This window comes from Cricetulus griseus, chromosome 4 (genome assembly GCF_003668045.3).
Source record: "Cricetulus griseus strain 17A/GY chromosome 4, alternate assembly CriGri-PICRH-1.0, whole genome shotgun sequence".
NCBI lineage: Eukaryota > Metazoa > Chordata > Mammalia > Rodentia > Cricetidae > Cricetulus > Cricetulus griseus.
In genome coordinates this window covers 177,956,261-178,435,754 of record NC_048597.1, presented here as the reverse complement: position 1 = coordinate 178,435,754, position 479,494 = coordinate 177,956,261, and the positions used below count along the sequence as shown (strand labels likewise).

Sequence of the window (479,494 nt, the reverse complement as noted above, 5' to 3'; positions counted from 1 at the left end):
TTTTCAAGTAGTCCTTGGATGCCCGCGGTTGTTCTTACACTGTGAGTGTTACAATAGCTCAGGCATAGCTGTATCAAGTAGTCTGCTTTGCCCCTTGCCAAGGCAGCCCCCGTTGGAGGCTTATACACGCACATTGAAATGATATTCTTATTAATAACTGAAGAAGAGTAGGGCTTGATATAGATGGAAGTTTCTGTCCTGTTCCATCCTGTGGTCCTTGAGTCCCAAATAAATACCCCGAGGCTTATATTAATTATAAAGTTTGGTCTATGGCTCAGGCTTCTAATTGACTAGCTCTCTCTTAATTATTAACCCATTTCTATTAATCTGTGTATCTCCACATGGCCTTGGCTTACCTGGTAATGCCCAGACCTCTTGGCTTTCTTGGCAGCTACATGGTGTTTCCTTGAGACTCTCTCTCTGTTCCTCTTCCCAGTATTCTTCTAGTCTGATAGCCCCAGCTATACTTTCTGTCTGGCTACATCTGCCTATCCATTGGCTCAAACAGCTTTATTCATCAACCAATAAGAGAAACATAAATTCACAGCATACAGAAGGACATCCCCCATCAACTTTATGTATGCGGTTCTTCACACAGGTGCACTTAAGAGTGACCTTAGAATTGTGAATATTGTTTTAGTGCTCCAGTAACAGAGAGTCAGTGGCCATGTGAATAGCAGGAATAGATTCAGTTGCCCTCTAATGTAAGCCACATTTATCTTCAGTTTGTTTGAACAGTGCTCATAACTGGATGTGTGTGTTTCCTGGTCTGTTCTTCTGGCCTGCCTGACTAGTAGTGTAGTAGCAGTGACCTCCTCAGAGCATCCTGAGGAAATGTGCTATAGGAAGTGAGGATAACATCTGCAGACTGCACAGAAAATGGCCTCTGTTCCTAGTGAACATAAGTAGTGTGACAGAAGGTTTCCCATGCCTAGTTCTTGTTACATTGACTTCAGCCCTGTATCAAAGCAGGTGTTAACAATAGATTGTGGACACCAGAGTGACACGGAAGCTTTTCTTTTTGGTCAATCAGCTTAAGTAATAACCTGCTACAGCATCAACAACCTATTTGCTGGGAGATGTTCTTTGAGTGTTGACATGTTACTAACTTAACATAGTTATTTCTTGTTTCTCTTACCGAGGTGGGCTCTCACTATGTAAACTTTGCTGGCCCTGGATCTGCTTGCCTCTATCTCTGAGTGCTAAGAATAAAGCTATGGACCATCATGTCTGGCAGCTTAGTGTATTGTCACCCACTCCTTTCTTTCTTTTTCTTTCTTTCTTTCTTTCTTTCTTTCTTTCTTTCTTTCTTTCTTTTTCTTTTTTTCCTTTTTTTTTTTGAGATAGGGTTTCTCTGTGTATCTTTGGATCCTGTCCTGGAACTCACTTTATAGACCAGGCTGGCCTCAAACTCACAGAGATCCACCTGCCTTTGCCTCTGGAGTGCTGGTATTAAAGGCATGTACCACCACTGACTGACCAGCTTAGTATATTTTTAGGCCTCTCCCATCCTAACTGGATACTATACAACAGTTTTAAAGTGCTTTGTTTAGAGCATTTGTTTTGTTTTGTTTTGTTTTGTTTTCAGAATCAGACTTGTTGTGTAACTTAGGCCTGCCTCAAACTCAAAATACTTTTGCCTCAGCCTCCCAAGTGCTAGGATTATACGCATGTACAGCTCTTCCCCATTACAGGAATCTATTTATGATTACAACATTTATTTTTTTAGTTTAATATTAGGCTTTACTTTAGTCTTTTTAGTGTTTAGAGAAAGTTGCCGATGTTTCTGTGTATTATACATTGGGTTTATATGCTGAATCTTTATGTTCTTCAGTCTGAAGCAGCAGACCCTACCCCACCAAGGTCTATAGTTTTCAATAGACAATAAAAAGATGGTTGGTGCTTCATTCTCTACATGTGTCTCATTTAGAATAGAGCATCCTTCAGTATCTGTTACTTGGCTGTACATTCTGTTGTCTATTATTGATCAGTTATGAGACTTTTCAAGGTGAATTCAATTAGCTAAATTTAAAATTCATAAAACGTGTCTCATATCTGTATGTTCAGAACAATTTGGTACAAAGACATTTTTTGATGCTTCTTAAACCAAGTAGAGAAAAACACTCAAAGATCTTGGAGACTTACTTTGAAAAATTTCCTAAGTAATTGTGAAAGAGTGAACTTACAAAACACCAGGTAGCAGTAGCTGAAGACCAGAGGCAGGTGAAAAAGAGCATGACTTAGCTTCTACTTGGTAGCTTTGGGTAGTTTATCTTTTCACTTTGCCTCCCCTTGGTGAGATGAGGCAGTTGAGTGGCTGGATGTGACCTTTACTTCAGACAGGATGTTCAGGGAACTGTGAGGACCTATCACTGGACTCCACACGGTGGCTGTTGGCTCTGTTTGAAATGATGCTGCTTCAGGTTTATACTGATCATGTTCCAAATGATCCAGCCTCAGGACCAATGCCTCTGAGCTACTAGCTTGTAATGCAGGTGAAGAGGTGCACATTCCTCAGTTGTTAGCCCAGAGTCAGCTACAGTTTCATCGATCCTTTCTCAATAAAGCTGTGAGTCTTGTTAGTTGTCATCTGTGTGGTTTTACAGTAGAAAGGAGATTTCCCAGTGACCAATCTTGACATGACATGTGAGAAACCTCCAGTGGAAAAATATAAATATTTTTTTCATCTCATCAAAAATTAGAACAGAAGAAACACTCAGTTAGCTTATGGTCCACTTTTGAGTAGAACACTTGGAGGTTCAGCGCATTGTAAGATGACCATTCTAATAACATGTGAGTGGTCAGTACGTGGGGGTGCTAAAGTAAGAAGTCAACTGTCAGTTCAAGGCCAGCCTGATAGAGACTTGCCTCAAAAAACAAACAAACAAAAAACAAAACAAAACAAACTGTAAATATGTCAGGCAGTTGTAGTACCTGCTTTTAATCCCAGCACATTGGAAACAGAGACAGGTGGATTTCTGTGAGTTCCAGGACAGCTTGGTCTACAGAGTGAGTTCCAGGACAGCCATGACTATACAGAGAAACCCTGTCTGGGAAACCTCAACAACAACAACCACAACAAAAACAAGCCTGTAAATAGAGCTCTTTCACTATTGTCTCTCCAGACTTACTCTCTTGATCCTAGTGAAGCCAACATGCAGAGCTTCTCTTCCTGGAGATTCTGAGTCTTGGTGCAGACCCAGGGTCCCCTTAGCTCTTTTTGAATGACCTTCTCAGCCTTCCTGTATAGCCTTCTCTATTCCCTTGTGTTACTGATCCAAAGAACATTTTCTACCAGGGAACTCAGTGGCCATACTGGACCTATGAACAGGTAGGCAATTTTCACTATCATTCCTGTTCTCCATTTCTGTCACTACAGAATTACTCTTAGTACTGTAGCAGCCTTCTTGTGGGAACTTTTCCTCCTATCCTACTTCCACATACTGGGGACTGGTGCAGACCCTTGTACCATAATTCTTTCCTGTTGACCCTCTCAGCCTTTCCTCCTAGCCCATCTCCATTCCTTTGTGTCATCCACTGACCTGGAGAAGCACTCTAACTGGGAATCCTATAGCAGTGGGCAACAGCAACTAAAGAACAGAATACCTACCCAACAAAGACAAAAACCAGATATTTATCCCCCCAAACAACTCAAATATCATAACTCCAGATACTAGACCACAAAAACTTGCACAAGAATAGTCAAGACAATATTCCTCCTCCAGAAGGCAGTAACCCTATTGTTATAGGCCCTGAGAAATTCAATTCAGTTGAATCATCAGATAATAACTTCAAAATAGCAATTATGAATACGTTCAAGGACCCTAAGGGGGATATGAATAAATGCCTTAATGAAGACCCTGAAAACACAAATGAACAGTTGAATGAAATGATAAAACACTTTAAGTCATGAAAATAGAAGTAGAATCATTAAAGAAAACACAAATTGAAATAAAGCTGAAACTGAAAAGCCCTGGATGTCAAACAAAAATCTCAGAGGTAAATCTCACCAACAGATTAAAAGATGTGGAAGAGAGAATTTCAGGTCTTGAAGAAAAGTTGAAAGAAATAGATAGTTCAGTCAAAGAAAATATGATCCAAAAACAAGGCACAAAATATCCAGAAAATCTTGGACTCTTTGAAAAGACAAAGCCTATGAATAATAGGTATAGAGGAAGGGGAAGAAACCTAGGTCAAAGGCATAGAAAGTACTTGTTAACAAAATCATAGAAGAAAATTTCTCCAGTATAATGAAGAAGGTACTGATCAAGGTACAAGAAGCACACAGAACAATGAATAAGCAAGACCAGAAATAAATTATGCACAACACATAATAATCAAAACACTAAATTTACACAAAAAGAATATTAAAAGCTGCAGGGAGCTGGGCGGTGGTGGCACACACCTTTAATCCCAGTACTCGGGAGGCAGAGGCAGGCGGATCTTTATGAGTTCGAAACCAGACTGGTCTAAAAGAGAGAGTTCCAGGACAGCCTCCAAAGCCACAGAGAAACCGTCTCAACGCCCCTCCAAAACATAAGCTGCAGAGGAAAAAGACCAAATCACATATAAAGGCAGGCCCATTAGAATAACATCTGACTTCAGTGCATACTTCAATGCCAGAAAGACTTGAACATATGTTCTACAAACTCTGACAAAGCTCAGGGATTGATTTCTGACCAGTTCCCACCCTGAAAATCTTCACCCTGAAAAATCTCCACCCCTAAGAAACCCTATATAATCCCTGTACCCGTTCAGTTTGAAGTTGCCTTTTTCTACCCTGGCAGAGGCAGCCATACTGGATTCCTCCCAGTAAATCTCTTCAATGAGGTTTGGGTGGAGCAGGATAGAGAAATATCAGTATTTGCCACAGCAGGAGCGGAGCTGCTACATTTCTGTGAGGAATCTCCCTTAGCAGAGCTGTAATAGTTCTCCAGGGGAGGAGCAGAGTTGCTACATTCCTGCAGGGAAAACTGTCCCCACCAGAACAGAGTTGTAGGTATTGCCTGTTTCGGAAATCCAGAATGCCTTTCCCTTCGGAACTATAACACTTACAGGTATTGCATGACAGGGAAGTCCAGAATGCCTTTCCCTTCAGAGCTATAACACTTACAGGTATTGCATGACAGGGAAGTCCAGAATTCCTTTCCCTTCAGAGCTATAACACTTAACAAGTATCGCCTCGCTTCTGACAACCAGGATGCCTTTCATTCCAGAGCTGTAATACTTAATACTCATGCTTATGCAGCAAGCAAAAACATTAAACTTGGAAATTAATACGGAGTAAGGCAAACAGTCATATGAGAGATAGATCCGTAGCCTCTGGTATATAGGGTTAATTTTGCAGGATCTGGTGAGACTGTAGCAAGCACCATGCATTGGTGTCCCTATCAGAATATATAACCTTGCACTAGGCCCTCTGTCTTCCCTCATTTGTAAACCTAGCATCCTATCTTATACTTCCTTTTTAGCACTCAATTTCCCTCCAGAATAGGAATTCGCTCCTAAAGTTCAGCCAAGAATTTGAGTCTTTGGTTCAATGCCTACTTTTGTCAGAATAGGAAAGACTGGACTTCATAACTGACCTGTTTCCAGTAACAGCACCAGAAGGTAACTTTGTACTCTCAGTTTGACCCAATGCAGCCATTAAACCTAATTTCCTTCCAGGTAGATAACAGACAGCACCAGTAGGCATCATCCCAGGTTCCACAGGAAACAACAGCGAAGGCTAGCTTTCTCTCATAAAGGCTCACACTGAAATTGGATCATTTACTGTCGGTGTTCTGAGTTACTGGAGCCTAAAGAAAGAGAGACACTGCAGGATGTTTTACGAGATCTGCCCAGCTTTCTAAAGCAGCTGGGTGGATCAGCCTCTAATGTACTGAACTCCAAACTGCTTTGCAGCAGCCTCTTTCTTGTTATACAAAAGACACTTTTAGCAAGTCAATGTCCACATACAAAAACCTTTAATCTGATCTAGTTGTCTGAAGGAACCATTACCTAAGCAATTCTCAGCCATCTATATTGTTCTTCTGTACAAGTTTAAAAATTAGAAAAATGAAAAACTGTGAGATGGTAACCGGTGCGATGGAACACAAACTATAGAGAGCATATTAACCAGTTTATTACAGGGCGGGAGAGCGAGAGCTGGAGAGATGAGAGAGACAGAGAGAGTGAGAGAGAGCAGAGAGAAAGAGGAAGGCAAGAGAAAGAGTAGAGAGGGAAGAGAAAGGAAGGTAAGAGAGAGACGTGAGTAAGAGAAGAGAGCATAAGTGGGCAGGGGTCTGTCTTTTAAAGGGGTCCTTTAAACCTGCATGCAGATTTAGTTCCCATGGGCTGACCAGGGTATTGCCTGGGTGGATTCTGCCAGGTAACAGGGACAGGCCAGCGTAATGCCTGAACCTTTCAATCTAGACTTCCTGGTCTGTCAGGTATATCTAGGGACTATGTTATACAAAGGCTCTGTGAAACCTCTCGGAAAAGCAACTCCACAAACCTCAGATAACAATCACTGAGTACTTACAAAAAGTTACTTCAAAGTCCAGCTGCCATCACTCTGGAATTCATGCCAGACACAATGGTTCTGTTGAATTTCCCACTAATTTCACCCAGTCTTTGTCGTGCAGCTTCCACCTCTGTCCTTTTTCTTTCCCCTGTTTTCATAATGGAAATTCCAACATGCCAGACAAGCCTATTGCCACTAAAACATGCCCACCTAAACCAGGATGTTTTTGACCAATATCAGAAATAGTCTGTAAATGTTAATTATATTGACTCATCCTTATGTATTTTTCTAAAATTACCAAGTGTTCCTGATTGTAAAAAGCAAATAATGTAAACTTATATACTAATTTCAATGGCCAGTAGTTTTTTTGTTTATTTTGTTTTTGTTTCTCCTTATTCAGTTTGTTTATTAGTGGGTATATAAAAAATGGAGCCATCTAAAAGAATACATGACTGCTCATCTATGTCTACCTAAGCTGTATTCAACCTTTGGCAAGTAATTTTTAATACATGATTTCTTTTGATATCAAACTGAACATTACCAAAGTCTCACATTCCTGTTGCAGATAGCCTTCTGATTCCAGGACACTTTAATATATTGGAAAGCATAATAGTTTTAGAGCCAGTCATGAGTTAATATTGTGTCTGCAAAGATTACTCTGTATCACTTCAGACTAGTTACTCAGTCTCAGATCCTCTATTATTTTTGTGTAAACAATAGGGTTGATATTTGCCACAGAGGATTGTTTGAGAAATAAATGTGACAACAAGTCAAAACCACCCAGACAAGTATCTTGAACTAAGAAAAAGGTAACTTCCTCCCTCTTTTTTCATTCCCCTCCCCCATGAACTAAATGTTGGGGAATATTACTTTAAAGTGTGTGACTTTTGTTTATGTTGTATATGTTTAACTCTTGAAGCTGTGTTACTGTGTATGTCTAAAACACCTGATTGTCTAAAAAAAGAGCTTAACAGCTAATAGTGAGGCAGGAGCAAGGATAGGCAGCGCTGGCAGACAGAGTATAAATTGAAGGAGAAACAAGGAAAAGACAGTGCAGCAAGAGAACAAGGAGAGGAGTGATGGGAGATGTCCTTCTGTATATGTTTCTCTTATTGGTTGATGAATAAAACACTGATTGGCTGACTGACCAGGCAGGAAGTATAGGCAGGGCTAGGAGATGAGAATTCTGGGAAAGGTAGGCAGATGGAGTCGCCATGCTGTTGAAGCAGTAATAACATGCGGGGGCATATTCTGGTAAGCCACAGCCTATGCTGGGGCATTACCGGGTAAGTCACAGCCTCATGGCAATACATAGATTGATGGAAATGGGTTAATAATTAAGACAGAGCTAGCCATAAAAAGCCCTAGCCACCGGCCAACAATTTATAATTAATATAGAGTCTTTGTGTGTTCATTTGGGGCTGAAGGGTGGTGGTTCCAGCCAGGAGAAAGAACCTCTGCAACGGAGGAATATGTCAGGGGCCAGCCACCCAGCCAGCATGGAGTAAGAAGGAAAGAAAGATATGCAGAAGAAAGATAAAAGCCAAGAGGGAAAAAGTGGGTTAATTTAAGAAAAATTGGCTAGCAACAAGCAAGCTAAAGCCAGGCATTCATAACTCAGAATAAGCCTCCATGTATGATATATTTGGGAGCTGGGTAGTGGACCCCTCAAGAAAAAGGCCAAAAGAGTTAAACTTCGTAAATAACTAAAGATCAAACAGACTTCAGAATCAATCACAATTAGTTCTGAAGACATCCTATAATTTTTATTGTTAATCCTGAAATTCTCCAGAGAAAGACCAGTTCCTACATTTTGGCCAAATTAAAGCAAGCTTTTATTAAAATATTAAATATCAACTAAGATGAAATTTCATCAAGACCATCACTTGGCAACTTTCCAGGTGAGTGGCCCCAAGGCACACTTTGACCAAATTCCATCTTGGACGGTTTTAATATTTTAATAAAAACTAGCTTTAATTTGGCCAAAATGGTGGAATTTTTTTTCTCAGGTGAATTTCAGGATTAACATATGGAGACCCCATCGACATAATTCCACTCTAAATTCTGAAGCTGGGTTTTTCATTTCATCTCTGGAGGATTCTCCCCCCCCCCCCCAGTGAACAGCTATGCTTGGAAAAGAAAGTAGCAAGCATTTTTATGGAGGCCTCCCCCCTTTTTTTGTAACCCACAGAAACACACACACACTCTCTCTCTTTCTCTCTCTCTCTCTCTCTCTCTCTCAACCTCTATGGCACTTTTCTGTTTGGTTTCTGGATTCTGGTTTTGGGGTACCTTCCTGGAGACAAATGAGGTCTGACTAGACCCACAAAATCCTTTACCAGGGTACAGGGAGATGTCCTGTGACCCTCTCATTATTTCTGATTTTATTTATGATTAATTGGGAGTTCACCCAGAGCCACCAGTTATTTTCTGACCTGCCTTGAATCTCTGATTTCACACCCTGGTGATGCAGGGGATTCAGTCAAACTTAGGGTGGCCCAGGATTTGACTTGGCTCTGTCAGCAGGGTTCTAATTTCTAGGCTACACAATGAAACCAAGGATGCTCCAGAACATTTGGGGGCTAAACTTAGAGTTTGGAGAGGCCCATTGTGGAGATGTCAGACAGTCCAGAGGTTGTACAAGGAAGCAACTAAAATCCTCCTATCCATTAAATTATCGTGGTTAGACTGGTAAAACCTCTGTGGGACACTAATTGTTACTGTTGTCTTTGTTGTATATGTATTGTCTTATGTGTCTGGGCTGTCTATGTATTATGACTTGGGGCAGGTGATGTGGAGCTTCAGGTTCCACAACCAAGCATTACCAATACAGTCCCACCTCTTGTCCAAGAGAATTGAATTCAGTGGTTCACAAGGCACTCTTCCCCTGAAATTCCAACACTAGAGAGGGTAAGAAAAGTTTTGTGTATTTTGTATGTATGAATAGATCTGTGCCTGTAAGTTTTGTGCAAACATAGAGCCGTGAAGGGCTGCATTAGGCTCAATTAAATATGCACTAAGTGTGCTTCAATGTTTGTTTCATGTTGTGTCTAGATGGCAACAACATCCCGCCCAGCCTTAAAAATGGTGGATAAAAGCTCCATTATTTGAAAAATGGGTAAAGTTGAAGGACATTATGCTAAATGAAATAAGCCAGGCACAGAAAGAGAATACATGATATCATTTATCTGTGCAATCTAAAGTATTGAATTCACATGTAGAACAAGGGTACCAGAGACTTAGAGGATGAGAGAGAGATATATCAAAGTGTACAAAGCATTGCTTGGAGGAGAAGAGTAAATTTTAGCTATCTACTCAACATAATGGTGAGTAATCAATCATGATTTATTATATATTTCAACATTGCCAAGAAGAAGTTCTAAATATTTTTTGCCACAAAAATAAGCATTTGAGGTGCTAGATTATTAGTTTGCCTTGTCACATTTTTAACACATGTCAAAACATCATCTTAGAGCTAGGTGAGGTAACACATGTCTGGAATACCAGCACTTTGGAAGTGTAGTCAGGAAAGTTGGGAGTTTAAAGCCATCCTTAGCTACAAAGCAGATTCAAGACTAGCTTTGACCAGGTGAGACTCTCTCTCAAAAAAAAAAAAAAAAAAAAGCAAACCAAAGCAAAATTACTGGATATCCCATGTCTTTTTTGTTTACTATTGTGTGATAAACCAATATGGGGAAGAAAGGGCTAATTTGGCTTATTGGTTATGGTCCATTATCTAGGGAAGCCAAGGCAGGAACTCAAGGCAGGAAGCTAGAGGCAGAAACTGAAGCAGAAGCCATGGAGGAGTGCTGCTTACCGGCTTGCTCTCTGTAGCTAGCTCAGACTGCTCTCTTATACAACCTAGTTTACCTGCCCAGGGGTGGCACCCCTCAAGTGGAGTAGGTGCTCCTTACACTAATCATTAATGAATACAATGCCCACTGACCTGTCTACAGACCAGACTGATGAGGTAAACCCTCAATTAGAGTTCTCTCTTCCAAGATCACTATGGCTTATGCTGAGTTAACTAAAAACTATGCACATCTTTCCCATTGCTCTAGGTTCATCTCACCATCATTAGAAAGTACTTTGGGATTCCATCTCACCCTAGTCATAATGACAATCATTATGAAAAAAATTTCGACTAGTTATGTTGAGGATGTAGACAAAAGGAAAACCTTGCATATGATTGGTGGGGATGTAAATATTCCAACCACTTCAAAAAACTATAGACTTAGCATGTGACTTGTCTACTAATCATGGATATTTGCCCAAAGGACTAACATCACAGCAATTATCAGCACCTCAGTGTTTATGGCAGCACATTCATAACATTGGAGCTATATCACCAACCTAGGTGTTCATCTGCAAGGGAATGGATAAAGTAGTGTGTGTGTATAATGGAAGTTTTGCCATTTGCAAGAAAATAGATTCAAGTGGGAATAATACTATTAAGTGAAACAGAGCAATTTCAGAAAGTCAAATAAAAAAATACCATACATTTCCCCCCATCTGTGGCTCTCATGCTTTGTCTAGATAGAAAAAAATGATGCATATATTTCATGAAAGAAACTGCATAGAGGAACATATAAGACTAACAACAGTTTGAACTGGGGAAAGAGGAAAAGAAAGGCAAGGTATTATGGGATGACTTCCTCAATGCACCATATGTACTCACATGAAAATGTCTTCCATAACTTGAACCATGTACAATGAATATATACAATAAAAATTAAAAACCAAAACTCAACAACTATAGAGGTCACCATGTGAAGTCTTTGCCAAAGCAGAGAAAAAAGAGCAATGTTGTACAGTCTAACATTAGGACATTTTGTTGCTGGATTGGATAGGACATAAATGAGTTTAGGGGACACTCTTATGCCATCTGTAAGCTTAACCAGATTGCTTGTTTTGTTTGTTTAAAACCAAGTTGTTAATATCTTAATATTAACACATGAATATTTATGTCTATAATTTGAACTAGTTTTGGAATATTTTTACTTGTTAACATGTTATGTTTTCACCAAATTCTTCAAAAGTTCATTATGGCATAGTCATCAGCAATTTCTTAATTACTGTATAGCTTCTCTGATTTTGATGAGCTCTAGGGAGCAAAAATCTATGTTGACTCCTCATGGTATACATTGTTCCTAGAACATAGCAGATACTCACCTAGCTGATGAATACACTGAGATGTTGTGTCATGGGAAAAAATGACAAGTGTTTAAATAATACATTTTTCTGTAAATAGTGTGCACTTTGATAGGCAATGTTTGCTTTTTAATTCATTTCAAAATGCCTTAACAATTCTTTGCTTAAAATTTCTTGAATACCAGAAATTATTCAGAAACAAGATGCTGACTTTCCATATACTTGTAATTTTTCTGAAGGAGCTCTGTTGCTGGTTTCTTATTTAATTACATTTTTGCTAAAAGGATACTTTAAATAAAAGCATACTTTAAATAAAACCTATTCTAATATTATGAAGACTTGTCTTCTGGCTTAGTATTTGGTCTAACCTGGAAAAGGTTTCTTGAAAACACCGATTCAGTGGTTAGCACCTGTCAGGGTAACTGTGCAAAGGGTCTTTTAGAGCCTTTCTGGCTTAATGCCCAGAGTGAATATTTTACACAAGGCTAAAATTTCCATTTAAATTGTCTGTTTTTCTTCAATTTTCAGATTTTGTTTAATGTGTGATTTTTTCATTGTTAGATGACTTTATATTTGTAATCATTATATATTACTGATATTAAACTTTTTGTGTGTGGTGCGCACACACATGCTTGCACTCATGTGTCTTTGTGTGGATACACATGTAGAGGTCAGAAGACATCTTCCTGGAGTAGGTCTGGCCATCCACTTTGCTGAGGCCAGCACTCCTGTGTTTCTGCCATTGCAGAGTATACTCCAGGCTAGCTGATCTGAAAACTTGCAGGCAAGACTCCTTCCTGTCTCTTTTGCTCCCTTCTCACCACAGGAGTGCTGGGATTATATATGTGTGTCACCACATCCATTTCTTTACATGAACTCAAACTCGAGGTTGTCAAGCTTACATGGCAAGCATATTTACCTGCTGAGCCCTCTTCTCAGCCTCTTTGATTCACATAATCCTTATTTTTAAATTCTATTGTGTCTGATATTAATGTAACTACTCAATTTTTGTTGTGATTACTTTTTGAATGGAACATTTTCCTATATTTCTCTTTCATCATATGTATATCTTTGAATCAGAGATGAAACTTTTGGGCTTGTTCTATGTAACTCAGTCTGGGTCGCATGTTTGAAGCCTTGACAAAACAATATGTAGATAAAAAACAACAAAAAAAAATGTCACATGATGTGGTGTTTAGCTTTGTCAACTCAATACAACCTAGAAACTCCTGGGAGAGACAGTCTCTGTGAGGGATCCTCTACATCAGGGAACAGTACCTCACCCTGGAGATAGATGGAAACTCCGCCTGTCTGTCACTAACTAGTTACCTGGTCTCAGATGAGGACAAGGTGAGTGGGACCAAGAATCAGGCAAGGTATGGCAGAAGTGCCTGGAAACGCCACCTGATGAGAGGTTAGTAACCCCTGCACTGGCCACGCCTACAGTTGCCTCCAAGTCAGCCAATGGGGCTGGTCAGCCTGAGAAGCAGCTGGGGCCCCTTAAGGCCAGGGAACTGCTCGCAGAATCAAGGTGGAATAGCCAAGAGCAGAAGGGGCCCTCTAAACAAGAGTTTAGGGAGCAAAGCCACCGAGGAAGGAGTTCAGCAGTTAAGTGGGAGTTAGCCTAATCTGGAGAGGGCAAATGTGCGCATGGGGAGGAGGGCCTGGGGCCTTGGGAAGCTGTTCTTCACGCTGCGAGGCAGAGCTCTGCGCTGTAGGAGACGTTGAAGTTTGGGGAGCTTTTGAACAGAAGAGGTAGGAGAAAACAGTGGGTCATTTGCTTACTATGAGCCTCTTGTTTAAGCACTCGGTGGATAAATTTTAGTTTTGGTATACTTTCACAGTAGTTTATATGTCTACTTTGATTACATGGAATGCATAGTGAGTAGAACTAAGCTCCTAAATGCTTCACACTCGGTCAAAGCAAATTGAAGGGATACCGAGGCACTAATGAATGGGGCGGGGCCACGAGATGCTTCCTGCTGGGTCAGAGAGAGGGGCGGGGCGAGGCTGCGTGTAGTCCAGAGTACCCCAGGATCAGACTGCGGAAGCGGTAGAGCGAGCCTACCTTTAGACCAGAAAGTGCTGAGGCTGTGGCCCGAGGCGGAACCATCCATCTACTGCACGCACTCTACAACTCCTCCCGAGGACTTCTGAGACACGCCTGCCTTTTTCTTCCAAGCTGGAGTCCGCACCTTGCCTTCCTGCGGTAGCTGTGGACCTTTGCCTGGTCTTGGCAGCATCCTTATTAGCTTTGAGCCCCGGGTCTCTTTGGTGTTCTCACTTGGATGGGCTCCTTCTGAGGCGGTTTGTGCCATAGACCCTGGCCTAGTTTTGTTTGTTTGTTTTGTTTTTCTATCCTTGCAGGTAACTGCGGGAAGCCTGGATTTCCTACCACCATTGGTCACAGATAAGGGTGCTTTCTTCCAGGGGCGCCAGCATCATAAAGAGCTGAGTCCCAATTAGAGGCTGTAATTTGAAGTTCATTTCTCTCTCAGTGTGTCTGTCTCTCTCTCTGTCTCTCTGTCTCTCTCTCTGTCTCTCTCTGTGTCTCTGTCTCTGTCTCTGTCTCTGTCTCTCTCTCTCTCTCTCTCTCTCTCTCTCTCTCTCTCTCTTCCTGACTGCAGTTTCCCCTCCCTCCTCTCCTCCCTCTTTCTCCCCCCCCCAATTCCACTTTTCCTATGTTTCTGTTTGGAAAAGGGCAGGCCTTCCATGTATATCAACAAAGCATGGCATATCAAGCTGCAATAAGACTAAGCATATCCCCTTGTATTAAGGCTGGCAAGGCAATCCAGTATAGCAATAGTGAATACAAAGCATGAACAGGCCCTCTCCTGTGATCAGATTGGTGACTACCCCAATTGTCATCAGAGAGCTTTTATCCAGTAACTGATGGATTCTTATACAGAGACTCAAAGCCAAACATTAGGCCAAGCTCAAGGAATCCTGTCGAAGAGAGTAGGAGCCAAGGGGATCAAGGATGTCACAAGAAAAGCCACAGAAACAACTTACCAGGCTCATTGGAACTCACAGAATCTGAACCAACAGCCAGGGAGCCTGCATGGGACCAATCTAGACCCTCTCTCTACATATATGTGACCATGATGCTTTGGCTGACTCTTGAGAAACTATTCCTCATAATTTGAAGTCTTAAATGCACTCTCCAAAAATTTGGGCCTAAAGTAACACTGAGAAAAATGTTTTCATCAATAAAGGCACTTACCCCTCATTTATTCAGATCTCAAAAGGGATTTTTCTGGTTTGGGTGGTAATAAGTGAAAACAATGTATTTGAACTCAAAGTGTAAAATTTAACATCAAGCTTCACACCTTCCATTTCACATGCCAATTCTATCTGTATATGAGCTCACAAAGTTCTATAGATTTTAGGTATAGTTAATTTTGGTGTGTGTATTTTTATTTGTTTGCAAGATTTTTTAAACTAATAAAGTTGGAACATTATTTAATAAATTTCAAATATTCAAAAAAAGGAAAGGATTTTACCTTAAGTTTACAAGAAAACTTTGACTATTGATTTTCTGTGTTACTAAGCCTTTTTCACAGTTAAGGAGGTCAAGATATAAACTTTCCTTTTTACTGAGTGCACCTAGACTTCATGAAACTATGTCATATGTGTCTATGACAACTGTTTCCATGTGCTGTTTGTGTCCAAAAAAAAAAAAAAAAAAAAACTTTCGCCAACTGTGGCCACTTCAGTGTTTTTTTTTTAATTCATTTTTATTGTGTGCTAAAATTATTTTTATCACCTTCATGCCCAACTAAACACGAATGTCCAAATTTGTATGATATATTAAAAGGCTTGGTAATTCCTTACAGATTTATAAATCTGGGGACTCAGAATACCTTAAAACTTATTAAAATGGCATCATGAGGCGATTAAATGTTTCATAAAATCTTAAATGCTATTTGTTTATATAAAACAATGTTCAATAGAGTCATAAGATAAAGATTTTATTAAGTTACAAAATTTAATGTTATTTGCAGAGATTTTTGATAATGATTTTCTTCCAAAGAAGGTTCTAAATAAATACATAGGTCAAGTCAATTTTATTTCATTTATATAACAACCAGCAGTAACAAAATTGTATTTCTTTTTGAAATATTCTTTTTAAAACATTGTAGATTTAAAAAAATCACACCAAAGTTAACCAGACCCTTATCTGTACATTTCAGTGATCTGCTATACTGTTAGAAAAGCTGTTCAGGATGGAGGCTGTGGAGTTTTACACTGGAGTTTATGTTTTCACTATTAAATATATTTTTTATACCTTAATCCACCATTGTACTCAAAAATCATGACAGAACTAGAAAAATAATTAGCCTTGTATTCTCTTTTATAACTCATATCCAAATATTCCTAATAGGAAACTGCTAAATGTAAGATTTTTCTATCTTTGCTAAAGACCTTTGTTGTAAACTTTCTTTTCACAGTGAAGACTCAGGAGAGACAATCCCAACAAGCAATAACATTCAAGATTTTGGTTTTAAAAGCCCTTTTAAGTATGATTATGAATGTATGCTATGTCTATATATGCTTATATATTTTGGTATCAACTTGACTTGTAAGGAAGTGTTCATGTAGATTTTAAAATTTTTGTGGCACATACATAAAAACAAACATATGAAAACTAAATTAAATTTTGGTGTTATAAACACCAAAATTGAGTTTTGTAAGTAAACTCCATGGACACACAGGGCTCTGGATACTCATTCATTCATGCAAAGGGATCTGAGCCTTTTCCGGGCACTGGGCTTTCCAAAAGGGACAGAGTAGTCTCTGACATCACAATTCCTAGTTCTAGTGGACTAGAAGACAGACCCAGTAAGGGCATCATGGAGGTGAAGTCTTCAGATGACTGCAAGCACAAAGAGAATAGAATAACAACAGAAACAACAGCCAGAAAGTGAAAAGCCAGGGTCTATAGAAAAAGAAGTCAGGGGAGGCATCACCCTACCCCAAAACAGTCTTGAGTGTGAACAGAGAACTGAGGGTAGAGGAGGATGAGAAGTGTGGACACTGAGAGAATACCATTAAGAGGAAACAACATGAGCCATCCAACAAGATGGCTCAATGGTTAAGAGCACTGGATACTCTTCCAGATAACCCAGGTTGGGTTCCTAGCACCCATATGAAGACTTTTAACTGTTTATAATTCCAGTCCCAGAGTTCTGAGTTCTGTTGTCCTATTCTGGCTACCTTAAGCACCAGGTGTCCACATGATGCACAGACAAAACACTAATACATATAAAATAAAACAATAACAAAGAGGAAACAACTTTAGTGACACTGAGGGAATGGAAGTCATGTTTCTTATCTCCAACAAGTAGGTAGGCACACCCACACCCACACACCTAGACTGAGTGATGAACATACCTACTGGGGATACAATGGTCCCAACATTGATGGATTGTTTTTCTCTCTTTCCTTCTAGTCTCACTTTTAACCTGCTGGAATACTCCAGCCATGGCCAAACTAACTATTGAAGTGCCAGACAGTGTTGTTGAAGGGGACAACATTCTTCTACATGTTCACAATAAATCAAAGCATTGTCAAGCTTTTTCCTGGTACAAAGGGTCTGACTGAAAAGTGATAAAATTGTACATTATAAAATAGCTACTAATTCATGTAAAAGGGGGGGCATCAATCCAGTGATAGAAAGACAATGTTCACTAATGGATACTCGCTGCTCTTTAATGTCACCCAGAAGGATATAGGATACTATAGCATAAAACCTTCGATACATATAATCAAAGTGAACTAACAAATGCATATCTCCATGAACACAGTGATTCTTTGTAACTTCTGGGTACTGGGTTGTGTGACTTCTACTTTACACACATTGGCCTGAGCCTACCTACTCTACTCTGTGTCTCCACATTGGGGCTTGAGTTCAGTGCAGGACACACACAACGCCAAGACTACAGTAGATGAGAATCCTCACCTGACTCATTAGTTCTGACACCTTTTGTAAAATTTTTAGAATTTTAAACAGGTAAGTTGATGTCATTGAAGACACCTATTTTATTGCCTTGAATACACCACACCACACACACACACACACACACACACACACACACACACACACACACAACCATAAAATACATTTAATGCTTTTGGAATTCTTATTATTCTGGAAAATGGTAATCTCAATCTTGCTTCAAATGTTATCAATTATAATCTGTATTTTACAAAGTTAATTGAGATACAGTGTCAATATTTATTTTTAAAGCACCAACTTTTGATTCGTTGATTTCTCTATTGTAATCCCAGTCAGTCTCTTTTTGTATTCATTTTAGTCTTTCTTCCCCTGTTTCCGCTAGCTTTCTTCCATAGGGTGTCTGAGTGTGGAATGTTCTTTTATTTCTTCCTGTAGAGATGGAGAGAGGATCTTACAGTGTTGCTTTAAAGACTTACTGAATCAGTAAAGTAACCCTTTGACAAAATGCCACATACACAAGGACTGTTTCACAAGTATTAGCTGAAGTTACTGCTACCATTTCCTGTGGGCTGGACTCACTAGAGAGAAGGACTAACTCACTAGAAAGGCCACAGGACAAAGCAAGGCCCTACAGCTAGATTTGTAACCCAGTCAGGCCTGTCCCTCTAGTCAGAAGAAGATACTTAACCACCCCTTGTAGAGGAAGGTCATCAGTCAGGGATCAGAGAAGATGCGGTAATAAACTGTGTGAGGGTATGAATGTCTCCACAGCCTGATTCCTTCACATTTAAAGGTCGAATTTGTGGCCCCACTACAGTGTACTTGAGATCTGATATAAAAGAACCTTGGAACAAGGGATGCAGATAACTAACAACTGGCAGGACAGAATTAAAAAGCTGCAAAAGAGGGGCTGGAGAGAGAACTCAGCAGTTACAAGCTAAGATATTCTTAACCATAATAAGTCTGTCTAAAGGGAGTAGGCAAGGATCCAGGAAATCAATGTGCAAGTCATCGTATAGGAAAACCTCTAAGAAAATAAGACAGAAAAAGACTCCAGGAAGAAAATGAGAACAAACATTATGAAAACTACAATTCCAAGGTTAACATGTAGTTTTAACTTTTATCTCCCCGAGTACTTACCCAACCCTTGCCTTTGTTTATAATGTCATCCTTATCTTTGAACCTCTTCCTGAAAAGTAAACTTTCTGCTTCTCAGGAAAGTTTAAAGCCAAGTCACAGAAAGTCTGAGTAAGTTATACAGGCTGTTGGAGGATGGGATATAAGGGTGGCATGTTTCATGAGTGACATCTATAAATTCCTAAGGTTATAATAAGCTATTCATGGTGTCTCAGTGTTCTATTGTTGTGAAGAGACATCTGGCCACGGCAACTTTCATGAAAGAAAGCACTTAATTGGAGCTTGCTTACAGTTTCAGAAGTTTAGTCCAATCTCATCATGGCAGGGTGCATGGTGGCATGCAGGTAGATATGGTGCTGGAGAAGTAGCTGGGGGTTCTACATCAGGATTTATAGGTACCAGGGCTCCTGGGCCTGGCTTTGGTTTTTGAAACCTGAAAGCCCACCCCTAGTGACATACTTTCTCCAACAAGGCCACATTTACTCCAAGGCCACACCTCCTAATCCTTCTCAAGTAATGCCACACCCTGATGACTAAGCATTTAAATATATGAGTCTATAGGAGCCACTCTTATTCAAACCACCACACATGGTAAGAAAAATGACTTTTAAATATACCTTTAATCAAGATAATCACTTATGTCTTTGCTAAGCTTGTTAGACTTTAACAGCTTTGGGTAACTCAGTCATAGAGAAGTCAAGATTCAGTTAAAACTCTCTGGGTTGTTTTGTCTAAGCTTTATCTAAGTATAATTAAAATTACCGAATTAAAATTACAAAATTGTTAAAGCTGCCCTGCTGGGTATTCAACAAAGCTTGGATGCCTATACTGAAGAGGATAAGAGTGTTTTAAAAAATAACAAAACAATGTTTTGGCCGTTGCTTTTCTAGGTCAGCTAGGACCCAGGGAACAATGAGAGGCCCCTCTGATAAGTTGCCTGTCTAGGAAGTCTTCAGAGATTAGACTCTAACAAATGTGCACCATACAATGAAAAGACCACTGAGACCCTAGGGATATATGTCAGAGAACATAAAAACTAAAACATATTAATGATAATTTTCATGTCATCAGATGGATGATAGAGCATCCCCTCCACCCACACTGCTACTGCTAGTTCCATGATAATAAAAAATCTCACTGTAACTTACTTTAAAATAGCTATAAGAGAGGATATGGGCCTCTTGCCACATAAAATGTTGCATAGCCTCCTATACCTTAATATGTCCATGGGCCTTCCCACCATGAAAACTAAAAATCAGTTTCTCAAAAATTACGTGTTGGGTCCCTCCTCCACATGGCTGTCTCTAAGTTACAAGGTCTTCTTGCCCAGACTCCTCCCCTTCATTTCCAGCCCATCTTTTCCACACAGGGACTGAATACTGAGAAAAAGATGGAAAGAAAACAAATTGGAACTGACTGGGAACAGGCTTTTCTGCTGCTGTTAATCCCTGAAACTGCAATTCGAAAGTCCGAAAGAGGTAGCACACATTATACCCAAATAAACAGACTGCTAATAAATAGCAGTGCTCAGGGAAAGCAAATCTTACCACAAGGGAACTCTTTAAAATCACACACACACACACACACACACACACACACACACACACACACACACACGATTTAATAAAGACCTTAAAAATAAAACTAGATGCAAATAACTGAATACTTGAATAAACTGGATTAAATTTATAATACATAAACTCAATCAGACTGTTACAGTTGTGTGGCAAGAAAGTCCCAGACTCGAGTAGTACCCTGAGTAAATTATGTTAAGTCTCATTACAGGATAGGGATGCCTGAGGAGATAAGATGAACAAAGTCTGACTAAGCCACTACTAGCACCTCAGGGCCTAGCCTCGCTCCACTCCATAGCCTCACCTCCCAATTTCAGCACCCCTGAATTCTGAGAGGGCCTCCGCCCATTCTGACTGGCCAAAGAGTGTCGAGGCCCCGCCTCCCAGGCTCCGCCCCACTCCGGTCTGACTAGGCGTGGAACACTACCAGGCTCCGCCTTCTCCATCCTGTTCTGATTGTGCATCCGAAGTGGCGCCCCCGCTCCTTTGAGCTTGGAGCACCTTGGGTTCAACCAGCGACCCGCTTTTACGGGCCATGGAGCATCTCGAGGCACCAACACCCGAGCCCTGCCTTGTCCTCTGTGACTGCAGTGCTTAGAGCCCCTGCATGCCAAGCCCCGCTCTGCCGTCCATTCTGACAGGCAATGGAACACATCAAGAACCCGCCTCCCGAACTTCGCCTAATCCCCTCTCAGACTGGAGCATCTCGAGGCCCCGCCTTCCGAGCTCCGCCCCTCCCTTCGTTCCCTAGGCTTTGGAGCACCAAGAGGCCCTTCCTCAAGAGCTCCGCCTCCCCTCCGCTCCCATAGGCTTTGGAGCACCTCGAGGCCCCGCCTCAAGAGCTCCGCCCGGTCCCCTGCTTTGACAGAGCACGCGGAGCCTTGCAGCCTGCCCCGCCCCTTATCCAGCGTCCACTGCCCGCTGGGCACCTCAGGTCCCCTCAGGCTCCCTGGACTGGCTTCGGCTGTCGTCATGACCGCAGCCGTGTTCTTCGGTTGCGCCTTCATCGCCTTCGGGCCCGCGCTCGCTCTCTACGTTTTCACCATCGCCACCGACCCTTTGCGCGTCACCTTCCTCATCGCCGGGTGAGACTGCCCCGAGTCCTTGTCACAGCGGGTCCCCTCCCGTGCCGGGGCTCCTGTGACCTCGGGGATCACCACCCCCTAGTGTCTCCAGCCTGTGGGACATCGAGGGCTGAAGGGAGGGGAGGCTCCTCCCCTACGGAGAGGGTCTGAGGAGAAGGGCGGGCTGAGCAGGCGCGCCCTGCGGATCTAGGCTTCTGTAGGCTAAGTGTGGCAACACTGAAATACATTCGTGTGTGGAGTCTTTCAGTAGGAGTCTTCTTTCACCAGGTGCTCAGTGGAATCGAAGAGTCGTTCTCATCCTGTCATTAAAGTCATCTGAGGAAAAGTGGCCCACCCCTCCTCAACCCCCATCCTGGGACTCAGAATGACAGTGGGGGGTTGGGCTCAGATTTTTCTTGTAGATCCCGGGGTAATGATTGGGGTGCAGCCGAGGGTGGAAGCCTGAGAAAACGCCGCAACACCTGACCAGGTATGTCCCGCTGAGAGCTTGATAAATACCGAACTCTGCTGGTGGATGTGGTCCTGGTCCCTTTGTACCTGCCAGAAGTTTTCAGCTTCTGAATTTTACACGGTGCACACTACTAATACAGGGTTAGATATGCGTTTTCTGTCAGAAAAAAAAAAAAAGACACTTACCTTTACAGATATCTAGCCGTTAAATACAACCTTTCTAGCGAATTTTGAGGATATGAAAATTGCAATACTCACTGGTTGTGTATTTCTATGGCACACCGAAGAGGCAAAGCATCTCTTAGGAAAAATAGTCAACAACCAAGTTCCTCTTAGCCAGTACTTGGCAGGTAGTGTCTTAGTGTGCACATGACAGGGTCCCTGAGCACATTCTGGTTGAGCAAATGTGACATTTCTCTTGGACTATTTTCTCGCTAGGAGAAAAAATGGACCATTTATTAGCAACTGCTGATTCAGAACACCACTTCGAGGATGTTTTTTCCCCAATTAAAAAAAAATCAAGATCTTGGTTTCTTCTCCAGCAGATTTGAAGTCATTGTTAATTTCATGCTTCTGTTAACTTGTGGCTTTTTCCTTCTACATTCCAGTGCTTTCTTCTGGCTGGTATCTCTCCTGCTTCCATCTGTGTTTCGGTACCTAGTGAGAATCATTGCTGAAAACAGGGATGGACCTATACAGAAGTACCTGCTCATCTTCAGAGTGTTGCTCTCTGTCTGTATCCAAGAACTGTTCAGGCTTGCATATTATAGACTGCTAAGGTAAGTTAAATATTTATTTTCCCAGTTAGACTTGAGTTATGATTTGGTGATTGGTGCATTTCTAGCCTGGAAATATGGAGTATTTAAACTTATGAACTGGCTTGCCTGCCTTCCTTCATTCCCTCCCCTTTTCGTTCTCTCTTTTATCTCCTTCCTCCCAAAAGTGTTTCTGAAGAATTAACCAATGCCGGATCCGAAGGCTGGCGGGTAGCTAGGATGGCAGATGAAGAGGAAGACCCCACTTTTGAGGAGGAAAACAAAGAAATTGGAGGAGGAGCAGAAGGTAGACAGGGGAAAAGAAAGAGACTTTTCTCCAAAGAATTACAATGTATGATGTTTGATGTATGGGTTTGGGGATGATCAGAATCCTTACACTGAGTCACTGGATATTCTTGAAGACCTTTTCATAGAGTTCATTACTGAAATGACTCACAAGGCAATGTCAATTGGAAGACAGGGTGAGTGCAAGTTGAAGATATTGCCTTCCTGATTCGGAAGGACCCAAGGAAGTTTGCTGGAGTTAAAGACTTATATGAATGAAGAATTGAAATGGGCTAGAAAAGCCTTTGACGAAGCCAACTATGGATCTTGACACCGTTTGTAATATCTGAAATTTTGATATTATGTTTGGAAACCATACATTATAACTTGTCTACAGAAATATCGTGATAGCTAGATATGAAATGAAAGAGGTCTTCAATTTTACCTTTATAATTTGAGCCTTTCGTTGCCTGTCTTTATCTGGCTATATTTAATTCTTTGCTGGGCTTTAATGACTACTAACTTAAAGCATTGCCAACTGTGTAGTTCCATCTGAAAAAGGTAAAGTAGTATTTAGGTAGACTTGTGTATTTCAAGCTATATACCACAGCTGCATAATATGCAATCTAAATATCCTTTTGACTTTATGAAAGTTGAGGCTTGTGCTTTTATGTATTTCAAGTTTTTATGACAGTGGCAGGAGAAGTTACTAAAGAGAATGAACTGGTTTGTGTTTCTTTTAAGGAACTAAGTTCTTATAAGAATATTTATCTGTCTTAATAGGTCATTTATTTTAATATTTTCTAAAGAATATTTTTTAAAAAGAAACTACTATTTGTTAAGTGTTAGTGGACCTCATTTTCCTTGGTAACAGTAAAGTTTCTAAAAATAAATGCTTTCAGTAGTAGGGATGGCAAAGCTTATAAACCTGATGTCAGGACAGGTATTTTGGGTGGTGTTATAATGACAAAAGTGTTAAGTACTTTCATTGTAAAAATGTATAGTTGACTAAACCTGTGTGTGGCTATGCAAACTATATATAACAGAGTTAAGGATATGCAGCTTTGTGTGTATTTAGCTTATTGCATTAAATTATTATTCTATTTAGCTTATAATAAGGATTAAAATTACATTTAAAGAGATTACTGAATGTTACTCTGTGAAAGTTACTGGTGCTTCTTAATTTCTCTAAATCAGTAGTTGGGGAAATACCACCTATTTAATCTGCTGATACAAGGAATAAAGAATGAAAAATTTAACACATTAAAAAAAAAGAATTAGCAGATGCCCAATGCATCTGTTACAAAGGTGAAGAGAAAGAAGTTCTGGCTGGGCGCATGCCTTTAATTCCAGCACTTGGGAGGCAGAGGCAGCAGATCTCTGTGAGTTTGAAGCCAGCCTGATCTACAGGGCTAGTTCCAGGACAGCCAGGGCTACACAGAGAAACCCTGTCTCGAAAAGCAAGATAAATAAATAAAAGACAAGAGAGAGAGAGAGAGACAGAGAGACAGAGACAGAGACAGAAGTTCTAGCTGGGTGGATGGAACTTACAATGGGAGGAAACTGACAAGTAATGAATGAACACAAAACCACATTATTGAAGAAAAATAACCCAGAGAAATAATCACTGAAACAACAAAGAGCCTTCCCATTGGGACTTCATGTTTCCCTCCTAACATATTAAATTATTCTTAGAGAGATTATGCCTTCTGTTGTTTTGACTATTAGTGAGAAACAGGCTCATTTAAAAAACATCTTCTATAGTTTCAAGTCTACAAAAGGAAAAATACATTTGAGAACAAAACCTGAGGGATAAATTACCTTTTGAGGGCTAGGATGTAAGTGAATACATTTAAATTGATCTCTCGTGTTATACTTCATTCAATACTCTAGAGTTTGGTGTACTCAGATTTTGCTTAAATATCTATACTGCCACAAATAGGTTTGGACCTTTTACTTTAAGGGACCAACTCAACAAAAGTTTTGCTGCCTGAATTTGCTGCCATGATTAAAATATGGAGCATTTGTACCCCCCCTTTTTAAAATAAATCATTTCAGTCAAATAAGTTTATTTCATGAGTCAGGACTCAGAAGCAGTTACTACATTGTTGATGAATGAATGAGTGAGATGATTGTGACTGTCAAACAGGACCAAGCCTTGTACAGTGAGAAGTTGGCATATGGCTGCAATCATAGCCATTCCTGTACACTTTTGAAAAAAATTCTTAACATTGACTTTTATGTGTATGAATGTTTGGCCTGCATGTATGTCTGTGCACCATGTGCATGCCTGGTGTCCAAGAAGGTGAGAAGAGGACAACAGATCCCATGGACCTGAAGATATAAACAGTTGTGAGTCACCATAAGGGTGCTAGGAATAGAGTCTAGGTTCTCCAGAAGAGCAGCCAGTGCTCTCAACTGCTGAGCTATCTTTCTAGCCCTTTCCACACAAACTTTTTAAAATTTCAAGTTATTTGCCTAAAACGTAACTGTCATTGCCTACAAAACATCTTCAGTAACTCCTGTGTTGTCTAAAACTGCTGTATGGTGCCTGAAATGTATATATTTGGATTGCAAGTTTTGCAACCTAATTCAGTTTTTTGATAATATTGATACAATAAACATTTTGTGATTTTAGAAAAATCTTATATTTACAGAAAAGTAAAAAGTTAAGATAACCTGCTGCAGTTTTGTTTTATCTTTGTTTCTGTCTGTCCAATCCAGTGTCCTGTTCCCCCCCCCCAATCCTCCACAAGGGTCTAGGCACAAGCTAGGCAAAAGCTCTATCACTGACTTATACTCTCAGCCCTGTTTGTTTTCTTTTCTTTTTTTCTATTTAGAAGTGTTTCTCTGTTTTTTTTTTATTTTCTAAAATAAAATAACTTCATCCAATAGCTGATGGAAGCAGAAGTAGACACCCACAGCTAAACACTGAGCTAAACTCTGGAATCCAGTTGCAGGCAGGGAGGAGTGATGAGCCAAGGGGTCAAGGGGCCTAAAGATGTAGCCCTGAATCCACTCCCTAATCCCCTGCACCTCATAAACTTTGCATGGTGGTACACACCTGTAATCTTAGTTATATGGTGATTTTTGAAGCCAACCTAGTTACATAGACCATCTCAAAACAACCAAATGAATAAACAAACAAAAAAGATAAACCCCAGTAGTAGAACACGTGCTTGGCATGAGTGAGGCACAGGTTCAGTTCCTGAATCAAAGGGAAAAATTGCTGCTAGAAGGGTGAGAATAATTTTGTTTTTTCAGTGTGCAAGAGAGAAGGGGTAATAAGAATAAGTATAGCAATAGTGAAAGTTACAACAGAATGCCAGTAAGTTAAAGATAAAGGCCTAATGAGATTGATGACTACCTTATATGCCATCCTAGAGCCTTCATCCAGTAGCTGATGGAAGCAGAAGTAGACACCCACAGCTAAACACTAAGCTGAACTCTTGAATCCAGTTGCAGGCAGGGAGGAGTGATGAGCTAAGGGGTCAAGACCAGGATGGAGAAACCCACAGAAACAGCTGACCTGAACAAGGGGGAACTCATAGACCCCAGACTGGGAAACCAGCATAGGACCCATTCAGACCCCCCCCCCCCAACGGGGGTGTCAGTTGGGAGGCCTCAGCAATCTATGGGGCCTCTGGCAGTGGATCAGTATTCACCCCTAGTATACAAATGGACTCTGGGAGCCCATTCCACATAGAGAGATACTCTCTTAGCCTAGACACACATTGGAGGGCCTAGCTCCTGCTCCAAATGTTGTGACAGACTTTGAAGATCTTCAATGGAAGGCCCCACCCTCCCCGAGGAGCAGAAAGGGAGCAGTAAAGGGAGCCGTGGGGAGGAGGGGAGGAGGGAAGGGAGAGGGAACTGGGATTGACATGTAAAACAAGCTGGATTCTAATTTAAATTTTTTTAAAAAAGATAAAGGCCTAAGACTTCGGAGAAAAGAAAATTCAGAGTGATAGATCCCCCAGGATAAAGAAATAAATATTCACTGATCTCAGAGATTAGAGCATCACTTTTATTCCTATTGAACTCAGTCCCAATTGGCTTGTTACTGATATTTTAATTTTTTCCTTTCATGGAAACATCAGCTAGATGGAGTTGTTGGAAATCTCACTTGACTTCAGTTATTGAAAATGGGCTGGAGAGATAGCTCAGCAGTAAAGAGCACTGGTTGTTCTTCCAGTGGACCCGGGTTCAATCCCCAGCACCTCCTACATGGCTCATAGTAACTCCAGTATAAGAGTTTCAACACACTCACACAGATACACATGCAGGAAAAACACCAAAGCACATAAAAATGAGTGAATCTTAAAAAGAACAGGAAAATATGCTGGAGCTGGATGTGGTGGCATAGGCCTTTAATCCCAGCCTTCAAGAGGCAGAAGGGGAGGGACCTCTGAGTTCAAGGCCAGTCTGGTCTATATAGTGAGTTCCAGGACATCCAGGCTATATATAGAGAGCCTGTCACAAACAAAGCAAAATAAGGCAACAAAAGAATTAACAACAAAAAAAGAGTGCCAGGTTTCACTTAAATGGATTCTGGATTATAACCTGGAGTATAACCTGATCAGAAGCTTCACTAAGTACCTAGTTTTGAAGGGTCATGTGACCTGCCTGATGTATGGCTTTTTCTTTAAAATAAAATTTAAAAATGTGTTTTTCTTTTAGAAGAGCCAGTGAGGGTTTGAAAAGCATAAACCCTGAGGAGACAGCACCCTCAATGCGACTGTTGGCCTATGGTAAGTTAGATCCTGAGGTGTCATAAAGAAAAATAACAGAAGTGCTAGAGAGGTGGCTCAGCAGTTAGGAGCACCTACTGCTCTTGCAGAGGACCTGCATTCAGTCCCAGCACCCAGATGATAGCTCACAACCACCTGTAACTCTAGTTCTAGGGGATCCAGCACCTGCACAGCCTGTACATGATAACACATAAACTCAAGCAGGCACAAGAGTGCACACACACACACACACACACACACACACACACACACACAACACACAGGATCTAGGTCTCCATGTAGAATTAGCTCCATCTGGCCCAGAGATCCCACCTTGCAATCACAGTTACTCCCTCACAGTTTGGCTACAATAAACCAAAGCCAGGGCCTTCCTCTCTAGTTTCTTCTTCCTCTCTAGTTTCTTCTGTGCCTCTCCTTGGTTCATTGATCTACTACCTCCTGTACTTCCTTTCCTCTCTCCCTTCTCACTTAGCCTTCCAGAGCTGGCTGTCTGATGCTTCAGCAACAGCTGGTGTAGCCTTTTCCCTGCAGGGAAATAGTGTTCCCCAGTCCTTGCAAATTAGAGTTGAACTGAACTCATAACAGGAAGAGGGCTTAACGGTGTTTTTCTTCCTCTTTAGTTTCTGGCTTGGGCTTTGGAATCACGAGCGGAGTGTTTTCCTTTGTGAACCCCTTGTTTGACTCCTTGGGGCCAGGCACAGTGGGCATTCATGGGGATTCTCCACAGTTCTTCCTTAATTCAGGTATGTGCCATAGCTGTGGGTGTTCAGGGTCCTGCTCTAAAGGATCATCCTTATTGCAATTCATTGGCTTCAGAATTCAAGTGAATTCTTTTAATGGGAAAACATTCCCTTTTAAAGGGATGATATTCCTAGGCACTATAAGTGAAGGACCTGGGAGTGGGGACAGGGGTTTGGTTGGAATGCTTTAGAATATTACAGGAATTTATCTTGCAAAAGATTTATATATTTACCAGACAGTGGTGGCACACACCTTTAATCCCAGCATTCAAGAGGCAGAGGCAGGCAGATCTCTGAGAGTTTGAGGCCAGCCTGGTCTACAGAGTGAGTTCCATGACAGCCTCCAAACCTACACAGAGAAAGCCCTATCTTACAAAAACAAAAATAACACAAACAACAACAATAATATCAAAACCCAAGCAAAGATGCATATATATATATGTTTGGCTATACTAAAATGTTACAGTATAGTTGAAACATTAGCAGCTAATTTTCATGAGATCTATTCTCTTTGTTTTGACATAATATATTTATCTTCAATATAAACCTGTAAACCCCTATTTTTTTTCTTGCCCAGTGCTAGAGATTCAATACAAGACCCCTATTCCTGAGTTCTAGTCTTTGATTAGTCTATAACTCTGTGTCTTTTACAGACAGCATGATTTGATTTTTAAATTCAGAGAGAAAAATAGTAGATGAATTAATCTTTTTATGCAAAGATGCAGTTAAAAAGGACCAACTCTTTTCACATTGCTTTTCATTCACCAACTACAAGTTATGACACAATGGTCACAAGTTTGTTTCATAATTAGAATATTATTAAATTTCACTTTGCTTAAAAATAGATGAATATATGTTTGTAGTTGTCTAGACCAACAGCAGTTATGTCATTGAAATAAGTGGACTCACATACCCATTTTTTCAGTTAAATCAATGTTCACATACAGGTCAAAGCTCATTATGGAGCTTACCATATTGTATGGGAATATGACCAAAAACTAAATAGTGTTTCAGTAGCTTTTAATAGAATAAAAAGGTTATAAAGAGAAATGACCCACTTTTAAAAGATGCAGTAGTTTAGAGACATCATGGCAATCCATGAACCCAGAGACAGTCCTCCACTAGTCTCAGTTTCCTCATTAGTTCAAATCTTAGCCTCTCCTGTGGACATCAGTGCAGTCAGCTTCTCAAGTGAATCCATCCTCTGTGAAGCCAGCAAGCCAGTCTTCCCTGTTTGAAAAGTCTTTGATTTCTGAGGCCTATGGCATCCAGTTCAGACTCTTTAACTCTTAGCACAAGTTAAGGGAAAGTGAGTTAATTTATCGTGCTTATTAATGTTGCCTCCAACACAGAAGATTGCCTTTGTGAATATTCCCAAACTGGAATATTTCCAGCATAAAATTAAAATGTTAATAATACTAGGTTTGTAAAAAATATAGCTTTAGTGGCTAATGTCTGTCAGTGTCCACACCTTCTGTATTTTGAATTTTCTTAGTTTACATTGTTAAAGCAGCTGTCATCTTTACATCTTCATGTATTTTTGGCTTTTGTCCTCTAGATGGTGCTAACTCCCTTTAGTAAACCAGGCTATTTTCAAGGGCAGTTTAAAATGAGTCCCTTATAGATTTGTATCTAAAATGGTAATTAGTATAAATAAGGAATATGAGGTCATTAATTAGTGTCTTTCTCTGCCATTTGTGCCAATGCTACACATATTGTATGATTACTGTATGTACATGAATGTTTATGTGACAGGCATAGTTTATGAAGTATGCATGTAAGGTATTCTTTATTATCTGTGATTGTGGAGCAGGCCAGCAGTAAGGTAGACTCATTGCCATTTCTTTGAAATGCTTGGTAGAGAAGGAGGTATGGGATTGAGGTTCCAAGTTCAAGTCATATCACTGATTTAATATTCTGGGACAGGTCCTTTTGATTGTTAAGCATGCAGTCTATAAATAATTATTAAAGATTTCTCCATACCTTCTACCCACAATAAGTATAAAAACAAAATCTTAACTTCATAAAGCACTGTATAAATATTACAGGGAGGAAGAGAAATATAAGGGCACCTGTGGACAGTGGAGTTCTTTGCCTATGTACCCGAGCTGTGATTAAGTGAAGATATGAATATTATTTAATGTATGTCTTTCCAGTTGTGTGCTAAATAATGTAAGCAAGGACTATGGCTATCTTTTTATGGCCATATACCATCCATGGAGTCCATTGTTACTAGATAAAATTTGATAAACATTTATCAAAAAATAGAGCTAGTCACTGCTTGTAGAATTAGAGAAATTTACTTAAAGATAAATAATAACTACAACAGTAAAGGAAGGAACTGAAGGGAAGGATGTTCCAAGTTCAGAGAAGAGACCTTTCCTCTACAAGTTTCAATTTCCAGATCTTTCAAGGACAGAAGTAATGAGCAAAAGCCAGGCATGCTGGTGTACACTTATAATCCTAGCACTCAGGAGGGAGAGGCAAATGGATCTGTGAGTTCGAGGCCAGACTGATCTAAATTTTAAAAAAATGAAGAGAAGGAAGAGAATTCCCAGGTTAGAGTCAATAAGAATTAAGTAAAATTAGCCAGGTTGTGATGTTAACGGTGGCTGAAGCAGCACACTAGAGGCAGAGGCAAGTGGATCTCTGTGAGATTGAGACAATCCTAATCTACAGAGCTAGTTCCAGGATAGCAAAGGCAGTGAAATCTTGTCTCAAAAACAAACAAACAAACAAACAAGTAAAATCAAACCCAGTATTATAAAATATAGCAACAGCTCTTAATCATGGAGCCATCTCTATAGTCCCATGTTTTTCTGACCTTGAGAAGAATAGAATAAAGAAAATTCTAGTGTTGGAGTATCTGAAGGACTTTCAGGGTTTTATATATAGGAACAGGTACTGAGAAGGGTTTAGTAATGAAAATGAGAGACACTACAGATGCTGTTAACACATCTTCATTTCTAGTTGGAATTAGTCCATTTGTCAATAAGTGTCAAATGGCATTCATGTAGTGTAATTATTTGTATGTGGTAGGATACTTTTTCTTACCAACTGTAGATGGAATAAACACTCCACAATCTTTTGTCATAGTAAGGTTTAGTTCATGGCCTGTATTGGAATTTTGAGACAAAATTCCCATCTCTCAACGTCCCAAAAGAGTAGGATTGGCCAGCTGTCTACTGTACACCAAGTCAAGAGATGAGAATGTGAAAGTTTGAGAAAGAGGTAAATATGGTGCAGTGGGGAGAAGATCAGTCATGGGGATCCAATGACCCCAAAGCCTATCTTGATCACACTGACAAGAGTTTTAGGTCTGAAGAGAAAAACTGAGGTGTAGAAGCAAAGGGTGTGAACAGTTAAACCATCAGTGTGTGGCCCTGATTGGTCAGTGTCTCAGTTCTGATCTTGTAAGGTAGTCTAAAAAACATCCTATGGCTTGAGGGGACAAGCAGGTTCTTGTGAGATGATTGCAGAATTATGCTATCTCAAGAGGGGAACTGTGGGATTTATGGCACACCAGGACTTGACAGTGGTTGAGACCTTATGCTGCCCCTTGAGCTGTCTGTTAGAGGCATGCTCCTTGATACCAGCATAGGCATAATGGTTGGTTTTAGATTGGAGTTTTGTCTGTTGTTATGGTAATGGAGTCTAAGCTGGTTAATCCTGATGAACAAACACTTATATACTAGAATCCTTAAATTTGTTTATCATTAGCAGGCCTGGTTAGCAAACTACTTATCTTTGGGGTATTTGGGAGGCAGTGCTCCCTTAGTTAAATTCTACTTAGTATGACAATGTGGTTATATTTTGCACCATCTCTTGTAATCCATCTTTGTGGGGCTTCAGTTGGAACCAGCCGACTTAGCAGGTTCATACCTGAGACAGGGAGTGTGGATTGAGAAACAGCAGGTAAAGACACTAAGAAAAAGAGACACAGGATAGAATTGGGAGGGCAATCCAGTGACTACTGGATGCCTCGAATTTATTCTTCAACATTCTTAAATACCCCAACCAAAAAGGGGAACATGGCAAAAGACTTCTTTATCAAGATACAAGAAAGAAACAGATTTTCTTCCTTAATTATCTAAACATTTGGTAAACACACCTTAGACTAAATTTCTCATTATCTGCCCTTGAGGGTCAAGAGTAACCATACCTCAGACCAATTCTGTTGCTATTTAGATAAAATGTCCAAGACCAAGATCAAACATCCTACAGTAGCCACGCCTTAGACCTTTAGGTCTTATGACTTTAACCTTGGAAGAGTAGGGTAGTTTTGAACTCTCTGACCTTAAGCCAAGATGAAGGGGAGCCTGAAGATCAGAGTGCAAAGCTAGCCTCACTAGCTAGCCATAGAGGCCAGGCAGTGGTGGCATACACCTTCAATCCCAGCACTTGGGAGACAGAGGCCGATGGATCTCTGTTAGTTCAAGGCCACTCTGGGCTACACAAACTCGATCCATGCTAAAAGAGAAACAGAGCTCACACAAAGGGGATCCCAGCACTTGAAGTGACACCCTTTAATCCCAGCTGCAGGGAGGTGGAGACAGGAGTGATATGGGTGGGTGGAGAGAGGTGTGTAAGTCAGGAAGAGACAGGAGCTCATTGCATTCAGTCTGAGGATTCATAGGGACAGGATTGCCCCTTTGGTCTGAGGATTCAGTAACAGTAAGAACTAGTGGCTGGTTGCTCTGCTTCTCTGATCTTTCAGCATTTACCCCTATATCTGACTGGAGGTTTGTAGTATTAAGACCAATGAGAATTCAAACTACACACTGTCACAGAATATGACAGCTTACTCTCCTCTAGACACAACAGTTATGTCCTTTTAATATTTTGTGGATCTCTTACTTCATATGAATATTATGCATTTTCACAGTGTGTTTGTTCTAACTCAGCATAGTGTTCTTGAGATGATACATGTTGTGGGTCATATATAGTAGTTCACTGTGTGAGTACGCTGTAATTTACTTATCCGTGTGGTAACATTGGGCATTCTTTGTTATTACAGCAGTGCTGATGTAAATATTCTTGTATCTCCTTATGCACATTTATAAGAATGCCTCCTTGGCAGAATTCTGAAACTTGACCATGCATTGATTGTCTACGAAGGATGCTTAAACTGGCTTTGCTGGGCTCCTTCCCCATTGCTTCTGATCCATCAGTGGGATTAGTACCAGGAATTTATATTGATAACAGGTCCCTGGACTAGGAATATAAAGATTTGAGAACTGGTTTGGAGTACAGATAGAGTATATAGTGTATGTAGTCTATAGTATATATAGTCTGTAATATATAGTATAGCTCGAATGCCTTCCGGGACTGAAATAGATGCAACTATTCTCCTATGCTTGGCAATGTCAGGTTATTTTTCCTTCAAGTAGTGCAGAACTCTAGCCTGGGGTTTTCTGTCTGTGCATTAAAGCTTGCAGTCTCTTTATTATGTGGCATGAAAGGGCCATCTATATGCCTTTTTTCATGTTAAAGTATGCAGAATATATAGGACTTGCCTGTTTTAAAGAAGAAATTTTATCCAGGACACAGGACACATACACAGACAGTATTCCCTAGAGACCTGAGGTTGCTGATCACTGCCACTTGTGGAAGAAGAAACTTAAATAATTACAGTGATCTTTTAGTTACACTCCTTTCTTTAAAAAATTATTACATTCTTTAAAAAAGATTCTAAAGAAAAAGTCCCCTTCAGTGAAGAGACTTGTTTAGACAGAAGATGGTCTGTTCAATTGATAACATTCTCTTCAAGTAGTGCTGAAGGCTATTTGGAAACGAGCTATGCTGGACCTAGAGGTATGGTTCAGTGGTTAAAAGCACTGGATGTTCTTTCAGAAGACCTGGGTTCAATTTCCAGCACCTGCAAGGTAGCTCATAACTGTAACTCCAGTCCCAGGAGATCTGATGCCTTCTTCAGGCCTGCTTAGACATTAGGCACACAGGTGTCACACAGATATACATGAAAGCAAACCACCTATGCGTATAAAAATTAATATGTTTGAAACAGATACTTGTGTAAATTTCATGGCATACCTCAGGGAAACTCCTTGAAAGCCAAACTCAAGTTGGCTTTTGGCAAACAGGTTCATATTCTAGAGCAATAGCTTCTAGAAAGGCTGGACCTCCCTCCCAGATATGCTTCTTTGAAAATTATCATAGAGTTCTTATCAAGCCAGAACTATGCACTGGTGGTCAGATTTTATCACTGCAGCTAGGGGACCCTCAGAGCCAATGCACAGTGATGGGGTTTGGCTGGCTTTGGTGACTATTGTCTGCAGGACTGGCTGTTAATTGCTGACTTGTCTTTTCAGCTTTCATGACACTGGTTATCATACTGCTGCATGTGTTCTGGGGCATTGTGTTTTTTGATGGCTGTGAGAAGAAAAAGTGGTACATCCTCCTTATGGTTCTCCTGACTCACCTGCTGGTGTCCACCCAAGTAAGTGTTGTGACTGTGCTCTCAGTGCTTGCAGAGCTCAAGTGCATAGGTCTGAGTGGTAGATTCCAACCAAATGAAGGACACATTCATGGGAAATGAGGGCAAGTCAGAGAAGCCCTGGAAGTCAACAGTGAGTCATGTGTGTTTTAGTAGAGTGACAGTCTAGTTAATTTGGGGAGGGGGATCTGTCTCATTAGAGGTTTTCCTCATGTCTGTCCTTTAGTGGATGTATGGTCAAGTCTAGAATAGTTTGCATCATGCTTATGTTATGAAGCATATCTGAAGCAACTTTCTTTCATTACAAACTCCTTAAGATACCAATTTTAGTTAAGTTTAAATCTTTAAATGAAAATTATTTAAATTTGACTTATTTGGTTAATCACTTCCCTTTTGTTTTTGTTGTTATTTTGATGTTGTGAAACTTTCTTGACTATTTATGTACATGGAATTTTCACCATATGTTTTAAGTTTTGAGGCAGGAGACTATGAAGTCAATTGGTGTGAATGTTGTAAGTCCTTGATACAAATTACTAAACCAGACTCCATAAGGTGGTGATACCTTACACATACTGACCAGTAGCAGATGTGCTAGTTTCAGTTCTTACTGATAGTATTACAGTGCCAGTCTGCACCTCACATCGTCTGGCTTGGCAGCAAGTGTCTTTACCGACTGAGCCATCTCATTGACCCTGTCTACTTCTTTTTGCCTCAGATTTCTAACCCAGTCTGGCTTCTTCTCAAACCATCCTTTTCAACTTCATTTGTGCCAGTCAAAATGGAAATTGTTCTTTGTTCATCATAGCAGCATTTAACATGTTATAAACATTTATTTTTACTTATGTGTGCATATGTGGGTCAATGTGCACATATATGTAAATGTGTATAGGTGTCCACAGAGGTCACAAGAGGGTATCAGATCCCCTGGAGCTGGAGTTATAGTCAGTTGTGAGTTTTCCTTATTGAGTGCTGGAAATCAAGTTCCAGTCCTCTTTAAGAGCAGCAAGTGAGCCATCTCTCCAGCTCAACAGTCGTTATAAAGGGTTGAATGGTCCCTCACTTTCCTTCTTGACTTTTGCTACAAACACTATCAAGATTTTCTTTCACTTCATTCTTGACTCCTTTGCTGTCTCTTTGTTTTGTTTTGTTTTATTTTATTTTTCAAGACAGGGTTTCTCTGGGTAGCCTTGACTGTCCTGGAACTTGCACTGTAGACCAGGCTGGCCTTGAACTCACAGAGTTCTGCCTGCCTCTGCCTCTTGAGTTGCTAGGATTAAAGGCATGTGCCACCACTGCCCAGCCATTGCTGACTATGAGACACTCAGAGATTTAGAAATGGTGTAGTATCTTAGGACTTAATCTTCCATTGTCTTTAGTAGCTCTTTGGAAACTCTCATCCATGGTATGACATTAAGTTCCATGTGGAGGCTGGGCTACTGCTTTTCCTTTCCTTGGTCTGTCCTCTCGAGTATTATACTCAGACATTCAAGTGCTTATTTGACATCTGCCTTTTGAAATCTCATGGCCTGTTACAAGTAACCAAGATTTTTTTGGATATTATTTATACCCATACTTGCAAGCTTGTCCCTGCCTCTTCCTCCCAACCTCTTTCAAGGGTTGATGCCCCTCAAGCCTTTGTATCCTTAACACTTCATTTATCATCAGGCCAGAAATGTAAGAATTGGTCTTGGCTTCTGCTTCCCATTCAATCCATCAGCAAGCCCTGTGAGCTCTTCCTGTCCACCCTCCAGCTCCACCACTACCTCCCTAAGTTACCATCCTATGTTCTCCTCAGCAGTGCAATCTTCTCCTACCTCTTCTCTGTACTTTACCACAATCTCCTTTAATCCATTTTTATGCCGTTTGAAAAATCAAAATCAATCATTATTATCTCAATCTAAACCTTCTCTACCACCCTGTATTTCACAGAGAATAACACATTGCTTATCCACAGGCTTCGCTGTTGTCTAACCTCACCTGCTCCTCCATTCCAAAACTTTATTCATACCGGCCCTAGTTTTTATCTGTATCCAGCTCTTTGTCCTCACCTGTGCTCCTCCCATAGCCAGCCTGTATAGGGTTAGCTCACTCCTTTTGCTATCTGTGTCAGGTTAAGTGCCATATTATCAGGACCTCCATCACCCCTTAAGTAGATCACCTTGTTCTCATCCTGGCATTCATCACAACTGTAGTAACTGTGTTACTATCTATCATAATTTGCCATTAATTATTTATTTAATTATTTCTTCATTGTCTGTGCTACTTAGTAGTATTTAAGTCCTGAGATGGTGGAGACTTGTCTTCAGTAATTTCACTCACCGCACCTTGTGGCACTCTGTCAGTCATGCTTTGGTGCTGGGGATTGAACCCAGGGCTTCATACATAATGAACATGCATTCTACCACTGAGCTGTGTTCTTGTTAGTGTTTTATTAGGATTAAACTTTGGAATCCATAGCAATTGTACAGCCAAAAAACTAACTCTGCTTCCTCATGTTACCCTGAATACTACTGGTTCATATGTAAGTAATTTAGATGTACCTGCCTTGGTTGCAAATTCTTACAGCCAATTAATTAAAACAGAAATGGCTATAAACCAGGGCTAGGTGCACCATGTGCTTTCTGTTAAGCATCCCATTAGGTTCTGGCTGACAGCTTTCTTCTAGAGTTGCCATTTGAGTCGAGCAAAGTGCAAGTTCACAGACCAGTGTCTGCTGTGCTTTCCCAAGTCTTTAACACATGACAGTCATCTCATGTTTGTGAGATGGAGTCCAGCTGTTGAAAGCTGTGTGTTTCCCTCTATCTGTTTATTCCAGATTTCAAAACCTGGCTGCATTTCCCTGATGGCTAAGGATATTGAGCTCTTTCTCAAGTGTCTTTCAGCCATTTTGGCTTCCTCTGTTGAGAATTCTCTATTTAGTTCTGCACTCCATCTTTTAATTGCATTGTTTGGTGTTTTGGTGGCTAGCTTCTTGAGATCATTGTATATTTTGGTGATCAGCCCTCTGTCACATGTAGGGTTGGGTTGGTGAATATCTTTTCCCATTCTGTGGGCTGGCGTTTGTCTTGCTGACTGTGTCCTTTGCTTTACAGAAGCTTCTCAGATCCAGGAGGTCCCATTTATTAATTGTCGATCTCAATGTTTGAGCTACTGGTGTTATGTTCAGAAAGCGGTCTCCTGTACCAATTTGTTCAAGGGTGCCACCTACCTTCTCTTCTAGGAAGTTCAGTGTGGCTGAATTTATGTTGAGGTCTTTGATCCATTTGGACTTAAGTTTAGTGCATGGCAATAGATATGGATCAATCTGCAATCTTCTACATGTCCGAAGCCAGTTCTGTCAGCACCATTTGTTGAAGATGCTTTCTTTTTTCCATTGTATAAATTTAGCTTCTTTGTCAAAAATCAGGTGTTCATAGGTGTGTGGGTTAATATCAAGATTTCAATTTGATTCCATTGGTCAGCCTGTCTATTTTTGTGCCAATATCAAGCTGTTTTCAGGACTATGGCTCTATAATAGAGCTTGAAGTCAGGGACGGTGATGCCTCCGGAAGTTTCTTTATTGTACAGGGTTGTTTTGGCTATTCTGGGTTTTTTGTTTTTCCATATGAAGTTGAGTACTGTTCTTTCAAGGTCTGTGAAGAATTGTGTTGGGATTTTTATGGGAATTGCATTGAATCTGTAGATTGCTTTTGGCAAGATTACCATTTTTACTATGTTGATGCTGGCTATCCAAAAGCACGGGAGATCTTTCCATTTCCTGTTATATTCTTTAGTTTCTTTCTTTAAGGACTCAAAGTTCTTACTATACAGGTCTTTCTCATTTTTTTCGGTTAGTATTACCCCAAGATATTTTATGTTGTTAGTTGCTATTGTGAAGGGTGATGTTTCTCTGATTTCTTTCTCAGCACATTTATCTTCTGTATATAGTAGGGCTACTGATGTTTTTGAGTTAATCTTGTATCCAGCCCCTTTGCTGAAGTGTTTATCAGCTGTAGTAGTTCCCATAGGCAATAGATAATCCCACTTTACCAAACACCAAAATATAAAAAAGTGGGGAAATCCACACACAATAACACCATTAACAACAAATCCAAAACAAACAAGAATCAACAATCAATGGTCATTAATATCCCTCAATGTCAATGGTCTTAACTTGCCTATAAAAAGATACAGGCTAACAGAATGGATACGAAGACAGAATCCGTCCTTCTGCAGCATACAAGAAACACATCTCAACTTCAAAGACAGATGGCACTTCAGAATAAAGGGTTGGGAAAAGATTTTCCAATCAAATGGACCCAAGAAACAAGCTGGTGTAGCAATCCTAATATCTAACAAATTAGACTTCAAACTAAAATCAGTCAAAAGAGATGAAGAAGGGCATTTCATACTTTTCACAGGAAAAGTCCATCAAGATGAAGTCTCAATCCTGAATATCTATGTCCCAAATACAAAGGCACCCACATTTGTAAAAGAAACATTACTAAAGCTCAAATCACACATAAAATCTCACACACTTATCATAGGAGACTTCAACACCCCACTTTCACCACTAGATAGGACCACCAGACAGAAACTTGACAAGGAAACAAAAGAACTAATAGAAGTTATGACCCAATTGCGTTTAACAGATATCTATAGGACATTCCATCTGAACACAAAAGAATATACCTTCTTCTCAGCACCACATGGAACATTCTCTAAAATTAACCACATACTCGGTAACGTAGCAAACCTACACAGATACAAAAAAAAAAAAAAATTGGAATAACCCCCTGTATCTTATCAGGCCACCATGCTTTAAAGTTAGAATTCAACAACACTACAAATTGCAGAAACCCTACAAACTCATTGAAATTAAATAATGCACAATTGAACCATGCCTGGGTCAAGGAAGAAATAAAAAAAAGTAATTAAAGACTTCCTAGAATTTAATGAGAATGAAGACACAACATACCCAAACCTATGGGTCACTTTGAAAGCAGTGCTAAGAGGAAAGATCATAGCACTAAATGCCCACATGAAGAAACTGGAGAATAGTCACATTAGAGAATTAACAGCGCAACTGAAAGCTCTAAAACAAAAAGAAGCAAACTCTCCCCAGAGGAGTAGATGCCAGGAAATAATCAAACTGAGGGCTGAAATCAATAAAGTTGAAACTAGGAAAACACTACAAAGACTCAATGAAACAAAGAATTGGTTCTTCAAGAAAGTCAACAAGATAGACAAACCTTTATCCAAACTAACCAAAAGGCAGAGAGAGAGCATGCTAATTAATAAAATCAGAAATGAAATGGGGGACATAACAGCAGACACTGAAGAAATCCAGAGAATCATCAGGTCATACTTTGAAAACCTGTACTCCACAAAATATGAAAATCTAAAGGAAATGGACAATTTTCTGGATAGATATCACTTACCAAAATTAAATCAAGAACAGATAAGCAAGTTAAATAGATCTATAATGCCTAACGAAATAGAAGCAGTCATCAAGAATCTACCAACCAAAAAAATCCCAGGGCCAGATGGTTTCAGTGCAGAATTCTACCAGAAATTCAAAGGAGAGCTAATACCAGTACTCGTCAAATTGTTCCATACAATAGCAGCAGAAGGGACATTGCCAAGCTTTTTTTTATGGGGCTACAATTACCTTGGTATCCAAGACACAACGAAAAAAGAGAATTACAAACCAATGTCCCTCATGAACATCGACACAAAAATATTCAACAAAATACTGGCAAATCAAATCAAAAAACACATCAGAGAAATCAGCCACCATGATCAAGTTGGCTTTATCCCAGGAATACAGGGATGATTCAACATACGAAAATCCATCAATGTAATGCACCATATAAACAAACTGAAAAAGAAAAACCACATGATCATCTTGATAGATGCTGAAAAAGCCTTTGACAAAATCCAACATCCCTTCATGATAAAGGTCTTTGAGAGACCAGGAATAACAGGAACATACCTAAACAAGATAAAGGCAATATACAGCAAACCAACAGCCAACATCAAACTAAATGGAGAGAAACTCAAGGCGATTCCTCTAAAATCAGGAACAAGACAAGGCTGTCCACTCTCTCCATATCTCTTCAATATTGTACTTGAAGTGTTAGCTAGAGCAATAAGACAACAAAGGAGATCAAGGGGATACAAATTGGAAAGGAAGAAGTCAAACTTTCACTATTTGCAGATGATATGACAGTTTACATGAGTGACCTGACACCATTTTATAACGTCAAATCTTGCCACCAGCAGTCTGAGCCCCACTGCCAAGTTGTTGCCCAAAATAACACACAGAGACTTATATTAGGTACAATGCTGCTGGCCAATGACTAGGATTTCTTTTTTGTTTGTTTGTTTTATTTTTTATTTTTTATATATTTGAATTACAAACAAGATTGAATTACATGACATCCCAGTTCCCTTCTCCCTTCCTTCCTCCTCTACCACCCCCCCACTAAAATCCTACCTATCATATGTCCTTTCTTCTAATCTACACCTGACTCAAAATTTCTGCTTCCTTGTGACCTCTGCATCCTTCCTTTTTTTCCCTTCTCACTCCCTCTTCCCATGTTCTCAATTTGCTCAGGGGATGGTGACCCTTTCCCCTTCTCCAGGGGACAAAGTTTGTCTCTTTTAGGGTCTTCCTTGTTTACTAGTTTCTCTGGCAGTGTGGATTGTAGGATGGCAATCCCTTACTATATGTCTAAAATCTACATATGAGTGAGTACATATCATGTTTGTCTTTTTGTGATTGGGTTACCTCACTCAGAATGGTTTCTTCGATTTTCATCCATTTTCCTGCAAATTTCAAGATTCCATTGTTTTTTTCTGCTGAGTAGTACTCCATTGTATAAATGTACTACATTTTCTCCATCCATTCTTCGGTTGAGGGGCATCTAGGCTGCTTCCAGTTTCTGGCTATTACAGATAGTGCTGCTATGAACATCGTTGAACAGATATCTTTGTTGTATGAATGTGCTTCTTTGGGGTATATGCCTAAGAGTGGAATTGCTGGATCTTGTGGTAGACTGATTCCCATTTTCTTGAGGAGTCACCATACTGATTTCCAAAGTGGCTGTACAAGTTGGCACTCCCACCAGCAGTGGAGAAGTGTTCCCCTTTCTCCACATCCTCTCCAGCATAAACTGTCATTGGTGTTTTTTATTTTAGCCATTCTGACAGGAATAAGATGGCATCTCAGAGTTGTTTTGATTTGCATTTCCCTGATGGCTAAGGATGTTGAACACTTTCTTTGTCTTTCAGCCATTTTAGATTCCTCTATTGAGAATTGTCCATTTAGTTCTGTAGCCCATTTTTTAATTGGATTGTTTGGTGTTTTAGAGAAGAGCTTCTTGAGTTCTTTGTATATTTTGGAGATCAGCCCTCTGTCAGATGAGGGGTTGGTGAATATCTTTTCCCAGTCTGTGGGCTGTCGTTTTGTCTTGCTGACTGTGTCCTTGCCTTACAGAAGCTTCTCAGTTTCAGGAGGTCCCATTTATTAATTGTTGATCTCAGTGTCTGTGCTACTGGTCTTATGTTCAGGAAGCAGTCTCCTGTACTAATTAATTCAAGGGTATTTCCCACTTTATCTTCTAATAGGATCAGTGTGGCTGGGTTTATGTTGAGGTCTTTGATCCATTTTGACTTAAGTTTTGTGCAGGGCGAAAGACTTGGGTCTACCTGTAGTCTTCTACATGTTTGCATCCAGTTATGCCAGCACCATTTGTTGAAGATGTTCTCTTTGTCAAAAATCAGGTTTCGTAGGTGTGTGTGTTAATATCAGGGTTTTCAATTCGATTCCATTGGTCTACCTGTCTATTTTTGTGCCAATACCAAGATGTTTTCAGGACTATAGCTCTGTAATAGATCTTGAAGTCAGGGATGGTGATGCCTCCAGAAGTTCCTCTATTGTACAGGATTGTTTTGGCTATCCTGGGTCTTTTGTTTCTCCATATAAAGTTGAGAATTGTTCTTTCAAGGTCAGAGAAGAATTGTGTTGGGATTTTAATGGGTGACTAGGCTTTCTTATCTGCTAGCTCAGTCTTAATTATCAACCATAACTATTAAACTATATATTTTATAAACTTATCTTATTGAGGATGCCAGTGGCAATTGTCCTGTCTTCTTGGGCTCACATGGTGACTCTCCCTCTACTACCTTTCCCAGAATCCTCCTCAACTCCTAGTCCCACCTATCTTGGTTTCCTATTGGCCAACAGTGCTTTATTCATCAACCAATAAAACAAACATATACACAGAAGGACTTCCATCATCAATCACCTACTTCAGACAGCTCACTACCACTTGTAACTCCAGTTCCAACAGATCCAAGGCATCTGGCCCTCAGTTGCAACTGTACTCATATTGTCCCATGGACAGGAACATGCATCTTAAACAACAACAACAAAACCAAAACACATGAAAAGGACATTTTGCCCAGTGAAACTGTTGTCTTTTTGAGGAAATTTTCAAGTAGTCCTTGGATGCCCGTGGTTGTTCTTACACTGTGAGTGTTGCAGTCACTCAGGCACAGTTGTATCAAGTAGTCTGCTTTGCCCTTTGCCACGGCAGCCCCAAGGGAGTTGGAATCTTATACATGCACATTGAAATGCTGCTCTTATTAATAATCGAAGAAGAGTAGGGCTTGATGATGTATGTGGTCCTTCACACAGGTGCACATAAGAGTGACCTTGGAATTGTGAATATTGTTTTAGTGCTCCAGTAACAGAGTCAGTGGCCATGTGAATAACAGGAATAGATTCAGTTGCACTCTAATGTAAGCCACATTTATCTTTAGTTTGTTTGAACAGTGCTCATAACTGGAGGTGTGTGTCTCCTGGTCTGTTCTTCTGGCCTGCCTGACTAGCAGTATAGTAGCAGTGACCTCTTCAGAGCATCTTGAGGAAATGTGCTAAAGGAAGTGAGGATAGCATCTGCAGACTGCACAGAAAATGGCTCCTGTTCTCAGTAAACATATGTAGTGTGACAGAAGGTTTCCTATGCCTAGTTCTTGTTACATTGACTTCAGCCCTGTACCAAAGCAGATGTTAACAAAAGATGTGGGCACCAGAGTGACACTGAATCTTTGCTAGGGATATAGGCATGTACCATCTGCCAAGCTAAATGATCCTATTTATGATTACAATGTTTATCTTTTTAGTTTAATAATAGGCTTTACATTTGTCTTTTTTTTGTTGTTTAGAGGAAATGGTTACTGTCTGTATCATGCATTGTGTTTTTATATGCTGAATCTCCATGTCCTTCATTCTGCAACAGCAGAACCCCTCTCCCCTCGGGTCTGTAATTTTCAATGGCAGTAAAAAAAATGTTGGCACTTCATTCTCTACATCTCCCTTATTTAGAATAGAACTTCCTTCAGTATCTGTTACTAGTTATCACCTCATTTGAACTCGGCTGTGCGTTCTGTTGTCTATTATTGATCAGTTATGAGACTTTTCAAGGTGAAGTCAATTAGGTAATTTAAAGTTTACAAAGCATGTCTCATATCTGTGTGTTCAGAAATGATTTATTGCAGAGGCATTCCATGACACTTCTTAACCCAAGCAGAGAAAAATCCTCCAAGACATTGGAGCCTTACTTTGAAAAATTTCCTAAGTAATTGTGAAAGAGTGAACTTACAAAACAGCAGGTAGCAGTAGCTGAAGAGCAGAGGCAGGTGAAAAAGAGTATGATTTAGCTTCTACTTGGTAGCTTTAGGTAGTTTATCTTTTCACTTTGCCTCCCCTTGGTGAGATGAGGCAGTTGAGTGGCTGGATGTGACCTTTACTTCAGACAGGAAGTTCAGGGAACTGTGAGGACCTATCACACGGTGGCTGTTGGCTCTGTTTGAAATGATGCTGCTTCAGGTTTATACTGATCATGTTACTAGATAATCCAGTCTCAGGACCAATGGCTCTGAGCTACTACCTTGTAATGCAGGTGAAGAGGTGCACATTCCTCAGTTGTTAGCCCAGAGTCAGCTACAGTTTCATTGATCCTTTCTCAATAAAGCTGTGAGTCTTGTTAGTTGTCATCTGTGTGGTTTTATATTAGAATGGAGATTTCCCAGTGACCAGTCTTGACATGTGAGAAACCTCCAGTGGAAAAATATAAATATTCTTTTTCATCTCATCAAAAATTAGAACAGAAGAAACATTCAGTTAGCTTATGGTCCACCGTTGAGTAGGACACTTGTATTCCATTCAACATACTCTAAGATGACCATTCTAACTGTGAGTCCCAAGACTTTGAGGCTCAGTGACTTGCATGTGATACTTGTTATTTAAGTGTAAATCTTGTAAAACTGTACTTTTTATATACTAGTGTAAAATCAGAAATGGTGTTTATAGTGCTTTCTTAAGGTGTGCCATTCACACAACACTATTTAGACAGGCTTAGAGGATGGAAGAAACAAAATACTAAGAGATTTTTGTCATTGGAGAACTTGTAGCTTAATGTCAGTATGCTTAAAATTCTAGATGAGGAACTGGAGAAATGGCTCTGCAGTTAAAAATAGTATACTGTTCTTCTAATGGAACTGAGTTTGGTTCCCAGCAACCATGTCTGGTAGCTCAGAATTATTTGGAATGCCAACTTCAAAGGGATACAGGATCCCTGGCTTCCATGGGTACCTTTGCTCACAGGCATATACCCACATGTAGGCATATATACATGTGCATAGTTACAATTAATATTTTTAAAATTTTTAGATTAAATGGACCAAGTCCTTTAAGAAATACTCATAAAGCTTACTCAAGAAATAGAAGAATTTGAGGGTAGGAGAGGCAGCTTAGTGGTTAAGAGCACTTGTTGATCTTACAGAGGACACAGGTTCAGTTCCCAGCATCCACACAGTAGTTCACAGCTTTCTGTAACTTCAGTTTCAAGGGTTTTGACACCCTTTTCTTTCTTAGGGCACTGCATTCATGTAGTGCAAATATAAGCAAGTAAACACTCATATATTATATAAAAATAAACATATTTTTTGAAAAATATAAAAATTTGTATCTTTTTCAGACTCAGCTTTTTTTCTTGCTTCTTTGTTCATCTCTCTCTCCCTTCCCCCTCCCTCCCTCCCTCCCTCTCTCTCTCTCTCTCTCTCTCTCTCTCTCTCTCTCTCTCTCTCTCTCTCTCTCTGTGTGTGTGTGTGTGTAGACGCATGCACATGAATGCTGAGGTTGATGTCAAGAAACACTCGTGGTTCAGTTGTTCCTCACCTTATTTATTGAGACAGGATCTCTCAGTCAAACTCAATGCTTGCTAATATACTCTTGCTATCCAGCTTGCTCTAAGAATCCTGGAGTTACAAGCAGGATCCACATCCACCAGGCATATACATGGGTTCTGGGAATCTAAACTCTGGTCCTCGATCTTGCACAAGTGCTTTAACCACTGAGCCATAGCCCCCTTTCTTGCCTCTTAGTATGGGTTGTCACTATCTGTTGAGAGCTGGAGATCACTTAGTAAGTAAAATAAACCATTAGGGTGAATTTCATGTTAAACTGCATAGGATTAGACTACATTTAATGTTTGCTGATTATTTGTACCAAAAACCTGGGGTGCTTTTGTTTTGCCATCCTCTTGACTTTGGCCTCTCTAAGTGCTTATTTTAGAGACTATCTGTGTCTTGCAGCTCATTCTGCTATGACACACTGTTTCATACTGGAATTCTATTGTTGCAGCAATACGATAGGGGATCATATATTATAATCTTAAAATTAAGTATCAGCTTTTCAGTGAGGTTTATCCATGGCTTACTCTTAGCTTTCTCCTCAGTGGATAAGACAGGAAGAATTAAAGGGGAGGGAAGTTGGAGAAACCCCCTTGATCCACATAACATGAGGCTCTGATAAACATTTTTTTTCTAAAATTGGGAATGAGGAAGACACAAGTATCCACTTGTTCTACTCTTACATGATTCAGTAATTGAAGTCATAGCTAGAGTAAAATAGGAGAAAGAAAAGACATACAGATAAGAAAGGAATAAATAAAAAATTACCCCATACTTAGAAGGCTTAAGGGCTCTACCAGAAACCTCTTAGATCTGAAACACTTTCAGTAAAGTAGCAGAATATAAAATCAACACACATAATCTCCTTTTCTATGTTCTAATAATGAACATGCAGAGAAAGAAATCAGAAAAACAATCCTGTTCCTAATAGCCTAAAAATATTCCTAAACCTAACCAAGGAGGTAAACAACATATACAATGAAAACTTTAAAATACACACACACACACACACACACACACACACACACAGAGAGAGAGAGAGAGAGAGAGAGAGAGAGAGAGAGAGAGAGAGAGAGAAGCAAATTGTTGTGAAGACAGTAGAAGGAATGTCTTCCCATGTCATGGATCAGAAAGTTAACATTATGAAGCTAGGTATGGTAGCATAGAACTATAATTCCAGCACTTTGGAGGCAGAGGCGGGAAGGTCACTGTGAGTTTGAGGCTAGCTTGGTCTGTCTATAGAGCAAGTTCCAGTCAAGGCTACAGAGTGAAACACTTCTTTAAAAAAACTAGTATTGTAAAAATGGCTGTATTACTGAAAATGATTTGTAAACTCAGTGAAGTCATCATTACAATGCTAATTACATTCTTCACCAAATTAAAAAAAATCAAACCTAAATGTCATATGGAAGCAAAACCCCAAACTGCTAAAGTAATCCTAACCAAAAAGGGCAACATTAGGAGTTTCACAGTCCCTGACTTCCAATTATACCACACATCCATAGTAACAGAAACAACAGAGTACTGACACAAGAACAAACATATAGACTAATAGAATAGAAGAGTATCCAGAAACAAACCACAGAGCTGTAGCTAGCTAATTTCTGACAAAGATGTTTTGAAAAACATACACTGGAGAAAAAAAGCTAGCCTCTTCAAATAAAGCAGAAAAAACAGAATATTCACATTGGAATTAGAATATCTCACCCAGCATAAAAATAAATTCAAAATGAATCAAAGGCCTACCTTCCTTCTTGGATAGACTCAACAACATCCCTGGGGCTTCCTTTATTTAGTTGTGCCATAAACTTTTTTTTTTTTTGTAAAGATTTATTTCTTATGTATACAATGTTCTGCCTACAATGTATACCTGCATGCCTGAAGAGGGCACCAGATATCACTATAGATAGTTGTGAGCCACCATGTGGTTACTGGGAATTGAACTCAGGACCTCTAGAAGAGTAGGAGCCAGTGCTCTTAACCTCTAAGCCACCTCTCCAGCCCGTGCCATGAACTTTCATACTTCCTCATTTTCTTCTTTTTAGCTCCAAGGAGGAAGCACCTGATTTCAAGTCCTTCTCAAGTGTTGTTTCCTGTGACACCTTACCTGACTTAGATAGGTAAGTGGTTTTCTCCACCATGACCCTTTAATGTTTTACTCTTAAATCGGGGGATAATTTGCATACAATAAAATAATTTGTGATTAAATGTATATATACATTGGCCCTCATGTACTCTTGTGTCAGTCCTCTCCTGCCAAAACAAAACATGTCTTTCCCCTCAATGGTTGCTTTTCCTCCTTTCCAGCCACTCCTCACTGACACAACCAGTGGCTCTCATTGCTATCATCAGAGATAAGTAAATTTTGCTTGTTTTGGGCCATCAGGGTGACTCAAGTATAAAAGTTCTTGCCACACAAGCCTGGTGTCCTGAGTTCAATTCCCAGAACCCAGTGTAAAAGTAGAAGGAGAGAACTGACTCAACAAACTTGTCCTCTGATCTCCACATGCACATTGTGACTTACATGCCTCTTCCCTAGATACCCTCCCAAATATATATATATATATATATATATATATATATATATATATATATTCAAAAGTATTTTGCTTAATTTTGAACATGAAGTGCACTTCTTTCTCTGGCTTCTTTTGCCCAACAATTTCCTGAGGTTTATTTTCACAAATATCAGTATTTATAAATTTAGTTGCTGAATAGAATTCAGTTTTGTGCATATGCCATTATTTGTTTAGCCATTCTTCTGTAATGGACAACATAGCATCATGTTCAGGTTACTATATGTTATAGCTAGTGGCTTTTGTCTCCCTAAATGAGACTATGAGCTCGATGATATAGAGATCCTGTGTAACTCATGCTAGAATCCCCATCACTTACTCTGCACTTAACAGACAATAGTTGCTCATTAAATCTTCATTTTCAAATGAGATGGTATATGAGAAAGTCAGTTGAAAATTACTTTAATGGATGGGAAGGATGCTATCTTCATTTCACCAGTGGTTAAAAGGGAACGTTAAGTTCCCGAGCTGTGTTTGTTAATGGCTCCATGGCCTTCCATGGATTCAAATGGTTCCATGTGAGTCATAAGAAGAGACATTAAGATATATGAGGCCTTGTGTGTAAACATGAAAAATAAAAGACCCAGAGACTGATATTGGGGTTCAAACTTCAAGCCGAAGATCAGAAAAGCAAAGCAGCCAAGCCAGTAGATCTTACCTCTGTCCAGCTGAAATGGCAATCCTGTCTCCACAGATCCTCAGAGACAAAAAGCTCTCACAAAACCTCAGACTGCTACCTCTCCTCAGTGTGGCTGGAAAATCAATCTCCACATGAGACTTTTTGCTTTTTATACCTCCCTAGTGCTGGGATTAAATGCATGTGATCTGAAGTCTGAGATCATATTTGTGTGACCTGACTGGATCAATTTCGTGTAGTCAGTGTGGCCTTGAACTAAGAGAGATCCATCTACCTCTTAATCTGGAGTCCTGGGATTACCACCACTGCCTAGCTTCTATAGCTAACTAGTGTGGCTGCTTTGCTATTTTGATCTCCAGTGGCTTTAATAAATCATAAACAATATGTCATCATACTGGTGCAGTCAGAAATACTAACTGGTTATGGTATATATGTCACTAGACAAGTCTTTTCTTTTCTGAGAGAAGCCTGGTTGGCTCTATCATCACTGAATAGCTATAGAGGTCTCAGTAGGCCCTTGAACCCAGGATCCTGTGTTTGTTGTACACATTGTAGGCAATTAAAAGAGTTAATGTTTGAAAGACATGAACTCAAGTGGAAATGATGAGTTTGAATTACTCATCATTGAGAGTAGTGAGAGATCATAGCTGGGCAAGTGCATAGAGATCATGCTCCTTCCTATAGTGGGAGTCCAAGGAAAGGGTGAGGCCAGCCATGGCCAAACCTCTCCTGCTTGGTGGCCAGGAGGAGATCAGGTATGGTTTGCCTATATCTGGTTGCACTTTCCCCCATATTTACTGAGTTCTATAATTGCTATAAGGCTTGTATTTAAAGTGTGAAATTTGAACATTCTTAACATACATGGAAAAAACAAGATAATGAACATACCCACCAGTTCAGCCACTTCTCATATACTTTATATTATACTCGTATAATCTTTATACACACACACCACTCCACCTCTCCAGGCAACCACTGATATCTTCCTGTCATATTTGTATTCTTTCTAATTCTCTCATATGAAATGATATCTAAATATTGACTTAGAAGTATGCACTCACACTGTGTATATTTAGTGTTTTTCTCTAGACTTGCCTTAGGAAAAGAGAAACCCCAATAAACTCGACCTTGGAAATTTAGTTTTACTAAAATAAGTGGTAAAGATAATACCCTGGGAGCTGAGCCAACTTTTTTACCCGACTGTAGTTGGTGATGCCAGATCAGAGTGTACCTCAGTGGAAGTCAGAGTTTAATGTCACCAAGCAGGCTGGAGGCAGGAGGTTGCTGACTTTCTGAAAATCATTTAGTGCCTTCAGCCTAGGGGATCACTGCATGATTGAGATAAGGAAAATGAGTTCTATTACAAGAAAGCACTTCAGAACAGCAAGATGGCTCTGTGAATAAAAATACCTGCTGGCAAGCCTGAAGGCCTCACTCAGTTGGATCCACAGGACCCACATGATGGAAGGAGAACAATGACTCCTGCAAGCTGTTCTCTGATTTCTGTGTGTACACTGTGGCAACTGCCTGAGCACACATGTTCACACCGCGCATGTGTGCATGCATGCATGCACACACACACACACACACACACACACACACACACACACACAGAGAGAGAGAGAGAGAGAGACAGACAGACAGACAGAGAGACAGAGACAGAGACAGAGACAGAGAGAGACAGAGAGACAGAGAGGGAAAGAGAGAGAAATGAAATACTTTAAAAAGATGCTTTCATGTTGTCTGTAGAGGGGACCCTTGTTCTGAAGACCACGATGCTCTTTAGTTAGCTAGATACTTGTTTCCTACATAGGAGGTGGAGGCAGTGCTCTACCTTTCCCTGGGTGATTGCATCATGGAACAAAAGTACATTGAAACAGTCAGGCTGTTCAAGGAAATACCAAATTGCTAGTTGACCTACAGTCATAGTGATACAGTCAAATGAATGTCACCTGATGATAAATACTTTTATGGTGAATCATTCAGTGCAGTAAAGCACTTTGGCCCTTATCTGTGCCAAGTCATTATATAAAAAGGGGCATAAGTGGAACAGGGTTCTCCCCATGGCATCTAGTCTCTCATCTCCCTGCAACCTTGCTACAGTCAAATCTGAGTCCTAAGAGCCACTGTGAGCCCCTGGCTGGGTGACCTTAAGAGTGGGATGGCAGCTCAGTGTGGCCATACCCAGATCTATCTAGCAGATGGTGTCTAAGGATTGTGCAGATTCCCCGGAGGTCTCCATTGCTCCTGGGAGTGGGCCTTGTGAGATTTGTGAGTCCCTGAAGGGGCACTACTCAAACACAAGGCGGATCCATAGTGAACAATGGAAGCCACATAGTTCATGTGTGCATGACTCTGCTAGAACCTAGCTTCTTCAGCCTGGCTGGCACCCAAAGTCTAGAAATGCCTTGTAGATGGAAGGACCTAGGAGATGGGAAGAGGAAGGGAGGGAGGGAAGAGACTCTGCTGAGAATAATCAGGCTCCAGCTACAGAGGGAGTTAGGCAAAAGCACGGGGATACCCTAAGTCCAAGTCACTCCTTAGCACGTGGACCCTCCAGGCAGTGTCCAGGGTCAGGACGGCTAAGAAGCTGCTGATACTAAAGGAAGAAATAGGAGGAGAGGAGGAACCAAGTCCAAGGTCTGATGCTAACATGCTCACTTTGGCTTGATTTTCCCCTTTCTCCCGTCTTATTCCTTCTCTGGTGTCCTCTATAATCTGTCTCCCATCTCCAATCCTCTAACCCCAAGTTGGTCCTCTAGGCCTGCCTCATGTCTTACCCTGTGCAGTAAGACATGGTGACATGTAAAATACAACAGATTTTTAAGATAGATGATAGTGTAATTGAAATATCCCATTTAAGTAATGATTACATATTGGAATGACACTATCTTAGCTCCATTGGATTATATGAGATTGGTAAAATGTCACTGGTTTCGTTATCCCTTTTTGTGTGAATTCTAGAAAGTCTAAAGTGTGCTGTGTGTAACATTATATTTTTATCTCCATTGGATAGTACATTCATAGTCCTTTGGCTTGGGGTGCCCCCTTTCCATCCATCTGTTCAAATCTACTTTGTTTTTTTCAAGATGGGGCCTCATTATGTAGTCAAGGCTGGTCTTGAACTCTTGATCCTCCTTACCTCAGCTTCCCAAGGGCCAGGAACACAAGTATCCTGTGACTTTTTCTTCAAGGCCCAGCTTAGGTAGTTTTAGCTGTATTTGGAGGAGGGAATGATCAAGCTGGGGGGGGGGTTTGAATGCTTTATGCCACTCGTAGCTCCCACCTCCATGCTTTCCTGGCTTAACCCAGATATGTGTTGACTTCATATAATGTGGAGAAAGGCTGTGGAGAGAGGAGTTACTCACTTCCTGATTCAGAAGTGCCTTTCTAGCTTCCTGCCTAGAGGCATGAGAGCAAGACCAAAGCATGAGCTTTTCAGGAAGCTCTATGTCTTGCTCCCCACATGGCTGCATCCCTGCAAGTGCCCATGACACCTGGAAGGATGTCAAAGCAGAGAGCTGGAGAATGTGTTGGTTCTCAATAAAGCAACCATCAATATCCATGGTTTGTAATGTTTCTAATCCAAAGCTGGGTCAGGGGCTGTGTTACCTCCTAGAGCATGTTATTCATGGATAGTTCACTGTTACAGAGTGAAAATTAGATGTTTCTCTAAATAACTCACACAAACAATGATAGGACCTATTGTAACCTGCACAGCACCTCCTCTTTAGCAAAGCGGTATGTGAAATCTGGATTTAGACAAAAGGTTATTTGGAGGTGATAGTATGTTTTGTGAAAGGATTCAAAATAAGGAAACAGCAGCCAAAAGAGGCCATCCATCTACTGATTGCAGTATTCTCAGGGTAAGAAGAGACACAGACCTATTCCCTAGAATTGCAGTCCTTTGATTTGGGATACCTCCTCTTTTTCCATCCATCTGTTCAAATATAATATGGATATGGGTACCCAAAAGCCATAAGAGGTGTTGAATTCCCTGGACCTGGAATCACAGGCGATTGGGAGCCACTGGACAAGGGCATTAACCAAACCTCAGTTCTCTGTAAGAGTATCAAGTACTCTTAACTACTTGGCCATCTCTCCACTCCCTGGCCTTTGGCCTCCTGATGCTTCTGTCTCAGCCTCTCAATGGCTGGGAAAGCAGGCATCCTGGGGCTTGTTCTTCAAGGCTCAGCTTATACCCTGTTTCCCTCCTAAGCCCTCCCCTAATTACTGTGGATTTTCCAGCCTCACTAATAAGCACCTACATGACTCAGAGCTACACACATCATATATCCTCATACCCTCCATCCTGAGTGATTAAGCCCATATGTATATTTTCCTTAGCCAGATTCTAAGAGCTGGATGCAAACGACAAGATCATTTGTTCTCATTAGTTATCATCACCAACAGAAATGCTTCATCCACTCTTAGCTTTGGTGAAAAAAAAATCAGTCTGATGTGAAAAATATTTTTATTATAATTTCTTATATTTTCAGTGTACGTCTTCATTACAATCATTGGTACAATAAATATAGAAGTGCTAAACAGGCCATCATCACAGTGGTCTATGGGATGAGAGGCACCTGGACCCAGGGATACTATTACCCCTGGCACTTCCTTGGGGCTGATCAGGAGGCCTTCAAAGAGTATATTGAGAGGAAGAGGAATAGAAATATGATTAAGACAGTAAGTGCAGCAAATTCTAGAATACCTATTAAAGCCATGGGTGCAGGTCCTACTATAATAGAGGATAGATACAAAAAAAAAAAAAAAAAAGAACAGTGAGACTGGAATTCTCCTGTTAGAGGCAGAGGAAAGACTGCAGAAACCAGTGCATACCCCCACCCACCCGTGCCTCATTTTGGTCTTCTTCCGCCATGTGCCCAGCCCTGTGCCCGCCCAGGCTCTCCTAGGCACCCACCTTACACCTCACACAGCCAAGTTAAGGAGTGTAAGGTGAGCTGGGCATCACACACCACAGGACCGGTTTCCCTCAGTGGTAGCCAGGTATCCACAATGTTTGGGAATATGGAGAGAGCTGCATCTTCAAAAGCTAAAGGTTGACAGCACTGATTCTTGGAGCACTCTTTCTGCCTCTCTGGCTTTGTTTCATCTCAGCCATGAGAGCTGAACGAAGATGGAATGTCTGGGCCATGCTGAATGGGAAGAGGGAAGGAGAAATGCCACTGTTTTCACCTCTTAGCGCATCTCCTTTTATGACCAGTCCTCAGGTCAGGCATGATGATCTCGCGATGCTCTCACATAGCTTGTCAGTATATAGTTGAGATAGTCTTGCTGTCCTGGAGTGCTGTGTGCTAGTATCTAGCTGACAATTCTGGCTCTCTGAATTGTGTCGCTTCTTCTCGAGGGTTGTCCTTACTGTGGTGTTACCATCAGGCATGTCAGTTGCAAGGCTAAGGTGGCACCCAGACTCCAGGGCTGTCAGAGGTCTTGTGTGCATGCACATACGCTGCACACACAGCCACGACTCCACTGGGTCACCTGCAACCTTGTTCAGTGAATTATACTACAAAGACATAAGGATTGCCACTATGAAAAGTTATAATGATAGAAAAAGATTTTTATCAAGTCAGAGGAAGGAGTAGAAGGAAAAAGATACAAAAACAAAACAAAACAAAAACAAAAAACCTTGTGCTTCAAGAGGACATTCTATGCTGTCAAAATGAGATTAAATAGGAGAACTCCCTGTGAACTGCAAGGAACTAGCTCTTAGGGGCTGGTGGCTGAGGCTCCTAATGAGCCACGAAGCTGACTGATCTCCACAGGGTCTCACCTCTGTGGGAAAAACATATAGAAGGGATTAAGTATTCTTGGAAACGGTGTGACAGAGTGGGGAGAACAGGGAGAATCTTGGGAACATTCTATTGATTTTGGTACTTAAATACCAGGATCTGGTTTGGCTCTGTGCAGATAGCTTCCTGCTTTGATAGTATGAAAATACATTTTGATGAAACATCATTTAGACTTGTCCACAGGCAGAGGAGTAGAGATATCAGACAAGGTAGAGCAGACATTTGGGCAAAAGAAAAAAAGCTGTAGAGTAGTCTTGCTTCAGTCTGTTTCCCATGGATTCAAAACAGAGTAGTAGATCATTCCATGAGTCATATCTACTGGACTCATAGAGAGAGAGAAAGCAGGAGAGAGAAAGCAACTCGTTTTCCAGCAATGGAGTGGAGTACAAAATACAACTGCCCTCCTAGGGCTAAGTAGGTGGTAACTTAGACTCAGTTTCTCTTACACTGTAACTTGATTCTAGTTCTGACTCCAAAGGAAGACTCCTGAACAATGCATGCCTTCCCAGTCCCTCTGTTTCTTTTTCTCTGTGTCCTCTTTATCCCCACTAAGAAATAGAACTTGAGCCTGCATTGCTGCAAGGTTTGGTCAATGTCTCTAACCCAATAGACAGGACTGTGGAAATGCCCTAGTATATTATAGTTTTTCACTTTTTTCTGATAATCTGATACTTTCTGCCTCAGTTCTTCCACATAGGCATGATCTCCTGGTTATCCCTTTTTGGGATCCCTGGAGGATCTGTCAGGGCAGAAGGAAATCCAAGGAAGACAGCTTCTTCCTGAGGAAGGAAGCTGATGTTCAAAAGTGTCACCTGAGCAAAGGGTATACGCTCTAGTTTGGAGGTTAGAGAATAACTAGGATGTCCAAGGCTCCTAGTATCAAGATGAACCCTGAATGGAAGTATTTTCCAAACCATAACAGCCCACCAGCAGGTTAGGTTTGTGAGCTAGAATTCTGAATCTTTAGTCATCTCGTGTAACTAGAGCAGTCCATTGAAAGCTCCTGCCCCTAGTTCAGTTCATCCCACTCACTGGTCACCCTGGGGTGGCTGTAACAGCAGAACAGGGGAGGCCCAGCCGGAAGCCTCACAAGAATCTGGGGAAGGGGTTACAGTTGAGCTCCAGAGAACACCTTGAGGTATTTCAAGTGTCCAGAGAGCCAAAGTATGTAGTGTCCAAAGCAAGGTCCTTCTTTGGATGTCTGAGAGTGCGAGGGACCTCAGGCGTGGGCCTCAGTCTCCTTCTTGATGGCTGGCTTATAAATGACTCCCTTGTTGTCACCTTTTTTGCTACAGGAACAATAAGAACACAAGTCTTTGTTAGTCAAAAAAGAGAGAGAGGGAGCCAGAGAGCAGCCTGGCTCAGGTATGGAATGAAGAAGTTTTAAAAGTCCAGATTCCTGGGGGACCTTTCCCAGGTCTGTTGGCCTTGGGAGAGAATGGTGTCACACCAAGCATTAACTAAAACAGAACCTATTTGTTTTCTTTTTTCAAGGCCTGATCATACTAGACCTGCATTCTGAGGCAGGTGTCATTATTACCACAACTTCAAACTTCTGATGCCATAATTGGAAACCTTATTCTCCATACCAAGAAAAATAAATTGTCTTAGGAAAAGCCAAGCATGGTAATAAAACTACAGGTAAAGGCATTTATAGATAATATGAGTGAGAGATCAGGTTTTTCTTCATTTTTCTTGGTGCAAAGACAAACAAGTCAGAAGACTTGTCTAAAGACTCACGGCTGACTAGTAATGGCACAAGGCTGGTAGAGTCACCTCCACACCTGAGCACAGTAACCTTTAAATGACCAGTGTTTCATGTGAGGACCTAGACACTGGTATTTAGAGAGCAGCACTCCTAGAACAGTGTGGGTTACACAACAGGGGCTCTTCCTTCTGCAAAGTGGTCTCACCAGATAGACGAATCACCATGGGCACATAAGCAGCACATTCAGAATGGGAATTCTGAATCCAAACCAACTTACCTCTTCTTCCTTCTGAAGAGCCAAATAGACACTGCCAGAACAATAGAGATGCCAAGAACACCAGCCAGGGTCACCGAAAGGATGATACCTGGTGAGGAGGCAGGGAACACATGTCACATTCCTCCCTTTTCCTCATCTGAGCCCATATCACTTGGCTATGAAATTATGTCCTCGCTCTACAGTTGTCCTCAGAACATTGTGATTTCCCCACCTCTGTTCTCAGATTCTGGCCTCTGGCTTTGTGGGACTGACTGGCTGGAGAACATAAAAGGGCATCTACAAATTGCAGTGGTTTTTCAGCAGGGGTTCTCAAACTTATACAAGGATCATCTGAGGATCATGTTTACAATGTAAACTTTCCAAAAGGTCAGCCCTCAGAGCCTTGGCTTGGTCTACTGGACCTGGGACCCAGGAGTCTGCATTTTATTTTCAAACATCTCCAGCTAATGTTGATGCTGATGATTGTGGTCTATGAACCACACTTTGAGAAACCCTGGGCTACAGAGTAAGATCTCAGTCTACTTTTGCTTGCTGGATGTAAAATCTCTTGGGATGATTCTATAAATGTTGCCCCCAATTTTCATTGCAGTCCCAAACAACCAACCCCATGGTCAAGGTCATGTAATCAGCCACCTGACCTTAGGTTTTGCTATGTTTTTAGGCAATCAATGCCCTCCAACCTTAATCAACAGAATGTCTTAAATAGGATCTTTGCATACACACCACAGAGTGATTCAGTCTTTTCATTAGAGAAACATTTGATTGGCAGTTCATTTTTTAATTAGAGAGCAGCTTGAGGGATACCAGAAGCCAAAGCGACAGCAGAGAAGCAGGGCTGAAAGTATCACAGGCCCAGATCACACTGAAAATCACGGGGTCACCCAGCTGTAACATGCACAGGAGACCACATACCCAAACTCAGTCCTGTGTCGGTAAGGAGTCCTACTTCAAAGGAGGGAGAAAAGATTGGAAGTTAATCTAGAGCCAGACCATGAGGGATCTGACCAGTGCATAGCATAAAACTCTTTTTATTGTTGGTTGGTATTCCAGGGCTTATTCCAATTTTGGGGATGGTTACCCTTGTCACAGGTTGATGGGGTAGGGGAAATGCCCACTTAGGGATCCATACTGTTTTCTCCTCCATCCCCTATTCCTTTAGCACTGTCACTTTCTTTGCTAGGGCAAAACCTCACTTTCTAATCTTAGTGACCAAAGAGGCGAAGTGAAGATGGATAAGAATCAGTCTACTTTGGCAGGCTTTCTATTTCTCTGTTACCTGTCTTTCTCAGTAAGGAACCTGCCGCCAGCTTTCTCCCTACGCCCACCTACTCTAACATCATGGTTTGGTTCTTTTCCATTTCTGCTTGGCCCTACTGGACAAACTCCTCTACTATACCAAACTATCATCTCTACTTCATGAGACTGGGGTTACTATGACTTCCCTCTAGGAGTCGCTATTAGGAATAAGTAGGATGAGTTTAGAGTTCTGAGTGGGGCCCAGCCATCGAAGGTAAAACCCCACAGTCTAGTAGGGATCTCCAAGGGCATAGTCACCTGCAACTGCATCTTTCTGAATAAACAGAGGAACCTAATCACAAACACCTTCCCTAAGCAGTCCCTAGCCTGCTTGCTTCATTTATTTATTTATTTATTTATTTAGGTTTTTCGAGGCAGGGTTTCTCTGTGGCTTTGGAGGCTGTTCTGGAACTAGCTCTGTAGACCAGGCTGGTCTCGATCTCACAGAGATCTGCCTGCCTCTGCCTCCCGAGTACTGGGATTAAAGGCGTGAACCACCACCCACCGGCTTCCTAGCCTGCTTCCTATAGGTTCTTACTACTCTTCCTCTTTCTCTCAGTCAGGTCCTCCATCTAAAGAAGTCTGTTTACACACACCCTTTTCTCAGGTGTTTTTTTAGAAACTTTACAGTGTGTGTGTGTGTGTGTGTGTGTGTGTGTGTGTGTGTGTGTGTGTGTACGCACTTGTGTACATGTACGTGCATGTACGTTTGACAGGCTGTGGTAACCCAGTCAGACACACAGAGATAGCCTACACCTGTAAAGCCCACCATAGAAGCCAAGACTCTAGGTGAGCAGAGGGTCATAATTCACCCTTGGGGCTTTCAACATACTGAGGCACAAGACCTGAGGCTGCAGGGTAAGGTTTTGCTCACCTGCCTTCTCCTATCCTGTGGCCAGAATCTGGCTGATTCCCCAGGAGCCATAATACCTGTAGCCCTTCTCTACTGTCCTGCAATTTCACATCAAGCCTGCCAAGCCTCTGAGGCAAGCCTGAACCTGAGTGGCCCTGGCTGCTGTGAGAGTAAACTGAGTAGACGTGAGGAGGGTGTCCCCAAGGATAGGTGGACTGTTCCTGTTCTGACTGGCCACCACCAGTAGTTCATAGTGCTTAAGTAGCTCCCCTGGTCATATTGCCTGCCCAGGCCTCCCTGGTAAACTGAACCCGGGAAGCAATGTATGACTCAAGATGTACGTAGAACAGGTTCCCACCCAGGGAGAATTTCATGCTTCTACAGTGCGAACTATGTGCTCCCTCTGGCCTGGGCCTCCAGAATAGTACAACTTAGTATTTGAATTTTCTGTTTTTTGTTTTTGTTTTGTTTTATGGTACCCAAAGACCTAGTTCATTTCTATCTTAAACAAGCTCTGGGTGTTTCTTCTCTAGCCCTTTGATAAAATCCACTTTTGTTCCTCAAGCCCCAGAAGCTCATAGTGCTGATCTATCCACATAAGCCTGTCACTAGCAAACCACCTAGCCAGGTTGTTCAATTTGGGCCATGTCTTTCACAGTCACCATAAACATGTGAGAGTCACATGGGACCAAACAGCTGAGCACTCCTACCACATGACTGAAGGAGTTATCTGTGTACTGTGGTCTTGGATTGCTGAGCAAAGCCCATGGAGATCTAGGTCCTAGAGTGATACTTTTCTCCAGAATGGTCCAGCTTTGGGGCTTCTCTGGAGGAATAGTCTAGTATTCTTTGCTTGTTCTGCAGGATTTTGATAATGGCATAACTGAATTCAGTGCTCCAACCCAAGTTTTTCACTCCTGGGTGGATTCTGTCAGGGACTAAATTGTCTCTCCTTGGAAACAATGATATGAGCACAAATAGCAATGAAGACAGAAAAAGTTCCAGAAACTGGAATAAGTGAATTTTCAGCTAAGACTTTGATGTTGCAAAAACAAAACAAAACAAAACAAAAAAAAACCAAAGAAGCTAAGGTGCCAAAGAAGAAAAATACTGGCAAGGGTGTCACTGTAAAAGTTCTACCTCCCTATGATGCCCAAAGGCAAGATGTGGTTAAAATGCCATCCTACCAATTTAGGCAGTACCAACCAAGGTCTACAGAAAAAGACCTTGCTCAGTGGCTTTGATGCCCACTGAAGATAGGCCCAAAGCATCTGCTAACTAAAGAGCCAGGGATCTAGCAATGAGATTTTCAGGGTATAGGGAGAAATGCTGAGATAATTTGAGAACTGAAGCAAGAAAAAGAAGTCTGAGTATTTCTCAGCAAAGGTGCAGCCAGGTGAGGCTAGTCTCTGGGCAACTAGAATACAGGCATGGTGTAGGATGGACAGACCTGGAGAAGGTTATGTTCAGCTTAAACAAAGAAATTGGTTGTTTCCAAACAGGGACAATGACATGTAGTTCCTAAAGAAAAATGATGAGACAGATGGGGAAAATGGAGACAGGTTTGCTCTCAGAGGTGACCCATGACAGCCAGCTGATGATAACCTATCAGAAAAGACTCCTGAGATAGATAACTCAATCTGAGAAGATTGGGGAGTGCTGCCTGCTCAGTGCCTCCATCGAGCACTTGGGTAATAGTCAGAGTGAGCAGAGATAGGGCAATATGACACACAAAAGGAAGTTGCGCATAGGTACAGACAGTGGCATTGTCCAGGAAGGTCAGGAACTGCTTGACACAAAGGCCTTGCTACCTGGACTAGCTGGCTCAGGAGCTGCATCTTCCACTGGCGTCTGGCTGCCCCGAGGATGCTGGTTAACTGCTCTTGAGGTGTTCTGAAGCCTCAAGTACAAACACAGACAAGTCCAGCTCGAAGAGCAAGCGCTCATTTACACATCTTGGAGTACCTGGAACAACAGCCTAGTATTCTCTAGTTCTACTTTCAATTCTGTTTGGTTGTGGGACACAATCTCTTATTTCAAAGTCCTGCCAAAGCATGGACTGTTCTCACAGACAACATAGACCAGTCTTCAGTGATCTGCAGTCTTACAAAAGAAGCCAGGAGAGTTTAGGTTTACCAGGGGTTTGACTGCTTAAGAACATGACATTGACTTAGAAGGATAACAAGTTCCCCTTAGAGTGTGATGTTATAAGCCATAGAGCCAAATGACTTCAGTGCTACTGTTCTCTTCAAATTGTACTTTGCTTAGTAAAATGCCCTCAGTGACCAAGCACACATTGCTATCTTTGGAAGGTATTTTTAACCAGTCTCTGTTTTTCATCAACCCTACACAACCCAGTGAGAGGATAACTTCTACAAAGAAATCTACCAAAAAGGCACCACTAGACAGATTAAATAGTAGCTGCCTTATAAAACTATGATAGAAAGGGAAGGCTTTGTCTCCCAGATAGCAAGCATGCCTGCCACACTGCTATGATCCAGGTGCCATGCCAGTTCTTGTACTTTTAGTTGCATTCAGTGGTCCAGGCTATCAGGGCTTAAGGGGTGATGGCTAATAGGATAGGGGAGCTTATACCCTGTCATTTCAGAGCAGCAAAAAGTGAGACATCAGTTGGCAACTTCCTCCAGGCCTTTAAAATTCAGTTGCAAGTTCTAGTCTTGAATTTCCCTTACATATGGTTCTATTTTAACATTGTTTGCAAACTTAGAATAGAGAGAAGTAAGACTTGAAATTTGACAACTGGCCAGGTGTATGTGTAAACCGTTCTAGACAGAAGATACTGGGGAGGAAAGGGGAAAGGAAACAATCAGTTATATTCTTTCCGCAAGCTTATAGCATGCACTGGGCGCGGTGCCAGGAATAAAGAATGAATGATCATGAGACATCAGACATCCTTTCTATAAGGATGTGAGTGTAGTGTATAATGTTCTCTCTCTCTCTCTCTCTCTCTCTCTCTCTCTCTCTCTCTCTCTCTGGTTTTACTGTATTGTAATAAATAGAGTAATATGGTTGGTATATTGGTTATATGCCACATACTACACTAGAAATGAATAAGTCAGATAAAAGAAGTTGGTAAGCCAGCTCCAGGGTCGTAGGGAGGGCTTCTGAGAGATTGTGACTAAAGCTGAGTCTTAAAAGAACTTTGTGAATGAGAGAGAGAGAGAGCCACTCCAGACAAGAAGAATAGTGTATGTGCCTTCCCCGTTTTAGGAGGCCCTGCAATGTGGGGATCTGAGGCTGAGAGGGCAGGGAGGGAGCCACTGAGAGCTGCCCTGAGGGTCAGCCAGGGGCCTCACAGGAATGGATACAGCCTTCTGCCTGGCCCCTTTCCCAGCTGTTGTTCCTGAACTCAGCCTGCTCTGTGTCAGGGGCTTGTCATCAGGAGTAAGATGGAATGCTTGGGGGCTGGGGGTTGGTGTTTGTTTGTTTGTTTGTTTGTTTGTCTCTGCCTCCATAGTGCACAGTAGGGCCATGGTAGGAAAACTCGTGGTGTGTTGAGGGTACTGGAACTTCACCCCTTAGCACATTTGATGATTGCTGCTGACAGTTCAGACTGTCTAGTATTCTCTAGTTCTACTTTCTGTTTGATTGTGGGATGCAATCTCTTATTTCAAAGTCCTGCCAAAGCATGGACTGTTCTCATAGACAACATGTTCCAGGTCTAGGAGTTTGAAGGTAGGAACTTCTCTGATTTATCACTGGATGCCTTGGAAGAATGATAATACTCTTCCATCTATTAGTTTTTATTTATAAATAGAAACTTGAAGAAACACAAGGTCAATAACCATGACATATAAGTTCTAGTCTCAAAAAATTAATTAGCCATCTTAGCTGGGTAAAATGTCTCTTTTGAAAGTTTTTCCAAAAACTATGCAGTTCTCTCCAGGATAAGCAGGTTCTAATTAGGTTATTCTGCAGATGGCCATTAGTTAGAGCCCTCCCCCCCAACGTCCAGCAAGCTCAACAGTACAGCACCCTCACTCATTAAATGCCCCTCGGCTGTCTCTAGATCCCTAGTGAGTGACATGCAGTTCCTCAGAGCAAACCCACTAAAGACATGATTATAGAAACTTTTGGCCTCTTTGTATCTCTCCAGTTTCCTTGCCCCTAACATGCTTAAAAGGAGCTAGACAATGTTAGTATTTATGTTTGATAGACCCTTGCCTTACCATCAATCACCATTTGGACTCAGAGTTGGTGTCACTGACTGGGAAGGAATTAACCCACTTCTGGGTCCTGGCCCTGCACTCTTTCCAGCATCCTCACTTAGGGTGCCTGGCTCTCAGGAAGCCTGAACTGGCTTCAGGTGAGTCTTCTCTCTATCACTTCACCTTGAGAGCAAGCTCAAGTCTTCCTTGGAAGAGGCCATTTTCCGGAGTCCTGCATGACCTACAGCTTTCCATCTGGAGTAGGGACTGTAAGCCATCAAAATGGCCACCAAGTGGGAAAGCTTCACACAGACGGGAAGGAGACAAGGGATGATGAGGGCCCTGCAGAAAAATGCTCAGATAAAGGGGGTCTATAGACTTTCCCAAAGGAAGACCAGGTCTCTCTCTCTCTCTCTCTCTCTCTCTCTCTCTCTCTCTCTCTCTCTCTCTCTCTCTCTCGCCACTTCTCCTATCCTTACTCAATTATATAAGAAGGGTATTTACTTACATTCTGAAGGTCTATGGGAACGAGGATTTTCTTGGGCTAGTTTGTTTGGGATCATCATCACAAGACTCAGGCTTTCATGACATAATACAATAAAGACTAGAGATGGATCCATGGTTAAGAACATTGGTTGATTTTCTAGAGGAGTTGGGTTTGATTCCCAGCACCTACAACTGTCTGTAACTATAGTTCCATGGAATCCAATACCCTATTCTGATTTCCTAGCATGTACATGATATACAGACATACATGCAAACAAAATACCTATATAAATATAAGTAAAAATAAAATTTTAACTAAAAAATAAATATTGGAGTATGTGATATTCAACTTGAGAATCCTACACTAATGGGGATTAAAAACTAGTCCTTAGCCTACAAAGTCATTGACCAATCCCTGGGACAGTGGTCCTCATTTTGCTTCATTTCTCCTAGAAAACTGGGCAATGCCTAAAGATATTTTTTGAATGTCACAAGTGGAAACATGTTACTGGCATCTAATAGGTAATAGGTAATAGAGGCACATTCAGATAATGCTACAGGACACAGGGAAGTCCCCATTATAAGAATTATCCTGTCCCATGTGTCAATAGTGACAGGACTGAGAAACCCCACTCTAGGGCTATATTATTATTAAAGTACAAGCCCCTTACAGGCAAATATCATGTTCTGTACTTCTTTTATAAGCATGTTCTAGGGAAATCATAGTCAAGTGGTTCAGTCCTATTTGTTTCAATTTGGTTAAATCTCAGAACCCCCCCCCCCCCACACACACACAGCCAGCACATGTGCCCTTGAATTTTCTCTCCTAGAGATTTTTTTTTTACTTCCTTTTCCTGGAAGATGTTTGGATTCCTTAGCTCTTTAACTTCCAAACAGACCCTAATTATAAATGGGCCTCCATGGAAGAGCCCGCAAAGAACTGAACCCAAATCACTCAGAGAACAAACAAGCTCATGCTATAAACCTGAAACTGTGTGTTAGCCAGACCTGCCCCAGGTGGGCTGTTAGAAGCCCTAGTGAATTTAGGCACCCATGGACAGTGGAGGGTAAGAGCTGAGCTTCCTGGGGACTGCTTCTTCATCTTGCCTCAGGAGGTAGCCTTGTTTGCTGCTTGTGTTTTGGAGTATGAGGAAAGGGAATAGTACTTTTGCCAAGTTTCTATAATCAGTCTAAATGAACAAATTTGCCTTGAACTGCTGAAGATTCTCCAAGGAGAAAGCTGAGCCAAGCCTCTCGGAAGCAGCATCTCTGACCAAGCTTTGCAGGAGGGTCTGTGGCAAAGCTGCATCTGGGCTTTGATCTTGATGTCCTAAGCCAGGGATTAGTCTTCAAGCTTCTGCCTAGAGCCTTCTCAAACTACTGCAGCCAGACTCGCAGGATCTACCAAAGCACCCAGCTACAAAACTGCCTGTATGGTCCAGTCTACAAGCAGCTACTTAGACCTGAGCCCATCTAAGGAGATGGCTAATTAGCGCCAATGCCACAGTCCATCGGTACAAGTGGGGATTACTTTTAGTTGTCATAATCAAATTCCTGCACGGTTTCTTCTGATCCTCTGTAACTGCCCCCAAACACTGACCCTGTAATGTAAAGTTAGGATTGGCAGTTATTAGTATCCATTTTGAGTCATAATATATTGGCACTGAAAGTATGTCAGAGCAGGTCTCCAGCCTGGCATCCTATGGCCGAGGAAACCAAGGCCAAAGAAGGGTATGCTTTGTTCACATCACACATCCAGGAGAAAACAAGCAATGCCTTGAACTGAGGTCTCCTAACTTCATGGAAAGCATCTGTTACCCTCTTTCCAGGTACATATACAGACTAGCTCAGGGAACAGCTCTTATAGTCTTTGAACCATAAGCAAAATCTTGCCTGAGGACTATGGTTCTCATCTTTAGGCTTTTAAATTTAAGAACTGAAGTAGCTCCATACAGAGTGTGATGCCTCATTTCTACAACTCTAAACTCCTGAGAGGCTGAGGCAGGAGAACCACAAAGTCAAGGCCAGCCATGCGACCTACATAGTAGGTTGAAAGGCAGCCTGAAATATAGGAGACCTTGTCTCAAAAACACAGAGAACTGAAGTACCTTCATTCAACTCTACGTACTACACAGTCCACTTAGAAGAATAGGGAAAGAGAATGCTGTGTCCATAATGGAGAGCAAATGAAAACATCCCAGGCATTCAAATCATTCCCTAGAAAACAAGTGGGTTATCACTGTCTTACACATTCTCAGATTATAGGAAGGGCCACCCTATTCCCAGATTGTATTTCAGACTCAGAAACTGAAGAGAAGGGGAATGACCTTAATTGAGTGATATCTGGAGAGAATACAAGGCACAAATCCTTGGGCATGAGGATAACCCACAGAAGAGTCTACAGGCATAATGCTGGCCATGTGGATGGGTCAGTTCAGAAGGGCAGATTTCTAATACCTATGGCTTCAAAATGCAGTCTTCATTGGCTCAGGAATAAACTGAGCAGGGGACAATTACAGCCTCACATAATAAAGGAACAACAACAAAAAAGCATCAGGTGAGATGAGGGGCGTGGCTCCTCTAACAGGTAGGCTTATGTATTGTTTTGAAACATGAACACCTGACCCTATTGAGCTATGAGTGACATAAGAAGGTGACAGGGGCACTTCTGCAGATCTGCACTGCTTCTGACAATCCAAGATCCCTAAATTTGGCAAAGCTCAGGAAGGTATGGTGAGAAAGTTACCTCAGAGGTTTGAAAATGGGTGTGGATGGCAAGAGTTCTCCTTATCCCCATCACCATGCTCAGTGTACTGATGGAGGCACTGAGCCAGTGGAACATCAATTTCCTCCTAGTCATTGCCTTTAGAGACTTAGAAGGAATAGTGAGTTCCTAACAATTGAAATACACCAAACTATTAAGCTTTACTCAGATGGGAATGTATTTTCGGGTGCTTATGCAAGCTCCCAGATTAGACAAAAAAGCTGTGAACCCTAGTGCTTGTTTGCTAATGGATCCTGCTCTGTGAGACTTTGAGGATGTGGCCATAAACATGGGTTATACCCTTGACCTTACAAAGAAGCATCTAAAGATGCTTGTAGTATGCAATCACCTCCTTTGGCCTAGGGCAGGGCAAATGTAGCCCTTTATGCCAAAAGAGTCCAGGGTACAAAGGGTTCCATGTGCCTTAAGATAAGGAATAATTCTTTAGAGCGGAGAAGTCCCCAAGAACATTTCATCTCCACCTGTGGGTGACTCCCAGACTTAAGGGCTCTGACCTGTGCACCTCAAAGTCCTGGGCTTCTCTCCAAGGACTTGAGGAAGTGGAAAGCCCTGAAGGGAGACTACTGTAGCTCCTATACCAAAGCTCCTAGACGTGCTCTGGTTCCTTGGCAGCCATGGTACTCTTAGCCAGTCTCCTAAGGGCTGTTTCCTACCAAGGAAACAGACATCTGATAACCCAATGCTGCCTCTCCCTTCCCCCAGAAGCTTCCTCACCTTGTCGGAAGGAGATATACACCAGCCTCTCATCGAACTTCTGGACCTGCCGGAAGTTGTTGACCATTTCTTTGGGGGAAGGATCATCCATGTGTGTGAAATACAGAGCTGTCTCCAAAGCCAACAGCTGAGGGGAAAAGTGGAAATGGGTCTCATGAGCAGATGATGCTCGATGGCCTGGTGTTGGGAGCCATACAGCTTGGCATGAACCTTTAGGCCAAACTTGGCAAGCCACACGGTTATAGAACTGTCTTTTGATTATAAATGGCTTCTAGAAGCATGAGCACCCAGAAGGAACAACATGACCCAGACGTCAATCCTTTGTTCCAACCACAGGCCCACTTACCTAAGCAAACCTCCCGCGGCCCACCACTTACCTAGGTAACCCTCCCTTTCCCCACTACCCATGAACTTTTTACCCTGCCAATATCCTCCTTCTATAGTTTTCTGACATCCTGCTTGAACTAACACCTAGCTCTTGGCCTCTTCTCCCCCTCCCCTTTACCCCATACCACTGACTATATAAGCTAGCCTGGAAAAAATAAAATTTGCCACTTGATCAGATCCTGTCTTGTGGTCATTCTCTCCCAGTCTCTTGTCCCCATTCCCCTCCCTGGATATCTCGCCTTAGGTTGTTGTCCCTTGGGTCGGAACAACTACAGCCTGGCTTACTGGGGAGAGGACTGGAGAGAAGCCTTTGGAATCAGCTGATGGGGTGCTTGACAGGAGGTATTTGAAAGCAATGGGATAGCCAGAGAACAACTTCTGCATCCTGAGGGTCTCACTAGCTAGCTACTGCTTGGCTAGGCTGGGTCCTTCCTGTTGTTAAAGTTCCTGATGACCCCAGAATCTGCCCCCAATGAAGGGAAACTGGAGAGAATGACTCCTTAGCCTCTCACCAAGATCACATTTTTTTCATGACCCTGAACTGGAACCCAACTGTTAAAGCAGTGGGGGCTAGGTTGTTTTTTTTTAATAATCAAATCAGAATAAAAGATGGAGGGAAGAGGCCAGCTGTGATGTGACTGCCGGCTCCCTGGCATTTCACACCCCCATGAATATGATACAATCGGTTTCTATGGCAGCTTCTGGGTTAGGCTATGGCTGCTTCTCATACTTTTCACCTCTGATTCAGCTCATCCTCTCTCTTGTCCACCCACCAGCTGCCATTTTTCGAGGTTTCTCAGTTTAGAAGCTTGTAGTGAAGAGCAGGAGTTTGACAGTGAGAACTGGCTAGCACAACTGGGGTGATTATTATGCAGCACCATCCAACCTTCTCTACCCCTTTCTTCCTCGTGCTTTTACACTGTGAGGTAGCAGGATGAGCAGTGACTCAACTCAGAAGTCAGGTGACCCTGAGAACTTCTAACCCTGACTTCCAACATGAGTGGTTGCTAATGACATGGCTCCCAGCTTACACTTCTAGATTGTGAGCTCCAAGAGCAGTGACCCTCTCACCACTGCAATCCCAGGGCCCATGTGTTAACCTGTTGTGAACTTTATTCTGCCCCACCAAAGGAGCCAGGCTCTCCCACTTGGACAGCAAATGCCACCCAGCCCCTGATGAGTATGTTAGCAAACTCGGCTTTGCAGCTCTCTTTAAAGAACTGTGGGAAGTGTGTCCATTTTCCTAACCTGATGTTTAACTCCTCTTAGAGCTTAGTCTGTAATTCCTACCGCATTTCAGTGGCAGGTCACTGGAAAGGTTCTGAAGAACTGCTAATGGAACTCAGAGGAAATCAAGTCATCAATTAGAATAGCTTATGGCAGGGAACAAGATGCTATATAGTCTCTGGCTTGTTACCTGATCCTGGGAAATCTGCACAGGGTTTCGGAAAACTGTCCAGAGCACAGTAGGGTAGCAAGGAGGTGTAGTCAGGGACCCTTCATAGCGGTAGTACTCGCCAGGGCTCTCAGGCAGAAGTTCTTCAATGTTGAAGCCTGGGATGAGTGCTTGTTGGCCTGGAGAGACACATTGGGAGTGAGAGGCATAAGCATAGTAACTGAGCTTAAATACCCACATTCAGGCACAGTGAATTAGCTCTTTTCTGGGCCACCTGACCCAGTGTCACAACACTGCCCAGTAACCTGCTGCTGTCAACACAGACAGCACCCACCCCATGCTGTTGTTATTCTTAAAGTGGCACAGGTGTGACCACATCCTGTGTAACAGTGAGTGAATTAAGTAGCCAAGAACCCCTCACCTTTGTACTTAACACGTTGAAGATGACTGAAGATCTTGTCATATGATGGATTGATGGAGCCTATCTGCAACAGAAACCAGGCAGGTTGAGCTAAGACAGAATAAGATAGCCTCAGCCCGCATTGACAGTTACCATCAGAGGGCTGGGCTGGAGGCCTTCCCCGAGGACCTGCCTCACAAAGAAGATTCTGACCCATCACCAGACTGTTAAGCATTAGTATAGTGGTCTTGACCTTTGGCATTGAATGTTATCTAGTTTTCAGTTTAAGATACCAGGTTTGAGTATCCCAGTATATAGGGTGTGTTCCTGGTTATCTGATATGAGCCCAAAGACTACACCAGTTCATTTAACCTGGAACTTAAGGGAGCTTTGAGTTCACAATAGCCAAGCCAGATAAGTAAGCACATTGGGAAATGGGAACATGTTGCCTCATTTGGGGAAAACAAAACAAGCTTATCATTCCCCCATTCCCCAATTTTTGGGCTAAAATCTTGATATGTAGCCTATGCTGATCTCAAATTCTCAACAATCCCCCTGTCTCAACTTCCAACCTGCTGGGATTACAGGCATGCACCACCATACCAGGCTGCATTCTTTTTCCCCAGTATTAAATAATTCATTCCGGAACGGATTCAATAATTCATTCCAGAGTGGAGTTTGGATGCTAGGTGTTGTATCAGTGATGGTGTAGCATAAGGATCCCTATAAGGTACCTACAGGCCCTCCCCAGCCAGGTGACCTCATACCATGCAACATGGATGGAGAAAGGGGCTTATATTTTCAATGTCACAAAAGCTATGTCTGTTTCAGCTGCCTAAATAGAGAAAAGTCTTCCTCTAAGAAAAGACAGAAGGAGCCTTAGGAGGAACAGCCCTGCTCTAGAGGCAATGCAGGGCCATCCAGGAATAACTCACTACTGATTGCTGTGCACAGAACACATGCCTAGTCCTGATACCATCCCTGCTACAGACCTCATGTAAAGAAGCCCTTTGAACCTCATACCTCAATGAGAACAGCAAGAACAGCGAGGCCTTCTGACTTGTCACTGGCGGTGCTGAAGTCAGGGTACAGGTCTGAGTTATAATGGACAATGTGCAACTGTAATAGGAGAGAAAGTATCCAGGAGGGGACAAGTGACTCACAGGAACCTTTTGTTTCTGCAGAAGACTTGAATCCAACTAGAAAGTTAGGCATCTGTGCCTCCTCTCCCCCAACAGAATTGATCCCTCGCCCTTAGTATCTATCCCCAGTTTTCCCCTTCCCTAGTCCTTTCCAGCCTGCAAACCAGGGCACATCCTATCTAATTCATTAGATCCCTAGTGTCTGATTAAATAGCAGAGGTACAAAAGACAAGAATGAATGAGTGAATGAATGAATGGTTTTTTATGTTAACCATGAGAAGACTTTGGTGCTTTAGAGGTCTTCTCCTTTCTGATATTTTTCAGGAGCCTGGGGCCAAGTGGTCTCCGGTAGTTTAGCATCTCTGAACCTGATCTGGAAGCAGTGTGGGTGGGACTACAGTTGCTGGCTACAACTTAATCATAACTGATAATGCACAAAACCCTGGTGTTTATCTCTCAGGCAGACAAAATCACAGCATGACTTTTACCAGCTGGATTACCACTCAGACTTTAACAGTCTATAAAACAAAATGATATTCCACAAATGTAGACTTTTATTTTCTCAAAAATAAAAGTCTAAATGGTGGAGTTTTTAATCAGATCAGAAATTAATAATTAATGTAAAGAGAAGTTTTTGAGAAATCCTAGATTTAGAAAGCATAGGCACATATTATGACCCTTGTTAATATAAATTCTGGTGATGCTTAATCTGACTTTTAATCCTAAAGACAGTATCACCTAGCCTTCAGAAAACTTTATAGTGGATAGCTCCTAATGTAAAATACATTCACTTTTCTTCTGTGCCCTTGAGACTATTGCATATTGAAATATTTATCTTTATTTATTTTCTATTCACCTATCATCTCCTTTGTTGAAAGAAATTCACCATAAGGTCTATTTTTAATGTTATTACATAGCCCTTTTGCTGTTTTTCATTTTATTTTATTTTATTATGCATATGGATATTTTGCCTACATGTATATCAGTGCACCATGAGCATGCCTGGTTCCAGTGGAAGTCAGAAGAGAGTATTGGTTGGAGTTACAGATGGCTGTGAAATGCCAGGTGAGGGAACAGAACCAGGGTCATTTGGGTTGGGGGGGGCAGAATCTTACTGTATAGCTTAATCTGGCCTTGGGCTTGAAATCTTCGTGCCTGAGCCTCTTGAGTGCTAGGATTACAGGCATGCACCACCACATCTGACTTTCATGTTACATCTGTTAAGGTTTCCATGGGGGTTCTTGCTCCACCATCTTTCTCATAAATGATGGCCCACCACAAGGCCCATACCATCTTAGAATGGCTTGGAAAAACAGTAAACTTCTATTTGTATAAATTACCCAAGATGTTTATTGCTTGACTTTGGACCCTGTGGTTTGCTTCAGCTCTTAACATATTCAGACTAAATAAAAATGAAGTTGAAAACTAATCTAGGTCTATGGGCGTTCCCTGGTAAGGGGTTTCAAAAAGAGTCTTCTATGTCCCCACCCAAGAGAACCACTACTTCAAAGAGGGTCTCAACACAGAGTCTGCCAGTTAGGCTTGCCCTGATGCTTCTTCCCTAGGATTAGCAATTATGGCCTATTTTTGCCAGGCTTTGTCTAGTTATTAGCTTAAGAGCAGAAAATACAATTATTATTTTTCTTAAGATTTTATTTTTACTTTAGCTAGTCATGGTGGCACATGCCTTCAATCCCAACATTCAGGAGGTGGAAGCAGGAGGATCTCTGTGAATTCAAGGTCAGCCTGGTCTACATAGTAAGATCCAGGCCAGTGAGGACTACACAGTAAAATTTTGTCTCAAATGTTAAAAAGGTGTGTGTGTGTGTGTGTGTGTGTGTGTGTGTGTGTGTGTGTGTGTGTGAGAGAGAGAGAGAGAGAGAGAGAGAGAGAGAGAGAGAGAGAGAGAGTATTCACACATATAAATGCAGTGTCTGAGGAGGCCATAAGAAGGCATCAGATCCAATGGAGGTAGAGTTTTAGGTAGTTGTAGACTCCCAAAATGGGTTCTAGGAACCAAACTCAGGACTCCTATAAGAGCAGTATGCTATCTTAATAGCTGAGCCATCTCTCCAGCACCCCAGAAATATTTTTAAATGCATAAACTCTCCAAACCTACATCCTAGCTGCCACTTTATTCTCCCAGGGGGAAGCGGAAGCCTCAACATTGCAATTAGCTTGCAAGAAATTGCAGTTCTTGAGCTCCAGGGAAGGGAGGATCTGCTCTGAAATCCGTGTGCCTCCAGTCATACCATTCTATTGGGCCAGAATCACATCCCCTCCACACTTGTAACAGACCTATAATTAGGTTGAGACATTAAGCAGTTCAGCAGTTGTGAACAGAGGAGAGAATGGTTGTGTCATTCTTTAGCATGGGATCTGCTGGCTGACCATCAGCATTTATCTCTTCCTATCTGTTCTCCTGTATACACTCAGAGCCACATCCCCAACTCAAACTTGGAGTAGAAGAACTCAAGACCCCTCTCCAACCTACCCTATCACATGCCTGTGATACAGCAAGGGCATTCTGCCTCTCTTCTCATTCCCTTTGGTATTTTAGATTAGAATCTCAGGGTGACATGACACAGTGCTATGCCCACATCCCAAATTGTTTTCAGAGAATCTCTGATCACAGTGATGCCCTGCACATCTAATGCCAGTCACTCCTTAATCTATGGCAAGCTACAAGAACAGTCCTGGATCATTGTCTTCATATTCCCAAGTACAATTCATGGATAAGAAGAGATTTTTAAGCAACAATGTTGTGTGAAGACTGAAAAATATGGAGTAGCAATGAGCTGGGTATGATTAAGCAATGAGCTGTGACAGCCCGACAAGCTACAAGGTCTTCCTCTGCACAGAACAGGAGGATGTCTAGAAATGGACCACATGCACCTCACCATGCCATCTGCAAGGCTGGCCTTCTCAGCAGCATCACACGGTAAAAGAAACAGGCAGACTCAGTATGCTGCAGCAAAGGAAGGAACAAAGATACCTGGAGAAATGCAGGGCAGTGAGACCTTCCTGTGCTGCTGACAGAAGAGTGGGGGGGGGTGGGACAAAGACTATGAAGGCTGCTCTATCCCAGTGGCCACATAGAGGGGAGTCAGTGCTAGGTACCCTCTCCCAGACTGGCCATTCACTCACCTCGGCAGCAAAGTGCTTCCCACTCACGGTGTGTTCAGAGCCATGGGGATCATTGCGGTTCCCCCAGTGCAAGTGCAGCTGCTCTGCTCTGTATTGGTGAGGCTGGAGGCCCTGGATATACATGTCCGAGTTCAGATTCAGTCTCACTATGAGGAATGGAGGAGCAGCCTTCAGAGCCCTGGCCAGCTGAACCCTGGCCAGACCAACCCTGTCAAAAAGCAGGCAGGCAGGCAACCCCTGCACAGGTACAAGTGGCTGCAGGAACAAAGGGTAAACCAGTGCAGTAATGCCTGTAGGCCAGAGACCTGGCCTCTTTCTCCTAGTCCAACTCCAGTGGCACCAGCACCTTCATGGATCTCCCTGGAAAGCATCAACTCTACACCAATGATGGTTGTTGCTTTACTTATTCATGTATCAGGTTCCTGCCTATAATAATAGAACCTTCAATGAAGAACTTGCCAAGTTGGAAAATAACATTCCAATGACAATTGCTATTTAAAAAGCATTTACTATGCAACAGACTGATGTACCCAATCTCTAGTGTTCCTTGACAACTCAAGAAAGTCAAAATTCTTATCCAATCTGATGACTCATTAGTATCTGTGATGGCTAATTTTGGTTGTCAACTACATCTGGAATCAACTACAGCCTAAGCAACTGGGCACTCTTGTGAGGATTTTCTTGGTTGGATTATTAGAGTTGGAAAGACTCACACTAAACCTGGGCTTTTTCTCTCTCTCTTTCTCTCTTTCTCTCTCTCTCTCTCTCTCTCTCTCTCTCTCTCTCTCTCTCTCTCTCTCTCTCTGTGTGTGTGTGTGTGTGTGTGTAGCAAAGTCATGATTCAACCCCAGTCGGTCTGACTCTAAACCCTGAGTGTCTACCCTCAGCAACTGAATTGCTGGTGCCTTGAATAGTTCATGTTGACCCAGAACTCACCCTGGAAGCTTAGCCAATGGACCAATGGGATCAGACCTATCTCTTCCTCTCACAAGAGATGTGCTTCTGAGATGTCCTGCCCCGGAAGAATCACCAGAGCCAAAATTGTAGCGCACACACCCCATACATAAGACAGTAGGCCAGGAATGCCTCACAGCCTCCTCCTGCCTCCTCCAGAGTGCCTCAGGGGAATCCCTCCCAGCCAGATGAAAGAGCCAGGCAGGGAGTCAAAGGGGCCTCAGACCTGTCTTTCAGGGTCTCTAAGGTCTCCCCATTACCTGAATGGCCATCATTGGTCAAGTTCAACAGCTTTTCAGCAGACACATTGTAACCTTGGAACTGTAAGGGTGTGAGGCTGGCATCATACTGGAGGATGTCGCTATGTAGGTCTATCGGGGACTGTAGGAGGCCCCCACATGACGGGTACTTCTTGGACCAGTTCTTTTCCCCAGTAGGACCTAGAAGGAGAGATCCAAGCTCAAGCTCAGTTTTCTGAAAGGAAATTTTCTCACCTTCTAATCTCTGTTTATACAACAGTTCCTTTTTATTCCCTTATCTTTCCATAGACAACCACTATTCTACATGAGACAAGTATATGTACTGGTCCCTTGGCATCCTTGTGGACTTCTTCTGAGAGTGGGGAGAGTCAGAAGAAATACTTGATATCTTTGCTCATTGTAACTGCTATGAGGAAGAAGAGTCAGCTCTAGTTTTAGAGATAAATTGTTCAAGACCTGGAAATACCAGCTTTTAGAATCAGGCCCAGCAAACGTCTTAAAACCATCTGCCATTAAAGTGTTGTGGAGGATAAGAGACTAGAGTAGCCCAGGCCAGAAACTAGGGCCCCCACCCAAACTCCACTTTATTCCCATGTTGACACAAAACATATATATCCTCTCTACATGAAGACCAGTGATTCACCAATTTACTATCTGCTTGTTGAGCACCCATTATGTGCCAGGAATTACTCTAGGTCATGAGGCCACCAAGTTGGACACTATAGGAACATCCAAACAGGTATTCTAGTAGGGAAAATATAATGAGTGTGCCAAACTGTGCCAGGTGGTGCAATTGTTATTTGACTAACCATAGCTCAAATATGTCTTTGAGGCTGATGGATTCACAGTGTGATGTTCCTGATAGGATACAGGAATACAGGAGTCTGGGGATACAGACTCCTGATACCCACATCTAGAGTGCAGGATGCAATCCAAAAGGGATGCTTGAAAAATATTGAGTAATTATAGGCCTGGGATCACAAAGCCATGTACAGCAGGGTTTTAACTGGAGGGAAGCCTGGTAATACTACAATCTAATTACTGTAATAAAATTGACAAGTCCTTAGGAGGAGAAACAGACTTAAAAATGAAGATCATCCAGGACTCAGGCTCCTTGCTAAATACTGATTAGCAGTCACTGCTCTGTGAATGAAAACATCCCTGGGGTCCAACAACCTTTTCACAGGTGTTACCTAAGACCACCAGAAAACACAGATATTTACATTACCATTCATAACACTAGCAAGATTGCAGTTACAAAGTAGCAACAAAATAATTCTGTGGTTGGGGGTCACACAACATGAGGAATCACATAAAAGGGTCACAGCATTAGGAAGCTTGAGAACCCCTGAGAACTATGGTACTCCCACCGGGAAGAATCTTGAAAGAATGTAAATCTGTGTTTAAAAGATTATCCTCCATGGTAATTAAATGGATTTTCAGGCTACTGGCAGATATTTTCCTCCAAATAACTGAGATCTTGGGAGGCTATAAGGAGGAAATTGAGGAAATTGTGTCCTACATAGTCATTATTAGAAGTTAGAGCCATGCTGGGTATTTGGGGATGAGAGAAACAAGCATGTTAAAGATATCAGAGTCAGTGTGGCCAAGGCCTTCAGTAGAAAATAAGGTGGGAACACAGAATACCCAGACAACAAGACTGCAGCAACACCTGTCCCACCACCTTGGTGAGTGATCACAGCCAGGTCATGGTCCCTGCTGGAGCTGCTAGTAGAAATGTCAGGGTTGGATACTGTATTCTGAGATCCAATATTTATGAAGATTACAGGACTACGTACTTCACTCTCTGCACCAGGCAAGTTGGAACGGCTCGCTGAGGCTTGTTCATGTCAAGGCGGCTCTAGTGCATGTGATAAGGTTCCTGGTGGGAACCAGCTTCAAAAGTGAAGGCTCTGGATGCCGGTGTCCCTGGGCTGTCTGAGGTGTAGACACCACCTTCCCAGTCCTGGCCTCTGTCCACAGCCAAGCCAGTCACAGGCCCTTGTGGCTGCAGGGTCTAAAAGAGCCTTTCCCACCTCTACCCCACCCTCAGCTTCTTTCACCATCAGCAGCCTAGTATATTTATTTAGGTAGTTTTTGATCCTTCTAAAATCTATAACCTTGGCCATAGCCAAGGGGAGGAGATGAAAGTCTTTTGTGGATGAAATACTGAGATGAAGTAATTTGTTCAAAGTTAGACTTTGGCTTAATACCGAAGTTACCTGACTTGGAGAAGCTTTGGTGTCTTCTCCCCTAGTGTTTATCTGGGAGATTTTGTGCATCTATTTTCTCCCCCTTTCTCCTACATTCTCCTTGGATGTGAGGAGTGTCTCATTCATCCCCACATTTCCTACAGTGCCTGGCACATGGCAGGTCCTCACACGTTTACTAACTAATTCTCCCACCTGTTTCCTGCTTAATTTTCTAAGGGGCACTTGATTAACTGTTTGAAGTCCCCCACGTGCCTTTTCTCTTTAAAAGAGTTGGAGCCAGTCGTGGTGGCGCATATCCAGAACCTCAGCACTGCTTCCTGTTCCCTCCCTCCCTCCCTCCCTCCCTCCTCCCTCCCTCCCTCCCTCTCTCTCTCTCTTTCTTTCTTTCTTTCACGTCTGTGTGTCAGTCTGTCTCTCTCTGTGTGTGTGTGTGTCTTTTTCTATCTCTGTCTCTCTGTCTCTCTGTCTCTCTCTCGCGCTCTCTCTATGTATGTATGTACATACTCCAGGTTAGCTGGTCTGTGAACTTCTGGGGAGATTAGATTCTCTAGTTTTTGTCCTTCATCTCAGGATAGGAATGCTGGGATTATAGATGTGTGCCACCATATTGTGTTTTTTCACATGGGTCTCAGGAATGAACTTGTGACCTCAGGCTTTCACAGTTAACACATTTACCCACCGAGCCATCCTGCTGGTCCTCTGTAATCCTAGTATTTGTGAGGTGGAGGCAAAAGAGCCTTGGCTACATTGTGAGTTTGAGACCAGCTTGTCTACATGAGACCCTGCCTTAAAAAAAGGAAAAAAAAAAAGTTTGAAAATGAGATCACTTGTTCAGGTTTAGAATGTCTCTCTTTAGCTTTTAAGTTTACCTGTGTGAGGATTGGTTCTGGGTGGCTGGGACTACTTGTTGAAAAGGAAACCGGCTTTCCGTCCTATATTGCAGGATGTGGCCTGGTAAATACGACTTCATAGAGTTTATAGACCCCTCCACCGCCTCATTTGGACCCCTGCTCCTTTTACAGTCATACAGCCTCATGATTTCCTGCCTTGTGAATCAATAGAGAGAGACATATGGCTAGGTACCTACACAACCAATATCAAACATGACAGCAATGGACTCTGCCATTGTCCTCCAGTTTCTGTACAGCCCATGTGTGACCTGCAGCCACAATAAGCCTGGGAGGGTCACTGAAGGCTACAATTTCTCATCTGAGTCTCAGCTTTCACAGTCTTTTTTTTTTTTTTTTTTTTTTTTTTAACTGAGACCATGTCTCATATCTCAGGCTGACCTGTACCTCTGATCCTCTGCTCACATCTCTCCAGTGCTGGATTACAGGCATGTGCCACCATGCCTAGTTTAGGTGGTGCTATGTATCAGTCATTCTACCACCTGAGCTACATAACCAGTCCCAGCTTTCAGACTCTTGCCAAGTGCTCTTTGCCAGAGAGCCTGTGCTGGGAGCAGCTCTTACAAAGCAGCTCCTGTAAACACTTGCCTTTGCTTTGGGTTTCCACGGCACCTCTTCCATTGGTTGGAACCCCATCCCTATCCCCACCCCATGATCATGAAGGAGACCATGTACATCCCAAAGCTTGTTTTCCCAAGTAAAAGCAAGGCATTGTTTCTTTCTAGTTCCTGAATTTCCCTACCGATGACAAAAAGAAGCAGAAAGATCTTTGTTTTAAAATATAAAGTAGGATTAACATGGCACAGTTCAAAAACATCTCTTGTGACTTCTGACTGGGAACTGTGAGGCCCAGGGTACAGAACCTGCATTATCTGAGGACCAGATTATTTGTATAGAGAAAATTTCAAATATATCAACAGCAGAGGGAGATAAGCAAGGTGAACTCCACATCACCCAGCTGTGGCAGTTTATGAGTTACGGCTGGTACTGTTTCATCTTCTCCATCTGCCTGGATAACCCTGAAACAAAGCAGCTTAATTTCATCTGCACCTGTCTCAGGAGGCTTTCCTAAACCATGAGCGCTCAGAGCAAAAACTCAATACCACTATCACCCTTGCAAAGTTAAGTTAGAATTTAAAATTACCAAATCCAGTCAGCATTCAGTTTCACAACTAGATCATATCTTCTTTTTCCCAAGGAAGCAAAGTTGGAGTTTATTAAGAAATGGTGCTAAATTGGGTGGTGGTGGCACACACCTTTAATCCTAGCACTCAGAAGGTAGAGGCAGGTGGATCTCTGAGTTTGAGGCCAGCCTGGTCTACAAGAGCTAGTTCCAGGACAGCCGCCAAAGCCACAGAGAAACCCTGTCTCAAAAAAAAAGAAAGAAAGAAAGAAAGAAAGAAAGAAAGAAAGAAAGAAAGAAAGAAAGGAGGGAGGGAGGGAGGGAAGGTGGGAGAGCGGGGAGGGAGGAAGGGTGCTAACAGAGTTATGTGTGGGTGTTAGGGGACAGAAGGGAAGACAGGAAAAGGGCAGTATAGATGAAAGACACAGGTGCAGACTTCTAGAGGGACTTGTATTTAAGTCTTAGGATTAGCCCCAGATACAACATTGGCGGCTTCTGGAGTTCTGTTGTTCAAAAGGTTTCTGAGAGATGTTCTTTTTTTCTTTTGGTAAATGTGACCATTGGGTGGCTTCTAAAAGTACTGGGCGTTACAGGCGGGTAGGATTAAACACATAGGTCACAAGGGCTATGGAATCTTCACCAGATCTAAGTTACAAAGAAGTCCAGACATGTTTTCACTGTAAGCAGGGTTCATTTCTCTTGTTTGTGAGAGTCTCGGAAAGTTACAGCTGGGGAAGAGGTGAGGTTAAATCCAAAGGTCCTGAGCCAGTGAGACAAGATGACACTGCAAGGAAAGAGCCTGATGCACAAGCCTGATGACCTGAGTTGGATTCCTGGAACCCAAGTAAAGATGGAAGCAGAGAACTGACTCTACAGAGTTGTCCTGTGTGCCCACATGTATATCATATACCTTGTGATAAGTTTTTTAAATTCAAAGGTTATATGTGATTAGGCTTTAAACACAATCTTTCAAATTTTATTTATCATACATGTATGTGCCACTGAGTTCATGCAGTCAGAGGACAACTTTGTAGGAGTCAGTTCTCTTCTCCTACCATGTAGGTCTCCAGGGATCACACTCAGGTCATCATTCTTGTCAGTGAGTATCTTTACCCACTGAGCCAGCTCACAAGTCTTTCATTGCTATCTTAGCATTCTTTTTAATTATTATTATTATTATTATTATTATTATTATTATTATTATTATTACAGTACTGGTGATATAATCTGTGGCCACATGCATGCCAGGCAAGTTCACTACCACTGAGCTCCAGCCCTAACCTCTGCTCTTTTAACATTCTTATTTGCAATATCTCTACGGAAAAGAGAATATTGTCTCTATGTGGCAGCATTCACAGTGTATTTTAGCTTTATTAAGATGCTTGGCTCTCAGCTGAAAAGAGGCTTCAACCAGTCTCCCGAGTGAGTGGCTCCTTTCCTGTCTTATGTCCTCTCAACTTTCCCATCTTCCTATCCAGCCTCAATTTCCCCCTCTTGAGATTTTGGCCCCTTAATTTTATGGGTTGATGATAAAGATTTCAGTTTTTGAGACTCCTTGACAGGGATACATCCTGCTAGATCCTGCCTATCCAGAATCTGAAGTCTAGACTTGCCTTCCCTGAGGGGGAAGACTGAGAAAGTCTCAGCTTGGAACCTGAGGATCTTCATTCTGTGGAAATCAATAATGCTTGAGTGTCATCTCAGATGACACTAGGGAAGATGGCATTGGCAGTAGGGGACCCAGGAGCCTGAATCCTTTCAAAGACATCTACATCCGTGAAACTAAGAAGCCTGACCGTGCAGAAGAAAGTAATTTCAGTTTGAATCAGAATGAAGCAAAATTGAAGCTGACATCAAAGCATGGATGTCAGGAAGAGAGAGGGCACTTAGGGAAAGGATGCTTATATCCAAGACATGGTGCAGGCTTTGTGAGAGAGAGCTGCCAGCTTACAAGTTGTTAATCATTTTTGTTTGGTTTTGTTTGCAAAATTTAGTGCTCAGTAAGGTCCACACATTGCAACAGTCAACAGGTTGAGCCCAGGTCACAGTTTGATGGTGCGGTGCCTTTGTCAGAGAACACCTGGGCCTCACTCCTGCCACACTCAAAATCTCAGTGGGTGAGCCCTGCTCATCCTCTGCCCTTAGCTGGTTGAGTCACAACTTTCCATTACCACCTCCTCCGCCTCAGGTTAGACCCTCACTGTGTCACCCTGCAAGGGCCCTCCCCAGGCTGCTCAGTCTCTGCCTTCCTTGTCATGCTGCCAGGCTCCCTCTCCTGCTTCAGATTAAATCCATTATCCTGCTGTAACCAGATTGCTCTAGTGGTGTCCCTGCTTCTGTGGCCTGGTTGTTCAAACACTCCCTTACTCACAACATGCTCTCCCCATCCCCCAGTAAGACAAAGCAGACACGAGCTGTTTTTCACATTTTTAAAAGGACCCAGACTGTCAAGGTTTTCAAAAGCCCTGCTTTTTCCAGCACCGCACTTTTCTTTTCTCCTGTATCTAGCCTTCCTTCCCTGATCTCTTTCACCATCTTCGTGGAAATATATTCAAATCCTCACTAAGGGACAGAACAAACCTTCTTGTAACCACTGTTCTTTTCTCATGCCTTTTGGCTGAAATTTCTAAAATGAGCTTAAGAGACTGTCTCTATCCATGGTTTGTAACCACCATTATGTGTTCATAGGGAATGGCCTTCAACCGTCTAAAATCTGTGGAGAAAGCTGTAGTCTGGAGATAGCCTCAGGCAACTCAGGTACCGAAAGGGTTGAGTCACTGCCATTGTGGGAACCTCAGCCATAATGAAGCACACACTGGCTTTGGCAAGATTTGAACTCGGCTTTGACACACAGATGAGCTTTGGAAAAGCACAGATTTTCAGCACAGAACATTTGTTAAGTCTGTGGGCACAGCATGTTCAGAAATTGAAAAAGCAGACCTGACCATTCATCCAGGATGGGGTGAGGGGGTGGGTGGAGGTAGGGGGTAGTCCAACCTGTAAGACAGAATTCATCCTGGGTAGAAGAAGGCACTCAATGAGGGTTTGCTGAATTCTGCAGACCAGAACACAGCAGCCTGTGTGAAAATGACACCCAGATAATGAAAACCCCAACCAGAGATTCTGAGATTCTGCAGGCGCAAAGGTAATGGGAGAGGAGGATCAGGTCTGGTAAGACAGCGGTCTGAATAGCTGGCATTCTGAGAGGGACTCAGCCAGAGCAAGCTAGCCATCCTGTACTCATCTCTAGTTTTTTTGCTTTGTTTTTAATATACACTCTAGCTTTGCTTTCTTGTCCTTTGGTTTTGTTTGTTTTATTTGAGACAGGGTCTTATCATGTAACCTTGGAACTCAATACATACACCAGGCTTGCCTCAAACTTGGGGCAGGCCTCCAGTCTCTGACTCTCAAGTACTGGGATTACAGGTATGCACAAGCACATTCAACTCAAGATGCATCTTATTTTGAATTTTAATTACAGAAAATTTCTAAGCATTAACAAAAGTAAAGACACATAGTATGTATGGGCTGGAGATGGTTTGCCTCAATCCTCAGCACTGCAGAACTCCAGGAATGATCACAAGCCTGTAATCTCAGCACTCAGGAAATAAAACACGAGTTCAAACCCAGCCTAGGTCACATGAGGCCCTGTTTTAAAAGGAAGAGAGAGAAAGTGAGAAAGTATACAGTGTAAAGACCATGTACCATCTTCTCATGGCTTCAGTAATTTCAACTGTACCCCAATTTCTTCCATTCCTTCCCCTAACTACAGAAGAAAATCTTCTAGTGCTGGCTAGTTTTGTCAACTTGACACAAGCTACAGTCATTTGGGAAGAGGGAGCTTCAAGTGAGGAAATGTCCCCAACCAGACTGGACTGTGGCAAACCTGTGGGGCATTTTCTTGATTAATGATTGATGTGGGAGGACCTAGCTAACTGTGGGCGGTGCCACCTATGGTCAGGTGATCCTGATATTTATTAGAAACCAGGTTGAGCCAGCCATGGGGAGCAAAGCCAGATAATGGCATTTCCTGCCTCTAGGATTCTATCTTGAGTTCTGGCTCTAACCTCCCTTTCCTCTCCAAGTGTTTTTTGGTTATGTGTTTATCATAACAATAGAAACTTTGACTAAGACACTGCTAATATTTATGTACCATTAAAGATAAGGGGTCTTTATTTTTTCTTTTTTTATTTAAATTAGAAACAAGCTTCTTTTACAAGTCAATCTCAGTTCCCTCTCCCTCCTCTCCTCCCCTGCCCCCCACCAACCCCCTATCCCAAACCTTTTCTGCTCTCCAGGGAGGTAAGGCCTTCCATGGGGATCTTCAAAGTCTGTCATATCATTTGGAACAGGGCCTAGACCCTCCGGATAAGGCCTCTTTAAACCATATGCTCATTTCACATGTAACACTTGTTTATAACTCATTAATATTAAATATCCAGTGAGTTTTCAAATTTCCATAGTCATCTCATAAAGCAATTTTAAGGGTTTGTTTGTAGCTTCACTGCTCAGAAGGCATCTGCACACAGTGTGAGACCCATTAATGCTCTGGGTAAATGATTTATGCAAGTGATTGAAGGATAATTTTATAACCTGTTTGCAGACATGGTGTCTGGGTAAAAAAAAAATGTATGGGCTAAGTTATTTCTTAGGTTTATATACCTGATACATCCACATTATAGCACATATCATAATAATAAAAGCATGATGCATGTAATTACCCCTAAGGCTTGTTTACAGTTTCTCACTGACTATCCTGTGTGCTCAAAATTAATAACAATTTTTATTAGTTTTAATTACGCGTGGGTGCAGGTATGTGCATGTGAGTACAGTGCCCCTAGAGGCCAGAGGAAGAAATTGGATCCCTTAAAACTGGAGTTAAAGGCAATTGTGAGCTATTTGTCATGGGTGCTGGGAATCAAACTTGAGTCTCTTGCAAGGTCTGTTAATCACTGATCCATCTTTCCAGCCCCACAGTTTTAAAGAAAATATATGTTGTTTGTGATTTGGCAGGATTTTATGGAGATTGGATTGACAAGAATAATAAAAAATAAAGGTATATTCATTGTCTCTGGTTTTAAGGTTGGCCTTCGGGGTCTTCTTGAAAACACTGGTTGTTCAGTCTTGCCTACTGCCTGACTTTTGACCACACTCTCTGAGGTCAATACTCTGGGTGTCTTCATGAATGCTTCAGGCAGGCAGCTGCCTGGCAATGGCTACAGGCCATGTCTCTTTGGACTGGCTACAAAAACAGATCAGAACTTGACTATGTGGCAAAGTTGACATTCTAGCTGTTGGTGAGACTTTTGCCAAACAACAGTCATATTTTCTATACAATGAACATTTGTAGGTTTTGGTTAGTCCATCAAAGACTTTGGTTAATTTGTTGTACTCAGAGATCTAGGGAAAGTAAAACCGTGGCTACTCCTAGTACATAAATGTGAATGAAATGATTAGTGATTGTAAACCCCTTAACGTGAATGCACACAGTGTGAAGGTTAAGTGAATGCACACTTAACAATATTAAATGTAGTTACAATAAAAACAGTGTTCAGGGGCTGGGGCGAGAGCTCATTTGGTAAAGTACTTGTCATGTCAGCATGATATTGTGAATGTGATCCTTAGCACCCACGTAAAAAGCTACATGTGCATGTACTTGTAATCACAGTGCAAGAGAGGCTGAGACAGGAGGCTCTCTGGGGCTCACTGACCAACTAGCCTAGCCTAAAAACTGGCAAGCTCTGGGTACTAGTGAAAAACCGTGCATCAAAAATAAGGAACAGCACCCAAGGTTGACCCTTTGGCCTCTACACACATGCGCGCGCGCGCGTGCGCGCGCGCGCACACACACACACACACACACACACACACACACACCTGAGTAGCCATATATGGATAAATAAGAAAAATCTCTAATTTCCTCCTTGGACTGCTATTTAATTTTAAAGTTAATTTATTCATTTCTTCAAAAGGTGCCTTCAGTGTACCAGGCATTATACTTGGTGTTGAATATGATGGATGACAAAGCAGATCTACTTTCTGTCTTTGTAGAGTTACATTCCAGGGGTCAAGACCAGTAACAAATCACAAATGAACAACCTCTACACAAGTCAAATAACTACAGTCTGCCGTTGGTGCTTTGAAGGAACCGAACAAGGGCTGTGATGGAGGAAATGGAGAAACCATTGTTGGGCAGTGGTACAGGCAGACTTCCTGGAGGAGGTGCCATCAACATTGAGGCTTAAAGAATGAGATAAAATGCCCCATGAACAAAGCTGGAGGAACAGCCTTCCAGATGGAGGGCGTGGAGAGCCTATGGACCTGCTAAAGCTCATAGTTGGTGTATGTCATGTGCACAGGAGACAGGCACTCAGAAAGAACCTGGGGTCCATTGGGTTTCTTGCCGAGGAATAAACTGCTCTATGATGAGGCTGAGCAAGAATTATTTGACACATACTCATTTATGCTCCTTCACATGTTGATGAGATCTTCCTCTCAGGGGGCTGGAACCCACCTCTCTCTAGAGAAGTCGTCTATCAATTCTGATCCTGTAATTGGACCCACAGAAAATGCAGCTAAGGCCCAGAATCCCATTGAGAAGGGGAGGAGCCCTCTGTTCCTTCTAAAACCAACCAAAAAAACACATCTCTCCAGGATATTCTTCGGATATGGAAGTCACATCTTAAAAATACATTTAAAGAACATTATAGTTCCTGGAGTTCATTGAGAAGTTGTTTTTTAAAAATATATATGGCTTCTCATGAACCTAAGCATACTTGGCTAGACTTGGCCTGCCCCTGTCTATTAAGTGGTCAGACACAAGCATAAGGCAAGATCCAGCCAAAAAGAAAGAAGCTGCCAGAACTACAGGTTAATAATTAATGGCTGAGGTCTTCTGATTGTGTTATTTACCAACAGAGGTCAAGGAATCACACTGGCAGGGAAACTTTCCCTTTTTTTAATGTTATAGATTAATCAGGCCTTGGCTGGAACAGGGAACAAAGACTAGAGGGCCAGGGTGACTCCTTACTTAGAAAGCTTGAAGGGCTACAAAGGCCACTCTTTCCCTTGGATTTTACCTTATAGGCTGATCAAAATAGACAGTTTTCTAAAGGTGTCTAAGCCATCCTTTGTATCTAGATTTTATATTTATTGTAATCTATTTTAATTTGGGTCTACTTAAGAGGCAGAATCATCTTGGGCCTTGTAAAGTTCACCCTAGGCCACTCTGCCACCATTTCTGTACCTGCCATGGTGGGAGGGGCTGATGGTGCAGGTTGGGAGGATGAGGCTGGGGTTGTCAATTAACTCTGCTAACCACTGCAAACCTTCTCTTCCTTCTGCCCTTCCACACCCACCCACGCCTACCCAAGCCACCCCTGCCTATAATCTTCTCCAATATTCTCCAATATTGCTGGGGTAAGGGACAAAAGGGCTCCATAACTATTCACACTCTGACGTCAAGGCTTTTGTTGGGTTCTTTCTGGAAGAAAGCTTTTTATAGTGAGGAGGGTGGGGTTTCCAAGATGCCAAAGGTAAATTATCTATTTGCTTCTGCTCCTGCATCTCAGCCACCCTCTGGGCAGGCCCTCAGGACCTGCTGTCTTAGAGTCTGTTTGACACAGAGAAGCTACACCACCTCCCTGGGCTGCTATGTGCTGTTCTCACCTTTCCTTTTTATTCTGGTGGGCTGAACTTCAGAGCTCCCTAGAATATCTACGTGCTCACACTCCAAATCAGATCAAAATACTTGCCCTCCTCTTTGCTATGCAGGGCCCTTTGCACTCTTCACCTCTGCAACAACTACACTTAGCAAAAGAATGCTTGGTCTTTCTACCCCTATAGTCCAGTGGTACTGAAAGTGCTCCCAGAAAAATGGCATCACCAGCAGCACCATCATCATCATCTCCCTAGAGCTCCTTCAAGATACATACTCTAACTGGGAATGTATCTCGGTTGGCAAAGCACTTGCCTAGTATGAAAGAAGCCCCAGATTCCATGCCCAGCATCAAATAAAGTGTAGAAGAGCATACATGGAATTCTACCTCTCAGGAGGTAGAGACAAGAGGATCTCAAGTGCAAGGTCACCTTTATCTAAAAATCAAGGAAACAAGAAAAGCAAGCAAACAATGAAGGCTCAGGCCCCATCCTAGACCTACTGAACCAGACCCTGGGCTCTCAGGCCCCATCCTAGACCTACTGAACCAGACCCTAGGGGGTGAACACAGGGCCTATTACTAAATGTCACCTCCCCAAATGACACCTGTGCTTGCCAAGAACTATGCACTAGATGGTACCTTGCTTTATGCCTTTATGCGTGACTTCTGCTAAAGAGCCTGGACATCCTGAAGTGTTCAATAAATAGTTCTTCAATAAAGAAACTACAAAAACTACAAGCTGGCAACACAAGTTACTAATGTGGTGCTAGCCTACCCTCATAATGAAAACAAGCTGCTGCCTGTTGACAAGAGAACTGTGCTAGGTGTGAAACGGCTGACTGTGGCCACCAGCCTAGCCAGACAGCAACATTATTCATAAAACCAAATAGTGGAAATAACCCATATCTATCAACAGAAGGATGAGTAAGCAAAACCATGGCATAGACACTCAATGGATTATTCCAAGAACCTAGCCCACATGATGCCTGAAGGCTTGGGTAGGCCTCTGTATTTTCACAACAGCCACCATGAAGCCAAGAGCACAACAGAGGCTCCTAGACTTTTACTCAAAGGTTGAAGAAAGTGTTCTCTGGTTCACCTGGTCTAGACTCTGAAGAGTGGTTGCCATACTTGTTACAACACAGACCACTGAGGCTTTCCGAAATTCATAGTTTCTGACACTGTAGTTTGGAGATGGAACCTTGAACTCTACATGCCCAGTACATCCTCCTGAAGTGCTGCTGTTGCTGGGCCACATTTTCAAACCACTGGCCTAAAGCAGCGTTTCCCAAACTTTGTCACACAGAGGAACTTCTGTGAGCTTCTAATCTTGCCTGGCCCCGGCTGTGAGGTTTTGTTTAACTGGTCTTGAGCTACCCCAGTGATCCTGATGTTCATCTAAAGTTGAGAAGCACTGGTGGAGGCCCTCATCTGATCAAGAACTTGTGGTTGGAGCTAGGGCTGTGTTTTTCTCTCCTGTCAAGACAAGTTTGCTGTTCTGTTTTATAACAACAACCAAAAAAAATTTTTTTTGAGACAAGGTTTTATATATCCCAGGCTAGCCTTAAACTCCCATGTAGTTTAGAATGACTTGAACTTGTGGATTCAGAGTTCACAGTGCTCACAGTCATATCATAGAATTCATTAACTTTGAACTTCTGATGACCCTGCCTCTCCTGAGTATTGGATTATAGACATATACAACAACATTAGGTTTTATGTGGTGCTGGGACTGAACTCAGGATTCCCTGCATGCTAGGCAAGCATTCTTCTAACTAATCTACAGCCCTAGTTGCCTTTTAAAAACTTTTTTTAAAAAAATACATTTACTTATGTGTGTTTGGGGTGTCTAAATATAACTTGCAAGATTTAGTTCTTGCCTACCACCATATTGGTCCCAGGAATTGAACTTGGGTGATCAAGCTTGGTGGCAAGCACCTTTTTCTGCTGACCCATTTCACCAGCCCCTCAGCCCCATTTTGTAACTATTCTTTTTTGTGTGGCATAATAGACAAAGATATTCACATATTCACAGTATGTATGAAACCATCAACTCTGTTTAGTTCTAGAACATTTCATCACCCAAAGGACTCCCCAAACCCAGTCAATGGTTACTACCCATTCTCACTCCTTCTAGCCCGTGGCAATCACTATTCCACTTTCTCTATGGAGTTGCCTATTCTGTATATTTTATATAAATTCAGTCACATGGTATGTGATTTCAGAATGGCTTCTTTCATTTAGCATCACATTTTCAATAAATTCATTCTTCATTCCTTTTTAACAGCTGAGTACTATGACATTCTGTGACTATACTACAATTTACTTATCCATTCATAGGGTTGATCTTATTATAATTTAAGTATTTGATTCTAGTTAAATTGCTTTTGCCCTTTTGTGTAAAGTAGTTGTTGGCTAAAGTAAAACATTGGTGGGTTTTTCCCTCTCAAGTTTCAGAAAACAAGCTGTGAATGAACCTGAAAAGCAGTAGGAAAAGGCTGGGGGGTCAAGAAGTCTATTATTCATAACAAGCTCCTGGGTAGAAAGAGAAGACTTTAAATACCAGGTGCTTACAAGAGGATGTAACAATGTTCCTGGCACAGAAAGGAGACCCGTGGGAGAGTAAACACTGTGGGTAGAGGCGGCCTCCCTGGCAGGCTGTTTCCGTGGCAGGCTGCTTCCCTGGCAGAGAGAGAGTTGCAAATGTCACAGGTGCTTCTCTTCAGCTCCGTGCAGCTGCTCGACAGCTGACAGGAGGACTCTGATTTCCCTCACGCCTCCTCCAAATCCACTTTCTCAAGGTTCATCGGTTATATATGAGAGGCTGGGGGATGGGGTCAAGGCTTGACTGGCATTTGCACAGGGGGTCAAGGAAAATTGGAATATCTAAATTGAATGTCACTCTGGACTCGTGACTAGTTGTGGATTTTCCTTGTCTGTCCACTGGGTGTGAACCATCCCTTCCTGGTCTGGCTTCTCTCTGCTCTGAATATCTTACAAATGCTGTCTGCCTGCTCACTTCTGCATCTTCCCCTCCTGTTCAGACCTTAGCTGCTCACTCTGCTCAGTTCTATGTCCACAGACCAGTGGATTCAAATGTTCATTCTTTTTGTGTTTGTTTGTTTGTTTGTTTTTGTTTGTTTTTGTCGAGACAGGGTTTCTCTGTGGCTTTGGAGGCTGTCCTGGAACTAGTTCTTACAGACTAGGCTGGTCTCGAACTCACAGAGATCAGCCTGCCTCTGCCTTTGGAGTCCTGGGATTAAAGTTGTGTGCCACCAACACCCTGCTCAAATGTTCATTCGTTCGCCCTAATTTTCTCTGCAGACTTCACCCTTACTGTGCTGCCTTGCCCAGGCTCCTTTCCCTTTCTCTCCCTTTCTTCTCTTTTCATGTTACAAGACGAGATCTTACTGTGTGGCTCAGCCTGGCTTCAAACTCCTCATCTTCCTGCCTCTGCCTCCCAAGTGCTGAGATTACAGGTGTGCATGACTCTAAGCAGCCCTGCAGCCCCAGCTGTTTCTAAAACTTCTCACTGTTTCCAGGACATGGCTTTGTCTCAGCGTTACCTTAAATCTCTGGCTCTGATGTTGTAATTGTGCACCTAGCCTTTAATAGCTAAGCCATCTCTCCAGCCCAAGGCTGCCTGTCGCTCAAGGTGAGGTGTCTGGTGGCTTTTTCCTTGGCTTTTATTCTTATACACTCCCTTCTTATACCACATGATTCCCAGGAATCAAACTCAGGTTGCCAGGATTGGTGGCAAACACTTTTAGTCACTGAGCCATCTCGCTGTAATATCTGTTTCCATGTCTGCTTCCCCTTAACCATCAACCCACCTTGGCTATGGCCCTGATCCCACCCCATCCTCCTGTAACCATCAAATGATCAGTCCACAGAACAAATTGGTGACAACTGGGGGAAGGATAAAGCCATCAGTGAGCAAGAAAGTATCCAAAAACTCCCTCTGAGGTGGAGCTGGATGTGGAAAATGAAGAAGCTGACAAGCTGGCACAGGGTGTCGATTTCCTACGACATGTTCACTTCCTACGTCTGCCTTCCTGGTACTGAGGGAGGGAGCATTTGGAAAACTCTTCTGGGCCAGAGAGATGGCAGTCAGTGCTTGTCACGCAAGCATGAGGACCTGAATTCAGATCCCTAAGGTCAATGTAAATGTCAGGCTCAGTGATGGACATCCTTAGCTCCAGTGCTGAGGTGGAACTCTTTGGCCAGCCAGTCTAGCTATATCTGTGAGCTCCAGGTTCAGTAAGAAACTCTGTCTCAAAAAAAAAAAAAAAAAGTAGAATGTAGTATGTCCACACACTCACATACACACATAGAGAGAAAGAGAAACAAAGACAGAGAGACCCTTTTCTTAGCTGAAGCTAAGAGTGCTTGCCCAGCATACATAAGCCCTTAGGTCCTGCCTAAATGAAGAGGAAGGGAAGGGGGAAGGATGTGAAGGGAAAGGGGCAGAAGCCTATTAGTAACACAGGCATCAGTAGCTACCCAGGTCCTCAGGCCGTGTAGAGTGGAGCTGAGCCCCCCAGAACTCTATTGAATGAAGCAGCAGGACACTCAGATATGCACACAGTGGCTCTGTGCCCTTGCACAGAACCCTACTTTTCTAAACATGAACTTACTCTGGGCTGGACCCAGTTCTTGTTGCTTCACCTGCAGTGTTATTTTAGACTAAGCCTAGTGATTTTTCAGTTGAAGCAATTTGCCCCTTGGGGAACATCTGGCAATGTGTAGATACATTGTTAGCTACAACAAGTAAGGACATGCTGTTTGCATCTATTGGACAGAGGCCAAGCATGCTGGGAAACATCCTGCAAGGCACAGGACCACTCCATGCAGGAATATCCCACTGCAAAGCTCAGTCATGCAGAAGGTCAGAGGATTGTTTTTGTCCCACGAGGACACAGAGAAAGAGGGACCAGATAACATCCACAGAGAACATCTTCCTGAAGGCAGTGGATGCTCTCACTGTCAGTCATTATGGGAAGAAAAGTGGAGTGGGGGCCTGGCCTCAGGGATGAGAGGACATAGTCACAGGGGGCTACAGCCCATGAAGGCAAGGCTGATGCTTATAACAGGATGGCACTGTCCCCTGTCATCCAAAAACTCAGGACATGGTGGTTACCTTCAGGAAACATGGACAATGAGTGTCTAGCCTGGATTCCCCTCCACACTTTTTGTTTGAGATTGAGATCATGTGTGTGCATGCCAAGGTTTGAGTAAGAATATCAGAAGAAAATTGGCAGGAGTTAGTTTTCTATTTCCACCATATGGGCCTGGGAATTGAATTCAGACTGGCAGACTGGCAGTGCCTTTCCCCACTGAGCCACCTTGCCAGCGCCAAATTTCTAGTATAATTTTTTTTCTCTTTTGCCTGGTAGTGAGGATTAAACTAAGGACCTTGCACATGCTAGACAAACATTTGACCTCAGAACTATGTCCCCCGTTTACTTTCTGTCTTTTGAGACAAGAATCTCCTGTAGTCTAGGATAGCCTCAAACTTGATATGCAACCCAAGATGACCTTGAATTCCTGATTCCCCTTCTTTTGCCTCCCATGTACTGGGATTAGACATGTACTACCATGCCATGTATGCAGTACTGGGGTGGACCCCTGGGCTTTCCTCATGTTAGGCAAGAAATTTATTGAGTTACATCCTCAATTCCTTTTTAGACTACTACTGCATTGAGTCATTCTAGATCAGCAGTTCTCAACTCGGAGGTCAAATGATCCTTTCATAGGGGTTGCAATTTATATTACAATTCACAATGGTAGCAAAATTATAGTCACAAAGTAGCCACGAAAGTAATTTTATGGTTGGGGAGGTTGCAGCATTAGGAAGGTTGAAAACAACTGCTCTAGAACCACAAATAAATTTTCTTAAACTCCAAGACTTAGTGGGTTTAAAGTTCTTTCTACAAAGTCATGATTCACTGAGCATTAACTATGCCCTGGGCAACTTCCTGATAAGGCATTGACTAACTTTTCCTACAAAAAGCTAGATCAGAAGGATTTCCAGCTTTGCAGGTTATGCCGTCTCTGTCACAATCCAGTTCTGCTGTTGTGGCATAAAAGCACCCCCAGGGAATATGCAGGCAAAAGACCAAGACCACACTCTTGTGCAACTTAATTCAAAAGAACAGTGGAGGGTTGGACCGCAGTTTTCTGAGTTATTTCTATTTATATATAGTTACCCTATAACATAGGTACCTTGCTCTCATTTAGTAGATAAGGTAACTGAGCTCAGAAAGATGGGACAACATGATGCACTGGATAGTTTTATGTCAACTTGACATAAGCTAAAGTCATCTGAGAGAAGGGAACCTCAATTAAGAAAATGCCTCCATAAGATCCAGCTGAAAGGTATTTTCTTAACTAATGGTTGATGGGTGAGGGCCCAGCCCATTATGGGTAGAGCCATCCCTGGGCTGGTGGTCTTGGGTTCTACAAGAAGACTGAGCAAGTCAGTAAGCAGCACTCTTCCATGCTCTCTGCATCAACTCCTGCCTCCAAGTTCCCACTCTGCTTGAGTTCTTGTCCTGACTTCCTTCAGTGATGAATATGGAAGTATAAGCTGAATAAATCCTTTCCTCCTCAGCTTGCTTTTTGGTTATGGTGTTTCATCACAGCAATAGAAACCCTAACTAAGACATATGGCTACGCACATAGCCAGTGAGTAGACAGGCTGAGCTGGGAACTGTGGAAGCCCTTGTTCTTCACCATAGCAACCTCTCAATACAGTCTGGGCAGTGATCAGAGGTGGCCAGGAGATAAAGCTTGTGGGATAGGTGAGAACTGAATGATAGAATAGCAATGGAGGAGAATGTTACATCATAAAACATCCCCTTAAGCAGTGCCAGGGGAGGCCATAAAAGAGAAAAAGTGGAGACTGTGTATAAGACATCAGTGTGAGCTGGGGTACAGTGTTTGTTTAGCTCACAGAAAGCTCTGTGTTCAGTCCCCAGCACCACAGAAAACCAGGGACAGTGGCACACACCTGTTATCTCAAGACTTGGGGTGTCAAGACAGGAGGGTCAGGAGTTCAAGGTCATCCTTGACTACCTAACATGTTAAAGGCTATCTGGACTACTACCTTAGACAGACCCTATATCAAACAAACAAAAAGACAACTTTCTGCTGTTCCCCAGAGTGGAGTTTAAGGGAAGGTGAAGTTGGAATGGCCTCTGAATGCTGACCCAATGCTTAGTAGTTTTATAATGAGATAGTCCTTTCTGATAGCTGACCTATAGCACTATGGGGTGTGTGTGTGTGTGTGTGTGTGTGTGTGTGTGTGTGTGTGTGTGTGTGTATGTGTGACTACACCCTTGTTTTCCCCTAATGGAAAAAAGAATGGTGTTTTGACAGTTCTCATACTTGATAATGTTCATTCATAGGCTACTTCCTTCCCAAAGGTGTGAAGTAGTGGGGAAATCAGAGGCTTTGAAACCATCTACCGACACTGCCACTCAAAGCTGTACTAGCTGTGAGACCTCGGGTACCTTTCTTTGATTCTGAGCTTCACTGACAGAATTCGGAGAGTAACAGCTGTCTCACAGGACAGCCATGAGGAATCGGGTCACTTCAGAACAGTCTAAACAAGGTGAACTATATCACAGGCGCTCGGGTCTTGCAGCAGGATCTCAGTTCTTCCCCACTCCCAGGTTCAGGGGCAGACTTCCAGACTTTCACAGTAGGTTCTCCTTTTTACTTCACCCAAAACACATCTAGAGCTCCCTGCATTTCTTGTTTTATGTCTAGTGCACAGTGGCTTTGTATTTCATTCCATATTAGTGTCTCCTTTGAAACCCTATCATCCTAGATCAAATGTCACGTTCTCAGTGTCTTTTCTGAATCATAGAACTGCGTCCATAGCTGTGAGCCAGTCACAGATCCTGGATCCTGAGTAGCCCCCATGGTGGGGGGTAATCTCCTTCAGCACATGGTCACACGCCCTCTGAGTAACTCTCCTCCTGGACACACATGACCCATTACTGACCCATTACCACTCAAAGACCCTAAAACACTGCCCTGTACACAGCAAGACCCAGATCAAAAGCAGCCACTGAGGGAAAAGATCTTCATAGATGGTCAGTCACTAAATTAATGAAGCAAAGACCTCCCTGGGGCAATTAGGTGTAAGGACTGTGCTCAAACCCTGAGGTTCTCAAGTCTTCTACTAGATATCCATTTAGAGATGGGAACCCTCCCTGCCTCCTCCTTGCTAATGGACCCATTACACCAACAGGTCTATCATAAGTGGAGACTCTCAGGGAATTGCCAGCAGAGGAATGGCTTTAGGATGGAGCCAAGCAATGATAAGTAAAGTCCCAGAAATGTAACTCAGAAACAAACTGGGAGGCTCCCTGTAAGTAGACTGTAGGAGATGAAGGTGTCAGGAGAGGGGCATAGCTAAGGGTGGAGGTCATGTGTGAACATGGGTGGGCATGCTGAATCTCCCTTCCCAGCATCTCTGCACCCAGCTCATCTCACATCCTGCAGGACCTGCTCCTCCATCCCTATTGAATCCACAGGCCAGTCCCATCCCATCACAGGTCTGCTCCTTCACTCAGACCAGCCACTGTACTTCCTAAGGACATAAGGCCTCAGAAAAGGTGTTGTGTTGTTTTGTTTTGTTTTTTGGAGACAGGGTTTCTCTGTGTAATGGTCCCGAATGTCCTGGAACTCGCTTTGTAGATCACCAAAAGGCACTGATTCAGGATTGCTCCTAGAGAAAGCCGCATTTCCTCCTCAGATGTTGAGATTAAGAGTGGTGACTTAGATGCTGTTGATTTTCACTCCCAGCAGTCACACCAGCTTGATCCTCATTTCCCATGAGCATGCCACAGTGAGCTGTATCATCAAATGTTTGTTTATATCAACAGGTATTAAGTCTATTGTGTTTTCCTTAACCACCAAGCTTTTTATCCCATTGAGGGGAAGAAAAGCGAACTAATTTAGCGTGATTTGTCTCTGACAAGTCTACACTGTCTACTTTTTTTTTTTTCAGTCCCTGCATTTCCCCTGTGGCATGATGTGTCATGTAAGAGTACAATCCCTGGCATAGTGTAAGCATTGCTAAATGCCTGGGGAAGTGGTGCAGGTGAGAGTCAGGAGACTTGGGTCTGGCCGTGCAAGGCCCTTTTGCTCTGCTTAAGCCACTTGCCAACTGTTTTCTTGGGCTTGTTGGTAAATAAGGGCACAGTTTGGATGGCTGTATCTGCACTCCCTCTTCCCTGTCCTACCAGGCAATAATGACCGTCAGGGCCTACAGGAATACTCAGTGAAGCCCAGCTGAAGACGGCAGTCATCCTCAGGCAGGCTGCACTGTCAGCTATCCACATACCTGGCTGGCTAAATTCTTCCAGCAGGTCCATGTTGCCATTCCCCTTATCCAGAACCCACTCCCCTTTCCTCACATTCCTCTGGTCTCCCTTCCCAGCGCTTTCCACCCAACCCATTCTTCATCCCACAGCCAAGATGGCCCTTCTCAAAGCTTCCCCTCACACGGTTCTTCCACCCAGAACATTCTAGTAGCAGCTTCCTGCTGCCTTCCTAGCTGGCTGAGGGCTCTCAGACTTTAGCCTCTCTCCAAGTTCTTTCTCTCTTCACTGGAGTTCTGTGTCATTTCCATAATATGCCAGCCTCCTAGCTGACCATTGTACAGGTTGTCCCTTTGTCCCCAATGCCCTTTCCCTGGCTCTTACATAACCTTCAGGACTTGGCTCATGCTACCTCAGTGAACTTCCGCTAATCCAGTTTTCTCAACCTGTGGATTGTGACCCTTTAGGGGGTCAAGCTACCCTTTCACAGTGGTCACATATCAGATATCCTGAATATCAGATATTTACATTATAATTATAACAGTAGCAAAATTACAATGATGCAGTAGCAACAAAGTAATTCTATGGTTGAGGGGTCACCACAACATGAGGAACCTGTCGGGAAGGTTGAGAACCACTGCTCTAATCCTTTCTTGGGTCAGGGCTTTCTGCTCTGTGTTTTAAGAACCTGTAACTTGCTGACTCCCCAGATTTCCAGCCCCATAATGGAGCTCAGCCCTAATGCTTGTCTATCCACCATCCCCCCAATGTCTGGCATACAATTCACTCAGTAAATATTTGTGGTATGAAGTAAACTGATTCTCTCAGGTGTATTGAAAACTGTAGTCTTTGACTAATAAATTGTGGCCAGCACATTGATGTATTAATTTTTAAAAATCAAGCATAATTGGCTAGGGACATAGCTCAGTTGCTCAGGTGCTTGCCCAGCATGCACAAAATCCTAAGTTCAATTCCCAGCACTGCATAAAACCAGGCATGGTGGCACCCACCTGCAATTCCAGTGCTTGGGAGGTGGAAGCAGAAAGATCAGAAATTCAAGGTTATTTTCAGTTATAGAGTGAGTTTGAGGCCAGCCTGGGATACATTGGTCCTTGCCTCAAAAATAAATAAATAAAAATAGGCATTTAGTCAAGCTGAAACTACAGTTTGTCTCTGGCCTTCCTGGTAACCAAAGCCAAGAAGAGAAACAGTGGCTTGCATGACTGCTTCAGACATGCTACAAAACAGCTTTGTCACACCACCCTGAGGGTCACCTCTTTTTATTCTCCATTTCTCATATCCAAAGAGGGGATACTCTAAAAGAGTACCAGGCTTGATTGCCTATAATCACCCTTGGATACAATAAGCAAAGCCCACTCTCTTCATGGCCGAGGCACTTCTGCTCGACCATGTGTCATGGAAAGCGGGACCACAGGCCTGTCTGGTATGGAATCTGCACGTGTCCCTATGAGAACTGCATGGGTCTTCCATGTTCCACCCAGAAGTCCTGCAGTTAGTTGAGCCACACATAAAGGATTGCAAAAGCATTGTAAAAGGTAAGGTGAACTAAATAGAACCATCTGACTTTGAGTTATACCAGTTCTGAGTCAACCTTTATAGACACAAGGAGGTGGCAGCCAAGATTTGTTCCTTCCTGGTTGGCATAAATCAAATGACAGGCAGGGACTCAGAAAACTTGCTCTGTAAAGGGATACTTCTATAAACCAAAAGGGCACGAAAATTACATTGCTAAAAGTTCTTTACTTACCCAGCACTACCTGAGTGTATGAGCTGTGAACAGATGGAAGCTCAGTAAAGCTATATTCAAAATCAAATGAGTCCCTGTCCTTTCTGGACACTGTGAGTAGAGTGTATACAAGCCATTGCCTTTTCCATTCTTTGACCCTTTCTCTCTATTCCTAGAATCTAGAATTCTGTTTCTCAGTGAAGATTTGTGAAACAGCTACTGTATTTTCATGGTTCTAGTGCCACTGGTGACAAGATCCATGCCCAAAAGCTCAATGGGTTGTGTATGCCTCTAATCCCAGAAATCAGCAGGCTGAGGCAGAAGAAACCTAAGATCCAGATAACCTGGGAGACATAGTGAAACTCTGATCTCAAAAGACCTATCTTGGCTTCAGAAATGCTAAAATGTGGAGAAGGCAGATACACAGGAACCAACAAAACAGGGTCTTTGACCATGGCTGGTGCACTTACTATTTCCTCATCCCATGGTGCTGTCCTGGAAAAGTCTGGCTGGGACTCCAGGGCTCCTTCACTGTAGGGCTGCCTGGCAGAACAAGCTTAGAAAATGATCCGGAAAGAGGGCCTGTCTTCCTAGAAGACTGTGGGTTTCTCTGAAGCATTCTGTGCACCTCTTTCTTCCTTGCTATTGTGGTTTGGCTTTGACATGTTCCCCCAAAGACTTGTGTATTCAAGGTCTGGTCTCCCAACTGGTGGTGCTATGGAAAGTTGATCAGCTCACCAGGACTATAACTTCATCAATAGAGTAATCCGTCAGTTTACTGGAGGAAGAAGAGGGTCTGTGAAGGATATATGTGATGCTCCTGACTCTCTGCTCCCTGGCGCAGTGAGGTGAGCAGACCAACCCCAGCTCACCCTCTCTACCATGATACTGTGGTGTCCTCCCTCACTCAGGCCCAGAGCAATAAAGACAGCTGGTGAAAGCCGTGAAACCATGAGGAAGAAACAATTTTTCTCTGTTAAGCTATTTGCCTTGCCAGGTGTGGTAATATATGCCCTTAATCTCAGTACTTGGGAGGCAGAAACAAGGGAATCCCTGTGAGTCCAAGGCCAGTCTGGTCTACACAGCAAGTTCAATGCCAATCAGAGCTACACAGTGAAATCCTTTCTTTAAAAAAAAAAAAAAAGAGAGTGTTAGCAGGGGGTTGGTGGCGCACACCTTTAATCCCAGCACTTGAGAGGCAGAGGCAGGTAGATATCTGTGTGAGTTCGAGGTCAGCCTGGTCTACAGAGTGAGTTCTACAACAGGCTCCAAGGCTACAGAGAAACCCTGTCTCAAAAAAAAAAATACTCTTTTTTGTATTTTTTTTTTTTTTTTGGCATTTTGCCACAGTGACACATTCATAGGAGCTAGACCTATTACTGCCTGCCTGGAACTAAGACACACACACACACACACACACACACACACACACACACACACACCAGCTTTTTAATTCAGCCCTTTTGCCAAGTTAAAGCTCTCTTTCAGTCAAGTACATAGGAAACCATGCATCTCCTCCTCTCTAGCCATGAAGACCCTGCATGGATCTAGGCATATGCAGCTCAGAGCCCCATCAGCCCTAGGTTGTGTTCATTTTCATTCTTAGGCTCAGGCACCCAGGATGGGCCTGCTTCCTGGGAAATTGGTGCTTGGCTGAAGTGACCTTGGATGTGCAACCAGATATGTGGTGTCCAGGTGCCAAGAAAGCACCAGGATATTAGATCCACCTTCATACTGGTCTGAAGGACAAAGCCAGAATGCACATTCTGGGCTGGGAGGCTCTTTTGTGTTTTTTGTTTTTTTTGTTTTTTTTTTTGTCTCATTCTTCCCTTCTTAAAAAAAAAATCCTTTGTCTAATCAGAATATAAAAGGATATCTACTGGATATAAAACAAACAAACAAATAAACATAGTTCAGAGAGAAACCACATGTATGCATTGGGTGTTCCAGTGTTATCCAGTATTAGAATAGACAAGGACATGGCTTTTAGCTTTGAGCCAGCCTCTTTCCATGGATTATCTTATTTGATCCTCACCACAGCCCTAAGAAGCCCAGGATAGTTCTTAAATTTGAGTACACACCAGACTCATACAGAGGGTTTGCTAAAATGATAGTTGAACATACCCAGCAAAGTTCATGATTAGTGGAGTAGGCCTGGGGCAGGGCCAAGAACCACCATATCTAATGGTCGCATTGATGCTGATGGTCTTTGCCCAAGGACCATGCTTTCAGACACTGAGCTAACTGCTATCACTCCCAGTTGTATAACTAAGGAACTGAGGCACAGAACACTCAAGTTACTTTCCTAGCACCAGCCAAACAGAAAGTGGCCTAGTGGATAAGTTCAAGATCTGCTGGCTTCTGGAATCTCTAGAATCCATTGTGTGGGGGAGAAACAAAGACATGGAGAATCTCTAGATTCCAGAAGTATGGATACTTCCACATCCCAGTTTTCTGCCAAACTGCCCACCCAATCATGGCACCCAACTATAGGGATGAATACTGCCATCTGTGTCCTCTCTAAGGCCAGCTGTAGTCATTAAGACAGGTGAATTTGGGAAGCAGCAGACCAAGAGTCTCCAGGACACACTCAAGCCCCAATTCTGCAAGCCAGGAAATATGAGGCCCTTTGCAAGTGGGCAGACCACACCACATCCCAACGGACCCTGCATGTCACCACTTTAATTAGCAGTAACTGGGACTGGAGCCCAGATTGAATAAATGAGACTGGGTCAGATTGCTGGTCTCAGGGAAATCCCCCAGCACAAGGACAAGGTTCAGTTCTCTAATAGGAAAAACATGTCTGGCCTTTTCCAGCTCTCCGAAGAGTACTTTGGGCCTTTATTCATGCTCAGGATGGCAGCTGTGGGACACTGGAGAAAGACATGCACCCCCTTAATTAAATCTGCCTTGTAATTGCATGTGCCCCCATCTGCCATTTTCAGCCCTTCCTTTAGCTTCAACAGGCCTGCTCTTATTACTGGTTTGGGGGTGGAGCCACATGGATCTACATCCCTGCTGTAGGGTAGAAAGAAAAGTTTGTTTTCCAGACTCTCCTTTCCTGTGTTCCAGCTCTGGGTCTTAAAGTCTAAGAAGGGCTTAAAGAGAGCGTGCAGGGCCCCAGGGCACATGTGTTGGCAGCAGCTTTGTATTCCAGCAGAGGCAGGCAGAGGGCAGGTGGAGGCAGGGCCTGAAGGACGTGAAGGATGTGAACATGATGTCTACTGTTATGGAGGATCCCAGTCTGATTTCCAAAGGGAATTCTCTGTGTGTTCATGTTCATGTGTATGCAAGATAAGCGATCTCAATGGTCATTCTTTAGACTCTGTTAAGCTTGTTTTTTAAACATAGTCTCTCCATGGGACCTGGGGTTAAGCAGTTGGGCTAGGCTAGCTGGCCAGTAAGCCCCAGGGATCTGTCTTTGTCTCGACAGAACTTGGATTACAAAAGTGTCACCGCTCCCAGCTCTTATGTGGTTCTCAGGTCTTAATGCTTGCATGGTAAGCACTTTACTAAATGAGCCATCTCCCCTGCCCTCCAAAAGAAACCTTTTAGAATGGAGAATCCATTGTGAAAGGACAGCAGTGTTGGCAATGCATGGCAGTGCCTGGGACACACCAAATCTTCCCCAAGCCAAAGACTGTCCAAGCTATCACTGAGCTGAGCAGAAAGACCAATATTCTACTGTAGCCCACCATTGCCCCCAACACAGTCAAGCCCCCATTGATCTCAAATCCCATATGTCAAGATGGAGGGGCTAGCCTTACAGACGCTCTGTGGGTGATAACTTGAAGGGAAGTGGAACTCTCCAGGGGAGGCCTTGGTGTCCATGTTCCCCAAAATTATGATTTGCCTGAATCTCTTTCCAAGCTAGATCAAATCTGTAGACAACCAAACCAATGTCTGATACCATCAGATGTCAACACCATGACCGTTCTCTGCTCTTGGTTCATTATTTTCAACACTGACATTCCTTTTTGGTTGCTCCATTGTTTCAAATACACTGGATTTGTGGTGTGTGTGTGTGTGTGTGTGTGTGTGTGTGTGTGTGTGTGTGTGTGTGTGTGTGCTCAAGCCCATGTGCATGCATGCACATACATCATGATGCATATATAGAAACTGGAAGACAACTAGCAAGAAGAGTTAGTTCTCTCATTCCACCATGTGAATCCCACCTGAGCAAACTCAAATTGTCAGGCTTGGCTGTAGACACCTTTGCCAGCTGAGTCATCTTTCTACCCCACAATGGGATTTTTGTTGTTTTCTTGATAATAAGACTATCAAAACCTGCCTACCTAGGGAAAATGACTCTACCAGATAGCTGGAAATCTTCACTTCTTGCATCAAACCTGATGTACATGGAAGCAAGTGCATGTATCATAAGCCAACAGCTTGGTGAAATTTCATAAACTGAACACAGTACCCATGTCAAGGAACTGAATACACCCAGCTACCCCTGATGTCACTTCCCAGTCACCTCCTTCTCACCACCACCAGGACAACCCCTCTTCTGACTTTCAGCCACAGATTTGCTTTACTGGGCTGGAGTTTGTCCTCTGCTCACATGACAGCCTAACTTGCAAGTCAGTCACTCAGCAGTTGAACAGGTCAAGTGCCCAGCTCTATAGGGTGGACGGGCACCGTCTTAAAGTTGGGACAGGTAGGGGAGCAGGCTCTATCACCTTTCTTCTCTCATGATCCAGCCTTGGAATTCTAAAGCCAGCCTAGGAACAGATGGGCAACACTTGGCCCATCTTGGCTGGAAGATGGTCCTACGTCTGGATCTCTACCATGAGGTCAACCATGAGGTTCAGTGCCAGAGACTGGAGTAGAATTCTTTTTCCACATACTTCTAGAAGTTTCCTCTTGTGTAAGAGATGGCAGCAGAATCAGTGGGACAAGTTAGCATGACTCTCAGGCTAGAAGGATCTTGGGAAGTTTCTGCATAGAGTCCTTTAGTGGCATGCATGAGGATGTCTCAGGCCTAGAGTATGGCTCAGTGGGCAGTGTTCATCTAGATTCTAGAGGTTTTGAGTTAGATCCTCAGCATGCCATAAATAAATAAATAAATAAATAAATAAATCTATCTCTTGAGGGAATGTTCTTTAAAATGCAGCTTTCTCAGGTCCCTCCTTACATACAGGCTGAGACCCAGAAACTTGCATTTTCAGAAAGAACTGAAGAAGATTTTGATGTAGTTGATGCTGAGGAACACTGGTCTAGATAACTCCACCCCCAGGGTTGCACATGGGGCAAGTAAAGCCCAGAGGGCCCAAACAGCATCCTGAGAATCACAGAATTCAAGTACCTATCCTCCAATGTGACGCACACATGCACATACATGTTTACTACCTGTCTGAGGGGCTACTCTGTCTATTCTTCCTTTGGTGGACTCTCACCCTGCCTTTTTGTAAGGTAGGTATGAAGACAAGGAACAGAACAAAGTTTCCACAGAGGCCCAACACTTTCCTGTCTCCCTCGCATCTGTCCAAGTGCCTTCTTCCTAAAACCCAGATCTGCTCTCTGCCCTGCCCCACTGCAAGCAGAACAAGCTGGAATTTCCTGGCTGCCTCTGCTTGACCCAATCTTTCTGACCTCCAAACACATGACTTTTCTATAAACCCGTCTCCATGCACTTCAAATTCCAGCTTGCTCAGCCTCCCCTCTGTCCATGTGATGCCCTTGGCACCTGGGCCAACAGTACTTCTCCCACCTTCCCCAATCCCCCCATTCTCTTAAGGCCTAGATAGAAGCCTGGTTCCTTCAGGAAGTCTAGTAACTTCCCAGCTCTGGATCTCTCCTCTGACAATCAGAGCACTGGACCATTCATTTGCAATCTGCTGTTACTACCTATTATGTTCTGCTTTGAATTATGAACTTTAGTGATTCCCAGCTACAGAGCTCAGCATACCCTTCTAATTACCCACCCACCTAGTAACGTTCCTAGCACATAATAAGTACATAAAGGATGTTAGTAATAGTGGAGCTATGCAGTGCTGGGGTTGGGGGGGGTAGAGGTGGGGTGCAGAGTACCTGGAGGCTTGGCCTGGGAGAATGTGCTTTTCTATAGGTTCATTGGCTTTCCTATGCTTCCTGGGCTACCAGAACATTCCAGGCTAATCCTTGCACATGAAGGTCAGACAGTATGTTTCTACTTTCACAATCAATCTCCCTGACTGTCACTACCCATAGCCATTGCATTTCCTGGCATTAATGTTAGCAGAACGCCTCTGCTTTCTTCACCCACCTGGGCCAGTGAGGTCACGTCTATACTGTATCTTTTGAAGGGTCCATGACTCTGTCCCTATCAAAAGATCACTAACTTCCTGCACCTGCCAAAGGGCCAACCAAGTGCCTGCCTTCCCGGTCCCACCCCAGCCAGTGGTGACATTGCCAGTTCACGGCAACAATGTAACCCCACCAACTGTCTTGCAGGGTGGCCAGGCTGGCTAGCATTTCTTGACCCATCCCCATAGAAGCCCTGGACCATATTTAACGTAAGTCAAGCCTCCCTCTTCACTAAGGACTGACCATCATCTCTGCATCCATGGCTTGCTTACAACATGGCCACAAGAAGTTAATTTCAGATCCACTGACAGCTTAAGTTCTAGGGCCTGAGCCAAACTTCCAGAAAGGAGCCCTTTCTTCTTTGTTTATTGTAGGAAAGATGTCCTGAGAGGAGGAAGGCTTCTCTCCTGCCAGGGTCCCTGTGGGAGAAATCCTTACTGGAATTTCAAAGTCTCACTACTGAGTCTCACAGTTCAAGTGCCTATATCAGTCTTTCTGTCTGGGGAGAATGCACAATGTAACTCTCAGGAGGAGCCATTCTCTATGACACTCAGATTTTCCCAACCGTGCCCCAAATAACCTCGACCAAGTTTCTAGGTTTCTTATTAAATTCAGTCATCTCCCCGAAAATATATTTAAAATCTCTACTTACCAACATAGGTCCACTTGGATCCTGTAAAAGTCAGAAAGAAACAAATAAGTACAATACAGTAACACTGACAGAGCCAGGAAGATACTGCACATTAAGTTTTTAAGTGGATGGGACTGACAAGGAAGTCAATGCCCCCAAATACAAACTTCTGACTTGGAGCCAGAACCATGACTCCTTAGAGCTGTGCTCCACACAGAGCCTAGAATGGGGAGTTTGTGGAGTGTTTGTGGACTCAGTAAGGGGCATCTGGAATAGATGCCACCCCCAGACATCTTAGAAAAGCCAAACATTATTAACTGGGCAGAGAATCCCATGTCACTTGAAACCCTAAAGCCATCAAAATATTCTTTCAGTGGAAGCTCTCTCTCCTACCCTCCCTTCCCTCTTCCAGTAGATACCTTGTGTATGGGGTGATAGTGGGCTCCTCACATTGGGCTAGACATCCATATGTTCTATTTCCTCCCCTACTAGAAACATTATTTAGCATCTTGCTTTTTTCCACTTGGCAACATATTTTGGAGAACTCATCACATCAGAGAGCAGAAAACTCCCTGCGAATGGAAGGTGGTTTTCCCCCAAGGGAACTACCATCCTCCTCTGAGTTGCAATCCCAGTAGTGGCAGGAATGTGGAGGAGAAATTCGGACCGGAATATAACCCAAGTCACCCACCACCTCCCACTCTACACCTTTCACTCCTCACACAGGTCCTTCATTCCTCCACCAAATGATATTTTTGAACAGTTGTTTCAGGACTCTCCTCCTGTCACCCAGCCTGCTCACTTTCAACTTCCTTCTGGAAGAAGACTGGAACCCCAAAGACTTAACCATCAAATTCGAAGTTTGATTAGGTAACTTGTAAAGCCATATTTCTGTGGTAAGATCGACACATCCAACTAGGGATCGTATAAGGCCTAAGCACCTCTCTCCTGCCATCTCTAAGTGTCTGTGGTTGGGAGGAACAGCTGGAAGACTAAGAACTGGCCTCCCCTTTGTCTCTCAATAAAACATAGTGTCAAGGATCTGGCCACTCACCATGAGCAGGAATTTTCTACTCAAGCCTATGGTGGTTACTAAAAGCTGAAAGAGAACCTTGATCTTCTCCCCACACCCATTATTGCTGTTACTGCCTTATTTAATGTCTTTGTCTCCATGTTAATTTTGTTTTTAATTTTCAAAGTTAATTTTAGATGGTTCTACAAGGATTTTTTAACCAGTATCAGCCCCCTGAAAGTCAGGTGCCATTTACTTGCTAGGACAACCAATTTGGATTCTTCTAAATAATTCTTTGAGTATTTTCTCCACCTTAGAAAACTTGTTTATATTGTCCCCATTCAGGTTTTATAGAGTCAAGCACTATTTATTGGCATCCCACCTTGGAAGAGAAGAATTTAGTTTTCACAGGTGATATAGAGTGACTTGTCTTAGACCATGTGCCTACTAACAGTCTTGGCACATTCGTCACTCATATTCCCATGAATTTCAGGAGCTTCCTAAGGGGGCCAAGCTCCTCCTAGAATAGAACCATTACCTTTCCAAAAAAAAAAAAAAAAAAAGGTTGGGTTTGGGCATCTCAGCAGTTCTTGTTGGAGCCTGCAAACCCAGCTGGCATTGGGCAGGGAGATGCCCCGAGGAAAGGGTATTTAGCAAAGGCCAGGGAGGGGTTCAGGGTCCTGCCCTGCCAGCTTTCTGCCTTGGGGGCTTCCAGCTTCCAAGTGCTAATGACACTGTATGCTGGCAGCACAAGCCTGTCCAGTCCTCCACCTTCAGTTCAGATAGAGCAGGCTCAACTGAGTTCCCTGAAGTGACCCTCAATCACAGTAACAAAGAGCTCCATGCTGTCTCCAGAAGACCTTCAGCTGCACCTTATGCTCCTCCCACCCCTGAACCAAAGACTTTTCTTGGGCATCTATTAGTGCCAACTGTGATGAATTTCAATCCCCCAAGTCTCAGCAGAGCACACTTTGACCCCTTACTCAGCTAACCCTCCAATTCCAACTTGGATTAACTGGCCTTCTGCCCACCTCTGTGAGTTTTGTTTGACTTTATCCCCCGAGACAGCCAAGAAACCGGTCCAATAAATAGCAATATAAAAGCTTAGAACCTAGAGGTAGCTAAGACTGCTCATTGTGAGGTAAAAGCAGGAATTTAACTGCAAGCTCCCCCAAGGCAGTTTGGAGAATGAGGAGAGAAGGGGCCAACAAGGAGGACAATGGGGAGTAGCTGTCAGAAAGGAAGCCCCAAACTTGGAAAGAAAAGATCAGTAGAAAGCCCCTGTCCTTTGTGTGAGGTACTCAGTACTAAAAGACTTCTGGAGAACTTCGGTCTCCATAGATTTCTTGAGAGTTAGCAGTTAAGCCAAAGTTAGCAGTTTTCAAAACTGATTCCCATTTTTTGGGAACTTCTCCCACCCCCTGCTTCTTCCTCACTGCATGGGGAAGGTGACAGTAGGCAGACCCTACCAGCCAGCCGATGAAGATTCAGCGAAACGGTAGCTTGCTACCCACAGGTCTGGCCTTTCCCACAGGCACAGTGACATCCTCTGAGGAGGAGAAAGGAGTTCTGACACCACTGAGCAGCTCTCTCCCTGCTGCCTAGCAGCGGGGAGGGGGTCGATTTTTCAACCATTATGGTCACTCTTGGTCCTTTCTATAAATGTTGCAACCCAAGAACTGTATACCCACAAGCATCTCCACAATGTGGAGATTGTCCCAAGCAAGACCTAGTCACTGCCCTAAGAAGAGCAGCTGAGACAGAGGCAGGCTAAAGCTTGCTTTCCCTTTCTTGTTCTAAAGGAGTTAATTAACCAGGCTTTGGACATGAGCCCACAGCTCAGGTTCCTCTTCCCACCTCAACCCGACACCCTACTCAGTACCCCCGACACCCTTGCCCTTTAGAATTCAGCCCTTTTCACAACTAGAAATAGGGGCGCACGTGCACACACATGTAGAGTCCTCTAGGGGAAAGACAATGATTTAAGGATGGGCTACCTTATCCCTTTGACATGGAGCTTAACTGCTTATATGGGTTCTGAAGACCATCCTGACTCCCCTTCTTGCGGATCTCTCTCGCACCACTCAGGAAGCCAAACATTTCTCAGCGCTCTGCAGGTGGTTCCGGGATTCTGGCTAGCAAGTTAACAAGCCCCATCTCCAAAGCTACTGTGCTCAGCAAAAAGGCAAACCAGTAAGGCCAACTGTGCACAAAACACCATTAAAAAGGCAACGTGTCTCCAACCTCAGTAGATTGTGCATCCTAAACGAAACGCAGGCATCCTTCCTTGAAAATGTGCTTTGTACACAGCTCTTCCCTGCTTCCTCAGAAGTGATTTTATATTGCAAGAGCCTGGCAAGAAATCCTTCTGCCCGGGCATGGCTGATTGTGCAGGACTCTTAAAAAAAAAAAAAAAAAAAAAAAAAAAAAAAAAAAAAAAAAAAAAAAAGCAGAAACTTTACCGTTGAGTGGGGCCGAGCTGGAAGGCTGCTCCTTTAGGATCACCAGCAGGAGGACTACGGTCACGTGCAAGCTGCGGTGGGGCATCTTTGTCCTGGCGACTCAAGGTTGCCACTCGCTCTGGGGCTGTGAGGCGCTTGGAGCTGACTGGGGCGCACCAGTGCAGCGTGCGCGCAGCCTGGGACCACAACGTGCTCCTCTGCAGTGTAGGCTCCTGGCTGCGCACAGGCTGCTTTTTAAGCGGCGACTCAACCCCCAAACATGATGTCATCGTGCAAGGGGGCGGGGGCAAAACGCCCAGCCTACCCGAGGGCTGGAGCCCCAGGTCCTAGGTGAGTTGCAGTCCTGACTTAAGTGGCCTTAAATGGCCCTTCGGCTGGTCCTCTGGGCCACCTGGGGAGCCAGGTCTTCCAGCGAGCTGTGAAATGTCTGGGGACCAGGCATCACTTCACTGGATGTGGCCGTGGTCTGTCACTGACCTTACTTGAAATCCCCCCCTCACAGGACGCTTTTTGAGCCAAGGCCTCCATCAGGGACTGAATGCTTCTGCATGGTCTGGACATGGGTTAGCTAAGTAGCTGTGAATTGCACAGAACGTCCAGATTAAGCTCCTTTCAATGAAACCACAAAGAGACTGAGAATAGGAAAATGGTATAACGGGAAACATATGAAACACATGAATGAACAGCTTTACTCTGCGATTAGAATTTCCCCTAGGAAGAGGCTCGCTCCCAGTACCTGTGCATCCTCAGTAGGAAGCTGCGAGAGAAGGTGCCTTCTCTGAGGTAGTAGTAAAAGAAAAGGACTTGCATCGTTACTGAATCTTTAAAAGCATCAGAAACTGGGCTAGTCGTTGTGTGTCTCAGTGTGGATCAGTGGCCAAGCTGTTTGCAGTGCAGGTTTACCACCTGTTGCTACTTCCACCCACTTTTCTCATACCTCTGCCTGCTTTGCAATTATGTACACTTATGCTGGATGAAAGCATGCCATTCTGATCTCCTTCGTATTTATCCCATGTCCAGCTAAGTCTTATTGAGCTGCTGCCCCGTTGTCCCCCACCCTTATCTCCTATATCTTCTATTTGTTATTCCCACCCCTGACATTGTTTCTACTTCCTGCATCTACTTCCTGGGTCTTCCATGAGCCTCTGTACCACTCCAGGTGAGGGTCCTGGTTACCTTCCCTAGTAACCCTGATCCCCTACTGCCTACCCACATGGCTCAGTAACCTGGCTCATCATGCCCTCTTCTCTGGGCCAAGGCAACCATGGCAGCCCTCTCCAGTCTCTGTCTGTTGATTCTCAGCCTACACAGACTCAAGCTGGCCTTGGTGACCAATGAAGCCACTTGTTCACCTAGAACTTGGAGGGGCTGAGCAGCTGAGAACCACCAGGAAGTAGGCTCTACCTGCATATCAAGGGGTGTTACTGTTCTGTCCCTAACAGCCCAGCTATTGTGTGGGTAATAAAGGGCTTGAAATCTCTTCAAGGAAGTTGTTACAATGACAATTTTGTCAGAAGCATTTCCAGACCATAGTAAGCTTAAGGGTGACCTTTTCTCCGTGATAAATGGCCTTGAGTGAGCTCTGGAGTGGCCTAGGCAGTGTCTTTAGAAGGTGAAATGGACTAGGGAACATAAGAGCCAGGGAGACCCCAGAGATGTGGATTCTGGGCCCAGTGAAACCCTGACTAGTTCTAGGCAAACTGGACCATGCCCAAACACCTGTCTGTGCCACTCCCACACCAGGTGGTTTTCACTATGTCTGAAGATGTTCAGTTCAACTTCTCCTGAAACGTCCACTTTAAAAGGATCCCCAAAGATGGAGAGGTGAAAGGAGAGAAAAGTGGATGTAATAAAACAATAAGACCAGATCATAAACTATGTTTTATAGAGAGAAAATTTGTGTGTGTTTATCGTGTCTCTATCAGAAAGCTGGCTAATTAGAAAAGAGTGGTTAATGAAAGAAAATCAAGAATCTAAGCTAAAGCTCAGTGTGGCGGGTGATCCCTGAAGTCTCAGCTCATGGGAAGCTGTGACAGGAAGATCTCTGAGCTTCACAGTGACACCCTGTGTTAAGGAGAAAGGAGCAGGATAATATGGGAGGGGATAATGAGGAGATGGCTCTGAGGGGGAAGGTGCTGGGCAAACCTAATGACCTGAGTTGATCCTTAGATTCCCACAGTAGAAGAGAACTGACTCCTTTAAGCCATTCTCTGACCACCACATTTATGCCAGTCCTCTTTGAAACCTCTTTGATTTTAACCACTGAGCTTTCTCTCCAGTCCCAAGAATTTCATTTCTTAAGGTAGGGATAAACTCCATAAATAGTATCACTTAGTTGGGACAATTCATCTTTGTATGGAGCTAAAGAAAGGACTGCATGGAGGAAAACTAACACTTATTGTCTAGTGTTAGTGTGGCACTTTATTCTTTTTTTAAGATTTTATTTATTATGTATACAACATTCTGCTTCCATGTATATCTGCACACCAGAAGAGGGCACCAGATCTCATTACAGATGGTTGTGAGCCACCATGTGGTTGCTAGGAATTGAACTCAGGACCTCTGGAAGAGCAGTCGGTGCTCTTATCTCTGAGCCATCTCTCCAGCCCGGCACTTTATTCTTAAAGTCACCTGTAGAGTAGCATTAGGTTTAGGAATCTGAGGCTTGGAGAAGCTCAATCCTTTCTTGACACAGATTCACAAAGCTTTTTGAATGGGCAAAGATTGTATTCTTGACCCAGATAATTCTATCTCCAAGACAGGCTTTTTCCATGGCTACCCTACCAAAGCTTTGGATGGGGCATGTATGCTTGTCTCTTAGCCCCACAGTAGTAGTAATAATAATAATAATAATAATAATAATGATAATAATAATAATAATAATAATAATAATAATAATAATAATAAAATGTGTTTTTAAAAAGAAAGGGCCAGGAGTGGTGGCATGTGCCTTTAATCCCAGCACTTGTAAAACAAAAGTAGGCGGATCTCTGTGAGTTCAAGACTAGCCCTGTCTACATAATGAGCTACAGGCCAGCCAAGGCTATATATTGAGACCTTGTTTCAAAAGAAAGAAAAAGAAAGGGCAGAGAGAATTGCCATAAAGACTTAGAGTGAATTTGAGGGAGAAAATGTTTTTAAAGGATCAGAAGTGGGGAAAGCACATTGAAATGGATAGAATGGCCAAACTTTAAAAGCAAGTCAAGCTGAACAATGTGTCCCTAACCAGTTTACATCCCCCAACTCTGGGTATCTTTTCTGTTTGTGTAGCTTTACAAATGAGGACCAGCTTTGACATCATCAGATGGGGTTGCTGCCTGCCAATGAACAGCCCATCACTCATTGATTTAGGATGGGGCTCTTCTGTGCATAAAATGTGGCAACTAGCCATCAAATGGACCCAGGGGACAACGCTGTTTAATGTTACATGTGAACAGACGCAAGGGCCAGCCTGGAGAGTGATGGCAGAGGAGAGTCGGGGAAAGAGCACCAACTAGCTGTCTAGAGGTCTGGACTGAAACAGCTGTGCCACCCACTTCATGCAATGTTCTTGTCGGTAAGAGGAGTAAGCCCTGCCCCTGGTTGCCTAACAGAACCCATATATGGCTAGAAGGAGGGTCAAGCCAGTGAAAACATTTTTGTCCATTCATTCATTCATTCATTCATTCATTCATTTGCTATGTGGCAGGATGTGGCAGGAACAGTGCTAAGCAAGGTCTTGTTCTTGGAGGGCACAAAAGCAAATGATCATACAAATAATACAGACTTATAACTGGAATGGCGCAATGGAAGGTAGCTGTATAACCCAGGAGGCCTCATTCTGTCCTAGGGTGCTGAAAGGAGACATCATCGGTGTGAAATCAGATTCCATGACTTCATAAACCCTTTGAAATAACAACTATTACCAGGCTCCTCCTTCCCAAGGCAGCTGCTGTTGGACATTTGCCTATTCCATAAGCTATTAACCTTTCATGTGGAATGGCTAGATACTGAGAACTCTATTTTCTTCTATTAAAAATATTTATAGGAGTCAGGGCAGGAGGATATGTACACATGAGAGCAGGTGTGTAAGGAAGTCAGATGGAGGTGTTGGATGGTCCTGGAGCTGGAGCTGCCCCATGTGGGTGCTGGGAATGGAGCCCGGTCCTCTTTCAGAGCAGTACATGATTTTAATCACTGAGCTTTCTTTCCAGTCCCAAGAATTTCATTTCTTAAGGTAGGGATAAACTCCATAAATAGTGTCACTTAATTGGGACAATTCATCATTGTCCCATTGGGACAATTCATCCTTTGAAAGGACTATATGGAAGAAAACTAACACTTACTGATTGTCTACTGTTAATGTGGCAGTGTGTGGCACTTTATTCTTAAAGTCACCTGTAGAGTAGCATTAGGTTTAGGAATCTGAGGCTTGGAGAAGCTCAATCTTTTCTTGACACAGATTCACAAAGCTTTTTGAATGGGCAAAGACTATATTCTCAACCCAGATAATTCTATCTTCAAGACAGGCTTTTTCCATGGCTACCCTACCAATGCTTTGGATGGGGCTGTTTTATATTTGGATTCCTCTGAGATGTGGATTCTCTAATTTTCTAGATGTTGTAGTTCTGTTTGTTGATCAGAGGCAAGGTGTGTCAATTCCAACAATCCATTCTCAGCAGGGGACATGGCTGTGTCTTCCTCCTTAAGCCCCAAAGGGCAGAGATGGAGATGGAGTGTCCCCTCCTCAACACAGCATGTGATAAAATGTGATAGAAGGAACTTGAGACCTCAGAGCTCTGATTCCACAGTTCCCCAGCAAAGGAGAACATGAGCCCTTCTACACAGCTCCTTGTTCTATTAATGACCTGTGCTCTGACCAGGAAAGAAGGGGTGGGGGCAAAGGAGGAGGAAGAATTCAGAAGAGGGAGGGGCAGGGGGAAAAGGGAGGGAAGAAGAAGGAAAAGGCTAAGCTTACCTTCTTTAACTGGGCAGGAGCTGAAGCAACTTCTGTGTCAAAACTTGTGTAGACTCATTGATTTGGATGCAAAAATTCAGTGAGTTTTATAGCTTCATTCACACCATGCAACAATGGCATGGTTTCATAACCTCTGTGTGAACCATAGCTACCCTGCTCAGTTTCAAGCAGGATCAATAAGAGAGCAGTATGACCTGGAGGAAATAGTGCCAAACTCCTGGCTTTGCCAGGAACCAGCACTGGAACCTTCACAAGCCTCCTGCCCTAGGTATGCCTCGGTTTTCTGATCTCTTAGCTAGAATAAGAATGTCTAATCCCATACAGGTTTGAGGACATATGTGTAAGATGTAATTTTAAAAAGCAGAGCTTGAGAGACAGATAACATGGACAGAGCTTAGGAGGAAGGGTTTTTTATTGGGGGAAAAGTTAATGGGAAAAGAAAGGGAGAGGGGGAAACCAGCCTCTGGGTACAGGAACAGCAGGAGAGAAGAGAGGCAGAGGCAGAAAGAGAGAAAAGGAGAGAAAGATAGGCAGAGAAGCAGAGAGAGAGAGAAAGCAAAAAAGAGAAAAAGATAGGAAGTGGTCAGGGCCCTTTTAAAGGGGAGTGTAGTGAACATGCACAGGTGGTGCTCTTAATGGCTGCAGCTGAGGTTCTGACATATCTTGTCAGAACCCCAAGGGCAGTACAGTACAGATGCCTGAATATGTAACAAAAGTGCTTTGAAAAGAATCAAACACCTGCCCCCCCCTCATACACACACACACACACACACACACTGCTCCTAAGAGTGAGATTGACAATAAAAGTAAGCTGGTAGAATCTCAGCTTTAATTTTCTAGTCTAAGAAAATGAAAACTGGGTTCCAGTGTGAGAATTCTCACCCCATTCCTGCCTCCAGTTACCATGGAGTTGCTCCAGTTCCAGGTACTCCACTGAATCTTTCAGCTGCTACTCCTGTTGAATGTGGAATGATGGCTGTTAATCAGAGTCTTTATAAAATACTGTGCATAATTAGTTTAAAACCTATAAAGTTCACAATTCTACATACAGGGTAATTTATCATTTTAAGAAAACAAACCTTGATGCAGTCAGTATTCTTTACATCTTACCAAGTATCTATAAAACCACAGTTAGCTGACATGATGACAACTTGCTCGGGAGATATACATTTAACATTTGGAGCCTGAGTTTCTTGCAGCCACCTCTCACTGCACACCTTCTGGCTAGATTCATTCTCCTCAGGAATCTCAGATCCTGTTCTTGAATTCAGTCCAAAGCATGTCTTCTCTTCACAGTGCAGTGACAGTTCACACTGCAGCAAGCTTGTAAGTGCAACATACAGCAAATAGTCCTAATATCAGATCTGACAACTTCCACTGAGTTGAACAGACAGAAATGCCCAGGGGAGAAGAGCTTGCATCTCAACTCCACTCACTGTCCTACACGACCTTGGACAAGCAATCTCCAGCTGAGTCCTAGTTAAAGGGATGGGGACAGGATGTCTATAATCCCAGCTCTTGGGAGACTGAGGCAGGAAGAGGACAAGTTGGCAACTAGCCTGGGCTTCACATAGAAGCCCAATTTCAACAATTCAAAATTATAAAAAGGTCCATAGTAACTATACCCCACAGGGTCATAGAGAGGAAGTAATACAATAAACTAGGCACACTTAAATGTAGCATGGGGCACCCTGCGTAATTGTCGTTCTTTTAGAAGGGACTCGTATGTCTGAAAGAGGAATAGGCCAGCTCTTTTGATCCAAAATTCCAAACTTAGTATGGGCAACCTCACCAACATCTATGGGCCTATACAGCTTTCCCCATAGTTCTACACATTAGCCTCTCCAAAAATGTAGCTGATGTCATCAGAAACCTAGTCTTTCTACTGAAGTAAGCTGCCTTCTAAGCCAGTAGACTCATAGCCACTGTACCTCAGGGAATGTGTGAGGGGAAATTTTGGACTTGGGAAATATTTCTGAATTCAGAGCTGCCACATACTCTAAGAAAAGGCTGGAAATCTGTACACTTCAGGTTTTCCTCTTCTACACTAGTTGTCTACAAGTTCAGGAGGTCATGATCTGCTCCCTCGTTTTAGATGATTCCAAAGAAACCTCCATACTATGTGGAAGTAAGAGGAATATGTATGTGAGTTTTCTACTTCTCTTCCAACTGGAGTTGATGTCCTGAGCTGGGCCACCTCACTTAGGCACTGAGGCCTAACAGTGCTCAGGGCTGGGAGTCTGGGGCAGCAGTGTTTATGGCTGACTTTATGTCATGGATAGGCAAAGGTCAGTAGAGTAAGCTTCTCCCTAGACCTATCAAATTGAGTTGTGTCTCTGGCCAGCAGCCAGCCTTGCCTGGTATCTAACTTCCTCCCAATGCCTGAGAAAGGCTGAAGATTTAGTAGTAGTTGGCCAACCCATGTGGCAGGGCATCTCAGTTCTCTCATGTGAGATGAGTTGACCAGTGAATTAAGAACCTCCCAAGGAGAGACGGCATATCAAGACCACTAAGATCGTTAAATACAACATGGAATAACTGCTTTATACCACTCCACTTGAAGATTTGAGAATTCTGTGGCAGTAATTAAGTAACTAAAAATGAATTACTGGCTAAGCATTAAGGCACATGCCTATAATCCCCATACTTGGGAGGTAGAGGCGGGAGAATTAGAAGTTCAAGGCTAGTATTGTCTACACAGAGAGTTTGAGACCAACCCTGGCTCCAGGAGATTCTGTCTCAAAGACAAACAACAAACAAATAACTGAATTACTAATATCTACTCTGTTTGTAACAATGATGTAACAAAACTTGGTTTAGATATTGTACATCTCTGTTTACTGCCCAGGATTTGTGAGTGATAGAAATGATGGCAGCTACAGTTAGAGTTCCTAAAAATGTTAAAAGAATCAGAAATTTTGAGTCCTACAAACTTGGGTTCTGTCTGCAAATTCTATTTCCTCTGAGGGATGAGATGACCTCAGTCACACTATATTTATGATAGGGACTGTGCTACTTAATCCCAGTGAAAATGAATAAAAACCCTTTTACAATACTTAGGAAGGAAGACCACCATAATCCCTAGTCACAAAGTTGATTGACACCTGCAACCAGAGAATTGCTAGTGGAAGCATCAGGAATGGTTTGGGAACAAGACTGCCTGGACCCATCTCACCTCTGAAAACCAAACTAAACCAAATTAACACAGCCCCAACTCAAAAGAAATAAATCAGTCAGACATAATGAATGATGGGAATCCCAACATAATAGCTTGTTGTTTTCTTGTTGCCGTTTGTTTGTGAAACATGGTCTTGCTATGTAGCCCAGACAAGCCTTGAGTGCATCATATTCCTGCTTCCCAGGTATTAGATTATGGGTATGCACCATTGTTCTGGGCTCATAACAGTCCTATGTGACTAGCTGACCCTAAAAGGAAAATGGTAGAGAAAGAGGGCCGAGAAGAGCTGTGGAAGCCATTGACTTCATTTGTACTAGGTGTAGGGAAATGAGAGGTAATTCCAGAGCCATCCACTGGAGGGGAGTGATGAGCAACACGATTGATGGGTAAAGTGTCTTGTAGGACACAGGAAATGGAACTTAGTTTGTTGAACTTCAGCAATGAAACATCTCAGCCAAATGAGTATTAAAAACAAAGTTATTTAGCTATAATCTTTTAAAGAAAGGAAAAGCCCAATAGTCCATCCTACCTGTCAGTCATTCTTCATTTTTCTATATCTTGTTCTCTTTATTGTCCATGTCAACAAAAAAATCTTACCTGATAACCTTGGAGCAAATATACTGTCTCAGAAGTATTACATTGCCACAAGCACTAACACTGGGGAACTGGTGATATGGTTCATCAGTTAAGATCATTTATTGCTCTTCAAAAGTACCCAGTTTGGTTCGATGCAACCACAAGACTGCTCATAACTGCCTGTAACTCCAGCTACAGGGGATCTGTGTTAGCGTTTCTACTGCTATGAAGAGACACCATGACCAGGGCAACTCTTTTTTTTTTCTTTTCAAATTAGCATTTTCAAAGACCAGGGCAGCTCTTATAAAGAAAAACATTTAATTGAGGTGGCAACTCACAGTTCAGAAGTTCAGTCCATTATCATCTTGTCATCATGGCAGAGAGCATGGCAGCATATAGGCAGACATGGTGCCGGCTACATCTTGATCAGAAGGAAATGGGAAGCTTGAGCAAAAGAGACTGCAATACCTGCCCCCACAGTGATACACTTCTTCCAACAAGGCCACAGGTACTCCAACAAAGTCACACCTACTAATAGTGCCACTCCTTATGAGCTTATGGGACCAATTACATTCAGACTACCACAGGACCCAATGCCTTCTTTTGGCCTTTGAGGGCACTGTATGCACATGGTACACATACAACCATACAGGCAAATACTTGTACACATAAAATAAAAATAAATCTCACTTGGAACACAGGGGTTAAGTGAGTCTCTATTAGTAGCTAGGCTGGTCTATATAGCAAATTCCAGGCCAACAGGGCTACATAGTAAGACCTCAAGAAGAAAAATCTTTAAAAAAAAGAGCTACACTTGGGTTAGAAACATTTCCCAAAATATATCCTGACATATTCTGATATAGACATATTCTGTGTATATTTTATACATATACACATTTGCTTTATAGGGTTACCTTTTACTCTAGATTCTTCAATTTGTCTGAAGTTCATGTTTGTTTACGGTATTGTGTGTTAAGGATCAAACATAATTTTTCCATGTAGTGAGCCAGTTTCCCTACACTATCTATGAAGTAGCCTATCCTTTGCTATTGATTTGCTAATTAGTTTCTATTGCTGTGACAAAACACCATGATCAAATAAAGTGAGAGGAGAAGGGTTCATTTGGCTTATGCTTCCACATCACTGTTCATCATCCAAGGAGGTCAGGACAGGAACTCAAACCCTCCCCCATCAGTCACTAATTAAGAAAATGGCCTACAGACTTGCCTACAGCCCAATCTTACAGAGGCATTTTTCTCAATTGAGGTTCCCTCCTCTCCAATGTCTCTAGCTTATGTCAAGTTGACATAAAACTATCCAGCATAGTAGCATTGGGATATCCTGAAGTGAATATTTCCTCTTTGCTCTTATCAAAATGGACTAATAAAGCTGAGTGTGGTGGCACCGGCCTCCAATCCCAACACTCTGAAGGCAGAGGTAGGCAGATCTCTGTGAGTTTGAGGCCACTGTGGTCTACATAGTGAATTCCAGGACAACCAGAGCTACATGGTGAGACACTGTCTCAAAAAAAGACTAATAAGTTGTGGGTCTTGTTTCGTTGTTTGTTTATTTTAGTTTGCTTTGGTCTTCTAAATTTTAAGGTTTTTTTTTACCAGGTAATGGGCTTATATTTTTTATATATTTGAATTATAAACAAGATTGAATTACATGACAATCCCAGTTCCCTTCTCCCTCCCTTCCTCCTCTACCACCCCCTCAACTAAAATCCTACCTGTCATATGTCCTTTCTTCTAATCTACACCTGACTCAAAATTTCTGCTTCCTCAGAAATTTTGACCCTTTCCCCTTCTCCAGGGGACAAAGTTTGTCTCTTTTAGGGTCTTCTTTGTTTACTAGTATCTCTGGCAATGTGGATTGTAGGCTGGTAATCCCTTACTCTATGTCTAAAACCCACATATGAGTGAGTACATATCACATTTGTCTTTTTGTGATTGGGTTACCTTGCTCAGAACGATTTCCTCGAGTTCCATCCATTTTCCTGCAAATTTCAAGATTCCATTGTTTTTTTCTGCTGAGTAGCACTCCATTGTGTAAATGTACCACATTTTCTCTATCCATTGTTCGGTTGAGGGGCATCTAAGCTGCTTCCAGTTTCTGGCTATTACAAATAATGCTGCTATGAACATGGTTGAACAGATGTCCTTGTTGTATATGGGGTATATGCCTAGGAGTGGAATTGCTGGGTCTTGTGGTAGACTCATTCCCATTTTTTTGAGGAGTCGCCATACTGATTTCCAAAGTGGCTGTACAAGTTGGCACTCTCATCAGCAGTGGAGGAGTGTTCCTCTTTCTCCAAATCCTCTCCAACATAAACTGTCATTGGTGTTTTTGATTTTAGCCATTCTGACAGGAGTAAGATGGTATCTCAGAGTTGTTTTGATTTGCATTTCCCTGATGGCTAAGGATGTTGAACACTTTCTTATGTGTCTTTCAGCCATTTTAGATTCCTCTATTGAGAATTGTCTATTTAGTTCTGTACCCCACTTTTTAATTGGATTGTTTGGTGTTTTGGAGACTAGCTTCTTGAGTTCTTTGTATATTTTGGAGATCAGCCCTCTGTCAGATGTGGGGTTGGTGAATATCTTTTCCCAGTCTTAAATTTTAAGTTTTATTCCCTCAAATAGTTGTGTTGTATCTTGAAACTACTTTGAATTTTAAAATTAATTTGAGAACTGATAGCTTTTTATTAAAGTCTTGTCCACAAACATGGCATCTCTTTGCTTATTCAGCTTTACTAATATTACATTTTTCTCAAAAAAAATCTTGCATTTAAAATTTTTAGTGCATTTATTTACTCAGTTACTGATATATTTAGTAAGAGAATTCTTATGCCTAAGCACTGTTATAATTTTAAAAAACGGTGGGAAGGAGTCATGCCATACAACAGGGCCCTCATGGAGAGTTTCTTTATTGGGGGAAGGGAATGGGAAAGTTGGGGGAGGGACAGAGAGAGACAGAGACAGAGAGGCAGGGAGACAGACACAGAGAGCCAGAGAGAGGAGGTGTGTAGGGGGTCCCCGGCCTTTTAAAAGGGTCATAACTGTAGCGATATTGACGATGATGTTGTCAGGACCCTGAGCAGGTCAGAGTACTGCCTGAGTACTGGCAGGATAATGCCTGAATGCTAACAAACACTCCTGTAGCGATCAGAGGACAACTTGGTTCTCTCCTTTGGCCACGTGGGTCCTAGGGATTGAACTCAGATCTTCAGGCTTGGCAACAAGTGCCTTTCTTTATCTGCTGAACCATCTTCCCAGCCCTGTTCTGGAATTTTTAATTAAGTTTATTCTAGGTACTTTGTAGTTCTGTTGCTCATGTGAAAGTTGTTTTATCTTCTGTTCTACATTTTTTATTGCTGGTAAAGAAGACTATGACTGATTCCCCCATTTTTAGTTATAATTACATTATTGCCCTCTTTCTTTTCCTCCCCCAACCTCTTCCATGCTCCCCTTCTCAAATTGATAGTCTGTTTTCCTTGATTGTTATTGTTTTACACACACACACACACATACACACACACACACACACACACACACACACACACGGACTGACTGACTGACAGACAGACAGACAGACAGACAGACAGACAGACAGACAAATATATAAACACAGCCTGCTCGGTCCATTTTTAGTGTTTGCTATGATTTCGGGGCTGACCACTTTGTATTGGATAAACATCAGGGGGCTCATGCCTGGGAGAAGTTAGTTCTCCTTCTCTCAGCAGCCATCATCTGCCTGTAGTTTTCTAGGTCCTGGGCCCCATGAGATTTCCCCTCTTCCACAGTAGCATGGCTATTGACATCATCACAGTTCAGGTCTTGTTGATGCAGCCATTTCTAAGAGAAGCAATCTCACCGTGCATTTCCTGGTATTCTGGCTCTTACAATCTTTCCAGCCCCTCTTCCACAACGTTCACTGAGCCATAGATGTAGGAGCTGTGCTACAAAAATATCTACTAGGGCTGGGCTTCCTCACTGATTGATTTTTGCAATGTGTCCAGTTGTGGTTTTCTGCCACAGTCCCCATGTGCTGTAGAAAGAAGCATCTTTGGTGATGGTCATAGATACTGCAGATCTGTACTTGACATCCTTGTTGAACATGAATATTCTGATGGTTACCTATTTCTTCTGTGGTCTGTGGCTAACTGAGGGGCCTATTAACATATCAAAGTTGACACTGGGTGTCACATTTCATATAGATTATCAGAGCACCTATAAAATAAGCACAGTCTGTCATTCCCTCTTAAATTTGTACAATACTGCCTCTTTTCCTTGTTTTATAACACTGCCCAGGGCCTCAGGTACTATGCTGAGTAGAAGCAGTTTCTACTATTTACAAGCCCAAATTCTCAAGACCAGGTGGTAGACCGCTTTATCCTGAACCAGCTGTGCACTTGGCCCTCTGTCTTTACCATCCAGTTCCCCTCCCTGAAGAGTGTTTTTAGACTTATTTTGTTTTTATATGTATGGATATTTTGCTTACATTACTATGCACCTATACACAGGTGTACCTGGTACTTGGAGAGGTCAGACCCTAGGGGTGTAAGATTTCCCAGAACTGGAGTTTCAGATGGTTGTGAGCCACCGTGTGGGTGCTGGGAACCAAACCAAGGTTCTCTGCAAGAGCAACAAGTACTCTTAATTGCTGAGCCATCTCTCAGCCAGCCCCCAAAGTTTCAGTGTTTCAGATTTTTATTTTATCTTACTATTTTATTTTATTTAAGACTGGCCTAGAACTCTACCTGTAGACCAGGCTGGCCTCAGACTCACAGAGATCCATCTGCTTCTGCCTCACAAGTGCTGGGATTAAAGGTGTGTGCCACCACACCCTGCCTGCCCTTTTGAGTTTTCTTTCCCTCTATTCACCCACCTACTCATTCTTCAAAGCTCAGAGCTCAGACTCATCCCATTGGTAAAATTGTTGCTTCCCAGAGCCCAACTCTGCAGGTTTTCCTTATCATCTGTTGTTTGTTTATGTGGTCTGTTACATGGTAACCCCCAGAAGAACAAAGAGTGCTTGATCAGTATCTCTAATCTTTAATTCAGTTAACATATAATAGTTGCTCAATAAATGTTAGTTCATCACAGAAAAATGGTAGAACTTGCCAATCATAGGAAAAAGAAGTTATGAGTCAGGATAAACTCATCCCTAGGCTAATCCCAGCTTCAGGAAGACTATCAATTTATAAAACTGGTGTTCCATTTAACATTTAGCAATATGCAAATAGGAATGAGAACACACAGTGTACCTCTCTAGTTATTCTTATCTGATTAGGTTCTTTAGCTGCCATGGCAACAGCTCTTTAGGCTGGGCAGTGTTGAGCAATATTTTCAGTAATGCATTTGAGGAGTCTGACACACAGTGCAATTATTAGAAGTTAGCAGGTAGCTAGACATCCCTGGGCCTCTAACCTTGAATATCTCTCTTAGTGTGTCTTTATACACAGCCCATAAAATGAACCTATTTATAAGTGAAAACGTTGAAGCAAATAAACATGTCTTTTTAAATTCTTACCTTTCTTTTTTTCTCTATTTATGTGTTGTGGAGATGGAGACATGTATATGCCAGGCATGCATATGATGGCCAGAAGTCAACTTTCAGGAGTTACTTCCTTCCACCATGTGGGTCCTGAGTGTCAGGTCTTCAGGTTTGGTAGCGAGTACCTTTATCCACTAAGTCATCCTCTTACCAGCCTGTAAGAAGAAATTTGCATATTTTGTATATTAAATCTTGCACCTTCTTGTTGCTCTTCTGTGCCCTGAGACACCATGGTGAGGCCACTATGTGAAACCTACTAGAAGATGAGATGTCCCTTGTGCAGATACACCTTCGCAACCACGTTTTCACAACCAGTCAGCCATCAGTGCCCAGATACAGCAGTGAGGCCAGTCAGCTAAACGGGGAACTGTCTCTCAGGCCTAGACCAGAACTGTTCCAGTGACTCACAGAATCAGGACAAATGGCAAGTGCTTGTTACTTCAAGTCGCTGAGCTTCTGGGTGAGACCTAACTGATATATTCCCCCAGGGAAGCCTAGTCAAGTCTGACGCTAGAATCCTGATCCCCAAGTTCATGTAGTTACTGCCAGTTGCCCCTTTTCAAAGGTCAGGTTGAGACCTGCATAATTTAAGAATATCGTTTTGGATCTTTAGGTCTGACCAAACATCACCTTGAATTTCTCAAGGGCAAAGGTGTCAACAAGAATTCCTGGAAAGAAGCTGTGTAGACAAAGACTGACAGACTGATTAGGACTGCAGTGCTGTGGCGAGATTGGAATGTTGTGGGTCCAGTGGCTAATTACCTTATCTTAGCCACAATTTAGCAGCCTGAATAGCTATTGCTTGCCTACCTCTGTGTCAAAACTAACATCCTATGGTTAATAGATTAAAAACACAAACAGATGAACAAAAAACACAAAAAAAGATCCTAGAGTCTTTTAGGATCCCTCTAGCTTCTGAAGGGTCCAGGTATATAGAAATATAAAATTGAAAGCCCAAACACATTTTGGAAAAGTGTGTGTGTGTGTGTGTGTGTGTGTGTGTGACACACACACACACACACACACACACACACACACACACACATATAAAGCTGGCATCCACTGTTAACCTTTAACAATCTCTTTCTGCCTTAAGAGCAGACATCTGGCAGCCACTGTATACAGAGGTAAACAATTGTCTCCTGCCTCCCAGTCTCCCAGCTAGGCAGGTACATCGGACAAAGGTTAGCTTCTAGCTATTGCTCTAGGGGACCCTCTGTGTTGTATTCCCTTAATTTTTAACTGTCCTCATATGTGACTCTACTCTCTGCCTTGCACTCTTTCAGGGACAGTGAAAAGCAGCTGTGTCAGCACCAGGTTTTTGCAAACATCCTAAGTTAACATCCTAACATCCTATAACCAAAATCTGTAAAACTTAAAATGTAATGTGACTCTAAGCCTGACCTCAAGGTTGTAAAAGCTCTTTGACCACACCTGGTGCTTGATTTTTCTATAAGCGGGCCCCAAACCAGCTACCATTGCCACAGTTTCAGAAGCCAGATCTCTCGCTCTGGTCCCACTTAACTGGTAAGCTTTTTGTGCCCAACAGTGATTTTTTTTTGGGGGGGGAATGAAATTTGCTTCCGGTTTTATAGACTTTGGTGGTCTTTCCCCCCATTATTTGTGTGTTCCTTGAACCCAACACTTCTGCCAACTCAAAAGCAAAGCAGGTCATCAAATAGTATCGAAGGGCTGTAGGAAAGTTACCCCTATTTTGTGGTAACTAACTCTCTAATGTTTCCACCAAAATATTTTTAAATTGTCTTATTTATGACTTTCTTTGTTCTGCTACTACGAAACTTCATGAAACTGCTTTGGAGTTGGGAATGTGGATCCTGGGGTAACCTAGCTCCATGTTTCCTGAGCCTTGGTCACTCAAATTTAGCTCCAGAATAAACTATCTCTTACTCCCTCTGAGGTGAAAGCCATGTTTTGTTTGCCATCAAATGTCATGATTTAATTTTTCCAGCTAAGCTGGGCAGTGGTGGCACATACCTTTAATCCCAACACTTGGGAGACAGAGGCAGGTGGATCTCTGTGAGTTCAAGGCCAGCCTGGTCGGTCTTCCAGGACAGCTAGGGCTACACAGAGAAACTCTGTTGGAGGGGTGGGATTCTAGCTAGCTGAGTACATAGCTTTACTTTTAGATTCATCCTCAGTGAGAGGTACTTTCTGAAAAAGACTAAAATTTAGTGTTTCTTACAAAAATGGAAGGGAAAACTACATTGTGGTCTGTGGGCCTCTCAAAAAGAGTATAGGACACTGATATTTCTAGTCACAAAGAAGGTTTTAGATGAACAAACTTTCCTAAGAGATAGAACAGAATAAAGGTGGAAGAGTGCTTGCCTAGCATGCTTGGGGCCCTGGGACCAGTGCCCAACAAACCAGGCGTTCTGGCTATTGGCAATAATCCCAAGGCAGGGAGGGTTACATGTAGGCTAGTACAGGGAAAATAAGGCAAATGAGACAGAGAGGGATGGTAGGAGGGAGGGAGAAAGAGTAAGAAGAAAAGATACAGGGAGAGTGAGAAGGATGGAGGGAGAGGGGGAAGAGAAGGAGAGAGAGAAAGAATGTGAACAGAAGGACTATACCTTAAGCTTTGGTCCCTAGGGCCCAGAGAGGGGTCCATGTGATCAGTGGTCTCTTGTCATTGTGCCAGGTGTAACTCCTGCACTGTGTGTGGGACCAGCACCTGGAACATGGTAGATAGTAAATAATGAATTAGTGTGTGTCTAAACAGGCAGAGGTTTAAGTGCAAATAACATAAAACCAAATTAGACTATCTCTGCTGGCGGGTTCACAGAGCACAAGCCACATTGCTTTCAATGAGACAAGATGAGAAAAAATGCTCAAGTCTATTGTATAACCAGATGAACGGACAACTCAAAGAGACTCTCACCATGTTTTACAAGCTAAAAACAATACAAATTAATAAATAAATACTCATTTTGGTTGATGGAGACACCTAGTGGTGTGTGAAACTGTGGGGTTTCCTGGCAGTAAATGGTTCTGTTTTGCACCTTAGGGTCAGGAGTGCTTTGGATCAGGGGAGGCCGCTCCCAGAACAGGCTTGGTAATTGAGGACAGAGACCTTTCAGACCCAGGTGAATTGATGCCCTTTCGGGAACCCTTCAGAAAAACCCAGCACAGTACTAGAGTTGGAGGACCTCCCTGCCAGTGATACAGGGATTGCCCAAGACAAATGCTCTTGGCTGCCTGTGCCCTTCAGCGCTCTCTCACCATGGCACACACTCATACCTTTCCTTGTCTGCTCTCCTCTGGGGCTTCTAGCTCTTTCTCATTCTCCTCCTCAGCGAACTCTGCAAGCCCATAACTACACTACCCAGCATGGGGACCACTATCCCACACACAGCTATAAAGAAATTCGAATTAATTGAAACAAAATGAAACTTAAAATCCAGTCCCTCTGTCTCATGGGACATTTCTCAATTGTGCATGAGTAGTAGCGGCAGTCCTGTTGGAGTGTAGATAGGACAATCATGTCTGACATGTCTTCACTGTGCCAACTCCACTTGGGAAGGAACCCCCCCCACCACCACTGATGGCTTCCTTCACGACTCCTGTCCTCAAATGGTGACTCTTGAGGCTGCCTACGCCCTCCACTCCTTACCTCCCTCCCTGCTCTTTCCAGTTTATTGGGTAGCTTTCTGTATGCTGTATATTATTATGTAAACTCATTAAGGTGACCTTGCCACAGCGAGCACAAACTATATAATCATATTGGACAGTTTATCCAAGACAGTGATTCACAGAATCTTGTTTTCCAAGCATCAGAACACATCAAAATATTTTTAAGCTCAACACATGAACACAGCATTTAAAATAATTATACCACAGGCGTTTTTTCTTTTTTAATCTACAGGTTTTCTGCCTTTTTGCCTTGCCTTGCGCTAAAGTAACTTTAAAAATGCAACAATGCTCCTTTATATTTAAAAAGATCTGAAAATATAGTTTTATATGCAGAATAGCTTTGAAAGGATACACAGGAAAGTCATAAAGATCGGTGCTGACTAGAAGGGATAGTCATTTGGGGTTTTGCCCAGCAGCTTTTGTTTTTAATTTTTTATTCATTTTACATACCAACCATAGTTCCCCCTCCCTTCCCTTCTCTTGGTCCCCCCCACACACTCCCTGCTCTGCATCCACTCCCCAGAAAGAGTAAGGCCTACAAAGTCTGGCATATCAATTTGAGTCAGGACCAAGCCCCTCCCCGCTGCATCCAGGCTGAGCAAGGCATCCCACCATATGGAATGGGCTCCAAAAAGCCAGCTCATGAACCAAGGATAGAACCTGGTCCCATTGCCAGAGGCCCCACAGACAGACCAAGTCACACAACTGTCACCCATATGCAGAGGGCCTAGTTCAATCCCATGCAGGCTCCCCAGCTGTCTGCCCAGAGTCCTTGAGGTCCCACGAGCTCAGGTCAGATGTCTCTGTGAGTTTCCTCATCATGATCTTGACCATCCCCCCCCTTACTCATGTAATCCCTCCTCCCTCTCTTCAACTGGACTCCAGGATATATATTTTTCCATCAGTTACTGGATGGAGGTTCTATGATGACAATTACGGTAGTCACCAATCTGATTAGAGGAGAAGGCCAGTTCAGGCACCCTCTCCACTGTTGTTAGGAATCTTAGCTGGGGTCATCCTTGTGGATTCCTGGGAATCTCCCTAGCACCAAGTTTCTCCCTAACCCCATAGTGGCCTCCTCTATCAAGATAGCTCTTTCATTGCTCTCATTCTCCATCCCTCCTCCAATTCACCAATTCCATTCCATTCCTTCATATTCTCTTCCCCCATCCCTCCCCTCTACCCCCCATCCCCAGTTTACCCAGGAGATCTCATCTAGTTCCCCTTCCTAGGGGGATCTATATGTAGCTTTTAATAGTATTTGAGTTTGAACTGGTTGTGTGTGTAACTTTTTAAACTGATAAATTAGAAATTAAGATAAATACATGAAAATCAAAATCACAACTCTGAAAGGATCAAACAAAAAAATATTCTAGGAGATTGGACTCTTAGAAAAAAAGGTGTCTTTTTTGCATTGTTTGTTTGTTTGTTTGTTTGTTTTGAAAGACAGAATCTCACTTGTATTTGCCCAGTCTGGCATCCAGCTCTGGCACTCAATGGAAGCACAGAGGAGCTTGCCTGGTTTGTACTAAGATGTACAAGGATACATAGCTCCATAGGAACTTCTCTTATGTATTTGATGACTTTTGCCAATGATCCAAAATCCTAAATAGCCCCAGCTGACTGCTTATAGAAAGTTTTATTGAGAGACAGCCTGCCCATGAGCCTCAGAAAGGACCTTGGAAAATGTCAAGAGCCCAGTGGATCTTCCTTTTGAAGGACACACTGAGTCCCCTCTCTCTGAACAAGGACTTGAGGAACAAAACTTTTCCTCAGTGTTCCACCTCAGTATGCTTCAAGAATCTTTACAGAAGACAAGAGAACAAACCAGAGTTCTACTTCAGAGTTCACCTCAGCCCAGAGGCACTTAACTCTTTGATTAAATACTCCTGAGAATGTTCCTTAAAAGGCATTTGGAGGCCAGGATACACCATCATACCAGGTCAGTATTAGGTGTACTGCTGGAGTGAGAAAAAGAGAAACTGAGTCAGGGAGCAGTACATTTGGTGTGGTCCAGGACTTACTGTCAGTGCTCCTGACTTCTCGTAAGACTACATGGCATAAAAACCATATAATCATACGTCCAGACCAAACTGTAGCATCTCTGTGTGGATTCATCTAAATAAAGCGCTGCCTGGACCATGCAGGGAGTTGGCTTGTGGTTCTTCCCACTGGACTTCAATGGTGCCAGTCTGGCCTTGGGCGGAATCGTGGCCCTCCTCAAAGAACAAAGGTTTACACTCAGTCTCTTTGGACCACATAGGAGTCAGCTCCAAATGAAGGGCTCTCTGGAGCTCTATGTTGGGAAGGCAAACATCAGTTCATCCTTGGCAGGGTACCAGCCATTGTCCTTAATCCCTGAGAAGGCTAGCCATGGATGATGGAGTAGTCAGTACTGTTACTGCGTTAGGGGTTCTTGAAATCTATGTAGCCCACTCCACATACAGAGACATAAGCTGCTGGAGCCTTCACCAAGCTCAACAACACACTAGATATTACTTCCACTGGGAGACCCCTATACAAGGACCCCATACACATACCCCTCTAGCCTCGCAGAAGAAATGAAGACCTCACAGTGTTGGCTCTTTAATTTGGTGATGGGTTTGCCAACGACTGTTCTGTGTGTGGTTTTAAGGGCTCATCTGCTAAAATTGTGGATACTAGCTGCAAGTGGCTGCTGAGCTCTTGAAATAGAGCTAATCCAAATTAACCTGTGCTGTAATTGTAAAATCTGCATCTAATTTTGAATACTTCACATGAAAAATGTAGACTGGCTCACAATAATTTTTGTCCTAGTTATATACTAAACATACGGTATATGAGCATAATACAGACATACTGGGTTAAGAGAAATGTATTATTAAAATTAATTTCTCTAAAGTTGGACATGATGACAGACGCCAATGCTCTGGAGACTGAGGCAGTGAGATCTCAAGTTTGAGGCCAGTTTGGGCTATAGAGTGGATCCTGTTTCAACAAACAAATCCCCCTCACCTTTTGTTTTGTAAAATGTGATTATACAGCATGTAAGATAATTGCTGTGATTTACACTAGATTTGCACTGAAAAATGTTAGATGACGAGAAGACCCTGATTTCTGATTTGTAATGCATGATGACATTACATTAATGGAACCAAGTCACGAGTAGACAGTAGGAAAGTTTGGGATATCAGCGGAGCAGGAGAGTTTGTCTCCCCCCCCCGCCCTGTATAGCCTAGGATGATCTAGACTTCTGATTCTCCTGCTTGTATCTCCTGGGTGCTAGGATTAAGACGTTTGCCACCATGGCCCAATTTACGTAGTGCTGGGGATGGAAAGAGTTCCATTATGCCTTCTACCAACAGAGCTTCAACCTCAAGCCAGCATGTCCCTCTGCAGGGTTGAGTTCATTGTTCTCCCACCTTCACTACTATGATTAAACCTCAAATATCTGATATTCAATAAAGAAAGCAAATTGTAGATAGATACAGGTAATGATTCATTTCATATCATTGTAAAACTGCAAAGCTGAGTATTAAACCTAGATGTGCATGGGATTGAGGAACAATATCTCGGGACAGTGGTTCCCTCTGGGAAGAGAGGGAAGAGCATGTGAGGTGGTGGGGTTAGGGGTGTCCACAATCCTCTTTTGGCTAAGCAGGGTATGCTGCTGTTTGATACTTGTTTGTTCTATTGTGTGCCCTGGAAATGTTCCATAATAGAAGTGATTTAAGATTCATTGTTTCATACACTGATTAGATACCAAAAGAGGCAGCATACATTTTTGGTATAGGCATTTTATTTGCAAATTCCTAGACATGCTCAATTTATTTCTTTTAAAAAATGTGGAGGTGGGAACAACTAAAGACAGTAAGCTTTATCCAATGCCTTTAAGAGTCATTTCTTTTATATTTTAAATGCTCTTATGTGGATTTACACACACACACACACACACACACACACACAGAGAGAGAGAGAGAGAGAGAGAGAGAGAGAGAGAGAGAGAGAGAGAGAGAGCAATTCATGCCACCTTGTTTCACTTATCTACTCTTCAGAACAAGCCTCTTGTCACACTTGGTGGTTTACAACACAATGACCTGTCATGTCTCCTAATATGTTGGCTGCCTGAGTGTCTGTCCTGTTGGTCCCACCTGGATGCACCCTGAGCTGCTTTCCTCTGGAACTCAGCTGAGATGGTAGTTCATGCTGAGTATCTGCTGGAACAACTTGGTACCTGTCCAGGTGACTTCTCAGCCTCCCAGGGGCATCCTTCAGTGGCAGCCTACAGACATCGTTCCAGCTGAAGAAAGTCAGAGTCAGCTAAATTAAGTCAAAGCCCCTAATTCATGGGAGCTCAGTTCAGCCATATATTACTATGAGTCAAAGCAAGTCGACGCTAATGCATATTCAAAGGGCAGGAAAACACTCTGCCTCTTGGTGAAATGAACTGTTAAAAACAAATCAACAACAACAATAAAAACAAAACAAAACAAAACAAAAATAAAACACCAAAGTCATATGTAACATATATATTAAAATGGTCACTTAGTGTTTCAAAATGTATACAATACATAGCAAACTCAGAAAAGGCACTCCCAACTTCCACAACTTCCCACAAATACTTGAAAAATACAAGGCAGGCAAGATGGCTTAGTGCATAAAAGCATTTGCATCCAAGCATAAGGACTAGAGTTTGGACCCCAGAATCCACAAGGTGGAGGGAGAGAGCCAAATCCCACCTGAAAGTCATTCTCTGACCTCCATACACATATGCTGTGGCATGCTCATGCTCACACACTTATATGCAAATAAATAAATGAATAAATAAATAAATGTAATTCTTAAGGAATGTATTACTAAGCTATATCATGAAATTATTCTCCCCTCCCAAATACAGAATTTTAACTTCTCCTTAAGCCTAGATAAAATTCCTTTTTTGTGTGTGCAAAAAATAGAACAGGGAGCAAAATTCTGTCAATTAGAAGGAATTATGAAACATGGCCTAGAAAGTGAGTCTCCACCAGGGAGCATCTAATATCACTTGATGCTTGACATGTAAGCCCTTGACAATGAAGATATGGGATTTTTGTAGTTGAAGCAACAACTATTTCTAAACAAATTTTGAAGCAGATGTGGAATTTGTGTTTTAGAAAGGCAAGTTAAAGGGCACAAGGTAAAAACTAAAAGTAATAAAAAATAACCAAGAAGAGAGGGGGCTATAACCGGGCAACAGATGACAGTGTTAATTGGGTGCTATTGTCATTTTGAAAGAAAGGAGGTGTGGTGGTTTGAATAAGAATGGCCCCATAGGCTCATAGATTTGAATATTTAGCCACCAGGGACTGGAACTGTTTGAAACAATTAGAAGGTTTAGGAGGTGTGGCCTTGTTGGAGTAGCTATGATCTTGTTGGAGGAAGTGTGTCACTGGTGGTGGGCTTTAAAAAGCCAAAAAGCAATTCATCCACTCCAGACCCCAGGAACATGGGTTTCAGTGAGGAAACCTCGGAAATCTACGGGACTTCCTGTAGTAGTTATCCCTAGCATACTTTGAGAGCCCATTCCACATAGAGGAATATTCCCTAAGCCAAGACACACAGGGGTGGGCCTAGGCCCTATCCCAAAGGATACGATAGACTCTGATGACCCCCCTATGGAAGGCCTCACCATCCAGGGGGCGCAGAAAGGATAAGTGATTGGGGGGGGGTAGGGGAGGAGGGCAGGGAGAGGGAAATGGGATTGACATGTGAAACAATCTTGTTTTTAATTAAAAAATCTGCAAAAAAAATGAAATAAAATAAAATAAAAGGCCAAAAAGCCCACACCAGGCTCTGGTTCTCCCACTCTGCCTGCTTATCAGGATGCTCTCAACTCTCAACTACTGCTACAGTACCTGCCACCATGCTCCCCGCCATGGTGATAATGGACTAAACCTCTGAAACTGTAAGCCACCCAATTCAATGCTGAGTTGCCTTGGTCATGGTGTCTCTTCACAGCAATAGGAGAGTGACTAAGACAAGACAGGAGAGGGGCATAGCTAGCATAGAAGACTACTGAGTTTAGAAATGACAGTCCATGAAAAAGCTTCACTTTCAAGGAAAAAAATTAGCATAATTTTAGAAGAAATTGTTCTGGAACAATGGCTGTTTCAGTCCTACCACAGTCCATTCATGCTACTGTGACAGAACACCACACTCTGGGTGACAGAGTACCACACCGTAGGTGACAGAACACCCTGGGTACTGTACAAGAATAGAAATTTATTTTTCTTACACTTCATAAGACTGGAAGTCCAAGATCAAGACACAGTAGTCTGGTTCCAAGATGGAGCCTTAAATAGTACATCCTCTGAGCAGGAAAAAAGTGGTGCCCTCATGCAGTAGAAGATGGGGCCAAAAGGAACTCCCTGAGTCAGAGGCTTTTTTTTTACATGGTGTCAATAAGGGAGAGGTTGTGTCTTCAAAGACTGACTAGCACTGCAGTGATGTGGAGGTTGGAAAGTTGCAGGTCTGAAAGCTAACCAACTTATCTCAGTCTAGACACCCCATCTCTGTGTCTAATAAACAAAACCCTTTTGGGAATTCATTAACTTAGCAGAACACTAGCTTCTACCAAACCAAAAGCTAACACTGTCATCAGATAGCGTCTGAGGGCTTCATGATTGCTTCCCCCATCTTGCTGCGACTGCCTTTCTGATGTTCCCACCAGTGTATTTTTACTTGATTTATGACTTTCCTCGTTCTGTTACTATAAAAACCTCATAAAATTGCTTCCACGTTGGAACATGGAATTTGGGATGACCTAAATCTGTGTTCCTGGGCCATGGTCATTCAAATTTGACTCTAGAGTAAACTGTCTCTTAATTATTTTAAGGTGAGGATTGTTTATTGTGTTTTGTTTAGTTTTTGTTTTGGTTTGTTCATTTATTGGTTTGTTTGGGGGGGGGTTGTTTTGCTTTGACAAATCGCCTACTTTGACAAAGATCCCCCAGTCACTCTGGCTAGAGAGCCCCTTCCTGACTCAGTCATTGTTTTAAACTCTCCATTGATGCTCTCACGGTGGCAATGCTGGAACTGGAGGAAACACGTACCAACGGTAGCAATCCCAGACCTAATCCTCACAGTCAATGAAACCCTATTCAGTTAAAGAAAACATGTCCTAGACTTAATCTATACTCTGGAGTCTCAGAGATGGTTGCTGGTAGAAGAGGATGAATGGAATAAAGATGTTGAATAAACTCACAGGCTTGGTGATCCAAGCTGAAAACAAGAGAAAGGGTTCAACCCGGGGGAAAATAATTTTAAAAAGTGATGTTTTATGCTGAAGAATAAAGGAGAAAAGAGAAGGATGGACCCAAGACTTTATCATCCTGGACCAACAGCCCTTCAGTCCTCTTGACAATGAGGCCTAAGGGCCAGGGGCTGCTTTGGCATCATGACCTACCCCTCGCTAGCTAGCTATTTGACCTTGAATGAGCCATGTGATCTTTTTGAATGTTGAGTTCTCATTTGTAAAGTAGGAACATGGATTAGCGCATGTAATTAGGGCTTGGTGCCAAGATCAGAATTTGGTCTTGTGTTTGGGAGGCACAATCTGCATTATCATGTTTCTTATCTCCTCTAATTCCTGACATTTAAGCCGGGAAAGCACAGGCCCTGGCTTAGAGACAGCTGTCAGTCAGAGTGGGGACAGCCTTCCTTGTGGAAAAGATCCAGCTGGTCTGAGTGACGAACAGTAGCATGACTTTAATTTTTGAACACATTACAGACTCGGGGACAAATAAATAAGCAAGCCTGAGGGCCTCTACCAACTCCAAGCAACTCCCGCAGTGTGCATCTGTGTTTCACTTGGATGTAAAGTGCTACTTTCTTAATGTGGTTTTGCCCTCCTTTTAAAGATCCTTTAGATATCCATTTATATGAGTGCTCTTTGCCAGGTGATAAGAGAGTGAAGACAATAATCCATTGAGTTTTATTTTTAATGCAATATAATCTTCAGCAGTGGTTAGCTCACCTAAAAGATAATTGCCAAATACATCCTACAACCCAGGCAAATGCAAGTGCTGAGTCAAGACAAAGGAGAATAAAACACAGTCCTCACTCTTGAAGAGGTATGTTCCAAAGGAACTTGAAACTGGTATACAGTGGTTATTTTGAAGGGGAAATGTCACAAGGGCCATAGGCCAGGCAGGGACAAGGTGAACCAAAGGGTCAGTATGTTTCTAGATTTTTATTACAACAGCAACATGTTAATAAAAAAATGACACCCTGGGGCTGGAGAGGTAGCTCAATGGTTGAGACTACTTGCAGTTCTTCTAGAAGACTCAAGTTTAGTTCCTAGCACCCACGATGGAAAGCTCACAACCACCTACAATTCCAACTCCAAGGGACTCAACACCCTCTTCTGGCCCCCAGGGGGCTCCCACATGTACATCGCATACACACACACAGACATACACACACACAAAATCTAGGAATGTTTTAAATAAAGCATTCCAGCAAGTTGTGTTTCCTTTTTCTGTGTTTTCTTGAGCAGCCTGTACACTTATGTGATTTTACAGTGCAGACACAGTCACACATATGCTGCCCTAAGCACTGTGTTTTAAGCAGTCACTTTGTCTAAATACTTCCCATCCATTCCATATGCTAGTATCGTCTCTCTTGGGCTTCCTCCATTGTGACAGTGCTAAGCTGTCTCCATCCCCTTCACAGTTGGGATGTAAGAGGACTCTTGAAGACTGTAGCTTGTTTTATTCTTCACTTTGTTTAGCTCTGCTCTGCAAAATAGGGATTAAAGGGCATGAATGTTTCTGTTTTGATATATCATTCCACTCTTCCTCTCAAAACTTGATTCTGTGTGGTTCACACAAACCAACAGGATATTAGCAGGTGGATCGAAAATGCCCATCATGAGGAACTGGCTCTCTGGAAACTAAGAATCTTCACCAACATTCATCTGTCATCCAGAGGCCCAGGAAAACTAGTTGTAGTTCTAGTCCAAGGCCTCATTCAGTTCAGAGTGTTAGAGGACTAATGTCTGTGGGCAGATGATGACCCTGCTCAAGCAGAGAATGAATCCATCCTACCTCTTCTTCCCTCATCTATGTGGACCCAGGACAGAGTGGATCATGCTCAGCTTTGGTAGTGAAGGTGGATCTCCCTCACACAGGCTACCTACCTGATACACATTCTCCACTGAGGTGTGTTCTGCCTACACAGAACACACCTTAGGTGTGCAGTCTTCAGCATCCTGTCTCTTTTTGGTGGTTAAAAAATCATGAGGCCTGGGAAGGAAGCTTCCAGTGGCTTTCCTACTCTGTCAGAAAAAATAATGAGTGGCCCTTGACAAGCCACAGAGAATGGGAGTATCCCCATTCTCTGAGAAGTATCCCCCAGATTCTGGGTCTGCTAGCCAGGTAGTCCCTGCCCAACACACTGATGGGTCTTTTGGAGAATTGCTCCTCTAGTTTGTCCCTAGCCAGAGCCCCATGGCTACTGAAGGAGGCAACAGCTGACACACAGCACTTTTCCCTTCCCTGTGGTGAGGGCACCTGGTTCTGAACTCTCAGGAGGTACCCATGCGCCCTGGACTGCTCCATCTACACAGATCCGAGGTCCTTTCAGACATCTGTGGCTCAAATGACAAGTTTCCTGCTGCCCACCTGCATGAGCAACTGCTTTCCTATGGCATGCAGAGAAGAAGAAAAGCCCTTATTCATGGAATACAAGCACCACAGTCTCCCCATCAGCGGAGCTGTGGTGGGAAGGGCCTCACCCAGGGCTTTAGGGATGGAGGGGTGAGGTTGGCCAGACTTGATTTCCTTAAAGGCATCTGTGGCTTCCACCTGGTTAGAGGTCTTGCATAGGGTGGTTTCACTGAATTTGAGCAGCCACTCTCTGGTAAACTACTTCCTGATAACACAGTGCTCTGCCCAAGCCACAGAGCCAGTGTCATTCTCTCCAAATGCTCTCAGAATGAGAACTGAGGACATGTGGAGGGTTCCCACTTTAGGTGCTGTCTCCAAGGAGGATGGTGTGAAATCATGTCTGTGGCAGCTCTTTGTAAAGAGCTAGCCAAGGGCAAGGGTTGATAACTGTGATTTCCAACACCAGCCACATCCCTTAGGCCTGACTGACATGAAAAGGCCCCGCAGAGAGAATGTTTTGACAGGGACAGATTGCCTGGCTCATTGAGGTGGTTTGCAACCCTTCTTTACTTTTCAGACAAGGCTTGGTTAATTCACATCCTCACAAAAGTGGGTCTGACATGGGCTGTGACCATGACGTCATTCAGATTCTGGGCTTGTCCACACACTGAGCCAGTACACACCCTTAAGAGAATTTTGGCAGTATCAAAAAGTGGGAAACAACTGGTTTTGATCCTGAACTATCAAGCTTGCTCTCAAATCATAAGAGAACAATTACTAACGTGTCTTGACTTGACATTTAAAAACATCATAGAGTCTGGCTGTCATTGTGTTTCTTATTAACTATATCACACCAGACAGCAAAGGACAAATGAAGGCAAAAGACATGCTTTGAGAGTTAGGGACAAGCTGAAAGAAACAAGGGAAAGAAAACCCTGTTAGTGTGTGTTAAGTGCTTGCCTCCACTGAAGACTGAGGATTCACGTTCTATCCTCCCAGTAACATAGGTACCATTTTAAAACAAGTGCTTCAGTTTGGGGGATAACCAATATCTTGTCTGAATTTTAATGGAAAGTAAACTAAGCTTTATGTCCAGGTTTGTTAGTGTGATGGTTAGGGGGACACTTCTTTCCCCAAACAGGAAGTCTACAGATTGTGTGGTTTTCCTGATTCCTGTCTTTCTCTGGCTACTTCTCATTGACTTTTCCCTTGGCAGACTCACCCTTAACATTTGCAGGGTTGAACTAAGAGTTGTTATTTTATTTGTGTGTAGGTGTGTTTGGGGAGAGGGGTACACATATGTGTGCAAGTGTGTGTGATGAGGTCAGAGGTAAACCCCAGGCATCATTTCTCAGGAGGTGAGTACCTTGTTTTTTGAGGCAAGGTCTCTCATGATTCTGTCTCTTGCCTCCACATTGTTGGGATTGCAAGTGTATACCACCATGCCTGCCTTTATTACATGGATGCGGGGGTTTGAACTTGGTTCTCACATTTCCACGTCAAGCGCTCTACCAACAGAGATGTCTTTCCAACTTCCCCTGAGAGTTTTAATGGGGGTTCCTAAATCACAGCTGGTGCTGCCTCTGTAGTATCCCTGGTTCTCGTCTTTACTCTTGAGGGCATTACATCCATGCATGCAGATAACCCTGTCCAAGCTTTATCCATGTGTTCTACCAGCAAAGGACTGCTCCCTTGGGCACCTCTTAGGCACACAAGTATGCACATCACATGTACTGTTTACCTTTTAGAGGATGGGTTTAGGAGAAAGTTCATCAAATGCCCTGGAAGGGTAATTGGGATTGATTGTTTCAGTGAAGAGTTCCGTGGTCCCAGGTACCCAAAACCTAAACTGGCCTGGCTTCCCGTTTCTGCTGCTTCTCACTTCAGGAGAGAAGCCCAGTCAGAGCAAGGCCTTATAAACATGAGGGCACTGAGGAGAGGCATCAACTTTCCTGGCCTGAGGAGATGCTGGCTTTGTATTTAGTCTTGCTGTCCATGCTAGCCCATGTAGGCTAGGGAACCAAAGGCAGAAGTCTTGGCTACCTGAGGCCTAGGGGACCAGTAAACATATCCATGGGCCCAATGAAAGACCTCAGTAGGGAATTCAGAAAACGTGGGTGCCTTCTCCACCCCAAAATTCTTCCTCAGATACTGTGGTGGTTAGAATGAGAATGGGCCCCACAGATTCATCTATTTGAATACTGAACAGTTGGTGAACTGTTTAGGAAGATTTTGGAGTTGTGGCCTTGTTGGAGAAGGTGTGTCACTGGGTGGGGGGTGGGGGTATCAAAAGCCCATGATGTTTCCAGTGAGCTCTGCCTCCTACTTACTAATAAGGATATAAGTTCTCAGCCTCCATTCCAACACCCCGCCTGCCTGCTGCCATGCTCCCTGCCATGATGATCATGGACTCACCCACTAGAAACTGAGCCTCCATTAAACACTTTCTTGTATAGGTTGCTTGGTCCTGGTGTCCGTTCACAGCAATAAAAGGGTAACTGAGACAGACACCAAAATCTTATCTGTTCTACATCCGTTTAAGGTCAACAAACTTTCCTAAAACTGAAATGCCTCCATTTTTACTTCACAACGATCAGCTGAAAAATCTCAAAACAACTTGGAACAATTTCACAAATTGGCAAGAAGAGGGATTCTAGTGGCTCAGAGGCTGAGGACTCTCCCCGAACAAATGGTGTTGATATCCTATGTCCATGTGGAAATCCCTTCCTCTGAGGAAGAAAACCAGCTTCCTGAGAAAGGTGGGACAGTAGCTGCTATGAGCTGGTGCCTAGAGAGCTCTGATTGACAAGACCCAGCACATTCAGGGTGGTGTGGATGTAGATGAAGGTAAGGACTGCAGACTTGATGCTTAAGTCACTTAGCAACTCTCAGCCTCACTTTCCTGCTCTATCAAAGAATGATTACAGTTACTCCCAAATAACTATGGGGGACTGGTTCCTGGCCTAACCCCCACAAGCACACCAATATCAGGTCCTTGATATAAAATGGGATAGTATTTGCATATGACTTTGGTACACCCTCCTGTGTATTTAGAACACCTCTGGATTGCTTTAATGCCCTGTACAATGTAAGTAGCTGTTATGCTGCATGGTTTGGAGAATTTTGTTAAGAAGTCTGTACATGTTCAGTGCAGATGTTCCTTCTCAAATGTCTTTGGTCTGTGGGTTGTTGAGCCCCCACGAAACTAAGAACAGACTGACTGCATGATATGTCCCCAGGAGGATATTCCAAAACTTGCATGGAATGATGAGAACAAAAGTGTTTTCTGAGGACTGGAGGTGGTGGCATACACCTTTAATCCCTCAGGAGGCAAAGGCAAGTGGATCTATGTGAGTTGGCGGCCAGCCTGGTTCTCAGAGTTAGTTCCAGGGCTACACAGAGAAACCCTATCTCAGAAAGCCAAAATCAGATAGATAGATAGATGGATGGATGGATGGATGGATAGACAGACAGACAGACAGACAGACAGACAGACAGACAGACAGACAGAATGTTTTCTGCTCTAAAATGCTTTACAATGAGGGAGGAAGAATCACTGATCAGCCGGGCGTTGGTGGCACATGCCTTTAATCCCAGCACTCGGGAGGCAGAGGCAGATGGATCTCTGTGAGTTCGAGGCCAGCCTGGTCTCCAGAGCGAGTGCCAGGACAGGCTCCAAAGCTACACAGAGAAACTCATCATCTTGAAATCTGATCAAATCACTTTTTGTTTGTTTGTTTTAGACAGGGTCTTTCTATGTAGCCATGGCTGGCCAGGAACTTGTATAGACCAGGCTAGCCTCCAACTCACAGAAATCTGTCTGCCTCTGCCTCCTGAGTGCTGGAATTAAAAGCATGGGCCACCATACCTTGACCCAATTTCTTTTTAAAAATAATTTTAAGGGACTGGAAGATGGTTCAGTGGGTAAAGTCACCTGCCACCAAGCCTGATGACCTGAGTTCAATCCCCAGGACCCACATGGTAGAAGAAGAGAACCTACAATCACACAACAGGGATGGGGAGGGGGGAAGGGAAGGACACACTTTGTGACAGTAGAGACAGTGTCACAATTATGATGCTACAAGAATGATACCACCAGAAAAGTGGAAGAGATAAAGAAGGAGGACCCTCCCCAGAAGCCTGTAAGGAAGCCCAGTCCTATCAACACTTTGATTTTGGACTTTTGGACTCTAGAAAATCATTTCTGTTTTATTGGTGGCTGTATTATCTACTTTTCTGTGATTGTGCTAAAACACCATGACCAAAATTAAGAAAGAAAAGGAGAGTATTCCATAATGGTGGGGGCAGCATGGTGACAGGCAGGCATGGTAGCAGAAACAAGAAGCTAGGAGGTCACCTCTTAACCAAACACAGGGAGCAGAAAGAGCAAGCAGGAAGTGAGACAAGGCTATAAATCTTCAAAGTCCACCCCCAGTGACATACTTCCTCCAGCAAAGTTGCACCCCCTAAAGATTTCATAATGTCCTCAAAACAGCACCAGCAACTGGGGGCCTAGTATTCAAATATGTGACCCAAGGGGAACATTTCTTATTCAAACTTCACAGGGATATTCTTTGACGGCGGCTCTAGAAATCTAACATTTCCATTTTCTCTGGTCCAGCTGTACAAAGCATTTTTATATAACATATAAAACACATATACAAGTTATACATACATGTGCAAGTCATACTTCAATAGTAGATGGTTTTTAAAGCATAAACTATTTTTTGAAAAACTCTAGTAAAGATGGCTGCTTCTGGTGGCTGTGAAACAAAAGTAGAAAAAAGAATTTTCTGATTTCTTTTTGTACCCTTTGTATATTGAATGCTGTGAATTTATCAGACTTTTTAAAATACAGACAGGATTTTACTATGGGCCTAAAATGGCCTCCAATTTTAGATCGTCTTGCCTCAGTTTCCCAGGTGCTGAGGGGTTAGAGGTACTCACCAACATCTGGCATTTTTATTAGCATTTTTAAAGGAGAATTTCAAATATTTTGTTATTGTTTGCTGTTTTGGGTTTTTTGAGACAGGGTCCTTCTATGTAGCCCTTGCTGTCCTGGAACTCACTCTGTAGACCAGGCTGTCCTCAAAACTCACAGATCCACTGCCTTCTGAGTGCTGGGATTAAAGGCACTAGCAACTATGCCCAGCAAATTTCAAATATTATGAAAACGGCAACTGTATTGACTTTGCATCCCAATAAAAATAATCCTTATCCCAAGCTCCATAGCTATATTTATTTTACCTCACATTTGCAGATGTCCAAATCAGATTACACAGCTCCACCGGTAAAAGTTACAGCTTACAGAGACCATGTGAAAGTGAGTGGTTGCATCTAGAGCCAGGAACACAGAGACCAGGGTCCCACAATCTCCTTTGAGATTCCTGAACATTAAGGACTTCCCACTAAGCTCCTCTTCTTCAAGGTTCCTATAACCTCCGGGGGACCAAATCTACACTAGGGACCACTCGGGGATATTTACCTAGGTTATAGCAGGGTCTAGGAGGGCCCTAGGCTCTCCAAGGGGGCAGGATTGGGTAGAGGAACTTCTGTAGACCTAGACTAATGATGAGAGGTTTAGTAAGGGGTGTGAATATTCTAGAAGATGCCAACCTGTTCCAGACCAAAGGCTAGCCCAGGAGAATTAGAATCCAGGCAACACACAGGGTCAGGTGCCCACTATGCAGATGATACTTTAACAGCCACAGGCCAGAGGAGGGCTCCCTGAGAAGACACTGACTCAAGCAACACTAGCTCTGGAACTGACAAATACATCCAAGTAACTGAATTTCGATGAATTATTTGCCTTTTGATGTTATTTTTTTTAATCTAACCAGGAATCAATAAGGCAGCTCAAGGTGTGGCAAGGGGTCCCTGCAGGTGTCAGACGGGGAGCAAACTGTGCCAAGGGACGAGAATGAAAACCCAGCACAGATTGACTTCGCCAACCTGGATTAGACTTGGGGGTGTCTAATGCCAGGTGGTTCATTGTCAGCATATTTAAAACACAGTACAATCTGGGGAAAGGTTTCCAGGCAACAGTCATTCTAATTCCAGGTGCACAGTAAAGCTGAAGGTGTGACTAACATAGAAACTTCTTTACAAAGTACATGTGACCATGAGGGTGGGTTCTACAGCCTAGAATCTAGTGTGGACTCTGACCTATAGCATTGAGGTCAGCAGGCCATAAAGTACTTGTGACATCTCCCCAAGGATGGGAATAATCTAGGGAAGGGATAATCTGTAATCATCATTCTGTGGGATTTGGGTAAGATCTGCTGCCTCTATAGCAAAAGGTGGGTGAGGTCTGCCTTCCCACATAGTAAGAAGGTCACCAGGTCATTAACAGAATCCACTCTCAGCTTTCTGGATAGAATGCAGGCATTTGGTTTTGATCTCCTCCATTGAGAGGACACCTCTGTATGATTAACATTCCTGGTTCTCTTAGTGCTTCTCTGTGGGTACAAGGACCTCTGTGCCCTTAACAATGCGTAAAAACTTAGAGAAAAAAATAAAATTACATTTTTTTTTCAGGAAACCAACAAGTTTGTAGCCTGAGAACATCTGTTGTTTGGCTTGGTTCTGTCAGTCACCCCCATAGAGTTGCCATCATTCAGGTTTTGCAGACGGGAAAGCCAATATGGAGGGATTTCAGTGACTTTACCATAGACCATATAACTTCTAAGCATTAGAGCAGGGATTTGGATCTAAGTGTGTCTAGCCTCTAACGCCTGTGTTCTCCTAAGGACCCTACATTGCCTTGTGAACTGGGTTTATTCCAGCGTTTCCAGAGAGTTCCACACATCTATCAACCAAGAGGCTAATAGCTCTTCAAGACCATACTACGCTCTTGGGTTGGGGATAGGAAAGAACAAAACAGTAAACAAGGGAGAATCGGGGGGCAGGGTGAGGAGGTGGGAGGTGAACTCCCACCTAACCCATTTCTGTTCCTTGATTATAAAAGAGTCTCTTGTCTAGCTTGTCCCCTTTCCCTTCCACACAAATTGATTTATACACGTCTCCCTCTCTGCCCAGATTCCTGGAAACTGGTGTTTAGAGGTGTTAGATAGAACTACTGTCTAAGCCAAACTGCTGCCATCTTCTGAGTTCAGCTGGTGTGCCTGCAAACGATCATCCCACAGCTGTGCTTGTTGACTTTTATTTTTTGTCATAGAAGGAGTGGGGGGCGGGGGTCATAGGAGTGACCCTCCCTGAATATCCAGCCAATCTTCCAACTAGTTGTGTGCAATTCTGCCATGATTGTACATGATCTCAGGGAGGGATCAGAGTAGATAAGCCAGAAAAGACTAGGGGGAAGGGTCCGTCTGGCAGCCACGAGAAAGTCGCTGTCTTTGCTGCATCTTTCAATGCAGTTGCTTTAGAGTCATCCCTGCTTTATACGCAACCCTAAAAATCTCACTGGTTCCCCAAAAAGAACTTTGATGGAATCAGACTTTGTCACTGGGGCTTTGCAAGGTATATCTTGCTTAGTCCTTCCTCACTCCCAGGGTGAAAATTCTCACAACAGAGGTCCTGATTTGGTAGAGCAATTACCATGTGTGTGTGAGACCCTAGATTCAATATGCAGAACAGTAGTGGGAAGAGATAGAAGAAGGAGTTCAAGAGGTTCATTGCAAGGGTTATGCAATGAAATATCTGTTATTGCCAGGGTATCCTCCAAGGAAGAATCATTAGATGGAGAGTGCCTTGATGGGTCTTCTCCCTGAAGGCAAGTTAAGGATGAGGTCTCCATTACTGTTTTTCTTCACAGTGGATTACATCATTTCACTCACAGAAGAGCAAGGACTGGACTCAAAGGCCAGTCTCCATGTAAGCTGTTCTCAGCTGGACTCTAAGATCCCAAAGGGCTCTGCTTCTGAGATCTGTGTAACTAAAGAGCAAGAATGCCCTGAGGTAAAATGTGTGGACTGTTTATACAAAAATAAAAAGGATGACTGAGGCTGTGGACCTGCAAATCCTTTGACTTAACCATAGTTGGTAACAGGAAAGTTTTGTGTTTACTAAACACTTCACTTTCTGTAGGGGAAGCTGTAGCCACGCCTTCTTAGGGGCTGGCTACAAGAGTACCTGAGGGAATCTTTTATGATTAAGGAGATTGAAACTTTTCAAAAGGATATCATTGCTAGGCTTAAAGATCAGTGGGATGCCTCAGAAGCAGAATCACTCCAATCCCAGGCACCTACTCCACCCAGGTATCGTGACTATTCTTCTAAGGTTGTTACTCGTACACCATTAGTGTACCCAGCTACCATGGTAGAAAAGCCAGCTTCTAAGAAACACCCTCATGGACGAATGGTTTATGAATGGCAACCTATACAGCCGAAGGATCTTAAGAATATTAAAGAATCAGTTGTCTCATATGGTCTCCATAGCCCATACGTAAAACAGCTATTACATTCATGGGCAACCTTTAACAGGGTGACACCCACAGATTGGGAACGATTGGTAGCAGCTGTACTTGAGAATTCATGCCAAATCCAGTGGAAGGCATTGGTAAGGGAAGAGGCAAAGCTCCTTGAACGTCAGGGCATAAAGGAAGGTTTTGAAGCGCCTCTAGATAAGCTTCTTGGTCAGGGTATTTATGCTGACCCACAGGTTCAGGCTGAATATGATGACGATATACTGTCTCTTTGCAGGAAAGCAGCATTAAATGCCTGGGATAAGGTTCGTGAGCCAGGAGAACGTCTAGAAGCTTATACCAGAATAGAACAGGGACCTACAGAACAGTTCCAGGACTTCTTACAAAGGTTAACTAGGGCAGTAGAATTACAGGTAACAGATCCAGAAACAAGACAATCAATTATATATACAATAGCTTATGAAAATGCAAACCCTATATGCAAAAGAATACTTTTGCCTTTAAAGATCAGATCAGCTCCGTTAGAAGAATGGGTTTTGTATGCAGCCAACATTGACTATAATGTGCAAGATACTGGAGCTTGGGTAGGAGAAGCCATCTCCAAAGGTTTAAAACGGCAACAGGAAATTAAAAGGTCTAGAGGTGAGGATGTAAGGGCTTGGCAAGGAGAAGCACCTTACAGAGGTCAACATAGATACCAAGAGGCTAGAGGTTACTACTACTATGAACCAGAACCTTGGGTAGGAAGAGCCTTCCCCTGGAGACCACGAAGGCTCCAGGAACCTAGATGTTTCAACTGTGGTAAAATGGGACATACTAAGAGAAATTGTAGACAAATGAATTCTAACAATGCCTCATATGGAAGGCCACTGCCTTCTGGATTGTGTAGAAGATGTGGTAAGGGCAGACACTGGACCAATGAATGTAGATCGACCAGGGACATACAAGGAAACCCCTTAAGGTCGGGAAACCCCGAGGGGGGCCTCAAGAAGGCCCCCACATCGAGAAAGGTCAGGTCATTTCCAATAGCAGTGGAAGACAATCTCTCACAGGAACAATAGACAGTTCTTTGCATATTGTGAAAAAAGATATTGCTCTAGATGGTAGTTTGAATAGTGATGAAGAATCAAGTGTGAATGGACAAAATGAGAAACGCATATTTTGGCAAGCTTCTATTAATGATAAAAGGCCTCAGTTAAAAGTTAAAATTAATAATAAAGTTATTTCTGGCTTAGTGGACACTGGGGCGGATGTAACTATTATTACTCAAAAGTCTTGGCCTCAGAAATGGCCTCTTAGAGAGGCAAATGTACAATTTTTAGGAATTGGAACTCTATCTAGAGTTCGACAGAGTGTTAACTCAGTGGTCTGCATTGGACCGGAAGGACAGAAAGGGATACTGAAACCATACGTGGCAGATATAGCTATAAATCTCTGGGGTCGTGATCTCTTACAGCAATGGAATACTCAGATTAATATTCCTCCAGTGTCAGATACAAATTATGAAAAAGATCTGGTAAGACGCTATGGAAAACGGTTACCAACCATCCACGCTGTACAGAAACTAGGTACAAATGATGGACCTTCAGAGGAGCCAAAGGCCCTGCCATTGAAGTGGCTTACAGATGAACCAGTTTGGGTAGGACAATGGCCTATGACCTCTGAGAAGCTAGAGGCTTTAGAAAAGTTAGTACAGGAACAGCTAGATGCTGGACACATAGAGGAATCTACCAGTCCTTGGAATTCTCCTGTATTTGTCATCAAAAAGAAGTCAGGTAAGTGGAGAATGCTGACAGACCTGAGAGCTATAAATAAGGTAATTCAACCAATGGGCTCTCTGCAACCTGGAATGCCATTACCTTCCTTAATACCTAAAGGATGGCCTATCATAGTCATTGATCTAAAAGACTGTTTTTTCACAATACCGTTACAGGAAAATGATAGAGAAAAATTTGCATTTACTGTACCAACTCTTAATAATTCACAGCCAGTTAGGAGATATCAATGGAGGGTTTTGCCACAAGGAATGCTAAATAGCCCTACTTTGTGTCAACACTTTGTACAGCAACCTTTGGGAATAATTCGTAAGAAATTTCCACAATCTCTTGTTTATCATTACATGGATGATATTCTTTTATCAGATTCTAATAAGGAAACTTTGGAACGTATGTTTGAAATGGTGAAGGAAGTTCTGCCTCGTTGGGGATTACAGATTGCACCAGAAAAGATACAAAGAGGAAATTCTATTAACTATTTAGGTTACAAGATAGACTTACAGAGAATCAGACCTCAAAAGGTACAAATTAGGAGAGATCGGTATCAAACTCTTAATTCTCTTCAGAAATTATTAGGGGAAATTTCTCAATTACAGACAATTATTGGTGTAGAAGGACATGACTTAAAGCATTTAAAAATGGCCCTTAAAGGTGATAAGGACCTAAACAGTCCTAGAATATTATCTGATGAGGCAGAAAAAGAGTTACAATGGGTAGAAAACAGAATATTGAATGCACATGTAGATCGGATAAACCTTAATTTAGACTGTATTCTGGTTATCTTGCCATCCAGAGAATACCCTTCTGGAATTCTGATGCAGAGGGAAGACACTATATTGGAATGGATATTTCTGCCACATAAACAGAATAAAAAGTTAAAGACATATATAGAAAAGATTTCTGATTTGATTTTAAAGGGTAAATTAAGACTTCGCCAGCTGACTGGAAAAGATCCAGCAGAAATTATAGTACCTTTAACTAATGAAGAAATTTCTTCCTTATGGAAAGATAATGAATATTGGCAAATAGCTCTTACTGACTTTTTGGGAACAATTAGCAACAACTATCCCAAAACTGACAGAATTAAATTCATAAAAAAGACAGTCTGGATTCTTCCACGTATTGTAAGACAAACTCCCATTTCTGGAGTTCTTACCTTCTACACTGATGCCAACAAATCAGGTAAGGCAGGTTATAAAGCAGGTGAGGTAAGTAAAGTAGTTCAAAGTCCATATACATCTGTACAGAAGGCAGAATTATATGCAATTCTCATGGTACTTAAGGATTTTACAGAACCTCTTAATATAGTTACTGATTCTCAGTATGCAGAGAGAGTCGTGTTACATATTGAGACTGCAGAATTTGTTCCTGATAATACAGAATTAACTTCTCTGTTTTTACAATTACAGGAAACTATCAGAAACAGAAGTAATCCTATGTATATTACACATATCAGATCCCATACGGGTCTGCCTGGCCCACTAGCACAAGGCAATGATGAGATTGATCGTTTATTAATTGGAAGTGTGCTAGAAGCCTCAGAATTTCATAAGAAACATCATGTAAATAGCAAAGGTTTGAAAAAGGACTTCTCTATCACTTGGCAACAAGCCAAGGAGATAGTGAAAAACTGTCCTACTTGTTCCTTTTATAATCAAACTCCATTGCCAGCAGGTTGTAATCCTAAGGGCATTCGGAGAAATGAGGTTTGGCAGATGGATGTCTTTCACTTTGCAGAGTTTGGAAATTTGAAATATGTGCATCATACCATAGACACATTCTCAGGGTTCCAATGGGCTACTGCTCTTAACTCTGAAAAAGCTGATTCTGTTATTATACACCTGCTAGAGGTGATGGCAGTTATGGGTATACCTGCACAAATAAAAACTGACAATGCTCCAGCATATGTCTCTACGAAATTGGAACAATTTTTCAAATATTATAACATAAAGCATGTTACTGGTATACCACACAATCCTACAGGACAAGCAGTGGTTGAGCGATCTAATAGAACACTTAAGGAGATGCTCAACAAACAAGCTTGGAAGACTAAACCCCCCAAACATAGGTTGCATAATGCTTTATTAACACTAAACTTTCTTAATGCCAATGAAAAAGGACAAACAGCTGCAGAAAGACACTGGACTACGGAAAAAACTGCTGAACTCAATCAGCCAGTATACTTCAAAGATGTACTAACCTCTGCATGGAAACCAGGACATGTATTACGTTGGGGTAGGGGTTTTGCATTGGTTTCTACAGGAGAAGAAAAACTTTGGATACCATCAAAGTTGATCAAGATTCGACTGGAAAAGGAAAAACCTCTCGACAAGGACAAATGACAGGTATTCTACTAAGGTATATCTTATAAACTAAATAGAAACCTCCCAAAGGAAAGGGAAGTGTTTTGCTTTTATCTTCACAGGAAAACTCATCTTCAGAAGGCAAAAGACACTGCATGGGTAGATACTTAAGAAGAAAAGGTAGCTATAACCATCAAATAGAAGGAATGTGCCATACGGTAAACTTTACAGCTGTCTCTCAAAAAACTCTATTTCTCTTTATTTCCTAGTCCCTATTCAATTAAACCAATGCTGGACTTAGAGGTGGATTTGGCTTTCCTCCTCTAAAATCCAAGCACATTATTTAACTAAGCTTTAGTGTTTCTGTATTGTATCAAGAAGCCAATTGATGTAATACAGAATAAAAGAAGAATTTGGGGACTGTCTTTGTCTTTTCTTGGATCTTTCTCTCAAGGTGTACACCCTTTCATAATTGTTATGCTCTCATGGTTGCATTCCCTAGCATGTGTACATACACAAGCAAACATTTCTCTGCTAACTGTTCATGTTTGAGTCCCACACAGCCAATGAAGACCTGCCTGACAGCAATCCCTGGACACCCTGGAAAGAAAATGGGCCACAGCTCCTCGACTGCACTGGATCCAACTTGCTCCATTTCAGCTGACACTCCGGCCAGAGGTTCGGGTACTGACTTCAATCAAGTTGAGGATTTCAAGCGAGATCTTCAATCAAGTGAATCCCATCTAACATGGACTGGATACTAACATTTTCTTTCTACAGGACCCCACATGACTATCATCGTCCCATTTCAGCAGGAAGTAACTTGGAAAATGCTACGCCCCCTTTCCCCATTGTTGTCACTTAGGATAGTGTATATACCTAGTTAGGAATAGCTTCCTATTGTTTATGACTTTAGGGTTTAGTTAAAATAGATAGTTATCTTCTTATATTTTACCTTTATACTGTTAAGTTTTAATCCTCTTTTAGACTAAAAGGGGAATTGTAGGGGAAGCTGTAGCCACGCCTTCTTAGGGGCTGGCTACAAGAGTACCTGAGGGCTTGTGAGGGCGTGGTCAGAGTGAGTAGGGGGACTGCATTTTCGGTTTCGGTTTCTCTTTGCTTCTTGCTGTACAGACTACCACCGGCTGGCTGGTTCGCTCTGTAAGTAAGGCTTTTCCCTATTAAATACCCTTATATTTCTACCTGACTCCGTATTGGTAATTTCTTACTATAACTTTCCTTTGTCCCAGAGTTACTAAGTTCATCTCTGCTGTTGTGTTTGGGTCTATTATCTGGTCCTCCACTTTGACAGTAAACTCACCACCACTCACCCTATTCCTGCACTTTCTTTCCACTAACCCATTTAGAGTGATTGTCTATCTTTGTTCTCTCAGTTCCTAAGAGGTAGATATTTAAATTACAAAAGATAGTTGTAGATTTTGTTGTAAACAATGTGGTCCTCCTAGCTTTTGCTTCATATATTTTGAAGGCCTGTTACGAGGTATGCAAATAACTAGGATTATTATGTTAGCCTCATGACTGAATCTTTCCTTTGTCATGAAATTACTCTTAGTCCCTAGATATATATAGTCTTTGTCCTAAAATCTGGTTTGGTATAATGGACCATTTCAGTTTTCTTTTGACTAAAACATATATACAAGATATATTTTATATATATTTTCATCTTTTTTACTTCAACTTATTTGTAGTAGGTTTTACATATAACTGAGTCTTGTTTGTTATTCTAATATGGCAATATCTGATTTAATTTACTTAGTTCATTAACATTTATTATGACATATGCTGGGCAGTGCTAGTGCATGCCTTTGATCCAGGACAGACTCCAAAGCTACAAAGAAACCCTGTCTCAAAAAAAAAAAAAAAAAAACCTCAAACAATTATTGTGATTATCAATATGGTTCAATAAACCTACCATCTTTTTTTTTTCTTTTTTCCAGTTAGGGTTTCTGTGTTTAGCCCTGGCTGTCCTGGAATTTGTTCTGTAGAGGGGGCTGGTCTCAAACTCAGAATTCCACTTGCCTCTGCCTCCAGAGCGTAGGGATTAAGGGTGTGTGCTACCACTGTCTGGCCTAAATCTACCATCTTGGCATCCATTTTCTTCTACTTTCCTATCTATTTTTGTTTCTTTTCTGCTACCCACTTTTGGTTAGTTGTCTGTCTTTCATAATTCTATTTTTATTTCTTTTCTTTCTTCACTTGTTAAGTGTAACTATTTGTTGTACAATTTTAGTGGGTTGCTCTGGGGTTTATAATATACATTTTTTAAAAATAGAATCTTACTATGTAACCCAGGCAGGCCTTGAAGTTGTGAACTTCCTGCCTCAGCCTCCCAAGTGCTATAATTAAAGTGTGCAACACCATACCTAGTTATAAGATACATCATTCTAAAAACATTTATTTTTATTTTATGTGTACGAGGTATGAGTGTTTTGTCTGTGAGCATGGCTGTGCCCCATGCCTGCTCATGGAGATTAGAAAAGGGCTTTGGAGCCCCCATAACCAGAGTTAAGAACCATTTTGAGCCACAATATCCGTGCTGGGAATCAAACCCATGACCTCTAAAAGAGCAATTAATGCTCTTAACAGTTGAGCCATCTCTCCAGGCCCAATAACATCTTTAACTTATCATTGTTTATCTTCACATGATACTCCACTTCATACACAAGAACCTTCTAGTGTTATAGACCTATTTCTTTTCCTCTGGCTTTTGTATTACTCAGATGCTTATTTATAGTGTGTGTTTTATATATTCTTGTGTTTTTAAGTATGTGTATTTTGGAAATATGTGTTTAAAATATAGTTATATATGTATCTTTTTGACTCAAGTCCAATTTGTGTTGGCCAATTACTACTCCAGGCGAGCCCTCTGATTAATATACCAGATGTCACTCCATTGAGGAAAACTGATTTTTCCCTCTTCTAGCTGCAATCAAATGCCTCCTCAGCTAGGGGTGCAGCTTCATATCACTTCCCCTCCCTCATGTTGAGATTTTTCTCTGGCTTGAGTTTCGGTAAGTCTTGCGCATGTTGTAACAGTCTCGGTGAGTTCATATGTGCATCCGCCCCAATGTGTCTGGAAAACACTGTTTCCTGGAAGTCATCCACCACTTCTCACTCTTTAAATTCTTCCACTCCCTCTTCTGCATAGATCCTCTGAGCCTTGGTAAGAAGAGTGTGATATAGACATCACATTTAGGACTGAACATCTAGAAGTCTTTTAGTCTCTGCGCATTAACCAGTAGAATTGACTGTGTTAATTTCTATCTATTGCAACAAGAAGCTTCTGGGGTAAGGGTTGAACAATGCATTGATCTATGAATGTAGCAATGTGTCATTAAGAGTCATCTTAATACTATGTCCACTTGGCAGAATAATAGTAGTAAGTTTTCCTCTACGAGCTATTTAGTTACCGGTTCTTGGCCTGATTGACAGGGACTCAGTGGTAAACACTCAACTTGTTCAATGTGTAAAAGTCCATGGATTTGATCCCCTCACCACCCCCACCAACAAACTAAAGCTGTTTCACTGTCTTTAATATGGCTAGCCTCTGTCCTAGCTAGTTTCTTGTAAACCTGACATAAGCTAGAATTATCTAGAAAGAGGAACCTCAACTGAGAAAATGCCTCCATCAGATTGGCCTGTAGGCATGTCTATGGGACATTTTCTTATTAATGATTGATGTGGGAGGGCCCAGCCCCTGTGTGTGGTGTCGCCGGGCAGGTGGTCTTGGAAATGTAATAAAGATAGCTGACTGTGAGCCTGAGGAGCAAGCTGGAAACCTGTGTTCCTCCATGGCTTCTGCTTCAGTTCCTGCCTCCAATTTCCTGCCTTGAATTCCTGCCCTGACTTCTCTTCATGATGATATCTCTCTTATAAGTTGAGATAAACTCTTTCCTCGCTGTGGTGGTTTGAAAGAAAATGGCTCCTAAAGGGAGTGCTACTACTAAGAGGTATGGCTTTATTGGAGTAGGTATGGCCTTTTTGCCTGTGGATCAAGATTTAGAATTCTCAGTTCCTCTCCAGCACCATGCCTTCCTGAATGCCATCAGGTTTCCCACCATGATGATAATGGACTAAACCTCTGAACTATAAGCTACCCCAATTAAATGTTTTCCTTTATGAAAGTTGCTGTGGTCATGGTGTCTCTTCACAGCAATTTGAAACCCTAACTAAGACACTCCCCAAGTTGCTTTTGGCTGTGATATTTTATCACAGCAATAGAATGCAAACTGAGACAGCTTCCAATAAGAAGTCTTCCATCAGCTGGATGCAGCTGATGCACACCTGTAATCCCAGAACTTAGGAAGTAGGGATGAAAGATCAGGATTTGAAGACTAGCCTCAGCCACATACATATTGACTTCAAAGTCAGCCTGGGCTACATAAGACCCTGTTGGAAGTAAGGGAGGGAGGGAAGGAAAGATGAAGAGACGGATGGAGGGAAAGAGGGAAGGAAGGAGAAAAGGGAGGAAAAGAAAGAAAGAGGGAAGGAAATCAGAGAAATTAGGAAGGAAAAGATGGAGGAAATGCCCTGCCTCCTCTTTCTCTGAGTATATTGTGTCTTGCTGCTCTCGCTTTCTTCTCTGTGGATTCACACAGTTTGATTGTGCTGGGCCTTGGTGCTATTCACTTCATGTTTCTATGTCTGTAAGTATTTTTGATATCTTAATTCTGTTGGCTTATAGTTTTTGGCAGTTTTAGAGGATTTGGACCATTATTTATTCTGGCACTATTCTTGTCCCAGTGGCCTGGGACCCCAGTCTCTAATCACATGTGCGTCTGGCCACTGGAAGCTACCCCATGCCTCACTGTGCTCTTTTCATTTTTTTCAGTCTCCCCCCCCTTTTGATCACTTCTAACACCATTGTTCATTCCTTCTGCAATGGATAATCTACCTACCAGGTGTGTTTTTCATTTTAAACCCTAAAGTTGTCCTCTACAGTGGTCCCTTTGGGTCTCTGTGCATACCTCACATGTCCACTTCTCACGTTTAGTATCATTTGACTTCTTGACATGTTACATCACTGTGTCCTTTTATATCATGCTGTCATTTCTATTATTTCTTAGTGATGAATGATTTTTTTTTTTGCTCATTCCTGACTGTATTTTCCTTCTTTTTGAATGTCTGGTTATTTTTGTCTGAATGTCAGTTTTACCTTGTTGGATGTTGAAAACTTTCTTATTCATAGACGTACTCTTTGTTCTATTAAAGGATGCACTTCAGTTACCTGGGAAGCATTTGATCATTTCACAGCTTTTAAATTTTGTTAGGCCAGAGCTGCTTTTAACTTAGGGTTAATCCCCACAAGACAAAATGCTTCTTGATAGTCTTCTATTCTGCAGTTTTCTACCCTGGCAATCGGCAGCAGACATTATTCTAGGCTGTGAGCTCTGAACATTGTTTCCTCAGATTCTTCTGGGTGGCTCTAACCTCAGGGTGGTCCCTAACCTGCACAGGCTGAGAAATATGCATACAACACCCAGGAACAGGCTCTGCACACCTTGAGAGTCCTCTGTCTAGGCAGCTCTCACCTTTCTATCGTTCTATGCTAGGAGCAGCAGCCTCTTGGCCTCTCTGTTCATTCAGAGTGTCTTGACTTCTGCTTGGATTCTGTCACCAGACAGCACAGACTAACTGCTTGCTCTAGCTACAGGAGGCTTACCTCATTTGTTTCCCATCTCATCTTTTGTCATTGTTTTCAAAAGCTTAATCCAGTTTTTTAAGTTGCTTCATGTGGGAAGATAAATGAAATCCTTATTGCTTCATCTTAGGGATTCTTTAGTCTGCTTCCTATGGGGCCTTTCTCATGAGGCTGAGGAGGCAAGGGAGAAACCAACATGTGTCACAAAGGGCCAGACCTGTCACTCAGAGCTTCTCTGTGCTTCATGTCACCCCATCTTCCAGAGACCCATGTAAGTGGGAGGGGATGGAGAGGCAGCTGAGTTGGTGGGTATTGGCCTTGCACGCATGAGGCTCTGAAGAGTTTCATCTCCAGAACTGGAAGAAGGGAGGGGAGAGAACGATGGGAATACAGAAGGACGTACCATCAAGACTGTGTTGGAGTAAACTTGCTGTGAATGAGCTGCCCCTCACATGGTGCTTCCTTTGTTGTGGCTACTGTCGAGTGAAGCTCGCCAACAAGGAAACACTCTACCTAAGATACCATCTAATGCATGACTAGCAGGTGACCCAAGAGATTCCGGAACATGCCAGTCTCCATCAAGAGATAAGGGAATGACCAGTGTTCCCAACATGACATTCACATAGAGCATGTATATTCATTCAGTAAATATTTATAGTGTGTCTATTGCCTCAGGACTAGGCGTAAAAGGCCCAGATATTGCTCTCAAGGAACTCCCTGAGTCAAGATGATTATAGAACACACACTTGTGTGGTGTGTATTATTTGTGTGGGGGTGGTATATGTGTATGGTGTGTGTGTGTATGTGTGCATGGTTTGTCTGGGGTATATGGTGTGTATGTGAGGTGTGTGTGTGTGTGTGTGTGTGTGTGTGTGTGTGTGTGTGGTGTATGTGTAGGAGGGTGTGTATTGTGGTATGTGTGTTATATGTTTATGTGTGCTGTGGGGAATGGTATGTGTATGTATGTGGTGTGTGTGTGTGTGTGTGTGTGTGTGTGTGTGTGTATGCCAAAGGGGGATCACAGAAGCTACTTCTTGGGAGACAAGTAATAATGGAAAAAGGAGGGATGTGGATTTTGCCTTTCACTCTGTTTCCACACTATTTACATTTTTTAGTATGTGAGTGTGTGCACATGGACATAGGTGCCTGAAGAGACCAGAAGAGGGTGTCCTATCCCTGGAACTGGAGTTAAAGTGGTTATGAGCCACCCAGTGTGGATTCTGGGACACAAACTCAGTTCGTCTGAAAGCAGAAAGTGCTCCTAGCCATCTCTCTGGCTCCTGTGTATTTTTTAAGTACACTGTGCTTTGTGTTACTATATACCAGAGGGAATAGGCAAAGGTCCTTATAGACAGATTACAGGCGGGTTATTGGGAAGTAGTAACCACGTTTACATTAGTTCACACAGGAAACTATGAAGTCCTAAATTAGGGAAGAGGATTAGTCATGCAGAGAACAGAAGACTTCATAGCACCCATGTCCTTCCAGTTTTAGACTCCCCACTTCTTAGAAAGGCCACCCTGCCTTTTCTTCTAACTTGGATTTTTGCCAAATTGCCCTTATCCTCCTCTATTTTTCTTCTATGCAACTCCTCCAAGCCCAAAAGAATTCCTTAGTCCTGTGATGAATAAAACCACCAAAAAGAAAGAAAGCAACTAAGGTTTGTGACATCAAGTTGACTCTTTAGAGTATATCTGTGCCCAAAGTTGGCTCTATAGAGAATATTTGTGCCCTAAGTTTGCTCTGTAGAGTATATCTGTGCCCCAAGTTGGCTCTATATAGATTCTTTCAGGCTGTGAACCTTCTGGAGGCTCATGCATGTTAAATGGCATCAGACAATCACTTTGGGGACTGATTGAACAACATCTGATAAACTGGAGACATCCGTGCCCTGTAACCTAAGAACTTTGCTCTAAGTATTGACTTTAAAAACCAGATATAGGGGGCTGAAGAGATGGCTCAGTGGTTAAGAGCCCTGTTCTTCCAGAGGTCCTGAGTTCAATTCCCAGCAACCACATGGTGGCTCACAACCATCTGTAATGAGATCTGGTGCCCTCTTCTGGCGCACAGGCAGACATGAGGCAGACTGTTGTATACATAATAAATAAATAAATAATCTTAAAAATATATATAAGGCTAAAAATACTTGGCCTTTATGGGTAAGAATGCTTGCTATGCAACCTTGAAGACCTGAGTTCCAATCCCCAGCACCCATGTCAAAATCTGGGTGTAGCCTCACACACCTGTAAATCTGTCAGGATGGAAACAAGAGGATTGTTGGGGTTTTCAGGCTGTCAGCCTAGCTTCACATTCAGTGAGAGACCTTGTCTCAAGGGAATAAGGTGGGAAATGATTAGATCAGGATAGCTGATCTCCTCCTCTAGCCTCAAGGCAAATGTACCTGCCCACACATACCACACACACATATACCAGAGAGAGAGACAGAGAGACAGAGAGACAGAGAGAGAGAAACACAAAGAGAGGGAGAGGGGGAAGAGAGAGACTAATACACAGAGAGAGGGAGAGAGAGACTAGTACACACACAAAAAGAAGAAGAAGAAAGAAAAGAAACCAGCCACCTGTGTACAAAGAAATTTCTATAAGAAAGTATACTCCATAGCCGGGTGGTGGTGGCCCATGCCTTTAATCCTAACATTCAGGAGGCAGAGGCAGTGGAACTCTGTGAGTTTGAGGCCAGCCTGGTCTCCAGAGTGAGTTCCAGGACAGGCTCCAAAGCTACACAGAGAAACCCTGTCTCAAAAAACTGAAAAAAAAAGTACACTCCAGGATATTTGTAGTACAAAAACTTGGCAACAGTCTGGATGTCCACTGATAGGTGAATGGATAAATAAATTGAGGACATATGTGTTGTCTTAGTTTGAGTCCCCAAAATGAACACTGAGATAAAGCTTTAAATGCAAGTGTCATACATGAGTGTCAGGAAATGGAAAGAAGCTGATACAAGATGTGTCTTGTGGAAGACATGCTAGCTGGTCTTGCCTTCCCATCAGGCCTTGCTGCTGTCCCATGGGGTCCATGGACAGTATCCTTCAATGCCCAATGAAGAAAGAGAGGAGAAAGAGTAGCCTTGCCTAGGGCCACACCCAAGGTGGGCCAGGAATTGAGCATGATAAGGTGTAATGACTCACTCTTGGGACAGCTACTCATTCTTCATCCCTGTTCCCCCAGGCTGGCTGAGGCTCCCTAAACCTGCATTGAGGATTCCTAACCAAACATCTGACGCTTCCTCAGACCTGCATTTCTGCTCAGCCTCTCCTTCTATCCAAGCCTTTCTCATTCTTCCTCTGGCAAGTGGTCATTCCTAATAAATACCTTCTACCCCAAACTTCCACTCAGCATCTGCTTCCAGACAAGCTAGCCTGAGGTGGTGGTTAATGAGTTAGCACTGTGGGTGACTACCTGCAGCTTTGCCCCAAGGGGAGGCTCTAGGAGGAAATGCAATGCTGAGTCCCTTATCCTTCCAGATTAGAAGGCAGCTGGGGAATGTAGTCACCAGCTCCCTCCAGCTGGTAAGGGCCTTTGAGGCCTTGAGCCTGCCTTATGTGGCCCTAGAGCTTCTCCAGCTGTCATTGTCAAAGCCAGTTCCCAGCGCCCATGGTGGCTCACAACTGCCTCTAACTCCAGTTCCAGGAGGATCCTTTGCCTTTTTCCTGCCTCTTGAGGCACTTGCATGAATGATATCCACAGATACACACACATATACATAATTAAAACAATAAAAATGGCTTGCAGAGCTGGGTGTTGGTGGTCCACGCCTTTAATCCCAGCACTCAGGAGGCAGAGGCAGGCGGATCTCTGTGAGTTTGAGGCCAGACTGATCTACAGAGCAAGTGCCAGGATAGGCTCCAAAGCTACACAGAGAAACCCTGTCTCAAAAAACAAAACAAACAAACAAAAAAATGGCTTGGGGTTTAAAGTCAGCTTGAACTACAAAGCAAGACTGTCTAAAAAGAGAATGTATTCAATCTCCAATTCTCGTTCTCTTCATATGTACTACTTCTCTGTTTCTGTTTCCATGCTTACATTGTTCACTCATTTGATACTCTGCTTTTTTTTAATGTGTATGAGTGTTTTGTCCACATGTATGTCTCTGTATCATGTATGTGCAGTCAAAAAGAAGAACCCTAAAACTGGAACTACAGACAGTTGTGAGCTGCCTTGTGGGTACTGGGAATGGAACCCTGGTCCTCTGAAAGAGCATCAAATGCTCTTATCCACTGAGCCACCTCTCCAGCCCCTGATACCTTGTTTTTGACATGTACTCAAGTGTATGTCCTACTGAAAGACTTAAAAATTAGCAAAGAAATATAGCCCAGAAACTGACCAAGGTTACTACTATGAGTTAGTGCTGGAATTTACCAGCCACCAGCAATTATTCCATTACAAAGCTATAAGATAACTGGGTACCAAGAATTCCCAGATGGCCAACCTCCCCGAGGGGCTCATGAAGGAAATAGATTGCCCCACTGGCCAATGTGTCAATCATTAACAATTAAGGGTCCCTGTGAAACAAAGAGATAGCTACCATTTGCTCAAGCAAGATAAGCATATCCTGAGGTCTGCAGGTTTTACAACTGGTGGGTCAGGAGGCCATCTGATTCCCAGCCCTCTCCTCAAGACAAAGGGCCTCCTAGGAACCCATGACTCTGGTCACACCCCTCCCTAAGCTTGTGGTTTTTGCCTTTAAAAACGCCTGTGCCTGGGGGACAGGACTGCTCTCTAGCCTGCATGCTGAGAGAGCCAGTTTGTACAAACATCTACCTTTCATTAAAGCTTCTTGCTGTTTGCATCAAGTTTTGGCCTCCTCATGATGATTGGGGTGGCCGCAGTCCTGGGAAAAGATTCTGGAGGCCTGAGCTTCCAGGGGTCTTACACTACATGTTTCTCTATGTCTCCATATTCCCCATAACCATCATTTTCATGGCCACATAATACTCTACATAGTTGTTCCCCAACCATTTCCTTCTTTGGATATTTATGTTGCTTCTAAACTTTAGATATTCAGATAACTTTACAGTAAATTTACTTGTGGAGCTTTTGTTTATGTTAAATACAACCTTAGCAGAAATTGCAGGGATGCAATTACTCAGTTGAGGGTATGACTATCTCTACAGCCTTCACTGTGAACAGAGACCTCCCCCACCCCATGCCTTGACTGGGGCTGTTTACTTAAAGTCCCAAGGTCTCATGAATGCCTAGGAATCTTCAGTTTTAAATAAACTTATTTTTGGCTTATATTTGTTTGGCTAGGTTGCCCTGAGAGTAAAGACTACTACTAAAAGCAGATTGGAAAATTCCAGTTTTCCCAAAGAGATTTCTTTTTTTCTTTTCTTTTTTTTCTAAGGCACAAGAAGAATTTAGTTGCCAGGCTGGCCTGAGTTCTAATTCCAACTTGGGTACTGGTGGACTACATAGCCTTGGGAACATGACTGGATCTCACCAAGACTGTTTCCCCACCCTCAGTGTGTCTTCCTCAAGGGTCTGTCCCAAGGATGAAGTGGGGACACTCAGACCCAGCACTGTGTGGGAAGTGCTCAGCAGATAGGAGCTTCGCACTCCACAGACAGAACATGCTGGGTAGAACTCAGATCTCAGCCCACAGATTGGAAGAAGGAAAGTCCCATGCATGCAGCTTCCTGAGGACAAAGTAGGCTCTGATGGGGGGCCAGAGGTGTGGACTTGTGGCTAGACTAAATGGCTGTACTGCTAGTGAAAATATTTAAAGAAGCCAGACCTGGTGGCACACGCCTTTAATCCCAGCACACTCAGACCAAGACAAGCAGATCTCTGTGAGTTTGAGGCCAGCCTGGTCTGCATAGTGAGTTCCAGGACAGTCAGGACTACATAGTGAGTCCCTGTCTCAAAAAAAAACCAAAAAACAAAAAACAAAAACAAAAAAACAAAGAAAAGATTTGAAGAAAATCAAAGGAGAGAAAGAATTAAAAGATGTCTGCTTTAGTCAGGAAACTGATGTTTATCAAGCAACTATTAGATCTCAGGCATTTCCCTGCTTTCACTGCCTACAGAGAATGTTAGGAGTTAGGATTAGGGTAGACCTACAGGAAGGGGACCTTAAAATTTGTCTGAGTCACTGGTGTTTGAATCCCAGACCTGCCACACACCTAGCTGGGGACTGTCGGTGAGGGTCCTGATCTATAATGTGAATAATGGTTGTTATTCTGGGGACAAATAATTTGTATGAGTACATCTGTCTCAAGGCAGGTACCTGATGTAGCAGTAGGTGGTCACAAGCATAAAAGTGGTAGAATCAGTTCTCTTCCTTCTAAAGACCTCATTCTTCCCCCAACATTACACTTTATCTTCATCCAAATGCCCGTGATAAGTGTGATAAAAAAATAAATAATTGAGAAACACATTTACAGTGATTCTTTTTTTTTTTTTTGGCAGGGGGAGAGTTGGTTTTTAGAGACAGGATTTCTCTGTGTAGCTTTGGAGGCTGTCCTGAAACTTACTTTGTAGACCAGGCTGGCCTCAAACTCAACAGAGATCCACCTGCCTCTGCCTCCTGCTAGGATTAAAGGCATGTGCCACCACCACCTGGCTCTTCTGGGCTTTTGTGTTGTGTTCCAATGTATAATTGTTAAATTCATCACTGAAGGGACTTCTGGAAGCTTCCCTTTTTATTGAAGAGCAGTCCCAAAATATAGACAAGATTTGCTGCACAGCGGCAAGATCACAACAGAAATCCTGATGCTCCCACCTAGAGATCTCCACTCCTTACAAAATTTTCCCTATTACATTTATCCATTTATTTATTGTTGTAGTGAGGGAATATATACTGTAGCACGTGTGTGGAGGTCAGAGAACAACTTGATGGTGTTGGTTCTCTCCTTTGACAACGAGGGTCCTGGGGATTGAACTCACAACATCAAGCTGGGTGGCAGGCACCTTTCCCTACTGAGCCATCTCCATGACCCCTCCACTCCCTGCCTGATATCCTCCCCCAGGAATTTCTAGGCATAGTCAGAAAATGAAGCAACTTCAGGGACAAGCAAAAGTTCATTTTGGAGCTGCAGGGATGTTCATACCTCATTGAACCTGTTTGATTAACAGATAAGGAAACCGAGGCCCAGCCAGGCAGTTTGGTCACAACTGTTCTAGCCGTCAATGTCTGAGACAAAATTACCAGGCACCCTCTTGTTTCAGGTAAACAGTGTTTGAGGTTTCATGTCAATGTGAGCGTCGTATATGAGAACATCTCTGGCTATGCAGGTAAATTACCACCTTGCTAGAGTGATCTCTGACTGGAGTGTGCTGCGGCCAAGCAGATCAGCTCCCCACTGTAGTGAGATGGTCAAGGCCCTAGAGGCATGCAAAGGTCTGACCTGGGAGAAAATCATTCCTCTTGTCAACATCACAGGGACCTCACACATCAGCTTCTTTCTGGATCAGTCCATAATACAGGGCCTGATTCCCAAATACCTTCTATTGGTAATGGTCCCCAGGTGAGGGACCTGCCCTGCCAAACTGGTAAAAAGAGTAGGAGCACTATTAGCCAGTGCCCAGGGGCTGTGCTTCACTGCTCCAAGCCAGTCTCCTTAGCTAGACATGAGTACAGCTGTATTTACATATCCAATCCCATGGCTTCCAAAACCCGACTCTCTCCACCTCCAGTCCCTTCCCAGAGTCTAGATTCACACATCCAGCTGTCTGCTGGACCCCTTTTCATGAGACCTGACCTCAGTTCTCGGTGCTGCCACTTGCTGTATGACACAGGACCAGTTACTGATCACAGGTACCTACTGCGTTATCGGGCACTTTATGGCAATGCTTTTATAATCACAATCCTAATCATTCCTCACTTTATACCTAACAGCATGCCTCAAATAGAATTTCCATCCTTGTACTCAGGTCAAAGACTCAGGAACCCCAGCCCTCCTTTCCCCTACTCCACACTTAAGCCATCACTTAGTCCTGCCAGCCTTCCTAGCAAAATGCAGCTAGAATCTGATCACAATTGACTACAAGCATAAATTCCATATAAATAATGCTGGTAACTTTGGGGGCGGGGGTGTCAGAACCAGTGGGCTCCTTTATCAGGATAATGTTCTTAAGTGCATAAAATAAAATATGGAGGACTACCAAGAAAACATATCATACTGAAATATAGAGCCCGAAATAATGTAAAAAAGCAAATCTATAATATATTGATGGATGTGCTTCATGATTATAGCATTGAATGAGAAGATCTGATTGTAAGCCTAACAGTTACTGTAACTTTAAATGATACAGTGCATAACAGCATTTCCAGACACCTGCAGACACGATGTGTGGTATGTAACATCGTACCACCTGCCTGGCCTGGTGCTATCCATGGTTGCCTGGGCCCTCTTATGTCAGTTAATAATCAAGACTGTCCTTGGAGACATGCCCACAGACCAGCCCCATTTAACAGGAAAAAGAAAAAAAAAACTGTGATGGAATGGAGACTCTTGTTTCAGGTGAGTCTAGACTGTGTAAAGTTGACAGTTAATGCTGACCTACAGTTATCATTGAAGGTGATCTAAAATTGGGTTAGAGGGCTGGGACAGCTGCTCAGGGATAGACTACCTGCCTAAAGTTGAGATAATAAAATAAAACAGGGCAATAAAATAAATATGTGCACACATACATATGTATATGTACATGCATATACACACATACATGTGCACACACATACACAGAAAAGTGCATATTAAAAGTTGAGGAACTCAAAAAATATAAATAAATAAATTTTTTAAAAAATCTACAAGCTGGGCAGTGGCAGCGCACGCCTTTAATCCCAGTACTCAGGAGGCAGAGGCAGGAATATCTCTGTGAATTCAAGGCCAGCCTGGTCTACAAAGCTATGCAGAGAAATCCTGTCTTGAAAAGCCAAAATAAATAAATAAAAATAAAAAATAAAAAGTTGAAGAACTCTATGGATTCTGGCTGAGAATTCTCTGGATTCTGAGTCCACACAGCTGATGCCTCTGGCCTGGATTCTGCTGCAGCCTCCATGCACATCCTCCGGCCCCTAAACCGACCTCCCTCAGGCCATTGTCTATGCAGCTATCCCAGTGACTACTTTTCTGTGTAGACTGGTCACTATTCAGCTTCAAGCCTTTGACAATATTCCACTGACATCAGTGAAGCATAGCAACCTCCCCACAGCACACAAGGCCCTGTGTGGTCTGGGACCTGTCTACTGCCTACCCTCCCTTCCACCAGCTCATTTCTTTCTGGTCTATCCCACAGGGCCTTTGCCCAGTCCATGTGGCTCTTCTCCCTCCTTGAGACCTCCCTCTGTTCAAATGTCATCCCGAGTCCCCCTCTCCCACCCATCTAATAGCCTTCCCTCAGTCGCTCTCTATCCTTAGGGCCAGCTCTACGTCTCCCTAAAACATGCCCTCTGCACATCCCTGCCCATCGTGTCCCTCCAGAATCCAAAGCCTATTCACCACTATGAGAGGACAACACAAACAGCCCATTATATGCAGTGGCTGGGCATACCTCTGTGAGGTCTGGCCTAGTGATCCATGAGAGCTCTGGTGAGGGAGAGGGAAGGCAGGATGGGAAGAGCTGGCATGTCAGCAGGGCCTGCCAACTCAAGTTTGTCCTCTGCTATGCCTGCTCCAGAAACTCTGGTCCCTTCGTCCCTTACAATGCCAGCAGACTCCCACCCTAGAGCCTGCAATGAGTCCAGAAAAGGACAGAACACCAAGCAAAAGAAATCTTGCAATAGCAACCCCAGCACCTGTACGGACTCTTCCGTGACCCACGCCCTGCCCAGGTGGAAAGTCACATGTACAGGGGCACCCCGCCCTTTGCACATCAGAACCAGCCAGCCCTCCTATCTTACTCCAACATGCTCTTGACAGGCTTCACGCATATCCTTGCCCCTGAATGGGTGCTTTCCTCTCCTGTTCTGGTCCCCTGGCTATTTTATCTCACTAGAACTCCAACTGCCATGACCTTCCTGTAGCCATCATGCTACCTACCTCTGAATCTATGGAATCAGCTTGTACGGGTCCCTGCAGCTTGCAGAAGAAACCAGCACTTCACTTCCATAGCCTACAACATCCCAAGGCAAACAAAAGCGGAGGCTTAGCCTGAGCTTCAGCCTGATCCATCGGGTCTGATTCCCCCTTGGGATCCCCTTCCCGTCTTGGGAATCAGGATGAAGTGGCACGACACCAAGTAGTAGCAAAATACAGGGATCTGGAGGGACAAGGAACCACAGAGACATCTGTCAGGACTGGACTGAGAGACAGATCTAAGGCCAGAACATAATGCATCCCCCCCTCAAGCTCAGACAGGCTTAGCAGAGAAAAAGTGGGAACTCTTAGGGTCTCAGAAATTAAATGCACGGTCTCCGGGTGAATATATATATATATATATATATATATATATATATATATATATATAATATATATATATATCGAATATATATATGGAATATATATATATCGAATATATATATGTGGAGAGAGAGAGACGTAATATATATATACATATATATAATAACTTTATTGAGAGATCAGCATCCTTGCCGTATCTTCAGATAACGGCTGGAGCTGGTAGGGAAGAAGAGGAAACCCAGCGGGCTGAACAGGCTGTTAGCCTCGGCTGCCCTGAAAAGAGTAATGCAATCCTCTGCCTCCCGTAGCGTATTGTAGAAATCAAATACATGCCAGAGGATTGTGAAATCATATATTGAGTGCCTGCCTGCTTGATGCCAATCTCCATTCAAAATGCTTCACGGGTGTATTCCTTCTACCTTCGTAACAGCACTGTGAAATGGCTACTGATATCATTTTAGACAAGGAAACAAGAAGAGCCCTCTGATACATATCGCTGAGTCTGGCCTCAGAGCACATATGGTAAACAATGCAACACGCTTCTTCTGAGGATAACTACTTGTCTGTGGGGGGAGATACTGCGGTGGTATGGGCACTGACATATCAATCAAAGGCCTGTCTTTATTGATTGTATTTGTCTGACGCTCTTGATAAACATTCTTCTGTGGCTGGATGGTCCACACGACTGCCACAGAAAAGCAAACTGAAGCTCAAGATGATTAGGAGCTTAAGATCAAGGTCACTCAGCTGAAAGACAGCAGGTGTGGGATTTGAAACCAAGACCCCTGAACCGACACATCTATCCTATCTCCAGGGAAATTTTTCCTTATCTGTCATTCTCCTTGGGAACTGAGCTCAGACCCTGGGACAGGGTCCTGGGACACAGCAATGAACATACCCCAAATAAAAAGCAATCATTTAGCTATGTGTGGTGGCATGTGCCTTTAATCCCAATATGCAGGAGGCAAAAGTAGGCTCATCTCTGTGAGATTGAGGCTAACCTGGTCTACGTATCAAGTTCCAGGCCTGCCAGGGCTACATAGTGAAATCCTGGTTTGTTTGTTTGTTTGTTTGTTTGTTTGTTTGTGCATTCGTTTAGAAAGATGGCTGTACTGGGGCAACTAAGCCATCTCTGGAGCATGTGGCAGTCTTGGAAAGATGGTGTGGACAGGGCTCAGCACTGGTGTCTGGGTAAGGGCTCTGAAGTAACCACAAGCAGCACAAGCCACCATAGGCATCCGGCTCTGCACTGTGTCCTCAGGCCAGCCTGGTGATAAAAAGAAATTTGAAATGAATGTGTCCCCTTTATCCATAGTCCCGCCATGTGGCTCTTCCACCCAATGGATGTGTCCTAGATACAGGTGGCACTTGTGGTTGTACAAAGTGCACCTTCGTCTCTGGGCTCCCCTTGGTATGATTATAGTCCCACTCCTCTGCCCTGGGAGACTAGAGACACATGTGTCCTTGAATGGTCAAGCTCATCCCATGTGCGCTATTTAAAAACAAGAGTGGTCAAAACTAGCAAGTTGGATTGCAGAACACCAGTGCTTTGCCTCCCAGACCAAAGAAAGCAGGACGATGATTCCCAAAAACTCCTTCAGTTGCCCCAAAGTGGTATCCACCTCCCTCTATCTAAAGATGTTGCTCAGAATAGCCGCAGACAGAAGCCAAAAGCATTTTGAGCAACTCGGGAGCTCAACTGAGTCACAGTCAGAGCTTTTTTTAGGTCAAGACTCTTTGTCTGTCTGAATAAGGCACAAGTGAAGCTGGTGTTTTAAGCCGTTATGACAGGATGAAAATAGCTCTGCAGCCCCCCTCCTTTCTACCTGCAACACCTGACTTACAGAAGCCTCCGGGCCAGTGGCCAAGTACTCATAATTCAAACTGTGGTTGGGGGAGCACCAGCCAACAAGGCTCCTCTGTTAGCTCTGGGCCAGCCAGCAAGTCGGGACTCCTGGCTATCCGGCTCAGGGTTGGCCCTGCAGAGCATATGTGACTGAGACCGAGAGATGCCATGAGTATGGGTCGGATCTCCAGTGGTCCAGGCTTCAGCTGACCCAGCTATGCTGCATCTGAAGCCTTGAAGAATCCTTGGTTTGGGGTGATAGGTAAAAGTTCTGCCTTTTGGGAGATGTGACCTAATATTAATATATATTAGAAATTCACTTCTGAGACCAGACTTGAAAGCAACTACCCTGAGCAAAAGGGCAAATTAGACACCACGGGGGTGGGGGTGGGGGAGCACGACACTCTCCCCACCACATTCCACTAAACTTCAGGCTCTGTGACAGCAAGCATGTGTGTTTCCATCACTGTGTCCTGATGGCCCCAGCAGAGCCCACTGGCTCCCCAGAGGCCTCCCAGGAAGAGTGGCTGTGTTGTGTGGATTCAGCCTTTCCTCTGTGGCCACTGGAATCAGGGTGCTCAGCTGGAGACAGCAAGTGTGCCAGACCAGTTTGGCTGGGGAACTTCAGTTTGTTGTCCTTAAGTCTATAAAGTAGGCATTAGGATTGGAGAGATGGCTCAGTGGTTAAGAGCACTGGCTGCTCTTCCATAGGACCCAGGTTCAATTCCTAACACCCACATGGCAGCTCACAACTATGACTCCACTCCCAGGGGATTTGACTCTACCTTCTGGCCTCTTTGGGCACTGCTGGCACGTGATGCACAGACATACAGAAAAAAGAATTTGTTTGTTTTGTTTTCTGAGACAGGGTTTCTCTGTGTAACTTTAGAGGCTGTCCTGGAACTCACTCTGTAGGCCAGGCTGGCCTCAAACTTAGAGATCCACCTGCCTCTGCTCCTGAGTGCTGGGATTAAAGGCATGTGCCACTTTACCACCCAGCCAGAAAAAGAATTTTAAAGAAGAAAACTTGCGATAGGCATAAGCCCTCTTGTCCTTCTCCTAGGGACATATTTTTAAAATAGATGCCAATTTTCTTTTCTCTCTCTCTTTCTCTTTTGATGTGTGTGTGTGTGTGTGTGTGTGTGTGTGTGTGTGTGCACATAGAGGCCCAAGACTGAATAACCCTCAATTCCTACTCACTGAGGCAGTGTCTCTCAGTTAGACTCAGAACTCACTGGTCTGGCCAGTCTCTCCAAGCAGCTTGCTCTGGGAATCTCCTGTCTTCACCTCCTGAGGCTGGACTTACAGGTGGGCTGCTCCATTCACCAGGCACTTCCATGGGTTTGGGGTATCCAAACTCCAGTCTTGACACAGTGCTTTACCGAGTGAGCTAAATCCACAGCTCTGAAAGCATCTTTTCCTAAGGGTAATGGCTCTTACACATATGTGATGGGGAATGTACTGTGTATGTTTATCTTATTGATAGTTAAATAAAATACTGTTTGGCCAATGAGACAATAAGTTAGACGGGACTGGAAGTCAAAGAGGATTCTGGGAAATGTAGTAGAGAAGTGATGATCCAGGCAGGAAGTGACATAGCAAGGAGACTCATATTTAAGCGAAGGAGAAACAGGAAGTGCCCTCTTTTCCCCTCCGCTCCTGCTCCAGCGGCACGATATGATCCACCGGCCAGGAGGGACACCAACAAGGCGTCCCATAAGATAAGTCTTATAAAATATATAGATTTATGATAATTAAGACTGAGCTAACAGATGAGGAATCCTAGTCATTGGTCAAGCAGTTTTGAACCTAATACAAGTTTCTGTGTATTCATTTGGGCCTAACTCGGGCAGGCGGCTGGCATAAAGCTCACACGTGGCGGTGGGGCTCAGGCAGCTTTTGGCGGAAAGATTTATCGTAACACATATGGACCCCTTCCTCTCACTTCAACTGGTACCAAGTTTAAAAACAGTCAGAGCCTAAAACGATATAAATATGTGGGGGGAGGGGTCATAATAGATGGCCTGGTTCTCTCTATCCCTGTGTGTCTGTTTGTCTGTCTCTTGTCTCTCTGTGTCTCTGTCTCTGTCTCTCTCTGTATTTCTCTCTCTCTCTGTCTCTCTCTCTCAGGAATAAGTGCCAGGTTCCCATCAACACCAGGATCCACACAAATTCAAATCCTTCATATAAAACAAAACAAAAAAATGTCTATAACCCCATACAGCTGCCTGTATGCAAATTCTAATTGGTCTTAATAATAAAAACCCTGAGTCAGATATAGGGGTAAATGCTGAAATAACAGAGAAGCAGAGCAACCAGCCACTAGTTCTTACCTCTACTGAATCCTCAGACCAAAAGGGCGATCCTGTCTCTAGAAACCCTCAGACTGAATGCATTAGCTCCTATCTCCTCCTGCCTTATATTCCACTCTCTGCCCAACCATATCACTCCTGTCTCCATCTCCCAAGTACTGGGATTAAAGGTATGAGCCACCATCATCTGGCTCTGTTTTTCTTTTAGACTGGATCAATTTTGTGTGGCCCAGGGCCTTGAGCTCACAGAGGTCCATCTGCCTCTGTCTCTAGAGTGCTGGGATTAAAGGTATGTACTACCACTGCCTGGCTTCTATGGCTAAGTAATGTGGCTAGCTCCTCCCTCTGATCTCCAGACAAGCTTAATTTGTTAGAGCACAAAAAAAAAATATCACCACATCTGCCTGTAACTGTCATCTCTAGATCATATGCAGTGTCTAATACAATGCAAATACTATGTAAATACAATAAATAGTTGTTCTAGTGTATTATTTTCAGTGTGATGGCAAGCAGGGGATGGAGGTGGAGGAGGAGTCTTTAGCCTATACATGCTTAGAGCAGGCAATTCCTTTTTCCATTTATTTTCAGACTTTGGTTGGCTGAATCCAAGGATACAGAACTCGTAGATAAAGAACCATCTGGAAACTGAAGTGACCTCCTCCATGTCGTCTTTTTTTCTGTTATGCACTGGAATGTGACCACCCTGTGAGGGTTATGTTGGACCAGCATCTACGGAAGGTGTTAATGGTCAGTTGTGATCTCTATATGCATATGCAGACAGTGAACGGTAAAGAGGTAGAAATTCTCTCCTGTGCACATTAAAATAGAGCTGCCTACTTGGTGAGCGCTTGCATAGCACAAAGTCCAATCCCCTGCACTACATAAGCTGAGTTGGCAGTGCATGCCTTTCATTCCAGCACTCAGGAGGTAGAGGCAGAAAGACTAGGAGTCCATTCAAAGCCAACCAAGTGAGACTGTCTCAAAAACAAACAAAAACAGGACCAAATGCTACAGAATTGAAAGAATCTGTCATCTAGTCATTTGCATTATACTGAATGACCTGGCAAGCCAATGACACATGGCATTAGCTGCCATTTGTAGGGTGCTTTGCCTATGGACAGGCACAGGTGTTTTATTGACTCCATTCTTCAATGATATGAGGGCCCTGCTGGGACAGAGGTCTCAGGAGTAAGACATCCTCAGGGCAGGCGGGGACCAGAGCACAGTCCTCCTGGAAGTTAGTTCCCTACCACTGCTGCTTCCTTGAGATGGCATTGGTTTGGTGACTTTACCCTATCCCATACCTCCACATAAAGCCCTGGCCAGCGTGTTCCTGTTTCTGAGGCCCAGTGCTCAGCAGCCAGCATCCCACCAGGCTGCGTTTGACCTCAAGCTAGTCTAGAGTTAGATTGCCTGTCCATTCTTTCACACATCCTTGTGGACGCCACGGATCCTGCACACCTCACTTTGTCTCTGGGTCCCAGAAGTAAGATTTGAAGAAAAAATCCAAATACAAGAGTTAGATATACTTCTGCATCAGGAAAAAGAAGTTTACAGCAGCCACCTTTTAAGGAATATTTTACCCCAACTTATGTTATAATCTCAACAAGTATAAGAAGAGCTAAATAAGGAATTTGAAATGTGTGAGCCTTGAGCCAGCGATACAGTTCAGCTAAAGACTTGCCACCAAGCACCATGTGAGTTCCACATTGTAGAAGGAAGAACTGACTCCCACAAGCTGTCCTCTGATTTCCACACAAGTACAAATAAGTAATGACTATTATTTACTGTATATATTTTGTTGTTTACTATTATATAATAAACACAATAAATAAATTTAATTTGTAAAAAGGTGAGGGAGTCTTGAGGTCCCTTCCAGCTTTTTAATGCTTCGGTTGTAAAATGCGGCAGACCTGGTGAGTTGGTGGCACATGACGGTGATCCCAGCTACTCAGCAAACTAAGGTGGGTGGGTCACAAAGTACAGACCAGTCTGGCCTATACTGTGAGAGTGCTTCATTAAAAAAAAAAAAATGGGACAAAGCTGGTCTCTTGGCCTGGGCCTGGTCAAACCTTGTAGCTAAGTATTGAGAGTGGAGTTAGTCAGCCCTGAGGCCCACCGACTTGCTTCATAACTTTGGGCAACCTCACTGGGTCTGTCTCACCAGCCCAGGTAGATGGTAGAAGTAACCATCTTGTAGCTGAATTAGTAGAACATGCCTGTTATCCCAGTACTTAGGAGGCTGAAGCAGGAAGATTACTAGCTTAAGGTGAACTGCGTCTACACAGAAAGACCATGTCTCAAAAGGCAGGCAAGCAAGCAAACAAAACCAACAACACAAGTGCAGAGTGTAGGCAGATTTATCAAAACTTTGTACACAAAGCACCTGGCACATAGTAGGTGATCAGTACAAAGTGGCAGAAAGTGCCACCTGGTTCTTTGAGAAGCACCCACACTGAGCATGATCTGCCTAGCCCTCCTCACAGCAGGCACAGCTAGGCATTCACCTGCAAAAGGAAAGGAGAGAGTCCCACAGGTCTGCCTCAAGTTCCTCCTGACACACGGACAAAACAGGGACATTGTTCTCCTTTGGGGAAAGAGACAATGTGTGTGTGTGTACATATACATATATATATATTATAGCCACTCCAAAATGAGCTGGCAAGTACATAATCTAGACACAATTCATGGTCCTTGCCATGTCCAGATTATTCAAATGAGGCCTTGAGAAGAGCTCAGTGTGGATCTGGCTGCCAGAGTGTCCACGTGGGCTCCTGGAAGCCTCTCGCTGACAGTGCAGCATGTCCCAGGATGACAAGGCTCTGTCTAACCCCAGGTTAAATGCATAATGTGCTTATTATACATTTAAGTATATTGTTGATGTTTTGAACGGGCAGCTTCAACAACATTTCAGCTCATCACTATGATTAAGGAGAGTTTTTAAGAACTACGATCCTTTGTACTTGGGAAGGGGGGTGGGGAAGGAGGGAGGACTGACATGATGCTATAATTTGACCATTTTAGCTTTCACGTGATGTCACTTAACAATTCGGGCAGCTTGGAAGGAATCTGACATCTATCTTGAAGCACCTTCTCAGCCCCTTGTTCCCAGATGTAAGAACTGACTCTAGTTACTTTTTGAGAGGTCGTGATAGCAAGGGAGAGAAGGAAGGGATAGCAGAAGTTAGGCTTGTTAGCTAATTGGACTCACCTGGGAGTTTTAAAAACTCCTATATGTGGTCTCAGCAACCCCTCTCCTCCCTCCATTCTAATATAGTTGGCCTGGGGGAGGGGTCCTGGAGGTGGGGATACTTTCAAAGTCCTCATGTAATTCTACAGTATTTCTAGTGTTGAAATGGCTACAGCCAGGTCCTCTCCTTCACCTTGGTGCCCAACCCTCACCTCTTCCCTCAGGACCTCTGGTTCACTCCACAAGCCTTAACTCAGCATAATAGCCATGGGCCCAGGCTGGGGCTCAGTCAGTAGAGGGTTTCCTGGCAGGGATTAGGTCCTTCGTTCAATCCCTGGTACCACATAAGCCAGGCAATGGCACATGCCTTTTAACATGGCACAGCCTGGAAGACACAGCCTTGAGGAGCTAACCAAAGTTACAGCCCTCAGTAAGGGCACAACCGTTATCACATATCCGTGATGTGATGTCTGGAGGACACTTAACTCCTGCAGAATTTCTACCAAAAACTCATGACCTAGACGTGATAGCCGTGAGATCCGAATTAAGAAACATGCAATAAAACGGTGGCTTTGCAAACTTCTAAAGAGTTAGCATTGGTAAAGAAAGACAAAGGACAGCTAAGGAATGTTCCAAATTAATAAGAGCTGTGAAAAGCAGGGGCCAGACATAGCTTTCTGACAGGGCACATGCTGGGTATATATACATGCCCTGGATTCAGGCCTGGAAACTAAAACAGACATGAAAAGTAAAGGAAGCATGTCTCCTTGAACTGGACCTGAAATCACAAAACAAAGTAAATTATTTAAGGAATATTACTGGAGTAAGTGTAAGTGGCAGTTTGATTTTAACTGTATTGTTATATTACTGTCAAATTCACTGGGTTTGATCACCAAATTGTGGTTGTGGCCTTGCAATTCACATGCTAAAGTATTTAGGGCTGAAAAGTCCACTCAAGTGATTGAATAGAAAAAAATTCTGTTTGTGTACACATGTACGTATATCAATACATAGCCACAGAATGTTAGGAAATGAGAGCGCTAGTGGAACAAAATGAAGAAGCTATCTGAGCATTTGTTAGATTACCTTTGCAATTTCTCTGTATATTTTTAACTAAAAATGCTTTATTACATTTATTTAATATGAGGTATGAATATGTAAAGGTAAAGATCAGCTTGCAGGAGTCAGTTCTCCCCTTCCACCCTGTGAGTTCTGGAGATCAAACTCAGGCTGCCAGGCTTGGCAGGAAGTCCCCTCTCCAGTGAGCTACCTTGCCAGCTATGCTGGATAGTTTTATGTCAGCTTCACACAAACTAAAAAGAACCTCAACTGAGAAAATGTGTCCATTAGACTGGATTGTGGGCAAGCCTGTACGGCATTTTCTTAATTGTTTATTGATGGGGAGGCCCCAGCCTATTCTACCTTTGGGCTGATGGTCCTAGGTTCTATAAGAAAGCAGCCTGAGCAAGCCACGGAGAGCAAACCAGTAAGTATTAACCCCCCCCCACACACACACACACACACACACACGGCCTCTGCATCAGCTCTTGCCTCCATGTTCCTCCCCTGTTTGAGTTCCTGTCCTGACTTCCTTCAGTGATGAACAGTGATGTGGAAGTGTAAACAAACAAACAAAAAACCTTTCTCCTTGAATTGCTTTTGGTCATGGTGTTTCATCACAGCAATAGTAACCCTAACTAAGACACCAGCCCTAAATATTTTAAACTGAAAAGTAAAAATTAAAAAAGAAAAGAAGTACAAATAGCTTTTAGAAATATCCAAATAATATTCAAGGTAAGCCTTGAAGTCCCTTTCCCCAACTAACCCACCTTTATTCTGAAACATGGCTATTGTTCCTAAAAGCACAAAATCAGAAGGGAAAATGTTATACACTATGCCCGGTGAATGCAGGTGCATGGCATCCAGTGGAAATGTATTTAAAATGAAAACACAGATAAATTCTTGGTGTTCCTGGATGCTGGAGGCAAGCACTCCAAAATGCAAAGAAATAGGAACTTGTATTGACATAGTATATTATTCTAGAGATTTGGACAATCTCTTTAGGCTTTGTAATTTGGCAGGATTCATAATTTAATAGAAATACAAATATATATATTCCATATTAAAATGCTACATATAGAATGCATCTACTCTTAATTATTTATTATATACAATCCTGTGGAAATTTTTCTGTTGGATGTTGTTGTATGCCCTATAATTTAATGCACAAGTGTTAGAAATGGAAACCTTAGAAATATGCAGTTCCTTGGAATAGTCTTTACCATAAGAAAAGGATTTCAAAAAATCAGAATAGGACACATCCTATTACACCACTCTCCTGAGACTCTCAAAGGCCCAGTAAGCCGATGGAAGCCCCTGTTTGCTTCTCACTTGGGCACTCACGGCCCCCACAACTGGCTGCAACCCACATTCCAGAATCTTCCTCTTTCCTACAGGGTGCTATTTGGTTAGATTTTGTTCTGTTTTGTTTTAGACAGTACCTGAGCTCAAACCCAGGACCTTGCCCATGCTTTACCCACTGAGCCAGCCCTCCAGCTCAAGCCAGCTCATTCTGACTTACTTAGGTAGGAGAGGAGAAAAGGGGCATGTCAGCCATAACACTTCCAGCTACTAGGAACAGCTTAACCAATAAAGGGTGAAGATTCAAACTCCCTCACATCTCTGCTTAGGATAACTCTCTCCTCCAGATACCATACTGAGACCCAGCCTGTCTTAGATGACATTTCTATTGCTGTGAAGAGATATTATACCAGGGCAACTCTTGTAAAGAAAAACATTTAATGGGGTGGCTTACAGTTTCAGAGGTCAACCCATTATCATATGGTGGGACATGGTGGCATGCAGACAGACATGGTGCTAGAGCGGTGACTGAGAGTTCTACATCTTTCACAGGCAACAGGAAGTGGTCTAAGACACTGGATGTAGCTTGAGCAAAGGAGAACTCATAGCCCAGCCCCCCACCCCCTCTGTAACACACTTCCTCCAACAGTGCACACCTATTCCAATAAGGTCACATATCCTAATAGTGCCACTCCCTTTGGGAGCCATATTCTTTCAAACCACCATACAGTCCAACAGCAAAAGAGCAGAACTATTTCAATATTCATCAAAGAAAATGGTTCCTCAACAATCCAACTGTTAGAATAATTCCAGAGACCTAAACTGGTGCCCAGCAAAAGGACTGAATCTCACAAAGGCTTAGACAAACACAACTCATTCCCAGAGCCTGCATAGGAAACACCAGTAAGAACAAATCAGGGCAGAGTTGGAAAGGCCATTCAGTGGTTAAGAGCACTTGCTGTTGCTGTTCAGAGGACCCAATTCAATTTCCCACAGCCACATGGAGGTTCACAGCCCTCTGTAATACGCATTCCAAGGAATCTATCACCCTCTGCCGCCGCCGCCTTCTGGCCTCCTCAGACACCAGGCATGCAAATGGCACACACACACACACATTTATGCCAGCAAAATACCCATAAACATAAAATTAAATAGGATTTTGGTTTTGGAGTTTGTTTTTCAAGACAAGGTTTCTCTGTGTAGCCCTGACTGTCCTGGAACTCACTCTGTAGACCAGGCTGGCCTTGAACTTGGAGATCGTCCTGCCTCTGCCTCCCAAGTGCTGGGATTAAAGACAGGCACCACCATACTCCGCAAGAATATATTTTTTTTAAAGAACAAATCAAGACCTAATGTTTACAAAGAAAATGAGGCGGATGGGGAGCTAGTGATGTGGCTCAGCAGGGAAAGGCGCTTCCCACCAAGCTTAAGCCAGGCTTCATCCCTGGAACCCACATGGTGAAAGAAGACCAACTCCCACAAATTGTCCTCTTGCTACACACTCAAATAAATTACATGTAAAAAAATGTGGTTTGAAAGAGATGGATGTAGAACAACAGGAGGGTGTGAAACCAACCCTCTTCTAAGTCTTGATGCAAAAGTTAAATAAAATATTATACTGCAAACTACTTGTAAACATTGAACTCTGGTTATGTGCTAAATATTAAAACACAAGGTATCAGGCAAGCCAAAGGAAGGAATCATTTTTGCATTGAGCCTACTCTTCTTGAGATACTGGATGATAGAGCAAGGCTGCCAAATAAAATGTATGTTTCTTAACTTTGAATTTTCATTTTAAAATACTTCAGTTTTAAATTTGAACATAGCATGAGATATAGTTACAAAAAATAATTTTATGCTCAGTGCTTGTCTAAAATTCAAATTTAACTGGATCACCTCTGAGTAGGGGCATGAAGAATTGAACTAAATGATCCTGTTGCTTTCACCTGTCTGGGACTAGCTGGGCCTGGGTGGGTTTGGGAGTGAAGTGGATGGTTGGAATCACATTGGTGACTTGCTAAATATCTTGAGTGGAATATAATGTGGTCAGGTGCAGTGAAACTCAGTGGGGTTTGCAGAGTTAATAGATGGGTTATAGAAGCTCAATTGCTAATCGATGTTTATTGAAACCTTGATGTCCACCAGGCACTGTGCTAAGCACAGATCTGCATTACTTTTTTATATACCCTCGGACTAGGAACCTTGTGAGGCAAAAGAGATGCCTAGAATGAGAAACTGAAGGAGACACTTGTGTTCAGTGTCATGTAAATGTGTCCTCTTCAACAAGCCACTTAGCCCAAGTGTCCAATATCACTCAGCTGCATTTCTTTCTATATATTTTAATTAAAAATTACATTATTTCCCCCTTCTCTTTCGTTCCTCCAATCCCATCCCCCTGCATCATCTTTCTCTCAAAAACATGTCCTCTTTTTCTTTGTTATTTTTATATATATACAAATGCCTAAATACAGAACTACAACCTGTTCAGCCCATTTAATGTTACTTGTGTGGACATTTTTTGAGGAGGGCTGCTCAGTATTAAATAACCAGTTGGAAGCTCATCCTGGGAGAGACTAATTCTCCCATTCTCAACCTCTGTTAATTGCCCGGAGTTCTTTATCTAGGGGGTGAGAACCCATGGGCTATTTCCCTTCTTCACTGGTATGACTGTCTGTTGGTATTATCCTTGTCCACATCTTCTTTAGGAAGTCCTATATTGATGAGGTATCATGGGTGTGGATTCTCTGTCATTTCTAGCAGACATGATATCATAGCAGATTTCCTGGTCCCCTGGCTCTGGTGGTCTTTCTACTGCCCTTTTCCAGGATGTTCCCCAGCAGGATGTTCCAGGATACAGGGGTTGTATTGTAGCTGTATCAATTGGGGCCGAGTAAACTAAAATCATCTGTTCTCTGCTTTTTGATCAGATGTGATTTTTTGATAAAGATCGCTGTGTGTTACAAGGAGATGTTTCTTTGATGCTTGGGTGAGGGCTACACTTAGACGTTGGTATAAGGATGAATATTTAGAATGCAGTTAGGAATGATACTGGCCCAGTAAAGTGGTAGCAGCATGCTCTCCTCTAAGATTTCAGACCTCACCAGCCCCAGGGAGTTGGCTGGGTTCACAGCACCAGGCATGTTTTCTCTCCTATTGAATGGGTCTTGAGTCCAGTGAGAGAACTATTGGTTACCACTAAGACATTAATGCCACTGTTATACTCCTGGCATTATCAAGCCTTGCTGGTTGTCATGGTTCATAGGCATTACAGTTACATAGGACTATGGGATGCTTCCCTATGTTGGATGCTTACATAGCACTCTCTGGTACTTTAGAAGCTAATTCTCAGGAGGAAGTTTTCAAGTTACATTCAACATGGGTCGGTCCTCCGGGATTTGTCTGAAATGTAGGATATCTTCAGCAATAGGAACTACTCACCTCCTATGTCTGGAAGTCAACAAAGGGCAAAGGCAGCAGCCTGTCCTGTTTGGTGGTCTCTTGGACTTCCCCAACTAACAACTCAAAAAGGGTTTTCTCATGTCTGGTATTGGAGGGGTTTGGGGGTTTTTTTGGTTTTTTTTTTTTTTTTTGCTAGATAATCTATGACTCTTGAAGGGAGCATTGACAGTCCAAGTGATATAATATCACTTAAACTACATATGTATATGTATATACATAGACTTACATGAATCATATGTACTTCTAGGTATTTTTTTCAGATAACCTTAGTGTTCTTTTGCTCTTCCCCTCCCCCACCTCTGTATTGACTTCCCTCTCCCCTCACTAAATAAAGCACCATCCATATTTTACCCATCTCCCCTTCAGATCACTCATACCCCTCTGTTCCTCTCTCTAGTTCCCCACCCTCTTTCCACTTTCCTAGTTTCTTCAGTTACTCCGGTCATGGACTCACATCTGGGATTTGGAGCTAGGAACCACAGATGAGAGAGAAAATTCATTCGGTATTTGCCTTACTGAGTCTGGGTAACCTCACTCAGTGCGATATTTTCTAGTTCAGTCCATTTACCTGCAGATGTTATTGTTTTATTTTCCTTTACGGCTGAATAGTATCGCATAGTGAATATGAACCAACCACATTTTCATTATCCGTTCACCAACTGAATGACATTAGGTTGTTTCCATTTCCTGACTGTAAATAGAGCAATAGTGAGCATAGCTGAGTTTATCTGTGCAGAAGAGCGTCGACTCCTTTGGGTAGATGCCAAGGAGGAGTGTAGCTGATCATGTGGTAGATTTCTTTTTAGCTTTTTTGAGAATTCTCCATGCTGAATTTCAGAGTGACTGGATCAACTTGCAATCCCACCAACATCAAATGAGGGTTCTCTTTTCCCCAAATTCTCTCTAGCATTTGCTCCTGGTTATTTTGTTGATCTTAGCCATTCTGGCTGGGGTAAGATGAAATTTCAGTTGTTTTAATTTGAATTTCTTTAATTGCTAAGGACAAGGACCATTTTTGAGCTGTTTCTTCTTGAGATTTGTAGCCTATTTTTTAAATGGATTATTTGGTGCTTGTTTTGTTTGTTTGTTTTGTTTTTGAGTCTCTGTTTCTTTAGTTCTTTTTTGATTTTTGTTTCTTAAGACAAGGTTTCTCTGTGTAGCCCTGGCTGTCCTGGAACTCACTTTATAGATCAGACTGGCCTCGAAACTCAGAGATACAACTGCTTCTGCCTCCTGAGTGCTGGGATTAAAGGTGTGTGCCACCATTGTCTGGCTCTGATTGTTTCTTTTAGCTGTGCAGAGCTTTTTAGTTTTATGAGGTCCCACTTGTCAATTGTTAGCCTTAATTCCTGGGCAAGAGTCCTGTTCAGAAAGTCCTTTCTTACACCTAAACCCTGTAGGTGCTGCCTATTTCTTCTAGAAGTTTCAGATTTCATATTGGAGGTCCTCGGTCCATTTGGAGTTTGTCTTTGTGAAAGATGATAGATACAGACCTAATTTCTTTCATCTTGCAGCTGCCTTTCTAATAACAAGTGGTGGGACCAAGGGGCAAACCCATTTTCCAGCCCATGTCTTGCGTATGTGGCTTCATCTGGGAGAACTAGACTTCATATGCTGTTTAGTTCAGGATGAGAATAATCCCCATCTATGGGACAGAGTTCATAGAAGGACCCGCCTGTGGGAATGGAGTGGAAGGCAGACTCAACTTCTTAACCTCAGTTCAGCAGCTTGCAATCCAGGCAACCCAGGAATTCCTAGAAGCTTTTGAAAACTCCCAGTCATGCTACACCCCAGTATTCGTAAGCCACATTACGCTGAGATCTCCATGTTAGACTCATGCCTTACAGACTCTGAAGAGGATTTCTCTTACCAGAGAAATCTGGTAAGAGATTTCCTCTCTTCACCAGAGGCCTAGAGTTGTCAAGGGCCTCAGTCCCCATAGGACACAACATGCTGTGTGAAAGGAAGGCTAGCCAGGCGCTAAAGGTTGGTGACCTTCACCCTTTCTGTTTTCTTATAAATAACAAGAGCAAGAAGATAGCAGATGGCTGTTTGGGTCACAAACACACTTGCTTAGGGGTAGGCAAAACCAACATTTGTCCATTCTGAATGGGGTGGGGAGCAGTGAGAGTCTTTGTGTCTCATACATCTTCGGGTACCCATCCCTGGAGTTCTCTCCTCCTTATCCAAAAGCTGCTTTCTCTACCAACAAGGACCAGAAGGAGGATCTGAAGCTGCACCAGATCCTCTGACATCATAAGAAATTAATACAGGCAGGAGTGGGCTTCCAAGTGTCCAAACACAGATGATTTTTGGCTACACTGCCTACTCCCTAACCACAGTCTAAGTAAATTAGAGAACTATTAGAAGCAATAACCATGCCTCTAGTTGAATTTAATTTTAATGCTTTGGAATCAGATTGCTTATGTCATGTCAGAGCCCTCATAGAAAGTCATAGCTAATTTTGTGAATATGTAATTTTGTGAATATTTAAAATACTCGTTGGGTAGATAAAATAGCTTGATGGATTAAGGCACTTGAGTTCAATCCTTGAGACCTGCATGGTAGATGGAAATAACAGACTCCCAAAAGTTGTCTCCTTTACATGTATTTGTGATATGCAGGCACACACACACACACACACACACACACAATATATATATATATATATATATATATATATATATGTAATAAAAATTCAAAATTCTAATCATTGGTATTATTTCAGGCCTTATATTATGAGATATTTACTTATGAAACCCATATTTATTTTAACACTACAAACCCTAGAATGGTATCAAAGGCAGCTGCATTTCGAGCAGATTAGCTCTGCTTACTGTTCAGGGATCTCCAGGGTCAGAACAGCAACCTCTCCTCTCTGTAAAAATGCAGGCTCTTTGGCTCCAGCTTAGACCTATGAATCAGAATTGCATTTTACCCCGGGGTGATTTGATACACAGTCTAGTCTGATAAACCTGGCCTGGGAACTGAGGAGATGGTTCCGTTTGTAAAAGAGCTTGTTGCATAAACTTAAGGGCCTGTGTTCAGATCCCCAGAATCCACATAAAAAGCCAAGCAGGAGTGAGGTCACTTCCAGTAAGTGACCAAGCTCACACAGATACACACCTGTAACCCCAGCACCGGGAGGCAGAGCTAGGAGAACCCTGGGGATCGCAGGTTATTCACTCTAGCAGATTGGTGAGCTCCAGGTTCAGTGAGACACCCTGTGCTTGTCTATACTTCAAACTTACAGAATCTGAGATCCAGGAAGGAAGTGATCCCATGCATGCTGCTGTTTGAGGAACACTCAATTAGGAAAAATTCCTGACTGATACGGGGGAACATAAGAACCCCAATACTGAAGGGGTGGCCCCTGAGATTAGGGAAGAAATGAGACACGGATGTCAAAGGCAACTGAATGCTTCCCAGTGTCCATGTCACTGTCTGTAAGAGCAACTCTGTTGCACCATTTTATGGATGAAGAAACTGATGTTGCCAGTAGTTAAGTTTGACTGACTGGGTCATGTTCCTGGCTTGTTGAAGCTCTGAGACTGTAGTTTGTGCCTGAGTGACTACTTTATGAAGCAGGCATCCTTCCACCTCTCTGCTTTCCTGAGTAGAAGACCTGTCCAGACACGCTCTCTTTGGCCCAGGAACCCCTCTGCATTCACCTTACAACCCTCTCGTCATCGCAGCTTTCCCCAGCTTCATCCCCCACCTTGGGTTTTAATCAGAGACCACCTTTTTAAAAGATATAATTTACACACCTTAAAACTCACCTTTCCGACGTGTACAATTTAGTGTATTTTAGTATATTTGCAGTTATGCAATGATTACCACTATCTAATCCCAGAACATTTTCATCAACCAATGAAGAAACCCTCCATCCATTACCTCCCATCCCCCCAGCCTCTGGAAACCACTAATCTACTCCTGCCTATGAATCTGCCTACTCTGGACATTTCAGATAAGCAGAATCATGTGACGTGTGGTCTTTGTGATGAGCATCTTGCCGTTGATAGAATGTTTTTGCGATTCGTTCACAAGCACCAGGACTTCATCCTTCTCTACTGCCAGGTTATTGTTCCTATGTGTACCTCTGCTTGTTCATTCATGAGCTGGTGGATATTTGGACCGCTCCCACCTCTTCCCTGTGATGAGGAAGGAGGGCAAGCCTTTATGTGGACATACATGTTCATTTGAAACATTGATTTTGCTCGGTCATGTGGTAACTCCACATTTAACTTGCTGGGGGAAATGCCAAGTCACTTTTTAGAAAATACTTTCACCAAGAACACAATCTAGTCAGAGAGATACAGGAAGCCATGAAACGGAAGAGGTTATGAAACGGCTGCTTCCAGTGAAAGTCAACCTGTACCTCAGTGACTGTCTACTGAGACAGTCTCGGAAGAGTGACGGAAAGAGGAGTTGGACAAGAATTCGGAGAAAGCAGGTGTCTGGGGCTTGTAGCTGGTGACTGCACAGAGCACAGGACTCTGGAGCCCTGAGTACAAATCCTTATTGTACTCACTGTGTGACCTTGGAAAGGGCCTTTCTCCTTCTGGGTCTCTGTTTTCCCATCTATGGGACTGGTTGCATCCTTGTTCTTCTGTGTCCCACCGTTGCTGTCCCCACCGCTACGGCTTGAGCTATTCAGGTGTCAGAATGTGCTTCAGGACTTGCTAGAGCTGCTTTAGGGAGCCACTGGAATTACAAGCATTCCTAAGGATGAGTGAAGGAGGCTCTGAGGGACGGGTGCTCCACACTGCTCACTGTCAGGTGGGGACCCCAATCTTAGTCATCACAAAAATGAGAAAGGAACACTAAACAGCAGCAACAGTCCCAGGACTACAAGCTACAAGCTCAGACTTTTCTTCCAAGGAGTAACGTTTGCTTTACTACAGGAGAGATGAGGCCATTTTACTCCACTGTTTCTTCTTCCTAGAGTAACCAGAAAACTACCTCTTTGGCTCTTACTATTAAGTGCAACTGTGTGAATTCTAACCAAGAAAACAGGCAGCAGTGGTGGGCCTTTAGAAGACTGTGTGCAAGGCTACAGCTCTGCCTTGTCTTTCACAGTGACAAGGTGAAGGCAGCCTGGGTCCTGTCTCTACCTCCCAAATGCTGAATTATAGACATCCACCACCATGTCATCTGACTTGGCTTTTTTTTTTCAAGTTATGTAAACAAAGGCCAATCAACCACAGAGTTGTGAGGGGCCTGGGAAGCCTAACATACTATCTGGCCCTTTGTAGACCCCTGGACTAACCTACACAAACTAGCACAGCGCACAGCACACAGCAAGACCAAGTAACACTCTAATCTTCAGAAATACGGCTTTTGCTTAATGTGTGAAGTCATAAACTCCATGCATGCTCAGTCACCTCGTACTAAGAAGTATTGGGAAGCACAGGTCATGTGAACATCAAGAGCTTGGCCCAGAAGAGCCTGGATGCCCCACCACAGAGAGCTCACGTGTGGTACAAAGGCGCCCCCTAGGGGACTACTGGCATTGCAGAGCCCAGGATATCCAGCCCAGAATTCATGGGAGGTGCTGAAACCTGTCTGCACAAGGAGAAGGCCCTGGGGAATGAAAATAATCTAGGATTTCTAAATCCAGGAAAGACTTCAGGAACCCATCATGCTTGACAATTCTAAGAAAGACATTTGACATTGTGAAGCTTATGGAAGAAACTTCCGAAGTTACCTTTAGAAGCTCAGGTTTAAAAGAAAAACTCAAAGTGAAAAGAAAAGATTGGGGTCAATATCAATAAAATCAAGAACTTGTATCCAACAAAACTGTTACATAGCAGATGAGGAAATGAGTCAGAGGCTGGGAGATAACTGTGACACAGAAACAAAGAACTGATGTCTAGAATCCACACAGGGCAGCTACCAATCCACAGCACAAAAAATAGACACACTTAACTTATACAATGGAGAAAAGAGGCTGAGGAGATGGCTTGGTGGATAAAGTGCCTGCCACTAACAGCTGGTGACCTGAGTTCTGGTCCCCAGAACCTATGTAGAGCTGGACTAAAGCATCCACATCTGTAATTCCCAGACTTCTATGGCATGATGGTAGGCCAGAGACAAACACATCCCCAGAAGCCCTTGAGCCAGTTAGGCTGGCTCACACAATGGCCATGAAAAGTTATCTTGAGGTGGAAAGTGAAGACTGACAGTCAACGTTGTACTCCGGCCTCCACACGTGCTCCACAATACACCCAAGAACATGAGCTTACACACACACACACACACACACACACACACACACACACACACACACGGAAAGCTTGGTAGTGCACACCCATAGTCCCAGCACTAAGGAAGCTGAAACAGGAAGATCATGAGATAAAGGTCAATCAGCTCCAGAGCCCACATGGCAACAGATGACCCTCTGTAAATCCAGTTCCAGATAATCTGACACCATCCTCTGACCTTCTCCAGCACTGGGCACATACATGGTGTGCATACATATGTGCAGGCAAGACTCATACACATATTAATAAAAATAAATCATATTCAAAATTAGGGAAAGGTCAAAACAGAGATTTCAAACATGCAAAAATATAAAAGGAACACAAGTGTGAGAAGATGCTCAACCTCTTTAATGCAAGGACAGTGCAAACAGAAACCAAGATGAGATGCAAACCCACAACCACCCAGTTCTCGGAAGATTTAAAATGGGCAGCACCCAGCAAGAGCAGCAACCCAGAACAAGGAAAGTTCTTGTGTGCTGTTGCTATAGCCACTAGCAACCACTTGGCCTTATCTGATAAAATTAAAGACAAGCATATCATGTGACCCAGCAGTTTCACATCTAGATAAATACTAACTCTTACATGCAGCCAGAGACATGAACAACCATTGTTTATAACAGCTCCAAAACATAAATAGCTGAAACCGCCCTTCTCTGTAGGAGGAAAAAGTCACAGTGTATTATCACACCAGAATACAGCACTGTGCAATGGGTAGGCTACAGCTGTGCCCAGTAACAGGAGAAGGAAAAATGCAAGCAAGCTGTGGAAGAATATTTACAACTCGATCCTCTTGACGAAAGCTCAGGGAGTGAAAATATTAAATAATGCAGTGCCTAGAAATACTGCATGTGGTAAAGCTCCTTTTAAAAAGCAAAGGGAGAACCTGGGAATTGATGGCACACGCCTTTAATCCTAGCACTCGGGAGGCAGAAGCAGGCATATCTCTGTAAGTTCAAGACCAGCCTGGTCTACAAGAGCTAGTTCCCAGACAGCCTCCAAAGCCACAGAGAAACCCTGTCTCGAAAAACCAAAAAAAAAAAAAAAAAAAAAAAAGCAAAGGGAGCTCAGTGGGTAAGACAGCTTGCTCTGCAAGCATATGGACCTGAGGGCCTGAGTTTTGAATCCACAGCACCAAGATCAAAAGGATCGTGTGCCTGTAACAGCAGCACTGGAGAGCCCAGACATCCCAAGAGTTAGTAACTGGTTAGCTTAGCCACAAAAAGCAAACCTCGGGTTGGGGCTCAGTGAGAGAGTGTCTCACCTCCACATGTATATAGGCATGCATGTCTGCACACTTTTCATGCATGCAACGCACACACACACACACACACACACACACACACACACACACACACACACACCAGAGATAGGAAAGTAAACAGAAAGCACTAAAGAAAAACAAGCAGGCATTTTATAGAAACTAGAAGTATTTTAGGGGACTGGGAAGAGGGTTCAATGGACCAGACAGACCTCTTGTTTCACGGGTATGAGGACCTGAGTTCAAATCCCCAGAATCCACATAAAAAGCCAAGGATAAATATGTGTGCTTGTAACCCCAGCACTGTGGGAGAGTGGAGACAGGATTGTTGGGGCCTGGCCTCCACACATGCACATGGGTGCACATACCTGCACACATATGTGTGCATATACCAGATGCTCTCAGAAAGATTTTTTTCAAGGTTGTGGTGTAGTTGGTAGTGTATTTGTCTAAAAGGTACAAAACCCTGGGTTCATTCCCCGAACTGTGGGTATAGTCAGTGGGTATAGTCAGTGTTAGGTCTCAAACTGGGGACAAATGGCTAACTGAGATGCCCAATGACATGTGAAAGCAGACTGGCCGCCAGGCTCTCCTTCGTGCCTCAGTCTCCACCTGTTACAGGGCCCTCCTGGCTGGGCAGCCCTTCCCTATACAATCCAGTCATTTTGGTTACCATTTGGTTAGCCATTTTTGTCTACCTTTACCTTCCTAGCCTCTTAATCTGTCCCTCCCCTCTCCCTCCCCCCTCCTCCCCTCTCCCCACATGGCTCAGCTCAGGGTCATGTTCATTCTAAGCTCTCCCACATGTCTGTCTCTGACTCTGTTCACCCCTTTATCTCCAATAAATCTCTCCCTCCACCATATCTAGGAGCAGTTATTTCCTTCCTTTTTTATTTCTTTCCTTTTTATTCATCTGGGCCAGCCATGTCCTTTCCTTTTTATTTATTTTTTTAATTCAGTCCTGCATGCCTATAATCTCAGCACTTGGAAGATAGAGGCAGAAGGATCAGGAGTTCAAGGTCATCTTCAGCTACATAGGGAGTTTATGGCCAGCCTGGAATACATGAGACTCCATCCCATCTCAAACTAAACTTCAGAGACAAAAAATTGAGATGAGCTGGAGTCTCAGTATTTATTACATGCCATATATATTCTTTAACAAGTGAATTTTCACGAAAGCCCTTTTTCTGAGAGCAAGAACCAAGTATTATAACATACCTCTATAATCTTGGCCCTCAGCAAGCTGAGGCAGGAGGATCACAAGTGCAAACCTGTCCTGGGTTACATAGGTGACCCTGTCTCAAAGAATAAAATAAAAGAGGTGGGATTTCCATAGGGCAGGCAGATTGCAATCAGATTGTGTGTGTGTGTGTGTGTGTGTGTGTGTGTGTGTGTGTGTGTGTGTGTGTAACACACAAGCTTATCTGAGGGTAGAAAGTCATTAGGAAGTCAGTTGGGGGTTGCGGCACTAATGGGGGGGGCCTCCTCTGTGCCAGGTTTTAATTTGCAGAGTCTCAATGGGCAGTAAATGCTGCCTTGTCAATCAGACACAGCCGAGAGAACAAGCTGAGTGGGGGCAATTCTGGATGGCAGTGAATTAGAACTTACTGCTATATCTAATAACCCCTCTGTGACATTTGCCTGGCATTTCAGTTTGTCAAAGCACTCTTGTATGCCAACTCAGTCATTTCCCACAATCCTACTGAGAGGTAGCCAAAGAAGGCTATTAGTATGCCTATTTTATCTCATTTTAAAACCAGAGTCTCATGTATCCCAGGCTGTCCTCAAGCTTAACTAGGTAGCCAAGGATGACCGTGAACTGTTGATTTCCTCCAGGACTAGAGTGCTGGTAGTATAAGCATGTAATATACTACCACACCCAGTCTATGCCAAGCTAAGGCTCTAACCCAGGGCTTTGCTAAGCAAGCACTCTTCCAACTGAGTTACATTTCAATCCCTTATTATTTACTTATTAAGATTATTACTTTTTTCTGGTAAACTATTATATAGTATATTTTCTGCTAATTATTAAATTATAAATAATATCTGGTGTTTTATTATTTATTTAATTCATGTGTGTATATGTGCATTTGAGTGCATGTCCATGGAGGCCAGAATAGGGCATATGTTTTGATACCCTGGAAGACCAGAAGACAGTGTCAGATTCCCTGGTGCTGGAGTTACAGGCAGTTATGGATGCTGGGAACTGAAACACTGGTCCTCTGAGAGAGCAGTCAGAGCTCTTAACCACTAAGCCATCTCTCTAGCCCCACCTGTATGGCTCTTTTAAAGAAAAAGAAATCAAGCCACAGAAAGCCAATAATAATCTATTAGTCCCACACCCACCCACCTGGCCCCAACCTGGCAACACCCCCTTCCCCTTCCTGGAAACAGGTCAGCCTGCCCTGGGCCATACTCCTTGCATTTCCCTACCAGTAAACACCCAGTTTCTTTCACCTTGATTTATGTTCTTTTTGTCCTGCTATGTAGGGATCTTCTATTTCTTCTTCTGTGAGAAATTTTCCTTAGCTTTCTCACTGTCTGTCTATATGGACTCCTTTTTTCTTTTCTATTTGTCTTTTTGTCTGGTTTTTGAAAGAGGTCTTGCTGTGCTGCCCAGGCTATCTTTAAATTCCTGGGCCCAAACAATCCTTCTGCTGCAGTATGCCAAACCAGGACCAGGGATTCATGCCACCTAACCCTTCTCTAAGTGGAGTTCTGATTCCTATCATGCATTATCAGTGTTTTGACACTTGTCTTGACTAAGTGTCTGTGATGTGACAATGGGCATGCAAATCCTACAGAGCACACCATAGGGGGCAGCTGTTCCCCAGGGCACAGTCTACAAAACTCCAGAGCCAATGGCATAATGACATTGTAACTGTGAGAGATAATTGGGTACTTAGCTTCTGTCATTTCATGTGGCCTGGGAAATTTTAAATTCGACAGTACCTCCTATACAGTCCATGTTAACTGAATGAATGACTATTCTCTCTCCATCCAAGGATTCCAGAGAATAACAGTGATATATTAAACCAAAAGTTTGCTTTGCTGGCAGTGAGCTTCTCCACCATCCAGCAGGCTCAGTTTCAACATTTCCAGTCCATTTCAAGAGAAAGACTTACAGACTGGGAATGTAGCTTGCCTAACATACACAAAGCCCCGGGTTCAATTCCAAGAGCCACAGAAACAGGGAGTAGTGGTGGACATCTGTAATTCTAGCCCTTGAGCAGTAGAGACAGTAGGATGGGAAGTTCAAAGTCATCCTTGGCTGTGTAGCAAGTTTGAGGCCAGCCAGTGAAATATGTGATCCAGTCATACACACATTCTCTGTCTCTCTGTCTCTGTCTCTGTCTCTGTCTCTGTCTCTCTCTCTCTCTCTCTCTCTCTCTCTCTCTCTCTCTCTCACACACACACACACACACACACACACACACACTGGCAAAATACTTTAGCAACAAAAAAGACATTACGTGCTACAGTAGTACTTTGGGCTCCCCAAGCAGAAAGGTCCAGAAGTTATGTTGGAGGGGACACAGGCTAAGGAAGCTGACCCCCAGCGCTAAGCTTGCTCTGTATCATCCAGGCCTGGAGGAGGCTGTGAGTGGGCTCAGGGTAGGAGGGCTAGGGAGAGAAGGCAGCCAGGAGATATTCCAGATCCCTTCAGTTCACACTGAGATTGATGGAGGTTGTAGTTCTAACCCCCATCTAAGTTTCTGTGTGAGCTTCAGCAAGTTTTTCTCTTCCACCTGAGCCCTTGCTCAAGGACACAACCCCTGTTCTTCAGAGCTGCTTGGAAACAAATGAATTTTTCAATTGCATGATCTTCATTTGCACATTTATAACCTAGGCTGTTGTCCAACTCCTGTTACACACTAGGAAATCATGTCCTGTCACTGTTGGGTGGAACAGGCCAAGGGTGTTTTAGAGTCAATTTTCTCACTTAGTGGTTCTGGGCAGCAGTCAAGATTTGTACTCTAGAGCCTGGAATGAGAAAGCTCCTTTGAGAAGATTCCAGAAGGAGGTGTTAATTGAATGACTAATAAGTGCCTTTCAGATTCTGGATGGCAGTAACACAGTTTTCTGTTGCAATTTTATCTATGAAGGAAAGACATCTGACAAGAACCCACAGACTTTTTCAACCACAATGCAAGCAGACATTTCATTCTCTAGTCAATTGTAAATAGTGCATGAAAAAAAAAAAAACTGCCTATTGCTAGCCAAAGAAAGATTGAAGCAAAATTAGGAGCCCAGGTTAAGGTATTAATTCTCAGAAATGCTTCAAAGCAACAATCTCCCATACCAGCAACATTGCAACAGAATGAATTCACTGGTATAATGTTGGTGACAGTGTAAATTCTCAATGCTTCTGTTGGGAAGCAATATAACAGCACACAGGCAGGATCATATTATGATCACTGAGAACTGGGCAATATAAAATCAGCAGTAAAACATTAACATCAGCAAAAGCTATTATAGTGAAAGAAAAAAACCACAGTTCTAGGCTTAAGAGAATTGCTACATCGATCCTGATGACGTCTTTCCCGTAGCTATCAGGGTAATTAGGGAGATTAGCAACATTGACTGATGTTTATTATGCGAGAACTATCCCAAGCTCTGGGATAACATACGTACCCTGATTATAGCTCTGTAAAAATGTCCATTCCAGAGGAATTAAAATAAAACTGACGGTAGTGCTTGAGAAGCAAGATGTTATGTTTCACATTATTTTTAATTTCCTTTTAGATGCCACTTTGTCTTCAACTAACTAGAGAAAAGAAAGCACAACAGTTTAAAAAGGAGTTAATCTTTCTGCCAAATTCCCTGCTAGACAATAAGAAAGGCAGGAATCCTACTTAGCTTACTCAATAATATTTGACGAAGTGTGTGGCTGGCACCGGCACGGTGTTCTGTGACGAAGGACTGGGGGCTGCCAGCCTCTCTGAAGGATCCAGTGAATAACCGATGAAGGCCCCCTGCTTTCACAGAAATGCCTTTCTTTGCCAACGCCTCCGAAGTCTCCAAAACCTAACCCTTCCTTTTTACAAACAGCTTTTAGAAAGTCGCCTTCTCCCATCCCCCACAGTTTGATCGATAAAAGGAAAAATATGATCTTAAGGCTTCTGTTTCTTGGATCAGACTGAAGAGAGGACACTTACTCTCTAGCACAGAGGCTTCGCTTTGGGCCAGAAGAATGGTCCCCATCACCTGCACACTAACGCATCACACCAGCAGGTGGCAGCCTGTGTTCCCTCCTTCCGTGCAGAATCAGCACTTTCCAGACCGCCTGCACAACACTTTGATGGTGAACTGGTCAAATTCCAGTACCCCAGCCCACCACCTACGGATCTGTATGTTTGCCTGATGTTGTAAGAAGTGACCCCCTTCCCTCCCTTTGCATCTGGGGAAACCATTTCCACAAAGGCCAGGAGAATGTCAATGGCCAGCTCCTCAAAGAGTAGCCCTGTACAGAAGGGCAGCTGCCAGGAGCCCAGCCCATCTTGCTTAATGCCCTCCATGATCTTTCCGCTGCCTCCAGTATGCTGAGGTTAAAGGAGTCTGGGGGATGCGGGGGGGGGGGGGGGTGGGAATCAAGCAAGATGTTTCTAAATCCAGAATAAAAATGCATTCTACATCACCGCATCAAATTACAAAATTGATCAGGCCTTGTGACCTCTGGATGCGCTTTAGAGAATGAAATACATTAAAAATAGGAATTATACCTGTAAGTATTTTATAAAACTGGGGATGGAGCTCAGTGGGCAGAGTGCGTGCCTAGCATGCATGAAACTCTGGACTGGATCCCAGCATGCATAAACTTTGTGCAGTGGCACATGCCTGTAACACCACACTCAGCAGATAGAGGCGGGAAGATCAGAAGTTCAAGGTCATCCTCAGCTGCCTGGCTAGGTTGAAGCCAGCCTGGGATACATGAGACCCTGAGACCCTGTGTAAAATAAACACTGTGTGTGTGTGTGTGTGTGTGTGTGTGTGTGTGTGTGTGTGTGTGTGTGTGTACAAAGATACAAACAGAGATGCTTAGAACGGGGCTTAATGTTGCAGTTAATACCTGAGGTGGTCCAAATAACCTACCATGGGCAGAAGCTGAGAAAAATGTGTTGTGGTCATACTGGCACTGAACACGGTCAGCATGAAGAGCAGGGCTGGTGTCCAACCTGCAGAATGAATAATGCTATGCTGGATGTTAAATCAAGTATCTCCTGTCTTTTGGGTCATGCAAGACAGCAGCTTGAAGTGAAAGGGTCGCTTACTACCCAGATGACACCAAAGGTCAGGCCTACGATGCTGAGTTTCTACCTTTACCCAGAGATTCAGCTTGGTAAGGAGGTGTAATTACATAGTCATAAGCCCAGGGAGGAGCTAACCTCTTGGAAACCTGAGACATTCACAGAATTCCACCTGGGATCACACATCCAGGCTCTTGCATTTGTCTCCAGACCCTGAAGTGACTCCCAGCATCCCTACATCCATCTATGATCTCCTGGAATGAGCCCTCTGGCTAAAGAGAGTATGACTAAGCACTTTTTTGGTATTTGTCACTAAAAAAGAGAATGGAGTGCCAACATTAAGCTGAATGAGTTCATGCAGTAGTGCCAGCTTTAAGAACGAGACTGAGGCTATGGACACCAGTGACGAGCCATGTGCAGAGAAGAAAACCAAGGTCCCACCCTAGAATAACTGCCCCATACTTACAGACTCAGGTGACATCCAGGAAGGACTTCTGATTCCTACCATAAAACCTGGAGACAAGGAAAACCAAGCAAACATGAGCGCTTCAGAAAGCAAACAGGGCACTTCAGCCTCGGAAATAGTAACTACAAATTGAACAGCTCAGGCATCTTTGCATTTCTACAAAAAGATCAAGGTCTGTCTTTGGTAGGAAGCAGACTGGTGCCCAAGACTATAATCCCAGCTGCTGAGGTAGAAGGATCTCAAAGTCAGGGCCTGCCTGGGCTACAAACCCAGTTCAAGGCCAACTAGGCAGTTCAGTAAGACCCTTTTTCAAAGTAAAACAATTAAGAGAGCTGGGCTCAGCAGTAGAACACTTCCTGGCATGCACAAAGCCCTATCTATGTTCATTCTCCAGTCAGGCACATGTGTATGCACACCCACATACGTGAACATACACTACACAAACTCGAGCACACACACATACACACACACACATGCTTATGCATGCACACGCAGGCACATGCACACACTGTAAAGGGCTTCTTGAACATTACCATGTTTTTTTACTTTCACAACTCAGCCACCACAAGGGAAAAGAGTAATTAAGAATTCCTTTTCACTCTTTGCTACCAACGCATCTGTCTCTTCTTAAACAAATAAGTAAAAGAAACCCTTCCTGTTGATACACAGGCAGACCTGGTCTTCTCCCAGCCTTCCTGTTCTTCTCCAGCAACCCTCCAGGGTATTCCCTGATCTAGCAAAGACATGGCAGGCACCTGGCCCAGCAGCCTCTACAAACCCACTTGGCCAGTGCACACATTAGAACCAGTTATTACATATTTTTAAGCCTCTCCTGACAAAGATTCTGCAGACACATTGAAAGGAGACCTTATATCGGAATGAGACAAAAGACAGAAGGCTAGAGAGAGATTCTATGGCTTAACAGAAAAATGGGACCGAGCTTGACACACTAACTATAAGGAAGAGTGATGGGGAAAGCTTATGTTTATATAAACAATGAGTTCCTAAGAATTCAGAGTCTAAATATTTGTAAATTAGTAGATGGGAAATTTGACCAATATTGCCAGTTGACTACTCAGCAGCCATTTCTCCTCTCTCTTAAAGGAAAGTAGTAATTTCATTCACACTCTTGCCCTTCCGATAACTGAATGCTCTGGGGAATGTTGAGTCCAGGGTGGTCTGGGTGACTAGGGTGTGAAGGTCCCTTCTTCTTGCCACACAGTATGGTATTATTAGCGAAGTGAAAGGAGAGGTCATCTGGGAGGACTGTAACAACATTCTGTTTGTTCATAGAAAGGGAGAATGACAGGGCCAGAAAGACAACTCAGAGATTAAGAGCAATTCCTCTGCCAGGAGACCAGGGTTCCAGTCCCAGCACCCATGTGGTGGCTCACAACCCATCTGTAACTCCAATTCCAAGGGATCCAACACCTCCTGACTTTCGTGGGCACTGCATGTGTGCAGTACACAGACAAACATGAAGACAAAACACCCAAACACATAAAATAAAGGTTAAAAGGAGGAGGAGGAGGAGGAGGAGGAGGAGGAGGAGGAGGAGGAGGAGGAGAGGGTGTGAGTGGCAGAAATAAATGTCTTTGTTTTCTTCGAGGATGTCTGGTCTCAAACTAAAACAGACCATAAGTGACGGTGGTACACACCTTTAACTCCAGCACTTGGATCCCTGAGTTTGAGGCCAGTCTAGTCTACACCGTGGATTTCAGGCCAGCAAGGGCTACATAGTGAGACCCCCATCTCAATAAAAAAAAATCAAATTACAGCAACAACAAATGAAAGCCAACATTTTTCAGCCCCCAAAAGAAAGCTAAGAGAATCTGAAAGAACTCAAACCTTAGTCTTGCCATCTTTAGTCATTACATTAACCAATCTTGGATCGATTCAGCTGTCAGTCACCTCCTCATTGCTTAACTCCCTTTAGTAAGATCTTCTGATAGCTACACAGTCCCACCAACACAAGCTGTGTGTTCATGGTTTCCATGACATCATCTGAAGGTGCTACGTAAGTATTTGCAGAAGGGATGGCCAAATGAGAAACATCCTTGTTCAACTGAGAGGTTTTTGGTGACCTTGATGTTAGCTTTTTTTTTCTGTTTATTTATTTATTTATTTATTTATTTATTTATTTATTTTGGATTTTTCAAGACAGGGTTTCTCTGTGTAGCCTTGGGCTGTCCTAGAACTAGCTCTGTTGACTAGGCTGGCCTCAGATAGATCTGCCTGCCTCTGTCTCCCCAGTGCTAGGATTAAAGGCATGTGCTACCCCCCCCCCATCCCACACGACACTCCTGGCACCCGCCACCACCAGGCTTTTTTTTTCTGTTGATATTTTTTAAACAACCATTCAAAGCAGTAAATGCTCTTTTAGGTGTTATACCTCCAGGGCATGAGTGTCAGAGAATCAGCAGTCAGACTTGGGTTTGACTTTGGCTGTTACTGGCCAGTCAAGGGCCCTTAGGCAAATTACTCACCTTCACTGAACATATCTGTAAAATGAGCCTAGCAACCACTAAATTATAGGGTTGCCATAAAGCTTAAATGACAAACCACAGAACCTGGCACAAGAAGGATCCAATCAGTGTTCACTCCTCACCTCCTCAAATCCCTCCAACACCAGGATGCCAGAATGAATTGAAATGAGTTTCTGTGGTCCGGGGGGGGGGGGGCTCAGATATGTCAACAAATCAACCCAGCATCTAGCATTAACATCAGCAGAGATGAAACATATGGGCATCAAATGCCTCCCAGTACTATGATGTACCAGATGAACATAGCATCATCCTGGGACACTCCTGCCAAATTGCTACAACATGAACTTGTAAGGAAACATCAAACAAACCCCAGATGAGGCTTTCTATAAAACAACTAGCTCAGACCATTTTAGAAATGTCGGTTGTCAGAAAAAAAAAACAAGAAAATAAAGGCCAAGGAACTGTTCCACATTAAAGGACATAAAACACACATGGCTGCTAACTGTGACGCATGGTCTATGGCTTTCTTTTGCTATGAAGGACTTTATTAGGATAGTTTATGAAGTCTGGTGAGATCTGTATCTATGTGGTATCAAAGTTAATTTTCTAATTTTGACAGTTATCTGTAATTACATATGAAAATATTCTTGGAGGGGAAGGAGGCTGTGAACACAGTGTACCCAGTAAAGTGTTTGCTATGCAAACATGAGGATCTGAGTTCAAGTTTTGGAGCCCAGCTGCTGAGGAGGCAGAGGCAAGCCAATCCCAGGGCCTGATAAACCAGGCAGACAGCCAAACGTGTGAGCCCCAGGCCTCAATGAGAAAGCCTGTCTCAAAAAATCAAGAAGACATGGCTCAGTAGTTAAGAGCTCTGCTGCTCTCATAGAGGACCTGAGTTCAGTTCCCTGAATCCACATGGCAGCTCCAGGGGATGGATATATATATATATATATATATATATATATATATATATATATATAATATATATATTTCCAGTTCCAGGGGATCTAACACTGTCTTCTGACCTCCTCAAGCACCAGGCACACACACGTGGCACACACACACAATACAAGCAAGCAAATACTCATAAAATAAAACTACATAAATCTAAAAAAAAGAAACTTAAGTGAATATCTCCTGAGAAACCATTGAGGTTGACCCTTGGCTTCTACTTGTATGTACATACAAGTACCTCTTCGCATGCATGCATATACATACACATAAAGAAAAAATTTAGAAAAAATTACACAGAGTGAATAAAGAGGACAGTCTGGAAATCACATATAAACAGCTCAGGAAAAACTAAAGTTATATTTCTAGAGATGCAGACAGACAGATACAAGGTTAAGTCAAACGTGGCAAATCATTAGCATTAGCCAGGTATAGCAGCAGATGTTTGTAATAGAAACGCTTGGGAGGCAGAGATGGGGAGCTGGAGACCAGGCTAGACTACATGGAAATTTCTAGGCCCGTCAGAGCTATGTGGTAAGAGCATATCTCAAAAATACCATAATATAGTAGCAAAAATGACAATTTTTAGGGAATCTAGGTGAGAGGTATCTTGGGGTTCTTGGTACTATTCTTGCAATTTTAAATCTGAGATAATTTTAAAAGAAAAAATTCAAAGAAGGAAGTGAAGCCAAGTCCTCAAGGAGAGTAGGAATCTGGGGTAGGAGAAGGGAGAGAGGAAATTCATTCCAGACTGAGGAAAGGCTTCAGGAAGCCACTGGGTGCTGGCAGGCCCGTTTTCTCCACAGTGTACCACATTTGAGCAGGTTCTAGGCAGAGGAGTCACCATCTACTGGGCAGACTACAGCAAAGGACCCTTGGAGTAGTTGCTGGGAATTATGAATGAGTGGATCAGTGACAGGCAGGAGTTAGATGAAGAAGCTGTAGCAAGCTGTGGGCAGGAAGAATGGACACATCGGTGGGGCTCAGTGTCAAAAGATCTTGAACGCCAGCCAAGGCTGGGGGACTTTGTCCTATAGGCTGAGGGTGGAGAGAATGACATGATGAGAAATATTCTGGTAAATTAGTGGAGACCAGCTGAGGAAAAGCCAGGAAGGCCCACAAGGTGCTGATCACCAGCAGAGACTGGTGGTAAAGAGAAGCCCAGAGCTTGAATTAGCGAATGCCTTTTGGCCAGAACTAGAAAGGCAGCACCCAAGGAGGCCAAAGGATAGGCCAAGCTGGGTGGTGGTGGTGGCGGCGGCGGTGGCGGCGCACGCCTTTAACCCCAGTACTCAGGAGACAGAGCAGATGGATCTCTGTGAGTTCCAGGCCAGCCTGGTCTACAGAGTGAGTTCCAGGACAGCCAGAGCTGTTACACAGAGAAACCCTATCTCAAAAACAAACAAACAAACCAAAAAAGATAGATCATTGTTGGTTCTCTGATTCCAGTTTGCTCTATCTGCATGGCAGAGGTTAAGGGACAGCTAGCCAATCTCAAAGAATAAACTAGAATGATTTTAGAAGGTGGATAAGTGAGCATGTGTAACTGGACATAATGACATACACCTGTAACCCTCTTGGGGAGGCTGAAGTAGGAGGGTCTCAGGTTTGAGGCCAGCCTGAACCAAGTAGTAAGACCCTGTCCCTTACTGTAAATCCAGAAAACCTCATGTTAACTATCCTGTCAACTGCCAGGTGGTGGTGGCACACACCTTTAATCCCAGCACTGAGGAGGCAGAGGCAGAGGGATCTCTGTGAGTTCAAGACCAAGACCAGCCTGGTCTACAAGAGCTAGTTCCAGGATAGCCTCCAAAGCCACAGAGAAACCTTGTCTCGAAACCGCTTCCCCCCCCCCAAAAAAAACTGTCAACTTATATAGCCACCCCCATGCCTGATTTCCCAAAATACAGATGTGTCAGCTACCTAGGAGCTATGGCCAAGCCGGCCACACTTCTTCCCCTAGTTGGAGGTGGGGGTGCTTAAGGCCTGCTCATCAGGCTGTTTGTATTACACAACAGTAGGGCATTATAAAGCAAATAGAGCCAATCCATTCATCGATGCTCAGCAAATATTTGGCTGATGCAACTGTGTGCTTAAGAGACTTGAGTGAAAGGAAAAGAGAAAGGGGGATGGGTGGGAAACGTGGAGTTTGGGTCACCACGAGAGTGTCTTTTCTCACTGGGAGTCTCACTGTGCATCCAAATGACAGAGGGATGTGTTTCTCATCCAATTTGAAATGGAAATGTTATCTTTATATCTTCCTAGTCTATGGAGGATATGCCCCTGGCATGAAGTAGTGTTCTGAACAGCCTGTGAAATGCCCATAAAGCAAATCGATCCCCATTTGTATGGATGACTGTCCCCAATGCATCCTCGGTTCTTCCTCAACTTCTTCAACAGGCATGGAAGTAATGATAATAACGCACCTACTATGTGTCGGCCACCCAGCAAAATGCTTTCCTTACTCGACACCTACCCACAACCCTGCAAGGGAGATTTCTTACAATCAAGAGATTGCTGGCTTGTCCACAGCCCCACCCACAGCCATGGAGGGGCAGAGTCAGAATCAGAATTCAGATTTTTCTATCTATGAAAGCTGTAGCCAGCCAGGCATGATGGCACACACCTTTAATCCCAGCACTTGGGAAGCAGAGACTGATGGATCTCTGTGAGTTTGAGGCCAGCCTGGTCTACAGAGTAAATTCCAGTACTACTAGGACTGTTACACTGAGAAAGCCTATCTCGAGTAGGGAAACAACAAAGAAAGATGTAGCCATATCTTGGGTGCTGCTGTCCCTCAGAGGTCGTGGGCCATATCAAAGCCTTGGGTGTCACTCACTAGGACTTCTGAGACTGACTTTCACACTCAAGTGTGGTCTGTGAACTCTGGTAGCCTTTAGACTTTGGACAGGGAACGAAAAACCTCTATTCCAGGGAAATGTGAGCACAAGGGTTGTCGCTGTTCCCTAGGATCCTGGTTCTTCTTAGAAAGATAAGCTTTCTAGCAGCTTGTTGACTTTGCTCAGCCAGTTTGACTAGGGAGCATTCGTTTTAAAGACTGGTGGGTGTTAATGCCTAGATGAGGTCTGTGCAGAAGAAAGAAACTAGCATTGAGATCACATCTGTCTGCCATGTGTGAGGCATACGTATCTCCCACATGTGAGGCACATAGTCAGAGACTTCATGCGTGTCATTATTTACTCTTCACAGTTGTTGCTTTAGCAGGTGAAAAGTTGAGATTCGAAGGTCAGTGACTACAGACATGACCATAAACCTCCTTAGAAGCTGAGCCACAATTTGAACCAGATCTTCCCATCCTCTTTTTTCCCCATCACAGCCCATTAGCTCACAGGGTTGACCTTCTGTACATAAATCCAACATCCAGTTATTGAGTTATGGACCAAACTTTAGGCCTATCTCATGACTTAATAATACAATCTGTGAGTTGTCATATGGTGGTCAGTGATGGGGAAGCCATGACAGGTCCAGTTAGGATGGAAGAAAGGAATCACCATCAAGTACCAGGTGAGCAGGTGAGAGGTGCCAAGAATCCCCTGAATCAGTAGCCAGTGTGACTAAGAGGAAAGCACAACACAGCCAGAATCACAAGAGTCTTGAAGAAAAGACATGGTCAGACCAAGGAGCCTTACCTCAGGCAAAGCCAGCCAGGGACTGTTCTCAAGAGCCAGCTTCCTGCTCAGGCTCGGCCAATGTGAAGGGGTCCCCTGCCTTTCACGTCTGTCAGGTGTCTGTTTTGCACCCAGCATTGTGCTAGTTATTAACATTGCTTTTTTTTTTTCAAAATAAAGCATCCTTCATGGAGTTCACAGTGTAAGTGCTAAGCAACTAATTAAACTCAACCAGAAAAGCATATTTTTAACATGGTGCTTTGTAACTTAGAGCACCAATTCACATGCAAACACAACATCCAGTGACCTTCATAGATTGCCAAGGGGGAGAAAAGAAGGACACAGAGCTAAGTAAGTCTTCTGCCCATCCACTCCTGACATCTCACAGGCCCTTGGCATAACACTATAGAGAGGCCAGAGTGGGGATGGGAAACTTCCTGGAGACCCAGAGAGATCTTCACACCAAAAGTGAGGGAGGTGTCCTTACAGGCATGGTGGACACCCATTTCACACACCATGACTTCAGTGTTTTGTATCTCTTAGCTGTAGCTGGCAGAAGGCCAGGGTACTTGAGACCAGCCTTTGGACCTTTCCCGCTGTTGTCTGCCAAGGACTATCTCTCATATCTATCTCCTATGACAAATCCCTCCAGAAGAGCCAGACTGCCCAAAGTGCTGGAGGGCTTGATGGGTGACAAGAGCTAGATTAGGGTTTTTTTTGTGCGTGTGTGCGTGCGTGCTGGGAACCGAACACAGGACCTCTGGTAGAGCAGCAACTTAGATGCCATCTCTCCAACCCTTCTCCATTTTTTTTTTTCTAAATGCCTGTTTTCCTAGAGCTTCAATTATGTAACAACTACAAGAGACAAGAGACAAGAGAGAGTTATAAACCACAAGTCTTTGTCATTGAATAGAGAAAGCAGGAGTTAGTCTATCATTGAATAGAGGAAGTGGGAGTTAGCCTGGGGTCAATGAAAACTTGAACTAGGAGCCAGAGGAGAGATTTCAATGTGACTCTTAGCTACTAGCAAGTGCAGAAAGCACATTCTGAACTAGAACTCAGAATGGCTTTACTCTTCAAGAGTAGGAACAGGGAGGACATGGGGAAGGATCCTAAAAGGAAGCTTAAATATTAATTGGGTGACGGGGTGTGGGGGTGAGAAACTTGGGGCTGCCTGGTTCCCACACATGCACATAACTTTCAACACCAGCATGCCTGGGTCCCTCTTAGCAGGTCCAGGATGACCTCTGCCTGAGGAAACTTGTACCACCCACAAGGACTCAGCCCTTTCTCCAGCAGTACAGGGATGGAGCCCTGGCCAGGAGCCAGATGGTGATAACGCAGGTAGTAGAAGCCCCAGGGGAGTTACTGTGAACAAGTAGTGCAACTTTCTCTGCCATCAGCATCATTTACCTCCCTGAAATCCCACAGCCTGCTCATGTACACCCTAGCAGCCCAGCACAGGCTCACTCTCTGCTGAGTAGGAGCCAGGACCAAGAAAAGGAAGCACAATGACATTATGAACTGCACGACAGTTGGGATTTTAATAACCAACAGAACTACAAGCCTTAAACCGTAAAAGGAATTGTGTTGTTAGCTGAGAGCAAGCCAGGCCAAGAGGAGTTAATGCCACCGGGGGAATGAAACTAATTTCACATTGGCCCACATCAGAGTGATGATTCAGACAAATCCACTAGACTGGATTAATCTACAAGACAACTCTTGGGGTGGTTTGGTTTTTCAAATGTGGTGAAACTCACATAACGTAGGGTTAGCCATTTTAAAATGTAGGACCCGGCGGCATTTAGAATATCCACAGTGAACTTTAACTGCCATCTCTACAGAGACCTAGAACATCTTCACCCTCTGCTGCCCTGGGTTGAGTTTATAACTGAGGATCTATGAAGTTTCAGGAAAGAGCAGTGACTGACTCCAGTGCACTGTGGTGATAAAACAGGACTTGAACCCAGGCCCTCTAATTGCTGTGAGAGAAAAGGGAACATTTGTCTTCAGACTTGAGACTGCCCAGTTCTGAAGCTGATCTCTTGCCTCCCCCGACCCAGACCCAGGCCAGAATATCTTATACACAAATAGGTAGAGCAAAACTCTGCGGGATTCCTTCCCCACCTCAGGCTCCAAAGGGGCCTCATTATCATCCAAGTGATAACCACATTCCTGTTATGTAACATAAATCAGTGGTGACATCACCAAGCAACTTGTTCTGAGCATGCAGACCATGGGAAGTACTCCCCCCACACCTCGCTCTTACAACACTCAGTAGAATTGCATCCCAGTGAAAAGTCTCCTTTATCTTCACCACCTTACATGCCTGCGTGTCTACAAGGCATGAGGACCCAAGTTTGATCCCCAGACCCCATGTACAAAAAAACCAAAACAAAACAAAACAAAAACCCTGGGTGTGGTGGGCATTCACTTGTAAACCCAGAGCTTCAGAGGCAGAGACAGGCAGACCCTTGGGACTCAGCCATTGGCCAGTCAGTTAGCCTAGCCTAATTGGTTAATTCCAAGCCAAAAAGAAAGGGGGAGAAATGAAACCTGAGGAACAGCACTCCAGGTTGTCGTCTGGTCTCCACGTGCAGATGCACATACAAGGACACATAAGTGCACATACATACACACATACAAGCAAATCTGAAAAGATATACTATAAACATAAACAGTGATGCATTGATGGTGATTCACATTTAAGATTTGGAGTATCACTAATTTTTCCCTTTGTTCATTTGCATACTGCTAAGCTTCTTTGTGCACAAATACGTCCTATGCTTAAAAGAAAAGAAAAAAGAATGGTGTAGAGGAAAAGGATTCTTGCAAGGCTCTGTTTCCTCCTCTCTGCCTCGTTGGAACTGTGTATCTGCATGTCTGCTTTCCTTTCATCTTGCAGACCTGGGTCTCACCTGTTCATTGTGCCTTCTGCTGACATCTCTATGATGTACCCAGGAGTTAATTACCCAGCTCATGAGTGGCCTCCACATCTGCTCTCCCCAACCCTCCTGAGTGCAAGCCCCTGATGCCCATGCCCTCCTGCAGTCTTCAAGAGGACAAGCTGGGACTTCCCAGCCTGAGGTCCCCGGCTTTCCTGCCAAGCAGTGGTATCAGTGAGTACCGGGCTGGCTGCAGGCTTTCACAGCTATCTAATCTATTTCCTTCACTCTCAAGGCCAGTGTCTGGGCCACAGGCCTAGAAACCGTCTGTGAGTCTCATCTCAACATGATTTCATTACTGTTAAGCAGATGTTTGATTGCCAGGGCAACCAGGAGGGGAATATTACCTAGAGTGCCCTCCACTTTGAACTCAACTCTGTTTTGTTAAACTCCCGCCAGGCTCCAAGCTCCCTTCACTTTGTGGTTGTAGTAATGTAAACATTCTTCAGTTCTTCTGGCTTTTTCCTCCTCATCTTATATTTGTCTCTTTGGAAGGTCTGGCTGACATGTCCTGTCTCTCCTGTAATTTTCTGGTATGACTTGTTTTATTTTTACCAGCTTACCTTAATATCTTTTTCTCTTCCCTACTGTCTTTGGATGAAAATTGCTCACTGCAAATAAAAGATTTTTTTTTCAGTGTATTAAAAACCAACCGGGATGTCAAAACTTGGAAATTTCCAGTACAGAGAGTGTTTAAGAGGACAGCTTTAACTATGTTTATTTTCTCTCCTTGATTTGCCCCCCTCACCCCTCCCCTTTATTTCCTGTTCTAGTTCCATGGCTTTGTGCACGAGTGCACACACACATTACACAGAGAGGCACAGGCACACACACACAAAGGCCCAGGCACACAAACACACATACACACTACTACACACAGAGGCCCAGGCACACACAAGCACATACTACACCAAAGCCTAGGCACACACACCTACACACAGAGGCCCAGGCACACACAAGCACACACACCTAGGCACAGGCACACAAAAATACACAGGTACACGCAGAGGTACAGGCACACACACACACACACACACACACACACACACACACACACACAAACTGAGGTTGTCCAGCTTCCCTGAGAGAAGCTGCCTGTGTCCTGGCCTGTCTGGTGTTGACTTCTCGCTCTCCTCTCCTGTGATCTCAGAGATCTCAGCATGAGAGGCAGGGAGCTGGAACACTTAGTACTAACCCGGCTCCCACAGTCCAAAGTGCCCTCTCATCTCAGCTGCTGCCCCAATTTGTTTTTTTAATCTTTTAATCTTTTTTCCCACCAGCACTAAGGATGGAAGGTAGAGTTTGCACATGCTAGGCAGGCAATCTACTGTTGAACTATGTCCACAGCCCCTTAAAATGTTTTAAAAGATTCATTATTTATCTCGTGTGTCTAAGTATGTATATGGACACACTCCTGCCATGGTGTACATGTGGAAGTCAGAGATGGTGTGGGAATCGGTTCTTTCCTTCTGCTATGTGGGTCTCTGGAATTGAATTCAGGGCATCAGGCTTGGCAGCAAGAGCCTTAATCCACTGGGCCACCTCACTGGCCATCCCTCCCCAACCTAAACACTGTGTGAGTGTACTTGAATATGAATTTGTGCTGGTGCACACATGTATTATGCATGTGGACCTAAAGCCACCATTGGGTGTCTTCCTCAATTGCTGTCTGACTTTTTGAGACAGGGTCTCTCACTGAAAACTGGAACTCACAAATCCAGCTGTACTAAGTGGTCAGCGAATCCAAGGATCTTCCAGTCTCTGCCTACCCAGTGCTAGCATTACAGAAGTGTGACTCCACCCCAGCTTTTGTACTTGGATGCTGAGCATTGAACTCAGGTCTCCACGCTAACATGGCAGGCACCTTAATGATTAAGTCATCTCCCCATTTCCTATAGCGCCCTTTGCATTTTCATTGTGAAACAGGGTCTCATTAAGTTATCTAAGCTGGAGCTGGGTGGTGGTGGCATATGCCTTTAATCCCAGCACTTGGGAGGCAGAGGCAGGCAGATCTCTGTGAGTTCAAGGCCAGCCTAGTCTACAGAACTACACAGAGAAACCCTATCTCAAAATAAAAAAAAAAGAAAAGAAAAGAAAGAAGAAAAAGAAAGGAAGAAAAAAAAACAAAAAACAAAACTCTGTAGGCCAAGATGGCCTTGAATTTATAGTCCTGTTGGCTCAGCCTCTTGAATAACTGGGATTGCCGCCCTCTGCAATTGTGCAGGCCCAATTTCTTTCCCCAATCTAAATACTGGTTAATTAGGTTCTATTTTTAGAGTTATGTTACTAAGTAACCTGTTTTCTGGGGAGTTGGCCATCAGCAGCATAGACATACTTGCCTTAATCAGCATCTGATACTTAGTTGTTAAATAAATCAAGTCTAGTTGAACAAAACCAAGCCTACTAAACAAACAAAAGACCAAGCAGCTCTTCAGGGAAGAGCCAAGGATGCTCAGTGACAGCCCAGAGGGTTCTGTCCCAGGTGCAGGGTCCCTTCTGGGAGACTGGGTATCTCTTCTTAATCCTTGTAACTCTGTTTTGTTTCGTTTTGAGACAGGGTTTCTCTGTGTAGTGCTGGCTCTACTGGCTCTCCTGGAACTCACTCTGTAGACCTGGCTGACTTCCAACTCTCAGAGATCCTCCTGCCTCTGCCTCCCAAGAGCTGGGATTAAAGGTGTGCACCAGCACCATCCACCTAACTCTTGTAACCCTTACTCTGTTGGCCCATGTTGGTTTCTCACAGCCACAGTCTTGTTTATATATGTGTGTTAAATACCAGGCCATTGTTCTATTTACCAAAAATGAAAAAGAAAAAAGAAACAGTTTCTACCTTCAAAATGTTCCCCATCTGCTAAGAGTGAACGGTCATGGCATTCCTCTTGCTTCTGATTGGACCAATGGAGAAACTGATGGAGGAATCCAATAAACTCTAAGTATCAGTCCATTGTTCTCAAAGCTGGGTAGGAGGGTGTGGAATCCAGAAGGTTCTCTCCTCCTTTCCTACCTAACTCGGCTGATCTAGGCAAAGCAGGGAGTCCCCTGAGGACTTGCCCTGAAGTAATAAGGCTGAACTATTAAAGGAGAGACTAGAGAGAAACTGCTGAAGGGCACAAGGAAAGCTGGGACATTACTTCGTGGGGAGTGGAGAAAGAAAAAGTCCCCTGAATGAGGCCTACCCAGCCTGGCCTCCCGGGATTCAAAACAGGAGCCTCAGAACAAGACAGCAGCACACAGCACATTCGTACTAAAGTGTGAAGGCCTGCAGGGGGAGGCACCGACATAAACCTCAGTGTGAAAGACAGAAAGGTGTGGGTTAAAAGGGGAATGTGGGCAGAGAGCACTAGCAAGCTGTCATTGCCACCAGCAGGAGGTGAAAATGAGTCAGGCCTTCGCTGAGCACCATGGGACCCAGTTGTTCTTTTGGATGCCTTACCCAAAGGTGAGAGCTTGGAGAAGCTTCAGCAGGTTCCACTAGAGAGGCAATGAGGGTGACGAATACTCAAGGGGTTAGGACTGACCAGGAGCATGGAGATCACTTTTTTATGTACAAAGGATTGGGGGAGTCTGTGGTCTTGCCAAAGGCAGGAGGGTTTCAGGCTGCTGACTCCTGGGTAGGGCGACACAAGAAGGCTCTGGTATGAGAGAGGGGACAGTGCTGGGCTGTAGAACCTACAGGTGATGTGGTTGCGATCTGCCTGGGTGCTTGATGTAGAGCCAGGGACAGGAAGTCGCATTCAGCCTGCACCTGTTCTTGCCAGGGGCTTGTTCAACACATGATTTTCTTTACATTTCATCTTCACAAGCCTGTTTAGTGGGTATCACAATGTCCAGTTCACAGATGAGGAGTGTGAGGGTCAGGAGGATAAGCAGTTACCCCAAATTATGCCAACATAGAGGCGGTGGCCGGTGATATTTAGAACTCAGATCTGTACCTGGGGCTGTAGTTCAGTTGGCAGAATGCTTGCCTAACACACTGGATGACCTGGTTTACTCCCTGGAGCTACATAATACTGTATGTAGTGTGCACACCTGTAATCCTAGCACCCAGGAGGTGGAGCCAGGAAACCCAAAAGAAGTTCAAAGGTCATCTGTGGCTGCATAGTGAGGCTAGCCTAGGATATATGTGATGTCTATCTCAAAAATAAATAAATAAGATTTCCTCCAAAGGTCATAGTATTATACTGCCTTCTGGGCCTCGGTTTACCCTTCTGTGAAATTGGTATGACATCTGTGCCACAATTTTTGTTTTAATACCTAAACACAGTGGTTGATTTTTCTCCCCCCTTCCATTTCTGCACTTCTAGAATACCAATATGCATCTCTCTGGGTTAGGCTGCTCTCTGGTACCTCTCAGGACAGGGACCTCATTAAGGACACAACTGTGACTTCTGTGACTTCTGTGACATCAGGCACCACTTCAGATCATTATCTGTCTCCTGCTTCTGACAGTTACATGTCTTTGTCCTGTGAAAATCTGCAGGGGTGAGTCATTTCTCTCTGAGGTGCACACTCTTCCTCCACAGCCAGGTGTTTACTCGGGCAATGAAACCAGCAGGGGCACACAGATGAAGGTGCAAAAGGGAAACAGACAGCCTCTGAGATGTCTCTGGCACTGTGCCCGCTCCCTTTCAGACATGGAGGGCTGTTGGTTTCATTAGGGTTCAGTTGGGCTTTGCTAAGTGGTTGATGCCTGTATGGACAAGACTGCTTGTTCAATTGGGGCTGAGTAATTACATTTAATTCCTTTCAGTGTTGAAGTGTCCACTGCCTAATTTAGTTGATCTGGGCTAGAGAGATGTACGTCAATGGTGTTTTGTACATCGATGAACTTTTACTGATTTTGGTGTGTTTGTTTGTTTAGTTGGTGTTTTGAGATAGAGTTGTACTATGCAGCCCTGGCTGGCCTGGAACTTGCTATGAAGACCAGGCTGTCCTTGAGCTCACAGAGATCTATCTGTCTCTGCTTTCTGAGTGCAGGGACTAGAAGCATGTGCCACCCTTGGAAGACTAAGACAAAAACCAAAGTTCAACACAGCCTAGGCTACATACTAAGACCATGCCTGGGGAAAAAAAAAAAAAAAAAAAAAAAAAAAGAGGCCCCAAAGATCGTTTGTTATATGTGTCAAAAGATGCAGTCACACACTCACAGCAAGTTTGCAGCTCTGATCTGACTTTTATTTGTTATTCTTCATTCAGGCAGCCTACACTCTAACAAACACAACAAATGTCCCCATAAGAGAGCAGAGGAGGCTAGCTTCCAGACAGGAAAGAGCTGTGAGGCAGAAACGGGAACTGAAAAAAGACTGGGCCTTTGAAAGTCACTTTCCCTATGCAGGTTAAAGTCAGGGGACTTAGCATGGAGACTGACACTGCTCTTTGGGAAGAAATATCTCTCTGTCCCTATTTCGGGGAATACACTGTTTTGGCTTGATAATGTAACTTTGGCATAAGTGACTCTGTTTTGGTTTGGTTTGTTAGACTTAGCTGAGTGCAACTCAAACCAACAATCTTTGCAAACTTTAACATATCAACAATATCTTAGGAATTAAAAATGGAGGGCTTCTGAGATGGCTCAGTCAATGAGGTGTTTCTTCTTCAAAACTTGCATTCTAAAAGGTCAAACATGGTAGAATAAAGTGGAATAAATCCGTAACCCTAGTGCCAAGGAGGCAGAGGCTAGTGGAGTCCCGGTGCTTGCTAGCCAGTTAGCCTAGGTTATGTTGCAAGTTCCAGGCCAGTGAGAGACACTGTCTCAAAAAGACAGGGGTGGGGAGTGAAGGTGGGGTGAAATGGCTTAGTAGGTAAAAGCACTTGCCACACAAGACTGATGACTTGAGTTCAGTCCCTGGCATCCACCACAGAAGGAGAGAACTAATTTCTGAAAGTTGTCCTCTGACTTCCACATGTGTATTTATGATACATGCATGCCTGGACTTTCACACACACACACACACACACACACATCACACACATAGACACACTCACACACAAACAGAATTAGAGAGCCTGCAAGATGGCTCAAGGGTAGGGTGCTTGCCACTAAAACTTATGACTTGAGTTAGATCCCCAGGGCACACATGGTGGATAGAAGGAACTAGCTCCTGAAGTTTGTCCTCTGACATCTTTGCAAATACCATGGCATATGAATGACCACACATGGGCACATACAGTAAATAAAAATAAGTATACACATGCATTGCTTCTACCCAGCCTTTTGACTCAGTTCAAGTACCGTATATATGTTCTTATCAGTCAAATAAGTTGGTGGACTTTAATTTTTTTTTTAAGTGATGGTGCTGGGACTGGAGAGATGGCTGAGGAGTTAAGAACACTGGCTGCTCTTCCAGAGGACCAGGATTCAATTCCCAGCACCCACATGGCAGCTCATAACTATCTGTAACTCAAGTTTCAGGGCAGCTGACACCCTTATACCGACATACATGTAGGCAAAACACCAATGCACATGAAATAAAAATAAAATGAAGTAAAGTGGTTGTGCCTGAGGAATAACAGCTGAATATGAACACTTGCACACACATTAGCAGAAGCGCATACACACAAGAAGAACTGGAAAAAAATAGCTGATATAAAAACATATTCACTATATATTTTATGAAAAAGAGTTCTACTTTTTAAGTTTAGGGAAAGGATGGCGCTGTTTTATATTTAATAAACCTCTATTGTCTGGGGTTAGAGAGGTGGCTTAATGGTTAAGAGCACATACTGCTTTTACAGAGGAGATGAGTTCTGTTCCCAGTAGCTTAAAACAGACAGTAACTCCAGCTTCAGGGGGTCTAATGCCTCTGGCCTCCTCAGACACATGCAGACACACACACACACACACACACACACACACACACACACACACACACACAAAAAAAAAAAATCTTTTAAAATAATCTCTATTATCTGCTTACTAGAAACGAGCTGGAACCTGTGCACCAATGTTCTGGTAAGTGGTTTGGTTGGCATGCATGGGGAAGAGTTAGCTTCCCACGGATCTGTAACTGAAGAGAAGGAACATGTTAATAGCCCCTTCAGGTAATTGTGCATGGGTCATGCTGCCTCCTGAATACTTCACAATCCTTTGACAGAGTAAGAGTGCAAAGTATTACGAAAATAGTCTCAGCCTTGTAGACCCCTTGGAAGGGCCTCAGAGACCCTGCAGTTCCCTGGCTCACACTTACAGAACTGCCATCTTAGCAAAATTATTACACATTTGAAGACTCATGTATAATAGGAAGAAACGAAAACTGCCCAACTACTGGTTGTTGTCCGTGGTGAGTGAGGCCCACACAAAACAAGTGCTTAAGAGACTGACAAATGGATGAGCCTGCCCAAGCATTGTGACAGGGGAGGTGAAGCCCTGTCACCTAGCTTCCTGTTGTGACTTGTGTCACATCAAACCTTCCTCCAGCTGGAGCCTTTTCATTTTCTGAAACACTTGATTTCAGACCAAAGATTAAAAGCCTACTTCCTGTTTTGCAGGAATGTTTATGCTGTTTCAAAATACTCCACAAACGTAGGACTTGATAAACACAGAGGATCCTCGGAGGATCTGGCAAATGAAAAGATCTTCCCTCGAGAGATTTGGAAGCACAAATCTAAAATGTGTTTTATGTTTAAAGTTGAGCCTTTTTCCTGGAATAAAAACCTTTCAGGGCAAACAAAAATAACTAACTAAATAAATAAGTAAAATAAAATTCACTGTCCTGATCTCTAGTTACAAAGAAAAACAAAATGAACATTTTAGAAGCCGAATAGACCACTAAATTATCCTCATCAACACACAGTCCTGTGGGTTGTAGGAAGTAGACCACGAGTCCTGTGAGTGGAACTGTTTCCCAATGGGCTCCACCCTCCACCACCACCAGTCACCCCACCCCTATCCCCTACATACCATACACTCACATGGCTTCTATATAGTGCACTTTCTCAGCATGTGAGAACAAGTGGCCAAAGAGATCCCATCTGGGGCTGGAGAGATGGGTCAGCAGTAAAGAGCACTGGCTGCTCTTTCAGAGGACCAGGTTCAATTCCCAGCACCCACATTGTGGCTCACAACTGTAACTCCTGGTCCAGGGAATTAACATCCTTTCTGGCCTCCACAGGCACTACACACAAATGGTGCACAAACATACATCCATACATCCATACATACATGTAGGCAAAAGACTCGTACATATAAAATAAAAATGAATAAATCTGAAGCAAAAAGTCTGAACTGAAAAGAGAGTATCAACCATCAACACACTATCCCTACAATTACAACACACACACACACACACACACATTAGTAGGGATCAGTACAGTGAGGCCTCACATATGCAGGCTCTTGACTGGCAAACTTACTAGTTTCTCACCTAGACTGTCCACATGCTAGTATTAAAAAGCATTTTTGAGATATCAAATATCAAGAATTTCCCTCCAGCCAGGTGATGGTGGCTCACACCTTTGAACCCAGCACTCTGGAGGCAGAGGCAGGCAGATCTCTATGAGTTCAAGGCCAACCTGGTCTACAAGGTAAGTTCCAGGACAGTCAGGACTGTAGGGGGAAAAACCTGTCTGGAACCCCCCCCAAAAAAAATTCTCCATGTTTCTATTGTGGGATGTTTCTGTCACCAGCACTGTCCCTCAAACACCCACTTGCTTCCCTAGTTTAGTCCCTAAGGTCCAAGTAAACAGATATGAACCTCCGAGGTCAGAACCTGAGAGTCTCTGATCAGATGAAATTCACCCCAAGGAAAAGACTAGAGCAAACAGGCTTAAGTAGCCACCTAGTAAGCAGATAAGGGATTTTTTGCCTCATTGCTTGAAGCTTTTAAATCAATAACCACGCATTCATTTGTTTTTCTTCTTCCCTCTGTGATTTTTTTCCAAACGGTGTTGGATATATCACAATACAAGTCTGGGGGTGTAGTTCAGTTGAACACTTGGCTAGCATATGCCTGGCCCTCATAGGTTCAATCTCTAGCACTGAAAATATATTTTCTCTCTCTCTCTCTCTCTCTCTCTCTCTCTCTCTCTCTCTCTCTCTCTCTCTGTGTGTGTGTGTGTGTGTATGTGTGTGTGTGTGTGTGTGTGTGTGTGTGTGTGTGTGTGGGCCTCAGCAGATCCCATGGTGGGGGGGGACGACAAACACCGTACAAACACACCATCAGGCAGAAATTACATGGGAAGGAAGTTTTATTGGGGAGGGAAGGGAGAGGGGTTATAAAGGGGGGTGGGAACCTGCCTGCCCCTTTAGAGAAACAACGGAAAGAGAAAGGGAATGGGCGGAGCTTGTCTGTTAAAAGGGACCTTTGCACCTGAGTGTAGATTACTAGTGACATAGCAGCCATAGGAGCCTAGGCTGGCCAGGGTACTGCCTGAGTGCATCCTGCCAGGTGACCGGGGGCAGGCCAGCATAATGCCTGAATCCTAACACACACCACTCCGGAATTAAGTGTGTACTTTAGCTCTATAATAAAACTTCTTCCTGATTCCTCCAAAAGAAAGTGATGATTGTTCTGAGTAAAGTGTGAAGATGAAAGGAAAGAGAATTGTGGATTATTGAGGAGGAGACGAGGAACAAAGAGTTGGTCAGTAATGCCTAAACCTAAACATACATTTGTACACACACATAGGTACAATAATCTCTAAAAGGCAGAGAACGAGAACACAGACAACATTTATTTTTGCCTTCAGGGAAGGGAACTGGAGAAAATCATAACTATTATGTCTATTTTGTTGTGGTAAAAATACACATAGCATAAAATTATCCTGTTATAACTATTTTAAAGTACATAATTCAGTGACTTCTAGTACATTTACAGTGCCGTGTGACCTTAACTTCTGTTTAGCTCCTAGTAACTTTGCTTTACATTTCTATGAATTGCCTCTCCATATTTCATAGAAAAATAACAACATAACATTTAGCCTTTAAACATGGCTCCCTTCACTTGGCATGTCCTCAAGGCCCATTTATATTTTAGTCTGTAGACTGTATTGGTCTTCACTCTTTTCTAAGCTGAATAATACTCCATTGTGTGGAGAAAAACTGTTTGTGGTAGGAGTTGGATACTGGTGTCTCTGTATGCATGTGGAGGTCAGAGGATAACCCTCAGGCTTCAGGGTGGAGCTTGGGTGGTCAGACTTGGCAGAAAGTCCCTTTACTCACTGAGCCATCTCACTGATTTGTATATACACTCATCAGTGATGACATCTGAGCCATTTTCAACTTTTAGTTATTGTGATTAGTACTATGAACACTGTGTACAGCCAAAAACCCCTTAGTGACTTTTTAGTAATGTTGTATCATGTTGCATATAATACCTAACACCACAGAAGACTGTTTTAATAAAGTAACTAGAGACAAATGCATTACTTTATAACTGCCACTTGTCAGCTCTTCAAGATCATTACTGGGTCAACAAACGGGTCTCCTAGGACCTAAAAGAAACTGAGGGGTAGGGAGTATAAAATAGAGTCCAATTTTAAAATAAACCAGTGGCTCTTCAAGCTGCGACTGCACCATTCATGAAGTGTTTCAGAAGCCTTGCCCTCGCGGGCGTGGGAAGGGCTGTGAGAATATGTTCTTGATTCATGTTTCTCAAAAAGGGAAAGCCTTAATTAAAGTTGGCTTGATCATGTGACTATGTTGACTTGGTCTGATGCGCGGATTTTCTCCAGAGCCTTGCCCCTGCAGCGCCACAGACGTCCTCTAGGGGGCGAGCCCAGGGGACGCGGAGTTCCCCGAGGAGCTCTGAGAGGTAGACAGAGATAACTGGGCCAGTAGAGCCTTTGCACAGGGAAAACACCATGACGAAGCATCCAGTGCATGGAGGACACTTGGGAGACGCGTTTCTCAAGCACTTTATTTTTATAAACAGGGAGATGGAGAGCCAGAATAGCTGTTGCTGTCACAAACCCTGGAGGCAGGAAGCCTGGAACTGTGCTATGATGCAACATGCAGTGGGGGGGGGGGGGGGGGAGGGGATGCAGAGGCTTTCCATAGCCCAGGGAGCAGAGTTTGAATGTCTCCTCTCTAGCTCACTGCCTTCCTCCTTTCGACCCCACCACTTACACGTATGACCCAGGGCCGGTAACTGAGTCTTTGTAGGTCGTGTCTTTATCTGCTTACTGGGCCTACTGTCTGCAGCCAGCAAAGATGAAATGGGAACTCTGTGTGTGTATCAGACTTCCTTTATGCTCTGTATACACGAGGTTTTCAATATGTGTTTGGTTGGTGAACTACTTTCGTCCTCTCAAAGGCCACGATTTCTTTGAATAAGTGAATCTTTTTCCTTTCTCTTTCTGACCTTTTGAGACAGTCTGGCTACATAGCTCAGGCTGAATTTCATGAACCTCCTGCCTTAGTCTGGGATTCCTGGGATTTACTAGTTTGTAGCACCCCACCTTCCCCAAATAAATCTTGAATTTTTATTTTCTGTATCTTCTTCCTCCTCATCATCATCGTTGTGGGGAGGAGGGACACATGCCACAGCACTGAACCTGTAGCTATCAGATGACAACTTAAGTCAGTTCTCTCCTTCCATCAAGTGGGTTCCAGGGAGCTCAGGTGATCCAGCTTGGTCAGCAAGCTCTTTTACCTGCTGCGACATCTCATATGGGGAGGTTTGCCTTGGCAGGGGAAGAGAATGAGAGTACTGAGTGTAAGCACCACTGTTGGGGTCAAACGCTCCTCTGTGAAGCCTGCCCAGCCCTGTGTAGGCTCTGCTGTCCAACAACTGGGCAACCTTAGAGCCTATCCAGGGCCAAAGGGGCCACATCCTCCTTGCCTCCTTCTCCTGCCTTTGGAGAGAGGTGAGTTTGGCTGTTTCAGATATCACTGACTCTCCTTACCCATGGACAGATCCAACCAATCATGTTTGGGAATGTTCCTGTGGATTTGTTTGTTTTGACTGTATCACTCTAGGATCAAAGCACATATCTATGGTGCTAGGGTGGGAAGAGAGGGGAATCTTGTTTTGATTTTTGAGACAGGGTCTCTCTACATAGCCCTGGCTGTCCTGAAACACACTATGTAGACCAGGCTGACCTCAAACTCACAGAGATCTGCCAGTCTCTGCCTCTTGATTAAAGGTGTGTACCACCACACTGGCTAGGGAGGGGATTCTTTTTTTTTTTTTTTTTGGTTTTTTTCAGACAGGGTTTCTCTGTGTAGCTTTGGAGCCTATCCTAGCACTCGCTCTGGAGACCGGGCTGGCCTCGAACTCACAGAGATCCGCCTGCCTCTGCCTCCCAAGTGCTGAGACTAAAGGCGTGTGCCACCAACGCCGGGCCTGGGAGAGGATTCTTAAGAATGATGACTATTAGCCAGGCGGTGGTGGCAGGGGGCTGGTGCATGCCTTTAATCCTAGTACTCAGGAGGCAGAGGCAGGGGCAGAGGCAGAGGCAGAGGCAGCAGATCTCTGTGAGTTTACAAAAAAACAACCAAACAAAAAAGAGTGAGGATCATGTTCTCTCCTTACTGTGGTAGCTACCCAACTGTATGAATGGTGAAAATTCATGAGCATATGCAAGAAGGGAGTGGAGTTTATTGTGGATGGGAGACTATGGATTACTGAATCCCACTGTCCAGCACAGAGGAAGCAATGGTCAATATACTGAAGATTTTAAAGTTAGTCTTAACAAACTATATATTCGCTCTCATATACAGATTTTACCCTCTAATTTTTTTTAAAGATATTATTTGGAGGCCTGGAGAGATGGCTCAGTGGTTAAGAGCACTCACTGCTCTTGCAGAGGACCTGAGTTTGGTTCCCATATGGGGTTCCTATATGGGGAGGCTCAAAACCTCCTGTAACTCTAGCTCCAGAATATTCCTTATCTTCTTCTGGTCTTGGTAGGCATTGCACACACATGGTACACATGCATATATATGATTAGGCCTACACACATACTCGTAGCCTTTTATTTAAGATTTTATATTATTTTTTTAATTATGTGTGTGTACATGTGTTCAGGTACCTGGGAATGGAACTGGGGTCCTCTGCAAGAGCAGGATATGCTCTTAACTGCTGCACCATCTCTCCTGCCCCAAAAGTAGGATTTTTTTTTTGTTTGGCTTGGGGTCTTTTTTTTTTAAGATTTTATTTATTTATTATGTATACAACATTCTGTTTCCATGTATATCTGCACACCAGAAGAGGGCACCAGGTCTCATAATGGATGGTTGTGAGCCACCATGTGGTTGCTGGGAATTGAACTCAGGACCTCTGGAAGAGCAGTCAGTGCTCTTAACCTCTGAGCCATCTCTTCAGCCCCTGGCTTGGGGTCTTATTTTTAGTCCTAGGTATTAAACCTAGGGCTTCATGTGTGTTCAGCAAGCATCCTCACTAAGCTACAGGCCAGCCTTCTTACCTTCTAATTCCATGTATGTAGCTGTGGGAACTGAATGGGTATAAAAGGGGCCACTTTAAGGAAGAGGGCTGGGGAGGGTAACAGGTCCGACTGATGACAGAGAAATGGAAAGGTGACTCTGGGGTCAGAAGGGTACAAATGAGGAGACAGGCAAATGAGGGAGTGGGGAGGACTAACCAAAACAAAGTGTGTGTGAAAATGTAGTAAGGAAACCTGTTCTTTGTATGCCGACTCTTCTTTTTCTTTTTTAATGAGCTGGGTGGGTATGTTGGCTTACTCTTCTAGATTCCCAGCATTCAGAAGTCAGAGCATGCATATCTATGTGGGTTAGAGGCCTGGCTGCTCCTACATAGAGAGTTCAAGGACAGCCAGAGGTACATGGTGAGACACTGTCTGAAAAAAGAAAAAAAAAAAAATGAGGGCTAGAGAGATGACTCAGTGGTTACAAGCAGACATGAGTCTTCCAGAGGATCAGAGTTTAGTTTCCAGCAGCCATGCTGGGCAGCTCACAATCACCTATAACTCTAACTGGAGGGGATCTAATGTGGTTCCCTGACCTCCACCAGCAGTTCCCCCAAATAGACATGTGTGTGTAGATATTTTTAACTAAATCAATAACTCTTTTTAAAATAACTTAGTATTAAATGCAGTCTGATGAGAGGACAGGAGCCAGGCAGTGGTGGCACACACCTTTTATCCCAGCCTCCTAGGGAGAGGCAGGCAGGTTTCTGAGCTGGAGGCTAGCCTGGTCTACAGAGTGAGTTTTGGGTCAGCCAGGGGTATACTGAGAAACCTCATTTCAGAAAAGAGGGGGAGGGATGGGGGTGGAAGCGGGGTGGGGGGTAGTTGAGCAAGTTCATGATTTGGTCAGGTCCCGATAACCTCCAGGTTAGGGTAGCAAGCTTTGGCTGAAAGAAAAGTGTCTGTCTAAACTGAACAGGTTTTCTCTTGTCATTATGCTACTGTATAACAGCCTTGAACATAGCACTTATTTGTTTTAGCCATCATATATAATCCAACTGTCCAAGAGGACTGTGTAGGTCATATGAAAATACTATAGCATATTCCATGCAGGATTTTAGCCTCTATGGAGAGTTTCTGGAACCAACCTCCCTCAGCCTGGGAGGGATGACTTACTACCAATCAAAGTGTTTAACCAGAACTGTCATTCATGCTCAGTTATTTAATGATTATGCAGATTGTCAAATACAGCTGCATAATGCAGTGGTAAATTTATTTGATTTCTTTGCATTATGAAAGTCAAGCTATCTTTTCTAAGTCTTCATAATTTATACCACATATATAAGAAGACTTTAAAATTAGATTATAAGTCTTAATTCTTACAGTTTTCTTACTGAAAGTAGAATGGAGTTGTGCTAAATCATACACATTTTTCATTATATGAAATGTTGTAGGGTTAGGGAGGTGGCTGGGTAGGTAAAGCACTTAACGTGCAAGCATCAGGACCTTCGTTCAGATTCCCAACCCCCATAAAAGCTGGTCCTGGCAATATGCATTTGTAACCTCCATGCTTGGGACACAGAGACAGGCAGAAATGGTGAGCTCCAGGTCTAGTGGCAGGCCCTGACTGTAAATAACCAGGTAGAGAGGCCTGGAGGGATGGCTCAGTCGTTAAGAGCACTTGCTGCTCTTGCAAAGAACCCAAGTTTGGTTCCCAGCATCCACATCAGGCAGTTTACAGCCACCGATAACTCTAGTTCATGGGTAGCTAACATCATCTTCTGGCCTCTAAGGGCACCTGCATACATGCAGTGCCCATGCAGAGGAGCCTGGCATGCACACATACAAATAAATAGACTATGTTAGTGGAAGGTGCTAGAGGAAGACACCTGAATTTGACCTCAGGCTTTCACACATGACCAGGCAAATGTGCCCCGCCCTCCACCAAGCACATATACAAAAATAAAACAAACAAAATATTGCTCTTTTTTTTTGAAAAAATCATGCTACAATCTACAAAATGGGGGGGGTAGAGAAAAGAAAGGAAACTTTCTTACAATCCCATTAACCAAGGACTGTTAGTGTTTCTTGGCAGAGTTTAAAACATCTTAAATGTATCTTTTTTACAACAAGAACATGAGATCATGATTCCTCTTTTAAAATATGCTTCTTTGCAACATAATGGAGATATTTGTTCTTCCATCCAACATTTCTTAAGTGCTTACTACACATTTAGCGCTGTTGTGCAAAGATAAATTCGACACTGTGTTGTACTTTGCCCTTCATAAGTGTTTCAACTTTGTCAGTGATAGGAAGGAGGGTGCCCTGACCTGACAGATAAAAGCAGGGGGCAGGAGACACCTGGCAGGGAAAGGAAAACCAGGGAGCCTGGGAGGCTAAGAAGTCTGGGGAAACAAGAGGAGGCCAGTAGTGTTTGCCAGGCCAGTGAATTGTGGCAGGTGTTATAATCAGTTAGTTTAGCCCTTAGAGGTCTGGGTAGCTCTCAAATTTCATCTTTCTTTAACCCCTCTCTCCAAGATTAAAACAAACAAACAAACAAACAAAAAGACCTTATCTGTATAGATACTGTTCTTTTGCAATAGCTGACCAATTTTTCAAGATCTCATTTGCCTGCTGTCTTTAACTTTACTTTCCACTTAGCTGAGACTCCACGCCTGACTTTGAGCTTTCCTCTTCTTGGGTCATGTGCATAAATCTTGCACCCTTCCTTGTGTGATTTCCTTGGAGCCATTCCCTGGTACACTTGAGTGTTCAGTTTGAGATCTTATGACTAAGTGAATGGATTTCCTCTTGGGAGTTTCACCATTCCTTTCTTCCTCCCCCTTCCATAACCTCAGTAACACCTGTGCCAGGCTCATTGCCTTCTGCTGTTTTTAAGTCTCCGAGTTACCTTCCGGTTTCCACTCAGTCTGTTGCTTTTCCTGGCCAAGTGCCAGGTGCTGCCTCTTGGAAATATTTCAGTGCACATCGGCCTCCTTCAGTCTCAAAGAGGCCAATGAGCTCTGGGGAAGGAGGAAGAGATGTCTGCGTACCTGGCTGGAACCCAAAAGAGCAGGCTGATCAAGTCAGAGCCCTCACACCTTGAACCTGCCCCAACTCCACCCAAAGATTCTATCAGTGTGTAAATCTGGATACTGTTTGCACAAGTCTTCCTTCTGCCTACCCTTCCCCCAGCAAGAAGGTACAGGACAGACAAGAATCGAGGGTAGGACTCCAATCTGATGTTAGGCAAACAGGACTCACATTTTTTAGTCAACTCTGGATTTATTTGCATAGCAGCCCCTGCATCACACTACCGACAGATGTCTTGGTGAGATGTGACAGAGAACAGGAGAAAAATGCTGGCATGGAATTAGTAGCTCTGGGTTGGCCTCCTGGCTTGAGCACTTTAGGTCTCCGTTTCCTTATTGGTAACATGGTGGATTTAACTGCATGACTCTCTAAAGTCCCTCAATGCCAAGGTCCTAGTCCTGGATCCTGTCCCCAGGGAGAATGCTGCTACAGGACATTTGACTTTTCCCATGGTGACCACTCTGCCCTCAGAGTTAGTCTCACAACACCAGCCCCTCACAAAGACCTAGATTTAAGGTAGCCTGGCAGAGATGGAGTATAGAAGCAAGGGGATCAGTTTATTCAAAGGAACCTAGCTCCTAGGAAAGCCCACATTCTCAAGAGACTGAAAAGACCTCGTGATAGTGCACAAGCAGAGAGAAGCCATGAATTAGCAGTGAGACCTGGAGATGGGAAGCTGGGATGTGCCACTTTCCTTCTGTGGATAGCCTCAGATGCCACATGAGGAAGAGGCTTGGCCCAGGTGTTGGGAACTCCTAAGTGAATATGGGCTGAGCATGAGGCCAGAGTGAGGGTTTCAGTGGAGTGTGGCCTGATGTGGGACTATAGGAAGCATGAGGGTCCTGTGGCAGCATCAGGGGATAGGAAAGGAAAGGCAATATTCTAGGTTTTCATCCCAATCAAAGGATCAAGATGTCCTCAGTCCTCAGAAATGCAGGCTCCTCACTTCTATGTAACTCCTTTGTGGGGCATGGAGATGAGTAGGGTGTTTGAGACAGGGTCTTGCTACACAGTCCAGTCTGGCCTGGCAATCCTCCTGCCTCTACCTCCCAAGTTCTGGAGGCGGCAGGTGTATACTACCCTGCCCCCCCCCTTCCTTTTTCTCCCTGTCTCTCTTTTAAGAAAATGTAGACAAAACTTTTCCCTAATTGCACTAAAAACTTGATGAAATTGTGAAACAGTTGTCTTCTATTCACTATGCTTTCTGATTCAGTTATAAGAAAAAGAGACAAATGACCACAGCCAAGTTAGTAACATCAGGTTGTCAAACACAAAAATATCTACTATTAATAACTTCATAAACAGTGATGTAAACATTAGGCACTCAGTCTAGGGCCTGTTGTCAGAGGATGGGAAATGCAACACTGCTCATGATTTTTCTCAACCCAATTTATGTTTTTAGAGACCCCGACTCCTGAAGAGCTCAGTTTTTTTCCCAATATAGACTTCAAAAATACTAAAAATAAAGCCGGGTAGTGGTTGTGCACACCTTTAATCCCAGCACTCGGGAGGCAGAGGCAGGAAGATCTTTGTGAGTTTGAGACCAGCCTGGTCTACAAGAGCTAGTTCCAGGACAGCCTCCAAAGCCACAGAGAAACTGTGTCTCGAATCCCCCAACCACCACCACCACCAAAAAAAAAAAAAAAAAAAAAAAAAAAAAAAAAAAAGAAAGAAAGAAAAAAAGAAAAGAAAAAAAAAAACCCTATAAATTTGCCATTGCAGGGCAAATTTTTGTTGGGTGAGGAATGACATTGGGCTTTAATAAGTAAATTATTCTCCCCCCCCCTCTCTCTCTCTCTGTGTGTGTGTGTGTGTGTGTGTGTGTGTGTGTGTTTGGGCACACATGCTACATGTGTGTCGATCAGAGGATAACTTGCAGAGTTGGGTCTCTCCTTCTGCCATATGGGTCCTAGGGATTAAACTCTGATGTCAGTTTGGCAGTCTTTACCTGCCAAGTCATCTCTCCAGAGCTCAAAAGGAAACAACAGGTATCTAGTGAAAAGTAATTTTCCTTCCTTCCTCTCCTCTCTTTTCCCACCATGGCTTCCTCTGCTGAGCCAGCAGCTGTTCCGTTTCTTCTTGGTCCTACTTCTGGTCTTCTGGGAACAGCATTACCATAAGCTTTTCAACATGAATACACATTTATTTGCCTGAGTAATGTAATTCCCTGAGTGTCTTCTATGTGCCAGGCCTTCTATATTGGGCTGCCACTGCCTTCAGCAAGATCATTGTTTTGAGCCTAGGGGCTTTGCTGTGTGCTTTCCCCTCTATTAGCACTTAGCTAATAGAAATAAGTTTATATTAGACACCAACTGTATACTCAGTGCTACTCATTCTAAGTGCTGAGAGAAGTCTTACCCCTTTCTTCTTTTTTTAAAAAACACCTGGCATAATTTTTATTGATTTGAATTTTTTTTTCTGGTTTTAGCTACTTGCTTCCCAGTAGAAGCAGTGTGTGCATTTTGCACACTGAAAAAAGGCCAAGCCTGGTGGCGCACGCCTTTAATCCCAGCACTCGGGAGGCAGAGGCAGGCGGCTCTCTGTGAGTTCGAGGCCAGCCTGGTCTCCAGAGCGAGTGCCAGGATAGGCTCCAAAGCTGCACAGAGAAACCCTGTCTCAAAAACCAAAAAAAAAAAAAAAAAAAAAAAAAGAAAAGAAAATAGAAGAAAGAAAGAAAGAAATTAAGAAAGAAAGAAAGAAAGAAAGAAAGAAGGCCAAGCAAGCAAGGGTTGAGATGGCACCAGGAGCTGCCAGGAGGACTCCATAATGCTGGACCCATGTGTGTTCTGGGACTAGTTTCCTTCTCTGAAGCACACTAGCCTGTTAGCTCCGCAATGGCTCTGCCCAAAGGTTGCTTAGTCATCTCCCATGAAGCCTTGCCTCTTCAGATCTCCAATTACTCAACAGGGAACTGAGAATGGCCAAAGGGCTCTAAGGCCCCTTCCTGCTTTTCCACCATTGTTCTTTGGGAGGTCTATAATGCTAAGTAACCACCAGAAAATATTTACAACCAGGCCAGTGGCTGAAGAGCATTTTTAATGGTGTGGCTATAAAATAAACTTACAACCTTTGGTGTGGTTACCCAAATGAGTAAATTATGGATGTTGACACCTTAAGAAAAAACAGTTCTCATCAGAACTGTGACTCCCTGTTCTTTCTTTCCAAACATCTAAATATTTGGGTAAAGGAAGCCGTGGAAGGATGTCCTCATTTAGAAGCAGTGGTTAATATGCCCATTTCGTAGATGGAAGACCAAGAGAAGGTGAGACCACAGCCGGCTGGACTCCACGTTGTTGTTTCTGATTTCACTGGCTGGTCTAGAACTATGAAATCTGTGCTCTGGATAACTGAGAATTCTTTTTCAGCTTAGCTGAATGTTCCCATGGATCAACTTCTGAACCAGCTTAAGGCCAAGGAAGAAGATGGGGAGGCAGAAATAGGGAGGGTTCTCTAAATCTAGGATTCTCTTCCCTCCCAGTGGGCTCTGCGCCCTTGAGGACAATTGTTGAGGAATCTAGTCAAGACAGGGTGTGGTAAAGTAGCTCCTAACTGCACTCTCAGCTTTGCCTGCTTCTGGCTACTATGCCCTGTGGTTTAAATTTGCATCTCCCAGATGATTAATGCACTTGAACATCTTATAGACATTTAATCATTGCTAGTTTCTTTCACCTTCCTGTACCTTTGTCCCCTTCCCCAACTCCCAGGACCAGGGGAAAGTGCCACCTATAAGGATGCCAGAGTCACAAGAAACCTAGACTTCTCTAGCTCTGCTGCCTCTCCTGCCAGTCTAGTGACTCAGATTCCATTCTCATGCACCCGACTCTCCAGCCAGGCCTGGGGGACTTCAGCTTCTCTCTACCACTTCTGGAAGCTTTGCAGACACTGTTCCCTCTCTCCTGGGCACCACACCCTCTTCCTTCGCTCAACCTTGCACATCTTACCTGGGTAACTGAGGTATCAAGCCAGTCTAGGATCACACGCTATTTCCTCCAGGAAGCCTTACTTGACACGTCCCCCTCCCCCACTCACCAGGCTAGGTTAGTTGTCCCTTATTTGTGGCTTAGCAACATCCTGTTCTTCCCCTTCTAGCACTTATCACAGGCTGTTGCAATCGCCTGTTTGCTAGCCTGCACTCTTAGACTTTCCCTCCTGTTTGAAGATAGGACTGTGTGATCCTCACTTTTTATTTATTTTTATTTTGGTTTTCCGAGACAGGGTTTCTCTATATTGCTTTGGAGGCTGCCCTGGGTGATCCTCACTTTTATTTCACAAAGCTTAGGGCAACGGTGATGTTTGTTTAATGAACTGGTCCAGATTCCTTTAAAATAATTTAAATCTATAAAACCATGTGTGATGCTCTGGAGATGGAGATCGGAGGATCATAAATAAGTTCAAGGTCATTCTTGACTGTATAGTAAGTTTGAGTCTAGCCTGGGATACGTAATACCCTGTCTAAAAAAAGAAAAGAATAAAAAAGAATGAGACTGTCTCAAAGGCAGGGGTAATGGGGTTGCTAGAGAGATGGTTCAGTGGTTAAGATCACTAGCACCCATATGGCAGCTCCAGTCCCAGGGACTCCACCTTCTGTCCTGCAATGGCACTGTATGAAGAACCTACACAATAAAGCAAAAACAAATAAGATCTCCAATAAAGAGCAAAAATTAAAATCTAACCTTCTGTGCCAGCTATAACTAAACCAGTGATTTCAGGCCACTGTTACCCACCCTCCCACATCAATCCTCCTGACAAGGACTGCAGGAAATAGACTTCTACACTACCCACCACACACCAAGCCAGGGCCTATATTTGAGATGTCATTTCACAGTCAGAAACTTAAAGTTCTCAGCCTAGATGGCACTTTGAAACTCAGGGGCTCTCGGGTGCAGTCAGTCAACTAATGATTGGGGGTTTGGGGGTGAGGTGGGAGAGGTGAGTGACATCACAGCACTTTCCATCTTTACAGTGGCAATGTGATGTCGGCAGCCCACACAGCATTGCAGTCTGTGTCTCTTTAGTCCCTGAAGGATGATGGCAGGATGTCAGCAACATTTGTTGAAGTGAATGAATGGTTGACTAGGGATCACAGAAAGGGCAGCATGAAAACTTAGAAGACCCAGAGTCCCTTTGGGTCTTCCAAGGTATTGTTGTCTACCACGCCCACCTGACAGACTTCACTGGACAAGAAGTATGTGTGTCATGAGCAGTTGTCCGAAATGCCAGCTACAAGCAGGTGGTTGTGATTTCCACTTAAATTCCATAGATAAAAAACTGACCATAAGGCATGGGAGAAAGTGGAATTTTTCTAGTTGTGAATGGGGGTGGGGTGGGGTAGGGTGGGGTGCAGATTTGGAGTGAAAAATTAGCACTTACTGTTTGTGTGGACAAGGACGATCTTGCCTGGAAGAGTGCCCCTGATGGCTGTGTGCTGCCACAGAGCGGGGGAGGGGCATTGGGCAATCATTCAGCTCAATACACGGATTTTACAAATGAAAAGACAGTTGGGTGCTGGAGTCCCACTGATCTGCTTTATAGGTCAGTACTTTCATCTGCAAAGTGGGTCTTTGGTAAGAAAAATTTCTCATTTGCTTCATAAAAGGAGCTCTCAGAGATAAAGAGAGATCATCCCAGCCTGGGAGGTGTGTGGGGTGGAAGGATGACACTAAGGCCAGAGGACCAAGAGTTCAAGGCCAGCCTCGGTTACATAGTGAGATTCTGTCTAAGTAAACAAATAGCAATAGAAACTGTGGGGTGGAGGATAGAAATGATGATGCTGGCTCTGAGCATGAATGATTCTCCAGCTACTCACAAGCCTTCCACGGTGGCTTCTCATCAGAAGGAATGTCAGGTTCTCCAAACAGTACTGCAAACATCATTTAAGCAAACATGTGTGGGAGGGGTGAGCTGGCGGCCTTCTTTGATAATTGCACACTTACTGTGTAAATTTGTGCAATTATTTAACCTTTAAGTTGTCTTTATCTTGAAAATAGTAGAGACAGTAATGTACACCCAGATGTTAAAGAAATGAGAAGTGTCGTCTCTGACACTTACTTGGGACTCAATAAATACAGGTTTCTGTTCTTAACTGGTCCAGGTCCTTTTTCTGACTACCTATGGGACCATTCTGTATAATTGCTGATGTAATCACTCTCAAAGGGGACAATTCTATCAACACTCCATCAGCAGATATAGTCAGCTATAATATCTGCTATTGCTAACTTGGAGTAGAGACTCCACAGATGAAAATAAACATACTTGCTCCCTAGGGAGACTGAACTGTGAACAGAAAGTAACAGCACCACGTGACAAACTGCAGGGACAGAATGGGGGTGGTGGGAGTGGGAGAAGAGTTGGAAGTTGGCTTGGGTAAGTGATGCAGGGCTGCCCTGTGAAGGCTCTGGGATTCACTAGGAAGGAGGCAGAGGTGGCAGGTGGAAGAGGATGAGGTGGGGGAGGACACAAAGTGAGGAAACACATTTTGTATAATAAGGGGCTATTTTGGAACTGCTGGAACAATAAAAAAAATTAAAAGAACATAAGGAAAAGAGAGAGGACAGGTGACTCTGACCTGCAGATGTGGAGGCCAGCAAAGAAATTCTGAGCAGGAAGGTGATGTAAAAAGGATGGATGGAGAGATGTGGAGACAGTGACCCCACCAGTATCCCTAGTGGTAAAGCGAGGGTAGGCTAACTAGAGCCCACAGCCCAGCCCAGCCCACTCTCTTTTGGGAAGTGGTACAGGAGACTGAACATGGGGTCATGCACATGCAGACTCTACCTGATATAGTCTATTCTCATCACTCTTCCTTGTAGTTAGTCATTTAGCAGTCACGGAGAGCCTGCTGTGTACCGAAGGCAGGCTGTATTCCAAGAGTTAGGAATCAGGCAACACACAGGACTGGCAAGGTCTGTGTTCTCAAGAAGGGAGGGATGACCAGCAAGGACATCCAGATAAAGGCCTAGGAAAATGAGGCTCAGTGATGGAAGAGTTCTCAGGTGGCTGCCCTCTCCTAGCTTAACAATGCTTCCTAGTCTCCAGTGGTCTGACTTTGGTTTTCCAAGGAGGCTTTGCTTCTAAAAGATTACTACAGTAAATAATTAAACCAGTATGTTTTGTATTTCTAGGGAGCCTTGCCTGAGCAGGGATAGTTAAACCCAGTTTCCCCCCAGGACCTAATCAGTCTTGATAATTGGTACTTGAAGGCCACAGCTTCAAGACGTCACAAATCTAATGTTTTAAGAAGGTCTCAGACCTTTTACTGACCATAGTTTCTATGTAACTAGATCCCCATTTCCCTCATTTCCTCTCTTCCAATGCATATGTACACTCTTTAAAAAGATAGCATTGGTGAAATTGTGCATGGCTCTCTGTACAATATGCACACTTTAAAATCGGGCCTGCCCCTTCCGGTAGGTTTTAAACTAAAACCTTGCTTCAAACGCACCTTTTCAGGCAGCTGGGCAGCACATCCCTGTGGCGGCTGCCAAGCATAGCAGAGCAGGGGTGGGGGTGGGGGTAGCTGGAGACTGGCACATCACCTTCAAGGGTGCTGGTATGTAAGCCTTTGGTGTTCTTTGGTGCTAGAAGGATGCCAGCCAAGAAGAAGAAGAGAACATTGTATGAAAAGCAGCTGCAGAAGCCAGGGTCTCCAAAGGCAGATTTCCCAGTGTGCCCTGTGGTCTTCCTGAATTTGACACATTTACTCACTGCGATTTTGTTTTAGTTTTCTGTGACAACTTTCAAAGGCACAGGAAAAAAAATCCAGTTTTAGGGTTATTAGTGAAAACCCCTCTGCCCAGTTTCTTTGGATTACCTGTTAGAATTTGTCCTCTGAGGGACAACTGTCATCAGGGGTGACTAAATTAGGACTTCAGCTCTAAGAGTTTTGTTTTTTCATTCTGTTCAAAACACAAATAAAAATTGTAACATGTTTCTTTAGCAGTTTACACAGAAAGGTACTTTTTACATTCCTTTGAAAATTACAAACTCAGAACTGAATGCCAATTTAGTTATCATTTTCTGAGATTTGTGATATCTACTCTACATTGATAGGTCCACTTCTTAAGCTCCCCTCTTCCTGGATCTGGCAGACCCATCCCTTCCTCGTTCATCCATGGAAACTTATGTATTGGACACCCTCCAGGTTCTACATATTTTGTTAGAAATAAAGCAGGAAACCAGACAGACTTGTTTGCTACTCTTATGGACCTCCAAGGGGAAGACAGACATTAAACAAATAATTACATACAAGAAGCATGTTTTTAAAAGGCACTGTTGGGGCAGTCAAGGGCATGGCACCCTGGGAGGTAACCTGGGGCTGGGGCAGGGTCAGGAAAGGCTTCTGGTAAGGAGGTAGGTAGTGATGTTTAAACTGAGGTCTAGGGGATTAGAAAACAATTTCTCAGAGGTTGAAAAGAACATGGCATTGCACCCTAGTATGAATGACAGCATGGGAAAGGCTCATGCTCCATACTAACTGAGGGGCTGTGGATGCTGAATGAGGGTGAGAAGTACAGGGAGAACGTTGCTTGAGCCAGACTTCTCAGATTAAATAGGTGGAGAAGACTGAATAGGGATCAGATATTGTTTATTCTCCTCTGTCTTCCCAAGGAAGCAGTCTTCACCTGGTATTTAAAAAAAGAAAAACAAACTTTTATCTGTTAATTACTACAGGGTAGGAATTCACACAGATAAGTACTGTTTTTCCAGTGGATAGAAGAGAGAAAAGGTTTTCTATCAAGTAGCCAGCAGAGCTAGCCTCTCAATACTTATGAGGCAGCTCACTTTCCACACCTCCTCATGGTCAAAGCCAGTCCAAGCCTTGTTTTTAACAACAATATTATATAGCTTTGGGAAAGTGGTAAAGGAGTTTTGACTGAGGAATCTGAAATACCACCGTGGATAGAAACGCCCTAGGTAAATGGACACCATCCAGGCAGAAGGCTGAAGGGTGCAATAGGGAGGGGTAGAAGGGGCCTAAAGGGTCCTAGAGGAGTGTACTTCGGGGAGGTGCCCTGAGCTAACTAACCACTCTCCGGCCCAGCTAGTTAATCATTTCCTGACCTTTCTTTTTCCTGCATGAAGGATTGCCACATCGGTCTTCTCTCTCTCTTGTTTGCCTCCTGCCACGAGGCTACTTCACCGGTAAAACAAAACAAACAAAAAAACCAACCCCAACTTTAGAAACTAGATTTGTCAAAGCCCCAGCCATCCTCAGGGCCCAGACAGTGAGGTCGCAGGCTATCTCTCTCTAGAAGCTTGTCCTCTCTTCTCCACCTCTTTCTAAAGAGAGATCTGGAGCTGGGGTTCAATTCTCCAGAGTAGATTGTACTCTCCGTTTCACTGTAGCGGCACAGCAGCTTGGGAGGGTGTTTTGAGGCTTAAACAAGATATGGGATTCGAAATGCCTGGCTGGGAGGCAGTTGTGGGAGTCTAAAAAATGTTACACGGCCTCTTTTTTTTTTTAATCACCTGGTAACCCGGACCTTGTACAGCAAACCAGATTGTTATTTCATTCAACTTCGAGAGGTACAGGTATGAAAAGTCCCACAATAGGCAGGAGATAACAGTGAGTCATAATGGCAGCGCTTACACCCAGGTACTCCGGAGGTTCCGTGGGCCCAGCCATGCAGCATCTTGTGACGCGCTCAGGCCAGAGTTCAGAACCCAGAAAGGTTCCGGACTGCACCTGCTACACCAACAACACGAAAAGTCAGGACCATTCTGGGCCCCCTGCAGCCGGCTTGGCTACCGATGACCACTCCCCCAAAGTCCCCTAGCCTGTTTCTTCCTGTGTAAAATGGGACTTTAATTCTTGTCGGTGCGAGTGTTTTGTATTTTCCGCACACTTTGCAGAGTGGCCACATTTTCTCTTTCCAAACCTCGCTGTAGTAGTTAGATTCACTGCAGTAGACGAAGCGGTCCCAACCGGTCTGCCCAGGCTGGTTACCCACAATTGCTGGGGTCCTAAGAAGCTGCCGCCCTACTGGGGCAGTCTGAGTTGGGAAAGTCACTTTACAGCCTGGTGTACACTACGCCAGCAGATGGTGAGAGCCACGGCCTCGCCCGCTGGCTAGCACGGGGGCGGGGCGAGGCTGGGACTGGGGGCGTGACCAATAGGGTGGGCGGGGCCAACTAGAGAAGGCGGAAGCTTACTGTCTCCGGGCGGCAGCAGAACCAGGAGTCCGGATTTCCACGTTCTCCGGAGCGAGACGCCGGGAGACGGCGGGTGGCAAAACCCGGCGCCCGGAAACCCTTGCTTTCTTTGACGCAAAGGCTCGGGACGAAGCAGCCGCCGTCTGCCCAGCGCCGGGCTAGGAGCGACCCCAGACGGAGCCTCCGAAGTCCCTCCGCCCCACAGCTTCGGCCGTCCCCGCCGCCGTCCTCGTGGCCATGGAGTGTCCGCACCTCACTTCCAGCGTCTGCATTGCCCCGGACTCAGCCAAGTTCCCCAACGGCTCCCCGTCGTCCTGGTGCTGCAGCGGTGAGTGCGGCCCCGGGGCTGGCCGGTCGCGCACCGAGGGTCCCGGCTCTGGCCCGGGCCTTGCCGTCGAAGGGCCGCGGCGGGTGGCGCGCGGCGGGGGAGGCTGCGGGAGCGGGCCCGGCGCGCGGCGGGCGAGGGCGGCGCGCGGCTCCTTTGTTTCGCGCGGACGGCCGGCCGGCAGAGGAGGCCGCGGGGCCTGAGGCGAGCGCGCAGCGGCTGGATGACGCGGCGGCCGGCACCCCAAGGCTCCGCGAACATAAGTGCGGGCCCCGCGTGTGGCGGGTCCGGGCTCGGGGGTCCCCCGTGGGCCGGACAGGAAAAGCGCCGCTCTGCGGACGCAGCTTTGTCTGGACTGCCGGGCGCGCGGGCCACTTCAGGCTGCGTTTCTTCCCCCCACCCCATCCCCCGGTTCCCACAGGCTCCTTCCCCCCCTCCGCCCCCGCAGTCCCCGAGCGGACTGCGCTGGGGGCGGCTCATGTCGGAGTCTTGCCTCAGCCTGGGAGGTTGAAGTTTGAAAACAGACTGCGGGCTCCGAAAAGCTCGGGTGAAGGCAGTCAACAGCTGCCTTAGAGGGGGGCAACTCGAGTTTTTTGCCTCTCGAAGGTTGTTCCGAGACAGGCTTTCGGGTTGGCGGGGATTGCATTGGGAACAAGCACATGAGTGCGTGTGTTGTAAGACACTTCTTAGGTTTATGTTATGCTTTTGGGTTGCTTAAGCGTTAACTCTTTCTGCCCCCTTGGAAGCCCTGGTGCCCTCTCATTGTCTACGGGGACTTTAGGTCGGGCCGGCCACCCCGCTTTGATTACTTCCTGGTAGGGCCCTGGTGCCGACGCTCGTCTTTGTTTATAAGCTTTAAGATCATCATTGGCAGCTTGGGCTGTAGTGTAAAATGTGAATAGTGTACATCAGAAATCAAGTTGGTAGTACGGGTCAGCAGAGTGGTTTCTTTTCCTGGGTTGGTTTGGAGCTGGGAAGGTAGTTCTAGAGACTGTTTTAATACTTTTGACAGGTTACGTCTTCAAAGGTGATTATGTTCTTGAAGCACAACATACGGGGAGGCACAAAGAAAGCTGTCCTACAGGATAAGGAATAGAAGTAATGCATTTTTCATGAACTCCCAAGACTTGGTGGTACCTTGCTTACTTTGTAAAGTCAGGTGTCTTTTTCTGCATGACGACTTTAAAAATTAACCAGTTAATTGGTTTCACAGGGCAGTATTGCAGTTCCTTTGGTGTGCAAGACTGGGTCTCTCTTACAGCCCAGGGTGACCTAGAATTCGTAATTTTCCTGCCTCAGTCCTTGGAGTGCTGGGATTATAGGCATGTGCTACCATGCTGGGTTCTTTGTGGGAATGTTGGAACTTGTGTAAATAGGCCCTTAGCTGTTAATACATCTTTAACAGTGGGTCTTGAGCTTGCAACATAACAAAGGTGTATCACACATGGACTGGTGGTCTGTTAGCTAATTAGCTATAGCTGCGGGGCTATAGCTGAATTTTTCTCAGAGACTTTACACACACACACACACACACACACACACACACTCGACCACTAAGAAAAGCATACACCTCACAAGGAATGGGGCATTTCCTCTTGTTCATCTGTGGTCAGCTCCAAGGATTTATTGGCGGGTGTGTCAGCACAACCTGTTTTTTTTTTTTTATGTAAAATCACATCAAACTTAGAAATGGCTTCATTGTGCACATGCATCTAAAAAAAGACAAGAATTATGCAAGTGGCAGATATCCTGTTGTGAGTCAGTCTTGCCTCCATCAGTCAGGGAGTCCACTTACTGGGGAAAAGAGATGCAGCAAATGAAGCCTCTCCCGAGGAATTCAGTGCATTAAAATGGAGCATAACTGGGAGGTTTGTGCTGATAACAGAAACGAATTAGTAATGGAAGGGTGATTTCTGTCGGGGCAGAGGGTGGCATCTTTACAACATGCAGCAAATGGTTGCCTCTGACCATGCTTTGGAAGGATGGGTCTAATCGCTTGCGTTTGTAGGACCAATAAAGCTTGTTTCACAACTCTGTGGGTGTTTTCTTCTGTCCATCCCCATTTCATTTGGGCCTCCCATTTTAACCTTTTGGCATCCCTTCATTGGTACAGTCAAGTGTTACTGTATTAAGCTTGATCTTGTTCTTGCCTGCCTGTAGTTTCAGTAATTAAATGATTGGTAAATCTATGATTCCTTAACCAGCTCCTCATCTTGGAGTGTTATGTATTCTGAGTTTTTTTCTTCAACACTCCAGAATTTGTTTGTTTGTTTTTGGTCGGAGATTAGGAGGATAACCAGTGTGTTGAAATAATGCTCTGACTGGTATTGAGTCTGATTACACTCTTACTGAGGAGGGAGAATATCCCTTTTTTGGCACCTGGACAATAAAAGTAATACCCTTGCCTTATTTTCATTGGGTTCTTGCAATTATACCCCAGTGATGCAGCCAAGCAGATTGCAAAATACCAACAGCCCAGACTCTAGTGGGCAGTACCTCCTTGGACTAGCACTTCTGTTTCCTTAGTGTCATCTAGAAAAAGAGTAGCACTTTGCATTTATTTCACAAGTCTCTGTTAGGATGAGCAAGAGTGTGTGTGTGTGTGTGTGTGTGTGTGTGTGTGTGTGAGTGTGTGTGTGTGTGTGTGTGTGTGAGTGTAGTTTGAGAAACTGATGCTTTATGGTGTCTTAAGTAATTTATGGTATCACAGACTTGTACATTTTTATAAATAGGATTCTGAAAATTAAATGTCTAAAGCCCAGTAAATGGAGCCCAAACAGATTGGTTTTATGATGAATTGTTTTACAAGGAGATACAGAACTCAGCAAAATTAGGGGATAAGGAGTAATGATACTTCAGAACTAACCTGAGTGTCTTAGCCGTGGAGGGCACTGTGTTAGGTAATTGAATGCTACAGTACTTCATACTATTTTTTGTTTGCTATACCCCTTTATAGTTACAACATTTTTCAGAACCTAGATTATTTGTGTGGCTTTATTATTGATATCACCATTTTGAAATTAAAATTAAAACTGTATTCATTTTCTAATTTAACTACAAGTAACAATAACAGACCTAACAGTTATTAACAGAAATGATAGTTCATGCAAAAAATTTTCAGAACAAAAATTGAATGGGAAGAGTGGTTCTTAAGTTTTTATGCTTTTGTATCTTTATCTTATTGGAAGATAGCTGGATTATCACATCTGCTTCTGTGTGCAGTCTCCTGAGATATCACACTTCACATATTATATAGAAAACTTCACTTTGTGCTTTTGAGAGACCAAAAGGAAACATTCAAAGTAATACAGTAATACCTGTAATACCTCCCTCCCTCCCTCCCTCCCTCCCTCCCTCCCTCCCTCCCCCTCCCTCCCTCCCTCCCTCCCTCCCTCCTTCATATCATCTATGAAAATACCTTTGGCCTTCTGAACACATTGAAAGGGGATCCCTGAAGTCTTTAAGACCCTACTTTAAGATCTCATAGGTAAAATGGTTGGGGACACCTGCTCTTAATGAACTCAAATTACAAAAGTAGAGAAATTCATGAGGCTGGCAATTGGTATCTATTTGTAGAGACTTGGAGTTTAAAATACATGGGGTCTAGTGGGCCCTTGCACTCAAAAGAGGTTAGTCTAATCTAGTTGGAAAGTCAGGAAGCTCTCTGATTAGAAGATAAAAATCCATGTAGTGGTTTAAGGTAAATGTTGAAAATAGCAATCTCCTAATAAGGCAAAAGCTGATTTTTGCCTAATTGTGGCTAAGGGCATTCTAGTTTTAAATTACAAAAGTTTAAATGAAAACTGGGCCAATTTCTCAAGCCTTGTGTTATGTGCTCATACCAGATGTTATTTTCAGAAGCTAGAGGCTTGGGTATTCCTTATTTTTGTAGGTGGAAAGTTTAACCAGTGACAAAAGACAGGGATAAAAGATGAAGTACTTACCAGGTGGTAGTGGTGGGAAGGCAGCAGAAACATATTCCAGCAGGGAGGCAGAGGCAGGTGGATCTCTATGAGTTTGAGGCTAGCCTGGTCTACAGAGCTAGTTCCAGGACAGCCAGGACTACACAGAGGAAACCCTGTCTCAAAAAACCAAACCAAACAACAAACAAAAAACAAAAACGTGAAGTGCTTTTTTTTTAAAAAAAAAAAAAAAGATACCCTAAACACAACTGTTTTAAACTAAGGAAAGCCAAGTATGTGGATTTTAGGTTCTTTTAAAGTACTGTTGATTTGGAGCTGTTTTTGTAAGTCACGAGAATTTCTTCCTGATTAATTCTTCAAAGAATTGAGGGAGCTCTAAATTTCCAGTACACCCTCACCCTTATATCACTCTGTTCAAGAAAAAGGAGTGGTTGTCTTGATCTGCAGTTTGTGTTTGGAGGGTTATTGGAGAGAAACCTTTATATTTTATTTTTTTAAAGGTCCTTTTAGTAGGTGAGGTGCTGACTGGTTCTTTGTTAGTGGCAATACATTTGTAATGGACTGATCAGTTTGTGATAAAGGTTAAGAAGTCACCTTGATAGAGTAATGGGTTATTTTGTATCCGATTTCTCTCAGCCCACTTTTAAAGAAGACAAGTTTGTCCCTTGGATTAAATTCTCCAAATAGAATCAGTATACTCAGAAAATGCTTGCTTGATGAAGTTTTCCATGTAGATTTTGAAATGATCTCTAGCTTCATGTTGAGAGTAAATGTAGATGAAGTGAGTTTATTCCCCTTAATGCTTTCCCTACCTTTGCCTTTCCAGTTTGTTATCCAGTAAGATGAGCTAGATTGTAACCAATTGGCACTTATTCTTGTTAACACAACAATTTGTAGTCTTCTATGTGGACATATAAATGGGCAGATGGAAATGTTAGTTGTCAATGAATAGGGTCATTTAAATCAGTGGGTAGGTGATATTCTTTATACTGATTTTTGAAGATTAGTATTTGAACTTTGTATATTTTGAAGAATTTCAACTATCTTTTAGTACTATTTGTAAAGCCTAAGTCAAGTGGAGTATGTGACAACGTTCTTCCCTCTCCAACCCCAGAATCTTAAGCAACCCCAGTCTGTTTCTATAACCTCTGAGTGATTGGTAGTAGATGTGAAACCCTGGAACTGATCATGTGCTCCGAGTGTTTGACAAGGCTGAAGCTGAAGGGTTGAGCCAGGCCTGTTTCTGTTGTGATCAGATGTTGTTTTCTAAGCGGTGTACTGAGTATATAAAGAACATCCTGCATGGCCTAAGCAGAGGGAAAGGATAGGTTGAGGGAGGAACTAGGACTTCTTGTTTTCCTGGAACTCATTTACTCTCAAGATAATCATAACTATTCTTTACATTGATACCATTAACAGTAAGATTTTATAACATTCTACTTTTTCCTCTTTGAAATTTATTTATTTATTTATTTATTTATTTATTTAGAGAGAGTGTGTTTGTGTTTGAAGCACTGGGGATTAGAAGATAACTTGTCTTTCGTTGTTGTTACCCAAATGAAAGTTTTTGTTTGTGTTTTTGTTTTTTGGGTTTTTTTTTGTGTTTTTTTTTTTGGTTTTTCGAGACAGGGTTTCTCAGTGTAGCTTTGGAGCGTATCCTGGCACTCGATCTGGAGACGAGGCTGGCCTCGAACTCACAGAAATCTGCTTGCCTCTGCCTCCCCACTGCTGGGATTAAAGACATGTGCCACCAACGCCCGGCCAAATGAAAGTTTTTAAAAATACATAGTTCTGTTTGTGTTTTGATGGTTCAAACATGAAAAGTAAGGTTCTTCCCTTCAATTGCCTTTTTAATATGAGAATGTATTAGTACAAACGTAAAATATATGCTCTATAAAAATAAAAGATAACTTTCAAGAGTCATTCCTCTCCTCTTCAGTGATCTAAGGTCATCAGGCTTGGTGGCACATACCCGCTGAGCCATATTGTAGGCCTTCTAATTGGAATTTATGCCGTTTTCTTCTGTGCTGGAATTTGAAAGATTTGTTTGTGCTCTTTCAAACTAGATTTAGAGATGCTAATAACTTTATAGTATTTGTAGGACAGTAAGCAAAAACTGAGTAGTTAGTAACTAAGTGAGTAATTTAAATTCCTGTTTTAAAATTTGAGTCCTCTTGTATCAGCGAATCATTTATATGTGAATTTTTCCTTAATATTGTTTTTCCTTTTTGAGCACTTCCTTCTTGTTCAACATACATCTCTGTTGAAGAAAACAGTCTTTGATTAAGCTGTAGTTTCAAACTTCTGTAAATGTTTTTGTTCAGCTCCGGTTTGAGAAAGGATTTAGTAGGTAGCTTTGCAGTGGAGAGTATGTGTTGTACAGTCTGTCAGTGTTTGGTTTATTCATATCCTTTTCATATAGAAGAGCAAATGCTCTAGGTATTTTCATAGCACTTTCCTGGACAGATGGCTGAGGAGGAAGTACTTTGATAGATTCTCAGTGGGGGCTGGTACTGGGAGGGTGTGCTTGTGATGAATCTTACCTTGATTGACAGTTGAGAATGCTGAGAATAGTATCAACCACGGTAACAGCTTGTTCATCTTACCTGGATTTGTCTTGTGCCAAGACCTCTCAAGATGCTCTGAGATTTTTATATAACAGTCTGACTTGGGAATGTTTGGAATATAGATACCATTGGGACTTAGAAGGTATTAACCAAAAAAGTGTTCATTGCAGTCTTGAAATGTATGGCAATTGTTGAATGAACTTTGGCTTAGAAACTTGTAAATATAATCCATCTTTTTAACTACAATGAGTCTGTAGATTTTATTATCTATAGTAATTCCAGATGTTTTCTCATCTATTAGTTTTACTAAGTAGGAGGAGAACCGAGAACAACATAAAATAACTTCAAAGCAGCTTGCTAGAGTTTAATCCTGACTAATTTAATTAACTACCCATCCTTGTAGTTTTTCCTGATTTATAGATTGTGAAACTGAGACAAAGGTTAGGAGTTGCTTAAGATGCTCTGGGGTTTTAAAGATAGCTCAAAGCTTAAACTCAACCACTCAGACTTTTAACTTGTCTTTGTGAGAGCAAAGTCTTTATTTTGTCATTTAGAAACTTAATGCTTAGTAATTTAAGGAACTTAAGGGCTTGGAAACATGCTTGAAATGAGTTCCTTGGAAGATTTTTGATACGAGAATGTTTTAAATTCCACATTTAAAAAAATCATTCATTTAAAAAATGTGGTATTTGACTTCCATGATGCAGCTTATTGATTAAAGTGCTAGCAAGTGGGCACAAAGTGACTGTGTGAATGGGAAGAAAATGGCCTTGAAAATCAGCTTCACTGTGCTCAGCCTGCACTCTCTCCTTCCTCCCTCCCTCTGTCTCTCTCTCTCCCTCTCCTGAAATTCACCACTCAGACATAAAAGCCCCTCAGTATAGGTGCAGAAAAAAAAAAATGCTTCTGGCTGTTTAAAGAATGTGTTTTCAGTTCAGTTCCTTCCTCTTGCTGGTTTCATTTTATTTCTAGTACAGAAGATTTTGGGGGGTGGGGGTTGTGCCCCATAGAACAGGGAGAGATTTCTGAAGCTATGGAATTTTGCTTTTGCCTCTGGTAATTCAGAGGTTATCAGAAATCTGACTTTAGGCAACATGTTGATTACATTTAGTTATAGTCTAAGATTTTCCAGATGTATTTCCTATAAAAGTTAAGTCTTTAGGTTTCTGGTCTTAAGACAGATTTCCCCCACATTGAGATACACCGAGAACTCTTCTCTGTCTGTCTCTCTGTCTCTGTCTCTGTCTCTCTCTCTTTCGTTTACAGGTGCATAAAATCCAGGTGACCTTAGGAGAGCAGTTTCAGATTTTGAAAACACTGTTGAAATTAAATGTGGACATTACAAAATTGAGTTTGCACTTGTTCTAAGTGGTTGTGTTAGCTGGACACTTCACAATAAATTATAGCTAACTTAATTTTACAAGGTTCTTTGAGAAGGGAATTGGGTGTTTGTTTTTAAGATAAAACAGTGTATATCTTTTAAAAGGATAGGATAGCAAACTGGATTTTATCTGCTTTAGGATTGAATAGCTCTATTGGTGATGTGTTTTCCATTCTTGAGTATCTTTTTTTTTTTTTTTTTTTCCTTTGTTCCAGCTGGGTTGAAGATCCCTTCCCTGTAGAAATCTGCTTTCCTATTTATCTTTAACCTGCCCTAAAGACTGGCTTTTGGGAATATTCTTACACTGTCTTATCCTCAAGAAGAGACTACTATATTCTTAGAGATTTAATAGAACTAATTGTAAGATAGTACACCGTTTATCTTCTTTAAAGTCTTTGTTCTTGCTGACTAACCTGAAGTTTCCTTTTTGACTTATTTATTGATTTTTGATATAGTATCTCAGTCTGGCCTTGATCTATGACAGTGTTCCTGCCTCAGCCTCCCAACTAGCTAGAATTACAGGTGTGAGCCGTCACACCTGGCTGGAATGTTAATACTTTGATAAGTTTTGAAGAGCAAAGTAAATTTTCTAGGAAACAAATTTCTATGGTGAAATGTTTCCCCATAATCATAGACATTTTACAGAAATGTTTTAAAATATACTAAGTGTTCATAAAAGAACTATATAGGGGCTGGAGAGATGGCTGTGGATGAGAGCTGTGGTTGAAACCCAGAGGATCTGGGTTTGATTCCAGTACCCACATGACAATTCACAACTGTCTGTAACTCCTTCCATGAAATGTGTGACCCTCCCCACTTCTGACCTCCCCAGGCACCAGGTGTGCACACGATGCACAGACATATAGACAGGTAAAACACCTATACACTTGTAATGAATGGAGATTTTATGTAGAGATCAACATTATTATTGGTAAAAGAATTTTAAATTTTACTTTCATGTAGTAAAATTTTAATTTAGTTGAAATTTGATTTAATTAAAATTAAGTTTTCATGTGGGTTATTGTGGCTGCCAACAGTGAAATACATCAGCATTTTATTTTATTTTATTTTTTTGGAAAAGGAAAGTGTAATATAATTAACAGATCAAGCCTTATCTGATGTGTGTCCAGTAGCTGCCAAAATTTGACATTTGTTATGAGAAGTTAGTCTTAAGGGATTAAATTCAATTTTTTCATTTGTTGACTTTCAGTATTTCTGTTTGGTTGTTTTAGAACCTCATTTAGAAATAGTTTTTCAGATCTTTAAAGTATTTAATAAGTATATATTTTGGAGGATAGTCAGATTTGAAATTGTATCTGTTGTTATAAAAATGAATCCAACTTTTGGCTGGGCTATGGTTAATCCCAGCACTCAGGAGACAGAGGCAGGTGGATCTCTGTGAGTTCAAGACCAGCCTGGTCTACAAGAGCTAGTTCCACGACAGGCTCCAAAACAATACAGAGAAACCCTGTCTCGAAAAACAAAAACAAAAAAAAAACCCAAACAAACAAACAAAAAAACAAAACAAAGCACACCCCCTCCAGCCATTGGTTTTTGTTAAGTAATAATAGCTATTTCAGAAATTAAAGTAGTACTTGAAGAGTTTGCAGGTGACTGTCCAATGGGATATTGGGGGGATGGAGAGGTGGCTCAGAGGCCCATCCTGTTCTCAGCCCACACAAGACTCAAAAAGCCTGCAACTCCAGCTCTAGGGATCTGATGCTCCCTTCAGGACTCCGAGGACATCTGACTTCCCAAGGGCACAGACACATGCCCATAATTAAAAATACAAATCTTAACATAAATTGGAATGTTGTGAATCCCATTTGGGATCATTTAAATAAATATATGTTCAATTTGTATTATTGTCTATTTCTTTATAAAGGATTCCATTACTTTAAAAAGAATACAATTTCCCAGCCTAGCAGTAAATCTAAGTGTGGGAAAATTTCCCACTTTGTACTTTATTACAAAACCAAAGGAAACTAGAAAGAAATGTAAAATGCAGGTGCTAAACCTGTTCTCTGAAGAAAGTTTGATACTAAGAGGTCTGTAAATCTCAGGGGCTGGATAGATGGGTCAGAGGCTACGAGCATTCGCTGTTCTTCCAGAGGACCTGGTTCCATTCCTAAAACCCACATGTGGCTTACAACATTGTACAGTTCCAAGGGATCCAATACCTTCTAGCCTCTGAGGACACTTCATGTACGTGGTGCACAGATACACATGCAGTCAAAACACCTACACACAAAAAAATATTTTTAAAACGAGGTCTGTAAATGCCATAGTTACTTTGTGTACTTATAGGAGGGAGTGCTTCCTTAATATATATGCTTTTTTCCTTACAATCTGTGTATTTTCTGTTGTTTTGAAATAATTATATGGTGCTTATACTGACTTGATTCATCTTTTTTAAAGTGTTGTTATTCTTTAACTGTATTTTCTTGCTTAAATTGTTGACAGAGGCATAGAATTTTTGTATCAGTTCTTGCTGTATTAAATACATGGAAATATGTATTTATGTTAGATATTCTTAAGTGATTCATGGCTTTTGTTTTCATTCTCTATATATAATCAGCTTCTTAGGGGAAGTTATTTTTGAAACAATATTAAACTCTTAGTAATTTTTGTGTAGCTATTTGTGTCTGGTTTTCCAGACAGGAAAGTGTCCCATTTAGGCTCTGATTTAGTAATCTGCTGTGGCTTTAATGGTTTCAACCCCCATTCTTCCATGACTGGTTTTCACTTAGGTAAGGACACAGTACAGGATTTAAGCTGAAGACTGGCAGAGTAGATATAACCTTATAGATCTCCCCCCCCCCACCCCAGAATAGGTCTGAACAAGTCTTGAGTTTGTGATAGAAGAAATGGTATACATATCACTTCATTCTATATGATGTTGAAAACTGATTTTAGAAGTTCTTTTAAAAAATAGAGTAAAATACTTGAGCCATTTGGGCAATGGGCCTTCAGGATCAGTTTGCCTCGATGTGGAAGTCAGCAGGACCAGATGCCCTCTCTTAGCTCTGTGGTATCTGGGTCTGTTAGCATATAGATGACACATTTCGGCTAGCTTTGAAATTATATTTGCTATAGTAGAAGGACAAATTAGTGCAGAAATAGGAATTGAGTAGGTGGCATGGTCCCAAATGAACTGCTATTTGAAATTTTATGCTTTGTAATAGATTTAAGTCTTCCCTGGTCCCCTCCCTACAGTGCTTGGGATCTGACCCAGGCTCTTGTACACACTGAGCAGGCACTCTACCCATGTCCTGACAATTTTTTTTAAATTAAAATATGATTTGGGCAAATTCATGAATTGATATGACTCTTACACACTTTAAAAATTAACTCATGTTTTCAGAAAAATAATGCACATATACGTGATTGTTGGTTAATAAAACCAAAGGGCTTTGAATAGAAAAGCAGCTTCCTTCTCTATTCTCAGGCCTGCTGTCTATAGCCGTCTTCCAGCTCTGCGTCACGTGCCTGTTCTCTCAGTTACCTGAGTACTTGTCAGAACACACAGTTATTTATCAGTTTGAGGCTTTATTCCTGGCCCACTTTCTGAGGTAAATGAGGACTTTATTGTTTACCCTACCGTTGCCTATCTTCACTTCTTAACATAACTAGATAACAAATTTTGGTTAATGTAGTGACTGATTTTCTCTTGTTCAACACTGTTTTTCTCTAATCATTGTCTGTTTTAAAATTGTTTGACTTTAGACATATTTTCTCCCAAATGTTTTTATAACTCGGCCAAGGGTGGTGGATTATACTGGGTTCCTGCCTCTGTAGCAGGCTAGATAATCTCCCTTTTCCTGAGACCTACCCAGAACTCCTAGTCCTGTGCTCCATTGGGGATGATTGTATACTAGGCTCACTGGGCAACTTTGCTGTGGTTCCCTTTGTTTTCTTGTGTTAGGTCTCCCATTGCTCAGATCCCATAGCTTTTATTTTTTTCTTGCTTTATTCTATTTTTTGGTGCATTTCATTGCTAGGTGCCTTCCCGTGGAAGGTTAATTTTTGACCATTTGCAAGTCTGGCATTTTCGTTATAGCTTTAAAGTGAATGGCTGAATGTGGGTTGCTAGACAAGAATTCCCCCAGTTGAAAGGTGTTGTTGCTTTGTTTTCACGTTCATTGTGTTGCTGTTTAAAATCCGATCACCTTTCTAGTTACCTCTTTCATATACATCCTTTTATTTTTTGCCTAGGTGTTCTGAAAGTTCAATATGTTACATCTTCACATGCATACTTTTCTTTCATTATTGATAAATACTGGAGACTAAATTTTTTGTTATTGTGTGTGCATATTGATATGTGGGAGGTCAGAGGGATACTTTTGTGGAACTTGTTTTCCTAGTCCACATTTATGTAAATTTCAGGGGTGGAATTCCAGTATCCAGGCTTGTGTACAGCAAGTGCTTTCACCCTCTAAACCATCTTGCTGGCACTCAGAAGACTTTAAATCGCATACCTTTAAGTTAAAAGTGTGTGCTTACTTGCATTCATGCATGTTCTTTTTTTTTTTAAGATTTTATTTATTATGTACACAACATTCTGCTTCCATGTATATCTGCACACCAGAAGAGGGCACCAGATCTCATAACATATGGAATTGAACTCAGGACCTCTGGAAGAGCAGTCAGTGCTCTTAACCTCTGAGCCATCTCTCCAGCCCCCTCGTGCATGTTCTTAAATGTGATCCATTTCTTTACTGAAATTTAGAACTGTTAGTTCTTATTCTTTTCTTTCTTTCTTTCTTTCTTTCTTTCTTTCTTTCTTTCTTTCTTTCTTTCTTTCTTTGCTTGCTTGCTTGCTTGCTTGCTTGCTTGCTTGCTTGCTTGCTTTTTGGGTCTAGTTTCTGGATGTTTCCTTGAGTTTTTTTTTTTCCCTGTTTCTGTTGAATTTTGATTATATTTTAATTTTCAAGAGCCCTTTCTTATCCTCTGACCATTCCTTTTACAAAGACCTGTTTCCTTTTTATAGTATCTTTATCCTTCTAGGGTTTAGAGTTTGTTTTGATGTTTTTCTGTGTTCCCTAAATGATTTTCTTTTGGGGGGGTTCTGTTCCCTTTTTCTTTTTGTCCTGGTGTTGGAGATGAAACTTATGGCTTTGTGCATACTAGGCACTCCACTCTCAGCTATGTACTTCATATGCAGTGTGCCTGGTATCCTTGGGTGTCAGAAAGGGGCATCAGATGCTGTAGATAACTGGAGTTCTAGACAGTTATGAGCTGCTCTGTGGGTGCTGGGAAACAAATGCAGGTCTTCTGTAAGAACAATAGCTGCTGTTGCCCACTCAGCCATCTCTCCAGCTCCATTCTTCTTTTTAAAAATGATGGCCAGTGAGATGGCTCAGTAGTTAAAAACAGCTGGCTGTGCAAGCCTGATGACCAGAGTATGATCTTTGGAACCTACAAACCAACCTCTGAGTTTTTCTTTGACCCCCACACCTGGGCTGTGACACATGCCTTTTACATACACATCACACACAATAAATAATAACATGATTCTTTTTGGATTGGAGATTTTCTTTAAAGATCTGTTTTACCCTTGTCTTTTTGTGTAAGTGTAGCACTGTGTAGCTCTGCCAGTGGATAGGCATCTACATGAACTTCCCTAAAAGGCAGGAAGCAAGCCACCTGAGCTTCCCTAAGAGGCAGGAAGCAAGCCAGCCACCTTCTTTCCTGCAAGTAGATACTCAGCACTCTGTAGAGAGGACCATGGCTTCCCATCTTCCCTGGGCTCTGTCTAGTGTTTTGACTTTGGCATACAGGATGTCTTTCATGACTCCATACCACTTATGGACCCCCCCCCCTTTTTTTTAAAGCTCCAACCTTACCCCCTCTATCCATGCAATCCCAGTGTGCTGAGCCTGGTCCCATCTGCACTCTTTTGTCACATAGCTTTAGCAGCCTCCTTGGGATTACTAAGATCTCTCTGCTCTTCTGATTTCTTCTTGACTTACACACTCTTTTGTCTATTTTGGTGGCCTCATGAGTTCTCTTTATCCTGAAGGTTGTGTTTATTTTCAGTTGAGTACGGTTTTAGTTAGGGGAGAAAGCAAGAGGCTGGTCTGCTACTTTTAGTTTGGTATACTTTTAGTTGTTTGTTGTTGTTGTTGTTTTTTTTTTTTTGTATATCTCTGGCTGTCCTAGGACTCACCATGTAGACCAGGCTGGCCTTAAACTCACAGAGATCCTCCTCCCTCTGTCTCTTAAGTGCTGGGATTAAGGGTGTGTGCACCACCACTGCCCAGCTCTTTTTTTTTTTTTTTTTTTTTAATTCATCCTTTGGGCCTTTTCTTTCTGACATTACAAGATGTCCCATGCACATCTTGTTCCCAGCCTTGGAATCAGTCATTTCTCCAAGTAGCCCTCATTTGTTTTGGTTGGGAATAATGTTGTAAACTCAGATATCCCAGCAGAAAGATCTGAGTAAGAAGTATGAATGAATAGGTATGTCTGCCATTGTTGGTGTGTATGTTTTTGTCTGTCTGACCATGAGTTCCCGCCAACAGCCATGATTCTTTTCAACACCGTGGGCTGACCCCCTGCCCCTTCCATATTTGCTGGATATGCTCAATGTGGAGAGGCTGGTTCCCATCACCTGTAGTATGTGTACTCACTTGCCTAAATCTATAATCAGAGAAATAAGTTCCAGATTCACTAGCCCATACCATTGCAAAAGGTGCTCTCATAATTAGAGTTCAGCAGTTACACAGTTGGTTTTGTCTACACATGAACAGTATATGAAGCAGTATGTTCAAAATCAGAACTAGCCATGCCTCTCCTTCCATGCACTTATTTGAAATACAGCTTCACCCATTTGTGTGCATTTGACCTCCATTTTAGATTTTCCCCTTGATCCTTGCTGTTTTTAGGTCACATTTTGAGTAAATAGACCATTAACATTGTTTCAAAGGTTAAATTTCATAAAAAGTTATTCTAAGTAAGAATTGTCACTATACCGTCCCTTCCCACCCACTCTCCCTTACCTCCTGGGTAACAGTTTAATTTCTAATTTATCCTTTCTGTTGCTTTTTATCAACTGTGCAGTTACATAGGAATTCCCACCTTCTTTCACGAGAGCCAGCAAACTATGCTTTCTGTAATTTAACATTAGATCTTGAACATCACAAAAAAAGAAAAAAAAACAAAGAAAATAAAGAATATCACTCCTTGTAGGAATTTTTTTGTTTTCTTTGGGTTATGTGCATGTGTATGGTGGAGGCCAGAGGTTAATGTTGGTGTTTTCCTCTAACACTTCCCACCTTATTTTTAATTAATTAATATTATTGTTTGTATAGGTCACAGAATAACTTTTGGGGGTCAGTTTTACCCTTCTACTGTGGGTTCCAGGGATTGAACTTAGTTTATCAAGTTTGCCAGTTTATCAGGTTTGCCCAGCAAGTGCTTTCACCTGCTCAACAATTTTGGTAGCCTACCGCTTTATTTTTTTAGACATGACTGAACTTGGAGCACAGTGATTTGACTGGACTGGCTGGCTAGTGAACTTCAGAAACCCTGTTGTTTCTGTCTTCACTTCCCCAGGGATGAGATTATAAGCAGAATCCATCATTCCTTGCTGCTGCTTCTCCCCTTTCCCCTCCCCCTCCTTCTCCTTCCTTCCATTCCCCTCCCCTTCTCCACTTCCTCCCCCCCCCCCTTTTTTTTGGGTGGGGGGATGCAAGATTTCTCTTTGTAATAGCCATGACTGTCCTGGAACTCACTCTGTAGATCAGCCTGATCTTGAACTCAGAGACTTGCCTGTCTCTGCCTTCCCAGTGCTAGGACTAAAGGTGTCTACCACCACCACCTGGCCATGCTTAGCTTTTTAAAATGTGGTTCTGGTGCTAAAACTCAGATCCTTGTGCTTTCAAAGAAAGCACTCTATTGACTGAACCATTTCCTGGGCCTTACGCCTTACCTTTTTTCCTCTTCTCTCCATTCCCCTCTCGTTCATCTATCTGTCCATTTGTCCATCTTCTATTGATTTATTGTTTTTTACTGTATCCATTTGTGGGTGTGTCACATTGAAATGCAGCTGGTCTTCCATGTGTGAGACTTGTTTAGAGTACTCTGTAGTTAACAATGCAGCTACAACTAACAGCTTTGTACACATAAGTTATTATTATTATTATTACTATTAATTACTGGGCTCCTTGGAGGATGAATAAACATTTAACATTTTGATTGTGTAAGCAGTAATGTGTGATTTTATAATAATATATGGATGTTTGCCTGCCTTTTTATTCCCATCTCCTGTGGTTTTACTAAAATAGTCAAGGCCGTTGAAATGAAATACTTCACTGAAATTGTTTTTCTGACTTGAAATCAGTTGGAAGTTGTCTTGGGAACTGTCTTAGTTAGGAAATAACTGCTCATATGGTTTGGGTCAAGGTTCATACTATGCAGTGGACTATTGCTAATGCACATTCTTACCAGTGCTGTTCCCTCAAGACTGCTGCGAGCCAGCTCTTCCTGAGACTTCTTTCTTTTAATTTACATTAGTTTCCTCTGTGTTACCTTGTTCTGCCTCAGGATTACAGAGTGACTGTAGGATAAGACAGTAGTCTAGAAAAAAAGATCCCACCTAGTCCTCTGAGGTGATTAATGACTTCTAATCTCATTCTGATTCGTATGCAGTGAAATCCGAAGGAAAGCTTCTGCTACCCATGTGAAAGTTGGTAGAATAGCTCCCCACCACAACTGACCTGAGTGGGTTATGCATACTCTGACATAAATGATCTCTGTGAGGGGTGACTGGAGCTCACACAGCAGATTTCCTGTGCCTCTGAGAAGTCTGAGGTACACAGAAAACTATATGCCCTGACACGGAACAGTCTGGAAGGAGACTCACAGGATGAGGTGGTTAAGGAAGAACTGAGCTATCTAGGGTAGAAAACTTTTCTGCCGGCCCAGAAAAGTTAACCACATCTTAAACCTGTGTGACTTGGAAGTCACTCTTACTCACTTCTTTGCTAAAAATAAAAGTTAGAAATTGAAAACATTTTGAAATGACTTGACCGGTATTCCCTAATGGATGCTGAAATACAGGACCGATCTTATGAAGAAGCTAGGTGTGGTGGCATGTGTTTCCAGTTGCAGCACTTATGGAGGCTGATGCTCCTGGACTGAGTCAAGAGGCTCACTAGAAGACCCTGTCTCAAGCAAGAAGAAAAAAAAAATACTTTATCATATTTTTTTTGTCTGAACTTCGACATTTTCATTTGTTGCTATATTGATAATATGTACTGACAGTGAATTAAGACGAGATACCAGGCTGGACAAATGGCCCAGTAGGTAAGGCTCCTTGTCACACATTCCGGGGGCTCTGAGTTCAGCACCTTAGCACCCACATAAAAGCCTGGTGTGGCAGTGCTAATCTGTAGTACCAGTATTGGGGTGTGGGGTGAGCCTGAGGCAAAAGAAGTCAGTGGTGCTCACCGGCCAACCACTTAAATCAAATTGGTGAGCTCCAGGTTCAATGGAGACCCTATATAAAAAAAAATGAGCTGGGTGGTGGTAGCACACTCCTTTATTTCCCAGCACTTGGGAGGCAGAGGCAGGCAGATCTCTGAGTTCAAGGCCATCCTGGTCTAGTGAGTTGCAGGATGGGCTCCAAAATATACAGAGAAATCCTGTCTTGAAAGGCCCCCCTCAAAAAAAAAAAAAAAAAAAAGTGAGGAGGGACTGACGATGTGGCTCAGTGGTGAAAAGTGCTTGCTGCTCTTCCAAGACCTGGAATTTGGTTCCCAGCACTAATGTTAGGGAGTACACAACTGCCTGTAACTTCAAATCTAGGTTATACGGAACCTCTTCTGGCTACTGTGGACTCCCTCACACAATGTGGAGTGCATGTGCTCACACCCACACAATTAAATCTTTAAAGAAACAGACCCACATCACACACACACACACACACACACACACACACACACACACACACACACACACATCGAAAACAGAATAGATACCAAGGTATATTTCAGTGGATTAAATTAGTGAGCCAAGATCTAGTATGGGGTCCAAATGCCTCTGAGTTTGCTATATTTCAGTGGTTTGGGTATTTGATTTACTCCAGTTCTTTAAATGTTCTTACATTTTTCCTTTAAACTTATTTATATGTATTAATGTTTTGCCTGTATGTATATGCACCACATGTATGTCTGGTGCCCCTGGAGGTCAGAAGAGGGTATCAGATCCCCTGGAACTGGAGAATAGGGATGGTTATGAACCACCATGTGGGTGCTGGGAACCAAACCTGGTCCTCTGCAAGAACGACAAGTGCTCTTACCAGCTGAGCCATCTATCCAGCCTACTACTTAAATGTATGAACTGACTAGCATCTTACTAAGGTGTTTGAATCTCTCAGGATGTGCTTCTAGGTGTATTTTATTTCCTAGATAATACACTAGACATGTCTAATTTAATTATTCTAACACTAAGGTAGTTGTAACAATTTTGAAATAAACTTATTAAAGTCAGATATTTTATTCCATTTAATGTAGCTTTGAATATAATTTAAGTTAGGCATAGGGTTTTCTGAGAGACTTTTGCTGGCTAATGCTATCTATGTATTAGAGATTTCTCTGTGAAAATGTTTTCAGATGTATTTTCTTGTTTTAATTTTTGAGACAGGGTTTTTCTGTGTAAGCTTTGGCTATCCTGGAACTCACTCTGTAGACCAGGCTGGCCTTGAACTCACAGAGATCCATCTGTCTCTGCCTCCCCAGCGCTGGGATTAAAAGTATTCACCACCACCGCCTGGCTTGCTTCATATTTCTTAAGAAGTCCTTAACCATAGCCATGTGAGATAGTCATGTCCCATCTGGTGGTAAAGAAGCAGTCTCTGGAACCAACTGTTATTAGGTTAAAGCAACAGAATTAAAAAATGGTAGATTTTGGGCTCTAAAGTTCATGCTTGTATCATTACATTCAAGACTAACATGTTTACTTGGAGTCTACAAAAGAAGTAGTTAATTCCTGTAAAGGCAGCCAATTTATTCCATATAATTGTTTGAAAAAGGAAGTGTTCTTTCGTTAGGGTTGGGGGGTCATTGATCAAGGTTTTTGCCTAATTCAAACAATGCTCGAAGAAGTTCTGATCACTGTGTTTCTAATACCTTCTCAGAAATCTTGGGGTTCTGATTAAGATGTGGGCTCCTGATCCTGGGGAAGCCTGGTATCAGGCATTGTTGGGTATGGTGGGAATCAAGTCACAATATCAGAACACTTGGGGTGGAGTCAGAATTAGAAACATATGTTGTAGGTATCTTCAACTGTTAAATTATTCAGTTTTCCACGTTAAACCTTTAGTACAATCTGAGGTTTCTTAGAATGGTTATTAAATAACATAATCCAGAGAAGCAAAAGGATTGAAGGATTAGCTTTGTAGCTTTTTGTGAAGAGGAAAGGGAGTCTTGTAATCACCTCGGGTGCTTTTAAAGAATCTTCAACTAGAACAGAGTTAACTTTGAAGATTTTTAGCTACTATTTGTTACTGAGTTGTAGGCAGTTTTCCTGTGCCGGCAGCTGCTCCCAAATAACTACTTAGAGATTTAATATGAATTGTAAATGCTCAGCTAAGAGCTCAGGTTTGTTACCATCTAACTCTTACATTGTAAATTAACCCATATTTCTTACCTACCTTCCGCCACCTGGCTTGGTACCTTTTCTCAGTATGGCATGTCCATCTTGCTTCTCCCTGTTTCTGCTTGCAACTCCTCAGACTCTGCCCTTCTTCCGGCATTCTCAGTTTGGCTCTCCTGTCTAACCTTGCCCTGTTCAGCTATTGGCCAGTCAGCTTCTTTATTAACCAATGAGAGTAATATGTATTCACAGTGTACAGAAGGATTATTCTAAAGCATCGAGGTGGGTTTTTTTTTTAATGTAATATAGGGAAACATTAGCAATGATGTTTATACTTACTAATGAATTAACCAGACTTAGGGCCGGGAGCACACATGACTTTGAGCTTTTGAGTTTCTGTATTACTGTTCAGTACAGAAAGATCCTCAATATAAAGCAGGTTAGTTCAACACAGACTGCAATGCCTTAACCTTCACTGCCTTGTCATGCCTTTGGACAGCTTCGATTCCTGTTGGTGGAATTCCTTAATGTTCCCTTGCTCACATAACTAATAATGCCAGTAATGCTGGTGAGCTGCTTGGAAATGGAAGATGGGAAGATGTTCCATGCTGGGTAGTTATTTGTCACCTCATCCTAGTAATTCTAAATAACTAAGTGCTTTGCTTACAATTTTATGGGTCAGAAAAAAACTTGTCTAGGATTTCATCAGGCAGAGTATATGTAGTTAGAACATCTTAACTCACATGTCTCTGTAAATGATGACTTCTCTGTGCTCTCATGATGTCATTTCCTCTGATCTCTTCAGTTTAGGCTTACAGTATGTCTGTTTCAGTAGTCAGACTTCTCACATGGTGGCCAACCTCCCCTTGAGCAAGCATTCTAGACAATAGCAAGGGGAAGTGCTGTGTTTCGTAAGACTTGGATTTGCATGGAATCACTGTCATATTCAGCTGCCCGGGGCGGTTACAGATTCAGGGAATGAGAAGGGAGAACTCTTAGTGGGAACAACCACAGCAACTTAGCAGAAAGGGAAAACTGTTATGACAAATGCTTAACTGACTTTACTAATAGATAATTTACTTATCTAATGATTCAAGAGAGACTGATTGCCAGCCTGGAAGAAGACAGGGACAAAGGTAAAAAGAGAAGAGTGGAAAAGGTTTTCAAGAAGACTGAGCTGTGCTTCCCAGTCTTCCTTGCTTCAGCCCTGAACTCTGGTTCTGCAATCTTCCCTGAGTCTTTGCCTGGCATGTTTACCTACTTGGGCTTTGGTGTTCATGCTTGCTCTCCTCTTTGTTTTGATCTCTACATAGGCACCTACAGTCCTCCTTGACTCACCCTTCTGGCCTGGCTGCCTACCATTGCTCTGTCTAAGAACTCCATGTTGTCTTGTTCTCTGGAAACCTAATAGCTATAAAGCATTTCACGCCTTGCTCTTGATTTCAGGGAAAGTGGGTTAGTATGAATTATATTTCTACTTAAATTAGAGACCCTTTATGATGAATGATGCCACTTTAATCCTTAAATTTTAAGAGGACAGTACTTTTACTGTTGGATCTTATGTGGAGTGTGTGTACATACTTCACTATTAAATTAAAATACTTTGATTATATTTTTACAGATCCATAGTTATAATATTCAGGTTTTTATTTAATTTACCACTGATACTTAAAAATTATGTCTGCTAGTGTAAATTTGTAGAAATTTGGAACATCAAATTTGTTTTTGTTTTTTCGAGACAGGGTTTCTCTATGTAGCTTTGGAGCCCATCCTGGAACTCGTTCTGTAGATCAGGCTGGCCTCGAACTCACAGAGATCCATCTGCCTCTGCCTCCTGAGTGCTGAATTAAAGGTATGCGTCACCACCATCCAGCTAAATTTGTTAATATGAAAGAAGTAATATAGTTTGAAGTGTTATATATTATATAGTTGAAAGTGAGAACAGGTTCCTATGTCTCCGTTTCTGACATTGTTCTTTTTCGGAGGGAGGTTGTTTTTTGAGACAGGGTTTCTCTGTGTAGCCCTGGCTGTCCTGTAACTCATTCTGTAGACTAGGCTGGCTTTAAGCTCAGAGATCCATTTGCTTTTGCCTCACAAGTGCTGGGATTAAAGGCATGTACCAGTTTACATAACTGTTTTTAACAGTTACTGTCTATATGTCCAGACTTTAAAACAATTTCTTAGCAGGTGCAGATACAGAAGCATATAGTTTAAAAGGTGTCTTTTAAAAACAGAAACGAAGTCAAATGATGTGGTGCATTTGCATGTGTGGTACATGCCTGTAGTCCCAGCCACTCCGGAGGCTGAGGCAGGAGAATAAGCCCAGGGAGCATTCCAGACTAATTTGGACAGCACAATGAGATACAATCCACAAACACAAAACAAGGATCAACAAACAAATTATGGCCTTTCCCCTGTGGTGACTTAAGCCTATAAATCAGGTATTTTGGAGAATGAGTCAAGAGGATTAAGAATTTGGGGTTGACATGGACTGACTAAGTAGCATGTTTTTGACCTACTGCTTAGTACCAGACTCTTCCTTCAAACACCATATGAATTTGCATTCCAGCTGTCTCTGAGCAAATTAGCAAAATAATGTAACTTCCTAACGCCTGTTTTCTGAATATAGTTCATACCTCCTGGGATTGTAAGGGATTAAATGAGGTGATAGTCACGAAAGTTGTAATAGTTTCTGGCATCATAATAACAGTGGGTGCTATAGAAATATTAGCTAACTATGAATGAGGTTTATTTTAAAGAAGGGTATTGTTTGGGTTGCTAAAATTTTTAGGATGTTTCAGGTTTAAGATTGTGTATGTGGGTAAGGCTATGTGTTTCCCTGTTGCATCAGTGTTTGTCTGTGGTAGTTTGCATAGTGATTTTAAGTACTTCTCATCCCCCTCCAGAGCCCTCCTGCTGTATGTAGTGAGGTGCTGTTACTAACAGGCAGTGGGGTAGAATGTGGGAAAAACATCTGAAAACCATTAGGCTTAGAAAATGATACTACATTAGCACTTATTCTTTGGTTAAACCTCTTGTTTCCCCATAGACTAACAATAATGTCTCTTTTAGAAAAAGGTTGGCAAGCCGGGCATTGGTGGCGCACACCTTTAGTCCCAGCACTCAGGAGGCAGAGGCAGGCGGATCTCTGTGAGTTTGAGGCCAAACTGGTCTACAGAACAAGTTCCAGGACAGGCTCCAAAGCCACAGAGAAACCCTGTCTCGAAAAACCAAAAAAAGAAAAAAGAAAAGGTTGGCAAACCCATGAAACAAATACAACTATTGCTTTATGAAAATTTATTATTTTCCTGATGTATAAAATACATGTGTGTCATTTTAATAAGTAAGAAAAATCATTGGAAAAAAAGTTTATTTATGTTTGTTTAATGTGTTTGCTTGCATGCTATGCACCATGTGCATGCCTGGTGCTCTTGGAAGCCAGAGTGTTGGGTCCCCTAAAACTGGAGTTACAGATGGTTATGAGTTGCCATGTGGGTTTTGGGAACTGGGTCCTCTGCAAGAGTAGGGTTCTCTTACCTGCTGAGTCATCTCTCCAGTCCTGGTTTAAGCCTTTTAAGAAAATTAGGTAGAAAGAATTGGAAGAATTTTATTTATAAGGAGGTGATTCGAGTGGCTTTATCCCCTAGTTCTATCCTGCTTTTAGAATGTTAGGATTTTAGAGGGTATGTTAGTCACTACCTACTCTCCATTTCACAGTGAGGACATGGAAAGGAGTCGTGGTATTCTCACTCTTGTTTCTGGTAATGATGGTAGAGCCAGTACTACAATCTGGGCATCCAGTCCTCACCTTTCTGAATTCTTGTTTTTTGTATTTTCTGAGACAGGGTTTCTCTGTGTAGCTCTGGATATCCTAGAACTCAAGCTCTGTAGACCAGGCCGGCTTCAAACTCACAGAGATCCACCTGCCTTTGCCTCGAAAGTGCTGAGATTAATGGCATGTGCCACCACTGCCCGACACCTTTCTGAATTGTAATAAGAGAGTTTGCTAGTTTGAATGTGTGAGTCTGAGGCTGGGGATCTTGCATCCACTTATCTTTCCTAATATGTGTTACTGCTGCTAGTGTCTTGAGCCTGGCTACCTCAGAAAAACAGCAAGGTTTTTCATTCCAGTGCACAGGAACTGAATTTCCAACTTGCTTGAGGCTTAGGCGAGAACAGGGATGAAGGAAGGTTCTGAAGTCGTGGCTGAAGAGGCAGTGGGAAGGGTCTTCTTCCCAGTGTTGTCCTCTTGTCTAAGGTGTCTTCTAAGGGCTGAGAGGACAGCTTGAGACTAGGCCTTCAAGAACATAAGGAAATGGAGAATTTTGTTGAGGGGGTGTTTGGGTTGGGGTACTGCAGTTTGAGGAATCTTTATAATCTGAGTGATAGATAAGAACCTACTTTTCAGATGTCAGATGAGCCCAATGTGCAATCAGGTGCAAAGACATAAGAAATATGCTACATGGCTCCTCTGCCTTGATACCACCTTGAAGTATAATTAAGAGTATTAAAGAGTTCTTGTAAATTCTCAGATTTAACTCTTTGAATGTCCATAACTCTACAGTCTTCTCACTTTTCTCAGACATTAGCATTTAATTTAATATTAAAATATTTAAAACGCTTTGGCCTAATATTTTTACATTTTGCTGAATAGACTCTGTATTCAGACTGTAAACATTTTATTGATTATGTGACTTTTGTGTGTGTGCGCGTATGCATGCACACACACACACACATTGCCTCCAGCTTCTCATAGAAGAGTCTGGAAACAGTACTGTTTCTGTGGGGAGTGTATTCATCTTATGATTATACTTCTGAAACTTACTATCTATAAACTGAAGCTTCCTTTTATAATAAGATCTTTTTATTTCCACCTTCATTTTGGTTTCTCAAGACAGGGTTTCTCTGTGTAGTCCTGGTACTTGCTATGTAGACCAAACTGGCTTCAAACTCACAGAGATCCATCTACCTCTGCCTCTGAGTACTGGCATTAAAAGTGTGTGTCACCACTGCCCAGCTCATAAGATCTTAACATGAAGTAAACTTTCATTTTATGACCTGTTCTATTCTTAAAGTGATCCAGAGTTAAATTTATACTATTACATATTGGACTTTTGGATAATTGAATGAGGAAATGAAAAAATAAGTTGCTGGCAATCAAACACAGGGGTTCCAACATGTTAGGCAAATGTCCTATCACTGAGTCATAGCAGCCCAACCAAAAAATTGTAATCAATGCTTTAAAAATTTCTACACCCTATCCTGCCTGGCTCAGCTGTAACACTTATATGAAAATAATTGTCGTATTGACACCATCATCAAGAATTATGTGCATTTTATTTGACATTTTTTGCAAAGCACTTTTAGAAAACTAGGATTAGTCTTAACTGTGACTTAAGGTTATACTCTAAATAAAGGAAGAGTTGCTATTTATAGTTGTATATGACCCGGATGGCAAAGATATGTGATTAAAAGAGACTTAAAAAGAAAATAAAACTCACCAATGCTTTTAATGGGAAACTAGTCCATTAACCTGTTGGGAGACTGTAAAAGAGAATATGTAATAGAGGGAACATGTGTACACATGTTTAATCTGTGGCTAACCTAGTTGAATTGAGTCGGGTAAAATCGCACAGCATTGTGTGGGTGTGCATTTAAATTCTTTGTGATACAGCTTTTGATAGACAGTCATTTCTGTAAGCTCACTCCTGGGGTGTGATTCCTGACCTCAAAATCCTGTGCAGCCGTGGAATTTATAATCACAGGATACCGTTAGAGATTTGGGAACAATGGAAAATAACACAATCCAAATACAATGTTGTATTTTTCTTTTTATTAGTGTGCAGGTCCAACAAAAGCCCCTGGGTCTGTTTGACTTGTTCAAGTGTCCACTGTGGAAGGTATGTGGCATATTTATTATTCATTACTCTACTTGCTTTAAAAATTTGCCTGAAAGCTTTATATTAAAGTGTACTTAATATTTTTGTTAATCATAGCATGCTTTTTTTTTTTTGTAGTGCTTTCAGGTTGAATACTTTGTTGTTTGATACATTGAGGGAAAATCTAGGGGGAATCCCTTTAAGCTGCTATAAAGAATTAGAATTTGGTGAATAAGACAACCTACTAGTAATATTTCTTGGGAAAATTGAAGCAAGGAAACTTTTAAACTTTGAAACAAAAGTTTAGTAAATGATTGTTTTAAATCTTTTTAGTAGGGTAAGATGTTTTTGAGATAGGATTTCTCTGTGTAACAGCCTTGGCTGTCCTGGAACTTGCTGTGTAGTTCAGGCTGGCCTTGAACTCAAAGAGATCCACCTGCCTCTGCCTCCAAGTGCTGGGATTGAAGGTGTGAACCACCACTGCCTAGTGTAGGGTAAGGCTTGAGTGCACTTCAAAGTAGTATACTTGATTTCCATGTTTTCATTATGACAACATAATCAGCATGAAGCCAGTCTTGGTTTTCTTGTTTTCTATCCTATTTCCTTTACTAACGTGAATCAAACCCCAGATAGTTTTTTTTTTTTTTTTTTTTTTTTTTTTTTTTTTTTTTTTTTTCTGGGAGAAGAAAATCCTAAAAAGAATTAAATATTTACAGATAACGGAATTCCCTTTGAAAGTGACCTCTCTCTGCAGTCACTTATTCCTGCCTGAGATAGAACAAATATTTCAATTTAAATAGTTTACCCTTGAGTCTGGGGATGTGGCTCTGTTTGTTGACGTGCATGAAGCTCTGGCTTCTGTTCTTAGCACTACACAACACTTAGTGTGGTAGTTATTCCTGTGCTCCCAGCTCTCACTAGGTAGAGGCAGGAAGAGCAGAAGTTTAAGATTATCCTTGGTTATGATCAGCTTGGGTTATAGGTCATCCTTGGTTACATGAGACCCTGCCTCAAAACCAAACCAAACCAACATTTCGTTTTCATGTAGATTTAGTAGCTCCCATTTCAATCCTGAACATTTCTTTACAATTTTTGGCTTCCAAATGCCATTACTTAGAGATATTTCAATAACTACTTCTAACTAACTCAAGGATATTTCTACTGCAGTTTAGCTTTAGAAATCATCTAGTCTGAGAGATGAGCCTGGTAATTCATGCCTGTAGTTCTAACACGAGGGAGGAAGATTGTTGTGAGTTTGAGGTCAGCCTGTGTGAGTTTCTAGGACAGTCAGAACTAAAGAATGAGATCTCTCCGGAGGCAGATCTCTGTGAGTTCAAGACCAGCCTGGTCTACCAGAGCTAGTTCCAGGACTGGCTCCAAAGCCACAGAGAGACCCTGTCTCGAAAAACCAAAAAGAAAAAAAAAAGAAAAGTACCTTTGGAAAATGCTGTGCATCTTAATTGTAGCTGGTGTGGTTTCAAAATCTCCAAGATCTGGGGAGCCTGAAAATATTTTGTACAGATAATTTTTAAAAGACAAGTATAAGCACTTAAATTCTGCACTGAAGAGTTATACTCTACTCCTAGCTCTGAGAGGCGAGGATGACAATTCAGTAAGGGTTATGTGGCTCCCCCGATGTCAAAGAATGAGCTATATCTAAAGGTTGGAGGTCATGTGCCAGAGGAAAGACCAGGACATTTTTGAGGAAAAAAAAAAAAAAGGAAGAGGTTAATGTTCTTGACAAATAGTAAGCCAACAAACAGTTCTCTGGGCTTTGGAAAAGTGAGTTGAAATTTTCTAGACGCTGCAGGTGGATTCTTTGTAATCAAAGGCTCTGCCTCCCCAGTGTTAGCATCAAAGGTGTGCACCATCACCATCTGTTGAGTTTAGAAATTTCACAGATTTCCAGAGAAGTATGATGAGCTGATTGATTAAGCAGATATTGGAGATCAGCCTGATTTTGATCTTGGCATCTTTTTCTTTTCCTTCCTTCCTTCTTTTTTTTTTTTTTTTTTTTTTTTTTTTTTTTTTGGGTTTTTGGTTTTTTGAGACAGGGTTTCTTTGTAGCATTGGAGGCTGTCCCGGAACTAGCTTTTGTAGACCAGGTTGGTCTTGAACTCACAGAGATCTTCCTGCCTCTGCCTCCTGAGTCCTGGGATTAAAGGCATGCGCCACCACCTCCCGGTGATCTTGGCATCTCTTATGTAATTTTAGTTGTTGCCAAATATACTGATTTTCAGGAACTTCAGACTGTGTGCTTACAGGGAAGTCTTAATTGAATATTCTTTCAGTTTACTGTTTCAGAAACTATGGTGCGTCAGCACATGCGAGGCAAACATTCTACTGCTCTTTACACCTTCCTGCTTAGTTTTCAAATGCTTGAGACTGTTATTGGGATCTATGACATACATGGTAAACTTGGCTTCTTGTGTAACAGACAATGTGTCTAAAGAAGTTACAATCTAAAACTATGAGGGAACAGTAAACTTCTGACTAGTGTGTTTGGGTATTAGCCAAAACATTGTTAATTTGAATGTCATCCATCAATAATTATAATGTTATCACTGACTTTTTTTTGACACAGGGTCTCTCTGTGTAGTTTTGGAGCCTGTTCAACTTACTCTGTGGACCAGGCTGGCCTCAAACTCAAAGATCGGCCTGCCTCTGCCTCTTGAGTACTGGGATTAAAGGCATGACCCACCACTCCCAGCCTGTCACTGACCTTATTAGGGACATTTAATTTTTTTTAAAAAAGATTCATTTATTTATTATGTATACAGTGTTCTGCCTGCATGTGTACCTGCAGGCCAGAAGAGGGCACAAGATCTCATTACAGATGGTTGGGAGCCACCATGTGGTTGCTGGGAGTTGAACTCAGGACCTCTGGAAGAGCAGACAGTGCTCCTAACCTCTGAGCCATCTCTCCAGCCCTGGGACATTTAATTTTTAAATTTTATTTCTTTTATCAAAATTTCTAACTAGTGTATTGGATTTCACCACGACATCTTCATAAACAGATGTCAGTATCCTTTGTTCTCAGTCACACAGGAACAATTTAAATATAAAGGACATTTGGAAGCTGCAGTATTATAACTGAACATCTCTGTTCAGTTTTCAGACGATCAGTTTTCAAAGCCTTGAAATGCTATGCCATTCATTTTTGCTGTTGTGAAGGCATTCTTCATTCCCGTTTTTCATGGTGTGTGCAAAAAGACAGAACACGAAGGAGGTTACTGAGCTTATATGGGTAGAGTTTACCTTTACAGTTAAACAACAAGCGCCTCCTGGCATGCAACAACATAATGCATCAGTAGTGCTTTTTGGGCCCACTCTCTAAGCAGTTGGTTTGTTATTTGGATTCTGAATAAACAGCAGTTAAGTATATAAGGGGAAATGCTAGTGAAGTAACCACATACACTCATTTAATTGCACAGTAATCCATGTGATGCATGCACTGTAACCTCCATTCACAGGTGAGAAAACAAAGACAGGAAGGTTAGCAACTGATTGTGCTCCTGTGGACAGCATGTGCAAGGCCTGACTGGAAAGGCTGGTTTCTAAGCATGTACCCTTGTTATTTTATTTAAAAACCCAGTCTTCTTTGGGAGACACAGGATCTATGGTTTTAGAGCCCAGGAGTAAAAAGTATAAAAAAATGATTTTTCTTGAGGTTAAGGGTATAAGTTTTCCTGGAATGTAGAGGCTGTACTTGAGCTGACTGCACATCACCACCATCCTTCCCCAAATTAAGTGCCAGCTCCCTAAGCAACTCAGCACCTTACAGTGAAACTGCCAGCTCGATAAGTCTGTTTATTGTGGTGCCAGTGAACCAGCATTTGTTTTTACCACTTGAGGTTTTAAGTAATTCCTGTCTTCTGCAGACTGGTTGTTTTCAAGCAACTGGGATGTTTTGTGTCCTAAGGGTTTTCTAGTAGAGGTCAGGGACAGCATTCCACAGTCTTTAGGTATAGTGTAGATGAATTTGGGTGCAAACTATATGCATATGGATGCTTACTTTGGTTTCAGTTTCTCTGCTGTAATAAAGTGATTTATTAGGTCTGGTGAGATGGCTTAGTTGGTAGAAGGCACTTGCCACTAAGCCTGATCCCCTTGGATGGACCCACTTGGTGGGAAAGGAACCTACTCCCATGGGTCATCGCCGGGCTTCTGCTTGTGCACCATGACATGGACACCCCCCCATCTCCAAATGTAATAAAATATGTTTTATTAAATTTGAGTTGGCCAGGTGATGGTGGTGCATATCTTTAATGCCAGTACTCGGGAGGCAGAGGCATATGGGTCCCTGTGAGTTTTAAGACAGCCAGGGCTACATAGAGAAACCCTGTTATGAAAAACCAAAAACCACAAAAATAGAAACAAACAAAAACTTGAGTTGGAAAGCTACAAAACTGGTAGGAATATAACCAACCATTGGCTATGTTTGTTCACATGGAGAAATGACAGTTTTTCTAAACTTAAGTTGATTTGTGTTTTGTTTGGATTGCTCTAAACAAATGCATTTCCATGAGTGTTGATGATGAAGCATTCAGAGAAAAGGTTTGAAGCCATTCTAGAAGAACACAGACTGCCCCACTTATGCCTGACTTTCACATTGTAGGTGCAATTCCAGCATAGGGATCTGTGAAAGGAGGTTGATTAATTTTGTATACAGAGTTTTATTTGCTTACTTATTTTTTGTAATAACTCAAGCTAGATGTTAGTAATTTGAGAAAACCCTAACAAGGGGGGAAAAAAAAACTATAGGGAAAGCATCAATATAGACATTAATAGTGATAAATAGCACTGAAATACATCACCATATGATTAAATTTTCAAGCATTCTCATTTTAATTTGGTTAACAGTTTCATCATCTTTTACTTTTACAAAGTAAATAAAATAAATAAAATAAAAATTTCTCTTTGATTTGTAAGGTATGTGAATGGCCATGCAAAAAAACATTATGAAGATGCACAGATACCCTTACTCAACCATAAGAGATCAGAAAAGCAAGAGAAAGCTCAGCATACAGTGTGTATGGATTGCAGTAGCTACAGCACATACTGGTAAGTTAATATTTTCTGAAAATGGTATTGTTTTAACAAATGTGTTCTTACAAGTTAAGCTTCTTTGTTTGAAAGATTATCAAAATTGAAGATTTTGATAATCTTCCTTACTTCATTGTGTTTCTGTTCTCTTCTACTTCTCAAGAGGTAAATGTCAAGAATTTAGTGTTACCAACTCAGCATTTCAGGCTTTTTTCCCCTGTAAACTATCTTAACTTTAAGAGGAGATTGGAGATAACCATGCCAGGAGGTGTACACTGGCATTCCAGCAGTCTGCAGGCTGATTCTGAGTTAACTGTGTCCAAAAAAATATAGGTTGGAAGCCTTGTCTCCTTGTAATATAATGTACGTGTCCATTTCATGTAAATGGTAGTAAAGTCATGTCTGTTTTTGTGACTACTTAACAAGTGAGCTATTCAGGCTGCAAGTAATGTTCAACAATTTGTTAGCCATTTGGTATATGCAGAGAAGTTGGAATTTACAGTTTTAACTTCAGTGTGAAGCAAGTATTTTTCCCTGATCTTAAATTATGCTGAACATTTTTTTTTTTTTAGTTTTACTTTTTTCTTTTTTTTTTTTTTTTTTTGTTTTGTTTTGGAGGCAGGGTTTCTTTATAGCTTTTGGAGCCTGTCCTGGAACTTACTCTGTAGACCAGGCTGACTTCAAACTCATAGAGATTCGCCTGTCTCTTCCTCCCAAGTGCTGGGATTAAAGGTGTGCTAGTTGTTTTACTTTCAATTCTAAGGGTTGCTGACACATGGTGGTGGTGGGGTGCATCTAGAAGATCCTTTTAGAGTTGTTTATAATGTATTTGCTAAGGAGTCCTCAAATGTTAATACGAAGGCATTCCTGAGCAGAAATGGGTACTTAATACAAATATCCCTGTTGACTTGCTTTTGGTGTGAGGGGTTTGAGACAGAGCTTTGCTATGTGGTTCTAGGCTAGCTCCTACCTCATCTTCCTGAGTGCTTGCCTTATATAACTACACCTGTTTCCAGGTGTCTCCCATGACCTACACTTTCTGTTGAAGGACATGCTGGTCCTTTTCCACACTGTAGTTAACTGTAGGAAGATGGCCAGCACAGGGAAGAAAATTAGACCAGTGGTTTTTCAGGTCTTTTAATGTTTTACAGCTTTAGCACAGTTAAAATTTGACTATTGAACCAGTCTGTTAAAGGTTTATATCTCTCCATCCTAGTCATAGGTCGGTCATATCAACCTGTGTGGTGCAAGAGCTGACAGCATTCATTCCTGATTTCAGTTAGCAGGGTGCATGGGGTGCTCAAAAGAAGCTTTGTCAACACAGTTAATCTGTATGCTATAAAAAGCATGCTGGCGGGTTTCTTGCTATTGGTACAGTTCTGAGGAGATGGCAAATCTTTGAGGAAATTTTAAGGGTCAGCTTAATGGATTGAAATTATTTTCATAGGGCTCTGTAAGAACATCTATTATGTATTTTAGTGGCTTTGCATTTTTGTTAACTTGACATTGCAGTTTAATTTCATTTAAATTGCTGTAGTATACAAAGGTACTAGGCATCATTTCATAGCCAAATTGAATTAGAACATCTTCAACCTTGGTAGAGAATGCACCCGGGAGTGGCAGAAGCTTCTTGGCCAATTGCCAGTCTTTTGTGGCAGTTAAACAGAGCTGCAAGTGTGTGGACACCCAGAGCTTCTAAAATGCAGGAAGGAGGCTGCAGCTGGAGGGGCCACATTAGTGCTGCATTTTTGGGCTTGAGAACAGAATGCCAGGGAACCACACTGCGAAATTAGACTGCCATATAAATACCCCCAAAGGAATTGGTGATTGTTGTTAGTTTATAAAGCTTTGGTTAAAATTAGTATTTTCTCATACCTTAACTGTCACAGAGAAACAGATTTCTCTGAGTAGGGGTATTGTATCATTTCTCAATGTAATTTAAGAGTTTCCTTTTACGCAATTTCCAATGGCTTGACTGAATGATAAGGTTCAAAGGTAAAAATATTTGAATATTTGATTTTTAAGCATTTTGACTTCAGCTCTTCCTCATCTTCCCCTAGTAGTAAGGATTGAACCCAGGGCCTTGGACATACATGCTCAGCAAACACTACTGAATTGTATCCCAGTCTCTCTTTATTTTTATTAATTTGAGACAAGGTTTTGCTAAAATATTCAGGCTGGCTCTGTAGGAGCCCAGAAGCCTTCCCCACACCTTTATGGTTTGTTATAAGATATTCCGGAGGCTAACAGTTGTTATTGCCTGTTTGTGTTTGTGTGTACATTTGTGTAGAGATCATAGTTGTTGGGTTGTCATTGCTTAGGTCCATCACCTTGTTGTTTGGAGACAGGGTCTCTGGGATTTAGGTTAGACAAGGCTGTCTGGGCAGAGAGTTCAAGGTATCTTCCTGTCTGCCTCCCCAGGGCCGGTGTTACAGCCAACCCCCCCCCCCTTTTTTTTTTCTTTTACATGGGTATTGGAGATCACACAGGTCCTTAGAGTATGTACTCTACCAACTGCACCATTTCTACAACCCCTGCTTATAGTTTTTGTCCTTATTTTCTTTTTCCTAGAGTCTTGCTCTGTCCTTTGCTTGCATATGAAGTTATCACTGAAAAATTCCTTTCTCCTTCTAACTGCAGTTACGGGTACTGAACTTCTAGCTCCTGGGATACTAGTCATTTCCTGGTACATGTCAGTAGTTTGTTAATCTTTTTGGAGACTGCAGAAACCATCTCTTATATTCTGTTTTCCTCATTGTCTTATGCAGACTAAGTAGTGTATGTTTGAATGATGAAGGGCCAGGGCAGGAGCTCAGTACTGAAGTGCTTGCCAAATGTGTGGAAGACCTAGTTCAGTTCAGTCTCTAGTACTGGGGTGGAGAAGACTTCATCAGCTTTCTTTAAAAAGGGGGAAAGATTGTACCAAATCTGTCCATTGTGTCCTTTGATCATCACAGAGGACTGAAGCCACATGATGGACGACTAAATTCCTTTCCCTCTGAAGATGGGTATCTTTGCAGGGATCTCCTTTATACTCTGATAGAAGCAGAGCCTCCAAAGAGAAAGTTTGGTAAAAGTTGTGGTTTGGCACAAACCATCTCCTTGAGAAAATCCAATTAGCATGAAACAGATAGATGAAGATTTCAATAAAAGTGATAATCTTCCCAAGATTTTCATATAAAGGCTAATTTTCAATTTATTGTTTGTTAAGTAATGTTTCTCCCTTCCCATCCTGTTCCCCTCCCTACCTAATACAAATGGAATCACATGTGGTATACATTATTGCAGTTAAAAAGAAGCACAAATTAAAATTAGTTTAATGTAAATAGACATATGAAGGCAATAGATTAAAAATACCAAATAATTAATTGATATTTGACTTAATCAACTTTAATCCTATGAACAGTAGCTGAATGAGGATGAAGAATTATAAAAAGAATATTAAAATTACTAGAATGTCTTTTTCCCAAAAGTATCCTTTCAAACTGTTGTGAAATATGAACTAATTCATGTCTAAAAAACTACTTGTATTTCAGATTATTTTTATTACACCTGGCAGGCTTAATCATTTTAAGTTATGATTAAAAATAAGAAATTTATTGTTACATAAACTCTTTAAATATAGATTTGATTCATTCCTCCCTTTTTGGGTGTTGAGACAGGGTTTCTCTGTGTAGCCTTGGCCACCCTGGTAGACCAGACAGGCTGGTCTCCAACTCAAAGAGATCCACCTGCCTCTGCTTGGATTAAAGGCATGTACTATCACCCAGGTTTCTTTCTTTTTCTTTTTCTTTTTCTTTTCCTTTTATCCCCCTTCTTTTTGTTCATCTCCCCCTTTTAAGGTGGGGTCTAGATCTGTGATCAAGGTGGGCTCCAAACTCATGTTTGTTCCTGAGTGTTGGGTTTACTTCTCCCCTTCTGCTTGTTTTCTTACTTTTCCCTTGGGAGGGGTGGGGGAGGGGTGGCAGGAGGAATTCTCACTGTGTTGCCAAAGCTAGCTGGACTCCTGGGCTCAGGCAGTCCTGAGTAATGGGGACCACAGGCATAGACACAGCTGTCAAAGTGTTTTAAATAATGGAAAGCAGGAAGAGATTGACTTAAAAATTGTGTTTTGAAGTTTAAAAAGAAACTTTGTAATAAAGGCGACTTCAAATCATGAAAGACTTCTTTAATAAGCCAGTGCTTATCTGATTTTAACAGAGGACGGGTGTTTTATCTGAGTGTATTCTTTTCATTTCCATAATTGGATATTTGAGGCCAAGACATTAGAATTTAATAAAAGAATTTAAATATATAACACTTGATTTCTGAAGACTTTCTTTTGAATTTTAACTTTAATAAATTTGAAACATGAAATCATCAGAATGTCAGCTCTCTTTTTCTTCAGAATCTGTCATTTATAATAAAGTGGTTATATTTGTAAACATTAAAATGTTATGCATTTGAATGAGAAGGAATTTAAAGCTTAAGAAATCTGTCCCTTTTGTGAGGGTATGTTCTGCAGTCTACATTCGTTATTTTGTGGTATCAAACATGCCAGTTATATGAAGTGTTTGTTTGCTCCTCCACTGTTGCTTAATGAAGTTGCTTGATTTGTATAATGGTTCCTTCTTGTTTCAGATGAATGAAGAATAGTTTCATTAGGTATATTTTCTTAGTTCATCAAGAATTTGATGTGAACCTGGTGGTGGTGGCCCACACCTTTAGTCCCAGCCCCGGGAGGCAGAGGCAGGCAGATTTCTGTGAGTTCAAGACCAGCCTTGTCTACAAGAGCTAGTTCCAGGTCAGCCTCCAAAGCCACAGAGAAATCCTGTCTCGGGGGGAAAAAAACAAAAAAAAAAGAAAAAGAAAAAACAAAAAAAGAAAAGAAAAGAAAAAAAATTGATGTGAAACCTTATGGCATTAGTAACTTCCATAATGCCATCAACAGCACTGGAGAGATGGCTCAGAGCTTAAGAGCACCGACTGCTCTTCTAGAGGTCCTGAGTTCAATTCCCAGCAACCACATGATGGCTCACAACTGTCTATAATGAGATCTGGTGCCCTCTTCCAGCCTGCAGGCATACATGCGGGCAGAACATTGTATACATAATAAATAAAAAAAAAAATCTTAAAAAAAAATTTAAGCAGCCCCATGTGGCTAGTATTGGATAATTTAGCATCAGCATATCAGAATTTAATGTTGTAACTAAATTAATTTTATGAAACCTCAGCTCCAGAAAGAAGCTACTTTCAAAATAATTTTTGTAAATTAAAATAATTGCAAATAATTGTGCCTTAAAATGAACTTATTAAGGTATTTTAACAGTTACATAGTTAATGAGTAGAGTTAATTTTATTTATAGTCAGCCAACATTCATCATCAAAAAAAGCCACAGATTATTTTATCTTAAAAGCAAAAAATATGTTATAAGTGTTAAGAACCAACCCTTGTTTTTTTTTTTTTAATAAAACTACTGTTACCAAATATGCACTCTAATTTTTAAAAAGTTGTATTTTTTTAAATTCATACCCATGTGTCTGAAGATGCCTGTGGAGGTCAAAAGAGAGCAGGAGCTGGAGTTAGAGGTGGTTTGTGAGCCTATCCATCATGGGTGCTGGGAACTGAACTTGCAACCTCAGGAAGAGCTGTCGTTCCAGTTCCCCAAGTATGCTTTGTAAATGTTATTTTTCATTTTAATGTTCAATTTACCTATTTTTTTCTTGTTTTGCTTTTGTTGTTTCTTTTCCCCCTTTCTACTAAATTAGCCTTTCTCTTTACCTGAAAAGTATTGTTATAAGTAGAGCTCATATTTACTTGAAGAGTCACTGAAAATCACTAAATAAAAGACCACATAAGTATAAATATAGTTAGTGGCTTAACAGTTGGTTCAGTAATATAGACAGTTTGTGACTATTAAGAGATACTGAATTTTGGGTTCCTTGTGCAGCAAATACTATCTGAATCTTGCCTGGTTTCTCCCATCACAGTTTCTCAGTTAAGTCACATAGAAGCCAGAAGGAGAGCTTTCTGTGGCACATTTCAGCTAGCCTTTGTGCAGCACTTGCATTTTCATGTGCCAGGGCATACATCCATGTGGTTTGTTCTTGGGCCAGGGAGGAATAATAAATCAAGATTATTTAAATCAAGAAGTAGGAGACTGAAAAGTGGTAAAGGAAGAAAATCAGCATTGCCAGGAGGTGGTGGTGTACACCTTTAGTTCCAGTACTTGGGAGGCAGAGGCAGGTGGATCTCTGAGTTCGAGACCAGCCTGGTCTACACAGTGAGTTCCAGAACAGCCAGAGTTACACAGAAAAATTCTGTCTTGAAAAACTGAAAAACGAAAAGGGGGTGGGGAGAAAACCAACATTTATTGATGTTACCCCTTCGGTGTAGTGTGGTAAAATCACATACTATAAAAATTACATCCTAATAAGTAAGTGCTCTTTTTTTTTTTTTTTAATTTGATTTTTCAAGACAGGGTTTCTCTGTGGCTTTGGAGGCTGTCCTGGCACTCGCTCTGGAGACCAGGCTGGCCTCGAACTCACAGAGATCCGCCTGCCTCTGCCTCCCGAGTGCTGGGATTAAAGGCTTGTGACACCAATGCCCAGCCAGTAAGTGCTCTTATTAGTGACATAAGAGTGCTTAGACGCAGGGCAGTTGTGACTACTTACAAAAGTGTGTGTGTGTTGCCTGCATATATGTCTGTGCACTGCATGTGTATCTGGTGCCCTTGGAGGCCAGAAGAGGGCGCTGGATTCCCTGGGACTGGAGTTACAGACTATTGCACACTGCCATGTAGGTACTGGGATTTGAACCTGGGTCCCCTGGAAGCAACCATCTTTTCAGCCCACTGTAGAGACTTTAATGTTTTAAAGATCATGGAAAGAAGTAAAGATGTAGTTCTTTTTAAAAATTAAGCTGTTTAAAAACATTTATTATGCTGGGCGTGGTGGTGCATGCCTTTAAGCCCAGCACTTGGAAGGTAGAGTCTGGTAGAGCTCTGAGTTTGAGGCCAGCCTGGTCTACAAAGTGAGTTCTAGGACAGCCAGGTCTACACAGAGAGATCCTATCTCAGAAAACCAAAAAAATTAATTTATTTACTTATGATTGTGTGTATGTGTATGTATGGGTGTTTATCAGCCATGGTACTTGTGGAGGTCAGGGGACAACCTACAGGAATTGGTTCTTATGGAAGTTTCAGGTTATCAGGCTTGGTGGCAAACACTGTAACCACTGATCCCTCTTACCCATCCAAATTTAGTTACTGTTAATAGTTGAGTAAAATTGTATTAATGATACAGTGTAATATTAAATAACTTTAGAACAGTTAGAATCTTAGATGACCTAAATTATCAGTGTGTATAACAGAAATCATGTAACCCCCTATATATACTGAAGAAAGAAGTCAGGGAAATAATACCTTTCTCAGTAGCCTCAAATAATATAAAATATCTTGGGGTAACTCTAACCAAGCAAGTAAAAGTCATATATGATAAAATCCTTAAGACACTTTAGAAAGAAATTGGAGAATATACCAGAAGATGGAAAGCTCTTCCATGCTCAATGATCAGTAATATTAATATAGTAAAAATGGTCATCCTACCAAAAGCAATATACAGATTCAGTGCAATCCCCATCAAAATTCTAACACAGTTCTTGAAAAGGACAATCTTTGCTTTATATGGAAACACACACAAAAAAAAAAACCCAGGATAGCTAAAATAATCCTGAATTATATAAGAACGGCTGGAGGTTTTACCTCCCATGATTTCAAGTTGTACTACTGAGCTATCACAATAAAAACAGCATGGTATTGGTACAAAAACAAACATATTAGTCAGTGGAATCTAATTGAAGACCCTGACATAAATGCACATACATATGGTACCTGATTTTTTTTATAAGGAAGCCAGAAATCTATAGTTGGAAAAAAAGACAGCATCTTCAACAAATGATGTTGGTCAAACTGGATGGCTGCATGTAGAAGAATGCAAATAGATCTATACATATTACCCTGCACAAAACTCAAGTCCAGGTGGATCAAAGACCTCAACATGAAACCAGATATACTAAGCCTGCTAGAGGAGAAAGTGGGGAATAGCCTTTAACTCATTGGAAGACTTTCTGAATAGAACACCATTAGCACAGGCACTGAGGACAACAATTAACAAGGGGGACCTCATGAAACTGAGAAGCTTCTCCATGGCAAAGGACACCAGCATTCAGACAAAGCAGCAGGCTACAGAATGGGAAAAGATTTTTAGCAACTACACATCCGATAGAGTGCTAATATCAAAAATATATTAAGAACTCAAAAAATTGGATACCAAGAAAATATAATCCAATTTAAAAATGGGGTACAGATGTAAACAAAGAATTCTCTAAAGAGGAAACTCAAGTGGCTGAGAAGCACTTAAAGAAATGTTCAGTACCCTCAATCATTAGGGTAATGCAAATCAAAACTACTTTGAGATTATACTTTACACCTGTCAGAAAAGCTAAGATCACTAACAAAAGTGACAGCTCATGCTGGCAAACATGGAGCATGGGGAACACTACTCCATTGCTGGTAGGAGTGCAGACTTGTACAGTTACTGTGGAAATCAGTGTGGCAGTTCCTCAAGAAGATGGGAATCTTATCTATTGCAAGATCCAGCCATACCACTCTTGGGCATATATACTCAAAGGTTGTTTTATCCTAACACAGGGACACTTGCTCAGTCATGTTCACTGCAGCTCCATTCATAATAGCCAGAAATTGGAAACACCTTAGATGTCCCTCAACAAAAGAATGGATGAAGAAAATATGGTCTACCTACACAATGAAGTATTTAATTCAGCCATTAAACAAATCATGAAATTCATAGGCAAATGGATGGAACTAGAAAAAAATCACCCTCACTGAAGTAATACAGCCCTAGAGAGACAATATGGTATATATTTGCTTTTATGTGGATATTAGCTGTTAAGTCAATGATAGCCAAGCTACTATCCATAGAACCACAGAGGTGAGATACTGAGTAAGGGACTAGGGAGAACAGATAACTCTACTGTTGTGGAATATTAGCTTAGGATATGTTACATTTGTTTATGCTGTGGGATATCTGTTTAATGATGCAAAGATGTGTTGCATTCTTTTATGTTGCATTTATTTAACTCTGAAGCTGTGCTACTTTGCCTGCCTAGAACACCTGATTGGTCTAATAAGAGCTGAATGGTCAATAGCTAGGCAGGAGAAAGGATAGGTGGGGCTGGCAGGCAGAAAGAATAAATAGGAGTCTTGGCAAGAGAGTAGGGATCGAGGAAAGGAGAATGCTAGGGGCCAGCCACCCAGCCAGCCAGGGAACAAAAAGGAAAGAAAGACATATAGAATAAAGAAAGGTAAAAAGCCCAGAGGCAAAACCTAGTTAAAGAGAAATGGGATAATTTAAGTTAGAAAACTTGGCTAGAAACAAGCCAAGCTAAGACCAGACAGATTGATAAGTAAGAATAAGTCTCCATGCATAAATTTGGGAGCTGAGTGGTGGGCCCCCAAAGAGTAAAAAAACAAAAACAAAACAAAGCCAAAAACCAACTACAATCTTCCTAAGAAAGGGAAATAGAATAGATAGTTATGGATGGATGGAGGTGGGGGGTTTTGTTAAATGAAAATTTAGTTTCCTTCAAGGCAGTCCCACTGGAGAAAGAAACTACTCTTAAGGTAGGCTGTATGCCCAGCAGTAGATGGTCAACAGAAAACAAACTCAATAGCATCTTTGGAGGCCCTCTCTCTCTCTCTCTCTCTCTCTCTCTCTCTCTCTCTCTCTCTCTCTCTCTCTCTCTCTCCCCATTCCCCCCCCCCGCGCGTGTATAAATTAAGGGCTTGCAGTTTAGTGTTTTTATGTGATTCCTGAGTGTGCAAATGTGGGTCTCTAATTTTTGTGTATTCTCTTGGGCTCTTTTCTTTCTGTTTGTTCTGTTCATTTCTGATGTGTTAGTTTTTGCTTTTATATTATGTTATGTTATGATCCTTCATAAATCCTTCAGAAAAGGGAGTGGGTCTGATGGGAGGGAGTATGGGGAGGAACTGAGAGTTATAGAGGGAGGGGAAACATATTCAGAATATATTATATTAGAAGAAAATCTGTTTCTCTGTGGCTTTGGAGGCTGTTCTGGATCTAGCTCTTATAAACCAGGCTGGTCTCAAACTTACAGAGATCTGCCTGCCTCTGCCTCCTGAGTGCTGGGACTAAAGGCGTACACCACCACCACTCGGCAAAAATCTATTTTCATAAAAGGGGTGAGTAGATTCAGAGCCAGCAGGATGGCTCAGTGGGTAAGTGTGCTTAACCACTAAGCCTGACACCTGAGTGCAGTCTCCAGGACCTAGATTCTGGGGAGACAGTCTACTTCTTCCAGTTGTTTTCCTGCTACATGGGTGTGGCACATGCATACAGACAGAAACACAATAAATGAATTAGTGAAAGTAAAATAAAAAATTAAACTTGTAGATTCATGCTGTTTCATATATTATTAAAAGTCTTCCAAATGGGGTGGCAAGTTTTTTTTTATCTTAATTACATTTCTATTGATGAGAAAACTGACTCATGAGAGCAGTTGATTTGATTCAGATTTGACATTTTATCAATTACAAATACATCTGTCCAAGTAATCTATGAACTTTTGTAATAACTTGTATTATCTCATGAAATTCAAGTGGGTGCTATGCAAACTAAAACTTTTGAGTTTATCTGCATGAACATAATAGCATTCTTCACGCTTTTCTCAAGTGCTGCAAATTTACATAATGCTGATATAGTTATTATTATTATTATTTGAGACCAGGTATTGATGTGTAGCTTGGGCTGGCCTCCAACTCGTGTTCTTCCTGCTTCAGCCTCTTGACTGCTGGCATTAGGTGTGGCTGCCAACGCACCTTGCCTGACATTAGGATAAACCTTGGTAAACTCTTCCACAACTCAAGCAGCCAATGTTGGCAGAAAGTATGTGGATATTAAACTCATTATCTTCTATTTATTTAGATAATTCTGTAAATTGTGATGAGTTACATTTGTGTATTTATCTTAAACACTATTAATCACTGCCTCCCTGATATATAGATGGTTTCAGTTCATATATATTTGCAATAAATACATTGTGGTGGAACAAATTAAAAAGGGAAACAGGTGTAAGAAATCCCGGGGCTGGAGAGATGGCTCAGAGGTTAAGACTGCTCTTCCATAGGTCCTGAATTCAGTTCCCAGCACCACATGGTGGCTCACAACCATCCGTTATGAGACCTGGTGCCCTCTTCTGGTGTGCAGATATACATGGAAGCAGAATGTTGTGTACATAATAAATAAATAAAATCTTAAAAAAAAAAGAAATCCAGATCTCTGACAGAACATTGTCTTGATAGAAAATTTCCAATTTCTCTGTGACAGATGTAAAAACAAATCTTAGAATGTTTGTAGCATGACTGATTTATTTCACATTGCAGTGCTGGGATCACATAAAGAAGCACTGCACTGCTAAGCTAGAGCTCTCACCTGAGATCATTTTTTTTTTTTTTTTTGTTAAAGTTACAAATATCGTTTGAGACACAGCACACTCAAAGAATCAGTTGGGTAGTACCTCTTCTTACCCTGTCTGTCTACCTACCTACTTAGCTACCTACCTGCTCTGTCATCTTTCCATCCATCCATCCATTATATACCTACCTACCTATCATCTGCCTATCAATCAGCTATATCTGTCTATCTTATCTATCTCTCTATGGCTGTGTAACCCCGGCTGGGCTGACCTGGATGCAACTCACTATGTAGACTAGGCTAGTCTCAAACTCACAGCAATCCAATCTGCCTGCTTCTGCCTCCCAAGTGCTGGGATTAAAGATATACACCACTATGCCCAGCCTCAGTACCTCTTACTGGCTTTTAATAACAACTTTATTTTTTGAAATTATACTATCATCTTCCCCATTTCCCTTTCCTCCCTCCAACCCCTCCCATGTAGCCCCTTTGTTCTCTCTCAAATTCATGCTCTCTTTTTCTTTGTTACATATATACATATGTGCATATGTGTGTGTATTCCTAAATACATAAATGACAACTTGCTTAGTGTGTGTATTGTCTCAGAGCTAATCAGTTGCTTTTGGATAACCAATTAGTGCTCTAAGCCCTCTGAAAATCAACTTAATTTCTGATGTCATTGGTTGTGACTGATTTCTTCAGTTATTTTTTATCAAAAGGCAAGTTTTTATGTTAAAATGCATTTTCTGAAAAATTCTTTTTTGTGTGATTTATTATCTCAAAAAATCTTTTACATAGCATTTTATTTTATTTTTTCCATAGCAAGTTGCAGTTACTGTTCTTTAGTTGTGATCTACTTCCTTTTAAGGTATTTAATTTTTCTCCTAATCTCTACTTGATTTGTTTCAATAGTATATTTTAATCTGAATATTAAAGTTATTCCCTGTTCTGGAAAAAAATTAGGTAGGCCTGGCACACACCTTTAATACAGCTCTTGGGAGGCAGAGGCAGGCAGATCTCTGAGTTCAAGGCCAGTCTGGTCTACACAGCCAGTACCAGTCCCTGTTCCCCCCCCCCCCCAAGCAGGGTTTCTCTGTGTAACCGCACTGGCTGTCCTGGAACTTGCTTTGTAGACCAGGCTGGTCTCAAACTCAGAGAGATCTACCTGCTTCTGCCTCCTGAGTGCTAAGATTAAAGGCATGTGCTACCACCACCCAGTAAGAATCCCTGTTTTGGAACAAAACAAAACAATTTTCTCCCTATTCTTGTGTGATTGGTATATGCATGCATGCACATATCTATGGTTAAACTTGCCTGTGTGTGACTCTGTTGCTCATTTTTTTTTTTTTTTTTTTTTTTTGAACCTGGACCTTGCTGTACCTAGGCTGGCAACTAGGAAGCCCTCAGTATTCTCTCATCTCTGTGGCCACCCCTCGTACTCCCCAGTACTGAGATCATAGTCTCATGCTACCATGCCATTTTTATGTGAATGCTGGGCATAAGCTTAGGGTCTCATTCTTAATCTTCATTTTGAAGATGATTATAATTGATATTTCAGTTTGCTTATCAATCATAGTTTATTTAGGTGTTCCTAATAACTATTTGTTGTGCTATTTGCACAACATGCTGATACAAGCATACTACATTTCTCCATTGTTTCCTAGGAATGATATAAGACCCTACATGATTGTTGAAGTTCTTTGTAATCTAGAAACAACGCAGGCATCTTGCCTGTACCCTGTCACAGCTTACATTTTAAGGGTGAAAGCAAAATACAGTCCAACAGACTGAAGCTGTGGCTAACAAGGAATTTTTTGACATTGCATTATTTGTTGAGTGAACACATTAATGAAACTTTCTAAAAGTCAGTTCAGTTGGTGTTTAGCCACATTATCAGTCCTCTACAATTTAGTAATGAAAGCAGAGTGGTTCATTTAGAGAGAGGAAACAACTTGACCTACTTGAGTCAGGCTGGCTAAGAACAGAGCAAGGTTATAAATAATTATATATATTTCAATGAATAAAAAATTACTTTAACCAATATAATTTTATATCCTAGACTTAGTCCATGTCATACCAAAAGCTATACTTTTAAGAAGCAAACCAGTTACTTAATTTGAAACCCTTTGTTTCTTTAAACAAAGCAGCCACCTTCAGGAAGCAGTTAAAGGGTTACTTCTCATTTACATGTGGTGGCATCTTGTGATCTGAAGTCGCTCTTAGAATCTCGTAGTGAATATTGGCAGTTGGAGTGGTTTTTGTTTTGAACACTTGGGTACTGTTTTTTTTTTTGTTGTTGTTGTTGTTTTTTGTTTTTTGTTTTTTCGAGACAGGGTTTCTCTGTGGCTTTGGAGGCTGTCCTGGAACTAGCTCTTGTAGACCAGGCTGGTCTCGAACTCACGGAGATCCACCTGCCTCTGCCTCCCAAGTGCTGGGATGAAAGGCGTGCACCACCAACGGCCGGCAACTTGGGTACTGTTTTATCTAAATGATATCTACTAATTTATGGAAACAATATAAAAATGTAATTCACTCTTCAGGGAATGCTTAATGTTCACTGAGGTACCACGTGCCTGAAGCCCAGGTTTTCAAGATAAGGTTGCCTTACCCCCTAATAATACTATGTTGAGGGGGGGATAATTGAACCTTCTCTCTTGTAGGCATCTTGATTCTTGGAAGAATGATAATGCCTAGGGTGATAGTGCAGGAATGCTAGGAGTTGACCTGGAGAACTTGAAGACTGTCTTAGAGAAATCCTGATTGACAAGTGTGGGTGGTCAGTTTGTGAGGGTGTGTGTTGTTTAGTAATCTTATAAGAGATATTCTAAAGTCTTTAAATACGTTCACTTAAATTTTCACTGCTTTGAGTAAATGTCATGACATACACTTGTGTGTAATAATTGTTTTCTTAAATTATTTTCCCTTGTCACTTCCTTTTTTTTTTTTTTTCCTCTCTCTCTGAGACAGAGTTTCTCTGTATGGCTTTGGAGCCTATCCTGGCACTCGTTCTGGCCTCGAACTCACAGAGATCCGCCTGCCTCTGCCTCCCGAGTGCTGGGATTAAAGGCGTGTGCCACCAATGCCCAGCCTCCATTTTTTTTTTTAATCAACTACTTTGATATATGTGGGACACATTTTTGGATTCTGTTACAGATGACCTATTTTTTACTAATTGTTGTGCTTTTAAAATTTTGTCTGCCCGGAATGCTATTTTCATTATTTTTTGGTACTTAATAAATAAGTGGTTTTATACAAAAGCTGCATATTCAAAACATAATAATAATAATAATAATAATAATAATAATAATAATAATAATAATAATACCACCTTAGTCCTAGTCTGTAAGTTTTTGTTAAAACTGACCTCTTTCAGGAAAAAACTAAATGCTAATGTACAAGTCCAAGTTTATTTTGTAAGTTTATTTTGTATAATTCCTTATACTATTTACTTATTGATTTGTTACCACGTAAACGATCAGTTTTTAAAAATACTGTAAACATTTCTTTATCAGATACTGAAAGATGCAACCTAGGACTGGAAATCTTTCCAACTCATCAGAATTCTCTTTCTATTAATTTAATGTTTAATGTGAATTTTAAAATTTTCTCTGCAGATATCCCTACAGGTTAATTACTTTTTTCTACTTTTCACTTTAAATTCTCCTTCTCCAAACTGCCCATTAATTTGTGTTGAGAAGTATCACTGTAAGGTAGGAGTTTTAATGCTACCAGGAAAAAATGGGCACTTTTTGTTTCCCTTTCTGTATAGCTTCACTAACAAAAATATAGCCCATGAAGCAGCTTATTTCAAAAGAAAGCACTGAAGAGCTTTTTGAGGAAGAACGTGAAAAGATGCTAGTGTTCATTGCCTACGTGGCTGTAAGAAAAGGCTCTTAAAAAACATTTCCATTGTGGAGTCCAAATCCTCTTTTAAGCTTAGCTCTGCACAGTGGCTTGCAGAGCCTGTGACTACTGGCAGTGCCCACTGGTGTGCTTTCCTCAAGCTCTTTACACACATTGATTAGTATTTTCTTTGCAGTTATCGTTGTGATGATTTCGTGGTCAATGACACCAAGCTGGGCCTGGTGCAGAAAGTGAGAGAACACTTACAGAACTTGGAAAAGTGAGTAGTGGGTCCTGAAAGGGGAGAAGTCACTCAGTCACTGAGTAGGATTTTGAGAACTTTGAATCCAACATTATATAAATCCAGTTGAAATGTTGATAAACAAAGCCTTGGGTTTAGGTATCTGAAACTCAGTGCATATTTCATTCAGTACTTTCCGTAAACCATATCCAAAGTCCAAGAGCCTGTTTTTAAATTACTACCCACTAAGTTAAAAACTCTTCAGTTCACTCATAAGGAAGAATTTAGTGGTTTCAAGGAAGCATCATAAAAGGACATTAAAATAATTGTAGAAGTATTTGGCATTAAAAAGTTGATACTGAATGTATTGAAGATCTGCTATGAAAGACAGATTGCTGTATTACTTTACGAGAAGTTAGGTTCAAGTATCTGAGTGTGCACTCTGCAAATAAACCACAGCTAGTACCTCAGTTTTTTCTTCTTTTTCTTGATAGAAAAGTACATAGAACTTGAATTACAAAGAGTTTTGTGACCCTAAAGAAACTGAAGAATTTGTCTTGCGTAGCCAAATTGCTTATTCAGATAAAACTCCCTGGACCCAGAACTGAAATGATAAATAGAAACCCACATAGCATTGCCTTTGAAGCTGCATGTCAAGTGAAATCTGTGTAGCTCATTACAGATCACCCACATTGTCAGGTCCATCTGATTTATCTTGGCAATTGGTATATTGAAAGTATTGTAAAAACATGCCATCTAGAATGTAAACTAGTAGAATATTTCAAAATAATCGAGAGGAAAAATCTTCTGTTCCAAAACTATATGGTGTGTTAATTAACTGAAGTTTTTTTATATGTATTTCTCACTGCCTGAATAGATTATAAGGCTGAAAGGGAAGAATCAGAATAGTTAACATTTGGGTCTAGGTACTGTGTCATCTTTAGAGACTACTAACTTTTTCAAAGTGCATTTAGTTCTTTCATTGGAGGTGAGCAGCATCTATATATGCCTAGAGACAGGTCCTGAATATCCTCCAAGTCACTGAGAAACTAATTTTCAATTTTAAGTAAGTTTAAATAGCTACATACAGTGAGTCGTGATCATTCTATTAGTGTAGGTCTAGAGCAATGGCTCTCAACCTTCCTACTGCTGTGCCTTTCAATGATAGTTCCTCATGTTGTGGTGACTCCCAACCGTAAAATTATTTTCATTGCTGCTTCATAACTGTAATTTTGCTACTGTTATGAATAGTAATGTAAACATCTGATCTATGACCCCTGTGAAAGGGTTGTTTAACCCCTAAAGGGATTGCAACCCACACAGGTTGAGAACCACTGATCTAGAACATTCTATTTTGAGAATAATAGGATAAAATTTAACTTGTATTTTAAAAAGCCAAATGCTGTATTTAGATAGTTTAAACCCAAAAGGTGTTAGTCATGTTTACTAAAGAGCATGGATATTTATTTGTGTGACTTCATTTCCAGAACTGGTAAAAGAATAGTTGAATGCTGGAATTAGTCCCTGCACTTGTCACCAAAGGTCACAAGTGGCTAGAAGCAATTGATATTAGACCTGTGTTCCAAAGACATTGTAGTTCATGTGGAAGTTATAGAAAGAAAGTAAGTATATGTTTGGTAATGTCAAAGTGTAAAAGAGTTGGCAGACTTACAGCCTGTACTATTGAGTAATCATTTTTATTTTCTTCAGATGAGTTCTCTTAGTAACCTTAAGGAGATATTTATAGGATGGGAGTAACCCTGATGAATTAAGCAAAGACTTTTCTGATGTAGTAAGGATTTATTTTGAGATGTCCTTTGCAGTATAACTAAATCAGATAGTGAGTTTATACACACACACCTATGTCCTTGTGCTAGCTCATTCCTCATAAACTGAAGTAGACTAAATGAAAGTGGTCCACTCCAGATTAAGGAAGAAACAGCATATTATTTGAGACTAGCTGTTAAGTTTCCTATCAATCATATAAGACCAGGGTTTTCCTTTTGTCATGAGGAACAGATCTGGGTTTTGAAGCTTCACAAGTGGAGGTGGGGCAGGTATATCTTACAGACTACAACTCCTGACCAGCTTTTGTTGGGAGTAGCATAGTCTACTCTCCCGTGCTGTGGATGGGTAGTGTGGATTTCCAGGAAAGTGAAAAGTCTCAGCTCACTTCAGATATTAGTGGGCCTGGCTGGTCACTGCCTCATGAAGCAGCCAGGCAGGACTCTGCCTTAGATGCTGAGGGCAGCTTGGGTTTAGCCTGCGGTGTAGCATGTATTCATTAATGTCTTTTTAACTGTCTGTTTATATCTTAATAGCTCAGCTTTTACAGCTGACAGGCATAGAAAAAGAAAATTATTGGAAAACTCATCACTAAACAGCAAGTTATTAAAAGTAAATGTAAGTAATTAAAATTTATTCCTATGCAAGAGTTAAGATATAATCACTGTTACAGCTCTAACAAGGGCTCTTACCGGTTATAAACTTTTGTTAATGTGTCTTGATTTGAAGTGTTTTGCAAAAATGTTTGCCACTTAGGAACTCCTCCCCCCCTTTGGAGGTGGTCTATGTAGCCATGGCTATCCTAGAAAACTCTATGTAGACAAGGCTGGCCTCAAACTCAGAGCTCTGCCTGCCTCCTCCTCCCCAATGTTGGGATTAAAGGCATATACCACCCTGCAAGCAGTTCACTGTTTTTTTTGGGGGGGGTTGTTTGTTTGTTTTATTATTGTTGTTTTCGACAGGGTCCACTATTTAGTCCTAGCCAGTCTGGAACTCTCTATGTAGATCAGGCTGTCTTTGAACTAAAAAATCAGCTTGCTTCTGCCTCCAAGTACTGGGATTAAAGGTGTGCCCACTAGCCCACTACAGCCTGCACACCCTGTCCCAGCAGTTCACTCAGGTAACCTTCTGTGGTGCTCTCTGTTTTTGTTTTCATTTTTTTTTTTTTTTTTTTTTTTTTTTTTTGGTTTTTCGAGATAGGGTTTCTCTGTGTAGCTTTGGAGCCTATCCTGGCACTTGCTCTGGAGACCAGGCTGGCCTCGAACTCACAGAGATTCACCTGCCTCTGCCTCCCGAGTGCTGGGATTAAAGGCGTGCGCCACCAACTCCCAGCCTGTGGTGCTCTCTGAGATACTGTTTCCTTCTGGTAAAGTTCCTGTCTTAGAGTTCCTGTTGCCATGATGAAACATGATCAAAGCAACTCCGAGAAGAGTTCGTTTCGTTTACACTTGTGCATCACAGTTGATCATCAAAGGAAGTCAGAACAGGAACTCAAACAGGGCAGAAACCTGGAAGCAGGAGCTCAAACAGAGGCCATGGAAGGATGCTGCTTACTAGCTTGCTCTCCCTGGCTTGTTCAGCTTGCTGTCTTATAGAATGCAGGACCACCTGCCCTGGGCCCTCCCCATCAATCACCAATTTAGAAAATTCTCTATAGATTTGCCTATGGCCTGGTATTATGAAGGCATTTTCTTGAGGTTCCCTCCTCTCTGATGACTCCAGCTTGTGTCAAGTAGTCATAAAACTACCAAGTACATTTCCCTAGATTCTTTTGGTTTGAACTTTTGGTAGGGTTTTTTTGTTTGTTTTGTTTTTTTTGCCTCAGGGCTTCATTAATGTAATTTCACTATGGAAGTATTCATCCTCATTTTGGAAGCCACTCATGAGTTAACAGCTTTAAAGTTACTACGTATATTTAAATGACCCAACAGCATTTTTGCCTTGCAATTAATCCTTTGCTGTCACTGGATCTATGCCTTAAGTTTTAAAGAAATTGTTATAATTTAAAAAAGCAAGCCGGATCCGGGTGTTGGTGGCGCAAGCCTCTAATCCCAGCACTCGGGAGGCAGAGGCAGGAGGATCTCAGTGAGTTCAAGGCCAGCCTGGTCTACAAATCGAGTTCAAGGACAGCCAGGACTATTACTGTTACTCTGAGAAACTGTCTTGATAAACTGAAGAGGGGGGTGTATGAGAAAAAGATGCCATACAACAGAGCTTGGTGGAAGGGTTTTATTAGGGGAAAGAAAGTGAATGGGAAAAGGGGGAGGGGAGACAGATAAGCAGAGAGGGGGGAGGGAGGGAGGGAGGGAGGGGGAGGGAGGGAGGGAGGGAGGGAGGGAGGGAGGGAGGAAGAAAGAAAGATGGGAGGTGGGCAGGGCTCTTTTAGAGGGGAACATAGTGAATATGCGCAAGTGACTTTCTTAGTGGCTGCAGCTGAGGGCATATCCTGTTAGGACCCCAAGGACAGGCCTGAATACTCTGAGAAATAGCTAAGGTGCTGTCTCAGCTGTTTGAATTACAGGCAGAGATGTTTGGGTTGGACTGGAGGATTTACCTCCTGATGTAGTATTCAGATATCTTCAGAAAACCAAGCCTCCATCTTTAAGAAGTTCAGGTAGTGTTTTATGGTTCTTGTCCATTGCTAAGAAAACATCTGTCACTTGAGCATGCTTTTCAGTTAAAAGTTGGTGTTTACATGTTTGTGATTTTCAATTCATATATTTAGTACAATCTTGTAAACGTATTTACTTAAAATGTATTTCCCTGTTTGCTTGCATCTGTGGCACTTGTTGATGCTTATTTTCTCAGAAACAGATGCTAAAATATCCATGCCCTCATATAGCCTAGAGAGTTTGAAATATTCATTGGGCAGAAAAGGGAAAGGAGTACTTCAAGATAGGCATGGTGCTAGAGTTTCAGAGACCTTGGCTTAGTGTTGGAGTTTGGAGCAGTGAGCCATCCTTGGCAATGCTGATGGCCTCTTCCATGTTACAGGGAAGTACGACTGCCATTTGTGCCACAGGCCTTCGGAATTTGGGCAACACTTGTTTCATGAATGCTATCCTTCAGTCGCTCAGGTAACAAATGCTATATATAGTCAAAGGTTTACATATTTGATATTATAGACCAAGAGCAAGGCTCAGTGTTCAAAGACTATTTTCTGCCTCTAACTTTAGTCCCTGTGCTTTTTCCTCATCAATAAAATTGAAGGAACGTTTCCTACTTCATATGGTAGGAGGGAAGATTAAATATTATAATCTGTTTAAATTCCTTCAAGCTTTTTTGTTGGAAAATCATGGTTAGCTTTTATTTCCCTTTGCTTCTTGAATAGCTGCAGGAGGGATCAGGACACCTCTGTTTGAAAGGTGGGATAGTAACTATTTTAGGCCATATGCATGTTTCTCTCCCATTTTATCCCCCTCAAATATTTCTTAGCCTTTTAAAAAATAGCTTTTAACTATGTAAAACTCAAGGCAGGTGTTAATGGTAGATGTATACCATCTTAGCTACTCAGGAAGCTAAGGTAGGGAAATTGCCAATTCAAACCTGGACAACATAGCCAAACCCCAGCTAGAGAAGGAAAACACAAGCTAAAAAGAAACAAACAAACTTTGCCGAAAACATAAGAGTTCCCTGTCTGAGGGCTATATCTATCTGCCTGTAGGCTTTAGTCTGTAGACCCTCTAGGGAACTTGCAGGGAACCTGGTTCAGAGCTTATTTCAGCCACTAGTTAAGTCTCCATGATGGTCATGAGAAGATCACAGAGTAAGAGAGTGACACAAAGAAAGTGGCCAATAGGGCTGACCTCACTAGAAGAAACTGTTGTGAAAGTTTTATGCTTTTAGACTTTAATGAGGTATCAAAGGCTGGAGTCATTTATCTTCCTAGTCACACTCCAGACAGTCAAGAGTAGAGCCACACTGAATCTGCCTTTGAGGTTTCGTCATCCCATTCAACTTCTCTTCCTCAAAGAAATCTGTTACTTCTAATTTGTCCTTGTGATTCTATATAGCACATCTAAATAATGTGATTGGTTTCATGGTTTGTTTTATTTGAGGGAATTATTTTATTGAATACCTGGAAACAAGCACCCTAAAAGAGAGAAGTGGAAGATGGGTATAGCTCAGTTGATAGGGAGCACCCCAAGCACATATCAGGCTATGGTGGAATCCCTAGTACCCATGCTTGTGTGCTGGTGCATGCGTGTAAGTAACCTTAGCACTTGGGAAGTAGGGCAGGGTGATTAGAAATCTGAGGTCATTCTTGGAAGTTCTAGGCAAGAGCAGGGAAGATACGGAAGGAAGGAGGCATGGCCAGAATAACCTGTGATGGAGGGGAAATGGCATTTTTAAAGAGAGGTTTACTTTTAAGTCATTTGTTCATCCCCACAAAGTTGTATACCTGCTATTTCTTAGAGTGAGGGAGTAGCAATGAAACAGAACTGCACTGAGTACTATATAATGAGGCAACTGAAAGATTACCTTTTGAAAATTCTTGTGTAGATTTGTATAACTTTGTATAACTTTTTTACTGTCTTTTAAATTCTTTTCTTTAAAAAAATAATTTTCTTCACTTCCTTTTAAAATAGTAACATTGAGCAGTTTTGCTGTTATTTCAAAGAACTGCCTGCTGTGGAGTTAAGGAATGGAAAGACAGCAGGACGGCGAACATACCACACCAGGAGCCAAGGGGACAGCAATGTGTGAGTTACCAGAAATGTCCTTTCAGGCATTGAGCTGCAAACAAATGAATTTCTCTGGTGATTTTTAGATTATTTGAGCTAATAAGTAGATTTTATAAAGCTCTTCTAATATTGTCTAGCTCATAATCTTAATTGTTCTTTTTTTCAATTTCTGCTTATTATAATGGGAAGGATAGCTAGCACTGCACTTAAGTTTTTGCAGACATCTGTGTATGCACAGACTTCCAGGTATGGACATCAATAAGTATGGCTAGTTCATCTTAATCTATTACTCTGTATTGATAGTGTTAGGTAACCCTGTTTGGGATAACAAAATTAATACCCAATTGGAGTGAACTTGGTGGGGTTAAAAACAGAAGTGGTTATCAAGGACTATTTTACATTCAGACTCACTCATTGCAGCTTTGCCTATCTTTTGGTTCAGAATATCTGCTATGTTAGACTAATAGACTAATGCATCTTTTCCATACCCTTGCTGAAGCGGAGATATGGCATACCTGTATGCATGTAATGTTTTTCCTGCCTGCCTCCTGGTTCACTCCCACACATGCCCATAGTTGAAAGGCCATTTTATGAGGCACTACTGTGCCTCAGTGTGTGGGGAGAGAGACAGCGAGCGGGGGGAGGGGGCACATGGAGGAGAAATAGAATGTATTAGAATATTGGGTAATGCAGATAGAGCTCCACTATGGAGAAGGAAAGGGCCATGTGGTGTGTGAAGGGTGTTTCCTTTGGTGGCAGCATATAGGATGAATAGGAAAGGGCCTGCATTTAAGGGGCTTCCATTGTGTCAAAGGAAACAGCAGGGAAATAAAGGGGAAAATATATGTGTGCAAAAGTTAAGAAAAGCCTTAACAGTACTTGGTTTATTGGTGTTATTTTGAATTTGGTAATTGCCCCTGGCTGATTAAGCCAAAAAAAGAATTTACTGAAGAACTGTTGGTGAGTCTGCATTGCTGGATGTGTTGAAAATCAGGTCCAGAGTGAGCACCACAGCCACAGTCATGCACAGAACTGCCCTCTAAGGACACTGCCACGTCTGCTGGAGACAGTGCACTCGTTGCCCCTGCCCCTGCCCCTGGATTTGGAGTAGTGCTTGTTACCTCTGCCACCGCCAAAGAGGATTTGGTGCTGTTCCTGCTTTGTGTGTGTGTGTGTGTGTGTGTGTGTGTCACCTACTCCTGCTTCACATGTGCAGAACCCAGGCCATGTACTTTGCTCTAGCTGCAAGGAAGGCTAAGAGGGCACCTTACAGCTGTTCCGGTGTCTGTTGGGAGGTAGGCTAGTGTACATGGTTTGCTGTCCCAGATAACCTTCCATCGAGTATCCAAGAGTGGTTGGTTATATTGCTAGATCTAGTAACTGAATTCAGAGTGTTATTAGTGTATCACGTTAGCACAGAGCAATCAAAATTATCTGCAACTTAAATATCCATGGTTTTATTTTCTCACATGAATTGAAGAGATTATTTGTAGAGAACTATTTTGCAAAGTCATTAGGCTCCTTCTTGCTCAGGGGAGTGGCTTTTGTCCACATAGTCCCAGATAATGGGGAGCTCTCATTACTAATGTGTGCTAGCTTTGGGAAATAGAAGGGGTTGCTAAGGACTACTTTTTGTTCCTGAGGAAATTCCCCCAGAAGTGGCACACTCCCAGGTTCTTACACTAGGAGTTCATATATTGATAAAAAATGGGGGTCTGTTCCTGTGAAAGAAGTGCAGGATAGTTGTTGGGGGAAAGAGCCAGGAGAGCACAGAGCAGTGGAGAAGCTTTGCACATAGTGACTGAAGTGACCAAGAGGATGCCCAGGAAGTTCCTGTCAGAAAATGGGAAGAACCTAAATAAAAGCAGTCATGAAGGCTGGACATGGTGGGCACATCTTTAATCCCAGTAGAAGCAGAGGAGTTTGAGTCTGAGACCAGCCTTGACTACATAGCAAGTCCAAGATACCCTGGAGTACATAGTGAGATCTGACACACGCACCAAAACCTGTCAAGCCAAAGTTTCTTCTAGACTTGGGTTTAAGGGTCAGTGTTGGAGGTAAGCCCTAGGCCTCGTGACCATGTACACTGTCTGAGGCAGAGATGAATAGGTACAATCCGGAAGAGCCCTTCGAGGGAGGATGGAAACATGCAGTAGATGGGGAGGGACATTCTGTGTCTTGTTTACAGTTTTTATTAATTTATTTTTTACATGCCAGTCCCAGTTCCCCCTCCCTCCCTCTCCCCCCATCTGCCCCACAGAGTGGGTAAGGCCTCCCCTAGGAAGTCTATTAAGTCTGTCCCATCACCTTGTTGAGGCAGGACCAAGGTACTTCTCCACTCCCCATACCTCTGTGTCTAGGATGGGCAATGTGTCTCTCCATATAGAATGGACTCCACTAGGTCAGTCTGTGCATTAGTTAGATCTTGGACCCATTGCCAGTGGCCTCATATATTGTCTCAGTCACACCATTGTCACCTATATTAAGGGAGTCTAGTTCAGTCTTATTATTTATATTTTTTAAGTGAACATGTTTAAGTAATTTCCCTTTAAATTATCCATTGCTTTACTATATGTTTCATTTAAATTCAGTGAACAAAATGGTAGTACCTTGACATGCTCAAAGATAACTACATAGTTAAAATTAGTTTTGTCAACAATACTGCTATTCATATAGGTTTTTAAATGCTTTTACATAGCTATCAGGCTGAGTTCAGAAGACTAAGCCCTTGAAAAATGTTCATTTTTATTCTATTTTAGACAGTTGAGCCATATGTGTTGAAATAATGGCCTTTGGTGGATACTGAAGCTACCATCCTCCCTCTTTTCCAGGTCTCTGGTAGAAGAGTTTAGGAAGACACTGTGTGCTTTATGGCAAGGCAGCCAAACTGCATTTAGTCCTGAGTCCTTGTTCTACGTTGTCTGGAAGATCATGCCTAACTTCAGGTAAGTACTGAAGGGTGCTGAAGATATCCAGGTTCTTTCTGCTGTTTCTCAGCATCTTACAAAACTGCTGCTACTACAGGTGCTCTAAGCAGTGTTTTTTGTTAGATGAGCAGACGGCTTTGTTTAAAGTGCCCTATAAGGAGCCCATGTGTGCTAGGAAAATGTAAGGGATAACAAACGTTTTTTGATTCTTTCAAATTTTTTTTAAGTTTTATTTTATTTTCATTGTTTTGCCTGCATGTATGTCTGTGTGAGGGTGTCAGAAACCCTGGGACTGCAGTGACAGACAGTTGTGAGCTGCTGTGTGGGTTCTGGGAATTGAACCTGGGTTCTTTGGAAGAGTGGTCAGTGCTTTTAACCACTGAGCAATCTCTCCAACCCCGATTCTTTGAAATGTTACAGGGAAATAATTGTCATCATGTACTATCTTATTATTCCAACTAAAAGAATGAAATGAGGGCTGGGGTTCAGTTTTGGTAGAGCACTAGGCTGATACGTTTGAGGCCACAGGTTCAATCTGTAATACCACAAAGAAATGAAATGAAACCAGTAGAAACCCAGTGCCAGGCACTGTGCTGTCCAGGTTCTAAAGCTCTAGTAGAGATAGTAGGGCCACTCCCACTTAGCCACCTGTCCTTTCTCTTTGGTAGCTTGTCCTGCCACCTCTCTTGGCTAGACATCCCTGTGAGAATTTGGGTCATTACAGATGTATGGTATGCCAGTGTTTGCCACATTTGGCTGACTTTATTTATTTTTTTATTGAAGCAAGTTATAGCTCTTAGAAGTCATGATTTGGCACCTTGGATATATCCTGTGTTTAAAAACTACAAATTGTAGTGAAACTTAATGATATATCTTGTATGTATAGAGAAATGTTTAAAAGGAAAAAAATTATCAAAGCCTTGTAATTTACTGCTTACCAGATGAGTTGAGCCTCTGAGTGTCTTGATTTAATGACTGGTAACCCTGGTCTTTTAAAGTCTCCTCCCAGAAGAGATTTCTAAGAAATTTAGTCTCCTGACTCTAAGCAGGAAAAGCAGAGATGATGGCTCAGATGCCACTCCTCAGGCTTGAGCTGTACATAGTGTTGTATAGTTCCTATGTATTGAATGTGTACTATGTGGCAAGCCCTAGGTGCTTTATCCTTATTAAAAACCAAGCAGCAAAGCATTTTGGCGAAGGCAGGATGTGTTACCCTTAAGTTTAGAGAAGTCAAAACAGAAGCAGCTTGTTCATTCTTACACATCTTCTTGGTGGTCTGACCAGAATTAGAACCCAAGTGTTCAGGAGATGGTTCATAGCAGTTGTGGCTTGAGTGAAGTGTGGTGTGGTTTGACACACCCCATAATTTGATGCAGTGCAATCTGCTTTTCTCCAAACATCACCTCATCACTGCCCTTTCTGATTCCTATAGTCCAATTGTCAGCATGGTTTAGTTTAACTGCTGAATTTACTGATTTAATATATCTACTGATAAATGAAAGAACTTCAGAAGAGATAGCCAGGTTGACAAATTTACTCAGTCTCTGGAATGACTTTTTTGTGGGGGGAGGTTGAGACAGGGTTTCTCTGTGTAGCTTTGGAGCCTATCCTGGCACTTGCTCTGTAGACCAGGCTGGCCTCGAACTCACAGAGATCCACCTGCCTTTGCCTCCCGAGTGCTGGGATTAAAGCACCACCAACGCCCAACCTCTGGGGTGATTTCTGGTACCCATGAATTCTGAAGTCTCCTTAGTTACTGCTGAGCATCAGCTGGGCTTTCTTCTGGTTCTGCAGTAATTGAGATTGTTCCCAATTTTTGTACTCAAAGATGCAGGCCTTGAGATTATTACCACACAGCACTGAGTGAGTTGTGAGCCCAGAGGTGGGGCTGTCATGTGAGTTCTGTGCCTCCGAGCACCATGGGTAGGGCTTTCTTCCCAGGGCTCTTACACATCGAGTCTTGAATTATGCTCCTATTGTGTTTATTTATAACCCCAGACCATTTTCCTGTTTGTAAAGCCTGTTTTCCTTCATTAATACAGGACAAGGTTTAGGGAAACTGACTCCTGGAATGAAATTTGAGGGTTCTGAAACACAAACATGCATGTAGAAGTAGTAGCAAAGTGAGCATGGGAAAAGCCATGAATGCAGCCAGCAGCCTTTGTGTACACATCAAGGCTACTTTCCCCACAGGAACCAAAAGCCAGTTACTTAGCAGGGAAAGTTTATCACATTCCACTGTGCGTGTATGACTTCCTAGTATGCTCAGCCTTGACCATCTTTTTTTTTTTTTTTTTTTTAAAGAAAAAACACATTTAGGTTTATTTTAGCAGGCAAAACACACATGGTTAAAAATGTAAAAGATTAAGATTAGAATCGGCACTGTTTTCTTTCACTCCAGTCCCTCACTATCCTTCTGTTTTCTGGAAGCAACCAGTTGCCTGATCTCCGGGTGTGCTTTCAGTGATAATCTTTGTACATGTTCAAGTGTGCTTAACTTTAAAAGTAAGTATTATTTGAGTAGCCCCTTTCCTGTAGCTTTGTTGATTTGTTTCTAGGTATGTGCATGTGTGTTGCTGAGATGAACAGCCTATGTACATATGCGTAGTTATCAGAATGTGGATTTTCTGGGTCAGTGTTTGCGCTCTTGTAATTTAGATAGTCTTTTATGGTAGCCTCTGTTACTCCTGCTTCCATCAACATGAGTTTGCCCTGTGGTTCCAGACTCTTTCTTTAGGATCCAGTTTATTCATTCCATGGAAGCCTCTTTGGAAATTAAATCAGGCTATGTGGTATTTATTTGCATTTCATATTAATTGCCATTTCTGCTTCCATATATAACCTGATTGCCTCAACTTCCTAAAACATCACTTTTTAAAATTCAATTCTTGTATATCTCATGTAAGAAATGGGAGAATGATTTCACCTTACATGTAATGGTTCTTGGCTTTCTAGACAATATAAACGATCTTTTGGGATATCTGTGAAGGAGGACTTTAAAATACTGCATGTTCTTTATTTTAGCAGTGTTAGTTCTTCTAGCAGGAAGTGTGCTGTCAAATGCTTCTGCATTTGTTGGTAAACACATTCATTTCTGTCATTTTCATGTTTTATATGACAGTACCAAACACTAGGCTCAATATATTTTAGTTTTGCAAGTGTTTTGGTCAAAGGGGTAACTTATAATTCTTTTATGAATGTTGAAATATTTTAAATATAAATAGAACTTAAAATTCTACCAGGTATGCAAACAGCATAATAAGTCATTCAGTCAAGAGCTAGTAATGGGACAGGTTGATGACACATGTCTTCAGTCTTCTCTCTCAGAGGAAGACTGCATATTTGAGGTGGGCTACATACACAGTAAGACTTTGTTCCATACTGTATCATGTATCATAATTGTGCATGACTTTATTTATGAGCTAAATAAATGAATGGAAAAAAAAAAGACTTTGTTCCATCCTCCATACCCAAAGAAAAAGAAAACTCTAAAATGTTTTAGATACTTTCGAGGCTGTTTATCCTAGACTGATAGACTTTTCAGAGGCATGCCTTATTCTTGTTTTCTTTTTCTGGACAGAGTTTTTCTGTGTAGCTCTGGTTGTCCTGGAACTCAGTCTAGACCAGGCTGGCCTCAAACTCAGAGATCCACCTGCCTCTGCCTCCTGAGTGCTGGGATTAAAGGTGTGCGCCACCACATCTGGCTGTTTTACTCCTGTTTTCATGTGTGGTATTAGGGATTGGACCTATGGCCTTGCACATAGTAGGCAAGTATTTTACTACTGAGCAATCCTCAGTCCTTTTTAGTTTCAGACAGGGTCTCAATAGGTTCCCCAGGCTGCCCTGAACTTTATGATTCTCCTTCCTCAGTCTCCTGAGAAGCTGGGGAGAGTACAGGCCCCATTTGTATAAAATTATTTTGTTTTTGTTTTTGTTTTTTTCCTTTGAAATGAGTCATACTCAGTTGTCTGGACTTGGTGGTCTTCCTGCCTCAGGATTATAGCCATCCACCACCACACCCAACCTGGCTGCTTTTATGATAGCTCTGACTTCTCATTGGTCCTAGCCATCTTGTAGATTATTCTTTGTTTAGGCAGTACCAATACATAGTAACATACATTATTCAGAGTGTTTGCTTTCACACTTGACCAGGTGCCAGATGACCATTTGTCTGGTTATTGTTATCAGAACATCGATTTGTCTTCATGTGCCCTTTGTCCCCTGTAGTGTGTGTGCTCCATCAGTGTGTGTCTTTCTTGGTCTTCCATTTAGAAAGAATGTTTCCAGGTCCTGTAGGCTAGGCATCCTGCATTTGCAGTGTGATTTCCACATCATCATTTTCACAGATTTTCTGTTGAGGGTAATCTTAGGTTTAACAACTGATTGTAAGGTATGGAAAAAGGTATGGAAACCTTTTTTTTTTTTATGGAGGGTTTCTGCTTTTTTTTTTTTTTCATCAAGTGCTTAAGATTTTATTTATTTTTTATGTATACAACATTCTGCCTCCATGTATGCTTGCATGCCAGAAGAGGGCACCAGATTTCATTAGGGATGGTTGTGATCCGCCATGTGGTTGCTGGGATTTGAACTCAGGACCTCTGGAAGAGCAGCCAGTGTTCTTAACTTCTGAGCCATCTCCAGCCCAGTATGGAAACCTCTTAATTCTGGCCTGTCATGGAGACTGCATTTGAGTCTTCACAACCTGTTTCTTCATTAGTTCACAAACAATTGATACCTCTGAAACATACAACATGCATGTCATTTATCCCTATTATAAAGCAAGAGAAATTTAAGGTAACTAAAGAGGATTGTTAAGCCTAGATTATATAACCAGGAAACAACTGAAAAAATAAGATACTAAATTCACTAACTTCTCTGAAAGTCTTTAAAATAAAGTTGATTATAGACTGCTCTGAGAGATGGCTTATTGGTTAAGAATACTTGTTCTTGCAGAGGATTTGGCTTTGATTCCCAGCACCTACATGATGGAGCAAATGGCTGGTAATTCAGTTCCAGGGGATCCATTAACTGCTTTTGGCTTCCATGGCCACCAGGCATTCATTTGGTGCATAGACATGCACGTGACAATTGATATACACAAAATAAAATTAATCTTCTTATTTATTTTTACTTCTCTGAGATGGGGTCTCTCTGGATATCCCTGGCTGTCCTAGAACTAGATCTGCAGACCAAGCTAGCCTTGAACTTAAGAGACCTTCCTGCTTATGCCTTCTGAGTGCTGGGATCAAAAATGTGAGCCACTGCCACTAGCTGAACTTTTGACAGTTTTATTCATATTTGAACATACATTGCTAGCTGCTAATTTTGTATTTTATATTTAAGAAAAGCTATAGCGAATAAAGTGACTTCTGATTTTTAACTTCCATTAATTAGGGAAACTGCCCATAATTTGTAATATCTAGGAAAGGGCAAACATCATATATATTACGGGAAACTATGACTGAAAGGGAATTTGTCTGAAAGAGTGACTCCTCAAAGTCACCAGAGCAATTTACTATTTAAGGAGAACCTTAATTCTGAAAGGTGTATAGGACACTTTTCTGTCATAATTTTAAAATACATTTTAAATATCATTGTTTCTTTTATTTGGATCCCTTCATTGTTGTTCACTAGTCATTGATCTGGATTCGTGTAAGAATCCCATGAAGTCCCCTCTCCCAAATATAATGTAAGAAGTAATATTTGACTATGCTGCATGTGCCGGGGGTTGGTGGCACATGCCTTTGATCCCAGCACTCAGGAGGTACAGGCCAGTCAGATATCTGTGAGTTCAAGGCCAGCCTGGTCTCCAGAGCTAGTTACAGGACAGCAGGTCTGTTACACAGAGAAACCCTGTTTCGAAAACCAAAAAAAAAAAGTTGCTATATGATTCAAGTTTAGGGCAGTACATAATTGTATATAAGTCAATGCATTTTTAAAAGAACATATTCTCTAGCCAAAAGTACAGAATATTAGATATCTTTAACGTGTGTGTGTGTGTGTGTGTGTGTGTGTATGTGTGTGTGTACACTTATGAAGATCACAGTTGCATCTGTTCTTTTTTTGTTTTTTTCTTTTTTGAGACAGGATTTCTTTGTAGCTTTGGCTGTTCTGGAACTCGATCTGTAGACCAGGCTGGCCTTGAACTCACAGATATCTGACTAGCCTGTACTTCCTGAGTGCTAGGATTAAAGGCATGTGCCACCGTCACCCAGCTTGGTATTTCTTTCTTTTTTTTTTTTTAATAGATAACTAATTTTTTAAAGTAGTTAAAAATTTTAAACTATTCTTTACAATTAACTTACCTCCTTCCTTCCCTTTTCTGTTTGAGATGAGATGGTTTACTGAATTAGGAGCTTGCTGATTGAGCTAGGCTGGTTGAGCTGGCCAGGGAGCCCTTGGGGGGTAATTTTTTTTTTAAGATTTTATGTATTTATTTATAATGTATACAACATTCTGCTTCCATGTATATCTGCACACCAGAAAAGGGCACCAGATCTCATAACGGATGGTTGTGAGCCACCATGTGGGTGCTGGGAATTGAACTTAGGACCTCTGGAAGAGCAGTCAGTGCTCTTAACTTCTGAGCCACCTCTCCAGCCCTGTCTTTTTGTTTTTGTTTTGTCTTTCCCCTCACCAGTGCTGGAATGACAGGCATGTGCTGTGTCCAGCTGTTTCACATGGCTTCTGTGGACTGCACTCAGGTCCTCATGCTTGCAGAGATTAGATAAACTTAATTCTTAGATTGAAGAATGACTCTTTAAACATACAGACTTGTTCTAAATTTCTTATTTATTTTAGTGAAACTTAAGATGTGGTTTTCAGGTTAGGCTAAGTTAAGCATTTAGGTCCTTTCTAGAGAGGACCCATGAGAGGATGGGAAATTTCAGGACCCATTTAAGTGGTGTAAATTTGTGTGCTGTCTCTTAGGACTCCCTTGTAGGACTTTAGGTAAGTCGCATGCCATTCCCTCCCCTAATTTGTCCCTTAATTTATTTATGGTGGTGAAGTCAGTGAAAAATAACTGCACATCCAATTAACTCTGATGTTCCATGGTTTTTGAAATTACGAGAAATAATATGGTATATGTGCAACTGGTGAGGCAGAGGGTGGGAATTGGAGGCAGCTTGTGAGCATGGGGCTGCGTCCTTCATGATGTTTAATGGGCAGAGAGCGCCTCCCCATGCACTGTTTTTGTTCACTTCAAGGGGTTATCAGCAGCAAGATGCCCACGAATTCATGCGTTACCTTTTGGATCACCTACACTTGGAACTTCAGGGTGGCTTCAATGGTGTTCCCCGATCATCGATTCTGCAGGAGAATTCTACTCTGTCTGCAAATAACAAATGCTGCATGTAAGACTTAGCTTACTTTTGCTTTCAGAACCCTCAGAAATGTCTGCCGGTGTGTGTGGGTGTGTGTGCCATGTGTTTTTACATTTTCATTTAGATAAGCATTTACATTTAGATCTTGGTGGTGTTCTCAGTATTTTTGGTGAGATTTAATTAGCATTTAAAAGATTTTTCTACCAGATATACTGAATAATGTATACATGTAATACTACTGAGAGCGGGGACCCAAATCTGTAACCCCAGAACACTGGATTGTGAGAAAGGATAATTATTATGAGTCCAGTTCCAGACTGAGCTAGTAGTGAGATCCTATTTCATGCACACATAGTACCAACATGTGTGGTAAAAGCATTTCTTCTTTACTGAAACTGAGAAATTTGTAAGTTTTCAGAACTTTTTCTTGTACCTTACTATGAACAAGACCTTTTGTCTTATTTACTTTATATTAATAACCTGAAACATACTCTGATATCAGAACAGCTGTTTTGCTGAGAAGGAAAGTATTATTTCAGTCTGGATTCTAGTCATTTACGTGTTTTACTCTGTAGTCCTGGCTAGCCTGGAACTTACAGAGTGTGCCTGCTTCCTGAGTCCTGCACTGTGCTCAGTCCTTTCAGTTGTCAGTATTCTCTCTGTAGGAGTCTTTATGTAGGAGAGGGATTTATAAGAAACCTTCCCAACAGGAAGAAAGGAGTGGGGTTGACTAGTACTTTCTGGTAGTTGACACTTTCAAATCCTGCAGTGTCACAGAAGGACGACTGGTGTGGATTGCCAGGTTCCTCCAGGCTCCTCAAGTTCCAATCAGAGTATACTGTAGAAAGGGAAGACTTAAGATCCAGTCAAGCTGTTTGTTCTCCTAGTGCCAGTTTTAAAACAGTGTTAAATAAAAACTTGTTTGTATACCATTATAGCATATTCATATATAAAAAATACTGAACTGGGCTCTATGAAATGAGTCTGTATGAAACAAGAGAATGTGTGTCCTCAGTATCTTATGAGCCCTGGGCATTCCACTGGAATGGCATTGTATAATCTCCATAGGATATTCTTCTAGGACCAATTTTAGTATTAGTGTATTTAAAGAATAGTAATTGCAAGTTAGAAGAAAAAATACCATAAAATACTAAAGAAGTGTTCCCTTTATTTCCTTCAATTCATGGGGGATGTTTCAAGATCTAGTGATAATAGTTTTTTTTTTTTTTTTTTAAAGCCTTTCTTGAAGCTAGGAGAGGGGTGGTAATAAGCTAGAAATGCCAAGAGAGTGGGCTGGAGAGGTGGGTCAGAGATTAAGAGCACTGGCTGCTTTTCTAGAGGTCCTGAGTTCATTTCCCAGCAACCACATGGTGGCTCACAACCATCTATAATAGGATTTGATCCCATTTTGTCATGCACGCATACATGCAGAACACTCATACCTTAAAAAATACATAAATAAGCTGGTGTTGGTGGTGCACGCCTTTAATCCCAGCACTCGGGAGGCAGAGGCAGGCGGATCTCTGTGAGAGCGAGTGCCAGGATAGGCTCCAAAGCTACACAGAGAAACCCTGTCTCGAAAAACCAAATAAATAAATGAAAATTTAAGAAAAGAGAATGAGAAATGCCCAGACAGTCATTAAGTGCTAATATAACGGAACCGCAAACACTTTGGAAATTATTTATTTTAATGTCATGCCCATCATATGGCTGAAACTTTATTTCTCCCAGGAAGTGATTATATATATATATATTTAAATATATTTACTTATTATGTATACAGCGTTCTATCTGCATACATGCTTGTACGCCAGAAAGAAGGCACCAGATCTCATTATAGATGGTTGTGAGCCACTATGTGGTTGCTGGGAATTGAACTCAGGACCTCTGGAAGAATAGGAAGTGCTCTTAACCTCTGAGCCATCTCTCCAGCCCGGGGAACGAGTTTTAATGTACCGCTTTTAAGTGAAGCTGTTTCCATTTCCGTTAAAGGCAACTTTGCATATGTACACTGGCATGCAAGGCTCAATGTACCCCTTCATTTCCAGTAGAATTTGTGTGTTCTTTAGTTATGAGACAGGCATAAATGGAAAACCTGAAACGGTTATTATGTCATGTAGTTCCTAATGTCCCTTCAGCCTTTTAAAATCCATTTTTTTTGCATATAGTGGAGAAGTTACTTGGGTAGGTTTTTGTCTACATCATAGCAGTAAGTTTAACTTGGTATGGTGCAGAAAGTTCTGTTCAGTATAAGAGAAACTGGTTGCTGCAGGCAAAAAGGTATTTTCTGATTCAAGTAATTATATAATCTCACAATGCTCACAAACAAGTATTTGTTGTAATAATAATAATATTATTATTATTACTATTATTACAGACAGGGTCTCTGTGTAGTCACTGTATGTAGATCAGGTTGGTTTTGAAGTCTTTGGAGATTTGCCCACCTCTGTCTCCTGAGTTCTGGGATTAAAAGTGTGTAGCCTGACCTTTGACCATTATAGCACTGTTAATGAGAGCACTGAGCCACCTTAATACCCATTGATAGTGTCTTGGTTAAATGTGGGCTAACTGTGGAGAGCAGTTGCATGACCTAAGCTGGGCCCTGACTCTGTGTTTCAGTGTCCTGGTCTGCAAAGCAGGGCAGCAGCATATACGCAGCTCTGAGTGCTCACCACACAAACAGGGGTGCTCAGAATGGAGCCACACACAGGGCAACTTGTTACTCCAGGTGCCCTTTTCTTCCTCCTGAGCCCGTGGCAGATCTGGAACCAACACACAAACTTAAGAACATTTTAAATACCAACAAGAGGAGGTGTTGTCTGACTTTTGGCTGGTAAGATAATGGTTAAGTGCTGATGGCTGTGAGGACTTCACATCTAGCCAGTCTTGGAGTCAGGTCTTCTTCCTGTTGAGCTCCGTGGCCTCCCAGCTGGAGCACAGGTAGAGCCATCACAGAGCGTTAGTGTGCTTAGTTTCTCCTGGCTTGATAAGGTGGTGCAGTTTTTAGTTACACTTTTTTATGAAATCGTAGTGCTGTTTACAGGGGAGAACTATAGTGTTTTTTCTTACCAACAGCAGTCATTACTCAGTCCGTATGCTTTACTTCCTCAGGTTGAGGATATGCCATCAAGTAGTTTGGAGCATTCTGCATCCTCAGCAAGGCCCTACAAAGTGAAAGATGAAACACAAGGCAGTACTTCTTTTCTGATGGGTGTATTCTGATAGTGAAGCCATCATGCTGCCCCATATACAGTCATACATGAGATCTGTGTGCACAGTGCTAATGTGTTAACAATTAAAAGAACAATTTTGTGAGCTGTTTTCCATGTGGTGTTTCTTTAGAAATGGAGCATCAACTGTTGTCACAGCAATATTCGGAGGAATTCTCCAGAATGAGGTCAACTGCCTCATATGTGGGACAGAGTCCAGGAAGTTTGATCCATTCCTAGGTAAGGGATACTGGCCAGAGTATGTGCTGCCATGGTTTTTTCTTTTCTTTTTTTGGTAAGTTTGTAGTGAAGTCAAATGCCCTTAACAGCTCTGGTTCTCTCCTTTTAAGATCTCTCCTTAGATATTCCAAGTCAGTTCAGAAGCAAGCGCTCTAAGAACCAGGAAAGCGGGCCTGTTTGCTCATTACGAGGTAAGGGTGTTTTCATGTTGCTCTCCTGTTGGAGTTCATAGTCTGTGCAGCTTCTTATTGTATGTGGTTCACACTGTGTTGTAGTCACTCCCGGATCCTATAGTAAGAACATCTCCACATTGTATGTCAATGAAGTGTTAAAAATACTTAGGTTTCTTCTCTTTATTTATTTTTCGAGTCAGGATCTCTCTGTGTAGCCCAGCTGGTCCTTGAACTCACAGGGATCCATCTACCTCTGCCTCCGGAGTGCTGGGATTAAAGGTGTGTAGCACCACACCCAGCCCCCTCTTTTTATTCTTTTTAGTAGTTTTTTTTCTAGTCAAATAAAACAGGATTTAGTTTATCCCACATATATCTACAAACAAAGGAAAGAATACTAACTAGGAGTTTCACTAGTTACAATAATAGTTTCAGAAACCAAGTGATGTAATATCTAGGTATGTCCCAAGGCTGGCTTTTAATGGCAAGGCCATTAAAATTCTCTTGTACTTGGCTGGGTGGTGGTGGTGTACGCCTTTATTTCCCAGCACTTAGGAGGCAGAGGGGGGTGAGTTCCAGGACAGGCTCCAAAGCTATACAGAGAAACCCTGTCTCAAAAAACAAGACAGACAAAAAAATTGTCATGTATTGTGGGAGATTTTTGAACTCAGTGATTATTAAGTAATCAAACAAAAAGACCTGATTGAAAATTTATGGAGAAAAGGTCCAGATGGCTATCTGGAAGTGCCTTGAGTGCGACTGCATAAAAGACTGGCCTTGAACTCACAGAGATTGCACCTTAGCCTCCCAAGTACTGGGATTCAAGGTGTGTGTTTCCACACTCAATAGAAAAAGTGTATTTTGAGGGGGCAGGAAAACTCTAGAAATCAGCATTTAGTCAGAAAGGCACCAGAATCTAGGACAAGGCAAACTGCAGCACTTCAGCAATCCTTGCCAGCGGCCCCTCCCTCCACTGCAAGGGAAAGGTAGGCAGTAAAATGCCAGCAGTCCCATCTGCAGCAGACAGGTGGCCTAACCACAGGACCCCACAGTCCCACAGTCTGAGAGGCTTTGTGGGAGGAGCTGCTCCAAGAGCAACTCACTGCCGCTCTCAGCCCGGGCTGCTCACCAGCCACTGCTAGGCCACCATCCCACCTTAGAGGATAGACTGTACCTCAGAGAATAGGCAGCAGCTCTTCTGAGTCCCACTCATACTTTCTGGTGCACAAATCCCAGTATCTGTCTCCCAGGAAAGAAAACTGAAGTAGTTCCAACCTCAGATCTAGAAACACAGCTAACACTGTCTCACAAGAACCTGGCATCAGTTGGATTTACCATGTAGGAACCAGAGAAGCTCTCACCTACAGTTTTAGGACCACAGCTACAGAAAGCTCCAGTTACCCACAGCTGTCCCTCAGATCAGAACAGTAGTCGTCCGTGTCCCAGAGTTCCAGAACTGCAGAAAAGCCACACGCTCTGTTATTACCCTTGCTTGACTTGCATATACTGTGGGTGAACACTGAACAAGAAAGTGTATGAGGCTTACAGGGCAGTATGAGGTGAACAAGTGTTCCATAAAGCCCCATAAATAGGACCTCTAACGAGTAAAGGAAAGCTGAAAGGCAGTGAGAACTTTTCAGATCTGCAGAGAGACAGTAGAAGCTCAGAACAGCCAAGTTCAATAGAAAAAAAGACATCACCAAAGGTGTGTTACAGTGAACATGTTAGAAGCACAAAGTAATTCTGAAGACAGCAAGAGAAAAGTAACTTTGGGAATACACATTAGCTTTGTTTACTATTATATTATTATTTTTTAGTTTTATTATTAGCTTTATTATTACAGTCACTCTCACAGCAGAAACCTAATAGGCCAAAATGGAGTCAGATTATGTATTCCAACAACAGCATGTAGCTGTATAATGAGAAACACATGAATGTACTGAACTCAGATTTGCGTGGCAGAAAACTACCAAATTAAAAGGAGAAAGATGAAACAAAAAAATACACAAAACAAGCAGAAAACCATCAATGACTTGAGGGAAATTTACCTTATCAGTAGTAATCTTAAATGTAATGGATTTTTAGCCTAGAGACAACATGCAAAGTAGATTTAAAAATCTAATTAACTCACAAAGATATCACATGGCTGTTTTAAGGAATCGACTCAAGCACTTGATCGTTTCCAACTCTGTCCATCTCAGTACATTTCTGTGCCGTTAGAATGTCCATTCTGAAGCCATAGAGCTTCACTCAGATTTAAACTTCCACTGTCGACTACATTACTCATTATTTTTTGAAAATGGTTCTTAGTACTTAAATACCCAGGAAGTTGAATTCATATATCTACTATGAAAGAAACAGAACCAAACCTCCTACAAACTACGTCCTGGTTAAGAGGAGGCTTTGTAACCTCTCTATGACTAATAATGTCCTTTTGCCTGCTTTGCAATGTAGAATTTTCCACGTTCTAACTTTGCTGTCTATAAGAAATAGATTTACTGGTAAAGATGCACATAGATCTAAAGTAAAGGGTTGGAAAAAGACATAAGTCCTTATATATTAAGGAATGGATCAACTCAGAAAATTTAACAATTAGATATACCTCACATGCAACCACCAAATATATAAAACAAATATTACTATTTCTAAAGGGAGAATATACTCCACTGTACTAATACCTGGGCATTTCAATAGTTTACCTTCCTCAGCGGACAGACAGAAAATCTAGTTGAGCCATACCCTAAAGCAAGTGGGCATTTATAGAATGTTTATTGCAGCTGCAGAGTACACTTCTTTTCATTACATGCCACATTCTCTAGGAAAGATCAGATGCTAGGCCAGAAATGCAAGTCTCAGTGTAGTGGCCCCTTGCTTATAATCCCAGGAAAATTCCACATTTGAGGCCAGCCTGGGCTGTGTAGGTGAGACCCTGTCTTAAACAAAGAAGTCACAACAGAGTAAAACTAAATCAAGAATGGAGAATATACAAGGGAAACAGACTGCTCTTAAATGACTTTGCAGATAGAAATAAGACATCTAGGAACAAATGAAAATGATAGCACATCAGAAGTAATAGAGAGAGGCTATGCAACAAATGATTACATAAAATTAGAATAAAGGTCATTCCGGAAATAAAATCTAAACTATAAAAGTGTTAAAAGATCAGTTGCCTTTTAAAGAAGATTAAAAACCCCAACAAACTTGTAAATAGACTAAGCAAGGAAGTGAAGACCCAAATAAAACCATAGAGGATGGATGCCATGAAAATACAAAGAAGAAATTATGAACCATTCTTCCAGATTGATTCTGAAGAACTATACAAGACGGGTAAATTCCTGAACACACACAACCTACCAGAATTTAGCCAAGAAACCAAGTATGAACAGATGAGCAATGGGCTTGAAACAGTAATTGAAGGCCCACACCTTCCTATCTCTAGACACCACCGCACTGGCTTGGTTGAGGCTATTTACAGGGGAATGGAACCAGAGGATGTCATGTTAAGTGAAAAAGCTAGATACGGATTTATGGATCACATATTCCTGCTCACACTTGCCTCTCCTACCACGGAGCTACATCTCCAGCCCCTACTCATCCTTAAGTTTTAAATATATATATATATATATATATATATATATATATATATATTCAGTACTTTGATAACTGAATCCTAAACACTGATAGAAAAGCTTAGTGAGGTGGTGACATAGAAAATAGAGAAAGAGTCTGGAAAGATGGCCCAGTGGTTAAAAGCACTGGCTGCTTTTCCAGAGGACCTGGATTCAATCCCTTGAACCCACATGGTAGCTCACAACTGTAGGCCATCTAGTGCCCTCTTCTGGCTTCTTGGGATACTGCAAAAACATGGTACACATACATGAAGACAAACACCTATATACACACAAAATAGCAGAAAAAATTCATTTTGAACACAGTAAAACTCCCTATCATAGTAGGAACAAAAAACTCAAAAGTATTCATCAATAAACAAAAATATGTAAGACCACTGGGTGTGGCAAAGAATCCTGATAATCCTATCACTAGTAGTCAGAGCATGAGGATTTTGAGTTTGAGGGTAGCCTGGGCTAGGTACAAGGAACAAATGACCTAGAGGAGGAAATAAAAGCCTCAGCCACACTATGTGTGTGACCTAGCACAGTTTTCTTCAAAATTACTCCCTAAATTTGTTCAAAAGTTTCTCTGTAGGTAGACATTCCTTACGAGAAGCTAAAGAAATCAAGCAGAAGCACGATAGGAAAGTCCTAAAAGTACTACAACAGCAGTTGTTGATACAAAATTGTATGCGGGACCAAATCAAACAGACAGCGAGCAGTTTCCAGAAGCATCGTCGTCCTAAAGCACAGCCCTGGCTTTGGCCAGGCTAGAGCAGTTTCTTCACATGCAGGGCTGTGATTCCCACAGGACAGATGAGGTGACAATTCCATCCTCAGCCTGCAGGTAGGAAGTGGTTTTTGAGAACATCTGCCTGCTTTGTCTCGGTGGATGCTCTGCCAGAGCTCTTCTGTTAAAGCAGTGCTTGTTGCCAGAAATCCGTAACAGAAACTGGCCTAAATTTAACCCCCAATGGTCTCCAATAGGTTAGGGTTGAACATTTTTGTTACGTGGTGAATACAAAGCTAACATTAATAGTTCCACCAATGGAACAGTCATAGAATATTGTAAAAATTGCTTATGAGAGTGAGTCTCTGTCTCTTTTTCTTTCATGAAATTTATGTAAGGTTAAAAAAAATGTGTGTGTGCCTTCATTTAATCATGTTTGGGACTAGAGATTGAACCCAGGCACTTATACATAGCTAGGCAAGCATGCCATTGAGCTCTGCAGATCTTTTGGTATGTTTTATTTTGGAATATTAAATTACCCACTCACAGTGAGTGAGGCCAGTCGGGCCCTGAATGTCTGATCCTCCTGCCTTAGCCTCCTAAGCAGCTGGGTTAGAGCCTGCATCATTAGGTATGGTTCATGTGCATTAAAATTCTTAAGTATTTCCAACAGCAAGTGTGATCCAAGAGGAAATGGAAGTGCAATTTCCCTCAACTTTTAAACATTTATAATTACATAATTTTTAAAGGCAATAAAAAGTGTACCCTGTATACTTTTCAACTCCTGGTTTGCTAAATTAACTTTGCAGAGTACATAAAAAGTGACCTAATGACTAAAACAAACCAGTTTTATTTCCTCCTCTCCATGGAGATGCTGTTTCAACAGTTTCATATGGAAAACTGCCAGTTGTGAAACATAGTCCTTCCAATGTGAGAATCCAGAATTTCAAAGAGTGATATAGATTTCCCCCTAGAAACGCAATAAAGTACTGTCAGCACCTTCCTCAACCTTAACGACAGGTGAGCAGATATCCAGAAAGCTCTACCAAGATGTGGGTGCTGTCGGTCAGTGGACAGATTCTCATTGGCCGTGCAGTTTGCATCATATGTGGGCTCCTGTATAACAACAGTATGTTTCAGGCCCACTCAGTGACAACAACTCATTTCTGTGGACACTAAAGATATGTCGTCTTCGGGTTTGCAATCTCTTGAGAAACTTTAAAAATGGTCTTCTTCCCTAATACAGAAAAGCATGCTCTGAGCTGGCATGGTGCTGCAGCTGACAAAGCACGAGGCTATAAAGTATAAAGGGCTTGCTTCACAGGCAGGACGCAGAACCTGTGTGAAAATGCCAGGCATGCTCACAATCACAGCACTGGGGAGGAAGACAGACTAGGTCCCTAGAACTTGGTAAGCTCCAGGCCAAAGAATGAACCTTTCTCAAAGGAGGTGGATGGCACTCCTGCATGCATGCACAGGCTCACAGGCACCTTTTTTTTCTTCTTCTTCTTCTTCTTCTTCTTCTTAAAGAAACACGCTAAGTCTAGAATTTGGGGAAACTAACCAAACAAGAACAAAATCCCAGGAGAACACAAACATCCTTTAGCCTATCACCCTGATTTACCATGGTTAAAGATTTGGGTATTACATGGCTATCCACATACAGTAGTACTGCTTGTTCCGAACTCCATCCTTCCTGCCTTTGCTCAAGTGTGGATTGTGTGGGGCTGTTCCTGGTCTCTCTATCCTGTTGACAGTCTTTGGCCACTTCTATTTTGTTAACCAGTTTTACAGGGGTTCTGGGCAGTTGGGTGAGGCCATCTCTCCTCTGGCTAATGGGCTGGATACTGAGCTATCACTGCAGTTACTCACAAAACCCCTTGCTGGAGTCTGCTGGAATTGTATTGACTCTGAGGTTTCAGGGGAAGTGACATCCTGCCAATGCTGTCTTTCTGCCCATGCACTTCTTTATTAGTGTCAGAGGATATTCTACATACAAAACCATCCTATTTGCAGATTTTATTTTTTCCTCGCCACTTTAGATTGTCTTTTATTTCGCTTTCTTGTCTCATTGCTATGGCTGAAATTTTCAGGGCCATGTTGAACAGATGTGGCAAACATGGGCATCCTTGTCTTATTTCCTTATTTTTACTGGATTTCACCCTGTTTTGGTGAAATCACATTAAGTTCTCTTCTAGTCTGAGTATTGAACAGGGATTCTGAATAATGCAGACTGCTTTCCTATCCTCTTACCACGTCCTTTCTCCCATATCCCCAGAACCCTGCCACAGCCAGCTATGTGTATGATGCAGTACACACTGGTTGATAAAAACACCCAAGGTTGACTTCAAACCTCAAGAGCACCGTAATGACCAGTCTAAAGGGAGTCATAGTGCCCACCAGTCTGCATTGTAGCCAGTGATCTCTATAGCTACAGACACATGGTACTTGGGAGGCCCCTGACAGCACCCTTTATAAATTCAGGTCTAGTAGCTGAGGCATGCTTTAGGAATGGTGAGGCTGAAACAGTAGGTCTTCTCTGAGGACCACTGGGATAATGGGATCTGTCAGGATCAAGCTGAGGAAAGAAATGGGACTGAGGAAGGTCTAAAGGAGGAAATTGAGTTGAGAGGGAGCCTAGATAGTCTAGAAGGTATTGGGATCCTGGAGCAAAAGTGTAGTCCTGGATGCATTGGCCTCTCGACTCATGGTGGGCATCAAGTACAGGTCACACCTAGCTCTGCTAGACTTCACCCTGCCTCATTTTCCCAAAGTGGCTCTTTGTGGCACTAGATCAGGGAGGCCAAGGCTGACTCTGACCTGAAACTCTTGAAACAGTGACATCATTGCCTTTCCTTGCCCATTTAGGGCCTGCTTGCTGCCCATCTTACCAGGCTAATCCACTGTTTAATAATACAGTCTGTGCCGGGCGTTGGTGGCACATGCCTTTAATCCCAGCACTCGGGAGGCAGAGGCAGGTGGATCTCTGTGAGTTCGAGGCCAGCCTGGTCTACAGAGCAAGTGCCAGGACAGGCTCCAAAGCTACACAGAGAAACCCTGTCTTGAAAAACCAAAAAAAAAAAAAAAAAAAAAAAAAAAGAATACAGTCTGTGATATACAGACAAGGAAAGAAATTAACACCACAGCGGGGTTCACTATCAGAGAGTCTGAGGAAGTGTCTGACATGGCTCTGGCCCACAGCTGCACCCCATGGCTTAAACATTGTGTGCACAATTTCTTGCCCTGAGAGTTGGGTACACAGGCATTTGTATTTTTCCACACAGTAATGTGTGTCTTCCACAGACTTCTAGTTACTAACTAAATCAGGAGTCTGGAAAGATTTCCTGTACAGGCCCAGTGAGCACAGCGGCCTTGCATAAAAGCAGCCAGGCCACGTGTGAGCAGAGCCATGTGGCTTAGGACCACATTTTACCAACCCCAGATTAAACAATTAAAGCCTTTTAAGAGAGTATAATGTAGCCATGCCTTATCTTGGGGGTTCTAAGCAGACAGTCTGGACAGGGATTTAGATTAGTGCCTCTTCTCTTCCTGGGGTCACATGGCGACTCTGTCCCTTTCCTACATTTCCCAGAATCCTCCTTCTCTCCTAGTCCCACCTAAGTTGCTTCTTTATTGGCCAACAGTGCTTTAATAGGACAAACATATACACAGAAGGACTTCCCCCTTCAGGAAATAGCTATTGAAGTGTTGATTTTACCAGGAATTCATCTTTATTAGCATTTATAGATGAGCTCACGAAAAGTGTGAAGCTAGGTGTTTTAAACATGGTCTTTGTTCCCAGCAAACATTTCCGGTCTCTAGCTTGTTCTTGGGGATGGTTGAATTTTTTAAAGTTATAGAACTGAAAAACATGAGCTTGAAACCTGGGTCATTGGGCTGCAAGTTAGTCTTTCCCACAGTGCACTATCTCTATAAAAGCTACCTTATTTTAATGCTGTCAAAAATACTCTCATTGTAGATTGTCTCCGAAGCTTCACTGATCTAGAGGAACTTGACGAGACAGAGTTGTATATGTGCCACAAGTGCAAAAAGAAACAAAAGTCCACAAAGAAGTTTTGGATTCAAAAACTTCCCAAGGTCAGTGAGTTTCAGTTAGGGTGTATTCTTATGGAGAAGATGCATGGGGAGAGTTAGATTAGCTGTGAACGCTGAACAGTTGGTTTGCAAGTTTACAAGGTACACAGGAAGAGAGTAGTCTCAGGATCAGAAGAAAAACTGGGCATCTGATACACGGAACCAACAGAGCTGGGTAGTATTGAAAAGGCGAGTTGACCCGGGCTTTGTCCTCAGTCTTTGTCCTCATCTGTTACCAGGTGCTGTGCTTGCACTTGAAAAGGTTTCACTGGACAGCGTATTTAAGAAACAAAGTTGATACGTATGTAGAATTCCCGCTGAGAGGCCTGGACATGAAGTGCTACCTACTAGAGGTAAGGAACCGGAGAGGAAGTCTTGGTAGAGAAGCAGGCACTGGGCTGTCCTTGACAACTGCTCCTAACTCAGCTCTTGGGTCCCCTCTCCTCTGTCTGTAGCCAGAGAACATTGGCCCAGAGAGCTGCCTGTATGACCTCGCCGCAGTGGTAGTGCACCATGGCTCTGGGTAAGTTGGCAGCCACACAAAATGGCCTTCGATTTGTAGTCACACCCTAAACGTGGGTACAGCGCTCCTCTATGGAGCACTCCATCCTTTTACTCCACACCACTACAAACTGGCTCCTTCCACCAGTTCAAATTTAAGTGGTAATATTTGCAATAACTTACCCATGCCATCTACTTCAAAGATTCACTTTTGGTTTTTGTAGAATAAGTCTTGTTTTGTTTTGTCCTGGAAGCTTGGCTTGTACTTGGGGTTTGCCTTTCTGATTTCTAGTCTGATAAAGAATAGTTATTTCCTTTTAAACTTGGACAAGCTACCGTATCGCTGCTCCAATGACTTGTCATAGCAGTGACTCTGGGGAGGTTGAGCCCACTGCTTTTTATAAGCAGCCTGTTGCTTCTACGTTTGTAGGCCGAATGAGGTGGATTCTGAATTAATAGGAACAGGGACACTTCTTAAGTGTCTTTACTTATGAAGTATTTTTATATTTAACCTCACTTTTTTTCTCTTGGAATCCGTAAGATCCTTTTTGCCTCTCAACTCTGTACTGCCAGTCCAGTCACATTTTTGTACTTGGCAATTGTACTTTTTTCCCTAACATCCTATGGTTGCAGTGTTTCCCTGACACTGTTGGCACTGGAGAGTTTGCCTTCTCTGGCTTTCCGCATGGGTTCCCCAGCAATGCCTTGCATATCCCTTTTTGCACTCACCTTTAAAGCTGTATCTTTCACTAGTATATGGGAAAGCAAGACTCTGCTATAAGGCTCTTTGTAGCAGTTATGGCAGTCTTCACCTATCTTTTTGCCAGGCAGTGCTGACAGGGCAGAGCCCTTTGTGACCAAGACACAGGGGAGGCTTTCTTCAAGGCACAGACTTCCAAGCTGGGGTTTTGCCCACCTTTCTGACAAGCAGTCTGGCATCAGCTTTGCATGTTTTTCAGAGGCTTCCACATATACTTACGAAGGCTGTCTGCAGCTTTCTAGTTTCTGCGCTGCCTCAGTGCCATCTGCTGTGTGTTCTAGAAACTCATTTTTGTGGTTGGCTGGTGTATTGTTCCCCAGTGTCAATATATTCCTTGTCTGTGGGTTTAGAGGGAGGTGAACACAAGAGTTTAACTAACCATCTCAAACTAGATGTTTCCAGAATTTATTCTTTATTGTACTTACTAATACTGTTAACACTGCATAGCTTCAGAGATCCTTTTGTGACTCCTGTAGTCTTTTATCAAGACAGGGTCTCACTGTGTAACACTAGAACTTGCTCTGTAGACCGGGTTGACCTCAAATTCACAGAGATCCACCTGCCTTTGTCTCCCAAGTGCTGGGATTAAAGGTATATACCACCACCCAGCCCTTTTTATTTTTACTTGTTTATTTTACTTGTGTAGTCTTTTCCTTTATCTTTTGCCTTTTCTTTACAGGGTCGGTTCTGGACATTACACGGCATATGCAACTCATGAAGGCCGCTGGTTCCATTTCAATGACAGTACTGTAACAGTGACCGATGAGGAGACCGTTGGGAAGGCAAAGGCCTACATTCTATTCTATGTGGAGCGTCAGGCCAGAGCTGGATCAGATAAACTTTAATACCTCCTATGATCACGATTCATACTATACCGGACAAACATTTCCAATTTCCATAAATACTTGATCCAAGAGTTAATTTTGTTATGCACTTTTAAATTTCCAGTTTGGGGTTTAGTTTGGTCAGTGGTAGTGACTTATTCAATATGGGCACCAACTAATTTTTGTTGTTGTTCTACCAGAAAACCTCAGCAGGCATCTTGATTGGCTGCTTTAGTTGTAATAACTCAAGTTTTATATGTAGTTTCCAGGTCTTAGTTCTGTTTGACTTTTTATATTAATGTTTTCAGTTCTCACCAAGGCACATGTGCCCTGTACTCCCATGCTGAGAGCCACCCTACCTGCTGCTGCCTTTCACAGTGGCCAGGCCAGCGGCTACCATGGGGATCGTGTGTGCGGGGCCTGTGGCCCACGGTCTCACAGTGACTGCTCAGGAACGCCTTCTGACTGTAGGCGGTAGCTGAAGGTCAGAGACCAGGCCGTCGTCACTGCCTGGGTCTCTGGGCTATTGTTTCTCAGCGTTAAATAAATCTGTCAGTTCTGTTGCATCTGTGCTGAAGTTCCAGAATTGCTCTATTTCTTCTTTCTGTTCTAATGTTAGTATTTTCTTGGAGCAGACAGGCTAGGAACACTGAGATTAAGTATTTAAAAAACTCTGTGGTTCAGCTGCCTGGTAGAGGTTATGTCCTGTCCCGTGAGGCGGATTCTGTTTGCCCATCAGAGGTGAGGTGGTAGCCTCTGACTTCAGGTGTTGCTGTAGCACCCCTTCCAGACAGAAGTGGCATCATCTTTAGTCTGGTTTTTAATTCGCTCCCTGCCTGATAGCAGAGTCAGGTGAAAGTATTTTTGTCTCTGAACAAGAATATTTTCTATTCTTGAATTCAGTTGCTTAAAAACAATACTGTTTACAAAAATAGGTAGAAGCACTATTTGGATTCAACCCAAATGGAAATTTGGCCCATTTAAAGGAGGCAGCTAATGGCAAGTGCTTGTAGGCCAGTGATTGAGGGTGGAGGTAATGCAACCTACAGGTCAAGAGTATAGAACGCCAACATGGCTCGTTCCATGTTCACTTCCGAAAGGGCCAAAATGCACTTCATGCAGACTTTCTAGCAATCTTATTTTTTTCTATTTAAAGAAAAGTTTGGTAGCTTTCCTTGGTTAGTGTGAAGTTGATGGAACAGACATGGCCCAATTCCACTTTAATATCAACTGGATAAATCCTGCATTCCCTCAGAGCAGAAATGACATAGGTCAGCCCTTCAATATAAACCTAATTGGAACTCATCAGGACAGCGGCCACATGTGGGTAAATTGGAAACACATTCCTCAGTCACAGTAGTCATGTTCCCAGTGCTAGCTAGATATAGGATAGTGCAGTCTCCAGTGCATTTCCACAGGACATGGTTTTCTTGCACAGCACTGGTTTAAATTGTCATGCAGAAAAAGCTGTGGCATCGTGTCTAAGTGGGAAGACCTTGAGGAACTGTGCTGATTTTCGAGGTAGAGGCATATGCAGTTCTATTATTCTGGTTTGATCCACAGACAGAGGGGTACACGACTTGCTCTAACATATTAGGACCTTGATTAACACAGCTAAGCCTGAATGTGAGTCTCATCTGACCTTGCACAAGTTCCTGCAAATCCAGGCTCTTAGAACAGTGGCATTTATGTCTTGGCCTCTCAGTGGGCAACTTTAATGACTTATACTCATACTCAGATGGAGCTGACGTTGTCACATCTGGTGGAACACAGTGGCAGATTAGACTGCTATGTTGGGGAGAGTGATGGGTACAACAGACAACACTGTTGGCATACAAGGGCAATGTATCAACTCTGGGAATTTTTGTAGTGGTTTTGTTGTTTGATTTTCCTTAAGCAACAATGAGTGACGCCATGAAGACTCTTTGAGAAAGTGGCTGCTTCCATTTGTGTTCTGCATCTGAACATCCATGATGTAATTGTGCCTATTTGTATTTTAAATCTGTGTAGCCTTATTGCACCTATTGCAAGCTCATCTTTCTGTGCTGTTTAAGGCTTTCATTCTAGGCTGCATGCAGCTTTCTGTTCAGACCTTGTGCTGAGGCAGGGCCTCACGCATACCCTGTCCCATCAGCCCCTGGGAACAGGAAACTCTAAGTCCTCCCACATAGGCGGGGATACAGTTTGTGGCAACACACGTCTCTCTCCATGGTGGAGAAACCTATGCTTATGCACTGTATTCTACTCAGTGTGTAGTGATGACAGATGATACAATTAAACCAGTCACATGTGCTGGCCCTGGTTGAATGTCATGTGTCTCACCTGTGGAACCTACTTAGAGTTATTCCTTAAAGCTAAATTGTCCCTTCTTTGGTATGTACATATGTTTTACCTCCTTAGTCACCTAAACTTGCTCATGTCCCTTTCTGCTGCTGAAGTCACTTCTTGCTCAAGCTCTGGAAAGGCTCAGGTAAGAAGTGTCTCCACAGCCAGAGCACTAGTCTCCTATGACCAGGGCAGCCCTGAGAAAATGCCACAGCACAGGAAGAAGAGGGCACATATGTCTGTCACTGTCACCACTGGGCAGTAGCCCCTCGGTAAATGGTGGCTGTGCTAAGATCATTTGCTATTAAAATTTAGTAGTCTATCTGATGGTGAGGGGACACCACCGTGCTCATGACTCTTGTTCTGGCTGTAATCACATCCTGGTCCCACCTCAGCAGATGGATGTTAGGCAGAAAGTGGCATTAAAGGTCTCTCTTTCCTCCGTTACTCCTGGACTGTTTCCAGTAGAACTAAGACATGGCAGAGCAGCAGGCAGCAGGGGTGATCCTGTAGCCTACACGGGCAGGAGGTGGGGGGGCTTTCAGGGGAAGCTGCTGCTTGCTGTCTTAGGTTTCTCATGGTGCTGTATTAAGAGCAAGTTCGTTAGTTCCAGCAGTGCCTGTCCTCAGCTGTGCTGCAGCACTACACACCACTCCTAAAAAGCAGGGCAGCTGGGAGGTGCATGCAGCTAAACCCACCAAACTTAGTTTACTGCAAATCATTTATACTTCAATTAAGCGTTCAAAAATAGAAAGGGAAAAAGCTGCCCTCTGCCTAGCCTCAAATACTATCTGGGACAGATAATGACCATGCAAATTTACACACACACACACACACACACACACACACACACACACACACACACACACGCACCTACCTGCACACACGCACGCACGCGCGCGCGCACACACACACACACACCTACCTGCCGTGCAAGTACAAAAACGCTTAAGTTGAATCATGTTGAAACAGTTAAGGGTAAAAATAGACCACTTAGGCCAGGGAAATCCTCTGCCCAGTTAAGGGCATTGGGGATTGAAGATAGCTCAGCCTCGCTTGCAAGCCATCAATCTCCTGAGCTAAAGGAACAGAAAAGCATGACCCTTGATTTCACTCACAGCTGGCAATGTGTTACCTCCCTTAGCTTGGCGGATAGGACTGGCCTCTTCCTAAGGGTGAGCAAAGGAGCCACACAGACACAGTTAACATCCACCACCACCCTGCCAGGGAGAAAGACTGAAAGCATGGAGGAGCTGTCGTGGCCAAACACCTCCAGTGACTATACCTTGAGAAGCCAAGAGCCCTGTGCTCAATGCTGTCAGCTCAGGGTGGTGGTGAGGGGACGGGGACCTTTTAAGGAAACTTTAACTTGAGTGGGCTGCTCTTCTGCCAGGACTTTCCGGCCTCTAAACATAAGCCGATCCACAGATGGCTGCAAGTCGGTCTGGATCCTGACACCCGCCCTCCCCACCCCCAGTCTCAGCACCACTTGTTGGCCAAAAATAAACACCATTCCTCAACCATATATGTCCACCAGTCCTGACGTGGGGAGGAGGCGGGAGGCAGGTCAGACCCTGGCCGGGCACACTCACGTGCGGCGGCCACTCGCCATGCACATAACCCAGCTCAATCGGGAGTGCCTGCTGTGCCTCTTCTCCTTCCTCGACAAGGACAGCAGGAAGAGCCTCTCCAGGACCTGCTCCCAGCTCCGAGATGTATTTGAGGACCCCACCCTCTGGCCCCTGCTGCACTTCCATTCCCTCGCAGAGCTCAAGAAGGACAACTTCCGGTTGGGCCCTGCGCTGCGCAGCTTGTCTATCTGCTGGCATTCCAGCCGTGTGCAGGTGTGCAGCATCGAGGATTGGCTCAAGAGTGCCTTCCAGAGGAGCATCTGCAGCCAGCATGAGAGCCTGGTTAATGATTTCCTCCTGCAGGTGTGCAACAGGTAGGCCACCTTGCCCCTGAACAGTGTGGCCTTGCTGGCCTTGGCTCCAGGGGCACGGAAGCACACACTCCAGGAGCAATATGGCTCAGACTCAGTCTAAGGCAGACAACCAGTCTCCACTCCTGAAGCTGCTTCTGTGGCAAAGGAGTGGAGGTTCAGCTGGCCTTGTCCTTGGAGCAGCTGTCTTCACTGGCAGCCATGAAAGGTTTGTTGGGTTCAGCTGAGCATGGATTTTTCAAGGTCAGGCCCTAGGAAAAGACTCCAAAGGCATTAGTGGGCCCAGGCCTCTAATTTGGCCCAAGCAGCCCATAAGGGCTGAGAATTGCTAATGAAGGAGAAACTTAGTACTCAGATGAGCTGGGCCAAAGCCTATTGCAGAGTAGTGGTGTTTCTGAGAACACATATATTGCGTAGTACCTGGGGGTGGGGTGAGGGTTGGGGTGGGGTGTATTTCAATTGTCAGAGGGCAAAAGGGATGCTCCAAGAGACTGTGATGTAGCCAGTATGGGGCCACCAGATTTTTAGCAAATAAGATATCTACCACTTGTTAAATTTGAATTTGAGATAAAGCAACTCAATTTTAGTATAAGCAAGCCCCGCCAACATCCCCTATTTGACCTTTTAACACCCCCCCCCCAATCCCTTGCCTGGACCAAGTCACCACCAACAGGTTAGTTGGTCACAGCTTCCTGCCTGCGTAGGGCAGCTCTGGACCACATGGCTATGTCAGCAGTTGAAGAGAAAAAAGCTCCTTGCTAGCTAACAAGCTTGGATGGTTGCCAGCTGCTACCACACAAGGTTAATAACCACTGTTGTCTGGCCTCAACACAGGAACAGGAAATAATTACAGTGGCCTGCCTTTTCAGTTGCTCTCTTTTCCCCGAGTTGGATTTGGGCTTGGCTCTGACTAGACCAGGCCAGGCCACTTTGATAGCTTTTGCTAGGCTCAAAAAAACCAAACTGCAAGGTGATGGGTGGAAGGGGGGAGTGTCAAATACCAAACTGGTTCATTCTTGCTGTAAGATAACCAGGTCTAATCCCCCAAAATACAGCATCTGCTGAGCACTGGTCCCCCGTATCAGAGAAAGTCACAAAGGAGTTGAGTTTCCAGCTCTGATACTGTACAACTGACCCCAGACCAGGAGTTTAACCTCACTTCATCCCTTTTTTCCCCTCACAAGTTGGGAGGATGAAGTGACACAGTAATACCTAGTACACGGGAGAAGGGTAAAATCAGCCAGGCTGTAAGAAGTCATCTATTTTGGATTCTCCTGCTGTAGTCATTCTCAGTCTAAAACTAAGGCCAGATCAGGAATATGCTAAGGGCTAAAATGCACCTTCGTAATCGTCATGAGTAACGGTATCAGGACCACAAAGTATGTACCTGCCAAGTCACCTGAGCCACTCTGAGCCAGTTCATTTACAAAACTGGGGTAGCAGGCCCCGGGTGGGTGATTAGCGCCAGATGTGCTGAAGGCCCATGGACTTGAGGGACTCATGGGCTCCGTGTTTGAAATAGTGCCACACCCAGTATATTGTAAGTTACTTTCATCTACCCAGGCACAAGGGGGATGAGCTAAGGTGCTAAGGGAGAGTGGTGTGGAAAGGAACCTGGCCCTCCAATCCAGATTCACCTCCTTGACTGCAGGGCCCAGGCCCACTGGACGCCCCTCCCCCCCAAGCCAGATGCCCCTCCTGGTCTCCAGGAGAGTGGGTTACACTGCCTGCAAGAGGCTTCTGCTCACAGACCTCAATCCTCACAAACGCATAGGTACACACTGCCCTACACACCTACCACCCAGAAGTAAACTTTGGTTCAGTGATAGTCGGCCACACTACAAATAAGTCTCCCGAGTGTCCCAGTGTCCCAACTTCAGGACGTGGCTCTAGCTGCCGTGGGTGGGTTCCAGGCGGCAGACCCAGGAGATGACGTGACTGTTCCAGGCAACCGAGCTGAAAGCTAGGCCCAACACTATGGCTTTTCCTCATTAGTCATTACCCCGGGAGCCTCTTCGGCCCCCAGAGTCCACCATGCAGAGCTCCCAGCCCCTGGGAGGATCAAAGGCACACAGCAGTCTCTCCCAGAGACTAAACAGCTCCAGCAGACGCAGGGGACAGGGGGCCCTGACTGCAGCCCTAGACTTTGGGACTTCGCGGCCGCCCCCTCCAGGGTAGGACTCCCGCACCTCCGCCCTGTGTCACTGCGTTCTCCCCGCAGGTGCCCCAACCTGGCGTCCGTCACACTTTCCGGCTGCGGTCACGTCACCGACGACTGCCTGGCGCGCCTGCTGCTCAGCTGCCCGCGCCTGCGCGCGCTGCGCCTCGAGAACTGCGCGCGCGTCACCAACCGCACTCTGGCGGCCGTGGCCGCGCACGGGCGCGCGCTGCAGACGCTGCACGTGGACTTCTGCCGCAACGTGAGCACCGCTGGCCTGCTTCGTCTTCGCGCCGCCTGCCCGGGCCTCACCCTGAGCGCCGAGCACAGCGCGGCCATGATCCCCGACCAGCCGCCGCTCGCGCGCGGGTGTGCTGCCTCGGTTTCCCCGGCTGCACCTGGGGGCCAATGCCTCCCTCACGCCACGAGTTCCTGTGGAGGACGCGCGCGCAATTAAAGGAGCGGATGCTTGTAAAAACATTCGGTGGTTCTTTTTAACGTCCGCCCGGACCCCGCGGGTGCTGCCCGCGCGCGCTCACTCGCCTCAGCGGCGGGACCGCGCACTAGGCTGGCGAGGAGCCTCTGAAGGGCGGGAGTAAGAACTCGAGGCTGGGGCACACACCGAAGTAGGAGGCACAAGCCATTCTAGAAAAACTCGCTCCGTCCCTGCATGACTGATAGTTACCAGTATTTCTCTTACGGTTCTCACGAGGGAAAATGCATCACTTAAAAAAAAAAAAAAGACCAGTATTTAAAGATAAAAGCAGTAGCTCTAGTTAAGTGCTTGGATATAGTTGAAAGAAAAGACTTTTATTTTCTAGATTTGCTGGCCCTGGGCATGCACTTCAGGTCAGTTTCACTTTAGTCGTCCTGTCTCCATGATCAGGGCCTAGACAGGGACGGAGCAAGCAGGGTAAAGGGCACAGCTCGGAGGTGGGTATGAAGCTCAGCGGGACTCCTCCCACCGCCAGCTGTAATCAAGACTCAGCCATTTATCTGCAGCCAGGTTTTTCGGTTTTCTGTGAAATGCTTTCCCGATTCTGACCCACGGGTTCTTTAATTTGTTCCCAGATGGGAAACAGCAAGAAAAAGACAAAAAATCTGTTCTGCTCCCACGGAGCCTCTATTCTAGTAGAGGCAGTAATTAGTCCAGAAGGCGGCTTGTGGGGTAGGATGGGGATGACTCCCCACCACCAGGGTTGGTGGCAACTCTGGTGGTGGGGAGGCACTCAGAAGGGGTTGACCAACTTCATCTCATGAAGGTGACACTTGAGCCATGAATCGAGCCAGGGAGCCCAGCAAGCCAAATGGAAAGTGTTACAGGCCAATAAACTTCAGGGCGCCAAACACTGATGGGGTGTTAGCAACAGCGATGAGACCAGCATGGCTGGGAAGGGATGAGAGGAGTTGAGAACAGGATGGAGGGAGCAGTGAAGGGCAGATTATGGGAAGGATTAAATGAGCCCTTGGGGATCATCTCATGGCAGTAGGAAGCAGCACACCAAGCACAGGGAAAGCCAATGAAGTTCAATGAACAAAGTCCAGGCAGATACAGCAATCCCACTCTCTCTGGGCAGAGCAAATCTGCTGTCAAAGGCCTGAGCCCACAGGGTTAAGGCGTTATTTCCAACTAAAATAAGCTGAAGCCTGCAGACTGCACACCTCAGCTCAGCGGGAGAGAAAGCACTGCTGTCACTGGGAGTTAACACAGGAGTCAAAGGGACCTTAACCTCATCAGCACAGAGCCTTACTCTCTTAGGGGAAACTCCTCTGGCCCAGAGGCCCAGGCAGGGCCTTCCTACCTCAAGCCCAGAATTAAGGACTTGTCTTTATCCAGAAGGCTCTGGTGTCCCCCAGAAACTTCAATGTTTCTCTAAGGCCCAATTCCATGTGAAAACTTCAATAAAATGATGCCATGATTATCTGCTTTTCACTGTGATTCATGCACTACTTATCATGGCTGGCAGAACCTCATTTTTCTTTCATGTTCTCTGAACACAAACACTGCCTTTCTACTGATGAATGACTACCTTCCCATTTCTCTGCCTGGTACCTTATTTCCCTTGACTCCATGGGACACAGACCTGGTAGGAATAAAAGAGACAAGCTGCCCACAGACTTCCAACTCTTTTTGGTATACTGCAGAAGCCTCACAGCCACCTAGAGGTGGCCCCTCTGTCCCCAACATGTTCAGATGCCACTCTAGCACAGATGGGCAATTACCAACGACCCATGGGGGGGGGCTCAAGCACCAAGTGGGGCTTTCTCAGTCCCTCACACAATTCTCTCCCATACAGATACTAGCGCTCATATGAATTCACGGCACTTATTTATGCTTGCTGAGTCCCTGCAGGTACACAGCTGTCCCTTCTGGACCACGCTTTCCGTTGATGTCCTTTGGTACTATCGCTCGCTCATTCTGTCTCCTCTAGTTCTTACCACATGGCATTGGCACAGAAATGCTGTCTCACACCGGATGTGCTGAAGCTTTGCAGGAGGAGGGGTGGTGCCAGAAAGCTCTGTTCCAGAGTGAGGAAACAAAACGAGTCACCCAGGATGCCAGCAGAACAAAGGGAAGGAGGCAGCCAGGCCCTGGCGTCTCCCACCACTGTGACCCTCAGTAGTATCTTTTTCAGATGAAACCTGCCCCAGTTTCTGAATAGCCAAAGAGCTTCAAAGTGACACTGGCTGAACAGTAAAGCTCATGCCATCTGGGCTCATGTCTGCCTCAACTCCTAGCCCAGAGCTTCCCTGGTTCAACAACAGCAGCCTCTGGTCTGATTCCTGAATCTGTTTTATTTCTCTGCGTAAAGAACCCTGCACAGGTGAATCAAACTAAAACAAAATAAATATATGAATATTCATGTAAAACTGTCCTTTCTAATGAACAATTATACACAATGTACAATTTCATGTTCACTGGGTGGGCTTACAAAAATGTATCATTCCCAACTAAAAATGCACCAAAATGGTTCCATGCAAACTTATCCAAAGTGACCAAAAATACAGAGGGAAACCTGACTGAGCAGTTTCTGCTTTTTTGTACAATCACAGAAAAATAAAAACATCTAATTTCTTTGTTTCATTTGAAGTAACTAAACATGGCCACTGTTTATGTCGGCTTATGTTCCTAAAACATCTATGCAGTTACCATAAAAGTGTATCAACATCAAGTCGGAAGTGAGCATTATTGAGAAAGGGGCGGTGACAGCACCCTCATCAGTCAGTAGTCAGTGTCAGAGCCCTCGGCGTTGTCCACGTTTCTTGAGAGCATGTAGTTGTCCATGTCAATTGAACGGCAGTTGTTGATGGCATAGCGCAGGCGCTCAGCCATGACCAGCTGGCTGGAATAGGGGGGCAGCCGCAACTGGAAGAAGCAGGTCTGTGAGGTAGGCAGACTGTCATAAGGCTGTGGAGAGACAGACCCAGAGCTGTTACCAAGTGCACTGCAACAGCAGGGAGCGTGGAGCTAGTTACTCACTACCACCACCAAGACAGGCAAGGGCTCCTCTCTGACTTCAAGATAGAGTTCTAGGCTGTGACCATCTGGTTCATTTGCATGGAAGCAGGGATTAGGCCCTGGCAGAGGCACATGGGATCCACTGTCCTGGCCCCTAAGACTTTCAGGCAAGTTACTTCCTTCTTTCCACTGCCAATGGCCCTGTAATGTCAAATGATAAGTCCTGACTAGGACTGCTTGGGAGAACACTGCACAGAACCTGTCAGAGCTTAAGAGTATGGTGCCAGTTCCCTCCTGATCCCCCAACAAAGAGGGTGAAGTGGAAGGGGTCATGGTGCTGTCCTGGGCACCTCATCCCATCTCTGTTACAATGTTGCACCACCGCACTGCTGGTCACAGCCAGTGAAGAAAAGCAGTCAAACCCAGGGAATGTACTTTTTAGCCCACAGTGATGCCCACATTGAAAATGGTCATTACCATGAATGAGTTTGGAAAGCTGTTTTTTGTTTTGTTTTGTTTTGTTTTGAGACAGGGTTTCTGTGTGTAGCCTTGGCTATTCTGGAGCTTGCTCTATAGACGAGGCTGGACTCAAACTCAGAGATCTGTCTGCCTCTGCTTCCCAAGTGCTGAGATTAAAGGTGTACATCACTACAGCCCGGCTTATAAAGCTTTTTTTTTTTTTTTAAATTAAAAAAGCCTTCTACTCCCTCCCCCTCTCTCTCCACACACACACACAGTCTCACTATATAACCCTTGGTGACCTGGAACTCATTATGTAGGCATGAACTCATAAAGATCTGCCTTCATCTTCCTCCCAAGTGCTGGGACTAAAGGAGTGTGCCACTACACCCAGTTTTTAAAGAGGAATTTTAAAAGTGCACAATTGAAAATAGCTTCTGCTAGAAAGCATGTTATATATCTTCTCTGGCCTTCCCTGCTAACAACCAATTTTCCAAACTATTTGCAAGGACAGTAATTATCTTATGTTATTTATTTATTTATTTTTAAAGATTTTATTTATTTATTATGTATACAACATTCTGCTTCCATGTATATCTGCACACCAGAAGAGGGCACCAGCTCTCATACGGATGGTTGTAAGTCACCATGTTGCTGGGGATTGAACTCAGGACCTCTGAAGAGCAGGCAATGCTTTTAACCTCTGAGTCATCTCTCCAGCTCTGCTACACAATATTTAATAGTAAATGTTTCTCTCCTTGAAGTGCTGGGTTGTAAGTGCCAGGGCAGTACTCCCTACACATGTCCCGTCCCCCCCCCCCCCCCCCCCCACTTCCCGGCCTTCTCATCCTTGCTTGGCTTTTTTTTTTAAAATCAGTGCTCCTCCTCAGAGTTCCTCCAAGCTGAATGCACTTCAGTGGTGAGATGCAGAAGCTCAGTAACTCCGTGTCTGTGAGTGTGTGTGTGTGTGTGGGGGGGCAGAGAGAGGCACAAAGAGAGACAGAGAAACAGAGAGAGAGAGAGAGAGAGAGAGAGAGAGAGAGAGAGAGAGAGAGAGAGCCACTGATGACAGGGATATGGGCAGAGAAGCTGGAAAGTGAGCAGTGAGGAAGGGAAAGACCACCAGATGGCTTTGATTATCTAAACATGGACCCTGGAGAAGTGATCTAAAAGCCACAAAGGAAACAGCCTCAGTGGTCAGTTTACTGAGGCAGGAGATTAGTGGTAGATTAACTCCTGGGGTGCCTAGGCAGCCTAGGGCACATTTAAGGCAAGGATCATTCCCAGAACTGAATAGAAGGAGCTATTACCTCCTTCTCACCTCACTGTGCAACAACAAAACAGACTGACAGCTCAGAGTTTCTGGCGAGTCATGCATAAAATGTATGGAAAGGCTCTTTTTAAAGCCTTCCCCCAGTGCAGCAGTTCCAGTGAGCCTAGGCCCTAGCCAGGAGCAGAGCTCCAGCTGGTGGCTGCAGGAGACAGAGCTCTGTCTACAGCAGTGGTCCTCAACCTGAGGGCTATGACCCCCACAGGGTCACATAGCAAATATCTGCATTACGATTCATAACAGGAGCAAAATTACAGTTATGAAGTAGCAACAAGATAATTTTATGTTTGGGGGCCACCATAACATGAGAAACTGTACTAAAGGATGGAAGCATTAGGAAGGTTGAGAAGCACTGACTGGTTCAACCTCCAGGAGCAAGGAACAACTGGAAGAACACAGGGCAGACGCTGAAACTGAGGAAAGTGCTGAGTGAAACATTTTATTTTCCTTACGATTTCCTCACCAAACACCATGTAGCCGCAGAGAACTGCCACAGAAGGGAAAGGACAGAGAGACTTTGTGTTCGGTGCCAGAGTGTGGAGGCCAACAGGAGGTCAGGCAGAAAGCACAGGAAAGGATCTCAGAGGACTTCCTGGAAGAGTTAACATTGGCACTGTCCTTAAAGGGCAATGCTTGCTAGGTACAGATGGAAGGGGCATGAAGGGAAACTATGTAAGGGCTCCAAAGCAAAAACAGCATGGTGTACTGGAGAGATAGGCAGAGCCCATTATGACCAGAACACAGGGGTGGGGATAAAGGCTTGACCATGAAGAAGGCTAGAGCATTTGCCCTGGGGTCCATCCAGGATCCTTAAAAGGTCTTCCAGGAAAGAGGCACAGCCAGTAGCGTACTTAGAAAGATGGCTCTGAACCCCAACGAGTGCTTTGGATTCTGAGCTTGCTTATTAACCACCTCCAAAATGCAACTAGGCTGGGGGATCTGCAGCTAGGGCCTCTATGGAGGTACAGTTGGCTAGCACTGTTGCCTTTATCTCCAGAATCCTGCACAGAAGGTGTGCACCACACAAGACTGGACCCTGGCACACAGTTACACACACAAAAGGCACAGGGCCTGAAAGACAGAAGCATGAGGGTGCTTTTGTCACTCTGGCGAGGATAGGGAAGGGTTCTGGTGTCAACAAGCTTTCCACATTCACTTAGGCCCCTTTCTCACCACAGCTAACTCAAGTTCAAGTTTTATGCCTGATGTTTTTAGATTTTGATGTTCCAAGAGCTAAAGCCTGAATGCTTTATGGGGGGCTCAACTTTGGTTTCCCCAGCAAGCAAGCAATAGAAAAGGGAAAAAAGAGCAAATTTTAACCAAGGAAGAAAAACCGCACACTTACCCTATCGACCTTCATGATTTGAAACCTCTGGGAAATGTCGGCGGTGTTGGCGGGCAGGCGGGAGCGCCCAGACACAAAGCGCATGAAGAGCACCCGCTCCTCATTGGAGAACTCCTCCAGCGTGCGCCAGAGCCACTGCACCAGCTGGTGTTGCTCGTCCACCTCGCGGTAGCGCACGACCTTCTTCAGGACTTCCACACAGATCTCAGGCATCCCACACACCATCTGCTCCAGCTGCTTGGCCGTGAGGAGGGACAGCAATGGCACAGGGACAATCCAGGACATCCCTTCTCGAACTGCAGCCACCTGTTTGCAGGAAAGGTCGCTGGTTTTAACGCACATTTGTGCGTGTAGACATGCATCAGGAGCACACCCTGGCTACCCTGGCCTGAGGTCTGTGGCCAGGGCTACCCTGGCCTGAGTCCCCTCCTGCTCTGGAATGCTTATACTCCTCCTTGTCTTAACCCAAACTCCATGTAGCCTGCTTTCTCCCTGCACAAAATTTTAGTGATTGGGGTCCTCTTCAGGAGGCACCCACTCACGTTCACATGCATCTATGCGCAGTTTGTGTGCTGTGTGGGTGCTCCATCTCCTCATCCAAGTAGGCAGCTCTTGAGGACTGGTATGGAAAAGATGGCTATTCTTGTGAAAACTGTCCATTTTTGGAAAGCACGAAGAATATATAATAGAATGTCAATAAAGGCAAAGGATTTAGTAAGGGCATTGAATTCTAAGTCTGGGATCTACCACTTACTATGATTTAAATTTTCTCACATGAAAAAGGTATTGTTCACCATGAGTAATGACAAGATGACCTGGGTGATATCACGATTATTCACAATCACCCTGCACAAGGCAGCTGGGCAGCTGGAGAATGAAGGAGGAATCCAGTCCTTTGCTCAGAAGCCCCTGTGATACAAGAGGGCAACCCTCCCTCGATACTTCTCTCTAGGCCCACTGAAACTATCTCTGCTAAAAAAGGAAACTATGCCCCAGAAGAGGAGCTACACCTGGGAAAGGCCCTGGGAGTACCGGGTGCTGTGCCTGGGCTGAGGGAAGGACTGCCAATAGCATCCCCAAGGTACTAAGGGGTATATCCACACACAGAGTGTCAAAACCAACCTATGAAGGCCAGTAAAATAGAAAACAAAACTGGAAGCAGTTTGATACTGAGGTGTGAGGCTGGCTGCTTGGAGGTGGCAAGGAGATGACTGGGGACAGTCACAGGAAGAACATGCACTTCTACAAGATGAGGCGCAAGTGAAAGCAGACATGGCCAGTTCAAGAGAGAGGAACAAGGTAGAGGCTGCAGCACAGCAGACAGGCAGCAGCTCAGCAGAACCAGCCTGCAGGGAAGCCTGGATCCTGGATCTGCGGTGAGAACATGCTTATTTTCTCTAGATTCAGTGGTTCTTTGAAGTGCTGTCAATAACCCTTATTTCCCAGAGGACCCCTCAGGGAGCAAACTGCACATACTGGGGGGTCCAGCAGTAGGCAGGGCCAGTACACATTTATACAGTCACTAAACTCTGAGGATTGAAAATACTCATCAGGGCTAGGGATGTAGCTCAGTAGTGTAGCACTTGCCTCGCACAGGCAAGACCTCAATCTTAATCCTCAGCAACACATACACAGACCCCCCCCCCACACACACCCCATCATGAATTGGAGATAAACCCTGAACCCTGGCCCTGTAAACACTGTCACTGACTGAACCTAACTTTGCTAAACTAAGGAAAATAGTTTAATGGCTGAACTGGCCCCAAAGGCAAACTCAAAGAAGGGACTAAAAATAAGGGGTATTGGAACTTCAAATAAAAACTTAGATATCCTCAGAGCCTGGATCCAGAGCTAAAAAGACCCAAATGTTCTTAGGATACTACATCCACACAAATATATGACACAAGCTGAGTGTATTGCAAAGTAAGGAAAGCAGTCTCTCCCGGTTAGGAGACATAGGTCTGTGAAGCAGGCACATCCTAGCTGAGACTGAAGGTCTGACCTGGGAGAAGGATGGAGGCTCTTGTGAGACTGTAGGACCTGTGTTTAGGGCTGAAAGACCCAGCTGGAGGAGTGCTAAGGAGTGGCCTCCATACTAGATGAGACATCACCTCATACAACCAATGATCAATTTGGAGCTGATTTAAGGACTTGGACGCTGAGACATGGCCTAAGAAGTCTCTGGATAAGGTCTAAAATGCAGATACAAGTGAATCTCTACATAAAGGGTAAGTAATGGCCAGATGGGATAAATGAAAGCACTCCAGGCCACCTCCTGCAGCATGATGTCTCATCTCACCTGCCGGTCCATCTCATGCAGTCGATACTCAATGGCCCTTTCCACGTACTCCTTCCTATTGGAAAATGTGAGTGGGATGCTATTTCCACCAGGGATTATGGGAACCATTTTGCCATCAGCACTCTGGCCAACAAAAGAATCAAGAGGAATCATCTAAGAAAAGAAAAGTAAGAAATTTTATTACATGGTAGAAAGGACAACAAAAGGCATGTCTCACACAAAAAAACAGTAATAAAGACAAGGCTTTAGTATAAAAACAAGGCAGCCCAGGCAGGTGTGACTGCTCAAGACCATGCTGACCCATCTGTTCCAGGTAAAAAGAGGCACATCTTTGTCATGTTCAGCCACCTAGGAACATGGGTCCCTTTCTGGTTGTTGTCCCTGGTTGTTCATTGATGGGCAGAAAAGTTGTTAAAGTGGAGGGGGCAGAAGCTGGGGACTAGCGCCAACTCTAAACATTAGCAGCTACTGGGACAACTAAGACTGAGTTACTAGGGGCAGCTTGGCCCAGACATGTCAGGGTCAGGCCAACAGAAAGAGGAGGACAGCATCTGACTCTACAGAGAAAGCTTCTGGTCTGTATACACATTAGAGAAGCTAGGTTTTACCTCATGGAAACTCTCCTCAGTAATGCCGCTGTCTTCAATGTGAAGGATGCTGTTAAGGGTCTGCACATAGAGCAGATCCACCTCCTCCAAGTCCTCCAGGGTGAGTGGGACACAGCACAGCTGTTTCCACACCAGAGGGGCCAGGTGAAGGTCCAGAGGCTTTTTTGTACGAATGGCAACCCCCATTAAAATTCCCAAGAACTTAAACTGCATTAAGTGTTCATCAAGACAGGCAGAGGGATTAAAAAGGAACCTGAGGAAGAAAAGCAAATCTTTCAGCAAAAGATAAATTCCCCACAGCTACAGCATTAGATCAGACTGTGCAGGTCAGAGTCTAGCCGACCTGAAACTCACTATGTAAACAAGCCTGCTTCAGACTCAGAGAGAGTCTGCTTCTGCTCAGATTAAAGGGTGTGCCACCACACCTGCCTTCTACCTTATTTTTGAGATGGGATCTCTCACTACATTTGCAGCTCACCTAGTTTTGCCTAGGTTGGCCAGTCATTGAGTTCTCAGAATTGGCCTGTCTCTAGCTCCCAGCACTGGAGTTCCAGGCACAAGCAGCCAAACCCAGGTTTTATGTGCTGGATCTGAACTCAGGTCCTCTTGTTTTCAAGGTCTCTTATTCACTAAGTCACCTCCACAGCTCCTATTTTGTTTCTATTTTTTAAGATAGTGTCTTGCTACGAATTTCAGGCTAACATCAAAGTCATGATCCTCTTACCTCTACTTCCCAAGTGCTGGGGTTACAGGCATGGCCCACCAAACCCAACTATACTTAGAGGAAAAGTAAAAAAGCCAGTAAATGGCCTAGTAGTTTCCTGCTCCTGCCCCACATTCTGCAATCAATCCACTTATAACTTCTAAGTCTTTAGAGCAGATGAAAAAATTTAAAAATTACAAGTTCAAGGACACTAATGGATTGTGAAGAACCATGACATGGCATTAGCAGAGCATCCTAAATGAATCATGCATGGTAAAAGCCTGAAGAAACATCTGGCAGCCAGGTTTCATAAGCACCTTTGAGCTTTCTCTCCCCTCTGTATTACCATCAATCTGTTCTTTAGTACCGAGTGAGGAGGGCAAAGTCTGTTTCTCACCACGACAGGGGCATGATGGGTGCATTGCTTCAGGAATATAATGAGGGTTCAGTGGGAAACACATGTGAAGCACTGGAAACAGTGCCTGGCTCACAGGAAGCACTCAGGAAGTGACTGCCATTATTAAGACATTTGAGAAACATGTCTGTCTTACCTGTCTCTATTGTAACCAACTTCTGCAGTAGCATTAGGAGAGGGGATGAGAAGGTCAACTACACCAGTTTCAAGTTCCTGCAGGAAAAGAAAGGGTTTTGTTGAGAAATGACAATCAATGCATAAACAAACTACATTAAAGATAATACTGGAATTTATAATGCTGTGCTTTACCAATTTCTATATCTAGTTGTTTTGTGATTCCAACTTAAAAAGTCCTGATGTGAGAACCCACCTGCAGAATGCAGAACCCAGCATGAGAAAGCAGCCGTGGAGCTATAAGCAGGGTGTGGTGAATTCCAAACTGACTCAATACTGACAACTGAGTGCCACTCAGGCAAAGTGGAAGGAACAAAACTAATCTCGAAGCAGTATGCCAGTGTGGCTTATAAATCAGAACTGGTCCAAACCCTCTTTTGTTTCTCTGTGTAGCCCTGGCTGGCCTTGAACTCACAGAGATCAGCCTGCCTCTGCCTCTTGAGTGTTGGAACCAAAGGTGTGTGCCATCATCGCTTGGCTTGGCCAAACTCAGTTTTAAAAACTATTGTTTTAACTTCAAAAACTTATTTGCTTGTATGGATGTTTTGTCTGTGTACCACATATGAGCAGTATCCTCAGAAAGCAGATGAGGGAGCTGAACTCTCTGGAGCCGAGAGTGGGCACTGAGATCCTAACCTGGGTACTCTGGAAGAGCACTAAGTGCTCATGATCACTGCAATATCTTTCCAGTCCCAGTTTAAACTAAACTCATTTTTCTATTCTGCTGAAGCCTGGTGGGTCCACTTTGTTCTAGAAGCACCAAAATAAATCAGAGCACACAGTGGTCCTAGATCTGTCTCCTACATGAATGTATTCATGTGTCACCACTGTTTTTTCTACTACAGCATAATAGATGATGGATGGGTGAGTCAGTGATCTTGATATGCTAAGGTGTCTCCACAAAGCATTTCCCAAACTCACTGCAATTCACTACACAGTACTAGCAACGAAGTTAAAGACTCACAGATGCAGCCATGCTATACTGACAAGCACTGGCAATAGTCAAAACAACACTAACAGAGCTCAGTAGGGATACTGCATGTATGTACCTGGCACATCTCTGTGATGGTGTCATCAAACACTCCTCCAGCATCATCAGCCCCTTCTCCAACCAACTTAACCTTCCATGCTCGGGAGGGCAGACGGAGGTCTGATGCATTTAGCTTTACCACTTGTCTTGCTATTTGAACAAAAATGGGCTTACACTTCCGTCCTCTAAAGAGAAAAGAAAAGAGAAGAAAAATCAGAAGAATAACACAAGTCTTCATCTCCATAGATTACCACAAAGGTCCTTGGTTGCATGTCTCCATCAGTGAACAGAACTGGGGACTAGAGTGAGCGCTGTCACTACCCTTTATTAGTGAAGAAGCTAAGACACACAGAGATGAATTAGCAGTAATATTCTAAATAATTCTAGATAGTTAGTGAAGGACAAACATGACCTACCTGGTGGATATTCTCTTTACAGTAATTTGAGGCCCATAATTTTTGCCTTGAACCATGGTTTTCCCTATGGAGCGTACCATGGGAAGCGTGTAGACTCTTGGAGCTAACAGAGGCCGTAGCTGTCCCTGTACAATGCCCCAGGTTCCAGCATTGTAATGAGATGTGCTGTTCTGTAGATAACATAAGATCAGAGATGGCATAATATCAGATTTAAAAGAATAGTACTTTTAGATACAATTTCTTTCTGAAATGTCCTTTAAAAGCATAGATCTGAATCTCAGTAGTAATTAGTAACTAAAAAAAATACTGATAAAATACAACTACTATTTTCAAAGCCTTAGAAAATACAGAAAAGGAGAAATCCAGACACGGTATAAAATCATTTATCATTCATCCACACAGAGTTAGATAACCTCACTGACACCTGGGTGTGTGCATATAAGTTCTCAAAAATGTGAAAAGTGTACTATTAGATATTCCTCAGCTACTTCCTCACATGGCTTCTCATCAGACTTCTCAACCAGAACCAGCTCGCTGACACTCTAGTGCAACGGCGCATCCTCCTGCCTGGCTGTTACCTGCTTGTAAAGAGATATCAGATCTTTTCCTTTCTTTCATGAATGGTGATCCAAAGGTTTCTGATGGAGAGTTTTTCAAACTGATACACATTTGGGCAGACATGCTTATTTATTAAATAACCTTATTTCTTAATTTGTGGGTCTATTCTATAAAGACAGAGAAAACAGCCAAATTTACTTTATTTTCCCTAACTTCCCTTTACTAGATTGAGAGTGCTCCTTTATGAGGAGAAAGATGTCTCCAGGACTTCTCAGCTGACTTGATCTTTAACACTCTACTATGTACTTTATACTATGTACTATATTTTTTAACACTGTGTACTATGGTCCTAAGGAGCACTGCGTACTTAGGTTCCCCCTCCCCTTTCCTTTTCCAGGGCTAGGATGGAACTCAGGTGACTCATGCAGGCTAGGAAAATACCCTACCATTTGGCCATCCGCCAGCCACTTAACATCATGTACTAGACTTGGCGGGAGCTCTGACATGCTCAGTCACCCATGCTTCTTCCAGTTTCGGACAAATCAAAAACACTTTCTGTTCAGCCACTTGTCCCCAAATCGGCAATTAAGTGGAATTCCAACCATTGACTTCCCTGTTTTTCTTGAGTCAAAGAGCATAACACATTAGCCACGAGGGAGTTTTTCAAAGGCAAAAAGGCCCTGGGATCAAACATATCATGGGTACCATTTTCCAATCCAGAACTTTACCTGGTTGTTGGGACTGAGATTCAGCAGCCTCCATGATGAGTACATGAGGTCAGAGAAGTGGTAAAGCAGCCGGAGCCTGGCCCTCACGGTGTGAATGCTCACTTCTCTCACTGCCCCATACTGCGGGGGCACTGTGTCAGGCAGGCCCAGCTGGAGAGGCACTGACACACCTGCCCAAAGCACAGAAGCACTTGTGAAGGAAAATGCATTGCCTCCATTTTGAGTATTTTGAAAACTTTTCTTTTAAAAAAATCAATTTTATTTTTTTTAAAGATTGATTGATTGATTGATTGATTGATTGCATAGTGTTCTGCCTGCACTTATGTCTGCAGGCCAGAAGAGGGCACCAGATTTCATTACAGATGGTTGTCAGCGACCATGTGGTTGCTGGGATTTGAACTCAGGACCTTTGGAAGAGGAGCAGGCAGTGCTCTTAACCACTGAGCCATCTCTCCAGCCCCATATTTTGAAAACTTTTAAACACAAAATAATCACTCAATGAACATACAATCTCACATCTATATTTTATATGTAATATTTTGCTATATTTACTGTTCTGCACAGCTATCTATTCCTCTACCTATTGACTCATCTTAATTTTTTGGATGCTTCAGTACTTGGGTGGTTTGAATGAGAATGACCCATAAAGGCGCATAGATTTGAATAACTGGTCACCAGTATGTTACAAATACTATTTGAAACAATTAGTAGGTGTGGCCTTGTTGAAGGGAGTGTGTCACTGGGAATGGGCTTTAAGGTTTCAAAAAGCCTATGCCAAGCCCAGAGTGTCTCTCTTCTTGTTGCCTGTAGATCTGGATGTAGACAGAACTCTCAGTTACTTCTCCAAGACCATGTCTGTCTGTGTGCTACTATGAGAATGGACTGAATCTCTCAAACTATAAGCAAGTCTCAACTAAATGTTTTCTTTTATAAGACATGTCGTGCTCATGGTGTCTCTTTACAGCAACAGAACACTGAGTAGGACAGTATTGAGTCTTAAAACGTCAAATATCGTTAAGCCAAGCATGGTGGTGTAGACCTATAATTCCAATACAAGTTCAAGGTCATCCTTAGTTATATGGCAAGTTCAAGGCTAGCCTGTGTTACATGAGATCATATCAAAAATCCAAAACAATGAGACAAAACAAATACAAACAAAATTAAAAAGCTCCAAACAACAATAAAAACTACATAGGAAACCTAGTCTTTTCTCCTTTAACTGTTCCTGTTTGAATAAAGGGACTAAAACAGTTGGGGTGGGGGTGGGGGTGGGGGATTCTTCCTTTCCTATTCAGTAATTTGTCAATCTCATATTAATGCACGGTGCAAATGAGGACCTGGTATCCATCTTCTGCTTGCTGGGAATCTATGTGACTGCTAGTCCTTAAGAAAAAAAATCTCTTTGAGGAGTCTTCCCCAAAGACTTCCTGGGGAAGTAGAGGGGTGAGCAAAAGTGGAAGGGAACTCTTAAGCACCCAGTCACACATGGCTTCAGAAATTCTAATACTTCATACACCAGAAGCTAGCAAGAAGTGGTTTAAGGCTTTGATGAACAGTGACACAAATATGAGAACTACCGAAGAATGTCACAATTAAGGTAATGGTTACATTTGAGGGAAATGGAAGATATAGACTATCAGAGGGTCCTTACTAAAGGAAACAATTATGCATATATGTTAGTGTGTATATGCATGAGTAAATGAGAGGTCATTCCTCAGGATGAACATCCACCTTGTTTTTAGAAACAGGGTCTTTTTCCATAGGCTTGGAGCTTGCTGATCAAGCCAGGCTAGCTGGCCAATGAGCCTCACCAGGGTTTGCTTGTCTTTACCTCACAAGCACTGGGATTATAAACCCGGGCCAACACACCTGGCTTCTTCTTATTTGTTTGTTTTTTGAGACAGGGTTTCTCTGTGTTAACTTTGGAGCCTATCAGGCTCTGCCTACCTCTGCCTCCCGAGTGCTGGGATTAATTAAAGGAGTGTGTCACCACTGCCCAGCTCATGCCTGGCTTCTTTATGTGGATGTTTGGGCTCACAACACTGGTCCTTAGGCTTGTGTGGTAAGCATTTTACTGACTTAGCTGTTTTCCCAAGCCCTGCACTATATTTTCAAGTCTTTTTTTTTTTAATAACTATAAAGATTTTGTAATATTTTAAAACATGTTAAAGCAAGAAAAAGCTACTATTCATACTCTATGCTGGAATAAAATGGCGCAACTGGACTTATACTGAGTCAATGCATAGACATCCTATATCAAATGGTTACTGGAGCAAGGAATATGAATATGACACCTCAGGGCTTTTTATCTGTCACCTTTTGGTTATTGTCAACTTTTTTTTTTTTTTTAATAGTGTTTCCCTACCAGCCCTGGAATTCACACAGATCTTCATGCCTCTGCCTCCTAAGTGCTGGAATTAAAGACGGATCACCATGACCAATTTTTATGTTACCTTTTTATCTATATAATAAACATACTTTTAGATGCTCTAACCTAATTAATTTTTGATTGCCTAAAAACCTAAAAACATGCTGATTTTTTTTGGGACTGGAGAGAGAGAGAGAGAGAGAGAGAGGGAGAGAGAGAGAGAGAGAGGAATCTTTCCTAGATGTTGAAGTCTGCAGGAGAAATGCCTGATATGAAATATTTATGTGCTTGTAGCACAGAGCATACTTCAGAAGCCTTGACAGTTTCACTTTCAGACAGATGCTGGATGCCATCAAAACTACAAGCAGATAGTGCACGAGGCACTGCTAAAAGAGTAGTTGGAAGATTACAAATGGTCTGCCCCTTACCTGGTGCTCTTGGTGGGACAGGTGGTGCTGTCCATGCAGCACTGTGGCACCGGCCAGCTGAAATCTGACGGATATTTTTCCCTTGCAGAACTGTTACCAGGGTTGGTTCTCGAACATGGTTGGTGTGGCCTAGACCAAGCTAAGAATAAAAAACAAGTGCACAAATATTGAAGAGACAGAAGTCAAGCCAAAAAAATCTGTTAACATCTTTGTCATAACACCAATATTAATAATGAAATAAATTCTGATTTGTTTCTCTATCACAGCAGTTCTAGTAGCTTAGACTGTCTCCTAAAAAAGAGGCAACAGAGCCAGTCCAAACTTACAGATTAATTTTAACAACTGGTCACTCTTGGATTCCACTTCTGGAAAGGGTAGGAGTTTTTCTTGGAAAGTGAGAACAGAAGGATCTACAGAGCTCTTATTTAAAACACACTGGCTTCTGTGTTACAGTACACAGACATAAAATATACAGAGACACCAGGCCTCTGTTCTTAGTAGCAGCAAAGTATTCAACATCAGTGGGGAAGACCTTGTCAATGCCTAGCCAGGGAATCCCCAAGAGCCTCTTCTTCATTAATCTTCCTCTCATCAAGACCACAGCAACCACAATTATGAGCAACTTCCTGGTTTGCTAATACAGTTATGAGAATGTAAGTGCTCACTAAGGTTACTGTGAATAACAGACCTCGAATATCAGGGTCTCCGATTCAATGGACAATCAGATCAGAGATTTTTGGGAGAAGGTGAGGATGGCTCTGCACATGAGCTGAAAACTATGGTAGAAGCATCTATCTCAAAATTTCCTGCCAAAATCTTTATCTTCCATACACAGATACACAGAGGGACCAAGCACATGAACCTGCAGACTTTCATATTCTCTTCATTTCCATTCCTGCATTTACTCCTGGGACTACTGGGGATGACAAGACTTCCTGTACAAACGAAGGATTCTCCTGCACAATTGTTATAAAATATAACGGTATGCCAATAAGCAACAGTGTTAGATTTCTAAGGCATGAAAGGGCAGCAAGCATGACATTTACCTGCCCTTCTGAATTGCTTCCCCAGGCATAAACATCTCCAGTTGATGCCAAAGCAAGTGTGTGTTCAGCTCCAACTGCCACATCTTCAATGACCACTCCAGCCAGGACAGGGATTTGCTGGGGTCGATTGTGATTTCGGGCACGTCCCTCAGGTAAGCCTATCAAGCGGTCTGAAAGATAGCAAGAGGAAATTTATGATGGCACCACCCTGAAGTCTGTGTTTTGTAACAGGTCATTAACATTTTGTATTAGAATGTCAATGATGTATGTAACTCACTGGGGCAAAACCTGCTATTTCAGCAAAATATACCACTTTCAGTAAAAAGTCTGAGGTATTCCTGTATTTTAAAGAAAATTAAAATTAAAGTCCGTATTTCAAGCCAAGAGGCTTTTCAATATTCTCATAATAAAAGAACTGGCAGCCAGGCAGTGGTAGGCGCATGCCTTTAATCCCAACACTCGGGAGGCAGAGGCAGGTATGTCTCTGTCTACAGAGGCCAGCCTGGTCTACAAAGTGAATTCCAGGACAGCCAGAGATGTAACACAGAGGAACCCTGTTTTGAAAAACCAAATGCTCTTCCCTGCAAAAAGAACTGACACATATTCAACAAGGCCTTCAAGTTTCTTGTTTTCTTAAAAAAAGATGCCACTCAACCTGTTTCAGCCTTAACTACCCTGCTTCTCTCTTAACCCCTGTTGCTCACATCCTCTAGGCATGGCATCTGCCATCTGACTTCCACTTGCACGGCTTCCCTAAAACTGTTCCTGCAAACCATGTGTTGGTTCCTGCCTGCTTTCTGCAGTGGCCTCTCAGATTCTGGCCCATGGGAATGACATATAACTATCTGATAATATGGCCCAAGTCCCCCAGTTCCCCACAGACTCTTCACAACACTCACTGATAAGCTATTCAAAAGTACCTGCCCTAACATTCCCTAGAATTCTACTCTAGTCTTCACTCTACATGTTCTCCTGGGCTTTTTAAATCCTATGACTAAAGTTCTACCTACTACCACTATGTAATCAATGTCCTAACCTAGTTCTGTAAACCCAGTCTCTCTGGAGTCCCAGATACAAATTCCCAATAGCCCGCTGGATCACTCTACACATATATCTAGAAGACAAGGCCCCATATGGTAGCTACAATTTGGACATATAATGGTCCCAAAGGTTCATGTGTGTCGAAGCTGTGGTCTCACACTAGTGGTGCTATTGAGAAGATGGTAACTTCATCAGTGATTCTTCCACAACTGAATGGTTACTATGAGGTGGGACCTGGTTGGAAGAAGTGGTAATTGGAGGCATATCTTTCTTTTTCTTTTTTAAGCATTTATTTATTCAATTAAAATATTTATTTTCATTTTATGTATATGTGTAAGTACCTGCATGTATGCCTAGTGCCCATGCAGACTAGAGGGTGTTGAAATCCCTTGGAATTAGAGTTAGAGATGGTTGTGTACCACATGATATGCATGCTTGGAACCAAAACCAGGCCTTTTATAAAGGCAGCAAGTGCTATTAACTGTTGAGATATCTTTTCAGCCCCTTATTTATTTGCTTCTTCTTCCTCCTCCTCCTCTTGTGTGTGTACACATACATGCCATACTATGTATGTAAAGGTCAGAGGACAATTATTTCTTTTTTCCAACAAGTGATTTCCAGGGTAGAACTCAGGTCTCAGGCTTGGCAGCAATTGCCTTTACACATGGCGCCATCTTGTCAGCCTGGAGGAATGTATCTGAAGGATATAACTTGTCCTCAGACGTTTCCCCCTCCTCTCCTCTCTTCTTCACATCTACCTGAGGTGAATAGCTTTGTTCCACCATTCTCTTCTCCCAAGAGATTTTATTTCTTCATGAACCCAGAAGCAATGGAACCACAAAACTACAGACTGAAACTTCTGAAACCACAAAACAAAACAATCTTTCTCCCATTATGTCAGGTATTACATCATACTGATGAAAAAGCAAACTAAACATAATGATTAAAGCTAAGTTCTTTCCCCTAAGTCAGCTCATTCCTTATCCCTCTCTCATACCATCCTCACACACCTCTCAGTCTCTCTAGCCTGACAGCAACAGAAAGGAGGAAGAGCTCTCAGCAGGGGTTCTTCTAGCAAGAGTGAAGGCTCTCACATGAGCTTTAATGGAGGGGAGTTTGTCCTTGAAACAAAATTCATCAAATAGGAGCAGAAAGTAGCAAGAGAACAAGGGTCACGTGGTAAACACTACCCAGAATTCTCTATAATATACATGCATAGAAGGCAATGTAGGCTAGAAGATACCTTACCTTGACCGAAAGTATACACGTGACCATCCTTGGTCAAAGCCACAGAAAACTGAGTTCCACAAGCAACCTTTTTAATTCCAATTCCACAAAGGACATCTACTTTCTGTGAAATAAAAGTATAAGGCATATGTTCAGAAGGAAGAACAAAACAAAAACTCATGGATTTTCCTACTGGCATTTACAACATCAAGTCGTGTCTTCAATGGAAAAGTCAATTGTCATTGGCTTGTTTTACCAAGTCATATCCCTAAAGATTATTTTCTGCTACTGCTCCAGGTTTTCTGCTTCTTTGCACCCCTATTTGAATATTCTTCAAAGCAAATATTAACATGTCACAGATTATAAATGATAGCAAACTGAACTTGAAAACAAAGTTGTAATTCATGCCATGATGTTTTATTAAATATGTAAGGAAAGCCCACATAACAAAGCCACACAGAAGGTCTGCAGAAACAAGAAACCTAAAATGAGAATAACTATTCCTAGTTTGTTTTATATGCACTCATTTCTTATATACATATTTGAAAGATGCACAACTCAGTGGCAATAAGCTGAAACAGTAGCTGCTGGCAGAGTTATAAAAATCTACCCATGGGTCTCTCCCTAAGGACCCTGTTGGTCTGGTTTCTTCTATACATGGAACACAGTCACACAGCACTTGGCCTGTCTGCAGAGACAGAGGCTTATCCTTGCAGAATGTTTATATACATTCTACCTTAGTAATGGCTTATTTAAAGGTCAAGATCTAGAATGGTGGACATTTGAGAATAAACAACTGAAGGCCTTAAACACTCATCACAAAATACTGTGCAAGCTAAAGCACTTCCAATTTAAAATAGGAACCGATACAAGTAAAACCTAATTTCTATTGTATCAAAACTGAAATTCAAGGCAGTAACTGACCTGGGGGGAAGATTTTGCAGTAGAATTTCCTAAGCCTAGTTTTCCATAGTCTCCATCTCCAAATGCCCACACCATGGAGCCATCTGCTGACACTGCCAAGGTGTGGTTCAGCCCACAGGCCACCTGGAGAAACAACAGAGTATTTAGTGAGCAGATCATCTGACCTGAACACAAGGTCTGTTTCCAGAACTTTTTTTCTCTTCTTGACTGAAAAATCTCATGTGTTGTTTCCCAAGATTCTTACTGGCTTTGGTAACTGCTCCAAATGTAAACCCAAACACATTAACTAGAATTCCCAAGATACTTAAAGAATAATTTTCTTCAAAGTAAAATCCTTATCTGTACCTACCTAAGAGCATAAAATTACAAAAGGCAGGGTTAAAAAGTACATATAACCAGGCAATGTTGGTATACGCCTTTAATCCCAGCACTCGGGAGGCAGAGGCAAATGGGTCTCTGTGAATTTGAGGCCAGCCTGGTTTACAGAGAGAGTTCCAGGACAGCCAGGGTTGTTACACAGGAAAAAAAAAAGGGGGGGGGGGCTACGTGTAACTCAGATATACTTATTCACTCCACAGGCTGTCTCAGCAATGACATAGGAAAAGTCAAGACATCTTACCCACTATTGAGAGACATTTTCAATGTATTTATGCACAGAGGGAAAAGTTCAGCCTTCTAACTCAATGCTGCCACACAGGAGCAACAAGAAAGTTGTACTGTGTAAGGCAGTTTTTTCATTGTTGTTGTTGTTTGCTTGTTTGTTTGAGATAAGGTCATGATACATAACCTAGGTTATGCTTGAACTCTTGATTGGTTTCGGTCTTTCAAACGCTGGGATTATAGGTTTGTGTCACCATAGCCAGCTTTTTTTTTTTTTTTTTTTTTTTTGGTTTTTCGAGACAGGGTTTCTCTGTGGCTTTGGAGGCTGAACTGGAACTAGCTCTTGTTGTAGACCTGGCTGGTCTTGAACTCACAGAGATCCACCTGCCTCTGCCTCCCGAGAGCTGGGATTAAAGGCATGGCCACTGTCTGCCATAGCCTTTTAAAAGACTTTATAGCAAGGTGTGGACAGTGTTTGTTAAACAGTCACATCTAAAAATTAGGAGCCAAAAAATGTGAATTTTTTCACATTGGGAAAAAAATCATGAAAAAATTATAAAGTATGTCACACAAAATATACAGAGGTTAAATGCAACTAGTGATTCTGGTCTTTCTAACAGAAGAACATATCTAAGTGCAAACAGAAGAGATAAGAAAATTACTATCAACTAGAACATCATATTGACTTATGCCATGCCTGTCCAATCTGATATCCCTCCAGTGCAGTCACTCGTTCTGGAAGTTTTTTGTTAGAGGTGTTTCCAAGACCCAAACGACCATAGTCACCATTCCCAAAGGTGAAGAGTTTGCCATCTGATGTTACCACTGCTGAATGCTTGAAGCCACAAGACATCTAGGACAGAATCAAGGAGAAAAAGGCTTTTTAAGAAGAGACTAGGAAAGAAGCTAGTCACTTTTGGTTATGAATGTAACAATATCTTGACCTACAAGTGAACCTCAGCAGGTTTAGGAAAACTAAGTAGTCCCTGGAATAACTATCAGTACTCTTGGCTATATACACTGACTGAAGGAGATAATGAGTAGAAAAAGTTGTAGTAAACCTCAGGGTGCTATGTAATTTTATGATTTTATGGTAGATCACTAGTTGATTTAACAGACATGCACAACCCTTTGCAACAAAAAGGATGGGGTTAAATAAAAGTTTCCCTTCTACCTAACAAGAACTGTGAGGTAAGACCGAATCCTGTGGTGTTTTCAAGAGCCTTGCAGCATCATATCCTGGACCAAGTTAGATGGCTGGGAAAAGCTAAGTCCATTCTAAAATTAAAATCCATTTAATTCCTGAAAAGCTCAACAATGAGCTGAGCCTTCATAACCAAAAATAGGGTGATACACTGCTCATGGAATCTGTTTTATACTATTTCTTGTAACTAAACTTCAGAATGCTATTTAGTAACTCCATATTCACATTCAAAGGCAAACATATCCACACCATGCCTGACCTGCACCACTTCTTCTCCTTGTAGAGCCTCTATCTGCCTTGGCCGACGTTGCCTGTCGCTGTTCCCATGGCCAAGTTTGCCATAATCCCCATCACCCCAGCTAAAGACTTCACCACTTTCTGTCAGGGCCATTGAATGTCCATCAGAGCCACAGGAAGTCACCAGCTGGGTCACCACAAAGCCTAGAAGGGAACAAAACACAAGAGGTATCAAACAGTAAAATGTTGCTCTTGTAGCTGCTATAGGATGCCCTCAGATTTGAAAAGCTTCAAAATGGTACTGTGGAATAACAAATATTTAAATCTTTTTGTTTGTTTGTTTGGGTGGTTTTTTGAGACAGGGTTTCTGTATGGCTTTCGAGCCTGTCCTTGCACTAACTCTTGTAGACCAGGCTGGTCTCAAACTCACAGAGATCAGCCTCTCTTTGCCTCCCAAGTGCTGGGACTAAAGATGTGTACCACCATCACCCAGCACTTTTTTTTTTTTTTTTTTTTTTTTTTTTTGGCATGAGGCTTTATTGTAGTTTAACGAGCTAACCCCTTGTTAGCTTGAGTTTTTCATCCACCCACCATGGCATGGTGGAGGGCTAGGAAAGATGACCCACCCAGCACATTTTAAATCTTTAAATCAAATTTATAGACATAACCTGGCAAAACTGAGAGCAGTCATACAAAATGATGAAGATGAGGGAGGATAAGAACAGCTGTTACAGCCACTAAGGGTGATGATATTCTAGCCACTCCTATAAATGCTTGATAAGGATTGTCTCATTTCTCCTTTAACCGATCTAGGAGACAGACACCAACATTCTCATTTTCTACAGTTGCAGAGATTGAGTTGCAAAGTGGTGTAGTGGTTATGCAAGGTTCCAGAGCCAGAGAGAACAGGTAGGAACCCAAACTGTTTCGCCATCCACACAGCAGCACTCTGCCACCCAGTTCTGCAGGAATTTCCTGTCAACTTATGGTATATATGTCTTAAGTAGAAGCATTACTTGGAGTTCCCTGTGTTCTCCATGGAACAGACATGCTCACCTTACAGCCTGTGAGCCAAATACATCCTAAGATAGCCAGAGATGTAGCCTAACATCTTTGCAGATGACAGCATGTCACAATGTTCAAAGGCTGAAGAACTCTTATTGCAAGCTTTGGGATCCATGAGACCCTGTAGCTGTTTCTCTTGAGGTATTCTTTCTCAAGTCACACAGAATTCTGCCAGAGCTGCCCTTTAAACTCTCCAGCATCGCTGGAGATTTTCATGTGGACTGTTTTATGTTAATGAAACATACGAATGACTAGCTAATTACAGCTTAACAATTTTGGAGAATTTGTTTACAATTTTAAAACATTTGGTTTTCCTTGAGTCTCAAATACATAACTGCTGCTGGATTCTAGCACTCCTACTTGTGAAAAAGCTTAAAATGTGGAAATTAGGGCTGTATGCATTATCTAACTAGAATCCAAACATAAGCAAACCCCCATGGGTTTACCAACTTGAGAGGAGTTCCAGTAGATGCACACAGTCAGGTCACAGTTTCTAACAATTTTAAATTCAGGGTAGCCTCACCTTGCAGGGCTGAAATAACAGTCAGTACATGAAGGTCATCTGAATTTCCTTGCCCTAATCTGCCATAACTTCCTTCACCACAAGCCAACACTGTGCCATTGGCCTGGATGACAAAGGTACAGTTCTGACCACATATAACCTAGTATAAAACACAGAATAAAAAACATAATCCTTATTTGGGTCAAACATGATCAAGATATACAGTGTACATGCATGAAATTATCTAAGAATAAGTAAAAACATTACCTCTCCATTACCCTTATTGTTCATCTCTAACTTCAGACATTTTAGGTGATCCCATGTACCCAAGGAAATCTCTACCAGTTCTTTTCTCTTTGCACCAAAACAGAAAAACTGGTCTACCTGTGGCTTCCCTATAACCTTTGATTCCTATAATCCTGAAAACAACCAAGGCACACATGAGTCCCACTGGACTGAGATAATTCATGAGATTCCAGCTAACTGTGCACAGCTAAACAACACAGATAAAAGAAGAAAGAGGAAAGGTGATAGGGAACATTTAATAATAGAAATGGTGTAGAAAGTGGCAGAAACTGGAGGGGACTAAAAGAGGGAAGAGCAGTGAACTCAGGGGACAGCTTAGGTAGAAGAGAACTGAAGTGAAATGAGTGGCCTCAAGGGTAGTTTGGGGACACAGTACCATGACTATTAGATGGAGAGAGGAGTATCAATAAAGTCTGGCTAAAGATCCTGGGTAGCTCATGGTTCCCACAGAGAACAGTGATTAAGATTAGCTCAGCTTCCATAAATATATACTGCACTGGCCTAATACATTGTGATATTAATTCACTATACTTGGAAGCAAGAAAAATTTAGAAATAAAATTTCTTGTGTACAATAAAACCTTAGCAAGCTTTCATTCTGAGACCCCACATAAAATGAGGTTCTTTAATGATACACCACAATAGACTATGAAACTGACATGCTTCAACCCAAAGCAAGTTACTGACAACTGGAATTCCCGAATTTCTTCTCTATTCTTAACTCTGCTAGTTACCTGTTGGGCCTGTGAGAATGAAGGAGCTGTAGCTGGTACCATTACATTTCTTCCAGCCTCCGCCAGCTGTCCGTGCCTGCCAGCACCCCATAAGTAGACATCACATTTACCTCCCAGGTGCCAGTCCTAGAAAACCCACAGGCACCTAAAGTTAGGATCATCCAGCTGCTCAAACAAATACATACTGAGCACAAGCATGTGACAACCACTACAGGAAACAGAAGGACACAGAAACACATGCATTTATAATCAAAAGACTGACTGAAACCCACCACATAGTAATCTTATTTTTACTGACCTCAGGCCTGGAAGTTGCCCAAGACATAATTTGTTCATCCATGCCATTGATCCACTTGCTGTTATCCTGCAAGACAGAGCACACATCACAACCAATGATGCCTTGTCAGGACTTAATCTGCTCCTGATTAGTGATAAAGAACATGGTAATATTAGGACAAGTCAAGAATAGCTGTTCTTATTTTATTTTTAAAAAGACAAGGTCTTGCTATGTTGCTCAGGTCAGTTGGCTTCAAACTCCTGGTTTCAAAATTCTCTTGCTTCTTCCTCTTAAGAAGTTGGGGCTACAGGCATATGCCACCCCATCCAGCAAGTCCAATGTTATAGTAATTTCAACTTGCTTTTGCATTCTAATATTTACTTTAATTATATACTTTCACTATCACTGTAGCCTTGGCTCAATGCTAACCATTTGGTGTTGGAGAGTAGTTAAGAGCTCAGTAGTTAAGAGCACTGGCTGCTCTTGCAGAGGACCCAGGTTCAATTCCCAGCAACCACATGACAGCTCACAACTGTTACTCCAGTTCCAGGTGACCCAATAACCCATGGCAAAATACCAATACACATAAAATAAAATAAAGAAGACCTGTTTTTTTTGTTGTTTTTTTAAAGCTAATCATTCATGTTTACTGAGTAACTATGGATGCAAAGCCATATACAAAACTTACTGCTTCCCTAGATTCTTTATCTAGTTTAGTGGGTAAGTCTCATCATTGTTTTGGGCTTCAGTTTCCATATCTATAAGATGGTATTAGGGCCAAATGGGGTTCAAAAAGACCTGTTATACTCTGTTCTATTCTATTCTATCCTATTCTATTTCACTCCTCTCAATTCTATTATTTGTATCTGGTGCTGGTGCTGGGGACTGAACTCAGGGGCCTTGTACATGTCAGGCAGGTGCACTGAGTATAACATCCTCAACACCATGGAAGACATTTCTTGATTAAAAACGATGTAGTGAGGTAACTTTCCTCAATTCAGTTATCTGTTGTTGTATTTACATTTTTATGTTCAAATGTTGGCATACATAAACCTCAATTAAGGTTATGTCAGGTGCTTGCTTGTACCTCCTACATTGGCATTTTGCCTTCATCACCATTTCTATAGCTAGACACTATCAAATACAGTAAAAAAAGAACAACACCGAATGCTCATCTGTATTCTCACTGATACACTAGTATCACTAGTATGTTTAAAGTGTGTAGTAAATCATAATCTCTAAAGTGGCATAAAGCTCACAAAGTAACCAAAAGAAAACTAAAAATATGAATGATTAATGCACTTGGCAAGTACCTACAGCTGAAGGTAACAGAAAAGTATGGCACTATATATGAGGTCAGTAGATTCAGAAGGGCTCTGTCACCAGAGACTTGGTAGAAAAGTATATTCCATTTACTATAAGGGCATGTCACTAGCCAGTCAAGCCAGCAAGGAAACTGTGGCATACCAAGCAGCCACGATGCAATCTCCACTACAAATAACAGCAGATCATGCCTCACTTACCATGAGGAGTACCAGCTCATCTTCAGGAACAGGCTCTAGATCTGGGACAGTAAATGACTCTGGAAACTGTGCTCCATTGGTCAGGGCTTCTGCAGCCTTGATGGTGGTTGAGAAGCATTCTAACCAGGCCCACTCATTTGGATTCCAGGATGCAGGATCAGGGAGGCAGCTCTGATGGTGTGGCGGCACTGGAGGGCTGCACAACAGCTGATCCAGATGCAGCCCCACAGCAAGGGAAGCCAGACACTGCATGTAGGGGCTATGAACAAGCTGGTCACCACAAACCACATGAGGCTAAGAAAAGAAAATGACATGTTAACGAGTGTGTGTCAGATATTCTGAATAAACTTATGTTATGAAAGCTTACCGAGCCAGCAAGAGAATTCTACATATTCTTCATTCAGTTTTCTCAAACATCTTATATATGTATAGTAACATAAAACCATATACTACATTCATCAAAACTAAGAAACTTATGCTGGCAAAATATTGCCTAGACCTCAGTTTTATTTGGTTTTGCCACTCATATCCTTTTTTTGTTTCAGAATCCAGTAAGGGCTCTCACTGGCTTGTGTGTGTGTGTGTGTGTGTGTATTTTTTCCTGATTACAAACAAGGTCGATAACAACTAAAATCACAAAGACCTAACTCCTCTTACATTTTTTCCTTTACCAAGAAAACCTTGGTAGTCATCAAAGACAAATTCTCTTTTTTGGCCATCTTTAATCATGGCAGAGCAAATCTATCACAGAGACCATGAAAATTAAAACCAGGCAAATTCTTCAGTGACATTAACTGGATATAGAGTGAATAAATAACCTGAAAAAGGATTTATCAACACTACAAAATTTGGGGTTATAGTTTCATTTTACTCAGGTGAAAATAAAGAAAGAATTGGCTTAAGACTACTGAACAACTGTGTAGGAACACGTGACTTCATTTCTGTCCCAATAGCTGCACTTATTTCCCTCAAACATCAAGTCCCTGTTGGATGGTAGAGAGGGGAGTAAGGTGGGATCCAAATTCCAAAATACAAGGTATTAGGGAAGTTAGAGCCACGAGTTACCTTTTCATAGGCATATTGTTCTTGAAGCATCATGGGTAGCCGCTCCAGAAACGCTCTCATGCAGGGAGCCATGTTTAATCCCAGAATACCCTGTTGTTTGAGAGCTGTTCTACAGGTTGCTAAAACATGATTGGCAGAAGCCCATTCTGCTGTACAATTCACAACCAAAACATCCTGATGAAAAATAAATCATGCTATATGATTAATTTGTTTAAATAAAATATTTAAAAATCATGCCATTACCATTCAACCTGAGAAATTCTCTCCAGTAATTGGATTAAATTCTTTTCCTTTTTATATACAAAGAGCTGTCTATGGAACTTTAAGACATCCTAATTTTGTTTAAGTAAAATGAATTAAACAAAACAAAAATCATGTGAGCCACCTTAACAAATTTTCTTTAAAAACAATGTCAATTATCTGCTGGTCATAGGACTTGTAAGAGTAGGCATGCAGTGCACTTCACAAATCTGACATAATTACAGGAACATTAGTAGAAATAAAAATAGATTCCTCAGGAACACAATGTAACAGCCCAGAACTACCCTATTCTATGTAGTAGGCTCAATGGCTGTTTGTACTGTTTGGGTGCTACACACTATATTGCTAATCTTAAAAAACAACGTAGGAATGGTTAGTTTTTATTTTTACTTTTAGTAGGATCATTCACAAAGGATTATAGCTTCTTTTAACACCATTTAAGCACATACAATGTAAATCAAACTGTACACTGGCTTTGTTCTTTGATAGTATGACAACCGCCATAGGGTAATACCATACATTACATTTTATTCACAGCAGGATGGTTAGCACTCTTACTAGAATCTTAAATTGCAAAGCCATGATATATTTTGGACTCTTAAATATTTCTGGATGGTTTTTCCACAGAATATTCTTTTGAGATAGTTTTGTGCTGTCAAAATTCATGTGAGAAAATCAGGATCTATTTGTATCTTCCAAAACAATAAATTAAAAAAACAAACAAACAAATCAAGCACTTTCTTTGATTTTTTTTTTTTTTTGTGCAGCATATTTTTTTTTTTTTTTAAATCAAGCACTTTCAGCAAAGCCCAGGTACAGCAGAAAGAGGACAGGATAAGAAAAGGGCATGCCCATTCCTAACTCCCTTCTACCATTAAATAGTTGCATTATCTTGGACAAGTAATAATCTTTCAGATAGCATTGTCTCTCTGTGAAGTGAGGGGCTTGGACTGTAATTTCTAAAACGGCTCTAGTCTCATCCAATGGTTTGTTGTGACTGTAATGTTACCTTTGATCTATTTGAGCAGGCAGCTACCCCAACTTCTGGAATCCATACTGTGGTCTGAATAGCTCCAGAGCCTATGACAACAGTTTGCAAGACAGAGCCATCCTAAAATGAGATATATTTATCAATACTCATTTCCTGACTTTAGGCATTGCTGACACAACATCTGTTACTTTACATTCACAAAATATACATTGAAAATTATAACTGAGCTAAATTTAACAACATTGACTTTATAACCCACTTTTTACTTTAAAAATACTTATCAGTAAGAAAAACCAAGGGACAGGTTGGTTCTATAGATGACTCAGCAAACAGAATCATCTATATAGTAGCTTCTTCATTACCTAAGACACTGTTACATGGAATATTCTTGAGATTAGTTAACTTCTGTTATCTTTGATTCAAACTAATATAAAATGTATCTTAACATTAGAGAAAAAAATCTGTGTCCTTACCCTTAAAGACCAAATGTTCATCAGCCCGCCAAGTCCACCAGACACCAAGGCCAACCCATCAGAACTGAAGGCCACAGTCCGAACAGGAGTGATGTGTCCCCGCAGCTGATAAACACACTTGGCTCCAGCCGATTTCCTACAGCCATCCTATAATTCATTGTTTTGAATATGTATTACTTTAAAAATAATTTACAGGTTCAAGATTCATAGTTCACTCTTGGAAATTTTACATTACAGTAGTATGAAACTGGGGATTGGGGTAGAGATACTCTCTTCCAAAAAGTTACTTAACTTGATAAACAATAGAACAGCAACCTGGTTCTGTTTCTGTAGTTTTTGGTTTCATTGTTGTTTGTTTTTTTGAGACAGGGTTTCTCTGTGTAGCTTTGGAGCCTGTCCTGGCACTTGCTCTGGAACTCAGGCTGACCTCTAACTCAGAGATCCGCCTGCCTCTGCCTCTCAAGTGCTGGGATTAAAGGTGTGCCCCACCAACACCCAGCCTGTTTCTATACTTTTTATAACTAATTTTCTGTTTCTTGTTTTGTTTTGTTTTTTGAGATAGGGTTTCTCTGTGTATCCCTGGCTATTCTGGAACTCACTCTGTAGACCAGGTTGGCCTCTAACTCAGAGATCCACCTGCCTCTGCCTCCCGAGTGCCAGCTAAATGATAGGAGGGAAGTGCCACAGAAAGACAGAGTGTTAATGGCAGTGTCCTTGACTTGAAAAAATTACACAAACTTGAGAGAGCATACAAATTACTACAATTATTTACATTGCCCTGATAGATCATGTCCTTCAGGAATAGCAGTAAATGCTTTACTGAGGAGGAGTTACTGTATTATAGTTTCAGATAAAGTGTTAAACTATCACACATTACCTGACAATTTGATTCCTGATCCCACCATCCTTCTGAGCAAGTCATACTGGTCTGTGTGGTATCTTGTGGAATACGCCAAACACATACTAAGCCATTCTGACAGCCACTTAAAAAAAAAAATTACAAAAGGAGAATATACCAAATGAAAATTTGAAAATCTGCTTTTTACTTCTTTTAGGTAACTTTTAAGAAAATTATTTATTTTTATTTTATGTGCATTGGTGTTTTGCCTGCATGGATGTCTGTGTGAGGATGCTAGATCACCTGGAACTTGAGTTACACACAGTTGTGAGCTGCCATGTGGATGCTGGGAATTGAACCCAGGTCCTCTGGGAGAGCAGCTGGTGCTCTTAATCACTGAGCCATCTCTCCATCCTTCTCTCAGGTAATTTTTATGGTGTTGCACATTATAAAAATAGTAACAGACACTAAATCGAGATTACTGGGAAGTCATACTACTGTAAGTAACAGTCTACACTACCATAAAAACCAACACCCACACAAATTTATAACATACGTGGCCATCAGTAACTGCAACTTGGATCCTTTCCCTGGAAGGCTGCACCAGGCAATGCCATTTACAGTGGATGGATGGCAGAGTGAATGCAGACATCGCCAGCATCCTGAAACAGGTCCCCAGAGTTTCACATTTTCTTCTTTGGCACATGTCATAAGAATATGGCCTGTTGGGTCCCATTTCATACTAACAAGAGTCTCCTTAAAATGGCAGGGAAAAAAAATCAGAATACTCGTTTCACAATAAGAATTTGTGGATGGAATTCAGTTGCTTTAAAATCAAGGTTTTTATATGAATTCAATATTTCCATGTCATTCTTAATCTTATTCAACTTGCCTTTTAATATAGTCTATATTATATATCTATACAATTAAAGCTGAATAAGTGTTATGTTAAATTATGAAAATCTGGCTCTGAAGAGATACAGTACTTTTTCTTTGCATGTGTACATACTGAACCATTTTATCAACTGCTAATCATTGCAATGTGAAAAGGATGAAAAAAAACAGAAAGGAAAAAAAAAATCCCTCACCCCAAATTAGTAAAAATGCTTAGGAGAGACTAGGGCATGTTTTGTGTTTATATGTCTTGATCACTGTGCTTTTCTTTTAATGTTTTTATAATTTTAATTTATGCAAATTTGTGTTTTGCCTGCATGCATGTCTGTGCACCATGTGTGTGCCTGGTGCCTGTAATGACCAGAGAGGGCATAGGAATCCCTGGAACTGCAGTTACAGATGGCTGTGAGCTTCCATGTTAAACGCTGGTAATTGAACCTGTATTATAACCAGTGCTCTTAAACTTTGAACCATCTCTCTAACCCTCTGCGGGTTTTTTGTTTTGTTTTGTATTTTTGTGACCATCCTTCCATACTTCCCAACTCCTATTTTTTTTACTTTTATGTCACCTGCCTGAATGACCTTGTAAACATCAGGCCTGGAAATCTCTGAGGAAACACCTTTCCATTAGTGGAAGTTCTGGTATTAATGGAGATACTCTGGACAGGGGATATTCCTAGGGCACTGAGATTTCATGTGTTTGGTTTTATTTTCCTTTTGTAGTTTGATTTATTTAATTTAAACACAGATTCTTCCATGTGAACACAGACACAAAGACTTTATGTAACAACAGGATATTAAATCATAAGTGACCAATGTAAAATATTGTTGAAGATACTACTACCAAACAAAATTACAATAAAAAAAAAAAAACAAGAAAAGCAACCATCAAGAAGATGGCCTTTACCTTATGTGCATCAATAAGAACAATGCCTCCTTTCTCAAGTGGTTCTTTTGTTCCCATTAACAATTTTCCATCAAAATATCCTACTGCAAATGGTCTGTCTTCACTGAACCACGCAATGCAAGTGACAGATACTACCATGTTAAAAACACACAAAAAGGATGGATTTGTCATTATCTTGACACACAACTAGGTACTCTGAAAGAGATCTGTGCTACCACCATCACAGTAAGAAAACTTCCACATAGCTCACAAACTAGAACCTGCAGCCTAGAGCCCATTCAATCTACTTTAAAGAATGTCATTTATGAGCGAAAGAAATGGCCTTATTGTTAACATTTCATTCTTTTCCATGAAGTTGTTAAAAAAAAAAAGAAAGACACTAACAATTTGGTTGGTATTAAGGCACTGTACCAAATTATTAACAACTTGTTTTAACCAATAATTTTCTCCCCTCTTGACAGCTCTAACTTATATTTGGATCCTGATATAAATGTTTAATCATTCACACAAAGGATGAATGACTAATGTGCTTTAACAAAATGAAATTTCCCTTTGTCAGAAAGATACAGTAAGGGGTAGGAGAGAAATAGATTTCAATTCAGTTACTAATTAAAATCAAATACCTAGTGGAAATTTTAGAGAACAAACCCAAAAGCAACATTCACTACCATTTATACTCAATCAAAACCCTTTTTGTCTATCTGTCTACTTCCTTGACTAGTGTAACTTCTTACCATCCTTTCGATAGCAGTGTTCCAGTTCTCGTCGGTGCATAGTGGACACATCAACAACTTCAATCAGTCCTAGAGACCCGTCCATCCGTCCCACCAGCAATAACTCTGGAGACTCTCCTGACCAGGCTGTAGCTGGACCTTCTTCTGGCCAAGCCAGGGCAGACACCCAGTGTGGCTGAATATCTACTAATCCTTTTCCTCCTATAGTGTGAGAAATATTAACGCACCTTCATTTAACTCTTAAAAAAGGAACAAGTGCCAGGTATGGTGGCACACATCTTTTGTTTTGTTTTGTTTTGTTTTTCAAGACAGAGTTTCTCTGTGTAGCCTTGGCTGTCATAAAACTCTCTGTAAACCAGTCCTCAACTCACAGAGAACCGCCTGCCTCTGGCCCTCAAGATGCATGCCACCAGTTGGGTGGTAGTGGTGGTGGTGGTGGTGGTGGTGGTGGTGGTGGTGGTGGTGCACGCCTTTAATCCCAGCACTCGGGAGGCAGAGACAAGCAAGATCTCTGTGAGTTCGAGACCAGCCTGGTCTACAGAGGGAGTGCCAGGATTGGCTCCAAAACTACACAGAAAACCCTGTCTCAGGCGGGGGTGAGGGGGGTGGGGGGGACCGTTAAGGCAACTGAGACGGTTTTGTGGGAAAAGGCCCTTGCTACTAAGCCTAATGACCTAAATTCAATTCGTGGTGGTAGAAGGAGAAAACGTCTTTAAGTTGTTCTCTGACCTCCACATATGCACTGTGTATGTGTACACCCACATAAATAAATACATGTAAAAATACCTAATAAAAATTTTTATCTGTCAGGATGGTGTGCACACCTTTAACTCCAGCACCTGGGAGGCAGAGGCAGGCAGAGTTCAAGGCCAGTCTGGTCTACAAAGTGAGTTCCAGGACAACCAAGGGTGTTACACAGAGAAACCCTGTCTCAAAAAAACAAAACAAAATAAAAAATTTATCTTTGAGAGAAACATAAATGAAAGAGCTATTTCAAGTTACTGAAAATTACACAGCTTAAAACATAGCAACTAACACCTTTCCTCAAGCCTGCTTACTGTTGCATTAAAAGAAGAAGCTTTGATTTACAACAGCAGGTATCTGAAACTTCCAGAAAATGCTTCCTGTGCATAGCTGTTAACAGTTCATAGATTTACAGGTAAAGAGAAGCCAAGCTCCTGCTTGGCCTCCAAGACTGAGTGAGAGGAAGGCTGAGCTGCATCCACTGCAGTATTCTCAGGACTCTTACCATTAACTTGCCAGATGTTCACCATCTTCTCCAAAGCCCCAGCAAGGTATTTGCCACTGATACTCCAGGAAACAGGTGAGAAGCTTGGGTCGCTGGGTGATCCAAGGCTTTCCTCTGCATCCCCTTCCCTAAAATGCAACAGATGAGAGTGTAATTTCCAAATCCCATTTCTAAATTCAGTAAACTAGATTTCAAACCTAAAAGCAAGGGTTGCATACAGGCTAGTTATCATAAGATTATTCTTAATCGTCAGGTTTTGTCATCATAGAGATGATGTCAACTATGAAAGAACAATGCTTCAATGACTTCTCATAATTAGGACAGAATTTGTCAGCAAAGATATTCAGAACTGTTATGGGCTGAAGACAGGTACTATTCAGAATACACAGATTTCTGTATGCCTAATTCATACAGAAGGTCTCAGGAAAGGAATGCCCAAGTAGAGAAAGGAACTTCACCAAATTCTGTAACCAAATTAGAATCAATCTAGTTGTCTATCAACAGATGAATGAATAATGAAAATTTGGTGTTATAAAAAAATGGAACAATATTCAGTTCTAAATAAAAATTTATTACAAAATTTGTAGGAACATTAATGGACTTAGAATGTATAATAGCAAATAAGATCACACAATCTCAGAAAGAAAAAAACCACATGATCTCTCTCATATGTGGAATCTACCCAATATAATATATGCAAACAAACATACGTAGAAATATATAGTAGAAAAGAGAACAAAAAGGCTAAATATTAGGAGGCGAGGAAAGACTAAATGTAGGTAATGGGCACGAGTTTTAAAGGAGTATATAAAGCCAACTGTGTTTTAGTTCTAACTATTAATGGTATGTGCCATCACTGCCTGGCTTGTGTGATTTTTCTTATTTGAAAGTTTCTTTATAATAAAGTTTACTAAATCAATTTAAAAAGTAAAAAGAAATAGGTACAACAAGCTACAGTACTGTAAAAATGCAACATGCTGATACAAAACAATTACTCTAATTCCCAAATAACCACTGAAGACTGATGAAAAATAGTATATTATTCTATATAAACATGTATTTGTTAGTAGGCCCTGTTCTAACTTTTAATGAGTCTAAATAGAGTTTAAAGTTTTATTTTCTGAATGGTAGTACCATGGAAAATTAAACATACACTCTGGGGATTTATAAATACTATTCTAAAAGAAAAATCTTTAGAGCTTTAATGAGAAAGGACTATGTTAACATATCCAGGATGAGGCATGCTAAAGACTGCCTCAGCTTTATGCCAGTGGAACAAGCACTTACAATCTATTGAACACACAGGTCTGTTGCAATGAGTACTGCTTCTTGGTAACATTCCATACCCGAATAGTGCCATCATTGCCACTTGTAGCCAGTAGGCCTTTTTTGTTACACCAAACACAAGTCATTACCTAGAAAAGTTAAGATAGATAAGCCAAGTCAAGTTTTGATTTAAAGGACTTCATCATTTGAAGTTCTATAAAAAAGTTATCTACCTACATGGGGGAGGGCCGACTTTGATGATTCCCCCATGGAAAGTCTCACCCTCCCTGGGGAGAGGATGGGGGGAGGTTGGTGAGGGGACATGGGAGGATGGGAAGGAGAGGGAACTGGGATTGGTATGTAAAATAAGATTGTTTCTACAAAAAAAAAAGCTCAAAAAAAAGTCCATGAAACTGTAAAAACATCCATGATGTAATATATACATGGTTTCCTTTTCTAAATGCCTTGTAAAATATATATTTGAAATACAGCTTTAAAGTACTATGCCCAAACTCCTTCAAATTATTTGAGACCTATTAAAATCTTTTTAAAAATTTTTTTATTTTATTTTTTATCACATCTATGTGTGTGTGTGGCAGAACACATATGTTCAGTAAACATGTGGTAGCCATATTTTGGGGAGTCAGTTCTCTCCTATAGTATGGGTTTCCCTGGGTCACCAGTCTTGGGTGGTAAACACTTTTACTCAATGAGCCACCTTAAAGGTTCCCTACTAAAATCCTAAAACTGAATTAAACTAAATGTTTAATTCAATAAAGACAAACATTCAAACATGCTGAGAAGGAATGATTCTAAGAGGCAGAGCACACACATTTCTCATATTCCTTCCATATGGCACTGGTGTTCATGTGGACTTCCCAAGGGACTGAAGATGGTTCAGTGGCTACAAGCCTGTACCACTTTTCACAGAGGACCCAAGTTTGGTTCCCAGCACCCACACTGGACAGTTCACAAACTCCAGCTCCAGGGGCATCCAATGACTCTGGCATCCATGGGTACCTGGACTCACACATACAACCCTTGCATGCACCATATTTAAAAAAAAATCTTGAAAGAATTTTAAATATATATTCTAAAAATAATACAGACTATGCAGTGATTTTTAAATTAATTAATACATATCAGTACTTGCTTCTTAAAAATTTAGAGTCCCACTAGATTAGTCAGCTACAATAGGATAAGCCGTCATTTTTTTAGGAAGTGATTTCTGTCAACCCATACACAAAGAAACTAGAATTGGCAACTACTTAGGCAAATCTTGGTAATCAAGCGACACAATAAAAGAGACCTACATTCTGAGCAGTCAGACAGGTAATTAACACACCTTATATTCAAAATACATACTCTGTTTTGATGAGCCTCCAACTTGATAAAAGAGCATTTTCTGAGATCTCCTCCCATGTCAGCGAGTGTTTGTGGAGCAGTTTGGTTGTCACGGTCATGTGCAGCAAGAGTGCGCACAAGTTGTTGAGCAGCCCATTGCCTATGCTGTGAGGACAGCCTAGAGGAGAGGCAGCAGGCTGCCAGGGCATTAGCCAGCTCCAGAGGGCCTACAGCAGAAGGATCATAGGAAGGATGGGCATACAATTGGGCAATAAAACCTGCTTAAACAAAACAATGAAATGATGCCCAGGGTGAGAGTTGGTTGTGATGAACAAACAAAAATGGGTTAACCCATTTCTTTTATAAATTAGCTCTTTAAAGCAATTATTTTACTAAGTTATGCATATGCGATAAATTATTTATCTCACACTAAATCTATAATAAATCTGATTCATTGCAAGTGAGTATCTTATTATACACGAATAAATAGTCCTTGCTCTAAAGACTTAAACTGGGGAATACAGCAGAAATCATTTTCTAGCCTATACAAAGGCAATGGTCCTTAAGAATAACAACCTAGTGCCTGCTACTTACAGAGCACCTTAGCAGGGATATAACCAGGGTTACAGCTCAGTGAGAGAGCACTTGATCAAAACACACAAGGCCCTGGGTTCTAATATTCAGCACCAAATACAGGAATAGTTTTTTAAAATGGACCTTAAAAATGGACCTAAACAGCTAGTCAAGGAACTAGATCAATGGATCTCAAAGTCCACTAATCTCAGCTAAATGTTCTTGACTGAAGCAAAGGTTAAATAGTAATTCAAGTAGTCCTTTCAAAGTGTTATCTTAAATACTACCTTTATTTAAATTGTATTAAAGAACCCTACCATTTAAATTGATTGAAGCCATTACCCATAACCACACTAATTGGTCCATTTTTCTAATACTCATTTCCATGTCTGTATAGAACTGTAAATCCCAGCGTCCAAGAGCCATAGGGAAGATGACTGCAGGTGTAAGGCCAACCTGGGACTATATAGCTAGACGCCACTGCCTCAAGTACCAAAGCTATCTCTATAATTCTTTTATGTCCTAAACTTAAATACATACAACAATGCAAACCCACATCTCTTAAAACATGAATCAAGTCAATTAGAAGACAGTACTCAAATAGAATGAAACCTACCTTTCTTTTCTACTTCTGACTTATCATAGTTAGGTCTCAGTTTGGCCCCTTTGTCTGCCAATAATGCCACAAGGGCTTGAGTTACAACAAAGTTTGGGGAGGTTACAAGTTTATTTTCTTCAGCAATCCCACGGAGAAAGCTTGGTAGAAACTTCCGCTGAATTGGATCATCAACTGTGGTGAGATTGACACCTGTTGCCGCAGAAATCAAGTTCTGAAGAGGTAATTGGGACAAACAATTTAATTTTTACATATTTCTGGAACAAAAAGATTTAATTTCAAAATGTTCTTTACGAGTCCCTGGGCAGGAATGCCCAAAGCTGCCTACCTGTGTACACAGCTGCACCAGCAGCTTTGCAGCACTTGGAGTATTTGATGCCAGGCATCCCACTGCTGTGCTCAGGTAGGCCAGGCAAGAAATGGGCTTGCTGGCCTTGCTGTGCCCGCCTCGAGAACGTTCTGAGGTGCTTGCCATGGCAGAAGGGCTGGTGGAAAGGCCAGCTCTCCCTGCCGCAGCTAAGCACATTAACCGAACCAGTGTACGGATATCTGTTAACCCCAGAGACTCAAGACCTGCAGCCAGGCTACAACTGGAACCACTGCCAGGAAAAGAAAGCACTTCAGATAGATAAAGAAAACCGGCTTCTTAAAGGGCAATTTTGCATCTCACATACATACCATTCTTATCATCAAAAACAAAAATCAAACAAAAGCTATGCCATCATTAGTCACACATGTCCTTATATCAAAACATGATGTAAAACTGAAATGGTCATCTAAACTTTTTCTTTATAGTGAATATTGTATGTACTGAGAGTTACCACTAAACTGGAATATGACATTAGAAATGTTCACAGAGCCTGAATTTTCAGTCTGGAAATCCCCATGCAGCCACCCTCTAGATCAAGAAACAGAACTCTACCTCAGAAGCTTGCTGGGGGCTCCACAAAGCCACTGTGCCTTTAGAAGTAACCACTGTCTAAGGTCTAAAGCTATTATGTTAGCTTTGCCTATTTTTAATCTTTATATAGCATGAGTTCTACAGAAACACTCGTTCACTCTTTAATTTTTACCTAGTATCAACTGGAACAGCTTAGTTTCCAATTTTTGGAACAACAACAAACAAGATACATAACTGACTCTGTTACTAAATTGGTATTCTCTCAACCTAAAAAGCATTAACTGAATAAATACCAATAATGACAAAGTCTAACCTATGTTCATTCAACAACATATTTTCTAGTTTTGAAAACTCTCCCATATTCCCTCCAAGACTCCTGTGTGAAATACCTCAGAAGCTAAAGGCATCACTTGACACAGTACTTACCTGACTGAGAGAAGAGAAAGTGCTCGCATGACCATGGTTCTGGCCAGAAGGACTTGAGCTGCAGCAGTCACTCTCCTTAAAGCTACCACTCGGTCATGAGGGTTTGCGAGGGCTGCTGCCTGCTCTCCTAATGTTACTCTTCCAGAGGAACTCTTTTCCACAGAGCCATGGCAACCTGAAAGCAGGATTTTGTTCAGTTCTCTACAAAGTAAGATAAAGTACCTGGACAGCTGAATTCTTTTACCTCATTTTACATAGGCTCTAGTCTACAAAGAAATACAGCAAGGCAATGTGTTTTGCTCACCTAAATGGAATTTCTAGCAGAAATTCTTTAAGATATTAAACTTGGAGATTTCTGAGTTAATAGGAGAAAATTTCCATTACATACATGTCTGTTTTTCTTCATTCTTATGTGTCACTTCTGATATTAACAGATATGGGAAAGGCATATTCTTTAAAAAATATTTTATTTTATGTGTATGAGTATTTTGCCTTCATGTATGTGTACCACATGTACAGTATCCAAGGAAGCCAGAAGAAGGTATCAAATCTCCTGGGACTGGAGTTACAGACATTTGTGAGCAGCCATGTGGGAGCTGGGAACAGAACTCAGGGACATCTTACAAGAGCAGCAAATGTTCTTAGCCACTGATCCATCTCTCCAGCCCAAGAAAAGATATAAACAAAACATGCTTTGAGTACACATAAAGAGCTAAGTCAATAATAGTGCCAATTTTAAATTTTGCTGTGTGTATATGGAAGGGCGGGGGTGCATGCACATGTGAATTTGGCCAGTCTAGTCAAATCAATGAGCTCCAATTAGGTGCAATAAAGATGTCCTACTGGTGGAAAAAACCTCATGTCAAATCGCTGGACTATACTCAGTGTCCCTCCCACCAATGGCTACAGACACTTGCTGGTGTGAAGTGGGGCTAAATCATTATTTTTACTATTTACCCAAGAAAAGTATTAAAATAGACAACAAAATCAATGACAATCAGCCCTTCAGCTCACCAATTTGCATCAGAGTCTCTTCCATACTGTTGGTTGCTGTGACCATTGCTACTGATGCTCCCAGGGGATCACTGTCAGGGAACTGAACTGGTTCTGGAACAATGCGCCGGTCATTTAAACCAAGTGGTCCAGCAAGCAATTCAAATTCTTCTTCACCTGTTAATTTTTCATCTTCATCAATATCTAACATGTCCCAATCTTCTGGAATATAAATAAATAAACATATGGAATGTAAATATAAACATGGCAGAGTTCTGCTAAGAGTGGTTATTTTAAGGTACATCCAAAATGTTTAAGTCAAAATCCAAGGCCCACAAAATGAACTATGGCACCATCTCCTGGACACCTGAGCAAACTGCATTCCTTAGGTATGTGAGACTACTGGAAAGGGAAGTGGAATCAAACCCATGGAAAGCAACATCAAATGTCGCAACTGATCATAGAGGGTTCAGTTAATAAACCGTCAAGCAAATGAGTGCTCCAAAAAAAATAAGCAACATTTATCTCAATGTTTTTTTTCCACAATTAGGATGGAAAAACTTCAAAATGTCACATTTTTTTTTTTCCTATTCTGGAAAAACACAAACGGCAAAAAAAAATTACCACTCTATAGTAAAGCTGACATTTGAGCTTGGGTTCTTTCTCCTGTGACTCTCAAGTGTGGAATGCTGTTATCAAGCAACCTCAGATGCACTTAGGGAAAGCTCTAGTTAATATGTACATAAACACAAACACACATGATGATAAAGTTTAGTAGCAGATGTTAAACAAGGAGCATACATAAGAATACATGTAAAATAAGGAAGCTCTCAAAACAAACAACTACCTTCATACACACTGTCCTGCTTGCCAATTAGATCTGGAGCTTGTCCCTTGTACCTGCACCAAACATGAAGAACATCGTGTTTTTATATACAAGTTAGTACCCCAATGCAAATTAAGTCATTAGAATATTGTAAGAGTTCATTAATAAAGCATCAAAAAGTAAAAGTGTCTTGTGTTATGGGACAAATGTAGTAAAAACTGCTGTATGCACACACATGCTTACAGATCAATGCTGCTTTACAAAAAAAAAAAAAAAAAAAAAACTGGGGACATTTCAATAACTCTTTTAATCAAACTCTGTCCTAGGAAGTGTCAAAGATTTAAAAGTTGCAGAGGTGAAGTATATAAAGTATAAAGTATACAAGTCTTTTTTTTTTTTCCTAGAAGCTCAACTAAACAGAACAGTATATTCTTAAACCAAGAAAAATATCTTAGTTAAGATGCCAGAAATATGTTGGAAAATGTCAATTTGAAGTCTTGACCCTACACTTTGGAGAATTAAGATGAGGACCCTGATCATAACCAGCCAAGATGCTAACAGTTAACACAGTCAAACTGCCATGAAGGGCCTGCTGCTATGCCACTACGCCTGCAGTCCCAGGACCAAAAACAGCTCCAAGATCTGCTGCAAATGGAATTCCTTGACCTCTATAAGTTCTGCCCCCAATTCAGTCGAAACTAATTCTTTACAATGAAGGGGGACACCAAACAAACATCCTATGTCTTTACAGAATGAGTTGTTCTCATTCAAGGAAGCTGGTGTATACAACACAATGTCAAGGTACCTTTCAGAATTTGTAGTCTTGGTTTTGGTCTTCAGAGCTAAGTACTTCTCCCTGCAGCTGCCACATAGCAGGTAGTATGGATTTCCACTCCCACATTCACCACCAAACCAGCCATCCACATAGGAGCCATTGCTGCGATACCCCTGGCGGTTTGCACTGCGCCCGCAGCCAGGGTGGTTCCTCTTCATGTGCTGATTGAAGCTGACGACGTTGCATTCACACAGTTCACACACCACAACTTCTTCCCTGTCTTCAGACTCACAAACATGCTGCACAAAATGATTTTATACCAAATTATAGTCAATTTAGCATTAGAAGTAGATTATTTGTGATATTAAACTAGCTACTTTTTAATATCCTATAACAGTGCAAGGATACCTGTTAATGCTACATAATTTTCTTTCAAATGAGAATTCAGACCACCCAATCTGAAGATATTCTTTCCTCTTTTTCCTTTGCTTAAACTATAACATTAAGAAGATTCTACTAAAAATAAGAATTCAATGATTTAAATCTGCCTCAAACCATAAAAACAAAACAAAACAAAAAACCCAAAAAACCTCCCTAGTGAAAATACTTTTTACCTTGCCATTAAACAAGAGCTATTTTCTGAATTTCTAAGATATTCCATTGTGATTCATTTATGCTATTAACCTAATCAAGCAGATAAAAGCTCATATCTATGAGCTTTTTAGTCTCCCTACTATAAAAATGTAATGCTAAATAATGTATATACATAAACCCACATGAACCTTGACCCTGGATGAAGGGTATTATAGGATGTGGGTAGCCAGTGGTTCTCCAAATGAGGCCTTACATTGATTAAATAGAATCTATAAAGAAGAAGAGCATGCACTCAGGTAGGAACGTGATTAAAGCAACCATGTTAGATAACTCAGCAGTATGTACTAGGGCCTAATGTCAAGTTTTGAAATCACTCTTCAACATCACAATGAAACAATTCCACATATGGCTCTAGTCATCTAGTCTGGGGAGAGAAGCAATAAATCACACACAGAAAGCAACAAGAGTCTTTCTTATCAGTTTGTAGGTATTAGAGCAATGCTCAAGCATTAAATACCCAAACCTCAGGATGAGATGTAAGACTTTTTTAACTCTAGGCAAGGCCGATGTTAGTAAGCTGTATGAACAGGAGGGCAGGAAAATAAGTCAGAGCAGCCCCCGCTGCAGTCACACACACCCAGGTAGGCCAATCCAGTACCTCTGGGATCCACATTCCCAGAATATCATTGTCACTGGTCAGGTCTTGTCCAAACATAGCTTCCATTGCTTCATCATCAAGATCAATTTCCAATTCCTCATCTAAATTAAAGTCATACAACGCCCCTGGGTCTTGCTGCAAAGATATTCCTTCTCTCCGACTTTGATTCCTGTGAGCCTGCACAGAGCGGTATAACCCCGCTCAGAACAAAACAAAAGAGGCATTTTATTTGCATGAATAAAATAATCTTGAATATTTCGCCAGTTCTTAATTGCCACACATGTAGGAGAGAACCTACCTCAGCTACTTCTTTGGATTCCAGGACATATACCTCAAATTACAACTACCACATGCTTCCTCATCTATAAAATATACTCTCTCTCAGACTACTTACTGGTAAGTTTAAATAACATGCCACATACAAAAACTTTATGTTATAAATATTGTATATTTATATTATTCCAACTGTTATTACTCTTCCAGGTTCATTTTTTAAAATTCAGCCTCTCTTCATTATATGGTAAATGCATAGGCTTATATTTTCTAGGCAAGTCTCAAATTTCTTTTTCATGGTTCCCATAAATTATTGAATCATCACTTATGTTTTAATATTTTAATAATAAAATTCTTTTTTAACAATGAATAATGTGGTTTCTAGTTTGGAAAATTTATTTCTTTGTGGCTAGGTATATAGTTTAGTGGTAGAGAACTTGGCCCTGGGTGTGATCCCTAGCACTGTGATGATGATGATGATGATGATGATGATGATGATGATGATGATAAAATAATGGAATACAGATATAGCTCAGTGGTGGAATGTTTACCTAGAATATGCAAGACTCTGGGCTAAATCACCAGTATCATAAAAGTTACAAAACGAAAAGAAAACACATCCCCATGCCCCCAAAACAATCCTAGAACTTACAAGTATTGAGAGAATTTATTCTTGCTTTATCTAGGGCCTAGTGAAAGGCTCTAAAGTCCAGAATACAGCAGAAAAACCAGGGCCTACTTTTGTGTGGTACAGTGCCCCTCCCAGAAACTTCTGATCACTGATGTTAAACATTAAATATGCACCATCACTTCTCAAATTGTAACTGACTAAAGGCAGTTAGTAACTCAAATTGTAACTAACTAAAGAAAGAACAGCCACAAAATCTTTAAAATCTACAAGTGGCCACCACAGCCTTCTATATCTGAAGGCAACTTAAAGACAAATTTATGAATACATGCTGTGATTGCTAGTGAAATTATATAGTATACAAAATTATATGCAAACAACTGTTCCACTTAGTAGTAGCAATAATGAGTTCACTTATTCTTTAGTTGGTATCTTCTTTACTGCTGCTTCTGTAACGATTTTTAAATGAGATCTTTCACCGAGAGAGATGTGAAAAATAATTACCTGCTCTTGCAAGCAATGTGCGAGCTGCTAAGTCAAACTTGTGCCTTCTTGTTACTGTTGAGCGGCCTCTAGCTGGTGGTCCACTTCCAGAAGCTGCATTCTCTGTATGATCCAGATTATCAGGGCTACAAAAGCAAGTTTGAAGGGAAAGCAATTTTTTTTAGAGCTCTCATGAAGAGAAAGCAAAAATGCAAGCTTCCTTGTGGTATTACCTTTTTCTCAAAATATCACTGATAAAATCAGGTACGCGTGCTCGAGTGTGCGAGTGTGTGTGTGTGTGTGTGTGTGTGTGTGTGTGTGTGTGTGTGTGTGTGTGTGTGTGTGTGTGTGTATTGTAGGTACAAGTGAATGTGTTAGAGATTGTGTGTGGAGGCCAGAGGACAACCTGTTGTTGTTTCCTAGGTACTGTCTTTATTCCACCCACACCCCCACCACCACCACTGAGACAGGGTCTCTTACTACCCTGGACTATCCAAGGAGGCTAGGCAGGCTGGCTGACTGGCTAGCAAGTCCTGTGGATTCACTCATCTCTACCTATCTAGATGATGATGCAGTGGTGGTGTGGTATGGTGGTGTGGTGTAGTGTGGTCTGTGTGTTTTGAGACAGGATCTTACTATGTACTCCAACTAGTCTGGAAATCCATATGTAGACCAGGCTGGCCTTGAACTCAGAGATCTACCTCCTTCTTTAGGGATTAAGGGTGTGTACTACCACACCTGGCCATGCCTGGGTTTTTAAAAAGGGAGTTCTGGGACTCAAACACAGGTTGCAAGTACTTTACCAACTTAGTTAATTAATACCCCTTAAACAGGTTTTTATGGATTAAAATTTAAACATCTAACACTGAGCTATCCCCTCAGCCTACTAGAAAACTTTGAAACATTTTTCATTCCTAGTGAACTCTTTAGTTTTAGGTTTGTCATAAACTGCTTCTTGGGCATTAATTTTATCTGATTTTGGATTCTGCCAACAGTAAAATGATGCTTAATTCATGTCCAAAATCAAACAGGATCAGAAACGGGTATGTGGCTAGTAGGAGTGCTTTGCCTAGAGTGTGAAAAAGCCTGGAGTAGCATCCCACTGCAAAAGAGAAAATAACTTCAAACTAAATGCTAGATGATTAAATACTTAACATATGAAATGATTGAGAATCTGTGCCTAGGGGAAACATACTTCCACTTAAATTAGGAAGATATTATTAGAAAAAGTTTGCAGGTTGCCTAAGACATAACCAAAGAACTTGATGGTTAAATGATAAAAAATTAAAAATCAAAAATCAAAAAGGGGTTGCTAGAGAGATGGCTCTATGATTAAGAGCAGTGGTGGCTGCTCTTCCAAAGGACAGGGATTTGATTCTCAGCACCCACATCTGCAGCTCCTAACTGTCTGTAACTTCAGTTCCAGGGTATCTGCTACTCACTTCGAGCTTCTATAGGCAACAGACATTGTGCACAGAGATATATGCAGGCAGAATATTTATAAGCATAAAGTAAAAAATTTTAAATCAAAAGGAAATATAGAATCATAAGAAATGTAAAAGGAAAGTGATTGCAGGAGAAATTTTTGGATATTTTATTATATCTGGTGATAGGGTACATATACTCCAGAAATATTTTCACAGCAGAAAAAAAATAAGGAACATATAATACTAGATAGTAGAAACTACAGGATTTGGGAATATGCCTATATATCTCAGTGTCAGAATACTTGCCTATCATGTATGTAACTTTGGATTTGATTCCCAGCACTGAAGAAAACTTTAGAATAAATAGAAATATGAATTTAGTTGAGACAAAAAAGTCTATTTATATCAAATTCATTAATTACATCAGTTGGTATTTGGCTTTTTTGGCAGTGCTAAGAACTCAACTCAGATCCCTGTGCATACTATGAAAGTACTTTAGCAGTGAAGTAGTTGGTAGCCAATTAAATAATTTTCTAACATTAAAAAAATCCAAAGGCCAATTTTTTCAAATTCTTATTAAATTTATATAGCAGTAGAAGCATTTATGAAGGGAAAAAATAGGGCTTCAGCATAACTACTTATGACATGAGACAGAAATAAAGAAACTAGGATTTTACCTTTCACTAAAGCCTTCCTCCATTTCAGCAGCATCAGCTGATGGTATGTCTCCAGGTGACTGCAAATAACACGGATCATTTGACTTCCCACCACTTCCCAGAACTGTTGTTCCATGTCTGGAGTCTGCTGTGCTGCTTGGCTGGGGCTCCTCTTCATCCTCATGTCCAGGGTGCTCAATCATCCACATAGCAAGAACAGTGATATTCTGGGCATCAGCCTCTCCTCGAGCACCTATACAGACAGAAGCAGTGTATGATACGGAACATGGTTAAAGTAACCAATGACTCATGTTATTAATTTAACAGTGTTAGTTCTGATGATTTTACAATAGATCTATTTAAAATCTTAAGAAGAGGGGCTAGAGAAATGACTCAGCACTTAAGAGCAGTTGCTGCTCTTCCAGAGAATCCAACTTCAAATTCCATTCCCGATATCCGTATTAGGCATCTCATAACCAACTATAAGTCCAGGTCAAGGGATCCAATGCCCAATGCCCTTTTCTGGCCTAGGTAGGCACCTGTATTCACACACACACACACACACACACACACACACACACACACACACACACACACACACACACACACACACAATTCACACACACACACACACACACACACACACACACACACACACACACACACACACACGCCTTTAAAAAAATCTTAAGATTTACAACCTCTTAAAAAATGCTTCCTTCAATAATATTTAAGGCTTGTTATATATACAGATATGGAACTATAACATATCTTACCTGTAGCTTCCATGGCTTTGGCAATCTGTCGGAGAGAGAATCCCATTTCCAGCAAGGGGACTGCAATTGCTGGGGGAGGCGGAGAGGTTGAAAGTCTGCTGCTTGGGTCTGACAAGGCTGAAGCAAAAGAACAAGCAAAGTGGGTTTGACTACTACACACCATAAGCAAAGTGTACACATAGTGACCATGAACTTCAATTTCCTAGAATTATTCAAACAACACAAATTTACTATTAAAATATGGTAAATAAAACTGGGTATTGAATTACATGCTGATAATTCTAGTACTCAAGGGGCTGAGGCATAAGGACTATGATTTTGAGCCAAGTCCAATAGAGGGTTTTTTCTTTTTTATTGATTGTTTGCTTATTAGTTTAAAATGCAAATACAGCCAATTTTCTCATAGCAACATAGGGATGTTGTACAGATAAGTAAATCTACTAGTAATAAAAATTAAGCAAAAATTTGCAAAAGAAACCTTTTTCATCTGAACTACTGCAAAATTAACATAATAAACCAAATGTTCTATTTCTCCTGAATGTTAATAGGTAACTCCTGCAACTACCGACAGAGTTTAGAAATTAAGAGTGTCATCATTTAATCCAGTTCCCATTCTAGTTTTACTACACATGCTGATAATGTTCATTATAGCAAAGAATCTAGGATCATCTGTGCATTTTATCTGGTTGACAAGTCCCTTTGGTCTCCTTAAGCTCCTTGGTTTTCCCCTGCTAGTACTGGATATCAAACTCAGGGCCTTACACATGCTAGGAAAGCACTATCCCACTCTATTTTTACTTTTTATTTTGTGACAAGGCCTCATCAAGTTGTTCAGGCTGATCTTGAACTTGTGAGCCTTCTGCCTCAGCTTCCTGAGTTGCTGTTCAACTACTTGTGATACATGAAAAATTTTGGCCTAATTATTTTGTATAAAGCCCCTCAATTTGGAGTTCTCTGATGCTTCCTTGTGACACATTACTGTTGTGCAGGTTATGAAAGAAGTTGTGACTAGAAAGACATTTACAGCATTGAACATTGGCTTATTAGGAAAGAAGGAAGAGCATATGTAATTGATATGCAGGTTACTTCTCTCCAAATGGCCATAATTCAATCTATAATTCAAAACACAGAAGGCACTCAAGTTTGAAGGTATAGTTCTCTTTCATTAAATCACCTTTTATATTCAATTAAGAAAAATTTGGTGATTATATAACAAAGCTCATATATCTAGAATGCAAAGAGGTTTGGGTACCACAGAATATGACAGTAAGATCACCTGTGCGGTTAGCTGGCCTTGTAGACTGGGAATCAGGAGAAGTTAAACTTTGCCTCCTTCCTACTTCATCAGAAGGAGAGGTCGGTAATGATGATATTGGAGGAGTCTGTGCACGACGTGTAGGAAGTACAGTGGTGGTGGGGTAACTAGAGAACATTTGCCTTTAAGAAAATAATGCTGATTAGCAAACAAACAAAAAAATCCCAACTGGGAAAGAACAGACAGGTCATGAATCTTCTTACAGAAGAAGTTATAACCCGGAAGACAGCACAAATTAGCTACAATTCAACACAGGGTGATGAAAGAATGATTCTTCAGTATTAAAAGTAATTATGACCTAGGGTACTCTTCAATATGAATCCTTGCCTTGATGGAGTTTTTCTTCTATTATTATATAAAGGTGAAAAGGTACTGTGGTATGAATATAGTAGCCAAGAAACTAAAGAAGAATTTTAAGGACAGGAAACTTGGATTAGAGATGTGGCTCAGATGGCAGAGTATTTGCCTAACACGCACAAAACCCTGGGTTCAATCTCCAGCCCTGTATAAAACTTGGTATGGTGGCATATACTATAATCTCAGCAACCAGGAGGTGGAGACGGGGATTCATGTTCAACCTTGGTCTTTTAGGTAGTTCAAGGATAGCCTAGGATATATAAGACCCTGTCACAAAAACAAAAAGAGGAAAAACTTGATGTTACTTTTAAATATAAATCCACTGGCTATAAAATTAATACATTGATCTCAGGTATTAACTTATAGAAAAAATAAGTATCCAGTTACCCAGCACAATTGAAAAATAGTGTGTAAGTATGATATACCAAAGGGAGTTAACATGAATGATACTAAGGTAGCATGAGCAGTCTATGAATGACAGGCACAGAAAGGATAGGTACTCCCTCTCACACTGGGAAGGTGGACACTGATAAAAGAATCAAGTACAGATCTGCCCTCAAAACTAGGAGTTTTTTCTTTTCTGTAGTGCTCGGGACTGAATGTGGGGCTACTTGCATATGCTAGGCAAGTGCTCTACCACTAAGCTTTAGTCTCAGCAATCAAAGAGGTAGCTAGCTTCAGAAGAGCACTGTTTATTCAATCAGCCAGAGCACACAGAGGGAACAGTAGCTCACCGAGTTTTGAGGAGATAACTGCAGTCAGTTCCAATCAAGTCTAAGCCAGTAGTAGAGAAACAAAGACTAAGAAGAAAGGAAGATTCTAGGGATGTACCTTTGAGTCATCTGGTGGGCACCTATGCCAACAAAGGGGCAGGTTTCTACCCTTTAATTCTATCCTTACTTTCGTCAGAGCCTCAAAGGAGACAAGATGTCACAGATTCTCTGTGAACACTTTTATTATTTTTTTAAAGATTTATTTATTATGTATATAGTGTTCCGCCTGCATGTGTCTTTGAAGGCCAGAACATGATATCAGATCTCATTACAGATGGTTGTGAGCCACCATGTGATTGCTAGGAATTGAACTCAGGACCTCTAGAAGAGCAATCAGTGCTCTAAACTCCTGAGCCATCTCTTCAGCTCCTCTGTGAACACTTTTAAATTCTGAAATTGCCAGAAGCATTAAAAACCACAGGAATGCTCTATCAGGAGCACCTAGAATTATGACTCAAATGAGAGAGCTAATAAACAGGTGGGCATCAGTGCTCCTCCACACAAATATACAGTGGCAATTTTCAAAATGTGAGCTGAAGACCAGTACATGTACATGTACACACACACACACACACACACACACACACACACACACACACTCCACTAGGAAAATAAATTAAAATGCAAACTATGGGCTCTATATACCTATTAAATCTGTCTTGCTGGGGCATATAATCCCAGAACGTTCAAATAGCTCATAGGTAGGAAACTGCACACCAAAACTTGAGAATCATTAAGGGTAGAGATGAGGCTCCCATTCTACTGCCTAGTTCAGTGAGAATAAAGACAATCTATCTGAGAGGAACAGCAGAGAAAAGAGAGGAAAGGCTAGTTTGCTTTCCTTACTTCACTTAAGCCAGTCTCTACTCACTGATATGCATACAAGTTGCTACTAAGCAAAAAGGAATTTAAATAAGTAAACACCGTATAGAATTCACCCTTATTACATATAGATGGCTGAAGAAGCACTATAAAACATGTTCCTTTCATTTGAAAAAAGACTTGTTTGATCACAGAGTAAAAATGAAAGTGCACAGCTACTGAGATGACGCAGCAGGGGAATGAGCTTACCACGAAGGCATGATGAGCTCAATTCAACCCCTCCACGTGTGTATTGTGGTATGTGTACTGTCATGCCACATAAATATTAAAAAGTTTAACAAAAGAAAAAAGAATTATGTTCAAAAGGGGAAGAACACAAGAAGAAAAAAATTAATTCATGCAGATGATTTCTTTTTCTTTAAACTTTACTACTCAAAATTCAAGTATTGGTCTAGAGATAAGCTCAGCAATGCAACAGTTGTGTAACATGTAAGGGTCTTGAGTTTGATTCTCAGTAGCAGTGCCAACCTTCCTGCCCCCAACACAACTCCTCCCCACCAAAACAAAACAAAAAAACAGGAAGAAGCAATTAATTTGCTTTCTGAGGAAAACATGTCTTTAAAAGCTTAGCCAAGCCAAGTGTGGTGGTACACACTTACACTCCCTACTCAGAAGCAGGAGTATTACCTGAGCCTGAGAAGACAGCCTGACCTTGTCCTCCCCCAAAAGATCATTAGACACAGGCCATCCTCTCTACCTGAGAAGACTAAGTGGCATCACTCCTGGAGACTCAGACGCAGGCACCGTTTCTGTGTCGGTGACAGGAGTGGTGGCAGTGGTGGTGTCCTCAAGGGAGCTGCTCATAAAGGAAGTCGTGCTGGATGCTGAGGGACTGGTGGTAACTGGTGTCTGCGCTTGCTGGGCATGGTCACTTTCTTCAGCTGGTTGATCAATCTCTGTAAATCAAAGGGTTAGGAAGTAGTAAGGGTTTGTCTTTTTCAAAAGTAATAGTCAAAAATGGAAAACTTTAATTTTAAATGTTTCTTGAGGGAGGTTTGGTTATATACATCTATAATCCTAGCACGTGGGAGGCTGAAGCAAGATCTGAAGTACAAGGACACATTGGGCTATGTAGCAACCCAGCCAAGACTATACAGTGAAACCTTGCTTCAAAATTAAATAAATAAATAAATAAATAAATAAATAAATAAATAAATAAATATCAAAGTTCCCATACATATTTTCTGAAGAAATTTCAAAAGAAGTTCTACTCACCCCCGCCCCCTCTCCTTTCACTATCATATTCATTAGTCTAGATTCTATAGGCCCTTGCCTATGTTTATGTAGATTTAAAATGGAAAGTTACAAGTACACAATAATTATTAATGTAAAGGTAACAAAAAATGATCATTTATCTTACAAAGGAAAAACAATGTACACATTTCTTCGTCCAAAAAATTTATGTTCACAAACTCTTTATAGGATTATATTACTTTTGACAGTTATGAGTATAATTTCATCAGATAACATACCTTGCTTAATTTTGCCCCCAAACTGGTCTTCCAACAGCCCATGGACCACTAGTTTGTAAATCATAGCTTGAGCCCGTTCCAGATCAGCTAACCCCAACGCTCGTTTTATGGGTGACCGCATGACTGCTCGCTTCACCATGTGTCTCATCAGGAACTGTAGAGCAGCACGCATCTCCACATCCTCGTGAACAACTGGAGAGCTGGCACAGTCTGAGTTGTGGCCATTTTCAGCTAGAACTTTTGGAATCAGCAAGAGCTCAGCATATTTACTACAGCCAAGAAGAGCACTAAGTGACTTCATAGCACCAAGGTAGAGATAGGAAAGCTGGACTGCTCTGATTTCTGACTGAGCTATGTCGTGGGTTTTAGATGTATGTTCATGATTTTTTCTCTTTCCTTCTGTTACTTGATGTTGGGATTCCACACCTGGCAGTGTTGGTTCTAAAGAAAATGAAGCTATTTCATTTTCTGACTTGGAGCTTGTGGCACCCTGACTTTTGGCATCATCAGACATTAACCCTGTTCGCACATCTAACATGGATTCACTCTCAGGTTTCTGCTCAGAGTCCACCTTTTCCTCAGACTCATGACGGTGTTTCTTTTCATGTCGCTTGACGCTCTGTTTCCCCACATCTTCATGAATGCCTGTCAGATATGTTAGGTCCAGCAGCACAGAAGCTGTCAGGCCTCGGAATCGTGCCACATCAAACAGCAGTGGTTCGCAGGGTTCCAGGTTATACAATGGAGTATCACTAGGCGACCAAAAAGTTGGGAAGCTTTAATAAAGATCAGAATGACACAGGAAAAAGCAAGTGAGGGAAAGACAGGAGGAAGGTACAGAAAATAACATAGACAAAACAAGACGTGTCATGTATACAATGCAGAGAATAACTTACACATTGACATCATTACGGAATGAAAAATGATATTATGAGAAAATAGAGATGTGATGATAAATGCAACAACAATGAAATACGCATGTGCTCTCAAGTGAGAGTATTTACCATTATACAATGTAAAGCAGAGTGAGCAAACTTCCCAGGTCTAAATATCTCAGAGCTTTGGGAACATGTGTACTCTGCTGCTATCACTCAGCCCTGCCATGATAGTAACAAAGCAACCACTGACACACAAAGCAAAAGAATATGGCTATATAACTTATAAAATAGGAGATAAAGCAGATGCAGTCTAATGTAAGCTAGTTGGGAAATTTACATAATAAATCTAGTTTGTTGAGTATATAGTAGATATTTGTAACCTCCTTCATAGGAGACTTTGTCTCGTTAAAAATTTTACTTTGTAGTCTTCAACTGACACTCAAAAATTTAGTTTAAGCAAGAATATGGTTACATATCCATTATATATAGCACAAAATTCCTGAAGTTTAAGAGTTACATTAATTATAGAAAATACAATAAAAAGCCCAGCAAGTATCTGAAGTTTTGTTGTAATCACCTACTTCTTCGCTGTCTTATCTTCCTAATCTCATTTTCCCTTTGCCACATTTTTCTTTTTCATATGTTAACTTACTTATTTTACTATATTGCATACATACTAATAAGATATTGAACCTTCTCTGAAACAAAGCAAAGAATGAAAGCAAAGGAAGACACTTTTCTGTGATTTTGTAAAGCTGTCGCTGGTTTTTGTGAAGTGAAGGGTGTACAATAAGGTTCATTATAAGCAGACATTATATATAAACTTTACATATATGTGTTTTTCAACTATGAGTCTATCATATTTATTTAGTCCTAAAATGGCACTACTTTCATTAAATATTCTTTTAAGATAATGTTCTGTCATATTAATATACAATTGTAAGAATCACATTAGGTAATATAATCAAGTTACATAATATTGTCAATAAATCCTCATTTCCAAATGATAAAATTGTATACTCAGATAGGTGAGATCCTTTACGAATTGAAATATTTAACATTGAATATATGAAGTTTATATTTTAAACGATATACATATACATTTAGATGCTCTTAAGCATCGTGCTTGTGTCAAATAAAAGTAGTTCTCCTAACTATTAAAATAATGTACATTGAGAGAATAGAAGTGTGCGTTTTAAAAGGTAGGGTGGGAGGTAATGGCATACACCTGTACTCTCAGCACATGGGAGACTAACAGAAGGGATCATGAGTTTGAGGTCTATTTGGGTTACATAGTGAGCTACAGGCCAATCTAAGCTACAACATTCTGTCACAAAAAGTGTGGGGAGAGTTCATTAAGGAACTGGAGGGAAGGCTCAGTGGTTAAGAGCACTAGATGCTTTTGCAGGGGACCAGGGTTCAGTACCCAGCATCCACAGATGGCTCACAACTATCTGTAACTCCAGTTCCTCTGGCAACGTCCTCTCTGGCCTCTGCAGGCATAAGGTACACAGGTGGTGTACAGACATACATGCAGGTAAAATACCCACATGCATAAAAAAATAAAATTTTAACGTAAAAAAGGCAGATCTCACTTAGATGTTCCTAACACAGCACTTCTTGAACATAAAATCTGGTCAATAAGTTAGCCAGCTGGGTTTTTACTGTTCAAACATATGATGGAAATGATCAAAGGGCAGGAAGTAGGCAGGGATAGCTCAGTGAGGGATCACTTGTCTAGCATGCACAGGACCAAGTGTGATCTCTGGCACATATACCTCCTAGCAACAGAAAGCAGGAACCCAAATAAAACAAGTTAAGCCTAGTGAACTTATCAGTTCTTTACCATATCTAGCAACACAGAAAATCATTTTTAAAAGTTAACTAGCAGTTTATTTATAATACATTATTACTCACTATCCATGGGCAATTGCCCATTTTACCATCAAATACTTATCTGCTATAAGCAAGCGTAACTCAACACATCATACCTGATGGTAATTTCTGCTTCATCCCACTGGACCTTGGCAGATGTGCTGCCTTCTTTGACCACTCCCAGCAGCGTGGCATGGCGCCCAGTTTGCTTGTGAACACACCGACCTCCAACTCTAAGACCAGCATCAACTCCTCCTATCACTGCTAGCACAGGCCACACCTCTATGCAAAGAGTCCTCAGCTGCGGTTCTGAGAGGTCAGCAAGACCATGCCTATTATGTTTACCTTTTTCTTCTTCTTTGTTCTCTTTCTCCTCTCTGACTTCATTTTCCTCTCGGCTCTGAACCGAGCGGCTTTTCTTTAGCTTCTGACCTGACTCTTTAATACATATCTTAATTTTATGTAGCCTTTCCATCATCTTTTTGTTAATGCAGTAAGTCCAACGGTCTGTTCGGTGAAGGATACGGATAAGCTGAATAGTGGCCTCAGCTAGCACTGCTGCTACTGGACTACAAATAGGGTCTCCTGGAAGTAAATCCCGTGGTGTGCCACGCATCTGCATATCACAAATTTTCACCTACGTAAAAGAAGAGAAGATGGGATGTGTGTGATATTAACAGGTTTCCTTAACTGTTTGTCAATACAGGTTCTAGTAAATGGAAGCATATGATGAACTAGCGTTAGTATACTGTGACCCCACCCCCAACAATGGGCAGGAAATGTTAGAGACCACTGAAATGATTAGCAAGATGAGCCCTTTAGAATGCCCTGCCATTGAAACCTTGTGTAGCCCACAAGTTTCAAAGCAAGTAAAACCACTCAAAGGATGTATAAGAGGAATGTATATGTGTCTGACTCAATTTAGTAACCCCCATCCTAGCCCCCCAAAATGTCTGGAAGAAACAGTAACTATCATCCTTAAAATCCAGAATAATATTGAGTCTTGGAACTATCTTATATTGTTTCAAGGGCACAATGATAAAACTACACAACTAGGATAGTCCCAGTACAAATATACACTATGAGTAGGACACAGAATTGAAGAGAGGAAGCTGGTGTGGTAGCACATGTCTGTAGTCTCAGCACCTGGAAGACCTTGAGTCCAAAGTCTTTCTTTGCTCTGATGGTATACTTAAACCCTGGTAACATTCTTTAGTCCAAAGTAGGCTTGGTGCTTTCCAAAATCTATAAACCTTGGAGAATTCATCCAGCCTTAGGATTCCAACCATAAATATATGTATTTTGTCTGGAGGACTTTTCTGATAAACTTCAGAATCTCTGTGAGTTCAAGACAAGTCTGGGCTATATAAAAGACCCTGTCTCCGCTCCCTTACTCCCTAAAGATGGTAAAAGAGGAGTGAGACTTGGGTTTAAATCATAGTTGTCCACAATCTTGGCAAGCAATTTAAGTTTCAGCTTCTTTATCTGAAAAAAGGACACTAATAATAGTATCTATCCCCTACACTTTATAAAAGAAGTGATATAGACAAAGCACTTACTAGTGCAATACTAGGTTCACTTAAAGTTAATTATTTCTTTTCCTCAAAGAATATCATCAGGGTACAAGAACACAACCAGGGCAAAGGATGATATCAAGCACTTAGCAGCCTCTACTTTACCTGTAGGTTACTGGCTAGTCTCAGAATGTGTGTGTGTGTGTATGTGTGTGTGTGTGTGTGTGTGTGTGTAACACTTTCATTATAAGAAAATTATATGATTTAACTTGAAAATTTTCTAGTATAAAATTCTAGTATAAAATTGACAAGAGACCTAAGCTACCCTCCAGTAAAAAGGTGGGAAAGGGAAAAACATCACCACTACCCATAAAGAGAAGCATGTTTCTGCTTTTGTTTTACATAAAGAGATTAAAAAGGTTTCAGTGAGACTGCATGCCTATAATACTGTTCTCATCACATTTAAAACTGTAACTTCTTACAAGGTCTGAGAACTCTCCCTTATGAATGAAAGGTAGTTTCCCCACCATAACTTAACTTTACCTTATTCAGCTAATGTTATCTCATTACATTTGAGTATCTTCTCATATCCATAACTACCAATGAACCATATTACTCCTAGTATAGTTCCCATAACTTTCACAGTGCTACTGTTTACAAGTTGGTAAACTACACAACTATAGTGCCTTAATAAGGAGTAAAGACAATTCCTAAAATTATCTACCCTTCTAGAAGAAGGACTTCCATGGGCCAAGAACTTTTAATGGTAGAGATACCTATCTATTTTATGACCTCTGTGTCATAATAACATAACATTAATTTAAATAACTAGTATCATTCATGCGTAAATACGGGTTGGGATTCTGTTACCTTCTCACCAGGATTGCTGCTGTAGAACATTACACATGGGTACAGCTCTGCGGCATCCACATCTTCAAAAGCTAATTTGGGTTCCTAGAGTGTGACAGAGAAGCAAATGAAACTCAAGTTGCTTTTAAAATTGATATTAAGTAGTCACATTAAAATTAAGAGGTTATGAGAAAGAACAAAAGTTACTAGAACCATATATCAACTGCCCTTGCACCCAAGACAATGATACATAGAATATGTGATCCTAAACTGTTTGCTTGTTTCAAAAATCTTACTTGATCTTTACCACCTTTTTGTTAAGTTTGACACTGATAAAGAATTTTAAAAATCATAGAGTCAAAGACAAGAAAAAAAAAAAAAAGAGGAAAGGAAATAGTCTATACACTAAATAACCAGTACTTGATAACATGAGTGGAATTTAAATTAGAGGGGAAAAAGAGAGAGAGAGAGAGAGAGAGAGAGGAGAGAGGAGAGAGAGAGAGAGAGAGAGAAAACAAAAGTAGTGTTTGTGAACACTACTAGTACCTCTCCATTTTTCCCAAAGGAAATGGTCCTGGCTTCCATGTCTAACACACAGGTAATGAAATCTCCTTGAGTAAAGCTGGACAGCGTCAGAGTCTGTTCTCCATTATGATAGAGGTTACCACTGTAAGCTCTATAGAGCCACATGTCTGAGGTAGTGCGGTGATTAAAATCATGTACTGGCCATCGAGAAACTCCAACACATGTGCCCTCGTTACCTCTATTTTCCTTCACAATATAAAACTAAAAAAAGAAGAAAAAAACAACTCATAAATGTTCATTAGTACTGAAAAAACTGTGCTATTACTACATTGAGACTTGGAAATATGTTTGTAAATAATATTTACACATTTATAGGAACATATTAACTTCTTTCCGTCTAAGAAGAAATAACATAAATATGAAATAATTTCATCAGTTTGTAAGGCACATTTATTCTTTACCTTGTAAATATAAAGAATAACTTTTGGTACCCACAATATATTTTTTTAATTGTTTTTTTGTTGTTGTTGTTTTTTCGAGACAGGGTTTCTCTGTGTAGCTTTGGAGCCTATCCTGGCACTTTCTCTGGAGACCAGGCTGGCCTCAAACTCACAGCGATCCACCTGCCTCTGCCTCCTGAGTGCTGGGACTAAAGGAATGCGCCAACACCTGGCAGTACCTACAACATTTAAGTTAATGATTTTAGCTTACAATTTAATTATGATGCTGAGGGAGTATTTTAGAAAATTATTTATAGAAAGCTTCAACTTCTTACACAGATTTTGCGACTACTTTCTGTATACCCTTTATTCAGAAAGGATGGGAAACTACAGGGACTAGCATCCTCCCTCCATTCTTTAAAGGGCTGACTCAACCCCCTGCTGGTGATGCTCACTTACTGTGTTCATTCAGCATTCTAGTTTAGTTTTGAGTAGTTTGATTCTATAATCTATACCTTTCTCCTGACACATAAGACATCCCTGTAAGGCAGTTTTTTTGTTTAAGCTGGCTCCAGAAAGAGATTGGTATTTTCAACACTATTTATCAGATAAAAGATATTTATCAGGATAAAAGAGGTATATTTTCTAGTATATGAGTATATTGCCTGTGTGTGTATCTATATGTCACGTGCATGCCAGAACCTACAAAGGTCAGAAGAGCCTCCAGAACTGTAAATACAGATGGTCACAAGCTTGTATGTTGGTGCTGAGAATTGAACCAGAGTCCTCTGGAAAAATAGCCAGTGTTCTTAACCACTAAGCCATCTCTCCATCCTCAACAGGTAGGTTTTTAAATCTTATGTTTTGGGGATAAAAAAAAGGTTAAGACCTAACCTTCCTGTTTAATTCTTTACAACAAACAACAAATTTTTGTGTGGAAATTCTTTTATCTCTCTTGCACTCAACTCATCTGTAAAAAAAGTCTACATGAAAACTAAAAATGATCAAGATTGAAAAAGAATTCAAGTTATAATTACTTAACTAGGCATACCAAGTACCTTACAACACAGTGAAAACAAAAACTCAAGGTCTAGGGAGGTGTGGAGAGGGCATCAAGCATTAAAACTGTTCCTAGCTGTTCTCCCTCTAGAAGGGGAAAATTGTCATTGTCCTGAAAGCTGTTGTGATCACTTGCAACTCAAAATGATTGCTGAACTTTGCTCAAACCTGACAGACTAGAAACAGCAGGGGCAAGCTCCTACTTCTGACATTCTCACAAAACACTTTCAAAGGTCATCAACACAGACAAAAAAAAATCAACGATAACAAAATTCTTCAAGCTGATTGCTTGAGACAGTCCTCTGAAACAAGGAACTCAACTAAACCATTCAAAATGAAACAGAAACATACAGGAGAGTGGAAGGCTCCATAACAGCAGGTCACACTGGGATGGTAGTAGCCTTACTACCTGACAATAGGTGTCCTGAGTAGAGGTGCCCTAACAATTATAGATTGTTGGCTTGCAGTAAATTAACATAGGTTCTATGGGACTATATTTTGTGTGTGTGTACTCTATAATAACAGAAGCTCAACCCTAGACTGATCAGAATTGTGTTATGTTAAATTAATACCTAAGCCCTAATTTAAAAGTTAATACAAACTGAGCCTAAAGGCACATGCCCATCATGGAAGTGTTTTTGAAAGACTAAGATGGGAATTCTGAGCTAAAAACCAGTTTGGACTACATAGCAAGACACCATCTCAGGAAACAAACACAACCAGCATAGTATTAATACAAAAACTTCTTAATGGTGCCAGACACCTTTAATCCCAGCACTTCAGAGGCAGAGATAGGTGGATCTCTTGAATTCAGGCCAGCTTGATTTACATAGTGAATTCCAGGACAGCTAAGGCTACACAGTGAGACCCTGTCTCAAAACGAAATAAAAAATAAACAAACAAAAATTAAGAATGAAGTCACTTAAAATTTAACTAGCTAAGTCCAAGACACCTATATGGCACAAGTCAATATTATAGTTTGGTTTTACCAGTTACATGTGGTCCTGTTAACAGTTTTACTGTAATGCATGACAGCCAAGAACCAAAGAAGTAGACTGAGTACAAAAAAAGGAGTTAATATAGTAGAGAAAGTCCTACTTATAAGCTGATCTTTCGCTGGCACTGGGAAACTTGACCAATAAACTATTCCTTCCATTGATTTAAAACAAACAAAACAACAACCTTCCTTAACTGATAAGGCTGGCTAACCTGCATACAGTATTTTTCTAAGTAATAAGGCTGAGGTCACTTAACCATGTTCCTTCTGGGAACCTAAAGAATGAACATATGCCATGCAAAAGGTAATTATAAGCCTTCACCTAGTAAAAAGCCTTTGGTGATGTATCTCTAACAGCTTTCACAGGCAAAAACATGATATATCTGATGGTATATTCTCACTAATGTGTCAATTGTGTGCTCTGTGTGACCCCATTATTGTATATGCTTCTTACCTCTCGATTTAAAATTTAAGGCAATTTTAGAGTAAAGAAATGCTACATAAATAGTAGAGATTGTGTATCTCCTTTACTCAGCTTCTACTTACAATACCATGACAGAGCATCATTTACATAAAAAGTCTTTCCAAAGTTTCATTTTTTAATTAAGAACCCAAAAAATTCTTTTTTAAAAAAGATTTTATTTATTTATTATGTATACAGTTTTCTGCCTGCATGCCAGCAGAAGGCACCAGATCTCATTCAAGGTGGTTGTAAGCCACCATGTGGTTGCTGGGAATTGAACTCCACCTCTGGAAGAACTGTCAGTGCTGAGTCATCTCTCCAGCCCCACAAAAATTCTTTTTAAAATATCTTTTGAGATTGTAATATAATTACATCATTTCCTCCCTTCCCCTTTCTCCCTCCAAACCATCTTTTCTTGTTCTCTTTCAAATTCATGGCCTCTTTTCCTTTCATTGTTGTTGGGGTGTGTGTGTGTGTGTGTGTGTGTGTGTGTGTGTGTGTGTGTGTGTGTGTGTGTGTGTGTGTTTGTGTGTGTGTGTTCCTAAATACATAAATACAACCTAGTCAGTCTATATAATGTAACTTCTATTTAAGTTTCAGGGCTGACCATTTGGTATGGGATAACCAGTTGGTGTGCTCTTCCCTGGGGAAGGTTATTTTCTCCTAATCTCTGAATTCCCTAGCTGCTTGTAGTTCTTTGTCTACGGACGAGGCCTCCTGAGCTCCCCCCACCCCCACTAACATGTTTTAACAAACTAAAAGTACAAAATAACAACAATAAAACTAAGAATTCTCCTCACCTTCCATTGATAGCACCCAGAAGTTACCCCAGTTGACGCCAATCCATATCCTTTTCCTCCACTGCCATGAGTTAAAATCTGTCCATTTTCCACAATGCAACACTGAGCTTTCTCTGGATCAAAAGAGACTTCTTGTATGGGGAGATTTTCATCCTCTTCCTCCAACTCTCCTTGCTTCTACCAGAAAGGAAGCAGGGTCAGCATTGGGAGTAAACAGATCTCCTATACTTCCTTGGTTTTATTCCACAGATATTATATATCTATCAGTTTCTAGATACTGTGCAAGGCAGTAGGAATACAGTGCCTAAAAGAGCTTATTGTTCATTTAGGGTTCACAGAGACTAAGCAAGTCAGTTGCATAGTGAGACTGGAATCAAGGGTAACGCCAAGGCTTTTCACTTCAGTAATAACTAGAATTGGGGAAGGAAAGGAATGTGTGTGACAGGTAAAGAATGCTATTTTTTTTAATACTAAGTATAAAATGTCTATTTGGTTATCATTCAAGTGGTAAGTCAACAGAAGATAGAATTTAAAATTTAGGCATCAATGGCAGATAGAGTCAAATAAGGTTTCTTTGAATATGGAAAAGAGAAGAGATGTGATGGGGGAATTAGTACTAGGTCATGTGATAATCCAAAAGAGAAAGAAAAACCTAGAAGAATGAAAGGGCCATTTTCTAAGGTAGAAGGAAAAATCAAGAGAACTGTGGAATCTGGAAAACTAAGCTAAAAATTTATACGTATCAAGTAGAATCCTATTTAGAAGGTAAATTGGTGAAGCCTCAGGCTACAAGGATGGGTACACAGGAGAACCAAGTAAGATATGAACAAAAAAAGCAAACAATGAGCCCTCTATATCCCAGGTTCTACATCATAGATTCAACCAACCATAGACTGGAAATATATTTTTAAAAACCAACTGCAACTGTACCGAACATGTTTAGACTCTTCTCATCACATAGGATATATGGGATCACAACTCTTTATAATCTCACACTGTATTATGTATTAGAAAACCTAGAAATGATTCAAAGTTTATGGTAGAATTGCGTAAGTCATATATAAATACCACACCACATTATGTATGGGTCTTGAGCATCAAATGATATGGGCAAGTATGGAGGGTCCTAGAACCAATTCTCTATAGATAGTAGAAAACACCTATAAATGTAACGTTAATACTTTATGGAATTTGGCATCTTGATGGGTGATAAGCAATTAAAACTGAAAAGAAAGTGAGAAGTAAAAAGTAGCTGATGTGTGTAGTTTATTCCTTTGAGAATCTTAGTGGTGAGGACAGGAAAGATGACCAAGAAGGCTTCAAAAAAAAAAAAAAATGTGACTTGAGAAGTGAGGATAAGAAAAAGCATGACTGGAAGACTGAGATGAGAAGCAGTCAATGGAGAAGATGACAAAACACACAAAGAGGATATGGAGCAAATTCGACAGCAAGGCCCCTCATTTTATACCCAGAAACAGAAATGGGCACTAGAGTATCTACTTATGAGGCTTAAAAACACCTTTTCTGGGGGGAAAAAAATCAATTACCTGTAGTTTTATTTCTTGTTCTTTTTCCTTTATTTGAATAGCATGTTTGGCCTGAGCAATTGGAGTCTCCCACATACAATCTGACAGAAGGGAAAATAAGCGTTCAACAACCTAGTGTTTTGAAAGGAAACAAAGATAAAATTTATAAAGAGAAATGTTACAAATTTTTATGAGCTGTCATATATTGTAATGTTCAATGGCACATGAAGACTGATTATGCTAATATTCAACAGCTACTTCTGATGGTTCTATCTGGAATAGTTCTAGTTTTAAAAGGTCATCAGCTCACTACAAAATGGCTTGGTTTTATGTCTCCTTTCTAGATACAGGTATCTGTTTCAGTTTCACTGTTTCACACATTTCTCTCTCTAGAGACCCAATCTACTAAGAAATTCTAGATTGTCCTTTATTTTGACTTTACATGTATTTTCTACTCCTCTATTTCTTACACCCCACAATTTATGTTCCTTCTCCTTCCTTAAGAGTGAAGGTTTTAAAAAAAGCAGTCTTTGAAGTAGAGACTATACTACTGAAGATAAGACACATTTACAACAAAAAAGGAGGCTATAGGAACTCTCAGTTTTGGGTGAATCACATTGAAGATATGAAAAGCATTTTCCACCAATTAAAAAAAAAATACAAACCTGGGCCATTTGGTCATCTTCTACACCTGATTCACAAGCTGGTAACACAGCCTCAAGGACATGAAGTGCAAGGAGTCTTGTTCTTAAGTTACCAACCAGAGGAATACCTGGGGGAGGGCAGCAGACCAGTCTTCTTGTTATCAATGTGACAGGCATACAGAATTAAAATTATCTGCACACAAGATTATTTTCCTAAGGCTACAAAGCAGTTTATAAATAAAACAGACCTACATTTTAACTTATTGTCACATTAATTCTGAACCCAATCTATGCCTGTTAATATATATATATATATATATATATACACATACATACATACATACATACATACATACATACATACATATATCCTGTGCATGTTCCAATTTATATCTTTATTGGACAAGCACTGCAATTACATGTGTCAGAGGTGGAGTATGTATGTATTTTATATGCATTAATCCTAAATTCAAAGTCTGAAATGAGGAAATAAGAGGCTCAGAGAGTTTAATAATTTAACCGAAACTCCATACTTCAGCAGAAGCAGTATTTTTAAAAGATATGTAAAGCTCTAGTCAGTCCATTTCCTATTTCAGAGCTTCATATGTTTTAGGTTTATTTAAGCTTTCATATATGTACATATTATATGTTGATCACAGTTACCCTTCAATGCACAATAAGTACTTTGTACTCTTCTAAAGTTAGCAAAGGTACAGACAAAATTTTGGTGAATAAATATGTACTCTTCTTATAGACATGCCTAATAAGATCAGGTGAAAATAATTTAATATCTTTTACTTTATACTTTTAAAAAACGATATCAACTTCATTAAAGGGAGCTCTAAGTTATACTAGTTGATAAACACTGCTGAAGTATATTGAGAATGTAAACACATATAATAATCCATAACATGGAATACTATATTATGATTCTGCATGTTTCAAACACATTAGGGAGGGATAATCAAAAAAGTTCTGGAAATGGGTGGAAATGATACAACACAGTGCCTATGCTTAATGCATTGAACCATATACTTAAATTTTAATTTTTGTTGCACATATTTTATCAAAAATATGGGGAAAGACAAAAGTAGCAAAAGGCTATCAGCAACTTGTATAAGATTACCAAACTTCTAGTCTGGAACTAGGAATTAAGTTTATACAGAACTATCAGACACCACAAAAACAGAAGCCACATCAAGGCAGTTGAAATCAAAGACAAATTCAGATCTGACTTGACAATCTAAAACGTGAGGTCAAACTTGTAGCAAATTATACACTATATACATCTCTATTTTTGGTACATTTTATAGTATGAACAAATAGGGCCAAGTTCTCTAGATTAAATCGTAATTTTCAGCACCACTTGACATTATTTTTTACCAATTGTTATCCCCAAAATTAGCATTTTTCTATCAATCAAATAAATAATCAAAAGCCAAAGAAGAAAAGTCTTGAAATCAAGATCAGGTGTCCAGTGTTGTTAAAATTCTAGCATTACCTTAGTAAAATACACACAACACATAAATACACTCTAAATAAAGGCAACAGACATACCTGAAGAGCACTTCTGAGATGCTATGTTTAGAAGTACCTCTGTCCATTTGGGAGAAGCCATTTTTGATTGAATTGCTTTTGAAGACACAACTCTTCGAAGAAAAACTAAAAAGTCCCCTAGATGGAGTTCAGCTGCATGCTGTTTCCTAAGAGCAGCTGAAAAGTGAAGAGGTAAGTTTACATTTCAACTGAAATGCAGCAAGATAAAGTTACCTTATCCAGCTTACACTTCGATTGCATTAAGCACAAATCTAATTCACAGTCCAGGTTTTCAATAAACTGCCAATTTTTGAAAACTAGAGAATGGGCAAAGGTATAAATTTTAATAAGTTCTAAGGAAACATCTTTTATATGTGTGTAGCAGAAGAGAAAGCACAAGAGAATGTGTATGTGGCAGTTAACCTTCATTATCAACTTGAGTGGTTTTGGAGGTGCACCTAGGAGATGCACCTTCAGGTGTTTCCATAAGCTTAACTGAGGAAGACCCCACCCTGAATGTGGGCAGCAACCATCGCAGAAGCTGAGTCCCCTCCCCAACTGCTTCCTGTAGATGAGATAATGTGGCCTTTACAATTAATTCTTCTTTCTCACATTCCTGCTGCCATGCCTTTTCACTATGATATAACCTCAAACCAGATCTCAAAAGAAATCTTTCCCACCTGGAAAGTTGCCTCTTTATTAGGTACTTGGACACTAATACATAGTATAATATACTTGAACTTATCCATTTAAAAAAAATGTTATTTCAAAAAGCAATGTATAGCTAGCCAAGTCTAGAATTCCACTATATAGAATTTTGGGGAAGATGGTCTGTAAACCTCTAAAAGTATACCAACAAGTATATATTTACATATATTTGACTAGGAAATAAGTTCATAACTTTTATTACACTTTAAAAAACAGAAAGACTATGATTCTTGCTCTCCTTCCCAATCTCTAAGTATCATATTTCTGAAAGAGATCTTATGGTACGGTAGCTCAGTGGGTAGGAGTGTTTGCTTGTTTGTTTCCAGGGACTCTCATGGTAGGAGAGAACTGACTCCTCCAAGTTATCCTGACTTAGTTTGTTCCCAGGGACCCTGATGGTAGGAGGAGAGCACTGACTCCCCCAAATTGTCTTGACCTCCACACTCATGCAAGCTCTCACCTGCCAGCAAAATAAATAAATAAATTTAAAATAAAAAACCAAAAATAAAAACCTTATGTCCTCAGATCCTAAAACAAAACAAACCACATTCTAACACTGAGTCAGGTTTACGGGGGCCAATTCCATGTACACACCCTCCCACATCCTGCCCTAACCAGTAGTCTGTTTCCAGACCATCATCAGCATCAGTCTTTCTCTTAGGATCACTCTAGCTGTTTTCTCTACCCCATCCACTTTGAGGCCCAAGAATGAAAAAAAGAAAGGAAGGAAGGAAGGAAGGAAGGAAGGAAGGAAGGAAGGAAGGAAGGAAGGAAGGAAGGAAGGAAGGAAGGAAGACAATGTAAGCAGAGCACCAGAATTAATCTCTCTCTGCTTCCTGACTTTGAAGCCACACAGAACTACCCACTATCCTTATAGCACACAGACATCCTTTGATACAATTACCTTTTACATTTGCTTATCCTGGCACCATCCCATGCAGAGGAGGACTAGAAGTGTGCCAGCAAGGCAAAAGAGCACAGCATGTCAGTTCTCAAGAAGAACACAACATGAACATCTGTAACAATCTGGAGGCAACAATCCGCAGTGCTACTTTCAGGGAGACTGGAATGCTCCATTAAGGAATACAAAGAGAAGTCTCTTGTGAAGGGATATGATACCCACCATGGACGTCAGCAAACAACTGTCACAGGAAGGAAGGAACATCCAGCACAGAAAGACTTCTGGTTTGTTTGTTTTTTTTTTTTGGGGGGGGGCAGTTTCGAGACAGGGTTTCTCTGTGTAGCTTTGGAACCTATCCTGGCACTCACTCTGGAGACCAGGCTGGCCTCGAACTCACAGAGATCCAACTGCCTCTGCCTCCCGAGTGCTGGGATTAAAGGCGTGTGCCACCAACACCCGGCAAAAGACTTCTGTTTTGCTGAGAAGGGTGAACAGGTCTATGACAGAACTAAACTGCTGGGGACAACTGGAGAGTAGACTAAGAATTATTTCTTTATATCTCCTCCAAGTAGTACCTTGTCTCCTCTTTACTTAAATGCAAAACAATTTTTATAATATTAATTCAAAGAACACAGAAGTATCAGCCCGCCCTGCGTACTTCTGTCTCTCATAGGTTTCCCCTGTTACCTCTTCAAGAGTCAGTTCAAGGGTTACATCTTATCTAGGAAGCCTCTTTTTATCCCTTGTATAACGTGTGTACTCTATTTCCTATCTCCAGCAAGTATTTCTAGAATAAAACATTAAATTAGAGTCAAAAATAGTGGTGCATATCTGTAATCCCAGCACTTAGGAGAAAAAGGGTGAGGCAGGATGATCACAGATTCAAATCCAATTTGGGCCTGGACACCTCAAATGTAAAGCTGGTTGATACACCCTGATGATACACTCCTATATTTGAAATGAAGGATACATTTTCATTTTAATTATGTGTTTTAGAAATATTGTGTGTTTTTCATACCTAAGCAGCCTAATTCTGAATGACTGACCATGGATGATTCGAGTTATTTTCAAAGCTGGGCCCTCTCTTTGGTACAACTAGAGGGGAACCAACATGGCTTCATCTGTTATTATACACAGGAAGACTCAGTTACAGAAAAACTGTGTTTTTCTTTACTGGATATTAAGGGATCCCAATTTTTGTTATTTTCTTAGATGGGGCACTATTATGCAGTACAAACTGGGCTGGAATTCATGTTCGTCTCTGCCCTAACTTCTCTGGTGCTAGAATTCTAGGCACATACCAGCACATTCAGCTAAGGGTCCAATTATCTTTGGGCTTCATAGGCTAAAAAGTAACTGTAACTCTTCCCTGTTGTCTGTATGTGCAGAACTCAGCACAGACTGGTGAGAAGCTGGGACCTTAACAGCTCTTTATCCCCCAGTGGATCTCAGAAAAGCAGAAAAAAGCAGACACACTTGGTTTTTACTGATCATCTTGTGACTCTGCCTAAGCGTTCTGTGTAAAACTCTATACAGAACCAAGAAAAGAAAACCTACCACTGTCTTGGGCTGGGAAATTAAAAGACTAGTCCTTAATTAGAAGCATATATGCTCCTACATTCTGACATAAGAGATTTAGACGTCTCTTCTGAGCTTCTTGCACTGCACTGTATCTGCTTACAGGTTTGATTATATCACAACTCTGTATCAATGACAACAGAGACAATGCTTTATCATTTTGCATCTGTTAAGTATTTTCTCTATAATTCCTCCCACTTAAGTCAACAATATTAATATGATCTAAATACCATTTAATTTCAAAAATTATCTATTAAAATATTTAACATTAACAACTACTAAACTTTCATTATGTGCCATATAATATTCTGTGCTTACATGTATCAAATTATTTAGTCCTCAAAACAATCTTCACAAGTTGGCTTTGTAATTACCCTTATTTTACAGATGACAGAACTGGAGCAAAGAATGGTGAAGTAGCTTGCTCTCTTCTATCTGTCACCTAACCCAAAGGGACTTATAAAGGGCTCTTGGAGTTACTGTGAAAATGAGACATGGTGCCGGGAGTTGGTGGCACACACCTTTAATCCCAGCACTCGGGAGGCAGAGGCAGGAGGATCTCTGTGAGTTCGAGGTCAGCCTGGTCTCCAGAGCGAGTGCCAGGATAGGCTCCAAAGCTACACAGAGAAACCCTGTCTTGAAAAACCAAAAAGAAAAAGAAAGAAAGAAAGAAAAAAAAGGAAACGAAAAAAGAAAATGAGACATGGTAACTCACAATCCTTTTGGAATAATGACCAATTTTAGACCTTTACTCCTGAAATTACATTAAAGACAAGGGCAGTAGTTTTACTGCTTCAGGCATAAAGTCTACTGGAAATAACTGTCTTAGTTTCATATTCTATGAAGAAAGTGAACATGATTGCTCTCTGTTCCTGAAGTTTCTGTTGCTGTGGCTTCTATGATATCATGGACTTCATCTGGAACTGTGAACCAAATAAAACCTTTCTCCCCTAATTTGCTTTTTGCCAAGATATTTTATCACAACTGGAAAAGAAACTAAAATACCATGTTCACTATAAAACAAATATTGTATAAGCAATCAAAAATTATACCAGCCAAATGTAAGAAAGAATTCAGTCAGTTCGGTTTTGGTTATAACCCACTTGACACTTATCAAAGCCCCTACTCTCAGGGAACCATTCACATCAAGACTGTAGTTAGAGGAGATTTGTCAGAATTAAATAACTCAGAGAACATCTTTGCTTCTCCATAGATAGCCTGGAGAAATCAGTCACCGAAAATCTAAGTCCCTAGAGTCGAGCTTAGCTGTAGCGTTAAGCAGCAGCAGACTGAATTGAACAGAGCATAGGAGGCTCAGTCAGAAGTTAATCTAAACTGCATCTATGTGCAGAGAAAGGGTTGCAAACTAGTAAAAATCCTTCATATCATAACAGAAAGAAGACGATGTTCTTACCATATGCAGACTATGGAAACTCAACAGGTATCTGTAGGTAATAAGAAAGGGAAAAAAGCTTATACTACCTCTGAAATCTTTCTTTTCAGTTTCTCCACTGGAGTCAACTTTTTTTTCTTCTTCTTCAACCTCTTCCCCTTCTCCAAAGGAGGCCATAAATAGTACACCAGTTTGGGACAACAAATTCTTTAACTGACTACATAGTAGATCCAATAAGGACTGAACTACTTTGGGGCTCAGTTTATCAGCATAGGTCCTATGTGAAATAAAAGGAAAAAATTAAGTAACAAAAATACAAAAAGAGATGAATACTATAGAAAAAACAGGCCCCATCTAATTCTTCCAAGACCTTTGTAATACTTACCCTGTAGTGATGGCTAGAATCTGGAGCAGCCTTGTACTGGCCACTTTCAAAGCTGTGCTAAGCTGGGAAACACCAGTCTTTGGCAACAATTGCAGGGGCTGTCCTAACATGGTGTCTGTGCCACATAACTGTGACAGTACATTCAGCAGACCAGTGGAGATTGCCAAAGAAACATCCACTGGCTGATAATGAACACTGAGGGCAAAAACTGTAACCAAAAGAAGACGTTGCTGGGCCTCTAAAAAAACAAAAGTAGAAAGACAGTTGAGACTCTCTTTGAAATTAAATAAACTTCTTTGAAACTAAAATAAGCTTCTCCAAACTATATAATATAAAGTACTATCCAATGTTCAAGTACTTTGCTCTTATTTGTCAGTTGGTCTACTAGTGTTAAACATAAAATGGAGCCAATTCTCTACCATAACCTCAGCCCAAATGTACATCATCTTTATTTGTAGGAAGTTACTCACCAATGTGATGCTTATTTGCTTGAAGGGCTCTCTCTAGAGTAGCAGACAACTGTTGATAAATCTTATGGACAGCCACCTGGATTTCAATCTGAATATTTCTTTTAGCTGCTCTGATCCCATCCTAAATTACACAGAGTTACTTTTAAAATCAGTAATATTAATACCTTTTGGCAAAAAAAAAAAGGAAAAAAAAGTAACATTGTAACATTTTAGCCTTAGTCTATGCTAGAGCCCTATGGTAATAATTATAGCATATGAAAGATTTATAACAAAACTAGTTTAAAATGATTGGTACTTCTTGACTCTGTGTAGTACTTAGGCAAAGAAACTTTGCCTATCTAAATAAAGACTTAAAAATAACAGTTTACAAGTGCCAAGTGAGGTGGCCCACACCTTTAATCCCAGCACTTAGGAGACAGAGGCAATGCAAATGTATGTGAGTTTCAGGCCAGCCTGGTACACAGTGAGTTCCAGAACAGCCAGGGCTATATAGATGGATCCTGTTGCAAAAAAACAACACAACAAGCAAAATTTTTTTTTACAAAATTAAAAAGGAAACAGAAACCAGGAAGAAAACACAAGTCTAAGATGTAAAGTATTAAAACCCATCTTCCCAAATTCCAACTCCTATCTAGGCCTACCCTATCTGGTTATGGATTAATAAAGCTAAGCCAACCAAGAATCCAAAAGCACAACAGTATGATTGCTCACCTAATCCAACTGTATAATTTACAAACTGTGCCAGACAATGACAGTTTTTTTTTTTTTTTTTTTTTTTTTGGTTGTAAGCCTAGCCTTTAATGGCTGAGCCATCTCTCCAGCCACCCCCCACCCCTTTTTTTTTTGAGACAGGGTTTTTCTGTGTAGCTTTATAGACCAGGCTGACCTCAAACTCACAGAGATCCACCTGCCTCTGCCTCCAGAGTGCTGGGATTAAAGGCATGCACCACCACCGCCCAGCTAGCTTTGAGAATTTTAACCTTGGTCATATACATCACCAAGTTCCACATCATTCATCTGGCTCTGTAAAAATATAAAGAACTGAATACAGAACAAGTTGTCACTGAGGTCACTTACTTGATAGTGATGTAATCGGCCACTCTCTCCTTTGGTTCCGGTGTGTCCAACAGTGCCTAAACCAAAACACCCTGCTAGAAACTGCAGTCTCACAGACGTGAGCAGGGTGGATGACTGAAAGCCTGAACTTGACCTGCTTCCTGTCAACAAGATGCTACCCTTTTCCTCCATGCCAGACAACAGAGTGAGGATCTGGTGAAGTGCCTCCAAACGAAGCTTGAAAGAAAAACATTTGAGAATCTGTCACTAAATCAAAGTATTCTGTATACCACAGGAAGGGAAAGTCTGACATTTTCTAGGAATCTATTAAGATACACATCTTGTTATTACTGTTTATTAAATCAAGATGCATCTAAAGCCTCTTTAAGGATATTGTTAATATAAAAGAAGCCAAACATAAAATGAGAATAATAGATTTGGGTAGGTTGGTATTGAGGACTGAACTTAGGATTTAAAGTGATCCAATGCTCAATAAAATACCTAAGTCCCTAAAGTAGTAAATGTAGAATTTGGACACATGGTATCAAGACCAGATTCTTATGCAGGTTGTGTGTTCTTAGGAAAGTCAATGAACTTCATGAGTTCCAGTTTTTTCAAATGCAAAATGAAACTAACAGTTCAGTATCTAACCTACTCAAAAAGTTACTATGAAGTGAACAAGATATAAGAGGTCAAAACTATATAGTTTTAAGTACGAGTAGTAAGATTATGTAGAATGAATAGTCTTTAGCTCCAGAATTAGAAGTACTTGTCCATGGTTTGTCCAAGGAGTTTCTGATTCTACCTTCTTTATACACTACTAGATTACCCATTGCTCAGACTACCCTTCCTTGAAAAATGAAAAATAGATTTCTACTTTAAATTAGTTTTAGATTTATAGAAAGTTATAAAGACAGTTTTTATGTGAACAGTGATTTCAGAGTAATGATCACGATCATAAAGAGTAAAGTACTGATGATCAACCCTGAAAAAGGCTGAAGATGCCTTACATCCAGCAATATGTATTATTCAGTCAAGATTCTTTGTTTAACTGAATTTTAGGACTAATTTTATTTGGTGTGTATGCCTAAGTATATTTATGTGCACCTTACACAAGCATGTGCCCATATAGTACAAAAGAGGACATCAGATTCTTTAGGGAGTAACCCTGGTCATAGGATTCCCTTGAACTGGAGTTTTAGAGCCACCTGAGGTGAGTATTAGAAACAGAACATGGGTTTCTGCAGCTTGTGCTCTTATTCACTAAGCCATCATTCTAGCTCTCAATTACATCAGGCAAGCCAGAGCTATATGGGGAGACTCTATCTTTAGAATAAATAGGGGAAGACTGAAAGGGGAGAGAAAAGAACAACGAAGACTAGATCTCAATTTTAGATTAGATTCCCACAGTAATGATTACTATAGTAAAGATGAGCAAAATATGGATAAAAAAAAATCAATCTCAGGAAAGGAAAATAGTCTAGTGGGCAAGACTGTTTGCTTTGCAAGCATGATGAGCTGAGTTTTAGTCCCCCAGCATTCATACAAAAACCAGGAACAACTATGTGGGTCTGAAACCTCAACACTGGATGTCAGAAACAGGTGGATCCTAAGAGCTCACTGGCCAGCTAGCCTAGCCAAAACAAGAGGTTCAGTGAGAAACCCTGTGTTAAAGCAATAAAGCAGAGAGTAATTGTGGTAGTTTGAGTAAAAATGGACTATAGGCCCAAAGGGAGTGGCACTATTAGGAGGTGTGGCCTTATAGGAGGAAGTGTGTCGAAGTCTTCTTTCCTGTTGCCCTCCTATCTGGATGAAGAACTTTCAGCAACGTCTCCAGCACCATGTTTGCCTACATGCTGCCATGCTTCCTGCCATGACGATAGTGGACTAAACCTCTGAAATGTAAAGGCAATACAATTAAATGTTTTTCCTTTACAAGAGCTGCTGTGGCCAAGGTGTCTCTTCACAGCAAAGGGAACCCTAACTAAGGGTCTTTACTGAAGCAATCATTATTGTGGAGATTTCATCACTACTTTTTTATTCTTTTTTCTTTTCTTTTCTTTTCCTTTATTTAGGGTTTCTCCTATGTAGCTCTAGCTGACCTGGTACTGATTATATAGCCTAGGCTAGCCTCAAATTCACGGTAATCACTGTGCCAGCCACTCACCCTAGTGCAGGGATAAATGGTACAGAATAGAGGCTGTGAGAGGCAGTCAACTTCAGCCTTGCTTCTAGGAGAGGTAGGACTTATGATTATTTTGTTTTGAGATAAAAACTTTAAAACCTACTTTTTATCTGATTCAAATAATGTCATGCCACTTTCATTAAGAAAAGGATGTCTGGCTGGAGAGATGGCTCAGAGGTTAAGAGCACTGACTGCTCTTCCAAAAGTCCTGAGTTCAATTCCCAGCAACCACATGGTGGCTCACAACCACCTTAAATGAGATCTGGTGCCCTCTGCTGGTATGCAGGCAGAAGACTATACATAATAAATAAAGTCTTTATATATAAAAAAAAACAAAAACAAAAAAGAAAAGGATGTCAAATGCCATAAGTGTACATAGTGCACTGTGATTACTCTCTCTATACGCCCTATCCTACCTCCCTCTCACACCTGTCCCTTTTGCATATTCATTACTTTTAGTTTTCTTTTGTGACCTATTGAGTTTAACTGGGGGCATCTGTGTGAGCATGATACTGGAACTAATGAATGCAGCCTGGTGTAAAGACCAGTGAACACACAACTGAAGCAATGACTCCTCTTTCCCATGAATCAACCAGCGTGAAATAGTTCAGCAGGGAGGGACAGGGTCCCCTGAGCCCCTCCTCCATCCATGCATGCTTGTTAATGGGCCAATTCCTGTGTAGAACCAGCAGAATCATTGCAGTTGTTGAGATTCATGATGGCAATGGCTATTTATTGCCTCAAACTCAGAGATTTGCCTACCTCTGCCTCCTGAGTGCTGGGATTAAAGGAGTACACCAACAATGCCTAGCCATTTATTCTTAACAGCTTTTATAGCAATGAGTCTCTATTATTGCTGGAACTTTGGTATCCCTTTGTGGTTGCTGCATGATGCAGGGAAAAATGGGTCTCTTCTTGGGGTTCTTAGTCTCATTAATGAAAGAATTTAATAATAAACTCAAAAAAGGTTGTCAAAGGCTCTAGTGGGAGCTAAGGAGATAATTCATTGGGTAAACTGCTTACTATATAAGCACAAAGACCCTCAGCGCTGATGGCATATGTCTGTAATCCCAGTGTTGGGGGTAGAGGTGAGAGGTGAGGCACAAAGTCTAGCCAAAACAGTAAGCTCCAGATTCAGAAGGGACCTTGTTTCAAAAAAATAATAGCAAAGTTGGACCAGCAAGATGGCTCAGCAGATAAAGGTGCTTTCTGCTAAGACTGAGAGCCAGAGTTCAATCCCCAGAACCCATATGGCAGAAGGAGAGGACCAACTCCAGCAAGTTGTCTTAGGGGCCCTGTGACACAATGTACCATAGGGGAGGACACTCAATTTGACCTCTAGACTCCACACATCTATATGCATCACAACACACACACAGACACACAGACACACAGACACACACACACACACACACACACACACACACACAGAGAGAGAGAGAGAGAGAGAGAGAGAGAGAGAGAGACAGAGACAGAGACAGAGACAGAGACAGAGAGAGACAGAGAGAGACATGAAAGAGAAGAAAGGCAAAACTTTTCATAGAATTACACATTCAATGGTTCACTTTTGGCTTCCAGAGTCTCTTATAAGGAGTAAATACCAACAACTTACTTCTGCCCTTAGCTGTTGCTGCTCCATTGCAATGATGGAGGCCTGGGGACTTGTTGACATACTTTCTTCAGGCTCCTTAAAACCTGGAGCATTCCCCACATCTCCACTGACAAAACTTACAACATTTTCAATCAATGTGTGAACTCCCAAAGACTTGGTAAGGTCAAAATCAGACTCAAAGGAGTAAGAGGAATTGTAGAACCAATCTCTGGTATGTTTCAGGCGAGTCCAAGAGTCACTCAGAGACTCCAATTGACTATGCATAGGACCTACATGAAAATGGGGGTAAATTTATACATCAACAGCAATCAAGTAGAGAAGAGAACACATTCTCAAACTAGATAGATGAAGACTGAGTGCTACTATCGTACCAAGTGGTGAGAAATGGGTACTCATGTTTGAATACATGCATGCATTAAATGAATCTGGGCAAAATGCTTTGGTAAAAAAAAAATAACAATAAATAAAAATTAGAGCAATGTAAGAAAAAAAAAGAGAAAGCATTGTTGATGTATCAGTGTCTATGAAAGCGCTTCAGCAACACGCTACCAGAAAAAAAATAAATAAAGGCAGAAGCTGTTTTCAAAATGCTTAACCAAAAAAGGTTCTGCAGTATTATACCACATCATTACTCATGAGTAACAACAAAGGGCCACTTCGACTCTATTGGTAAAACCCACTGAAAACAGGATTTCATTTAACTTAACATTAGCCTACATATCTTCAGAGACACATTAGCAAATGTGAATGTACAAGAGCAAGTAAACTTATAAAAAGGAGACATAAACACCACTTTTGGGTTTCACTAACATAAAGATCTCTCTCGCTACCTGTCATGCGCATATTTACCTCAGGTTGTAAAGCTCCTATATAAAGAAAGCAAAGTTTCACAAACAAGAACACGTGGTATCTACTGTAAAATAGTAACTACACAAAATTATCAGTGGTACTGCATAGCTGTGTATTGTTAGCTTGCTGATGAGTATTTTTAAGTTAAACCTTTAAACATCAAACTCTAACATGTTAGAGTACAAGAACAATGTTCTAAATCATAACAAGTTTAGCTTTAAATAAAATATATTCATGTCCAACTCATATACTTTGTTTTTAAACATTCTCAGAAAGCTAATTACAAGTTTTGGTTTATAATAAATATCCTTGTCATTGTTCTATGCATGGGCTGCTTTTGTATTTTCATATTTATAATATTTATAATTGAATATAAATATAAAACTGACAAAAAAACTAGTATGGATTCCAACCCATCTTTTCCTATATCCTTCTACCTAAGTTTTTATTAGTCTGAAACCTAGGCTTATCATTCTCTTCTTTTTACTGTTACTGAATTGTCTTACATGTACTCTAAAAATGGATAATGCTTAACTGCAGTTATTATTTTACAAGTGTATGTTGCTGGATGCTCATGAATATAAAAGCCCACAGTTGACTAAGGGTGTCTTCCTGGATCACTCTCCATTTTACATGTTATGGCAGGGTTTCACATTGACCATCCTGCTCATTGTTTTGGCTAGTTAGCTATCTAGCTGCTTCTAAGAATTCCCCTAGTTCTGTCTCCTTGCACTGAGGTTATTGGTGGGCTGCCAAACCCACCTGGCCCTGAGGTGGATTCTGGGAATTCAAACTCTAGTTCTTACACTTGCACAGCAAGCATTCTACTGACTTATCCATGTGGCCCTAATTTTAGCCTTTTTATTACTTTCTATAAGAAGCATTATTTATGTAATCATTTTAGATATATTCTTTTCATGCAATATATTGCCAATATTAACCCAAAGTAGTTTATGTAGCCACGATTCATTAGTTTAGCTGCTATACGATATCCTATCATAAGCATACCAACATTATGTATTAGAATTCATTTTAAGGTACACAACAAAATGCACATAAAAAACACTGTACTTGTTAAATTATACCAGAAAGAAAAGTTTGGAAAGACTACTACTATACGCTATTGGCTACAGAGGAACAAACTATAATTTTACACTGAGCATCTAGTATTGCTTTTTACTATTACATTACTGCCAGTTATATCTTAGTGTTTTAAAAATCAGACATGGAAATTAATAATAGGGAACTGATATTATGAACTATTAAATATCCTAGTAAAATAATTAATTCATACAGCAAAGAGTATATGGTTTAAGTACCTTTTAGGTTTTCACCAAATATTCTTTTTCCTAATAGCTTTTATGTGTGTGGGAGGGGTATGTGATACATGGAGGAGTGAGTGAGTGAGTGGAGGCTGGCACATATCATAGCCCATAAATGGAGGTCGGAGGACAAGCTTGGATGTCTGTCCTTGCCTTCAACTTTGTTTTAGATAGGATATCTTGTTGCTTGCTGCTATATATGCCAGGTTAGATGGCCCACAAGCTTTAAGGTATTTTTCCCTGTCTTTTCTTCCTTCTTGCCATAAAGTGCTGGGATTATAAGCACACAGATGCTTCAGCTTTCTGTGGGTTCCAGGGATCTGATCTCAGATCTTCACAAGCACAAAGCCCAAGAATTCTTTATAGTAAAAGCTCCAGGGACTGGAGATAAGAGTTCCACAGTAGAAAGCTTGCTTAGCATGAAAGTAAAATCTTGAGCTCCATCTCCAATACAGGGGGGGAAAAATCTTTAATTTTCTGTTTTATGGCAATGAAAAAATGAAAAATTTCCAAATTGTATGTATAGCTTTTATATAATATAGAAAAACACAGGTATGTAATGTATTAAGTAAAAATATTTTTTTAAATAAAGCAGAAACTTAAACAAAGATACCCATTTCTCATTTCTTAAGCAGTTCAAATTGAGAGGCTGTATATGGCCTTAATCAACAATGTCAGGTTTTAGTTCTTTGCACTGGGCTTGTTTCACTTAATAGCAAAATTTCAAAATAAATGAGCCTTTGCCTTTTAGCACATGTAAGCTACTTTTCAGAATAAGTCCCTAATGGCCACTGTCTGGTGTCAGAATGGCAGAAATGAAAGGGACCTGAAGGACTACCTAGTTCAGTTTCCTCAACTGAGGAATCAGAGGCTCAGGCAGATGGATCTGCAAATGATCCATTGACACTGATTCCTTAATTATGTGTGAAGTAGCTTATAAATTCCTGTTATTTAATGACTCCAAATTCACAGACCCATGGAAATGTCAATTGCTTGGTTAATTATAAAAAGGTTCAACCACTAATCTACCAATAGTAAACTATCTTTACATACAGAAAAACATTCCATGGAATTACGTGCCATGCCCAAGCAATCCTTTCGGGAAGCAGGAGGCAGCACACTTTTTCTGTTACGTGTCACATAGTAAACAGTCCAGAAGTCCATAAGGTCTCTGCCACAATTCCTCAATTCTGCTATTATAATCAGAAAACAGCCAAGTGAGTATGGCTGTGTTCCAATATACGAAAATGGTGAAAGGTCAGACTTGGCCTACTAGTTGAAGTTTGAAAAATCTTAAAGGCTAAAATTATTGGGTACTTGATTCAAATGAATAAAACATAAGAACAGGAAAGAAACCATACCAAAGCACTGCAGGGGCATGATGCACACCTTTAATTCCAATACTCAGGAAGAAGAGACAAGAGGATCTCTGTGAGTTCAAGGCCAGCCTGCTCTAAATAACGTGTTCCAGGCCAGCAACATAATGAGACTCTGCCTCAAAGAATAAACAACACGTAACAAAACAATACTGGGATAAATGAAATAATTACCACTGAAATAATCTGACATAAAAAATACTTCAGAGCCCCCAAATTTAAACATATAGAAACAAGAGACAGAATTTTACTTTAAAAAACAAACAAACAAACAAACTATTTTTTGGGTTGTTCTGTACTGTTTGATCTCAAAATAGAAAATACTATATCTGAAGGACATATCAAAGGCTTCTACACCATAATTGAGATGTAGCCCAATGCTTACTAACTCAGAGATGACAACTAAAGAAACAGTTCAGCAAGACATTGAGACTGTTTACTTGTCCTTACAACTCTGGCTCTTAAATGGAATTTTTAAAATGAACATGGCAGAGCTGCAATACATACTTTATAAACCATAAAATATGTAGGCAAGCTAAAGGGGGAAAAAACTTAAACATGCCATCATGTACTTGCTTGAAGCTCTTCTTTTTTCTGGGGCTCAACTGGCCAAAAAGGAGTAAATAGGCTACCACATGAGAATCAGAAGACAAAAGGAAAAATTTGATACAGGAGATAACATTTACATGTAACTTGAAATGCACAGATAAAATAGCATTTCACCCACATATACTACACCATGAAATATACATTGATAAATGTTTCTAGCATCACTTTAGCAATAAAATGCTAATAACATACTGAAAGGCCCTGAGAGAAGGGAATCAAACTATACTTTAACCAATAAAGCTTACCTAATAAGGCTTCTGATATTGCTTCTTACATTATTTTGAGATCCTACCACTTTCATCTTAACAGCTTAGCTTACATAGGCAATTAGTACCAAGCATTGGCAAAAGGTATTACCTTTCTGTGAATACTCGGCTCAATCAGCACAATTATGGCAAATCTTTTAAGTATTTGTCAACATATTTTGGTAAATTCTGATGAGAATCTGATAAACTTATAAATAAATGAGTTCATATTTGTGACATGCTTAAAGTAATGACTTGTGATGGTGAGCAGTTTATAAGCTTCTGAATATAAATTTCACTTTGTCCCCGAGGAAACAACTTGCTTCATCTGTTTCTTTATAACAAAATTTATAGGTTATTTTTAAGTTTAGAATTTAGCTTTTTTTTTGTTTTGTTCCCAAGCTTGCTATGGTACCCATGCTGTGGGCAACTCTCCTGGCCTAGGATTTAACACAGGTGTCTCTAAAGAACAAGGTGGTCTGGCTAAAGGTTATATGCCCCCGTCATTCTGCATCTTCCACAATTGCTTTCTTAGATCACAGTAAAACTTTAGCCAGAACTAAGAGTTTTTAAAAAGAACCATCATGTTTCATTACCATGAATCTTAATATTCCTAATGTCAAATACTAAGTGAAAAATGGGTGATAAACCCTTTCAAGGAACTATTTTTGGAGTCATTGAACATACATTGATCACTAACTATCATTTATATGCACATTTAATTTTAATAAACAAGGTATAATTAAAATTATTCTTTCTCTCCTGCTCCTCTTATCTGACTTTCAGTAAGTCAGGACTACTGAGACCAATAAATGGAAAAGCTACTCAAAAGAAAACTTTTGTATTCCTTCTCAAACAATGGGAATGAATAAATATGCACATAAAAGAATCCTCTTTGGCTAGACATGGGTTTGTTCACCATGGTACAAGTCACAGTTTCACAACACACAGTTTGATCCAAACAGTTCTCATATTTGGCAAGTTCAGCTAACCAAGAGAAGAAAGGTATAATAAAGTTTATGTCATCTGGTTCATGTTGACAAGTGAGTCAGGAATACAGTGGTTTACTGTACCACCATTTAAAAGCAAGACAAAATATACACTTCCTCCAGTGTGGTCTTGGGGTAATCACTAAATATATAAGGTTTGTAAAAATTTAGAAAAATGTATTAAATGTATTTTTAATTAAAGATTTGTTTTATTTCAAATTATATGTCTATGGGGGGTGGGGGGTCTGTGCACATGAATATCAGTGATTTTTTTTTTTCTTTGAGACAAAAAAAGTCTAGTGTGTAAATCTGGTATTCTGAGACTGAAAAGCAACTATTTTGGACCACATTCCTAAAACAGTAACTCTTCTACTTTCTAGTCACTTGTCTCTAGGAATAAAATCAAAAGCAAATTTGTTCCCTGGGAATATTAAAACAGAAAAACTAACACAATAAATTGGTAACACATTAAGTGATATGATAAAATTTCAAATAACCACTTTACATCCCTACTATAATTTCCCAAGTGAGTAGTTATAAAAAAATTTCCATGAGGACCTCTATGTGTTTTTCTAATTAAAAAAAAAAGTTAAATTACAAGTCAATAGGGAGGTGCTATTCAAGTACTACCTTGAAATTTTTAAGGAAGATGGTTTGTCCATAAATGAAATTAAGATTAACAGCTTAGTTTATATCTATTTAGAGCGAAAGCTATAGGGAATCTACATATAGTTTTCAGATAATTTTGAAAAATAAATATCAACAGTTCTAGGTTATAACTTTAGGATATTGATTCACGATTAAAATATGTGCTACTCTGAATTCAAAGGTAAACATGGTACTTAGCTTTATTTGAAAGATACTGCTTTGTTTCACACTGGTATGATTAGGAGGGATTAAATATCAAAAGTGTATCTCCAAGAACACTTAAAAAACTTGTAAGAAAATAACTACAGCCAATGGACTACTGCTTACAAGTACAGCCATGATAGAGTATCAGCAAGCTCTCAGACTGTATGTTAGCTCCCCTCTGCTCCTCAGCAAGTCTGCAGCTGTTTGCTCCCTTGGTTCAGTAAGCTCTTAGTGATTTAGTACTCTTTCCACCACTCCAGAGTGGTGGGATTACAGGCATGTGCCACCATGCTCAGATTTAATATGTAACATCACCTGACCTAAACAAGCTAGAAAAGTAAGTTATATTCCAAAAACTTGATTGCTAAAACAAGTGAAGCATCAATTTCCAAAGTATTTTAAAATAGAATGTATATTGCACATTGCATTAATATAATTTCTTTTATATCACAAATAACTTGTAATTTTTAAAGAAATCTAGAATTTCAAATTTTAGTCTACAGGAGTAACGATGTATCTTCTGAGTATATATATAAATTTTAAAAGTCATATGACCTATAGTGTTTCTTTCCCATGTTCCTTATCTTCTCTTCTTTGTAGGGGTTTTGGTTCTTTTTACGTATGGGGAGAAGCCTAAAATGCCAAGAAAGGGTTTCATTTTGAAGAACAGAAGACTGAACATCACAAAAACAAATTTTCTTCACAAGCTTTTAGGAAACAGCCACCAGTAGAAATTCTTAACATCTTCTATTCTTATAAAGCTATTATATACATGACTTTAAAAAGAAAGTGTTAGTTAATAAGAGAATACTGATATTTAAGAATGTTTTCAATTGTCCTTGGATTTATATTACCTAAGCTACTGCTCTTTTCTTCCATTTGCATATGTATCAACTAACACCCACTTGTATATGTGTTAATGCACACTAATTAAGATAGAGCTACTCAGAAAAGACTCCTGGTAATACTATACAGCTGCTTCTCAAAGAAAAAGTCTTAATTACAAGCCATATAATAAAAGATCAAAAGGGGGAGGCAACCTAGAAACTTTCTATTTGAAGGTGTATGGATGTGTGTATTGGGCAACTCCATTAGTGAGACAAAGCATAGAAAACTGTGCATATAACCTCCCAAAAAAGAGAGGCAATGTTTCTGAAATTCTGTAATATTTTCCAAAATGCACATTTTTAAACAAAACACATGGAAAATCACACAGAATTATTTGCTATTATGCATTCCCAAATTTTAAATGAATGTGAATTTCGGAGAAAATTATCTTCCTTTTAATTTTTCTAATAAAATGCTTCTGAATTGCTTTTGACAATGATATCCCAGAAACAATTAGATCTAAATATATCAGACAGAAAAACAGCTACTTAATTTAATTTAAAGCTGGTATTTAGTATTTTCTTAAGATTTACCTCTCTTCCTATGAGATGATGCCAAATCCAAATCAACATTTCGTCGGCCACTCTATTACCAAAAAAAAAAAAAAGGTTTAGCTGTGAAAAGTTTCTTTTACTAACATTAAGTAAAGCATTAAGATTTAAAACAAAAAACCCATATAGTTACAGCAATGTCCTACTTGTTTCACTAATCAAGTCAGATCAGTAACACACCCACTGAAATCAACTACAGGAAAGCACAAGCACATACCTTCACCAGCTCAAACAACAAGCATGTGTATTAACTACCACAACAAAAGAGCAGTTTTCTTTGTTGCTGCCTCTTCCTCATCCTTACTTGCGTCTTCTGGTTACAGCATAGCCATATATTTTTAAAGGCCTAAACCCACTGTCCTGTTTCTCAAAATTACTACTCTTTCCTCCATCTTTATTTTCCTTTCTTTTCAAATTCTGCACTAGCCTTGACTGGGAATTTAGAGATCATCTGACAGGCATACTAACAAAAAGTTACATAGCTCTAAGTATCTACTGGCATTCTAAAATACTTTCAAGGTTTTATTTTTTTCATCTGTTAAAATAGAGAAATCTCAAATTGATGGAACTGCAGACAGCTTAATAGAACAGTAATGCTTTCAGGAAAAACAGAAGTCTATTTTGTGTGTATCAGGTGGAGAGTATAAACTGTCTACTCAACTGTCCATATGCACAACCAATCATACATAAACCATACATAACTTAAGTTCATGCATTTAACATTATGACAATTTCAATTGTTCTTTGACAGTGTTTCACACAAACAAAAGAATGAATGTCAAATAAGACTATGGAAGAAACTAATAAACAGACCATTTGGTAAATACTGTAGAAAGCCTTCACCTATTGCACATATAAACACATACAAACATACCCACATGTAGGTAAACATATTTTGTCTTATCTGTGAATACATTCACATTAACAGAAAATGATTAGATCTCAGACCAATTCATGCTGCATAAAGCAAACTCATCCAACCAGGATCATAAAGACATCATTGTGCTATAGAATGTTTTCATGCATGTGTCTTTACTCAAAGAAGAAACTAATCTTCTCTCAAACCCAGAAATAGCTATTTCTGTTTAACTGAATTGTCTTACTCTTTTAGACATTCTGAATTACAGAATACTCCTTCCTGTTTGATGGCTTCTCTCTACACAGAATATTCCTAGTTGTGCATAAATCTTACTCAGGATTTATCTTACTGTCTAGTCTTCTTTTCAGGTTAGTTCATTCATGTAGATTATTCTTTTGAAAAGTATTTGCTTTGGGGGGTAGTTTTTTGGGGACAGGGTTTCTCTGTGTTGCCCTGGCTGTTCTGGAACTCATTCTGTAGACCAGGCTGGCCTTGAACTAAGAAATTTGTGCTGCCACCATCACCAGTAAGTATTTGCTTTTTTTAAAAAAAAAGGTTTATTTATTATATATACAGTGTTCTGTCTGCATGTATGCCTGCAGACCAGAAGAGGATGTCACATTGCATTACAGATGGTTGTGAGCCACCATGTGGCTGCTGGGAATTGAACTCAGGACCTCTGGAAGAGGAGCTGGTGTTCTTAACTATTGAGCCATCTCTCCAGCCCCAGTATTTGCTTTTTATATGCTAAATCCTTTTAGTTTTGAAGGAGCTAGGTAATAGCTTATAAGAGTATAATACAAAATTTTGATGAGAATTATAGTCTAAATTCAAATGATACAATGAATGTCACTCAAATACGGTTTGGTATTTTGTGTTTACTAAGAGTAGATAATTCACTATAAAATATATCTTACAAAAGAAGCCTCAAACCAAGATTTATCACTGAACTAGTTACCTTTGTTTATTTGAAAAAAAATCTGTATTTCATTCACTAACAAATCCAGAGGCACTGCTGGACATCAAATATAAGAATAATGGGTTACCACCTACTAAGCCAGAGTATAAGAGAATAAGGTTAGGAGAAAGATGAATCCACTACTGCATAGGCTAAGACTGGGGCAGACTAACTCATCCAGTGAACTATGTATGCAAGAGTCAAATCTATGCAAGGAAGAAGGTAGGGCTGAAGACCAAAATAATTAGCAGACAGGTGGTAAATATTTATGTAATACAGCTATATTGTTTCTATTACAAATCTTTCAAGTTTGTATATGCCTAAAACAAATATAAACTATTCTAACCAAAGCCTTATATATCTACAGCTTGAAAGCAAACTTCCTTCTTTAGATATACTTACCAGTGCATAGCCCTCTTCATCTGATTCAGGCTGAGACAAATCAGATTCACTCCTGGATTTGATCAGTCTGTAACTTGGACTTGCGTGAACTAGCCGGCTCTCAGCAGTGAGACTTTCACTCCTGTCTCGCATGCACAAAGAAAAAGTTTTTGACTGGGGACTGCTAGTGAACATAAAACTGAATGGAACTAACAGCACAGAGATAAGGTACAGTGAGATGTCATTACGTCTGCCCACAGAAAGCCTGGCTTATGTAAAATATAAAACCCGTTAGAATCACATCAGGTATTTTTATACCACTTAATTAAATTACAGAGAGAAGCATTTGTTAATTGTGGTTATTTTATATGTATGGAAAACTTACTACTCATGGAATCAGAAATTCACATTGCAGGCTGAACCAGCACTACTGTTTATATTATTTTAAATTCACCCTAGTCAAATTGTATTTCTTCCTCTGTCTTTGACATTTCAGAACAGAAACTCATTGCAAGAAATACCTATGGGAAGAGTACAGCATTTTCAGTTTCCTGTCAGGCCCACCTGGTCATAAGTCCACTGCCTTCAGAGGCACTCACAGACGGCTGCTGCAACTGCCCTTCTTCCCGTCGCTTCTGAAGCTCATCAATCACAGGACTTACTCCTAATATCAGAAGTGCACAGCGGTGGATCACGGAGTTGCAGGCAGCAGTGTACACATCCTGCCCCTCGGGTAGGTCTGTGCTGACCCTTCGCTCTTGCTGAGACTGGGGAGGTGGGTCGTCAGCTCGGACCCCAGACCCTGCCCCACTGCTCATTCTATCTCGGTCTCGGCTACGAGCTACTTCTCGGGCTGAGAGGAAACACTGAAAGATTTCTGTAACATGCAACACAAAAACAAGGTCTTAACACATGGGGAGAGAAAAGCAAAACAATAAAATAAATAAATACATTACAATGAAAATAGTCAAAAAGTTTGAACCAAAATTTACTGAAATGGGACAAAAAAAAATCAGTTTTTAGACAATAAATACAAAGTTATATCAAAATGTCATACTTTTCATAAAAATTGCAATAGGAAATATTTCTATAGAATTTGGATTTGGCTGGTTCTACCTTGAAAGAGTAAGGGTTGTGACATCTTAAAACATGTCAAATTGGCATACTGACTGTTTAGGTGTAATCACATGAGATCTGTGACTCTGGAAAGGGTATTTGGCCTGTCTTTTCTTCCATGAAGCAAGTCCAGTAGACTCTTTTGGGAAGAGATGTCTTCATAGATCAAGAGCAGAAAATAGCCTCAATCACCAAAGACTGGCAACCAGGCTACCAAATCAGGCCAAGCAAACTCTAAAGTAACCTTAGCTTCCACACCTCCTCCTGTTACCCACATTTCTTTATAACATCCTTGGAAATTTTCCCCTACTCTAGGTATTCACTTAAATTAATGGTTCTTTAGCAACAAAATATAAAAGAATCAAGCTTTAGTCATTTCTTTTGAATTCATTTTCTTGTGAGGATTCCCATGTATACACAAAACTAGTGAAAACTGTATGCATTTATATTTTTCAAGGTTTATTTATTTAATATGAATACAGTGTTCTGCCTGCATGTATGCCTGCAGGCCAGAAGAGGACACCAGATCTCATTTACAGATGGTTGTGAGCCACCATATTGTTGCTGGGAACAGATCTCAGGTTCTCTGGAAGAACAGCCTGTGCTCTTAACGGAGTCATCTCTCCAGCCCCTTGGCTCTTGTATTAATGTGATTCCTAGATCCAGTCAAAAAGTCACATAAGAACCAAAGAATGACAAAGTGGGCCCCCCCCTCCAGGATTTTAAATCTTACTAGCGAGTTAGGACAGTTTCAAAGTGTGGTCCTAGAGCAGTAGCTACAGTATTTGTGCAACTGTTAGAAATGCAAATATTAGGCCCATTCAAATTTTCTGAGTCAATAGCTCTGGGAATAGAGTTAGCAATAAGTCCTCCATCTGGTTCTAAGGACTAATATAAGTTCTAGGCCAGTGGTTCTCAATCTTCCTAATGCTGCAACCCTTTAAATAATTCTTCATGTTGTGGTGACCCCCAACCATAAAATTATTTTTGCTACTACCTCATAACTGCAATTTTACTACAGTCACGAATCATAATGTAAATATCTGATATGCAGCCTAGTGAAAGGGTCATTCTACCCACATGCCCCAAAAGGATTGAGACTGCTACTCTAGGTTAAGTTTCAAAAACAAGAAACTTGCTTATTTCTGAAATGTTCATTACCTTTATATGAGAAAAATGTCAGGTTACAAGGAAAATAGGGAAATTTCAGCTTATATTTAATGAAAAGCCTCTCCCTACCTTCCAAAGTTTATATAATTTCTAACAATTGCAGCTGGCTGTACCTTAAACACATTAAAAAGTCTTTGCTGAAACAGAACCTGTTTATGATGAGCAAGATTGTCTCTGAGTTAGCATCATTATGAAGGTCAATTTAACACAGCCCGTGTTGTTCACAAGTATAAAATGTTAGTGAGTCAGCGGGTTTGGGGGCTGCTGTTACAATCGTAGACTTTTTGTAATAGCTAAAGAAAGTTTTTGCTCAAATTTAGAGCAAAGGTAGTATTCTTAATGGGAAATTCAGGCAAAAAGGTTGATAAAACATTGGATTCACCTGTTAGTATGGAAACTACTATTTAAAAGTTTGTACAACTTTATTTTGTTACATTTATTTTATTTGTTGGGGGCACACATATGTGAAGGTCAGAAGCCAAGGGCAGAAGTTGGTTCTTTCCTTCCATCACGTGGATTCTAGTGATCAAACTCAGGTCATCAGGGTTGGCAGAATGGCCTTTGCCCACCGAGCCATGTCATCCTTTAAACTCACAAGTCTAAAACTGGATTTGCATTTAGAGAATTAATGATATATTTCATTATGCTGTAAAATGTTCCTTACTTCTGTAAAATCAAAGCAACAAACTCTGAGAGTCCACAGCTGGAATTTCCAGCAGACCCAGCTCTGATTAGAGCTGTTTGTGGCTTTAGGTACATAATTCTGCTTCCTTAAACCTCAATTTACCTATCTTTACAACAGAACATTAATGTAACTTTAAGACTATGGTGAGAATTATGATTTACTCTATTTCAAACCCCTAGCCCAGTGCATCATAGGTGTTCACAGGTAATATAGCTACTTTATACATTACCATTCCCAAAATGGCTATTATGCTTTCTTTTACTGTAATGAAAAGCTACACTTTGTTACTATGTTGTCCTCTCTGACCTCTTTTACAGGAATTTCTGAACTAATTTTTAAATTTAACTATGGAAGTTCTCTCAGTTTAGCTTGCAAACTTCTACTAGTCATACTTCCTATCTGCAAATTCCTTTCTTCCACCCTATCTTTTTTTGTTGTTGTTGTTGTTTAAATTGTTTTTAGTTTTCTTTTGAGAGATCTGAAAATAATTTTTAGAAGTACAAAGAACATAAATAAATCAATAATAAAACCAGGGGATATCGATCAATGGTACAGTGCTTATTTCATGTGTGAGAGCCTAAGTTGAATTCCTGGTGCCACCACCTTGTTATATTGAATATAGATACAAATAATATCAAAAACAGCCAGGTGGTAGGGGCATACGCCTTTAATCCCAGCACTCAGGAGGCAGAGGCAGGCAGATCTCTGTGAGTTCGAGGCCAGCCTGGTCTACAAAGCTACACAGAAAAACCCTGTCTCAAAAAACAAAACAAAAACAAAAAACAAGAAATGTCAAAAACAAATATATAGCTGGCCATGAAGTTGTAGTCTACAAATTGAATATGCATGTTAATGCAAAATAGCCAAATGGCTTAAGATATTAATAATTCTCTTTAATATAAATAACTATATAACTAAAACATATAAATATCTTCTAAAAATTATCTGGAGGTTTGGAATATAAAGTATAAAAAGTTTCATTCACCCACCCAAAATTATTCCCATATCACTGTTTTTCCATTGCTCTTATCTCATGTACCTACTGAAGAAAAGTATAATTGAAATTTGCAATTTAAAAGCTTTACACACAGAATACAATTTGGACCTCCTAACTAGAATAGGAAGGGGCTCGTTCCCTCATCACATAGAGGTCTTGATGAATAACATGGTACTTCAAGAGGACTATTTTGAATAACTTTATTTAAAGCCTCTTAGATGTCATTTCATGCATGCAGCTGAGTGGATCAGAAACTGAGATGCTTTCTTTGAGGCTTCCCAACCCAGAACAAATGCATTAGAGTAGCACTACCCTGGGTTTAAAAGTTCCCTGTAGTGTTAGTCAATACAGACTTAGGTCCCCTGTGTAGTGTCAGACACTTGAGAAGGGACTACAGAATATGAAAAAAGAAAGTCATGATGTTCATTCTCAAGTAAGAAAGATGTACTTACTGCCAGCTGTCATTACTTCATGTTCCCGTTCTTCCTCCTCATCATCTGGCTCTGGATGCCCATCCTCCCTGTCTCTCTCAGCCTGCTCTTCCATTTCAGCTTCTTCATCAATGGTCCGTGTAAAGGAATGCTCTTGAGGATCAATATCTGCAGAGTCTTGGTTGTCTGAGATCTTAAAGAAATAATAGGAAACCATACTGAATATATTTTTCCAAAGCTTTAAAAAAGTTTTCATTACACCACCCCCTTCCCATCCAAGACAGGGTTTCTCTATGAAGCTGTGGCTGTCCTGGAACTCGCTCTGTAGACAAGGCTGACCTCAAACCAAAAGAGATCTCTGTCTCCACAGTGCTGGGACTAAAGGCATGTGTCACCACTGCCCAGCAAAATCTTAATTTATATCTTAGAAAATACTGCTGATACCAATAATAACACATAAATCTTACAAATGACACACTGGTAAATTTCAAAGATTACACAGACTATATGCACACAGATAGGTACATGTCCATTTTTGCCTGGTATTTTCATTGAAATGCCATGCTTTAAATTACTTCACATTTATTCCGCTGTTTGGCTACAAACTACAGGGCTGCAATGTAAGTTACAACATGACACAAGCACAAAAGGTGATTTTTGTTATTGGTTTTGAAGTTTTTATTATTGTCTGGTTGGGGTTTTATTTGTTTGTTTGAGACAGGTCTCTCTATTTAGCCCTGGCTGTCCTGGAACTCACCATATATGCCAGGCTGGTCTTTACTCAGAGAACGACTTGCCTCTGCCTCAAAAGCATGTGCCATTATGCCCAGCGAAAGGTGATTATTTGAATCTACAGTTCACTTCAAGTTCTCTATGCTATTACTCTGTAAAAATAATGTCTGGGAGAGTCAAACCCAGTGCTAGGGGTCAAACACAGAGCCTTACACATGCCTGATAATCACTCTACCATATAACTATAACCCCAGCTTACCAATAATTCTAAATTTAAGATGGCATTCTTAAAAATTTTAACTTTGCCCCCTGCACAAAACCCCAAAGTTAACAATGTTAACTTAGTTTCCCATGGTGGTCATGCTACGCAACAATTATTTAGATGAAAGAGTCCTAACAACAGATACTTAGAAAGTCATAAATATCTTAACTAAATAATTCATCTCATAAATTTCAATACAAAGCACAATGAAAACTTTCAACTGGAATCATAATAAAGGTTATTTGTGACTCATGACCAGTAAATAACTTAGAAATTTCACAATATAGGGGTACTTAGCAGTGAGGTCCATATATCACTATTTACTTTCATAATACGTGAGTTTCAAGTTGGAGCCTCAAAAAATGACAAATTAATATTTCTTATAGACTTTTAAAGTCACTCTCAAATATTCATAACCACAAATGCGGGAGTCTTGTCTATTGTTTATCCTTAAAAACCGAATCACAAAGAGCAAAGGATCTGATCCGTCCCCGTTTTGCTGTAAGCACTGTGAAGAGGATACTCTCAGGCTTGTTCTTATAATTACAAGGTTGTGTTACCAGAGTCACCAGCCCTTTCAAAAGCATCTATTTGTTGTCCGAGTTATTTATGGATCATCCTTAATCAATGGTCTCAACATTCACTTTCAGAGTACACACTTCTAATTACAGGAAGACTGATTTTTTAATCTTATAATTTTGTCCCTTTTTTCTCCCACCTTTTTCTACACTGAGTATTTTTTTTTAATATTTTCCAGTTCTTTTAAAACTTTCCAGTTCTCTCCTTTTTTGTTTTGCTTTGGTTTTTCAAGACAGGGATTCTCTGTGTAGCACTGGCTGTCTTGGTACTCACTCTACAGACCAAGCTGGCCTCAAACTCAGAAATCCACCTGCAGCTGCCTCCCAAGGGCTGGGATTATAAATGTGCCACCACTGCCCAGCAATTGCCAGTTTTGTGTAACTCTTGGATTATTTTTAATCAATCTGAGGTATCTGTTAATGTCCCTGATAATTTCTGGCATCTTAAGTTAAACAGGGTAATTCCAATGTAGCTTAATCAATAAAAAAGAAGATTATTGCCTATGATATGAACAAGCCACTTTGTCACTAACATCTAACTTAGCAGCCTCAGCACATTAGATAAAAATGAGGTAAATAAACCCCCACTCTTTCTACTAGAAAACACACTAGCATGTTTTGGACAGCTGTACTAATCCAGACTTGTTTTTCTCTCATAAAAACCAATGTGGGGCTACCTCTGACAAGCTTGCAGAAAAACATAGAAATTAATTGATTTCCAACTTTACCCATCTGTCTCGTGATGATGACCTGGTTTGAATAAGTTCAAGGTTCTTGCAAGCAAGTAAACGACTTCGAACTTTGTATACACAACGGTACACTTCTGATAAGCTTTTACCAGGTTGGTATCTAAATAAAGAACCAAAATAGAAAAGTTACCTAATTTCTAACATCATGAGAGCAAATATTTGTCTGAGGATAGTTTTTAAGTTACTTGCCGGCTTTCTCCACATGCTTGACTAAGTAAGTTTGTGTGTTTGAGAAGTGCTGCAAGAACAAATCTAGACACAGTGTCCAAGAGTGATTCATTACTTAAAGTTGCACTGTCCCAATCTGAAAATAAAAATGATAGAAACATTTAAAAGGACCCAGAAAACAGTTACAAGGTAATATTAATAGCTTTAGTTCCCCAACACCTGAATTTTACCACCTTTCAGAACAACTACTTGACAAATGCACATACTGTTTCAGGTGCTGTGGATACAGTATTGAACAAAACCACAACTCTGATCTCATGGAATTTGAATCTTGGTGTAGGGTGTGAGATGGGTAAGACAGTAAGTGAATATGACAGGCAAGGGCAAAGGAGAGAAACATAGTTTAAAGGTTCAGGAGGTCAGAATTAGAGTGAACGGCACATGTCCAAGAGCGGTAGGAGAAGCCGTTGGAGAGCTGATGGGGAATTAGATGACAGTCATCTTGCAACCAGCGCAAATCCCCTGTTATCTGACTTACAGGAAAATGGGAAGCAGCATTAGAGGGCTTTGAACAGAGAAATGATATAATCTGACCTATATTTTAAAAGCTCTGTCTCTTGGGTGGAGTACTGACTATACAGACAGTAGAAGCATAAGTCATTACTGCAATAAGCAATGATGGTGGTGGTGATATCAGGGTAGGCACAATGCAAGTAGTGAGAAGCTGTCAGAGTCCACAGGAATTCTGAAAGTGTTGCCAAGATTTGAAGCCAAGTTGAATCTATTAGTTGGAGTATACTGAGAATGGAAGACCACAGAAGCTTTGTGGGAAGGGAGCTGGAATCATAGGTCTGTATTTGAACACTTTCCATTAAGCAACCCCAAAATTGAATAAACTACTCACTCATGCATATACACATATAAAACTATGTATATGATATTTTAAACCATAAAAGTAGATCCTGTGAGAGTACAAGTACATCTGGGTAACTTAAAACATCTGGACAGAAATGTATACACACACAATTGAAAACTCAATCACTTGCCAGGTTTTTTTTTTTTCTTTCTCTCATTTTTTAATTCTATGTTGGTAAAAGATAGAGAATATTATACTACATAGAGTACATACTCTTAGAATACAGACTATTCAGCAGGCCCAGTTGAGGGAGAGGTTACTGTCCTTTTCATTCCCAGAGTGACTACTTCACTGTCCATCTGACAGATTTATCAAATAATGACTGTACTACTCCAATGCAAAAATCAAACAAGACATATCCTCTGAAAATGTTAAGTCTCAATTTATTTCTTCTTAACTATTCTTAAGGCTTTTCCCCCAAAGATAAAATGCAACAATTTTGTTTTCCATTTTATTTCCATGCCTAGGTCAAAAATACAAATACAGACTTAACTACTTTATAGGTAAAAGAACCAACAATGCAACTATGCCTAAGTTTATATAAGATCTTAAATCCACAGAGACTCTTATAATAACAATCTACACTGCAGACATGCATACAGAATTCATCCACATCAGGTTCTAGAAGATTTACCTGTTCCACAGACCAGCTTGCTATCTTAGGCCTATTAAGACATATAATTAAATAAGACTCTAGTTTAAGGATGGTAATTTGCAACTTACAGAGCAAAACATAGTAACACTCTGTGTTGCTTCAAATCTAGCATGGATTATTCTGCTTTTACCTTTTTAAAGTAATGAATTCATAAAGAACCATCATTAGAGCTATATTTATTTTACATCAAGCAACCACAGAATACTTCTACTATTAAGTATTAAGCCCACACTAAAATATCAAGCATATAGCAAATGGCTAGGTTTGTATGTACCTTAAGTGTATATCTAGGTTTTAAAAGTTCCCATCTCAATATAACAAATGATAATATGACATAAAAACTTAATTATGGAAAGTACTTGCTGCACAAGCTTAATAACCTGAGTCCAACCTTTAGAACCCATGGAGAAAAGAAGGAACTAGCTCTTAAAAGTTACCCTCTCACCTCTGCGCAAGCACCATGACATATCACATCTACACTCACACATAAACACGCAAATAAATTTATACCCAACTATATAACATAAAACATTCAAATGTCAAATTGCATCTTAATAAGTAAAATTTTTCTTCTTTATTACTTTGCCTTTCAACTTTGATAGGAATCAACATAGCAGAATAAATGATCAAAAAATAAAGAATGGATGATCTGTAGCTCCTTTTTTGTTTGCTCTTTTAGAATGTTTTTACATTTATTTATTTATCTTTATGGGTAGGGGGTATGTGCTGTGGCATACATATGTGTAGGCCAGAGAACAACTTGCAGAAGTTGGGCCTTTCTTTCCATCATGCGGGTCTTAGGTATTGAAATCAAGTTGTCAGATTTGGTAGCAAGTGCCTTGGTACCTGCAAAGCCATCTCATTTGCTTCTTTTTAAGATGGGGATTTCATTATGTTGCCCAGGCTGGTCTTGAACTCATGGGCTCAAACAGTCATCCTGTCTCAGTCTCCCAAGTACTTGGGAGTAGAGGTGTCACCACCATGCCTGGTTGAGGTAAAAATTCAAATGGTACCATCTCCTTTCTTTTTATATGTGTGTGTGTGTGTGTGTGTGTGTGTGTGTGTGTGTGTGTGTGTGTGTGTGTGTGTGCTGCAGAGTATAAATGCTAATAATATGTGTGAAGGTCACAGGGCAACCTGTAGTTTTCATGTGGATCCCAAGGATTGAACTCAAGACATTAGGCTTGGTGCAAGCATCCAGTAAATCACACCCATTGAACTGTATCACCAGCCATCAAGCTATCCTTCCACTGGTGTTTACAGATGTAAATAATTGAGTTAGGAACACCTGTAATTTCAGTGCTCACAAGGCTGAAACAAGAGGACTGAAAGTTTAATGTGAGTCTTGAGTTTAAGACTCTGTCTTTAAAACAAGAGAGAGATGTGCACAATATACACCACAGTTCATTTCATTTATAAGAGATAAAAGCCAACAAAAAGTGAAGCTTTCATCATTTTTTATAAATGAGAATCCTGAAATACAGAAGGAAATTAAGGGTAGGATAAGAACAAACATCATGGAAGAAACAGAGATTAGAGATGTGGCTCAACAACATGGGTGATTGTGTTCCCTAGGTTCTTATTTTGAGATAAGGTTTCATGTAATCCAGATTAGTCTCAAAACTCACTACATAATGGAGGCTGACCTTAAACAGATCCTCCTGCTTCACATCCAGAGTGAAGGAATTATAAGTCTGTACCACCACGCCCAGCTTTAATATGGGTCATTACTAAACATCTAAGCTAAGAATACATCAAAGAGATTGTTTGAAATCTACAAATAAAATTATTTCTGATAGGTGAAACCCACAGAAACAATTGACCTGAACATTGGGGAACTCTTGCTCCCCAGTCTGATAGCTGGGATACCAGCATGGGACTGATCCAGACCCCAGGAATATGGATTTCATTGAGGAAATCTACAGGACCTCCTATAGTAGTTCAGTACTTATCCCTAGCATAGGTGTGGACTTTGAGTATTCCACATAGAGGAATTCTCCTTGAGCCAAGACACACAGGGGTGGGCCTAGGCCCTATCCCAAAGGAGACGATAGACTCTGATGACCCCCTATGGAAGGCCTCAACATCCAGGGGGAGTAGAAAGGATATGTGATAGGTAGGGTTTTAGTTGGGGGGGGGTGGTAGGGGAGGACGGGAGGGAGAAGGGAACTGGGATTATCATGTAAAACAATTTTGTTTCTAAGTCAAATAAAAAAAATGAAAAAAATATTTCTGATAAAAACATGTTTGTATACTACTTCATTATTACATTTAATAGTATATCTCAGATGGGTATTATTAGCACTCTGAATAGACAAAAATTTTAATATTTTACATAAATATTCAGTAAGCCTATAACCTAGACATCTAGATACATATCCTCTAATTTAATATTTCTTAGAATACTTTTATAAAATGATTTATGATACAAAGTCCAAATTTCCAACTTTAATACAATCAAATTTCTTTAAATGAGATATATATGGATACAACAAATAACCTGATATATTTTCCACAAAGAGAAAAACAAGTATTTTACAATGCTATTTACACATGAACTAGTTAGCATTGCCAATTAGCTATACATTTACCCACTTCCTTCTCTTTATCTTACCTTTACTAACAGCATAATCCTGCATGCTGATCCAAAGGCTTCTGGCAGGCTCTTTAGAACAACCCAATGCCAAGTCTACATAGACAGCAATTTCAGGTCGCAATTTGTAGTCAAAAGGCTTCTGTTCTTCATTTCCTGAAAGAGCTACGTCTAATAGGCAGCTCATACATTTATCTATTTAAAAAAATTTAATTTTAATAATTCTGTTCATCCATGTTTCTCTCCCTCCCTCCCTTCCTTCCTCCCTGTGCCACAACACATATGAGGGTAGGAGGACAACTTTTAAGAGTCACTTCTCTCCTTCCACCATGTAGGTCCTAGTGATCAAACTCAAGCTGTCTGTCCTGGCAGCAAACACTTTACACCTTGAGCCATCAGTTCTCAAGTTCCCCTTTCTTGGGTGGGGAGGGGGGCTGGTCGAGACCCGGTTTCTCTATGTAGAGGTGAGTGTCTTGGAACTCACACTGTAGACCAGGCTGGCCTCAAACTCACAGAGATTTGCTGGCCTCTGCATCCTGGGTGCTGGGATTATACTTAGCCAGCTAAGTTCTCAATCTTAAACTTCAAAAATTTTGTAACTGCAAATAAAATCTTATTGATTTATTTAATTCATATGAAATCGGGTCCTAGAACTAATTTACAGTAGAGACTATTAAAGTTAAGCCCTCTAATTTTTTTTCAGTTGGAGGCAGTATCACCTCTAGAAAAAAATAGACATTTGGCAAAGAGGCCAGAAATGCAAAATATCCTACACACAGAGCACAACATAGTATCCTCTTCGAGAAAAGTGTGACCACAGGGAAAGAGAATAGAACTTTTTCTTTTCAATAGACCTAAAGGAAAGCAATCAGTTAGGAGTGATCCAAAAAGGATCAGATACTATGAACAATTTTCAAATCAATAATCACAGTCATGCAGGGAATTCCCAATTCTTCGGTGGGAGCTTTAGCATTCAGAATCACTATTATTATTTTGGAAAAAAGGACGTTGTTATACTGTCTGGACTGGCCCTGGAGTTTAGACCCTCTTATCTTTGTCTCTCAAGTACAGTAATTTTAAGAATATACACACCCACAGCTGAATCACTTCACTTTTTTTTTTTTAAATCAATGTTCTAAATGATGGTCAGGGCTTTAGCAATTAACAAAAGTCAATTTAATCCATAATATAATAGATATATTACATATTTACAATTTTACATTAGCAAATATTCTTGATATAAATTACACAATTTTAATTATTTTTAGGGGGGAGGGGTTTGAGGCAGGATTTCTTTGTGTAACAGCCCTGGCTGTCCTGGAACTTGCTCTGTAGACCAGAGATCTGCTTGAGTCTGCCTCCCCAGTGCTGGGATTAAAGGCGTGCCCCACCACCTCCCAGCTCACAATTTTAATTCTTTTTTTTTTTTTTTTTTTTAAACTCTAAGCATTTATTTCAAGGGCTGGGGATAGAACTCAGTGATACAGCATTGGTTCAGTGTGTGCTTTGTTTTTGTTTTTGTTGTTGGTTTTGGTTTGTTTCATTTTTTTTTAAAGATTTTATTATGTATATACATTCTGCCTGCTTGTATGCCTGCAGGCCAGAAGAGGGCACCAGATCTCATTACAGATGGTTGTGAGTCACCACATGGCTGCTGGGAATTGAACTCAGGACCTCTGGAAGAGCAGCCACTGCTCTTAACCTCTGAGCCATCTCTCCAGCCCCACAATTTTAATTCTTAAAAACTAAAAAAGTAATATTAAACCTGAGGTTTATTTTATTCATACTTAAGTCTGGTTAAAAGGGATGTGTGGCTCAACAGATACCTTTTTTACTCAGGAAATGACTGGGGACTGCCTCAGGTATGAATGCTAAGAACACTGGAACCTTATCCTGCTAAATATCCTCTAAGAACCCCACAATTTAACTTTCTTTACTTCATATGTATCAGTCTAGCTTTCATTAGCCACAGTCAAAAATCACTTTCTGGTTCAGAAGTAAAATTATATATATATATATATATATATATATATGTATTATGTATATATATATATATATATATATGTATGTATGTATATATATATATATTAAAAAGAAACAACTTTCTTTACTCCTGCTTAGCACACATCCATGCCAGAAGCAAAATTTTTCTTTTTTTTGGCCTTGGATTCTTTTTCTTTCCACTCTTCCTCTCGCCCTGTCTATCCCATCTACCTTGTGGGCTCCCTCCCTCCCATTTCCTCTCTTCCTCTCTATATGACTAGACCCACATTTTCCTATATCAGTGGTTCCTCATGGTGTAGTGACCCCCAACCATAAAATTATATTCGTTGCTACTTCATAAGTATAATTTTGGTACTGTTATAAATCATAATACAAATATCTGTGTTTTCCAATGGTCTTAGGAAACCTTGTAAAAAGTTATTCGACCTCCTAATGAGAACCACTGTCCTACCACATGCTGCAGAATTTAACTTTTTCTGAGAACTGTACAATACAAGTTTAGATTCTTTATTGCTAATGTGAAAGATGCCTGAGTTCTGTATTCAATACTTAGGTAAGAGATCTCAAAGGAGGACAAAGAAATATGTGTTTCACATGCTTCAGAGAAGTGCATTACCCAACTGAGGGGTGTCCATTTCCACACCGTCACTAAAAAGTGGTGTTTTCATCCAATATGCAGTATCCTGTTCCTCTGGAGATACAGGGGAACCCTGAAGCATGCCACCAAGACATCTCCCGATGAGGAGAGCAATTGTTCTTTCCAGATCCACAAGCCACACCCAAGACTGGGCTGGCTGAGGTAATGGCACACCAGCAGGGTCAATTACTTCTGGTCCTCCTGAAAGAAAATTAGTAGTAATTGTGTTTTTATCTGTTACTTTTAAATTTTAAAAGCTTTCTCATGGCCTCTAACTTGTTATACTATAATAAGATAATGAAGAAAATAATTTTTCAAGAAAAACATGTAGCATTCTCTAAATACAAATTACCTTTTATATTAGACTAATTTAAGTTTTACTCAGACATGTTAATCTATCAAATAATTTTTCATTTATAAAGTTACTAATTTTAAGATAAATACTAAATCAGCACATGCAAACTTATCTCAATGGATTCCATTATACTATCTAGATCAAATTTTACCATCTTTAGGCAGTCTTTGGAACTTTTTCTTTAAAACAAAAGAGAATTTATCAATTAAAGTGACATTGTTGTTTAATGCTCTTCTGATATGAACTCAGAACTGTCTTATAATAAGATACAGACCCAGGCTTTCTTAGTGTACACTTGTTTCTAAATGTTCTTACAACCACAGAGAGAGAGAGATAACAGAAATCAGGGTTGGGAAAAAAACATTTTAAAAGACAGGTATTTGAAAAGATTAATGGTCAATCCTCTAATAAAATTAATAAGGAAAAACAGACTCCAAAAATTAGAAATAAAAAGGATATGCAGCAATGCATGCATAGGAGATTTTCAACCTATAAATGAACACAATCAATTTTTCACCAAAATTTGAAAGACAACAAAATAACATTTTCTGGAAAAAAATAACAATTTCTAAAATGAATTAGAGAAAAACCCAAAATTTCCACATACACAACAAAAAATAAATAAACCACAAGGGCTAGGGGCTGGAGAAATGGCTCAGTGGTTAAGAACACTGGTTGCTCTTCCAAAGGACCCAGGTTCAATTCCCAGCTCACAACTGTCTGTAACTCCAAGATCCAACACCCTCACACAGTCATACATGCAGGCAAAACACCAATGCACATAAAATTAAAAAAGAAATAAGTTACAAAACAAACAAAAAAACCCACAAGGGCCAGATTGTTTTATAGATGATTTTCTCTAGCACTTCAAGAAAATTTTTATCCTTAAAAAAACTACTTCAGGGTCTTTTCCCATCCATCCGCCATGGTGGGTGGATGAAAGGCCTGAACTAATGGGGTTAGCTTGTTAAACAACTGCAATAAAGCCTCTAGCTGTTTGCATCAAGCTTTCTCCTCTGCCTAGTGATTGGGGGTCACTGCAGTCCTGGGCTGACATCCTGGGGGCCTGAGCCACCGGGAGTGTGTGGGGGGGTGTCATTCATTTGGGGCCTCATCTGGGATTTGTGACCACCCCTCACTTGAGTGGATTCGATCTTGGAGGTAAGTGGGTACCCTATTCTGACTCGTCAACCATCTGCCGGCTCTGTCTATTCTGTAAAAGCGCTTTCAGTTTTTGGTTTGCAGTTGTCTTGGAGGTTGTGAGACTGCTTGGACTGTGATTGGTAGACGTTCCTGGAGGATCACAGACTGCTGCCTTGGGGGACGCCCCAAGAGGATCGGAGACCCAAGGACACTTGGGACCCTCCTCAGACAGCTGCAATTGCAGCCGCCTGGTTCTGCTAAAATTTTAACCATATTAAGTTAATTCTGTTTTAAAAGTTCTGTTTATTTCTCAAGTAAATTATGTATGCTTGCTTTAGAAAGTTCTGTTTCCTGGCATAACCTAAGTTCTGTTACAAGCATATAACTAAAACAAATGGTGCAGGTTACTGCCATTTTGCAGTCAGTCACATGGCAAGCTGGTCGCCATTTTGCTGAAATTGAAAAAAGATACTTGGACCGCTATCTTGACTAAAGGTGACCACATGGAAATTAGGAGGTACCATCTTATAAACAAGCTTTTTTTTTTAATTAAGATTTAAATTGTTAATGCTTCTATATATCACAGAAAGACATTAATGTTTGTGCTTTTAAAATGTTAATGTTTCAATTTAGAATCATAAGCAAAGCCTGACAATGTAAAGTTCTAGTTTTATAAAAGCTGCTAATCTAAAATGTTAAAGATACAAATTAATACAGTTTATACTTTCAGATATAAGATAACTAGATGCAATTTAAATTCAACTGTGCGAAGTTTCAACTATTTTACTAAGTTAAAACCTGTTACAGTCAAACTAAAAATTAATTACAGAAATAAGGCCTTACCTAGCCACCTGTATGCTTACGGCAAGTAACTAAAACAGACAGAGAGACCTCTAATGCTTCAGAGACATGCAGAATATGGCATTTAAAATGTTATTTTAAAAGTTTATAATATCAGACAGACTGCCAGATTCTGACAGTGACCCATAGTCTCTAAAGAAGATTATGAGACATCCCAGTTCCTGCACCTGGATGATGACAATGCTGACCAGTGAGTGAGATGCTCAGATGCAATACCTACTGCCTATCAGGACCTGACCAAGACTGTGGGCAAAACTGCTGGACACTGGAAAATTGATTGCACCCCCTTTTGCCTAGACAAAACAAGGTCAGTCTTTTCCATGTCCCTCTTCCACAGAGAGGAAAAAAACCTCTCACCTTATAGGCCTGGAGAAGATTGCTGTTCTTTGATACTTCTGCCTCCAATACTAATGGAGAGACTTGGGTATAGCTAACTGTATATGGACTGGCTCCTGTCACTTTTTAATAGATTTAGAAACTGTATAAAATTTACCATTCTCAGATCTCTGAAATATTAATGGTTGTCAGCTTGGCAGCATCAGATAGTCAGATCCACAAGACTATAGTCAGCATGTTAGCTGATAAAATAGTGACTACCTACTGTTCAGTCACAAGCTCAAGGTTTTTAGGTTTATTTTGGTTGTCATCTAAGTATAAACTTAAAGGGCTTTTCATGAGGCCAAAGGCACCTCTGTCCAATCCATACCTGGCTCTATGGACAGAAGACAAATGTATATGCTTCTAGCCCAAATTTATAGTTTTTGCGGGACTCAAAATATATGTTCCTGCTGTTCGAACAGATATCTGTTTTTTCTGCACTGTGGGTTTAACTTCTGTTCCCAGTTTAAACATGTCTTAAACAGGTTTCTGCTTCTGGCAGACACATCTGAGTATCAGTTGCTGACTACAGCCTGCCCCTAAAGAACTTCGAGCCCTAGACTTGCTGTGGATGTGAACCAGTCCAGCTGATGTGGACACCCCCGTCTCTTCAACAGAGTCTGCCAACCAGCTGCTTCTCCATTGCCTGAATTCCCTTTTTACTTTTGACTAGCATTTCAGCCTTTTTGGGTCCCTAACTTCGTCCCGAAGTCAGCAGGAAGTAGCATAGAAAAGAATACGTTGCCCATTTCCCCTGGTTGAAATGCTAAGTCAAAATAAACTCCCTTACATAGGGGATGCCAATATCACTCACTCCCTGATGGGGACACCAGAGAGACAGCAATTCCATGATTGGAATCTCCAAAATGAAAATGGGGGAATGAAGGGACCAGCTCCCCATTTGGCAGCCATAACAGCCTAACAGTGCTTGCCTGACCTTGCCTTGGTCACTAGGAAGTCAGATGCCTGGCTCGTGGCAAGGAACCAATCAGAAATTAGCTGGTGGTGTTATGCTTTATGGACAAGTGCACAGCAATGACGTGCAGAGCATAGCAATCGCCCTGGGAGGGCCTATGGGCCATAACAACCAGTTGACCAATCAACACAGGGCAAGTCCTTCAAGCCTGGAGGCACACCAATCCTGAGCCTGTGCGTACCCCTAGACACTCCCCTTACGCTGCCCTATAAGATCTCTGTCCCGTGGCTTCTTGGGATCTTTTCCTAGCCGTCTGCCATGGTGGGTGGATGAAAAGCCCAAGCTAATGGGGTTAGCTTGTTAAACAACTGCAATAAAGCCTCTTGGTGTTTGCATCAAAAAAAAAAAAAACAAAAAAAACAAAAAAAAAAAAAACAAAAACCCAAAACACCCTACTTCAGAAAATAGGTGGGGGGAGGGGAGGAGTGACCAATCCAAATTCATACTACATGGTTAAAATAAGTTTTGCAAACTAGGCAAGAACAGCATGAGAAAAGGAAACTTAAGAAACAATCAGTTATGCATCCAAAGAAATCCAAATCCACTCAACACACCTGACACAAGAAAGTTCTAAGACACTTTAGGAAAGCAAGAATAACCCTGAAACTATGCACATCAAGCTGAATCACAATTCTGATAGGGTTATGAATTTGGTACTTTGACCATTTCAATTCAGTGGTCAACAAAACTGACCACTCCTTCAACAAGAAGGGTTTCAATGCTATCCTGTCAAAAGTCCAACGCTTTCCAGGAAAAAAACCCAAGACTCTTAAGCATTGACAAGCAGCTTCCTCAAGCTTACACAGGAAGTCACAAGCTGAAAGTAAAACCCAGAGCTTTACATGCCTCCATCCGTGACTCTTTCCAATTTAAGGGACAAGAGAACGACAATTCACTAACTTGAAATGTCTTTAAGTTCTAGTGGTGAAGTTTCTTTGATAGCCTTAAGATGACTACAATAGGTAACAATAATACTCTTGCAAACACAATGCTATGTCAACTGTCTAGAATTACCAATATTGTATAATTCATGAATGAATTATAATACCATGTCTAGGGGAGCTGGAATGATGGCTCAGTGGTTAAGAGCACCAACTGCTCTATCAGAGGACCAGGGTTCAATTCCCAGAACCCACATGACAGCTAACAACTGTCTGTAACTCTAAGATCTGACACTCTCAAACAGACATGCAGGCAAAATAGCAATGCACATAAAATAAAGATAAATAAATTATTTTAAAAAATACCATGTCTAGTGTTCTCAAAACAAAAATGATGAATATGTGTGATATAACATGTTAATTCGTTTAATTTAGCCATGCCATTTTGAACATACTGTATTCTGTATCATAATTGTGCATTACTTTATTTATGAACTAAATAAATGAATGGAAAAAAATACCATGTCTAAACTAAAATGCATAAAAAGGCATTTCTCAATTTCCATTTGAAAATTCAACCAGTTGCCTATATAACCAACCAAAATAAGAAATATGCTATCAAATAAATATTTAACATTAAAATCTTTTATATTTATGAAATAAAATCCTTAAATCAAATACAATTATTCACTGATTATAAATGTATCATTTCAAATTCCTCAAAGAAAAAAAAGTAACACTGGCTAAATTATGACACAATTTTGCTGTCTATTTTAAGACATCTTAATTTCAATCATGTCAAACTTTGCAGAACACAAAGCTTTAGAACCACTGCTCATAAAGATACTTTTTGTGATGCCCATAAGCAACTTTGTCTACTGCATGTCAAATGCCCATTTCCAACTGTTCACTCTTCGAAGATAATCACATCTTTTTAGATCACATGAAACACCCACATGGTCAGGCATGATTTTATTTGAGATATACAAGAAGAATAACCCTTCTCAAGAGCATTAATTAACTTTTTACTGCCTGTACTTACCATGAAGAGGCCACTGTAATTCTTGGTCTTCCAAAAGTGCAGCAGCTGGGAGGAGTCTATTAAGGCAATCAAGAGGTGGCAAGAGATCGAGGAGGTAACTCAGTAAAGGACGAGCCACTGATACGGGGAGTAACAGTAGGGAGTTAACAATCTGGCAGAGCATACTGCCTGCAGCTGACACATAGATCACATCTACAAAGGGCAAGAAATGCAGTGTAAACCAATGACCTCAAACAAACTTAAAAAAATAAAAACCTGAATACCTCCTCTTTAGTTTGGAAGGAGCGTAGACTAATTCAATAATAATTCTTTGTTCAATATCTACCTAATAGCTGATGTCACATTAGTATTTACTATCAGAAAATACCACCAACAGACTTGTAGAAAAGCAAACTTACCCTGCATGTTAACAAACTTGAAACACAGAAACTGCTTTCTTTCTTTTCTTTTTCTTTCATCTATTTATTTATTTATTTTGTTTTTTTATGGAAGGGTTTCTCTGTAGCTTTGGAGACTGTCCTGAAACTCGATCTGTAGACCAGGCTGGCCTGGAATTTACAGAGATCTGCCTGCCTCTGCCTCCTGAGTGCCAGGATCAAAGGCATGCACAACCACCGCCCGGCACAGAAACTTCCTTAAAATACATTACAATTCCACATCCATTAATTTACCCTCACTTTTAAATTTATTCTAACATTTAAGAGTTTCTACAACAGACTAGGTATTATACTAGGTGGAGACATAGCCATGACCAAAGCAGGCAAAGGTTTCCACTTTCCTGTGATGTCAAAATTCTAGTAAGCAAAGTTTTTTAGGTTTTTCTAATCTAAAACAATTTTTAAAATTAAGATCATTATAAAATATCTGTATTTTCATTATGGGCATCACTTTTCTGTGGTGATGTATTGTTTATGATTTATTAAAGCCACTGGAGATCAAAATAGCAAAGCAGCCATACTAGTTAGCCATAGAAGCCAGGCAGTGGTGGGACATACCTTTAATCCCAGCACTCAGGAGACAAAGGGAGATGGATCTGGGAGATGGACCCAGGGCTACATGAGATTCAATCAGTATAAAAGAGGAACAGAGCTCATACTCACACCTTTGATCCTAACACTTGGAATCACATGCCTTTAATCCCAGCACTAGAGAGGTGGAGAAAGGAATAAAAGGAGGAGGAGACAGAAACTGAGAGCTTTTGCCTCTGAGGATTAGTGAAGACAGGATTGCCATTTCAGCTTGGCAGAGGTAAGATCTACTGGCTTGGCTACTTTGCTTTACTGATCTTCAGCTTGAACCCCAAAATCTGTCTCTGGGTCTGTTATTCCAATATTTCCCTGTACTCAGGGCCAGGAAAAACATTCACAAGTGAGCCTGTTCTGTGTGAACAATAAATTTACATTGCATAAAGAACAGCCAAACAGCAGTCACTAATAAATAACAGTCTTGGGTTCTCAGCTGATTTCTTTCTTTTCTTAGGAGAAAAACTTCAGAGATCAACAACCAAAAAAATATTCAGTAGGCAACTAGAGAAAGGCCCTGGTGCTCAGGAAAGTCCTCAGCTAGGCGCAGACATAGGAGCACTTGCATAGTGATTAAAGACACTTGGGAGGGGCGTTGGTGGCACACGCCTTTAATCCCAGCACTCAGGAGGCAAAGGCAGAGGCAGGTGGATCTCTGTGAGTTCGAGGCCATCCTGGTCTCCAGAGTGAGTGCCAGGATAGGCTCCAAAACAAACAAACAAAACAAAACAAAACAAAACAAAACAAAACATACACTTGGTCTAGATGAGGCTATTCAGAAGAGAAGAGGACTAAAAACAAAATTTAGAGGACCACAAAGGAGGTCTAGATGAGGCTATTCAGAAGAGAAGAGGATTAAAAACAAAATTTAGAGGATCCCAAAGGAAGAAAGGGAAAATCCTTTATGAAGTCTCAGAAAAACAATGATCAGTGATGGAGGAGAAGTAGGATTGTGCTACACAGAAGAAAGCATTTCAAGAAGGAAATTGCAGTTGGGCAGTGGTGGCACCCGCCTTTAATCCCAGCACTCGGGAGGCAGAGGCAGACATATCTCTGAGTTCAAGGCCAGCCTAGTCTACAAATTGAGTTCCAGGATGGCCAGGACAGTGACACAGAGAAATCCTATCTCGGAAAAACCAAAAAGAAAAGAAAAAGAAGCAAATTGGACAGGGTGTGGTAGTAACCCCAGCCTTCGGAAAGGTGAGACAGAAGGATTGCTTTAAACTTGAGAATAGCATATCCTAAAGCATTAGACACTGTCTCAAAAAGAAGGAAGGGAGTGGGATATGGAATACTGCCAAAATATGCAGCAGATAAAAATCATACTTTTACATCATAAATTAACTTTTTGTGTTTATATCATCCAATGCTTTTAAACTAGATCTGTTCAGACTGTTAGAACCCTTTAAGATCAGAGTTACAATACCCTGATACCAAAACAAAGGAAACTCAGGATCATTTCTCTTCCACTCAGAGGTGTCAGGCACTCTTGAAGTTTTAGAAAAGTTCACTGACTCTTGCTTTATACCCACTAGTTAAATCTGAAATTCAACACCAAACTCACCTCTTAATTTTTCTCCAACACTGCCATTCCAAGGACTTTCTTTAAGCAAATTTGCAGAACGTGAATAAATATCTGTAGCATGAGGCAGCAGGAGCTGAAGATGTTTATGAAGTAATGCCACACTGCTTGAGTTCTGAGGAGGAAAATAAAATCTCTAAATTACCACTCTAAAAGATCCAAAGCATAAAAAAAAACTATGACGTCCCCAACTATCTGAGTTGTTAAGTTCCTAGTAGAGTACCACGAACAGGAAAGATGAGCATACCTCAGTAATGTTATTAATGTGGCAAAAAGCCAGCAGCTGTTTCTGCAGTGAACACAGCAGTTCATGGAGATGAGCAGGCTGGCTGTTCTCTGATGGTGATGTTCCAAAAAGGTATTTATCACTGTTCTTTTCTAACTCTCCAAATGCTTGATCCTAAAATGACATATAATGAAGATTATATTTCAAATATGTTTTAGAAAATGATTTTTATTTGTTTATTCTTTGTTACATGAGAAACACTTGATAAAATTCTAACATAAGCCTTTTTGTAATTTTAAGTTACATGTTACTTGGTCACCACAATATTTCAGATCTGACATGTTTCTCTCTTTGGGAAGGGGAATCTAAAATTTTATTTACATTGTTAAAATACTTTTACCTAAAAAGACCCTTATCCCTTTATTCTTTTCTTAATATAGTGAAAAAACAAGGTACCGTATAAAACCCTAAATTTCTTAAGAGGGTCTTCATTAAAATTTCAGCCAGATGAGTGTCTGGATGGCAGGTCTGAGGACCATAAGGCTGATCTGACAGGTTTCCATAGCCCATGCACACAGTTGAAAGGTCAGCAGCATCAGAAGGTGAGCTATAGCCAAGAAGGGAGGCTACATGGGTATGATCTTGCAAACTTGTCAGAATTATATCCAGTTGCATTCTCTAAATAACAATGAAAAAGAAACATCATTAGCAGAATATGCATTACAAGAGAAAAAAAAAGATGTAAGGAAAAAACTACACTAATAATGCTAACATTCCACTTACTAGTTAATAAGCAACCTTCAAGAAGTACATAATTATAGGAAAAACTATTCAATGAATACCATTTGGGAAAATGTAACTTACAGGTTTCTAATCTCATCTTTTATGCTAAATCACTAAAATTCCAAGCAAAAATAGAATAATGTGCATAATAATTTAAGCACTGTAAGTAGACAGAAATAGGAAATGCCAACAGATAAATTATACTCATGTTATTCAACAAAATTACTGATGACAACTGCTTATTCTAATGTTTAAAAGAAATCACTTGTAACCTAAACTAATGTAAAAATACTTACTGGAAAGTATCTGTGGACATTTTATTGCCAGTAAGTACCATGTTTCCCTTCAAATCTATAGCTCTACAATTGACTACTCTTCTACTTAGCTCAGCAAAGCATTTATTTCTGTGTACTTACTATAATAAAAATTAAAAATAAGTATACTCATGCCTCAAATGTTTTTTGCTAATGACGACCTTTTCCTTTTCAGACAAGCAACTCTAAGCATGGGACGAACAGCAATAACAAGACTGATTTCAACTCAGCACTTACAATAAACCAAGGGTATCTGGTTTGATATCATAATCAGCACTAGGAAAAATGAATCATGACTCTAAGAACTGACCCCAAGTAATTTAGTAAATCATCATAGGCATCATTTCAGGTCACTAGACATCCAACAATTCTTCTAGTATACAACATCATATAATCCAGACGCACCAGAACTATCACTACTTTGTGAACATATAGCAGTTGGTTTGTTTTCTTTTCCTCTCAGTCCAATTTCCTACAATGTGACTGGCTTATCTACATGCAAAGGCTTACCTGTCCTTTAGATAAGCTTTCCCATCTATCAGGTCCTTGGGGTAAAAGAGAATGAAGTAATTCCATACGTTCTCGTAATGGAGGTAACAGCATGGTTGCTCCCACTGAGAGTGTTTCAATTACCACCTAATAATCAAAAACAAAACAAAAAAGAAAGGAAAAGTGCATTGATCAGCCCAGATCTTCTCTTTTTAATAGCAACATATGAAAAATGAAAGCCCTAACTGTTGGGATTATACAAGTCTAAAAGTGTCACATGAAAACTGAAAATATGTAAGTCTTTAATTTGGAGAGTTAAAGAACATCTGCTGGATATGGAGGCTCATGCCTTTACTCCTAGAACTCAGAAGGCCAAGGGAGGTGATTCTCTCTGAGTTGGAGGCCAGCCTGGTTTACAGAGTGAGTTTCAGGACAGCCAGGGCTACACAAGGGAAACCCAGCAATTGAGTACAACTGAATATACCATCGAGCTAAAGCTTCAGACCATAGATTCTCTGCTCTTACCTCTTGAATTTCATCTGGGACAGTTGAGTCCATCAGCCTGAAGAGTAAATTTCTAAGTGGGCCTGCCTGTCTCCCAAGAATACTGGTAGCTACCCCTCCTGCAAGGGCCAGAGCGAGGTGATTTGAAAGCAACTTCAGGCACAGCTTAAGGAAATTATGGTGTTCCCTGAAACAAAACAAGCTTTTATGAATTTCTGAAGCACAAAAGTAAAAGTGATACCCAGTTTGGGAAACATTTTTTTTAATCAAGTGATGACCAATGATAATTTTTAAAACATCATTTATGAAACTAGGAAGTTATTAATAGAAGTTTATCTCTTTTCTAGCTTATAAAGACTCATGTAATTTTGAGAAAAACAAAAAAGAATGAAGTCAAAATTTAAAGAGTAATTAATACATATCTAAAACATACCTTGATGAAGGGAAAGGCAGTGGAGGAATCTCGCTGTTTATTTTATCACAGTATCTCTCAAGGAAGGAACGAAGATGTGAGAAGGTACTCTCTTCAAGATCTACACAATAAGGCCGGTGCCATGCAACAACTTGTCTAGAAGGAAGCATAAGAAAAGCACCCAAAAGCCTTATAATGAAACTTCTACACATTATCAAAAACAAAAAAAAACAAGACATGGGGGTTAAGGAGGAGAACAACTTCCTTGATTTAGAAGTATAGCCACTGGGTTTTGTTTTGTTTTGTTTTTCTTTTTACTATTTTGGAGTAATTTGTTTTACAAAACCAACCAGACAAAGAGCAATGAAATTAAACAAATGTTTAAACCAATAAAGCCTAGTTCTGATCTTATTTAGTTTCCTCTAGATATAAAGACATTTAACTGTGTGTGATATACATGTGCTCATATGTGTGTGTTTATGCATGTTAGACTATGGGTTTACATGTTTGTGGAGAGCAGAGGTCAATGTCCAGTATTTTTCTCAATCACTCTCCATCTTTTTTTTTTTCTTGAGACAAGACCTTTAAGTGAACCTGAAGCTCATTAATTTGGCTAAATAGGCCAGACAGTTAACTCCAGAGATCCATCTACGTACACCATCACAACCTAAGCACCAAGATTAAAGACATGTACTGTAGCACCCGGCTCTTAAATTAAGAAAAGTATCTTAAATACAGCATCTTGCTCTTGAAATATATGTAACCTCAATATGCACATGAAAAGGGATCTAAATGTCATTTCTATGGTAACAGATTCTAGAAATTATACATACTTTAATATATATATATATATATATATATATATATATATATGTTAATCTTAAACATCACATTAAACTTGCTAGGCGGTGGTGGTGGCACACCTTTAATCCCAGCACTTGGGAGGCAGAGGCAGGCAGATCTCTGTGAGTTTCAGGCCAGCCTGGTCTACAAAGCTACACAGAGAAACCCTGTCTCAGAAAAAAAAAAAAATCACATTAAACTCATTTCTAAATTTATTAATACTGTTATACTCTTATAGGGTTGCATATGAAGTGTTCTGCCCCAAAATTCATGTGTTGAAGGCTTGGTCCAAGCTGGTTAATCCAATATTGAAAGGAAGTGGCTACTCTGCTATAATGTTCTGACTTACTTCAGGCCCAAGGCAATAAAGCCAAAAGAGCATGAACTGATACATGTAAACCCAAAGCAAATCCTTCACCCTTTTAAGGCGTTTATATAAATTGTTATCATAGGCAAAATATTAACACAATTACCTACATAAATAGCAGTACTTGTTTGATAATGTAGTATGTTGATGGTTCCTATCTGATCATACAAATCTAAATGACTTTAAATTAGCATATGAGTTTACACAAAAACTTTGTCAATGAAGAGCTACAAATGGTCTGGTCTATTTACTTTTCACATGTACAATTTAAAAAAGAAAGATATCTTAGGATAAACACAATATTCCTTCCCAATGCCACCTGGACCCCCACATGGTATGTTATAAACAAACAGTAGTTGAGTGATATGTATCTTATTTTTATTGTAGAGATCTATGTGTGATTCTGTTAAACATGAGATCAAATATACCTCTATCAAAATCTGTACTATTTAGAAATTAATTTGAATATACAATCATCATAATTACTGCTATTAAATTTAACTATTCAATTTCTGAAATATATTGTGTAATGTTGACTTAATGGACATTCATAGTCATTTTTTTTTCCCCAAGACAGGGTTTCTCTGTGGCTTTGGAGGCTGTCCTGGAACTAGCTCTTGCAGACCAGGCTGGTCTCGAACTCACAGAAATCCACCTGCCTCTGCCTCCCAAGTGCTAAGATTAATGGTATGAGCCACCAATGCCCAGGTGACATTCATAGTCTTAAAATAAATTTAGGAAAAAAAATTTTTAAATGCAAAAGACTGTTTAAGCATAGCACTTACCTGTCCCTAGGGAGAGCAGTCCATGCCAAACTATGTGATGTTCCAGCTGAGATCTGCTGAATAGCTATGCCATCTAGGCCACTCACTTTCTTTGGTTTAGTAATAGGACCTGTAGAATTTCCCTGGCCACATTGCCCCATGGAGTTATTGCCCCAGGCATAAACTTCATTATCTAAAAATAAGACATAAGGCATAAAAGTTAAATTTAAATGTAACACCTTTAAGAAAAAGAATAATTGATAACATTTCTTTAAAAACAAATGACTTAGAATACCTGTAATCCCTGCACTAAGAAGACTAATACAGGAGGATTTAAAGTTTGTGCTATAAAGTTAGGCTATAAAGATGCTACCTAAAATACTAAAACAACAAATAAATAGGACATTACCATGAGAAAGAGACAAACAATGACTATCTCCAATAGAAATGTCAACTATTCTTGTGGCAGCCAATTCTTCAATGAGCTTGGGTCTCAAAGCAGTAGCTTCTGAAGAACCACAACCTAGACAAGCCCCACAGCCCCAAGCATAGACCTGAAAAGACAGAAATACAGAACACATCAATTCCAAAAACAAGTAGACTAAAAACTAAAATTATCAAGGAGTGTGGTAACTTCCTGGTATTAAACTAGTATTTAGTATTTGATCATTTTAAAGATGGTCTCGGAACTCTCAGGAAACTGATCAAGGAGGCAGCTGAGAAGCAAACATACCAGCCCTAGCTGCCCCACCCAAAACAATCCTCTCTAAAATACAGACATAAAAAAGTAGAAACATTAAACCATTAGTACAACTAAGAAATTTAATAGTAATTATTTCTTAGTAAATATCTGCACCTTGTTTGTTTCATTAGAAAAAATAACCAGGCTGTGATGGTGCACACCTTTGATCCCAGCATTCAGGAAGCAGATTGGGGTAGATCTCTGAGTTCAAGGCCAGTCGGGCCTACAGAGTAAGTTCCAAACCCTGTCGTGGAAAACCAAAAAGAAAAAAAAAAAGAAAAAGAAAAAGAAAGAAAGAAAGAAATGGAGGGAAAAAGAAAATGCTATCTAAAACAGCCACTGTGATTTATTGTGCTGTCTTTAAACACCCAGTATATAAACAGATGAGCAGCTGTGCAGCTGTGAGATAGAAAAACAACTGACCACAGGTAAAATGAAAGATATCAGATCCTCTGTAAAGTTACCACTAACTGGCTTGCACTTGGCTAATACTGTCCAATCTAAGCAGCTATGGAAATACTATCTTAAAATTTCTACTTATTGACGGGCAGTGGTGGCACAGGCATTCAGAAGGCAGAGTCAAGTGGACCTCTGAGTTTGAGGCCAGCCTGGTCTACAGTGTAAATTCCAGGACAGCCAGGGCTATCAGAGACATCCTGTCTCGAAAACCCAAAACAAAACCAAGAACAAAAACAAACATTCTACTTACATGTTTCTTACATGGCAGACTAGACCGAGAAATGATAAAATTAATAATGTAAACCACAAAACTGGTTTTAACTATCATTCAAAGAATATGTGAAGCAGCAGTCAGGAAACTCCGCTGGACACCTTTATTTGTTACTAACTAATAACAAAATGAGTAGTGGTTGACTTTGGCTGTCCACAAAAAGATGCACGAAGAGGAGGATGAAAGGAGGAATGACTGCCATTTTGACAATCCAAACTGAACAATCAGAAAACTGAATGACTTTTCTTTCAATTAGCTGTGATATTATATTCACTCCTATCTTTATACCATGAAGGCTTTTTCTGTTATAGTTATTATTGTTGGTTTGTCTTCAAATTATTTTAGGAAAGACCAGTAAGGGTAGGTTGGATGTCTTCATCAAAACAGAAGACTATATATTTATATCAAATACCAGAAAACATATTTAAGAGAAGTACAAAAAAGCACTCCAGTACAAAAAAGGCCTATTAAACAAAGATTAGGAACTAAACACATGGAGGGAAATACTACTGAGAATCTAAATGACTCCAAGTCCAATGCAGTACTAGTATTCAGTAAGACCCTTTCAGTTTTCTTTTGAATATCCTTTTAGCTAAGAACAAGATTAAAAATATTTGCAGCTCAGTTGGTACAATACTTGCTTAGCATGCAAAATGTCCTGGGTTTGATCCCGAAAACTACAACATCCAAAAAGAGTACTTGTCTTACATTTTAGGTATTATATCATGCTGTAAAAAAAAATGCATCACCTGCATTAAAGCACAGGAGTTACATTTAGTAGAAAATTAGCACTGAGTGGCCTGAGGGAACTGAGAGACAGATGGAGTGAAAAGCTCCACAGGTCTAATAGTAACAGAATAGCTCATCAAAGATCTCCTGCTGCTTTGTTTTTTTGTAAACATGCACACTAGACTTCATACACTTTATATGTTCATAATACAGCTATTCTATATAGCAAGTAATCTGCAAATTCCTTTGTAATATAATGTAACCAATTTACTGCTTACTATTTACCACCAACAGTTACACATAAGAACTTTAAATTCAAATAATTATCTTATACAACCATCTGGTATACAAAGCAGAAATTATTTCCTCTTTCATAAAAAAGAAGCATATGACGCTGAAGGGGGGGTCTGAGATTTGCCTGTGGATATAAATCAGATAAGTGAGCACTTGCTGATTTCAATCCATGGATTCTTACTACAAAACCCACTGTGAGGAACATATGAAAGACCATATATTATGCCAATTTTTAACAATGTAACTGACATTATAATAAAATAAAATAGTTTGTATTAGATTTTTCAGCATATAAAACACTCATCTTTCAAGAGTAACTAAATTAAACATGAATGTATGCTTTCATGGTCATCTACTTTGTCCTAGCATACAATGGGCTCCTACGTTGGAGGCCAAAGTGGCTGATGAACACCAGGAGGGAAACACTGGCACTATTCCTCACTGTGCCTGGTCCTTTTGGTACCACCACACTTTCCATTTGCAGGTGTTCTCTTTACCCTCTTTTTTGATCATCTTACTTTTTAGTTCATATCACTGGTCCCCTCAAGTTTTTGTTTTGTGTTCCCCCACTATTCTGTAACAGGAAAGAGCCTTCAAGGTGCCTCAAAGATTTGAGCGAAAGTCTTAAAGGGTTCTCAGCACTAAATGAATTTATTAAATCAACTTCAAAGAACAGGGGGATGAAAGAAAGTGTATCCAGTCACACAAGAAAATAAGAAAACCTGGCTCCTTTTCATCTACTACACTTGAAACAAAACAATATTTTCATCTCAATATGTTGCCTTAAAATGTTTTTCTTTTAATTTTAAATCTCAAGTTATCACTTTTTAGTTACCTAGTCCATTGAAATACTCTTTTTTTTTAATGCTCATTCTTTAGTCCTACCTGCCCTGTTGATGTCAAAGCAAGTGAAGACTGGCTCCCAGCACAAACTTTTCGAATAAACATTCCTTGTAAAGCTTCAATAACTTTGGGTTTATATACTCTGTTGGTATCACCATGGCCAAGTTTGCCTACATACATAAAAAAGAAAACCATATTCAGGTTAAGCAAAATTTTTAAGCCTGTTCTTTTTTTTTTTAGCACTGAAGTTAATAAAGTACTTTAATTTTATAGCAATGACCAGATAGACATAGAAACCTGTTCCTTTTTTTTTTTTTTTTTTTTTTTGTTTTTCGAGACAGGGTTTCTCTGTGTAGCTTTGGAACCTATCCTGGCACTCGCTCTGGAGACCAGGCTGGCCTCGAACTCACAGAGATCCGCCTGCCTCTGCCTTCCAAGTGCTGGGATTAAAAGCATGCGCCACCAATGCCCGGCAAAAACTACTTTAAAGAAACAGAAAATATTTTTTATTTGTCCCCCTTCTTTAAATCTTATATCTGTTTTCCTTTTTAAGAATTAAAAAAAAAAAAAGATTTATTTTACTTTTAATTGGGGTGGGGGGAATCAGAGGTTTTGGGTCTCCTGGAACTAGAATTACAAGTAGTTGTGAGACACCTGATGTGGGTTCTGGGACTCAAACTCAAGTCCCCTAGAAGAGTAGTTCTAGCTAGCTCTTAACCACTGAACCATCTTTCCAGCCCTTATTTTATTTTTATTTATTTATATATGTTTGAATATGTACACGTGTATGTGGGTTCCCAGAGAGGCCAGAGAGGGAGTGGGATCCCCTGGAGCTTTAGGTGGCTTGATATGGACACTAGGTGCCAAACTCCCCTGAAAGAGCAGCAAGTGCTCTAAACCACTAAGTCATCTCACCAATGTTTGTATTTCTAACTTTTAACGTGTTGACAGGCTAACCAGGCATTGTAACACAGGCTTATAATTCTACTATTCAAAAAGCAGAGCCAGAAGAATAGCTGAAAATCTAATGTCACATAGCCAGACCCTGTCTTTAAAAAAAGAAAGAGAGCCGGACGTTGGTGGTGCACGCCTTTAGTGCCAGCACTCAGGAGTTCGAGACCAGTCTGGTCCACAAGAGCTAGTTCCAGGACAGCCTCCAAAGCCACAGAGTAACCCTGTCTCGAAAAACAAGGAAGGAAGGAAGGAAGGAAGGAAGGAAGGAAGGAAGGAAGGAAGGAAGGAAGGAAGGAAGGAAGGAAGGAAGGAAGGAAGAAGGAAGGAAGGAAGGAAGGAAGGAAGGAAGGAAGGAAGGAAGGAAGGAAGGAAGGAAGGAAGGAAAAGCCAGCATTTGGAGGGCAAAAGGATTAAGAGTTTGAAGCCAAGCCAGGAACAGTGGCTCACACCTCTGATCCGAGTGCTTGGGAAGCAGAAGCAGGCAGATCTCTGCAAGGCCAAGGCCAGTCTGTTCTACAGAGGTCCTTTATCTAAACAAAACAAAAACCATAAAAATAAAATTAAAAAAAAAAAAAAGATTTTTAAGTCAGCCTGGTCTACACAGTGAATTTCAGGCCACAAAGGGATACATAGTAAGACCTTGTTTCAAAAAAAGAAAAAAAGTGCTGTCAGTTTACATAGTTTTTAAAAGGTTAAAGAAGATTCAATAGTTCATAAAATAGAAAATTTGGAAAATGACTATAAATTAGATATTATTTTTACCTCTTAAATTATTTTTTAAGTTATCCTTTTTTTGCTTGATTTAGCTTTTGTATTTTGAGATATGTTGAGGCCTTCCTAGCCTCAACCCTCTTGCTTCAGCCTTGTAAATTCTGGAACATCAGCAGGAGAAAGTCACGGCACCTGGCTAAAATCTTACTTTTCATACCTACTACTGTTGATCTATGTGAACAAGTAAACATTCACAAAGCTGACAGAGCAACTAATTAAAATGGATATAAATCTGCTCACTCACTGCAGAGGTTTCTTTTGTTTTGTCTGACTTCCTGACAGTCTTCCTTGTTTCCCCATGTTGTAGGGCAAGGAAAGAAAGCACTGATTTTAACACTAAAAAAAACTGGGGGACATCTTGCAACTCAACAATGAGAAATGTATTTTATAAACTGTCCTACAGATAAATGTAATAGTACTTTAGGCCTTTCTGAAAATTAGTTTAGTGACATCTTTATTGATATCCATAAAATATTGCTACATTAGAACCAACAAGTTATAAAATAATATATATGAACTATATAGACCTACTTTGGCTTTCAAAACAGATATGTATAAATGTACATATATTTACATATACCTGTCTACCAATGTGTTAACAATGGTTAAAATAACATTTTATTTGAAAGAAACAATTTGTTTTTATGCCTGTTCATCTACATTTTAGTTTTTTTATACTAAGTATACATAACTTAAAAGTTTTTTTTCAATTTTTAAAAAGAATGAAGTCCAAAGCTACCAAATTTTTCTTTTACATACCATTGTCTCCTCCTCCAAAAGACCACACAGTTCTTCCATCTTTGGACAAAGCAATTGTATGTGAACTTCCACAAGAAACCTCTCCTACATTGCTAATGTCTTTTACTAATGTTGGAATGTTACGGCTATTACTGTCTCCGTGACCTTAGATAAAACACAGAAATAATGTTAACTCCTTTTCTCCAATTTCACAAGAGTAATACGCTATTGGTTATTTTAAACGCAATTAAATACAAATAAGAGAGTCATCTCTACCTGCCTTATCAGTCTCCTAGGTTGCTCCCACCTTGGGGAGACAGGCACATTAACAAGTCATTAGAACATTCTAAGCTTCTGCCACAGTACTTAACCTTAATCTGTCTAATAACACATCCATGTTAACTTGTTTTCACTGACCAGTACATTATAAACTTCAGGGTCAGGATGTTATGTTTCTTATTTCTGAAACTACAGTGCCTGGTTACAATACTTACAGATTTCATTACATCTTAAATAACAGCACCAGAATCTAGGCAAAATTATCTAAAGAAATACTTTGAATTTAAAACTAGTAAAATAAATGGCCTATGAACTCTATGCTCACTGGTTCTTAGTAACTGGTCATTTCTGCTCTGGGTGAATAATTCCAAATTTTAAAAACTCTTACCTAATCTTCCGAAGTCTCCTTCACCCCATGTATATAATTCACCATCCTCTGTGACAGCAGCACTATGTCTGTATCCAGCGGACACGCAAACAACTACCTGGATTGCACATCAGTAAATCTGATAAGCATACAAATGTTAACCACATACACACAGAGACATCAAAGGCATTATTACTCACAACTCATGTAGGAGGCATTATGAGAACCAAGGCTACTGACTAAGCAATCACTTAAGTCAGTCACTTAAGTCATTGAGCCAGGAAACTTCACCTTTGATCCAAAAAAGAGGACAAGTTTTCTCAATCCAAAAAAAGAGACATTGTAATTTTAGCAAAGACTGATCACTAACAGGAATGTATCAATCAAGTCTTTACTGAAGGAGTTGGAGAGAGAGAGTGCAACAGGAAACAATGGTGACTTTTTTAATCAAAGATTAACATAAAACTTCTGGTGTTCACTGACCAAGATACTTGCCATTAGCAACATAATTAGAATATAAGCTCACATTACACTTCTCAGAGCCCTTTTTGAAATCAAGAAATTATCTCTGATTAGTATAGTGGTTTTCTACCTTCCTAATGCTGCCATCCTTTATTACAGTTCTTTCTATTGTGGTGCCTCCCAAACATAAAATTATTTTCAGTGTTACTTCATAACTGTAATTTTGCTATAGTTATGAATCATAATGTAAATATCTGTGTTTTCCAATGGTTTTAGGCAATATACCTGTGAAATGGTCATTCAACCCCCAAATGGGTAGCGACCCACAAGTTAAGAACCACTGGATTAGTAGAATCAAGACAGTAAGGACATATAACAATATACCCTGGGGATCACTTATACCTTCTAACATTTATCAATATTATCAGCTACAAAAAAAAAGGCATACAGAAAAGTTAGCACAAATAACTCCCAGTCTTTTTAACCTCCAGAAATGAGAATTCATAAAGAAACTTAAAAATAAGACTTTTTGTTTTGTTTTGTTTTGTTTTGTTTGTTTTTTGTTTTTCGAGACAGGGTTTCTCTGTGGCTTTGGAGCCTGTCCAGGAACTAGCTCTTGTAGACCAGGCTAGTCTCAAACTCACGGAGATTCTGCTGCCTCTACCTCCCAAGTGCTGGGACTAAAGATGTGCGCCACCACTGCCTGGCTAAGACTCGATTTTTAAAATGTGAACACCTAATATATTCTAAGCACTGACAAATTTTAAGATTTTCATTGTAAATTAACTTAAAATGTAATTTTTCCATAATGACATTTAAATATACTGTTAAAGGAGATATTTAAAAGAATGTAAGTAAAGCAATGGAATTAAGAAAGAAGATTTTAAAAGAACCAGAAAATCACAACTGTTTAGAGCATTTAGCAGAAGCACCTTAGAGTTCCATAGGTAATATCTTTTCAGTCACTGAGTGCCCTCAAACTAGCAATCCTAACTGTCCCTATCTGGAATTACAGATGTGTGCTACCACACCCAGCACACTTTGGACCTTACCAAGTATTTGCTGTTTACAGAGCTGCTTACAGAGTTTACAAAGTGAGATGTTACAAGAGCATTGCTTTTGGGTTGATGAGTGAGTTGAAATAGTATAAGTCAGAGCTGTGTGATATTTATTTTATAGCCATTTGAGAATATGTCTCATGATGGGAAAAAATTTACCATATGTAGTCTGTTATAAAAAAATTTAAATCTTAAAACAGAGAAACCACATAAGTCTCACCTCTGTATAGAAAAGTCAAACAAAATTAAAAAGTTCTGGAACCAATTATTTACATGAGACTCTTGACAATCACTTAACCACTCTAAATGCCTCATCACTCAAGGGCCAGAGAGTTGTCTCAGTCCACAAAGTGTTTCTCATGCACGCAAACATAAGAACCCAAGTTCAGACACCAGAATTCATGTAAAAAGCCAGAAGTGGTGGCACATGTTGGAAATCCCAGGCTGGAACTAAGGAGACAAGAGGATCCCAGGGTTCAATGGCCAGCCAGCTTAGCTTAACTGGTGAGACCCTGTCTCAAAAAACAAGGTAAAAGAACTGGAAAAATGGTTGAGCTGTAAGAAGTTTGCTGCTCTTGCAGAGAACCTGGATTTGGTTTCTAGCACCTGCTCAGTTCCAAAAAATCTGACATCCTCCTCAGGTATCAGGTATGCACATACATAGTACACACGCGTACATGCAAGTAAAATACTCACATGCATAAAATAAATCTTTTTGTTGTTTTATGAGACAAAATTTCTCTGTATAGCTCTGGCTATCCTGGAACTCACTCTGTAGTCCAGGCTGGCCTCAAACTCACAGAGATTCACCTGTCTCTGCCTCCCAAGTGCTGGTATTAAAGGCATACACCACCACTGCCTAGCACAATAACTCTTTTTTAAAAGATGTATTTTTGTTACTTATTTTATTATGGGGGAGGGCATGTGCATGTACGTGCAAGTTATCTATGGAGCACAGGGACACTGATCCTCCTTGGTGTTGGTGTTACAGGGTAGTTGTGAGCTGCCAGATTGGGAGTAGGAACAGAACAGGGATCTTCTGAAGAACAGTACACATGCTTACCCACTGAGCCATCTCTCCAGCCTCCCCCAAGAATAAATCTTAAAAAGTGGAATGCTGTCCTAGAAACAACACCCAAGGTTGACCTCACATGCCCCCACACACATGTAAAGAATTAAAGTTGAAATTAAAAGGAACTAAAATTGAATGACACATACAAAGGCATTCTATAACCTATAAAACAAATACACAAAAACAGCAGTAGACAAGAGGTGACTCAGGAAAGAATATATCAAAACCCAACCAATATTGCCAATTATTACACCACTGTATCTAATTATTTTTAGACCCACAAGACAGCACATACCTTTCCCTGTAGTGGGCCCTGGATAAGCTTGGGGTATTTCTGGGTTGAGCTATTCCCATGTCCCAGTTTCCCATAGTCACCATCTCCCCAGCTGAAGACTTCACCTTCTGTAGTAAAAGCTAAAGTGTGACCATCGGAACCTTTAGACGATGAAACTTTTTTAATGGACCGGTGAGGCTCAAAAGTTAACTTTTTTAAAGTAGACTGATTATTGGAATCTCCAAGGCCCAGTCTTCCATAGCTGCCTTTACCACAAGCTCTGACAGAGCCATCCGTAGAAATAACAAAAGTGCAATACTGTCCAGCTTCAATCTACAAAAGAACAGCAGAGTCTTAAGTTAGAAAATGTTTTGAGAGTCAAAGTATAATACTTCAGGTCAAGTATATCAAAAGGTAGAAAGGAAATCATTCAGAGCAGAAAATGGCTTATCTTTCACAGAGAGCAGTAAGCAACAAACAACAGTGGCATTTTCATATTGATTTTATGCTGAGCACAAATTCATTTATCTTTTCAGGTTATCTACCAGAGGTGGCTAAGTGGTTAACAACAGCAATAGCTGCTCTTCCAAAACTACTAACTGGGTTTGATTTCCAGCACTCATATGGCAGGTCACAATTGTCTTTAACTACAGCTCCAGGGGATTCGACAATCTTTTTCTTCTTCTATGGGCACTGTATTCACATGGTACACAGACAAGTATGCAGGCAAAACATCCCCACCCATAATATTAAATCTCAAAAAAATCTAAAAAATGATTTATAACTGGAGAAGAGAAAAAATTCCTACAAATTCCTTGAGTGTATTAAAGCAAGAATCATTCATATAAAAATATATAGTTACATATTCTATACTCACAAGGAAAAAATACAATGACTATAAATACAAATATAGAGGGAAAAAAGTGATTGTAAGACAATGAAATGCAAATCTGAAAAAGGGAAAAGTCTAGTTCTTATTATTACTTGTGTTGAATACAATAATACCTGAGGCCATTCATTGGACTTTTTGTTTATTATTTTATTTTTAGGATTTGTATTTTGAAACAAATTAGTTGTGATGATTGGCCTGGAACTCATTATGTAGCGCAGGTTCTGCCTCCTGATTACTAGCATTAAAGGTGTTTACCACCAGCCGGGCGTTGGTGGCGCACGCCTTTAATCCCAGCACAGGCAGGTGGATCTATGTGAGTTCAAGACCAGCCTGATCTACAAGAGCTAGTTCCAGGACAGCCTCTAAAGCCACAGAGAAACCCTGTACAAAAAAAAAAAAAAAAAAAGGTGTTTACCACCAAACCCTGCATTTTTCTTTCTTCCTTTTTTTTTTTTTTTTCTTTTCTTTTTATGCAGACCAGGCTGGCCTCAAACTCACAGAGGTCCACCTGCCTCTGCCTGCAAGTGCTAGGATTAAAGGCATGTACCACCATTTCGGGCTTCAATCAAGGATTTTTCCTCATTGAAAAATATACTCAACATTACTTAAGGCATAGAAATACCCGAGCACACACGCGCGCACACACACACACACACACACACACACACACACACACACACACATACACACACACATACACACACACACACACATCCAATTATCTAACAGTTCACAAGGAAGACAGAGAACTTACGGTCTGAGCATCAGAGAAACTGGGAGCTAGTTTGGGTTGTAGTATTTTCTCCTGTGTGCCTTCTACCAACTGATGGCTGCTATTGCTGCCCCAAACATACACCTCACAGGTTTCAGAGACAATGGGAGCATCACCAGTCTGAATGCTGTCTGGGCTAGCACATGTTCTTGAGTAGTCAGAAGCCATTCTACAAACCTATTAAGAAGTTAAATATACAAAATAACCAATATGTTATTAGTCTGGTTTTACATAGTCTCTGAAATTACTCTTAACACTCTAAGCTACTCATATCTAATATCATATCCAGCCTTAAATACAGATAGCCAGAATATTAAGTAGCATAGAATAAATCACTAAAATGGGTAAAGGAAAATATACAATCAAGTCTTCTTTAAAAAAAAAACAAAAAAAAGCAGGGCTGGATAGATGGCTCAGAGGTTAATGCTCTTCCAGAGGTCCTGAGTTCAATTCCCAGCAACCACATGGTGGCTCATAGCCATCCGTAATGAGATCTGGTGCCCTCTTCTGGCTTGCATAGATACATGCAGACAGAACACTGTATACATAATAAATAAATCTTTAAAAAAAAAAAAAAAAACGCTATTACATACACTTTACAGAAAGACAAAGTAGGAAGAAAACATCACTGATAAATCACCTTGACACAATGTTACCTTTTTTTCATATGCACATTTGGGGGGGGGGGCCTGGAACTCACTGAGAGCCACCTGCCTCTGCCTCCCGAGTACTGGGATTAAAGGCGTGTGCCACTGACCGGTGTCATGTACGCATTCTTTAACACAGTCATTACAGTAAATACAGAAGTGACAAATGACACAAGACATTCATGAAAACTTTCTGCCAACTCTTCATGTTTGAGTAGACAATAATCCATCTAATGTTAAAATCATAATTAACCACTTTCCTCTAATGGTCATTTAAGTCATTTATCTGTGTAATGTAGACCATTTTTAAGAATCTGTTAATGGGCTAGGCATGGTGGTGCATACCTTTAATTCCAATACCTTTAATCAGGATGCAATATCAGACAGATCTCTATGAGTCTACACGGTGAGTTCCAAGACAGCCAGAGCTACACATTGACACCCTGGAAACTTTGTCTCAAAAAAAGAGTATATTACTGTACTTTTTAAATTTCCTTAATATTTCCTTAATAGTCTGGTTTTACATAGTCTCTGAAATTACTCTTAACTTTAACACTCTAAGCTACTCACATCTAATATCATATCCAGCTTTAAATACAGATAGCCAGAATATTAACTAGCATAGAATAAATCACTAAAATGGGTAAAGGAAAATATACAATCAATTTCCTATTAAGGAAATTAAGGAATCTCAGAAATGGAATTATACACACAAAAAAGACAATCTTACGATTCTTGGAACACTCTTTAACAACTTGCCTTCTAAAATGGTGCCACAGTATTAGTATTTGGTCACCAGTAGCATATAAATGGAGGACTGTCCTGAAAACAGTGACAGCCTAGAACAACCTTATACACAAATGTATATAAAATCTTAAGTCACAGCTTATTTGCAATGCTTTTTTAAAAAGCAGGCTCCTCACCCAAAACACAGGACTCAAGGTGACTGTCTGACTGCCCCAGCCAAGGAATATATCAGAGTATCAGTCTCACTACAAACACTATATATTAAGGTTTAAACTATTTCACAAATTGATGTTACAGGAAAGAGAACTGGCATTATTTTAACTTCACATTTTCTATGGCTAAAATTAACCCCTCTATTTGCTTTCCATATTTACTGATAACTTTTGCTCAATTGATTTTTTACTGATTCACATAAGCTCAATACAATAAACATATTAAAACTGTGACTGTAATTATTGTCAATTTGTTGTTTACAGCTTTTAAAATAAGTAAAACAAAAAATCTTAAAAAGCTAATATATGTTTGTAAGCATATTAAATGGGAAGAGATAGGAGAGTATTACTCAGAACCTTTAAATATAATGCAAAGTAATAGAGTAAGTATGTTTGACAAGGCTTTCCTAATGAACAGGGACAGTTCTGAGGATATATAATTGCTGGTTTCTAATAGAGGATCTGGAATTTCACTGAAGACAAAAGGAGGATGGTGGTAGCGAAAGTATGGAATTGATCATTTATAAATCTAGCACTGTGATAATGACCTTCCTCACTTTTTTCTCAAAAAAAAGGAGTAAAAAGAAAGCTAGAAAAAATATTCCTGAGACTTAAAAAACACATTTTTAACGTAAAGCTGGGAGTCGGTTGATAAGCAAGATTCCGTAAAAAACCAGATGATAAAACCAGCAGCAGTGCGATTTTCTAAACACTTCCAAATGTGCAGGAAAAAAACAAAACAAAACTGAAGCCCCTATTTAACATTCATAACAAATTATGTGTGACTCCAAGAACAAAAAATGAAAGTAGATAATCACAAAGCATCACCAAATACACACATAGTATTACCATCCATACAAGAGGCAGCAATAGAGGGCCTAGCTGACAGCAGAAGAGAAGCCTACAACAGCCAGTTGGGTACTCATTAGGAAGAGTAATAGGCCAATCTAAAAAAACTAGTTATACCTTGGAAAAGTTTTGCCCTTTCCCATAGCAAACAAGACCTAAAGGAAACTAAGTTTTAAATGCCCTAGGTTCATCTAGCTCTTGTAATTTAAAAAAAAAAAAAAAAAAAAAAAAAAAAAAAAAAAAAAAAAGCTTAACCAGGACTCCCTACCAGGGCAAAGCCCAATGCCGAGGGGAAGCTACTAGAGTAGACTTAACAGTGTATCAGATAGGAACAACAGAAAGAAAAGATGGAGAAAGAGAAGATAAAAGTAAGTAAGAATAGGGGGGAAAATTGCTACCTTGAATCCCAATACATTCTAAAGTTCAGGAAAACAAATTTCACATAAAAATAAATAAGAAAATACTGATGAACTTGAATACTTGGTCACAATGATGCCTGGCTGTAATCCCAATGCTCAAGAGACTAAGACAGGAATACATTAAGTTCGAAGTCAGTTTGGACCACAGACCCAGTCTGAAAATACAAAAAGAAGAAACAAAGGACGAGAAGAGTGGGAGAATACAAGGACAGGAGAGGATCCAGGGGAAGAGGAGGGTAGACAGGAAGGAAGGGAAGAGAAATGGGAACGAAGAGACAGAATACCATCCCTATAGTAAAAACATGACAAAAAATGCACCCCCCAACAGTAAATTGTGATCTACTTCAAGCCAAAAAGGATTAAGAAAATCAAACAACGTGTGAAAGAAAAACACAAATCTGAATTAGAAATGCTCACTGAAGACATAAGAGACTGGGTGCTTGGCTCTAAATAGGACTGACATATCACACCTCTCCAGACAAGGTTTAGGATCTGCACTGAAGAGGAGGCAGGAAGAATGTAAGAACCAGAGGTTCCAAACAAAACAGGCCAGTTACACATATGAACTCACAGGGATTGTGACAGCATGCATACGACTCGCCCAACACAAGTCAGACAAAAATGAAGAGGAACAGGTGGGCATGAAATCCTACTTCTAGCTGAGGAATTAATGGCATTTGATAACTTCTGGGAGAGGTAGTCAGTTATCTTTAATGATGTCAAATATTAAACAGGTCAATCAAAATCCAAAGCAAGCCCCACTTGTAAGAGTAGTTGAGCAACATAAACTGGACTTTGTAGACTTAAAGAAAAAAAGAAAAAATTCAAAAATGGGTGGCTAGGGAAGTGAGGGTGAAGTGGGTAAATCTAGGAAAAATTGGAGGAGGGAAAATATGATCAAAATACAGATAGTCTCAAAGGATAAAAAATATTATTTAAAAAATTTTTAAAGAATGAAGTAAAAAATTTTTAACATTTAGAAATGAAGACCAAAGTAGAAGAAATACAAGAGTAAATGAAAACAGTATAAGGCTAGAGAGCTGCTCAGCAGTTAAGACCACTTTCTGCTCTTCTAGAGGACCAGAGTTTAGTTTCCAGTACCCACATTGAACCACCTGTAACTCCAGCTATCTGATGCCCTCTGCTGGTGTCTATAGGCACCAACACACATGGCATACATTCACACAACAAATACATAGATAAATGAAGATAAAAATAAGTCTTTTTAAAATTAGCAGACAATGCCCTGTAAGTAACAAAAGATAAAAACACATTTTAAAAATGAAAACTTAATAAAGTTATTTTTTTTTTTAGTTTTCAATAAAAGGTGACAAAGCTAGGCAAAAGACTAACATAAAATCAAAGTTCCTCCCCCAAAAAGAACCAAGTAAAAGGAGTTAAGATAATATGAAAAACTATAATTTGGGTACATTGTTTCCTGAAATAAAGAGATCTGAAACTACATACTAAATCCTCATATTTCTAAGATTATTATCCCAGAAAAAAATGACATGACGACGTATTCTAGTAAAACTACTGATCTTTAAAAGGGAAAAAACCTTTCTTTCAATCGCTTTTCATGAAAATAAGCATATGACTCATATGGAAAAAAACAATCATTAGACTTTGATGTTTATTCCAGAAGAAAATAGAGTAACATATTTAAGATTCACAAGATAATGTGAACCAATGATTCTGTCAAAAGCAATTTTAAAGAATAAAATGCACAGCAGTTATCAGCATGCAAGAACTCAAGAAGCTAATCTTCTTATTCCTTTGCACTGTTAATGAGAATCTAGACAACAGGCTTCAAAGTCAGAAAGAAAGAAAGAAAGAAAGAAAGGAAGAAAAGAAAGAAAGAGATAGAGAAGCTAGTAGGACTAATACTAAGTGAGGGTCAAAAGTGGTTTTTAGCAATCACAAAGTAGTCATTATTTGTGTGTCCTCACACATGTATGTGACTTGTAACATGGTTAAAATAAAGGATATTCTACTTCTGTGATGCCTATTTGTAGGAAATATGTACCCCATTTATTATAGCATAAATGTAATATAGGAAAGATTAAGAAAGCATTAGTAGCTCTGAATCTCAATATATATGTATGAACTCAGAAGGCATTTTGGCTTTAATCAATATATTACTCAATCCTTCCTCCCCCCATATTCTCTCTCTCTCTCTCTCTGTAGCTATGTTCAATAAAAGTAGTCTAGAAAGATCAAATCAATAGTGAGTAAGCATCTCTAACACCTCAATTGTGACTGTGAAAATCAACTTTCTTAATAAAAGAAGTCAGCAAATTTGAGAGCAGATGGCTAGCCAATTGCCTAGTAAAAGAAATGTTATGTACATAAGCCAGGAACAATACTCTGTGTAAGATAACAAGAAAGCTATCAAAGATTAGTAGCCTCATGTCAGAAGAATCCGGGAACAAACTCAAAGAGATTACCACCTTGAAGAGACTATTAGCCAAAAATGAAGCAATATACCATATAATAACTCCACAGACAAAACTCAAAAAGATTCAAACCTAATAGTTTATATGGGTATTTTTAAATGAAGTTAATTGGTCAAGTCTGGAGGGATAGCAATTCATTCAACTAAAAACCAGTTAATGAAAAATGAATGGGGCACACACTTTGAAAAGGCAGGTGGATCTCTTGTGAGTATGAGGCAGGCTGGTCTACAAAGTGAGAGCCAAGATAGCCAGGGCTGTTACACAGAGAAATTCTGTCTTGATACCCCATCTCCCATCTCCCATCCCCCAGAAAGGTGAATGGGAGAATCCAGCACTTATTCTGCCTTTCCTGTGTAAACTGGCAGAATAATCAGTTGATAAAGGAAACAATTCTCTAAAAAGTATTCCAACTAATAAATGGAGAAAAAACCAGAATATCACACAACCACCACCCCAAAGAAAGAGAATATGAATACATAAAGAGATTTTAAAGACAGTTTTAAGTGGGAAAAAAACTGAACTAGAGTCCAGGCACACACATGTGGCAACACAGTTACAAAAAACTGCAAGGAAGTTAAAGAGTCAAGATAGTGCTTCTGTAGTAGAGGAGGAAACAAGTAATGGAGGAGAAACAAATAATTACCAGAATGTGAAAGGACTTTTTGTGTGCATATTTTTGTTTGTGCGTGCGTGTGTGTTGGAATGCACAATAACACTCACATAGAGGTCAGAGGCTAACTTGAGGAAGTCTGTTTCTTACTTCTACCATGTGGTACCTGGAAATTACACTCAAGTTGTCAGATCTGGCGATAAGTGCTTTTAGCCCCCAAATAATCTCAGCAGTTTAAAATACTATTTTTTTAAAGCCCAAGTACTGATTAGAAGGTTATTTATTTTATAACAATCCATTATGGCACAGAATTTTTTATACATCTTTCTGAATCTATTTTACTAAACAATTCTTTTTCAACAAAAGTTACCAGGGCATGACCCAAAACTTAAATGAAAGGAGATACATTGAAAAGTATCTCTTTTGACTAAACACTGAGTTCCACTGCCAAAGGCAACCACTGGCACCCATTTTCTTTTAGAGCCTTTCTAGAGATTATATGCTATAACATTTTATAACAAAGTCATTGTTAATGCAAAGCTATGAAGATTACATACCTCTTCAAAAAGACATAATGCTGCCTCATAGAGTGAACATAAGCCTTCAGATGTTCTAGTTGGTTCTCTCCACTGACTCCGATCAGCAGACGAACCCTGAAATTAAACATTGTAGGGTACGATATGGAAAGGAAGCAGACATATAAATTAAAAACCCATACTCTACAAAAATCTATTTGAAAAACTTTGTAAGTTTAGGTATATTGTAACCAAATCCTAATATTAGGCCATGAAACCAACTAAAAGTTCTACAAAAATCTATTGAGCCAAATGATCAATTAAGCACCAATCCCTGATTGCCTCATTAAACAGTAAGAAAACTACACTAATTAAACACAGGATTCTTCTTTAGGATAAATGCAGAATCTCAAGAAGATAGCAGTCTACTTTCCAGAGGTATCCTTGAATCACTAAGAAGGATATATGACAGTGGTCTTGGGGAGAAGGAGTGATTTCTGACTAGGTACACCTGTTCTTTGTCCAAGAATGACAGGACAAGTAGAAACTAGAAAACCAGCAATAAAGTTAACTGATTACATTTTACAGATACTGTAAGGGTGTTGTTTGTGGGAAAAGTTAATCAATTTAACAGAAGCAGGTTAAAAAGTATATATGCAGTCAGAAAAAACATGGGTTTCAAAGACAGACTCAAAGGAGTAAGAACTGCTGAAGACAGTACATAGCACAGCAGTCCAAGTTATATTATGATGCTCAACAAATGCATAAATCCAGGCTGACACTGTTGCTTTACACCTTGAAGATCAAAGTAAAGAAAATCTTACCTCACAGATTAACATGACAACTGAAAAAGAATATGCAAAGCACCTGATAGAAAACAGGCGATAAAATTAGTTCACTTCCTCCTTATTCCAAATAGTGAGGAGCAGTGAATCAAAGAAGCTGAAATGCATGGAACAAAACACATTATATGTGAAGTCATATATATTTACTGTAAGGATTTCTTGAGCCTATAGAGTCAATTTAAATATCAAATCAATTTGTGAATATATAATCAAATTTATGCCTAGTGTGTATTCCTTTACTAATCCCAAGCACAGGGTGGGGGGGGGAGGCAATGAAACTCAACAGTGTTACTAGATCACAGGTCCTCCAGCTGCCTCTCTCTCCCCCATACATCAAGTCAAGCTCTTCTGCAGCCTATTTCCAGGTCCCTAGCAGTTCTATGCCTCTCATTTGCAGCTTTAAGCAAGACTAACCACCCCCCATACATACACATACACCTATACATGCAATATAAATTTATGGTACTACACAGTACCTGACTCCTTGGCTTACAGACTAAGCCAGACTAAATCATGTGATGTAGAACACGCCTTACCTACTAGAAACTTATAAAAGTTAGAAACCCATGTTGTGTGGTCTCAAAGCATATTCTCTCACCCCTCCCCATTCTGAAGGGTAATTTTGTGTCAGCTTCTTTCCTGAACCTACTCTATCTCACATGCATTTCTGTTATAACAAATAGACACTGTAGAGAACAGTCTAAAGTCCTGGGGTACTCCTTTCCTTCTAAGGGAAAGGTGAAGAGGCCTCATACTAATTCTGTTCTAGAAGGAAATACACCATTGCAAGTATATAATCATATAGTCATGGTGTCCAATAATTTTTTCTCCCCTCTTTCACAAGAATATTAACATGAGCAGATGAACAGCAGTTCAGATTTGAAAGGAGCAAAATCTTAAAAGTATGAAAGAAAAAAAATACATGAGAAAAACAGATCTCCCCAAGTAACAGGTTGTAATAGTAACTAAGAAAACACAAAGAGCTTATGTGCTTCCCACAACTGTTACCTGTTGTGTTAACTGTTGTATTTAGATTACAACCTAAGGCTCTAGGTTTTAACCACAATTTAAGATTATAGACCTATGCCAACACTCTGTATCCCAGCAAAGCACTACATGCTTTTATTTTTATTTAGCATTATGAGGGTCAAATTTTCATAGATCCTGTCATCTAAAATCTTCAAGTACTCATCTGTAACATTATTTTTTGAATGAAAATTTAAAAAAAAAGAAAACCAATGATAAAGTGGCACAATATTTACAGTTCAGTTTACAAATACAAAACACACAGCAGATGAAAAGTTAAATGCTTCTGATTTGAAAGTGACTTTTAATGAAATATTTTTATTAATCAAAAGCTTTGTATTTCACTTGATGGGGGAAAGGCTTAGAATATGTAAATATAACAAGTGGCATTTTTTGTGAATTTAAATACATTAGTTAGGTTATATTGGGCAATAAAGGAAACATGAATTTCTCTCTCTCTTATCTTTCCCTTCCCCTTCTCTTCCCCTTCCTTCCCTCTCACAAAAAAACAAAACAAAAAACCTGTGCATCACTGTGAATTCAAGGCCAGCCTGTTCTATATAGGGAATTCCAGGACATCCAGAGATACACAGTGAGACCATTTCAAACAAACACACACACACACACACCCCAAAAAGCAAAAACAAACAACAAAAACCTGATCAATTTAACCTAAATGTAGTTATACCTAACTAAGTTGGTTCTGTAAGTATTTGAGCCTTAACACTTTAAAATTCAAATTTTTATTCTTGGATTTCAAAAAGTTAACACATTTCAGTCTTGCATATTCTTAAAATTTATCATATATATGTTTATTCTTTAATATGATATACAAGGTTATGATGGTGAAGGGACTCACTTCTACACACAACAAATTCTTCAGACTTTTGCTTAACTCATTACTTCTCTTTATTCAGGTCTCTCTATGCTCAGATGTCACAACTCAAGAGTCCCTCCTTGACCACATTAATCAAAATAGCATACCTTTTACCTCTCAACCTGTCATTCTCTTTTCCTCTTAAAATGTCTCACCTGAAATTATGAATTTTTTATGACTTATGTATTTTTATATGTACAGGTGTTTTGTCTGCAAGCATGTCTGTGCACCATGTGCATGCAGTGCCCACAGAGACCAGAAGGTGCTGGATCTCATGGAACTGAAGTTACAGATGGCTGTTACCCACTATGTGGGTGCTGGGACCTGAACCTGGGTCCTCCAAAAGAGTAACAAGCCCTTAACTGCTGAACTATCTCTCAGCCTAGCAAGATGTAAATTCTGTAAGAGCAAAAACTATCTTTGAGGCTATACCCTCAGGTCCTAGAATAATACTTGACACATAGTACATAATTTTTAAAAACTGGAAAAGGCCTGGTATGGTGGTACACACTTATAATTGCAGCACATGGGATACAGAGGCAGAAGGATCCAGAATTCAGGGCCAGTTATAGCTATATAGCAAGTTGGAGATACTTCTAAAAAACTTTCATACTCACTAGCCAAGGCCTCTCCATTTTACACATGAATTTACTAAACACAAAAAAAATTAGGTTAATTCTCCAAACTCACTAACATAAGCTAACACTTAAATTATAAACTCTGACCCAGGAGCCTTCACTGTACTAACTGTCCTATTCCTAAAAATCAATATATGCAAATTTCTCCCCTCAGAACACAAAAAAATACTTAACCAACTTAACATACCAAAAGAATTCCCAAATCATTTACAAGGGCCACAAACTCATTAAAAGCAGAGTTGACTAGACAGCAATTTGTCAAAGTTGACACTTGGGGTACATACCAATGAACGCCTCATCTGCATTAATATAGCCATAAAGCAGTCAAAGCTGATCATTCCTTCCTGGCTTGATAGTAGTTTGTTTTTCTCCATGGTATGTACAACTGCTGAAGCCCCCAAAGCCATTTCTATCCATTCAAGAAGATACCTCAAAGAGCCTCTCTGAGCTGCTAAGCCAAGCAGCAACTCAGAAGCTAATCTACGACCTAAAGTGTCTGCCCCAGAATTGGGAATAGTTACTCCTTTAAGAAATGTTGTGACTTGTGATAAGCAGTCCAAGCCCATAGGTGGAATCTTGCTTTCGTTTGCTAAAGACAATGGAGGCAAAGAGCTCACAACTTCAATTGCAGTATGAATAACATCATTGCAGAGACTGAGACCAGGTCCCGACACAGGCATCATCCAACTTTGTCTTAGAAGTGCAAATAATAAACTTAGACCAGTTCGGACACCCATTTCTATAAGTGCATCAGTGCTTGACCGGGGTCGTTCGCTGACAGAATGGACATCTGCTGAACCAGAGCTGCTCTCCGGAGAATGCTGCTGCTGCTTCACTTTGCCTTTGTCATGGTACTTATTAGAAAGTGCATAAAAGACACGCTGGAGTACAAGCAATCGTTTCCGTAGTGCTCCAGCAAATGGAGAATCTGAACATACCATCTTTGCTAGTGCAAGCTGGCTGCTAAGAAGGGCATCCAAATAGTGGTCCTGCTCATCACTTGAAAGAGACTCACGTTCAAAGTCAGGTAACTGTGGTCCTTTGAGGCATAAAACCTGTTGAGGCAAAGGTACTACTTCCTTATTGCTGACCAGTTTAGAATACAAAACAGTAACTCCCTCTCTTGTAGCAATAGATTCGCTGTCCTCTGTGATCCAGGAGCTGTTCAGATGTTCGAGCCATTTCAGTTTTACTGGTGGAACCATAGTCGCCATGTTGATTTATTCTTCAGCCATTAGTTCTACAGAAGAAGAAAAGGAGACTGTTAAAAGCTAGCACAGATGATTCTTCAATGATTCTTTAATGATTTCAAAATTGGTGAAATGTAAATGAAGCCTGTGTGGTTTGAAAGAAAGTAGCCCCCAAAGAGAGTGGAACTTTTAAGAGGTGTGGCCTTGTTGAATTAGGTATGGCTTTGTTGGAGGAAGTGTGTCACTGTGGAGGTCTCAGGTATGCAACAACACCTAGTGTCTCAGTTCACTTCCTGTTGCCTGCAAGTCAAGATGTAAGAATTCTCAACACCTTCTCCAACACCATGTCTGCTTGCATACTGCCATGCTCCTAGGTACCATGCTCCCTGCCATGATGATAATGGACTGAACCTCTGAAACTGAAAGCTGTCACCTCAATTAAATGCTTTCCTAATAAGAGTTGCCATGGCCGGGCATTGGTGGTTCATGCCACCAACTCAGTACAAACCCAAACCTCAGTTTACATGCTGAAAGACTCAAACAGCTAATCTGATGTTCAACAACTAATTCCTTAAACAATCAGAAATTAAAGACCCCCAAGTTGTCTTCAACCCTCATTTACTCATTTTATATCTTACAAATTCTTTCAAAAAGGCCTTAAGAAAACTGTTCCATGGCGGGCAGGTGGCACAATGGATAATGCGTCTGACTACGGATCAGAAGAAAACTGTTCCTAATAGCTTCATTTAATGAAGTCCTTTCTCTTCTTTCTTTGAAATTTACTTCAAAAATCTGTAAGGCCTTTCAGAATTGGTGTATCCTAATTTTCCAACAAAATGCCTCTGACTTTGAACTATAATTATTGAAGATTTAAAATCCACTAATAGTTACCATAAAACTCAACATCAAAAACCAGTTTCACTCAATTTTAATTCCTTAGCATGCAATCTAAATCATTGCCACTGTGTTTACTAAGTTACTAATTAACTGCAATTATTTCCCTTATTTATCATTTAAATTATTTAGGGAACCAAAAAGGTAATTGATAGGGTTGTCACTGTCAGTTTCTCTACACATTAAGCATTTAGTGACTTGGAACTATTTCTTACTTCAACAAAAGTATATTTTGCCACCAGACTTTGGGAGGGAGGTTCAATTCCAAATGTAAAGGCAAGGAAGAAGTCAGAAATAGCTGGGCAGTGACATGGACCCATAATCCCATCACTCAGGAGACAGAAGCAGGAAAATCATGTTTGAGGTCACTCTGGAGTACACAGTGCCTTCCAGACCAGCCTAAACTAAGTAAAGAGACCTTTCATAACAGAAGGATGTCTGAGTGAGGAAGTGGTGGTGCATGCCTTTAATCACAGCATTCCGGAGGCAGAAGCAGGTGGATCTACGGCCTGGTCTACAGAGCAAGTTCCAGAACAACTGGAACTACACAAAGACCCCCATCTCAAAAACAATAAATAAATAAGAATGATTAAAAAAAAAACTTTAAAAGGATAGCTGAATAAATTGGTTGATAAAATCTACGTGACACAGAATAACAATTTTTAAAAACTTAGAGGCTGGGCCCAGTATTGGTGGCACAACCTTTAATCCCAGCAATCCGGAGGCAGAGGCAGGAGAATTTCTGTGAGTTCGAGGCCAGACTGATCTACAGAGTGATTTCCAGGACAGCCTCCAAAGAAATACAGAGAAACCCTGTCTGGAAACCCTGACCGCCCCCCGCCCTCCAAACAAACAAACAAACACTTAGAAGCTGGACTCTCTCAAGAAGCTTTGCACCCATGTCTTGTATATATGCTAGTCTTTCTTTGGTCTGTCTGTCTGTCTGTCTGTCTGTCTGTCTGTCTGTCTCTCTCTCTCTCTCTTTCCCCCTCTCTCTCTCTTTCTCTCTCTCCTATGATTCTTAACAAATTCTATTTCTGGAAGAATAAAATAATTAGAAGGTTTTTTTGGCAATTTACTATAGAAAACAAAATCCTGTGGAGAAAGGAGCCAAGACCGATCTCTTCCCCTTGCTCTCCCTGCATGACTACCCTGCCACTTTTGATTCCTGGAAAGAGTCCCTTTGTATTTAATTTGCATATGCTGTTCCCTCTACTTAAGAATCTGTCTTCACCAAGGCATTATCTAGTGTAAGATCTCAGTTTAAACAACCCAATACTAGGGCCTCTCTGTACTAAGCCAGCCTAATCATATGTTAACTATCACTTCCTCAAGGAAACTATCCTTGACTGCACCCACATAAGATCAAGTCCATCTTTTAAAATACACAGCAGCCACTACTTTAACTCTGTAATATCTTTCACAGGTTGCAATTACATATTATTTGTGTAGTTATCTGCTTAATGTGCATTTACAACAAAGTGAGAAGTGTACTCTTTAGTTTTTGTCCCTGGTTCCTGATAGTTTCTGAGACCCTAGAAATTTCATAAGGATAGGGGTGCATTTTTTAACATTCACAAACAAGCCCCTTTCTAACATATCTGAGCTTAGACAGTTGACTGGGGTAACTCTGAGGTGAGCTTCATTCTAAAGGAAATGGGCATCAGAGAAACCAAACAGGTGATTAAAGGATTAGAGCTTTCACGCCTACCTCCAGATGTTTAGGGAGTGAAAGGGAGACTGCTACTGAGTAGACATTTATCAAAGCTATTCACTTCTCCAAGCACAGGAGGAGAACCTATTTCCAAAGTTCTGCATCTTAAATTCTAGCACATACCGCAATGCAGTTCATCCCACTCCGGCCCCAGGCACTTTTATTCATTAAACCATATACATTGTTAACCAAAACTGTAGAAAGGGAGACAGACTTGGACTGAGCACCTGCATAAAGTTTTACAGACCAAACCATATTGGAGGATCCATACTGAAGTTTTCCATCAACAAGCTAAAACTAAGTCATTATCTCATCTACTAAGAAAGCAGGGGAGACAATCAGCCAAATCTCCAAAGAGCCAGTCTTGAGCACATGACAGAAACCCTCTGCTTTATCCTACACAAGCAAAGCAGATTTAAAGAACCAATCTTCTTTGTTCTTTTTTTCTGCTTGCTTCAGCCTTTTTCTGTCCATAAAGCTAATCTCTGCTCAGCTCACTGGAACTGTACTAATTCTAGTACAGAATGAGGTGTTGCCTAATTCAGGAATCACATATAAAAGCCAATTAAATCTATAACTTAGTTTGCTCTAAATTTTGTCTTTTGACAAAATTATCAATGTTTAACTGCGCAAAATCAACACTAAGGTTTGCAATTACCACTATTTAAAAGGAAATGCACAGAAAGGGAAAAGACTCACTGCATTTGCTGCAAATTGTTTTTGCTAAAACATCAGTAAGAACTAGTCAACAAAGCAAGAAGCCAATGGCTTACTCAGCACATAAAGAACTATAGACAACTATAGACAAAAGAGAATCAAACCAATGGGGTTTTATTCTAGAACCACTAATTCACAATCCTGATGAACCAGCTAAATCCTGGCAAACTGCTGTTATTTTTTTTTAATCTATAGTGATGATTTACCCTACTAAAGTCCATTTGTCTTTTTCCCTTTCTGATCCAGTGCACAAATCCAAATATAATTATATAAATTATCAAATCCACCAACAAGTAGAATGGGAGAAACCACAAAAACATAGGGGTTAAAAAAATAGTACTATCGATATTTTCCTGAAAACAAAACAAATGAAGGGGGTGGGAGCTAAAAGACAACAGGGGATTCCTACAAGTGAGTCCTTAAAATGGTTCCTCCAAGTGAATTTGTCAAATCCTGAAGCTTTCACAGACTCTCCAGGTGAACAAAGCAATGATAGCTGTTAACATTTATTGAGCACTTTCTATATGGCAGGAACTATTACTGGATCATTAAGACAACTCTATAAAACAGGTGCCCAGATTACCCCCATTTACCAGCAGAAGAAATAAAGGCACAGAGAGGCTAAAAAGTTTGCCACGGTCACAGTGCCAACAACAAACAAACAGGCTGAATAAGAATTCAAAGACAGCAGCCTGACATTCTGAGACTAGCATAGTTTACATATCAAGGTATAGGCCAGCCCAGGCTACATAGTGAGGCACTATCTCAAAAAACTAGAGGTGATGGAGAGATGGCTCAGAGATTAACGGCATTTGCTACTCTTGCAAAAGTCCCAGGTTCAGTTCTCTAAACTCACATAGAGGCTCAGGAAAGAGGATCACTGAACCCAAGAGTTAGAGATTAATGTGGGCAACATAGTAAGACCCCCCCACCTCAAAATCCAAACAACAACAAAAAAGAGAAAACGCAAATTTTTAATTGCGCAAGATATTTTTAAATAAATATGTCACCAAGATATATAAACAGTCAAACAGCCATATAAAAAGATACCCAACATCATTTGTCCTCAATGAAATACAAATTAAAACCACAATAAACCCACTAACCTAGCTAAAAACACAGCCAACACCAAGTTCCTGTGCTGACATGGAGCAAGCAGAAAACTCACATATTGCTAACAGAAATGTAAAATGAAAAACTATTTGCCAATTTAGTATGTAGTTCATTAGAAACATACACTGTACTTTTCATAATACACAAAAGTCTATTCCTTAGGTATTCACTACATATTTACATTCACACAGAAGCATAATTCATAACAGTCAAAACCTGGAAACTCAAATACCCACCAATAGATGAATGTGGGCATGACTGATGAATATCAACAATAGATGAATAGTGGATAGGAATATGCACTCTTCCAAAGGACCTGAGTTCAATTCCCAGCACCCACAACAGGTGACTCATAACTTCCTCTAACTCCAACGCCAAGAAATCTGATTTTAGCCCCTGAAAGCACTAGCACTCATGAGCACAACACCACATACATAATTACAAATTATAAAAATAAATCTTTAGGGCTAGAGAGATGGCTCTGTAGTTAAGAGCACTGGCTGTTTTTCCAGAGGACCCGGTTCAATTCCCAGAACCGACATGGCAGCTCACAACTGTCTATAATTCCAGTTCCAGTGGATCTGAAACCCTCATGCCAATCTACATAAAATTATTTGTTTTAAAAATCTTTAAAAATAAATAGGACCCTTTTAAAAAAGGGTTGGATATAAGTTGCAGTGTATGCATACAGTGGCATACTACTTGGTAACTTTTCAAAAATGAGACCAGGCAGTGTAGCACAGGCCTTTAATCCCAGCACAGGAAGGTAGAGGCCTGGCTGGTCACAGAGCAAGTTCCAGGACAACCAGGGAAACTCTGTCTCAAAAAGCCACAAAAAAAGAGTTGATAAAAACAACATGGTAATAGCATTATGTTGAGTGAAATAAGCAAAACATCAAAGATTAACTTTCAGAAGCAGAACCAGGAATGTCACAAAGTTGAGGCCAACCTAGGCTACAAAACAAAATCTGTCTCAAAATGAAAAGACAACATAATTAACTTTCCACTAATATATGTGTGTGTGTGTGTGTGTGTGTGCTGTAAACATATTTTATGTTGTATAATATATATAATTATATGTCTAATATATAATATATTAATATATGTAATATTAAATTCTAGATAATGTAAAACCAATGTGATAAAAAGTAAACCACCACCTACCACTGCCTAGGGAACAGTTAAAGAAAGTTAAGGTACAGTGAAATTTTTGAGGAATACAATGGGCAGAGAGCGATAGTGAAATCACTTTAAATACCTGTCAAATCTTACCAAATAACTAAATTTACTGTATGTTGTTTACTTCAAAAATAATCAAAAAAAAAAAAGGGAAAAAAATCCAATGACTTACAACCCCTTGCCTCTTGTCCCTTTGAGGCGGCCACTTCCAAAGCTCCCTCCTCTTACATTTCAAAATGTCTAATAACATCGCCAAGTCACTGTTTCTTATCTGCATTTCACCACATCCAGAATTAGCCCCACCACTTCTTCCAGCTTTTCCACCTCCCAACACTTCCCTACATTGTTATAAAAACAGATCCTTTGGGCACATCACCCTTAGGGTAACCCAGGGTCAAAACTAGAGTCTTCTTTAATTTCTTTCCTTTTTATATGGCATGGCAACCTCTTACACGTTCCCACTGGCCCAGCCATGCATCACCTTTCATAACCTGCTCTGGAAAGTACAAGTCTATCTACTTCTGCCAGATTAATCTAACACTCATTTCTAAGAATTAACTATGTCACTGCCTAGCTATTCCTAGGTATTCAAGCCATTATTGTTAAGTCTGTTCAGAAGTAGGCTAGTTCCCACAACTCCAGTTCAATTAACTGTCCCTCTAATCTGTTAGTTTTGTATGGATGGATGTTTTGTCTGCATGGCACCGTGTGTCTGCCTGGTGCATGGAAGCCAGAAGAGAATGTCAGGTCACCTGAACTGGAGTAAGGGTGTTAGGAGCCACCATGTGGGTACTGGGTCCTCTGCAAGATCAAAAAGTGCTCTTAACTACTAAGCCATCTCTCCAGCTCTTTGCCCTAAGCTTTAACAAACCAAATGCTTCGTTTCTGTGCCTTTATTCACACTACTCTGTATAATTAAGGGTCCTTACTTAGCTAATCTTTTCATGTCAAAAGTCACTTCTTCAAAGGCCCATTCAGAAAGGTCTATCTTCCCCAAAGCCTTCCACATTGTAATGACTTCATGTCCACTGATACAGACTGGATCAGTTCTTCTCTCTCATGTTACATCTTATTCACACAGATTTATCCTCTTCTGCCTGTTTCTGCTATTATTTATTTGCTTGTTTTTAATCACCCTGGCCCTGCCTATTCCACAAGCAGGATTGATTTTTCAAGACTAGTACTCTGTCCTCTTCTTTTGTCCTTTCAGCCACTGGCACCCACTTCCCTTAGGAACTCTGTGAAGGATGAATTAATTCTGGTCTCATAATGAATCTACAGTGAAATAATAAAACTACCCATACTGAGGCTTTTAAAAATAAGTCAAGTAATAGATTGCCTTCATCCTTTTTGTTGTAAGCTGGGATAGTGTATCAGATGTTGTGTTTTTGTTTCTATGAAGATTCAAAACCCATTATAACAAGTCCTTCCAAGAGCATCTTCACTATAACCCCCCCCCCACCTTTCTTCTCATTACATTAGACCAAAGAATGGCACTGGTAAGGTAGAAAGATGAAATGAAAAAAACAATCAGGATCTTTATTTCTCTGACATCCTTAAACCTCACAGAATATTTTCCTCTAAGGTCAGAAGTCTTAACCAATATACTGGCTTCCACTTCTCCAGTTCTCATCAGATCCCATGGTCTTCACACTTCCTCAAGTTTACAGGTCCTGATAGCTTCTCAATAGTGCTGTCTTAGGAACACCACAATCCTGTTGTTTTCCTTAAGCCTACCAAAATATTTACAATTTATTCATTTATTTCCTGCCAGGACTGCAACTGATCAAGCTCCAAGGGAAAATCCCTCATTTTACTTATGGATCACAAAAAGCTATCTTCCACAACCCACCAAATGTACTTCTGGCATCTCTGCTCTAGTTAGACAGCAGTCATTCCCACCGATCCCTATTATCACTCAACTGAAATGTGTTCACTGTCACCTCTGCACAATCGCTCATCTGCTTGCCTCTTGAAATATCCAACCCTTTTGACTAAAAACTCCTGTACTTCCTTCAGGTCCAATAATTCAGACACTATCTGCCCCTCCCTCAAGTAAATATTTTTTTACCCTGCAATTCCCATATCATTTACATGGAACCATTTTGAAACCATAAAAGTAAATATTGGGTGTTGCTTTGTATGCTCCCTGCTTATGAACCATATAGCTAAAAAAGAGAAGTAACAAGAGCTATTTTAAGTTCCTTCTGTATTCTTTTGTATAATATGTGAAATTGAGTAATCAAGTGGCCCTGTTGGTGAAGTAGGCAGCCAGTCACTCTCATAATCTGAAATATATTATCTTTTTACTATTATTTTGTTTTAATGATAATAAGTCATGAATTTATTTTAAAATTATCCTTTGTTTTTCGAGACAGGATTTCTCTGTATAGCTTTGGAGCCTATCCTGGCACTCACTCTGTAGACCAGGCTGGCCTCAAACTCACAGAGATCTGCCTGCCTCTGCCTCCCGAGTGCTGGGATTAAAGGTGTGCGCCACCAATGCCTGGCTAAAAACTAAATTAAATTTTAAAAGAAAAACAATTCCCAGAGGAAGTTGCAAGTCATAAAGCTTAAGATGCCCGGTTCTAGAAAAGTAAAAACGTTAATGGTCCTTATCACATTTGTTTGTTAAGAAAAACAAACAAAATATAAACCCTGGTTACTGTGATAATATTAAGAGTTTGCTATAAGGCTGGGGATGGTGGTACACACCTTTAATCCCAGAATTCAGAAGGCAAAGGCAGGTGCATATCTGGGAGTTCAGGGCAGCCTGTCTACACAGTACCAAGCCAGTCAGAGCTACATTTGTGAGACACTGTCTGTCTGAAAAAAGCAGAATTTGCTATAAGGCTGGGACTGTGGGCCAATGGTAGAGTATTTGCAAGACCTTTGGTACAATCTTCAGTATCACTAAGTAAAAACTAGCTATAAATGTTTTGGGCATGATGATATACTATAACTGGAACAAAGGACATAAAAGAGACTTTTTAGAAACCAGTATTATAAACACTCCAGAGTTTGGAATCAAGAAAGCAAGTGGATAGAAATATGACTGAAACAAGACATCCTTGGGTTCCTGCAGACTGATAACTTGTTATAGATTTTATTTATTATTTTGGTGTAGAGGTGTACAATGGGCATGTGAAAGTCAGAAGACAACTTTCAAGAGTCTGTTCTCTCCTTCTATCATGCGGATTTTCAGGCTTGGTAGCAAGTGACTTTACCCAACGAGCCATCTCACTAGCTTAAAAAAAAAAAAAAAAAATACAGGCTATCATGTACCTCAAGCTGGCCTATAAATATGCATATTTGGCTGAGGATGACATTGAACTTCTGATCCTCCTGATTCTGTCTCACAAATGCTAGCCATCACATCTGGCCTGAGATGATAATTCTTGAAGCTCAAAGCTTGGTACATGAAGAGTTCTTTATTCTAGTTTCTAACTTTTATAGCAACATGTGTTTAAAATGCTTTTAAATATTTACTTTCATTTTATATACACTTATGAGTGGCTTCATGTATGTGTATGCCCTATGTATGTATATTTATGACCTGTAAAGGCCAGAAGAGAGCATCAGAGGCCCCTGGAATTGGAGTTACAGGTAATTGTAAGTCACTACATGGGTGCTGGGAAAGCAGCAAATGCTCTTTAGCTGCTAAGCCATCTCTCTAGCTCTTTTTTTTTATTTGTTTATTTGTTTTGTTTTTGTTTTCTCAGACAGGGTCCTTCTGTGTATCCCTGGCTGTCCTGCAACTCACTCTGTAGACTAGGCTGGTCTTGAACTCACAGAAATCTACTTGCCTCTGCCTCCTGAGTGCTGGGATTAAGGTCATGCACCACTACTACCCAGCTTCTGCTGCTTTTCTTCTTTCTTTCTTTCTTTCTTTTTTTAAGATAGAATGCTGTCTGGGAATTGGATTGTCTGCCTAATACTGAATGAATATAATCTCTACATATTTCCAAAAAAGATAAATTCACAGTCAGACAGAATCTGATCATATTATAGTTAAAGTACTATAAAAAAAAGAAATCATTTGAGGCTGGGCAGTGGTGGCAGTACATGCCTTTAATCCCAGCACTTGGGAAGCAGAGGCAGGTGGATGGCTGAGTTCAAGGCCAGCCCGTTCTACAGAGTGGGTGCCAGAACAGGCTCCAAAGCTACACAGAGAAACCCTGTCTCAAAAAACACCAAAATAACAATAATAATAATAATAAATAAATAAAAACATTACAACAGTTTAGCTGTCAGTATTCAGTTTTATATCTAAATTGTAACTCATGTCTTAAAAATACCTAGGCTTGGAGCTGGAGAATGTAGCTCAGTGGTGCCTAGAAAGAAAAAATCTCTGAGTTCATCCTCAACACTGGAGGAAAAAAACAAACAAACAAAACCTAGACCTCCACCATAACCTTTTTAACAGGCCAATTGGGACAGGGAGAGATGATGCCTCAGATTAAAAGCATGGGACTTCAGGTCCTAGCACCATACAACAAGCCAAGTATCCTGTGAATACCTGTAATTCCTTGGGATCCTCCTTGGGATCCTTCTGGCCTCTGTGCATGAGTGTACCTATACACTTACACTCACACATTGCCTCAATAAAAACAAATCTAAAGGTACATGTTAATTATAACAGGCCATCTTGGCCTACTCATCATACCATACCTTCTTGCTATCAGGCCAAACAACTTGTTTGTTTGTTTGTGTGTTTGTTTATTCACTTGCTTATTTATTTGCTTGCTTGCTTATTTGTTTGGAGGTAGACATATATGCTGTGGTACATGTGGAAAGGTCAGAGAACAAGTTACAGAAGTCAGTTCTCTCCACAATTGGGTTCTACAGAGGGAACACTATGTTTGCCAGCAAGTGCCTTTACCTAATGACCCACTTTGCTTTACTTAAAGGCTCAAAAATGTCACAGAGAAACCAAAAAAAAAAAAAAAGAAAAAAGAAAAAAAGGTTCAAAAATGCAAACAAAACAATGCAGAAGTCTACCACTCCAATCCCAGAGGAGGAGTAAGGTCTTGACTCTGACTGAGATGAATCAGCGATTCATCCCTCCAGCAGCTCCCCTTCTAAGGAACTTCATCAAATATGAGTATAATTCCTGCCTGACTACTAGAAGTATTTTATAGAATAAAAAGGTAAAATAATAAAAATTATTTTTCAACATGTCTCTGCTCTTAGACAGTTTTTTTTTAATCGTGTCTGTTCCTATTGAGCTTCAAGGTCTACCAAGAAAACCTTGACATTTTCAGAATCATGAAAGATCCACCGATGTTGACTTTTCTGTAGCAAAACCTGATCCATTCACTAATTACTATTCTACCCTAACATCTATTCCTTTTCTTGGCAAAACAATTAGAAACATGTTTTAAAAAATTAAAGCGAGTATGTAGACCCTAAAAACTATCTTACTATCAATTCTGAATTCCTCAACACACATATAAAAATGGTCCTACCCACACGGTACTACTTGGATGGGATCTCAGACCTTTAAAACCACCACATGGAGGCAAGCTATTTCTATGATCTCCAGAATATCTGTCAAGACTGACTTCACTGATGAGTTCTCAGTCAGTCAATATCACTAACTACGTGTGTTCTCTGTGTTCCAAATTCCTCATAGGCAAAACAGTTTACAGATTTAAAGGACTCTTAAATAGCACAGAGAAAAATGTTTAAAAAGTGCATTTTAGCTAAGTGATGACTACAAAAAATAACAAATACATGTTAATTAGCAAGATTTAATCATTCTACAATAAATGTACACTTAGAACATGCAATTTTGTCAATCTAAAAATAGTAAATGGAATTGCTTAGACTACTGCCTACATAATAAGTGTTCAATAACCAGCATTGTAGTTTACATATGTAGCTGTCTACTTCCTACCATATTATTAAGTTTAAGTTATAAACATCTCTCCATCACTCTCCCTTACTCATTCTTTCCAAAAGAATGACAAACTGTAAGAAAGCACAACTATGATTACCACTCAGCCTCACTTCCTTCCAGCCTTCAATCAACACTTTAAGTCAAGAATTTAGAACATAGTTATCCTCAGCTGCAATGCAAAGTTCAACTTGGGCTACATAGGACATTGTCTCAAAAGAAAAGATAAAATGCTAAGTGTTGAGGAGGATATAGAGAAAAGGGAACACCCACTGGCTAAAATGTAACTAGGAATATCCATTATGAAAAACAGTATGGAAATTCCTCAAAAAAAAAATTAAAGCCTCTTCTCAACAGAAGAAATCAGCACCTCCCAGAGATATCAAGATTCTTATGTGCACTATAGTATTATCACAGTGGTCAAGGAGTGGAAGCAACCTAAATGTCTGTGATGGTTTGAATGAGAAGGGCCCCCATAGGCTCAAATACTTGAATGCTTGGTCTCCAGATGGTAGAACTGTATGAGAAAGACAGGAGGTGTAGCCTTGCTAAAGAAGGTATGTCACTGGGGGTGAGTTGAGATTTTAAAAGTCCATGCCATTCTCAGGATTCTCTCTGATTCACGCCTATGGATAAGAATGTAAGCTCTCAGCTATTGTTCCAGCATCATGCCTGCTTGCCTACCTGCTGCCATGTTCACCACCATAATGATCATGGACTCTGACCCTCTGGAACTATGAGCCTCAATAAACTCTTTTCTTGTATAAGTTACCTTGGTCATATTATTTCTTCACAACAACAGAAAAGTAACTAAGGCAATATCAACAGATGACTAGATAAAGAAATGATGAGATACATACAATGGCATATATAAAGAGAGAGAGAGAGAGAGAGAGAGAGAGAGAGAGAGAGAGAGAGAGAGATTCTTATAATCCCAGTAGTCAGGAAACTGAGGCAGAAGAATCACAAGTTTAAAGCCAGCCTGGATTACACAGTAAGAGAACATACAAGGTAGGAGAAGAGAGGTTAAGAAGGAAGGAAAAAAGGATGAAGAAAGCAAATTTGGACAGATAGCTAACTCAAATAACCTAGCACTTGGGAAACTGAGAAAAAGTTTGTGGCTTGCCAACGTTGCACAGGAGTCTGTCTCAAAAAGATGAACCAAGGGAATGACTCAGTGAGTAGAAGTGCATACAGTGCATACTTGACAACATGAGCTCCAATACTTGTAACCGAGAGAGAGAGAGAGAGAGAGAGAGAGAGAGAGAGAGAGAGAGAGCCCAATGCACTCCTATGAGAGATGGAGACCGGGGACTAGCCAGGAAGTTCTCGGGCCAACTAGCCTGAAGTATACAGCACAACTGTAGAAACAAGAGAGACCATGCCTGAAAACAAAGCAAATGGGAAGAAGCAGCCCCTGAAAGTTGTCCTCTGACCAACACACAACACACACAGATACACACACCATACGAACATGTGTGAGATGGGTATTTTAAATTGTTTACCTAAAATCATCATTTCACTAAAAAGCATACAGTATATCTCAAATGTATACAATAAATGAGCCTGAAATGAAGGGGGGGGGGGGAATGAGAACTGGGGATGGAGTTTCAAGGTATTGTGTCTATCTAGCATACATAAGACCTGGGATTCAATCCACAGCACAATAAATAAATAAATAAATAAATAAATAAATAAATAAATACATAAGAGATGAAAATGATTGGTGAACACCACTAATCATCAGAAAGCAAGTGTTAGCCAGGCAATGGTGGCCCACACCTTTAATCCCAGTGCTCAGGAGGCAGAGGCAGGCGGATCTCTGTGGGTTCGAGACCAGCCTGGTTACAAGAGCTAGTTCTATTCTAGGACAGGCTCCAAGGCCACACAGAAACCCTGTCTCAAAAAAAAAAAGAAAGAGAGAGAGGGAGGGAGAAAGAGGGGGGTGGAGAAAGTGTTATCCGAGTTCCATATCATCATCAAAGACATTTTAATACCCTACTGGTTCTATTCACAATCAAACAATTAGCATCTGTTTTCCTAGGAACCATCAATTAATTATAAAACCACTAAAATATAGGCTCCTAAAGTGCAAGAATGCACTGGCTTGTTTGTCAGTGCTGGGGATCACACCCAGCACCTAGCATATACTAGGCAAGCATTAAGCTACATCCTCAACCCTGATTTTTAATTAATGTGTTCCTAGCACCTGGAGCTGTGTCCTTTCTGGCAAAGAACCTAAATTTCCAGCATTACTTACTACCCTGTAATGGAGATGATTTTAGTTGTCCTTTTACATGGCATCCGTAAAATCTGACAGGCTTATCGTAATCCAGAATTTTAAACTCTTAGTTTCATTTTGATGTTAGTCTTCTTGAGGGGCTGGAAGTGGTTCACATTACTCTTGCAGAGGACTGCAGTTCAGTTTCCAGAACCCATAACAAGAAGCTCACATCTACCTCTAATTCCATCTCTAGGGGAGTTCGCTGTCTCTAGCTATCTCAGGCATCTGCACTCATGTGCACATACCCACTCAGACACCCATATTTTTAAATAACAAAAATAAATCTTAAAAAAAAAAAAAGATTGGTCTTCTTGCTTATAGGAACTATAACAGATTACAAATACTACTGTTACTGGTAAAAGTAAGTCTTGACACCATAGATGTCAATACATACTGCATGTGTGGTTCAACAATCATAACTATCATAAAATGTGAACCAGTAACTGTTATTTTAACAAATCCCAGAAGAAACCTCTTTCTTCCAAATTCAGCTATCTTTTGTAAACCACTACAAGAATTTTAGCATGTACCCATTATGAACCAATCCTGTATCTCCATTAAATGACAAAGGGCTGAAATAAGAAATCATGACTAGGCTGGAAATTATATTCTAAGCAATTTCACCTACAAATAATAATTTATATGTATCCATACAATACTGAAGGACAATATATTTTTCAATCTATAAAAATCCACTAAACCACAACCTTTCTACAATGATTACAAAGCATTCTTAAGTGCTTATCTCTGGAAAAATTAAAAAGCAAGGCAATATATTCTGTTGATGAGTCTATAGGGAAAAAACTGCTTTTATATATTTCTGATGGTACATATATAAAGAAAAATGAAGGTACTTAGCAAAACTACATAGGCATTTAACTTTTGACCCATCAATCCTACTTATAGGAATCTACTAGGAGATACAACATATACCTCTACTAATACAAAAATAGGTATGTACAAGGTCATTTATAGAAACATTGTTTATAACTGCAAAATACAGAAAACAATCAAATGTTATACATAGACGTAGCTGTATCTATACAGCTGTTTTTAAAAAATGAAGATACTCTGGAGGCAGGGATAGGCAGATCTCTTTGGTTCAGGATCAGCCTGGTCTACATAGTAAGTTCCAGGTATAGAAACATTGTTTATAACTGCAAAGTACAGAAAACAATCAAATGTCATACATAGATGTAGCTTATCTGTAAGGATTCAGTCATTATGCTGGCCTGCCCTGTCACCTGGCAGAATGCAGTCAGTCAGTACCCTGATCAGCCCGGGGTTCCATGATTGCTTAGTCTGCACTTTGGTGCAAAGGACCCCTTTAAAAGACAGACCCCGCCCACTTATGTTCTCTTTCCCTCTTCTCATTCCCCTTTCCTGCTATTCCCCTGGGCCAAACAGGACTTTTCCTGTCTCCCTCTTCTCTTCTGTCCTCTCTCTGTCTCTGTGTCTCTTTACCTCTTTTCTCTTTCCTCCCCCTCCCCCTTCCCTTTCTAATAAAACTTCTCACTTAAGCTCTGTCTGCCTGGCATGTTTGTACCTCTACCTCGGTCACCCTCACCTGCCATGGAATCCACCAAGGTTCCCCTCACGCTTATCCTAGCTGTTATCTATAAAGCTATAAAAAAAAAAAAAATGAAGATATTCTGGAGGCAAGGGTAGGCAGATCTCTGTGGTTCAGGGTCAATCTAATCTACACAGTAAGTTACAGGCCAGCACAGCCTACATATTAATACTCTATCTTTTAAAAAAGAATTTAAAAAAATCAAGAATATGAAAATAATATATCTTCAAAAGAATGAACCAGTCCTCAACATTTCCAGGATACATTACTGTTAATGTGAAAAAGTGCGAAAGATTTATGATAAACTCTTCTTGTAAAAAGGAAAAGAAGAATCAGAGATATAGCTCAGTGAAAGAGTGCTCACCTAGTAAACATGGGGCCCTGGCCTCATTCTATAGCAACACACACACAATATACATGAATAGTCATAGCAATGTTATTCCCAGTAGCCAAAAGGTTTAAAAAAATTTAAAAAAAACAATCCCCATCAACTGATATACAAATGAATAAAATATGTTCTATAAACATCATCAGCTATTCAGAAAAAAACTGAAGTACTCATACATGAAATACTCATAAATGAACTTTGAATAAAGTACACTAATTTAGAGAAACCAGAAACAAAACACCACATATTATATATACAATTTCACCTATACAAAATACCCAAAATAGAATAATCAAATCCACATAGAAAGTAGAACAGAATATAGACCTGGGAAATGACTGCTAATGATTACAAGTTTTCTTTGGGGGATAATAAAATAGTCTAGGATTAGACAGTGGTGATAAGTGGCACGACCTTGTGAATATACTTGTTTGTTTGTTTGTTTGTTTTTCGAGACAGGGTTTCTCTGTGACTTTAGAGGCTGTCCTGGAACTAGCTCTTGTAGACCAGGCTGGTCTCGAACTCACAGAGATTCACCTGCCTCTGCCTCCCAAGTGCTGGGACTGAAGGCATGCATTACCACCACCCAGCAAATACACTTTTTTTTAAACTACATGACTGCAAAGTCCTGTAACTCAGAACTTGGAAGATACAGGAGGACCTCAAGTCTGAGGCACAGGGAGACCTGTCCGAAGAAAGCAAGCAATCAAGCATACACGTAAACCTGGCCTGTACACTTTAAAAGGGTATGGCATATGCCTGTTCCTACCTACTAAGGAGGCAGTCAATCACTTGAAGCCAGGAAATCTGAAGTTATGGTATGTGGTTTTATATATCAACTAAAAATTATGAGAAATGAACTGGCTTTTAGGAGTCCACCATTCCCTATGAAGTGATACCTTGCTCAGCCTAGATACAGGGAGGAGGGCCTTCCTTGGTCCTGCCTCAATGAGATGTGACAGACTTTGTTGACTCCCCATGGGAGGCCTCAGCCTCTATGAGAAGAGATGCAGGATGGGGGTGGGAGGATGGTGAGGGGAGTGGGAGGAAAGGAGGGAGAGAGAACTGGGATTGGTATGTAAAATAAAAAAAGATTGTTTTAAAATAAAAAATTATGTTAAAAAATGTATAAAAGAAAATGTAGGGGGCAGTGAGATGGCTCACCAGGTAAAGGTGCTAGCCACTAAGCCTGACACCTAAGTTTGATCCCCAAGACTCATATCATGTAAGGAAAGAAATAATTCCAAGTTGTCCTCTGACATCCATAAGTGTACTGTGGGATGCAAATACACACATTTAATTCTTTAAAATGCACATAATCTGTTCATATGGGTAAAATAATTGAGCAAGAGATAAGTCAGAAACTAATTTTAAACTCTGGATACTTTAATGGACATGGACAAAGAGAAAAAGATAGGGACATAGGAATGAGACAGTAGGAAGCAGGATAGAGTGATACTTTTAAGTAGTAAATTTTAACAGCAGTGGCATTTAGTAACTGTACTGTTTCACAAACCAAAACTAACAATAACACTCTCATATGATGATACATGCCTCTTTCCCAGCACTCAGAAGGTTGAGGCAGGAGAATACCAAGTTTGAGCCCAGGGTGAGGTACCTGAGAATTCTTTTCTGAAATCATCACCATCCATAACAATAATTACTTAACATCAACCAGGACTGAGAGCAATCAAAATAGAAAACAAAGAAGCCACTGCATAAAAGTAACATAGCCACACTAAAGAAAGCAAGGAATAAAACAGCTAACCTAATTAGCTAAGGCTAAACTGCACACAGATAATCAATTTAGTTAATGCTTTTCATAAGTTAGCAAACTAACTACCTGATGGATACTCCAAAAGTTAACAAATGTAGGTTACTATACTGAGATCCAGGCTTCTGTCACAGAAAGAAGATACAAATCAGGAATGTGGGAAGGTAAGAACAGAGTTTTGGAAGAAGGGGTATCTATATAAACCCATGGTCTTTAATGCATAGAGAAATAAATATAGTTGTCCTTCAGTATCTTCAGGGAATACGTTCCAGAGTCACTACCCCATCCCTGGAAGAAAATGAAATCTATTGTTCTCTGGTCCCTTATACTCAGCTTACACTGTGAGCAGTAATCCCATAATATAACTAAATTCAGGGGTGGCCAAAAATTTAGCTACAATAAAAGGTTTCTGGACTTAAGAATAAATTCAATGTGCCTCCAGCAGCACTCACCCATGCTGCATCCTGTTACTCCATTGAAGCCTCGGTTCTGAACAAAAAATGTGTATGCTTTGTACTGTGCATGCCATGGCACCATGCAATGACAAGGAGAAATGCCAGAAACACCATGGTTCAGACTGACTACTGTAAATTATGGATTGCAGTATTGTTACTATGCAAAGATACAGAAATATAATAGTTAAATTACAGTAAACAAAACTTTTTTATCTTCATTCCTCAGCATATAAGCATCAAATTAATATATCTCTGGATTGTTTTGTGTTAGGACATTTGATTTTTAAAGTTGATGATTTGACTTTCACATAAAAATTTTGAATTAGAACAGACTTTCCCACATTTCTAAAATGGTTCTAAATATACTTCTGCAATCCTGTGCTATGAATTTATGAGAAGCAGCAGTCTCAATGCTGATTATAAGAGCAAAATATCGATCAACTAAAAAATGTTGGGAGATATTCTATGTCCTGTAGTATCAAATATTCAGTCAAGATTTATCGTTTCTCGGTATTCAAATTTGCTTTCATCTTTAGTAAATAGCAAATCCATATACATACAAAAATACCTGTTTTAAAATAGGTTTATGATTATCAGAAAAGCTTTCATTTGTAAACTTACTTTATATAACTATATATTTGAAGGATCACATAAAAAAAAAAACTTGACAAAAGGGTATCATGTGAAAAAGGTTTAAGAAACCCTGTATCATTTTGCCTACAACCTACCCATAACATAACAGATTATGCCTAATACTTAATATAATGCAAACAGTTATTTTACTTAGGTTAGGTGAGATGGCTCAGTAGCTAACAGTGGTTGTCACCAAGGCTTGCAACCTGAGTTTGGTCTCCTAGATCCACATAGTGGAAGAAGAGAACCAACTCTCACAAGTTGCCCTTTAATCACTACACACACAAACACAAGCACAGAAACACGCACAGAAACACACACATACACTCATACAAATAGATAAATGTAAGTTTTTCCAAATATTTTCAATCGTGTCATTGAATCCGTGGATGTGCAATCCTCATATAAGGAGAGCCAGCTTTTTACACATACTTCTAATTTATCCAAAGTCATAGGAGTAAGTATCCAAAGCTCAACTTTAAGTACTATTCTACAATAAAAGATACCAGAACACCCAGGAGAAGTGATTCCAGGACTGGGGTAGGAAAAAAGACTGAATATTACTGCCTATGGAAGCAGAATGGAAAAAATTATATTATTATTAATTTTTCAGTTTAGCATACAAAGCAATGGGGATCATGACACCTTCACATACATGACATACTTGGTTCTTATTTGTTCCTCTCTCCTACAGGATTTTCCTGAGACAGAAAAAGGTGGAACTAGAAACTAGAATCCCAGTGGCCAAAGCTGGAACAGTGTGAGCAAAATAATACTACCATGTTGGATAGCATTCAGTAGAATCAAATGAATGTCCTTGTCACCATACTAATACAAATGAATGAATTAACAAATGAGGTAGAAAAGACATTACTCCTTTACAGATGAAGTCCAATTCATAAATGTAAGAATGAAGGAAATACAAATACCTCCACAATGAATGCAACAAACAAGAGGAGGAAGTTTGAGGGAAACCACCTATCTGCAGTTCCAAAGTATCTCCTACAAGATATATATTAATACATCAAAGAGAATACTAAGGGACAAACAGTAACCTCACCTAGAATAACACAGCAGAAGACACCAGAACCAAGTGATCAAGGTTAAAGTATCATTGGTAACAAGACACATCAACAACATGAGGCCCCTAGTAAAATGCACTGACACCACATCATTGTATAGTCAAAACATGAGTAACTTCAATCTAACCATGAGAAAACTATTAAATAAGCCAAAAATGAGAGAATTTCTACAAAATCAATGACAAATGCTCAAAAAGTCGGAAGAAACTTAGCAATTGCCAGGAGTGATGCCTCCCAGCACTTGGACCCAGAGGCAGTCAGATCTCTGTGAGTTCAAGGCCAGCCTGGTCTATATAGTAAGCTCCTGCCTCAGAAAACCAAACAAAACAAGTCAAGCACGGTATCACACAGTGCGCTCCATTATCCTCAGTGCTTGGGAGATGGAAGCAGGAGGATCATGAGCTCATAACCAGTCTCAGCTAGAGTTAGAGGTAGCCTAAGTTGCATAAGCTTCTATCTCAAAAAGAAAAAAATTAAATAAAACCTAACCATCATTTGTTTCAACCACCACATTTACTTGCTGATAGATCTTTAGAATTTAATATTCCCATTAATTTACAGGGCCAGCAGAAAAAAATAAAATAATAATCAAAAGGGTATCAAGTCCCTATTTCGTGCTTTTAGTTTAAAAAAAAAAAAAAAACTAAAACTAGCTGAAGTGATTTTGCTAACTTTACAATCTCCTTTTTAAATGACTTAGCCAAGTTCAAGATCTTGGTAATATCTAGAAGGTATCCATAACAAACTGTTTTGTGGGTACTTAAGGCAAAGTTTTGTATACAATTAGAAAAAATTCTGTTCAATTGTTTGTTCTTTTTATGGTTATCTATCTACAAAATTTCAAGGGCTTGTTCATTGGTTTTTGAGACAGTATCTACCATTTAGCCAAGGCTGGTCTGAAAATCTTGATCATTCTGCCTCCACCTACAGTTCAACTTTTGTTTCACAAGTATGCTTTTACCTAACCCAATCTTCTATCTTATCCCAAAATGCATCATCAACATTGTTATTTTCATTCTAAAAACCCAAACTTAAAAATCAGCTGTCCATTGTACCCAGTCATTTCTCTTAATATACTAAGACTTTCCACTACATGCTACATGCATCTTCTACCACAAATGTGTGTGTACAGAGGACAAACATGCATAACATTTGTGTGCATTTATGCATAATACAGGCACACAGGTCATGCACTTTTAGGTATGAAAACATATAATCAAAGGTACATTGCCATCAATTTTTAAAAACTCTGAACCTTAGTTTTCTTATCATCATCATCATCATCATCATTATTATTATTATTATTATTATTATTATTATTTTGCTTTTCACTGAACCAATTTAGGGGACTCACCACAAACAGAACCATAAAAATATTCAGGTATTAAATCCAAATGTTAACACTTGATTTTTAAAGCCATTTGGGCAAAAATCACTTTGGAAGAAGGCACAATGAACGATGGTGATGGCAGGGTACAGCAAGGGGAAATGAACAAGTAACCGGGTTTAATCAAGTGGGCCAAAGGGATAACTCAAAACAAATCATTTCGGGAACACATATAAAATGAGGAAGTACCATTCAAGGACGAGCCAAGTACTATTAAGAAATAAAATGCATAGAGTCTGTTAGAAATATACCAAAATATTAACAATGAAATGCTATCTCTGGAAATGGGCTGTTCATTCATTGAAATTTATCACTCTTGCCATTGATTACCTATATGCATCTTCAAAGTATTACAGGCATTTTTGAAACCAACGCAAACGCAGATTCTGTCCCTGTGCTCCACAGCTTACATACATACATACATGCACACAGACATACATACACACACATACACATATGTATATATGTAGATGTATATATACATACACACACAATATATATATATATATATATATATATATATATATATATATATATCGCGTCTTTACATAACCTCCTGGGAGAGGTAAGAACCAAGCTTCTGTCCTCATGTCTCCCGGGAACCTGCCACCCATCACCGATTCCTGGGACAGCTCCTGTCATCACGACCATCCACCTCTCACCCTGGAGACTACACAATGGTCGGTCGCCTCGTCTCCGCTCCAGGTAGCCAAGGCTTTAGAAGAAACTGTTGTTTTATCGGGTGAGAGATTTGGAGAAAGGTTTACCGAAACGATGAGCAGCCCCCACCCAAAGGCACAGACGACAAGAAAGACACATCGTCTCAACCTCCACCCCTCCGAAGTCGGCCGGCGACCCGGAGCACCGGAGTCGCGACTCCCCAAGATGAAGAGCGCGGAGAGCCGCTCCCCGGCCCCAGTCCCGGCTAAGGGAGCGGCGCTCGTTAGCGGATAAAGGGGAGAAGGTCACAGACGCAACCCGAGGAGCCAAGGGACGCGGACAGCGAGACGATTCAGGGGCGGGTCCCTCGACCCTCCCGCGGGCAGCTCGGCTTCAAAGAGGCTTCCAAGGGACCGGGGCTTCCTCAGGCCTCCGCCCGCCGTCCCCGGGAGCCGACAGCCCCACTCGGCGGCGGGCGGCCGGCGGGCGGGCGGACGGCCCGGGAACGGCCCCGAGCGGCCCGGCTGCGCCAGCCGAGCACACACACGGGAGGTCCAGAGGGCGAAATAGGAAGCGTTACCGTACGCGGGTCGGGAGCTGGCGGCGGTGGGGTGCGGCTCCAGCGCCCGGCACCTGGCTGTCCAGCGGCTGCGCTAGCCGCGTCCTTTATATTTTTGCTGCAGCAGCGGCGACTTGTCAAAGGGAAAGACGTAAGAGGCGGCGGCAGCAGCGGCGGGCGAGTCTCGCGGGACTTGTAGGGAACTCTCGCGAGATCCCGGGCGCTGGTCCTGCCTCCTCCGGGCCACGCGCGGGAGGAGAAAGGCAACCTGAGAGGACAAGAGGGGAGGGGGACACCGGTTTGGGGACTAATGAGAGGACAGCGATGGAAACTTGGGGGGTCGGGAGACTGTGGGTCCTAGGGCCTCTCTACCGCCCCATGTCTTGTCTCTCTGAGTCCTCGCGAAGTGACTTCTGCCCGTGAGAACTGACAGTTGGGGACTTCTCACAAAGGGCGCTGATGGATCTGGCGAGCACCGACGGGACAGGCCATCAGCGGACCCGATTGTCCCGAGTCCGAGTGCTGCCGGGAATCGGGGCCGCCGAGGACCTCGAGGAAAAGAGCTGGGGCCAGGTCGAGCCGCCACACCCCTTTATCTCGGCTGTGCACAGGGCGCTTTACACTCTTTATCTCCCCTCACAGTCGGCCCTGCACCTTCTGGCTGGTTAAGTTCAAGCCCAGCACAGTGTTCGCTTGACCTACTTCTGCCCTGTTATATGTGTCTGAGGACCACGGGAGGACTGACCTTTGGATAGTGGGTCATGACCCTTTGAGGAAGACACTGACTGGCTTGGTCATCTATCCCCAGCACCTAGAATGGATGTAGGTGCTCAAATTGTCGAATGCCTCTATCCTTACAACTCCCAACCTTACCTTTGTAGCTACCTTCATCAAAAGGTTTTTCTGAGGAGCTGGAGAGCGAGCTCTGAAGTTAAGAGGGCTTACTGCTCTTACAGAGGACTTGAGTTCACTTCTCAGCACCCAAATCAGGATGCCCACAACCGCCTGTAACTTTAACACCCTCTTCTGAACTCTGCAAGAATCCCACACTCATGTGCCCATACCCATACATACCCGTAATTTTTAAAAATAAAATATTTTTGAATATTTTATTATTTAAATTAAAATATTTTAAATATTTAAATTATTGTTTTCCTGAGAACCAATTTATATGTAGCTAACAGAGGATATGGGGAATGGGGGCGGGGGAACTGGTATCTGACCGGGAGGCATAGGAGAAACAACATATACAAACTGTGTGTGTGTGTGTGTGTGTGTGTGTGTGTGTGTGTGTGTGTGTGTTATAAGCAGCTGGTATGGTGTCACATGCCTTTAATCCCAGCACTTAAAAGACAGATCTCTGTGAATTTGAGGCCCCTTTGGTTCATATACAGAGTACCAGGCCAGCCAGGACTGCATAGGGATGCCCTGTCTCAAAAAAAAAAAAAAAAAAAAATACTTACCTATATGGCATAGACAGGAGACAACATATACCCCTTTGGTTCAGTTGGAGACGTGTATCCTATCAATTTAGCCCAAGACAAAGCAATTCTGGACCTAAACTTAGTGTGTGACTTTGAACTTGTCTGACTTCCCTGAACCTCAGTTCCTAAACCTGTCCATTTAGAATATTAATTAGTATTGCAGGGTTCCTCTAAGGAGTAAAATATATGCAAGGTTTCAGCTACATATGAGATAATCACTAAGTGGAACTTCCAGTGGTGCATATAAGTTTTTGTGTACAGAATGTGTATTCTAGTGAACAGCTTATCTAGAGCAGCCAATAAGTGTGGAGTGATGTTATTGTTGCTAGTGCTGTTCATGTGTAAAGTTGACTCAAGTCCAACAAACCTCTCATCTCATTTTTCACCTAAGGCCAGAGATTGAACCCAAGGCTCGCGCTCTTCTGGTTCTACCACTGAGCTAGTACATCTGCCCCAAGCCCCTTGTCCTCATTTTAACTTCCTGATGATATAGTCATCTATGTCACTCACAAAAAGTCACAAAATTCATTTTCCTTGAGTTTATAAAACTAGTGTTTTTGCTCATTCTGTCAAGAAAAGGACTCTGCCTTCCTGTCTTGAAAAACAAAAGAACAAAAAGAAAAAAGAAAAAGATGGAGAGCAACTGAGAAAAATACCTAATGTTGATAATGTTAAGGGCCTAAATACACACACACACACACACACACACACACACACACACACACACACACACACACAGCTAATTAAAAGATTAATTTCCTCTGGGGATGGAGAAAAAACTCAGCAGTTAAGAGCACTCACTGCCTTGCAGAGGACCTGAGTTCAGTTCCCAACACCCATGTCAGGTAGCTCACAACTACCTGGAACTCTAACTCCAGAGAGATCTTGACACCTCTGGTCTTAGCAGAGGTCTTAGCAGGCACCTAGACAAACATAGCAGGCATGAGTAAACATAATTAAAATCAAATAAATCTTTTTTTAAAAATAAATCTCCTCCTTTGCCCTCTGTTTAGCTTCCTCCCTAAAAAGCATATGCAAAGAACTAAATACAATTGAGTTCTACTGCACACAATTTTTTTAATTTTAATTTTATTTTTTGTGTATGAGTGTTTGGACTATGTACTTGTGTGCCACCTGCATGCAGTGGCCACAGAGGCCAGAAAAGGGCATTGGGTTCCCTAGGAACTGGCATTACACGCCACTGTGTGAGCCACCATGTAGGTGCTGGGAATTGAACCTGGGTCCTCTAAAAGAAAAGTCTTAACAGCTGAGCCATTTCTCCAGCCCACACACAATTACTAATTGATGTCATCAGGAAACTCGTAACTACTTTTCACCCTCGCTTTGCCCACATTGCTTTCCGTAAACATTCATATGCAAATCAACTTTTGCTACAGCCAGCTCTACCACTTCATTTTATATAGATCTTCCCTAGATGAAAACACCATACTCAGGAGAGGTGGAAAAGGGCTTTCAAGACCAGGACTCCAGTATCATAGGACTTTGTCCTGATAACTTTGTGAGCAGTGCATAGTAGCCACACCAGGAGGCAATTCGTACTCTCACACGTGATCGTTACCATCTCATGGTACATTCTGTACTCCCACACCACAGACAGAAACGGGAAAATCAAAAGAATATGTAATCTTCATCTTGCATCTGCCTATAAGATATATTTAGCTCTTAAATGAAAATTACAGCTAAATTGAAAGCAAAATCAGAGGAGCAAGAATCCATAGACAGGAATCCTGTGGTCTCCTGAAATTTCAACCTATCTGCCCCTGGCTTCCATAGCCTGTGAATGAATGGGTTTTCTGCTTACTCAAGAGTATAAGAGTCAAAAAGCCAAATGCAGCAATGCACATTGTTAGTTCCAGCACTTGAGAGGCAGAGGCAGGCATATCTCCGTGAGTTCATGCTAGCCTGGTCTACATAGAGCTCCAGGCTCGCCAGAGGGACAATAAGACATCTCAAAACAAACAAACAAACCAATCAAAAAAAAAAGTCATGAGAGTCAAATGATCTAGAAACTGTGAGACATTTTCATTCATCCACTTAACACATCTTCACTGAATGACTTTTAGCCAGACACTGAATAAGGCTCTAAACAGACTGTTGAGTAAGCTTTAATACTGACCCTCAAGAAGCTTCTGGTCTAATGGAGGAAATGGGAAGAAGAGAATAGATGATCATTATAATACCACATGATGGTAGAACAAAGAAAAATGGTGTAGGGGAGGAAGCCAGTGAAAGGAAAGGCCAAGGGAGCCAAAAGACTGATGGAGGTGTTTCATGAAGGATGATGCATAAATCAGCTCCAGGATGACTTCAGCAAATTGCTCTGTTGTGGGTTGTGAATTCTGCTTTGTTCTAATAAAGTACACGTCTCCTAAACTATTAGAAAAGACTCGTTGATGTGGAGTCATTACAGACACCTATTAGCTTTGAAGAAAATAGGATTAATGGAGGAAAAAAATCAGCATCGAAATTAAAAACATTTTGTTCTTACAGTGTGTGTTTAAGCACCAGAAAGAGAGTACTTTTCGCTTCATATGCTTGGTGCCTTTGGCCAGTCTTCCTAATCCAGATAATATTACAACCCAGAGCCCAAGAGATGTTCCCAAAACATGACAGCAATACCTACATTTTTTTTTAGTTATGGCTTATTTTTTATACTTATTTACAGATTTTTTTAATTCTTGTTTGTTTTTGTTTTTTTTTTCAAACAGAATTTCACCCTGGATCCCAGACTAGCCTCAAACTTGAAATCTTCCTGCCTCAGATTCCCAGGTCCTGGGATTACAAGTGTGTGCCCACATCCAGCTGTTTTGTTTAGTTGTTTAAGTATCTGTGATCTAATTCAGAGTTCTTGCCCCTGCTCAACAAGGCTATAGGGGAGGAAACCTAAAAGGTTGGTCATATTGTATTGATTTACTTAGTTTTACAGAGTGTGGAATTGATAGCAAGGCCTCATGCACATGAAACAAACACTCTGCAACTGAGCTATACCCCCAACCCAAGATAGCTATTAACACTTGATTTGTCATGATAATTCCACTTGAAAAAGAAAACCCTCTAAAAGTCTATCAATCACTTATTGCATCTATCAAACATTTACTATCTGTAATATGTTATGCTAGAACTGTAGGGGTTCAAAGCATGTACATGAAAACAAAGCTAAACAGTCAAGAATTGTGTTTTTTATCCCTGTAGTGGAGTCTATCACTCTATGTGTGCTATTAGTTATCAGTGAAGAGGCAGAAGCAGGAGGATCCGCTGCAGGTTTGGGGCCAGCCTGGTCTACATAATTCCAGGCAAGATCTTATCTTTAGCTGGGCGGTGGTGGCACACACCTTTAGTCCCAGCACTCGGGAGGCAGAAGCAGGTGGATCTCTGTGAGTTTGAGGCCAGCCTGGTCTACAAGAGCTAGTTCCAGGATAGCCTCCAAAGCCACAGAGAAACCCTGTCTCGAACCTTCCCTCCCCCCCCCAAAAAAAAAGACAGAGAGAGAGAAAGAGGAAGAGAGAGACAGAGACAGAGACAGAGAGACAGAGACAGAGAGAGAAACTGAACTGCAGGGTTTGGTGCTCAACTTCTGAAACATACTACACTCCAGGGAAGAAGGGTGTCAGGAAGGGTGGGATGTTTATTGTGCCTTGATATTTATAGACTTTGAATAGCTAATTTAGTAGGTCTTCTTGAATGTGACCATCACTATGTTCTCTGGGGATAAGGAAAACTTTGAACTGACTAACCTCACAGGCAAATTATAATTACTTTTAAGAAAGCAGAGGGTATCAGAGCATGGCCACCATCCCAGCATTTCAATGTGAAGGCAGGAGGCTAAAGCATGCATAGTCATCCTTGGCTACATATCCACGTCAGGGTCATATCAACTTGATATGTATTTTTAGGAGACAAAGACCTGCGTGGGAAATAGCCAGCATGACAAAGCAACATAACACAAACTAAAAGACAGTGAAGAACAAACAATATTCATAGAACACAGAAAGGAGATTTGCTGAGCACAAAGAACTTCATCTAGATGGTAGAGTTACAGAAGTGAATTATGGCTAAATATAAAAGTTACACATTCTTATAATAAATTGTTCCAAAAAAAAAACCTCCAAGCCAAAAAATTTCCTAGAATTTTTGTTAAATATGCCTACATATAAGAATACACTCACTACATCTTTTTTTCACTAACAGGTAATTGATCTGCCAAGGAGGTTTGAAAGGAAGCAGAGATACAAAAATAGGACCCAAGATTGGCAAGCACTTCTCTTAGAAATAAAATTCCTTCTTGTTGCATGCAAAACATACAGGGTTCCTAGCTGAACTCTATCAACCACTCATGTCAGGACAACCCTCTAAACAATAGGAAAAACTTCCTTTACAGGACATTGCCTAAGCCTGGAATATAAGAATCATTTTTACTTTTCAGTTAAATGATTTTGTGATTTCTTTTGGGTCTTAAAGGGGAGCAGGGTATCATAAAGCCTAGGCTAGTCTTCAACATGCTATGGAACTGAGGCTGGCCCTGAGGCTGAACTCCTGATCTTCTTGCCCCTACTTCCAAAGTACTGGGATTTCTGGTGGGTGCTTGGCTTAAGGATATAATTGTTTGTAAGATATGGTCTTCTTAGTCTGTTCTAGCTGGCCTAAACTCATACTATATCCCATACTAGCCTCAAATTCCTAATCCTCCTATCCAAGCCTCCTGAGTACTAAGATTACAAACATGATCATCGTACTTGACAATAATCATTTTTATTATTTTTAATTAAGTGTATATATGTGTCTGTGTCTGTCCCTCTGTGTGTGGGGGGGGGTGAGTGAAATCCTAAGAGAATCTGTATTGTTGACACATGTCACAGACCCCAAGATCCCAGTCCTATAGGAGTGGCAAAGTCTTCCACAGGTGAGGCTCAGAGGGTTGGAAAGCAAAGCCTTCCTTGGGTCTGAGTGTGAATGTTGACAGTATGTACAGAAAATGTCCATGATAACCTTCCCACTAGCTGAATATTACTCCCCTGCAGAGACTGCTCCTACCAACATTAGCTAAACCTGTCTCCCTGTTCAGCTGTGTGCTAATAACCCCACCCTCTGTTCAGCTGTGTGCTAATAGCCCTGCCTCCCTGCTTGACTGTATTTAATAAACATTGTGGCTTCCAGTGCTTTGGCTTCTCCATTTGAGAGCTAAGATCAGCCAACCCCAGTTTTTCTGTATGTCTTTGTCCATTCTTCATTCTCTCATCACTCTTAGTCAGGGTTCTAGGACTATTCAAGGATCCTGCAGGTGTCTATGGAGTCCAGAGGTATCTGGGGCTAGAGTTACAGTTTCAAGCCATCTGATGTGAATCCTAGGAACTAAACTCAGGTCCTGGAAGAGCACTCGCGCTTGGGGCAGGCACGGGTGATCAATTTCTCACACCACAGCAGGGAATGGAAAGTTGATGGTAAGGACAATGAGAAAGTGGAGGGGAAATGTGTTGATACAGGGACATGAAGAGAGGGCTTTATATAGTTCTTCATAACTGAGTAGATCAACAAGGTAAGTTCTTGTTTTAGAGACTATATACATAAATAATCGTAGCACACATCAGGAAACTCTGGGCACACAAAGAAAGCCAGCCCTTTTCCTCCCTTTAAAGGCCTGGCAGGCTTAAGAGGGGTAGCTGAATTCTAGCAGGTAGGATCAGAGACCTTTAGTAGGAAGTAGAGTTTTGAAGTTGAGCAGTCAGTCTGGACATGAGAGAATCGGGAACATTTGAGGCACAAGGAACAGCATAAACCAAAGTGTGCTCAGAATCAGATAGTTTAGACCCAGGACTCTTGGTAGCAAGGGACAGAACTCAAACTGAACTTGCTTAGGTAAAACTGAAAGATGTAGCACCAGGGATCCAGACAAAGACGAACTGTTGATCAAGAGTTGGGCAGTGAGCCATCCCTTCAAGAGCATCAACACAACCAGAACTCACTTCTACGCTTCCCTCGAAATGTTGGCTTTGATTTCTCTCAGCCCAGACTAGCTTCCTTCCTATAGGCAGGTGGCAGCTATAGAAGGTGGCAACCCCCAAGTTTTACATCTCACCATTTCCATCCTTAGAAAAGACCTAAACCCTAGGACACAGTGCTGACTGGTCAGGATTGGATCAGTGTCCATCCTTATTTCCATCTCAGAGAGGGCAGGCCACCCTACCTCACCCCCATAAAACTATGGTAGGATAAAGTGTGGCAGATGGGTCTGGAAAGCAGTCAGGTCTTGTGAAGCTGTGCTTGGGGATGCATACAAAGTGAAGTATGTGCAGAAAGCATATCTGCAGAGCCGGAAACACGCTATTCCAAAATTGTGGTTGCATTTGTTGGATGATCATGTTACCATGGGGTTTCAGTTTTCATGACAGAATTCTAATTGTTAATCAATTAATGATTGTTCCTTCAATCAAGATGTTGCAGGACATAGTGGAGCTCTAACATAAGCTAAAGAATGTTTACCTCAGATCCTTCTTCATCAACTCTCTAGCCCCATGACTTTAAATGAGTAACTCAACCAAGCTTCACCTCTACTTCTTGTTTCCTTTATGAAAACTAATAGCAGCAGTGACAGCTGATATATTTTATTGATGGTCCAAGCCCCCCATTTCTTCTGCCTCTTCCTCCTCCCTTCTCATCCTCCTCATTTTTCTTGGTGCTGGGAATTGAACCTGTGGCCTCTTGTACATCTGAGCTGTAAAACCCCTTGAAACATTTTTCAAACATCTCATTTAAAAATCAAAATGAACATGTACAACTCCATAAATCTGAGATAATCCCTACTTACAGAGTTATTGTAAACATTAAAGACTCCGTGTAAGATTCATAACCTCATTGCTTGGCCCACATCCAACACTCAGTAGATCGTTATTTTTCAATTACCTGTTGCATGAAAAAGGAAACGCCTTTCATTTCAGGATTGCCTTTGGCACCAGAAGCTTTGAAAAAGCAAAACAACAACAAAGGGAAGGGAAGGGCCCTCCAACCTTGTATCTGACATAGAAGGGGTGGTTGAGGTATAATTTAAAAGTTACTAAAATAAGTTGTGAGAGAAATAATGCAAACGAAGTGCAAAGTAGGAATAGAGAGGCATGATTATGGGATGTAAGATGAAAGATGAGTCTTACATTTTGATATATAAGGCTTGCTTCCTCTGATGGGGGAGTCAATGATTGGATCCTGGGGTCTCTGATTTAATCAATGGCTGAATCTCATGATGAACTCAAAATATAGCAATTGTTGGGGGATGGGACCTACTTGAAGAAATGGGTCACTGGGGTATACCTGAAAGATTTACCTTGTCCCCAGCCTCTTCCTCTTTTTGCTTCTCAGAGAAGCTCTGCTCCACAAGCTCTCCTGCTGAGATCTCTGCCTTACCATGGTCCAGGCACAACAGGGAGAACTAACCATGGATGGAGACCTCTGAGCTGTGAGCCAGCATCAGTCAGTCCTTTCTGCCTCCAGTTGTTTCTGTTGGGTACTTCATCACAGTGGTTAAAGCTAACACACTTGGCTAGGTCTGGACCTCCCACACAGTCTACCTGAAAAATTCATATAAGCGCCAGCCGAAGTTTCTCTTCTCTTTGACTGCAATGACTTGGATGTTTTTAGCCACTGAGATTATCCAACGACGTTCTGGACTCTGCGATGAGCCATTCATATGCATTAATATTTTTTAAAGATTTTATTTATTTATTATGTATACAACATTCTGCTTCCATATATATCTGCACATCAGAAGAGGGCACCAGATCTCATAACAGATGGTTGTGAGCCACCATGTGGTTGCTGGGAATTGAACTCAGGACCTTTGGAAGAGCAGTCGGTGCTCTTAACCTCTGAGCCATCTCTCCAGCTGCTTTAATATTTTTTACTTCCCCTACAGGCTGCAAGGTAAATTTCCTCTTGAGCTATAATTTAGAACTTACTAAAGTAAGCCAGTAAGAAAATAATGCAAAATCAGCAGAAAGTGGAAAATAGAGAAATGTAATTATGGAATGGTGAATAAAATATGACTCTTATGATTTTAATATGAAATGTCCCCTAAAAGGCATATATATATATATATATATAGTATACTTATGGAAACTGAGTGTGGGATTTGTAAGCGATTCCATGAAAGTCACCAACTAATAAATAGCAAGGCTAGGATTTAAGCACAGCTCTGTCACTCTTCAAAGCCTAGAATACAAACCAAGTCCTACTTTCTTATCAGTGAGAGCTAGAGAAAATACATGGATAATCAAGCTCTAAGAAAACTAGTGAAATAATAGACACTGTCAATTTCTCTGTCCCCTACCTTTCTCCTATGTTCAATCATAGATATGATTCTTGGACCTTAGACACCACCTCTTGACTTTCCAGGGCTACTGTATCCCCATTGACCCCTTTAAAGAGGAGGAGGAGGAGGAGGAGGAGGAGGAGGAAGAGGAGGAGGAGGCAGAGAAGGAAGAGGAGGAGGAGGCAGAGGAGGAGGAGGAGGAGGAGGAGAAGAAGGAGAAGAAGAAGAAGAAGAAGAAGAAGAAGAAGAAGAAGAAGAAGAAGAAGAAGAAGAAGAAGAAGAAGAAGAAGAAGAAGAAGCCGGATGGTGGTGGTGCACACCTTTGATCCCAGTAGAGTCAGAGGCAGGCAGATCTCTGTGAGTTCCAGCCTGGTCTACTGAGTGAGTTCCAAAACAAACTCCAAAGCTAGAGAGAAACCATGTCTCAAAAAAACAAACAAACAAAAAAATCCCTAAAGAAAAAAAACTTCTTATCAAGGTGTATCTGCCCTGGCATGTCCTTCTCCATAGTGATGCTTCTTCCTAAAGGACTGAGTACTCCGCCTTCTTGTTACTACATTTCTAACATTCTGACTTGGGCTTACTGAGCTGCTGAGCCAACTGGGACAGACCTGTAGTCTTAACACTCAGGAGGCAGAGGCAGGAGGATTTTACCTTCAAGGTCAATCCGAGTTGACCTTGGCCAGTTTGGGCTATGCAGGGAGATAGTGTCTCAAACAACCTAAAAGGATAAGGTGGGGGTGGTTTCTGAAGTATGGGACAATAGTAAGAAATATTTCAAACAATGAAAATTTCAGAATCTAGAAAAGGAATAGATGAAAGAAGTAAACCTCTGAGAGTTCCCAGATCTTACTACCCCCACCCCACCTGCCACCCACTCCCCCACTTTTCCTTCTCCATCCCGCTACATGAGCCCCTATTCCTTACTGTATACTTCAGGATACTACGTAAGTTCAATATCTGGTTTTTCTTTG

The 479,494-nt window shown here is 41.3% G+C and overlaps 5 protein-coding genes and 1 pseudogene across 14 annotated transcripts; 4 read left to right on the top strand and 2 right to left on the bottom strand.

The window, feature by feature from the left end:
- The first annotated feature begins 21,062 nt into the window (after positions 1–21,062).
- LOC113835209 (gamma-secretase subunit APH-1B-like) lies at positions 21,063–35,523 on the top strand. Its single transcript, XM_035444224.1, has 5 exons — positions 21,063–21,411; positions 27,582–27,652; positions 28,273–28,395; positions 34,722–34,849; positions 35,461–35,523. Exons 1-5 carry the CDS (start codon positions 21,299–21,301, stop codon positions 35,521–35,523), a joined length of 498 nt encoding a protein of 165 aa, XP_035300115.1. The 5' UTR covers positions 21,063–21,298.
- Positions 21,629–25,410, top strand: LOC113835196 (annotated as a pseudogene).
- Positions 35,524–56,335: 20,812 nt separating the features above from the next.
- Ca12 (carbonic anhydrase 12) lies at positions 56,336–108,552 on the bottom strand. 4 transcript variants are annotated; one of them, XM_027411289.2, is made up of 11 exons: positions 108,468–108,552; positions 105,015–105,035; positions 75,091–75,270; positions 73,877–74,022; positions 70,611–70,706; positions 69,609–69,672; positions 69,209–69,366; positions 67,405–67,531; positions 58,014–58,046; positions 57,102–57,189; positions 56,336–56,405 (listed from the first exon to the last, which is right to left on the bottom strand). In XM_027411289.2, the coding sequence occupies exons 1-11, from the start codon at positions 108,550–108,552 to the stop codon at positions 56,336–56,338; spliced, it is 1,068 nt and encodes a 355-aa protein (XP_027267090.1). The 4 variants fall into 4 exon arrangements, with proteins under 4 accessions (XP_027267090.1, XP_027267091.1, XP_035300547.1 ...); XM_027411290.2 differs by having other exon boundaries at positions 58,014–58,043; XM_035444656.1 differs by lacking the exon at positions 58,014–58,046.
- A 119,935-nt stretch (positions 108,553–228,487) lies between these two features.
- On the top strand, positions 228,488–307,931 carry Usp3 (ubiquitin specific peptidase 3). Its single transcript, XM_027411291.2, has 15 exons — positions 228,488–228,808; positions 254,114–254,174; positions 259,086–259,217; positions 274,732–274,815; positions 277,098–277,179; positions 279,556–279,638; positions 281,151–281,264; positions 284,078–284,191; positions 291,382–291,528; positions 294,841–294,947; positions 295,058–295,138; positions 303,438–303,556; positions 303,793–303,906; positions 304,009–304,076; positions 305,494–307,931. The coding sequence occupies exons 1-15, from the start codon at positions 228,718–228,720 to the stop codon at positions 305,657–305,659; spliced, it is 1,563 nt and encodes a 520-aa protein (XP_027267092.1). The 5' UTR covers positions 228,488–228,717; the 3' UTR covers positions 305,660–307,931.
- A 1,237-nt stretch (positions 307,932–309,168) lies between these two features.
- On the top strand, positions 309,169–314,805 carry Fbxl22 (F-box and leucine rich repeat protein 22). The gene is made up of 2 exons (XM_027411301.2): positions 309,169–309,908; positions 312,127–314,805. Exons 1-2 carry the CDS (start codon positions 309,490–309,492, stop codon positions 312,518–312,520), a joined length of 813 nt encoding a protein of 270 aa, XP_027267102.1. The 5' UTR covers positions 309,169–309,489; the 3' UTR covers positions 312,521–314,805.
- A 34-nt stretch (positions 314,806–314,839) lies between these two features.
- Herc1 (HECT and RLD domain containing E3 ubiquitin protein ligase family member 1) lies at positions 314,840–468,886 on the bottom strand. 7 transcript variants are annotated; one of them, XM_027411294.2, is made up of 78 exons: positions 468,741–468,886; positions 445,506–446,461; positions 441,878–441,973; positions 435,363–435,557; positions 433,738–434,049; positions 430,872–430,968; positions 430,226–430,369; positions 427,784–427,911; positions 424,813–424,957; positions 424,425–424,596; positions 422,451–422,585; positions 422,039–422,204; positions 421,535–421,660; positions 420,384–420,605; positions 419,949–420,101; positions 419,684–419,816; positions 417,098–417,289; positions 411,441–411,662; positions 408,842–409,015; positions 404,678–404,792; positions 404,468–404,588; positions 402,189–402,360; positions 398,333–398,645; positions 397,790–397,910; positions 395,553–395,604; positions 387,890–388,158; positions 384,114–384,329; positions 383,037–383,157; positions 382,567–382,804; positions 382,271–382,458; positions 377,623–377,778; positions 376,087–376,193; positions 375,443–375,553; positions 373,896–374,072; positions 370,158–370,397; positions 369,633–369,716; positions 367,365–367,885; positions 364,496–365,271; positions 363,721–363,919; positions 360,973–361,133; positions 359,697–359,813; positions 358,942–359,173; positions 356,859–356,983; positions 355,433–355,653; positions 354,232–354,500; positions 353,448–353,500; positions 352,622–352,822; positions 351,608–351,782; positions 350,609–350,879; positions 350,281–350,494; positions 349,113–349,369; positions 347,769–347,896; positions 346,482–346,609; positions 345,233–345,433; positions 344,499–344,629; positions 343,254–343,453; positions 342,737–342,842; positions 341,860–342,006; positions 341,405–341,506; positions 340,135–340,308; positions 339,070–339,363; positions 337,568–337,633; positions 337,270–337,395; positions 336,252–336,390; positions 334,686–334,867; positions 333,920–334,075; positions 332,623–332,745; positions 331,720–331,822; positions 329,431–329,600; positions 328,385–328,523; positions 325,589–325,758; positions 324,303–324,472; positions 323,906–324,071; positions 322,819–322,895; positions 321,565–321,817; positions 320,957–321,109; positions 318,658–318,963; positions 314,840–315,472 (listed from the first exon to the last, which is right to left on the bottom strand). In XM_027411294.2, exons 2-78 carry the CDS (start codon positions 446,433–446,435, stop codon positions 315,287–315,289), a joined length of 14,631 nt encoding a protein of 4,876 aa, XP_027267095.1. In that variant the 5' UTR covers positions 446,436–446,461; positions 468,741–468,886; the 3' UTR covers positions 314,840–315,286. The 7 variants fall into 7 exon arrangements, with proteins under 7 accessions (XP_027267095.1, XP_027267094.1, XP_027267100.1 ...); XM_027411293.2 differs by having other exon boundaries at positions 468,746–468,886; XM_027411299.2 differs by having other exon boundaries at positions 349,113–349,318; positions 468,746–468,886.
- Positions 468,887–479,494: the final 10,608 nt, after the last annotated feature.

Coding starts and splice junctions, on each gene's coding strand:
- LOC113835209 (XM_035444224.1), top strand. CDS start 21,299: ATGACCGCAGCCGTGTTCTTCGGTTGCGCCTTCATCGCCTTCGGGCCC. Junction 21,412..27,581: donor GTCACCTTCCTCATCGCCGG/GTGAGACTGCCC, acceptor TTTTTCTTTTAG/AAGAGCCAGTGAGGGTTTGA. Junction 34,850..35,460: donor ACCTGCTGGTGTCCACCCAA/GTAAGTGTTGTG, acceptor TCTTACTGATAG/TATTACAGTGCCAGTCTGCA.
- Ca12 (XM_027411289.2), bottom strand. CDS start 108,552: ATGCCCCACCGCAGCTTGCACGTGACCGTAGTCCTCCTGCTGGTGATC. Junction 74,023..75,090: donor GACCAATGATGGCCATTCAG/GTAATGGGGAGA, acceptor CATTCCTCATAG/TGAGACTGAATCTGAACTCG. Junction 67,532..69,208: donor TGCAGATTTCCCAGGATCAG/GTAACAAGCCAG, acceptor TTTTCCCCTCAG/CTGTTGGCTTTGGAGACAGC.
- Usp3 (XM_027411291.2), top strand. CDS start 228,718: ATGGAGTGTCCGCACCTCACTTCCAGCGTCTGCATTGCCCCGGACTCA. Junction 254,175..259,085: donor TCAAGTGTCCACTGTGGAAG/GTATGTGGCATA, acceptor TTGATTTGTAAG/GTATGTGAATGGCCATGCAA. Junction 295,139..303,437: donor GCCTGTTTGCTCATTACGAG/GTAAGGGTGTTT, acceptor CTCTCATTGTAG/ATTGTCTCCGAAGCTTCACT.
- Fbxl22 (XM_027411301.2), top strand. CDS start 309,490: ATGTCCACCAGTCCTGACGTGGGGAGGAGGCGGGAGGCAGGTCAGACC. Junction 309,909..312,126: donor CTCCTGCAGGTGTGCAACAG/GTAGGCCACCTT, acceptor TTCTCCCCGCAG/GTGCCCCAACCTGGCGTCCG.
- Herc1 (XM_027411294.2), bottom strand. CDS start 446,435: ATGGCGACTATGGTTCCACCAGTAAAACTGAAATGGCTCGAACATCTG. Junction 351,783..352,621: donor AGAGACTCTGATGCAAATTG/GTGAGCTGAAGG, acceptor TCCTGCTTTCAG/GTTGCCATGGCTCTGTGGAA. Junction 331,823..332,622: donor CTGCAAAATCTTCCCCCCAG/GTCAGTTACTGC, acceptor TTTATTTCACAG/AAAGTAGATGTCCTTTGTGG.